Consider the following 576,716-nt stretch of genomic DNA (forward strand, 5'->3'; position numbering starts at 1 on the left):
GCTCATCTCCCAGCTTTTTGTTTAAGTTCTTCCTCTCGTCTGTAGAATTCCAGATATGCAGAGCATTGTTCTTCTGGATCCAAAACCAGTAAGTTCACCTGGAGCCATCGTAAGTCTACTCGTTTCCTGGTGAGGGCTCTGTGTCTTGAGTCCACACTTCAGGCCCCAACCTTCAAAAGCTTTAAAAGCCGCCGATGCAGGAGGGAAGCTTTTGGAAAAATGCAAGTATCGACTCTCCTGCTGGTTCTCAGCCCATTGCTTAGCACGCTGAGGGGACACAAAAGGATTAAAATCATGGCCTTTACAAGCTGGTGACAGATGTGACTTATTCCAGGGTCACCTGACCAGGAAACTGACTCTAACTGGGGAGTATTTCCAAATCAGGTAATACCTGGTGTTCACAGCCTGTCTGAGCGGATTCACCCTGGGATCCTGGGCAGCATCAAAAAAATGCAGAGCCGTCACCTCCCTCATTTCCCCAGAATGGGCTAGTCTAGCAGGTTTTCTGTGTAGGAGAAAGTGCATCACACCACACACACCCACCCCAGTCTTTTGTCCGAAGCACGTCCTGCAGGTTCTCTCCAGGTCCACCCCGTTTCTCATCCCTCCCCTGAACGCCTATCTTAATGGAGAGGCTTTTGACAGCACAGCCTGGGCTTACTCTCAATAAGTCATCCTTAGTAAACCATCTCTGTTAGAATGAAAGACTTGCTTTCCTTGTATTTCCCCCCTTTCAACATCAGATCAAAAGGAAAGAAAAAGATAAGGCTCACCATCCCCTGCTCTCCCAGTGAATCTCCTCTGACTGTCTCTTTCCTCCTGAACATGGGTCTCTCAGATGGCTAGCTTTCCATCTCTACTTCTTAAGAAATTTAACCTCTGTGGAGTATTTTTCAAGTGGACGAACACTTCTAACAAAAACTCCTTTCTTATTGGATCCATATCCTTTCGACTTTCTAATATTTAAATATGCATTTGGATATAAAGGCCTTCCCATCCATCTTATCTGCAATAGGTCCTACCCTCCTGTTCACCCTGGCCCACTTTTCTCTATTTACACAGTCCCACTCATTTTTTAAAATCTAGTTTTGTTTGTTTACTTGAACTTTTGGCATGTCCTCCCCTGTTGGACTGTAAGCTCCATGAGGGCAGAGACCATGTCTGCTCTGCCCATAGCAGACTGTCTGCCATACAGGAGACTCTCATTAAAACAATTGTTGAATGGGTAAAGAAAGCAGACTGTTCATAATGAGTGATATATCACTTAGCTAATTACATTTAAATAAATTTAACAAATCTAAATAAATTGCCTTAGCTAATTAAAAGTGAAGTGTAGGATAAAGCAGAATGGAAGGTAAGCAACACCAGATACGTGAGAACTGGGTTTTTGGAGAGTGGAGCAGAGTGACAGGAGCTAATAGAGTGGGCGAGTCAAACAAAAGTGCTGTCATCACGGAACTAAATGCCCACAGCTACCCCAGGGTCAGGGAAGCCCCTGGGAGGGAGGACCCAGGGGAAGGGACAGAAGGATAGATGTGGGCCTGGTCACTGCTTTGTACCAAAGAAGTGGGCCAGCATATAAACCATCATCTGTGTGAGCTACAAAATGGCTGCTGCTTCACCTCCACCCTCCAGATCTTACATGAGAATCCCTCTTGTGGCCCACCCCATCCAAAAACACACAGGAAAGGAAAATACGATGCAGCCCAGCCAAGTTAACACATTACAAAGCCACTCTAGTAGGTGCTAGTTATTGAATGAATGCTTGAATGAACGAGCAAGCTGGCGTGGCAGCCAGAAGTATCATCTGGTCCCAGCAGAGCGAGCGCTCCGTGAGGGAGGGAATTTTGGCCTGTTTGAGTCACTGCTGTAACACCAACACCTAGAATGGTGCCTGGCCCATGTGAGTGCTTACGAAAATTTTGTGGAATGAATATTGAATGGTTCTGGCCCAAAGTCAAAAGGACTTGGATGGAGTCATTAGGAGACACAACTGAATGAAAATTTTTCTTTGGTTCACGGTGTGGGAAATGTATGAGGAGCCATTTAATACATTTAGCATAAACGGGTACAAAGTGAAACAAGGGAAAAACCATACTTCCTTCTGTTACAACGTATCTCCAGAGAGCAAAATACAAAACAGCAGTAGTGACAGTGGAGCAAATACCATAAATAATAAGTCAATTATAGAGAAATGTGGCCACTGAGAACCAAGAATCCTGGTGAAGGGGAAAAGAAGGGAGAGGAAAAGTGAGTTGGAAGCATTTTATTCACAACCTTCCTCAAGGTCCAGGTGGGAAACCACAAAGTAGAGTCAATCCTCGAGGGGCTTTGACCTGCTGTGAAGCCTGGATACCCCCAGGCCAGAGACGTTCAGTTACAACCAGGCTGTAGGCGGAGATGGTTTAGAAGGCAGCCTCCTGGAACCTGGTCCTGCGAGGGCTCAGGGACTAGCTGCTCAAACCTTCCACTTCCCGGTCAGAAGGTCTCGTGCAATCTCGTGCAACTGCAGCATCTCTTTCAGCTTTTTGTCTCCCTGCCCCCATAGGATCTGGCTTTCGTTTCAAAAGATGAAGGTCTCCCTATAACTCTCCTACAACTCTACCTCTGTATACCAGAAACACCAAATATGAACCTGGCTCTCTCCGGCTGATGGACTTACTGCTTCTGTATGCTTTTCTTTGTGCTTTGCTGTGTTTACCGCTTTTTTCCCCTTTATTTATTTATTTATTTTTTGCATTGAACATGATAATTCACACACACAAAACAGTTACAAAAGTACTTCTAAGTACTATAAGGGTGGCTGGGGCAATGTAAAAGAGAACTATTATTTGTTTGTTTTTAAAATAAATATTGCCAGCAGCATCTTTTATCTCAGCATGAGCAACTTAAACTGCAGATGCTGCTTCTAAGCTACAATGTCATTAGTGAGTGAGACACCTGTGATGCATCAACATTATGCTGCTTGTACTCGGTACTGTTTCTTCTAGATGCAGCACCCAGGGGAAGTTTATTATCAGCCAAGTGTCGCTGGTTTTCAACTATGAATTAGACTTTTTTGATCTTTATACCTGATATAAACTAAGAGACTCTACACTTTATTTGTCTACGAAAATATAATAAACAAAATAAAACAGAAGGAGATCATTTTCTTTTTTTTCCCCTGTTTTCTATTCTTTATTGAAGGACCCCATATCCTCATGGACCCCAGCCAAACCAAAAACCAGACAGGTCCCCCAAATATAGCAGGAGGCCTGGAAGGGGAGGGGAATGACTTATGATTCTGACACACCTCCCTGGAGACAGAAACCCACCACAGACAGACAGACAGGGGCCAGGATGCGGGGAGACCACGCCTCCCTCTAGGTGCTGCCCCCCAGAAGGAGATAACTTTCCATTTATTACAGGTAGTATCTGCAGAATTTCATACCTAAATATTAAAGAAAAGATGTCAAGGAATGGTTATCAGTGGACATGAAAAATGCAGTTACCACTGTGTTATGGATCTAATAAGCAGTTTTAAGTTAAAAAAAAAATGAACAAACGAATAAAAACGTAAATTGAATATTTGGCTTTAAATGAAAACCAGGGCATATTTGAGGACCAATCTTTATGATTCATCCCCATTTTCATAACTGGGTAAAATGCACTGACAATAGTAAGTATCAAGTTTCTTCACCCAAATCTCCAAACAAAGCATTAGAGGTGTCCTCAATAAAATGGATATGGAAGATTAAGATCATTCTAGACTTTGGAGAGCTAAATTTTATGTTTCCTTCTGCCCTAATTCTTGGTAGAGGTGAGTCAACAAGAGGCAGGCTCCCTTCTGTCCCCACATCACAGCCCTGGTCTTCCTCTGCTTCTCCTCTTCTCTCAGGCCTCTTCCTTGTTTTATCTCCAAGTTCGATGGTTCAGCCAAGCAAGGCCCAGGGCCGACCTGAGGAGTGAAGGCTTGAAGGGCGGTCAAGCTCACTGCCATCTTCCATTATTTGTACCTGGGCAGGAGTGGATGTAATGAGCATCAAGGGCAGCCTTGGGAAGGATGTGAAGGATGGAGACAGAGGGATGTCAGGAGAGGGATCCTGGCTCCCTGAGAAGCATGTGGAAGGGAAAGGAGCAGCCCTCCAGGGAGGGGAGAATTATGGGAAAACTGCGGATGCGTCTGTGTTCCAAGTTTGCTTTGCACTAGATGCAAGAACCTCTTTTTCCTCACAAAGAAAGCCTGTGCAAAATCAGCCAGGCACTTCGTTCTTCCCTCTCCAGTTCAGTTCAGGGCTCTCACTAACATCCCAAGGCTGGTTCTGACCTGACCACTACAGGTTTATCATAAAAAGTCTGCCTTTCTCCCCGAGTCCAGTGGCCTCAGCTCTCAGCCACACACATAACTGTGTATCTATATAAACCCTCCCAACTCAAACCATTAGTCCTGCAATTTGGTAAAAGAACCAGCCATACCATTTGTATCCTGCAAATAAACTAACCCATGGAATCCTGGAATGTTCCCATTAGCAACCAGTTATTTTTGCGCTAGAGAGACAGACCTTTATATTCACCAAGTGTCCACTGGATTGAGTGCTAAACAAGTTAATGCGGGTAAGACCATGAGAACAACACACAGAGGAAATTCTTCTGGTGTTAAAACAGTCTCTGTGAGGACAAAATGTACTTGGAGTTTGACTCCACCTCTTCTGTCTCGTGGTGGGTTACTACAGTTCATTGGGAAAATAGTTTGGAACTTGCAAAAGTCTTCAAATCCTGCTTTGGGGAGTCTGTGCGTCTTGGCTTTCTCACAACTCCTTTGTAACCATAAGGGAGGTTTAATAATCACACTCTGGGTTGCACAACTATTATTATCCCCATCAGAGTAACACAGTGCAGAAAAATAATACTTGTGTTTGCATTTCCCGCTTCAGATAAACAATTGCATTGAAAAAGGATAGCAGATGTGATTTCCCCGTGACTACAGTCCTTTCCTGGTGCTGAGGCTGCAGGGCCTGCAGTAAATGGTTTCAGCTGCACTCTCCACATGCCCTCCTTCCTCACCTCATAGCCTGGCTCTCTGGCTCTCCACCCTCATGGTGAGTGCATACGTGGAAAAAAAAAGGGAACCCAGTGAGCCTTGGTGCTTCTGAGGAGGCCCATGGGACCTGATGAGAGCGGACAGTTTGGGAGGTAGAGTGCAGCCAGTGGACTTAAAGAAGCAAGCAGAGTTATGTAGGAATCCAAGGACCTTAATGGTGCCTAAGCTAACATGACCTTACCCTTAATTCTATTTCTGGCTCCCTGGACCTACCTGGGGTACTGTCTTCTTCCCATAGTAGGTATCAAATCACAGTCATAGAATGTTAATTGGCCAGGAAGGATGAACTTTGATCTGGGCAGAGAAAGTGCTTTGCCAAGGTCAGCCACAAATTGATGACAAAGCTGGGCCTAGGAACCTGTCTTGATTCACAGATCTGTGTTCTTTCCAGAAGCCCTAACATGAAGAGGATTCTTTAACTGAGCTGTTACAGAGTTTCTCACAGATTCTTGGCTATAAATAATAATGGCTTGGCAAGATACCAAAACTGAAATAAGACAAAAATAGGATAAACCTTGGTTGGCTATAGCAGCATTGAGAGGAGACTACAAACTCCCTCACTGCTGTGTCTTAGGGATCTGAGTAAGGTCTAATAACACAGAGGACATATTCAGTCACACGAATCTTTCCTTCCCTCTGCTGTCCCACCCATGACCATTCACAGCATGACTCATCTCTAACATGTTTAGTGACAAGTCTTTATAAAATTCTAGACGCTCAGGAAAGGAAGAAGCCTTAAAAAGCATATAGAATAACCACACACCTGGGTACATAGAAGATCACATATGTTAGAAGCAGTTGCAGGTCTGAAGGCAGCTTCTTACGCCTGTACCCACAGATCCCTGTGGGGCCTGAAGATGTGGTGGTTATCGGGTTAGTCCATCTAAATGGGTAGCAGTCAAGCTGTATATTTCAAGCCAGAACCTTCACTGTGGCATTTGCATTATTCTACCTGGCAGTCTGCACTGCAGGACCCCTATAGTAGAGCTGCAGAGTCCCCTCCACTTATCCAATTTTCCAATCTAAAGTCCTCTGGGTATCCCTCTGCTCTGCAGAAAGTCCCAATGTAGCCGTTTACCCCTGGGCCATTTCCTTGGCCCATGCTGTCCCTGGACCAGAGATGTGCTTCCTCCCAACCCAACCCGGATGCTGTGGGAGGCCTGGTACAGCGACCTGGGTTGGGCTGACCCCTCCACTCCATCTGCTTACAGAAACAGTGCTTCCTTTGTACCATTGTTTGGTTTTTTGTGTTTTTTGGGTTGCTGTTTTTTAAATTTTTCCTTCTCCCCAGTTTTATATCCAGTCCCTCAGGGCCTCAGTTGAAGCCATCCCTGCCCAAGCACAACCCACACAGAATTATTCCCTAAGCAGGCCATGGATATCTTTTCAAATGACCCTCCTGAAGTGGGAGGGTCCTGGGAAATCCAGTTACTTCCTCTTAAATGGAGGCACTCACCTATGGAAAATTCCACAGCCGTGGGCCCTGGCTAATGGAAGAAAAAGCGAAGGGTGTGAATTAGGTTGATGCCTAAATCTTTAGGCCATCTCTTGAGATTTTTTGAGTGAGTTAGGGTGAATCTCAAGGAAGTGAAATTCTCAACCTGGAATAGTTATTATGACAACATGAAGATCTTCTCCAGCCAAATTGTAGAGAAAAAAGGCAAAGTGTGTGTTTTCATCCTTTAGGGTTATGAAGTGGGACCCTCTTTCAGGCCCAGAAGACTTTCTTCAGGTGAGGCCCCTCTTTGACCCTTTTAATAAAATCACAGGTCTTCTGTTCATAATTGAAATTTCCTTATTTGAAGCAGACTTAATGATACAAATCTTTCTTTCACATATTTTTCTTTAAACAGTTGACTTTTCCTAAATTTTTGTTATTCTAACTACATCAAAATAGCCTAATCCAAAGAAACAGAATGTACCAGGAAAGCAAACATTGGATCATTAAGGGCAAAATGTATATAAAGCATGTTTACTTGAGAGTGCATGACATCAAAGATTAAAGGATTCCTGACTGACAGGTCAACAGGGCTTTGTCCCAGGGTACCCAGAGTGGTACATGCAAGACTGAGCTAGGCACCTGAGATGCGAAGTGTCCCTAAGCTTTGTCCTTCTCTCGAGTGGAGGTGGCTGGGGGAGGAGGAGGATGAGATCATTTGCAGGCCCCTAGGTGGGCAGAACGGAGCGGCCCAGGGCCCCTCATGGCAGGATGCAGAGTTCCTGAGTCTTTAGGAGTTTGTCTGGTTAATGACCATGTTCAACTTCTGCTATAAAGGCCACTGCTCCTGGTGAGAGAGACTGAGAAACAAGCAACCAGAGAAACAACTCACAGGGGAAAGGAGCTAGAAGAGGAAACTCCACAAGGGCAAGGATTTGATCTTGTACAGCCCATCTTCCTGGTGCCTTGCAAAATGACTGGTCCTTATGAAGTGCTCAGTAAACATTTGTTAAATTGATGAGTGTTTGATCTATGAGACCAGGTCAAAGATTTAGGCCTAGGGGTGGGGGTCGGGGGGACAGAGGAAATCTAAGGGGATTAGTCAGAAACCTCAAGGGAATCTTGGTAAATCTCACAATCATTGACTCAACAGAGAATCCATGTAAACCAAGACCTAGTTCCCACTAAGGTTGTGACGTATGGTATGAGCTTAGCAACACTTGAAACTTCACATGTCAAATTAGATGGTGGCCTGAGCTAAGGCATTGTCACTGGGGAAAGAGAGAAGGGATGGAATAGAAATTTAGGAGGCTGGATGGAGAGAATTTGGGACTGAAAGTATGTAGCTGTCAAAGAAAAGTAACTCAAAGGTGAATGTAATATAAAGACAATATCTGCTTCACAGGATCGCTGTAAGGACACAGAGTCCCTGAAATAGTATTGAGTGTCATTGGGTAGGTTCTTATAAACAGCTTTCTTCCTCCTCCTCGTCCCTCTCTATTTGTATTAAAGGCAGGACTATCCCACCTGGAAACCTTGGAGTGCCCACCCCAAGAAGGCTCTGCCAATGGTGTCTTTATCTGAATTTAACTATTGAAGGCCATGAACACACCCCTGGCTCTACTGGTCTCCACCGAACAGATAAAAATAAAAGTGTCTTCTCTCCAGAGCTGCATGAGGAAAACCCTGAAAGCCATTCTCTCACAGTCAGAATGTTTTCTTTGTTCCTCTGAGACAGAACCAACATCTCTGTGAGGGACAAAGAGGCAGTTTGACTGATAAGCCGAGCAGACACTATGGGCTGAGTGATGGCTGCACAGGAGCAGCTGGGCTCAGCCCCTGAGGCTGCTTTCAATTTTTGGTCTGGTATATACATCATAACAGCATGCGGGAGACCTTTTTAAAAACTGAACACGTGTATTTCCAAATGTCAGGTTCACATTCAGCCTTAGACCTCCCCAAACACACTCAGACTGAGCTCTCCTGGGGTGTCTACAGGGCCTGGGGGAACTGGGAAGGCCCATGCATACAGCTCGCAATGTCTCAGGTTCTTTCCCCCCAGATATTGTCATGCCCTCATTTATTAAGGAAAAGTCACTAACGCAAAATGTTTGGAAAATGAAAGTACAATTACCGTAATAGTTCACTCTACCAGTAATTCTGAAACAGTAGCTCTTAGACCTCATGCAAAACATGCAAGACCAAGGGATGTATTGATCTATTCTTGAGTCTGTAACCGATCTACTATACAGCTCCCACCCAAATTCAGAAACCAGTGAAATCTGTGGTTCTCAGTCACCTCCTCTCCCCTACACCTACTCCTATGCACACCCACTTGCCCCTTCTAGGATGTCACCCCTGGAAAACCACTAACATTCTTAATTGTATGTGCTATGGTTCTCAAATTCAGTAATACTCTCCTCATTGCTGTAATGAGAACCTACTTACAAATACTAATTTCAGAAAACCTAAAAGGAAGCTTCCAGGCCAAACACAAATCTTCAGACACAGTTCAACAACACCATTTTGACAAAGTAAATAATAAATCAATAAATCAAACTTGGCCATTTTCCTAGAGACTTAGATGAAGATGTAGAAATCCTGTTCTTCCAACTAAGGCATGTCCCAGTCTGAGAGGGACTACCTTAGACCAAGAGATTGGCCAGCAGCCCCATTCATGAGAAGACAAATTAAGAAGTAGGTGTGAATCCCAGTTCAGCCACTCGATACACCATGTTAGGCAGAATACTTAACCTCTGTGAGCCTGTTCTCCACTCCATGAAATGGCTATAATCATATCCAGCTTTCATCGGTACTCTGGGCTTACAGGAGCTATATGTAGAGTACCCAGCATAACAAGTGGCTCGTATCTGAGAGCTAGTTCATCAGTCAGTGATAATTCTTTTAAACAGGATTTATTGTAGCATCACTTTATTATCAGAAGCTGTACCCAGATGATGATAGCACGTAAGAGCCTAGAGCCTGGGTCTCTCCTGCTGCCACCCGACCCCAGCCCGTAGGCGATGCCCCATTACCTACTGTTTACTGACCTCCCTGACCAGCACTGGGAAACTGCTCTTCACTCCTCCACACTCAACTGGATTTTGTTAAAAGAAATTTATTTCCCACAGGGTATGTTAATCGAAATGATATCAAATCAAGCAAGGACCCCAGACATCCTTCCCTTTCTGTGCCATGGACTCATTGGCAGTTTGACAAAAACGTCCGTAAATGCATACATAAAAGTCAGGACCACAAAAGAATTCAATTTTATTGAAATACAATTCTAACTTCCCATTCAGATCTATGGATTTCATAATGCAAATACCCGATAGTCAAACCCCTAATTAAAGGCTTAGAAAACTCTCTAAAGTCATTCAACTAAGAAATGAAAGAGCCACGGCAAGGACCCCATTTCCCTATTCCTGGATCTGAGCTCTGTCCACCCATCTATTTATTATCGCAGAAAATTAAGAAAAACAAAACAGGAATCTTACTGCTTCTACATTGAAAAATCCTGAATTTTGACCACATTAGAAGGTACGGAGGTGGCCCTGCTGGCCCGTATATATTCATGAGAACTGGCCTCAGTTTGTGCTGGATTGCAAAATAGACAAAGATTGTTTCCCAGCAAACACCTGGAAAAGCTTCAGGCCACAATAACTTGACTGAGGATTCATCTAGTTCACTGGAAACTGGTAGCAGATGTCCCAGCTCCTGGAATTTGTTGGATGACAGTGTTGGATTATGGACTGAATGGATGGATTCCATTCCTCTGCTTCGTCAAGGAGTCGAGAACACTTTTTGCTGAGGCTAGTACAGAAAACCCAGCCCTCCTGCTTCCCTCAACATTTCTCAGGAATTAATAAGCAGTTGGTATCATATTTCTCTGCTGAGAAGTTTGGAAAGGATTAGACCCCTGGCCAATCTCCTAGTGAACCCTTTCACCCCTTTCTGTTGCTGGGGCAAGAGAATATAACAAATAAAAGTGCGGGTTTGGAATCACACATTAGGGCTTAAATTCTCACTTCATCACTTTAGAAAAGTTGCATGATCACCTCTTCTCACCTCTGTTTTTTCATTTCTTTAATGGGAATAGTACCAATGCCTGCCTTGCCAGGTATGTAAAAATCAGAGCTAATGGAAATGTACAGATGTCTAATATAGATGGAAAGCATCTATACAGGACCTGGTGTTGCTGTGTTCAGTAGTCAGGAGCTGTTATTACAATTAATTCTAGGCTGAACCCTGCACCTTCCCCACTATGTCCCTTAAGGAATGAAGTAGAAGCAGATGCTAAGGCAGGTGTCACTAGTGGACTGACTGTGTTCAGAGAAGCTCTTCACCATAATCAGAGCAGATCTGTTTAGTTTCTCCAACAAATTTCAGCGAGATAATTGACTTGACGACAGTCACACAAAGAGCAAACCTCTGTATACTCTAACCACCAAAACTACACATCTCTCTGCATCTGATTGCCTACTCTCTGCCTTCTCCCCTGTTCCTGTGGACTCCAAACCCTTGATCCTCTCAGAAGCCAGTATCCTCAAAGCAGAATATAACATGGCTTCTGCCTACCTCTTCAAATTCATTTTGAATCACTTTCCTCCCCACTGTCCTCACTCCAGCCACACTGATCTTTCTGTCCCTTGAAAACATGAAATCTGTTCCTGCCCCAGGACCTTTGCACTGGCTGTTCTTCCTAGAATGCCATTCCCCATGATCCTTGAATGACTTTTTCCTTTTTATCATTCACATCTCAACTGAAATGTCAGTACTCCAAGAGGCCTTTCCTGACCACAAGACTAAAGTAGCCTACCCAGTCACTCCCGGTCACATCACCCTATTCTCTTGTATATGTTTTGCTGTCTGTGTGTCTGACTTTTTTCTGGATGGTACATCCCACAAGAGCAAGGACCTTCTCTTTCTTCTTCACCAGTACATCTGCAGGACCTAGAACAGTGTCTGAACATGGCAGTACTTGATGTATGCAGTCAAAAGAGTGAATGAATGGATAAATGAATTAGTAACAGAGCTAGGACCAGAACCCAGACCTCCTGCTTTCCAGGCCTGTGTTCCCTCCCCCATGCCATGTCAAGTTGCAGTTTTCACCAGTTTGGTTGCTTTCTTGATGTTCACCAGATGATTGGCATCATTCAGCTCTCACGTGGTTCCTGCTCCAAGTGATAAAGGAAGTGGCCACAAGGGAGTAGGAAGGAGAGGAAAGAGGGCATCTGAATAAATCATGAAGTACACGCTGTCCCCACAAATAATGAGAATTAACATTCGATCATCCAATAACATTTAGTAAACCCTTATTATGTGCCAAGCATTATGCAATTTACCAGGAACAAAAAGATGAACCTACCCCAAAGGATCTGACAGTCTCCAGAAGGGGACAGTGATGCTTAACATGGTGTGATGGGCCTGACAACAAAGTAACATGTGCTGTGAAGACACAAAGCAGAGAGTGTTGGAGGCTGCATAAAGTGGGCAGGAATTCAGGAAAACAACCAAAGAGTGGAAATTTTGCACTGAGTCCTAAAGAGTGAATAAGTGTCATGGAAAACACATGAAAATTACAGTTGTGTTTCCCCCTCATTTTAACTGACAAAAGAAAAATGACTTTAGAAGGGCACACAGGATGACTCTGGTAGTTGAAAGAACCGGTTATTAATAAATAGAGAAATTTCCATCAGGGAAACCTTTTTAAGATGGAATAGTTCTCTATTTCTTGCTACTAAAAGTCCATCAAAAAAATTTCATCTTCCTGAGGGTCTTATAGTGAAACCACTAAGGCAATTACCCATATGATGAACAATCACCCAACTAAAGAATAACTTCCCTATGAAACCACAGGCCATCTCCTTGAAGATATGTGGTGTCAGGCAAAAGCAAGGTTTTACAGCAGGTGAAAGAATGAGGTAGCACTATGTGAATTGGTATAGAGAGATACCTTATTACATGAAAACAAGTTTCAGAACACTGGATATTATTGCTATTACTGTTATTATGTTGGGATCTGTAGAGGAATGCCTAGAAGAATAAATACAAACGTAACAATCTCTGAGGTGTGGGATTATGAGAACCTTACACTTTCTGAGGCCCACATTTTGGTACCATTTTAATTGCTTATAATAATTTTGAATTAAAAATAAAGGCTTGTTTAGAACACAGTTCTGATTTGTTTTATGATGCTTAAAAACTTGTGCTTGGCCCTATTCCAGAAACATGTGAAGGGAGATTTTTTCCTATATCATTTGCCAACATTTACAGGAAAAAATAAACTAAGACCCAGAAAGATTATGTGTGTTTTTTATTATTATTATTTGTTCAATCTCATGTTCTCTGTGACTCCTAGACTAATATCTTCAGCTCCACAGTTCTTGATTTAATGCTAAGGATTCAAAGATAAGATACATCACTCTTCAACTTACACATTTGGAAACTTTAGCTACATTGCTTAGTAGAAAACTGTGTAGCTATTTAGAGGGAAATATTCTTTTCATGAGGTTGATGAGAGGCTAATTGTGTATTTCTTCAGTGACAAGCAATTCTTGGGGACAAATGTGATGCAGGTAAATAAGGCTTAGAAACTTACAGACTAGGACTTTCCCCGGAAAACACTTCAAATAGAAGCCTCTAGAATATTACCTCTAGCTCCTTTTGCAAATCTTAGAGTACTCAGTAAATTCTTTCAATAGGTAGGTCCCTTCCATTCAGCTTACAAGCAGTCACTAAGCACCTGTGATGTGCTCTAGCCAGATGGTACCGCAGTCAGCCTGTGAGACAAGTTCTCCACACCTGTGGGGCTTAGCGCCCAGTGAGGAAGACACAAGAAACAAGAGAAAACGTAAATATAGGATTCATTTCAGGTAAAGCTACAGTAAGGATATGAGGAAGCAGGTAAAACGACGGTGACAAGAGTCCTGTTTTCGAAAGGCCAGGAAGGCCTTTTAAAGGAAGTGACATTAGATCAGGGACCTGGAGGGAGGGAGGGAGATAGGGAGCCATGCCGGGTTCTCAGGGGGAAGTGTGACAAGACTACAGCAAGGTCAGTGTCCTGACCAGGAAGAAGGATTCCTTCTTTTCCTAAAAAAGTAAAGCACATCCCAAAGAAAGGGCTCTCAACGTTTGATACATTAAGGTTTCACTGTTGCTGTTGTTTTAATGTTTAAAAGGCCTAGTGCTGTAAATTTCTATTGCTTACAAATTTGAGAATGAATTTTATTTAGGAATATAAGTCTACTCCAAAAATACTGTCTTATCAATATGCCAGGAAAAATACCTCCTGCCTATCACAAAGGGATAGAATCCAATTCCTTAGAGTCATTCCAAAGCTGTTCATTCCACCAAAAGAGACAAGATCCAATCCAAAGTACCTCTGGGCCTAAATCTGCGCGCACACACGCGTGCACACACACCCACACAAACACTCACCCTACTCTAGCCCCAAACAGAACAGGCTGCCTAGAATACGTAGCTGGGAGGGTCATCAAAGGCACGGACAGAGGAGCTGCAGAGGACCCCTTTGGCATTCTCAGCTTTTACCCAAACTATTAGAGAACTGGTGTCTCCCCTATGCACTCAGCTCTGATGGGGACAGAAATGACAAGTCCGTCTTTCTCAACGGGGAGACTGAGGCTCAGAGTAGTGGGTGTTTTGCCCAGGATCACACAGAAAGCCAATTCCTAATTCTAATTCCCAACTTTCACTCTGTTGCCTGAGTCACATTCCTGGCCAGGGACCACATGGGTGGAATTCATCCTCCATATTCAGGAAATGGGATTGTTGATTTTTTATTTACACAAAAAATGGAAAATAAGTAGCAGATGTTTGAAAACATGTTGCAACTCATCTTACTGGAACTTGAAAGTGCATTTGGACTGAGAAAATTAAATTAGAAAATCCACATAGCAAAAAAGATGTTTTGAATGAAATACATTATGTCTTTCTCTCTCTCTCTCTCTCACACACACAGAAACAATATCTCCTTGTTTCTTCTTCAGGGAGCAGCTGGGAAGGAAATTGGGGGAGGGAGATGAACAGAACATCCCATCTTTGTGTTTCATACAGAGCTAAGCTTTTAGGCCAGCCTTCCTGAATGTAGGGGGTGTGGCATGCATTAAAATTAAACATCAGTGACCTGAGGAAGCTTATAAAATAGCTTGGGAAAAGCCAGTCACCAAGACAAGGCATCTCAGATTGGATGTGGAAATTGCTCTCATCTTGATAAAAAAGGTATGTACTGTAGTTTTAATTTTCATTTATGATAAATAACACTTAAAATAGAGACAGTCTTGACTTTTCATTGCCCCTTTTCAGCTAAAAATAATAACTAACACGGCTGAGGGCCTTTGGCCAGTCGCTTTGGAGACGTGGACTCATTTTTCCACAAACAATTTTACAAGGTAGATATTGTTAGAGTCATTTTTCCAATGAGGAAACCGAAGTTCAGACATTCGAAGCAACAGGCCTAAGGTAAGACCACCAACAAATGCCAGAGCTGGGGCGCCAACTCAGTGCTGGCACACCCCAAAGTCTTCTGCTCGCACTGTGCACCCCGCTCTATACTATCTGAGACGATGAGGAATTTTTTCACACACCAAGCCTGTGCTAGATGTATCCTCCAGGGATTGTTATCCTGTGTGCATCACAGTAAAATTGACCAAAAAGTGCACTGAAAGGCATTATGTGAAGAGAAAATGCATTTATCAATGTGACAAAAAAGTTTTCTTCAGGAGATATGTTTTCTTGTTAGATTCAATGGCGAAATGGGTTTTCAAGACCCGTTTGCTTGTGGAAATGTGTTTTATTTTATCATGTGAGATCGAAAAAGCCAGTCCTTCAGTTCTGCAGTGTCTTGCGAACAGCTGCACTAGCACGCAAGCGTGCGGAGTGCAGGGCCTTAGGAGGCCTGGCAGGAGCTCTCACGGGGAAGCAAACCTGCCAAGTGAACCTCAAGGAGCACAAAGAGGACTTCAGTGCAGGACCCTGCCAGACAGGGTGTTTGGAGATTCAGCGCAAGGCACATGTCAGTGCTGAGGCCAGGACTTCTCCCCGGAAAACCTCAGTGAGTAAGAGCTGTGATTCACCGAGTCAGTTCTGGCTCAGGGTGGATGCAAAGAAACTTTAGTAGAATTATTTTTTACTTATTTAATATTCAGTTTAAATAATATTTAAATTACATTTTTTTTAAATACTTAAACTCTCCTGGTGAGGACAATCTTCCCATTTGTATTAGAAGATGCAAAATTAAGTCCTGCATACCCAAGTTCATAGATACATGTTAATAATGTGATTTACCCTTAGAAGGTGCTCAGTCAAGTGTTGGGTGAATTAGAATGCAAGGGGCACTGAGGAAAAAAAATTACGGATGCCATCAACCCTTTCTCTCAAAAACAGTTTGAATCCTAGAGCTAAAACTAGTATAATAAAGAGGCATCTTTGGAAGAGATGCAAGCAAGGGGAATTTGTCTTGCTCTGAAGTCCTCCTACAGAGCTAAAGAACATGGTTCAGCCCACAATAGAACGTTTTGTAACAAGATATTTGTCAGAGTAAGAGGTGGAACTGACTTCTGGTGTAACTGTCTTGTGGTGAAACGAGACATCAGGTATAGAGGTAGGTGTTTATTGAAGGCCACCGAAGGTGGTGCACAGAAGAAAGCGTGGCTCAGGGGTGCTGCAAAATGGAGAGTGGAGATGAGCCCCGAGTCCCAGCTCTCTGTCCCGTCTGGGCCTCAGCTTCCCCATCTGTGCGCCTGTGGAAAAGGGTTGGATATGTTACCTCTAAGGTCCTATCCAGTTTGGGAGGCCCTGTAGACTGTGCATAATGTGTGGCCATCCTTTGAGGCTAGAACTCCTGGCCAAGGGACTGAACTTGGAGCCTAAGGGGGCCAAGAGTAGAACTTCAGTGGTTCTAAGAACTTCTTGGAAATGGTTGCAAATTTTGGCTGGATTTCTGCAAATTCACCATCCCCTCAAAGATGAAAAGACAGGTGGTGTTGACCTGGTGGTAGGGGCTGATGAAAAATGGAGCCTCAAAGGCTAAGAAAGGTGGCCCCACAGTAAGCTTGCTTGGTGGGGAGTACTCAGTGGCCACGCCTCATCCCCTCCCTTCCCCACCTCAGATCAGCTTTGACTCATTATGTAACTATTCTTTTGAAAAACAGGCATCAAAACCTCCAGAAAAAGGGCTATTGATTATTGAAGGTTATTTGGAGGCTTAGAGATTCATAAGAAACTGGTTATAATTACTCCTGTTATGACACATCCTTTTAAATGCTCAGATCTGAGAACATCTTGCTTGCATTGATTCAGCCCTCTTCATGGCAGGGAGAAAGGTAAAGAGCTGGAAATAGCTACAGGCAAGGAGTCACAAGAAGAGAACAGAGTGAGAGCAAGTCAGTGAAAGAAGCAGGGAGTAGCTGGGGCTCCGACCCTGCCCACTGCCCCTCCTCGAAGCAGCGTCTACAACCAAGGGCACTGAGCTCAAATGCTTGCTGCAGTTACAAATCAGCCTTCTCTGGTCCTTCTCCGGTGAGACGTACATCATCTATGAAAAATATCTGCAACAGAATGTCAAAAAAAAAAAAAAAAGAAGAAGAAGAAAGAAAGAAAGAAAGAGATGGAGAGAGGAGAGGAGGGAGGAAGGAAGGAAGGAAAGAAACACAATCCTTTGTTTCTGCTTTTCATAATAGCAATAACTAGCATTTGTTGAGCATTTTCTCTGTGTCAGACACTGCTCAAAATGCTCTCTTTGCTTTATCTCTTTAATCCTCATGAAACTTCATGAGGTTGGTATGATTATCATTCCCAATTCATAGACAAGGAAATTAAGCATCAGTTGGACACAGTTATACTTAGCATGTGCAGAGCTAGACTTCAAACCTGGTCAGGGCGACCCTGGAGTCCCCAGCACCCTGCTCCCTGTTAACCTTTCCAGGCCTGCTCTTGGGTTGAAAAACAGCCCAGCAAGATGGGGGCAGGGTGGAGAGGTGGGGGCAGGGTGGAGAGGTGGGGTCAGGGAGGCATGTCTCTGATGAACCTCCCAGGACACTAACCTTATGCATGATTTGTTTTCAGTTTGTTTTTTCTCTCATGGTTCACTTGATGGCTTTAATCTCCCTCTTGGCCTGTGCCCCAACACACACACATTGTTTCTGTTCATTCAGCAAGTATGGACTGCGCCTGGCACCGCGAGGTTCTGTGGGTGAGTCCAGGGAGAATCAGACACAATGCCCATCCCTGAAAAATGCATAATGAGGTGTGTGGGGCAGGGGAGCTTGCAAAATAAATCCAAAAAAACTCGAATAGCAGGCAAAGTGTGCTCAACGGAGGTAGAAAATGTTCTAGAGAGGCTCACAGGGATGGAGGGCCTCACAGTGACATGGGTGATTCAGGGGGCCCTGTAGGATGAGAGGTTCAACAGGCTGAGTGGGAGGCCACCCACAGAGGGACCCGCCAGTCCAGAAGTCTTCCTCCCGGGACTCTGTGCCCTCGGGAGGCTCAGAACGCCTCCAGCTGCTCTGTTCTCTCCACTGCAGGTTCCACCCACAGCCACCCAGCCTCAGGATGGTGCCGGCGCTGCTGCTGCTTTCGGCCCTGGCTGGCCTCTTCGGAGCGGCTGAGGGACAAGCCTTCCATCTCGGAAAATGCCCGACTCCTCCAGTGCAGGAGAATTTTGACGTGAATAAGGTGCGGTCAGAGGCTCAACTCCCGCTTGTTTGGCTGTCTCCTGTTTGAATGTGCATCCCAACAGGTTCAGTTCTATTATTCTGCTTTGATGGCCACAGCAAGCCTCGGGGTAGCTACTTATCTTATTGGGGGCTCCCTTAGAGCAGACTCTGAGACAAGCGATGGGGAACACAGAGGTTTTAGAAGATGATCCCAGGAAGCATGAGGAGGCATGTGGGGAAACTGAGACAAAGAAGGCAGGAGAGCTGTAAAGGGTGAGCAGGTTACTCTGAACAACGGGGGTCAGTCCTGCTGGGGATGCTCTGAGGAAATGCAGAGCATGCGCCTCAGATTGTCTCGTGGATGGATGGTTGCAAGTGGGCCGTGGGAGCTCCCGTGGCACTGGCCCAGCTTCTGGCAGAGAAGGAGACACGGGGGCTGCAGGTGGGAAGCTGGCAGTGTGTATGGGAATTGCCCCCCGTGATGGACGTGAGCCCAGAGATGGGCCTCTGGGCAGACTTGGGGCACGAATTACAGCAGCTGCTGCAGGGAAGAAGCCGAATGTCAGGGAGCTTGCAAACTATTCAGGTCACGCGGCCAATAAATGCAGAGTAGGATTCAAAACTAGGCTTCCCAGAAAAAATTTAAAAACGAAACAAAACTAGGCTTCCCAGAAGTACAGGACACCCACAGGTTACTCAAACAGGGCTTAGGAAAGGACAGAACTGCCCCAAGGAACCTCCTTGTTACCCACACTAAAAGGGTATCAACATAATCGGCGCCTCCGTGTATGGCTTTCTTCCTTAGATCAGGCCCAACCTTACTGTGCACATGGATGGCTGGGGATGGGATGGGGCGGTGAACAGCAGAAAGAAGCAGCTATTGGATGACATGACTCAGAGGCTCCCATGGCTTCTAACTCATGCCTAGAATCTCCCCATTAAGACATCTTCTCTTTCACAGAAAGTTTGGATCTGTTTTAAGAAGTGACTTGTTATAAGTAACATTAAAGTTGTTATCAGTTACTCACACCTCAGTGTGAATGAGTGTTGGGACCCCTTAGGGGATGGATTAGGTAGAGAGAAGAGAGCTCAGAACCTGAGAGGGGTGTGGAAGGAGCACCAGCAACAGAGAGCTGACATGGGATATGGTACCCTCAAGTCTACATTGACTTACTGCATTAATTATAAAGGGCTGATCCCTTTATCCGGGTAACCCTGGTGGTCTACAGGAGGCTTTCTAGAAAAGCTCCAGGGAATTTGAGTTACATTTCAGCTTGGGGGTAAAAATCCCAAGACACTTTGGAAATTATAATTGACCTGTCTTTACAAAAGTCGTTTGAGGAGTAAAGCAGAATGTTTAAATGGTTTATTTAAGATATAATTCATATACTATGTAATTCACCTGTTTAAAGTGGTTTTCACTTTCAGAAATTTTTAGTATATTCATAGAGTTCTGAAACTCACCAATATCAATTTTAGAGTATTTTCTAAACATCATTTTGGAAAGAAACCCCATACCCATTAACAGCCAATCTTCATTTCCCTCCAGCTTTCCCCGCCCCAGGCAACCAACTTTCTGTCTCTATAAATTTGCCTATTCTGGACAATTCATAGAAATGGAATCCAACAATATGTGGTCTTTTGTGATTAATTCCTTTTACTCAGCATAATGTTTTCCAAGTTCATTCATGTTGTGGTATGTATCAGTACTTCACTCCTCTTCATTGCCAAATAATATTCTACTCTGTGGATTATGCCACATTTTACTTATCTGTTCATCATTTGGGTTATTTCCACTTTTTGACTATTAGGAATAATGCTACTATAAGCATTCATGTATGGGTTTTTGTGTGTCTGTTTTCATGGGGTTTTTTGTAGACATGTATTTTCAGGTTTCCTGGGTATATACCTAGGAGTAGAATTGCTAGGTCACATTGTAACTCCATGTTTAACCTTTTGAGAAACTGCCAGACTGTTCCAAAAGAGCTGCACCATTTTACATTCCCACTGGCAGTGTATTATTCCAATTTATCTATGTCTTTGCCCATACTTGTTATTATCATCTTTTTATTATAGCCATTTTTAATGGGTATCTCATTGTGGCTTTGATTTGTATTTCCCTAATGGTAATTATCTTGGGCATCTTTTCCTATGTTTATTGAACATTTGTTTGTCTTCTTTGAAGAAATGTCTTTTCAAATGCTTTGCCCATTTTTAATTGAGTTATTTATCTTTTAATTGTTGAGATAAGTGTTCTTTATATATTCTAGATAAAAGTCCCTTATCAGATACATGATTTGCAAATATTTTTTTACATTCTAAAGATTGCCTTTTCACTTTATTGATGTGTCCTTTGAAGCATAAAATTTTTTAATATTAATGAAGTCCAATTTATCAATCTTTTTCTTTTGTTGTTTATGCTTTTGTTGTCATATCTAAAAAACCATTGCCTAGTCTAAGGTTACAAAGATTTACTCCTATATTTTCTTCCAACTGATTTGTAGTTGTAGTTCTTACATTTAAGTCTTTGATTTATTTTAAGTTAAATTTTGTATTAGTGTGATATAGGAGTCAAATGTCTTTCTTTGGCATGTGGATATCCAGTTGTTCAGGACTATTTGTTGAGAAGACTGTTCTTTCCCCATTGAACGGTCTTGACATCCTTATTGAAAATCAAATGACCATAGGTGTAAGTTTATTTTGGGATTCTCAATTCTCTTCTATTGACCTATATGTCTATCCTTACACCAGCACTATACAGTCTTAATTATTGCAGCTTTGTAGTAAGTTTTTAAAATCAGAACATATGAGTTCTTCAACTTCGTTCTTTTGGCTACTCTGGGTCCTTTGTAATTCTATATAAAGTTTAGGATCAGTTTTTCTATTTCTGTGAAGAAGTTAATTGGAAATTTGACAGAGATTGTATTGAATCTGTAGGTCAATTTGGAGAGTTTTGCCTTCTTAATTTTGTCTTCCAATCCATGGACATAGGGTATCTTTCCATTTACTTAGGTCTTCTTTAATTTATTTCAACAATCTTTTATAGTTTTCAGAGTATGTTTTATGCTTCTTTGGTTAAATTTATTCATAAGAATTTGATTCCTTTGATGCTATTGTAAATGGAACTTTCTTAAATTAGTTTGCAGATTGGTCATTGTAAGTATAGAAATACATTTGATTTCTGTATATTAATCTTGAATCCTTTAACCTTGCTAAATTCATTTGTTAGCTCTAATAGCTCTGTGTGTGTGTGTGTGTGTGTGTGTGTATGTGTGTGTGTGTGTGTATTCCTTAGGATTTTCTATATACAAAATTATGGTATCTGTAAATAAAGACAGGTTTACTTCTTCCTTTCCATAATTATTTTTTTAAACATTGCATTCTCCTTATACAAATAGAGAAACTGAGATTCCAAAAGATGAAAAGAGCTTCACAAAAATAATATGAGATCATAAGGGAACATGACATGAAAAGCAATCTTCTACCTCTGAGTTTCCTCCTTTCTGGAAAATCATGCTTCCTTGGTTTTAACTGTGGAGAACTAATGTCACCTTGACAATAATAGAACTATTTAAAATACACTGTATAAAATGGAGTTTCTGAAGACGCCTATGAAACCAACTGACTTTTAATCCTAGTCTTTGGTGCTTTAAATGAATGCTAAGTCCAGTGATTTTCATTGAAAGGTGTGCTTTAACAAATGAGTGGAAAATTTGTCATGAACGTGGGCATATAGTTCAGCAGACAGCCATGTGACTGAAGCAACACTGCCACCTGTTTGCAGGATGCTCTCATTTCAAAGTCTGACATTTCGAAGGCGACTGAATCTCCCTGATTTTGTTTTGTTGAGTAATACATTTTTAAATTCCTAAAATAATTGTAATTAATATTTTGACTAGGTAAATATATTCACATGGTTCAAAATTCTAAAGATGCACAAAAAGAAAAAAACATATAATGAAAACTTTCCCTCCTACCTCTATATCCCAGCCTCAGTTTCTCTCCCCAGTAGCAACCAGTACAAACAGCTTATGGTGTATCTTTTGGGACATAATATGTCCATAATTTGTATGGAAACAAATATATATGTAACTGTGATAGTCAAAATGATGTCCATGCCCTACTCCCCAGAATCTGCAAATATGTTACTTTATATGGAAAAAGGGATTTTGAAGATGTGATTAAAGTTGTGGACCTTGAGATGGCAAGAGTAGCCTGGATTATCCAGGTGGGTCCAACCTAATCATTAGTAGCAGAGAACCTTTCTCAGCTGAGGTCAGAGAGGTGTGGTGATGGAACAAGGGTCAGAGAGATGCAGTGTGAGAAGGATTTGACCTCTTCTGCTCGCTCTGAAGATGGAGGAAGGAATTCACAAACCAAGGAATGCAAATGGCCTCTAGAACTTGGAAAGGGCAAGAAGGCAGATTCTCCTGTAGAGCCTCTAGAAGGGAACGTAGGTAGCCCTGCCAACACTTTGATTTTAGTCCAGTGAGACCTGCTTCAGACTTCCCCTGCACGAAACTGTGAGATCATAAATTTGTGGTGTTTTAAGCTTGTGGTAATTTGTTATAGCAGCAATAGAAAACTGATGTAATAACCTTTTCCCCCATTTTTACATAAACGGTAACTTAATATACACACTATATTGCACCTGGCTCTTTTTCCATTAAATTTATCTTGGAGATAATTGCGTATCACTCTTTTAAAAGAGGGTGTGTAACATTCCATTGTATGGATGTGCCATCATTTATTTACCCAGTCCCTGCTCATGCTCACTCAGGCTGTTTCCTGCCTTTTATTATTGCAAATAGTACTTCAGTGAATAACCTTACACATATATCACTTCTTATCCTCAGGAGTACACCTTCCCAGGTCAGAGTATATACAGTTTTAATTTTGCTAGATATTGCCAAGTTGCCCTCATGAAGGTTGTAAACTGGAGCCATCTCTATGCAAAGCAATGTATGGAAGCATGAGCCTGCCCATCTCTCCTCACCCTCACCCACACAGACGCATACTTCCTTTAAAGTTGACTCTGGAGGGGAGGGTATAGCTCAGCAGTAGAGCACATGCTTAGCATGCACGAGGTCCTGAGTTCAATCCCCAGTACTTCCATTAAAACAAAAAAAAAGTTGACTCTGTGCACTAAAGTTATGAACTGAGAGCAAGCTCCCAGGGAAAGAATAATACAGGTCTTCTAAATCCTGATCATCTGCCAAAAGCCTTTGTGACCAACTCCTTGAGGAGAATTCTACCAACCCTGGTGTCCCAGCTCCCCACATGATCATATCTGACTTTGCACATAATTCAAAGATGCCTTGTAGAATCATAAAACATTTGAGATGGCCCCTTACATCATCTTAAACCAATCCCTTCCTTTTACAGAGTTTAGAATTTCACATAGATTTTGACTGAAAGGGACACTGAGAGCATATCTAAATAAAGAGCGCTTTAGGAATAGACTGTGGCATTCAACCGATGCCCACATATCCGATTCACTTATTCTCATTTGAATCAATTGTCTTCTTCAGTTGCTGCTGGGAACAAAGCAGCCCATTTTGCCTGGTTTCCCCAGGAAAGGGCTCTGCCCTGAAAGACAACAATGGGGAAGAGTTTGCAGGTCCCCAGAGAGCCACAGGGTTTGCTCTGCTTGTTGTTGTCTCTGCAGTATCTTGGAAGATGGTATGAGATTGAGAAGATCCCAGTGAGCTTTGAGAAGGGAAGTTGCATCCAAGCCAACTACTCGCTAATGGAAAACGGAAAAGTCAAAGTGGTAAACAAGGAGTTGAGGTGAGTGGCTGTGGTTTCAAAGGCAATGCTCATCCTAGAGGCAGCCCTGCAGAGAGCTGTCCTGGGATGACTGGCGTCCTTGCCATCCAGTTCAGGGAGGACGCAGACTTTGCTAGGTCTGGATTACTTGCTCACAATAGGTCCTGAGATGGAAGATTTTGGCAGGCAGGATGGTAGGGACTAGAAGTCGCTCATTCATTTCCATGATGACTTGCTAGGCACCTTATTGTGTATCAGGCCCTGGGAGAGGTACTAGGGGCTCAACGGTAACACAGACTGCAAGGTTCCTGCTCTTGTTGCAAAATAGATCCTCCAGCAGGACAGGACTGCAGGGACCGTCTTGTCTGACCTCCAAACCAAGAGGGAAGCCCTTTATCATTTGCTGAGAGAGAGCATCCAGCTCAGGTTGAATCCTTCCAGAAACTGGGGGCTCATCACCTTACGTGACAGCGTATCCCATCTCTAGCCAGCTTTAACTGTTAGAAAACTCCTTTTCTTGTTAAGCAAGAGTCAAATTCATACATAGTCACACTCCAGGCTAAATGAACAGGAGGGCCTGCAGGAATATATTTTCTATTACTGAGGGCTTCTAACAGATTGATATTTGATCCAAAAATTCACACTTTAGAAAGCAAATATAACCTTAAAAAGAACCCTAGGAAGAACTCCTACCCATCCGCCATCAACAAAGAGCAACAATAAACAACAGTGACCAGTATTAATTATTTCCTGTGTGCCAGGCACTGTTCTATATATGTGCACACATATACATATGTATAATATGGATGCATTTATGTATGTATATGTAAATGGACATGTATATGTTCATTTAATTCCCATAACAACCCCGAGGTAGGTGCTATTATTAAGCCCATTTTTATGGATGAGGTAAAGTAATTTGGCAAAGGGTCACACAGCTTATAAGTGACAAAGCTGAGATTCAAAACCAGGGAGAATTGAAATGGGGCAGAGACCAGAAGATAAATGAAAGAGGCTGGGAATGAAAGATTGTCCTTCCTGTTTCCTCCAGAGTCTGAGAATTGTTTTCAACTCCAAGAAAACAACTACAATCCATCCTGGAAGTTACTCAGGCTCAGAGAGGCTTGCCGTGGCCACCCTATTACCCACTAAGCCTCCTGTGAGCCAAAACAGAAGGCTGACTCCCTGACCCTGCAGAAACCAAAGAAACAGAGTAAGAATCTTGAGGAACTCTAAAGAAAAACCCTGCTCATTTCAGAGCCCAGGAAGGGCTGCAGGAATTGAGATGCAGATCCCCAGAAGCTCTCGCAGGGATTCTGAAGGCCCCAAAGTGACAATGACTTCATTTTAAATAGTTTGTCCCATTCTAAGACCAAGAGTCAGACACTGATACAGATCTCAAAACCCAGGCGATTCCCCTAGCTCTCCTGAGTTGGCCAGGAGTCCTCCTCAACTATATCCTGAGTATTAGGTCACTCTGCCCCTAGGCTCACTCCTACTTGAGAGCAATGGCACGTGGAAAGAGGTTTGTTAGTTCAGGAAAAACAGTATAGTTTCTCCTCCCAGGAGTGCTGCAGAGCACATGGAGGGCACAGCAGGGAGTCTGGGCAAAATACTCTTAGCCAGTGTTGGAATGTGAGGGCCGAAGCGGCCGGCACAGGGCTGGGACTGAAGGGCTCAAGCTTTGGGGTTAGGCTGCCTGGTTTCAAATCTTGGTTCTACCACTTCCTAATGATGCAATCTTAGGTTAGTTATGACAATTTTCTAAGCCTCAGTCTCCTCCTCTGTAAAATGGCAATAATCGTAATACCTCCCTCCATAAGGCTGTGTGAGCATTAAATGAGGTAGCACATGTAAAGGACTTAGAACAGTGTTTGGCATGTAGTAATCAAGCAATATTACCTATTGTTGTTAATCTGCTGCCACCCTTGACAACACAAGTGCATTTTTCCTATGAACAAATTGTGAGTTTATGATCAGAGACTGGTGTTTTGAAAACTGTTCTGGAGCAAAACATAAATGATGGTGCAAAGGGGGAAAGTCTGTTGGGAAGAGACTGATTTGTTGCTAAGCAACTGTATGTAGATAGAAATGGACCATCTCCTGTCTTACAGATTGAGTTCCAGGTGAGAGAACAGGGCACGCTCTCCAGCCTTGCTCAGTGACAAACAGATTATGCAATTCAGCAGCATCAGAGAGCATTTCCCACGTGCCCCTTTACCTGCTGCTTATTGTCTGGTTTCTAGGACATCCATCACCACTACTATAGCTTCCTGACTTTCTAGCACACGCTAAAGCTCTCATTTTAGTTTGTGTGCCCCTCTAAGAACTGGTGAACAGGCAGCTCCTCTGCTTGGCCTACTAGAAAGAGCACCCTGATTCCTGAGCACCCCACTTCGTGGCCTCAATCCCCAATCCCTAGGCCTTTCCCCTCTCCCCTAGATCCATGAGGTCAGTGGAAGTTATCCAGAAATGGGGCCAGCTCCCTTCAAAAGAGTAAAAGTATTTCATCTATCCAATCAAAGACCATTGCTTTTAAGACGCACTACCCTTTTATGCACCACCGAGAAAGAAATGATACTGCCATTTGTAAGTGTAAGATGGCATTAATTGTAAGATGCACGTTTCTTCATACGTAAAGTCCCTGAGATCTAGATGCCCCAGACAATTCCTGAAGGGAGGTAAATGTTTCCTCATTGCCTGCTTTCGCCCGGTCCACACCCCAGTCAGAAGCTTGCTAAACTGGATGAGGTCTCAGAGCTCAGGCATGGACCCCTTGATGGGACAGATGATGCCACATGCTATCAGTGAAGCCCAAAGAGAAGGGAACTTTACAGATCTCCACACTCCATGTTTTGCATTATTTCCCACAATCAAGTCAGTCTTTAATTTTTTCCTCTGGCCTCTTCTCATTTTTAAAGATGTGAATCTTCTTTCTGTGTTGAGTTGTTTTGTTTGCTTATTTTCCCCTTCTCATTTCTTCCCTCTTGGTTTGGAGTCTGGGAGCAGGAAATAGCCTTGCAGGTCACTACAGACACTCCAAAAAACAGTATTGAAGTGCCAGGGCCTCACATATTACCCAATCCTGGGGCAGTACAATTGTTATTTCTTATCACCCCAAGCTGTCCTCCTTGGCTTGGTCTCAGAGACAGTGAGAAAGCAAAGGGGAGGGAATGGACTTAGGACCCAGCCTCCCTTCAAAACACCCCTAACCAGAAATCACAACGTTGGCCACCACGATTGTTAACATCACAAATCTAGCCTTTCATTGATTTTTGGTTTTTAATGAGTTCAGGTTTTCTGGTGTTTGTTTTTAACTCATTGTAGATCTGATGGAACTGTGAATCAAATTGAAGGTGAAGCCACCCAGGAAAACATCACAGAGCCTGCCAAGCTGGGAGTTAAGTTTTTCTGGTGTAAGTATACACTTCTCTCAGGAGGTATCAGGGACAGGAGGTATGCCAACTGCAGGCAAGAGCCCTGGGTCCGAGATCTTCTGTCACATCTGAGTGTCACCTGTAATGATTCAATGCATAATTATTTGCTGAGCACGTACTACCAGCCATGCGCTGGGCTAGGCACTGGAGATGCAAAGGTGAGTAAGACAGAGCTGGCCCTTGTCCCTGGGAAGCTTCTATGTCAGTGTGGATACTGACAAGCACCCAAGTGATTTACTATAAAACTACACAGTAATTGTTTAAAAAGAGGAAGCACCAATTGGAGCACATTGGGCATGAGCAGTAGGAGACCCAAGCCAGTCTTGTTTCCCACAGAAAACAAATAACTGAGAAATTAGTAGTTATTAGCAGAACAACTAACACGTGCGAAAGCTTGGAAGCTGGTGATGATAAAAGTGAAGGTAAGTGGGGGAGGTTAAAGCTCAGTGGTAGAGCTCGTGCTTAGCATGTATGAGGTCCTGGGTTCAATCCCCAGTACCACCATTAAAAACTATAGTAGATAAACCTAATTGCCTTCCCACCACCAACAACAAAAAAGTGAAGGTAAGTTTGAGTCCTGGCTCTGCCACGTTCTAGCTACATTGTTGGGGTTTCATTTGGGTCCATCTTTCTCTCAACTTAAGCAAGCTGGGCAATGCATTTTCCTTGGTATTCAGAGGTAATGTTATTGAATAATATCCTCTGAATGAAAATGATCTTTGAGACTGAAAAACAAAGCAGGCAATTCCAGAAAGTGCAATTATGAAGTTTATCGTGGGTAACTTACATACTGGCAGAACCAGGTGGACGACCATCAGAGACATTCAAAACGGGTACAGGGGGACTTAAAGGGGCCAAAGCTAAAATAGAATCTAACTACCAGGGAGAAGCACGTCCACACCTACAGAAACGGAGGGGTTTTCCTCCCCTCCCCCTCCCCAGGGGTCTCATGACCATTAACCATCTGTGTCAGCAAAGACATTCTTCTAGATTTCAAATCAGATGAAGACAAGGGTGAAAGTTGGTAAGAGGCTTATCTGGCTTGGGCGCATTCCTTGTGAGGAGGCTGAAGTTCAGTGACACACAAAGGGGAGGGGGTAGGACTGCGGGCCTAAGATGGAGCTGATGTAGGTCAGCCACACACTTGGCTTGGACCTTGGCTGGGGAGGTCAAGTTCACGGAGGAAACTTCTGGAGTCAGGTAGAGAAGGTAAATCCTCCATCTCTCTTCTTAAGGACCCTTTTAATGTTGAGCTTTCAACACTATGCAGATGTCAATCAGTGAATCTTTATAGGCCCTTTGAGAGGAAGAGTTTGTAACCTGTTACCACCTGATTTACCTTATTCTTAAGAATGCAGGGATTTTTGAAGGTCACGCGAGAAGAAAAACAAACAAACCAACAGTAGCTCCTACCTCCTCCCTAAGGCGGGTTCTAGAGGAAGATGAGTGGTACAGACTCAGAAAGCCTAGGGTCCTGGACCTTACACTCCTGACTGCTTAGCTAAGTGGTGGCTCCATGTGCACTGGTGCTAAGTGCAGCCTGTCAGTCCAGGGGGTCTAGCCAAATGCCCCAGGTACTGTTGGTTTCCAGGTGCCAACCTGTGGTCAGGGAGGGGATCCAGAATGATGGCTCTGAACTCCGGCTCCTCATTAGAATCACTGAGGAATTTTCAAAAGTACCAGCAATCTCCAGTTCAGAATCTGGGAATCGGTGGGTGTGGGGAGTTGGACCTAGTATTTTCCAAAGTTCCTGTATGATTCCCACACGAAGCCAGAATTAAAAGCCACTGATGTAGAACTCAGACCGCAGAGCCTGGCTTCCAGGGTCCTGGAGATGAAGGTGTCTCTTGCCCTGGTCCCTCCTAATAACTGCCCTCCTCTGGTTCTCAGTGATGCCGTCAGCTCCATACTGGGTCCTGGCCACCGACTATGAGAACTACGCCCTCGTGTACTCCTGTACCACAATCATCTGGCTTTTTCATATGGATCATGTTTGGATCTTGGGAAGAAACCCTTACCTCCCTCCAGAAACAGTGACCTATCTAAAAGATATCCTGACCTCTAATAACATTGACATTGAGAAAATGACTATCACAGATCAGATGAATTGCCCCGAGTCCCTGTAACCAGGCTCTAAAGGGAGGCTGCATTCACTCCATGTTCCTTCTTTTGCTTTGCTTTTCCCCCACACCACCCCTCATAAAGACAACCCAACCCATCATGGCAAACCATCGCAAATACCAGAAGGGAAATGTGACAACAAAAGCTAGTGGAGAGGAACTCAAGGCAAGTGGGCCCAAACACTTAGCCACGCACCACCTTGTTACCTTGCAAGCCTGATAATAAACTTGTTGCTGACCTGCTATACTCACAGTAGATTCCAAATTGGACTAATTATTCTGGGGTTTGTAATTATAAGCTTATGTTTGGAAATCCTTAAGCAGTTATTGAAAAAAAAATAAGCACTGAACAGTTTGAGTTTAAAGGTAACAATCCTGTTCCTGGAAATGGAAAGCTGATGGCAAAGGTGTATTCTGGGTGACCTGAATCCAGGCGCCCCCACCCTGCAGACGGCAGTCCTTAGGGAGGAATTATTTGGAGTTTTGGAGTCTCTGACAGGCCATTTCCTGGAAGCATTTACTTTCTCTTCAGGAGGACATCAGAGTCAGGCTAAAGAATGGGACCATCTTGGGGTCTGGCAAGGAAGAAGAGAATCTATGAGGGAGAAGTTACAGGAATTTTTTTTAAGAAAATAATTTTTGATGGTCTTTCATTCAACTGATATTTACTGGGACCCAGTTGCCTCCCAGGCCTTGGAAATACAGAATCCCTGTACTCCCACAGAAGCTCACAGACTCGTGAGGGAGACTCACAAGTAAAGATGCAGTTATAATCCAAGCTGAGGGGTGCAAAGGTAGAGTCGTGTGGAGGAAGCTGTGGGAGCTCCAAGAAGGCCTCAGCCCCTGGAAGGCCCAGATACCCACAAGGCTGTACAGTCACGCCTCTGGGTGTTCCAGCATCAGGAGGTGAGCAACCACCTGGAGGTTTTTTGTTTTTTATACATCATGACTATTAAAATCAGAACAACCCTACAATGGCACTTAGTTCATATAACATTTATCACCCACTAACGTTTTGGGAAATGAACAGAAAATTAAGGCATTTGATTAGATGTTGGCATTTTCAGCATGAATATAAAATATTAATTTCCCTTGAGCACTTGAGACTCTTCAATGCTCTATATTGAAGGTTACAAAAATTCCAAGAACCTTAATATGTATAATTTTCATTTTACTAAATAAATATGACCTCAAAATATAGTTTGCAATTCGAAATTCCTAAAGGCTGGACAAAAAGTCGGTGAGGAATAGGTAGGAATTGGAGGAGGCCCTCTCCTCCCAGCTCAGCCGCTGTCCCCTCCACCAGAGGGCACTTGGCTCCTCTTCTAAATACAGTTCTTCCCAAGAGTATTAAGCTGCCTATCTATCTCGTGTCTCATGGTACAAAATAAGTTATGACTGTGTTCCTCTTAACAGCTATTTATGGCATCTCAAATAATGAATGTGACTATATCTGACACCTTTTACAGTGTATTGCCCAATACATAGTCTCAGATTTCTTGCGGGATGAATTACTGGATGGGTGGATAGATGCATGGACTTGAGGTTTTTGGTAAAGGAAAAGGAAACTATGGAACAGGTATCAGAGGTGATTGAATCTGAGAAAAATTGAGGGGAATCCAGAGGGCAGCATGAGGGCACCAAGTGTCTAGGTGAAATACGTGGGAAAACAACAAAAAAATCCAGAAAGGAGAGGAAGAGAACAGAAGTGGGAAGTAAACAGCAAAATAGAGATGGTGGTAAATCCCCCTGTGGCCATAAATAAGTGAATCCCAGGTACCCATCAGCAGCTCCAGCAGTCATCAACAGTTCACCAATCTTGTGTTGGCTATCTCCCACCCGCTCCCAGTTTTTTTTCTTAGAGTGTTTTGAAGCAAATCCTAAAATCACATCCTATTATTTTGCCCATTAACTACCTAAGGATAAATCTCTAGCGGGTACAGACATTTTTTAAACAAACTAACAAACAAAATGCAAGGTTATGTTTTATATCCTGAAGGTGTTCAGAAAATACAATCTATGTAGTTTAAAGATTATTTTATATTGTCCAGATCAAAGGGAAGATGTGTGTATTAAAACGTTCATCATACTTTTACTTGTAGCAGCCCCCAAACTGAAAGGAGCTAAATCAAAACCAACAGCAGAGGAATGAGATCATAGATTTTGGAAGAGCCACTTGACATAATATGGCGTACTCATTAAAACCCATTGTTGTGAGAACTAGGAAGCCACACAGGAGCTGGTGTCTGCCCACCCATAGTCACCACTAGTCCGGGGAAGGGGATGAAGGAAGAAGAGGGGTCCCTGCATATGGCCTTGCTGCCTGCAGAGAGAGAGTCTGGAGCACGTGCTCTGCCTACCCAGCTACATCTGATAGGACCAAGGTGTGTCCACTTGAGCTAATGACAGCCGACCCACAGGCTGAACAGAAGCCTCTGATTTTTGTGGCCCGCCTGAATGGAAAAGATAAATTAGGCCAATCTAACCAGAATTTGACAGTAAGAGATCTGGAGAGAGGATAATTGAAAACGCTACATGACTGTGAGGTCATTTAGTTTGGGCTGGCCATTTTTGGCGATGCACAGCTGAACTGTGAGAGGGCAGAACAGAAATGCAAAGATAAGCAGAGACCTTACCCAAGACCCCTGACAGAGCAGCCTCAGTAGCTGATGGCTTTCTGTGTCCTAGCTCCAAATTCCTGTGCAGCTTAGCTGTCTTAGGTGGCTGTCCTTGGATTTCTGTAAGATTAGGTACATACATACACACACACACACACCTACACACATACCTACACACACACTTACACACACACAGTCCTTTTTTCTGAGGTAATTTAACTTGACTAAGTGAATGTTCCTTGCAACCTAAAATAGCCCTAAGACAAAAGTGTTCACAATATAATGCTGAGTTAAAAAAAGAATGCAGCACTGTACCTAAGTTGTACTTGTAGTTACATAAAATGATGGCATAAAAATCAAAGAGTAAAAGTGAAAAGAGAAATGACAGCAATTAATGTGTTAGAATTGTGGGATTACAGAGTGATTTTTCTTCCCTCTTTTAGTCCTGCTTTGTAGTGTAAGCCCTAAAACTTTAGGTCCTAAAACTTCCTTCTAGTTCAGCCTGGCCCTCTGGCAAGTCGAATGCCAAGCCCCAAAGAAATAGGCTTCTTCTTACAACAGTTACCTCAGGCTCCCAGACCTTTCTGAACTGAACTCCCATCCCACCACACTCCCATTTCATCTGAGATGATGGCCTCTGCAGGCTCTAGGGGAGAATCTGTTCCTCACCTCTTCCAGCTTCTGGGGGCTGCCAGCATTCCTTGGTTTGTGGCCACGTCATTCCAATTTTCAACTCTCTTTCTACTCTGTCTTCTTGTGCACAGGAGTGTGTGTGTGTGAAATCTTCCTTTGCCTCCCTCTTATAGCCCACTTGCCATGGCATTTAGGGCTCATCTGGATAATCCAGGCTAACCTCCCCATCTCAAGACCATTAATCACATCAGCAAAGATCCCTTTTTCCAGATTTAACATTTACAGGTTTCAGGGATTAGGACCTGATATCTTTGGGAGGGGGCACATTTTCAGCTGCCATAATGTTTTTTTTTTTTTTTTTAATGAAGCTGAATGGTGGGAAATAGCAGACAAGGATTCATGGCTCTCTACCTTGAGTTACGGTTATCTGCACATGTGTCTTTCGTCAGACACAGACCATGAACCTCTCGTGGAGAGCTCTCTGGGAGGCTGAAGAGCAGTTGTAGTGGGAATGACTCAGTGGGACGCTTAGAAGACTAGGAGTCACGCCCTAAGAGTAGGGTGTATGAATTTGTCATTTTAGAGCTGGAGCAATTCTGGCTGAGATCCAGCGTATAACACCTGTAAGTGGATTCCTCTCATTTTTAGAATTTTTGTGAGTCTCTTTTAAGATATAAAAATGTTTAAAGAATGACCTCCCTTCCTCCAAAAATTTAATCTTCAGAGTCCTGAAGTCTAAAAAACAAACCAAAAAAAAAAAGTTTATAAAGCTGAGTGGATTGGATGCTAACTTCTAGTAGTAGAATTTCAAGCATTGAGACAGGTCAGGGGAGAAAAATTCCAGTCATATGACATAGGCAGCCACCAGCTCCACCTGCTTTTAATCCGACCCTTCTGTCTCCAACCCTTCCCAGGTCAAAAGAGCTGCCAGTGCTCTATGAGCCTGCTCTGTCCCCAGGAGGTGACAAATGGGCTCAGGAGCTCCCTGGCCAGAATGCGCAGTTCAGGAAAAAGCAGGTGGTACTCCTTTGTCAGCACAGTTCAGCTGTGACTCAGCACATGTTCATTTTCCGCCTGCAGCCTAGGTGGAGCAGGATGGGTGAGGTCAGGGCCTGTACTAGAGTCAGAGGCCTCCCCCTGTCTACCCTTCCCAAATGAGGGAGTGGTTGGTAATGACCAGGACCAACCCTACTGGAGGATGCTATGGAAGTCAATAAAATTGAGGCTGCCGTCTCTGGCCTTCTGCCTAAGGGCATTTTGTCAACAACGTGATCTGTGCATGGGAAACAGTCTAGATGGGTCATTTTTGCACCTAGGATTTACTAGTATGAATAACCTCTCTACCTTGGCAGACATAGAAACTAAAGTTGTTGGCATTTCATTTTGGCATTCATTTCGCAGCTCAGATGGTATCTCTACAGGCATCTACCTAAAAGTGATTGCCCCAATTACCATTCATCCTCTTATGCATTTTAAAATTTCTTTCTTACCATTTTTCACAATCTGTAATTATCTTGTTTACTTATTTACTTATGTATTTATTGTCTATTCATATCACTACAATGTAGGCTCTCTGAAAACAGGAACCTTGCTTTTTTCTGCATTCTTGTATCCTCAGAACTTAGGATAATGCCTGACACACAATAGACTCTCAATACATTTTTATTGAATGAATGAATGAATTCGGAGGCTGAAAAATGCCCTAGGACCCAGAAAGATCCAATCATGAAAGTGAAAACAAAACCCAAATAAATATAAATATATTATATTTATGTGCTTTGACTTATTAAGATGGCTTCCCAGTTTGCTGTTTCTGCTCCATTCCCACAATTTCCCACAGGAATATCATTCCCCTCATATGCACATTCATTTTCCAAATGGAGAAACTGATGCCCAGCAAAGTGAAATGACTTGAACAGAACTATGTGGCCAGTTACAGTTATGACTTGAACTTGGACACTAATTTCTGTCAGAGAAGTAATTCACTCATAGGATATTTTGGGATATTTACCTCATTCAGTTCCTCGTTCCTCAGAAAACAACAAAACACCTCCTATGAGAAAAACGTTTTTGTCTCCATGAGACAAAAATCTATGGTACAAAGTCAGTGTTACATTTGACAAGTCAATAACGTCTACATAGGAGGTTATAGTCAAGGAATAACTAGCAAGGAGCAGTTTTGGCTAAGCCCGGTGACACTCTACGTTATTAGAGATGAGTGAGAGCAGGACACATGAGATGTCAACAAGGAAGTCTTGGACTCAGACTCTGGTTATTTTTAGCATTAGGAATATGGTTTCATATGGCTAAGGGGCAACTCTACCAGGGAGCAGGGGACTGACTGGCTTCATGAGACCTTCCCAGCATCTAGAGCCATCTGGACAAGGGCAGCACAGGAAGCATGAAGAACAGGAGTTTCTAATACCCACCCTCCCATGAGACTCTGCTGCCTCCTTCTGATTTGAGGGACAAATGCTGATTGCATGTACTTAATGCATTGATTGAGGAACTACTAATTTCATACTAAGTATGAGTGCTTTCTGTGTCCAGTTCTCATTTTCCCTTTGTATGTTACAGAAAGTGTACCCCAGCTCATTCATCCTTTCTTTCTTTCTCTTTGAAAATGTCACCCATTCTGAAACATGTTTTGAATTATAATAGGAAAGTATCACTGCCATCGAAAGGACAAACAAATAAAAACCCTGAGGTACCATATCTTCTCATGAGTGAGTTCACTGCCAACGGACAGAAAAAGAATCACTCACTGTAAAGGGAGACTCTAGGACGATGAGTGATTTACCAAAGAAGAGCCTACCTTAGAGAATCTTTCTTAGCTCTCGAACAAGCCTCATCATTTACCGATATCTTTCATTAATTATGTCTAGCATTGTAGCAACGACTTCCGCAACCATCTTAAAGAAAGGCATCTCCCTTTAAAGTCACGAAGAACAGCCAATGGTGGCTTCTTCAGAGACAATTCAATACACAATGATGATCATAAATGTTAAACGCAAAACTGAAAAAAAAATCATAAAGCAAAGCAATTTAAAATGAAGAAAAATGATTATTTCAAAATACTAAAAAGCAAAACAACAACAACAAAAAAAACCCTGAAAGGAAACTATTCAGGTAGTAGAGCCACTTTGTGAAAATAGAAGCCACAGAACATCCCAGAAAACATTATATTAGGCCACCAGATTCAGTACAGTCAAGAAACAATATGATAGTTTCCTGCCCGAGGGACAATGACTACTAACCTGGGCAATGTTTTCAGTTCTCTGCTCTGAGAACTGGTTTGACTCATTATTTCAGTTATGCCTAAGAATGCCGACAGCTCACATATTAGCTTTGGCAGGAAGGCAGCTCTTCTTGTTCTTAGAATTATTGCCTCCAAAGACAAATCCAATATGTCAACTCTAAATTATTTCCTTCACTCTTAGCTGTTGGTTGGCCAGACTATCTTTCGCACTAGATGGTGAGGACCTTGGGGCGGGAACGCTGCCCTTCATTTTTGCACCCCCCACTTCTAGTACAGAGGAATAAAGTTAACACACGATTGGTGTGGAGCCTGCCTCAAAAGTCAATCTCTTTTAAAGTCCTTTTTTATTTTATCCGTTCTGGTCATTATGCCTATCTTTTTGGCATTTGAAGGACTTTTTAAAGTACTTTGACCAAAAGCACCTCAGACTTAGTATTTCAAATTTTCAACATTTTATGAAGGATGCTGTTAGTTCCCTTGTGGCTGTTCTTTCTCTTTTATTTGCCATGAATCAAGATCTTAAAATCGCTAAATCATATTCTGGATTCTGAAGTGCTAATTATAAATACTACAAATTATAAAAACTAACTTGTATAAAATATTATGGGCGACGGGAAGCAAGTTATTTCAAGTATTTACAACTGGGACCTACTTACAGACAATAGTCTTCAGAGTCTGTATAATCTCTACATCTCAGCGGGGAGCGTAGAGCTCAATGGTAGAGTGCGTGCTTAGCATGCATGAAGTCCTGGGTTCAGTCCCCATTTAAAAAAAAAAACAAAATAAAACTCCACATCTCATCCATAGCTGCTTCCAGCTGCCTGCAAATTGCCCATCCTCACCTCAGTCCAGCTTTGCTGTTCAACCTCCATCGTGGATAACTGCCAACGTTACCGGTTTGAAGGGGGTTGCCTTAGTGCCCACATCTAATGTCTGTGGAAATCCAGCAATTCCATCAAGAAAAAGCAAAACAAAATTGCCAAAAATTAGGGGGAAAAAAAAAACAGGCTACCCCTACAGATGCCAAAAGGGCAGTGCTTTGGCTACACTGCTTTTAGGAGAATTGACCTGGAACTTGCTTGAGTTGCTCACAGTCTAGAGGGAAAGACAAGCGAAAAAAGCAATGTAGGATTCAGAGGCCACGTAGGATCAGGACCTGTAATTAAGGTTAGAACTGGGCAGTATGGGAGCACCAAGGACAGTCACCTGACCCTGGTCTGAAGAGTCAGGGAAAGTTTCACTCAGGAGCAAATCCTGATCTGCATATGGAGGAACAAGCTGAAGTTAGCCAGAAATAGAAGGGTGAGGAGGTGGCCTCCCAGGCAGAAGAAAGACTGTCACACAAGAGAACTCAAAGAATTCAGTCCAGGGTCTGCAGGAGCAGTGGAACATGAAGCTAAGGAAGTGGCCGAGGGCAGATCCCCCAACCTTGTAAATCATAACAAGGAGTTCAGATTTCAGTCTGAAGAAGAAGGGGAGTGATTGAAGGATTTAAATCGAGGAACTAATTTAACTTCCATTTTAAAAATAAAATCAGAATACCAACTTATTAATTCACAGTGAAAAAAGTCCCTAAAGAGCAGATCAGAGGCTGGAGTCCTCTGGGAAGCAGGTGCTCTGCCTCCAGTTGGCTGCAGGGGATGCCAGGGTCTGAAGAAGAAGTAGTTGGTGAAATTCAGGCAGCAGGTTAAAGTCACCTCATTCATGATGCAGTGGGCATCCACCTACCGCCTGCCCAGACACCTTCCACCTGGGAAGGGCACTGTCCTGAGCTGAGTGATGTCTCTGGCAGCAAAGGAAGATGGAGAGTGAAACCGGGAGTGTCCGTGAGGCGGCTGTTGCACTAATGTGTGTGATGAGACGGGCCTGAACAAACACAGTGGGCATGGGGAGAAGAAGGCAGATTTCAGAGGTTCTTAGGAGGCAGAAACAGGTGGACTTAAGGACCGATTTGATGTGGGAAGCAGGAGTCTCAGATAAGTGGGTACCAGGAGCCAAAGAGGGAGAACGAAGACATGAAGGCATGTTTGTGCGGGAAGATAACTAGATTCATGATCTGCTTCCTGACACGTTAGGATTCTCTCTTGCCACTACTGAGTGCAGATCTTTTACACCTGCCAGACTGAACCACTTGCAGTTTCCCAAAGATGCCATCCTCTCTCAGGCCTCAGGCCTTTTGTCACATCGCTCCAGAAGACATGACACTGTCTCCCTCTCCTGCTCTCCCTGGATGACTCCAACTTTCCAGCTCACCAATGCTGTCTAGCCAGCCTTCTCTGGCCCTTCCCTTGCTTTCCTTCCTACCCAACTGTTGTGGGTTGAATTGTGTCCCCCCAAAAGATATGTTGACATCCTAACTCTTAGTACCTGTGAATGTAAGTGTATTTGAAAATAGGGTCTTTGCATATTTAATCAAATTAAGATGAGGTTACCAGGGTGGACCCTAATCCAATATGACTGCTGTCCTTATAAGAAGAAAAATGCCACATGAAGACAGAAATTCATGGGGAGAACCACATGTGACAAAAGAGGCAGAGATTAGAATGATGCAGCAGCCATCAAGGAAGGTCAGGGATTGCCAGCCACCACCAGAAGCTAAAACGAGCCAGGGATGGAGTCCACCCAGAGTCACAGAGGGAGCATGGCCCTGCTGACAGCTTGATTTTGGGCTACTAACCTCTAGAACTGTGAGAGAATAAATTTCTGCTGTTCTAATCTGCTTGGTAGTATTTTGTTAGAGCGGCCACAGGAAACTAATACACCAACCATCTCCATGCGCCCATGTTCCATACTTAAGAATGCTGTAAGTATTCAGGCATTTACCATCTAGTCTGGTGAGTTTTTGTTTTGTATTTATTGTTTAAACTATCAGTTTATCTTTAAGGACAAGAGTCACGTCTTACACATTTTTGTATATACAGCACACTGGCACAGTGAATGGATGCTTAATAATATATGTTTCTTATATGAGAGAAAAATGAGCCAAAATTCTTGGTGCAATGTGGAGATTGGCAGGAGCTTAGAAGATGGCAGCAACAGAAAGAGGCAGACAGGGATACAGAGTAGCGGATCTGAGCTTCCGGAAGGAGTTTTTACCTTGGGGGTGGATCAGCGTGGGGGCGGTGATGAGGAAGGAAGCAGCCATGAGAGTCAAGGAGAAAGCCCGCCCCTCCCTGTCCCGAGCTCCACGGCACCTGCGTGAACTGCCAGCCGTGATTTGTAAGAGCTGCAGGGGAGAGAAAAACCAGAATTCTGTTAGGGTGAGGAATGTAGGCAACGTTCTGGGAAGGCTTTTGGAGTCTCGGCCTCAGACAGGCTGGTACCCAGGTGTACGCCATCACCATGGTACCTCTTAATAAGCAGCCACTCTTCTGAGCCTCCAGAGAATTCCCCAATGCTTGGCCATCCTTAGGTCCCCCCCAGTGAGCCCAGAAACTAAAGAAAGAACACTTGGTACAGCAGGGACCTCCAAGAATGACATGGGTCCACATCTGCATGATGGCCATTCTTCTTTCTGCCTTGCTGGGGCCAGCCCACACCGTTTTGGTTATCGAATATTCTGAGCAGTTTGTGAGGAATGGAGGCTGGAGTGCCCAGTAGAAAGCGCCGAGGAGGAGAATGAGCACTGAGATGCCTGAAGATGACAGTGGGGAAAGAGGCTGCATGGCCAGGGATGCTGAGGGTGACAGGGTTGGGAGATCTAGTGGGCAGAGCTGGCCTTGGGTGTGAAAGAGCATGTCCTTTGTGCTATCTGAACTCTGGAAGCTGCCTGAGCTGGGAGAGAAGCACGGCTAGCCTAGTTGGCTCCTAGAAGCAGTGGTCCGAGGAAGAAAGGGCTTCGTCAGGTCCCAGAGCCTGAAAAGATTGAAAATGGAATTTAATGCTTATGGGGCAAGAGGGGAGCAAAAGACATTTGTGCTAAATTCTGCTTAGAGTTATTTTAGCATTGACTTAATTTTATTATATTCCAATCCTTAAAAAAGTATAATCTTACATTTACTAAGTATGCTAGCTTGATTAAGCAGAAGACTTTACTCCTGCCCACTCTGTATAAATTTTCTTTATTTCTATGTTCCTCGACTGAGGAAGAAGAAACTTGAAACAAAAGCAGTTGACATGTTTCTGCATTCTCTCTGACCCTGAAGAAGTTGGAGGGACTTTATCCTGCAGCCTTAATTCATTGATTCCTATATGGAGGAATATAAGCTATATAAGCTATCAAGATCAAAGTAAGTTTCAGCTATAGTCACCCATAAAGTTCCACAATCCCTGCACCGCAGCCATCTTAGCACAGAATCAAATGTACTTCTGGACTCTCCTCTGAAATGTGGCAAATGTACTTGTCTCTGACAAGCACATCTGAGCAGTGGAAGAGTGCTGGAGTATTAGGGGTAGAGTGGACCTTCATAAAATTAAGATAAAGTTAATGTCTAAGGGCCGATCTTGGGCACAGCTGTGTTTCCAAGAGGTAAACCATTAACGACAGGCAATTAGAAAGGACATTCTAGTTAGTTACCTACAACATAACAGTATAGATGTCACAGTTTAAAAAAAATTCTGGAGACAAAGCTAGTGTTCACTTTGGCTTCATTTTTAGTTCAATTCAGTTCAAGATGCTGGCTAGAAAACCCCATATATGAGAAAATGTGAGGAAAAAATTCCTTTATGACCTAGAATGTGCTTGACAGGAGTTTTGTTTTTTTTTTTTAAAGATCATTGGAAAGCCTCAGCATTTCCTGTTTTATGTTTCACAAATGAGAACGTTTGCACTGAAACCACCCACCCCCGCTGCTGGTTTCCCAAGCATGAGCTTTTCTTGCAGTCTCCCCTACTCTGCTCTCCCCTGACTGCCTGTCTAGACACCAGTTGCTCTTGTGAGAGCTTTGTGGTTCCTAATGAGATTCCCCCCACTGCCTTAGCCCCAGGAGAATGCAGAAGGTCAGGGATCCTACATCCAGAGCACAGGCCCATTTCGCAAGAACACCTGATGACAGACAGGAAGCCACACCTTTGTGAAAACAGCGACTTTGCTCTCAGAACAGCCCCAACACTCAGAGACACCTAATTAAAACTGGATGTGGTGTGTGTGTGAGAGAGAACAAAGAATTTTATTTCTGAAAGGGATTTGAACCTAAAATGAAAGAAAATGGCTGCTGTAGTTCAATTTATGAAAACCAAGCAATCGGTGGTAACTAGAAAAGGGCCTGGCCCATAACAAGCCCTCAGTGAAGATTTCTCACTGACCATTGTTGACAGCTTCCCCCATGAATACCTTCTCGGCTTTATTCAGCAGGCTTTCTTATTTCTACTATTTCCTTTCCAGCATTATAGCTAGTTAATACCTGACTCTGCCATGTAGAACAAGATATATAATCAGATAGTTTTCCAAGAAATTGATGTCTTTAAGGGAACTATCATTGGAGGTATGGGGATTTCAGAACCATTTGTTACTTATTCACTGATTCGACCAACATTTATCAAGGGCTTCTCAGGGACAGACACCGCATTCATTAAGTTATGTGGTTGGGGCAATGAGAGGAGAAATGCACCTGCTCCCAAAGAGGCCACCGTGGGAGAGACAGGCACTGGGAGAATTATGATACCAGGAGATAGAGGAATGCAAACAGTTCCCCAGGACCCTGGTGGAAGCAAAGACTAACTCTGCCTGAGCAGAGTACGAAGAAGGTGACCTTTGAACTAGGGTAATTCCAGGGCGAGAATGGGGGACGGCATTTCACACAAATTAGCAAAGCATGAAAAAGTGAAGGAACATGGGGTGCTCTTGTTACCCAACCAGGTTTGTTTTTCCTCAAGTGCAGCAAGCCAAAACACTGAGACACCAAGTTTTGCAGCACAGAGGGTTTATTTGCCAGGCAGCCAAGAGAGGACAGGAGAATAAGTCTCAAATCCACCTTCTGAAACCTCAGGGCATAGGGTATTTATGGGATAAAGCAGCAGGGCCGTCCAAAGCGTGGGGGGTATGGGGAAAGGTGTCTGGGAAAAGGTGAGGTAATCACCGTTCTGCACAGCTGTAACTAAGCTACAGGCATCTGCACATTCAAAAACGGAGGCACTTAGCACAATCTGAGGGTGGAGTTTTGGGCCATCTGATGTCAAAAAGCCACTGAGCATACTTCAATTTAAAAAAAGAAAAGAAAGTCACTGAGCAGACACTCTCAGATGCCCAGTTGGAGGGTCATTGGTCTTATCCAGTCTCAACCAGCTCAGCTCAAACTAGACACAGCAGACTTCAAGTTCCTAGAAAACAACTCAGGCAAACATTTTATTGTTTAGGCTACGTGCTGCTTAGAGGACGTGTGAGTCTTAAAATGACCTTGATTAGTGAAGGCAGGTGAAATGGATTTGACTCACTGCCTGCGGTTTTACTCTGGCACCTTGAGAATGGTAGTGGGACTGGTCTTAAGAACCTTAAGGGAGAAAGAAAGTGGATGTGAAAAGACAGGGAGCCTAGAAAAAGAGATGGGGCCAGATTGTGAAGGCCTGAGGAGTTTGGACTTTATCCTATGCAATGAGCAGCCACTGAAGACTGAGCTCCTTGAGTAAAAGATGAAAGGGAGGAAGGGTCTAATGAATTGTTCGCCCTGTGCCTAACACTGCATCTGGCAAAGCGGAGTTGATTTTAGAAACTATTTCATTACATAACTCAATTTAGTTTTTTAGTATGAGAGTAGCATGAAGACAAATGGACAGTAAGGAAAATGGAGATTGGTCCCTAGACCAATCTAGAGACTGTTACAACAGTCAAATAAAAATAATATTATATAATTGAGAAATTTCAAAGTAGGATACATGCATGCAAGCATAAATACAGTTATTAAAGTAAGAAGTCTTCCTGTTGTTAATAATGACTATAGACTTCAAAATATATTTAGGGTTTTTCATGAAGTATTTATACTAACAACACATGTATTCTGAACAAAGTCTATACTCTTTATTCTGTTATGAGTTCACAGAATAACAAAATGCAATAGAATCTGGCAATATTAGCACAATGAAACTATCATATATGGCATTGCTTGCTGACTAGTAATAATTCACAAGCCAGGCCAGTTGACACTTATGCAAAGTTTACAGTCACAAAAAAGCAAGAGATTTCTGGCAGGCACTAGATAAATTTGTAGCTTAGCCAAGAAAATAATTCACATTACCTATTACCATTCCAAAGCTCTTCACACTACTTACCCTGCTTTCTTTTTTCTTTCCATTTTTTACCTGAAAGATTTTGAAAAAAAAAAAAAGAAGAAGTACTTCTCTAGATTTCCTCAATTTAACTACTTAAAGGGTCAGGAAATGTCTAGGAACTTTAAATGAAGACTTTGTATACCTGACAGGTGTCTCTATACTCTGTGGGTTTTCTCAGAAAAGTACTTTGGCAACGTTCTGTGGTGAGCATGAGGAATTCTTTTGGTAGATATCTTTGAAGAGAAGAGAAACGGTGATGAGTTGCAAATCAAAGCCATTTTTTTTTAAGCAGAAAATGATTAATTTTTGTTCTTAGCTTTCTCTCTCTTTTTAATACTTCTGTATTTTTTAAAAAATAATCTTGCTCCTGCTACCATTAATTTATACCGTGTACTATAAAATCTGTGATTTTTCTTGTCCCATGGAGGGATTACCTGAAAAGGAAAAGAACAATGGCTATTCTTGGCAAGCAAAGAGCTGTTGTTGACTCAGTGGTCCCTAAAGTCCAACCTTTGCGTATTTTTCCAGAGGTTGGGGGTGGGCACTATCACTTCTCAGCTCAGTGAGCACTGCTCAGTGATTTAGACAGGTCAGCTGTGGAGGCCATTTCTCACTTTGGAATTCTGTTCTTGGTGAGAAACCAAGTGGTGTTGGCCTCGGTAGCCTATTCCAATGAGCAGAGAGCCAACTGGACGTAAGGCAGTACATTCAGTGTGTCTCCTCTTTCTCCCTACTCATAGCATTGAATCAGGCAACCAGTCTTCAAAAGAGAGAAGAAATAATTGTCAGATAATTCTTACACATGTTTACATTTTTAAATAAATGAGTCTTGAGCTCAACAGCTACCTCCAGAAACTGACAGCAGAATGGAAGTTTCCATCCACAGTCCCTCTATTGGCAGCAAAACCCTCGACACACAGGAAATTTAGCACAAATACAGCCCAATTCAGTGCTTGGTCTGTTTGGTTCACATGACTTCCTATAAGAGAGGATCTCTGCACAGGCATGGAAGGGGAGCTCTCTTTAGAAGCATTTGGAAATCTTCTTTGGGCCACACTAAGGAGAAAAGTGGTTCAATTATTCTAAAATATAAGGAAAAACTGTACTGGCACTCATAATTTTGCAGGAAAACTAATATTTCTTTACTTTTTTACACACTGAGAAAGTCCTCTTCACATCTATTCACTTTTAGTGGGTTTGGGAGTGGAAGAAATATTACAAGAGGCAAAAGCTTGACTTTTGATGATGGAAACATTTTTTCAAGATTCTTCAGAGAATACTTTATCACTTCCTGTTTCAGTGCTTTTTATTTTATTAACTGTAATAAAACACATTATGTCATACTGCGGTAGCCCTTTTCATCAGAGTGTCTTAAAGCAAGGCAGTGTTTAATTTAGGGCCCAGTCACAGTCAGGTCCAGGAGATGACTGCCAGGCCCAAGCAGGAAGGAAGCAAATCTGCCCAATAATTTAGAACATCAAGGGAAGTTTTATGTATTCCCTTGAAAACAGGATTACCACCACTGACCTGGGTTCCTGCTGACAGGGTAGAAGTGGCGATGCAGGTATTGGACACTCGGATGGAAAGAACTCAGGAAGGGAGGTGGCCATCCAGTTTTCCCCTCAGTGAGAACCCAGAGGCCTGGTGGGGCTGTCAGGGTGTTATGTCAGACATAATGGGCAGTGGAAGATTTGTAGCTAGGCAGAGAGGTAGGGCCGGGAGAGAGAGGTGCCAAGGGTGGCTGTGAGGTCTCTGTCTGGGGAGGTCTCTGCAGAACACGTGCAGCTCTGATCAGCAACGTTGTTGCCTCCTGCCCTTCCTGCTCACTGCCCTCTCCATTGTCTCCAGTCAGCTATCATTCCTTTACTGAGGCCCAGGTCCATGCCAGGAACTCAGCTATAGGCTCGGGGCCAGGCAATAAAAACAGAATAGTTTTCAGGAGTCCTGCAGCCATTCCTGAGGGGCAGAGTTCTAAAGCAATGAACTGAGTGTTACTTCTCAAGGCACGGAGGCTGTGTTAAGGGGGAGGAGATTTGGGGCCCAGAAATAGGAGACTTGAGGGAGATCACTGCCATTAGGGTAAGATAAAGTACATCCACTTTCTCTCCTCCCACCCTCTACACCAGTGGCCAGACGTTGCTGGAAACCAGCTCAGTCTGGGGAAGAACTTTCTGAGTTAGAACTATTCAAAGATAAAATGAGCTGTGTTGGGGGGCTGGTGAGCTCCTGGCCACTGGAGTTGTTGGCTGGATAGCTTTCTGGTGGGATTGACAAGATCCCCTCCAGACCCAGTAGTCTGTGAATCCACAGGGGGCTGGCCCGCAGGTGGCGGCAATTCTGAAGGGACAAGTCTGCCCTGCCTGGCCTGTCATGAGGATGAGGAGGTCTGATCCAGGAAAGGGTGGTGGGAAAGAGCCCGGTGATGAGGGAGTTGAGGACTAAGGGTGGAAGTGGGACAGGAGAGGTGTATATAGCTGCCATAACAAAGCATGATAAATGGGATGGCTTTAAAGAACAGAAGTTTAATGTCTCACAGTTCTAGAGACCTGAAGTCCACAATCAAGGTGTCAGCAGGGTTGGTTCCTTCTGAGAGCCCTGAAGAAGAATCTTTTCCATGCCTCTCCCAGCTTTGGGTAGCCTTAGGCAGTCCTGGGCTTTAGATGCATCACTCCAATCCTCTGTCTTCACACAGCCTTCTTATAGGGTCACCACTCATTGGATTAGGGGCCTACTCCTGTATGACCTCATATTAATTTAACTAATTAGATCTACAACGACTCTATTTCCAAATAAGGTTATATTCTGAGGTACTAGGGGTTAGGATGGCAATCTCATTTTTAGGAGGACATAATTCAACTCACAACAGGAGGCAACTTGCTTGATCTCTGAGACCTCCACTTTTCCCATCTGTACAACTCCAGTGATGGTTCTGCATGGAGAGAGGCTGGGTGGCTGGGAAGGCACCACTCCCTCTGCTAGCAATCCACTCCCTAGCTTGACTTTAGATACAGCCTAGTTCTGAGACTGTTCCCAGAGCATCCAAGTCCTGCCCTTTCCTGTGCTCATAGAATCCACTTCTCACAACATTCACAGGAGGGGTTTGGTTTTTGTTTTTCTCCTCTGGGACTCATCTTACAAAGACCTAGACAGTCCCCAAAGCTTCTGGCCTATTTAACCCAGTGTTGGACAGCTGGTTACCCTAAGTGAGTTCCCTAGATTTGAGGGGAGACAGATTATAAACCACAAATCTAGGAACTTCTGCCGGGAACATCTTCCATGGATTACCAACATAGGTAGAATGTAGTAACAAATGGGGAAACACCAGACTAGAAGCATAAGTCTGAAGCTCTACGGCCACACGCTATGGACGGGCTGTGTGACAGTGGGGGTCGTGTCACTTCCTCTTTCTCTCCTTCAGCTTCTCCAGCGGTAAAAATAAAACTATTTCAGTACTGATAGTCTATGATTTCATAAAAGTCAATATTCTATGATTTCATAATAGGTCTCTGAGGACCATTCCAATGCGATATTTCATGATTTTATAATGGAGAACTAACCTTTTCATGTTGGTTAAATGCAAGGAAAGAAGAGACATACTTCATTTCTCTGAAAGTCAGTTAATACCTTTGGGGAATGATGTCACGTTTGAGCCTCGATTTTCAGATTTATAAAATATAGAAATAACAATATGAAGCTCATGAAGTGGTGAGAGTGAGGGTGCTTGGAGAAATGTATCACACCGCACAGAGGCAAGCCAGGAACCTCTATGAAGGCTCCCTGAAACAGCTGAGCCCAAGCTGCTGCAGCAGAGCCCACCGAGAGGGCCGGGTGGGGGCGGGGCGAGGAGGTTGGCATTGTTCTCGCCCCGCCCCACCCCGCCCCGCCCCGCCCCGCCCTAGATATCGCGAGAGGGCGGGCCCGCTTGGCTTCGGCGTCGGCGTCGCTCCCGCGCTGGGGAGCTAGGCCGGCTTCTCTCCGCGGGCGGCGGATAAAGTGCCGGTACCCTAGGGCGCGCGAAGGGCCGCCAGCCGCGCGGCGTCGGCCGGACGCCAGAGCGTCGGGGTCGTTGTGCCGTGACAACGACGCCGGTGGCGGTCTCCGCCACAGCAGGTGCGGCCGCTTCAGCCCCGGGCGGGCTCGGCGGCTGCCTGGCGAGTCTCAGCTCGCGCCCAGCCCTTTCCTTCCTGGACCCGGCGCCAAGCAGCAACGCTGAGCCGACCGCCGGAGCGGCGGGCAATGGCGGCCTCGACGGCCTCGCATCGGCCCATCAAGGGGATCCTGAAGAACAAGAGCTCTACGACTTCCTCTGTGGTGGCCTCGGCCGAACAGCCCGGCAGGAGTGTTGACGAAGAACTGAGGTGAGAGCCGCGCGGAACGGCCGCTCGTCGCCCCGGTCGGCCTGGGAAGCCTCTCCTTCCCGGCCGGGGCGGCCTCGCCCTCCCCTCGCCGCCGTTACCGGCCCCGAGCCCGACTCCGGCCTCCCAAGCCCCAGCGCGTTCCGGCCCGCGGGGCGGCTAGGAATGCGGCCCTGGCGCGGCTCGGGTCTCCCTCCACCCGCCGGGCTGAGGGTCGGGGGTGATCTTAAGGCAGGAGCTATGACGTTTGTCATGTTTCTCTCTCTCTTTTTTAAAGTATATACACATATATAACATTTTTAAACATATATCATGGTATTTGAGCTTTTGGAAATCGGGAATATTAATCAAATCGAAGTTTTAAAGCTTCACCTGTTAAGCATTTATTATTTCTTAACCTCATATCCGAGTGTCTGAAATTCTTAAAATAAAGTGTGTTTTCCTGGCTTGGGAACCCTTTAAGATTAGTCTCAAGTTAATAAGAGACGCCTCAGAAAAAGAAGAGATAATTTCTACATTTTTCTAATTGCCCTTCTTCCAGTCATTCCTTTTTAGGTGAACATTATCAAAAGCATCATGCCACATTCACTCTCTTGGGTCCTGGTTTGTCATTATCTCTGCACTAAAAGAAACCGAAATCTTCCCAGTCTTTGATCTATATTTAATGGAAAGCTACTTATTGCTAATTATTTTTGCATCTGCAAGAGTTTGAGCGCTTTTAATTTTGTTATTCGTGAAAGACATATCTGAGCTCAGAACAGTTCACAAAGTCGCAACTTAAAATGACCCAGTGATAATTTAGTTGCTCTTGCACACTCACAGATACATATGTAAAAAGATGTTGATCCATATCATTGTGTGTAATAGTAAATAATTGGGAGCAACCCACGGTCCATTAAAGAAGGACTGGTGAAATATTTATTATGGTACATTAATAATGGAACAGCATACCAGCATTTTAAAAAGAATGAGGTAGGTGTGAATGTACAGAGAAAGATACCCAAGGTGCAATCTTCAATGAAAAAAAAAGTTGCAATACCGTATATAGTGTAAAATAAAACACTGGGTTAGAAGTGCTAGTGGGCTTTGCTGTTCTAAGATACTAAACATATTAGGACTCTACATTCTGGAAATACGGCTTAAGAAAAGTTACCGTTGAAATCTGTGAAGTCATAAAGCTAAAATGAGAGTGTTCATGAAAACAGATTATTTGGACTAGGGCACACCTGTTTAAAGGATTGTTTTAGGGCCATAAAAGGAACTACAACTTGGTGATAGTAAATGTATGGGGATTTGTGTTAACCTTGAAGAAAATGTTAAGTAGGATCACAGCTTAGAACCATGGTTGGAAAAGGCCTTCGTTTGTCTAGCAACTCCCCTACTCCCACTCTGTTTTGAAGGCTTAACTCCTACAGTCTCCAACATGCAACCTCTATTTGGGATAAACTGCTTCAAATGGGAATTGGGGCAGGGAGGGCGTGTTGCTCATGGTATTAAGAAAACAGAATCTCACCAGAATATAATTACAACAGGAAGACCAAGATACTCTTTATAAAAAAAAAGACAACTATAGAAGGCTCTTATGGGCTTCAGAGTATTCAGCGGCAGGAATGTGATTCTCACTGGCATTTAAGTTACTTAGCTATTATTCAGTGTGAGCTCCTTTTTGTCTGGCTACCAAGTAGCTTATATTTTTTTCAATCTTTTGCTGCTTCCTTATCTTCTACTTATTCTCAACTTTGGTCTGCTGTAATTTCCTGTGTCCCCACTCTATGGATTGGCCTCTTTATATAATTGACTGAGGTTTCCCTCCAGATCTTCTTTTCTTTTCTTTTCTTCTTCTTTTTCCCCCCTTAATGGAGGTACTGGGGATTAAACCCAGGACCTTGTGCATGCTAAGGTAAGTTCTCTACCACTGAACTATACCCTTCCCCCTTCAGGTCTTTCTGCCTCCAAAGCCACTGTACCAGACTCACCCGCGTATGACTGACTGCTCCTTCTGTAAGAGCTGTTAGCAGGGCCGATTCACTTAAAAGGGGTCTTTTGCAAGGCATTTGACCCTGATTGACTTGTCCACAATAGAAGTTTATAGTCCTAACTTCAAAGGGAGCTACCAAGCCCTAATTTGTTGAAGTTGATGATGTTTGATTCTAAGTAGTAAAAGGGGGTGGGTATTTTTCATGGTAAGTGTTATGTGACTGTAAGGCAAAGAAACTAATTCTACTAGTAATATGGTATACATTATTATTTATGTTACAGCTCATGCAAACAATATTAGCAACTTCATGAGAGCTTTGAATAGAAACAAAGTATAGTTGAATACATTTGGAACGAACTTTTTGAAATGTTTAATTACAACCAATATTTTCCCTTTGGTGTAAAAAGAATTGAAAATAAATGGCTTTTTTGATTACAATGCACTTAAAATTCAGAAGCTAATAAATATAGTGTAATGGTCTAACTTCAAATGTTGGAACAGAGTATAAGGCAATAGAATCTCATTAATGTGAGAATGACCAGGGATCTAAGTCAGTTGTCACTATTTTCAGTAGTTATGTTCTATAAAGTCACCACAAACACAGAATTAGTGAATACTGAACTATTGCTCCTAGGGGAAATACAGACTTAGGTTCCTGCAAGCCTCTGATCACACATTTTCATCAACCAATCAATACATAACATTTTTAAGTTTGTTTCTGTTTAAAGACACCTATTTTAATATATATTTTTGATTCATTAACATTGAACACATGGCCAACAGCACTGTAACTAATGCCTGAATGAAATTTAACACGTATTTTCTCCATAAGGCACATAACAGCCTTCTTGGGCTTGGGAACACTGGACAGCACTTAAGCACTATCCTTGGGAGCTATTTTGAACAGCTAATTCACCAAAAAAAACAAAAACAAAAACGTAGTACTATATAGACTGCAAAAAGGACACGTATTTACATTAAGGGAGCTGAAACTAAAAGGTAAAGAAGCATTGCCCTGTTTAACCTCAGCTGGGAACATGGGCACCAGGCAACCAAAATTTTCCCGTTCTGTGCGTGTCTGAGAGAGACCTGAAAGATTCCTCAAGTATTGATTTTGGAGTTACAGAGAAATTTTATTAACTAGGCAAATTTGCAAATACAGAATCCATGAGTAACGATACCTTTTATTAGTACCCTTATCGTGTAAAAGGCAGTGGTGGTTTCCTTTTTCTGTACACACCACTTTGCCCCAACCCCCCATCAGTTGTGAGAGTATTATGTAACAATATTTTAATATAAATAGATGTTGCTAAGGGATTTTTTTAAGGTCAGAAGTTGAGTTGTGTTATTCCATTGGTCTCTAACTTTCTGACCGTGCATCTTTTTTAGTAGGAAAAAATTGAAATGTTTCAAATGTTTATGATTTATATACATAATAAGTAATAATTAAATAATATATCAAGGCTCAATCTACACTTAAAGTGAGGTTTATATAATACCATATCCCAAAGAGTCCTAATACTTGCATGGGTACTGTTATCTTCAGTGAGTGGTTTCGTCAGGTACCACTTTTTGAGGGTTATTTCAGTTAAAACTGAACAAAATCTATAAATCCACATAATTAGGCGTAGATAATCTCAGTACATTCCAGCATACTGCTCAACTAGTTGTAACGCCACCGTCATCTCCTATGATTGTGGAATTCCCATTCTTTCTGGATACTTTGAATATAGTGAACAACCTGTGAAGGTCGGACATAACAGATCTCGTAAGTATATGTATTTCATCAAAAACAAGATGCTGTTGATTCTAAGATGTACTGTGATTTTATGTAGCACCAAGAAAGAAAAAAATTATATATATATAACGGACAACCAGAAGATGCCATCCATTTTAAGATATGTTCTGTTTTCAGAAATATTAAAATGAGAAAAACATGCATTTGGAATTGTTGAAAATATGATATTAAGTGTTACTAAAACCTATCTTATGAGAAATGATTAATCTGGAGCCAGATTGCCTGGGTTCAGATCCTGTTTGCTACATATTAACTCTGTGATTTATATAGCAAGTTATTCATTATATCCCTGCCTAGTTTAATTATTAAATTATTTACTAAATGTAAAGTGTTTAACCCAGTACCTCACCCTCAAATGTAAGTTTTAGTCTAATAAAAAGAAGTGAATACAATCTAATTTTCCCCCATCTCAGCAGGTTGTTGTACACAGTATGCTTTGGAACCACTATGTTCAATTCAAATTGTGTAGTAATCTTAGGTATTGTAGGTGAATTCCACTTGGAAAAATTGTGCTTGAATTAATTTCCCTTAGTATAATTTTATATAAGCATACTTCAGTTTTGTCTTTTTCTGCCTGTAAAGGAATGTGGAATATAGTCAAGGCTCACTGAGTAAAGTTTTCCAAAAGTGACCTTTTGTTTACTGATTGTTTTTATTGTTAAGTCTTTAATTGTTCAGTAATGGTGTCAAGCTTCAAAGTCTTGTTCAACGTACCTAAGTTGAATCTTCATTTAAGAAAGAACCATTTCTTGAAATGTGGGGTTAAAGTTTAACACGAAATCCTTCTTCCCACTACAAGTACGGCTAAAACTAAAAAAGAGCAAGTCACAAGCAACGAGAAGTGTGAGTAGGTCTTTGAGATGGCATCATACGAGCTATCAAAGTGAAAGTGAGAAGCAGTGGCGTTTTCTGGTGCAGATTTAGGCTGGAAAAACAAATCACCTGTGTATGGGCAGGGGTGGGAGGGAGCTGAAACCAACAAGTGCTTTCACCCTTGCAGCAGATCTTTAGTGTAAGTGTTAGTGCCTGTATTTTTTGTAAATGGAAATAATGACCCAAAGAAGGTCACACAAGCAGTTTGTGATAGTATTACGATTAAACGCAAATTCATTCCTTGGGTTTTGTTACTCCGCAAATAATGTTAATTCTGCGGAAATTTAAGAGATGCTAATTTCCATACCCAGTGTCCTCTGCTGACAGTTAGGGTTGGGTCTTCTACTTTATTACTTTCCACCTAAGAATTCCTAGCATTCTTTGGAGTCTATTTTATGCCCTTGTTTAAATTCATGGTTTTGCAAGATACCTTTGGGTATCGACAATTATAAGGATTTTTTTTTTCTCTTAGAAAAGTGAGGTGAAGCTTTGGATATATAAAACTTTAATTCTGTGTATAGTAGAAATGGCAAGCAAACTGGGAAAAATTGGGGTTATACATAATGTGGTTTGTACCTTATATATACCTTTGAGTTATATATAATGTGGTTTAAACCTTCTCATAAATTTGAGTGTGTTCTTTACACTTATGTAAATATAAAGAAGTCACTCAAATTAATGAAAATGTTTCCAATAGATAGGCAAAGGATATAAACATAATTCACACAAGGAAAGTAAAATAACAAGCATTTTTCATGTTATTTATTAGATAATGAGCAAAGAAACACATAACAGCATTTAAATACTAATTTATACCTGCTCAGGTGAAAAAAACACAGATATCCAATCTTGGCAAAGTTTTGATAATTATTTGGGGACGTTACAAATAGTCCTCTCTTTTAAACAGCTATACGGCAACATAGAGTGAACAACAGAGCTCTTAATAAATTTAATCCAGATATGCTTGTCCTAGCAGATTATCCTAAAAACATCATTGAATAGAATATGCGTAAGTATGTTGATTTCTGCTTTATTTTAAATAGGAAAAGTTGAATTCAACTTAAATATCTAACATTAGGTGAATAGTTTATTTTGGAATATTATACACATAATATTAAAAAAGACTAAAAAATACAAACAACTTATGATAAAATACATACACTGATAGTTTATCAAAAATATATAGTATACATATAGAATTACATATACATAGAATACTTCTATAGAATTCTATAGAAGCTATCAGTATATGTGTTTTGTATATACTATATATTCTGTTTTGTATATATATTTTTACATATACTAATAGCTTGTGTAGTTTTTTCATATGTATTTTACAGAGTGGAAAGAATATACCAAAATCAAAATTGTTAATGGGTTAGAATGCTAGAATTGTGATTATTAAATTTTATCATTAATTTTAAGGAAACACTATTACTTGTATCATACCATTCTTTTTCTTTGGTCACCATGTCATGAAACAGATTTGCAGGGTGTTTGGGGCTTACTTTTTAAACTCCGAAGGGCCATCTTCATTCTTCTATTCTAAGCAGTAATGATGATAAGTTGTCATTTTTAATTCAGTATTGTTAGCATCACCTGGGAAGTAAGTTGTTTTACTTTGAGATTAGGAAGTATCCAACAAAGTCACTTTTTATGTGTTTATTTTTTAAATATTTAATGTAATACACATACAGAAAAGTATATTAAATGTAATTTTAAAGCTTAAGGAATAATTATAAAGCAAACACCCCTGTAACTTCATCCTGGTCAAGGAAAAATGTTTCCATCACCTCAGAAATGTCTCCTGCCCTGTCATATAACAACCTCCCCCTCCCCCTCAACATTATCATTAGTCTGACTTTTATGGTAATCCTCTAAGTATACATCCCTACACACTTTAATTTTGTCTACTTTTGAACTTTATGTAAATAGAAGTGTGCTAGTTATCTTTTACAATATCTTTAATAAAGAATCTTAATAGGACCATCTATTAGTACAGGTTTTATGAAACTTTGACCTGTGGGTTTCTGTTTCTGACTCGGACTTAACTCTTGTCATTTCAGAGGCATTATCTGTCAGGAAGGAACATACAGTTACCATATCATGGGTCTCCCTTTGTTTCTTAATTGAATTGCTTTCTGTATAAAATTAATGTATTTCTCTTAAAAATTGTATGTCTTTATACTTCTAATCAGAAGCTTACTGATCATTTCTGCTGCCTAAAATCTTTAGAATTGTATCCCTTTTCACTGTGAATTACCTTATATAGAATATGCCCATGAGCAGACCTAATCATTTGCTTTTTAAATTTACAGAATTTGCAGGTAATAGAACTATTTAGCAAAATAAAATATCTGAAACTGTAATTTTAGTCAAATAGAAAACTGCTTTTGAGAAAAACTCATTCTATGATAACTCAAATATTTCAAAATCATTTAAATTTTGAACCTTTCAGGGCAAAGACAGAAGGCATTCAGTACAAAAGCAATTAAACCATCTTTTCAGAATGCCTTATCTCAAACTATTCTCTATAGTGCTAGGTAAGATATGGTTTCAGGACTTTCAACAAAACTTTAGATTTAAAAATCATAAATACTTTCATTTTATTATAATTTCCATGTGGAGTAAGCATAGCCCAAGAGAGAATGTTTTTGTTGGAATTGCCTATATAGTAACAGGACTGGTGAAGGGTAACTGGAACTTGAACTTTAAACGTCTATCTCCCATTTGTTTGTTGTTTTGTCTGCCACAAGACCAACCATTACTCTGAAAGACAGAAACTAGGCATCTAAAGAAATCAGTACTGTTGTAAAGCAAGATCTCTATAGCCAGTCTAATTCAATCAAGTGTTTTTTTTTTAATATATATACTAACAACATTCAAATTTGACTAGTTGAAAATTCAGGTAAGTGCCATGGTGAATGAATGAAAAAGCAGTTCTTTAAAGAAGAAATCATATTTTAGTGCTTAAAATTAATGACCTATTCATTTTTAGCTTCTTTTAAAAGCTTTTAAGATTTTGACTTTTTCATGGTGAAGTGACATTCGGTAACTTCTGACGATTATGAGGGCAGGGAAGAACAGGAGTTGTAGTGTCAGCCACCTGTAAAGTGTGTCTAGGCCAACCTTTGCCTTTTAATAAAACGAAGGGTAAGTAGGCTTAAAAGGAAGTTGTAGTTCATAGTACTTGGTCTGCAGTTGACTATTATTCAGCCTTAAAAAGGAAGGAAGTTTTGACACATGCCACAACATAGATGAACCCTGAGGACATTAAGTGAAATAAGCCATTCACAAAAGGACAAGTACTGTATGAGTCCACTTACGTGAGGTACTGAGAATGGTCAAATTCTTGGAGGTAAAAATGGAATGATTGCTAGGGTTTGGGGGAAGAAGAGAATGGGAGATTAGTGTTCAATGGGTACAGAATTTCAGTCGAGGAAGATGAAAAAGTTCTAGAGGTGGATGATGGTGAGGGTTGTGCAACAATGTGAATGTACTTGATATCGCAGAACTATACACTTACAAATGGTTAAAATGTATATTTTACCGCAGTAAAAATATGAAGAAAAAAGTGCTTAGTCTGAAATGGGAACACTGGGGGCCCTTTAGGGTAGGTAGAAAGCAAGAGAACTTTAAGTCAGACTCAACTGCTGTGAGTGGGCACATGTAATTTTTTTTTAATTGTTACTTTTTTGGTGGGGGGAGGTAATTAGGTTTACTTACTTATTTTTTCTTAGAGAGGGTACTGGGGATTGAACCCAGGACCTCATGCATGCTAAGCATGTGCTCTACTGCTTAAAACTATACCCTCCCCTCTAGCATGTTTAATTTTTAAGGTGACTCAGAACATGGAGAAGAGAATATGATATTAAAATTTTAAGTATGTCATTCTTCAAGAGCATTTCAAGATCTGAAAATTGATAGATTTTAGGAAAATTGAAAATATCTGCAATAAAACCTCACCAATGTGGAGCAAATATAGAAAGAATAATTTGAATCTGTGTAAAATTTGCATTGGTTCTTTAAAAAAATTTTTTTTTCATTTTTAAAAATTTTGAGGGGGAGAGGTCATTAGGTCTATTTGTTTATTTTTTATTAGTTTTTTTTTTTTTTATGGGGGTACTGGGGATTGAACCCAGGACCTTGTGCATGCTAAGCATATGCTCTACCATTTGAGCTATACCCTCCCCCCTCTACACTGGTTCTATTTAAAGTAGTTATTTTTCAAGTATATAACCAAGTCACAAATTGTATACATGACAAAATATTGTTGGCTGGTAGAGAGGTCTTTGGTACCCTTTTTAAAGTAGATAAAAATTTGTAATTAAGCCATTTAATTATCAAGCACCTTAGTAGTTGTACAAATATTTTGTTGAGTGGCTATTAATGGATGTTCATAAAGCACTTATGAAACATTTCTATTTCTTTTAAGTAGATTTATCCCAGGTGATCTGAATATACCATTTCTTAGCAATTACTCTTCTAGGTTTAAAAAAAAACTGAGCTATAGTTTTATGTGCAACCTAAATCTTTATTTAGTGGTATCTGAATTTAATGAGGTTTTCCCTGTAGTTTTATGTTCTGATTCTTTTGATTGTTATGGATACCTCTAAAAAAAAATTAGGCCAAAGAGAATATTCCTGGTATGTCTTTTATTAAACTGTTTAGAAATATATGGTAGATCCAAAATCCTTAACTACTGAGATCAGGCAATGTGTAAATTTCAGGTTTTGCTGTTACTCTATAGGCCAGATGAAGATTAAACAAGTCATAATGTAATATTTTTTTGAATGCCTCGTGAAGGGTCCTGGAACCAATCCCCTGAGAATGCCAAGGGATAACTGTAATAAGTTTTTAATATGTGGGCACTAAGGATTTGATAAAAGATTTACTGACATTTTATTGTAATTTTTGCAGTTTTTACCCACATCAGTTTCTATTCTAAGAAAATAGATGTGAAAATAGAAGTTAGCAGTCAAATAGAAATTGAAATTTGGGATTTGGATGTTTGTGAATTTTAGATGTGTACATTTTCTATTTTTTACTCCATTAAGGACATTTTTTTCTTTTGATTTTAGTAAAAAATCCCAGAAGTGGGATGAAATGAACATCCTGGCGACATATCATCCAGCAGACAAAGACTATGGTTTAATGAAAATAGATGAACCTAGCACTCCTTACCACAGGTAGTGTTTTGTAGACATCATTCCTTTTTTGAGTTGTTTCCATTTTGCATTTGATGTGAACTTCTGGGTAACAGCTAATTTGAATGTTTGTTTTTTTATATTTGTTACTGAAACATTAATTAGTAACCCAACTGCATGCTTTTGTGTAATAATATAAGTAATAAGGAACTTTATGGAATCCACTTCTTACATTACAATTATAATAGTAAATGGTTATTCATTGCACCTCAGTGGTCCCCTAGCTGCTAATGGTACACATAGATCGGTGATTTTTACCTTCCTTAGAATGACTTATTTATAAAAAAGAAAATGAAAATAGGGTTTGTTTGCTTCCTAAGTAGGTATCAGGGGCTTATTCAGTCTCTTTGCAGAAAGGGATAACTTCACAGATGGAAATTTTTTTTTAACCTATTCAGAGACAAGTGGTCATTACTATTTCTTGTCCGTATTTTTGAATTACATAATATTGTAGTTCAGATAATTGTAATTGTCAGTTTTGAGTCTTCCAGAATTTTTTTAATGAATTATAAAATGACTATGTGTGGTAGTAGTTAGTATGAAGACAAAAATAATGCACCAATAAGCATAATAAGAAGATGGAGATTCTGACTAACTAGAAATATCTAACTAAGATCATGCCCTAGCTTATATTGAAAAAATAAAGATTTTCAGGGCTGAAGTATTTTGTCATTGAAGACAGCGTAAATCCAGAAGCTACAATTGAAATAGAATTAAATTCTGTTTTAAATCAGTGGGTGAAACTTTGGAAGATAAGTTGAAATAACTTGATAATAACAAAAACAGTACAAAAAATTAAAAAATAAAAACCAAGCATAAACATGAAGATTGTGATAAGGGGAGAAAGAAATAATCAAATAGGAGGTACACATGCTAAAACTCGATTCTAAAAAGCTTAATGGAAGAAATAGGCATATTATTTATGATAAGTTTATATACTCATTTTTCTTCTAATTGTAGGTATATATTTTAAAACATAAGCTAAGACTTTTTTCATACCAGAAGTCAAAGTCAGGGCTTTCTTCCTTCTCAGTAAAGGTAGTAGACATCCCTTATCTGTGTTGGTTGGCAATGACTAACCTAAAAGAATTAAGATCAAACATAATTCAAAAAAATAACTGTAGCCATTATTTTTAGACTTTATATTTAAATAATAGATACTCATTTTTGCAGTTGAGTGGGGAGCATATTTTTCATTAGAAGGTAAATTGGGAAAGCTAACTAGCTTTTTGACCTACTGAATTAGATCTTAGGATCTAATTTAGTTGCTTTACCTATGTCTGCATAGATCTTTTGTCTGGTATTTTCAGGTTGATGTACAAATTCAAATTCTAAGGCCACACGGTGGGTTTTTGGCATTGTTTCCAACGGATGGAAAAACTCAAGTGTTGCGGGGTTTTTTCCCCCCAGATGATTCAGGCTTTTTCAGTATGTATTTTCAGGATTGCAAGAGTGCGGTTTTTTTTTTTAAATCATTTGAAGGCTTTTCTTGATTGGTGCTATACTTTTAAATATTTGTCAGTAGAATTATGTTTCCCTACTTTGTTTTTCTGCTTGAAAAATTATAGTTCACAGATTAATTTATGATGTGCTTGTCATCCTAGTATGGTAGGTGATGATGAAGATGCATTGAGTGATTCAGAAACCACTGAAGCCCTGACCCCAGATGTCTTAGCTAAGAAGTAAGTATTGATGACTATAAAATATTTTCTTTATGCTGTTTTTAATCGTGCAGTATTAAAGGCATTTTACAGGGGAGGAGATAGCTCAGTGGTAGAGTGCCTGCCTAGCATGCCCAAGGTCCTGGGTTCAATCCCCAGTGCCTCTACTTAAAAAATAAGTAAATAAATAAACCTAGTTACCTCTTCCCCTAAAACAAACATAAATAAATAAATAAATAAAGGCATTTTACTTTACTTGGACAAGTGAAAATTTAAAAGTATGTGCTAAATAAATAACTTTATCTGGATTTTTCATAGCAACTTTTATAGCCTTGTTTCTAGGTTAAAGTCAAGATGTATGGATGGCAGAAAGATTAGAGTACCAGAGCCTGTTACACAGATTTCCTGTGTCACATTCCTGTGGGGGATTGTTTGTTGGTTTGTTTTTAATATTCTTTCATCTGTATTTTATGAAAGTGAGAAAGGCAAGAATAAGTTGAATTCCTAAGCAAAAGCTCTATTCATTTGCTGTTCATCGATCTGTCGCCCTCTACTTTTTGTTACTGGTTTCTGTGCCCATTTTCACTCTTGCTTTTTATTTTCTTCATCTGGTTATAGCTAGCATATTAATGATTTTCAAATTTTTTTTGAGACTCAAAAGTTGAGTAAGACTCAACTAATATAAGAATTTCACAGTGTTGGTTTCTTTGTAAATGGTTGTTGTATAGGCTAACTGCTGCTGCTGAAGGCTTGGAGCCAAAATACCGGGTTCGTGAACAAGAAAGCAGTGGAGATGAGGATAGTGACCTCTCACCTGAAGAACGAGGTAGTTTATTTCTTTTGTTGCTTTTAGCATTACACTAATAAATTTTGCTGAAATAAATCCATTATTTGAAAGATGTGAAATGGTCTTCCTTTTTGGGAAGTGGATGGTGGAAGATTAGAGAGTAACATTTTTATAATTCAGATTCTACTTATGTGGGTTTATTGCATAATAGCTTTCCTCCCACTGATTTCAAGAAAATATTACCATCTTTAATTATAAGTGTTCCTTTCTTTGTGCTTTTTGTTCCCTTCGTTTTACTGAGCATCCAGTCTATACCAGATAGATGCTTGGTAAATATTATATTAATGCTTTTAGAGTCATTGAGTGGATGATCTTAAAGTGGATAGCAGTAAGAGCTAATTCCCCAAGTGCTTGTGCTTTTTTTCTGTTTTAAGACCTGATGAAATTTACTAAATGAATCAGGATGATCATACTTGGAGTAAAGATTTTTATTAGGTCCCATTGGAAAAAAAAAAAGAACACTAGTATCACAGGAGAGGAGATAAAGATAGCCCCAGGATGGAAGACATTCTTCTAGCCCATACAGCACATACACAGTGAAGGCATTGCTATCTGTTCATTGTTTGTTTTTACAAGTAACAGTGGTTATCTGTGGAGGTAAGGAAAGAAGGAAGATATTTCACTTCGTTGTTTTTCATAATTTTGAACCATGTGAATGTATAATCTCAATTAAAAATTGCTCATATAGTTTATTTTCAAATATTTTTAAAAGGAAAAACCAAGCCTATGTATAGGATAAAAGATGCAAGAAAAACACACACCCTTACAAAAAAGAAAGAGATTAAGTAGTGTACTTGAAGCCTTGAAATATGAGAACTACCTGTACTATAAAGTTCAGAAATTTTAGAACTAAGATTCTGAATATCTGCAAGTTACTTGTCAGGATCTTTGTCATGGGCAGTTGCTAAGGTACAATTTGCTATTCCTTCCTCTTACCTTTAAAATATAGTTTGTTGAGCAAAACTATGATGGTCTGAGCCTAATTGCTATAAAAGAGAGAAATTTTATGTATAGCGTAATCTCAAATTGTATTATATATCTTCTACCCTCAGTGATTTCATGATTTGTTTTCCCAAAATATATACCGAAGGTCCTTGAAGAGAGTTTCAGATAGTAATTGTTTCTAGAACTTGTTTCTTTGTTATTCTCTAGAAATATGATCTATTGAGAATAGGAAATTTATTGACTTCTGTTGTCAGTTTTCATTAAAGAATTTTTCCTCAAATTGTAGTTCCATGAGTCAGCCAGCAGGGGGAACTATTTGACTAGTTACAGTTTCACAAGGTCAGTTCCCAGTAATAAATTTAACTGATACTTAGAGTTGCTTATTGCTTTGCTTTTAAACAAATTACATGTCTGAAAACCCTTTTTTATTCACAGAAATTCTTAGAAAATTTTATCTTGTAACTAGTAGCATAACAATTAAGAGACTAGCTATGGAGCCAGATAGATCTAAGCTTATACTCTAGGTATGTCCTTATCTACTTTGCTTAATTTGCCTCATTTTTAAATTAGAGGCCTTAAAAATATTTAGACTCATTGTTGAGTATTCAATGAGATAAAGAATGTAAAGTACTTAGCATTGATTCTGGTATATTATACATACTCAGTATAAATATTAACTTAAAATAGTTGGTATATTCACCATTATATTATTTTGTAAAATAGTAAAAGAAAGAATAAAAAAGGTAATTCACTTGTCAAATTTACATGGATATTTGATTCTTTTTTAGAGCTGGGCCCGAAACCTGAACTTTTTATACTCTGTATTATGTTGCTTTGCCATATAGAGACTATAAATAAAATTAAATATCCAAAGTAGGTTAAGACCACTTCTATTAGCAGCTTTCTACAAAATGAATACATTGCATATTTTTAAATTATACGATAAATTTTGAGTATTCCAAAATTAGAATAAACGAGCAAAACCAGATTTAACATTTCTTAGAATTAAAAAGAAATGATTTTCTTAGACTATAAGTATAATTCACAAAAGAGAAATATGTAATATCAACTCCTAGGAACAAGAAACTACAAATTAAAACAGCATCATGGTGCCTTTCTTTTCAGGTCAAAAAGATTTTAAAAAATGACAATTTCCCGTTTGGTGTGAATGGAGAAATATTACTCATATGCTATTGGTGGGCATGAAAAATGGTTTGGCTTTTTTGGAAGGGCAGTATGGCAACATATGAGCGAAAAGTAGTAAAAGAAAATGACACCCTTTGATCTAGCAATTTAGTGTCCCAGGGTTTTTCTCAATGTTTCTCAGACATTTTTGAACAGGTCCCACTCAGTATATATGTATACATGAAATTACAAAAGTAAAAATCCCACAACACAGTACTTACCTTTACTATATGTGTTATTTCCAGATTATTCTCTTTTATTTCATTTCTTTAAAATGCTAATTATGACTTACTAAAGGGTTATGAGGCACAGTTTGAAAAAACAGCAGCTAATGTTGAGAAGATATAGAACAAATGCACAAAAATGTATGTACAATTGACCCTTGAGTAACATGAATTTGAACTGCATGGATTCACTTATATGCACATTGTTTTTCCTACTAAATACCTACTGAAGCACTGCACAGTCTGCAATTGGCTGAACCCACAGATGCAGAATTGCGGATATGAAGGAGCAGCTGTAAAGTTACGTGTGGGTTTCAACTGCCAGGAGGGTGGACATCCCTGTAACCCCCATGTTGTTCAAGGGTCAATTGTATATTACAATGAAAGTACAGAGGGGGAAATCATAAATCTTTGACCAAGGCAGGGGATGAAATTATAACTCATTACTTTGTAACCATTTAAAAATTATATGAATCTGCTGTGTATGTGGCAGAATTTTACTGAATCTTTATATACTTTGTTGTCTAAACTCTAGATCATTTTAGAGGGAAAGAAAAGGTCACTATTATAGTTCCATCAGACAGTAGGCATAAACTGAGACTTCCCTGAGGCATAATCATTCTAACTCTATAGAAAGAAAACAGCATATACAACAATATATGATTCATTTTTGTAAAAAATGCATTTTTAGAAAAAAGTCTAGTCATAAAATGTTACTGATAATTTCCAAGTGAGGAAATTGAGTGATTTTTTTTTAAGTTTCTATCTTTTTTAAACCTCTTCTTTACATTAAAAAGAACATATGTTACTTTGTAATGAGAAAAAGTCTTTTTTAACTGAAGTATAGTCAATTTACAGTGTTGTATTGATTTCTGGTGTACAGCACAGTGATTCAATTATACATCCATATATATATATATTTATACACACACACCTTTTCACATTTTTCATTATAAGCCATTCGAGGTATTGAATATAGTTCCCTGTGCTATGCAGACCTTGTTTATTTTATGTATAGTAATTGGTATCTTGCAAACCCTGAACTCCCAATTTATCCCTCTTCACCCCCCTTTCCTCCCTTGTCTTACTTTTTTAGTAAATGTATCTGGTATTGGAGGCAATTAAAATAATTTTTTTGTTTTTTAGTGTTGGCTTTTATACCATCTGAAAGGCATCACTAAAAATTTAGTCATGACGATTTGGTCTTCTATTGATTTTTTTAAAAAAATTTTATCCCCTTTTGTAATATAGTATTCTCAAAGAGTAAAACAAATCACAAAAGTAACTTCTTAGTAGAGAAGAATAATAATGCCTGGCAAGATCTTAGTAGTTTGAAACAAATGCTTATGGGATGATGGATGATATGGATGTTCATCTCAGAACTTTCCCTCAACCAACCCAAACAGAGACTGAAAAGTGATTGATCAAAAACAAAAAAGTGACTGATCTGTGGGGACATGAGTTGGAAATGCATGATTTTAAAACATAAATAAGTGTAGTTGATGGTAAAAACTTAGAGGGAATTAGAGGGCATTGAGAAATTACTTTGAATAGCCTTAATCTGAGAGATTTCTCTGTCTTTTTGGCATTAAAATATTTTTATGAATACCATAATAAAACTATGGTGGGTGAGTTTTAATGCTCTTGTTTGACAGAAAAACAGTTGGCGATTTTATGTCAGCCCTCCCCCCCCTTTAATTTTCTGGTCTAAGAAATTTTACAATCCTATAATTATTTCTTGATAAACAGTTGATCTTTAAAGTGCTGTCTATTGATAAAGTAGTTGTGTTGATTTGCAGCTAGTTTTATCTTTCTATAATGAAGACTATAAATGAAAGAATAGTCCAGAATCACTTCCTTATTCCCAATAACAGGTTTTTCTTAAAATTGCTCTAGGAATGAGGTTATGTTTTTAGCCAGCAACATTTTCCATCATGGCAACTTCTTAATGGATAATAAGAATTTTTAAAAGGAATTTCTTCTTAATTATATAAATAGAAAACTTGAAAATATTAAAATTACCCCATAGTTCCTTGATCCAGAACTAATGACTGTTAATTGTTGAGGCTTGCTGTGTGTGCATATGTGCATGCATGCAGGCTTTGTACATTTTATATATATGTATGTGTGTGTGTGTGTGTGTGTGTGTATATATATATATATATATATATATATATGGCATTATAGTTTTTTTTCACATTCAACTCTATTGAGAATTTTCCTATATCTTTATGTTTTCTTCACCAATATACAACTACTTATGGCTTTTACTGCTAGTCTCTCATAAAATGAACTTGAACCATCTAAAGCAAAGATTGGTACACTTTTTCTTTAAAGGGCCAGATAGTAAATATTTTAGGTTTGTGGGCCATATGATCTCTACTGCAACTACTCAACTCTGCCATTGAGCACAAAAGCAACTTTAAGCATTACAGAAACAAATGAGGGTGACTGTGTTCCCATAATACTTCACTTACCAAATAGACATAGGCTGTAGTTTGCCAATCCTCAAGTTAAAGACTTCCTACACCTGTTTTTTGTATTTTATAGAAAAAAAGCGACAGTTTGAAATGAAAAGGAAACTTCACTACAATGAAGGACTAAATATTAAATTAGCTAGACAATTAATTTCAAAAGACCTACATGATGATGATGAGGATGAAGAAATGTCAGCGACTGCAGCTGGAGAAAGCATGAACATGGAAGAATCAAATCAAGGTTAGAGGTTTTAAAAATATCATTTAGACTCTTATGATCATTTGTACCTAAATAATATACTGTTTTGCTTGAAACTTTGAAGAACCTCAGAGAATTTTGCTGAAATTCACTTTTTATGTGAGAAGTGTCTAAAATCTTAACCCCTGATGACCAATTTCAAAGTAATAAGGGTTTTATGCTCAAGAGTTGATTTAAGACGTGTGAGTTACACTTTGTATCTACATTGTTTTATTTACGTGGATTTAAGCAATGATGTTTGTTTTCATATTAAGCTATATTTTGTTTTAATATTTCAGATCATGTTTTTATCTGTTGTAACAATGTAAATTAAGGTTTAAACTTTTTTAAAGAAATAGGTTTTTAATATGGAAGATATGTTTTCACATTCCTTCAGGTACAAAGTATGTCGTATCTTTCCAGTGTTGATTCTTTTGACTGTTGGGTGGACAAGTTATTTGGCGGATTTTTGTTTAAGTCTCAGACAACCAGCCCCTGCAGCCTACCAACTCTTGATCAGTCATAGGAAATAGATTTTATTTATTTATTCTTAATAAATGATTGTTCTGGCATTCAATAAAAGTGAATCTTCTGCACCACTAATATAGATTTTGTGCCCATCTACCTACTCTGTGCATTCAAACTGATGCTTTTCAGTGGAGATGTTACTTACTGTTATATATTGTGCCTTGGATAGTTAAGTCTTAGAAGAATAAATAATTATATTATTGTTTTGGTGAGTATATATGAAATATCAGGGATTCTATAGTAGAACCTGATGACTATGTCTCATTATAATATCAGGGTTACAGTATTTTTTTGTTATTCCATGTTACGCTTTGGCCTTTCAGTTTGCTTCGTACAGCATTTCCTTTCCATTTTCTTCACCATGGTCTGTTTAGCTTATATTTAACTTGAACAGACTTTATCTTGAGTATTTATTGTTGTATGTCTTTCTCTTCTCTTTAAATGTATTGTCCATTTTTAGGTGACCTATCTCCTAATTGGTCTTTGTTTTCCATTTACCTATATCTTGGTGATTTCTTTTGATATATTCAAAAGTGAATTTTTTTTGGTTATAATTTTTCATCAGTTTCTACTCAGACTTTCAGTGTCCATTTGTAGTGACTCTAACAAAGCAATGGAATACCCCTCATTTGCCACTAGAAATTTGCACTAGCACTACTGTGCCAGAGACTAAAGGGATTTCAAGTCAAGGCTTTTGAAAAATAATTGGCCTTTTGTCTATCTCTTCTTGTAAAACATTAGATTTCTCATACTTAGTGCATAAATGAATTTTTTCATTAAAGTATAATAGATTATTAAAATTTGTATTCACTTAATGCCTGTTTTTTCTTCAGTGGAGACAACATACTCCTTACATAGTTTCAATAAAGTTACAAAGATAGAAAACACTACATAGTAAGGTATAGGGAAGAAAGTTCCTTATTTATTCTCTGCCCTTTTTGGGCCCTTAAAATTTTTTTTACCAGCTTTTAAAATCTCCAGGTTCTATGGAACCCATTACTTTTTGATCATTGTCCTTCTCTTCTGTCTCCTCCACACTCCTGACCATCCCCACCTGTTGGTAGTTTTTTTTTTTTTTCTATTTTCATAAAAAGAAAAGCGGCATGTTTAAACTCTGAGGAAATATTTTATCATTTTGATGTCATAAATGCAAATCTTTCTATAGCTCTGGATATTTGGGTTGTAGTAAAACTCGTAGCTATCCATCTGTGACTTATTCACAGAAGTGTTCAATCTGAAACCTATTTGTCCTACTACTAAGTAGACACTCCTGTTCTTCTCAGAATATTTAGAGGGTATACAGATTCTTTCATATCATGTTAATCAGTCTGCATAAATTATACCATACTTGTTTTTTAGATTTTCATATTTATCAACCATGGCAGTGGAAGGGAACTTGAACTCAAGTAGCTCCAAGTTTGGCAGTACTCAACAAACAAATTATGTTGCTGTTTTTTCTTTTATCTTTGCAGGATCTACTACAAGTGACCAACTGCAAAATAAATCACAGAGTTCATAGAAGAGATTTGTCCAACACTGTAATTGTCAGATACAAACCCTGTTACTATAATATACTGCTTCTTGTTCTCTACAATTCATGACTTAAGTACCAAAATGCATACCAGTTACTATATATTGCCAAGAATTAAATAACTTAGAAACTAATTAGACTGAAAATGCCTAATTGATACATATATTCTTGTGCCTAGTACTTCACCACAAATACAGCATAATGTCATCAGTCCAAAACTGCATTACTTTTGTAAGAACACTGGTTAATTTGTATAAGATATATAGCTTTTTATGCTTTAGAAGTTAAACAGTATCTTTTTTGGGGGGGAATCTAATTTATTTTCTTCACTTCTAGATGTGATAGCTCTTATAAAAAGTTCGGATTTTTTAAAAGATCAAAATCCAGTTGGAACAACAGATTACATAGGCTGATAAATATTCAGTCTGAAAAGTATTTTAACACGTGTCTTCAGCTTGTTTGTTTAATTGAAAAAGATTATATTAGAAAAGTTACTGTTGCATTTTCTGGCATACTACCTTTAAAATTCCTGTTGAGTTTCTTTCATGTTTACAAGGAAAGGATTAAACTTTTTCTCATCAAAACTAGCTTTTTCCACAAATAAATTATCAGGTTAAACTTGCACTAAATGTCTGCTCTGATTTTTTTTTTGTATGCTCAGTGGGCAGACTTCAGATCAGTTTTTTAAATAAATACAATTCTTACATAGTCTCAGCATTCCCTTAATATACCTGTCTTAACCTCCTGCCTTTATTTCTTACTCCTTTCCACACATATGCACACAATCCTTGACCTTTATAAAGGAGTATTAAGATTGTCATGACATTAGGAACTCTTCTTTCTCTCACATATTCTGTCATCTGCTGCAACGATGAAAATCTTATTTTGACTGTCAATGCCTGTTAGTTCTAATACTTGGAGAAAATAGATTGAATAGCAGCAGTGCTACAGACAGGAAGTACAATTCAACTGCAGAATTTCTACACCTCTGATTTACAGCTCGCTAATTAAAGTGCTATTATTAGTTTATTGTCTGACTTAATTAAACCTTAGAAAACAACCATCTGAGGTTTTTTTGTTTTGCATGATGAGAGAATTGTGTGTAACCAGTGATATGATGATAGTTCCTGAATGTATAGACAGAAGTAAGCCTGAACACTTTTTAATTTAAAAATAGTCCCTGCTCAAAGGGAATATGATAACGTATACTATGACAAATGTACTTTATTCTTCTAACACAGTAAGATTTGGACTTTTTCCCTGAAATGAATACAATTCTTGTGTATCTGGTTTAGTGATGGTTTCATTTCTAGTCAGTTATTTCTATCTTTTTTGTTAGTACCAAAAGAATCCATTATACGAACAGACTAAATAATTTCTGTGTATTATATATATGAACTGGCTTTTATTGAGCAGCTTATCTTCCACTTGCAAGTTTATGGAAATATCAATATGTCAAAATAAAAGTGGAAGAATTCTTTGCTGTTAGAAGAATGTTTTTATTATTTTGAATGTCTTTTTTTCTTTTTTTTAATGGGATCCAGTTAGTACTTCTGAACTGCAGGTATAGTATTCTAAGTAAAGCATATTAGCTAGTAATACCACTGATTTATAAACGAAACAGCATTTATCTCTGTTTTCTGAATTTAGAATGTTGAGGTATTTTTACCTATTTAAACCCAATTGGGGGGATTTAAGCTTAAACACATGTGTGTACATATGTTCATGCATACAGAGCTCTGTTTTTGGTTTCCTCACTTTGAGTTCTTAGAAAGTATCCACATACTCTATTTGTAGAAATAGCTGCTGTACAGTGAAGAAATGGTAAGACCTTTGTGTTTTCTACAAGCTGTTTCTTGAAACTTAAATCACAGGCAAATTCATTTCTGGTTTCAGGAAGTAGATAGTTATGTCAAAGGAATAAGACATGGCAAATAGCATGCTCAGTAGGATTTTAGGTAGTCAAATATAACTGAGTGAAATGTTTTCGTCATCATGAGTTCCTAATTGACATGGTATTGGACTATACAAAAAAATGAACCTTTATGATTCAAGTTAGATTTTCCTTTGGAGAAAGTTATCTGTCAATGTTCAGTTCTAGCCAAGGTAGATTTTACTTTTTAATCAGTATTCTCTGCTTAACTCTTAGTGTCATCTTTCTGTTTGTTCAGTTTTCAGTCTGAAATGCTCTTTAAAACCTGAGGCATAATGGTATATAAATGGATTGTTAAATATTTAAAGATTAAAGCGAAGTGCCATTTTTCCCTAGACTTTCACTTTGTTTACATTTTTCCTTTAAAATTAGTACAATAAACATATTATAATAAAATACAGTAGTATGGCAATTGCTCGTGTATGGATTTTATTTTCTTGTGCCCAGCTATCTCAGCATTGTGGTCCATTGGCTAAGTGTTCTAGATACCAGGAGGGGATCTTGGACTGTATTGTGGCAGAGTAGTTTGTTTAGTTGCCCAGCATTGTGCTAGGTGCCTAATATATAATCCTCAAACAGCCACGCAAAACAGGTACCTTATCAGCACTTTGAAAGTGAGGAAAATGCTCTTGGCCAAGTTATTCAGTCTCAGGTCTCATACATGCCAAATGGTAGGACTCAAATCCAGATCTAACTAAATTTCATACTCTATCCATGCTTTTTAGATGTAGAAATTCCTTCATTTTCAAAATTGCACCTTACAAGCAAACTTTATTTGGATTATTGGTAAACTTTGTGTGCTTTAGGAGTAACATTTTTCAGGTGTTTGAGGTTTTATTTTACTCTGAAAAAAAATTGGAAATTTTGTTTGAGGTTTATATACCATTTAGGAAAAATTGCAAAAGCACAATTATACAGTGGCTGGTGATGTCTGAATATATGTGATTTGGTTGCGTTCCACAAGTTTGTTTCTAAAGCAGGGTGTTTCCAACTCAAAACGCATTTTTCATAAAATCTATGTTATAAAGTAAGTACCAAGCTAGCCTATAAAAACTAACGTATATCTAAACCAGTAGGAAACAGTGTGTTCCATGAAACCGTCAATCCCACAACATGTTCCATGGATTTCATGAGCAAATAAGTTTTGCACATGCTATATGCTTTATTCCCCTGACCCTTGGAGATTTATAATAATGCCCATCGTCGTATTAAAGAGTCTGAGACATTCTGTGTAAAGAACTTGTTTACAATTTGGTTTAACCTAGCATTTTTCAAACATTTCACAACCATTCCCACCCCCGCTTTTCTTCAAGTTGCATCCCAAATAGGAGTAGGGGAATAGGCTTGGGTCTTTGATCAATGAAAGTTGAACTTCTTCCTGAAAGAGGAAGAGAACAATTTACCATTGAAAGAGGGAAGACACAATAGCAAACTGCACATTATGGATTGTATATAATTTGCCAAACATAAGACTTTAATTTTTGGTAACTTATTCTTACTGTAAAATATATATCCAGGATAGATGAGGGTGTGGTTGATGTGATTGGTTACACGCTGCTGTGGTTTAGTATTGATACGACTGTTGGCTCAAAGATTTGCTATTCTAAGCAAATTTCCGAAATGCCTTATCTTCCCCATTAGCTCACATAACTGGTTGACAAGAGCGCATCTGCTACTCACTGGGAAAATAAAAGAGCAGATAGCAAGTGTCTCTGGTCTGTGGCTCACACCCCCAAGCCTTGGTTAGCTGCCTCAGTATTTGGGTGGGGGGATGTTGGGGATCTTTTTGGCTCTTACACTTTAAATTTGGGATTGACTCATCTAGGTTTTTATTTGAGGAATTATTTGGGGGAGGTAATGCTGAGAGTAGGTAAGTGAGGGTGGATTTGGCAAGTGTTTAGTCATGATTTTATCTCACTGCCCAACCTGAATTTTTTTTTTCTTTTTTGGTAAGCCTGCCAAATGAGTGTTTAGCATTTCAGTTCATTACCAATGGGAATTATTGGAATTGGAAAAAAACTATAAATTTTTGTTTTGTGTTTAATTCTTCCAGATTCATGAGAGTGCGTTGATTAGAAATAGAGGACTGTGCAGGATGATCAGTATTATTTGACCTCAGTTTTTAGGCAAAAGGATTATAAGCAGCTTCATAGTATGCCTTGATCTAATAAAATGATTCAACCTGATAAAGTGTTAACTAGTAACAGCTCTAACAAGCATAGGAAGAATAAGTTTAGTTACATTCTTGTTCAGTTACACTCCCTGGTATCTGAAATATCTTACATAAGCAATTAAAAGACTGTATTTTCATCTTCCTTTATAAAAGATGCCCATGTGAAAAATAAGCACTTTATTGTAGGGTATCATGCCAAGCTAATTGGGAAATATGGACATAAGACTCTTGCCATGCCTTTAAATATTTTATAAGTTACATGTACATACAGAACAGGGAGCATGCTTGAGGGAACAAGGAAGGGGTAAGCTATATACAGCTGAAGTTTCTAGCCATTCTCAAGGGTTCTTTCTGATAGGGAAGTCGGCTAATTATAATCAGGAAGACTTAGTTATTTAGCAGATTTTTATGCAGTTTTTCTAAAAACCAAGGTAAGATCTCTTTAGTCACTAAGCAAGATAGATTTCACAGAAATCAGAAATGTTTTTAACGTAACCCAAAATGTTGGATTTCGGAAGTTGAAACAAATTTGTGGAGTGTTGCCAATTAAGCTTCTACTGCCTTTTTAGTAATCCCTACATTGGTTTATTGGGGGAAAGGGAGTGAGGTGGGAGGGTCTGGGTCAAGACCATAATAATGGGAGTCCTACTCTAGTTTAAAACTATCAGGAAATATGCTCTGGTCCAGTGCTAATGTTGAAAAGCAAATTGTTCCCCAAGTTTGAATTTTTTATGGTATATCACAAAGTATAGAATTCAATCTAAGAATTTTAAAAGCATCCTTGGGGGAAAGAGGAGGGTGGGAAATTGGCCAGATTGCAAAGTAAATTGGACCCAGAATAATATTCTGTATTATTCTAAGCTTCAAGCACTGTTTTGTAGACCTAGACTACAGTCATCTGAAATTTTACAGTCTGGATGAGGATACACTGATAAATGTAAAGTTGAGGGGGAAAGATGTTTATTTTTGAGAAGATTATTGAATATTTATTAAGCACCGAGTGACGAGTAATTTGCTGGGCAGTGTGCATAAAAGGGTAAATAAAAGATGGTTCTTAGGGAAAAAAATGCAATTACTGTGACCAAAATTAAGATATAAGAGTTAGAACAGAAGGTTCAGGATGTCTGTTGCTTACATAAGATGTCTCATATATCAAACACCACACTCAAAACTGAGCTCTTATTTTTCCTCCAATTATTCTTAATTGCTCCCCCCACCCAAAACATTTTCCTAAAATCAATAACTTAGCACCATATTATTTCTCAGCTTTGATTTTTTTCATTCTCTCAAATATACAAAAACAATCCATTAGTAAACCTTTTTGACTTGACTTTGATGATACATATCTTAACTCCCCTTCTCCAATCCCTACTAAAGTGTCATAGTCAAACTATCATCATACTTTGCCAGTACTCCTATCACAACTTCCTAAGTGATTTCCCCACTTCCACTCTGTCTCTTCTCAATCCGTTCTCTAGAACAGCAAGTGTTGCCCTACTCAGCTCTTCAGTGATTTCACTACCATCCTTAAGAATGAGTCCAGATTTCTTGGAATGGCTTAACAAGGTGGTGTGCACTAACCCCCGGCTACCTCTCCACATCTTGTGCCTCTCTCCTGCTTAATTATTACAGTCAGACTTTCTTTCTTTCTTTTTTTTTTTTCAGTTTCTCCTGTTCACTAAGTTTTTCCTCTTTTTTTTAGGGCTTAGGCACTAACAAGTAACTCTGCCTGAAATATTCTTCACTAATTTTTCACATAGCTTTTCTTCTAATAATTCAGGTTCAGACATAACTTCTCTAGAGGTGCCATTCCTTGCCCATCCTATCTGAAAAAGATGTCTTTCCTATTATTCTCAGACTCTTATTTCCTTGTCTGGTTGGTTCGCTTGGTTGTTGCCTGACTTCTCACTAAATAGAAAGCTCAAGGCAGGATCTCTTTTACTCTTTTAATCCAGTATTGTCAGAGCTTGGTATGGGTCATCTGTATAGAAGCCTCAATAAACATTTGTTGAATACATAAAAAGTAATTGTTTATATTGTGATTTACCTTTCCTTCTCATTACTCTTTAGCATCTTCACATATTTAAGGTTTGAATATTAAAACTGGAAAGGATTTTAGAAATCAGGTAATGTCCTTGTTTTTCAGAGAAGTCAACTGAGGCAAAGAGAAGTCAAGATTACCTGGCTGGTTTTTGGCAGAGGAGAGACTAGAATCTAGCTTCTCTGGCTTTCTATTTTCACAATAAATCTCTCCTTGGATTGACCATCTGTGGCCCTGTCTTGGCTTTGGCTGTAGATTTTCAGAGTGGAGGGAGTTAAGAATTAACTAATTATTCAGGATCATCTGAAAATGAGTTCTTCCACCAAAGTAAAATTTCTCAAAACTGAATACCCGAACTCTTTTAGTTATAATTAACATACAATATTAGTTTCAGGAGAACAGCATAGTGGTTCAGTATTTCTATACATTATGAAATAATCACTGCAATAGGACCAGTTACCATCTATCACCATACAAAGTTGTAATATTATTGACTATATTCCATATATATATATATATATATATATATATATATATATATATTCCATTTATATATATATATATATATTCCATAGATATATATATATAAAATATCCCCATTACTTACTTGCTTTATAGCTAGAAGTTTGTACCTATAAGCATTTTGGAAGTTAATCTTGCTAAAGAATGGTGCATTTTCCAATATTCACAACCCAAGGAACCCAGAGATAATCTTTACTTACTGACTCCTAGAATGAACTAGATAGTTCATTCTATCAACAGTTGAATAATGTACTGTCTGAAATACAGTATTGCCCTCAAGAGCTCATTGAGGGGGGTTTTCCAAAGCCTTAACATGCTGGTCTTTTCTGAAGGTAGTTTCCAGCTTCTGGATGTGGCCTTTGGGACTTTTTCTTGATGCCAAGAGGCTTGTTTCATTTCCATCTTCCTGTCTTTGTTTCTGTCTGTAGTTGCCAAAAAGCTCACATGGGAGTGAATGGATTGTTACTGTAATGTAATACTCCTTGAACTTCTCCCAGTCCTACCTGTCTTAGGAAAGTCTTTAACACCTTGGGAAAGGTATTAGTTGTTGGGTTCTGTGGTTCAACCAGAAAATGAAATTTAAAAGTTATGAAATTTGAGAACCAGACTTTGAATACTTAGCTTTCTCTTCTGCCCAGATTCTAGAAAATTATATTACATATGTTGATGAGAGTCTTCTGAAAAATTAAGATGGGGGGCATACTTTACCTTATTCTTCTTTTAGGTATTTTTCTGGATTAGTTATATAAATGCAAGTGAGTAAAAATGTGATGACTTTTCAATTATTTTAAATGATGAAAAGACATATTTGCTGGATTTAAATATAGTCAGAAGGTGTTGATAGACCAAAAAAAGATAGAAGTTTGGAACATATCTTCACTATTTCAGACACTCTCTACTAAGTATATTACATGAATTAACCCATTTAATCCCTAAAACAAGAGGGCTAACATGACAAAGTCTTCATTAGATTTAGGGTCACCTAGATTATGGTGATCTTGGTGTGAAGTGACTTCATTGGCCTTGTGAAGATGGAAGCCACATTGCAGGGGTCTGAGAAATGAGTGGGAGGTATGGAAAGGATATTGCATGTATAGGCAGCTTGTTCAAGACGTTTAGTGAAAGGGACGATAGAGATAGAACAATAGACAAAGTAGAGCAGAGATTTGTATGTTGACAATTATATTTTAGAAAATGTTTAGTATAGATTTAGGAGATAAGAGAAGTTGCGTCTTTTGTATATAAGTGAAGAATGCCCATATTACTAGATAAAGTTTAAAAATTAATCAGCAGCAATAAGTTTGAAAAGAGACCTAAGAAAATACATAATAAATAACCCTACTTTCTGTTCTTTGAAGTAGTTACCTCTATCTGTCCATATCATAATGTACACATAATGTTCATTCAGCATCTCATTGTGGCATCGTCTCAGCCTGCTCTTTTAATGCCTAAAACACATCATTATTTTCTACAGTGTAGGTTTATGAGATCTATATTAATATTTTCCACTATTTTCATGTCATTTGCCTTCAAAAGATCATCTATTTTTAAGCCATTAATTAGTCTCTAAACAGATGGCATAACTAAGAAATCTTTTTCAGAGTCAGAGGCTTTGGTGTAAAGTTAGAACCCCAAACTTTATGCTTCTTTGTTCACACATTTTTTTAGGTAACCCCAATGGTTTTCTCCCTTTATTTATTTGAGGTACTAGGGGATTGAACCTAGGACCTCATGCATGCTAAAGCACACGCTCTACCACTGAGCTATACCCTCCCCCAACACATCTTATTAACAAAAGTTATTGTATCCAAAATTTAGTTATAATTAAAATATCTACTGATGGTAAAAAAATAAGGCTACTGAGAAAGACATTTAAAATTACCATCCCCTATCTTTAGTTAAATGAAATTTTGGACAATAAAAACAGTGGGTCTTAGAGAAAGGGGATATTCCAACGCCCCAAAACAAAACACTTGAGCACAGAGCTAGACAGCTCGAAGCTAATTTTGGAACTCAGCAGTCAAAGCAAAATTTTTCAAAAGGGTACCTGAGAAAAAGCAGATTTTAAGTTTATATTCTTTTGTTTAATCACAATGTGCACAAAACTAAACTCATAAAATTTCCCTACTAAACAATGTCATAATTCTGGAGCAATATCTTCTTGTCACCCATGCTATGCAAAGCCGTCTTTGATGCCCTTCTTGCCCTCAACCTTACATCTTATAAATTACTAAGTTCTGTCAATATTACCTTCAAAATATCACTTGAATCTGTCCTTTTCTAACTTGTCTGTACCTATTCTCACTCTATTCCTTTATTGTCCACCCTCCGACTAGTCTCACTCCTTCGATCCTTCCTTTGTCACCCTTGCTAATCTACATCCACCCTATTTCTGGATGTTAATTTCCTTAAGACAAATGTAATCATATGTTGAAATATTCCTGGTTCAGAAAGGCGTGGCTTCCTACAGCCTGCAGGAAAAGATCAAATCTCAGTTTGTCCTTAGGTCCTTTATGCTCTGGCCCTGGTCCATCCTTCCAACCATATTTCTTTCCACCCTCTGTATGTCCCTTAGGTTTGGGTGAAGCTGGACTGCTCTTTTTTTTTTTATAATATAGCTTTTGCTTTCTCACCTTTTTCTTTGAACTGACATCAACCCTCTGTCATCTGACCTTTTCTGTCGTTTAGGTCAAGATTCACCTCTTTGATTAGGCTTTTTCATAAATGATTTTTCCTTTGAATCCCTATTACATTGTTTATTTCTCCCTTATCACATTCTGCTTTGTGTTATAATTATTTGTTTTTGTCTTCTCTTCCCCTGGACTAATCACATCTTTCTTATATTTTCTAACACATCAAAAGTTGCATGACCAATGTTTAATTATTCTTGAGTCTTGAGGTATATTGACTAGTGAAGCATTAGTATATCATTCCAATCTGTAATGATGGAGCCCTTGATCAGTTTACAAGAGGATATGGATGGAGGGAGCAAAAGGAAGGTTTGCATAGATTCCAGTGCCTTTGACCTGTTTCTCCATTGGATGTCCAAAAAAAAAAAAAAATTATAGCTGCACTGTTCTTCCTTCCACTCTAGATCTGGGTACCAAGCAAACTTGCTGGATTACCAAGGTATTATCTGTATGTAGGTCCCAACAGATGGGATGTGGACTACCACAGACACATCTATTCAGCTCAGTTTGAGCTGAGTTTATTCACCCTATGCAAGGCCTTACAATATTCAAAGGAGATAAGGATTAGTGATAACACGGTCCCTCCCTCAGAGGACTGGAATAGATTTGGCTTGAACAGCTGTCTGCTCCAAATGCTGGTTAGCAGAAAAACATAATGATATTTTATATTTCTCAGCGACACGTGGGTCCATGGAGATTAAAATGTTAATTTCAGCAGATGTGTCAATTTTACCCAGGGAGAAGGTGTCAGAATACTGTACCATCACCAAAAATAGCTTCTTGAAGGCACTGGGTGCCTGAATTTAGAAAGGTTAAAAATAAAAACAAAAACATTTTTACATACTTTTCAAATGGTGGTGAAAGATGCTGTGCTTTACACAAGGACTTCTTCAGTGTGCTTATTTATTACCAGGATGTTTTCCTGCATAACCCAAATTATAAACATTTCTGCCACGTTTTCATAAATTCCCAGGGATTTTTCACCTGCTTCCTTCCTTTCAAGTTATTTGCTGATATGAGAAGACTTGTTTAACAGCATTTTGTTATCCACATGTACCTTAAACCAGTTTTGAAGAGAATTCGGTTTTGGCTGCTATTCAATTCCAAGAGAACAAATTAAGTAGGGTGGGTGATTGAGTAGCTGGTTGGCAGCTGGGTTTTAGAATATCTTTGTTCTTAATCTGGTTTGCTTCAGTTATACCTTACTCCAATTTCCTTCTTACATCCAAACAACAAAAATAAGGTTTTGCTAAATATCGTGAAAGTAAGGGAGAAGTTATTAAAATACGAAATAGAGTGAATTTGTAGCTATGGAATCCCATTACACTGTTGAAAACAGATGATGCCTTTTTATTACACAAAAATGGCAAAAATAGCACCACTGTGATACTAGTACATGTATTAGGTTTTACTGAAATTGAAACTACTTAGCCTGAAAAGTAACAAAAGTAACAAACCTTGATATGACATAGGTCATTCCTAAGGTGCCTCCAATATCTAGCATGAGGTCCTCTGTAGATCTGAACATAGTGACCAACAATATTGACAAAGTCTGTGCCTTGGTTTATCAGCTAACCTGACAATTGATTTCTAACTTTCATCTTTATCCACTGTATAACAACTGTATTGATTTTTTTTTAATTCATCAGGTTCTTGAAGCATCATATAAAGAATGTTGTATAGATACTGAGGATTACAGATATCTTAGAAAATCAGAGAATGCCTTTCATAGAAGGTATGTATATTGAGAGTCTTTGGTAAAAGTGACAGAACCAAATTCTTAAGCAAAATAAGAATGTATGGTTCACATAACTGTAAAGTCCAGAGATAAGTAGATCTGACTTTAGTTGTGGCTGAATTCTTGGCAGGGTTCTGCCTCTACCTTTTGACTCTGCTTCTGTCTGTGTTGACCTCATTCTCTCCACCTGGTGGCAGAGCTGGCTGCTGGTACCTAGTTCACATCATTCTTAGAGGCCTGAGATGCCAGAGAGAGAGTATCCTTCCCCTACAGTTTGGCAAAAGTCCCAAGGAGGACTCTGATTTGGCCCAGTCTGGCTCTTGTGCTGCTCCTTCTTAGAACAATCACTGGGTGTGTACGTTGGAGAGGGGGCTGGAATGGAGATGGCAAAGTGCAGATGGAGAACTCCAGTCAAACCAGGATCTCATCTTCACTCCTCACCAGGACTTCATGGATTAAGAAGAACCACTGGGAGGGCTGGCCCCCCAGAGTGAGGAATAAGAGGCAGATAAAGCCTTCAGTGTACTTACTCAATATTTAGGCACATTCAGAACATTGGGGGTGGCTAATTTCCTTTATTGTCTAACCTCTGCAGCGCTATCTATAGAAAAAAATATATACACTTAGTTTTTCTGTTTAAAGATGTTTTTCTGTATAAACTTTCTGTTTAAAAAATAAATTACAGATTCTGAATTAGTGAAATCTACCTTAATGAACTCAATTGGTTGTACAACTTCATAACTGATAGTAATAATGTCTAACATTTATTGAGCACTTAGTTCTAAGAATTATACTTAGGGTTCTATATGTAATATTTCATTCAATCTTCAAAGTATGGTAGGTACTATTGCTACTACTATTTTTAAATGAGGAAATTGAGACACTGAGAAATTAAGTAACCTGTCCAGGACCATACACAGTCCGTGGTGCACCCAAGATTCCAACCTAGGCCTGTAGAGCCCATGCCCTTCCTAACAGGTGTAGTTTATTGCTGCTTACGTCCATGCTACATCTCTTTTGTCTACTATTTGTGTTGCTCTTTGCTTATTTTTGCTTTCATTATCTCCATTCCACATGCATAGTAAAATTGCAGCTCTCTGCCAAAGCCTACAAAGCTATGCATGACCTGGTGACCTGGTCCCTGCCTGCCACCCCTTGCTCACTCCTGGCTATTCCTCAGATGTGAACCTCAAGTTCATTCTGACCTCAGGAACTTAGCGAATTCTGTTCCCTCTGCCTGGACTGCCCTTTCCTCAGATTACTGTCTAGATTTCTTTCTTTTTATTCAAGTCTTGTCTGATGTTATCTCCTCCCTGATCCCTCTATAACCTCTGTCCTATTTTATTTTTCTTCATAGCATTTATCACTCTCGAGATTACTTATTTGTTCTTGGTTTTGTCAATCCTCCTTTCCACTAGCATGCAAACCCTATGAATGCAAGGATCTTGTCTGTTTTGTTCATGATGTGTTCTTGGTGTCCAGAGCAGTGCCAGGCACATGAAGTAGTTGCTCTGTTATTGAATGGATAAATTTAGTTTCTCCCAAGAGCCTATGAAGTAGATAAGACAGAAAATATTATATCCTTTTAATAGTTGAGATCGTCTCAGAAAGATGAAGTAAATACCTCCCATGTATTGGCTAATGAGTGGATGAGACTAAAGTGAGACTAAAATCCTTCTCTCCTCACTCTCAAGTCTGGGCATTTTTCACCATGCGCCCTGGTCTGCCTGAGGTCATCTGTTTTTCTCTTCTCTGCCTCTAGATTGGTTACAAAACATTTCTGAAATTACTGTCTGCATAACTCATCACAGTAACCAAACCACAGCTAGATGGACCGTAGTTTGAGAATTCTTATTTTAGAGACATTAACTTTTGTTGTTTCTTGATATGAGTTTTCTACAGCTAAAACTTCGAAATATTTGTAAATCTGTGTCCTTTTCTCCATCTCCCAATCCATACAGTTAAAATATTTAGCTAAACCCAAATGTTTGCTTAACTTGAATGACTTATTTCATTTATTCAATATGGATTTGAATTCCACTCTTGTACTTACTAAGTGGTTTAATCTCTCTGGGCTTCAGTTTCTTCATTTAGTAAATGAAGATAATAATAGTGCCTACCTCATAGGATGTTCTGATGATTAAATGAGATTATGTGAAGTGCCTGACACATAGAAGACTCAATAAATAGCAGTTATGAGCTGTATTGCTGTGTCTGTGCACGCACTGATGTGAGAATACAACAATGAACGATCCAGATTTGAGCCCTTCTCCTCTGGAACTTTCAGTCTAATAGGGAAGGTAGTTAAACAAATAAACACAACATTTGTCAAGTACTCTAAGCAAGTGGGTTCAAGGGTGTCAACCTTGGAGTTATCCTTGACTCCTCTCCTCTCAGACCACACATCTAATCCATCAGCAAATCACATCAACTCTATCTTCACAAAACACCTGGAATTTGACCACATCTCACCACCTATACTGCTGGCACCCTGCCCCAGGCCTTGATCACCTCTCACCTGGATTACTCTAGTGACTTCCTGCTTGGTCTCAATGCCTCCACCCTTGTCCCCTACAGTTTATTCCCCACAGAGCATCCAGGTTGATTCTGGTGAAACTAAAGTCAGATCATGTTGTTAGTTATAGGCAGAATAATGCCCCCTCCAAAGATAGCCATATTTTAATCCCTGGGACCTATGAATATACTACCTTATATGACCAAGGGACTTTGTAGATGTGATTAAGGACCTTGAGATGCAGAGGTTATTCTGGATTATTCAAGTGGTCCCAACCAAATCACATGAACCCTTAAAAGTGGATAACCTTTCCTGACTGTGGCTGGAGGGAGCTATGCCTACGGAAGAACCATCACAGAAATGTACATTACTGGCTTTAAAGATGGAAGAAGAGGGCCTCCCGCAGACACAGAACCCACTGATGTGGAGGGACTCCTATCTTATTTTCAGAGATTTTTACTATGTACCTAGTTCAAAATGAGTTAAATGATTCAAAATGAAATAGCACAAAGAGTTTTTGCTTATGTGTATGGGGCTCTTCAAACTGCAGATTGTGACTCATTAGTGGGTCATAGACCAATTTAGTGGCTCAAAACAGCTTTAAAAAATAATAGTGGAAAAGAAAATAGCATAGCATTTGGAAAGGGTAATACTATGTCATGCCATTTCTGTATCAATCACACATGCTATATTACACTCACACTCCTTGGTCACGAGGTAAAATGTATTTCTGACCGTGGATCCTGGTTTCACAAGTTTGAGAAACAGAGCTTCAGGGGATCTGTTCTAATTCTTGTCCTGTAAGCTAGCTATGTCGCCCTGGGTGAGTCCTTTCCAGGATCTTCAAGGTTCTTATGGCTCTGTAAGATCATGGCTTTCGATGTAGGAGGTCCTCCCTGTTTGGTTGTATGGCCAAATGTTTTGCTGTGACCTCTAGTGAGTTAAAAGGCAAAACCCAAGCACTCCTTGAGGGACAGCCATGAGGAAGCAGTTGGCAAAGCACAAGCCATAGCAGAGCAGCTGCGGGAGGCTGATTTCAGATCCCAAAGTACCTTGTGTTTCCAAGTTAGGGAGTGGGAGGAAGGATGGGGATGTGTGAATTGCTTATCTCCATAGTGCCACCCACCTCGGCTGCCTTCAAGAGTCACGTGGACAAGCTGCCAGCAGCTTTGTGGCAGTGCCCTTGCCTACCATGGCCCCTTTCAGCTGTAAATTATGGAATCAGCTGAAGGGAACAGTGAGGGCTGGTATGTCCATCAGAAGATTGATGGGGGGGGGGGTCTCTGCATTCCCGATGATCATCTCTCGGGAACTTCTTTACCAGAAGTTGCCTGGCAGGTCAGCTGTTCCATGGGTGGAGGGGAGGGTTGACTCTGGGTAATTATATGTATGGAGAAACTTAACCAATGCCAGTGGGGATCCACACCCCTTTTGTCAGGTGTGGCATGCCACTGACACTAGCCTGACTATTAGTTTTGCTCTAACCAATTTAATTCTCTGAGAGAGAGAAGAAACCCAGAGTCAGAGCTGTGAGGAACTGGAGGCATGGTGGCTGGGACCAGGGGAGTTAGACATTTTCTGTTCTTTGAATTTAGCTATGCTGTGACCAATTATGTAGAAATCACAGTACATTGAACAGCATTACACTTGAGGCACTGAGGCCCCAGCGTCGGGATGGGGGTAGTTAATCCCATCTACTCCTGGACTCTGCCACTTCCCTAACAGTTTATTCTTTGTTCTTGATGTTTTACTAACTTGAAACATCATCCTTCCTCTTGAATTCCCAGAGCACACACATGGCTTGAACGTGTAGTTTTGGATTTACAGCATTTGGGCAAGCATTTGTTTTGGGGCAAAAGGCTATTAATAATGTCAACATTACAATGTTTTAAAAAAGAATACTTCCCTCTGGTTAAACCTCTTTTTAAAAGACTTTTTGAGGTCATAATTGTAATGTAGATCTGTACCATGACATAGGGCAGGGTGTTCAAAGGAACTAATAAATAGGTAAAATTTGTCATCTCCCCCCAACTTTTTAAAAATAACAACAAGTTTTTAGGAGAGAGATTAAGGAACGAGGTAGGTAACTTCTCAACTTTTCTAGTAAGGAACATACTTGGCTCTATTCCTACTGTTAATAAAAATTGAAAAAAAAAGTTTTAAATTTCAGCCATGGAAGTCAGTAGCTTGATTTTATCTATCAATACCAACTTTAGCACATGCAGGGACAAGAGGAGGAAGAAGACAAATTTATTTCTATTGCCTTCTACTTCCCTAGCACCTCCGCCAAGAGGCAGCTAAATGGAAAAGACAGATATTCAGAGGAAAAACAGTAAACGTTCCTGCTGAAGGTTGTGGCTGGCCCTTGTTAGATAAGGAAAGAAGCAGTGAAGTCCACGACTTGAGTGCTCCTGGCATCGACAGCCATGGGAAGGAGACCTAAGCTTCACTGCATACCCCATTGTACTGGGCAAACATTTAAAACCAATAGCAACAAGACTAAAGTCCCCTAGTATTTGGATTAAACCTTCATTCTCACATTTGGAAATACCAAAATTTCTTTAAATAATGAAAGTAAAGAAAACAGGCTATGTGTTTTGAGGCCTACTAAAAGGAAGTACCCAAATGTCCTTGTGATAATACCGCATCCTCATGTGTAAGCACTTTCAAAGCTGTGAATTCAGCAGTAAAGAGAGGGTTCAGTGGAAGCGTTCATTAGTTGGCTAACAGGTAATAGGAACAGAAATTAAGCTTGTATAAATTTCTATTGGAACTCAGGAAAATGTTTTTCCTAACATACTGATGTGAGTTCTTTCCTTAGTTAATCAGAACAACATACAGTGTATTTCATTTTTAATCTTGTCAAAAAAAGAAAAAGAGCCTAGGTTCTTAGCATAACTTTTTATTCTCTTCCCCACAGTTTTCATTTAAAAAAAAATTTCATTTTAACTACCTTATTGTCTAATGTTTTCTTAATTTAAGAGAGATGCAGGATATAAATGATTAAAATTAAGCGGACAGGTAAAATTTGAACCCTTCAGGGTCCACTTTTCTTGGAATAACAGGTCTGAACACCTTTTATTTTCAATTATTAAAGTAATATATATGTTTACAAAGAAAGGAGATATAGCATGAAGGAACAAAGCAAAACAGGTAATCATTACTCACATTGGATTTATTTCCTTCTCTCTTTTTTTCTAAGAATAACTTGCATTACATAGTGTTCTACTATATAGATACATTGAAATTATTTAACCAGTCTATTAGAAAAACTGTAAGATATATCCCCTTTTTGTCTAGAAACAACATTGCAGCAAATGTGCACAAGTATATATCTCCTATCCTTTCCTTAAGATAAATTCAAAAAATACACATACTTAGCACTTCGATACATATTGCCAGATGGCCCTTCAGAAAAGTTCCGTGCTCCCGCAGTGTGAGAACCTCTGCATAGTCTCACTAATATTTACTTTTTCCTCCTTATACATGTTTCCTGTTTCCTTTTTGGACGTAGTTTATCTTCTCATGCACAGAGCTTTCAGAAGTGTGTGACATAGACGCTCATACTTCTTCTGAAGAACGGGTATTTTCTTCTGTGTTGTGTGTGGCAGAGGGACGGCTGTAGGGCTTGGATGTGCCCGCCTCGCTCTGCAGTAAGGAAAGCCCGTATCTCACAGGTGTGCTAGTCACTCACTGATATGAACTATCAGGTGGCCCCAACCCTTTGCCAGGCTCTGTGCCATGTGATAGGGATCTAGTGGTGAGCAGAACAGAAGTCTCTGCTCTTAGGAAGTTTCCAAGCTAATGGGTTGTTTTCTAAGGCGTTCTTTTCCACTTTTACTATCTGAGAAGGGAGGAGAAGATATATCTTTCTCATTTGCATGTGTTTGATTTCTGAATTGAGTGATTTTTGTCTATTTGTATTTCTTCCACCTTTTAATATGACCATTCTTGGTCTTTTCCTTCTTTTTCTTTTTGATTTGTCAGGGTTAGTCACATTAGTCCTTTGCCATTGTGGCAGACACCTGTGCCCCTCTTTGTCCTTGCTGCCCAGGCCCTGATGTGTTTAGGTGCTGGATAACCATGGTCATGGTTAGAGCTGGATGTGGTGCCAGGGCTTTTAGGAAAAGCAGGAAACTGTGCTGAGCCTCAGCTCTGGCATTCAATCCCCATGAGGTCTGACAGGTGCACAGATTACGCTCTCTGAATCTCCATTTCTTCACCTGTAAAGTAAAGGGGATGAAGGAGACAGTGTTTTTTGGCTCCTCTTCTATGTCATGAAACCAAGTCTGGGGTAACTGCTTCTCACTGGCCAGCCTAGGTCACAGTCCCTCTCCCTCTGGGTGAGGAGGGCTGGGAAGGAGAAGCGCAGCCACCTTCCAGCTTTGATAGAGGCAGGTTGACTCCGCGGAGGAAAGTGGAGGGTTCCCCAGACATTCAGGGCCTTCAAAGACAGAACGACTGTGTCAGTTCGCTAGGGCTGCCATGACAAAACACCACAGGCTGGGTGGCTTACACCACAGAAAGTTATTTTCTCACAGTGCTGGAGACTGGAAGTTCAAAATCAAGGTGTTGGTGGGTTTCTCCTGAGGCCTCTCTCCTTGCCTTTAGGCAGCTGCTTTCTCACTGTGTCCTCACGTGGCCTTTTCTCTGTGCACCTGCATCCCTGGTATCCCTTCCTCTTCCTATAAGGACATCAGTAATACTCAATGAGGGCCTACCCTTTTGACCCCATTTAACCTTCATTATCTCCCTAAAGGCCCTATCTCCAAATACAGTCACATTCTGAGGTACTGAGGGTTAGGGCTTCAACATATAAAATGGGAGGAAACAATTCAGCCTTATCACAAGCAAGGAGGCCAGTTAGGATGTTATTTGGAATAATTCTGGCAAGAGATATTGAAGGCCTAAACCAAAGCATGAAGGTTTAGAAGGTGGGCACAAATTCAAGAACTATTACACAGGAAATAGTTAACAGGATCTGAGGATCAATTAAAAGTGGTGGTTACAAGAGAGAAAGACTTCCAGGAAAGCACTCAGAGGTAGACCATAGCGAAATCAAGAAGTTAGGAAGCAAATGCTAAGACACTTTGGTGTTTTGGATCTGCGGGAACTGGTGCTGGGCAGAGAGTAAATCTTCTTACTACATTAATAAAGGCAGGAAGGTGGGAAGTGGGTGGAAGGAAGAAGAGCAGAGGAGGGCTCCCTGAAGTCCAGACCCAACAGGACTGGGGTCAGGTCCTGGATTTAGAAAGTGAACATTAGGTAGCATGTATTGAGTTTCAATATCAGAATCACCCGTGGGGCTTATGGCCAGGCCCCCACCTCTGGAAAATTTGATTTAGTAGGTAGGGCCCACAAATTTACATTAAAACACACACACAGAATAACTCTAAAGGGGATTCTGTTATACAGCAAAGAAGAAAAACTACCAATGAATCAGGCATTGTTAGGCACTTTTCTGTACACCTTATTTAATTCTCACAATCACCCTATCATAACCTGGTGGGGAAACATATACATGTGTACAAGTAACCATGGGGATGTGAATAAGGAAAAGATCATTTTGGGAGAGAAATACATCCATTTATCCAACATTTATCAGACACTTAGTAAGTGCCAGGCACTGGGCTAGGTTCTAGAGCTACAAATATGAAAAGACCATAATGTCACCACTTAGAGGCTCCAGGTCTGAAGAGAACATAAGCATACAAATCTCAAATTATAATACTGAACTGAAGTCTGTTCTAATGGAGTCCTGCACAGGAGGTGGCAAAACAACTGGAGCACAAAGGAGAAGACCTGTCATGTGACGGGGAAGTCCCTGAGGAGATTCCATTGAAGCCAACTTTTAATAATGAATTGGAGCTCACCAGGCACACAAAGGGAGGAGGCCCACTCAGGCAGAGGAAACATCATGTACCAAGGTGGGGCCAAAGGAAAAAAGTGCACTGAGGCAGCTGAAAGAATTCCTTCGTGGGTGGCTGGGCCTGTCTGGAGTAGAGAGATTGGCAGCAAAGAAGGTAGGCAACATTGGCAGGTTGAAGGGATCTTATTTATGAAATCAAGGATATTTCAAGTTGATTCTACAGATCTGTGGTTTTCAAATTTTATTCAGTGGAGCTGTGAGTACCCCTTGAGGTCCACCAGTGGGTCATCTGGGAATGGGGAATCAGGCCAGGTCAGCAGGGGTCTGGGTCTCCCACCCCTGATTCAACCACACCAGCTCTACTTTTATCCATTTAATAGTGGGCACTGGTGAAAGGCTTTTTCTTTTAAACAAAGGATCCCATGATTAAGGAAAGTTTAAAAACCATAGCTTTAGGTGCTGATAAACCATTGAAGAGTTTTAAGAAGGAGAGTGCTATGAGTTGAAGGTGAAAAGCATTCTCAACAATGTCAAGTGCTGAAGAGATGTCATGAAAAGTAAGTACTGGAAAGTATCCTTTGGCTTGGCAATCAGAAAGTAACCTTACTGAAAATAGTTCATGGAGGTGAGTAGGGAGTGGAGAATAGAATGCAGTAGCTAGCGGCATGGATAGGAGGAGAAAATGTGGTGACTATGCTCTTAAGAATCCTAGAAAGCAATGTAAGGAGACTTGGCCAAAGGGGGATTTATCCAACTCACATGTCCCCCTTCTTTGCTAACTAACCCCCAACCCCGCCATCCACATGGGCATAGGGGCAGGCTTCTGGAAGCTGTTTGTACATGGCTGTCCCCTTGGCTGTGGTCAACTGGCCCTTGAAGGGGTCCATCATCCAAGCTGGGCCAATACTTCCCCTAAGAAATTTTGAATTGGGGTCAAGAGAGAAAACCCTTTCTCCCTGGTTGGTTGGTTAATCTCGGGAGCTGGGCCTGGACGGTCAGATGAAGTGAGCTTCAGGTGTGCAAAAGAACAAAGCAGATGTGTGGAAAGGATTGGGGGAGGGAGCATCCAGGCTTTACAGGCTCTGATACTGAATTCTTCTCAAGGTCCAAAGAAAGCCTGCCATCCCCATTCTGGGTGAAAACATCCCATTTTATCATCAACTCTTTCCTTTTGCCTTACTTGAATAGTTTCTCTTAAAACAAAGATGATTCTTTCTGATACAGAGGGTATATCCTTCTATTTCTCTCTTTCCTCAAGGAGAAAAGAAAAGTCAGTTGAGAGAAAGAGTGAGGATGCAGAGAAAGAGGGAATCATTGGTACAGCCATTCTCAGGGGAGAATGGAAAAGGTGAGCTCCGGAGTGCAAGGAAGAGATACACTTTCCTCTGAGGTAGATGGGTAAGGAGTGAGGAAGACGGGAGTGTAGAAGAGTATGCAGAGCAGGGCTGGAGAGAGTATTCCTACCTAGTGATTCCTATTTTCTTTGTGAAGAGGCAAAATTATCTACAGATCATGAAAGAGTGGTCCACAGCCTGGGTGGCAAAGTTTAGGAATCGCCATTGTGTCAGTGTAGCAGAGATCTGGCAACAAAGAAATACACAAAGACAGTTGCAAATCCTAAGCAGGTAGTGTCCAGGTCTTAGACTGCTGAATGCAGTGAGACAGTCTCAGCTTTAAAAGCCTTCAACTCTTGTCTACCCAGCCCCCTTTAAAATACAAATCTGACCACATCACACTCCCCTCCTTCAACTTTTCCAACAGCTCCTATTGCTTTAAGGTATCAGTTGTCTCCAGTATGGCTCAACAACTAGGAGGAAGCATCACGAAGGAAATCTTTGGACTGATCCAGTGCTGGGTGTGCGAAATAGCCAAAGAATGACCTCAGGAGAGGTATAGGGGAGTTGTAAAGATGGGGATTTTCAAATAAAGTGGTGAAAGTAAAAAACAAATAAACAAACAAACAAAAACGTGGTAGAGGAAGACAGGACAGGTGGATACCAGCAGCTTGAAAGATAGAGTCCTGGGTTGGGGAGGGTTTGGGGGAGTGAGGTGAATGTGTATGTGTGTGAGACAGCAGGAAACACTGAAGGTTGAGCTTGTGCATGGAATGTTCCTGGTGAGACAATGTTTAATGTGGAAACAGTTAAGGACCTTCCAGAGTGACAGATTTTGAGACAAAGAGATAAACTTTCTTCTCTCTCTGTGAATGGCACTACTTCCCACCAGTCACCCAAATCTGAAACCTTATGTCACCCTAGGAGTTTAGTCTTTATTTCCTCCCTCATATTCAGCCGGCCATCAGATCCTTTTAATTGTATTTTCTAAACATCTCTTGATTGCAATTGTCTTGATTGAAAACCTTGAAATTGCTTGGTCTCAGTCCTGATAGCCCCATCCCCTTGCCCCACTCTCCTTTAAAATTCAAATCAGGGGTGGAGGGTATAGCTCAAGCAGTAGAGCATATGCTTAGTATGCCCACGGTCCTGGGCTCAATTCCCAGTACCTCCTCTAAAAATAAAGAAAGAAAGAAACCTGATTACCTCCCTCTCCTCCCCCCAAAATAAATAAATAAAACATATTAAAAAAATTCAGATCAGATCTTGTTACTCCTAGGCTTAAATTCTTCCAGTAGCATCCCACTGCCTTAAGATACAAATTCCTTAGTGTGGCAGACAAGGTCCTTGGTATCTGGTCACTATTACCTCTGTGCTTTAGTTACATAATTCTCTGTGATTAAAGGTCCTTGGAAAGACTTTCCTCACCTTCTCTTGGCTCTTACATTTTCAAGATTCCTCATATCTGTAGAGATATGAGAAGCCTTATTTCTTTCCCTAGAAGAAATGACCATCAGAGTATGAATAGCCCCCGTGCATGCTCCTGGCCCAGAACTTACCACGTTTCCCTCTCTGGTGTGAGCTCTAAGTGGGAAATGCTATTTATTTTACCTGTAAACCACAGAGCCTGCCATAGGGTTTGGCCAGAGTACATACTCAGTGGATCTTATTGAATGGAAAAAATGAGTGAATGTTGAAATCACCTTAGATGAGGGTGAGTGTTGGGGTGGAGAACTGTGAGTCAGAGGCTAAAGTCCTAGGTAAACGTCAGAATTAACTAGCTGTATTTTTTAGCCATCGACACCTTCTTTTAGGGAAGTTGCCTTGTCTAGTCGTCAGCTGTCCTGCATCCCCCATTCTGACCCCTATTCCTGTACAAATGATTAAGTCGAGTGATCCTGCCCTTCTATCAGCTTGCCTGTGTGACCTGTCATGAAAAGATGAGCTGGGTAAATCGGATTTTCTCCTGGGATCTGGGAATTGGGAAACAGATTAAAGTGATAAGCTCCAGGAGCACAGGTTGAAAGGCTACATCAAGAATTGTGAAGAAATATATAGCAGAAGTTGCAGAGTGGCCCTGAAACTAATTTTTATGACCTGCAAAATGTTTGCCGATATTTTGAATGGGTTGCCAATGTTTGAAAATTGGAAGGTTTCACACTGAAATCTGGCTATTTTGGCATCTCTTGTAAAATTTAAAGGTCTGATATGGCAAAAGCTGAGTAGTACGCAGGGCACATGCTTCCCCCTTCACCATGGCCTCCCCTACTCCATATGCTTACACCTGGCCAGCTTCATTCTACATTATCTGCTTGGCTCCTATAGCCATCTGACAACCAAACTGTTGAAGGAAAAAGCAATGAGGGCTTATATGCAAGCCAAGTTCACAGGGGAACAGAACCCCTAAGGGAGCAGAGAGGAAACTGGTGGGAGTTGGGGAGTAGGCAAGAAAGAGAGGATATAGCTGCTAAGAGGGGAAACCAGTTTCCAGAGATGCCTGGGTTCCTGGGCTTGCTAGTTCCAATACTTACTTGCCCATGGTTACCCTCATCATAACTCCCTTTTCTTGAGATAATTTGCAAAACAATTAGCCCAGCTAAGGCAGGGTGTTACAAGGAAATTAGTGGACAACAGCAGTGAAGAAAGACAGTGGTTTAATTAGATGATACTAACCTCAAACAAGAAGATATTCTTGTATGAAGGTGGAATGTAAATTGTAAGTTCTCAAGAGTTAACACTCTTGCTGACTATATATCTTGGCCCAGAAGGATCAGGGAAGGGAGACTCAACAACCTCTACTCAAGAGGGTATATAGTCAAAAGTATTCTCAGAGGAAATCAGAAGCATTCTGGGAAGGGCTATGGGTATGCAGGGTTCCAGAGGGTTTGGAGGAAGGGACTAGGAAGTGTGGGGAGAAGAAATTTGAAAGAGATTAAATTTTGATCATTTATATCCTTTAAGAGTGTAGAATGACTGAATCTGGCAACTAATTTTCACTATATGTTGAAAAGAGAGGCCTGTATTTCAGCAAACAGAGAAGGCTTCCTGAAAGAGGTGGCATTTGAGCTACATTTTAAGGAGGAGATGAATAGGAAATGCTTCTCAGGCAGACAGAGCCACAGCTGCCAAGGCTGAATTCTAAAGGGAGAATGGGCAGTTTGCAGTTAAAATCTGGTATCATAGGGTCTGAATCACTTAGCAAATTGTTTGTATATCTTGGGGCCTTGGTTTCTGTTATTATAAGAATAATAATATTGTATTTCTTCTATCCTAAGACTCAGCATTCCTAGCCTATCTCATTTTTAATATTTCTCAATTTAGGACATTTCTTAATATTGACACCCCAAAATGCTTGCTTTATCTCAGGGAAAAGAAAAGTAGTGACTATTATCACTAACTGGGTATATACAAATTTAACTATCCACAGAAAGATGTTCATTTGATAACTAGCTTAGTTATTTGCATTGATGGTGCCATGTAGTTGAATTTTAACTTGAATCTCCAAGTCACTTTAGGTGTCTTCCACAATGTTATATTGTACTGAAGCACTGAAACAGTAGGTTATTGTATATACAGATTAGTTGTCAGGCATCAGGAATACAATTAAATGTAGAAATGGCCAACTTTCTAAATTGGACATAGAAGCTACAAATCTAGAAGAGATTGCCTTGACCAGCTGAAATATCTGAGGACACTGAACATTTATCTGCCAGTGGTTTCTAGTTACGAAGAGAAGCTGTGTACATTCTAGGGATATGCAACTCAATTTAAAAAAAAAGAAACCAAGTTTATAACCAAAGAAACGATACGTAACACTTGGATATTCTTTGAAATGTGTCAAAATTATGCTGTTAATTTCTAAAGGTGGTAAAGAGATCAAGATATAACCAGGGGTTATGAAAAAAAGCATGCAATCAAGCCATACTTAGCCAGATGGTCAAAAGGGTTTTATATAAGACTTCAGGCAGTGGAAGTGAGAAGACTTACACATAACATTTGATTACGGTACTGAAGAAGAAAGTGGTGCAATTATGATAATTGTCAGCATTTACTGAATGATTACTATTTGGCACTGTGTTAAGTGTCTTTAGAGTTCTTATCTATTCAGCCTCAGGACCACTCTATCAGGATCAGAGGTGTTATCTTCACTTTGCAGTGAGAAAGGTAAGAGGCAAATTGAGGTTTGCCTCCGGACTTCCACTCAGAACCACTAGGCTGTTAGAACATCCTCCCTGTGCATTGTTATGGATATGCCTATACGTTTGAGGTTGGGTTTAAATATATATATTTAATATAATGTATCCATGGTACTTTTTTTTAGTAACAATCAACGTCATCTAAGAATCAGAAATATGGGATTGTGGGGTTATTGTGCGGATCAGATGATGAATATCTTACAGTGGCTCCTAGAAAAATCGTGGATCAGAGGGCAGGTGTTGCAAGTTGGGGTAAATGAGCCTGATTTTCAGAACCCTATCATCTTAGAACTGGCGAAGGCTACCGACAGAAAGGCGTCAGTAAGGAGGAATGTCTTCTGTGGTTTTGAGAAAGATCCTTCCACCTGAAACGCCCTACCTCTCATTCTATCTGAATCCTTCTGATCTTTCCATACTACCCCAAATGCCAGCTCTTTAAGAAAGTAGTCTCCAGTTATAAGAAAATATATGCATAGGAGATATTTCCAAATTATTAAGTGATGAAACCAGTAAGTGAAACATGGATGTTACTGCTAAAGTTATCCTCGGTCGTCTCCTGGCCTCAGTTTCTCTAAACGCTTCGATGGCTTAGCCTATCTCTTCCATTTATAATTTCTACTCTTTTATCATCTTCAGATTTCTGCCACAGCTGCCTTAAGAAGCAATTCTCCTTCCTTAGACCTGCAGGCGGCGGCTCCTCCGCGTTGGCAGCTCAGCAGGGCGGGGCTGGAGAAGCAGGAGAAGAGGCGGGGGCTTCGGGGGAAGCGCGGCGCGCAGCCACGTGACTTCCTTCCCAAGGAGCCTCAGCTGCCGGCCTCCCAGCAACCGGGGCGTCCCACCTAATGACGCCCACCTATCCTGGTTGGCCTCGGGACGCTGGTGGCAAGGAGGCTCCCACGGTCGCTCCGCTCATTGGCTTGAGCTACCGTCGCTCAGGCGCGTTGCCCGAGCGCCTACAGGCGGTGCTGCCGGAAGCCCCGCCCATTGGCCGCTGGGTTCGTGGCTGGCTGGCCGAGGCTGTCACTCCCGGGCGGTTTCCCTGAGGCCGGCGCTCTGCTGGGGGCGGGAGGAAGAGGGGCCGGACTGGGGCCTGACTAGCCGTCGTTGCTACCGCCGTCTTCGCGGCTACTATGACCAGCGGGCGAGGCCCCCTCTGCAGCTCCGCGCAGCTCTAGTTGGGGCCGTGCGCCCGCCGTAGCCGTCTGGGTCCCCAGTGCGGCCGCTCCCGCGGCTCCCTCGGCTCTTTCAGCGCCGCCTGCGAGGCGAGGCGGAGGCAGGATGAAGATGACTGTGGATTTCGAGGAGTGTCTGAAGGACTCGCCCCGCTTCAGGTAACGCGCGCGGCCTCCCAGCGCCAGCCGGCGTCACCTGGAGCTGCCTCCCCCGGGGGTGGGGGCGTGAAAGCCCGCCCGCAGAAGGCGCTGGGGGTCCAGCAGTCCGCGCCCTCCGACGGGGCGGGCGGCCGTTGCCGCGTCTCCCTACCCGGCGAGGGCACTGCAGCCCCGATCGACCCTTCCTGAGGGGCGAGGTTGGACGGGGGAGATGGATGTAGGCTCCTCATCCCACTTCGTCCTCCTCTGCCCGGGGCGGAGCAGCTGAGAGGCTGGGCGCACCCCCTCAGCTTCTAGGACCTGGGTTGCAGTCGCGTCCCCGAAGGCTCGTGCCCTTTGCGGACGCGCGCTCTCGTCCCCTTCCTCTTGCCGCTCATCCTTTCCCCTTCCTTCCGTTCCTTCTTGGTTTCCACCCCCACCCCAGCTCCTCTTTGAAGGAGCTTGCAGGGCACCCTCCTGCAGTTCACTTAGTTCCTCTTTGCGTTTTTCCGCTCCCCTTACCCCAGGGAGGAAGGAGTAGGGGGCGAACTGGGACGTTGACTTGTGCTGCTTGCGTGTCGCCTGCAAGGGGGACTCTTAGGAAGCGCTGGCGGTTGATTTGCAGGGGAGTCGGGGCTGGGAGTGCTTTGACCAACCGCATTCTATCAACCCTGGTCTGAGGCTACCAGCTTTTCTTTGCACTTAAGCTCTTTGAAGAAAGGCACCGCTGTCGAGAGGTACTGGGCTGACGGGTGAAGGCTAGGAGAAACTGTGCATTTCTGTTTTGTGAACGGAAGTAGGAGGGCCCTGAAGATTGCATTTATGTTCCTCTTCCAGCAGCGTTGGCCCGGGAGGGCCCCGATAACAGTCGGATGCTCCCAGTGGATCTGTCATATAAACTGACATGGAGGCACTCCGATTCACTTGGACTGGCCTCCCTCCCTTGAGAGGCGGCAGTTCAGAGTGTGTCCAGAGTACATCTCTTTCGGTTTCGGGCTTCGTAGGAAACTCTTGAATTGTTTTGGAGAATGAGGTTTTGCCAGGTTGTATTTTACAGTGCATTTATAGGGCTGTCCTTTGGCCTTAAAAAAAGAAGACCGTAAAACTTCCGTTGGATAGTGACATGTCTTGAAAGCGTCCCCTGAGTATTGATGTGTGTGTGCCCGCTGATCTCTAGGCCAAGCCTGGGTTGTAAATTCTTGCATTCTCAGCCCGGGGACTAACTGTCCTCATCCTTATCTTGGTTAATTTGATTTGCCATTTTCTTTTCAGTGAAAAGCAAAGAAAACTATTGTAAAACCAAGAAATTCCTACTTCTAGGAGAACGTCCTTTGATTTTTTTTTTCCTGGTGTGTGTGTGAATTTTATTTGGAGCTTAGGGCTTTGCTTGTAAAAAGGTGCACCTGGTTTGATTTCTATTATTGGTATTAGTTTTTTAAACTTTTATGTTGTGCATGATTTAATAAACTCAGAGAATATACAAATGGATTATCCAGTACAGCTTTGCACGTTAAATTCCAGGACTGTGTGGTAAAGGAAGTAATTTTTAAAGCGTACCTTAGGAAATTCTGCTTTTTGTTGGAATTTTATTAAGGTGGCCCAGGTATTACTGGGTAATGATGTAATCACTTTTTTTTTTGGTTTAGAGAATGTTGCTTTGCACTCAGTTTATTTCAGATTTTAAGTTTCTTTAAAAAGAAAAACTTGAGAGAAGTGATTTGGAAATGTTTCTAACCACTGGTGTTGATCCCAAACCATGTGCTGTCTTTGTGTTTGAAATAAAGGAATCATTGAATATAAAATAAGAGGGAAAGATACTGATTAAGTTGTATGGAATACTATAAGGAGCTTTGTTAAACTTGAATGTAATATCTATTCTATATTAACTAAGATATTAATTTCAAGAGTTGTTTCCAATATTCCAGTTACTGTTGGCTGCATATTGGAAAGAGAAACCAAGATTCAGAGAACTCCAATATTTGTATACATTTTGGGGACTAGATTAGATTTACAGTAGAGACAAGAATGCCAAGAGATAAAAGTCTAGTCATTCACATTACTAAGTTTTAGTTTTTTTAAGAATCCCATTACTGTGTTCATTTCTGTAGCATTTGAAAAGAATATTTCAGAAGCCTTTTTATTCACGTGCTTTATGTGTAAGAGAAACTTTTAAGAGTGTCCTGCATGTTTATAAGTGATATATGGAATCATTTTATCAAAGAGAAGATTTGTGAGAGCTGGGTTTGTTTTTTTGGTAGCAAGGCAGCTGCACTGTTTATTCCTTGTAGTATCCTGATCTATTGTGCTGTTTTTGAACTAGTTCCTATTTTTATTTTCCTGCACAAATGAATCTTGTGGCATTTAAGTCTGTCTTGTGGACTTAACTGCCTTGGGTGCTGTAGAATTAATGTAAATGGCAGATCTTGCTCAATGTTCAAGCTTTAACCATTAATTTTCCTGAGACATTGAGAGGAAAACCAGGAGGGAGACTGGTTGAAATAGGGAGAGAAGGATGTTGCAGTTGCAACATTGTCTTTAGTAATTTGAGTAAAGTCAGTGGTTACTTGTACATTCCCTGAACATTTTGTTTTGTTTTTAGATTGGGAAGGCACATTTTATTGTGTAATTTTGGGTTCCCTTAGTTTTAAAAAAAAAAACCCAGTCTAAAGGTCAAAATCTTGTTCATTTAAAATGTACAGAAAGGTAAATGTGTTTAAGTGTACTTTTTTTTAAGTGGGAATTTTCCACTTTGACCAACACTTGATGAAGAACTTTGAACTTGTTTAGGCCCTAAATTGTATGTGTAGTTGCTCTTTGAAATTTTATACAATTTTAATAAAAATTGTGGTTTTCCTTTATGTAAACATATGGTTCACTCAGGAAGTGAACATTTTGTTTGAAACAAAAAGTTGAATTAATCAGTGCTTTTTGAATTGTAGATTTTTGCTCTAATTCATTGCTCAAATATAAAAATGTTGAGTCTTTATCTGATACATTTATTTTTTATTCTTAACAATGTTTATTTTGCACCATTCTGAAGATTTCTTGTTTGTAGATTCTATTTCAGATATGATCCTTGTTCAGTAACTAGGATAAAAATCTTAAAAAGATGCTTTAGGGTGAAAGGTTTCAATGTGTGAAAGACATTAGAATGAAAAATGTGTACATATTCACACACACACATGCATATAATGTTTTGCTGTTAAGCTGATGCCAATCCTGTCTGGGTTGCTACTTTACCTTCCATCTTTAGAACAGATACACTCTGTACTACAACTGGTACTTTATACATGGAAAGTATAGTGGGCAAGGGATGAAGCAAAATGTATTTTTATCTCAGAAGTGGTAGATTGGCATTATACTTTTATCATGAACCAAAATACACGAATCCAGTTATTCCTCATTGCAGGTTCTCATTCCTCATTTAATGTTGTATCAACTTAAGTTAAAATAAGAAAGAACAAGCTTTTTTAACATGCCAGACCTCATGTTAGATGCTTTTATAGCTCCCATCTCTTTTAATGTTAAAATGTATTATGATGTGGGAATTATTGTCTTCATTTTTGAAATGTTTAAAAAAAAATCTCAAACTGGATATTTTGAGAAGTTAATTTGATTTTCTTAATAGTGGACTTCCAAATGGCAGACTTGGAAGTGAATTCACTCTTTTGCTCTCTCAAGCCACAGGCTTTAATTGCATTAATTAAATTTGCATTGTTTGTGTATGATGTCTTTTATCATACAGAAATTTGAAAACTGGCTTCTGTGTATTGCCTAGAAATGTTTTTCTATTCCCATTATCAGAGGTTATTTTTCTATTTGTAGCAATTTTTAGTTTCATGTAATGCAGCTGTAATTTAGTTTTGAGTGTGGGAGATAATCCTATTTTATTTTCTTCTTAATGGAAGCCCTTCTCCTAATGCCTTTTTTTGAATAATCTATCGTTTCCCCATTGATTTAAAATTCCACACATAACATGCATAAATATGCATACATATGAACATGTATTTTTTTCTGAATTCTACCCTTTTCTACCAATGTATTTGTTTTCCTGCAAATACTTATATTAGTTGCAGTATTTATAGCCTTATGATATCTGGTGGGAAAAGTTTTCCCTTGTTATTGTTTTTTCCAAAAATTTGATGGCTGTTCTTGAATATTTTGTTTTTATAGTAGCTTCTTCAGTTTCAGAAGAAGGTGTGTCATTCTATGAATTTTGGTCTTATTTATTTAAAGCTGTTTATTATGTAAAATTCCAATGATGCTATAACTATATGCTGTTTATAAGAGACATACTTTTTTCTTTTTTTTCAAAATGACAACTTTAGATTCAAAGACACAGGTTGAAAATAGAAGGATAGAAAAAGATAAGCCGTGCAAGCAGTACTCAAGAGAACTGGAATGGCTATGCTAATAGCAGATAAAATAGACTTTAAGACAAAAATTACCAAACATAAAGGACATTTTATAATGATAAAAGGGTCAGTCCATTAGGAAGAAACACTTATAAACATATGCACTTAGCAAAGCCCCAAAATATGTGAAGGAAAACTGACAGAATTGAAGGGAGAAATAGAAAATCCAACAATAATAGTCACAGACAAATACTTCCAGTTATGCGTAAAGCAACTAGACAGTTGGTCACTAAGGAAACAGAAGATGTGAACAACATTATACACTAAACAAGACTTAGTAGATATCTATAGAACACTTCACACAGTAATAGCAGAATTAATATTCTTCTCCAGTACACACAGAACATTTTCTAGCACAGACCATATATTAAGGTATTAAATGAGCTTAAATAAATTTAAAAGAACTGAAATCATATAAAATATATTCTTTGACCATTATGGAATGAAGTTAGAAGTTAATGACAGAAAGAAATCTGAAAAATTCACAAGATGTGGAAATTAAGGAGCACATTCCTAAATAACCAGTGGATCAAAGAAGAAATTACAGGGAAATGAGATACTTTCAGACAAATGAAAACAAAATATAACATACCAAACTTATGGGAAGCAGCTAAAGCAGTGCTTAGAGGGAACTTTCCACCTAGAAACACCTATATTAAAAAGGAAGAAAAATCTCAAAATCAGTGATCTAACCTTCCATCTTGAGAAACTAGAAAAAGAAGAAAAACTAATCTCAAAGAAGGGAAAGGGAGGAAATAAAAAAGACTAGACCAGAAATAAATGAAAATGGAGAATAGAAGAACAATAGAGAAAAATCAGCGAAACCAAAAGTTGGTTATTCATAAAGATCAACAAAGCTGACAAACCTTTAGCCTAGACCAAGAAAAAAAGAAGATTCAAATTACTAGATTCAGGACTGAAAGAGGGGACATCTGTCTTACAGAAATGAGAGATTATAAGAGACTGTTATGAAGAATTCTTAGACTAACTTAATTAGTAAATTAGTTAAGCTAGATGAAATGTATATATTCTTAGAAAGACACAAACTACTGAAAATTACTCAAGAAGAAATAGAAAATCTGAATAAACAGAAAAAATAGAGATTGAATTAGTAATCAAAAAGCTTCCCCAAAGGAAAAGCCCAGGCCAAGATGGCTTCAGAGATGAATTCTATCATATATTTAAAGGTGAATTAACAACAGTCCTTCATAAAAGCTGCCGAGAAATGGAAAAGGAAGTGTCACTTCCCAGCTGATTCTATGAGACCAGTATTACCCTGCTACCAAGATCAGATAAAGATATCACAAGAAAACTACAGGCCAATATCCCTTATGAATGTAAGTGCAAAAATCCTTAGCAAAATATTAGCAAACCGACTATAGCAACATAGAGAAAGGATTGTACACCATGACCAAGTGGAATTTATCCCAGGAATGCATAAATCAATGTAGTAAACCATATTAATAGAACAAAGTATAAAACATAGTCATCTTAATAGATGCAGAGAAAGCATTAGACAAAATCCAACAGTTGCATGATGAAAACAGTCAATAAACTAGGAATAGAGAACTTCCCCAACTTGATAAAGGACATCTGTAAAACACTCTCAGCTAATATCATACTGAATGGTGAAAGACTAAAAGTTTTCCCGTAAGATCAGGAAACAGAAGTCTTTTCTTCCCACTTCTGTTGAACAATGTAGTGGAGGTTGTAGCCAGAGCAGTTAGGCAAGTAAAGGGAAAAAAAAGGCACCCATATAGAAAAGAAGTAGTAAATCCATCTCTACTTTTAGATTGTATACAGGTCTCCATAAGGATTGGTTCCAGGACCCCTGCAGATATCAAAATCTGTGGATGTTCAAGTTCCTTATATAAAGCAGTGTAGTGCAGTCAGCCTTTTGTATCTGTGGATTCTGCATCCAAGGGTATGGAGGGCTGACTCTATCTTGTATATAGAAAATATTAAGGAATGCACAGAAATCAATTAGAACTACTAAGTTCAGCAAGGCCGCAGAATACAAGACCATTGTCAGGATGTACCACAGTTTGTTTATACATTCACCTACAGAAGGACATCTTGGTTGCCTCTAAGTTTTGGTAATTATGAATAAAGATGTTATATACATCTGGGTGCAGGTTTTTGTGTGGACATAAGTTTTCCACTCATTTAGGTAAATACCAAGGAGCACAATTGCTGGATTGTATGGTATGTATGGTAAGGGTATGCTTAGTTTTGTAACTAAACATATAAGTTTGGGGGTTTCTTATAAGAAAATCTTCCAAAGTGGCTGTGCCAGTTGCATTCCCAAGAGCAATGATTGGGACTTCCTGTTGCTATACCTTCTTACCAGCATTTGATATTGTCAGTACTACTCTGGAGTTTGGCCATTCTAATAGTGTGTATTGGTATCTTGTTTTCATCTGTTATTTTTATATTCATATTTTGAATGAATCCTCAAATTTTCTTTTTTCTCCCTTTTTCTATTTCTTTGCCTTTTTGTCCTACTTTCTGGATAATTTATCCAACTTATTTTCTAACCCTAGTTTTCAAATATTCTTTCTTACTCTCTGAATATTCCTTTCTAATGTCAACCCATTCTTTAAGAGCTTCCCCTATACATCTGAAGAAATTAGTCATAGTTAAAATTTTTTCTCTCTGAATTATCTCTCCTTCCTCCAGGTGTTGTTGTTTGTTTGTTTTGGTCTCTGATTTCTTTTAGAAATGTTCCTTAAGGGTTTCTGTTTATCCTTGGCTCTCTGTTCACATAAATGAGACCTAATGAAGCTTTTGCACAGCAAAGGAAACCATGAGCAAAACAAAAAGACAACCTCCAGAATGGGAGAAAATATTTGTAAAAGATGAGACTGACAAGGGCTTAATCTCCAGAATATATAAACAGCTCATACAACTTAATAAGAAAAAAACAAACAACCCAATCCAAAAATGGACAGAAGACCTAAACAAGCAATTCTCCAATGAAGATATAAAAATGGCCAATAGGCACATGAAAAAATGCTGAATATCGCTAATTATCAGAGAAATGCAAATCAGAACTACACTGAGATATCACCTCACACCAGTCAGAATGGCCATCATTCAAAAAGTCCATGAAAAATAAATGCTGGAGAGAATGTGGAGAAAAGGGAACCCTCCTACACTGTTGGTGAGAACGTAGTTTGCTGCAGCCATTATGGAAAACGATGTGGAGGTTCCTCAAAAAAACTAAAAGTAGACTTACCATATGATCCAGCAATCCCACTCCTGGGCATATATCCAGAAGGAACCTTAATTCAAAAAGACATATGCACTCCAGTGTTCATAGCAGCACTATTTACAATAGTCAAGACATGGAAACAACCTAAATGTCCATCAACAGATGACTGGATAAAGAAGTGGTATATTTATACAATGGAATACTACTCAGCCCTAAAAAATAATAAAATAATGCCATTTGCAGCAACATGGATGGACCTGGAGAATGTCATTCTAAAGTGAAGTAAGCCAGAAGGAGAAAGAAAAATACCATATGATACCACTTATATGTGGAATCTTAAAAAACAAATGAACTTATGTATAAAACAGAAGCAGACTCACAGGTGTAGAAAACAAACTCATGGTTTATAGATACCAGGGGAGCAAGGGGGTGGGAAGAAATAAATTGGGAGTTCGAGATTTGCAGATACTAACTAATATATATAAAATAGATGAACAAGTTTATTTATACTGTATAGCATAGGGAACTATATTCAATATCTTACAGTAACTTACAGTGAAAGAGAATATGAAAACGAATATATGTATGTTCCTATATGACTAAAGCATTGTGTTGTACACCAGAAATGGATGCAATATTGTATACTTCAATAAAAATATATTTTAAAAAATTATTGGAAGTATAGTGTATTTTGTTATGGTTTGTTGACTGGGAGGGTTTCACTGCAGGGTGGTATTTTCATTGGGACCACTCTGAAATGTCGGTATCTTTAGGTCTTTTCTTTTTCATCTTCTGCCTAGTAGATAGAGCCTAAGTGCTAGATTTCAGGGAGCTGAGCTAAGGAAGGGGCTGGAGAAGGGCTGTGGGATAAGGACTTCTCACTGCAGTTTCTTTCATGGGGAATTTTTCACTGTTTTACTCAATAGTTTTGACTTGATTATGTAATCCTTTACAGAAAATAAAGCTCCCATCTTTTGTCAGGGGAGAGGTGGTCATGTCAGGATGGAGGAGTGGACTGGTGATCTGAAGAGTCTAATTGCTCCTTATGAATGAGTATAAGATTTCAACTAATCCTATTTTCAGCCTCCTGCCTCCTCCCACTGCCATCCATGTATTTTGAGACATAATGACATCGTCATGCCTTTAACCATTTTAGGATTCTGTATTGTAAATCTTTTTGCTTGAAATTGGCTTCATCAGTGTATTTTGAAGACTTAGGTTTTGGCTTTTTCTGGTCTGGATTACTGTTCTTTTATTTGCCTTTCCTTTTCCAGAATTGTGTTGCTACTGTTGTCACTTCTGTTCTTTGTCTTTGTGTATTAGCGCCCCTGCTTCTGTCTTATTTAATTGGATATTTTGAGAAAAGGGAGATAAATGGGTGTATCTGATCTGTGATATTTAACTGGAGGTTTCTGTGGTGTACCAACCAAGGCAAAGCATAATTTCTACTGGAGAATACTCTTTTAGGGTGGTAAGTATGGACCAAGTATGTGGGGAGTTTGATTACCTGTTTCACTTCTTTTTCATTTACTGGTTGTGAGACCTTGGGCAGGTTTCTTAGTTTTTCCCAGGGTCAATGAGAATAATACTGCACTACTGAGAATTCAGAATGCCGTTCACAGAAGTTGATGAGGAGTACCCACTTAATAATGCTAATTCCTCTTCCTCTTGTATCCTTGAAGACATGCTTGGATGATTTAGTTAAGGTTGCTGGCATATCTATATGGAAATAAACTATTGGTTGGAAGCATCTAGAATGCATAAAGGATTAGGCATGTTACTTTTTTTTAAACATTTTTTATTGATTTACAATCATTTTACAATTTTGTGTCAAATTCCAGTGTAGAGCACAATTTTTCAGTTATACATAAACATATATATATTCATTGTCACATTTTTTTCTCTGTGAGCTACCATGAGATTGCATGTTACTTGTAAATATGAAAATCATCTATGTTGTGGGTGATGAAACAATAAAAGTAGATAGACATGCTCCACTTTGTAGGAGAGCAGTAAAGATCTTTAAAATAGGGCCATATGTAGATTTCATGTGTAGAGTGTTTAAGAAGGTAGAGTGAGTAAAAGAAGAATAGGAGGGGGAAGCAACAACTGAGGACACAGTGCCTTAAGGATTTAAGTCTGCCATGAGAGAGCAAAGAATAAGTGAACTGAGATTATAGAGGAAAAAACTACTGTGAGGAAATATTAAGTGTTTATTTGAGATTGCATGAAATCTATTTCCATTGAATTGCGTCTAGAAGGACTTGGGGAATAGACAGATGAGAAGCAATGCAAGTTAATACTCTATAAAGATTTGGGTGGATTAACATATGAAGAAATTCTCATAGTAGGAGTTAACTTCATTATGATACTGTAGTTAAGTTGTACCTGAAATATGTCAGGATTCTTTATTGAAAGCTAGTCAGTTTTCCCCTTTAAAGTTTTTGTATTTTCTGTGTTGCCACAGACATACTCAAATTTAAATAAATAAATTTTCACTACTTAAAAAGTTACAGTTCCGTATTGAAGTGTAAAACATGGTAAAACATTTAACCAAAAGCAGACAATGGAGAATGGGCACTAGGACAGTTAATATCAAGCATTTAACTTTGTATATATTTTAGAGTCATTAACAAAATTAGATATCTGTGTATACTTTTTAAATTGACTCATGTAAAATTAAAGTTTATGGGACTAACCATTTTGATTTTTTTAGTTCTAGCTAGAAGTGTGTTCATTTTTAAGTAAACAAAACTTTTTCTGTTCTTTTTTTTAATGGTTTTAAATTTGGTGATATGTTGTTTTACTTTGCTTTTAGTTTTCTCTTCATAGGGAAACTTTATTATAAATTAAAAATCCATCTCTCTGGATTTTTAAATCAAAGTATTTAAACTAATGTAAATAAAAAGACTAGATTTTATTGATTATGGTCAGTTTTTTCATGAATAAAATGAATTAAAATACTCCTAGCACATTTATTATTTAATTTGAAATGACTTTGGCATTTCTTTCAGGTTTTATCTACTGGCTAAGAGCCATTTCCATTTGCCTGAAAAAGCCTTTGTTTTCCTTTGATGTTTGAAGGCTATTTTCACAAAGCATAGAATAGAAGGTTGGCTTTTTTTTTTTTTTTTAAAGCACAATGTTATTTCATTGTCTTTTGTTTATGTTTCTTATTTTTTATCATTTATGTTACAAATTTGTTAGTCTTTGTTACTCTTTTGAGGATAGTATGTCTTTTTTCCTCTGGCTGCTTTTAAGAATTTTTATTTGGCTGTGGTTTTCAAGCAGTTTTACCATAATATGTGTAGGTGTGGTTTCTATTTTATTCATCCTACTTGGAGCTTGTAGGGTTTCTTCAGTATATAGGGTTTGTAGAGTATCTTTCATCCGTTTGTAAAATTTCTGGCTATTATCTCTAAAAGTTGCCTCTGCTTCACTTCTCTTCTTTTGGGACTCAGTTCCACAAGAATATATTAGAATTTTTTTGCTCTGTCCTTACATGTCTCTTGTTCTTTTCTGAAATGTTTTGCTTTGTAGAGAAATGGGGTATTTTTATTGACCTGTATTCCCTCATCTTCTGCTGTATTTAACTTCTGTTAAACCTATCTGTGGAGTTCTTCAATTGTATTTTTTTTTTTAACTTTTGGAAATTTATTTTTTATAGATTTTTATTCTTTGGTGAAAATTACTAACTTTTCATATGTTTCTTACAGGTTCTTGAAGGCTTTTCTCTAGTTTCATGAACATATTAATTATTGCCATTTTAAAGTCTGTACCTAATAAAACCAACATCTAGATCATCTGTGGGTCTATTGTTTTGTATTCTTTTGTTGTTTAGTTCTTTCTTTTGGTTGGCCCAGTTTTTGATTTAATGCTGTACATTGTATATGAAAAAATTGGAGATGCTCTGGATGGTATTGTCTTTCTCCAGAGAAGGTTTAGTTCTTTCTCCAAAGAACTTTCCTTTGTTAGGCAGACAGAGGAGTACCAGCTGGTCATTTTAGTCCAGTCAATGAGTAAGCTTCGTTAGTTTCCTGTTGCTGCTATAACAAATTATCCCATATCTAGTGGCTTAAAACAACACAGATTTATTATCTTACAGTTCTAGGGGCCGGAGTTTCAGTATAGCTCTCATTCAGCTAAAACCAAGGTGTTGGCAGGACTGCATTCCTTTCTAGAAGGGCTAGAGGAGAATCATTATTTTTTGACTTTTCCAGTTCCATATTTCTTGATTCAGGACCCCTTTCTGTCTTCAAGGCCAGCAATGACTGTGATTCTCTCCCTCTTTCACTTATAAGGACTCTGTGATAACATTGGGCTTCCCAGATAATTCCAGGATAATTTCTTCATCTGAAGGTCAGGTGATTATTAACCTTAATTCTATATGCTGTCTTAATTCACCTATACAGTGTAACCTAACATATTCTTCATAGGTTCTGGAGTAGGATGTTCACATCCTTGGGAGGCTATTATTCTGTTTACCGCATTCCACCCTCTAGCTCCTAAAGATTCACTTCTGTCTCACATGCAAAATTTATTCACCCCATTGCAACTTCCAAAAAAGGCTCATCTCAGCTGGGTTGCAGTTTTGCCAAAGATGTCATCTATGTTTATTATTTTACTATTACCTTCTTAAAATCATAGTGCAAAAGTTTTGGTATTTGCTATTTTTTATTTAATAATGTTATAAATTTTCATTATCACTAAGAAGGTTTTATGGTTTGAACAAAATGGTTGTTATCATATGTTCTATCAAGATGCTATGGGATAAACACTTGTTGCTTCTCTGTGTTTTTTTAAAATAAATTTTTTAATTGAAGTATATTCAGTTTACAATGTTGTGCCAATTTCTGGTGTACAGCATAATGTTTCAGTCATACATATACGTCCATATATTCCTTTTCATATTCTTTTTCATTGTAGGTTACTACACAATATTGAATATAGTTCCCTGTGCTATGCAGTATAAACTTGTTGTTTATCTGTTTTATATATAGTTGTTAATATCTGCAATCCTGAACTCCCAATTTCATCCTTCTACTCCACCATCTTGGCAATCTCTCTATCCCTGTTTTTGAAGCGATGATTCCCTACTTTTCTGGATTATAGATAGTATGATAATTAATAACCTCATGTTAACTTACTTTTTGAAGAGTGTAGATGAATTATCTTGGAGAATTTCTCACATTCTAAAGTTGTCTGGTTGTTTCCTCTGGATAGATTGAATTTAAACATTTTTGGCAAGAATATTCATTGGTGATGATGTACTGTGTCATTTACATCAGGAGGCTCATGATGTTTGGTTGTCTTCTTGTTGATAATGCAGAGTTTGATCACTTGTGACATGGGAACCAGGGGGAGGGAGAGGCTTATGAATCAAAAGCCTTGAAATGGGAAGGAGCTAGATCTTCAAGGAACTAAAAGGCCAATGTGGGCTGGAGCAGAGTGAGCAAGAGGAGATAAGGAGAGATAAGAGAGATAAGCAGGGACCAGATCTTGTTAGGCTTTATAAGTCATCCATAGTAAGAGGTTTGGATTTTATGATTAGTGCAGTAGAAGCCATCAGAAAGCTTTTAGCAATAGTGAGAAATGATAAGGCTTGTATTTTAAAAATATTTTGACTACTATTTGGAAAATGGGTAGTAGAGGGGTGAGAGTGGATGTAGAGAGACCAGTTAAGGAAGCCATTGCAGGAAACTGGTTATCAGGATAGGTGAGGCAAGAGATGACTTCAGGAGGTGGTGGAGATGATTTTTGTAGTAGAATGAAAAAGAATTGCTGTTGAATTGTTTGTCAGAAACAGAATAAAAAATTACATTTTTGACTTTAGCAACTGAGTGGATGGAGGTATAGTTTGCTAAGGGGAAGCAATGGAAGAGCAGGATTTTGGCAAAAAATCTTGATTTCTACTTTTGTGGAGCTGTCAAGTAGAATTGGCCCAGAAGTGTAGCCTTTTGTAATTTTACTTTACAAACTGATATGATCTTATCTCATATTCACTTTTCGGTTATAAACTCTTTGGTATGGGACCAGCAGTGTCTTTGTTTCCTTTCACTAGCAGGATAATTCCTTGCACACAGTAGTTAGGCTACAGACTTCTATTGCCAAAAATTATGTTCACAAAACAGTCATGCATTCTTCATTTTCACATAACATACTATTTTTATTTTGGGAATCTTTCTGTTATTGTACTATTAATGAATTTGCAAAACTGTAAATAATATACGACAGCTGCTAGGGTTGTTTAACTTTTCTTTCACAACACAATAATTAAATCAAACCAAAAATTTTAGGTCCTCTTGAGTAGTTGTTACAACTCTTGAGAGCCTAGTCTATTTCTAGGCTGCCAGAATATTTATATATGTGGGGTTTATAAGGAAATAGTTATTCACAAACTGAACTATTCAGAGAATTAGTGTTTATTGCAGTTGTATAGGAATAAATTTAAATATCTCATATTCTGTCACCTTGATAAACTCTTAATTTTTCAGTTGACTGTTTACTTAGAATGTCTGTAACAGCTTTTTTTTTAAACTGTTGCTCCTGGACAACCTGAATCAGAATGAGAAATTTGAAAGAAATGTAACTAAGGTTCCTTAAGTGATTGTAAAATAATTGTTCATAAGATTGTTCATAAACAATCATTGAAATAAGTGTGTTTCTCTAAGATAACCTTTGAAGTACAGGTTGATTTGGAAATATATGATCTTAATATTTTTATCAGTTTGTACTTTAAATCATATTTTGGTTATCTATTGCTCTGTAACAAGCCAAGTAAAATTTAGTGACTTAAAACAACCATTTTATTTTGCTAATGACTCTTGAGTCAGGAGTTTGGAAAGGTTTGAATGGTTCATCTCTGATCCATGTTAAGACAAGTGGGCGGCTGAGGCTGAAAGATCCACTTCCAGTGAGTGGCTTCTTCATTCACATTCTGATGCCCTGGTGCACTGTGACCCTTCTGTCCTCTCCATATGTCATGTCGTCCTTGAGGGCATTTAAGCTACCAGGCCAATTAAGGGCTAAGCCTAGAACAGGTACAGCATCGTTTACATTGTATTATGTTAAGACAGTCACAGGAGTCACCCAGTAAAAGAGTGAAGAAATAGACTGTGTTTTGATGGGGGAATGGCAAAGTCATGTTGCAGTTGATGATGTGTGGTCATCTTTGGAAAATATAATCTGCTACACGTTGTGCCCAAAGGGCCTTGGCTATGATGTTGAGGAAAATTATAAAGATGCAGTAAGATTATGTATTTAAAGCTGAAGTGACAATTTTGACAGTTCCCATTACTAGGAAAGGTATAGGGCACCAGTCCTCATACTGTTGGAAAGAGGGTGGTTTGACAAAGCTTTTGTGAAAGACAAAATAGTAAAATATCTCAGAATTTAAAAATATGTATGCTTTGATTCAGTACTTTAACATTTAGGAATTTTTTCTAAGGAATAGGGAAAATGTGCAAACTTATACGAACAAGGATATTTTTCCGATAAAGTTATCAGACTATTTATAGGAAAAATTGTGCAGGTACAGTGTTGGTTAAGTAGAATACTGTTTAGCTATTAAAATATAATGATAGCTAACTCTTAAAAAGCACTTTATATATACTAGGACCATTCTCTGTACTTTATATAACTTTGTAGTCATGTAGGCTGCACTCTTAGAAGGGCCCTGTGTTTGTTTTAATGCTCTGCTGTCATTATTTTGCAATTCTTAATTTTTAAACAAGAGGCCCCATTTATTTTTTCCCATTGGTCCCTGCAAATTATGTTGTCATTTCTACTTGTGAATTAGGTTTTTATGTTTTTGAAAGTTGAAAAAAACCAAAAGATAATTTCATGACACAGTGAAAATTATATAAAATTTAAATTTTAGTGTTCATAAATTTTTACTGGAACAGAGCCATGTTTATTTATTTACATATTATCAGTGGCTTTTTTTTTTTTTTTTTTTTTTTTGCTACAACAGCAGAATTGAGTACGTGGAACAGGGACTGTCTGGCCCTCAAAACTTAATATTTAGTATCTGGCTCTTTATGGAAGCTTTGCCAACGCTTGCTCTATCCAAACTTCTTCTCTCTTCTGCCTTTCATAACAGAGGATATAGATCTCAATTTGTAGGGGTAGTGTCCATGATACATTATGTGAAAAGAAAAAGTAGAATATAATTTAGAATGTGTAACATGACACTGTCTATGTCATAAGCTGTATATTAAAAAATCTGATAAACTATTAACCTATTTTATCTCTGGGAAATGGGAGGCCATTATTATTGAAGTTTTATTTACAAAAGTAAGTGCTGTTAGTTAAGAAATAGACATATTATGGGGAAAAGGAGACAATGCATTCTTACCCTTTCCCTTCTGTCCCCCACAACTTTTTATTTTAAAAGTGTTCAGGCTTTTACTGGAATGTTGAAAGGACAGTACAATGAATACCTATCTAACTCTGATCTAGATTCACTGGTTGTTAATATTTTGGTACATTTGCTCCCCCTGTCTCTCTCTCTCTTTCAATCACACACGTATACACGCATGCATATACACTCAGCATGTACATGTTTTTAAAAAAAACTATTTGAAGGTTCAGTATGCATCTTCTAAAAATAAGGACATTCTCCTTCAGAACCACATTTATAGCACTAACAGTAATTACACGTTCAGATTTTCCCAGTTGTGCCAGTTTTTTATAAGTAGTTTCTTTTCCTTAATTCAGCATCCAATTAAGGTTTATGCAGTGAATTGCTTTTTCATTACCTTTAGCTGGCTGTACATTCTCAATTCTTTTAGTCCATTATCTTTCACTGGGGCAACTTACCATTAAGAAAATATTAGATTATTATGGAACTAGGAGAGGTCTCAGTCATACCTGAGGCCTTGATTTGGGTAACGGCCAAATCGTGCAATATTTTGTATATCATGTTAACGATTTTGGCGGACTGTCATAGAAACATAGTGGGAAGCTCTTATAAAGATATGGCATGTTCAAATTTGGATAGTTATAAAACATTAACTTTTGAGGCAGAATATTTTCGTGTGTCACAGTTTGGTACAAAATGATATAATATTCACAATTGTAAAAAATATTTTTGAGATAGTCTGGGAAAGTCAAATGTTTAATGGTTATTAGATATTATTAGAGAATTATTATTGTTAATGTGTGATAATGATAAAGAGGTTCTATTAAAAATTTCTTATCTATTAAAGAGTAATAAAATAACATCTGATGTTTTCTTTAAAGTGCATCAGCAAAAAAAAAGAATTACATGAAACAAGAATGACAGAGTTTTGATAATTGTTGATACTAGGTGATAGGTATGTGGGAGTGCATCATACACTCTTCTCTGTTTTTATGTGTGTTTTATTTTGTAAAAGATTAAAAAGACATAACCACTGACACGTCAGTTTTGACTTGAAAAATGAGCTGGAAAGGTAGCTTGTATGTGAAAGTTGTCTGATATCTAAAATTTCTATTACTTTCCAGAGAAAATTCTTTATATAAAATATGAAATAAATATACCAAAGAAATTTACTTCTAAACATTTGATTAGAAAAATAATTTTTAGCAAAAATAATTGACTATATGTTTCTGAATGTCTTGAAAGGAGCCCAACATTTTTAAAGTTATAAGAAATAATTTTGCTCTCACAATGTTTAAAAAACTGCAATCTTTTAAGTATGGCAGAAAGCTAGTGATGACAATAAAAAAAGTCTGTACAAATTACAAAACTGTTTAATTCAAACCACCACTCACAATTGTAGAACACTATTGTGGAGATTTCTTCTTGTCAATCAGCTATTGTATAAATTGTGTGTAATCTTCCCTATGATTACAGCACTGATGCATTACCAGTACTGCTTTACTATGATTCCAAGAGATAAAAACGACGACATCTCTTTTGTTGGATCCAGCAGCTGTATTCTGGCCACAGGTGCTAGTTGCAGTTATTCAAATAAAAATATGACAGTGTTATGAAGGTAGAGTTTGATTCTAAGAAAGTTGACAGATAACAGTGTCAAGACCTTTGTCCTCTATACTAACAATGTGTTAGCTTTCCTTTTATTTTATGTTTCGTTATTTGAGAAGCCGTCCATGCAGTTAGATAAGCAGTTTTTAACTGGAAGTGCATATCAGAATCACCTGGGGAGCTTTATGCAAAATACCTTTGTTTGGACTCTGCTTTAGGCCTATTGAATCAGAACTTTGAGGGAGAATAGGACATAGGCATATACACTTTGAAAATGCTTTTTAGGTGATTCTGATGTGAAACTTTATTGAAGGACTACCACTCTAAGTGTGTCAGAATTCTTTAATATATGTAAACAGATAATAAAGCACAGTGGTTTTCAGTCTTCTTGTCTTTTCAACCTAATGGTTATAGACAAGGCACAGTTTCCCACTGGTTATCTGTATATAACTCCGTTCCTTACTCTTGTTTACTTGTTCTCTAGAACAAGAAAAGCATCCAGGTTTGCAAGGGATAGCCATTAAAGGGTTTTTAGCAGGAAAGTGATGTGGCAACACTTGTATCCTATTTATTAGTAACAGTTATTTTGTCACACCTCAGACTGATCTCAGTAACTCCCCACTGTAGATGGCTGTATTACAGTTCTTCCCTAGATAATCTGTTCCCTGCCCAACCCAACACTACCTATTATTATTGTATTGTGTTAACAGTCATCTTCCTGAGATTCCAAATTCATTGTTTTTACTTTTATACACAAAAATGCTCAGTGTCTTCACACTGCCTTTGAGGTCAACTTTGCTAAGGCCTTCTAATTTACATCCTCTTGTGTGTCTTCTACTCTAATTTTTTTCTTTTGTTGACACCTAAACAATGCTATAGTGACTGACCACTTTAGACTTTTTTATGCAGTGCCCTTTTCTTTATTCTGTCTTTAAAAAATATGAAGCTTTATTTTTTCTTGTACAAGTTAAAAAGGCTATTTATATGAATTGAAAAAATAATACAAATATTTAAAGTAAGTTCAAAGCATAGTGTGTATGCTTTCAGACCTTTTGCTCTATTTATGCTAACACATGCATTTTTCTTGCATGAATGGGATCAGATCATATTCAGTCTGCTTCACTTTGCTTTTTTCACTTAATATTCATATTTCTTTGTCAGGACTTAAGAGGTCTGCCTTACTCTTTAAATGGAGGCATATTCTTTAAGCAGCTGTGTACTAACTATTGAATGGTAATTTGAATAACCAGTCCCCTTACGGGTTTTTCATTTTTAGTTTCTTTCTTCTATGAGCTTTTGTCTATCCTCCTGGTATATTTGCCTTATTATATCTGTAGCATTAATACCTAAAAGGATCATAATAATTTGTGTAAAAGGGGATATACGCTTAAAATTTTAGAAGTTATTGCTAAATTTTGCTCAAATAAAGGAAGAAAAATGAGGGAGGACAAATCCAAGCAAATATTAGTGCTTTTCTGTGTGTGTATCATCTTAAAGAAGTAACTATTTTTAAATAAATAGGGTTATAAATCAGGAATGGATGTTTGATTTTGTCAAATGCCTTTTTATCATCTGAGACTGTCTTAGTCAGTTTGTACTGCCATATGAGATTACCATAGACTGGGTGTTCTGGATATCAAACCTTTATTTCTCACAGTGGAGGTTGTAAGTCCACGACCAGAGTGTTTAGCGCGGTTGAATTCTTGATGAAGGCCTTCTTCCTGGTATCTGTGCAGAGAGGGCTCTGGTCTCTTCATCTCCTTATAAGGGCACTAATCCCATCATCACGGTAATCTAATTCTCATTACTTCCCAAAGACCCTTCCTCCAAATACCAACACTTTGGAGATTAGTGTTTCAACGTATAAATTTTAGGGGAATACCATCATTCAGTCTTTAGCAGAGATAATCATGTTGCTTTTCTTCTTTGACTTTTTAACATAGTAAGTTAAATTAATGGATTTCCTAATATTTAAATATTATTACAGTCCTATGAATTTCATTTGGTCATAATCTTTAAAAATACAGCTAGATTTTATTAATATTTTATTTATGATTTTGCATTAATATTCAGAAGCTATAATGAGCTGTTGTTCTGATTTATATTTTGGTAATACAGTAGTCTCCCCTAATCAGTGAGCAATATGTTCCAAGACCCCCAGTGGATGCATGAAACTGAGGATAGTACTAAACGGTATATTTTCCATTTTTCCCTATACATACATAACTGTGATAAAGTTTGAAGTTAGGCACAGTAAGTGATAAACAACAGTTTATAACAATATACTGTAATAAAAGTTATGTGAATGTGCTCTCTCAAAATATCTAGTTGTAATGTACTCACCCTTCTTGTGATGATGTGAGATTATAAAATGCCTATGTGATGAGATAACTTGAGATGGATAACATTGGTGTTGTGACAAAGTGTTAAGCTACTGTTGGTGTTCTGATCATATGCCAGAAGAGGATCATCTGTTTCAGGTGATCCTGGGTCACCGAGCTAAGACGACATCAATCTTTGGAGATTCAGGGCGGGTCAGAGCAAGATGGCGCCAAGATTTCATCACGCTACTCAGAATGGCATGCAGTTTAAGATTTATGAATTGTTTATCTGTGGAACTTTCCATTTAATATCTTCAGACTGTGGTTGACTGTGGGTGACTGAAACTCTGGAAAGTGAACTCATGGATAAGGGGGATTACTGTAGTGTTATATTGATTTTTTTTTTTAAATAAAAAAACCCCCAAGAAATACCCACTTTTTTCTTTATGCTCTGGTATAATTCAATCTTCAAATTATTTGATTTTGAACTTGTTATATAATTCACCTAGATGGAACCTTTCTGACTGTCTCTCCTTGGCAATTTGTCTTACTCAAAGGTATCTGTTATGGGTTGAATTGTGTCCCTCCGGAAGATATGTTGAGTCCTAACTCCAGTATCCCAGAATGTGACTTTATTTGGAAATAGGATCATAGCAGATGTAATTAAGATGAGGTCATGCTGGAGTAGGGTGGACTCTTAATTCACTATAACTGTTGTCTTATAAGAAGGCAGAAGGTAATGTGAAGACAGACACACAGGGAGAAGATAGCCATATAATGACCAAGGCAGAGATTGGGGTGATACTACTGTAAGCCAAGAATCGATGACTACTACCAGAATCTAGAAAGAGTCAAGGAAGTGTTTGGAGGCAGCGTGGCCCTGTCAGTGCCTTAATTTCAGACTCTAGAGTTGTGAGAGAATAAATCTATTGTTTAAGTTACCCATTTTTTGGTAGTTTATTATGGGAACCCTAGGAAGCTAATACACTGTGTGTTCCACTTAGGCTTTCAGGTTTGTCTAGCATAGGGTCATACAAAACATTATGGATTTCTTGTCTTTTTCATTCTTAATTTTTTAAATTGATGCTTTCTTTTTTAACCTTGTTAGTATGGTATCCCATAATATTTACTTTTTATCTACCTCTCTAAATTAGTTCTTGAGTTGATCAGTTCTTTTTTTTTTATCAATACCTACCTTAGACTTCCTAATTCTATTTTCTACCTTTCTTAGAAAATAAAGTAAATCTGACTTTTTGAATTCATTTATATTTTGTCTAATATTCAGTATAAAATCTTCAAGAGTGTAAGTTTTTCTTTGAGCTTAGCTTTTCAAATTTTGATGTGAAATGTTTTTATCATTATTTATCGTATATTGTTACTGTATGGTTTTGATTTTCTCTTCAACTCAACACTGTTTAGGAGAAAATTTAAAAATTCCTAAGACTGGGATTTTTTTGGTTTACTTTTGCTATTTCAGTTTTCATTACATAGAGGTTAATGAATGTGATTAGTTGTATTTCCACTTTATGAAACTGGTGAATTTTCTTTGTGGCTTATTTAATCAGTTTTTTAAAGTGGTCCATGAATGTTTAAATAGAAGGTTATACTCTGTGGAGTATAAATCTTAGTTGATAGCTATATGTCTATTGGATCTACTATATAAATAATCTCACTTAGTTCTGCTTTATCAGAGGTTACAAACTGTTAACATGGTCTTATTTGGCCCATAAACATATATTTTGCTGGCCATGCAATGTGTTGGCCTGCATAATGTTAAAAATTAACATTGATTAAAAGTGCCAATATTAAAAAATTTGGAGATTTTTATATAGAGTGGATTTCTGGTTTTCTCAGAAGATGTTACTTTTAGCTCATCAGGCAGGTCATACCCTCCTACCTCTTTCAGGCTTTGAACAGGCTGTTCGTTCTCTTTTCCTGGAAGGCTTTCTCCAGTCCCTTTTCCTGGCTTAATCCTGTTCATCCTTTCTGTCTCAGTGTCAACATTACTGCCTCCCAGAAGCCTTCCTTCACTCTCAAGACTAAGTAAAGATGTAAGGTAGCAAATAAGCATATGAAAAGTTGCTCAACTTCTTTAGTCATTAGGGAAATGCAGATTATTAATACCCCACTGATATACCACTACACATCTAATATAATGGCTAAAATGAAATTGACCAGTCATACCATGTACTGGCGGGTATGTGGGGCAAGTAGAATTCTCATACTCACCAAATCCAAGCACATACTGCTTGTCGCATGACAGGCCAATAAGTGGAGAGATGACTTGCTGGGTCAAGGAATAGCGGCTTTATTAAAAAAAAACTAGCGGATCAAGAAGAAGATGGTGGTCTAATGTCCCAGAAAAGCCATCTTACCCGAGTTAGGATTCAGGCTTTTATCCTGAAAGGGGAAGGGATGTGGTTGGTTGTTGCAGACATCTTAGTGCCAGAATCCTTTGTTCTTGCAGCTGTCCAGGTAGATTGGTTAGAGTGTTTCTATAAGCCTCCAACAAGACCAATATTATTCTCTGGACTGCAACTTTTTATTTCTATATGAATCAAAAAGTGTTATACATTTAAGGATCAGAGGCTTGGGAATGGGCTGTCCTGTATATTTCAGGCTTAGAGGCAACATTCTTAACTTGTAGCAAAAGCAATAGAATACAGAGATTAAAGTAAAAGAAATAGATCCAATATGGAGTCAGATTTATTCTTCTCTGTTACACTAGTGGATATGTAAAATGGCAAAACCACCTTGAAAAACAGTTTGGCAATTTCTTAAAAAGTATATTAATATTTATAGCAGCTTTATTTGTAACAGCTGAAAACTGGAAACAACCCAACTGTCCATCAACATATGAGTGGATAAACAAGCTGGAATATCCTTAAAACAGAATACTGCTAGCAAAAAGGAATAAACTATTGATGCATGTTATAACATGAATGAATCGCAAAATATACAAGCTGAGTAAAAGAACCCAGATCAAAGAGTCCATATTATGTTAATACATTTATATAAAATTCTTAGAAATTTAAATTAATCTATAGCAACAGAAAGTGCCTGTGGAGGGGAGGGGCAGGAGGCAGAAATACAAAGAGGCACGAGGAAATTTTGGCGGTGATAGATGTGTTTATTATCTTGATTGTGGTGATGGCTTTATGGACGTGTGTGTGTGTGTGTGTGTGTATACACTGATCAAATTGTACACTTTAAATATGTATACTGTCAGTTTGAGATTTGCAAATTTAGTCACACATATAAAAGAGATAAAAAACCCAAATTTCTTCCGTATAGGAAACTGTAGTCAATATTTTGTAATAACCTTTAATGAAAAGGAATATGAAAACAAAAAAATGTATATATATGCACGACTAGGACATTGTGCTGTACACTAGAAATTAACATGTTGTAACTGACTGTAGTTCAATAAAAAAATTCTTTAAAAAATGTACACTCTCAGTAATATCTCAATAAATCTGGTAAAAAAAAAAAACACCCTAGAGAATGCTATTACCATTACTTCCTAATCTGTCAATGTGGATCTCTAACTGCTATTCTGTTGTCACAGATCAGTGTTTCTTATTGGGCTGGATGTTTACAGTACTTCTTTCCATTGGCATCCAATGGACAGTTCAGCCTCTGCAGAAGTTTCCTCATTCTAGGATATAAAAGAAGCCCAAGAGAACTCTCAAGTGGTTCACATTTTTTACATGGGAAACACTTAGCTTGGCCTATTATCAGTGACAGTGCAGCTACTTTTAATTGTAGTCTTCTGTTCTGCAGCCATGGATCACTCTAATCAAATGCTAGTCTTTAGATTTCTCAGGTAGAAGTCAGATAAAACCAGTCCACAGAGTTCCTAAGCTCCCAAAGACAGACACCAAGTTTTCATGTGATATCCTTGAAGCCCCCCTTACTAGGCTAGAGGTGAGGGTAAAGCATCAGTCTATCCCTCTTTGATTTTAGAGTGTTATTGACAACTCACTCTAAAGAAATCTCTTCTCCCCAATTTCCATCTCTTCTTTAGATCTCTCCAGATGCTCCCACCTCCACCTTTTATAAAAATAGTTGGAGGTGGGTGATCAGCTAAGTATTGTAAAACTGCCTTTTCTTTTTTCTTTTTTTGGCTACTTCCTTTTCAGATCTTGTCCATGTGGTCTATCTAGCATTTCATTTTGGATAGTGGAAGTAGTTGTCAGATAATACCTTGGAGCCTCAACTAAGACTGAGAGGTTTATTTGGGTATCATGTTATATCCTGTTAATAGGACTTTTCTACTCTGCTTTAATTAAGAAACCTGTATTTTGCTTAGGATTAGTGAAATTGTGGGCGCTCCACTTTTCATTTTGCCCTTATTTCATGATATTGGACATATATTTTTATCTGTGGTATGGAATTGTAGCCATTCCCTGGTTTCATTATGAATGAAGTTTCCTGTAGTAATTGTTTTTTCTTTCTATTAATGTTTGTAAACTTCAGGGAAAGAAATAAACATGCTCTTACTGCTTTTTCTCTCTCTCTCTCTCTCTCTTTTTTTTTTTTTTTTAAAAACCTGGCCAGGTCTCTTTGCAGAAACAGTCATCTCATCATTCCCTCACTGACTTTCATCTTCTCTAAATTTCTGTAGATATTTCTTTGTAATAATTATTCTTTATATTTGCTTAGTGTTTTATCCTTTTGCATTTAATTCCTATCAAGTACTTTAGTGGAACTGGTTTGTTTTTTCTATTTTTGAAATGCAACAATTAAAATGGGTTATCTTTGATATCACTTGATTCAGAAATTTTAGGATTCTCAATCTCCTTTGGGAGAAGTAGGGTAAATGATGTTGTATGGAGTTTTACAGATAATGAATAAATTAGATTTGAAGTGATTGGCCACTATAACATAGCAAATTAATGACAGTGAGGATTAGAACACAGTTTATTCTAGCTTCATTCTGTTGCCTGGGTACAAGAAGTTTTGTATGTTTGATTGAAAGTTATGTCAGGTAGATTATGAGTAGAACAGGGTTCCTTTACTTTTACTTGCATCCGTGGTCCTCTTTTCCCAAGTTCAGGGCTGTTTAATTCTTTCTGCTGTTTGTTTGGAAATGTCTTTGGTCTTCCTTGAGAAATTTAGCTTGTTGAATATAGTCAGGGGTGAGTCTATCCACACCCCGCTTTTTTTTTTTTTTTTTTTTTTTTTTGCCAAATATAGTAGTTAGGTGGATGAGAGAGAAAGAATTCCTGCTTTCTTTCATGGGTAGTGTCCCAAGGACTTGACCTGTGCTCTACACTCCTTTATTAGGAATCCTTTTCACTTCAGTGCAGCATCTTGAGTGTTTGCTTTTGAGTCAGTTACTGTAACTTTGCTCACTTAACTCTAAGATACGTTGTCGACACTCAGCAGTTTCACAAAAAACAAAGAATGTAAAGACAAGATTTCAGTGAGAAGCTAAATAGAGATTTGTTTCATTATGATTTTTGTTTTTTGCATGTTATGAGCCCCTCTAGATTATTATACCTTCTTGAGTAAAACAGCTCAGCTTAGAACTTCTTAAAATTCTCTATGCCTTTGAGGTTTGGGGTACACAAAGAGGATATTGACCGGTCCTGAGTAAGGAGGCAGGTCAGAGGAAATTATCTTTCATACACAGGTTTATAAATTATTTTCTTTCAAATGCGAATGTTGGAGCAGCAACTGTGCTGCAGACATTAAATTTTTTTTTATTAAAGTATAATTGATTTACGGTGTTGCATTAGTTTCTAGTATACAGCAAAGTGATTCAGTTATACGTGTGTGTGTGTGTGTGTGTGTGTGTGTGTGTGTGTGTGTGTGTGTATTCTTTTCATATTCTTTTCCATTATGGTTTATTACAGGATATTGAATACAGTTCCCTGTACTGTATAGTCGGACATTGTTGTTTATTTTATATGTAGTAGTTTGTATCTGCTAATCCATTTTCTTTCTTTTTTTGAATTTAAAATAAATTTATCCTGTTTTTAACACCCTCAAAATACCCCCTTTAAAAAGTAACCTACAAAACAATGCCTGCTGCTCCCCTTAAAAGAATGGATGGGTAATAAACTTTACTACAAATAATCTCTGGAATCATATGTAAATGTTACTGTGAATCTCATCTATTTTCTTATTGTATTCCTGTAGTCCTTTTTCAGCTTATACTGTTTAGATATGATTAATTATGAGGCAGATACAATGAAAATTAATAAAACAACTCAAAAAGGACTTTGAACATATTTATACATTAAATGAAGTTAGTAGCTTCCCTATGTACCAGTTAAGCAGATAGAAATAAAAACATGTTTGGGGGAATCTCAATTAAGTTAATGAAAAGATATATAAAATGAATGGAAATGAAGTTAACATGAAATTTGTGGGACTTATATATAATTATACAACAACTAAAAGCATGATGACAAAAAGGGAAAAGGTGACTAAGGAATCGTATTTGTTGCTTGAAGACTCAACATTTTAAAAGTATAAATTTTTCCTAAATTAATTTATAAAATAATTTTCTAAATTTAAATAAATTTAAATGCAAGAACAAATATGTAAGACTAGCCAAGAAAATTTTGGAAAATAGGAGCAACAATGTCCCCATCAGATTTTAAATTGTATTCTTTGAGTACTGAGATTAAAATAGTGTTATATTGAGCCCAGAACTGACAGATGAAAGGAAGAGAATTTTAAAAAGTTCTGAGACAGACTCAACTATATATGAGTTTAGAGTATGATTAAGGTGATACTTCAAATCAATGGAGAAATAAGGAAGGGCAATTAGCTCACTACTTGGCAAAAACAAGGTGTGATACATCTCCACAATAAATTTTGGTGGAGTAATGATTTGGATGTTAAAATTGAAGCTGTGAATGTACTAATGGGAAATATACAGGACATGCATATTAACTTGGGATCAGGACAGTTTTCTAAGCATGATACCAAAGACAAGAGCCTTAAAATAGATTTGGCTATATAAAAATATTAACTTCTCTTCCATTGATAGAAGATGGGAAAATATTTGGAATATGTGAAAGAAATTTCAAATCTGTATATTTAGAAAGTTTTAGAAACGTCTTACAGGAGCTACTGGATTGGTGAACATGTGGAGATTTGGGGGAGAGTAGCACTCTCAGAGAGCATGGAATCTCCGTGCCCCTTCCTACATACCTTGCCCTGTGCATCTCTTCTATCTGGCTGTTCCTGAGTTGAATATATTTCTACTGGTTTATAGGACTTCCTTTGCTCATCTGTATTCTATTTAGGTAAGAGCTGATACAAATGTGTGTAACTAGACTCAAGAATGTGTTTGGTTGGGAAAATGCTGTATCATTCTAAAAGTCAAAACAACACCTAGCTCAGATGGTAAAAATGGACTCTAATGTAACAATTCCTTCTCATCCTCTCATCAAAGACCATTTAAATAAATCCAAAGTAATGTACTAGGACAAAAATTTTTTGCAGTTCCATTTATATAAAGTGTCCAGAGTAGGCCACTTTATGGAGACTAAAGGTAGATTAGTGGTTACCTAGGCCTGTAAGCAGGGAAGGCAGGAATGGGTAGTGACTGCTAATGGGATGGGATTTCCTTTTGGGGTGATGAAAATATTCTAAAATTCGATTGTGGTGATGGGTGCACAACTCTGTGAATATGCTAAAAAAGGTTGAATTATATACTTTAAGTGAATATGGTATTTGAATTATAGCCCAGTAAAGCTGTTAAAAATTTTTTTAAATTGCAAACCTGCCTCAGTAGAAAATACGCTAATATAAACAGGCAATGGAAAAAGAAAAAAGGTGGATGGCTAGTAAACCTAAAAGTTCTTCACCTTTTGTATTAAATAAATGGGAATAAATCCACATTAAGATGCCATTATTTAGAATCGTTTAGTTGACGTGATTAACAGCCTAGAGTATAAAGAAGATGGATATACTCTCATACAGTTAGTGGAAGTGTCAATCAGTCAGTCTTTGTGGAAGGTTGCGTATCACTGTGTAACAAAAAGTTCTTTTAAAATATTTATACTCATAAAAAAAAATTTGTTTCAGCAATTCCACTTTCAGAAATTTACCTGCGGATTTTTTCACTTAATAGTCTATTGCAAGTATCTCCGTGTTCAATAATGTCTCAGTATTTTGAATAGCCGTGTGTGTGTGAATACACCACAATTTCTTTATCCACTTATTTGTAAATGAACATTTAGGTTTCTTCAATGTCTTGGCTACTGTAAATAGTGCTGCCATAAACATTTATTTCCTTTTATATTTTATGACAGATAGATGCGTCAAGTTTATGTTCAAGGAATTGCCTGCCAAATAACAGTTTATCTGAAAGGGTTCTGTTGGTCATATTTTCACTTCCTACACTATAATTGGTGAGATTCAATGTAACTGATACTTACTCTCTTAATTTATTTTTCACAGTTTTCATGGTGTTTTGAAATCCACTGTAAGAAAAAAGTTCATTGTATTTGTCTCTTCTGTGGCTAGACACTTGTTCCCTATTTTTCTCAGTGCTCCTTTGTTTGTAGTTAGTGTTACTATGAAATTCCTGTGCATGCCTCTGTTCATATGTGAGAGCTAGGGAGTGGAACAACCAGGTGGAAGGGTATATGCATCTTCAACTTTACCAGATGTTGACAGATTGTTTTACAAAGGAATTATATCAGTATATACACTCCCACTAGCTATCTATGGGACTGTATATTTCATATCCTTTCCTATGTTAGGTTTTGTTGGACTTAAAAAATTTTGCTAATATGATGGGTTTGAAATGGTATCTTGTGATTTTAAATTTGTTTCTTAATTGCTCATGAGACTGCATATCTTTTCATGTTAACTGTCCACTCATGATTCCTCTTCTGCAAGTTACCAATTCATACTTTCTCCCTACTTTCTATTGGCCTGTTTGTCCTTTTCTTTCAGATTTGTGGAATTTTTGAAGAGATGTACTAATCTGTTAGTGAAAATCTCTCCTCCTAATCTGTGGTTTCTCTTCACTTATTTTTTTAATTGAAGTATAATCAGTTTACAATGTGTCAGTTTCTGTTGTACAGCATAATGTTGCAGTCATACATATACATACATATATTCATTTTCGTATTCTTTTTCATTATAGGTTACTACAAGATATTGAACAGTTTCCTGTGGTATACAGAAGAAACTTGTTATCTATTTTATATATAGTAGATAATATTTGCAAATCTTGAACTCCCAATTTATGCCTTCCCAACCTCTCTTCACTTTTTGTTTTCCTTACCCTAAAACTTTAACTTCTGTGACTTGAGACTTTAAATTTATTGCCTCATAAAATACCTTTATTTTGAATATATAAACATATCTTATTGTTAAAAGAAAGTTATGTTTATCTTTTATATGTAGAAATGTATGAAATAAATGGTATTGAATGATCATACATTTGAAAATACTGTAAAATTACATATGCTGATGTATTTTTTAATAGACTTTATTTTTTAGAGCAGTTTTAGGTTCACAGGAAACTTGAGCAGAAAATACAGAGAATTCCCATGTCCCCTGACCCCCCTACACTTAAAACCTCCCCCTCATTGACATCAGGCACCAGAGTGGTGCATTTGTTCTTAGTGAGAAACCTACACTGGCACATCATTATCACCCCAAACCTGTGGTTTACATTAGGGTTCACTCTTGGTGTTGTACATTCTATGGGTTTTGACAAATGTTTGTCATGCGTTGTAGTGTTTACTGCCCTAAATATCCTCTGTGCTCTGCTGATTCATCCCTCCCTTCCCCTTAAGGCCTGTCAACCATTGATCTTTTTCATGGCATAGTTTTGCCTTTTCCAGAATGTCATATAGTTTAAATCATGCAGCATGTAGCCTTTTCAGTTTGGCATCTTTCACTTAGTAATATGCACTTAAGTTTCTTCCATGTCTTTTCATGGCTTGATAGCTCATTCCTTTTTAGCACTGAATAGTATTACATTATCTGGATGTCCCACGGTTAATTGATACACTTACCTACTGAAGGACATATTGGTTGCTTCCAAGTTTTGGCAATTATGAATAAAGCGACTATATACATCTTTGTGCAGGTTTTTGTGTGGACGTAAATTTTCCACTCATTTAGGTAAATACCAAGGAGCACAATTGCTGGGTTGTATGGTATGTATGTAAGAGTATGTTTAGTTTAATAAGAAACCCTCGAACTGTCTTTCAGAGTGGTTGTGCCGATTGCATTCCCAAGAGCAAAGAATGAAGAGTTCCTATTGTTCTGCCTTCTTACCAGCATTTAGTGCTGTCAGTACTCTGGAGTTTGGCCATTCTAATACTGTGTAGTGGTATCTCGTTGTTGTTTTTAAAAATTAATTAATTAATTGTGGTATAGTTAATTTAGAATAGTATATAAGTTTTAGGTGTACAACATAAAAATTTGTAATTTTCAAGATTATAGTTATTATAAAATATTGGCTATATTCCTTATACTGTACCAGTATATCCTTGTAGCTTATTTATTTTAGACATAGTAGTTTGTATCTCTTAATACTTTACCCCTATCTTGTCCCTCCTCCCTCATTGTTGTTTTAATTTGCATTTTATTGATCATATATGATACAGAGCATCTTTCATATGTTTATTTGCCATCTGTTTATTATCTTTAATGAGGTGTCCAGATCTTAGGCCCAGTTTTTAATCAAGTTGTTTGTTTGCTCATTGTTGAGTTTTTTTTTAAATAATAAAAGAATTAATACATTTATTTTTAGAGCAGTTTTAGGTGTACAGAAAATCTGAGCAGAAAGCAGAGTTCTCATACACTTCCCCTCCCTCTTGCCTTCATTCTCTTCTGCTGTTTCCCCTATTATTTATTTTTATTTTATTTATTGATGTATAGTTGATTTACAATGTTGTGTTAGTTTCTGGTGTACAGTATAGTGATTCAGTTATATATACTTATATATATACTCTTTTTTATTATAAGTTGTTACAAACTATTGAATATAGTTCTTTGTGCTATACAGTAGTATGTTATTGTTTAACTCATTGAGTTTTAAGAGTTCATTGTATATTTTAAATAATAGTCTTTTATCAGATAAGCATGTTGCAAATATTTTCTTCTGGCCTATGGTTTGTCTTTTTATTCTCTTCAGTATTTACTTTTAAATAAATGGCAGGCATTTTTCTAATTAATTGATTAGTGTTCTAACTTAAGAAATCTGGACTGTGGTGTAGCCCACCAAATAAAATAAGGCAGAATCAATAAAAGTTTAAATCAATAAATTCCAACCAAAGCTAGCTACAAAAAGAACAAAGTTTGAGCCCTTTAAGTTCTAAATTTAAATATATGTAAAACTCCCCTCTATGGAATATAATAAAAATCATATTTATTCAGCTGTTTCTTTACTGTTTATGTTGCTGAAGCAGTTTCTTTCCATTCCTCAGTATATTTCAGCCTATTTCAGCCCTGAATATTTTTTCTTAAATATTTATAATTGAATCTCCTTCCATCACTCTGTATCCTCTTATTCTGCTTTTTTTTTTAAAAAAAGCCTGATAATATGTGTACATATTTGTTTATATATATATTTTTACTAATTGTCTTCATCCCATTTAAATGTCTTTATTGTCTTAATCCCATTTAGATTCCATGAGAGCATTGTTTTGTTTACTGCTGTAGCGTAAGTCCCTTGTGTAGTGTCTGGCACCCAATAAATGCTGAAGAAATATTTTTGAATAAATAAAAAATTACTTATATTTACTATACAAAGCTTAAAAAAGTTAACTGCTGATTTCAAAGACAGTCCTTATGGCCTTAATTTGTTGCTGTCTGCAAGATTGATTTTACAGTGACTTCTTACAGCTCAAAAGGGCTTAAATCTCTGCTCAATACTAACTACTACTCAGAATTTCAAATTTCATATTCTGAGCAGCAAGTTATGCTACCTTAATTGAGTATGCTAGTCCTTATTTTTAAGTCAACTATAGATTTTTAAGTGGTTGGTCATCAGGTCTCTGTGGTATGTGATGTAATCCTTTACAAGACTCAGCTTTAAAACAAATTTTGGCATCCATTACGAATTTTAATGCAACATAACTACATTAATTATTTGTAAATTTCTCAATGATGTGGCCTAGAAATTTGGAATTGGTTACTACTAGGAATATGCCAGTCACAGGCAACAGATTATAGATTACAGATTACCAAAGAAAAAACTAAATAAAGTGTATATGTCTTTTGATGTGAAGAAATTCTTTTAATTTATTTTCTTCCAATTTTTTTATGGTGGTAAAACACATGTAGCATAAAATGTACTATCTTAACCATTTTAAAGTGTTCATGTCAGTGGTATTAAATACACTTATATTGTTGTGCAACTGTTATCACTATCCATCTCCAGAATTCTTTTCATCTTCCAAAAATGAAATGCTGTACCCATTAAATAATAACTCCCCATTTCCTCCTCCCCTCAGTCCCTGGAAACTACCATTTTACTTTCTGTCTCTATGGTTTTGACTACTCCAAGAGTCTCACGTAAGTGGAATCATAGAATAATTTTTTTTAATGTATCTAGCTTATTTCATTTAACATAATGTCCCCAGGTTTCATCCATGTCATAGCATGGGTCATAATTTCTTTCCTTTTTAAAGCTGGATAATATTCCATTGTCAGTACATTCCACATTTTGCTTATCCATTTGTTGATGGACACTGCAGTATTTGCTCCTAGTGTATCCAGATGATGGGTGCTCCCTTAACAGTTGCCTTGAAGGGAGAGCCCTTGTCCCTTAAAAGAGTGTGGTTTTATTCTTGTAGGTTTAAATATTATAGCTTCATCAGAATATAACACAGTCACATGTCTGTACAATAAGTACAACCATTTAGTGTTGAGCTGTTTCCTTAAGAAACATGCTTTTTACTTTTCTTCATCAATGTTGGAAACAATAATAGTTTAGGTTAGTCCTAGAATTTTGAGACTAAGGATAACTTCTGTTCCCAATGCATTAACATACATATGATTTCTTTTTATTATAAAATATATATGTGTTATATATTTTATATAAAATATATAAATATTCTGTGTTACAGTGTACTTCTGTTTTTGCCCTTGAAGGTGGTGATTTCCTTTGGCTGACTGTGTTAGTCGCTTGGGAGCTTATTAAAATTATACATACCTTTTACTTTATACATATCATATGTGTATAATCTTTCAACTTGCTTTTTTACTCATCAGTATGTGGGGTTTTTTTTTTAATGTTAACTTTTAAAAGAATTGAAGTATAGTTGATTTACAATGTTGTGTTAGTTTCAGGTGTATAGCAGAGTGATTCAGCTATACTTACCATATGTTTTAATGATCTATGCTTGTTAATACATACAGAGTTCTTGATTATTCTGAACTAGTAAACAGTGTTCCAGATTGTGACTATTCCACAGTTCATTAAAGATTTCTCAGTTGAGGGTCATTTAGATTGTTTCCAGTTTTATTTATTTCTTGCTGTTATTCAAAAATATAATACTGAGCATCTTTGTATATAAACTTTTTTCTTGTTACCCTCACTGTTTCCTTAGGACAAGTTCCTGATTGATGAATAATTAGATCAAACATCAAAAAATGAAAAATAAAAAACTTTAAAAAATTACACGTATTTCAACTGTGCAGATTAAGATTATGTCAGAATGTGGAATAAGGATCCAGGAGTACGTATTTTGACATGCTTGTTATTTGGTCAGAGATAAGTGTGGTTACCAGTATTCCAGGAGACTTTCTTACTGGCACCTTTATATATTCTAAATTTTAGATACACATGTATCTTCATTCCTTATGGCATTAAATGAATACAAAAAAATAGACCTGTCAGCAGTTATTTTGAGACTTAAATAGAATTCCTTTATAAATCAGTTGTTAAACACAGATTTAGATAGGCTATAGATTACACCATAAGACAAGTAAGATTTATGTCAAGCCATAAGTCTGTAAAAGTTTAAATAGTAGTTTGTGTTTCTTTCCCCTTGAATTGTGTTAAACACAAAATACCTTGAATTTATATGGTGTCTTGGTTTGTACATTACATGAAAGTGTTACATTAGCAGTTTTATGGAGGTAAATACATTATCATTATATGTATTGGTTTATTCTCTCAGTTAAGTCTAAGTTTGATGTCTTAGAATGACTTATTTCCTTTAATTTAGTTGGTAATATTAGGTATCACCAGGAATGTGTAACTCAGGTGCAATAGATCAATCGGGTGTTTAATGAACATCCACTGTATTGTAGCCATTGTAAATCAACAGATTAGAGCTAATGATGAACTATGGTATATGAATAAATACTCAGCTTAAATACACAAATTGCCAGAATTGTACAGTCTCTTATATTGTGTGGTCTTCTTTAGAGTATAAGGATGGTTAAACAGGAGGATGAGGACTTACTGATAGAAAATAAAATTTGAGGTATAAAGATTCTGGGCTCTTCAGCAATATAGTTAATATGATTGCATTAAAATCACTGTAGCTAGGAGAGGGTGTGGAGAAAAGGGAACCCTCCTACACTGCTGGTGGGAATGTAAATTGATGCAGCCACTATGGAGAACAGCATGGAAGTTCCTTAAAAAACTAAAAATAGACTTACCATATGATCCAGCAATCCCACTCCTGGGCACATATCTAGAAAAGACAAACACTCTAATTCAAAACAGTACACCCCAGAGTTCATAGCAGCAGTATTTATGGTAGTCAAGACATGGAAGCAGCCTAAGTATCCATCAACAGATGAATGGATAAATAAATAAATATATATATATACACACACACATATACATACACACAGTGGACTATTACTCAGCCATCAAAAAGAATGCAGTATTGCCATTTGCAGCAACATGAATGGACCTGGAGATTATCATACTGAGTAAAGTCAACCAGAGAGAAATATTATATATCACTTATGTGTGGAATCTAAAAAATAATACAAATTAACTTATTTATAAAACAGAAATAGACTCACAGACATAGAAAACAAACTATGGTTATGAAATGGGAAGGTGAGGGATAAATTAGAGGAGAATAGATTAACAGCTACATACCACTATATATAAAATAGATAAACAACAAGAATTTACTGCATTAGCACAGGGAACTGTTCAATATCTTGTAATCTAGAATAGAAAAGGATTGAAAAAATACGTGTAACTGAATCACTTTGCTGTACGCATGAAATTAACGCAATATTGTAAGTCAACTATACTTCAGTTAAAAAGAAATAGGTTGTTGTAGCTAGATTATTTAAACAAAGATAACCTAGACTTCCAGTTTTATTCACTGCTGAAAGGCAAGATTAGCAAATTTGTGGGACAGAATTCTAATCCATATCTAAGCAGTTAATGAAATTAATTTTAAATTATTGGTCTTGTGTATATGTGTTGTTTTTAATTTTGAGAATTTATTAGCAAAGGGTATCAAAATGAACCATAGAGTTGGAGTGCAATATAGCCTAATTTTATAGGAAGACAAGAAAGCCAGGAGAGTTAGAACAGCAGTCATTGTATTTGTAGGAGTTAGATTGTGTTTGATGTTATGAGTGGCAAGAACTTTTGCCCTGGACTTTCTGAGAAAGAATATGAAGGTTTCTTTCTCATGTAATTAATTAGCTTTAGTTTCTAGGAAGGGATTCAGAATGGAGAAGAGTAGTGGGGAACCTAGCTGCTTGTCTTCCTTGTTTATTGTTAATATGCATTTTTAGAGTTTCTAATTGGAAAAATTTTTTTCTCAAAGTCAGATGGTTTATATTCCTAGAAAATTTCCAGACTTCTATTTTAAAATATTAAATTAATCCCTCTGTAGGAGCACACCCTTGGTTCATCAGAACATCAGGCAAGAATTGTTTTGCAACATTTAAAAAATTATTATCTAACCATTTTGACTTGTCTTAAATTTGGTGTTTATTGTCAACCCTTATCTTATTTGCTCTGTGAAGCTTTTGAGATAGTTGATCACTCCTTCCTCCTTGATACATTTTGTCACTTGCCTTCTATACCACACTCTCTTGGTTTCCCTCTTAACTCATTTAGTTGCTTCTTTTCAGTTTCTTTTGATATTTCCCCTTGTTCTCCTGATCTTTAGTATCAGAGTGTCCCAGATCTCAGTCCTTAATTCTCTTTTCTATCTTCACTTTTGTTTAATAATGTCCAGTGGCATGACTATATGTACTATACCCATGATTCCTAAACTTATACCCCCAGCTCAGAGTTCTAAAATCCAGATTCATAATCATCCACCTGTTTGATGTCACTACTTGTATATTTAATAAATACTTCAGAGTCAAGTCTAAAACTGAACTCCAGATTGCTTCTATCCAAACCTGTTCTGCCCATAGTCTTCTCCAGTTAGTCGGTTGTAACTTTATCCTTTTGGCTGCTGTAGCCAAAAACGTTGAATCCATTCTTGATTACACATCTACCTGCTCACTGCTGTACTCGTGCATGCATGTGCTCACACTCCACATCCTGTCCATGAAGAAATCCTCTTTAGTTTAAGCCACCTTCCAGATTCTATATTACTCTACATTTTAGAGTATTATTTATTTTTAAAAAAATCTTATTTCTCTCAACCTTAAAAGAATTCATAGGTACCATAGTAGTTTGATAAAGGCATATAGACTCATCCTTGTATGTGGAAAGAACCCTTTTTTGTTATTTTATTGTAAATCTAGTTTTGAGGTTTATGCAATTATTTATGTTCTTTTTTTCTTTTATTTTCTCTGAAGACTTTTAAAGTAACACCTATGTTAGACTGGAGAGGTCATGGCAGTTTATAATAACTAAAGTCTGGAATTGGAATTGAAATTGGAAATTTACACATAAAAACATGCACACTGAGATGCAGGAATAATCATCATGAGTGGCCCTGGGCCCAGATTACATAATTGTTTTAAATGCTACATCTATCTATCCATCTTGTAAACAGATGTTTTACTTGGTAGCTAATGGAACTAGGGATATATAGCTAAAGGAATCATAGTCTCTGCTCAAGGCCTCTGAGTTTAGCATCTAGACCAATAATTAAATTATCATTTTAAGTGACAAGTGCTCTGTTTGAAGTGAGCATAGGGCGCTTTGTGGAGGATGTAGTGGTGGTGAGGTGCTTATTCCACTGAGGAGTTGAAGGAGCTTCAGTGTCACAAGTTTACTATCCAAAGATTATTTATAGCGTGAACATCATCTTAACCCTGAGCCTATTTATTAGGCTTTTAAATTTGTATTCTTCTGCATCCTGTTTACAGATCTTGTAAAATTGTAGAGCTTTAGTGGAGATAAAATACTATGAGAAATGCTGTTCTAAATACAGCTGCTCTACTTTCATTAAACCATTCTGACATTTCAGCAGCTTGCTAAGGTTTCTTCCAATTCAAGATTCTAGGGTTGTTGCTTATTTCCTCTTAATATTTTTTTCTGTTTATAATTTCCTATTACTATTTTACAGTCTTAATGTAACAAAGGTGCCATGCTAATTGTAAAACACAATGAAGATGTAAGGAAAATTTATGGTCATTATGTATTAAAGTGAATTTTTTTGTAATGGAGGAATCTGGAAAAATAATTGATGTGATTTGTCCAACTGTCTCTGATGTGTCATGGAGAGGAAGGCCCAATATGTAGTTACCTTACATATCTGCTCTGATTTGCAGGATATCCAGTTACTTAAGTACCACTTCCAGTTCCTGAAAAGGGTAATTGGGAAACAGCCATGAAAGGGGGAGTATGGCAGGTCTCTGCTTATGTTTGACAATCTGGGCCTCATCTTAGATGTCCTAGCATCTTGCTTCTTTCTCTCATTTTGAGTCTGCTGATAGTCTCATCTTATTTGAAATCCTTGGTCATCCTGACAGTATTATTAGACACAGTGTTCTTTTCTCACGGAAATCTCTCCCCTCTAGTATGAACCATGAAGGTTACAGAGCTTCTTCTCCCTACAGGTATTGCCTGTGACACTTCACTGCTATGGAAAGCATTGCAGTTTAACTGCTTTGATCGAACATTTGATTTTAGTCCTCTAAACAGTAATAGTAACTGCTTTATCTTCCTATTATGTCAAAATCTACTACAGTGATAAAAGTTCTTGGGACTGGATTAACTTTGTACAAAGTCAACTTAAAAAAGATTTTTCTTTAAGTAGACCTGGCTGAGTTTTTTGTGATTTCAAAACAGAAATACTTTTCATCTTAAGCTTTTATTTATTTGGGCCCAGTTGAAGGCAACATTATATAGTCTGTAAATTTATAGGATTTTTTTTTCCTTAATCCTCTTTTTTTGCTCTCATGGAAGTGACTTTACCCTTCTTTAGATGCTTTCATTCTAGCTTTACATCCTCCATTGTGAAAACTGGAAGAGACTGTTAACCAGTCATGTATCACTTAGTGATCCCAACATAATAGATAGGTAATCTCTTCTTCCACCACTTTCTTCTGTGGCACAGTAGAAAGCTGTTAACTCCTACTGTAATTATAGTGCCATTTCACTTGCTTGAATGTGCTAAATACCTGGACAAGAAATTCAGTCTGTTAGAGGAGAAGGGTGAAATGGAAATAACAGCTTTCTAAACTAGTATTGATTTTTTGTGAGGGAAACATATAAAATAATTTCCTATCTGATCAAAATAAAACATTACTAGTATTTCCTTAGACTAGTTGCCTGTAAATAGTGAATATTTGCCACTGCACATGGTAAAAAAATAACTTTGTGTGTAGTTCCTATCTTTTATGCAGAGCAAATTCTGGGAGTGACTACTGAAACCACACTTCTGTTAAGAAGGGAATCTGGAGCCCTAGCATCGGAAGATCCTGAACATCTCCCCTTCTCCCACCCCCTATTTTCTATGTAAGATGATCCGGATAATATTTTAACAGTTACCTTTTTTTATGATGACCTTTGACTCATAGGGTTATTGACACCTTAGTAATGACTTGAGAGTGTGGTGTTCATTCACTTGGACCTAGAGGTTGCATCTGGACCTTGGGGTGTAGTTTGGTTGCCTTTTCCATTGCACTCTGGCCCCAGTGATTTTACTTGGGATGCTGTGTATCGACAGGGGAGAACTTGAGAGGAGAGGAGGGAGGTACATGTTCCTTTAACAACCTTTTAAAAAAGTTCCTTTTTTTCTCTGAGAAATGGCAAAATAATGTTTATAATCTTTAAAAATGAAATGTAATGGAGCTCACTAAGAATGTGTGGACAGAAGATGTAATTTTTCCCCTGAAATGTTAAGCTGAACAAAAAAACCTAAAAAAAATTCACTATTTTCACCTATGTTCATCATCTTGTCTTTTAAGAAGTATGTAGAGGAGACTTTTGAAAGGGACGAATGAAACTTAATAATACAAATTTGATGAGGCTTTTCAGGGCTTATATGCTCTTTTTTTTCTCTAACTGTTGAAAGCACAAGTGCAGGCCTGAAAGAAATCTTGCTTGAGATAAGATAATCGAATCCAGGTTCTAGTTTTCCTTTGAATGCTTATTCCAGAATAATAGAATGTGATGGTCTGGAAGTGATATTAAGGATGGTCCAGTCCATTCCTCACTTTTTATGGATGAGAGAACTGAGGTCTGAAGAGATTAAATGATCTTTTCAGGGTAGAGAGACTAAAATTTTGGTTTCCATTTCTAGTCTGTCTTTCCACTATTTTATTTTCTATCATAGGATTGGATCTTACCAGATTTGCTTAGTATTAGTAGACCAATCTGAGCGAATAGGAACAGTTACAACATTTCTAACATAATATTTGGAGAATGTCCTTTTAATTTAAAAGTGGCTTATTATTGTGTAATAAATATACATTCAGAGCCTTCACTCCCTGTGGTGCTGGTTGCAGTGTTGGTTCTCCTCTGTTTGTAGTCTCTTAAAGGAGTCAGACAGAATCGACCTTGATAACCCTGGAAAACCTAGTGGATTTTTAATAATACTTTATCATATATAGCCCTGTGGCTAGATTGAAGTTATGAAGAAATTAGAAGACTCCAGTGTGTATTTGACATATAATTTTTGTAAGAGAACAAAGGTGTTGAAGTGTTTTCTCTTAAAGCAGTTTGGACGTGCTGTTTTATCTTCTGATCATAGGCTGATTGTAACTTTTTTTTTGCTTCCTTTTAAACCACTTTAAATTCTTGTTGGAAGTATGTGATAACTTAATCTTATTGTTTTCTTCCCTTTTTGCCCTGTAAAATGAACATGAAAAGAGATTGTATATTTTGAAACTATAGATAATTATAGCTGATATTAATTGCTTACTTACTATCAGGCACTGTGCTAAGGTTTTTATATGTATTTTAAAATTTAATGTCATACATCTCTATAGGAGATACTGTTATTGTTATCTGTGTTTCCTAAACTGAATCGAAACACAAAAAAGTTATTCAATATTACATGGCTAGTAAGAAGTGAAATACGGATTCAAAACAGGAAGTTTTTTTAAAACCCCATTCCATTGTCTCTCAATATAAAAAGATGTTACAGAGTCTCAACTATAAAGGTCTCAGAACTTACTGAACAAAATAAGATGTGGCTATTCACATTACAAAATTAGGGGGGAGGGTATAGCTCAGTGGTAGAGTGCATACATAGCATGCACAAGGTTCTGGGTTCAGTCCCCAGTGCCTCCACTTAAAAAATAAATAAACCTAATTACTACCCCCTGCCCCAACCAAAACCAAACCAAAACAAAAAATGATCTGTTGAAGGATTTCTCTTTTTCAAAAGCAGGTTTCCAGGGTGTGTACTCTCTGTGTTCTCTGGTCAATAACCCAGAGGAAGCATCTCATTATATGGGGAGTTTTGGTCATCTAGCTTTGCCAGTTGTCGAGTTATAGGGCTGCTCTTGGGTCAGTGGGCTATCCCTGATCCTGTCATTGTCCTTTCTTTATAAAGAATAGCCCAGCAGTGCCCACAGTGGATAAAACTGCTGAGCTGAAAGAGTTGGTTGGGGATGGTAGGTCATGATAGTCATATAGGCAACTCCTCTGAGTGTTTAAATGGTTATTCCATTTATATGTGACTTCAAGGAATGCATCTATTACATAAAACAAGGAACATAGGTGTTAGTTTCAAAATCTGTACATTATAGTTTGAGTATTTATTTGATCTCTTTCATAATTCTTTAGGAGGTAGTTATGACTTAGAGCCTCACATCCATCTTTAAAGATTTAAGCATGTTTATGTGCTTATAAGTGATCTTGAATATCCTATAGTTGCATTTTAGATTGCATCGTCCTGTGACCTAGTCTTAGATTATCAATTCCATTTTAAGCATTTTGCCAAAGTTGAAGTAGAAGCAGTTTTTTTTTAAAGCATCTCAAGTGGATGGTAGAATAATTCTTTATCACACTTCCTGTTTCTTTCAAATATTTTTCTTTTATAAAGAAAATGTAATGCTCATGTTACACATATTATTTAGCTTACCATGTTTATGGATAATCTTATAAAGACAGTGGTTTAAAAGTTTATTTCTTCTAGGAGTATGCAATTATCCTGATGGGGAGAGTTCTATTTTTGTGCTTTTCATAGAGCTTCATTTAATTTGTAGCCAAAAGTGATCACCATGTGATTAGAAGTGTCTCAGTGTTAATACTTGCTGCTAGATTTTTTCCTGTTCCAGTTTTATGTTTTTATTTTTGGTTAACTATTTTAGAGCTGATTATGAAAAACTGTGATGCATAAATAGATAAAAGAATAAAGATGTTATTATTAAAAATAAAGTGGTTCTTTCCCTGAAATCTGGACTTACTCCACTTCTTAGGGTATAACCAACCAGAGCTGAGTCCTAAAGATTATTTTCTTGTATGTAATTCATATATGAAAAAGTATTTTCATCTATGTTAATATTTGGTATTCATAATAAGGAGCCAGTAAACTTTTCCCATAAAGGGCCAGATAGTAGTAAATATTTTAAGCTTTGTAGGCCATATGGTCTTTCTTCCAGCTACTCAACTCTGTCATGAGAGCGTGAAAGCTGACTTAGACAAAATGTAAATGGATGAGCTTGATTGTGTTTCCATAAAACTTTATCGATGGACACAGGAATTTGATTTTCATGTAATTTTCATGTATCATCAAACATTATTCTCCTTTTGATTTCTTTCAACCATCTAAAAGTATAAAAACAATTTTTAGTTCATGGACTGTGCAAAAACAGGCTATGGGCCTGACTTGCCTGACAGGCTGTCATTTGCTGACTCCTGCTCATACTAACCCTGCTCATACTAATCCTGTGGGATTTTGTTGACTGTCTTCTGTTTCTTTCCCCTTTATTTTGCCGTCTTTTAACATTATTTTATGTTTTTCTTATCTTGCTATTTAATCATGTGTTTTCTTTCAATGTTAATGTGTGTGTAACTTTAATAATTAAAACATTTAATTTTAAGCTATGGAGAGTAGGAGTCTATAATATTGTCCTCTTTGATGCCTTGAACATTTGTAAAAATTATATGCTCAATAAATATTTGAGAAAGGAATAATATCCATCTTCCAATATTTGAAGGATTGTTGTGTGGATTGTTTTACTTATTCATTTACATATTAAACATGTATTCCAGGATGGTTCTCTTGCATTCATGAATAGAAGAGGTAGGGAGGCAGAACCCACCTCAAAATGCAGGGAAGAGAACGGAAAGAAGCCCTCGTTGATTGTGTTCCTTGTGTCGTAGTGCATATATATTAGAGTCAGTGATATGGGCAGTCCCTCATTTAACCTTTACAACTCTTTTAAATAGGTATTTCTTTAGTCAGTTTACAGATGAGAAAACTTAGATAAAATACCTTAGGCTTAGGTAAGTGAGTGGTAGGGCAGAGTTTGAACCGAGACCGTGCTGTTTCTATATACTTTTCTTTTTATACTAAGGAATATTCAGCATTTAACCAGGCTGCCTTAGACACTAGCAACTTACTTATTGCTACAAATTTTCACTCACATTGTAGGTGATCAAGGACAGAGTTGTTTTTTGTTTTTTGTTTTTTTTTTAAGAGAAGGTGAGATGTTGAATTGAAGAACCTCCCTGATAAAATTTCAGATTCTTTGAATATGTGATTACAAAGTGTTTTATCTTAAAATGATAGACAAAACACATTTTCCCTCTTATTTTGGTACATGAACTCTCAGCTCTCTTTAAAAAAATGGTGTTTAAAAGTGTTTCATAAATTAGTAGAATTTGACATTGAAATAAGATCGAAGAATGTACATGAAGTTTCTGTCAAACAATATATTCAGTAGAAACCAATGATAAATCAAATTTTAAACTAGTCATTTCAACTAATTTTTTTGAAGTTGAAGGTTGAGTCAAGCTAAATTAAATGAAGGTTAAAAGTATAAATGAAGAAAGTTTCTGACAGAGTAAATAATTGTGGTGTTTCTTTCTTGACCCAGCAAACATTTTGAGTGTCTGTACAGCTGTGGGAGCTTAGGCTAGTGAGAGAAGTGGACCGTAATAGAGATATGCTAGAGGTGCTGTATGTAATCCAGCCTGAGTGGGTAGGGAAAAGGTTCCAAGAGGACCTACCTCCTGAGAAGGTGATGTCTGAACTTATTTCTTTTCCCCCTTTATTAGCTTTTAAAATTATTTAAAAACATATAGTCATTGAAAATACTGAAACAATCTAGAAGTATAAGTAGTAAAAAGTATAAATCTCTATTTTTACTTTATACTCTCCAGACTTCATTCTTTTTTTTTTTTTTAACATTTTTTTTATTGACTTACAGTCATTTTACAATGTTGTGTCAAATTCCAGTGTAGAGCACAATTTTTCAGTTATGCATGAACATAACTTCATTCTTTACTATAATTAGCAGGTGGTAAATATGCTTCTGGATTTTTTCTTATGTGTATACCCCCACCCCAAACTGGACTCACACTGTCTATAATTTTGTAACTTGTTTTTTCCCCCATATGATAGTCTATAATGTACATGTTTTCATCTCAGTAGATATAGATCACTCTCATTTAGAAACCTGCTGCCTCACATAATGGGATGGATATACCATCATTTATTTACATTATTTCTTTTTGCTGGACATATAGGTTTCCAATCTGTTAACAAACAATGGATATCCTTGTACTAATATATTTGTTTTCTTTTGTGAATTAAGCTTTAAATGATGAGTAGCACATAGACAGGTGAAGAGAATGAGGATTAATGTGAAGGGGAAATATTTTCCAGACTAAGGAAACAATGTGTAGTTTGGAAAACAGTGTTGAAGGAAATGACAGACTTTTAGTTAGGGGAGAAGGATTTCTATTTCTGTGCTGTGGAAGTATAGCACCTCTTGTTTTTTTGAACTGTATGCTAGAGTCTCTCATTTATGGAATAGTCATCTCTTTAGAGAATAATTTATAATTTTCTTTTTTTGGAGATTAAAAACAGTTTTTTCAATAAATGTAACTGGGTAGAGAGGTAGAGCTGCAAGCTGATAAAAATGATTATTGAAGAGGTCACACAGAGGTTAAGTGGGTAGTTTTGGGAATAGAGCTTATATCTTAGCTGTTTTTCCCTTCTTAACTAATTGAGAATTTCTTACCCAGAGTTCAAAATAGCTTTTTGGGTAGGTAGTTCCCCATGTTATTCAATTGAAACAAATTTTGGTTGATTAGAAAATAGCTATTGTGAAATTGCTAGTTATCAAGTAGTTATCTGAAAATGGAATAGATGGATGGCTTAAAGGAGATGAATAGCATTTTTTACTCATAGGTATAAAATCTTGTTATCCTTAAAAAGTTTTAGTTGCAGCTGTTTTGTTCCAACTTTCTAGTTTTAGAATGTTGCCCTACAGGGAGTATCAAGTACTGCTTAGTGTTATCATTTTATCATTCCTCTGACAAGAAAGAGCATCTGCTGATTTCTTAAAAATACATTGGAAACAAAATGGTGTGTTACACAAGGGTAATAATATCTTTCTGAACTATTTCTAAAACTAAAAGCCTTTCTTTTTGGTTTCCAAGGATGCTTTGCTGTTTGGTTGCAGCTACTTTGTTGAGTACAAATCCGAGTTGTAAGGCTCAATTTTTAAGATTTCTTACTCGTTTTTAAAAACATATGCTTAATAGTTCTAATTAGTGTTATTAATTTGAATAATATGAATGCTTTGAGTAAATTAGCCTAATGTGTTCTCTCGTTACCTTGAACAGTAACTGTATTATTTGTTGTGCTGCATAATTATGAAATATTCCTACTTCATTCTCAGGTAGTTATTACTTTATGTGAAGTGTAATTTTTAAGCATTCATATCTTTTTTTTCACTTGGAGTTATTTTTCAAGAGTAAAGTATACATTTAAACACAAAATAACTTTATATTTAATTTTCTTAGGGCTGCTTTGGAAGAAGTAGAAGGCGATGTGGCAGAATTGGAACTGAAACTTGATAAGGTAAATTTTACTTCACCTTGAACATTAATTCTTGTTTTCTGTAGTGATTTGTGCCTATAATCGTAGATGGTTCACGTGACTTCTTTTATCTCTATGAGGGTAAATGCGGGAATGTTATCCTGATTTTGCATATGAGGAAGTTGAGGCTAGAGACATTAAGTAATTTGTTGAAAATTTAATATAAGTCCCAGAACAGGAATTTAAACCATGTCTGACTAGACGTCTTTTATATTGTTGGAAGTTTGTTTCCATCTCCATCAGAAAATTGCAGTTTATCTTTTTCGATGCTTAATGGATTTCATACATAACCTGACCACTTTTATTTATAGATTTGGGTGTGGCCATGTTCAAATATAAAATTTTATATACTCATTCCATTTTTTAAAGATAATCCCAGAAATGTTGAATATATATTTAATAATTGATATTAAATGGTCATATTCTATGCAAGGGTAGATGTACATTGATTCCTATCTTTTGTATTAATTATTGATAATTTTTTTTTTTTTTTTTGCCTATACCCAAGAAGTGTTATCTGCTGTGTAACAGGAAGAAATATGGGAATGAGTAAGACATGGCTTCTGGTAACCATTGTTCAGTGAAGTGTCGCTCTTAAAATTTCTGGAGATAAATCAGATTTGTATATTTGAAATACCTTTTCTGAAAATAATTTCTTATTTATATGATTATTATTGTGAATGGAATTGTTATGTAAAGCAATGCTCCTCAGACCTTACTGTGCTTAGGAATACCTGGGGCTCTTAGCTGATGAAAAATAGAGATCCTGATTCAGAAAGTCTCAGTATCTCAGATTCTGTATTTCTAACCACATTTTAGGTGATAACCAATGCTGTTGTTCCACAGAGTGCATTTTGAGTAGCAAGGATATAAGATACATTAATTAGACAGATGATTTCCAAATGTTTTGAAATCATGAAATATTTGTACATAATGTAAATATTTAGAAACTATGTAAAGGAGTAGTATTAGTTGTATACGTAAAACAAAACAAAATTTTAGAAAATGTTTAGTGATAAATTATTTTTGTGTAGTGACTGTAGTTTTCAGAGCACTTTGATATATAGTATGTTTTTGGAATTTTGCAGTAATCCTGTGAGGTAGGTAGGACAGAGGTACTATTCCCACTTTATAGACAAGGATACCAAAGCCCTGGAAGCAAAGAAGACTTGCCTCAAATCACAGAGTCAGAAAAGGCAGAACCAGGTTAGAACCCATGTGTTTTGTTCTTAGTTCTGTGCTCTACTTGTGCACCACTATACTTCTGGATCCATGCTGGGGGAGTACATGCCAGTTGGAATTTTTCTGAGGGACCCTAGCAAGCTTCCAGGCAAGTGTGTTTTAAAACTAATGTTACAATTTTTGGTGAGGATAGTATTTTAAAGAATATTATTTTCAAATACTTTATATTCTGTTGAAAATTAGATGTATGGGATTATTGTTATTGCTGTTGTTACTATTATTTTACCCTAAGGTATTAACATTTGTTTTTAAGGATTTTTTTAAACAAGTTAAACCATTGAGGTAGCCAACAGAAGATGTAGTTTTGATTTTCTGGTAGATTTATAAGAGAGTATATAGAAGGACAAGACCTTTTAAAGAATTACAGAGTGACACAATAAGGATATCTATTCTCTTTGGGTAGAACTGTGTCTAAACCAAACAGTACTTTGTGTTGAGGAGACCTCAAAAATTAAAATATCTAAACAGAATCCACTAACAGCATTTTTGTTAATAATTTTGCTTTTATGAGCAGCAATTTTTTTTTTCCTTTATATCATTTGGTTGTGGTTGGGAGACTGGTCGTAAAACCAAAAGATTCAAATCTAAAGCAAGTTATCAGAGTATTTGCATTCAGTACTAAGAATTCTAAATGCTTTCTAGAGTCTGTATCACCCGAAAGGCTACTAAAGTCATTATGGAAACTTTGACATCTTTGAAAAATATCATCTTCCACCCAAATAGAGCTTCCATAGTTACTTTTATATTTCTCTAATTTGAGATCTTGACCCTTTATATAATGTACCTTTCCCAAATTCTTAAGCTATTGTTGATCATTTTTACTTTAGAATTATGAGGAGTTACAATTAGAGAAGAGAGTCTGAGAGGAGCAAGAAGTGTTTGTTACTGAAAGTGGTGGTGTTGAGGGGAGGGGTTGCCTAAGACTATACTGATTTCATAACTTCATGCAGGGCAAGTTTACCTGTAATATTGCAAATCATGCCAGCAACAGGTTTAACTAGCTTGATGACTTAGCTTATATTTATTTTGCTTGTAATGTATGCTACCAGTATACACTTTTTCTGGTGACTAATGCTTCATGATTGGCATTATTTTACTAGGTCCAATTATTTATCCATTCTGCCTGGTATTCTGGCATTGGCAGCATCATAGAGCATCACGATGAAATATCTGTATCTTGTCACCGGAATGCTTGCTCCTTGTTTGTTAAGCAAATATTCTTTAAATATCAACTCAAACACTACCAAACTTCAATTCTTTTTCATGTATTTCATTATTTCTTGCATTTTTTACATTTCTTACATTTTAATATTGTACTTCCATTTAAATTACTATAATATTGTATTTTTTATTTTGTAGCATAGTGTAGTAGTTAAGAGCTCAAAGCCTGGAGCAAGGCTGTCCGTATTTGAACTGGTCTTTACCACTTACTAAGCTGGATGGCCTTGGGCAAATTTCCTAAACCTGACCGTGTCTCAGTTTCTTCATCCCCAAAATGGAGAAAATAAGAATATCTATGTGAATAAAATGTGTTAATCCATGTTAAGTACTTTGGCACATGGTAAGTTCTAAATAAATGTTAATGATGATGGTATGTCTTCAACAGACTAATAGAGATCCTTGAAGAGAGTTTGTCTTTAAAGGTGGAAAAGCCCTCATTTTACTCTTAGTTAAAAACCTTCCCTCTTTGTAGGCTTGTTATCATTCAGTTATATCTGTCATCACTGTCATCTAATAAGGATTTGATAGCTGGCAAAGTATATATCACCAAGACAGTCCTTCCTCCTGAATACCCGCAGTGTATATGTGGCTCAGCTATATGACAGTTTCATTTTCTTCCCATCTCCTGTGATAGTGACCTCTATTCTAATTCTGATACCTGTTTTCTTGGCCAAATGCTCTGCCTCATCACTCAGAATCGTAATCTCTGAAACTGGAATGCTCATGATCTCTTCCTTTCTGACGTGAGTCTCCAGTCTTTCCAGTTCTCATCTTCACTCCTCCTGTTTCTGTTTTTCAAAGCGTATGTAGATCTCTAATCTTTCAGTCTATCCACTTCCAATATTTCAGATCCCTTTTATATTCACTTCTTTTTTAGTATACTTTTTTGGGAATTTTTTTATCGAGATAAAATTCACCTAACATAAAACCCAGCATTTTAAAAGTGTACAATTCAGTGGTTTTAGTATATTCACAGTGTTATGCAACTCTTTTCACTGCTTACTTCCACAACATTCCCATTATCCTAAAAAGAAACTCTGCACACGTTAGCAGTCACTTCCAATTTCCTTCTCCCTACATCCTCTGGCAACTATGAATTTACTTTCTGTCTCTGGATTTGCCAATTCTGGACATTTCATATAAATAGACTCATACAATATTTGGCTTTTTGTGACTGGCTTCTTTCACTTAGCATAATATTTTTAAGGTTTATCCGTCTATGTTGTAACATCTTTCAGTATTTCCTTTTTTATGACTGAATAATATGAATGCATGTACCATATTTTGTTCATTCATTCATTGGGTATTTGGGTTGTTTCCTCTTTTCAGCTATTATGAATAATACTGCTGTGAACCCTTCCAGTCTACTCTTAATTTTATTACATCATCATTTCTCTTCTGGAGACCTTCATTTTCCTTCCATAAGACCTGTAGAATTCTGACAATATTTGTCTAACCATCTGTATTCTCTGACCCATATCTGGGCTGTAAAGCCCTGCAGAAGAAGGTACACAATTGCTGAAACCAATTGGTGGAACTACCCATTCCAGGAATTCTTGATGTGAAGCAATTTTTGCAAGATTTAATCAGGTTATCTTACTGTCTTTAGCAGCCCTTATATGTAACTGTTTTCTAAAGACTTACCACCTTTTTCTTCATTCTTAGTAGAGGGACCTTGACTCTTCCTTCCTTTTGGTGGAAACCCTTTTATTTCTTGTTTTTAATCTAGAAACTCAACAGTCTGTCCTTATTCAATTCCCGACCCCCCATTTGAGTGACAGAAATATCCCTTTTCCTATGCAGTCCCAAACTCTTAACTTGTTAGAACTTTGCTTTCGGTATTTCTCTTTCCCTTCTCTACCACCTCTTTAAGTAGACAAAAATGTTTATTTCTCTTGAATGAAAACAAAAGAGAATCTCACTTCTGACAAGGAATTGCAAATCTTCACTGAGTAATCATCATGTGCCAGTAACAGTTTGTGCTAGGATCTTTATGTGCATTATCTTTTATAGTAACCTTATATCATTTAGTGCCATCGTTATCATATCATATAGAAGAAGCTTCTTGAGGTGAAGGTCACTCAGAATCACTTTAGAGTGTTAAGTATGGCAGAAGGATTTGAACCTAAGCTAACTGAGCCTAGAAACCTCTGTTTTTAACCATGATGTTATACTATAACAAGCTCTCTTTTTCTGTTTTTCTGGAAATTTTCAATTTAATTATTTTTGAATTATTTAATTTGTTGAATAAGCAAATACCACCCATGCTGTACAAAATTCAAACGTGCAAAAGTGTACCCAGTGAAAAATTAGCCATCTTGTAATCTGTCTTCTAGAGGAGAACACTGAACTAGTTTCTTGTCTGTCCTTCCAGAAGGTTTTTTTAGCATATAAGAGATTATATGTATTTTGTACTCTTATCTCCCCACCCCAACAAAAATATTAGCATTATCCTAATTTTGCTTTTTTAAAGTATATAGTTTAGATTTTATTCCTTGTCATTAATTATAGAGCTGCCTTATTCCTTTTAATGGCTGATTATATTTCATTTTATGGATATATCATAATTTATTTATCCAGTTGCCTATTGATAGACACTTAAATTACTACCAGTGTTTTATTGCAGCTTCAATAAATGACTTTATATGTGTGTCATGTACTTTATGTGTGAATATGTCTGTATGATTTCTATATGTATGATTTGTAAAAGTGAAATCACTAGGTTAGAGGGTATGTGTGTTTAAAATTTTTAATGGCTCTTGCTAAGTTGCCTTCCATAGAAATTGTACCAATTCATACTCCCACCAGCAGTGGGTGAGAGTGCCTGTTCCCCTATACCTACCTTCTCTAAAACAGCATGTAATCATACTTTTTGACTTTGGCTGTTCTGTTAAAAATAGTAATTTACATTTCTTTTATTATGAGTGAAATTGAATTTCTTTTCATGAGCATTAGGTATATTTGAATTACCTTTTCTGGGAATTAACTGTATATGTCTGTCAATCGTTTTTTCTAGTGGCTGGTTGGATTTTCAATGATGAGCTGTATACCCTTTCTTACACCAGGGAAATTAGTCTCTTGCAATTTGTTGCTAATATTGTTTACCAACATTGTCATTTGTTTTTTGACTTAATTTTTTTTCCCCTTGTATAAATGTTTAGTTGTTATGTATTTGAATTGATCAGTTTCGTCTATGGCTTTTGAGTTTTGCATCCTTCTCAGGAAGCCTTTTTCTACTTTGAGATTATAAAACCTGTTTCCTCTTAGTTTTTGATGTAATATTTTATGTTTAAATATTTATTCCATCTGAAATTAATTTGGAGGTTTAGAATACAATTTAGTTTCTTTATTTTTTCCCCTTTAGTTGGCTATCCATGGTCCCTGTGTTATATATTGGATATTTTTTTTTTACCCACACTGGCTGGAGTGTTACTTTACTGAAGTATTGCATATTTGTATCTGTTTTTGACTCTATTCTCTTCCATTGACCAATTTGTCTATTCACATCCATTACCAGACCTTTAGTTACTACACCTGTATATTTTAATAACATAAAAGGCCAATATCCCTACCTCTTATTCTTTTTCAATTTTTCCTCCTGTTCTTCTTGCATGTTTTAGAATTAGTTTTTCTGATTTTTAAAGATATCTGATTTTTTTTTTGCAAATAGCAAACTGAAAGACTAGTCTCTGCCAGCATTTCTCATAGTGGGTTTTGAGGAACATTGGTCCTATGAGAATGCTTCCTCTAAAGAGAATTCCATGTCAAGTGTTTTTGAGAAATGCTGCATATTATGCCTAGAATTCACAGCACACATTAATATATCAAAAGCTCTTAAAAGAAATAAAGAAAATTAAGAAATCTGTTTAATCTGAGTTTCCTAGACTTAATTTGATCACAGAATTCTTATTTTGGTACAGAATGTTCCTGGGGGATATTCCATAGAATGTATGTTGGGAAGTAATTGAGCTATCATTATGTCTTCTTCATCTAGCAGTTTGTAACTTGCTGTAATCTGGCTACAGCCCCTCAGTTTCTCTTAAAATTATTCTTGCCAGGGATGCTTGTGATTATTTGTCACCAAACTCAGTAGACGGTTTTTTAAGTGTTTTTAAAACTTGACCTTTATGGATGTTCAACTGTTAGTCATCTATCTTCTGATACTTTATTTTTTCTTGACTTTGATGAAGTTATCTCTTGCTTTTACCTCCTACCTTTCCCTCTTCCTCTTCAGCCGCCTTTGTGAGGTCCTCACTCTACACACTCTGACCTCTGCTTTTTGTCTAGGCTATAGCACCGTAGCGCTGACACTTACGTTTATTTGTTGATGACTCCTGTGTCTGTATCTACAGCACTCTTCTCTTTTTTGAGTTTTAAACATTTATTTTCACTTGGATTTGATAGATTTTCCACTTGGCTTATTTCACAGACCCATCTTACTCAGGTCTACCTCATGGGCCCAGTGTTGTCAAAACAAGTCTTTGCTGGACAGTGTAGTGTCTTGGTGCAAATTAGCATCTTGTGGCAGATGTAGCCCTCAACAAGCAGAGCTCAGGCTGGATTTCAGCCCCTACTTTTCCCTTTAGTAGGACGCTACATAACTGTACACAGGTGCTCAACTAATTTTTTTAATTTGTTGTCTCTCTTCTCTTCCTGCTTACTGCTTAAATTCAGGGTCATGTGGTTTTTAGTCTAATCTCCTTTATTCTTCCTTGTCTTTATTTTTTCTTCTTTTAGATCATTATTCTAAAATGGAACTCTGGTCAGCTCACTCATTTAATGTCTTTGTTGTTTCCCGATTCCTTTTATGTAAAATGTGAACACCTTAGCATTGTGCACAAGAGTTTTCCTGATTTGGCCCTTGTATACATTTTCACACTGCACTAAGCTACTGAGTGCCTCTGGTTTGCCCTCCCCTCTAAGCTTCTGGGCCTTAGCACATGCTTTTCCTGGAGTAGTGTCTTCTTAATTACCCGTAACTGGTTGGCCAATTCCTATTGGTCTTCAAGGCTTTTCTCAAGTGTTATCTTTCCAGGAATCCTTCCTTGATCGCGACAGTCCTGCTTAGATGTTCTTCCTCTGTTTCCTCTTGTATGGTTTTGATGAACATAGCAGTTGTGCTATATAGAATTTATCTGCTTGTCTAATTATTAGAATTAGAACAGATTATTAAGGTTTTCACTTTTGTTGATCCAGGTTCTAGGGTAACAGTTTAAATTATACTCCCAAGACCCTTTGGGTGTTTTCTAAGTTTTTCTGGGCTCTTTATCCTCTTCTTGATGGTCCCTTTTCCCACCCCCTCATTACCCTCTTCTTCTTCATCTGGAACACCTCAATTTTTATCTTGTTTATGTTTGACTTTCACCCAAGATTTTGTTTGATTAAAGAAAATGTTCTGTGTCTGTGTGAGAGAAAGAAGTAACAGAAAAAAAGAGAGGGAAAACAGGAATGAAAGGGGAAGAAGAGAAAGATGAAAGAGAGAGAGAAAAGCTCAGTTGTAAGACTTAGTGCAGTGCCTAGAATGGTAGACATTGGAGAAATATGGTTGATTAATCAATTCAGACATTTGCTTTGTTAGTCTGATGACCGGCATGACTAACCCACCATACCAGTTTACTTCCCTTTCCTCCAGCATATCACAGTTTTTTTTTTTTTAAAGATTTTTAAAAATTATATTTCTTGCTCAGCCTAAAGTTTCACTTTTTTCCTTCTTTATTCTTTTTTTTTTTTTTTTTTTTTTACTTGTAAGACATGCTTTAAACATTTTTGTGGAGTTTATTTGTGAGATTGAATTTAACTTGATAAAATGATTTGTTGTTGTTGTTGTTATTAGACAGCCTCTACCTGGAAGATCAACTTTTTTGGTACAGCTGTCCCATGAATTTACTTTCTAACCAAGAGGAAAAAAGGAACAATTTTCAATTAGTCTATTTTGGGTTTATTGATGACCGTAATTTATCTTAACTAGGCTAACTCATGTGGTAACTGCTAACACTTGTTCAACTAAGTAATTTGTAAAATTATTTTCAGTGATACAATGTTTTTCTTTTTCAGCTTGTGAAGCTTTGTATTGCGATGATTGATACTGGAAAAGCCTTTTGTGTTGCAAATAAACAGTTCATGAATGGGATTCGAGACCTGGCACAGTATTCTAGCAATGATGCTGTAGTTGAGGTTAGTATTATTAAAATTGGTTTAAATGATAACTGCAACAAGATGTTAAAGAATTATACATCCATTTGCCTTATTAACAGTGATAGTGGGCCTTAAAATTAGAAGTGGAAAAGCTATCACCAGTTGGTGCTGTCTTATATAATCCTGTTTTCTAGAATAGTTAGAAGTTGATGGTTGATTTGCATTGTGAATATTAAGTAAGCAAGAGTACTGTACTTGGTGCTACGTAAGATGAAGCATCTTCAAGAGGACCTGAGCAGGGAGAGTAGGATCATGCTTACTAGTAGCTGCTTATAGGGGCAAGTAGAGAACATTAATGTAAGAATAGTACCTAACTCCTTATTGGGGGCTGCATTGGAAAGGTCTGGTCAACTAGCTGTGCTGGGTTAGCTTAGATCTACCCTTGCTATACTATGTGGTGCTATATTTCTTTTATGAGGAATAACAACTGGTGAAAGAACTGGGTGTAATTTGATGATTATTTGATCTACAGATGCCTAACTGGGAAGTCTTGATACACTCAGTTTTACCTTTAGGTTTATATATGCCATTTCAGTTTGTTAGTATAGAAGTATTGATAGGGCAGTCTAATTCTTTGTTCTAGGGCTTTGTGTTACTACATGTAGACTTGACCTCTCTGCAGAGTGTGCCCATGAGGTAGTGAGGCTGTTCTTGGAAATAAATGTTATTGTTTACAATGTAACTTGATCTTTCTGTCAGAAATGCTGAAATAGCATTTTTGTGGCCTGTTTTAGTGTATGTTAAATGACTTGGCTTTCTTTTGGTTTCTTTCTCATAGACAAGTTTGACCAAGTTTTCTGACAGTCTTCAAGAAATGATAAATTTTCATACAGTAAGTGTCAGTAAGTGGGTGTTACTGTGACCATGTTCATGTTTTAGTACTTTTCTTTAGTGACAATATTTTATAAAATTTCTTAAATTGGAATTTTCTGACTTTGATTTATCAACTTTTTAATTGGGTGAATCTAAAATGTGTGTGTATGTGTGAGAGAGAAATACATACATGTTATTTCCCATTCTATAATAGTGAACTTTAATATCAATGATGCACATACTCATAAAAGTTAGTTTTTTCCTGTAAGTTGTGCCTTTGTAAGGTTTTAAGCAATTATTTCAAGAAGAAGTACAAGTCATCATTCTATATATGGCTGTTTCTTTTAAGATACAAATATATCCCCTTTCTCTAATCAATTGCCACTGTTAAAGACTGCTGTATTCTTTGAGCTGTTTATATATGTGTTTAAGATTTGAGAGCAAATCTTTTTTTTTTTTTTGCCTTTTTTAAAATTGAAGTATTATAACATGTTAGTTTCTGGTGTATAGCATAGTGATTCAGTTATACGTATATATTCCTTTACGTATTTTTTTCATTACAAGCTATTACAAGTTATTGAATATGCTATACAGTATATACAGTAGGACCTTATTGTCTATTTTGTATATAGTAGTTAGTATCTGCAAATCCCAAACACCCAGTTTATCCTTCTACCCCTCCCCCCAACCATAAGCTTGTTCTGTATGTCTGTGAATCCTTTTCTGTTTTGTAAATAGTTCATTTTGTGTCATTTTTAAAGATTCCACATATAAATGATATCATATGGTGTTTTTCTTTCTCCTTGTGGCATACTTCACTTAATATGACAATCCCCAGGTCCATCCGTATTGCCGTAAATGGCATTATTACATTCTTTTTCATGGCTGAGTAGTATTCTTGTGTGTGTGTGTGTGTGTGTGTGTGTGTGTGTGTGTGTGTGTGTGTGTAGCACAATTTCTTTATCCAGTCATTTGTTGATGGACATTTAGGTTGCTTCTATGTCTTGAGATAGACATAGAAGCTGTTGTAAATAATGCTGCTGTGAACATTGGGGTGCGTATATCTTTTCAAATTAGAGTTCCCTCTGGATATATACCCAAGAATGAAATTGCTGGATTATATGGTAAGTGTGTTCTTAGTTTTTTGAGGAATCTCCATACTGTTTTCCATAATGGCTGCACCAAACTACATTCCCACCAGCAGTGTAGGAGGGTTCCCTTTTCTCCACATTCTCTCCAGCATTTATCGTTTGTGGACTTTTTAATGATGGCCATTCTGGCTGGTGAGAGGTGATACCTCATTGTAGTTTTGATTTGCATTTGTCTGATAATTAGCGATATTGAGCATCTTTTAATGTGCCTGTTGGCCATTTGTATGTCTTCATTGGAGAGATGTTTGTTTAGGTCTTTGGCCCATTTTTGGATTGATTTTGTTGTTGTTGTTGACTTGTATGAGCTATTTGTATATTCTGGAAATTAAGCTCTTATCAGTTGCATTGTTTGCAAATATTTTCTCCCATTCCATAGGTTGTCTTTTTGTTTTGTTTATGGTTTGCTTTAGTGTGCAAAAGCTTATAATTTAATTAGGTCCCATTTGTTTATTTATTTTTGTATATATATATTTTATTGAAGTACAGTCAGTCTACAATGTTGTATCAATTTCTGGTATACAGCATAATGCTTCAGTCATACATATATTTGTTTTCATATTCTTTTTAATCCTAAGTTATTACAAGATCTTGAGTATAGTTTCCTGTGCATTGAATATAGTTCCTTGTGCCCACTTGTTTATTTTTGCTTTATTTCTATTGCCTTGGTAGACTGCCCTAGGAGAACATTGCTGAGATTTATGTCAGAGAATGTTTTGCCAATTATTTCTTCTAGGTTTTCTAGTGTCTTATCTTATGTTTAAATCTTTAAGCCATTTTGAATTTATTTTTATGTATGGTGTCAGAGAGTGTCCTAAATAACTTCATTGATTTACATGCAGCTGTCCAGCTTTCCCAACACCACTTACTGAAGAGGCTGTCTTTTCTCCATTATATAGTCTTACCTCCTTTGTTGAAGATTAATTGACTGTAAGTGTGTGGGTATATTTCTGGATTTTTGAGGGAGAGAGAGGACTCTTTGATATTACACCTGGATCTTCAGTGCCTTTATAATTTTATTCCCAAATTCCTTTTTACAACTTCTCAGAACTTTTCCTACTAATACGTATAAGTATGAAATTGTGAGACCTTGGTTTACTTTGTTTTAATTTTCTTTCCTTTTATAGTTGCTGGGCTGTCTGCTTTACTTGGCCCTTTTGTTTCTTGTGAATGAATACTTTTCTCTTAATTTTTCCCAATATGAGTGGCCTGTGTCAGAATTCTTATATGTGTGGCAAAGTTTCTTCTCCCATCGTAACATTGTATACCTCACTTCAACTAGATTAAAGATGAGGATGACACATACCTTGTTTACTGTTATATCGCCAGTACTTGCAGTACTATCCTGCAGAAGTCATTTAATTTTTCTAAGCTTTGTGCTTTACCTCTGTATAATGAAGGGACTTTGCTAGATGACTTTTAATTATAAAAATTCTAATATTATAAAGCATTATTATAAGATTATAAGATTTAAATATGATCTCAGAGCCATTTGTTAAAATGTGGGAAAAGCCTAGTTATATAAAATGCTTTATTTTGGTAGCATTCTGTACAATGAAATTTTAATTACATAGCATTATAGCAGAAAGGAGGCTTTATAGAATAAGACAGATTGCTTTCTAGAAGGTAATAAACTCTAGAATCTGCTTTACATTCTATAGCAGAGCTCATAACACTTAAGTCTTGGAGTATTAGTTTGTATCAGAATAAGAGGGTTTGGATGTTCAAAAGGTGATATTTATGAATAACTTTGTGGGTTAAATAAATGTTTGAAATAGTAGAACCACTTGGATTATTAGTCAAGTAAAATAGAATATAGATTGGGTTTAGATTATCTAGTCATTTAAAAAATAAATTATTTGGATTCTTTTATAATATAATATATAATATTTTTGAGAGCAAATCTTCAAGAACTAGGGACATATGCTGCTTTTGCAGTGTCATGAAACTCTATTATAAATTTTGTAAAAGTTTACTAAAATTGTGGTACCTCATAAGCTATATACTTCTTATAATTTTTTAAAAAGCCTAACATATATGGCTGTCATACTTTAAAAGTTACTAGCAGCTATCTATAACAAGAATATAAACACTTTTAATGAAGTCCATTGGTATAAGGAACTTGGTATATTTATTTGATTATTTGCTGAATGAAGCTTTAAAGTGAATTGGTGCATAAATTCTGTGAAAATGTCATCCTTTTTGTTTAGTTTTTTCTATGTTTGGTTTTCTGTATTACAGCTATCCATTGATTTGCTCAACAGATGGTTTTAGGTAGTGAGAATTTAACAGTTCAGTGCTTCCCAGCTGTTCTCATCTCATGGCACAGATAGAAACTGATGGTCATATTTGTGTGGAACACTGGAGAAAACTCCAGAGGGATATAAGGGTGTCTTGTCCTATCGGTGTTGGTAGAAAAGTGTTTAAATTTCCTTTTTATGGCATTATGTTAAATTATTAATAAATATTTTACATTTTATAGAATTATGTTAAAATAAAACATAGTGTTAGGGAAGAAACAATGTAGTGGATGTGTGTAACACTTCCATATATTTTAAAAATATTTTAATGAGGAACTTAAGCTAGCTTCTGTGAATATAATTTTTTAAAAAATGGATCTTAACATATGAAATGGTTTCAAGCAGTTCCTGATTAAGCTTTAAAAAGTGATGATCTTTTCAAATTCTTGGCCATTGTCATTGATGAGAACTTTGTCTGCAAAGGTAGACATATTAGTGAAAGGCAGATGAGTATTTATTGCCCTTTGCTCCTGATTGACAGGAGCTTCTTTATCATTTACAATTAGAATTTAAATAATTCCATCTCTTTAAATTGTACTTTAAAGGAGCAATCACTCATTAGATGGAACTGCTCTTCCTTTTCTTTCATCAACACGTATAATACTTAAATTTTCTGGGCTAAATTGAAGGGATTTAAAATCAAATAATTATGAAGGTTTCTGCAGATATACGTGCAAGTTGTTCTGCCTGCTAAACCCCTTCTACCCACTTTTAATAATTCTCTTTGTGGATTCAGATTATAGCACTGGCTCCTTAATGACTCATTCTCAGCCTCTTGTTTCCAGCACTTTGAATCCATAAAGATTGTTAATACATGTTAATTGTCAAAAATATCAAAGATTGCTTAAAATAAGATCATCAGATTGCAGAAAACCAGGCTGTCTTTTAAAGGCAATAACTAGCACTAAACATCTGCAAGTTCAAAACTGTTTCTCCTAAACTTTTTGAATTCTACTTTTAATTTGTAAACTTAAGGCAAAACTCTTTCTTTGGACAGCCAATACACTTTTGTATGAAACAACAGAGTGATATTTTTATATCATTTCTATTCAAAAAGCTGAAAAACAAATGAAACTAGATGCTTTGAATATTTTGTTTGGATTCATGCATCATTTTGATTAAATTTAACTTGGAATTTATATCTTCATGTAAACTTTTATATATAAGAGATTCTTTGTGAAATAATGTGTTACTACGTCTTCAGAGTTTTCTAAATGAATTCTTAGGGTAAATTTTTTTTTTACATCTTACTGTCATTGTGGCTGTACTATCAGCATGCAAAATTGCTGTTTCCAAATTTATCTTTGTTTGTTTTAAAGTTTTCTTCTGGCATTTGAGTATTTCATCCAAGATAATCTTCAGAAATTTTAACTATTGCTGTTAATTTGAGCACAGTTACTAACATGTAGAAGAATCATCACTCAGCAATGAAAACTTTTTGATAATGTTATCTTCTGGGTTAGTAATTATTGCTGTGTTTATCTGGCATGCCATCAGATGGATCTGTTGATTATCTTATTTGAACGTGGCACATTTTCTATTTCCTTTGCTTCTTTAGAAATTACAAAGTTCTGACATTTTCCTTGCAGGCTGGTATTATATGCAATTTTGTAACTGTATGAGGCATTCTGGCTCTAGCTCTTAATTGGGTAACCTTTTAACCAGCTTCTTACTCTGATACTGTTATAACTAATCTCATAAAAGAACTTCATTTCTTATTTTGTGTTTGTAGAAGTTTAGAGTATATGTCTTTTTCTGTATGAAATGGATATTGTGTTAAAGTCTTTTATGTTTTGTGCTTTATTTAAAATCTCTTTCATATAAATATATATTTTGGTTGAAGAAGAGAATTTTGGACTGTTGTGTTTGCCTTCTGAATGTAATTACTTTCCAGCACTGTTTAATGAAAAAAATAGTCTGTTATAGTGGGAAAACAGCAATCAGTAAAAACCAAATCTATTTAAATGTGAAATAAAATAGGATATGTTTTAAGGTTCAAAAATTTACCATGTATGTATAATTTTCTGCATTCTTAAAATGTTTTAAAATAAATTATACTGCCAGATTATAAAATCAGGCATTTAGTATACAAAGGGGGAAGTAGTTAATTCATTTTAGTTAATTCAGTAAATGTTATGTTCATGTATGATCAGAAAATCAAAATTTCAAAATGTTTTTTGAAACTGCAAAGGCCTACAGCCCCATTTAAAATGATTTAATTACGTGCACTTGATTTCATCTTCAGAAATAAATGTTGTTTAATAATTTAAAACAAAATGTAATGAAATTGCATCAAGTGTCAGACTTTGGCTAATTAACATTAAAAGCCAATAATAAATAAATATCAAGAAGGGCCCCAAAATAACAAAATCAATTATATTCTAATAGTACCTCATAACAAATGATAATGATGCTAAGGAAACAATCATACACACCTTGTTAGTAGAAAAATGTGAAAAATAAATTAATAGGACCAAGAATAGTGAAAAATAAGGGAAAGGAAGATGCAATATTTGACAAGGGGTACAAAACAAAAAAGTGATGACAAATTGTGACTAAAATAGTTTTGGATGATTCAAATGGTAATGCCAGGGGAAATATTATACAGTCTTGACAAAGTAATAGTTATTGCATTTAGATACTTAGCAGAACAATTCATGCAAATGGTATTGAAATTTAATTTTAGCAGTTGTTAATTTCTAAATGGCTATACCTAATAATTTATAACTTTTAAAGTCATTAAAAACTTACAAACTCTAGTATCTTGTGCGTGACTGTTGACATCTTATCAGTTCTCTCTGACTGTTTAACCTCCACTCCCAGATTTAGTGACTTAAAACAACCACCATTGTTTATTTGGGCAGGGCTTGGAGGGGCCAGGTTGTCTCTGCTCCTACTGGTGTTAGCTGAATGGCTTGTCGGTGGCTGGAGGATCTGACATATCTGGTGCCTGAGCTGGGGTTGGCTAGGTTTTGGAGCCCTTTAGAGTCTCTCTTCCTCTAGGACTTTTCTCTTACATTGTGGTCTCTCTCTCTCTCCAGCAGGGTAGTCAGATTTCTTAATGTGATAGCTGGCTTTCAAGAGGGTGAAATTAGTAGGTGTGAGACTTCCTAAGGCCGAGGCCTACAAGTCACACGGGATCACTTCTGCTGCATTGTTTCGGTTAAAGCAAGACTCAGGGCCACCCCTGGATTCAAGGTCAAGGGAAATAAACTCTTGGTGAGAGAGTGACATAACATATGGAGGGATGAGAGGAATTGTTGGTGGCAATCTGTATATACAGTCTGCCATGTATTTCAACACACCTGTAATGTGTGCCATGAGCCAAGCATTGAGAACCTTTACAGAAGTAAATTGGTCCCCATCCCCAAAGATTTTGATTTATGTTATCTGGAGTGTGGTATTAGAATTTTAAAAATGTCCCTAGGTGATTCTGGCATGCAGTAAAGTTTGACAACCACTACTTTAGGTGAGTGATTCTTAAATTGTGGTTGCTAGGCTAACAGCTTCAGCATCACCTAGGGACTTATTAGAACCACCCAGATCTACTGAATCAGACTGTGAAGCTGGAAGCCAGTAATCTGTTTGAACAGGCCTTCCGGGTGATTCTGATATACCCTAAAGTTTGAGAACCAGTATTCTAGCGGAGTTAAACAACTATGGCTTGCAGATCAAATCCAGCGCATTCTCCCCCCACCCCACCTTTTTTCATATAAATTTTTTATTGGAACACTGTATTGTCTATGGCTGTTTTTGCACAATGGCAGAGGTGAGTAGTTGTAACAGAGACCACATGGTCCATAAGCCTACAATAACAATACAGCTCTTTACAGAAAAAAATGTGCTGACTTCTGTTTTCAAGACTATTTTTGCCCACTTCCAAGAACTGTATCTGTCAGGACATCCACTGAAGAGAGGCCCCTTTCTGCTTTAGTGAAAGTAGTTTAGTGATTTAGCTGCCTTGATAAATTCTTCTCAGTGGAGTGGCAGTGGATGAACCAAGGCTGCAACCTAGCCTAGTTAGACTATGGAGTAAGAACCAGGCATCAGAAATTTTTAAAGCTCCCCAGGTCATTCCAGTGTGCAACTCAGTTTGAGAAACAATGCTTTGCTTCTCCCAAACAAGCCACTTGAAAATCTTGGTAAATGCAGATTCTGATTCTGTTAAGTCTGGCGTGGTTCTGGAGAGTCTTCATTTCCAACAGGCACCCAGGTGATGTGGTTAATGCTTGTTCACACCTGGGAAACTTTAAAAATACTGATTCCTGAATCTCACTAGTTCTTCTGATTATCATCAGTGTATTTAAAAATTCTCCTGGTTATACTGTGTAGCCAGTTGAGAACCCCTGGGTCAAAGCAGTTTGTCTCAGTCTTTGAGTAACAGAATCACCTTGTGCACTGACTGAAAAATACAGAAGGATTCCATTCTTCTTCAGCAAGCTTGGACCTTTGTATTTTCTGATAGTTTTGCAGGTGATTTTGATTCACAACCAAACCAGTGAAGAACCATGGTCTTAGAGGAATGAAGAAAGGAAGAAAGAAGGGTTTAGATAAATGAATAATAGGTTAGGACAGGGAGAGGATGTACAAAAACAGGAACAAATGATGACTATTCACTTGTACACTGGGACTTGTTTCTGAAGAAAGCAAAGAAGTGTCTTCTTGATTTGTTCTTGATTTATTATAGACCTATTTATTACAACCCTAATGAGATAAACTAAAAGATTCAATGAATCCATAGTGTCAATGGCCATAGCCTTGTGCCTCTCTGTAGATTCTGAAAAGGACAGGAGTGATTATGTCATGCAGAAGCGTCAGAGGGGGTTGCTGTTGTAACTCAGTAATGTTTAAATGGATTACAAAGACTTTAAATGACAAAATTTTTACCCCTAGCCAGTGGGACCTAAATGGTAAGAACTGGACATAGTTCAATGCTCTCTGTAGATGGGTAGCCTATTCTGCTAAACTTCCTAGAGTAGAATGTCTGCTATCTGTGTTGTGTAGCTTTTGTTCTTTCCTGAGCGCAGTGGAGATAGTGTTGCTTTAACTGGGTGCGGACATGAACGGGCAATAACCTGAGTGTAAGCCCTTTGTTTTAAATGGCCATATATGTTATCTGTGCACTTTAGTAAGATCCGTTTGTAACTAGCAGATAGGTCAAATGACATTGTTGAGTATTTGTCATATATATGTTGCTAGAAATAATGCTGTTAATTTCCAGAAATGGAGCTGAACCTTAGTTTTTGTGTTGGTAGCTTGTTTTCCTCCTCCAAAATCTGTCATTATGCCTCTGTTATACCAGGTTTTGTGGTGTAGACGGGGAAGAGAAGACCCAAGATGCACTCAATTCTGAGAATGAAACAATTTTTATTTTTGGTCTAAAGCCCAGATAAGATTTTTGGGTGATTGCTGAGCACTCTGGGTCAGATCTGCATCAGAATTCCCAAGTAGTCAAGGTAGTAGAACTCTACACAAGGAAAATGAGGAAAGAGATAAAGGGCAAATCTCAGGAAGGAGTCTTGCAAACTTCTTGCCTTACCTAACTTCCAGGGACATTGACAGGGCTACTTTTGTTTTAGTCCCTGATTCTTTAAAGTCTTTTATAGCTTTTTACTTTCAGTATATGAAAAGAAATGCTGTGAATTCTCTCTTAGTGGGGTATAGATAAGTGAGCTAGGGTGTGAGACTGAATGAAGCAGCTCTGTACAACAGTTCACCAGAGGAAAAAAAGAGTTAACTGTTAGGTAGCTGGATAGCTTGAAATTGGCAAGTTAGAGACAGAATTTTTATTCGCTTGCCTCTGCATAAACAACATACTTTTCACTTTAATGGAGGTGTTCAAAATAGGTAGGCTAGATTATTGCCTATTTCCTAAATTCTCATCCTCTCCAAATGTATATAAAATTTAGCTTAGGTAATGCTATATTTTAGGGAATGTAAATAGTAATATTTTAATAGTTTTAAAACAACAATAATACTACACAAAAAAATTCTTTCTCTGGAATATATTAATTTTTTTTTACTAGAGAATAATTGACATAAACTACATATTAAAGTGTTCAGTTTGATAAATGTTGACATAATGTATACCTCCATAAACCTGTTGCCTCAGTTAATTTAATGAATATAACAGTTATGCCTCAGAAGTTTTCTTGTGCCACTTTATAATTTCTCCTTCCCTGATTTGCTGCCTCCTCATTCCTAATCAGTCACTGGTCTGCTGTCTTTGTTGATTAGATTGCATTTTCTAGATTTACATATAAATGGAATTTTTTTTTGGTCTAATTTCTTTTAGTGTAATTATTTTGAGACTCAGTCATGGTCTTGTAGCAATGGTTTATTTCTTTTTTTTTATTGCTTAATAGTATTGCAATAGATGCAATAGTTGTATAGATACATCACAATTTGTTTATCCGTTCACCTGTTCATGGATGTATTAGTTATCTGTTACTGTATAACAGATTACCCCCAAACATAGTGGCTTAAAACAACATTCCTACTGAATAGCACAGGGAACTGTATTCAGTGGCTTATAATAACCTGTAATGAAAAAAAATATGAAAAAGTGTGTATGTAGAATACATATTACGTATATATAAGACTGAATCACTCTGCTATACACTAGAAATTAATACAACATTGTAAATCAACTGTACTTCAGTAAGAAAAAATAAAAAAAGAAAACAACAAACATTTATTATATCACAGTTTCTGAGCCTGGAATTTTTAGTGACTTAGATGGGTAGCTTTGGCTCAGTCTTTAATGAGATCACTGTTAAAATGTTGGCTGAAGCGACAGTCATTTGAAAGCTTCCCTGGGACTGGAAGATCCAGTTCCAAGATAGGGCCATGTATGTGGCTGTTGGCTCCAGGCCTCAGTTCCTCACCAGGGAGCCTCTTTGCACAGTTTCTTGAGTGTTTTTACTGCATGGAATCTGGTTACTCCCAAAACAAGTGATCCAAGTGTAAAGGCAAAGAGAAAGATGCAAGTTTTTAAGTTTTCCTGGCAGTCTGAGAAGTTACCTTTTGTCACTCCTCCATATTACTGTTTGTTAAAAGTTAGTCACTATGACTAGCCTACTCTCAAGAGGAAAAGAATTAAGGCTCCTCTTTTGAAGGGAAGAATGTCAAAGAATTTGTGGACATATTTTAAAGCCAATACAATGAACATTTGAGTTGTTTCCTGGTTTTGGCTGTTACAAATAAAGCTGCTTATAAAAATATATGTAGAAGTCTATATAGACATATGTTTTTATTTTTTGTGTGTGTAAGTAAGTAGTTTGTGAGGTAGGATTATGTTTAACTTTTTACAAAGCTGCTTGTATAGTGAGATCTATAAGAAATTGCTAAGAAAAATTATGGAAAGAAGAATTTATTTTATTATTTATTAATGTTTATAATAGTGTTAATATCCTTTTATATATTAAATTTCTAAAAATTTTTAATTTCTTTAAAGAAATTAAAGAAAGCCTCCAAAACTTCGGCAATTGTTTTCCAGATCTGATTGTATCCTCTTATACCAGCAGTGTATGAGAGTTCCAGTTGTTCACCACAATTGTCAACAGTTGTCACGATCACTTTTTAAAATTTTATTATGGTTTTAATTTGCATTTCCTTAATAACTAATGAAGCTGAGAATCTTTTCTTGTGTTTATTTGCTGTTCATGTGTTTTCTTTGGTGAAATGTTAGACCATTAGCCCATATTTTAAAAATTGGATGTTTATCCTCTTATTATTTAGTTATAAGAGTTCTTTCTATATTACAGATATGTCTTTTGTCAGATAAATGTTTCACAAATATGTATTTTCTTCTAGGGTTTGTCTTATCTTTTTTATTTTTGTAGCTTATTATTTTATCGGCAAAAAATTGTTCCCCAAACCACCTGATTATCTGTTTTAACATCCGTAGAATCTGTGGTGAAGTTATCTCTCTCCTTCTTCTGTGAAATTTGTGTCTTCTTTTTTTCTAATCACTTTAGCTGTGGGTTTATCAGTTTTAGACCTGAAAGAACTAGTTTTTGGTTTCACTAGTTTTTGGCTATTGATTTTCTGTTTTCTGTTTAGCTGACCTCCAATTTGATCTTATGTCCATTCTTCTGCTTAATTTGAGTTTAATACTTTGGGATTAACATACTACCAACAAAAAACATTATTTTTTTCTCTTTGGAAGTAAATTGACAGATTTTTTAACCTGTACTCAATCCAGATTGTGTGTGTGTGTGTGTGTGTGTGTGTGTGTGTGTGTCTGTGTGTCTGTGTGTCTGTGTGTGTGTGTGTGTGTGTCTGTGTGTCTGTGTGTGTCTGTGTTTGGTATTTAGGCAAGAACGTAAGACTTTGCTAATAGCAAGGTTTCATAGAGATTGAATTTTTGGTGCTGTTTTTAGTTAGTTGAAGGACACAGGATTTTCTTTTTGTTTTTAATATTGATTTTCCTGCCTATTCATCTGACATGTGTTTCAAACTCTGAATGAAATATGTATGTAAATTATGAAAATTACTTGGGATTTCCATCCAAGCTCTGTGAAATTTTACCACATATATTGTTAAATATGTGGCATCATTTAAGTGGGGTAAGGTGTTGTGAGGAATAAAATTTTATTATTTTTTTAAATTAAAGTATAGTTGATCTGCAATGTGTTAGTTTCTGCTGTACAGCATAGTGATTCAGTTTTATACATATATATATATTCTTTTTCTTTATGTTATTAGAAGTTATTAAATATAGTTCTCTGTGCTATATAGTAGGACCTTGTCATTTATCTCTTTTTTTATGTAGTAGTTTGTACCTGCTAATCCCAAACTCCTAATTTATCTCTTCTCCCCCTTTCCTCTTTCATAACCATGAGTTTGTTTTCTATGTCTGTGAATCTTTCTGTTTTAGAAATAAGTTCACTTGTGTCATTTTTTAGATGCCACATATGTGATATCATATGATATTTGTCTTTCTCTGTCAGACTTTACTTAGTATGATAATCTCTTGGTCCATCCATGTTGCTGTAAATGGCATTATTTCATCCTTTTTTACAGGTTAGTAGTATTCCACCCCCATGTATGTGTGTGTGTGTGTGTGTGTGTGTGTGTGTGTGTGTGTGTGTGTGTGTGTTTGTGTGTGTGTGTGTGTGTGTGTGTGTGTGTGTGTGTACACCACAATTTCTTTATCTAGTCATCTGTCAATGGACATTTAGGTTGCTTCCTTGTCTTGGCTGTTGTAAATAGTGCTGCTGTGACCACTGGGGTGCATGTATATTTTCAAACTAGAGTTTTCTCTGGATATATGCCTAGGAGTGGGATTGCTGGACTATATGGTAATCCTATTTTTACTTTTTTAAGGAATCTCCATACTGTTTTTCATAATGGCTGCACCGTATTACATTACCACCAACAATGTAGGAGGGTTCCCGTTTCTCCACATTCTCTCCAGCATTTTATCGTTTGTGGACTTTTTAATGATGGCCATTCTGACTGGTTTGAGGTGACCCCTCATTGTAGTTTAGATTTGCATTTCTCTAATAATTAGTGATATTGAACATCTGTTCATGTTCCTGTTCACCATCTTTATGTCTTCATTGGAGATATGTCTATTTAGGTCTTCTGCCCATTTTTTGATTGGGTTGTTTTTTGTTATTGAGTTGTATGAGTTCTTTGTATATTCTGGACGTTAAACCCTTGTCAGTTGCATTGTTTGCAAATATTTTCTCCTAGTCTGTAGGTTGTATTTTTGTTTCATTTATGGTTTCCTTTACTGTGCAAAAGCTTATAAGTTTACTTAGGTCCCATTTGTTTATTTTTGCTTTTATTTCTATTGCCTTAGTAGACTAACCTAGGAAAACATTGCTACAATTTATGTAACAGAATGTTTTGCCTATGCTTTCTTCTAGGAGATTTATGGTGTACTGTCTTATATTTAAGTCTTAAGCCACTTTGAGTTTATTTTTGTGTGTGGTGTCAAGGAATGTTCTAACTTCATTGATTTACATGCAGCTGTATGGCTTTCCCAACACCACTTGTTAAAGGGACTGTCTTTTCTCCATTTTATATTCTTACCTCCTTTATTGAAGATTAATTGACTGTAGGTGTGTGTGTTTATTTCTGGACTCTCTGCTCTGTTCCATTGGTCCACATGTCTGTTTTTGTGTCAGTACCATGCTGTTTTAATTACTGTAGCTTTGTAGTATTGTCTGAAGTCTAGGAGGGTTAGACCTCTCACTTCATTCTTTTTATTCAGTATTGCTTTGGCAATTCTGGGTCTTTAGTGATTCCACATAAGTTTTAGGATAATATATTCTATTTCTATGAAAAATGTCCTTGGTAATTTGGTAGGGATCACATTAAACCTGTATACTACTTTGGGTAGTATGGCCATTTTAACCATATTAATTCTTGAAGTCTAAGAGCATGGGATATCTTTCCATTTCTTAAATTCATCTACTTTTCCTTTATCAATGTTTTATAGTTCTCAGTGTGTAAATCTTTCACCTCCTTGTTCAGGTTTATTCCTAAGTATTGTATTGTATTGTATTGTATTGTATTTGGTACAGTTTTAAAAGGGATTGCTTTTTTACTTTCCCTTTCTGATATTTCATTGTTAGTATAAAGAAATGCAACAAATTCCTGTATGTTAATCTTGTAACCTGAGATGTTGCTAAATTCGTTTATTAGCTCTAGTAGTTTTTGTGTGGAGTCTTATAGAGTTTTCTCTATGTAGTATCCTGTCATCTGCATATAGTGACAGTTTTACCTCTTCCCTTCCAATTTGAATCTCTTTTATTTCTTTTTCTTGCCTGATTGCTATGGATTGGACTTTCAATACCATGTTGAATAGAAGTGGTGAGAATGGGCATCCTTGTCTTGTTTCAGATTTTAGCAGGAAGGCTTTTAACTTTTTCACTGTTGAGTATTATGCTGGCTGTGGGTTTGTCATAAATAGGTTTTATTATGTTGAGATATGTTTCCTCTATAGTTATTTTGGTAAGAGTTTTTTTTTTTTATCATAAGTGAATATTGAATTTTATCAAAACTTTTTCTGCATTGAGATGATCATGTGATTTTTGTCCTTTTGTTTGTTGACATGGTGTATCATATTGATTGATTTGTGTATGTTGAACCATCCTTTTGTGTCCCTAGGATGAATCCAACTTGAATGTAGTGTATGATCTTTTATGATCTTGAATGTAGGTGTTGGATTCAGTTTGCTAATATTTTGTTGAGAACTTTTGCATCTGTATTCATCAAAGATACTGGCCCTTAATTTTCTTTTTTGGTAGTGTCTTTTTCTGGTTTTGGTATCAGGGTAATGGTGGCTTCGTAGAATGAGTTTGGGAGCGTTCCCTCCCTTCAGTCTTTTGAAAGAGTTTGAGATGCATTGGTATAAGTTCTTGTTTGTATATTTGGTAGAATTCCCCAGGGAAGACATCTGGTCCTGGACTTTTGTTTGCAGGGAGGTTTTTTTGTTTTTTGTTTTTTTTAAATTACAGATTCTATTTGATTCCTAGTAATCAATGTGTTCAAATGATCTATTTCTTCTTGATTCATTTTTTGTGGACTGTATATTTCTAGAAACTTGTGGATTTCTTTTACGTTGCCAAATTTGTTGGCATATAATTGTTCTGAGTATTTTCTTACGGCTTTTTGTATTTCTGTGGTATTGGTTGTAATTTCTTCTCTTTCATTTCTTACTTTGTTTATTTGGATACTTGCTGTTTTCTTCTTGGTGATCCTAGCCAGAAGTTTGTCAATTTTGTTTACTCTTTCAAAAAACCAGCTCTTGGTTTTATTGATTTTTTTTCCATTGTTTTTTAATCTTTATTTTGTTTATTTCCTCCCTGATATTTATTATTTCTTTCCTTCTACTGACTTTAGGTTTTATTTGTTCTTCTTTATGTGCTTCTTTTGGGTGATAGGTGAGGTTGTTTATTTGAAATTGTTCTTATTTTTTGAGGTAGGCCTGTATCACTATGAACTTCCCTCTTAGGATTGCTTTTGCTGCATCCCATAGATTTTGTGTGGTTGTGTTTTCTAAAATTTTATTCTTGACTCTGATCTTAGCAATCATTTAACCTGAAGGGCTGTGTAGTATTTACTTGAATTCAGTATGTAAAACATTTAAATCCCCTGCTCTTCCTAAATGAGAAACCTCTAGCTAAGGTATAAGGGAGTTTTGGAGTTGTTTTCACTTGCTGTGTTTTGATATATTAAAGTAAGATTTTTGTGGTGGGTAGAGTAGAATTTGAATTATTCTTTTAGGTTGTCTTTCAAAGATTGAATTAAAATCAAGGAAATAAATTGCTCTACTGATTGAACATTTTATTTAAATATTAATGCAGATTTGGTTTCCTCTGTAAAGAGAAATAATTTTATTTTTTAAACAGATGAAATTGGCTTGAAAATCATTTTTCTTAATGCTTATTTCTTATGTCATCTTCTTTAAGAAATATAGATTTTATTAGAATTGTAATTTTTTTATTGAAGTATAGTCAGTTTACAATGTTGTGTCAATTTCTGGTATACAGCATAATATTTCAGTCATATATATACATACATATTATACTCATTTTCATATTCTTTTTTCAATATAGGTTACAAGATATTGACTATAGTTCCCTGTACTATACAGAAGAAACTTGTTATTTTATATATAGTAGTTAGTGTCTGCAAATCTCGAACTCCCAGTCTATCCCTTCCCATCTCCTTTACCTGCTGGTAACCATAAATTTGTTTTCTATGTCCATGAGTCTGTTTCTGTTTTGTAAGTAAGTTCATTGGTGCCTTTTTTTTTTATTCCACATATGAGTGATATCATATGGTATTTTTCTTTCTCTTTCTGGCTTACTTCACTTAGAATGACGATCTCCAGGTCCATCTATGTTGCTGCAAATGTCATAGAATTGGAATATTGATGGACGGATGTAATGGTTACAGAACTAATGAAAATAATTTTCTTAGTTTACTTTATAATTGTTTAATGTTCCTTCTTTTCTTTTAGATCCTATTTGACCAAACTCAGAGATCAATTAAGGCACAGCTTCAGAACTTTGTTAAAGAGTAAGTCAATTGCAGTGAAGAGAGTCGTAAGAAAAGCAACCAGCTAATGATCACATGAGGGAGTTGGTATCTTTTGAGAGAAGTTATAGACCATGACTTACTGAAAATATTAGAGTTTTTGTTTGTTTGGTTTTTTTCTTTGTGAAATGTATATTGCATTTCTTCCTGAATTACTCTGAAAGGAGTCAGACTTCATGCCTTTCAGTGAATCATTTATATTGTGAAATTTGTGTTCAGGATACATAAATTGAATTGTTATAGATTTTTAAAAAATTTAATGTAAATAAATAATCTAATAAACTTTCAGAATCAAAGCAAATCCCAAAAGTGGTTGAAATACTATCCTTTGTAGTTATCTCAATATGGTATTTTCTTTGAAGATAAGATAATAGAATATATGCGAATGAATAATGGAGGTGCATAATAAATAATAAAAGCAAACTTTTTGTGACATAGTCACCATGTTTTATGTGAAATGAAATGAAACTAGAAATAAAAAATACCTGAACTTTCCAGGTAGGAAAGTTTTCCTTTTCCATGTTAGTAATTCAGTTTTTCTCTTTTAATTTCTGACTGAGGATGTATAAAATAACAGTCAAGTTGATTATGATATAGCTTTCAAATGTTACAAGCTATAAATAGAGGCAGACTTCATGAACATAATGCACTGCTGTTTTAGTAGGTTAAAATTTGTTGTTCTGAAGGTGATGTTTTATAGATTGTTTATAATTACTTCATAATAGACTAACATTCAGAATGTCTTTATAAGTGTATACATGAAAATTTATGCCTTCTTACAAAGAGTTTAAAGTCTTTGTTAGGTATACTTTATTATTATTATTTTAAAATCATTTGTCTTCAAGGCATTTTGCCTAGTTCCTTGGTAGAAAAAGTAAATGCAAAGGGTTGCTGTATATTTACCTAAGATCATTAATGAATCAAGATTTCAGATTTTCAGACTGTTGAAATGGATATTGTTACCCTTTATTGATACATAATGCTTTCGAAAGCATTATGTATGTGCATTTTAAGAATATATTCATGCCCTTTGGCCCATAACTCTCTTAAACAAGAAATGAATGTTGTTTCATAAACTATGGTCTCTAGACCACCCATAATCCTAAATTCATGGGGGTATTTTTTAAAAAAACCCCTCAGATTTCTAGGATTTATGCCAAAGACATAAAGAATTGAATTATCACAAAGACACCCTTGGAGTTTGCATTTTTAACAAGTTCCCTATGGTGTATACTACTGTTTAAAAGTCATTTGGTTAAATATTGGTACATGTCTCTGAATTTGTCTTTAGTAAAAAAAAAAAAAATTAACTTTGCCTTTTATATTTCTGTAATGTTAATTTCAGAATGATAATTTATTTCTACCTGTAATTATATAGACTTAAGTAAGGAAGTGTTAGCTGACTATATCAGGAATAGTATGGACTCAAAAAATAATGTATATTTTAGTTGGAAGAGCTGTTGAGTGTTACTGCACAGTGAATCAAATAAACAGAGGAACATAAGAATTAAATTCTAAATGTAATTTTGCTAAGGTTTTTGTTTAGAAGAAGTTTTATAAGAGTTTCACTATTTTAATTTTTTTAGAGATCTTAGAAAATTCAAAGATGCCAAGAAGCAGTTTGAAAAAGTCAGTGAAGAAAAAGAAAATGCATTAGTAAAAAATGCTCAAGTACAAAGAAATAAACAGCATGAAGTTGAAGAAGCCACAAATATTCTGACAGCAACAAGAAAATGTTTTCGACACATAGCCCTTGATTACGTACTTCAGGTACATTTATTATATGTTTTCAAAAAAATGCTTACTGAACATGTCATTACTTTTGAGTAAATGTCCTGAAAAGAATAAGTAATACTATTTCTTTGAGTTTAAAACCATGATCATTAAGCCATGGCCTTTTGGGAAAATTTTCCATGTGTCTGAGTGTCTACCTGTGTATGTACATATATGTGTATGGATATGTATACCTTTGGTTTTGATTTCTTTCCTGTTCACTTAACATTATACTTCCCCCTTTTCTCAATGTTGTGAAAAGCATGATTAGTTGCTGAATTTCATTCTATGGAGATGCTGTGTCCATTTAATTAACATCCAGTTATCTGACATAGTATTGCCAGTTTTTACTGACAATAATGAAAATACAATTTTTACTAATTGTAAGCGATATAACATCTTTGTATTCCAATCTTTTGCCACATTTCTGATTACCTCTTTAGAGTAGGTTCTTAGAGGTATGAAAGCTCACATTGTGCCAAACAAAAACTATTTCTAGAAATAATGTTTTCATATTTACATTAGTTGCTGTTCTTTAAAAGTAGAGATTGATAGTTGGTAAATTGTGATGATTTGGGACAGTGGAGTTCTCATAGATGGTTGACTTAACAGTGATCACAGAATATTCCTTAAAAATATATACTTAAGTAACCATATGCAATATAGTGATTACAAACTACTTAGATAACTTGTGCAAAATGGTAGAAAACGACTTTAAGATTTGTTTCTACTAAGTTCATATTCAGTAAGTGAGAAGTTAAATTTTAAAAAATTAAGTACACTCCATTTATTATTGAAAGGCTGCTAAAATGGAGTAGTCTGTATTTCCTGTCTTCCTCTTACCTACTTCACATTCACACCTCTCCCTGCAGTAGTACTGAATCTGGCTACCCACTACTGAAATGGCTGTGTTAAGGTCTTATTCATCAGATACATTTCAGTTTTTAACCAACATGACTATTGCATTTCACTGAAATGGTAGACTATACTCTTTTTCTTGAAACATACTTTTGTCTTGATGTATCTTAAACCACTTTTAGATTTCCCTCTTACTTTTCAATTTCCACCTTGGGTTTCTATCCTTTGTCCACCTTTACAGTCTCCCTTTTAGGGTTCCATCTGTGGTCTTATTGTTGTCCCTTACAGTTTCATCATGTCCTTTGCTTGAATACCGCTATAAATAGATGACAAAATGGCCTTTTCTCAGAAGTATCTCATTCTTTTGTGTCCAAAACTGAAGTCTCTCTTCTTCCCAAATGACTTCTTATTGCCCTTACCTAGCTGAGTGGTATCAGCTTCTTAATCATAGAAATTCAAAATTGGAGAATCACATCAGATATACTCTTCATTTTCAGCTCCTGTATCTAACAATGAAAACTGCCTTGAGAAGTTCTATGTAACTCTTAAATCTGTTCTTTCTCACTCTGCTGCATGTCCAACAGCAATTCTTACTGTTTCTTATCTAGAGTATCAAGATGTTCTTACACAAATTGGTCTTTCTTGCATTGCTTTTACCTTCCCATTAGCAATTCATTCTCTGTTCTGTGGTCAGAGTTACTCATATTCTCCAAGTAAAATGAATCATTCGTGCGTCTGCTTCCTCTGTGCTGCCATTATACTGTCATGCACGTTACAGTTAGAGCACTTATCCCATTTATCGTGATTATTTATTTATGTGTCTTTCCTACTCCTAGATTGTATCCCTTCCCTCTGGTCCAGTGGTTAGAAAGTAGATAGTTAATGTTTATTTGGAGGAGTGAATGGCTTAATTTAAAATTTTATTTGGGGTGGGGAAATTCAGCTAAAATATTCATTATCTTCAAACTTACATATTATAAATTATCCATTTCCTTTGGTGTCCATCCAGTAGTTTTAAATTAGGACCCCGCCTCTTTTGTAACTATTAGCCAATTTGGTTTTTCTGACAAGAACCTTTGTGTTATTTTATTATATGACCAACGTGTCTATTTTAGAGGGCAGTAGGTTATAAATATTCAGATTTATAAAGTTATGTCATGCTTTAGCTTTTCTAAATATTTGAATATACTTTTGCTTTTCTCATATATGCTGTTTTTAAATTGCCAAAACAGAAAAAAAAAGATACGAAACAGAGGCACTTGAAATATTTTTCTAAGCTTTTACTTTGAGCATTTGAAAGTTAGTATTTTAGTTTTCAAATCTGAATAGGCCTTGAAACGGACATGCAGAAGAAACTAGTGCTTAAATAAGCAAAGTTACTTGGATTTTCCTGAGTCTGTTCTGTTTTCTGATCAGTGCTTTAAAATTATCTTATAAAACAATAGGCAGAATATTCAGTGGAAAGTACATATAAAAAGGCAGATATTCTATAATTTTTTGACGAGTTTAGCAAAGAGTGATTGTTTTCTTGTGTAAACACTTTATTTCATTAAGCTGATATATAATAACAGACAAAAATAAAATGTTTGTTAGGAATTTCTAGAGATGGGGTAGATATCACCAGAGACAGTTTTCATAATTTACTGATCTTGCAATAGTTTAGTCTTATTAAAATATTTATTTAAGGTCCATTAATTTATTTAATTTATTTATATTTATTGAGTGTTTAATGTATACAACTTGGAGAATACTTTTGTGAATAAGGCAAGACCTTGATCTTATGGAGCTTACATTTTAGCTGGGGGAAATAAATAAATAAATAAGAAAATATAAGGTAGTTATGTAAATACTATGAAGGAAATAGAATTGATGTACTAAAGAGTGCTAAAGAGCCTACTTTTGACCTTTGTAGGAGATAGTGTTTAAGGTGGGACCTGATAAGAGCCTTGTGTCCATCTGGGCAGAAAAATCACGACATGGAGACAGAACAAATAGATGAAGGCCTTGAGGTGGGAATGGTCTTGGGCTATGGTTGGAGCACAGAAAGGGGGAAAGTAGAGAACTATCTTGGAGAGGTAGGCCTTGAGGGCTATGGTAGGGAGTTGAAAGGTAGTAAGATAGATGTAACATGGTCTTAGTTATTATTTAAAAAGATCACTCTGGTTGCTCTGTGGAGAATGAATGGTAAGGAGTCAGGAGTGGAAATGGACTAGTTTAGAGACTAGTTTAGAGACAGCTGTGGCTGTCAGGAAAAGATACTATGGTGGTTCGTGGCAGTGGTGAAAGCGATGAGAGTTTGTAGTAACGACTGATGTTGAAGGATTTTAATGAGAGCAATTAGATGAGGGTGGAGAAAAGATGGAATTCTAAGAAACTCAAATGTTTATCAAATGATAACTGTATCACTATAATATTATAATTTAAATATGGGCATTTTTTCTTTGAGTTGAAAATGGATGAGTTTCATTGGTATGTTTGTCTTAACTGTTTTTGCAAAAAGCGAGTCTAAAGGTGAAAAATTTGAACTGTGTTTTTATTTACTTTTCTGGGGAAGTATTAAACCATTAGAATAAGCAAATTTTACAACACTGCATTCTAGATTAGTTTTTAAAATAATGCATGGGTGATTAACCAAATGTATTTTCCCTCAGATTAACGTCCTTCAATCAAAAAGGAGATCAGAAATCCTGAAATCAGTAAGCTATATATTGAAATGATGTTCCAAATATTTTAATATGAAACTAAATATATGTGTTTTGAGTGTTTGAAGCATCATTGTATGTGTATGCGTATATGTGTAATTATTTATTGACTTACTTATTTATTCCAGGTTCATAATTAATCTTACTAATCTTTTTGTACTGCTTATATGTTACTTAGCCGTTTTTTGTCTCCTTCATGTAGTTATTTAGGTATGTCTCATCCATTAATACACTGTGAACTACTTGAGTGGACATTTAAATATTCAAGACTGAGAGTATCATTTACAGAATTCTTTCCCTTCGGGTGGTTGATGATGATGTATGAGCCCTTTTGGAGATGAAATTTGAGGATCACTGTTTTTTCCCTGAGCCTTTACACAACCATAGCAACAATGATTTTTTTATTTGCCCATTTTTTTGTCCTAAAGTTAACAAGGTGGGCAGAGGATGGTAGTGGTATAGGCATTACATTCTTTCATATTTTGAGAACCTTAGAAACTATTTCTTCCCTCTGACTAAGATCATTGAAGTTTGTTTGTTTCTCAGAGGACCTTAATGATACTGCTTTTTGATCCTTGTCCCCACCTAGCTTTGTCCTAAATTCTATGTTAATTTTGTTATTTCTTATCAGATAAATACATTGTACCTCCTGTTTACCTACATCTACTTTTCCAGATTGAGAGTAATGTATGTTAGTTGTAGAAAATTGGAAAATAAAACGTATGAAGACAGAATAAAAATACTTATAAATTCTACTACCAAGAGAGAACTACGGTTAATACCTTGGCGTAATCTTTGTCTTTTTTTTCTGTGTGTGTATGTGTGCCTGTTTGTGTGTATACGTGAACATGTATGTACATCTTTTAAAATTATATTTAATATTTTAAAAACAAACAAAATAAGAATCATTCCCATATACTGTCTTATAACTTTTTTTCACTAATACACTCTAATATCATCATATGTCATTAAATATTTTTTATTTACCAATGGCTTTTGTGGCCAGGTAGAATTCTACCATGTGAATATACTAGGGGAAGGGCAGACTCTTTTTTGAAGGGCCAGGTAGTAAATATGTTAGGTTTTGTGGGCCATATGGTCTGTGTTGCAACTACTCAGCTGTGCTGTTGTAATGAGAAAGCAGCCACAGATATGTAAATGAATGGCAGGACTGTGTTCCAATAAAACTTTTTTTATGAACATGGAAATTTGAATTTTATTATATAATTTTCACATGACACGAATTTCATGTCTTTTCATTTTCTTTCAACCATTTAAAAATACAGAAACTATTATTAGCTCATAGGCCGTCTGAAAACAGGTGGTGGGGCTGAATATAGTTTCCAGATCACAGTTTGTTCACCTTGAGTATATCATAAATCAACTTCACCCATTAATGGGTTTTTAAGTAATTTTCCTGTTTTTGGCATAAAAAATAGTAGTATACAGAGAAAAAATGTGACAATGAATATATATATGCTCATGTATAACTGAAAAACTGTGCTCTACGCTGGAATTTGACACAACATTGTAAAATGATTATAAATCAATAAAAAAATTTAAAAAAATAGTATTATAGTGATCATTCTAATGAATAATATGGTTATTTCCTTAGGATAGAGTAAGACAAGAGATTAGTCAAAAGGTTTAAGCATTTATTAAGATTTCTAAAAAATACTGTCAAATTTCAAGTGTTACACAAAATTTCCACAAATAGTGTGTAAGAATGAACATTTTTCCCACATTGTACCAACCCTGGGTATTAATTTTCCCTACTCTACCCACAATTTGGTAGATAGAAAATGCCATATTACTGTTTAGTTTTAGATTTCTTTAATACAGGTGAGTATGAACATTTTTTTCCCCTTTTCTTTTTCTTGGCTGGTTGTGTTCTCTATGTTCTTTGTCTCTTTTTCTGTTGGAATCTTCATGTTTTTCATATTGATTTATAACATCTCTTGTATATTAAGACTATTAGCTCTTTGTCATGTGTTTTTTTTTTTTTTCTAGTTTATCATTTATCTTTTAATATGCTTATAATGCCTTGGGATTTTTTACATTTTTATGTAATTGTAGCTATTAATCTCTTCTCTTATTTACATAATTAGTATTTTTAAAATCGTATTCACAAAGTTGTACAACTGCTGTTATCTAATTCTAGAATAATCTTTTAGTGAGCTTTGTCCTTTTGTCTGAGAGTTTTATTTTATTGGTTTTTCTCTTCCAAAATTTTTTCTTTTGAAGGATTCTTAAGAATTAAGGACCTTATGACCTATTTTAGATTTCAGAGAATTAAATAGATGTCTCTTCTTGCTAAAAATAACTTAGATGTTTAGTGGATTCAGTATAGCGATTGGATTATTTAATTCCTTCTCATGTAAAAACTTAGCTAAAAAATAAGAAATGATTTTTCTCTCATGAATAAGTGAAATACAGGAAAACTTGAAAAAAATCTTCACCTATTCATGACATTTTTGGAAGGAATATAACAAACCCTCTGTATTGGCAAAATCTGTTGCCTCATTTCATTTTGGTATCTTAGAATAAGAATGAGCATTGCCTCTACTTTGGGTTGTGCGTAGTGATCTAGCAGGTTGTGAAATGTTTGTGATTGTTTTGTTTTGAGAGCTTTATATTTCCCCTTCTGATCTTTTAATGTTTTATTTGTAATTTAAGGTTTTGCCAGTGAGTTTGGTTGAAAGACAGAGATATTTTATAATGTCCCTAGGAAGGTGGTGAACCTATTGAAAACTTGCTTCTTTGAATTATTAAAATATAAATTTTGATCATCTGGCTACACTGTAAACAACTAAAATTTGAGACATTTAATTTTAAATCAATTGGAAACTTCTTTTAATTAAATTTTTCTCATATTTGCAGATATTTCTGAAATACTCTTTTAAGAAAAATGATGCAGTTTAATTTTAAATAGGTTTGATATTTTGGGCTCTTATGGAGTAATTTTTAAACTATAGTTAAGATAAGAATTTTTTTTAAATTTCAGAATGTTTATCTAATGAATGATTTTAAAATGCTAACTTTTTTTTCCCCCCTCATGTTAGATGTTATCCTTTATGTATGCCCATTTGGCCTTCTTTCATCAAGGATATGATCTGTTTAGTGAACTTGGGCCCTACATGAAGGATCTTGGTGCCCAGGTAATGTACTGTACTTCGTGATTTTGTGTTATATACCGATATCTGAATTTTTTTTAAGTTGAGATTTGCCTGACGTATAACATTAGTTTCAGGTGCACAACATAATGATTCAGCATATATATATATTGCAAAATGATCACCACAGTAGTCCAGTTAACATTCATCATTCCACAGTTATAAATTTTTTTCTTCTAATGAGAACTTTTAAGATCTACTCTTTAAACAATTTTCAAATATACAATACAGTATTATTAACTCTAGGCATCATGCTACACCCCCCCCAGGACTTGTTTATTTTATGACTGGAAGTTCTGTACCTTTTTATACCATTTTACCCACTCCCCAGCCCCCACCACTGGCAACCTCCAGTCTGTTCTGTGAGTTCTTTTTTTTTTTTTTTTTTTTTCAGATTCCACGTATCATTGAGATCATACAATAGTTGTCTTTCTCTGTCTGACTTATATTGCTTAGTTTAATGCCCTCAGGGTCCACCTATGTTGTCGCAAAAGGCAGGATTTCCTTTTTAAAATGGCTGAATAATATTTTATGTGTGTGTGGATTTTTAATCCATTTATCTATTGATGGACGCTTAGGTTATTTTCATATCTTGGCTAAATAATGCTGCAGTGAGCATGGGGGTGCAGATATCTTTTCAAGTTAGTGTCTTTAATTCCTTCAGATAAATACCTAGAAGTGGAATTGTTGGATATGGCAGTTCTATTTTTGATTTTTTGAAGAACCTCCATACTGTTTTCATAGTGGCTGCACCAATTTCATTCTCACCAGCAGTGTGCAAGAGTTCCCTTTTCTCCACATCCTCAACACTCATTTCTTGTCTTTTTGATGACAGCGATTCTAATAGGTGTGAGGCAACAGACAGCTCATTGTGGTTTTGATTTACATTTCCCTCATGATTAGTAACATTGAGTACCTTTGACCACCTATTGGCCATCTGTGTCTTCAGTACAAAAATCTCTTCAGATTCTCAGCCCATTGTTTAATTGGATTTTTTTTTTTTGGTGGGGGGTGGTGCTACTGAGGTGTCTTGAATTATTTATGTATTTTGGATATTAACCCCTTATCAAATACATGATTTGAAAATATTTTCTGCCATTTGGCAGGTTGTCCTTTCTTTTTGTTGATAATTTTCTTTGCTATACAGAAGCTTTTCAGTTTGATGTAGTCTGACTTATTTATTTATGCTTTTGTTACCTTTGTTCCAGTGTCTGTATTTCTAAAGAAATTTAGCATATTGGGAAATTTGACATTTCATTTATTTAATGAAGAAGTCTGGTGCTACAGAAGATTTATGTATAGGTTAAATGTGTAACAAAGATTAAAGGAAAGTTATAGATAGTATATGAGGCTTAAAGGATAAGTTATAGATAGTATAGGAGGATACTGAAAAGAAGAATTTAAAAGAATTTAATTTAATTTAAAAAGAATTTGAAAGTGTTTGTTTTACAGTATACATAGCTGGATTTATTTTTTTGTTTTTTATATTTGGATAACTGAGTTTCTGTCCTAATTGGTTTTTCATTTGAGTTAAAGCTTTTTTTAAATTTTTTAAAAACTTGCATTTTGCTATTTTGAATAAAAAATTTTAGAATCTTAAGATTGTAGAACTCTTGGGAACTTTTTCATTTTATACATGCACATGCATGAATTACGTATAAGAATCATATTGAAATTTTATCATGTTCAGATTATTTTTGAAATCTAAGTAAGCAGAACTTTGTATTCAATCTGTTCTCCAATATTCTTTTTTGGTTGATGATGAGCTTTCTGGATTTAATAATATCAATTTTTAGGTGATTTTCTTTCCCAAATTGTTTCAGGTTACATTTTGAGGAGAGGGAATTAAGGATGAAAAAAAAAGTTTAGGTAAATGGGAAAAAGATAAGAATAGAATGAGAATTGCATTTATTGACCAAAAATAAATGTGGTACGTGTGTGTGTGTGTTGGGATGGTGTGGGAGAGGGATGTTATGCCGTGAATTACAGAGATGCTCTTCCCTGCCTCTACTGAACTTAATCTATTGGAAGAAAATAACAAGTATTAATTAATCTCTGTGCTAAGTATCCTTTCTGGGTGTATAAATTGAGATTAGATTTATTTGCATGTGATAGAAAACCAGAAATAGTAGGAGCTTCAACAAGATAGAAATTTATTTCTTCTTTGTAAAATCATAGGCCTGGTATGATGGTCACTTAATCTGCAAGGACCAAGGCTTATTATAGCTTTTGATTCTACCTGATGGTTCAAAGTGGCTTATCACGCTTTAGCCATCATACCCAAATTCCAGCCAACTGGAAGGAGGAAAGGGGAAAGATTCATTCCCTCTTTTTAAGGATATTTCCTGGAAATTGTGTATGCCACTTCTGTGTATGTCTCAATGTCACACTGGTTGCAAGGGAAGCTGAGAAATATAGTCTTAAATCAGGTAACCATGTTACCTACTAGAATTTGGGGGTTCTATTGTTAAGAAGGAAGAAGAGAATGGATATTGGGGGACAGCTAACTGTCTCTACCGCATATTGGAGTGTCAGAGTGTTATTGGAACATATAGACAGGACATCTAACCCAGACTTGGGAAGAAGGGAAGACCTTTCCTGGCTCTAGGCACTCCTTACATTTTATCACACTTTAGGTCATACCCTTATCTTACATTAAATATAATTTATCAAAAAATGCATTGGTTTGTAATTGACTAGTTTCAATAATTGTATGTTTTGAGAATTTTTGTGTTGTGTGTATGTGTGGCCAATATAGACTAACTTATTATCAGTAAAAAGTAAAATACCAGAGTTTACAAATAACTGTATCACACACAAGTTATCATAGCAGCTGACATTTGTTAATACCAGTTTTGTACCTTTTACCCTCCCAGGTCTCAAGTAATTCTGCAGGTCTTTGAAAATCAGCACCTAAACCCCAATGCCTATAGTCCCTTGGGGGTAATATGGCCTGGTTGGAAGTGGCCAGTTAGGATATTCTTTCAGTAATTCAGTTATGAGATAACGGCATCTGGAACTATTGTCATGACGGTAGGGGTGGAGATAAATAGAAAGACTTGAAGAATATTTAATATATAGCCTATTAGAGGGTGGAGGGACATGATGAGTTCAGGTTTAAATGTGTTGATTTTTGAGGCTAGGATATCTAAGTGGATACATCTAGAGCTCAAGAGAAAGACTAAAGGAGTCAATAGCATATAATTGCTAATTGCAGCTACAAGAGTGGGTTTACCAACCCAAGGAGAGTTAATAGGTATCTCAAAATCTATGGAGCTATTTAAAAAAAAAATAAATGTCCAAACACCATGCCTAATAATTTTGATTTTGTAAGTTAAGATCAAGGTCCGCTAGCATGGAGTAAGAAGAGAATCTGGCTTGGGACAGAGCCCTGAGAATGACTTACTTTTAAGAGATGGCTAGGTAAGAGGAACTCCATGAGAACATAGATAAGAGAGGATTTGGAAAACCTAGATGCTGTGACAGCACAGGGCAAGGAAAGATTGTCTCAAAAAGATGGGGGTACTTGTCTGTACAAATGCTGGAAAAGAAGGTCAAATAAACCTAGCACTGAGAACTACCTCTTGGGTTTAGCAGCAAGAAGGTTATTTGTTATCTCTGTGAGAGTTGAGGGTCCATGAGCTTAAAGTTAAATTACAGTGGGTAGATGAATATGAAATGGGCAAGTGGAGATCAGGGAAAATTTTTTAAGAAGTTGTGTTGTGAAGGAAAAGGAGAAGGTAGATAGCTAGAGAGGAATATGGGTTGGAGGAAGGTTTTATTTAAGGCTTATTTATTAAATTTGCACAAATATATAAGCAGATGGGAATGGGAGAAGTTAAAGAGCAGAGGAGAAATGGTGATACCTGAGATGGCAGAAGTGGAAGAGGTTCAGAACACAGGCAGAGAATTGGGGGCACCTGGCTGGTTATAGGAGCCTGTTAAACTCATGATGTCCAGCACTGATAGAAACTTGGGACACAGCCTTTGTATCTCCCCAACTTGTATGCCCTCCAACACTCCACCATGTTGAAAGAGGTATTTTTCTTTATACTTCTTCTCCAGCAGGGAGAGGCATTTTTCCCCTTTCTGCTGCAAAGCAGTGGGGTGGGATGCGGCAGAGAAATTTGTTACCAATTTGACAAGCAGAAACCATCATTTGCATTGTAGTACTGGTATGGAAGGGACATGCATGCAAACTTATAAACATTAATTTGAATCTTGGGAGCTGCCTTCTACTACACTTAGTCTGAATGAATGAATAATATTTATATGCCATTCAATTAAAGGCTGTAAACCATGGTATAATGCTTATTCCACTCATTCAGTATAAGAAACTGTTGGAGGACTAACATTTTCCTAGTACAGCATTACCCTTTAAATCAATGTGACATGTCTACTAAGGTATGTATGAATTAAATCCTAAAGTGGAGTAGTATAGCCGCCATCTAAATCAAGTATTTTATAATAGTGATAGTTCTGTTTCAGTGTGTGGTTTTTTTTTGGGGGGGGGGGTTCTTTATTACTGTTCAGTGATATTAAGATTCTGTGGCCAGAATTAGTCTCCTGTAGAAAAAAACAAAATTTGTGGTAGTGAATAAAGGATCATATCGTCTTATTTTTTATTGAAGTCTAGTTGATTTACAGTGTTATTCTCATGTGTACAGCAAAACGATTCAGTTTTACATATATCTTTTTTCAGATTCTTTTTCATTACAGCTTATTACAAGAAATTGAATATAATTATTTATGCTATTCAAGAGGTCCTTGCTGTTTATCTATTTTATATGTAGTAATGTGTATCTATTAATCCCAAACTTACATATTATTTTAAGAAGGCTTTTTTCAATTTAGTTTTTAAAGGAGATCAACTGAAACATTTGGACAGTAATACTTTGTCTTTCTCCATATTCTGTTGACATTTACATTTTTATTTACTCATTGTTCAGTTAGAGATGATGCGTGTTCAAAGATGAGATGACAGTACATCACAGTCTAGAAGAGTAGACCCATGTAATGGAGTGTTTTGTAACCCAATTCTCTGTTACTTCAGCAAAGAGGAATTCAAGAAGCCAGTGCTTTTGTCATAATACTGGAAATCAAATAATTATCTTCTGATGGAAAGGAACGAAAAAGAAATGGATTTTATAAGTTTTTAAATTTTTTAAAAAGAACCTTAAAATTGTGTGATTTTATACCCTGATCTAATGAATGATTACTATTGAATTGTTATTACTAATTTATTTAGCTTCCTCTATTATCTGCTGAATAATTTTTTCTACCTTTGAGATTTGATTATAACATTAGCAAGTCAACTTGAAAACATAAAGCATCTTGAGTGATTGGACGTGTATGTTAAGTTGAACTTGTGACAGCTGGCACACACTAGCTTGGCTGCTACTTTTTCTGTTTGGGGAAAAAAATCACCAGTATATCTTCTTTCTGCCCTTGATTGTGTCTACCAGAATTGCTGAGTGGGTCAGCAGGCAACTTAAGCTAGAGTCATTCTCTTTATTCCTGGAGTGAACATGTTATTGCTGTTGGGTCCTTGATAAATTTGCTTATCACCATAGCTGTTCTTAGAAACTTTTTCCCTAGAGGAGTTAAAGACCTTCTCAAAGAAGATATGATACTAGAAAAAAATTCCACTTTAAATTTGTAGCCAAAATGCCTTTTGAAGTTAACTTAAATTGACTGACTTATTGGGAATATGATATAAAAAAATAATCTTTCTTGAACTGTTAAGCCTAATTTTCTCCTTTTCTCCTAAAGTTGGATCGACTGGTTGTGGATGCAGCAAAGGAGAAAAGAGAGATGGAGCAAAAGCATTCCACCATTCAACAAAAGGTACTGGAGGAAAAAAGTTAAAGAAAATTAATTCCCATTTTACACAATTATTTGATTATTGGTTTCAGCAAGATGCTGTTGTGTCAGAACAAATCCTATGAGTTACTTTAATAATTAAATTGTGTAAATAAATTCCTCCTTTTTTGGTGAAAAGTAAAATATTTTTCAGATGTTCAGGTATGTATTTTGTTATTCTTTTACATCAAAATATTTGAAAGCCACAGTTTTGAACCAGTTTATTAAAACGTCAGTCTTGTGGGGCCTAAACTGATTGAAAAGGAGCCTTAGTTAGAGTTTAAAACACTATTTATAGTTTCATTTAGGGTATCACCAACGCCTGTAAAAGTGTGCGTGTGTGTGTGTGTGTGTGTGTGAGAGAGAGAGAGAGAGAGAGAGAGAGAGAGAGAGAGAGAGATGTGGGTGGAGAGAGAGAGAATGGGGGGATGGGGCATGGAGGTGGGCAGGGGTTAGAGAACACCTTAGCCACCTTAGCATCTATGTATGTGTTTGGTACTAGGAATTTTCAGCTGCAGTTACTCTAGGACAGTGCTTTTTTTCTCAAGTGATGCTGAAATTCCACTTGCATTTCTTGCTAATTTGTCTAAGCATAGCTAAACTAATATTTGGAAAATATGTATTTAAAAGTAAAAATTTAAATGTGATATCAGGTTTTATTTCTGTGTGCTAAAAGCTTTGAATATGGTATACCTGGAACTCAATCTAGTAATAGGTTGTATAGTCTTTGATACATTTTTTGTGTAGTAATCTGAAAAGGAGAGCACTGGAGGTTGAATGTAATAATGCAAGTATGTAGCAAGGTGCCTTCTATACCAACCTGACAGAGGAGATACCATGATCATGAAGATGGTTTTCCCAGGGTAAGGCTTATCCATCTCACTTCTGCGATTTCCCCAAATGTGGGAAACTTGACTGCACATTTTTTGATAGTGGAGGACTGTGATCACATTTTCCCCTAAAAAGAAAAAAAAAAAATTCCTTCTAGCATTGCTCTAAGAAATCTATTTCCTTGGTATTGGGCAGTCAAATCAATTTTTATTATGGTTTATTTAGAATTTAATATACCAGTAAGCTAGATCTGACGTAGAAGATGTCAGTGGAAAAAGATGGAAGTGAAATCAGTAATAAAAGTAAGGAAGTTTTTATTGGTGATGAGTTGTTAATACTCAAAGAGAAACATTTTAAAAAGGGGAAGATTTTTCTGTCAGTCTGTGTTTAATTAGTTACTTCTAGATATAGTCAGCCAGGTAAGACTACCTCCATGTTTTGTTTAAAGTTAGAATCACTTTTGGTTGGATAACTTGTTTTAATGACATCACCATGAAAATATTTTTTTAAATTGGGACCAATCATTTCTAATTAAAATGAGTGATCATGATATTAGAAGCATGTGACTATTTGTTTAAACTGAATTATTTAATGAATACTATGCATATTTTAATATCTTTCCCTGTTATATACACAGCTCAGTGTTGTACCGAATATTCAAAAGTAGGAAATTATTAAATCTGATTAATTTATTTTATTTTAGATAATTCCTTTAAGAGAGTAATGCTGTTTTTGCTCATACTTACCTTTTTTCTGCCCTTAAATGCTGACACAGGCTGCATTACAGGTAAAAAAAAAAAAAAGAAAAAGGAAAAGAAAAAGAAAAAGATGCAGTCAACTAAAAATTAAGAAAATGTATGTCTAATGTAATTATTTAGATTTTTTTTCAAGAATTGAAATTGATCAATTGAAGAAACAATGATGCTGTGCACATTCATGTATATGCCTTTTGGATATGTGCACACATTTCTCATGGATTTATATCTACTGGTAAAATTGCTTGGTCAAAGAGTGTATGCATGTTTGTTTTAGTAGATAATGCTAAATTATTTTTCAACATGTTATACCATTCCCAGAAAGCAGTATTGTGTGAGAGTTCCCATTGCTTCTTGCCACCTCATTGTACTGTGAGAGTTTTTAATTTTTTGCTGATTTGAGTGGGTAGTTATTGATCTCTCATTCTAGTTTTAATTTATGGTGTTAGTCACTAATGAGCTCAAATACCTTCCCCTATATCTGTTGGTCATTTGGATATCCTATTTGTTAAATAGCTGTTAGTCTTTCTCCCATTTTCACATCATGTTGCCTAATTAACTATTGATCAAATCTTCAGATCTTCCCGATATAAGCTCCCTTTTGGGGTATATGTGCTTTTAATTTTCATGTAGTTCTTAAAATTTCTTCTCTCTTTGGCACTTTTTGTGTCCTTCCCAACTTAAGATCACAAAGATATATTTCCTGTATAATCCTCTAAGTGTTTATAGATTTGCCTTTTATGTCTAGATCTTTAATCAATCTGTAATTGGTTTTTTGTATAGTATGAGGTAGAGATCCGGTTTCCTTTTATTTTCACATTGGTAGCTAGATTATCTAGAATCAGTTACTAAAAAGTTTGTTCTTTCCCTGTTGCTCACTGTTACATTTCCGTGCATGTGAGGTCTATTGCAGGCTCTATTCTATTTCATTGGTCATTTTTATTATGCCAATACTATGATATCGTAATTATTTTAGCTTTATAGCATATCTTGATATCTGACAAAACAAAACCTTCTACCTTCTCTTCTTGAAAAGTGAATTGCCAAAGTTCTGCATTTCCGTATGTATAAACTTCAGGGATAGCTTTTCAGTTTGCATAAAAATAACTTTTGATTGGGCTTTTGATTGGGATTGCATTGGATCTGTGAATCAATTTGGGGAAGAATTGATATCTTTATTTTATAATACCGTCTGATCCGTGAGTTTGAAATATTTATTCATTTATTTAAGTTTTCTTTAATGTCCTTCATAAAGCTTGATAAGTTTCATGTACATCTTTTGTTAGATTCATTTCTAAATACTTGTATTGCAAATGTTATCATGTTATCTTAAAATTTTTTTCTGTTTACTTTCCTTGTATATTAGAATAAAATTTGATTTTTCTGCATTGATTTTGTTACCACTAGTCTTTTTTTTTTTTTTAATTTACTATTGTGCCTAAGAGATTAAAAAAATTTTTTTTTCTGAGTGGGGAAGTAATTAGGTTTATTTATTTATGTACTTAACTTACTTACTTAATGGAGGTCCTGGGGATTGAGCCCAGGACCTCATGCATGATAAGCAGGCACTCTACCAGTTGAACTATTCCCTTCCCACCATGTGACCATTAGTCTTGTTAAGCTCTTTTTAATACTAATTTATCTCTGGACTCTTTTGGATGTTATGTGTGTAAAGTCACATCAGCTATAATATAAATAGTAATAGTTCGGTTATTCCTTTCCAATCCTTTACTTTTTGTTTGTTATCTTGCTGGCTAGGGCTTCCAAAATAATCTTAAATCAAAGTGGTAATAGTAGTCCTTCTTATCTTGCTTACAATTTCAAAAGGAAAAGCTATTGAAGTCCCTTCATTGGCCAGCCTTGGTCTTGCCTTCTGTTCCTTGGGCCCCATACCAAGGCTTCAAGTTCTCCTGATGAGGAAATGCCCTTAAGGTGAAAGCTGGCTTCCTTGCTCTGCTTACTTCTGTGGCTTCCAATTTTCACTCAGTCTTTCGCCTCTTGAGTATTCTGTCCTAATTTGTCAGCTCATCAATATATTTAAATTCTAATATTATATATTTTATTAACATTATTAATTGCTTTCATTATGAAATCATATCTGTCACATTTTAAGTACTATAAAATATTAATCAATATTAATAGTAATTATATTGAAGACTTAATTTATCTCAAGAAATATAGTTGAAAGTTAGAAAAATACTTATAATGCACTGCACTTTCAAGGAAGTCTTATTTTATGTTTTAAATAGCTTTAGGATTGATAAAAACTACCAGTGTTACAAATGAAATCTTTACAATATTGCCAAACTCAATTATGTCTGTTGCTGACAAATCTGTCTGCATAATTAAATAAATTATAGCCTCAAATAAATGAGGGAATTAAAGTTTCCCTGATTTTTTTCCCCAAAGAAAAAGTAGGAAGAAAAATAGCAGATCATTTATAGATTCTGTTTCATTGATTGTTTTAGATTATTATGTCTTTATGGTTAAATTTTGAGAGATGTTGGAAGTGCTTGTTGTTAGTTCTGGAGTTAGTCTCTTTCCTTTTCCCATCGTCATAGACCCTTAGATTTGGAAAGCCTTTAGGTGATTCTCACTCTGCTTCCCCTCCAGTGCAGGATCCCCACATCCGAGCATTCTTGGCAGGTGGTCATCTAGCCTCTACCAAAATCTTTCTCAAGACCAAACGTTACTACTCTCTCATAGGATAGCATTCCAATTCTGATCATTGGTCCAGAAGTAATTTTGAAAGTTTCAAGATTGATTTTTAGAGTTTTAAATTTTGGGATTATAGCAGTCTTAGAGTTTTGTTGAAATTACTTTAGATGGTTATCAGGAAATATTTTAAATATAGGATTTCTGATTTCAAAACTTAATGAATCATTGGAGAAAAATTAAGAATTTGAATTACATTCAGTGAAGGATAGAATGATTAGAATGACAGAAGATGACTGAATGAACTCCATAGTCGTCATAAAAAAGTAAGCTCAGAATGCCCGCTTCACACTGTAGTGGTTCTCCTTTGCAAAACTTAATTTTATTTTAGGAAAAAAAGCCTTTATCCTTTTCAACTCTCACATAGTGGAGTTATTATTCCTATCAGATTTTTAAAAACTACCATGATAGTAATATATTTATAAAATAGTGATAGGTATAAGTAATCTCAAATGTAACCATATTCCTTTTTGAAAAATTGTTAGCATAAACAATACCATAAAATATTGGGATTAAATGAAAGCATTTTAAACATAACACCCTATAAAATTAAGTTATTCCCTTTGTTTATTTGTATACATATTATTTTATACTTTTAATCACAGTGTATATATTATTTTTTATACAACTTATATGATTTATATTGTTTTCTCTTTTAATGTATATTCTGTATGATAATCTGCATTTTTATATTATGATAATAATTATTGAAAATAGTCCTAAATTGAAATACATACTTTAATATGTTAAAGCATTCTATTATTGAACATTATTCCCCTTTCTTATGAATATTGTTGGTATAACTGTCTTAATACAAAGCTTTTCTGCTGTTTGAGCTGTTTCTCTAGGATAGATTTGTTGTCTAAGGAACTTAGTAAAAATCATATGAACTTTTTAATGTGTTATTTTGTCTAGGATTTCTCCAGTGATGATTCTAAGTTAGAATATAATGTAGATGCTGCAAATGGCATTGTTATGGAAGGATATCTGTTCAAACGAGCCAGCAATGCTTTCAAAACTTGGAACAGGTAATATATTTCAAATACCAGTCTTGTTCTTTCCATATGCTCAGTTTCCTGACTTTCCCTGTGGTTTGGCAACTCTTTTCTTCATAATTCTCTAAATTCACAGTCCATAGTAACTTTCCTGAACCCAATCTGCTGAAGATAAGTAAGATGGCCTTTGAGGGAAGGGGCCTTAAGAAGCAAGTGAAGAATAGCAATTCTAATTCTAAAATTTAGGCAAAGTGTAAACTAGGAAGCAAGGAGAATTCTTATGCTTGGTCTTTAGTAACTAGATCATCACAATAAGTAAAATTTGAATGTGAACTACCTCCTGTATTTGTTATGCAGTAGATCTGATTGCAAATTACATACTGAATATATTGGGATAAATAGGAAAAGTGAGCTGCTTTTTCCTTTAGGTTCCACCCCATATGATATTTATGTGCATTTTTACTTAATGTTTGCTTCTGAATCTTTAAGTGAAGTGATCCTGATTTTTTGATTTTTGCAGTAACTTTAACCAGGAGTTTTAGGAAATGGGATTGTTTCTATATATGAAGTGCGCGTGGCAGCTGATGCTCCTTTATTCTAAACTTGATGGCTACCAAAAATATTATAAAATATTAATTCAGTAAATATCTTTTGAATGAATGTGTAAAACATTTTATTGTATCTTCTCATGTATTAATATAATGAAGTGAAATAATTTCAGATATTAAGGAAAAAATAAAAAAGATTGGCTTGTCTCAAGATCATCCTTCTGAGTAACAATGATAAATCTTTTATTCAAAGATGCCTCCCTTCTTGCGAAAAAAAAAAAAAAAATAAAGGGTAGTCCGAACAATTTTGTAATAATTGAGAAGAGTTTTGGGTTCTGGTTAACTGATTTACTGTTGTATTATTGGTTGAATGTATATATTTTATTTGCCACTTGAACAGGATATGAATTCACTTAATGATAGAGAAGATTGTTTTCTTTAAAAAAAATGGACATTAGCAAAATAAATAGAATTTTCTTGGTAAGTTTAATTTAGTATACATTTTTGTTAATTTAAATGGAAACAATTCTAATTGACTATTTAATATATTGAAATGGGTTCCTAGTGCACTTATTTTGATTTCCTGGTGATGAGGTTATATAGAATAAACATTCACTGATATTTTCAAACATCAGTGATTTATTACGTATTTCCCTAGCATTTGATACTGTCAAATGTTTAAATGGTACATGATGTGTTTTATTTGAAGTAATTTTTCTTTACCTAAGAATAAATATAAACTGGGAAGAATAATGATTATATTTGATATTAACTTTTTGAGTTATGTAGAACTTTTAAAGTAATATATGAACATCAAAGGATCAACTAAGATAGTCTGGTTAAGAAATAGTGTTTTAACTATTGTAAAGTAAAAATGAAAAATTAAAATTCTGTTTTCTAAGCTGTAAAAATTAGGTCAATAATCTTTTAAGCTTTCCTGGCAAATTTCCATAGCCAGAGTAGAAAATTAAAATAAAAAATAGTGTGAATGTCAAATTTTTATAATAAATAAAGATTTCTCAACCAGTATGGTTTCATGAGGTAATATTAGAATTGAATTTTAACCTTCAGACTTCAAAACAACCTACTTAAAGTTTAACACAGTGAAAATGCAATAGATCCATAGAAACTGTACCATTGTGTTAAGAAGAAATGAAATGAACTTCCATGGACTACTCCACTCAGATATGCTCTCAGACTTCAAATTGAAGCACAGTAAGTGTTAGTAGAAAATTGCATTCCCTTTTAGGACAATAAAAGAAAATTGATTCTGATTTAAGGGTGAACTCTTTCATTTTTAAAATTTATTTCATGGATTTTATTAATTGGCATAGACATTAAAATGTGACTTAAATAGGGAATAACTGTTAAATTCTCAGTTGTAGATATATTACCTACCATTTGCAAAGTAAGAAAAAATAACTTTGGAAACAAGGCCACTTTTTGACAGAGATGCCATCTCTATGTAGTGGGATGACAGTTATTGACTAGAACCATAGATGTAGTTCAACTGCCTGATTTTTAGTAAAGAAATGGAGGTGCATGGAGATAGTTGTTCATTCAAGGTCACATAGCTGGATGTAACAAAATTGAGGCCCAAAACCTGGCATTTTTTTTAACTTGCTATAGAAATTCTAAACAGTCTGTATTTTGATAACATAAAATATAGCTTCAACTATTAAAAAATAACTTAAAACTATTAAAAAAAACCCTTCCTAATCCACTTACATTACTAGGAATAAATTATAGAAAGCAAATTAATTTCATTTTCATATGCCTTTAAAGAACACTTTGATGAAAACACTAGTAAAAAGCAGACTTGTAAGGAATATAGCATATAAGCATTATATAAAACTCCTCACAAACTAAAAGTCAGAACCTTGTAACAAAAATCTTAAATGTTTTCTAGTTATAGGTCAATAAGTATAAAAGAGAGGAAACAGAGTAGTCTATTAAATGTTATTTAGAATTCTCTTTGCTTTTCAATTTTAAAAATTTGGAATATATCTCAATGTTTTAATATGAAATTTATCTAAAATCTAATCTTAGGAAATACTTGCAAATAATTTTCCTTTATCTATATAAGTACTTCAGAGTCTGCTCTACTTCTCTAGTTCTCTATCCAGCTTGATTTAGTATCTTCTACTAGCCTCTGAATAGAAGACTTGTGTTTTTGTGATATCTGTGCCTTTACTTTAAAAATCCAGCAATTCAGCTATTAAAACATAAAGATTTTTTTTCTGCCCATTGTTTAAGTACTTTTAAGGATTGTGGATTAGTTGTAGGGAACACATTTTCTTATAGTCACCATAAGGTACCAATCATATAATGATAAATTTGCCATTGTCTATCTATAGTTTTATAGAATAGTGGCATGTATTTTCAAAATCAGCTTTTTAAAAAGATCTTCCTGAGGGAAATGTGAATTTGACTTGGAATTCCCAGATAGTTTTAAAACCTCACCCTGTACTTCATAAAATCTAAGTATCACTTGAAAGCATTATTCTATAATCTGAAATTTAACTGAAGAGATTGTATGATATGATTGAAATAGCATAAGGAGTGAAATGTTTTATGTCGTAAGTGAACTGTTGAGCTTGTTTCTGATTGGTTTCAGATTTCTAACTTGTGGTGTCTCTTAAGATTTTTATATGTCTATAATATATATGTTTTGAAGATGTGATATCTACTAAAATAATCTTTCTGTATTAGACCATCTTCTCAGTGTGGCAGCATCACTTCAGGCTAAAGTCAGTGCTAGTTGGATTACTAATATCTATATTTCTCCTTTGCTTTTCATGATAAATTTAGAAAAGATGAAGGAACAAGGAAAATAATTAAATATTAACATAGTTTATTTAGTAATGAGCTGTTAAAACTAATAAAGAAGCTGAATAATTACATGCTATGCTCACTCTTTGTTGAACTAGAAAGTATAGCCAAAAGCATAAATGTTTTATATAGCATCTTAAAGCTAAGTATTCTATGTGCTGCTGGTGCAGGTATAAATTTTAGTTTTTACTGGCTTTTTATTTTAAAGTAAGAAGTATATACATAGATTAAAGGTAAACTCTATTTATGTGTGGCTTTAGAGCCTCTGCTATCATTTGATGAAAAGGGGGTGAGCAGGTGGTGGGAACTTTGCCTTATGGAAAGTTTGCATTTGTTTCAGGTTTATACAGATACATCTATAGTGATTATTTCCTTCATTAGGATGAGGAAAGGTACTATCTGTATTTTATAGCTATGACCATAAAGGCAGAAAATAATAGTGGAGTGTGCTTAGTCCTGCCAGAACCTTCTATACCATAATACTTGTAGAAAAATTTTGAATATTTCTGAAATATTATTGTTTCAGATTCCTAAGAGTTGGAATTAAATGTATAAATGCAAGTATGTATAATATATGAGCAAAATGCAAGATATTTTTGACTATTTTGTTAGGTTATGAGCTTAAGCCGGTTCCTTTAATTCTTGCTTTATTTTCATATCATGCTAGTCCTTTGCTTATTTTGCACATTTGCGTTTTCATTCTTTTACCACCTTTCCTTTATGTTTTAATCCTGCCCCATTTTTTCACATGACAGGAAAAAGCCCGATCATATCAGGTACCAAATGGCTTCCTTCCCCTCACTCCTACCTCTCCAATTTCCTCTTTGGCACGAGAAAGCTCATAATTAACCTGCATTTCAGTTGGATTACTTGCAATGGATATAAAGTCTCTTATGTTTTAAATTGGGAAGAAAATACAAACATCTTATTTGAGGAATGGAATTATACCTTTTCATTGCTTATCTCCCCAATTTGTTTTAATCTGGAAAAGAACATTTGATATATTTATAGTTATCCAAAGAAGATACAGATTGAGTAATATGAATAACTTCATGTATATATATATTTAAGAGAAATAGCTAGTAAATGCTTTTTAAAATTTTTAGATAGTTACTTAGGAAATAATCCTTTTGGTTATAACTGTATTAATTATGTTTAAAGAAAGCATTGTTAGTTTCTAGTTTTTTTTGTTTATTATACCATTTTGGTCTTTTTCCCTGGGAAAAATTAAATTGAATTTGAAATAAAGTAGCATATACATGTTTAAACTTTTAATTTTGTTAAATGCTCACCTATTTGGCACCTATATAAATGTATTCATGAATCCATCATCTGTATAGTTTTAGTGATAAAGTTTCTACTGATTTTGAAGTTGACTTTTACCCAAGTTCTTGATTTCAAGTGAGTTCTGGGACTAGTGATCAAAATTGTAAAAGCTACTTGATTTATTTTTTAAGGTACCTCCCCCCCACCCCCCAATTTTGTCATCTGGAATCTCTCATTGGTATTTAAAAATTAATATTTAATTGTTTATGAATAAGTTTATTGGGTTATTTCAATTTGAGATAGATATAAAGTGATGGCTTAATCTTCTTAAAACCAAGACATTTTCCTTTTTAAAAAGTGTTTTATATTTTGACTTTGTGGTCAGTTTCTGAACTTTGTAGACTATAGTGTAATTGTCAGCACAGGTCTTTCCAACATTTGTTTTTTTATTATTTAATTACCTTTTAATGTACCTTCAAATTGCAGATAGCATGAGCTTGACATATTTAGTGTATTTTCTATATTCCATAGACTGTGAATTGTCTCATTTTCCCTTTTATCAGAAATGTTAAGAGAGGGGGAGGGTATAGCTTAGTGGTAGACCGTGTGCTTAGCATGCATGAGGTCCTGGGTTCAATATCTAGTACCTCCGTTAAAAAATAAATAAATAAATAAACCTAAACAACCTCACCCCCCCAAAAAAAAAGAAATGTTGATAATAACTGGAATTATTCTATAGGAGCAATTAAAAATTGTATTTCATTTTACTTTCCTGATTGAAGTCTTGATTAATCTAAATGAGTATAGTTAGCTCCTTTTTCTTTTTTTAATGGCAGAGGAGGGGAGATCGTGTCATAAGACATATAAATCTTAGTAATTAAAAATTTTTTTCTACCTAGGATACATTGTGGCATTTTTCCTTAGGAGAGATCAAATTAAGATGAATTTATAGTATTTTTCTTAAGTGTACAAAAATCGATGATGTGAAAAAGTCACCCAGAAGCAGAGAGACAGCAGGGAGTACTGGGCTTCATAAATATAAACGATCTATAAAGTTAATAATCAGAGGAAATAGTCTCTAACAAAAGTTTTTAATCTAGTATTTTGTTATTATGTTTAGAGGCTATTATTTTAAGATTCAGCAGGTCAAAGGAAATTTATTTTTTGAAGACCTCAGAAGCATGAAAAGTTTACATGGGTGTTTTTCCATTGTACAATAAAATTCTTTGTAGTTTTTCATCAAATTATATATTATAATTATATAAAACAAAAATTTTATTAATATAGTTCACCCTACTTCAAATGATTTTTTTAAAAAACTCTTTAATCAATATCAGAGATTTTTTCCATTGCATGTCATCCCATGTGGCAGGGCTGCACCATTTTGTTTGTTTGTAGGTATTTCCTTTAACATTTCTAACCAACCATGTGTCCCAAAGCAAAGAAACCCAGAAGTTCTTCCTTTTCTAGCCTGCCTCTTGATGATTTACATTTGGAGGCAACCACTTGGTTTTATCTAGATCCTTAATTAACAAATTTCTATTTTAATAGTAAAGGTGATACCTTTTTAAATAGCAAGAAAACCTAACAATCTATCTAGCTTAAAAATAGAAAAGCATCTAATCATTTTCTCAGCTTCGAGAATTAACCTTATTTTTTAAAAATAGAAATTCTAAATATATCTAAATACAACTTTTAGTGCTTTGTATTAGTATCAATGAAAAGGTAGAATCTCTCTCTGCTAATAGATTAATAACTAATGTTTACAATAGAAATCATCTCACATAAAACTAATTTTAAAATAATGACTCAAATATTGTTTTACCTTTCATGCTTGATGAGAATTTTTGCTTTCTTTTGTGAATGGCTTTGGCTGTGATTTTTTTTTTTTTTTGTAAGTCTTTAGGTCCTTCTACTGTTTTGATAAATTAGTAGCTTAGTTTTTTTCTTCTAAAGAAGATTGCAAGTGTTTGCCAATTAATTTACAGTAATGAGTGGGACAATATAAATATTTGTGTGAATCATTTTACTAATGATTTTTATTATTTTGCTTAGAAGTTTTTTACATGAAAGTAAGGCCAAGTGAGTTGGCAACTATTTCCTGTTTGATACCAGTTCTAAAGGGTGATAAAATTTTCTGTTTTGCTTAACAAATTGAATGTTTGTTGAATTAGCTGCAGAAAGGTTGAAAACAAAGCACCATTTATTTCAGTCTTTTATTGTATACAATGGATAGTTTTATTTATAATATAAATTTATTTCTACTTTATAACAAAAGCAGTTATTTTGTGGGAACAACTTAGTAATTTTTGAGGCAGCTCAAAAAGGTAAATTTTTATTTTAAAATAATCATTATTTGATAATAGCATAAGGCATAACAGCTTTTGTTAGGATATAAATTTCTGACATAAGAATGAATCAAAATGTAGTAATTTTATTTTCCTATTTTGTGGTTTTAAAATTGTTTAAATTGTTTTTTTACTTTCAGTAGTTGTCTCATTGATGTCAGTTTATATGAAGCAAAACAAAACAATGCACTTCTCAAAAAGTAACTACCATAAACTGATTTTCTAGTGCTTTCCCAAATACTTCATTTCTTACAACTGAAATAAATTATGTTTGTGAGAACTTAATCTATTTTGTATTTATTTAGACGCTGGTTTTCAATACAGAACAATCAGTTGGTTTACCAGAAAAAGTTTAAGGTAGGTGTTTTGTGAAGTAATTAAGTGAAAATCCATTGAATCTCCAGTTTAAGTTTTTTTATTTGTTCCTCTTGGTAAAGCACTGAAATCCATAAATACTCATGAATGGAAAATTATCATTTATTGGTTTTATGTTTGAATAAGTATAAGAGGACTCATAAGTAGTAAGTATAAGCATTGATTCCTGAATTCTTAATTTCTAGCCTTGAGGTGGATTTTTCTGTGTCCCAAGATTATTACTTTTTCTCCTCCAGATGTTTCTTCGTCCAACTATGTGACAGGAATAACACTACCATTCCCTAGTACTGTTTTGAGGCTGAAAGAAAGGATGCTTTTTAAGAATATCACCTTAGGGTCAAAAGTGATAATATGGAAAGGTTAAAAATAACATAAATGTAAGCTTGAAGTAATTTATATAGAAACCTCAAAATTTGTTTAAATTGTTTTTATGTATTTGTTTTCTTGAACCTTATTTTAAGGGGGAGGTATTTTTATTTAATGGAAAGATATATTGAGATTGCATGTGACTTGAGAATCTTAAAGATAACTAGAAAAAAAGAACTATTAGTTACTTGATGACTTGATTTTTACCAGGTTAGCCTGTATGAATTATATATTCAACTGTACGTTTCAAGTATTTATTACTCTTGAGATGATACAGTGTGAAATTTTACTTGCTAGGTTCTATGGTAGCAGGTTTATTTCACACAAGTTCTTATAGTTGGTGGTTTTTTCCCTACTCTGATAAACTTGATTTTGAGTTTATATTTTTATTAAGTGCTAGAAAATGATAAAAAATTTCTCACTTTCTTAAATATTTTAAGAAGCATGTATAGGCTTCTTATTTTTCTTTCAGTTATGTAAAACTTGACTTATTAAATAGTTTTTTTTTTTTGAGGAAAGTGGCTTTTATTATATGTGAGTGGGGACCAGAAGAGAAATGGATATGAAAAAAAATGGAAAAAAATTAACAGGAAGCTAACACTTACTGAGCACTTGCTAATTAACTACCAAGTGTTGGATGAAGCTCCTTATAGAAACTACTTCATTTAATCCTTTTACAGCAGTTTTAAAGGCAGATAAACTAATTAACAGGACAGAATTACCTTTATTAGGTATATCTATGTTGATAACTCCTATTTCTAATCTAAAATAAGATAAAATATAAACCTTTAAAATTAGACCATTTATTCCAAGTACTGTTTTTCAGTATGTTTGTATTGGTAGTGGTATTTAAAATGTAGGTTGATAAATACTGGAGTTTTGTCTCCTTACTGTAGGATAATCCCACTGTGGTGGTGGAGGATCTAAGGCTCTGCACAGTGAAACATTGTGAAGACATAGAACGCCGCTTCTGCTTTGAGGTGGTTTCCCCAACAAAGTGAGTGATTCTCAAGAATTTGAGAGCTGCTTTTATGTTTCTATAGTTTGTCTTAAAGAACTTTGCAGAATAGAGAAGGATTTGTCTTTCACTTGTGATTATCTGAGCTAAAGAGGAAAAAATATTCTCAAAGTAAATTTTAATAATTAGTGATTATACCATATTATAGTCAGATATTAAAGTAGCTTCTACTCAGTATCATATTTGAATTCTATAAAGATTATTGATGTGGCCTTATGAAAACATTTTAGCTGTCATGGTAATGAACTGAAGTCATATATCAAATCATTTTCTTTGATAACTACCATTTCATATTTCTACTCAATGGAAAAAGTTAGTGTTATGTTTATATGGTAAATTAAAAATTTTTTTATACACACGAATAGGTGTTTCATTTTCAGTAGGTAATTGATTTCATTGGTTCCTTGATTTCTTTATGAAGATACTCTGTCCTAAAGATAGATAAATAAAACCTTTCAACAGAAATAATTTTTTTTGTTGTTAGAAGATTATTAAATAACAAAGTGGACAAAAAAGTAAACCGTCTTATTTTGGGGGTTAATTTAGTGTCTGAGAAAACCATGTTATTTCTTTTTAGAAGTTGTATGCTTCAAGCAGATTCTGAAAAGCTGCGCCAGGCATGGATTAAGGCTGTTCAGACCAGTATAGCTACTGCTTATAGAGAGAAGGGTGACGAATCAGAGGTTAGTAAACAATACTTCAATACCAAGTATTGCCAAAAGTTTTAAATTTTAGTTGCAACATTGCATGATTATTATACTTTTTTATGGAGGATTTTTTTCTTGTAATGGAAATATGTTTTATTTTTAAATTATAGATTCAAATTCTCTTGACTGCACTCATCATTTTATTTCAATATGTCAATGTATGTTTAATACAGTATTTGAATATATGTCTCAGATTGACATAAGGTGTTTTGATGTAAGTATTTCCCCCAAATATTTATTATTCTAATAAAATAGTGAATGTGAAAGTTATTTAAAATTGAAACTGGATAAAAAGCAAAAAAGGAAAGCTCATACTGTCTTCTAGTTGAAATCTCACTGGGGAAGGTAAGCTGAATATGCTCTTGGGTCATAGTCTGGGTTCAGCTCCTCAGTGAGTCTGCAGACTGAGTGAGGCTGTGAGTGAGTCTTGAGATATGAAATTCACCACTTCCTCCACTAGCTTCCTGAAAATGAGGCATTTGTGAGTCTGTGCATGTCTGAAAATGTCTTTATTCTGTGCTCATGTTTGTTTGATAATTTGGTTGAGTGTGGAATTTTTAGATTGGGAATAATTATTCTTAAGAATAACAATTCTTAACAGCATTGTTTTTGTAGTTTCTGGAGTTGCTGTTGGAGTCTTTCTTATTACTGATCTTTTGTACTCCTCCTCTCCAATTTCTTTGTTTTCTTTTTCTGGAATTTCTGGACTGATCTTAGGATTTTCTTATTTTTGTGTGTTTTTTGCTCTGCATTCAGGGAGAATTTATCAGTTACTTTTCCAAATCTTCTATTGAATGTTTCAGTTCTGCTAGCATATATTTAATTTACAGGAGTTCCTTTTTGTTTGCTGAATGTTTATACACATAAATCTATTCTTTTTTCATGCATATAACGTTAGAGTTGTAGTTCTTAATTTTTTTTTCCCTTTTGGGGGGGATAATTAGGTTTATTTACTTATATATTTTAATGGAGATACTGGGAATTGAACCTAGGACCCTGTGCATGCTAAGCATACACTCTACTACTGAGTTATATGCCCCACTCACTGTGGTTCTTAATCTTGACTGCACATTATGATAACACAGGGAGCTTTAAAACATCTCAGTGCTTAGGTCCCACCCTAGAACAACTGAATGGAGTTAGGAGCCATGGCATCAATATTTTTAAAAGCTTTTTAGGTGATACCTGTGTGCAGGCAATGTGAGAACCATTTTATTAGAAGCTTTCCTTGGCTGTTAATTTGCTCATGGTTGCAAGTGAAGGGTTAACTTCTTTGGAAGCCCTGAGAACATAGTTAGGACTTTGTTGACTATGAGCTTCACTGAAGTCTGGTCCATTTGTTGAGGAACAACCAGAGTTAGGGTCTTTTGGAGTCTTTTCAGCTGTTAAGATTCCCCAGAGAAGATTGATCAGTCTCCTGCATAGGGATGAGAGGCCTGCTGGAAGCTAATTGCTGGGAATCTCAGCATTCAGGGTGTATATGTTCATTTAATCCTCTGCCTTCCACCTTTCAGATGAACCCCATCTAGTCACTTTCTGTTTTACTTTCCCAGAGACTATACCTCTAGTCATTTGTGTCTTTGTAGAGAGCAGTACCCTAATGGCATAGAGTTGGGGAGGAGACCTTGGATCTAACTGCTTCTTAAACAACCATTCTTCCCACTTTCATCCTCCCTTCCAGGATTAACCAGTGTAAGTCCTTCAGCCCTTTGAATATTATGTGATGAAGTTGATGAACTCTTAGATTTTTCTTCTTATCCTTAGATATCACCTTGGTCTACTTGGTTACCATTCATCCAGCCATTTTTTAGCTCCCCAGATTTTGTTGCTCTTATTTTCTTTCCGGTTCTCCCTATTCTTGTGGATAAATGTCTTTATTTTTTTAATTAAAAAAGCTGAAGTTTTCTAAAGGAACTTACAGATATCATCATGTCATTTCACACTTAACAGTAATTTCTTAAGCATCTTTCACCTAGTCTATATTCACATGTCCCTGCTTGTCCTAAAAATGTTTACAGCTTATTGTACAAAGTAAGATCTTATCTATGACTAGGCATTGCATCTGGTCTTATGTCCCTTTTCTTTCAGCCTAAAACAGTCCCTCTTTTTCTTGACAATGACTAGCTGAAAAGATTAGGCTAGCTGTTCCTATAGAATTCCTTCTCATACGATTACAACAGAGATGATGTGTATACTGCATGTTGTAACAGGAGACATCCAATATTTGGTTATCTAACCATTGCTAACAATAAGATCAGGCTTCTGTATGAAAATGAAGTGGACACGTTGGATTAGGGAGATGGCAGTATGATCCCTCCATTGTCATGTTACATTTCCTTTCTTGTTCCCAGTCTACTTGGTTACTTTGTGTAACAAATCTAACTTACTTTGTGTTACTTTGACCCTGTAAGATCTATGCCCCCATCAACCATTCATCTAATGGTGTTACAATTGAATTTGTAATTTCATTAGGAATTGCAGAATGATGATTTTCTAATTTTGTCATCCTGTCCGCATTTATTAACTTGCATTCTTATGTAAAATACAGCTTTTCTTCATCAACTAGAGCTATTTAGTTTCTGTAATAAAATGCTTAAGTTTTTGCTTTTAATTACCATATTTGGTTAACTTATTAGCTACCTTATGTGGGGACAGAAATTTTTGGGGGGGCTATCATCATAAACTTAAGGATTTTTGTAAATACAATGGGTCACAACTGCAGTAATTACTCTTTTTCACGTTCAAATTATCACAGATTTCCTTATAAGGGCTGTAGGTAATTCCTTGAAAAAATTGTCTTGTTTTTAGTGGAGTTTTGAGAGGGAACAAATTTAGGTGTGTATTCAAATCATCTTGATGAAGAAGCTAGTGGTGGTGTTGAAATACTTGTGTTATGCAAAATCATACACTGGAAATAGTAGAGATTATAGGAAAAATAGGGATAGGGCCAACCTAAAACCCATGTAAGTTTTTCCTAATACTTTAGACACTCAATAAAATAGTAGCATAGTTACATTCCTAATAAATAAATACTATAGTTTAATAGAACTTAACTTTAAAAATTGGTGCAAACAAAACTGGTGACACTAGCTTAATGGAAGGGTACAGAAAGGTTGATGCTTTGGTGACAAAGTCAAAATACATAAAAATCAGAGAGAATAGTACAAGAAAATTTTCAAGTGAGAGCACATTGCCAAAATGAGCCAAGAAGAATGAGGGGATGGATAGGTATCATGTTCAGTCCGGTGTTCCTTGAGGGGGCCAGCTGAGTTCTGCTGTGTTAGTTTGCTTTGCTTTCAGCTTTGGTGCAGAAACATTAGCTTACAGAGGAAAAACTGGGAAAGAACCAACATGTTTTCTGTATTGTATTGATATCCTTTTCCTATATAATAATTGCCTATGAGGTAATTTACATTATCAAACATATTCTAGTAAAGCAGATTGTATTTCTTTTTTAAAATTTTTAAAATAATCTCAAACTTACACAAAAGTTTTAAGTATAGTACAAATAATTTTTTCCTTGAACCGTTTCAGAGTAAGTTGCTAATGTCTGCTCCATCACCATTATTTAGTGAGTGCTTCCCACAACTGGAACATTCTGCTGTTTAGTCATAGTATAGTCATCAAAATAAAGAAACAAGCATTGATAAATCACACCATTTAATTCTCAAATATCATTGTTTTGACAGTCATCCCAGTAATGTTCTTTACAGCAAAAAGATCTAGTCCAGGGGAGACTGTTTATTAGATCAGTGGTAGAGTGCATGCTTAGCATGTGCAAGGTCCTGGGTTCAATCCCCAGTGACTTCATTTAAATAAATAAAAATAAATAAACCTAACTACCTCCCCCAAGCCAAAAAAAAAAAAAAAAAAAAAAAGGAGCACAGGTCACTTTTAGTTGTCATGACTCTTCAGTTTCCTTCAGTCAGGAATAGTCCCTCAGTCTTACTTTGACCTTCTTGACCTTGATTGCTTTAAAGGTTACAAACTTTTGTAGAATGTCCCTCATTCTGGGTTTGTTTGATGTTTTCTCACAACGTTATGTGTCTTTGGCAGGAGTATTATATAAATGATGTGGTGTTCTTACTGCATCTTCTCAGGTGGCACATGACTTTGATTTGTCCCATTATTAGTGATCTTCACTTTGATCACTTGATAAGGTGGTGTCTGCTGGACTTCTCTACTGTAAAGCTATCTTTGAAATAGTATTTTATGTACGCTTGGAGGTACTTTGAGACTGTGTAAATATTCTGTTCCTGATCAAGCTTTAAATTTTAAAGTTTTAATTATATCAGTATAGGCCTCTATTTTATTCAATTTATTAGAATTCATTACTATCATTATTTGTTGCTCAAATTGTCCAAGTTTGGCCAGAGGAGCCCCAGCTTCTGTATCCTTTTGATATGTTCTCAACAATCTTTGAGTTCTTCCTTACTTTCTAGTATGGCGAGATGTTCTGAGTTCATCTTCTTGTACTTTCTCTGCACCAGCCTTGAAATCAGCAGTTTCTTCAGTGAGCCCTTGTTGTTTTTGGTGGAGAATGATTTTTAGGAACCAAAATAAGGGAATATGCATGTGTATATATACACGTTTACATCCGTATTTCTTAATATATCTATTTTTATTGAAACCATTATTGTGCCTCTTTGTATCTCCAGTCCCAATCTAATACAATTGAGGTTTGTTCTAATTCTCTCCTTTTCCATTTAAGTAACTCCTTTCTCTGCAGTGAGAAATCTGGCTCCCATTTATTTTTAGTGGGTTTACTTATATGTCCAGTCCCCTGTATGTGACCAACATCCTTTCTCTGTTGCCATTTTCCACTCCCAGGCTCTGACACCTCACACTAGGTGGCACTCCCACCTGATACCTTCGTTTGCATCCTCAGGCTCTCACTTCTCTTGTTGGGCTGTCTTCTTGTGCAGATACCCTCCTTACCCTGCTTGGGATGCAACAACCTCCACGAGGTTGCTCTCATTTGAGGATATGCTCCTCACCCAGCTCAGTCCTCTCTGGAATACCATATCCCCACACTTTCTTTGCTGAGCCCCACCTAACAGCTATTAGGTTGAGTTTTCGGGAAGGGCCAGACAAGCACCAGATTGTATTTCTGTTGATTCTGTGCTAAAATACTGGCTTGTTAAGGTTGAAATGTTTTTAAACCAGAAGGTTTTTTAGGCCATATCTTTAATTGCCTAGGATCCCCAAACTACATCTTTGTATTTGGTCATTATTGATATAGACATTGCTGTGCACTTAAAAAAATTAGCTTTTGGCTTATCTACCACCTTTTGCTTTTCTTCTGGCGTCCTAATAGCCCGTAAGATTTTAGACATTGTGCATTCTATTGTTGATTCACTCTGTAATTATGTAATTATGCGTGGAACAGCCTGGTTTAGGCTCAAAGTAGGACTTCAATGTATGGATTGGAAGTTTTTGTTTGGAGCATGTAGTGTGCAACATAGAATTACTAGTATATTGCAATCTTTTTTAAAAAAATAATTCTTAATTCTTTTAGAAGCTGGATAAGAAATCATCTCCATCCACAGGAAGCCTGGATTCTGGAAATGAGTCAAAGGATAAATTATTGAAAGGAGAAAGTGCATTGCAGCGAGTCCAGTGTATCCCTGGCAATGCCAGCTGCTGTGACTGTGGTCTGGCAGACCCGCGGTGGGCCAGCATCAACCTGGGAATCACCTTGTGTATCGAGTGCTCTGGGATTCACCGGTGGGTAGGCCTGCCCAGGGTGAGAGACTTCTTTTGGATAAACACACATTGTAAATTATTGTGTCCCACTGGTTAGAGGACCTTTCCCACTTGCCTAATTTGACTGCTAGTTTGTGTCTTTGTACCTTTGTAAAGTGGATAAAATTCTGGTTTATGAAGTGCTTTTGAGTACTTTGATTCATCATTCATTATTAACCAGAAAATCTGTCCCTATTATTAACGTGTTGAGGGCTACATTAGAGGCTGTGTCACATTAAAAGAGGAAAATAATTTGCATAATATGCAAATGGAGTAGAGACTTGATAGTTTTATATATTAATACAGTCTTTTTTTTCCCACTTAGGAGTCTTGGAGTTCATTTTTCAAAAGTACGCTCTTTAACTTTAGATACCTGGGAGCCTGAACTTTTAAAGGTAAAATAAATATTTGCTTTAAAATATTTTATGTTTTCTCATAAAAATCAAGATTTTAGAATCTTGGTTTACAAATGTATGAGTTTCTCAGTGTTAATAACGAATCAAATTGTGTTGGAATATATCTGACACTATATATTTGGCAAATCTGGTGTTTTCATATTGGTCTTTTTTAGATTGCTAAGCTTATGGAGCTTAATCCATGTCAGCTCACTTTTTAAGGAAACCAGCATACTTATATTTTTGTGTTTTCTCAAAAAGTATCTTACATTTTTGCCTTAATTTTAATCTTTTATAATTATATAAATTCTTGTTAAAATATGAGATACTGCTATAGTGAGCTCCACAATGGGTTGGTATAGCATATTGTTATGATTGCATTTTTTCAGCATAGGCCCACTTGCAACTTTACATTTGTCAGTGATAGTAGTCATCAGACCAAGACATCCTTTTCCCCTGTGTAAGGATTCGTATCTATGAAAATGTCATACATAATTTTAGATCACAGAGATTTTTTAATAAGATTTATGAAATTCATAATGGTTAACAGTATACTCCTTTAAATTCCCACCATTTAGTTTACCATATTGCAAAAAAAAAATTAGTTTGAATGTTGTGCTATATTTTGCATTTATTTCTGTCTGAAAATTGTGTTTGTAATGTGCTTGTATTTTTATTCCAATCCATAGATAAACTGATAATCCTGTCAATTATGTAAAATAAAAACTTTTGATTTTGGGCATTTTTGTGTAAATATCTAAATGAAGGTGATAAATTGCATCCTGTGGTAGACCCCTATTTAGATAAGTTCTATAAATTGTTATGAATTCAAAGGAGAAGAAAGTGGGGGTTGAGGGTTAGAAATTTAATTTCTGCACCAGCTTTGTGTAGATATGAACTCAGTGGATTCAATTTAGAAAAATAGTTGAAATACAAGTGTCTGATACATTAAAAAAATCGAAACTTAAAAAAAAATTTGAAATACTTGTAAATAAAGTAGTAGGAGAAAATAGTTTATTACAGTTCTCAGCTGTTTAAAACTGAACCTGTCTGGACCTAGCCTTCTTTTTTAGCAGACGTTGCGAATAACATGTAGCCTTGTGCCAGCTATAATGGAGAGATAGAAATCTGGTAAAAGATGGGTGAAGAGAAACCATTTAAAAATTTTTTTTTTAATTTTTAAAATTTTTTTAGTGGGGGAGGTAATTAGGTTTATTTATTTATTTTTATTTTTCAAAGAGGTGCTAGGGATTGAACCTAGGACCTCATGCATGATAAAGATGTACTGTACCACTTGAGCTATACCGTCCCCCTGAGAAACCCTTTCTTGAGGAGTGATAATCTTCTAGGAAGATGCTCTAGTAGAATGGCAAAATGGTGATATTGCTTGCAATTTTTGTCTCATTTTGTTTTAACTTTAAACATCTTTGTGGAATGAGCATTAGCAGAACATGCAAAAAGAATTAAGTAGCTGTGCTTGCTTAAGGACTTATATTACTTTTAGGAATTTATAACTTATTTTCTGTTTTTCTGCCAAACAGCTTATGTGTGAGTTGGGGAATGATGTCATAAATAGAGTTTATGAAGCTAATGTGGAAAAAATGGGAATAAAGAAACCACAACCAGGACAAAGGTACTAATTTCAGTTGTGTTAATGTGTTACCTTCCCCTCTCCCCCAATCAGGAATATAGCTGTGATTTTATTTCACTATAATTGGTATGTAACATTGAGACAGACTGTTCACAAGAGATCATTACTACCTGTTAAAATGTGGCTGTCTCTTTCTTGGGTATATTAATTAGATAATCATTTTTTTTATTAATCATAAACTTAGTTATAGTTTTCAGATAAGAGAGAATCTTAAAAATTAAGGCTCTATATAGGGATGTAAAAACTCTTAGCAGTTGAAGTAGAACAAAGTTCTGTTATTGGCAGGCCCTTAAAGAGATAATGTTTCTAAGGATCAAGTTTTTATTACTTACAATGAATAATTTCACATTGTTTGACTTAGTTCAGCAAATATTTGTTAATCACATGTTTCATACATGACATTATTATATTGAAGAGTTAAAGGTGAAAAGGGTAGCTTCTGGTAGGAGAGAGCACTTAACACTTAATTGCTCTGTTTGAAATTTTACTTTCAATTCTATGTATGGAGACTTATTGAACGAAGTGGCTAAGAGTGTCTTCAAAGGTAGACAATTAGTTTTTATTGTTGTTGTTTTTAGAATTTATGCTTTTTTATATTAGGTATTAAAATTTTACCTGCTGTAATCCTATGTTTGACTATATCTTTATGTATAATTAATACTTTTTAAAAGTCATTGCTTTCTAAACCAACACCACTTAAATCAGATTCTTATTTTTTTGGCTAAAGCGTGGCTGTTTGAGTTATTTTAGACCTTGAGTTATCCTTTGTTAGCCAAAGACCTAAGCTTTTTTAAAAGAATGTAAGTAAGAAAAGGTACAGAACAAACTTGGGATTTTATGATTGTATCATAAAACAGAAGTTTAAAATGTGATACCTTTTTTGGTCCCCCTTAAGTTAGAAATGCTATGTATGCTGTTTTAAAATATTGTCTTACAAAAAATAATGGTTATGAATAGTGATAGTTCAGTATGTGACATTTATTGGAGTAAAAATGGAATTAAAGTTGATTTCTATGAACTTGAGTAGTTTCTTGGTAATGTTTTTCATTCTGTAAAAAGCACAAGGGAATATGAATAGAAATGAGTGAGCATAGAAATTAAGAGAATATGAGAGTGCCATGTTAATACTTAGGATTCTTCAGTTAGTTTATTTGTATTTCACTTAAACATGAAATCATAGTTCATTAAATATTTGGAAGGAAAACATGTTGCATAATATTACAATTTCAGCTTTAACTAGTATTACATTTAGTGACTTCCTTTGCAATATTCAATATGTAATGGCTTCTTTTTAGTATTAGCCATGCTAAGAGATTAAGCAGAACATCATGACATTTTTATGTATACCAATCAGACAGGAGAAAGAGGCGTATATCAGAGCAAAATATGTGGAGAGGAAATTTGTGGATAAATATTCTATATCATCATCACCTCCTGAGCAGGGAAAAAAGATTGACTCCAAAAGTTATGAAGAAAAGAGATTGAGCATTTCTAAACTTGGACCAAGTGAACAAGTCAGAGCATTTCCCCAAAGTTCAGGTATTACAGTTGGTTTGTCTATATAAATATGTTCTTGAGCTGAAGTCACTTTCTTAATCTCTGAATTAGTACCTGTTACAGATTTTTTAAATGTTAAGAACCTATTTCCTTCTATATACCCTAAGGAAACAGTTATCTTTAAAGCAGTTAAATTTAAATAATGTCTTGGTAATTCATATTTCTAGATACAGTTGACCCTTGAACAACTCGGGGATTAGGGCGCCAACTCTCTGCTCAGTCAAAACTCCACATATAATTTGTAGTCAGTTCCTCCACATCTGCTCGGCAGTTTCTCTGTATCCTCAGTTCTGCACCCATGGATTAAGCCAACCCTGGATCACGTGGTTTTGTAATATTTACTACTGAAAAAATCCGACTATAGGTGGACCTACCTAGTTTAAACTTGTGTTGTTCAAGGGTCAATTGTAGTGTGTATATTCTAAGGAACAGAACTGCTCAGAATGCAAGGGGAGATGGGAGTTACAAATCTTTCATGCAAAAAGCCCTAAATATCTGATTAACCACCTAATATCCTTCCTATTTTTTCCTCCTAAATTTTTCCCAGTAATGTTTTTCCTGCCCTTTTCCCTTCTTACGGCCTGCTTTGTGCTTTGCTAACTTGCATGTCCTCAGTGGTTGCTGTAAATAGCGACGAGGCCAGGCGGGAGTCTCTCTTCTGTCCTGATGAGCTAGATTCACTCTTCTCCTACTTTGATACTTCTTCAAAACTACGTAGTAGTAAGTACTACTCTTGTGGAGCATCCCAAGTCTGTGCCGGTGGTCATTGTGCGGTGTGGCCATTTCTCTAGATGTTACCCATTGTCTCAGAATTACACATTACTAACAGTCATATAGTAAATTCAGCTCTTTACTGTCCCTGACACTCATGGGGTAGAGATATGTTACAACTCTGAAAATAAGTTTATTTTCAGGCTTTGTGATTGATTCATATTTCAATAAGCAAAATGTTCCAAAGGATTACAGTTGTGCTAAATTTATTCACTGGTGGTGGCTGAGTTTATGTAGATGTATCAGAGCTCATTTTAAAACCTCATTGTTTGTGGGAGACTGTTTTCTCAATGTGTGAACTTTAATCACTAGCTAATTTTTCTTTAAAACAGTCAGAAGTAATGACAGTGGAATCCAGCAGAGCTCTGATGATGGAAGAGAATCTTTACCCTCCACAGTGTCAGCCAATAGTTTATATGAGCCTGGTGAGTTTTGGTGAAATCCAGTGTTAATTGGTATTGTTTGCTGAAAAATGCGTGTGGTAAATTCCAGGTTTGATTACGTAGTATCTAAGGAAATGGTTAGTCTTTTAGAAGGTCCTAAGGGCCAATTAATACTGCCAAGTGAGAAAGCAGCTATTTCTTTTCTTATTTGGAAGTTCTCTCCTAGCTGTGCATTCTTCTAAGTCTCATAATATGTGCTACAAGTAACTTGTCAATAGTTAGGATACTTTTTAATCCACATGAACTGTAGATCTTATTGCCATTATCTTGTTTGTTTGGCTGTCTTTCAGGAGAAGGAGATCAGCAAATCCCCCCCACACCCCAGCCCCTGCCCCACCATTAGGTTTTCCTTCTGACCTGTGCTTTCCTCCTATATTCTCTCCTTTATGATTTCAGTGGTTTTGGTCTTGCAAATACTCAGGGTAGTAAGCATTCTTTAAATTATTTGAACTGCTTGTGCTGCAAATTGTGATGGTATCGGGCCATCCTAGGAATAAAGTAAGGTTTGGTCTAGTAGTAAAATTCTTTAGTGATTCTTACTGCCTCTTCTGAGTCTTTAAGACTTTAAGGCTTTTAGGAACATACCTAATTTTAATCTAATACAGAGTAATTTACCTACTCATTCTATACTGGCAAGACCACAAAGGCCTGGTATACCAATCAGTCTTTATAAGAGAAGAAGGTTAACTGTTTGGAGAGTGACTAGTCTATCGGAAATAAGATACCTTTGTGAATATCTCCCATTAGCTCATTTGTTAAATTAGTGGTTTCTTATGTCATAGCTTTCACATTGTAATACAAGTCAGAGTTTATGTTTTTAAAAGTTGTGGTAAGATACATATAACATAAAATTTATCATCTTAACCATTTTCAGGTGTACAGTTCAGTGACATTAAGTCTGTTTACACTGTTGCACTGCCATCACCATCGTCCATCCCCAGAATTCTTCATCTTACAAAACTGAAATTCTGTACCTGTGAAACAGTAACTTCTCATTTTTTTCCATCCCTGCCAAGAGCTCATTTTTCTTGACGTATTTGTGTTTGCTTTTCAGAAGGAGAAAGGCAAGATTCTTCTATGTTTCTCGACTCTAAACATCTTAATCCAGGACTCCAGCTTTACAGGGCTTCCTATGAGAAGAATCTTCCTAAAATGGCTGAGGCTTTGGCTCATGGTGCAGACGTGAACTGGGCAAATTCCTGAGGAAAATAAAGGAACACCGCTTATCCAGGCTGTATTAGGGGTATGAATTTGTAAATTGAGGTTTTCAGTAAAACATAAAAAAATAAAATTTATTCTGAACATAGCTTTAGCATTATCTTTTGCTTTAAGAGATGGGTTGGAAAATAGAAGCAGCAGCTAGTAGTGGTTTCTGAATATTGCTTTGTGTAAGCTCAATTTTTTTCTTAATGGAAGAGAATTCTAGTAATGAAAGTAGTGTGTTTTGCTAGGTCACAGAGTGCACATTGAACCCCAGTTAGAAGTAGTTCTTGGGAAGAAAATAACATAATTTATCATTTCTTTGCTTTTGCTAGGAGAACATTTTTTTCTTTTGAGGAGAATGTATTAAAAAGGCTTTTGAGTAAAGTAAATACTCTATTTTTAATAGAAATATATTGTTGTTTGCTTTTTGTACATTTTATTTTCTTTTTTCCTCTAAGGGCTCTTTGGTGACATGCGAGTTTCTCCTTCAGAATGGTGCTAATGTGAATCAAAGAGATGTGCAAGGGCGGGGACCACTGCACCATGCCACCGTCTTAGGGCACACGGGGTAAACTATAGTGCTACATATTTGAGTGTATTTTGTTTGAAAAAAAATATTTTAAAATAATGTTTTGCTTTTTCTCAGGTTAAGAATTTTAGGTAGAGTTTGTAAAGTGATACTTTCCTCTGACTTATATTGTCATGATGGAACTTGAAATTTTAAAAATTTCATTCATGAAAAAGATACTGTTACTTTTCAGACAAGAAAATTACAAAACTTACTTTCAATTTTACTAATATTTATATAGATCTGTTTCAGTATTTAAAACTGTTACTGAAATTGTTGCGATTTTATGAGACAACGTAAGTCTGTGTGTGTGTGTGTGCATGCCCGCATGCATTTATGGATATACACACATACATTATGTACATAGCACACACATTTTGGGAGAATTTTGTAACTTTGTAAATTTTAGTTTTTCCACAGGGTAGTTAAAGTCAGATTCTAAAGTAAATTCTTATTCTGTGCTATTGATGCTGTGGCTTCTGAAGCAATATTTAGATTCACAGAAAAATAAAACAATAAAAATAGGCTTTCTACTAGAGAATACAAATAAAGTAAAAATGTTGGCCTTATGTGAAAAGTTTGTGTCATAGATGATTGTTTCTCAATAAAACATCTCAGGATCTCCAAGACTTATTACCTGGACAAGCAAGAAGCTGTCCTTTTTTCAGTTTATTTATAGTATCTTCTATTTTTATCATAGGCTGTTTTCTTTTGCTTTATTAGCAAAGAGATTCAGCTCAATAACTTTACCTTAAAAGTGGTTCTATTTAACTCATCCTTTGTATTTTCTTCTTAAACAATCATAGTTATTCCCCATTTTACTTCACAGCCTCTTAATTTATGCCTTCATTTTTTCATTTTTGTCAATTTCTTTGTTATTAATATTTGTGGAATACAGTGGCAAGATTTTTGCCCACTTTATTGCTATTGTAATTATCATTAACATATTATGATAACATTGCCTTGGCTTCCTTCTTTCCCAGATAATGGCCTTGAGTGATTTTTGTTTTATTTAAGCTTATACCTATCTCTGTACATCTTTTTATGATATTCTTTGATGATAGAGACCATAATTTATACATCCCACTGTGTTATATATTACAGGTTAAATATGAAAATACCTTGAGATTTATAAAATGCTGATCATGATAAATTTTTATTATTAGAGTCAATATTCAGTAAATCTTTGTCAAATCAGTCAAGAATTTCCTAATGAAAATGTTACTTAAGTAGTTTTTTTTTTAAGGTGAATACCAACTTTTTTTTTCCTTATTGACAATATCTCAAAAATGCTGTTTCCTTAAACAGGCAGGTGTGTTTATTCCTAAAACGAGGTGCCAATCAACATGCCACTGATGAAGAAGGGAAAGACCCTTTGAGTATAGCTGTGGAAGCAGCCAATGCTGATATAGTGACTTTGTAAGTGTTTTTTTTTCCATCTGATTATTTCTCATAAAATATATTACTTGTATATGGTTTTAACATAGAGTTTCATGTGTAGACCTGAAATTTAAACTTGGTTATTTACTATGGGCTGTGTGCTTCTCTAACTACATTAAATATATTAAGCACTTTACATACATGAACTTATTTGGTTCTCACCTCAACTCTATAAAGGTTTATTATTATTGGCCTCATTTTACAAGGAAGCCAACTACAGATAATTTGAGAAACTAGTAAGTGGTGGAGCTGGGATTTGAACCCAAGAATTCTGGCTCAGTAACCCATGTGCTTAGCTACTTCTCTTATACTGCCTGACCAGTAGGAACAGAAAACCATTGACTTTTCTAAAATGGAATCTTTAACTCTTAGTACAATACTGGGGTGGAAGTTGGGTTGGGTTGGTACAGTAACAGGCAATTATACTACTACCTCAAGAATTAGAGGATTGTAAACAGGGAAGCCAACTGCGTTGATGTTAGTAACTTTTGCAGTTGCATTGCCTTTGGGCAGTGGTATTTAGGGACCTGTTTGTGCTTTTTTTTTTTTTTTTTCCAAAGAATTAGTCACATGAGTACTCTATTTTGAGATAAAAATACTTGTTTTTGGATGTTTGGATATAATTTAATATGATCTATTAAAGAAAGAATCTTGAGGTCTTAATTTGATTTTCATCTTAGATCAAAGTTGTTTGTTATACTTGGAATCTAGGAATGTGATTGTTGCCTACACTTCATTGTTACTTAGGAAATCTCAAACATATGTTGTATGGATCACTTATTCATTCTGTTCTGGGCTGAGTGAAACCCAGGGTTGTTGATCCTCTGTTGTACGAGTAGAGACAGTTCCATCCACACTGCTGAATGTCAGTCATTTACAAAGAGAAACTCCCTTGACTGTCTTGAACTCCTGAGCTCCCACTGAGAATTCTTCACTTGACACATGTCACCCCTCTCTGACCCCTGAAAAGTTAAAAACAAAACAAAGCAAAACAAAACAGCAAAACGTATTTTCTCTGTACTCAGCTTCTTTTCCTCGCTGGAGGGGTTTTTGTTATTGTGGAGGCTATTGTAGAAAACCTTAGAACCGTTAAATCATTATAGATTTACAACTAGAAAAAATAAGTTGTTAAAGAAAAGATAGGAATGGTATAGAGAAATGAACCCTGGCTGCAGCTTCCCAAGCAATTCTTATAGTAATGGCCTCTCTTCCTTAGAAATATCTGGTCCCACATTATCTAAATTTTCTCATTTTGTTTTGTATGAGGACTTAAGTTTCACTTAAAAGTTTTTTTTGAAAAAAAATTTTGAAATACCCATCCTCTCTGAAAAGTCCAAATACCAAAGGGAGACTTCTTTTGCTATTATTAATTTACACAGTGGTTGAGAAAGGAAATGGAAGGGAATTGTGGTACTTTGAAGATAGGAAAAACCTCTATCAGACGCTGTAATAGCCAGAGAGAGCATCTTGGAAGAGGGTGATAGAAGTCTGGGAAGGCAGTGAGTATTTGGTGGCCTGAGGACAGGTAAGAAGTACAGAGTAGGAGAGGGTCACCAAAAGCAACATTTGAGAGGAAACTCTTGTTTTCTTAATCCAGTGCTACATTTCTTCCTGCTGCCGAGATAAATAATCCTGAAAAGAACGTACAATCAACATGGTAACCATGGGAAAATCTTAATAACTTAATGGCCATTTGTTTTAATGTCTGTGTGTCAAATATATTCCCAGTATATATAGAGAATACATACTATTTATATGTCTGAAACTGCTATACCTCAGAGTGAACCAGAATGAACTTATGACAGGCTATTGCTTCCATACTACAGAAGCAATTATTTTAGCAGTTGGCAGTTAAAGTTTGACAGGTTGCTTTAGAAGCCAGGAATTCTCTGGAGTCTGGAAGAAGTAAGCTCCTGGAGGTGCTGCAAGGAACCTGCTTAAACAGAGCTGAAATGCTCTTGTTAGAAATCTTTTATTGTCTTCTTTCATGAGAATTGTATAAACTAAAATATGGTTATTTTTATATCTCAGATTGCTAGGTCTGATAAACTAAAAACCCTTTTGTTTCAGCAGTAAAAGAAAAAATTATATTAGTACATGTCTTAGCTCCTTATATAATTCTTTAGCTTATGAATCTTTATATTGTACAACTTCATTTAAAAAATCCTTTTATTTAATTTTAGGTTACGTTTAGCAAGAATGAATGAAGAGATGCGGGAATCAGAAGGACTTTATGGACAGCCAGGTCAATATTCTACCAATAACCATACTGAAATGCAGTATAAGAAATGCATCCAGGAATTTATCAGTTTACAGTTGGAAGATTCATAGTTCTTTAGCAAACTAACTTAATACTATAGAGTTTTTATAAATTACTTGTAAATTGTGAGTTGTTACGTATGTACTGTACTTCCTGAATTCTTGGGAGTGGCTCACTCCCGAGCCTTTAAAAATCCATAACTATTCCTATTACAGTACGCATTTACTTGCTGTATTTAACTCTGGCTGCTGACTTCTTTATCTGCTGTACAGATGTCTTCCATATACATTCCAGTGAAGTGAACGGAATGGCAACGCATCTTTATATCCTTACAGCAGCACAACAGTCATTTTCTTTTTGGCTGTCAAGTGAATATAACAAAATTATTTTCTTTTTGTTATTCAGGGAATTTCTATAAATTGTGTTCAGGGAAAAAACCAAATCACTTTGTGTTGGCATATAAATGTCAGTATGGAAAATACCTAGAAAAAGCTTATTGGATTAAGAGTTCTGTATTTGATCTAAAAATGAATTGAAGGTTTAAAAATAAAATTTACCAGTAAGTTAAGAAGCCCACGATCAGAGTGGAGTTAGTTTAAAACGTACAGGGAAAAGGTCTCATTTTATCTTGTAGCTTTGCCCCAAGCAATTGTACACTATCTGTTGGATAAACAGAAGTATTTAGAACAATATTTTGTGAACTTGATGGCAACATAAACTTATTTTTATTAGAGAAATCTCAACTCAGGATCAGCTCAAGCCTCATTTTGAGTAATTTTTATCTTTGAGTTGAGATGTCAAGAAAAGCAAGAAATGTTGCTGATAAGATTTCTTTCTTGATGAACACATCCTAATTAGACATTCTTCACAAAGAAGAGAATAATAATTAGATCTCCAGTTTCATGAATTTCAGTATATGAATGACTAATTTATCTGTTTTAAATTCATATACATGTTGGTTAAAAATTTCAGGAATTCATGACCAAAATAATTGAGAGTGTTCAGTTTTCAGTGAGTACATTTGATTTTTTCAATGAATATTAATATATTATTTTAAAAGTAGCTTGTAATATCATCTATTTTTCCTGTTTAAGTATGTTTTGAAATTTCTGTACTTTATGCTAGCTTTAGCCATTTACTTTTATTTTAACCAGATTAACATATAATTGATATAAAAATGGGACCATTCTTAGAGGACTGTATTTACTACTTATTTTTGGTCTAATTTAATAGGGAGCAAGTAAGAACTCTGAGAATAGAGGCACTTCAGCTAGGTACTTCTAATCTAGGGTGTCCCACTTTAATCCTATGGATCAAACAATACTACTGATTCATGATGTACCACGATGTAAGAGTGCTGATTAAGGGTGAAGTGTCAGTATTAATTCTGAATTTCACCTATTTGTTTTAAACTTGAATGTTAGATTTTAAATAAGTTATAATTTTGTAACAGATATACTTAAAAGATAGTATTACTAGGCCATTTTTGAGGCCTTTGTGTTTAAGCACTTTAAAATGAACATTATTCAAAGAATATGATCTGATATGGGAGATAAGAGTGAACTTCAAGTTTTGAGTGAACTTCAGGTTTTAAGTTAAACAATTTTTTTTTTCCCTGAAATTTTAAACATAAATGTTTGGTCAGCTGCTCTTTCCTTAAGGTGTTTGCTGATGAAATTACACCCAACAGATTAGTCAGAAGGTCAGTGGTCGACTTTTTCTCTGGAGCTGGGAAGCTTGGAAGGACAGGTCCTCTGTGTTCTTGCAACTTCTAGTTCCACCCAGACTGCCTGGGCTTCTGCCGCTGTGTAGGAGCATTCACATGTGTCTTTCACTGTCGTTTTATGTGTAAGTTGATGAGTATATACCTTCCAGTCATCGGTACAAAAACAGATTTTTCTCATTTATTTGAGTAAAAATTTGAAAGAAAAAGCTTTATTTAAAAAATAAAAAAACGAGCTTTTCTACTACCACTCTCAAATTTTAGTGTAGAAAAGATTAAAAATACATCAGAATTCTGGAAATGGTGTATCAGCAGAATAAAATGAGATTCTGATTTGATCATAATTAGATTTTAAATTCATTTAGAGAGTCTCATATTTAAAGCAGAACAACTTTATACTTATACAGGTGACGTGGTGAAATGGCTCAGTAATTGCTCTGGCTACTTTTCCTTTGTGAGTCTTTGGAGAGCGGATGTTTTTGCTCAGGCAGCAGGCCTTTTTCTGCTTTCTGCTTATCACTGTAAATTTTTCTCTCGTTTTTTGATGCCTAGCAATAGAAAGAAAGCCTCAGAATTCTGGGTAATTTTAAAATACAGGTATTTTCAATGTTTTCATTGTAAAGAGCCCTATCATTTTAAAGATTCAGATACAATTTTGGAAACTATGGACCTATTTCTAGGAACCCTCGCTTTAGAACTTCTGGCCTACAACCCTAAGGACCTGAGGCTCCCTATCTTTTTGCAAGATGATGTAAGAGCACACATTTCCTGAAGGGAAGATGTATCCCTCTTTATCGGTTCCCACAGCTCTTAGGAGGACTGGGTGGGTGAGTGCAATATCACATCCTGCTCTCGATTGTTGGAAACCAATTTGGTGATTCCCACAGTCTCTGGCTCTGGGACTCCTCTTGATTGTGGCAGTTTCTCAGCCAGTAGAAAATCACCACTTTAGTGAACCACCACTGGCTACTAGAGTATGTGGCCGGTGAAGACTGATTAATGATCTAATTGGTTATAAAAAGGAAGCTGCAATTAACCCAGAAGGGGCAGGATCATACACTGATCACCTGGGGGTGGGGTCTCATATGCTGCTGTCTTTGAGAGGAGTACATTTCAAGAGTAAAATCAGCAAATTTGGATCATAACTGTGGTTGTAGTGGTTATTCTGAATACCAAAAATCAAAAACTGTCTTAAACTGTCAGTGGAAATAAAGCAGTCCAATTTTAAAGACTCAGAACTGTCCAGGCACATAGAAAGGTTAACTTTCTGAAGAGAAATAGAATGTGATTAAGTAATTTAAAGAATATAACTTAGTACTACAAATATTGAGTGGTTAGTTGTTTACTGTTTATAATAAAGTGTTAAATGTACTTATATGAACTTTCCAGGGCAACATATTCTGGGTTATTGTTTATGTATTCTAGTGTAGACAAGTTATATTTGCCTTGGGAAACATTCTAAATGATTAAAATTGTATTTAAAGAATCACATTGAAGTTCAGTTTGTGTTAACTGTATTACATTTCTCAGTATTGTAATTGTAATGTTTGCTTTTTGACAACACATTTTGAGGCCTAAGAAAGGTATTATATTGATAGTCCATTAATTAATGTTTGGTTAGAAACTGGATGTTAACAAAAAGTTTTGTGTGAGCATTTGAAGGTGAGACTTCCTTTTGTGTTAACTCTTTTAAAATGTATTCAGTAAGTGAAACCAATGATTAGTATAGCACCAACACTTTCCTTCAAGGAAGCATTTAATTCAGTGAATAAAAAATCTTATAATTTGTTTGCATGGTACAATGGTTCTACTAGAATGTACTTGTGTAATAGGTATTAGATGATTTAAAAACAAAAACTGGAAAACCACAAAAAGAAAAAAAAATCCCACAGCTTGTTATACAAAATATGCATTGCTAATAGTAGAAGCCATATATTGCCATTGTACTGTTGTAATACTTAAGAATGCTCATCTGGTGCTATCTGTAAACTATTTGGCATTAGCGTCTGCTAGATCCTTCCTATTTCTTCTTGAATGTATAATGTGTGCCTTTTAAGTTACTTTTGGTGTTGAATAGTAAAAATCAGTGTGGTATTTTTGTATTATAATCTGCACTTTACACTTTCTTGGAAAGTAAATTCCAGACTCTCCAGTTCATAGTATTTTTTAAATGTTTATAATGTTTACAATAAATATTTTCAATATTTTAATTCAACATCTAAGAATAAGAAAAACTTTAAATATTTTGTATGGTTTGTTAATTGATATTTAATGTTGGTCTCTTCTCAGTTTATTTTATATCTTTTAGAATGGCTAAAAATGGGAATAGATTGTAGTTTGTCTTTTAATGTGGGAGTAAGCTTTCATCAAATCATGGGTGTAATTGGATTGTCTTTACCAGTTGTTCCAGCATATCAACCTTTATTTTTATTGTTTTAGTAACAATAATATGAGTTAGATTTTACTCTTAGCCACAACCTATTAAGATTCTCTTACTGGTTTTTTGTTTTTTTCTTTTTTAAGTAGAGTGGTTGATTCAGGTCATGAGAAAATTTCCAGGGCTAAATGAAAACTATATAGATATTTTAATAACTTGCTTTTTACACTGACTAAATATTAAAAGCATTAAAAATTTTTATTGAAAATCTTGGGTTATGCTTTTAGACCTTTTTACTAGATCTTTACCTCCTTCCCCCAATTTTTTTCTAATTCTCTTAGTGTTTGGTATGACATCTATTGCCTCAAAAAATCTCGCTTTTTACAAGCTGACAAAACTTATTGCACTATTAACAGCAACTGTAGCAATAAGTTTGTAATAAGATGGATGCAAGGTATCTCATGGGGAAAAATTATAAAACCATATTGAAACAATAATCGTCTAAAACAGTATTTGACAATCTAAATCTTGAAAACAGAACTATGCCAAGCTTCTGTATAAGACTGATATGTTTAACAGGAAGCATTCATGATGAATGATTCATCTTGAAAATAAGATTTTATTTTATACAGATCTTTTGCCTGAGGAGTTAATCATGTGTGTATATATTTATTTATAGTTTTTCATGGCAAGAAAAAGGTATTCAATCTGCTATATCAGTGTCTATAATTTACTTCTCTACAATCATATTTGTATGTGTATACATATGTATTACTCTAATTTAACAGATGTCTTTGGTATTTATTGCCCCTTTGTTATAGTGTCCTTGCTCATATAACCTACAGTAAACAAAAAAAAAACCTTCTTGACTAAATGTGAAACTGATTTTAAAGTCATTTTCTGGGCTTTATTATTTTATAAGCTTAGTAAACAGTGGATTAGATGCATTAGTTTTACTTAAGTATTAAAGTTTGAACAAAGATTTACTTTTCACATGCTATTTAATTTAAAATGCCTTTAATTAAAAGACAATATTAAAATAGGAGGCTTTTCCCCCACCTGGGTATCAGTTTTGTCTTGCTAATAACTTGCATCCATCAGAAACATTAGTATTTGTCTTTGGTCTTTTCTTTTGGCCTTGATCAAGGGAAATATTTGTTTAAAGAATGCCTTGTTTATTATACCTCATTTAGAATGACTTTTATTTCTCATGTGTTAATAAATGTATTTCTTTACATTGCTTTAAAATACTGGCATCTTTGCTCTTTTCTAACTCTGAGCTTTCTTCTGTGGCTGCCTCTGAGGTGCTTTGTTCAGGTATAGTTTTTTTCTCTTTCACTGTGTAACTTTCCAGCACTTAATTAGTTGGTCTTTTTTCTTTCAAAAATGCTCATTTTAATATAATGAATTATAAAATAGTTACTAATCATAAAAATAAACGTTGCTTATTAGTACTTTCTTTGGGTAGATTTTAAAAGTGTCTTTATTTTACTTTCATGCAGGTGATGAAACTTACCAGGACATTTTTCGTGATTTCTCCCAAATGGCATCCAATAATCCAGAGAAACTAAATCGTTTCCAGCAAGATTCACAGAAATTTTGAATTTTCTCAAGAAGGGGGAAAATATTAAATCTGGTGACTCCCTAATGTATACATCTGAAAACTCACAAATTTTTACTGCTTTAATTCTTACTTAATTTTAGTAGATATTGAGTGACTTGGAAAAAAGGTACTCATTCATTGATATTTTTATAAATCAAAACATAAATCTCTAGTAGTTGGGAGAGGAACCTACTTTAAGACCTCTTTTATTTTAAAAATAAAAGCCTGTTTAAAGGGCTGCTTTTTATAGCTAAAAATTGAATCTAGACTTCAGCCGTCTCTATGATATAAGATGCTAAGAGTTTAGACAAAAATCTCTTTTTTTGCCAATGGGTGGTAGCATTGATTTTTTTTTTTATTCTGTGCATCGTGCCCAGAACCATTCAGTCAAGCACGTCTGCAGCAAGTGGGAGTCTGATGTCCTGCCTGAGTCAAGAGTACGTCTTTGCTTTAGCTTCCGTGATGCTGGTGATTCAGAAATAGTTTTTTTGTTTTTTGATAGCCTACCTATCATATACACAATATGCGATTTAGCTGTTAGAACTAGAGAATATGTTTCCCCCGTTTGCCCATAAATGCAGTTATATTCCTCAGCTATTGTCCAGGAGTTTAACATCCATATAATGGCTATACAGATAGATATAACTTAGTCTTTTAGGTTTATTCCATTTTATGAAGCAAAAAGAAGCCCTTAACAAAAAAAAATTTTTTTTTAATTACCCAAAGAATCTCAGTTATAGAAGTTGTAGTTCTTCATTATTGGGTTGATTTCCTAAAACCTTGACAAATTTATTGATGTAATAAAACTGTTTCAAAGGTTACTTGAATGTTACAAAATTATGCTTCATCAGATTGTAACTATCAAAGGAAAAGTTGATTTATAAAATACAGAACATTTTTATATTTGCAATTTGTCCTTTTCAAGATATATTTTTTGCTATTGCTCCTAGTAAAAGGAAAAATCTCTGTAAAAGGAGAAAAAATACTCAAGTTTTTTTAGTCTATACTAAAATATATAGCAATAAATTGCTTTTTAATTTTTCTAACATCTATTATGTGTACTTGTACACATTGTACATTCTTTTAAGTTGTAGCATCTATATAGCTTTTGTGTTTGGTTACATGAATAATAGACCCTTGAATTCCAAAATATTATGGATATTATGCTACAAATTAGTTTGATTCTTTGATGTATCACGTTAGGAGTATAATATAATTGAGTAATTTGCCTTATGATTTCTTTCTAGTATTATCAACAATTAATTTTCAGTTTCTTTTCCAAGTTACATGTAAATAATATTATTGATACTCAGTTTCTAAGTAAGAGAGGTTTTTAAACTTGAGTTATCAAATAAGTAGAGAAATTCATTGAGTAGAGGATAAATTTTCTAACATTTTCCCACCAGTAAGGAGAGTTTTCGAAGTTGACTGAACATCAAATCAGAATCTGTCTAAACAGGAACTATACTGAAATAAATTAATGTCACAGAAAAGGTTCTATATTTGGCCAGATTGCGTACATATAATGCTTATTTAGTAATAATCACTGTGCATGAGATAAGGATAAAAATATATTTATGAATTATTTCTAAAGAAACACTGACTTCCAAAGCCTAGTATTTTAATTACAACAATAACAAGAATATTGAATCTTTCCTGTTCCACCTCAGATCACCTGGCTTTGCAGAAGTCTGATTTGTAGCATTTTTATTAATGTACTTTGAAACTAGCAGTCTGAAAAGCTCAAGAATAAGGAAATATGTTGAAAAAAGAAAAGAAAGAAAGTAAGAAAGGAAAGAGAGCCTCACTTTTCCTTTGCAGTGCCTATTCCTTTTTTTGTCCTAGGACTTCATCTGAGGAAGCCTAGGCCATTTTTCCTTTTGGATCCAGCCTTTGGTCTTCAGATCATTTCTGGGATCTCTGGTTGTGAAAGCAATTCTTTATGACATTCTTAACTCCTGTGGCTTCAGTGTTGAGTTGATAATGTGGCAGTAATTAGTGTCTACTTAAATTTAATGTACTAGACGTTAGAGATATATTTCAAGTGCACTAAATATGATTATGGTTCTGAACATCTTCAGAGAAGGTGAAATCTTTTAACAGTACAGGGAGCCTGTATATACAAAAGTACACTTACGTAGCTTGATTTCTTGAATAGGCTAAGACTCAATTTGGATTAAATTTGGCAAAAATGATGCAGTACTGAGAGCAAGACTTTAAATTAACGGTTACATGCAGTTACAGAGTAGCTCTTAACAAGGTGAATTTAGATGTGTCAGCTAATAGCTTTTCTATAGTATGTAACAAATCTGTTTCCTTATGTTGTGAATTATTCACTACAAGATGATAAATTATAGTATAAACAATGTTAATCATACTCTTGGAATTTATAAGTCAATTTGATTGTCCTTTGTCTTCTTTTCCTAACTGATCTGCTGATATTAGTTTCTGATTCCTTATCATTATTCCATTAGCTCATTATCATTAGCTCATTAACTTGAAAGTTAGATTAATCTCAAAATAAGAATAGCAGTACTAAGTATGAGGAGTTCATAAAATGCGGTTTCATGTTAGAACCAGACTAAAGGTAACTGAATAGTTCTGTGCAGTTTTTCATTGTAACACTTACATGTTTAAGATTTCTAAAGTTTTAAAATTTTAGTACAATCCTTAGAAATTCAGAAGTTTCCAGGGATTCACTACATTACAGTGTTTGTCTAATTTATGCTGATCTTCACTATAGATGTTAATGTACTTTGATGTTTACTTTCTAAAACATACAGATTAATTTGGAATATGTACTTTGGTTCTTAAAGAGTGCATTTGGAAAAAAAATTATACTTTCACAATCTGGACAACTTAACTTTTGTGATATGTTAAGTAGTATTTTAAAAATACAGTTTTATATAAGTAAAGTGTGGTTACAATAAGCCAAATTATATTTAGGACTAAATTTACTATCCATTTTGAATAATAAGACATTCCCATATCGCTCTTATATTGTCAAATTAAATTTTCTGTTTGGTAGCACTTTTAACCATGGATATGAGCTGGAAAAATGATATATTTTCATAGAATTGTCTGTCCAGGATAACTTGAGACCTGCACGATACAGTGGAAAGAGCACTGACTAGTACTTACTGCTCTTTTTGGATTCAGAGCTCCTCACAAATAAAATGAATGGGATGAAACAAGGTGAAACTATAACAACATCCCTTCGTATACTGTGCTGCTGCTCACAGTGTACTTTGATGTTACCTTGAAGGATTCTCACAGCAGGACTTCTGAGACATTAATCTTGGAGCACCAACATTGTCTCTTTGATCCTGGGCTGCTGCTCTTGTTTTACAGCGCAGGTCACTGGTTTGCGGGTTGGTGGCACAGCTGACACCAGTTATGTCATGACACCATGAGTGACTGCTAGTCAGAGGCATTTTTCTCCTGTCATGAAATGATTTGAAATCATTGTAAAGCAACAAAATCTGATAATGACTGCCAGCTTTCCTTGTGTTTTGATAACAAATACTCCAAATATTCTGGAGAACTTGGGTATAAAATTACTTTGAAGGAATAGACTAGGATTTGAAGACATTAAATTGTAGGAAATTTTATGTTTTTACAGTAACAAACATTAATGAAAGGAAAACATTATAAAGGTAATTTTAATTCTCCATATGCTTATCAGTTTCTTGATGCTTCTAAAGGAAGACAACTAAAAGGGGCATGGATTCAGATTGGCTAAATCTTGACATCTATAAACATGATTTGTGAACATCCTTTTCTGTTTACATATATTTATCTACTAAAATGAGATAATGGGAGGGAAGCAAGGTTTGATTAAATAAACTTTTCTCTCCATTGGTCTTTTCACTATCTTACGTACTAGATTTTCTTATTTTTCCTCAACACACCTCCCCACCTTTTGGATGTTAATTTTAAACAGGGAAAGCTCACTACATTATGAAGAATGTTGGCACCAATTATTTTACACAAAGGCTAAGCGAACGGTTAACTTTTGGAAATGATGAGCTACTTTTCTATATTTGTTTACTTGTGCTTTGTGATATTTCTGGATCATTCCAGTCATAAAGACTTATTACATGTAATATTTCTTGCTACCTGTGAAAAAGTATATTTTAAAGAATGTATAACCAACCATCCATTTACTTTTTATTAGTAGGTAGAGAATTTGTTTGTATCTAATTCATGAATGTAGTTTCACTGTAGGATGTCATTGTAAATGGAGCAAAGTACGTTATCTTTATAGTTATTCTAAATGTACATTATGTAAGAATTGTAAATATTATACCTGATTAAATACTTTGTATGCTGAGAAATTATGTTAAGTCAATAAAAATCTCACTGCTGGCATAGTTCTTTTATGCTCAGATTTCTACTTTATTGTGAACTGAAATTGCAGACATACCTGTTAACAGTTGTCATGTTTAAGGTCCAATATTCCTTTCCACTCCTGCCAAATTGGTCTGGATTGATCCTATTTGCTGATTGCTTCAATCATGAAATCCATTTTGATCTTTTAAATATTTTCTTCTGTCTGATCACAGAGCTGTATGTCTCCTAATTCATTAGCTAAAAACCACAAAAAGGCTTTTTTAATTTTTTTTTTGGCCCTAATTTTTTTCCCATTATGATTGAGACATCTGTTGAAGTTTCTAATCTAGGCAACACATTCACACTGAATCCTTTTAGTAAACAGACAGAAACATGTTTTTCTGTGAATTGAGACTGAAGGAATAGAAAGTTGAAGGAACAGACCTGGAAGTGAATTGCCTGTTTTTGCCTTTCCTTTAAAAATTAATTGAAAGCAGACACCTCAGACTTTTCTATATAATTTGCTTTATTCCACTTCATTTCATTTTCAGAATAGTTCTTTGATGAAGAGAACCCAAACCAATAGTAAATGTTTTAAAGGAAAACAGCCTACTTTTCCTTATAAAACAGTGCTTTTTCACTTTAGAAAAGTGTTTAAATAGTAATAAGTAAAGAATTCCATCATAATTCCATTGTCTGATTGTGCTGTTCAGTATGGTATCTACCAGCCATGTGGCTATTGAAATTTAATTAAAATTAGACAAAATTAAGAGTTCGGTTCACCTGTTGAACTGCCACATTTTTAAGAGCTCACTAGCCATGCAGCTAGTGACTACTGTTTTGAATAGGGCAGATTATAGAACATCCTCATCATCCTAGGAAGGGGTGTTGGATAGTACAGAGGGGGAAGCTTTTGCTTCCTTGGTATCTACCCTTCTAGACCTTTGGGTGTGTGTATTTATATTTATATACAATGGGATCACACTGTTTTGTTTTTTCACTTAATAAATGAGCAAGTTTCTAAGTCCTTATGAATGCTGCATCACTTTTGGAAGTATTTTAAAAAATATTTTTATTATTGAAAATTTCAATACTCCCACCCATTTTTTTCTCTTCCCTAGTTTTTTTTTAAACCAAATGCCAGATATTTCAATAAATCATTGTGTATCTCTAAAAGAAGGACTCTTAAAAGTCATTATCACTCAAACTATGAAACTATATAGTCGTATTCAGATTTTCCCAGTGTCCTAAATGTGTTCTTTGAAAGGAGATTCTTCAAACCAAAATTCATGTAAGTTCCATTCATTGCAGTTGGCTAATTTCTCTTGAGTTTCTAAATCTATAGATTTTTCCACCATTTATCACTTAAATTTTCCACTTGTTTGTTGAATACATCACTTTTAATGACAGCATCTTTATTTTAGTTTAACCACTTGATTGATGAACATGTGATTTCCATATCTTGCCATCACAAACCTAGCTCTGCAGAAACCCTGTGGCTAAATATTTGAGTACATTTCTATTTCCTTAAGATGAATTCCTAGATGTGAAAATGCTGGTTCACAATGGGTGGGTTGGTGTATTTTTGAGATTTAGTGAGTCAGGCACTTTATTAGGTACTGGGGATATTATGGTTAAAAAAAAAAAAAAAGACACTCTACCTGTTCTCTTGGAGTCTTGCCTTCTTGCAACAGAGAAAGATGGGACTGGGCGGTTCATAGGCGGCCCTCACCAGAACCTTGAGGATAGCGCCTCGTCTGTACACTGGATGGGTTGGTGTTTAGAGACCACTCCTTGAGGCAGTGACATCTAAGCCAACGTCTGAAGCAGAAGAGGTTAGCTGGGTGAAGATTTAGGGCAGGGCTTTTCAAACTTTGGCTTATAGAAGAATCACTCACCTTTAAGGCCCAGGCTTGTTGAAGATAATAGGGCCTGAGCCCGTGTACATTACCAAGCTTTGGGTGCTTCCAATGCCACCCAAAATTTGACAACCACTATTTCAGGGAGAAACATTCATCTGGATAGGAGAGAGAACTAAAAATTCTCTTAGGAAGATTTTTTAGTGTTGCCAGTGTGTCCTCCAGAAAAGCTGTACCAATATACACATCCTCATCTGCTGTAGAGGAATGTCATTTTCTGTATCCTTGACAATACTGAGTAGTGGCCAATACAAAAAAATTTTGATGAAATATCAGATTTCTGCATTATATTATGGATGTAGAAATTATACAACAGGAAAAGCCAATTACCTCTTATATCTGGCCAGAAGTCAGAGAACTTGACCAAAGTCAGTTAGAACTGAAGGGTTACTGTACTTACCAAGTTCTTTTGTCTATTTAGCCATGTTGCTATACACTCAGATACATCTATTTTAAGGTGAGAAAATAGCACATTCCATCTGACACCCTACATACATTTTCTTTTTTTTTTTTTTTAACATACCTTTTTTAAATTTGTCTGTTTTCCCTAGAAGGTAAGTTCTATGAGGGCAGGGCTTTTTTTCATGGCTGTATCCCCAGGTGCTACTGTGTTTGGCATGTAGTAGTCATATGATATCTGATAGCTATCGAATAAATGACTAGCTACCTTCAACTCACTATTTTAGCTTCCTGTCAGCAGTATATTTCAGCAAGCTACAACATTAATTTTTCTTTTTGGTCAAAGAATTGAGAATGAGGAAGCTACAACTTGGAGAAAAGACTAGTCCCTTGAGTATTTTCCTGTATGTTTACTGACTTTCTATGGAAAATTTAAATTGTTACTCTTTTGTTATCCATAAATTCTAGCAGCGATCTTACAAAGGTCTGAGAAAGAAAATATTTGTAGAATAAATTCTGTAATAAGTGGCAGAGGGGAGAAACTACCTTATTGGTGGTGTAGGTAGGGGGACTAAAAAACAATTCCAGAATTATTTCTGCCTTATTAATGAACAGTAATTAGAATGTAATAATACAGTGGTTGCACCCTGCTGTGGGGATTCTATGGTACATGTAGTAAAGTCTTAATGGAGATTAGGGGTTTAGTGTTTGTAAATAGTCTAGAAAAGCTATGGTTGTTAAATTATATTTTGTACTTCTTGGATATTTACTTTGTTCTAGAGTTTGGTGTTTCTAGCATAGTTTACTAAGTATCAGACCCTGTTTTAACTGCTTTATATCTGTTGCCTCTCATCTTATTAGGCATAGGTACTAATATAAAATTTTACATGTGGGTGTAATTGTAGCTCAGAGGGATTAAGTAACTTGCTTGAAGTCTAACAACTCCTAGTTCACTGTAAATGTAGCTCTCCTGTGCCTTTGGGAGAAGCTGAGCTCAGAGTTTTCCTACTCTGTGATCTTGCCCCACCCCCAGTCCTCATAAATCCAGCTCTCTTAACTTGCTCATAACAAGCTCTTAGCTTGCTCTCAACCACAGTCGTCTGCTGAAGGTTTTGGTAAACTACAACCTAGGGCTTGAGTTACTGCTTTCAGTGCTAATCTTGGCTAAAAGCTTGGTCTTTGGAAGTGGTAAGATTTGAGTTGGGATCCTGACTCCGTTATTACCAGCCAGCTGGATTTGGGCAACTTACTTCTCTAAATCTCCATTTCCTCAATTGTACGGTGCAAGTAATACTTCTATCCCTCAGAGTTGTGAGGATTAAATGAACTAAAGTAAGATCCTGTTACTCAAGTGAGTTAATTCTGCTATTGGTTTTTTTCCCTCTCAAAGTGAGTAGTATGTATTGAACTTGTTGCCAAGCCTGCTCCAGAGGTCCAGTATTTTTCAGATAAGTGTTACTCCAGTTGAAATGAACAAGAGTTAAAAATGAGATGAATTGTGGTTTTGGGAAACACACTTTGACAAATAATGGCATGGTACAGTAAGCGGGTGAGAGAGAACTCATGAGTACATTAGTTCTGCATTGTCACCTGCACCTCCAGTAAGCAAGCAGACCACTTCTACATGTTTATTTAAGACTGTAGTATGTCGTCAGTCCTCAGAAGATTTCAGTTAATGAGTTTTTATGTAGTTGGCAGCGTTCAAACCTGCCACTGTGTGACTTGGGGCAATTGAACTCAGTTGTGCCGCAGTTAAGAATTTGCACGACTACCTGATACCTATTAAGCCTCTTTAAAAGTGTTAAAGTGTTTGTTGCTGTTGTTTATCAGAGTATCACAATCCCTGGCATTACTACCCTGGGAAGTTCTTCACTGCCAGAAGTTTTGGGCAGCCGGCCCCCCGTGGTGGCTGCTTTAGACAGTCTCTGGTTGGCCATTAGAGCTGCCCACTGAGGCGAGCAGGCAGTTTACACATCGGGTGTCATTCCTACTTCACCGTGAATGGGGAAGGAGTTGCTAGTTTAAACTCTATAGCCCCAGCTAGTATCCAAGGTGTGAAAGGAGCCTTCAAGAAATTAGAGGCGAGAAGTTATCAAGAGAAAATTTTTCTCTTCGTGCGTCCGGTCTAGTCTTTTTGCTAGCTGAAGGCGCAGCTTCGGTTTCTAGCGTCTGGCGATGGGTACTTAAGAGCACCATTTTTCACAGACGGTACAGCCAGCTGGCCTCTATGTCCGAGTCCTCACTGCTCCTAGGACCACGCGGCCCATGCTGGCTGTAATCCTTCTGAGCTTAGGACCCAGCGGCTGCCGGGCAGCCCTAAGCCCCGCCTCTCCGCGCATCAGAGCCCTCGGATTGGCTCTCGGCAGCGCGGCTCCGCCTCCGCCATGGCCGCTGCTCACCGCCCGCCGCCGAGGCTACTAAGTGGCTGCCGGGGTACAGATCTCCGCTGCGGCTCTGTGGCTGCTGGGTCCTTCGGCCGGCGGTGCATGGGTCACCTTCGAGGCGGGCCCCCATGCGTTCGGGCCATGGCGCGCTTGGGCGCTGTGCGCTCTCACTACTGCGCGCTGTTTCTGGCCGCGGCGCTTGCCGTCTGTGCTTTTTACTACCTCGGCTCGGGCCGGGAGACCTTCTCCAGCGCCACCAAGAGGCTGAAGGAAGCCCGAGCCGGGGTCCCCGCCGCGCCCTCGCCGCCGGTGCCGGAGCTGGCGCGGGGGTCGGTGGCGCCGGCACTGGGCGCCAAGGCTAAGAGCCTGGAGGGCGGCGGGGCCGGGCCGGTGGACTACCACCTGCTGATGATGTTCACCAAGGCGGAACACAATTCTGCTCTGCAGGCCAAGGCCCGCGTCGCGCTCCGCTCCCTGCTGCGCCTTGCTAAGTTCGAGACGCACGAGGTGCTTAACCTGCACTTTGTGAGCGAGGAGTCCAGCCGCGAGGTGGCCAAGGCCCTCCTGCGGGAGCTGCTGCCTCCCGCCGCCGGCTTCAAGTGCAAGGTGAGCGGGGCCGCAGCTGGGGAATCCAGGGGGCGTGTGGCTCGGTCAGTGCGCGCATCCGGCGCGCCCTGCCAGGCTCCCAGGGGTCGGGAGGGGAGTGTCTTGGTTGCGCTGGCCGCTGCCAACTCCATTAGGAACCTAGCCCCTCAACACCTCTTCCCTTCGCCCCAAGTGTGCGTTCACAGCACGCTGGAGGCATCGTCCTGGGTCGTGTCCGGAAGCCTCGGTGTTAGCTGACCACTCTGGCCCGGTGTCCCCCTTTAACTGCGGCCCTCCTTGAGAATTGGCACGCCCCCTCCTTGCTAGCGTTGCACGAGTCAGCAGCGAGTGCCTTGAGTCGGCTTCTCTTTTTATTCTCCTCTGTCTTGGACTTTTGAGGATGGAGCAGCTCATTTGAAGGCAGCAATATTCTTCCTGTGCAGACTGCTGGACCTGGTCTTAGGCCGCTTGAATTGTTGAAGTTACAGTGACATTTCTCATAGCTTTAAGGTATTTCAGTCACAACTGGTCAAACCCAGCCAGTGTGAACCATCTCATCTCCTCTCTGTGCCCCTCTTCTCCGCTACCCTCAAGGGTCATGAACCCATTTAGAGAAGCAGCGAGTTCCAGGGAGGAAGAGAGAGCTCCAAGAGGTACAGATCAGATCTGGGGAGAGCATTGCTGAGCAGAGCTAGCTACCTTGTCCCAGGTGCAAGCAACCTGCCTCCCCATTATCTCACTTCACCACCTGACTCTGCTTGTCAGAGATTGGGTTCCTAGCCTAGTGTTAATTGCCTCAGTCAAATTAGTTGCCTCCTTCTGACCTAACAGTTGCACAGAGGGGATCCAAGGTGACAGAAATAGCAGGTGATCCTAGAGGATGGAGACTGATGGTGGGGGGAGGGGTGGTGAAGCAAGAGTGGTGTTCCATGTGTTTGTGCCCAGTGGGTGACTAAGGGGAGCTGATGCCAGTATCCTGCAGGGTTCGGGGGTTTGTTGCTCATTGTCTACAGAATCAAGCTCTAATTTCTTGGTAGGGCTGTCTGCCTGGCTCTCCTCTCCAACCTACCTTCTTGTCCTTCCTCTGTGTGCACCTTAGATCCTACCTGTACCGAATGTGCCTTTACCCAAGATACACTCTCCGCCTAGAATGTCCTTCTTTCCCTCCTGGGCCCTTAGCCTCTCTCTGCTTATTTTTCACTTTCCCCCAGGAATGTCCCTAGACTTGGGGACAGTCTGTGCCCAGCCTTTTTCATTCCAGCTTCCCCCCATAACATCAAGTCTGTCCCCTGCCCAGAATAAATGAGCCCATCAGGACCAGCCACCATAGTCAGGGAGGGGCACCTGGGCCTGGACTCCATAGTGTAGGAGGCCAGGAATCCAGGCCCTGGAGCTTGTGGCTGGAGGGGGCCCCTGGGACCCACTGTCTGACCTGGGGTTTTCCAGCCCAATTGCCCTGATTGGAATCTCTGGAAGTGGGGCCTGGCAACCTGTTCCAGCTGGTCCTTAGTACTCTGAGAAATTCTCTGCTCGTCCAAGGGAGAAAACCAAGGGCCCCTGATGATTGGGCCAGTCTGGACAGGAGCTGGTATTTGTCTGGCTCTACAGACGCCACCTTGAAGAACAGCATTGTCATCTCTTCACTTTCTGAGTCAGAGGTCACAACTCGAGCCTACCCTACCCCATTGCCAGGGCTCCAGCCATGGGGCCTGGTTGTACACCCGGGACTTTTCTGTTGTTCCACTGTCAGGATACCCTTTCTCTCTCCATCACCAAGTCTTGCCCATCTTCAGATACCATTCACTTGCTGGAGCCATTCAAGGACCCACCGTCTGAAAGGCACATCTTCCTCTTCCTCGTGTACCTCCCTGGTGCTGTGATTATGACATCTTATCTCCCATCCCTATGCCTGGCACACAGTCGGCACCAGAAATACTGGTCCAGGACAGGTCCAGTTTCAGGGCCAAGTTCCCTTCTTGGTTGAAGCCTGTGTTTCATACTCTGACTCCCTTCTGACCTTAGCCATCATCCGGGCCTGAGCAGCTGCAGATGACTGGAGGGAATTGGCACCATCCTTGTGGAGGCCTGAGGAATGAGGGTCTAGGGGCTTCTAGCCAGGTAGCTGTGTTCAGATAAGGGTTTATCAGTTCTAGCTAAAATTGCTCCTGTTCCTTTTGAATTATTTTTTGTGAATCTGTTTTCTGTTTGTGACAAAGGTGCTCTTTTTAAAATTTAAATGTGTAGTCGTGAAAGATTTGCCTCATTGTGTTTGTCATTTAATTCTTCCTCAGGTCTGGAATATTCCTGAAAGGAGTGCTTCTTCCGTCCCACTTCACACGTGCCTTTCCCTCTGCCTGGAGGACCTCCCAGCCCCGCTGCCCCCCCTTAACTGGTGCTCTGCTCTCAGGTCTCAGCCTAAATGTTATCTCCTTGGCAAACCTTTCCTAAGCCCTTCTTATCCTTAGTACTTTTCCTTAGTAACATTTCTTACAGTTGTCATTATGTAATTATTGAATGACTTATTTGTCTACCTCACTAGACTGTAAATTCTTTAAGAGGTTGGACCCTGACTTCTCTTAAATGTTATATCCCCAGCACCGAACATCCTGTCTTAACATATGGGAGTGTGTCTTCTACTGAGAATTATTTTTTCAGTGTTAATTAGGAAGAAGGAAACTAGAAATTCTCACCCTGGTTGCATTAGAGCTGGAAGGGATCCTGAAGAACATTTAGCATCACAAGTGAGGACACTTGCCAAAGGTCACTTGGAGAGTTGTTGACCTGGCAGGGGCTACTCCCAAGTTCTAGGCCAATGTTTTTCCCTTTGTACCATGTTTCACCTTTAAGGAGCACTTCTCTCTTGTAAGATAAAGTAAGAGGACATTTCACTCCCAGGGAGAGTTGCTTTAAGTTGTGTTAGAACACTTTGGGAAGAAGCAGCTTCTTGCCCACCTAGCTGTGGAGACAGCCGGGGAGCTCTTCCTCCCTTGGTGGGAGCTGGGACTCCGCCACGTCTGCACGATGCAGGGCAGGGCTGCAGTGAGCCGGCCCACGACCCGTGCTCACATTCAGAGGTCTCTTCTCAGGCCATTTTCAAGTGACACAGAAATGGTTGAGCTGAAATGGTTGCAGAAATCGATCCTAGAACATTACTAGTCACTTTAGATCACATTTTGGTTAATTAAATATTAGCTAAAATGCCATTCACTTAACCAGAAAAATCTTGTTTTGATTATTTTTGAAAGTCTTTCTAAATCTCAGGGTTTGTTATCTGCTAACAGTATGGAAATAAATTATTTGTTCACTTATTTAGTAAACATCCAAACCTGTTATGTTGGAGGTAACAGATTGGGAGCTGCTTCTAGCTTATGGACCAGAGAATCTCCTGGGGAGATTAAAAATACAGAATTATTAAAAATATAGAACCTGGACCCTGCCCCAGCCTGTGGATCAGAATCTCCTGATAGGGCTTGGGAATCTGAATTTGTATGGGGCTGTGGCGGCAGGTGTCGGGGTCCCTGCTGTAGGGGATACAGGAGGGCCTGGTGCTCTCCTAACCCTTTTCAGACCCAGCTCAGGCATCCTCTTCACTGTGCAGCCCTCCCTCTGGGCACAATGCCTGGCACATAGTAGGCCTTCAGGAAACATTTTGACTTTCATCCTGGTTCTCTGCTGGCCTTCATCTTGATAAATGATGCTTTTATCACATCACTTCCATTCACAACCTCCTGGCTCACTGTCATCCCAGGTCATTCCAACATCTTAGCCTCGCAGCAGCTGGCTTCAGCTTCCTTGCCCAGCCTTTCCCCTCTCAGCTGCAGGAGAAGCTGTCCCTTCTCATGGAGCTTTGCTTGCTTTGCTTCTGAGCCATCTGTTGTTTCATTCCGTCTGTCAAGTGGAATTCTACACTTCTAAGCCTTGGGTCCAGACTTGTCTCTTCCCCAGGCTTCCTTGCTGTATTAAGTCAGATAGAATATGCCGTGGGAACTCCAAATAGTGGGAGCTTCAGCAAGCTGGAGCTCTATTTCTTGTCTAAATGGAGCCCAGAGGTAGGCATTCCTGGGCTGTCATCAGGGTCCTAGGCCCTTCCAGCTCTGTTGCACCACCCTTATGGAGTGGCCCTTGTTCTCACGGGCCAGAAGGCTGCTGGAGCTTTAGCCAACATACCTGTATCGCAGCAGCAGAATGGGGGAAGAACCAAAGCAGTGTACCCAGTTAAAAATAGGGGTTCAGTTAACAAGGAGAGGAGAGCAGGTTGTGGGGTAGGCAACCCCTCATCTCTGCCCACCCCCCAGGGGCCCACCATGCATGCTGGAGCCCCACGAATGACCAAGCACCCGCTGTGTGTGGGACCCTGAATTCACACCTGCAGGGACACAGACATGGGGCAGGCACAGCCCCTGCTACCAGGAACCCATGTCACTTAGCATCACACCCACGTACATCCTGTCTTGTTGCTAAACCCAGTGAGTTGGGCATGAGATGGTCCTGAGGGAGACAGCACTGAGTTTAAACCCCAGTTGGCCAGTTTCTGACTGGGTGACAGTGAGTAATGCCTTTCACTTCTCAGGGCCTCTGAGGCCTCTAAAATGAGGATTAAACACCCACCTCACACCGGGCGGCGAGGAGTCAGTCTGCCCGGCTGTAATGCAGGTAGCCTGGTGCTGCTGTCTGCTGTCGTGTGTCCAGTCTCAGCACAGCTCTGAGTCAGCACTCATGGGTCCCTGCGGCTGTCTCCTCCTTCCTTTGTGGTGTGGCCAGCCCCCTGCAGAGGCCTGGTGGGCTCACCCAGCACTGTGGGGACACCCTCAGGGTACAGCAGTGTTGCTTCTTGTGCTGCCACTGTGCAGTCACTCAGCTCACCACCCAGAAAGGCCTTCCCTGAACCCATTTCCTGAAGCAGCCGCCACCCCGCCCTTGTCTTCCCTGTCACCTTGTTCATAGCATGTAGCTGTTAGTTTGTTCATTGAGGCAGCAGAAGTGATTGAGGGCTCAGCCTGTGCCAGACACTGTCCTAGGTGCCCGCAAGCAGTGGGAACAGAACCAGGTCCCAGCCCTCATGGAGCTTACATTCCGGGGTTGTGGGCGGGTATGGGAGGTGGACTAAACAAACAGGTCCATGGAGAGTGAGTCAGATCGTGATCTGTTGTATGGAGAAAATGAAAACTGAATAAGGACATAGGGAGTGTTTGTGTGCGGCTGTCTTGTATAGGTGGTCAGGGAAGGCACCGCGGACAAGGTGACATCTGAGCAGAGGCTGAAGGAAGCAAGAGAGTGAGCTATTAGGACATGGAGAAGCAAGTTTGCGAAAGTCGACATCCTATTTCCTAGTTTGCATTCTGCCTCTCCCTATAGAGAGCATCACCTGCACAAGGGCAGGGCGTTACAGGCACCCCATAAGTGCCACCCCTGTTTCTGGCCTGAGTTGGGAGTGACAGACACAGGGGCAGGCGCTTGCCAACCTGGAGTGCAGACCAGAGAGACTTCAGGAGGGACAGGCACCTCTGGACGGTTGCTGGCTGCCCTGCAGGGAGAGGCAGGCTCTCAGAGGCTGATGCCAGGGAATAGAAGAGGGACCGGGACATTCTTGCCTCCCAGACTCACCCATCACATCAGTTTCTCCTCTTGCCCTAAGGGAGGTGGTGTGTGCAGGCTGGGGAAGGGGGTGGGGCAGAAGGCAGGGAGTGCTGGTCTAGCGGGGCCTCCTCCATAGAGATGGCACGAAGCAGTAGAAACGGGTGTTCCCTCTTCCTCCATCATGATCATATTTTTAATACAGTTCCTGGCTCTCAGTAATATTTTATAGTCAACTGACTGATAGCTATATTAATTAAACCCAAGAAATCCTAGCAGAGTTCTCGGTGATCTGCTGCTTGGACATCAAACTTCAACCTTCTTGGAGCTCGAGGCTAGGATGTCATCTCCGGATGACAAGTTAGGAATAAGGAGGCCGTGTGCATTCCACACTTAAAAGTGACAGTTGGATTCCAGGAGGAGCTTGTGCTGAGGACTGGGAGGGACGAGACAGATGTTAAAGCTCTTTGCATGCCTCGGGGAATTTCCAGAGTTTCTTTTACTCAAGAGCAACACTGTGAGTGGCTTTGAAAAAATGAGTCCCTCAGCTGAGAGTTGGGGCTGAAAAGAAGCCTGAGAGTGAAGACCTGGATGCTGGCTGCTCATTGATGAAGCTCATGACAAACAGGGGGCCCTGAAATACGGATTCCCCAGCTTGGCACAGCAGCAGGTACCTGGACCAGAGGAAGCTTGACTAAGTTGTGACAGTCTGGGAAAGAGGGGCTCAAGGAACCGTGTCCTGAAGTGAGAGGCTCTCTGAAAAAATCGACTGACATTTTATTCTACAGAATTGAGAGAGCAGTGCTATTTTACTAAACGTAATGGAGCTTTTTAAAATTATTATGTGTTCATGAAAAACCTGTGGTAGTTCATGTAGCAGTGCAAGTTTCTCATGGAAAACTTTAGTCATGGATCAGTAGGGAAGAACTTTGTACAGTATTATTGTATCATGTTCAGTACTTCTGGAAAATTTCACAGGTATGTGTTGAAATTATAAACCAAAGCCCATACCATAAGGCCAGCGGTCATCATATAGATGAAATACACTGATACCTGGGTAATATATAAATGCTGTGGGGGTTCAGTGCATGGAGGAAATGTTCCAGCTTTGGGGACCAGTCATTCTTCATGATTTCCTGACTGTTCTCTGTTCCTGTTGGCCATTTTTGAAAAACAGATAACCGCATTTTTTAAAAATTAAAAACATCCAAGATATAATTCACATTTCATGAAATTCATCTTTTTAAAATATACGATTCTGTGGGTTTTAATATATTCACAGGGTGGTTCAATTATAACCACTAACATTTTATCACCCTCAAAAGAAACTCCGTACTCATCAGCAGTCACTCCCCCTTCCCCCTTTCCTCTCAGCGTTGGCAACTACTAACCTGCTTGCATCTCTATCAATTTACCTGTTCTGAACATTTCATATAAATGGATCTTTTGTGTCTGGCTTCTTTCACTTAGCGTCATGTTTTTAAGGTTCATGTTGTAGCCTGTGCCAGTACTTCATGCCTTTCTATGCTTGAATAACATGCCATTGTATGGCTATACCACATTTTCATTCATTCATTAGTTGATAGACATTTGCATTTCCACTTTTGGGCTATTATGAATAATTTGCTGTGAACATGCAGTTACAAGTTTTTGTGTGGTTATATGTTTTCAGATCTCTTGGGGATATACCTAGGAGCGGAGTGGCTGGTCACATGGTAACTGTTTAAGTCTTTGAGGAACTGCCAGTCTGTTTTCCGAAGTAGCCATATTATTTTACATTCCCATCAGCAGTGTGTGAGGGTTTCGATCCTTGCCAGCACCTGTTGCTGTCTGTCTTTTTGATTATAGCCATCCTAGTGGGTACGAGCTAGCATCTCATTGTGGTTTTGATGTGCATTTCCCTAGTGTCTAATGATGGATCATTACATATTTTTAAGGACAGCCGAATAAATGTATTTGGTATTTTCTTACATATTAACCAAAATGCATTTTACAAGAAAAACCAGTATCTTGACTCTCCCCTCCCCATCCTGAAAGATGTTGTGACATCTCTGAAAATGCTTGTATGCTGAAGAACATGGTTTGGAAATTTTTGATGTGTACAGTAATGTTATGCCTAAAATCAATGGGGAGGTGTTACTAGTATGAAGACTTGATTAGGAGAATAGTAACATCATTTGTTCGGCACTTCAGAGCCTATAAATGTATAATGTCTTATAAGTCTATAAATGTCTTGAGTTCCTACACTGAGCCATGGGGGCTGGACTGTGTAACATGCTCTGGGGAGTAGGAGGCAGGGCAAGACAGGGAGCCACTGAGGGGTAGGCAGTAGCCCACCTTGCATTCTGTACCATCCTCCTGCCCAGATGCCTGAAATACATACATTCAGTCTGGATAAATACCCTCAGTCTGTGCTTGCTGCTGCCACAGCTTTGCAGAGCCTTGCAGGATCACCACACATTGGGGCCAGGAAGGAACTCTGACCCTCTGGTGCTGCATCCTCCCAGTGACCTGATAGACCCTGGAGGAAGGGCAGTGATTTATTCAGTGCCACACACAGAGCTGGGGTTAGAACCAGCCCGGGCTCTTCCCTCTTCAATTTGAGTGTCAGTGTTTGCAGCAGCCTCTGGCGCTTTTGGAAGGGTAGATTGAGAGCCAGCTCACCCTAACCCTCACAGCACAGTGGGCAGGATGCAGGGTCATTTTCACCCATGCCGGTGGAGCCTTACTCTTTGTGTCCCCAAGGTTCTCTCTGGTTGGGAAGGGAAGGAGAGGCATGGCCCTGACCTCCAGGGGGCTGACCCTCTGCCAGTCCCTCGGGGCTGATTTTCAGCTGTCCAGTGCCTGAGATGGAGCAGGGAGTTAGTATTGGGGAGCTGTATTCTTCCGAGGGAAACCATGTTGTTTGTCCTCTGCTTGGGGGTGTGCGCTGGAGGGAGCTCCAGGGCTAGAGTTAGCGTGTGGGCCTCCGAGGTCTGGAGAACGAGGAGGAGGAACTGCAGGAGTGCAGCCCACCCTGGACCTCCGGCCTCCTTGTGGGTCACCGCATCCTCCCTGAGACCCAGTAGGAGAGCTTGCCTTGCTCTCAGGGTCACTTCCCTGCTGGTTGAGTCGTGTGTGTGGCGCTCCTCGTGGCCACTGGAGGGCGCCGCTGCACCGCGGTTGCTTGGCCGAACCCCGGAGCCCGCCCTGCGCTGCATCTCCCATCACCGAAGCCTGGGACGAAGGTAGATCTGTTTTTGTCCCTTTCTCCACGAGTGCCCCCCCTATCCCCGTGTTTTAGAAAGGAAGACTGAAATGAAAGGGAAGGTGCCTGGTGATTATGGGCTGTAATTTCCCTCCTGTGCCTGGTGTAAACCTGCTTTGATGAGGCCCTTTGAAAAAGGTTGATGGAAAACAAGCTGGATCCTGGATGGAGAAGTGCTTTCGTGCAGCACAGAGGGGAGAGTGTGGATAGGGGGTGGGATGTGTCTGCGCTTCCTGAGCCACCTCGCCTCTCCTTGGTTCCTGTCCTATGACACCAGCTGGGCGCTGCCCATGGGCCCCCCAGGGACGCATCCTTTCCTCAGCCTGGGGTCCCCGTCACACCTAGCATGTGCCCTCCAGGTGAAGGGACACAGACTTCTGCTTAGCAAGGGAAATTTGTCTCTCCGAGCTGCATGAAAGTACAGCCCCTCTCACCCACACCAGCTCTCCAGAGTGTCAGGATTTCTCCGCGACCCCACATATCCTGGCTCTTGGTGGGAAGTTGGGTGGGAGGCAGGCATCGTGGCGAGGGTGCGGTGACCTGGATGCTAGTCCTGGCAGGCCGTGTCGTGACTATAGCCTTGTCGCCTAACTACCTGGAGCCTTCACATCCTCAGCTGTTGAATGGGCTTCACCCTACCTCATGGTCACATCACAGTGGTCAGTGGCAGCTTCCCTAGTCTGTCCTTGGCTGGAGATGCTCAAAGGGAGGCCTTGTGCCCCTCCTGCAGTCCGCAGGCTCTCACGGTACCTAGCAGGTTCCCGGTCCAGGGCTCTTGCCTTTGGCCTTGGGGCCACTCACACTGGCCAGTGGGTTGCTCAGGGTTGGTCAGGAGGGCCAGTCTGGGTGGTCAGGCCTGGACCCCAGAGCAGCTCTGTGTGCTCCCAGCCCTGTTTCAGGTGCCTGTTCTGAGCAGCTGAGCCAGGCCCTGTCACAAAGCCTGCTGTTAATGTCTTTTAAATTAAAGCCATTTGTTTTATTTATCGGGGTAATTACTGCTAAGCAGCCCTGATTAAGTGATCCTCCTGCTGGTGGGACCTTGTGTCCGGGAGGCTGGCCTCTGTTGCCCTGCACTGGTTTGGTGGCCTGGGCGCACACAGTTCTCCCGCGGCGCCTCCTCTTCCTGTCCTTGCTGGGGTCACCATCCTTCCTGCCACCAGCAGAGTCTGTCCTGGGCCTGCCAAAGGAGAGGCCCCAGGGCAGGAGCACATGGCTTGGCTCCCCAGACCTGGGCTCAAACACCATCAGTGACATTTGGAAACAGTGTGGCCCTAGGTGTAACACCTCTGATCCCTCATTCATGACTTTACCAGGGTGGCTGTGAGACAAAAGTGAGGCCACACCAGGGCCCCGGCACATGACAGGTGGCAAATCAGTGGTGGCTGCTGCTAACGGGACCTGAGTAGGTATGGGCAGCATTTTAGCAGGGGTGATGCCTGTGGATCCAATTGGAGGGCAGTGGAACCAGCTTGAAAAAGTTTTCTGCCTAGGTGTATTTCAGGGTGTCTCAGTCTGTTCGGGCTGTTACCACATACCACAGACTGAGTGGCTTATGAACAATAGCATTTCTCGGTTCTGGAGGCTGGAAGTCCAAGGGTGGGTGCCAGAGTGGCTGGGTTCTGCCAAAGGCCCTCTTCCAGACTGCAGATGGCCAACTTCTCACTGTGTCCTCGTGGGGTGGAAGGGTTAGGGAGACTTCAGGAACCTCATTTATAACAGAACTAATCCCACTCGAGGGCTCTACCCTCATGACTAAGCACCTCTCGAAGGCCCCACCTCCTGGGTGACAACGTCTGAACCTGGAGGGGCACAACCATTCAGAGCATAGCACAGGGTGCCCTCGTGATGTTCCAAGCCTTCCTCACTCCCCCAGATGCAGTGTTCTGTCCCTCTCCGACCCTCCCCCGGCCCCTCGTTTCCCTTAACGGTGCGCCGTTTGCCTCTGTCTGAAAGCCCCGGTGCCGTGGCCTGGTTTGCTGCCCACTGTGTCCAGGCTTCCTCTCTCCTGCTGGAGGAAGAGGCCGTATCTCCCCCTCCCCCTCCCCCCTGTGCCTTGCTCGTGCCCGGTTCTGGGCAGAGGCTCAGAGACGCCCGCTCGCTGTGGCCTGGGCTCTGGAGCAGGTGCTGCTCTTCCCTGTCAGGGCGCTGAAGCCGGTCCGTGCTTTGCAGTCTTGTGTGGGCAGCACGGGTGATCCTGCTGCGTCTTCTCTGTGAATTTTCCTGGCTAGATGTTCTAATTCTGGAAGTTTCCAGAAGGGCCAGTTCAGACTTGTTTTTTGTAAACCGTGAACCTGTTTCATGTTTTGTTTACCTCTTAATGGTGTTTGTTTTCTTGGTCGGACCGCACACAGCTAATGTTTGTAACCTTTTTGGGAATTCAGCCAAGTCTAAGCCCTACGTGATTTTGAAGAGCCAGGCTGCAGGGAGGGCCACATCCCCCGGACCTTGCTCCTTTCCCCTGTTCCCACCCCTCTGTGAGGGGGGCCTCGGCCCTCACCCTCTGTGGTTCATGCCCCACCATCTGCTGTGAGGCGTCCCTGTTCTTACCAGTCAGGATGTGGGCTCCGTGAGACCTGCCCAGAGGGTCAGGCTTCTTGAGTCCCAGTCACTGAGGGGTTCTGGAGGGGCTTCGTCAGCTCTGGCAAGTGGACGGGGGGGCTAGTCCTTGCTTGATAAGCTGCACAGGAGCAGGCAGAGCGTGAGCCTTGCTCTGGGCGCCCCCGGCCACCCCTGTGTGGGGGGCAGGAGGACACAGCAGGGGATTTCAGGTGTGCCTGGGGCACCTTTGGGAGGACGGAGGGGCTTTCTGTGGGAGTCAGGGAGCTTTGGGGATGTGTGCCCATTGAACGTTGGTGTAGGATGCAGCCTTCCCAATCTTGCAGAGGCAGCTGGGGCAACAGACCTTGTCTCCCATACCCGGCAGGAGAGTCATGACTAGAAGATGGGGGGAGGGGCGCTGCAGGAGGGAGGGGGCACTGGCTGGTGGGCTGCGGTCAGACAGCCTGGGCCGTCAGTGCTCCGGGACAGGCAGAGGGAGCCCCGCCATCTCGGAGCTGCTCACTGAGCTGCCGGAGCTGTGGGAGCCTCTTCACGCCTCAGGGACTTTGCTCAGGTGCTTCCTCTCCTGGAACACCCATCCTTGCCTTTTTACCTGGCAAACTCTTTTCACCCTTCAAGATTAAACTCAGGTGGGTGCCAGTTATGTGGGGGAGTCATGCCTGCCTGCCCTACCTGGGTTAGCCCTTCTCTCCTGAGTCCCGCTGTGCTGCAGTTGCCGCGTCTGGGAGCTCCTGGGGGCAGGGCTGTCTCATTTCCTTCTGTGTCCAGGACATAGTGTAGCACAGGGCCCTGCGTGGAGTGGGACCCGGCACGAGCTGGCTGAGCAGGCACAGGTGGGCAGTGAAGTCTAAATGTGGGCCGGGCTGCCGAGCGCCCACGCCTTCAGATGTTCTGTGAGCGCCGTGCTCTCACATGTTAAGAAGTGGCGGCAGCACTGGGAGCCCTTGCCGTCTGGGGAGGCCTCTTGATTTAAGAAGCCTTCCTTGCACCTTTTAACACTGATCCTCCAGAGAAGAAGTCATCCAACCTGAGACCAGCCGGGAAGACCCAGGTGTGTGTTGGAGACTTGTTCCTGGTTTCAGAGCTGTCCCCCGGGTACTGCTACGCAGAGATCCTGATGCTGGTCTGAGGGAGGTGGGAGGGGCTTCACTTCCCTCCTTAACAAGTAGGGAGGGTGGGGCTGCTTGATCTGCCTGGAGCCCCCAGCTAGTGAGCAGCGTGGGGCTGCTAGTCAGCCTCTCCGGGAAGCAGCCCAGCCCTGGCTCACTCTCAGCGGAAGGACGGTGGACAGTCCTGCCCAGGTGCCGTGCTCATGGTTTCTAGGGCCCTCCCTGACCCTGGCTTCCACCGGTGGGGATTTTCAGTGTCTCTGAGCCTCAGTGCCTCGGCTGTGAGATGCTCAGGGGCATTACAGCTCCATAGTTCTCTTACTGGCATGTTGAGACTGGGCGTGGGAAGTTGTAAAACACGTGTCCTTTCCAGGCTTCTCCCGATTGGGAAGGTAGGAGACGGGGGGTGGGGGTCTTGAAGCCATCATTCACCTCATTCTGGGCTGGCTTCCCAAGCCCTCCTTGCCGACTCCTGCTTCCCCCTCTGGGAAACATGGCTTCATTCCTCGGCCTCTGCCCCAAGCCGGGCGGCACCTCGGGATGAGGGCGAGGTGTGTGGAGGTCCCCTCAGATGTTCCCCATCAGCATCAGGGAGGACACAGCTGCCGCCATTTCAGCGGCAGGCGCCCTGCTAGACCCCACCTCGCTCTCCCATTTACCCTCAGAGCAAGCAGTTCTGAGGAGGGAGGTACTGTCTCCGAGGAAGAGGCTTCCCAGCTGAGGACCCCGAGCCCAGAGCAGGTTTGGAGCTTGCTCAGAGCCGTATAACCCCGAGGTGGTGGAGCGGGGTTGTTTCAGACCCGCGGGCCCTGTGCCCTGATGCCTGTGATGGCTGTTTATTTTGGTGGTGGTTCTAGGCCCTCCAAACGTGGAGTGTTCCTCCGGCGCCCCGGTGCCTGCTGCTCGCTGGAACCTTACACACATGTCCTCCCCCTTGTCAGCAGGTCGAGGGGCCCTCGGGGGATGTGAGAAGAGCAGGGGGACACCCCGGGGGGTGTGAGAAGATCAGGTGGATCTCATTCCTCCTTCAGCTTTTGCCCTGAGAACCAGCTGGGCGCAGCTGTTGAGGAAATGGGCTCTTAGGGGACCATGTTGCTTGGAGCCCCACTTCCCTCTTGTGGCAGCAGGTCACAGGAGGTCAGGGCTAGAGGAAAGAGGAAAGGCTGTGTAGTCTTGTCCCCTCAAGTTACCTGTGAGGAAATGGGCCCAGAAAGGCTGAGCGACTTGCCCAAGGCCACACAGCCAGTCAGAGGACAGGGGTCTGGGACCAGGTCTCCTGCCCACACTGCCTCCCTGCCTGCTGTCCGTTTAGTTTGTTCTGAAGCCAGTTCCAGGCTATGCTGATCTCTGTGCGCCTGTTTGTCTTCTGTGTTTGTCCCTAGCCTGACGTGTTTTTCTGGTCTCTCCCACCTGTGACTGCCCTGCGGTCGCCTGTGTGTTGTGGACATTGAACAGCTTGGCTTCACGCCCTGCTGAGCAGCTGCTCCAGAATCGAGCTGACGGGCTCAGGTGCAGGCCCCAGAGCCTTCCGAAGGCTCCCACTGTCCCTCTGCCGGGCCCGGCTCAGCCCACGGGGGCCTCGCTGGGGTTGAGCGTGTGCGTGTGGCGGGGGTGTAAGGAATCCTGCTGCGGTCTCCCACCTGGGTCTGCACCCCATCCAGCCCAGTCCTGCCATGCCTGTTACAGGGATCTCTGGGTGCCGAGGAGTGGGCTCCCCGTTATGTGAGCTGATACACATGACACACAGTTGATGCTCCAGACACCTGTTTCTAACTTACCGTGTAACTCGCCCCACTGGAGCGTCCAGTCTCTCTGAAGACCTGTTGCCTGTGTCAGTCTTTCTGATGCTCCCGGTATCACTGCTCTGACTGCAGTGCTGGTGAAGCTGCCAGACGGGAGGCCTGGGGGGCAGGGTCTGTGTGGCTGTTTCTCCTGAAGAGCCTAGCGTAAGGGCGGGCAGGTGCTTCTCCACGGAGCCCACCGTCGCTCCAGATGGGCCTGGTCAGGTTCCAGGCCCACCGTACCCTCCGGGAGGCTGCGGGTAGTTGTTTGTTTTTCCTGATCTCCTTCCTCATCTGCCCAAAGGGCACAATATCATCCACCTCAAAATGCTGGATGAAATTAAGTGAATTAATGTGTCTGAAGGACCAGCTTGTGCCCAGCACATCCCAGGGGTCTGCTTTGGACATGAGGCAGGCGGCCCCCGCCCCCTCCACGAAGGCCGTCCTGGTCTGCGCCTGCTTATCACAGGTCAGATCCTGGTGCAGGTGGCCACACCCCAGCCTGGGCTTTGTGAGCAGGCTGAGTGGATGCTCAGCTTTGTCTCATAAAATAAAAGAGCAAGTTTGGCACAGAGGTCACCTGGCCTACATGCTTCATTACACTGGGTGTATGTACCGAGTAAGAGTGAGAGGATGACAGCCCTGAGGGCCAGGGGCTGAGCAGCATTACATCCAGTGGTCCCAGCTCTCTCACAGCAGGGAAGGAACAAGCCTTCTGCTCAGGAGACTAGCTTGGGGGGTGGAGACCATGATATGGGAGTACCCCTGGAGGGAGGTGGGCCGGGTGAGATGCTTGTGATTCCGGCTGCTGAAGATCTGTTTTAAGGTGAGTTTAACTGTGGTCAGTGTAGGGTTGGACTTTGGTCCTGGGTCCCCAGGGATGGGGTGCTGCTGACGTCTGAGTCATGGCCAAAGTCTTGGGTCCCTGATCACCCCCCATTCAGGGTCCGGCTGTGCCTGTGGCTCACTCAGCCAGGAGTGGGTGATGGATTGGGAATGGGGTGCCCAGCTACATGCTGCCCAGCCTCGGGGACACTGGTCACCTGCAGTCTGCAGTGGAAGGGGCTCCCTGGTGGGAGCTTGTCTGAGAGCCTCATTTCTTCTGTGTGTTCTAGTCTAAAACCCTACCTGGCTAGTGACTGCCTTCCTCAGTGAAGACTGGACTGTTAAATAGTTCACGGAGTATGATGAGCAGTGTTTGCAGAGGGAGTAAGACGTTTTGGAAGTTGGTTGCGTTTACTTGCCTGGTCTTCGGACTCCCTGAGCAGCTTTTGCTTTGATCAGAAACGGAGCAACTGAAGTTACTCACTGATACCGCTCTCTCACGGTTGCAAGACTTTGAGAGCAGAAGCAAAATGAAAACATTCCTCTTTACTTAAGGGGAGAGTTCTGTCTTGGGTCCCTGGCTCTGGAAGATGAAATCTGAGCTTGCTGTTTCAACTGCCTGATTTCTGGAGCTGTTGACTTCGAGCCCTGTTCCGTGACATGCACAGCATCCGGGACTGATTCGTGGAAATCTCTGTGAGATTTGTTAGAGCCTGGAAAAACGAAAGGGAGTTCTTGCTGCCCCATGAGTGTATTCAGCTCCGAGGAGGCGGAGTCCTGGGCCTTGGGGTGGGTGTGGGGAGAAAGTGCTTAGAGAAAGGTGGGCGGGCGGGCCAGAGCAGTGGCAGGACCCCACTGAGAGCCCTTCGTGACCAGCTTCCACACAGACAATAAAACTCTAGGTGGAAGAACTGTCTCCGTTTGTCTGGGTCCCCGTGAGCCTTGTCCATGGGCCGGGTACTTCTGGTGTAGCTGGGGGATGGGCTCTCTGCTCATTTCACTTCTCGTGGGACCTGCACGTGGTGCTGCAGCTTGTAGATACCTTCCCGTCTTTCCGTCTCATCTTGCGCTTATTGTTTGTATGGCTGTAGAGTAAGTTATTGTCTATTTCTTTTGTAAGCCATTCTGTAAGTCTGATTTTTTTCCCACTGTAAGTAACACCACAGAGGACATCTCTGTATGTTTTTTTTTTTCCCCTTCTTTTGTATTGTTCCCAGGAACCCTTCCATGACTCTTCGCAAGGAACACTTTACAGTCCTAAATGGTCCTATGTCTGCAAATGAATGTGAGAAACTCAGGACTCAGCAGCGCTGCTCCTCACGTTCACGCTGCGTCTTTAATTAAGGGCTTGCCTGCGGATTCACGCTGCACAGCCTTGCTTTCTCGCCTCTTAGGTAATATTTTATTGAAAAAAATTTTTTAAGCAACAAGGATTTACTGTATAATACAGAGAACTATATTCAGTATCTTGTAATAACCTGTAGTGGAAAATAATCTGTAAAAAATATAACTGAATCATTTTGCTGTACATCTGAAAGTAACAATATGGTAAATCAACTATATTTCAATAAAATTTTTTCTAGTATTTTTATACATTAAATTATGAAGCATCAAAATATAGAAAAATTCAGAAAAAATGTCATAGGTACCTGTTTTCCTACAGTATAGGTTAAATAAGGGTGAACATTTGGTTCTATTTGCTTAGATTCTTTTTTTAAGGAAATGAATTATTACAGATACAGCTAAAGTCCACCCTTATTTCTTGTCCCCTCGCTCCCTGGCCCCAGAAGTGTTCACTGTCCCACACAGGGAGGTGGTGTTCTTTGTAGAATTTGTGCTTTTACCACATGTATATGTGTTCATGTACACACACGGATCTATACCTATATAAAAATATACTTCATTGCTTTGTAGACCTTAAACAGTTATATAAATGCTCTCATTATACATCCTTTTGATATTTCTTTTTGCACCTGACATTATAGTTCTGACATTTATCTGTGTTGTTACATGCAGGTCTTGTTTGGTCATTTTAACTGTCCTTTGGGATTTCGTTACGGGGAGACCTCCGTTTATCCATTTTTTCTCTGAGGGGTGGCTGGGCTGCCCCACTTTTTGGTCACTGCAGACTGCTGCAGTGAGCCTGAGGTGCACATCTGCATACACGTACAGGCTTGGGTTTCTCCGGACTCCACACCTGGACGACCTGGACGGGCCCTTCCTGGTCCGAGGGTCTGTGGACCTTTCCGAGATCCTGCTGAGCTCCTCCCCAGTGCCGTGGGGCCCCTGTCCATCCTGCGTTCTTCTGAGCACTTGGTGTAGGCTCCTTTTTCTTGGTGTGAGTCCAGCTGCCTCTGTGACAGGAGGTGGAAACTTGGGGGCAGCTTTGGGAATTGGAAAAGGAGGGAAGCTCTGAGGACAGGCTCGAGCAGTTTCCTAGTGCCACTGTGAGCTTTCTGATCATGCCGAGACTTGGACCAGTCTTCCCCAGCGTTTTCTGGATCTCTGTAGATGAGGGCAGAGAGGAGGGTGCCACCAGCTGCAGGTGGGGTGCCTTTGTGTGGGAGGCACGGGGCCTGGCTTGGGGGCTGGCTCCCCTAGGGACTGGCCGTGGGAGAGCCCCGCCCCCTTGCTGGGCCTCACTTTCCCTCCCTGACACTTGAAGGGTTGAATCAGTGACTTGTACAGCCTCTTGGCTCTGCCCATGCTGCTCACCCACTTTGGCTTTTGCAGTTAGCAAGAGGGTCTCCCCTTTCCTAGCCACGGCTGCTAGGCCTGAGCCTCGGGCAGCTGGCAGGTTGGGGTGGAGGCTGGGAGGCTACCTTGCAGGGAAGCAGAGGCCTGGCGCTGCCCAGGGACCTGGCTGTCCCCTCAGTGGCGTGATCTGTGCTCCTCTACAGCAGGAGGGAAGGGCCTCAGATCCCAGAGGCTTAAGGCCAACACAGATTAATGCTGAAGGAGGGGAAGCCAAGAGCCGCTCATGAAAGCCAGAGGCAAAGGAGCACTGCTTTCTTTCTAAGGCCGGGGGAGCCCATGCGGTATTGCTGCTTGAAACCTTCAAGGAGCCAATAGTTACTGTGTGCCTGAGAGGTGCCCTCACTGTCCTGGACATTGAGACTGCATTGGGTGTATCCGTGAACAGAGGAGTGGTCGGAACTCCTGTCCTGGTGGAGCTTGGCTTCTGGCAGGGAGAGGAGTAAATGAGCCAGTAACACTTGTCTGCTGCCTGTGACACCATGAGGTAGGGACTCAAAGAGGGTTAGGGTTCATTCCATCTCTTTGCTGTTCCTTGAGAAGCGAAGAGTGCATTGTACCTCATCCTTGGAGGTAAGTTAGGATGTCAGTAGGATGAGAGGTGGGGTGTGGGGCGGGCTTGGTCCTTAGTTGGGTGGACAGGGGCCACTACACTGAGAAGGTGGGGTTGGAGCAGAGGCCTTGAGGAGCAGAGGACCTGGCCAGGCAGCTCCTGAGGAAGAGCATTTGGGTGGCAGGATGGGTGGTGGGTGCCTGGCATGTTTGAGGAGCAGCAGAGGGGCTGTGGAGGGAAGATGGCAGGCCTAGAGGGAGGAGGGCAGGTCTGGGCCAGTCCCAGTGAGGGTCTTGGTTTTGATGGAGTGTTGGGAAGGGCCACTTCTGGGTGTCGAGCAGAGAGGGGTCTCCCTGGCTGCTGTGTGAAGGACTGAATGATGGGGAGCCCCATCAGGAGGCCCGCATCCTGGCCCAGGGGAGGGAGGATACTGGCCTGAGCAGGTGGAAGATCGGGGGCTGGGGAGAAGTGGGGGGATGCTGGGCCCCTCCCGGAGAAGGGTTTTCTGCTCTGGAGTTTGTTCAGATATGGGCCTCTGGCCTCAAGAGGCTGTAAACATGTACCTCTTTGATGGAACTGGGGTTGTAGTGCACACTCGGCGGGGCTCTGCCCCTTGGCGAGGGTACACAATAGGAAAAGTCTAGCAGAGGCAGTCCATGGAGGTTGTCTGTGTGCTGCAGTCAGGCCTGGGCTCAAGGCTGGGCCTCGGCCATCCACATGTCACCTGGCACCGGCAGCTCCACCTCTGCAAGGGACCGTGGACACCTCCTGCGTAAAGGGCCCGGTGTGGGCGAGGATCGTGAGCTCATGGTTGTGCACGTTGCTGCCTGACCTACATTTCGTTTCTTTGTGGTCCTGCCACGAGCAGGCGCCAGTGCCTGGTGTGCAGGGCTCAGAGCAGTGCTGGGAGTGGGACGTGGCTGGGGGGACTGTCCTGGCTTGAAGTTACAGGCAGGAGTTAGCAGCCAGGCTGCAGACGGGGAGTCAGGAGATCTAGTCCTGACGTCAGCACGTGTGACCTTGGGGAAGGCAGGGACTCAGCCTGTGGACACCTGCTGGCTTCCGGTGCTATGCTCTGCATTTTAAACACATCGTCTCAGCCTCAGAGGAGGCAATAGACGCGAGCGGTGTCCCCAGCGTCCAGCCATTGACCGTTTCCTTCACGGTTTTTGCCAGTATCCTGGAGCTGCCTGCGGCTTTGGCTGCTTCATTCATATGTTAAACTGACTCACCTTTTTTTCTCCCCTCTTAGCCTCTCCTTAGGGAATATCTTTGAAATCATAGTTCTAAAATGTTTTTACTAATTTTTCTACTGTTTTACATTTCAAAAGAAGTCCATGAGTATCAAACTAAAGTGGTTGGTCTGTGTGCCTCTTAGAAGTCCCTTCTGTACCCATCCGGAGGTGTGTACCCCATCTCGGGCGCACTGGACGAGGGGTTTCAGGAAATGTAGGAGTGCAGGTGGCACTGTCCTGGAGTCCAGCCGGTCTGAGCTCAGCGGGGTGAGCTGGGGCCATGGGTTCCCTGCCTGGGCGCCTGCTGCATCCCTGTCCCTGAGAGCCAGGAGGGGAAGGGGTTAGTGTGGATGGAGGAGGGGCTGTGGGAGGCCTGGCTGAGGCCACCTTCCTGCCTGCGCCAATGGAAGCAGAAGCTGGCTACATGCGTCCTTGTGGGTGTCACTTGTGTAAAACTGCAGTGTTCTCCGGGAGGTCCTTGGCCGTGGGAGATGACCACACAGAAAAGAACAAGTCAAGAAACGTGGTGAAGAAGCCCTGACAGACCCGCAGCCGCGCGGCTTCTTGGTGGGTCAGGGGTCTGGGACCCGCACCCTAAGGCTCACAGGGAAGTCCTGATACTGCAGGGTCAGTGCTCCCCTCCCACCTCTTCCCCTCTCCTTGCTTTCCTTCATCTCATACCTTTTCTTATCTTTTGCAGTGGAAAACATTATTTTGCAGAAAACTGGCTCCTACTGTCAGGAAAATTCAGTATGAAATGTAAACAACCAGAACCTCATTATTTTATAAAAGAGGTAAATTAACGATTGATTATACCCACTATGTACAGATTATTTGAGATCACTAAATGGACTCCTGAGTGAGTGCTGGGGAAGGTCGGGGGTGACTGGAGCACTTGTTTTGAAGAATGACAGCTCAGCACAGAGGGCTGGGCGCTGGGAGCCGGAGGCGGGGCAGCAGGGGGCGGTGCTGGCCGTGGGGCCGCGGGCCTTGGGTGGAGTGCGCTGTGGAGATGGTAGATTTATGCTCCTGGAACCCAACAGCTGTGTTATGAATACCTGGAAGGGCCCGTGGCCCTGTGGTGGCACCATTAGCTGGTCACGGACACATGCAGGCTCCGGAAGGTGGCACAGATCTTTGTGGTTCATTCCTGTTCAGCCCTGGGGTGGGGGTGTCTGGGCCCATTTCTTTGTCTCTCTCCACTCTTCTCAGCGTGTTTGTCTTTCTTCGGGTCCCTCCTCACCCTCCAAGGGCATGCTCTGTGCCAGTGATTTGCCATAGTTCCTGTTGGTCATCCTAGAAATTCACCTGGAGGGCCCAGGTGTTTGCAGTTCTCAGAGCGGAGCTCCTACAAGACGGACCAGCCTTTGTCTTGCTTATTCTTCTACGTATGATTTCTCTACCTTGCTGTGCTGGCAAGGTCTTCATCTCTTTACCTGCTTGCCCAAGACACTCCCACTCCTGGAGGTGAGGAGGACGAGGACAGGGCAAGGGGGACACAAAGTTGGTGCAGCCGACGGGCACAAAGAGGGCTCCGGGCCCAGTTCCCGAGCCCGTGGCCTCCTCTCCTCCAGACACGAGGGCCTGCTCTTCCTTGATTCCTTGTTCGGGGCTCCTGAGTCAGCAAAGAATTGACGTCTCAGAGGGAAAAGGATTTCTCGTTGCCACTTATCCTCTCTCCGTTACAGGCAGGAAAATGAAACATGGTGGCCTCCTGAGTGGGGGCAGAGGGAGGAGATGGAGAGAACCACCTGCTCCTGTGTGAGATTGTGTGGTCCCCTCCCCCGCCCCTCGCCCATGGGCCAACACCCGCAGCTCCTTCCTCTACTGCTCACCTTTTGCACCTTGTCGTCTCCTTTGACTTTGGACTCGCTCTGGGGGTTGCCCGAGGCCCTGCTGCAGTGTGGGACCCAGAGCTGAGGCAGTCTGACTGGCACTGAGTCAAGTGGGGCCTTCTGTCACCCCCCTTCTCAATGAGTCTGGGGGCCCACGTGCAGGAGAAACACATGGGGTGGCTTTTTAATGAGGAGTCCTGAGCCTCACCCCAGACTCTGACTCAATGTCTGGGGTCAGGACCCAGGAGTCTGTATTTTTACCTGAACCCCTGGCAAAGGCCTGCACACACTGAGGGTGGGGAACCTCAGATCCAGACCCCGCTCCTGGCCGAGTGACTGGAGCTCGCAGGCTTGTGGGACACTTGCCGGACACACGCCCCCTGTTGAGGTTGTTCGGCCCTTAGTCACCCACAGGTGCCAGGCCTGTCCCTCTTATGTTCTGTGTCCTCCTGGTCCTAGTCCCAGTCATATTGAGGTTTTGGAGAACTAGAATGCATCCCACCTCTGCTGAAATACTGTGAGTCTTGTAGGGGTCCCAGCACGTTAACTGCACGTCCCCTTATCTGGGCACGACTGTGGCACAGTGTGAGGTAGACATGGGGGCATGGCCTGCACAGGGACGTTCTGTTGTGAGGATGATGGGAGGGGCTGTAGCTTTTGAGCTGCTGGTAAACTGGGTCACGAGAATGGGGTTGGAAATTACTTTGGAATTAGATGGGCAGGCTTCTTTTTTCCTCTTCAGCTGCTTTGTGGTTCTGCCTGACAAGATCAAATCATATCTAGGACATCTTGCAGAGGATAAAGAACAAGATAAGTCACTTGCAGAGAGGGGCAACCTGCAGGTTTATATTTTTCTTTCCTCATAAAACTGCACATCAGTTATAATTTTTAGTCTTTTCATTTAAAACCAACGAATTCGCAGCATTTTTCACTTACACTGGGAGATCTTTGTTTTCAAAGGGGGCTAAAGTTATTGGAGGGGGACAGCATGCAGCTGCTGGTAACTGATGGTGTTTTTAGGACTTGATAGTGATTTTAAAAAAAGAGGGATCAATATACCTGTCTGTTGCTCCACCTGTCTTTCGATCGGACATCTGTCTGTATTTCCTTAGTCCAGGAAAACTTCATTTAAGGAGGTACCTTTGATATCATTTCTGACGTAAAATGTAAAAATAGGGCATTGTTATTCTGAAGCAGCTTGCAGGTTGGGTACAAAATGTCCTCGGCAACAGCTCTCCTTCTGACAAGGTGAGACGTTGCGGCCCAGCCCCGGGGGAACATTCTAACAAGCAGGTTAAGGGTGAGCAGAAGACCCATATTCCTGAAGTGTAGAGTAAGGCCCACGTGGAAGACATTCCTCTCCTTTGAGGAAGGGCCAGGATGGCGGTGGGGAAGCACATGCCTCACCCCGGGGAGGTGCTGGGGTGAGGAAGGAGCCTCTGAGGTCTCAGGTCCTGCAGGGACACCGCTCTGTGTGCTGGGGCAGGTTGTCACGTCACATGCTCCTCTCTGGGTGCTTTTATCTTCATAGCTCATTCTTGTGCTCGTTCTTTCCGACAGCAAGCATTTGCTCAGCTTCTACTGCACCTGAAGCGCTTTGCCAAGAGCTGGGTGCATGGCAGTGAGCAAGGAAGACAAGGTGCCCCCTTTGTGCTGCCTCACAGGCTGGTTGGGGCCTGCAGAGAGACAGGCATTAAATGACTTAAGATTAAACACTTAATATCAGGTGGTGATAAATGCTATGGAGAAAATAAATCTGGTAATTGCATAGCCAGGACTGGGGGGAGTAGCTACTTTTTTCATCAGGGAAGATCACAGGGGGTGACATTTGAACTGGCACCTGAAGGGCTAGAAAGATCCAGGCATGTGACGATTCTGGGGGAGAGTGTTTTGAACAGAGGGAGCCGCTGGTGCAAAGGCCCTGAGGTGAACGTGTGTTTGGGGGATTGAAAGACTGCCAGTCTGTTGGCAGATCTATCTTTCTGTCATAAAAATAGGCCTTCACATTCATAGTACATGTCAATGAGAAAACAAACCCCTTTTCCAGGAAATCACTTTTCCTACAGCTCTTGTTGGAATCAATGACGGAGATCACACAAATGAGGAATGCATTTGTGGGGCCTGACTAGCCTGTGGTGGGGCGTACTGGGTCCCCTCCTAGTCAGAGCCAGGCAGCTCCGATTATGGCCTTACTGTATCTTGGGGTGTTTATTACAGGACATATTCTTTTATCAAATCTAGGTATTCTTGCATGGGAAAGGCATTCTGGCTATATTGGGAGGGGGTGATGATGTTAACTGTCCTTTGTTGAGCTCCTGCTACATTCCTCATAAAATCCTGTGAGACAGGCACCTTGATTTTTCCCATTATATAGGCGATGTAGTTTATTGACCAGGGTTGCCAGGTGATGAAGTGGTGACTTAGCATCTGAACCCAGACCTGCCCACGCCAGCCTGGCCTTGCCTCTCTGGAGGTCCCGACTGCCCAGCACAGGTGTGATTCCAGCCAGAGCTGGTGTCCACAGAGTGGGGTGATGACTTCATGGGGCGAGTGAGCCAGCCCGCGGGTGGACGTTGCCACGGGCACTTTCTTGCCGAGTCCAGATGTTGTCCTACCCAGGGCTCCAGGCAGCCCCTTGGGAAAAGCAGAGACCTGTTTGCTGTTCCTGTGGTACGTGGATTCCGACACATGGTGGGGTGCACCTGGGGGGTTCGATCTGTGTAGGCTTCCCAGAGCCTTGTGCTGTCACTCTTCTCTCCCACAGCTCTCCCGGAGACAGCCTCTGGTTGAGCGCAGGGACGCCATGTGGCCGTCCCAAGGCACTGGTCTGCGGCTGGAGGAGCTGCTGTTTTCAAGCAGGCCTGGGTGTTTCCTGGAAAACCGGTGTCTCCCTGTGCACAGGGCCAGCCCCACCACCTCCCTTCTTGGCTCCAAGAGCATCGTGTGAGCTGACTCCCAGTGGGCATGCCAAGTGATAAATGAGTTTTCTCCACCAAGTTAGCTAAGGTTTGGCGTGGCTTAGGTCCCCAGTGGATGTTTATTGGAGCAGTGGTCTGGCTGTTCGGACCTATCCGTGCCAGCGAGCTGGGGCCAGACGCCTGCCCCTGCCTGGCACCAGGCTTTGCTGTTCTGGGTGCTTTGGCTTCCCCAGCCTGGAAGTGTCGAGAATGTGCTGTGCCTGGTGGATACGAGGCAGGCTTCCCCTCTCCCCGCATCCCCACACTCTCCTTTTCAAGAGAGAGGAGCCCTCCGAGTCTGTCATTGTGCACAGTGCTCTCTCAGTTATTTTGAACAACAAAGGACAGCTCGCGACCACTTAGCCTGAAACAGCTTCAGTCATTCCTGAATTTACAATGCTAGAATTTTCTTGACAGAATTCACTACAGATAAAAGGAGGTAAAAGCCACTGTTCCTGGGATTTTGATCTCGTAATTACTAAGTGTGGACTATTGATATGTGAGCCTTTTAAAGTGGCTACAAATGTCTGATTATAGGCTGATGAGAAAACCAACTGCCTTAATGATATGAATGTGGGTTCTTGTGGGTTAGGATAGATACCATTTCCAGTGACAACCTCCTACACAAATTTATGAGGAGCTGTGTCTAGAACATCTCAAATGGATGAGGAGGGTGATACGTTCTGGAAAACTGCTCTGAATGACTCCACTTGCCTCTGGGGTTGATAAGGACATTAATGTTTAAAAGGATGCCCATGAAGGGTCTGAAAAAGAAGTCATTCTGTAAGTGGGTGGGGGGACATAATAATGAATGGAATTTTTAATTTAAAATATATGAAGATAATTAATAAAAGTTACAAATAATGGTTTGGCTTTTTAAGCTTCATCCCTAAAAAAATATATATAGTCAAACTGGTGTAAACCATTCTTTTGATTGCCTCAGCAGTCAGTTGCCCTCAATATGGGAGTCACCTTGAAGGCCTGGGTTTCCAGGGTACGTGGTACTCCTTCCTGTAGCCCCTGAGGTGGGAGATTTGCAAAGGGAGAGCTACAGAGGGAGGGGTGGCATGTTCCCTGCCCCCTCCCTCTCTTTTTCTCTCTTTTCATCACTCTTACTTGGCTTCCTCTGCCAAGCACTAAACCCTGGGCTGGGCTGGGGGCTTCAGCGAGCGCCAGTCTCCAACCCTGCCCTCAGGAGACTGCAGTTTGCACACGTGTTGTAGACGCTGGCAGGCCGGGGTGTTTTGATTCACCCTTGCAGCGTCTGTGGTTTGCTTCTTGCTGCAGAAAGTGTATTCCATGGAACGTATTAATTTATCTCTAAGTAGATTTATTACATGAAATATTCATCAGAGTGGGCGCCATGGTACAGGGCTTGGAACAACATACCTAGTACAGTTTGTCCTCATAAATCTATTAATGCTGATGGATGTAATTGTCTCCTGTGAAGCTTCGGGGTGAGATGAGGGCCCGGGGAGGGGAAGAAGCTGGCCGCTGCTCTGCAGCTTGGCTGCGGCAGGCCCTGCTCTGAGTGTGTGTGTGTGGTTATACGTATCCATTTTTTCTCTTTCTTTTTAATGAATGCAGAGGCTTTCATTTCTGAGAGCCCTCTTGTCAGCTTCCAGCTTCTTGTCAAATTCTAGCTTCCAGAAGCATTTGGAGATGTAATGAGGCTCAGAGGGAAAAGCTAGCTCATGAGTGATCTGTGATCAGTGAGCAGAGGGCATTCAGGGGACCGAGGAGGGAGTGGGGGGCAGGATGCTAACACTTAGGAATAACCCCCGAGCTAGGTATTTTATCTACTTCTCCCAGGTGCTCCTAACAGCCACCTGGGAGGCAGGTGTCATCATTCCTGTGTTATCCACGTAGAAGCTGAGGCTCAGAGAGGTCTAGTAACTTGTGCGAAATGCAGTTTGTTTAGTTCAATGAGGCTATCCTAATGGCCTGGGGCTGGGCACAGGACACAGAGCAGTCACAGCCTCTGCCCTCCTGGAGGGCCCCATCCAGCAGATGGCAGTAACAGGACCTGCAGAGGAATCAGGTGGGGAAGTGGAGCCTCCCTCCTTGTGACACAGGGGGCACAGGACGGCGTGACGAACTGTAGGAGACTGTAGGAAGGCTGGAGTTGGTGTCTGAGCAAAGTTGGAAGCCTGGATGGGTGTTTTCCAGGCAGACGGGGCCTGGCAGAGGGGGTTTCAGATGGTGTGACGAGCAGGTACAAATACCTAAGGACGCAGGGCGCCAAGGCATGGCAGGCAGGGTGGGGACTGCCTGGTTCAGCTCTGCTCAATCCCCAGGGGAGGGGAGGGCGGAGGGGTAGCCAGAGCCACAAGTGCAGGGCCTTGCAGGGCATTTGGACTGTAACCCAAGGCACTGAGGAGCCACTGGACGTTTTGAAGCCAAGGAGAGAGAGAAGTGAATTTGTATATTTGGAAAATTACTCCAGGGACACAACCGAGGCTGGCTTGGAGGGAGGCAAGGCAGGAGGTGGGGAAGCCTGTGGGGTTTGTGATGCCCGTGCGGCCAGGATGTCAGTGAGCAAAGCATGTGGGGTGCAGGAGGTGAAAGGTGTAATTTCGTATCTGTGCTGGGAAACAGCAGAACTGGTCAGGATGCCCCACCCCAGGTTGAGAGGTCACAAAAAAGGAAAAGTCAAAGAGAAAAAGCAGTCAGAAAAAGGATAAAGGAAAATAGGACATTAGAAGAGAAATGTTAAATTGTAAAAAGACTTTTATGAAGAGATAAAAAAAATTTAAAGAGTTACAGTTAAGGAATGATGAGGACTAACACAATATACAGTTCTTTTTTTAAGTTTAATAGTGTTTTAGAAATTTAAGTGGATCTGAGAATAAAAGCAAACACTTAAGTGGGTTAAGACAAAAACGGGTTTCTGGCCAAAAGCAGAATGTAAGGTAGGGAAGAGCAGACAGGGCGGCTGGCCGCTGAAGGGCCAAGAGGTGATGATTCCTGCCGTCTGAGGACCCCCAGCTCTGGGAGTGCATGCTGGTTGGTGACACTGTGGGGTGGGGCCTGGGAGAGACCTGGGCAGAATCGAGGGAAAGGTGGGAGGAAGTGACAAAACAGAGCCTCTCTGCTTTGGGACTTCTGCAGGTGGGGCCACTGACAGTGTAGGGGCTTCGCGTGGCCCCCTTGCACCGTGGGCACCCTGTCCAGGCAGGTTCTTGGCCCTGGAGTTGGGGTGGTGGTGGCTGATCGCACGTGGCCACATCACAGGCTCGTCCTGTCCTGGTAGCCACCAGGGAAGGGTAGGTGGAAGGTCATCAGCAGGTCTCTTGTGAGGGTCGGAGGAAGGACATCAGGGCTTCCGGCCTGAGTGCAATTATTGAGCGCCTCTTGTGTGCAGTGGAGTGTGCTAGATGTTGTGGGGCACATAACAGGGAAAACTTACAAGCTGTATGTGAGCAGAGCCATGGCGATTTGGTATCTTGTACAAGGCTGGGGCTCCTTGTGGGATGGGCTTATAACCTGGAGGAATGTCAAGCAAGGAACCCATTAGGGGCTCTTGTCTCCTCTAATTGCTGGTCGTGCTGCTGTTCCTCTCCACTGGTAGCTGTGAAGGAAAGAGGAAGCACGCACAGTGGAAGGAGCATGGGACTTGGAGTCAGAGACCAGGGTTCAAGTTCTGAGTCTGCCACGTATTAGCTATGTGACCTTGGGCACTGTAACCTCTCTGAGCACCCGCTTTCTCATTTGTAATTTGGAGCCATAATCATGATGTCTGCCTGCTGAAGCCCAGGTTGTCATGGGGATCTATGTGTATGTGAGAGTGTTCCATAAACTGCAGAGCTCTGTTCAGCAGCTGGTGACATCTCTAGACTCTTGAGTATTTTAAGGAAAGTGGTGCCTCGTTATTCCTTATACCTCTCCCAGCACCTTCACAGTGTCTGAGACACTCCAGAGATGCTAGTTGAGTCAATGGACGAGTCTACTGCAGCACCAGGCATTTTCCGCGTCCCCTTTTCTAGTGGCCAGACCCTGTCACTGTCACACTGTTGGAGGAGGGAGGTGGAGCCTGTGGAACATGTGTAGTAGCCTCTGGGCGATGTTGGGGCCAGCGCTGCCGGCCTCCCAGACTTGCTGAGCATCCTGACTTCAGGACCAGACCCTTTAACCTGGTTTCCAGTCACTGGGCTTAGAGCCAACTTCAGGGTGGCCCGGTTTGAAGTTCAGAAGCAGAAGGAAGACTAGGGACTGCTCCCATTCCCTGTCCTGGCTCCCCCTGCCCCTTCTACTACACCCCACATGCCTGCCTGCACCCCCTCACTTGCGGCATCCCCGTCCCCATAGCCAGCCTCCACTGACTCCCCACTGCTTCCCCATTTCCTTAGCTCTTAGGGATTCCAAGTCCCATGCTCGTGGGGCCCCCCGCTCATGTGGCCTGGAGAGGCAGTGTCTGTCCCTTCTGCGGCACACGTGTGCTGGGTGCCCGGTGGGGTGTGCTCACTCTTGCCACTTCCCACGCCCTCCTGCAGGTCGTCTTCCACGACGTCGGCGTGCTGACAGACAGGCTCTTCCCCGTCGTGGAGGCCATGCAGAAGCACTTCAGTGCCGGCTCTGGGACCTACTACAGCGACTCCATCTTCTTTCTCTCGGTCGCCATGCATCAGATCATGCCCAAAGGTAACCTGGTCTGTGTGCCAATAGCCCCCTGGTTGTGACTTTGCGTCCATTTTCCTGGCTCCAGTACTGCTGGTGCCCCATGTCGGAGAGAAGAGCTGCACTTTAACACGAGGGGATGGGAGACGGTGAGGGCGAGCAGGCCAGCTGAGGCCCTGTGTGCAGAGCTTCCTGCACAGAGACTCCAGGACATGGCCCTGGGACCCATTCACGAGGACATGGTGTGAGTTACGTGGTGTGGCGTCCCTGGATCAGAGCATCTGGGCTCCAGCCCTGACTCTGCTCCTTGCACACATCCTTCTCTGGGACTCATTTGTAAAATGGCAGGTTGAACTAGGTGACCCTCCATCCCAAACTGTGATCCTGCTCTTTCCGGTTTGAACCTCTACTTATCTGACTTTGAAATATCAAATCTAGATGTGAGAGATGCAAATTATGACTGAATAGGACTTTTCTTTTGAGACTCTGATGTGCAATTAAAGTATTTTCTGGTCCCTCCCAGGCAGAAGAGCTGTGATTGTCTGGTCTGTGATAAGCTGGTCTTGTGTGGAAGTGCCGGCAGGTCATCCTTGGACCAGAAGCCTTGGGGGAGGGGAGTTTCATTTGTGTGGTGTCCCATGCTTCTGCATTCTTCTCCTCCAAATGGTCCTTGATTGATTCTGGAGCCCTGAATATTGCCCAAGCCCCCTGGTTTCTGGCCAAGGTAAACCACAACCTGAACATTTTAGGGGTGAGGAAGGGAGTTCGGGATCTCGGGGTAGCAGCTATCCAAACTGTAAGCAGTTGTGTTTCCAGCAATTCCCAGACCAGGCAGAACCTGCCCGCCTAGGGGATGGCCAGGCTGTTTGGTGGAAGGGCCTTGCAGGGCAAGGAGTGGAAGAGGAGTCAGAGCATCGCTGTTTGAAGGGACCTGGCGAGGCAGGAATTCAGGAGTTAGAGGTTGAAGCTGGGTTCCTGCTGGCAGGTTGTCATTCCACAGGAGAATCTAGCCCATCCATTCTGGCTGGGACCTTGCCTCCACAGGGCGAGTTCCTGCACCACGGAGGCTTCTGAATGTTCTCATAGCTGTGAGGCAAGGACTCGGGGAGCTTCAGTGAGCAGGGGTCTGAAGGAGAGCAGGGGCGAGCTCACCCAAAGGGCACAGGGAGGAGAGCTGGCATTTGTGATTGTGCACAGAAACCAGGTGCAGCTCTGTCTGCTCCCCAATTTGCCCCACCAGTCCTGGGGGTTACACGTGAGAGCCGACTGAGGAGCTGAGTGAACAGCAGTTATTTCTGTCCCTTCTGGTGGGCAGGGGTGGTCTCTCCAGGCAGGCTTGGGCAGGTGTGTGGGTACTCAGGCCGGAGGGGGCTGCGGTTCCTGCTGTCCTGGATTCTAGAGGAGGAGACACACATGAGTGCTAGTCCCAGCTCTGCTGCCCGCCTCGGGTGCCTTTGCTGCGGCCTCAATTTCCCCACCCAGGAACGAGGGGGCTGATCTTGTGAAGAGTCCAGGGTTACAGGAATCCCCTTGTGGGTTTCTCTAGTTCCGGGGAGCGGAGGGAAGAGGGGTTCTCCCCTTACCCTTCCTCTCCCATCCTCACCTCACTCCTAGCAATCCCTGATCACTCTGTAGATCAGGCTTTGGAGCAGGATTCTACTTGGTCAAAAGGTTTTGTGGTTACGCTGGCACTTTGAAATGTCTCGACTAGATGGGCCTTAAGGGCCAGACCAGTCCTGTTGTCCCGCATGCACGATTGGCCTTGAATGAAGTTCTGTGACAGAAAAGGTGGCAAAGGACGGTAGGAGGTCTGGGAGGGGGCGGCCCTGGCCTTCCTTTCTCTCCTCCGTGCTTCAGCTGGTAGGTCTCTGCCCATCGTATGCTAAACTCTAGGCCAGGTTATGCTTTGGGGCACCCAGAGGGACGGGATTGTCAGGGCAGAGAAGGGACTTCTGCTTCACAGCACTGGGGAGGACCAGTTAGTGAGCAGTCAGTGCAGATGACAGGACTTAGGGACCCCAGGCCGCCATCCCTCCGTCTCCCTGACTGCCCTGCCCTGTAGCCTGGCCTTGCGCCCGGGCCTTGTCTGCAGAGAAGAGGCTTTGGCCTGAGCTTTGACGTTCATGCAGGCGATCAGGTTGTGAGTGTCCCTCCAGGTGGCCCACGGGCTCTGAGGGGCCTGCGTCAGGAGGTGGGGGAGGAGCTGTTTGGGATGGGCTGACCCAGACATGGACTCTCTTGTTGGGTTCTTTAGGCGAATGATGATACGCTGCTCGAGATTCATTTTTACATCTGCCTGAAGTCCGCTTCCTAAGAAGGGTGTTGTTAGGAGTCGTAAGGTTTGGCAATCATAAAATTGAAAGAGCGATGCTGCAGTTCCATGGAGTCTGGGGGCTCCTGCCGTGCAGACCGGCTGCTGCGCAGCACTGGGGCAGCACCAGAAGCTTTCGGAATTCCTGCAGCTTTTGGAAGGATGCTTTGTTTTCCAGCACCACTAGTGCTGTCTTGCGTTTGTCATGGCTCTTTATTGCTGCCTTTTTTGTGTTTGTTGTTTTAAATCATATAAATTGCTATTGTTTTGTGCTTTGTTGATGGTTTTGTTCTCGTGTAATTGCTGCATTCATGCTATTTTGGTTTGTTTTGTTTCTTTCATAGTGTTCTTCTTTCTCCGGGAAAGTGAGAATGGGCGTGGTTGGATCATAAACCCTTGGTCTTGCCAGGAACGCTGGCTTAGAAAAGCATGTGTTCCCCTGAATTCTGTCTCAGGAGGTCCTGTCTGGTGTTTGCCCCCAAAATTCAGGTTATTTCTCTCCGGCCCTCTCCCTTCTGAAGCCTAAGTGTCACCCTTCTGTACCCACACGACCTTTACAATATATTTACCTCTTTTGCTATTTGAAAAGTGACACCATTCATTAAAAAAAAAAAACCCTGAAAACTATGTTAAAATAGAAATGAATGTATCCCTTTACTACTACTTAGACATCACGACCAAATAATTCTCTGATTATCTTCTAATATTTCCCAGCACATAGCTTTTTAAAGATTTAAGCAAAGTCAGAGTTTTACTATATATTTAATGCATTTTGAGTCTTTTTTTATACAGCAGAAAATGAAATTGAACCTTCATCTAAGCTCAGAAATGAAAGAAATGGTACAAGTAAATCTGTATTGTGACTTCTTCGGTTAATGTCACTCATCACCATTTTCTGTGTAATCACAGTCCTTGAAAATTCTTTGAATGGTTCCATTGAGTAGATGAACCTTAGTTCACTTTATCATTTCCATGTTCTCAGCACCTAGTTGTTATTTTTCTCTATGATCATAAATTACACTGTGGTGAATATCCTCATGCATCAAGAATATTTTCTCTAATTGGGATTATTTCCTTAGGCTAGCTCCCCACAGGTGGAATTAGTGGGCCAGAGGTGACCCTTACAAAGCCAACCTGTGTCAAGTGCCCCCGCCCCGGCCCCAGTGTCTCAGCCTGCACGTGTGAGGTTCTGTACAGTTTTCTAAGCCCATGGATGACTGACCTCTCAGAGGGACCTCAGCTGCTATCCCTAATTGACAGGGGAGGAAGCGAGGAGCTGAGGGCAGGCCACTTCTCTGAGTTCTAGTTCTGAACACCCCCAACCCCTTGGTTTCCGGGGCCTTGGTCCCCGCTCGTTCTGATGGTGAGGACTGAGTGCTGGCCTCTCATACCCGCACGGCCCCTCGAGGCTTCCAAAGCCTGGCCTCCTCTCCTCTCCGGGCCCCTCGCTGCAGCCCTGTAGAAGGGGCCTGGCTGGCATGGGCGGGCAATAGGTAACCCTGTGTATTTTGCCCTGACTGTCCCCCTTGGAGTAGCACTGCTCAGACCAAGTCTGCAGAGAGGAATGAAGGGGCCTTGCTGGTGAAACACGCTGGCTCTGATTTTGTTTTTTCTTCTGTGGCTTGTTGGAGGGGTCACACGAGGCTGGCTGGCTGGCTGGTCGTGCTGCTCACAGGTGCTTGCCTGCGCATGGGTCCCACGCAGACACACAGCCTCTCTTCGCTCCTCACTCACACGTGCGGGGCTTTTATCTCCTCCTGTCGATGGTGTTGGGCTTGTTGCCATTGGGAGCATCTTATGCAATGGAAAAGAAAATATTTTGCCCAAGTGGAGCTGGAGGGAGCAGAGAGCAGCTTCCCTCTCCTGTGTCACATGGCTCCACAGAGCTCGTGGCTCTGGCGTAGAGACACGGGCCATAAAAACAGCCCTTACAGAGGCTAAGCCATGGTGCCTGGTTCATGCTTGTGGTGGGGGGTCCCCCTAGGCAGGGAAGGCATGTGCGAAGACAGTCAGCAGTGGGTAAGGCTGGCCAGAGGCCCCGGGAGACTTTCCTGGTATGCTGTCCTATCCTGTGTTCAACCCTTTGCCAATAGACATCTTTGCCAAGGGTCTGGGGTTTACATGACACGGTGCTGGGCACTCTGGGTGTCCTAGAGATGTTTGCTGCTTCTTGGGCTCACAGTGGTAAGATGGGTGGCATGGTCCAGCAATTAGGCAGAACGTCACGAAGGCCACAAGGGAGATCCACACAGTGCTGCATGTTCAGAAGAGGATGAATCACAGGAAAGAGGAGGGCTTTATGAGGGAGGTGGTACTTGAGATGGGCTTTGAAGGATGGGTAAAATTTCATTGTGCGGAAACAGGTGGTGAGCAGGTCAGGCAGTTAGGAAGAGTGTGGAGATTGTTTGGGAAACAGCACACCACCTTTTTTGACAAACATACTAGGGCACATGCTGGGAAGCACTGAAAGAGAAGATGGCTGGGGGAGATTGGCATGTGCTGTGGGAGCTCAGATGCCAGGTCAAAGAGCTGGCTCTGAATACAGGAGACAGAGCCTCTGTGAGCATTTTGGCAGGGAGGAACTGAGACTGGGAGTGGATTGCAGGGGGAGATGTTGGGGTCCAGCTGCATATCTTTACTGAGTGTCCATCAGCTGTGCAGGCTGTGGGAGACTCACAGGTCTCTGCAGAAGACCTGGCCTCAAGCAGAAGCAAACCTGGAGAGAGAGTGTGTGTGTATGCACACGTGTAGACCAAGCATGTCTCATACAGAAGGTGAACTACAGTCCAAATGAGACCTCACAGGCATCCCAGCTTTTGCACAGCCTCCCTCTTTTCCTGAGAGCCCAGGGGCTGCAGCAATCGTTATGCTGGCTGCCATGGGAACAGTTATAAACTAACTTCACCTTTTAGCAACTCTGTGGCTCAAGAACAAAATGAAGTGAAGAACTTATGAGAGTAGGCAGAGCAGGGATTCTTCCACTCTGAGCCCATCAACCCCTGTAAAACCAGTGCAGATATTCCTGCCATGGAACCTTGTGTCTGTCAGTCCTTTGCACTTTAGTGTGAATTAGCCCCCAGGCCGATTGCTTTCCTCTGAACACTGTATAGAAATAGATGACCCACGGAAATGAGATGAATAATATGTTAAATAATGACAAATAAATGAAGTCGAGGGAAGGAGGGAAAAAGGATTTTGGAGCCTAGTGCACTCCTGGGGTCTTTTGGAGATAGGCTCAGGCTTGTCTTGAGAAACCCCTGAGTCCAGGCAGAAGGAGGTTGGGAGGAGGGAGGCCAGCTGCCTGATTAGACCTTGATGAGGTTGGACTCCTGGAAAGATCAAGGAAACTCTGCTTCCCCACCTAGTACTTTCCTTCCTAGACTCCGTGAGTCTAGGAACCCTGGCCTGCATGATGCAGCTTGGCTTTAGCCGCCCTGTGCATCTACTTGGCTTCTGTAGGCTAACCTGGGCAGCTGGCTGTTTTTACCCTGGCTTCTCTTGGGTCGAGGGTTTAAAAACTTTCAATTGACTGACTTCTTGATGAGCCTTGGGCAAAACCAGCTCCATGGGAGACAGGGTGTTTATATACCTACACAGAGCTGCTCACCCTGGTCTGTGTCTGTTTTGGGGTCATGTTCCCAGGTACTTTGTGTTTCTGTTGGTTTCCCTGCCTGTAGTTGAGGAGTGAAGCTCTGCACAATCCTGTTTTTGCATGGAGGAGGGGTGGGTTTGAGTTGTGGCAGCCTCTTCTAACTCTGCCTATGATTGGGGCATTGGTACCTCTGGGCTCAGAATTCCCGGGGTCACTGGCTATGAGCTGTGCTGGTAGCACTGGCATCTGGACTGCTCTGTGTGCCTGAAGGACTCAGGCTGGGTCATCCTTGGGGTGTGGGGACTGTCATTATGACTGCTCTGTTTGGGCCATGCTGGGGAGGGGGCATCTGAGATGAGGAAGAGGGTGTCCTCTACCTGTCTGAGGACAAAATCTCCATCAGTCACAACCTTTCAGTTTTATAGAGCATGTTCATGTCCACCTGTGGCAGGGGTGCCCAGCAGCAATCATGATCCCATTTTTCAGACAAAGTAATTGAGGCACAGAGAGGGGCAGATATTTTTCTTGGGGTCACAGAGCCTGACTGAGCAAGGATGTGACCGAGGGCCCCTGACTCTCAGCGGGTGCACACCAGGGACATCCCTACGCTTTCCTGGCTCGGAAAACACCTGGCTGTGTTCTCAGGTGTCGGCTTCCCCTTCAGGCCTGGCCTCAGATACAGTGTGGGGAGGGTTCACATTTGCAGAAGATTCTCTCTGCTTGAGTCAATCAGCCAAAATTTGAGGGACAGCTCTGCCCCAGACCTGTTCCTGGGGTTTTGGAGTAAGTAGAGAAAATTCAGTTTTGCCTCAATTTCCCCTTTCAGCCTAAGTTTCCTCATCTGTAAAGTGGGGATAATTTTACCCTTTTAACCTTGGTTCTAGGGCTGTTGTGGGGAGAGGTCAGCGTGGGAAAATATTGAATGAACACTGAGTTTTGCTGTGGCTGCTGCTGCTGATGGTAATGACTTCATGTTGGTGTTTCTTCAGGTCAGATGTCCCTAAATCACTGGTTCCCAAGCTTTGCTATCTAGGGACACCCTCCCCCCACACCGAGCTGTCCAGATCACCAATGGCTATCTCTCCTACCTCCCCCCAGGGGAAAACTAGTGCCCAGTTAGGGGGAAAAGATTGTGCACTGGCCGGAGGCATGGGGTCTGGCCACTTGTCAGCTCTGGGCTGTAACAGGGCATCACATTGTTCTTTACTGTGTGACCATGTAATCCACAGGAGGTTGTGTGCATCCCAGGCGCCTGGAGGGAGCAGGGATTGGTGAAGGTGGTTGAGTAGATCTATGATCTACTTTAAGCCTCCTAACAATTCCGTGACTTAACCAGGAATTAAAACCCCAGTTTTACAGATGGACAGTATGAGGCCTGGAGAAATGAGTTGATTTGATGAAAGTCACCTCGTGGTGACACCTTGGTAGTCCAACTCCAGTTCTTTCCTGGCCTCAGTTCCCCCAGCTATTCAGAGAGGGCATGGGGCTCCATGACCTGCTCGGTCCTCCCCAGCCAGGCATTCGGAGTGCTCCTTGGGGCACACGCTCCCTCCGTGTGTGTACCAGGAGTGTTTGCCGTGTAGGTTGTGTGTATGTGTGTTCTCTATGTGTTCCACAGTTTTCAAATTGGAGGACACCCTTACAGATCTGTGTATGTATGTGTGTTCTTCACTCCAGCTTCTCAGAATCCCCTTTGGTCCTCAGCACTTTGGGCCTTTGCATCTTTTCCACATCTGTCTCACTGTCTAGTCTTGAGCAGTCACTTTTTATTTCTATTGTGAAAGAGGTAATTAGGCTTATTTATTTATGTATCTAATTTTTAATGGAGGCACTGGGGATTGAACCCAGGACCTTGTGCATGCTAAGCACACACTCTACCACTGAGCTATACCCTCTCCCTCCCCAAGCAGTCATTTTTTAAAAATAAACTTTGTTTTAGAACAGTTTTAGATTTATGGAAAAATGTAAAGACAGCACGGAGAGTTCCCATAGCCCCACATCCAATTTCCCCTACTATTAACATATTACATTTATGCAGTATATTGGTTACAGTTAATAAACCATATGGACACATTATTATTATCTAGAGGCCGCACTATTCACATGCGCTTAGTTTTAGTCTAAGGCCCTTTCTCTGTCCCAGGACCCATCCAGGACACCACATTACATTTGGTTGTCGTGTCTCCACAGGCTTCCCTTGGCAGTGAAATCTTCTCCACCTTGCCTTGTTTCTGATCACCTTGACAGTTCTGAGGAGTACTGGTCGGACAGTTTGCAGAGGGTCTGTCAGCTGGAGCCTGTCTGATGTTTTTCTCATCACTGGCCGGGAGCTAGGAGTTTTGGGGGAGGAAGTGTCGTTTTCATCACGCTGTGTCCGTGGTGCATCACATCGTCTCAAGTGTACGTGATTTATCGCTGTTGATGTTGACCTTGGTCACCTGGCTGAGGGAGTATGTGTCAGGTTTCTCCACTGTAAAGTTTCTCTTCTCTCTCCCTGGCCATGCTGAAAGCCTGTGGATGCTCACTTTTTAAAGGGCAGGTGTCTACTGCTGGGGCCCATCCTGCAGGTCCTGCTAGTGATCTGCCCCCGGCAGTGCCACCAGCCATGGTCTGTGGGAGCCCAGACGTTCTGAGAGACCCCTCACCATTCCAGAGGGTGGGCCCCATTTTACTGCATGGGTCAGTCAGTGACCATGACCATGCTTCTCTTGACACCCAGGCCCAAGGTCTGCAGGGAGTGCAGAGCCAGGGAGGTCTGCAGCAGGCTGAGAAGGGAGTTGGTCTGTCATGGAGACGAGGTCTTCAGGCTCGGGTACAAACTGCGGCTCTGAGACCCACTAGATTCATGGCCCTGGGAAGTTACTCCAGGCTGTGTGGAGTAGTGATTAGGAACAAGGGCCTGGAGCCAGAGTGCCTGGGCTCAGGGCAGCCTCCTCGCTGATGTGCTGAGCGACTCTGGCCAAGTTACTGAACCTGCCTAGGCCTCAATTTCCCCATCTATGAAATGAAGATAACAACAGTTCACAGGGTTGTTACAAGAATTAAGTGAATTAGTATTTGAAATGGGCTTAGAACAGTGCCTGGACGTGATGTATCTAACGGGAGGCGTCCTGCTGTGTCAGCCAGTCTCCTCTCTGGATCTCAGTGTCCTTATCTGTAAAATGGGGATGATAAAGGACTTACTTCAGAGGAATCAAAGTACCTGAAATGTGCAATCATAGCACCTTTATTATTACCAACACTATCAGCCCCATCCTGCTCATGCTTCCTAAGGAGATCTGTGCGTAAAAAGATCAGGCAAATGCAAAATGTTGTCAACTCCCTGAAAATGTAGGACTTGCTCCCTGAGTGTCCTCTGCCCCAGAGTCACCTTCTTGAAGCCTCCTATGATGCTTGCTATTACAGAACAGAAGGACAAGGGTGACTGGAGATGAATGGGGGTGGCCCAGTCCTGCTCCTAGATCCCCTTCCCCTGGCATCATGAGTACCCCCGAACATCCTTATTTCAGCAGTCTGTCCCTGGGGCCTTGCTCTCCTCACGCTGGAGGCAGACAGTTGGACTCCTAGATCCACTTTGGGTAAGTGGTGCTGGATGGGCAAGACTGGTCCAAATCTCTGGTAGTTCATGCATAGGTGCATCCTGGCCCAGGTTCATAGGCCCACATGAGACAGAATGGAGTCAGGGCTAGAAAGCCTGCAGGCTGGGGACAGAACCAAAATGGGAGCATCAGTCTGACAGCTCTAGTTCATTCATTCATTCAGTGCTTTGAAACACTGAGGTCAGTGTGCAGCCTTTTCTTGAAAGCCTCTAAAATTCCATCTTCTTCTTCTTTTTTCCCTCTTAAGTGAAAACTGGCAAATGTAGTAAAAGGCATATTCAGTTTGGACTTCTTGGTTCTGTGCTTTTTGTGTTTTTACTCACTACTGTTGGAGGGGGTCTTAAATGTTCTCCACTGTTGTCTCATAGCAGATTCATAAAACAGAGAAGACTTTTAAGGCTGGTTTGTGGAACTTTATAACTTCGTTCAGTTTGAACCCAAATCAGGAAACTAGTCTTTAATCAATGTTTAATCATCCATCAGTGAGGCAGAGTTGTATCTAATGGGAGGGGTCCTGCCTTGGGATGTGCATGCATTCTGAACCTGCGGTGCAGTGGAGAAGGGGTGGGGATGCTGGGGGTGGTCTCTTCTCTACCTGTCACTCAACATCAGGAGAAGGCAGTCACAAAGGGCCCTCTAAACTCGGTGATGCTGTTTTAGTTGGTTTGCCGGTCTCTGAAATCCTTAATGGAACAGGTGGCGGCTGGCTTGTGCCCTTACCCCTGGTTGATTGATCCCTTGGCCTCTGCTTACTAGTTCAGGGGTGAAGTGGCCTGAGGGTAGAAAGGTGGGTAGTTTAGTGTGGACGTGGGGTCGGCAGGACTGGGGGTGAGTCCTCACCCTGCCTCCACTGTCCTGGCCGTCGGATGTAAGGGAGAGGGAGAGCTGCCTCCCCGGAGGACGGTGAAATAGAATCTGACTCCAGGATGCTGTTTCTAGTGGGTATGGTCACCGTGTAAAGGTCACATGCATGACTGTGGCTTCCCTTCTCTCTGGAGTTTTCCTCCTACGCTTGAGACAGGAGAGGCAGGCTGGAACAGGGCTGCCTGAGAAGGGCGGGGCCCGGGGGCACTGTTTCCCTCCCTCCCCTGCACCCCTCAGGCTTGCTTCGGCCCAAGCAGAGTGAGGTCCCACTGAGACTCTGGGCCTCAGTCACGTTCTCCAGAGTGGTTTGCCAGAATTCTGCCTCGCAGCCCAGCTAATAACAAAGTGGTATTGACTTTCTCAGCTGCCATTACTCCTGGGGCATCTGCAGGACTCAGAAGCCTCCTCAGGAGGAGGGGTCCCTCTGGTCACAGCAACATCTAGTACCGCCTAACCCCTCCTACCGCCTAGCAGGCCCTGCGTGAGCAGCCTGACTTCTCTGAGCTGCCGACTTTGTTTAGAAAAGGGAGATAACTGATTGTCCAAATGTCCTCGGGCCGGATGGGGACCGAGGTGGCGTGTGAGGAGCTGTAGCCCCTGGCACGCAGGGACTTAACAACATGTGTTATTGGTGCTTTCCCTCTCCCAGGGCCCGCTGCATAGCAGCACGTGAAAAGCTCTGATAAGCACTGAAGTAAAAAAAAAAAAAAAAAGTTTCACTTTGCTTAACTCAGTATTTTTCAAACATAGCCTATTACAGAACCCCTTTCTAAGGAATACTTATCCACATTCTGAGATACGGCTGTTTCACAAAACTCACTATAAGAAATGCTGCCCTTGACCTAGAGTAATAAACACCACTGGAGTAGCGCCTTCAGGGAAGGGCGCCTCCTGTAAGTCTCTCCTCTTCTTGTGTGGCATTTTAATTTTTTTTTTTTTTTTTAGTGGAGGTAGTGGGGACTAAACCCAGGACGCTAAGCACACGCTGTACCACTGAGCTCTACCCTCCCCACCGTGGCGTTTTAATTATTCACTACTTTGTTGCTTACACCGTGACTACTTCCTGAGGGGATCTGAAGTAGCTTTGGGGATGCCAAAGTTTGCCTCTGATGCAAAAGTGTTAGGAAGACTTTGCCTGGATCACAAATCGTGGTGGGAACAGAGTTGTGTAAAAGGGGGGGGGGGACGTGTGTCTGGTACCAGTCTGCAGGCCCTGTGCTGCTGACAGACTAGAGTGGTTTCAGAGGAGGGTGACCCAGAGGGTGGCTGAGGGATCCTGAGGTCGACCCTTGAGGGCACCAGGCCGCCACCCAAGACAGGACTCACGGTCTTCTGAGGGGCCATTCGGGGAAAGGGAAGGCAGGGCTGTTCTGTGTGGCTCTGAGAGGCCACGCCAGGTGCAGCTGACTGGAGTTTCTAACTCTGTCGCCACTGGTCTGTGGGCGCCGTGGGCAAGGCCTCTCCCTGCCCAGGGGGCAGGTCCTCACCTGCAGCCTGAGGGGTTGGATAAGATCCAGGGTGTAGGCTGGCTGTAGACCACACGCTGGCCATTGTAGCATCCTTACAGGGGCTTTCAGTGGCAGCGTTCCTGGGGACCACCTGTCCTCGTGTCACTGCTCTGGGTTCTGTGTCTTCATGTCTCCTTCGACGCCCCTGGGCTGAAGCCCTCTGCAGAGCCCTGGTGGTCAGCTCAGTGTCTCCTGGGCTCTCCTTGCTCACTCGGCCGCAGCCACACCAGCTTCCCTGCCCCTCCGCCTGGACCGCCCTCCTGCGGGTCTCCCCACGGCTTGCTCCCTCACTCCTTCAGATTTCTGTCCCGTTGTCACCTCCTCTGGGAGAGTCCCTGAGCATCCTGTGTAAAAGTGTACTCACCTCCTCTGGAGCACCCTGCTCTGTCCCCTGTCCGGCTTCATAGTCCTTATCTCATCTGATGGAGAATGTATTTTACTTTTCCTTCCGATCGTCTGTCTCCTGCACCCACATGGAGGCTCCACGAGGGCAGGAGGTCTTCTGCGTTTTGTTCACTGCTGTGCTCCCCGTGCCCAGAACAATGCCGGGCACACAGTAGGCATTCAGGAAGCATTTGTCAAGTGAATTAGGTGAGGACATCTTTGTTAGGTGTGTATCTTGAGCCAGTCTGTTTTGTGGGTCACTTCCATACACCAGGGCCGACTCACGGCCTTGGCACTTTTTCTTAAGCCCACTTAGAACTACCCAGGGATGAAGTCCGGCAGCTTCTGACAAACTGCATAGAAGCTAGACGTTCTTTGTGGGTTGGTCACAACCAGGAGCTTGGATTTTCTGGACAACCACTTCTTAATGGGTCCTCCAAGCCTTGAGGAATCACGGTGATTCTGATTTCCTGGTGTAGCCGGTGATGCCCCGATGTCCAGGCTTCAGCGTGGTGTGAGGTGTGGGAGCTCTCCTGTGGAAGTGAGCAAAAGGGAAAACAGATACTCAGGAACCTGCCTGAGTGAAGACATCTGAATAAATGCTGAGCAAAAGTTTGAAACATGAGTCCAGTGATTGCAGTGGAAACTGCTTTCTGCAGGCTCCTGGGGAGCAAATTGGAGGCATCTCAGTTTTCTTATTCTGAAGAGGGACAACTGAGCTGATTTCTCATGAAATGCTAAAAATAATGTGACGGAGACAGAGACCACTTTCTGTTAACTCAATGTCAGAGGCTCTTTGTAAACTAATGAAAATAGTTGCCATATTGATTGAACAGTAATACCTTCCATTTTGGTGTCCATCCCCCACCATTAGATTCTATCTTTTAACTTTTCAAGATCCCCTTTTAAATTCTTGGCCACCAAAGGCGCCAGCCAGCATTCATTTCTGTCAAGAGGTCAAGCAGCGTTTATTCTCAGCACCTCGGCACCTGTGAAGGGTCTGCTGTCTCCAGCCATATGCAGGGTGCTGGAATGGGAGGGAGCCCAAGCCAGTGGGTGCTCACAAAGCCAGAGGTCAGAGGTCAGCAGCCCTGAGCCTGGACTGGGGAGATCACGAGGGATGATTTGCATGGAGAGTGGACCAGATGCCGCCAGTTCTGTCAGAGTTCAGAGGGGAAACCTGTGAGGCGGATGTGGTGGGTTTGTGCCGGGCCTTGAAGGCTGAAGGGCTAAGGGTCGGGGAGGAGAAAGGCAGGCATTCTGGGCGAGGGACGTGCTAGGCAGAGGCCAGCATGCCCGAGGGTTGCCGCCTCTTCAGGTGGTGTCAGGTCCCAGGTCCGTCAGTCCAGTGTGCCCAGCAAGCACTACTAGGGCTGACATTAAGTGCGTACCTTCCCCTTGTCCTTGTCGTCGTGCATCATCCCCTGGCAGGAGAAGACTCGGTTTCCCTACCCAAGCCGTGTGTGTAGCTGCTGATGGCCAGGTCCTGCTGGTTGAGCATCTCGGATTGAACCTCAGGCCTGCTCTTCCTTTCTTTTCCCTGCCCGCTTAGGAGACAGGAGGGAAGGGGACCGGGCACAACCATTGAAGGAGGGACACGGCAATTGAGGACAGGACAAAATGGTTAGAACCAAGATGGCAGCCGATTCAACTTTCAGTAGACTTTGAGCCTCATGGCACACCCACAGGCTCCGTGACAGTTCCTAGGCTGACCTCAAAAGGTCCAAAAATGGGCGGAGGCCCGATTCCTGGAAATCCTGTGCCTTCCCTGAAAGCTGTTGGAATAATCCTCCTACTTGTTAATATGAAATTACTGAGCCCATAAAACTTGACTACTCTGTACCCCATGATCTCTCTCTGTCTCACCTTCTTAGAAGGCCCACACTCTGTGGAGTGTGCCTCTCTCTAAATGAACTTGCTTTCACTTTACTATGCCTCTCTCTTGAATTCTTTCCTGTGCGAAGCAATAACCTGTTCTCCGACAACTCTTACTCTGGCTCCTGGACATCCTTGGGAATGTTCCTGGGCCTCCAGAGAGTGCTGCAGGCACTGTGGCCTTGGCTGTGCCTGACTGCCTCACCCCTACCCCCAGCATAGTTAATTGGGGCTCCCCTACAGCCATCCTGTTCTCCAGCCAAAGGAGCTGCCTGAAATTGTTTTTGGTCAAACGCACAGCCTGCTTTCCTACTTCCTGGGCTTGCTCAGCTCTTCCTTCAGCCCCCATGTACCCACTCTGTGTATCAGAAGGACCCCCAGAGGGCAGGCTCCCCCAAAACACAGGGTATCAGCAGGGCTGCCTCTGTCTGGACCTCTGCAGGGGGTGAAAACCCCTAGAGAGTCCCAAGTCAGTTGTGATGGGACATGACATGAACCTGAACTTTTTTGTAAAATCTGAAAGCAGGGGTCGGGGTGATTCCCATCATGTATGGATAGGAACTCTCAGCAGGCAAGGATTCCACTAAGTGAATAGAATCAGCATGTGGGTTTGGCGTTCTGATGGTAAAATGCTGCTTTAGAGCTGCTCATCTTCCAGGGAGCTGTCACAGGCCTTGTATGCCTTAAACCTTGGCTTTTCTTTTTTTTTTTTTTTTGGTGGAGTTGCTGGGGATTGAACCCAGGATCTCGTGCATGCTAAGCACATACTCTACCATTGAGCTATGCCCTGCCCTCTGAAGTTTACTTGGCTTTTCCACTTCTGTCCCTCACACCAGCTTCTTGCTTTCGTTCAGGACTGACTTCTTAACTAGGCTTTGCTGGTTCCTGCCCTAATCTCACTCACATCTTAAACTCTGGTCTGTCACTTCTCCCTGAGAGGTGAGTGAGTGTGTGGGGGGCAGTGGGTGATGGTTTTCCTTCTGCACTGAATTGGGGTAGCCAGGTTCAATATTGATATTTTTAAAAGCATCATCTATCACATAAAAAGCTTTGTCCGTTACCATCATTAATCATGGAACTGTGACATTTGGGGAACTCATGGGGCTTGGGACAGGAGTGAACTTTTGACTGAGCTGATTTGGTGGCTAACTCCAAGTAAACTCCGTCTTACCAGACTCTGATGAGTGTCCTGGCCCTCCTCTGATGCTATCCCAGGAACCCTAGACTTTCCTCCTCCTCCTCCCCATCGCTTCTTCCTCTTCTTCTTATGAGAAAGTGAGACTCATGCAGATCCACACAAGCAGAGGGATTGTTATGGGAGGGGCTGGAACGAGGGAGCTCGGAACTTGGGGCAGCTGTGGGGACCCGTCTGTTTTGGTGATTCTTTCTCTTTCCCTCTAATGATATCTTTGTTTCTGTCTATACTTCTCCATTTTATTCTCTCTACGCTGCTTTTTGAAAATGTTTTTTTCCATTCCTACGGAACTGAAGCTTGCGTGGGGCTTTGGTTTGTTATGACTGCCCCATAACAGGCATCATCTCTTAATACTTTCCATTTCAGATCCTGAAAGAGAATCTTCTGGCCAGCCTGCAGGCCATGAATTGTTGACTTTATTGGTCATCCAGTCAGCTGGAACCAGAGCAGGTGGGGCCGTGTGGACCCAAACCCGGCCACCTGGGTCTGCCTCTGCAGCTAGGGTGTGGGAGGGGACAGGTGTGTGATTGTTGCTCTCAGATGTCGAGCAGCCATCTGCACTAGAGGGGAGAAGAAGGGGAAAGACAGGCATCAGATGTGGGTCTTGCCCTCCTGATTTTATTTTCTAGTGAAGGAATTGGAAGTTCCTGTCATACAGAGGCATCGACTTTGGGGGATATTGTAGGCAGCCTCTGAGATGACTCCCACTGATTCTCATCTCCTGGTGTTCATGCCTTTCGCCTGAGTGTGGGTTGGACTTATGACCTGTTTATAGTGAATAGAATATGGTGGAAATGATGGCTTAACACTTCTGAGAATGTTATTGAAGACTGTGGCTTCCATCTTCGTTACCTTTTCTCTTTCTCTGAGCCCTTGCTTGGGAGGAAGCCAGCTGTCATGTTATGAGCTGCCCTGTGGAGAGGCCCACATGGTAAGGGATTGACATCTCTGGCCAACAGCCCAGGGGATCTGAGGCCCACCAGCAGACACGGGAGTGAACCGCGAGATGATGGCAGTCTGTGAGCCAGGGCATCCGGCTAAGCTGTGCCTGAATTGTCTCAGAAGCTGTGAGATAATAAATGTTTGTTGTTTTCAGCTGCTGAGTTTTGGGTTAACTTGTTATGTGGCAGTAAATAACTGATATGGGGGTATATGCACAGAGCTGTGAGAGGGTAAAGGTGGGGTGCACCTTTGGCCGAAGAATTTGGGGGAGGCTTTGAGAAGAATGTGGCATTTGAGTGAGGCCGGCCTTTTTTCCTGGGAGTGGTCTGCACAGGGTGGGCCATCTGTGCTTATGTTATCAGAAGGAGGGAGGCTGATCTGGCAGTCCTGTTTTCCAAGGTGGGTCAGGTGAACACAGTTTTTCTGTTGCATGGCCTCTAAGAACATCCATATCTTCTGTTGAAGAGGTGGGGCAGGATTTGCTGTTTCCTCCAGCCTCCCGCTCAGCCTGACGCGTGGCATCTCTGATGAAGGTTGGGTCTCCTGGGCCCTGGTGGCCTGCATCACGGCGCTGCCAGGCTGCCTAGCACCTGACACACTGATTGGAGAGCGACAGCTCTGAGTGCACAAGCCTGCCCTTCCACGTACTCCTTGGACCTGCGCTGTCCGGAAGCCCACTGGGCCACCTTCCCCACAGCTCAGCTGGGGGCCCTGCCTTGAGGGTTCTTTGAGACAAAGGCTGGCCAAGCCTCTGCTGGAAAAGTCTGAAGACCTGAGCTAAAGTCTTGTTTCTCTTTCTTACTGATGATGTGGCCTTTAGCAAAGCAGTGAGTGTCCTCTCTGGGATTTTTTTTTTTTTAATTCCTGCACCTTTTATTATGAAAAATTCAAATATATACAAAAGTAGAGAATAGCACAATGAACTCTCACATCCCCATCACCCAGCTTCAACAGTTATCAGCTCATAGCCTGTCTCGTCGCTATGCCCACCCACTGCCCTCTCCCTCAACCCTGGGTTATTTCAAAGCACATACTGGATATCATGATATTATTTTATTCTTAAGTTTGATAAGTAGCTCTAACATATAAGTAATTTTTTTTACATAAACACAGTATCTTTATTATATTGAACAAAATTAACAATAAGTCCTTATCATCTAATATCCAAGCAGTGTTCACATTCTTTAATTGTCTTAGAAATGCGTATTTGTAGGTTTGTTCAAATCAGGATCCAGACAAGGGCTACATGTCTCCTAAGTCTTTCTTTCTTTTTGTAAATTAAACTTTTAATTTTGAGATATTAGTAGATGAGCAGGTAGGTGTAAGAAAGAATACAGAGATCCTTTACCCACTTCCTCCCAATGGTACCATCTCTCAAGACTACAATATATCAGGACTACTAGGGTCCTGAAGTTTTGTTTGCTTTGTTTTGTTTTTAATCTTTTAAAAATATTATTATTATTTTTTTTATTTTGGTGATGGCGGGGAGGTAATTAGGTTTATTTATTTTTAGAGGAGGTACTGGAGATTGAACCCAGGACCTTGTGTATGCTAAGCGTGTGTTTCACCACTTGAGCTATACCGTGCCCCTGGATCCTGATATTTTGATGCCCAGAAGGTACAGAGCATCCTATTATTATAAGGATCCTTCATGTTGCTCTTTCACAGCCACCCCCCCGCCCTGCCACACACACCCTTGGCAACCACTATTCTGTTTGCCATTTCTATATTTTTGTCATTTCAGGAATGTTATATAAATGGAATCATAAAGTGTGTAACCTTTTGAGATTGACTTTTTTTTTTTTTTCACTCAACACAGTTCTCTGGAGATTCTTTCAAGTTGTTGCTTGTGTCAAAAATCCATTCCTTTTTACTGCTGAGTAATATTCCATGGTCTAGCTATACCACAGTTTGTTTCACCATTCACCCATTTAAGGATATCTGGGTTGTTTCCAGTTTTTGGTTATTATGAATAAAGCTGCTGTGACATTTGTGTACAAGTTTTTGTACGAACATATGGAATAAATGCCTGAAAGTACGGTAGCTGGTTTTTACAGTAGTTCTATGCTTAGTTTTATAAGAAACTGCCAAAGGCTTTTCCAGAGTGGCTGTGCCATTTTACATGTCTACCAGTGATGTGTGAGTGTTTCTCGAGTCTCTTTTAATCTATGGGTCTTCTCTCCCTCTGCCTCTATTTTCTGCCCTACCAGCTAGGGATAAAACTTGTGCTTTGATTATCTTGTATGATGGAGATGATACATGTGATGCTGCTTTATAAACTGTCCCTAACTGGGACTGTTGGTGCTTCTCTTTTGTTGGGTATCTGAAGATGGCATCGCAGCACCTCGGGAAGTATGGTAGATGCTGACTCTCTGCCCCAGTGTTTCCCAGCCTGGCTGGATTCTGCAAGGCGGCTGGGTCACCAGGGTAGCCACACATCAAACAAAACTTAATACAGCTTGGCTTTTAAAGGACACTGGGGGCAGGAATGAGATATTCAGGTTGCCTGAGCAACCCATGAGACCGTAGTCCCTGCCCACCACTCTGGCAGGCTCTGGTGACCTCTCTGGCTGCTAGGACTGGTCCTTCAGGGACCTCTCATTCTTCCTTGTCCCAGCTGCCTGCTGACCCAAAGGCAGAGATGCCAGCGTGTGTAGCATGAGCGTGTGCGTGCATGCTGGCCTTTTAGCCACAGGTCCGTACCAGATTTGCTTAAGATGATGACAATTTTCCAGTACACTGTGTGCAGCAAATTTCAGGTTCTATTAGAAGTAAAACTGTGAGGCTTTTTCAAAGCACTTTCCTTGTCTTCTCCCTTGTACTGTGTCTGCCACGACTGTAATTTCCTCCATGTTGTCATCCCTCCCCTTCCCGTACTGAGCTGTTGACCGATGGCCTTGATGTTAGCGGCAGCCTCTGTTCCAAGGACTGACCTGACTAAATGTCCCCAGGTTCCTGGGTGACCTCAGACAAGAAGCACAGCAGTTCCCTGGCCTCCAGCCCCTTAGCATCAAGAATGACAGTCCCGGTGTACCGCAGCATGGGGCTGTGAAGAGTCAGTAATAGACTTAACGGAGCAACACTGCGCAGAGGATTCGTTCTGGAGAGACACTGAAAGCAGAGAGGATGATTCTGTCAGGCTGTTTGCCCCTTACTTTAAACACCAAGCAATTACTTAGATCTCTCTTTTTTGCATGCCGGAAAATGAGATTTCTGTTTTGTTAGAGCCAGTCCTTTTGTGGGTTTCCTCTAGTGCCAGCATGCTCCCCTTTTGCTTTGCTGTCCATCCCAGGCCTGGGTTTAGGGTTGTGTTTGCTGCGCTCTTAATGGATATGTGGCCCCAAAGGGGTTTTTAGTGAGGCACCGGGGTGGGTGCAAGCCCTTGAATTAACAAATAATGGTCGTGGAAGTCCGGGCGTGGAGGACCCTGGCCAGAGTGTTCAAGTCGAAGCAGCTCAGAGGTGCAAGTGAGACCTGCAGTCAGGGGGCAGTCAGAGGTTTCTTTGGGGCAGCTCTGCACAGAGCCCGCTGGCTGTTTCTGTCTCGTCGTCCCTGACACGTCGCCTCTCTTTGGGGGTGAGGCTCCAGGAGCCAAGCTCTTGCCTTGGTGGCCACGTGCCACTCTTCTTTGGGCCGCTGTGACTCAGCAGTGACCTTTCTGAGGGCGGTCACTCTTCGGGTCACAAGCTTGGAGGCCCTGAGGGCCCAGGGCACACTGCTGATCACACGGTCCCTTTCACTTACGTCTTACTTTCTGTAACACTTTTATTAGCACCCGCCATGGACTAGGTCGCCTGTGAGAAGTGCTAGGATGCTGCCTCCACAGAGCCTACAGGCTGCTGAGGGAGAGACCCCAACCCCAGTCTCTCCCTCCCAGCTGCCGTGCCCTCTCCATATTCTTGCAGCTATCTTGTTGGGTCAGACCCTTTTTGTAAAGTGTGATAGTAGTAACAGATGCCATGGTTCAGAGAAGGCTCACCTTGCGCCAGGCATGTGCTGAGTGCCTTACTGTGTGTATTATCGTATCCCTCGTGAGCCCAGAGGGAGGTGCAGTTCCCTCCTCTACAGGTGAAGAGAGTTGGGCCCAGAGAGATGAGGTACGTTGCCCCAAGACACAGCACTGATAGGAGAGCTGGACAGAACGTGGTCTCCCTGACTCCAGGGCCTGCTCTTTACCAGTATAAAGGGCTTTGGACGATCCACAAACCTGGCAGGAACGAAGACGAATGTTGCAGTCAGCCTTCATTCTCAAAAATAACTTCCAGGAACAATTAACAGCGCACAGCCCCAAAGAACCAAGCACATAGAAAACAAACTACAGTGAGCGAGAACCAGCAAAATCCAGAGACAGCAGAAGTAGACCGTCTAAGACTTCAGATGTTAGAATTATCAGACAAATCATAAAAAATGCATGCTAACCATATATAGAGAAACAAAAGACAAGCCTGAAAATACCTGCAGGGAACTATAAAAAAAAATGACCTAATCTGTTTGAAAAATGACCAAATAAAACTGTTAGAAATAAAGAATACAGTAATCAAAACAAAAAGCTGTGGATGATCAGTTAGAAAAATCTTAAAAATGCAGATTTTTAAAAGCAACTAGCCCACAGATTCCTTTGTTCCTTCTTTCCTACCCCATTTCTACCCCCCACTTCCCCTCTTCAAGGGTAAGCGTTGTAAATAGGTTCGTATTTTAGGCCTTTTTCTATGCATTTATGCACATATATATGTCAACACACAACAGAGGCTTTTTTTTTTAAATATAAATGAGATTACACTCTACGTTTTGACTTGCAACTTGCTTTTTTCCCCCCACTTAATGACATGATAGACATTGAGATATCAATGCATATAGATTTACCACATTGATGAAACTGATTTAATTTAAAAATTTTTGTTGTCTTATTTTCAACCACCTCTACATGGTAGAAAATTCAGAAAACATAAAAGGATATACAGAGAAAATAAGTCTTAGCCTCGCCTCTGCCACCAAGTTCTTGACTTCCTGGAAAGGTTCTGCACCTTATTTTTTTTTTTCACTTAAGAATATTTCTTGCTGATATTTTCAGATCAGTCTGTTTATGGGTGCCTTGTTCTTTTTATAGCTACAGAGTATCTATTGTATGGAATTTAATTTACTTAACTGGTCTTTTATTGATGTACCTTTAGATTATGTCCAAATTTTGTAATCAAAAACATTTCTGCAGTTACTATCTTGTTCGCAAATGGTTGTACACATATGCAGGATTTTGTTGGATAAATTGTTGAGGCAAAGGTGTGTGCATTTAAAATTTTGATAGATGTTGCCAGATTTCCCTCCATCATATTTGTATCAAGTTCTTTTTTTTATTTTTAAGATTTTTTTATTGAGTTATAGTCATTTTACAATGTTGTGTCAAATTCCAGTGTAGAGCACAATTTTTCAGTTATACATGAACATACATATATTCATTGTTACTTTTTTTTTCCAGTGTGAGCTACCACAAGATTTTGTATGTATTTCCCTGTGCTATACTGTATAATCTTGTTTACATATGCCTGTCAGTATCTATAAATTTTGAAATCTCAGTCTGTCCCTTCCTATCCCCTCCCCCCTTGGCAACCACAAGTTTGTATTCTATGTTTATGAGTCTGTTTCTGTTTTGTATTTATGTTCTTTTTTTTTTTTTTTTTTTAGATTCCACATATGAGCGATCTCATATGGTATTTTTCTTTCTCTTTCTGGCTTACTTCACTTAGAATGACATTCTCCAGGGACACCCATGTTGCTCCAAATGGCATTATGTTGGTTTTTATGGCTGAATAGTATTCCATTGTATAAATATACCGCATCTTCTTTATCCAGTCATATGTTGATGGACATTTAGGCTGTTTCCATGTCTTGGCTATTGTAAATAGTGATACTGTGAACATTGGGGCGCAGGTGCCTTTTCTTTGAATAATACATGTCCTTAGCCCAGTTTTCGATTGGGTCGTTGACCTTTTCTTACTGATTTCAAGGATCTCTTTATTTATTAAGGAAATTAGCATTTTTGCCCCTGATATACAGTGAAAGTATTTTTTCATTGTCTTTTGCCTTTTTCCCTACAAGGACTAAAAAAAACTGTGTTGTCCGCTGCGTCAGTCTTTCCTTTTGTGACTTGTAGATTTTGTGTCACATCTGGAAAATTCCTCTTCACTCCAAGATTATAAAAAACATTATTTCTTGATTTCTGATGAAGCAATTTGTAAATTGTAGTGTAGACAGAGAAACAAACTATCATTACCCTTAAGGATTATGCTGGCCTGCCTTCTCTGAATTCATCTAAAGGAGCTCTTCTTTCGAGGTGGCCCGAGGGGGTGACTCCAAATATAGAGTGTTGGAAACTAGGGGATGTGACAGTCTTTTCTACGTGGGGCTTGTGGACACCAAATTGACAGTGTTCTCAGGATTCCTAGGTTTTCACCTTTGGCAGCTGTTGGGAGACTTGGCAGGCTATGCATATGGGAGTATGTGTAAGTTTAAGGAAAGATGGACAGGATGGTGGGCAATGGAACCAGTGCACTCTAAGGCCCACGCCTAAGGCTTCCTCTTGCCAACATAGGGCTTGGTTGGGTGCTGCCAGCATTTGCTTCTGAGATTCTCTTTGTCTTTTGATTGACGGTTTACATTTTAAGACTTATTAATATATTCTGTCGGGCTACCGCCAATTTTTTTGGCCAGGGACTTAGTTGGTCTCCTTAAGATGACATTGCAATCTCTGCCTTGTTCCACTGTGTGTTGATTTTAGGATTAGTTCTAAACATTTATGTTTATTTCTTTTGTTTCCACATTGTTAGGACTGTCTCTGTAGACTTTTGTGCTGACAACTGGAACAAAGTGAGATTTAACACCCCAGAAACTTGTTCCAAGTATGAAATTGGCTTCAGCCAATTCCTTTGTACTCTTGGCTCTTAGTTAGCTCTCAGTTACCTGTGCCGATGGAGGGGAGGAGCAGAGAGGTGGCTAAGTCCCAAACTCAGAATTAATCAGAATGCTGAGGCTTTGGGTCCCTCCGGGCTTCGGGATATGATGCCTTTATCCCTTGGCCGGTCAGGTTATGTGAGGTTCAGATGGTCTCTGGGACGTGTGTATCAACCCAGCTGGGGCCCAGGTCTGCAGGGGCCAGAATAGATGTCAAGATGACTTGAAGTGTGACAAGCCAGTGGAGTGAACCCAAGGGAAAGGGAAACCTGAGACTCTAGTACAGTTTCTGAGTCCAGAAGGGTAGAAATGGGATCATCATCAGGACAAGGCCTGGGCTAAAGTGAGTATAGAATTGGGGGGGAGGATCTGGGATCGTTGGGGCTTACTTTTATTGGCACCTGCTTTGAGAGTGTTAGGATGGCTTAAAGGTAGAGAGTGGTGATGGACTTGCAGAGATAGGTAGCTATAAGGAATGTCCCAGAAGCAGCTGGGTAAAAGTACATGCTGGGGTTTCCAGGATATACAGAGCACCTCTCTCTGCAGGGACTGAGGGCCCTTCCCAACAGTCCTGACCTCGTCCAGCCAATGATTTGAAAGGCAATAGGTTTGACAGTCTCTTCATAGAGGAACTCAGAAGTTGAGTGGATTTTATAAGATGCTGGAAGGGATGCTGTGATCATCCAGGCCAGTTGGCTCTTCACAAGAGGGTGGATCAGTATAACTCAGGGAGTTTTTTAAAAAATATTTTGCCTGGGTTCCAGCACTCAGATCTTTTTTTTTTTTTTTTTTTTCTGGATGGGAATTTTATATACAGTGAGAATAGAGATTTGTAACTCAGTAGGTTTGGGGCTGGATCTAGACAGGATTATTTAAAAAAAAAAGTGCTCTGCACAGGTCCAGTGTTTATCTCCAGTTGAGAATCTTTGTTCACATCACCCCTAAATTTTACTGATGGTGAGATGAGGCCCAGAGAGGTGACTGATGGTAGAGCACAAGAGCACAGAGGACTCTGGGGTTTGTATTGGACCAGGGACCCGAGCCCAGGTGTCCTTCTGGTGGTCCAGGACTCCTTCCACCGAATGACTGTTATCCTTAAATGAGTGGCTGATGAAGTCAGAATAGAACAAGGCTGTTTGACCCCCTATTCTCATCCCAGTCTAAGCAGGTATTTCCAGGTTTACTTCATGTCAGGTGTGGTCCCAGATCCCTGCCCTACAGAGTCCAGGACAGGGTTCACATGAGTCAACTGATTGTGGGTTGGTGAACTTTGGTCACCAAAGCTCTGGCCTATGGAAAGCCAAGTTGTAAGGATGAAAGGCAAGTTCTGTGTCCTGGTGCAGGTCTCTTGGTAAGCACTGGGAAAAGCATTTTCCAGGCTTGATTCCAGCAGAGTTATGGAATTCCACTACCACCGTTTCCACTACTGCTACCAGTGAACCATGTTGTGCACGTGAGTAAATTATCTCACATGATCCACCCTTGGGAATCATTTACCCCATGTTACAGGTAAGGAAGCAGGTTAAGTAACATGGCCAAGGTTACCTGGCTGGCTGGTTTGTAGCTGGAATTCCAGTCTAGGCAGAATGACTCTGACCCTGGGCTCCTACCCAGACTGCTTCATGGTCTCCCAGAGCATCGGATTTGAAAGAAATCTTGTAGAGCAGCATTCCCTAAACTACAGGTTCCAGGGAAGACCCTTATAAGAAGTGTGAAAAGCAGTGATGGAAAAACATGTGGAAGCACAGCGTGGGATCCCTCCTTGGAGGCTGATCGAGTGCTTCATCACGCTGGTGACGCAACAAGGAAATCACTTCTAAATTTGATTCATCGGCAGTTCCCAAATTGATTCACACATGGAACACTTCTTTCCGCATCATCCTAAATGGCTTTCAGGCCAGTGTTCCTCAAACGCAGTTTGGGAAACACCATCATGGTTAAGTGCGGTTGTCTCATGTTCAGTGAACCGAGAAGGGCAAGGACTTCTCTAACATCCGCGTGAGTGAATCATGGGGCTGGGATGTCTGCAGCCCAAGCTTTGTCAGGATGGCCCTCTTCAGAGAGACAGCTCGAACCCTGATGGCAGACACTGATGATAACCCCTAGAGTGGCCCTTTAGCCTGGACCTCTGTGAAGGTGGCAGAAAGGTTTGTTGGAAATGATTAGTTCCATCCATAGGTACACAGAGCCGCAGAGGGGCTTTGGATAAAATCCCACTTCTTTCTCCAAGGTGGTGGTGGGACCCCTGAGCCAGCTGCTAAGGGGACAGACTGTGGTTGTTGATCGGGATTCCTCCTCCGGTCCTGCCGAGGGGGCCTCTTCCAGGGTCCTGCTTGTTTGTCTTGCATGCTGGTGCCCAGGCCCAGTGGTGCATCCACATACACCAGCTCTTCATTCACGCTGTAGATTAATTTCAGTGTCTGATAATGCAGTTGATCAGCATTTAATTCCAAGCAGCAAGCCTCTATCAGTTGATTTTTATAGAGATTTGTTTTTTTCCAGTGTGCTTGGCAAAGTGCCTCCCAATATTTACTCATTAACTGGAGAATTGGTTTTTGCACTTCCATCTGAAGACTCTGCGGCTTTTACCTGAATTTTCTGTCATGATCAATATTCTTAGTGGGGGAGTGGCGGGGATATCTTGCTCCTTGTGACAGAAGTCATTTCCCAAATTGGCTGTCGAGAACCGTGGATGCCCTGACCTTGCGAACACTGTGAAGCTCTTCTACGAAGACCGGGGCGTTCACGTTAAAGGTCCTGTTCTGTATCACACAATGGTTAAGAGCACTTGAGCAACACTGCCTGGGGCTGAAGGCAGCTCTGCCACTTAGTGACTGAAAATAATAGTATCTGCCTGTGAAGAGTATCGAGTTAATACATGCAGCGTGCTTACACGTAGATGATACCGGGCACAGAAGTGCTAGATGCACGCTCGCTCTTACCGTACCCGTCTGTGTGGCTTTGGTTGGGATGTCCCTACAGCCCAGCTCTCTGTGCTCGATAACCTTTTCTGGAGTCAGCATGGCGTAGATCTCGTTCTTCAGGCACTTGGTCTTCCCAGGATGAACCAGCTGGGTGGCTCTTCTCTAAAACTCCGGAGGTGGGTGGGAAGAGAAGTTCTACCTTGCATGACTCCTCTCCCAGAGCCTGCTTCCTGCTGAGAGTTACTCATCCTTTTTATGAATCACCTGTGCCAGTTATTACCTCCTTAGTTTGCATCTCTCCCTTCCCAAGCATACTTCTGGGATGTTTCCCTCCATAATTACTCCACAGTCAGGAAATGCAACTTAGTTTTTATAGTCCCAGCCAGACAGACTTGGGTGAACCTGACATACGCTGTGTATCTCCCAGCCTCAGGTGAATGGTTATTGTATTATCGCCATTATGAATTAGTTACATTTTGGCTAGTCTGACTTTATGGATGAGGGAAAGTTAAGTGAAGCCTGGAATTAGCACAGGAGCCAGGCACAGCTCAGGTGGGCTCCTCTCTCAAACTGAATGGGAGGTAGTGGGTGGGTGGGGCCGGTGTAAGCTCCCCCTAGTTTTGTGTCTGCAGGTCTTTCTCGGAAGCCTCTGGGTTTGCGTTTTGATAAGCTCCTGGTCTGGGTTAGGGGAGTGTGTGAGGCAAATTGGGTTTCTGGAGAGGGAGAGTGATCACTTGTGTCACATGTCCGTGACTGGTTAGTACGATGAGGGCTGGATTTAGCAACTTGAAGGTCGTCTGTGACCTTGATGAGCAGCCTCACTGGAGCACTGACAAGTATGAACCTGAGTGGAACTGATATATAATCGTTTGCCTTTTTATAGTACATTTAATGTGTTTAGATTGTCTCAGTTTTCCCCGTGTTAGATTATGATGCTTGTGAACATCTTCAGGTATATAGTTTTTCTTTTTAAATATTATTTCATAAGGATAATCATCACAGTAAGGTTACTGAACCAAAGGACTAAAACATTTTAATATTATGCCACTAATATTTGACTCTCTCTCTTTTGTGGAGTCCCTAAAACAATTTGTAATAGCAGTGCGCTTTTTTGCTGTAAATAAATATCCCAGTTAGAGACTGAGACTGGCTGCTATTGTTTTAAGTTAAAAGCTAATTGAGCTGTGAAAACTCATTGCCAATTCAGTAGCAGGAGGTGCAGAAAATAATTGCCTCGATGTATATTGATTTTTTTTCAATCCAAGGTGGTTATACTGTGAGATAATTGACCAACACTTCCTTTTAAAAGGACATGTCAGTTCCAAAGCAAAGGATTTTCTTCTGCTAGTTGCTCCATCTGTCTTGAAACCTACTTCTTTTTAAAAATTTTCCATGAAAAGACAATGACTTAAAAAATTATAGCCGACTTATTCTCATCTCATTCTAATATTCCTCATTACTTTGGTATTTTAGTTCCTGCAAAGATTTTTATAATAATTTCTTTTTCCTGTCTGATGTGACTCTTACATTTTCTTTTACATAACCTGGGCCCCGACTCTTAATAGAATGAAATTATGACAAAACTCCAAGCAAGTTATTTATTCAGATTTCAGAAGAGAAAGCAGAGGCCTCATCCTTCCCTCATGTTTGCATCACAGGTCTGACTCATCTCGGGGTCTCTCCCTCTGTTTTTTTTTTCCCCCTAAGACGTGTTGCTGAAAGATTAAAGGAATAGGAATAGTCCTCAGACCTCTGAACACACCAGTTGCCCCAGGAGTAATATTTGTGTATGTCAAGGTTGCTGGTCCAGTGGTCATGCTGGAAGGGATGAGGAGGAAGCCAGGGCTTGGTGTGCAGTGGGGGAACAGGGCAGGGTCAGTGGATGAGGTTAGGGAGCATCTAGCCCTGCCCAGCGGTCCCCTGAAGGGTTGCTAGGCCAGCGTCCAGTATCTTGAGCTGGCCCTGGCCACAAGTGGCTATTTAAATTTAAATTAATTAAAAGTAAATAAAAATCCAATTCCTCAGTCACACTAGTCATATTTCTTGTGCTCAGCAGCCAAATGTGATTGAACAGCACAGAAATGGAACATTTTCATCACTGTAGAAAGTTCTGTTAGACAGTGCTGTTCTAGAGGGCGTGGCAGCCTCCTGGGGAGGTTGAGAGGCCAACATTTAGGGTACTTGTTGGCCAAGCCCCTGTACAGGGGATGGGGTTCAGCTTCCTAGAAGAAAGGAAGTTGTAGGTGATCTGGGAAAGCAGGCCATGGCCTTGGGCTGGAAGGAACAGCAGTGCCAAGCAAGGACACTGAGAATCCCAGACACACACTGGGTCACCCCCAGTGAGAAGGAAAAGGGACTGTAACTTGGAGATCAGAGCAAGTCCCAGGGCCACTGAAGCACCCTGGGTACCTTAACCACCAAGTGGAGAGCCTGCAGCTGGGGCTGGGGTTGCTGAAATCCTGCCCACCGGAGGGGCTAGGCCTGCCAGGAGGGGCTTCAGCTGGGGTGCTGGGAAGGCAGGGCCCCTCAGAGCCAGTTCCAGAGAGCTGTGTGAGCAGAGTTGGTGGGATGGGCAGAAAGGGGGTGCTATCCAAGGGTTTGTTGATTTTTTTGATCTTTAGAAAGAACTTTTTGTTTCTTGTTTTCTCTGTAGAGTTTTTCTGTTTTCTCTTTAATTGATTTACGCTCTCTCTTTTTGATTTACTTTCTTCTGATTGCTTTGTTTTTTATCTTGTTCTTCTGTTTCTAGTTTATTAAGCTGAAGGTTAGGTTATTTGTTTGAGATTCTTCTTTTCTGATACAGACATTTAAAAGCTATACATTTTCCTCTAAGCATTGCTTTAGCTCTATCTCACCTATTTTTGACATGCTATGTTTTCATTTTAATTGAGTTAAAAATATTTTCTGATTTCTCTTCTCTTTTCTTTTTTGACCAGTGGGTTATTTAGAAGTACGTAATTTCTAAATATTTGGAGCTTTCCCAGGTTTCTTTCTGTTGTTGATTTCTTCTCTAAAATAGAGAACATACTTGATATGATTTCAAACCTTTTAAATTTATTAAGATTTGTTTTGTCGACTAGCATACAGTCTATCCTGGGGAATCTTCCACATGTACTTCAGTGTGCCAAATCTGTGCATTATATATTCTATAATCATTGGATGGAGGACTCTCTGCATATCATTAGATGAGGTTGGTTGATTGTACTGTTCAAGCCTTCTATATCCTTGTTAATATTCTGTGTAATTGTTCTATCAGTTACCAGGAATGGAGTATTTAAATCTCCAACTATAATTCTTGAATTATATATTTATTTCTCCTTTCAATTCTGTTAGTTGTTGCTTCATGTATTTTGGGGATCTGTTTTTAGGTGCACTTGCATATATACTTACTGTATCTTCCTGGTGTATTGACCCTTTTTCCATTTGTAATTTTCCTCATTGTCTCTAATAATAATACTTATGTTAAAGTCTGTTTTGTCTCATATTAATTTGACCACTCCAGCTTTCTTACAGTTATTATTTGTATGGTATAGCTTATCTCATTTTACTTTAAATGTATTTCTGTCTTTGAATCTAAAGTGTGTCATTTATAAGCAGCACATAATTTGGATCTTGCCTTTTATCCAGTCTCACAATCCCTGCCTTTGTTTAGGATGTCTATGCTATTTATATTCATTATAATTAATTGATATGGTTTGGTTTACATTTGCCATTTTGCTGTTTGTTTTCCTTTTTTGTACATGTGTTCTTCTGTGATTGCCTTCTTTTATGTTAAATATATTTTAGTGTACCATTTTAATTCTTCTGTTGTTATTTTTACTATAATTTAGTTATTTTCTTAGTGATTGCTCTGGGGCTTACAATGTGCATCTTAACGTATCACCATCTACTTCAGGTTAATAGGAACTTACTTCCTGTAAAATAGAAACTTTGCTCCAGTGAAGCTACATTCTCTCTCCTTCCCTTTATGCTATTATTATACATATATGTGTTATAGTTTGAATAATACAATATTAACGATTCTGCTTTATACGATTTTATGTTTTTTAAAGTGAAGAGAAGAAATGACAAAAAATTATATTTTTTATATTAACACATAGTTTAACATTTCTGTTGCTCTTCATTTCTTCCTGTGGATTCATATTACCATCTGACATAGTTTCCTTTTGGCCCGAAGAACTTCCTTTAGTATTTCTAATATGGCTAGTCTGCAAAGGATGACGTTTCTGTGTCTTTGTTTATCTGGAAATGCTTTATCTTGTTTTCACTTTTGAAGAATTGTTTTGTCAGATATTTTTCTTTTGCTGCCTTCAAGATTTTCTCTTTCTCTTTGTCTTTCAACAGTTTGATTATGCTTTGTCTAGGTATTGATTTCATTGTATGTATCCTACTTGATGTTTGTTGAGCTTTTTGCATATGTAAATTAATGTTTTTCATCAAGTTTAGGAAACTTTCAGTCGTTATTTCTACAGATATTTGTTTTCTATCTCCCCTTGTCCACTCCTTCTAAGACTCTCATTGCACGTGTATGGCATATTTAACATTGTTCCATAGATCTATGAGACTCTGGTTCATTTTTCTGCAATATTTTCTGTTCTTCAGATTGGATAATTATTGTTTCTTTATATCCAAGTTCACTGATTCTTTCTTTTGCCATCTTAAATTTTCTGTTGAGTTCCTCTAGTAGCTTTTCATTTCAGTTATTGAACTCTTTAACTCCAGAATTTTCATTTGATTCTTTTATTTAACAAATTGTTTGTTTGTTTGTTTATTTATTTATTTATTTGGGGGAGGTAGTTAGGTTTACTTATTTATTTTTAGAGGAGGGACTGGGGATTGAACCCAGGACCTTGTGTATGCTAAGCATCATTCTACCACTTGAGATATACCCTCCACCCTTCCATTTGGTTCTTAAAAAAATTATCTTTGTTTAAAATCTTTATTTGTTGATTCATTGTTATCCTATTTTCTTAATTGTTGAAACATGTTTTCCTTTGGTTCTTTGGACATATTTATAACATCTGCTTTGAATTATTTTGTCTGCTAAATGCAACATCTGGGTATATTAAAAAAAAATAGTTTCTGTTAACTGCTGTATTTTCTGAGTATGGCTCACACTTTCCTGCTTCTTTGCTTGTCTCATAATTTTTTGTTGAACGCTTAACACTTTGATAATATATTGCAGCAACTCTGGTTTCTGACATTTACCTCTTCATGGTCATTTTTCCTATTTTATTTGTTTTTTCCCTTTGTTCAGTAGTTGCCTGGAATAAATCTGTGAAATCTGCCTCATCTCCAGTGTGTGGCCACTGATATCTTTGCTCAATGTATATTTTTTTAATTTAACTTTTTATTTTTAAGCCTGGATTCTTAGAGGTTGCCCCTGTGTCTGCATAGCTTAGTGGGCAAGTCACATATGTTCTAGGTCCGGGTTTCTCATGTGAAATGAGAATAAAGTAGTTTTCAACTTACGCGGTTCTAGGGAGTTTTGAATTACCTAATCAGTGAAAGTACTCAGCAGAGTGACTGGTACATACTAAGTGCTTAATGGGTGTGAGCATACTTATTACTTACTGTCACTGTGTAAGGAAAGTAAGGCTCAGAGACATGAAGTGACTCAAGATCATGCACCTGGTGAAAGTTAGAGCACAGCTTGAACCTATGCCAGTCTGATGCTGTTCTACCAGGCTGCCCCTCCTGGTTCTGAGATGTCTCTGACAAGTTAAATCACAAGATATTTGAGTAAGTGCTTGATGGAGCGAGGATTGGAAGAAATTTTGCCCCTTCAGCCCCTAGATTCTATGATTCTGAGATACACACATTGGACAGAAATGGGAACAAGCAGTTTTAGCTGTTGAACCTTGAGCTGGGTGGGCCCCTATGATAACCTAGTGCTGGCTGGCAATCTGGGCCTCAGATTCCTCAGGATCTAAAGTCGAGGAGACCACGTGTAGCCAGGAGGCATCTTTGGCCCTTAGTCTGGAAAGTGTGTGGCAGAGCTCACCTCACCGGGACCTTTGCAGGAGTCTGGATTTCTGGACAGTTCCCTGGGACCAGCATACCTTACGTCATTGTCTGCCCAGCGTAGGGAATGAGAGGAAACTGCAGAAGAAAGTTTGCAGATCAGATCTAGCTGTTGCTGGAATGCACGTCCCTGTGGTCCCGCCACCCCACAGTCTTCTCCAGCCAGCACAGAGGATTGTTTCAGCCTTGCTTCCTGGATTTCCTTCCCCAAGGAGTAAAGGGCAAATCCCACATTTGTAGCTAGCTGGCTGGAGACTATTTCTATTAACTATGCCTTTGGGAGGTACGCTAATTTAATTGTCCCATGGACTTTCTTCCTGTCTAGAAGTGGTATCTCTGGGATCAAACCTTTCCTAGAGTCAGCGGTTTACTCTTACATCTAAATTTAGAGCCAAGGAAACTAATCGAAGTACTAGTTGAACTCATGTGCTTGGGATGCATTTAGTATCACAGTGACTTTCTTCAGCAGGGCCTTTTTCAGGGAGAAAGAATTTGCCTTTTTTTTTTTTAATTGGGAGTGGGGAGGTTGATAATAAGGACACATCTTTGAAGTGTTTAGTAAGAAAGGGAATTTTTAAATATTTCCTGGCATTCATCTAATTTACAAGTGCACAGCTTTGCTAATCACATCCAGACATGTCCTTGGCCCCAAGTCTTCCCATAATATTAAAAGCATGTTCACTGGAATGCAGCCTGCATCATTCAGTTCTGGCTACAAATGAAAAAAAGTTTCAGCCAACTAGGATTCAACTTCAGTTTGCATGCAATGCAGTTAAAATCAAAGAAGCGTGGTGGAATAGTTTCCAGAGGTGGAATCTCATTTCGTTTTCCTGTGTGTTGCAGCTCTTGAGTTAAGTCACTCCAGTAAACATTAGCTCGGGATATTGGGGGAGATTGCCTCTCTGATTGATTGACTATATTTTTGTGGTCCCTTATAGTGCAACATGGATAATTGGAAATTTCCTGGAAAAAGAAAATGGGGTAATGCCTATGGGGAAGATATTGAAAGAACACAGTAGAGACAGTTGAGGGAATCAGAAGCAAACCTTCAGCCAGTATTGTCAGTAAGGGGACTCAGGTGAATGGTGGCATTGTCACCAGGATTTCATTCCCTCATTCATTCAGCAAAGATTTATTGAATTCCAACTGCGAGCCAAATCCTGCCCTAAGTGCTAGGGATACAGGGGTTACAAAAACAGATGTGGCCTTTGTCCCTGTGGAGTGTACAGTGCAAATGGAGATTAATCAAATAATTGAGCAGGTGGTTAATTAATTGTAGTTGTGATTAGGGTGGTGACAGAGTTGCAGGTGCTGTGTTAGTGGGGATTTGGGGGGAGGGGGGGTGTGGGAGGTGCTGTTAGGAAAAGCTTCCTTGAGAGAGAGAGACAATTCGGTTGAGACTGATGGAGGGGTGGGACTTAGTTGGGCCAGGAAGCAGAGTGAGACAGGTACAGCCTGAAAGCGTAGCGGAAATCAGCGCTTTGGAGTGGAAGGAACTTGATGCTCCCTAGACACGGAGGCCTAACCTGTGTTGCTGGAGCCCAGTGAACTGCAGACCAGGGCTGGAAGGGTGGGCAGGGCCAGGTCATGCGGGATTGAGAACTGGGGACTTTATCCTGGGGACAGTGGGATTTGTAACCATTGATGGAGTTTTAAGCAAGGGAGTAACATGGTTTGCATTTTCATCTAGTGACTTAAGTGCTTTTTCGTGCATTCTTCTGTGGGATGGACCGGAGAGGGGTTTGGATTTGAGGATCCCCATGGAGCACATCAAAGCCCAGTGAAGAGTTCTGTTTGCGGCATGTGGTCCAGGCCGTTGTTGTAAGGTTTTGAAGGACGATGACATAGTCTAGGGAGCAGCTCTGCGGTGGTTTTCAAGTTCCAAGGAAGCTTCGAGTGCACCAGAAGGTAGCTGAGGAAGCCGGTCCAGGCACTTAGGAGGGCAGTGGCTGGGGACTTTTAAGTGAGAGGGGAAGTTTAGCACTCGGGGCAGGTGTCACAAGGGTGGTGGAGCTGGGAAGCTCTTGTCTGAAGTCTTCAGAGCTGGAGTCTCAGGGAGGAGAAGGCCATCATAGGAAAATAAAGATGTTCCAGATCTGAATGAAAGCAACTGAGGCGAGGAGGGAAGAGGGGCAGGAGGGGCTTCTGGGCTTGTGAAAGGAGAGAAGGGTGTCCAGGTGCAGAGGGGGATATGTGAACCCCCTGTGAGAGACATAAGAGTCAGGGCTCACTTTTCACATTCAGGAAGGACCTGAAGGGAGATACTGAAGCCACTGTCCCCACTGCATCCCTCAGCACTGGAAAGTGGGTGAACCTGTCCCAGGCCAGGTTAGCCCGGTCCTGGCAACTCCACGTCCTCAGGGTGGAGGGCTAGAATAATTTGTGCCACAGCTCTAAAGTCAGAAAGCTGATTTGTATAAATCAGCACAAATTGATCCCATTACCGATGGTCATTCAGGGACTTCAGACATCAAAGTGAAAAAAACAGATTACCTCCCCCTTCTCACCTAGACCACAGCTTTGCCACAGAAGCAGGACCCAAACAAAGATACCAGCGGCTGGGGTTCTGCTCAGGTGCTTCTGAACGCATGTGCTGCTTCTGGGGAGTGTCCCTCCAGTGCCGCCATTCCTCCCTGTTTCCCCGCACATCTGCTCAGAGTTTCGTGTTCCACTAATCACATTATCGTGATGGAACATTCCCCAACCAAGCTGCTTTTTCCATTCTTCATTCTTCTGAGTTCTGAGACTGGGAGCCTTCCCGAGTCCTGCCTGTTCTGTGTTTCCCAGAACAGTGCTCTCTTCCCAGTGCTCTGGTATGCCCTGTCCTTTTGTTCCTTTTCCCTTTTCTCCTTTTCTCTCCTTCTCCTCTCTTTTCTTTCTTTCTTTTTTCTTTAATTGGATTGAAGTCACCTGTGGCGCTGTCGCTGCTCTGGGGAAGGGTAGCCAGAAGGGACACTGAGCCCTCCTCGTTGCTGCTCCTGGTTTGTGCAGTGAGCTCTACAACATACCCAGCATTTGGGAAAATGAAACCGATGGGATCGTTCAAGATACAGGAATAAAGTGTAAAACTCTTCTTTTTAATGTGGTCCATTTTCTTGGTAAAGATAAGAATGATTTGACATGAGGGGGGAGCTTCAGATTTTCTTCTTATCTGAAGTATAGACACGTCCTTCAGGACTGGTAATTTCCCCCGAATATTTTCTCGGTCCACAGTGTTTATGCTACTTTGAATACTGGAGGCTTTACAGACTGGGAGTGGGAGGGGTTGTGTTGACTGCCCAGTGAGACCTGAGGAGGGAGTAACCTTGTTTCTGGGTAAGGAGACCTAGATCAGATAGACTCACTGGGTTTCATGAGGTTGGAGAGGGGGTGGGGGAGGAGTGTTCTGAATCATTTTGAGGATTTTCCTAAACTTCCAGAATTAGGAGGCCATTTCTTAAGGTGCCCTAAGTGTATGGTGATAGCTACTGAGGGGAATTGGGATTTTAGTCATGTTTTCAGTTTAAAGGCAAAGGCAGGAATGATGGATGCTACTCTGTTGGCCCCTTCTTATGATCCAGTGGTGTTCGACAGTTTGAAATCCAAAAGGAAATCAGTGGAAGTGTAGGGGGCTCCACACATGGTGCTAATGACCATTCTTCATTCTATACTTAGCATTTTTTAGAAGGTGTTATCTGAAAACTTCGTGTAGTCTGACATTGTAGAAATGAAGCAACCACCAAGCTTGTCCGTTGTTCCTTTGCACTGAATTAACTCACCATTAATAAAAACCCAGATAGGGTTCTACACAGGTGGCCTCGGTGCAGGGCTCGTCTGTGTGTCTTGCTCTGTTTGTCCGTGGTGGACCTCGTGGGCAATCACGAATGCATTTCTATATGCCAGGGTGTGTTGCACAAACGAGACCATTGGTTTTTGGTCTTTGTTTTCCCCCTTATCCCCCTTTGTAGATGATAAACTCAGGCCTGTCTTCTAACAGAAAAATTTCATTACAGAATTTAGGATGGTGCTTCTCAAAATGAGGTGCCTCCCAGATGGCCTGGGGCCACCGAGTAGATCACAGAGCTCTCTGACTCTGGGAAATCTCAGGCCTTCAGGCTTTTCCTGGCCGTTCAGCCCTCACACTAGTTCCCTTCAAGCCTTGGGGTTTTGAGGGCTATGATCTGAGTTGGTTCCAAAATACCTTCTTCCTGGACTGGGGTAATAGTCAGGTTCTGGGCAATTTCACTTCCTTGTTTACAGCCATAGCAGAGCCGTGACCCCAGTCTGGAGGGATTTGAGTCCCCTGGATTCCTGGAAATAAGTTGACCTTCTTCAGTGGCTGCAGCAGGTGGAAACCAGTTTCCCAGAGAGCCCGTGAGCAGGCCAATCCCAGTCTGAGTCCAGGAGTTCAAGGAGAAGGTAGACAGTTGGTGGAGAGGAGTGATGAGTTAGAGTTCCCAGATCTGAACCTCGGCCTGGCTTTGCTGCACACTGGTTGTGTGAACATCATCGTTTATTTGTCATGCCTGAGCCTTGGTTTCTTGATTTCTAAAATGAGGATAATAATATGTACTTCAAGGGTTTTATAGAAAAGAAAGGAGATGAGGTAAATGAAAATATGATGTAAACTTCAGGAACATGGTTGCTTTTCCTGCTGTCTCTCTGGACGGGGAAGTCCTTTCATTCTTGGTACATACGTGCTTTAGCACCAAGCACATTAACAAGTTCTCAGTAAATCTTTTTGGGTTTAGGGAGTTGTTTTGGCAGCCCCAACTTAATGGTTTAAATTCTGACCTTTTATCGAGAGGTGGTGGTTGTTATTGTTGGGAGAAAAAATAGATTTCACATAAAGGGATGAAAAATGTAAAGTCTTTTGTTTTGTTTTTTTAATTTCCTTCCTCCCACCAAGACTTTTCATATTATCTTCAGCTCTTGATGGTGAAAGCAGACCTTGGCTTATTGCTAGGTTTCCAGGAGGAGGAAGGAGAATGAAAAACAAGCAGGATGTTTTCCCCTCTGCAGAACTGTTTATAAGTTTTGGCCGTGGGAGTAACACCCTACTCGCCTAGTGGGTCTGGCTCTGTGGCCTGAGGCTTGGCCACTTGCGTACAGGGCTGTTTGATTTATCTGGAGAGTGATTTGAGACTTAGAGCCTTTAGAATGGAGATGCTATGCTCTAGTCCCTTGTAAAGCAAAAGCTACTGCTACTGCTTCGATAGATAAACTGGTTGCTTTATGCAGTTGTCCCTGTCAGATAATGGTGGCATCAGCAGCAGTACCTGACATTAATTAAGCAGTAACTAGATGCTAGCCTCTGTTCTAAGTGCTTTGTGAGTGCTCAGCCTCATCCCCCCAGCCACCAGAGGACGTAAGAAAGCAGGTACTATAGTTCTCCCATCTTAAAGGTGGAAAAGTCCAGCACTGAGAGGTTAGTGACTTGCCCCTAAGCACACCTCTGGGTGAGTGGCTGACACGATATTTGGAAAGATGACAGCTAAGAATCGGAGGCTAGAGATTCATTAATTAATGTCCCCTTCCCAGTGTCTGGCACAAGGCAGGACCTCAGCAAATGGCAGTTTTTAGTCATATTGATCTGGAATTGGCCTGGAGAGGTGGGATGTCTCTTGAGGGAGAAAGTGTGTTTGTAGTAGCATATTTCACTGGAGATCTTGGGGGACTGGGGCCATCAAGAAAAATACTGCAGCTCATTTGGAACTAACTTCAGAATTTTGCCTGAGAGCTTACCCTTTGTCTGTGAGTTAACTAGACAATTTACCTGTCTCCCCTCATGTTTCCATGTGTAGTGCAGTAGGTCAGGGTATGGCCTGTGTAGGCTGCTTCAAACCCTAGGTCTGCCAGATACCATGTGTGTGCATGTGACCACTCCGGGCCCAGATGTCCTCCTCTGTGAAGTGAGGATAATAACAAATCTATCCCCAGAGCTGTTGTGACAAGCACATGGGTGTCCGTGAGAGTGTCAAGCACGTGGTAAGCGTACAAGCAATGATGATGTACTGTTATCATTGACATTTATTACCATCGTCCTGCTTAACCCCCTCAGAGCGTTTGAGGTGCTTACTAAAATAACACGAAGTTAAAAAAAAAAAAGCCAACAGACTCAAGGCCAGGGAGTAAATACAGAGAAAATGAAAGCTTAGTTCTCAGAAAAAGGCATAAAGACAGGCCTAGTTACAGAAGCAGCCCTTTAGCCTGGCAGCCAGTGTGGAGGGACGGTGCCTCCTGCACAGAGCTGTCCTCCTCGGGGTGGTGGGGGAGGTCAAGCCTTCCCAGGCACTGACTTTTGAAATAAATGAATGAACACTTTAATTTCTCTTTCATTAGAGAAAATGGGCTCTAAGTTATAGATACCTGGCCCCTAGATGGGCTTTGTTCACTGCCCTGGGGAGGCCTCTGCCACTGCTTAACCACGTCTCTCTCACCCCCGATGACCTTCAGCCCAAGACTTTTGTCTAAACCTAATTCTTTGGAATCAGTTGGGCATTTTATATTTTGGTTTGTGGTCAAACCTTGTTAGCCAAGCAGGGATGAGCCACGTCCCTTACTTTTTTACAGCTAAAGGCCTTACACCACTTGGTCTTTGAAAACCTTTTATGAACAAAATCCTGTGTTAGCAATAGGTTCTTGTAGTTTCTCCTAAGGGGCACCTGTCTCAAAGATGTGCACTTGTGGGGTGGGGTGCAGTTGTAGGTTGAGGAGCGGTGGCTGCCTTTTCAGTCTGCTCTTGGCATGAGCTCAGTCACGTTTGCAGTGGCGATGGCTGCTCCGGCCACTGTTGCCGCCAGGTCCCCTTGGCCAGACAGGGCCGCATCTTGCTCTGAGGCTGGGAGGGGCTACGGGGGTGTCCCCAGAGGCTGACCCTTATCTGTTTGTTTGCTTGTTTCCAAGGGCTACAGAGCCAGGAAGAGGAATACAGCCCCCATAGAAAGAAAAAGGAACAGTACATTGTTCAGAAGGGAATGAAGAAATGAGAAAAGCAACAGGAAATGGCTTGAGAATCAGGGGAGGCACCAGCCAAGGGAAATAAGTTTTGAGCACCAGGCAGGCGGAGGGATAAATCATCCCTGAACCTTCTTGGCCCTGACCAGCCAGGTCTCCAGGGTGGCAGTGACCTCTCTGGTTCCCGAGAGGTCTATGCCACTCCCTCCCCCTGCTTCAGTGCAGATCTGGGGATCTGGAGTTAGAAATGAACCCGTGCCCATCAGAGCCAGACACTCCCAGGTGCGCTGTGTGTCCATCTCCCCGCCCCGCACCTCTTCTGTTCCCCTCCTTCCTCTGCAAGGTTGAGAGTGTTCTCCCTGGAGCCACAGGGCACTCCTTGGTGCCGCTCGGAGTTCTGTGTTCCTCACCCATGACTCCATCACTCCACTTCACCTCTGTCCTGTTCTCTCCTGGCCTGGGGCTGCCTGTGTGTGAGGCAGACGGGCAGGAGGGAGGGAAAAACGAGGTGCCATGCGGGGAGCGCACACCAGTCACACGGCATGGGGGTGCAGGCACGGGCTTCCTGGGACAGAAGCCACACTTAGGACATCATTTGGTAGTTACGGCTTGCTTTAAAATTTGTGCCACATCTTTATTATTCGGTATGAAATTGGGGGAATCACCTTGTAGTGTCTGCCTCACGGGAAGGATGAAACGGAGTCCCCATTCAGAGACTGCTTTCTTTCCTCTGGGCATGTCGGGCTGGTTTCTTTCTGTTTCTTGGGATCGATTCTGAATTTGTAACCTACCGGTATCCAGTCTGGGGTTTGTGTCTCATCACGGTTTCTCCCCAGCCCTTACCCATTCCCATGAGCACACACATGCACACAGAGATCTCTTCAGCTTGTTAATTCTTGGCCGGGATTCAGGATGGGTTTAAATCGGACGTGACTGCAAACCAGACCTCAAACTTCCATATCCTTTTCTGGTCAGACTGTTGAACATTACAGTTTTTAATGGAGTGGCTGCATTGGGTTAGAGGATTTCAGGGTTGGAAAAAAACTCGAAGGTGCGATGCCTTCATCAGTCCTGGAGTCTCTCCTGTGGCATCTCCGGAGCGTGAGGTGGTCTCGCGCAACCTGCTCGGACTCCTGACACCAGGGAGCTGCCGCCACCAGAAGCATACTCTTTCATCTGCAGACATGTTTTGGTTTTAGTAAATTCTTTCTGACATTGTCCAAAGCCTGCTTTTATCTGTTGATGTGTATACCAACTCCTGACCTCAGTGAAGAAGCCTGGTTCCTTTCTTTCAGGAATTCAAAGGCAGCTTTTAATCAGGGGAAACGGCCCTGGTTTCCTCGTGTGTTCCCTGCAGGAAACATTTCGAGACTGCTCACGGTCCAGATGCTGGCTTCTGGGCCTGCTACAGTGGGTCTCTGCCCTCTTCACATACGGGGACCAGCGGTGAACAAAGTACTTCAGAGGTGGGCCCTGCAAGATGGATGGGCACAGGCTGAGTACAGAGCAGGTGACAGCACCCCCTTGGCATGTGATATAGCTGCACTCGGGTTCTCAGTCCGTGGCTGTGTCCCACTGGAGATGCAGTGCTTGCAGGCACAGCAAATCCCTGTGTATCCCCTTTGTTGTGGCTACCCTGCTGCACCAGAATAGACACCCCCCCCCCCCCAATTTGGGATCACATAATGAGACATCCTGGAGAGAGCAGGGCAGACTTCCCAGACTGGTCTGAAAGTGACTTGTGAGAATAGGGAAAGGAGACCAGCGTGGGGCTTTTATGGTGGCTGTGGGTGGGGTTGGGGTGAGGGTTCTGAGCGGGATGGGGCTTGCATGGTTTGAACATTCTGCCGGCATCAAAGCTTTCTTGACAGCTTGCCCAGGTGTGGGCAAGAGGAGGCATGAGGCCTGAAAATTGGCAGCAGTGAAATATCAAAAAATAGTCGCATGACCATCCTGTCTCTCTACTTCCTGACCTGGGCGAGCCCGGTGGGTCTGTTTCTCAATCTTCTAACAAGTCCTTGGTGGAAACACTGAACAGAGGACATCTGAAGAGAGTGTCTTGGATTTGCTCATTTGGGGTCATCTTGGGGTCGAAGCCTGTCTTCAGATCCTGTTTCCCCCTCGGGGATAAAAGGACGGTGTGACATAGCATGTGCCGCTGAGGGGCTGTTGCTTGCCGCGCATCACAGATGAGTGAACGCTTGGTTCATTCCACGCACATATGGTAGAATTATGGAAACAAATACTGTAAGGGAGCAAGTCTTCTGCGTGGACAGCCAGGGATGTCTACACGCGGATGAGGAGTTTGGCTGGAGGACACATGCTCAAGCCTGAGGAAGGGGCAGAGCCATCACAAGCAGGGCTGCGCCCTGTCCCAGGGGAGGAACTCCTGGCTGGTCGTGCTGGTGTGAAAGCCCAGAGAGAGGAGGTGGCAAGTGGGCCCTGATGTGCTGGAGAGGGGACGTCAGCTGTGTCAGCAGGCCTGGGGAGTCGGTTCCCAGACTGGGGTTTGCGAGCTCCTTCCCATTGGTTCTGAGTAGCTGGCCATGTCCTACGTCTAACGTCACATTTCAGCAGACCCGATAAGCATGCGTTAAGGAGTGTTGCTATGGGAACAGTGATTTTGTATCTTCTGACGGAGCTATTCACATGGTCAGTTCCAGCCCCAAACTTCTGCCTTTTGCGTGTTCAGAGTCCCTAGGTGAGCATAAGGGAGTTAGCGCCCATAGGCTGCTGTGGGAGACACAGATGAACGTCAGTCTTCTGCAGTTCTCCAGCCTCCTCAGCATCGGTACTTCAAATGTGAGGGACTGGAGAAGCCAGGGGAGCTTAATAGATGTGATAAATCAATCAAACAAGACCGGTGTATCAGAGAGGTGGTGCACTCCGATGGTTCACAAGTTGCTGTGTTTGAGACTGAGTAACAGAAATGGGATTCATATTCAGGATCTGCTTCTCTCCTCATTTCATCCCAGTTATTCTCAGATCATGGGGGTGGATGAACACGGAGGTATCAGAATTACCTGGAGGGGATTTAAACAATCTATATAGCACGCACCGCCCCCCCCCCCCCCCGCCCAAGATTGTGATATGCACCCTAGAGGAGGGCAGGGATGCCTCTTCTCCCTGTAGCTCTGTGGGCAGATAAAAGACTGCGTGTGCTCACCTGATCCGTGGCTTGACTTCAGCTACTGCTGGTACACTGTACACTGTGCTGACACAGCTAGGCTAGACTGGGCTGCAGCAACAAACGTGCCTGCAAGTCTCAGTGCCTTAATACATAGTTTTTTTTTTTTTTTCTCCCAAGCAAATTTCACTCTGGGTGTAGCAGCTCTCTAGGACAACTTCCTTTCAAGCAACAACCCAGGGATCCAGACCACTTCCATCCTGTAGCCACGCCCTCTGGAACACATGGCTTACAGAGGGGGAGTGGATGGGGCTGTGCACTGTTGTCACCGAGAAATTACACGTATTACCTCTGCTCACAGTCCCTCAGCCAGGAACTAGTCATAGGGCCACCCAACTGCGAGGAGCCAGGAGAACAGGGTGTGGATGAGCACTGGTCATGTTCTCACCACCATGTCCACCTGAGACCTGTGTTTAAAAAGTCTCAGCACTGGCCCTGGAAATCCCCATCTGAAGACCCCATAGGTCCGTCAAAGTCAACAGGCAACCCAGGACTGATTGTCTTCCTCTCCCCAAATCTATCCTGTCTTATCCTGGCAAATGATGGGTTGCCTGAGCCAGAAACAAAGGACTCATTTTCAGTTTCATCCCCTTCCTTATTCCCCCTTAGATTGTCACAAAGTTCTCCCTCTCCACATCTTCCCCCACCCCCACACCCCCTTTTTGGATATTAAATGATTTTATTTGTTTGGCAGTAGGCAAATTTATGTGTATGATTTTCTTTTTCTTGTTTTTTTTTCTTCCAATTTTATTAAAATATAATTGACACAGAGCACTGTTTAAGTTTAAGGGGCGCAGCATAATGTCTGACTTACACACATCATGCAATGCCTCACACGTACCTCTTGATGTCTTCTGCTCCCTGTTCCTGTCCACATGCCTGGTGCTCAGTGCATACTGCATGGCCACCCTGGTCACCCCAGATGCCTGGGCGGGGACAGAGGCACAGAGAGGTGCCAAGTCTACAGAGCAGAGGCGCTGCCACATCAGGCTGCTCCCTTGACCTACCTGAAGCCCCCAGAGGGCCTGGCCTCTCTCTGGCTGCAACTTTCACACCTCTCCTTTCTTTACTCTGCTTTTTCACTAGTGGCTCCCTTTGCCCTCTCTTCCCCCCAGATCTTTGCATTTCTGTTTCCTCATCTTGCAGGTCTCAGCTCAAATGCTTCTTGTTCCAAAGGCCTTCCCTGTTGACCCAGGTTCAGTCGCCCTGGCAGCGTCAGGTTGCCCCCGTCACTGTTTTCTCCTTCACAGCACCTACTGCTGTCTGAAGTCATCCTGTCCAGACTGAGGGCGACACAGAAGCAGAGCACCCTTGCCTGTCATTTCCCTGATATATCTGCAGTGGCGAGACCAGTGCCTGGCATACAATAGGGGGGTAATAAATATTTGTTGAATGATCAAAAGAATGCAGAGTTGTCGGTCATGAGCAGGAAGGCATCTGGTGTCAGAATTGTGCTGTGTGCGCCGGCCGTGCGTGCTGTCGCTGGGACGGTCACTCAGAGGGGCTGGCTTGGCGCTTCACCTGGGCTGGGAGGGCAGTGCCTGACGATCAGCTTCCTGGGGGAGCATTTTTCCTCCTGAGTGGCTGACTTCTAGCAGCATTGAGTTTCCATCTGTATTACAGCATCTGAAGCGTCTCATTCGATACGGAAGGAAAATTTGGTGCAGTTCCAGATTTTTCTTTGGAAGAGGCAAAGGCATCATCCTTGAACAGAAGATCACAGCTGTGCCTAAGCTAGTAGTGTTCCTTGACAGTCAGGACGACCCTGAGGTTTTAGAGACCTTGTTTGTACTCAAGGCATCATGACTGTACTTCAGGTATAAGTAGAGGTGAAAGTGTTTTAAAAAGAAGATAAGATTTATCCTGGCTTCTGCATAGACGAAGAACATTCTTTCTTTTGGTATGTGTTCATTATTTCTGTGACCACATAGTTATACCTGGCTTTATACTTGAAATCGTTTGGGAATAGTTACAAGACTGTTCAACACTTCCATCACCAGCAGTTACCAAACTCTGTGTCTGGATGTTTTGCACTAATGACTCTGATGGTGTCACAATTAACTGTTACGTGAATTGCACAAAGGCTACCTCATCTCCTTATGTTGGACTGGAATATTCATAAGGCACATTTGCCCTGACCCTACATTTCAGTAGCCAGACCATGAACACTGACCTGTGGGAATCTACCTGCCTCGGTAGAGGAGAGAAGGGGCAGGCTGTGGCCTCCTGCTTAATCCTAACTGCTTAGGCAGTGAGGGTTTAGAGGACAGTCAACACAGCAACAATCTGAGCACCATCCTGCCAAGAAAAGCTTAAAATGTCATTTGTTTCCATAGGAATGCAAAAGTTTTTCCTTCATACAGGCGTGCAGGAAATTAAACCACAAGAAAGGCCAAGTTGAATTTCTTAATCCACCCCAAACAATGAGTTCTGAAGTGTGGGTTTATGGTTGGAAAGTGACTGGGTAAAAATAGCACGGACTGACTCAACAAATCAGCCTCCCCAGGCTCCCGGAGCCGCTGATGCGTGCGGACTCTGCTGACAGACCCTGTGCTTGGCTGATCAGAGGCTGCCCTGCTTCAGGAAGGGCGCTTCACCAGGAGAACGCAGTCCCACAGCAGAACCTCCTGTCTGGGTTCCCTGCTCTCTCCATACTCAATTCCAGAAGCTTCCCGTCCAGGCTCAGCAGTGTCTTTTGGGGGATGTGACTCAGAGGGAGGCCCCCTGGCTGCTTTTGCTGTTGGGTTTAGACGGTCTTTACATCTGGGGCCATGGCAGCAGCATTGTTCACGTGAGGTTTACTCAGTCACTTACCTGACAGGAGGGGGACTGCTCTGCCTCAGGCTACCTCCCTTGCCGCAAAGGGTTGATTGAACTTTTGGGTTTGTGATCTTGCGTCCTCGGGTATCTCTAAAGCTGATCTTCCTTTTTCGGGATTCCTCTAGCTCTGGAGCTCTGAGAATGCAAACTGGCTCCTGAGAGACTCATCCCAGTAGACTTGAGATTTTTTCCAAGCTGCTCAGATACCCAAAGTGCCTGCCATTTGCCTTGGACTTCCAAGATGTACTTGGCAAGAGGAGACGGGGAAAATGTAGCACAAATACAATTAGATAAATGACAGGAAAAAGAAACCAGATAAGAGAAACTCCCAGCTGATTGTTTGCTTTTGCTTTAAAAATCCACCTGGAAACCCAGAAAACCACCTTGTGGTGAAGTAGGAGGAAGGCAGGAGTCTCTTGATGGATTTGCCTTAAGAAAAAGATGATTAAAATGGGTAACCCTGGCTACCTTGAGAAGAATCTTAAACTTGAGGTCATGGCAAAATGCCTTAAATCTGATCTGCTTTGCCAGAAAATGAGTATTTGCTATGAGGAAGTTAGTTAATCCCTTTAGAAATGTTTTTAATTTAAAAGTAATACATGTCCATTTTGAAAAGATAGACCAGTATTTTAAAAAATACACATTTTCTTCTAGTTGCATTTGTGTGTGTGTGTCCACACAAATAAATACATAATAACATTAATATATATTGGACATATTGATAATCATGCCTTATGATTACACTATTTATGTTTTAGTATATTAATTTATTTCTGTGATTGCAAAAATACATATTTCAAATAGCATAAAGAAGAAATTGAAAATAATCTGTAATTCCACTATAGGATGAGCTGGTCTCCAAAGATGACCTCCTAAGGAGCCACGCCTCCTGGAATTCACACCCAGGTGCCATCCCCGCTCTTGGAATTTGGGCAGGCTCGTGGCTTGTTTTTGATGAATAGGTTATAGTGGAAGTGATGGAGCCTGACTTCTGAGGCTCAGTCCTCAGGTGCCCTGTGCAGTTTCAGCTGGGTCCCTTGGCAAGCTCCCTTTTGGAACCCAGCTGCCCTGCTGGGAGAAGCCAAAGCCCCGGGGGAGCCCACACGAAAGTGTCTGGCTGACAGCCCTGGCTGAGCTTTTTGCCGACAGCCAGCGTCACCTGCTGGCAATATGTGGGGTGTGGCTGTCCAGCCTGGCCGAGCCTTTGGGAGACTGCAGCCTTGTTCGCCGTTTCCTGGTATCCACATGGGGGACCGACCCCAGGTGAGGACTGCCCAGCTGAGCTGAGCTGACCCAGACCCATGGGGGGATCATCATACACTGTTTTAAGCCACTAAATGTTGGGCTGGTTTGTTATGCAGCTATAGATAACTGGCACGGGCTGTGGGCTGATTTCAAGGTAAAGCTGTTTAGAGGGAGCACAATGAGGCTAAAGAGCTCAGACTCCAGGGCCGACAGGCCTGGCGTGCTTAGTCACTTAGTCACTCTCCAGCCGTGTTGACTGACCTTGGGCAAGTTATTTGGCTACTATAAACCTTTGTTTCCTACATTTGTTAAATGGAAATTTGGAGATACGGAAGTATTCCAGCGTCTGGCACTTGGTAGGTACTAAGTAAGTGTTAGAATATTTAGTAGTTTGGGGAATGGGAATAAGGAAGCATTGGAAGCAGCTGGGGCAGCAGCAGAGGCTGTGTAATGAAAATCCTACTAAATTTGCATTTTTTTGCTGCTGTGAACGATGTCATTCATTTCTGAACCTCCTCCATACTTAGCATAGTACTGGGCACACAGTAGGGACTTTATGGCCTGCTTGACTTGGCGTGGCTGAAGTCAACACAGTGTGTGTATCTTGTGTACCTGAATATACCTGCTATTCTCAGAACAAGCACCGGGGTTATGAGCTGGGGAAAAAGGCCACCCCTCTTCAGAGTCACAAGGAGGCAGGGCTGGGAGGGGTCTTGGAGACCCTTTGTCTTTTATAGTCTAGGAAGACTAATGCCCAGAGGGGAAGTGGCTTGTCCAAGGCCGGACACAGTGGCAGAGTCAGGCCCATCAGCCAGGGCTCTAACCCAGTACACTGCCCAGTCATACTTGCCCAGGGTCCCTAAATTCACATTTTATTAAATAAGGCAGAGCACATTGTATTACTTGTTTTAAAAAACAAGGGATCAAAATTCATATCGCCAGTAATGGGACAAATTGACATGCCATGCTCCTGATATGATAGAGTGAGAAGAACCCAGCATCACTTCTGTGCTGTTCTTGACAGAGATGTGTAACCTGAATCTAATCAGGAGGAACCATTAGCAAACCCAAAAAGGGGGAAATTTTACTCAATAATTGGGCTGTGATCCTCAAATTGTCCCAGGTCTTGGAAGATGAGGAAAGCCTGAGGAAATATTTCAGATTAAAAAGATGTGACAATCATGCCATCCTAGAGCAGAAATTTTGTTTTTGTCTTTGGACAATTGATACATTTTGAATGGGACTGTAGATTAAATGGGACTGATGTATTAGTGTTAATTTCCTGGGTTTGATGGTTGTACTGTTATTATGAGAGTGTCCTTGTTTCATAGCAAGTACATACTGAAATATTTAGAGGTTACATCTTTTTTTTTCTTTCATCTGCAATTATGTCAATTTGGCATTATATTTTATGTCTTTTTTAAAACAAATAAACTTTATTTAATTAAAAACTAGAAACTGAATTAAATGAAATTAAAATTTAATTAAAATGGGGAAATGAATCAATCAGTGCTTAAGCATAGTTTGGTAGAATCTTTTTAATTGTGTCTGTGATGGGAACAGGTTATAAAGAGGGTTTCTAATGAAACTTGGAGTCTGGACGCCCAGCACAGGGGCCAGTCTTGACTTTTCCATGTTCTTGGGTAATCTTATTAGAGTCATAGTAGGAGGGGCTCCTCTTATCCTGGTAAACAGGGATAAAAGCAATGAAACGTAGACTGTACCTTCGGTGGGAGAAAATTATAAAATGGGAGTAATAAACCCTACTTGTGAGGATTAAATGAGGTAAAATATGTAAAAATTCCCTAGTTCATCACCTAGTTTCCAGGTGTATGGGAACCATATTATTTTATAGATGATGATAAATGATTCATTTTTTTTTAACGTAGCATGAAAATCAAAATAAAATGACATTTTTTCAGGAGGCCTGACTCAGGAGGCAGGAAACCGCAAGAGGCTTTTGACCACTGGCCATTCAGTTTGCAAACCGTCACAGGGTAACAGGTGTTCCTCCTGAAAAGACTAAAACCTTTTAATCTTTAAGAAAGAAGAAAAGATATATTTTCTCCTGCTTCAAAAGGTAAGGGGATGGGTAGTTCTTCCCATAAAAATCTCAGAGAGGCATTTCTGGGTTCATAAAGTGGAGAAACTAGTTTTTCTCCTTGCAGGTTGCTGTCATGTGGATTTCTGGGCATAAGGGTGATGTGGGGCCTCTCCTCAGCTTAGGGAAGAGTTGGGTGTGTCCCGGAGGGTAGGCCTTCTCCCCAGAGGAGAAGTTGGCTGTTCTCTGCCCGATCCACCCTCGCTCCTGGTGTGAGCATCTCGGCAGTGCCTGCTCACTCGTGGTTGCAGGTCTTTCTGCTGTGTTCCGCTAGAGAGGAGGCTGGAGGCCCACAGCCTGGGGTCTGAGGAGGGTGGTGGGCTGCAAGACCCTGTTTGAGAAGGACGAGCCTGCTGGATAAAGGGGCCTCTAGCAGATCAGCCTTAGGAAAGAGGGGCGGATCCATTGTTCCCTCCAGGAAGCGCTGCTACTGAAATACAGAAGCCTTTTTATTAGTGACGTGACAAAAGTGGCCAGGGTGTGGGGACCTTGAGAGCAGAACTGCCTGTGCTGGCTTAGTGTCGTTGTCAGTGTGGGTCAGCCTCCTGTGCAAGCAGACAGCCAGGCAACTTGCAGGAAATGTGCTCTCAGTGTTGGAATGGAACTAGGCGCCGGCCACACAAGAGGCTCACCACCGGAAACAATGCTAGAAGATGTCAGCCGTCCTCGAGGGAGTGCCCCCGAGTGAGGCATCCTGCTCACAGAACTCCCATGGGCATTACAGAGGCAGTTTGGGGATGTGGCCCAGCTTGCTGGAGTCTGGCTGTCTCTGGCTTAGCTCACCTTACTAGTGACCACGCCTGGATTCGAGGAGACACGTGGGGACATAGGGCAAGGAGCCAGGCAGGGAGAGAGGTGTGAGGCAGGCGACGAAGGATGAGAGTCCTTTGGGATGGCAGCCCAGGACTGGCAGGGGCAGGTCTCAGTGCCTGGCCAGCTCGGAGCAGGTGAGGGCTGAACAGAGATCTGGAAGGTGAGCAGCAAGAACATGCTAGTGGCTTCTGCGGCGAGGGGACTTGGTGAGCCAGGAAGAGGGGTCTGCATGTGGGTCATATGACATGGACTTAGTTCCTGTGTTGCCGTTTTTGACCATGTGACCTTAGCAAAACCTAATCTCTTTGGGCCTCTATTTCTTCATCTGCAGAATGGGTGGAATTAATGCCTGCCTGTTGTGGAACTACTGCTAGTTGCTACTGTGTTCTCTCCTTTTTCATTTTTAGCTGAATCGCATTTATTTGGGAGTAGTATTATGCCCAGTAATATAATACATTTCACAGCTTCCCTTGTAGCTAGATGTGGCCATGTGACTAAACTTTGTCTGGTGTGACATAAGAAGAAATATTAAGGACCCCCAGGAAGGTTGCTTAAACATTCTGCCTTATTGCAGGGGGCAAAGAGGGCAGAGGTCCTTTTCCCTTTGACCTTTCTGTTGACTGGGATGCAACCAAGTTGGCTGGAGCATCAGTAGCTATCTTGAACCATGAGGTGACCTTGAGGATGGAAACCAGATCTAGGATAGCAGAATGAAAAGGTAGAAGGAGCCTGGATCCTTGACAACTTCACAAAGTGGCCACACCATCCCTGGATAGCGTAGCTACGGTCCTATGTGTGTTAAGCCATTGTTAGTTTAGGTCTTTTGTTACGTGGCATTGGACCCAATCCACACAGGTGTGCCTGCCCCCTAGGTCTTTGTAAGGATTAAATGAGCTAAAGCTTGGGAAAGAGTTTTGTGAGCTGAGAATGCACTTGGAGCATTGGTGTAAAATACAAGGAATCAGCCCTGTTATTGTCATTGTCATCTAAGTAAACCAAAGGGGGAGGGCTGGCCAGGCCCAGGGGCAGAGGCATGTGTCAGGGCAGAGGACGGGGATGAGGAACTGCAAGGCATCGCGACAAAACCTTTGTTATTTTTCTGAATTCTGCACCGAATCCATAGGTACGGGGTAGGTTCAAGTGCCAGTACAGAGGGAGGAGTGGCCAGAATATGTAAAGAGAGAGGGTGGGTGAGATTAGAAACAGGAGCCCCCATACTTCTAGTAAAGAACCTCAGAATGAGGAATTTGCAAAGTTGGGCTTTGACCTCTTGGGCAGACCTCTGCCCAAAGAGGACTGCTTTCTACAGCTGCCATCCTCAGGGGTCTGTGAAGAAAGCTTGCTAGTGAAGAGCAGGCATAGTGTCAGTGCTGGTGAACAAAGTCAGAGTGTGGCCCTAACCTAAATAGGAAGGATCGCTTACACGTTTAGAGACAAGAAATAAAGTCTGTAGCAGAGACTGGAGAGCTAAAAGCTGTGGAGAGGCCAGCAGGGACCGCAGACGTCCACCTCATAGAAATGGAAGAAAGGGGACATTCTTCTTTTCAAATCTAACATTCAGTTTCCCCTGCATCTTGAACTTCACAAAAAGTACATGAGCTAGAATTTCATACTAGCAATGGAAGTGAGGGGAAAATTGAGACCAGGTGTTTTATGTGTCCTCCTCTTATATATGTCCCTAAAGGTTTTTAGCCAAGTTCGAAATAAATTCTGTTCTACCCTAAAGGATGTGATTTATACCAAGTCACAGAAGGTGCTAAGGGTGAGGGAGGAGACTCATGTTACACCGTCGCTGAAGCAAAAACCATGTTTTTTTGTCATACTTTGTCCACAAAACAGGAGCTGATAGTTGTAAAAAAATGTTATGGCTGAGCCGTAGCTAACATTCCATGCTTAATTCTGAGAAGGGTGAGTGGGGCTTGAAGAAAGAATTTGTTGTGTAGCTAACACATAACACCGACTGTGGTCATTAATTCCAACCTCTTGGCCCCAAAGCCTGTCACCAGAGCAGCTAACAGATTCTGTAAATCATTCTCTGAGCCCTGTTTCCTTTCCCTTACCTTCCTCCCTCGGGGGAGGGGGCCGCTGCGCATGTGGAAAACATCGATTATCTTGGAGGGCTTCCTGACTGAGCAGAGCCTGCGGACCTGAGGGCTGCCTGTGTCCGGCCTCCAGGGACCTGGAGGCAGGGAGGCCTGGGGCTGAGGAGCAAGCGTGGGCCTTCAGGACTTCCCTTCAGCTTACTTTTGTGGCATGAAACTTTGAGAATTTTTTTCCTGAAACTTCTCCATTGGCCCCTGCTCAGTGAGATGGAACCCCAATAGCCTTCAAGTTCCTTGAGGATGGGATCTTGAGGGAGGGGGCTGTGGGAAGTGGGGCCCCCCTTCTCTTCCCTGGAAGCCCCAGTCACTGCCCGAGGTGCTCTCAGCTGTCTGGTCTTTTTGCCTTTGATGTGGCAGGATTTCTTGTTTTTAAGATAGTGGAATTTGAAAAGGGACTTCAGAGATGTCTGAAGGCTTTTCTCAGAAAACTGTATGAGGCAAATCAGTGTTTGCTCTGAACTCCGACGCTTCTTTGCCAGGTTGTCCTAGACAAGTCACCCAAATTCTCTGAGCCTCAGCGTCCTCACTTGAAGACAGGAGGTCCTTGTACCCACCCAGCAGAGCATAGTGGAGGCTCGTGCGCTGAGTCTGTAATTGTCAAGCCCCAGCCCGGGCCTGGCACAGACACCCTCTCCCTGCTCTGAGGGAGGGAGCATTTGGCTGACCAGGCTGGAGGAGCCCCAGGAATCTGAGCCCTTGGACCCTTGGCATGTTCCACTGTGTTCCTCTGTGCCAGCTTTTCCCATAGTTAGCCAGCTGTCCTGCAGCTGGGCCTTAGATGGCGAAGAGAATGGAGAAGGAGCTCTGAAGGATGGGGAAGAGCCCAGCTGAGAGGTGACCCAAGTTTCCCCCTGTTGGATGTGAAACCACCCCAGCCCATTCCACCCTGGGACCCCCTCGGGGACACAGCTTGGGTCTGTACAATGCAAAGGCAGGCCCTCCGTCACGCAGGGCCAGAGGCCCTCCTGCGGGAGAAACCAGGCTTGGAGTGGCTGGCATGGCACATTGGCTGTCTCTTCCTGGTCACGAGCCTCTTACCCTTAGAGGAAGTGTCCACCCCCTTCAGTTGCCCTTTGGCTCCTGGAGGCCAGAGGTGCTGCTGAGCAGCAATCACCAAGCTCCAGAGGATGATAAAGCAGGTGGCAGATTGCTGCAGCCTGGCCAAGCGGACAATGAGAAGTCGCGCTCCCTTTCCAGGCAGCTGCTTCCGGGTCTTCGGCCCCATGACACCCTGCATAGCTCGGGGTCGTCATAATTTCCCTTCCTCCCCATACCCCTCCCGCTTAGTGGAAAGCTTGGGTTCTGAAGTGAGAGCTCTCTGATGTGTTATAAATATTTATCTCCGGGAAGCTCTGATGTTCCTTCAAAACAGAAAGGGAGAGAAGGCACTTGCATGGTTAATCTGCCCAGGATGCCGGGCCCAGTGCTTACCTAAGCACGTCTTATGTTTCCATCATTTCCTGACCTATTTTGTTTTGTGTGTGGTAAGTTGTGTCTACCAGGAATTGTTCCTGTGTGCGGATAGGAGAAAGGAAGGGGGAGGAAAGGAGGTTTTTTTTTTTATCCTTTTGTTTGTTTTGGGGTATCATTAATTAGTCACTCTGGGTTGTAATTCCATCCATGGTCAGATGACATGCCTTGTGCCTAATTTAACTGGAGGCTGATGATGAGCTGTCCCAAGCCTGTTTCCACTGGGGAGTGTTGACTTGGGAGCCTCCCAGTTGGTTCTAAGGCTGTGGACGTTGCCTTCTGCAGTGCATGTGTGCAGAGATGCCTGCCCTGCAGTTGGAACCTCCTCAGTGCCATCCAGGGCCAAGGTGGGGATGATAGTAATGGCATCTTGAAGCTCTTGAAAGCGCGTCTCGAGACAGCACGTGGGATCTTGTCTTTACTTTTCCAACTTGTTAGAATCAAGCAGCACCATTGGGTTAGCCTGAAACTGGCACGTGAGAGGATGTGGCGCGCAGATCTGCCCCCTTGTGAAGATGGTACCACATTTTTACTTTATACCCTGGAGTTGAAGTTCAAGTGGAAGTATGTCCAGACCAAAGAGCCCACCTACATCCTGAGCATCTTTTCGCAGTTTGAGTTGACATACTTCAGTGGGTCCTATCTTGTGGTCACACATTCATATTTTTGTGGTTTGGGGTTTCATCCAGGACCCCTGAACCACCTTCCTGTAACTTGTAGGCAGCAGTTCTTTTGTTTCCTGAAATATCCAGGTCAGCTTGCCTGCTCTTTTGCCAAACTGTCGCCCTCTGTGGAAATCAGCGCTTAAAGCTCCAACTGCGGACCCATGAGGTGGGAATGCTGGAAGCTCTTCTAGGTTCCATCATCTACCAAGAGGCCTGGGCAGCCAGCATCATGGAGTTGAACTCCTCTGAAGAGGATGACCAGCAACAAATGTGTTCCTCAGACACCAGGTGCACACACAGGCCTTTCTCCAACACATGAGCCAAGCTTCCTTCTACCTGCGAGAATGACACAGGCACACACTGACACTTCAGTTCTTGTTTTGTGATTTAAATACGTACATGAGAAGATTTTAAGTCTGAGTTGCTGGTTGGAATGCCCCTCACACAGCTAACTGGATGTAGCAGCAAAACATTCCCAAGAGGGCACCCGTCTGACTAGAGCAGGGGATGCTGGGCAGTGGGGCAGACGGTGTTTGACTCCTGGTTGCTGTGGCCTCACACCAGGCACTGAGCTTGCGTCTCCATGGGTGGCTCCTGGAAGCTAAGTAAGGTTCCTGCCTCCCTTTGAATTTAGCACAGCTCAAGGCCTTGTCTTAGAGGAATGTGAAGTTGTTGTTGTTGTTGTTGTTGTTTTAAACACTGCCTGATGTTTATGTGAGAATATGGAGAGCCATTTTCTCATCTCCAAAATCTGGCTATAAAGTGTGTGGATCGTGAAAGTCTCTTTCTTTTCTTTGGTTACTGCTTATCAGTCTTCAGGTTTACATTTTCATGGGATGATATGCTGATCCTCTGTGAGCTAATTGTGTCGGGCGCCTGGCAAGTGTTGTGCGCGACCCTTTGGGCCATTGCACAATGTCTTCTGCTCCCTAGGAGTTCCTGGTCCATGAGGGAGGAGAGCTAATTATTATGAGAGCATTGGCTAGAGAGTCAGAAGACCTGAGCTCTGGGATCAGCTTTGCCACTTAGCCTGACTGTGTGGTCCCTGACAAGTCCCTCTTCTTCTTTGGTCCTCACTTTCCCCATCTGTGCAATGAGCATATTGGCCTCAGTTATTATCAGGTTCTCTTGTCAAATCCGTTATCCTAGATCATTCTGTCCTTTACCTTTTTGCTATCTTCCCATGGGATTCTGACCTAGTAGACATTCAACCAGCCTTAGGTGTCAGCCATTGATTTGAGTTTTGTAGCTGACTAGTCCTCCTTTTTCTCAGACATTCTTTCCCATGCTTTGTAGATTTCATCTCCTCTTTGCTTTGGGGGCGATTATCCCATCTGCTTATTCCTTACGTTTCAGTGGTCCTACTGCTATCATTATGGCTGTCCTCCAACCAGCATCCTCTCTGGGCCATCACTGTGGCTGCCACATCCGCATATCAGTCTTGTTTCATCCTCAGAACAGTCTTTCAGCGTTATATGTAAAACCTTCCGGATGGGAGGGAAGGTCTAGCTCAGTGGTAGAGCACATGCCTAGCATTCATGAGGTCCTGGGTTCAATCCCCAGTACCTCCATTAAATAATTAATTAATTAATTAACCTAATTACCTCCCCCACCCAAAAACCCCTCCGAGTGTAGTTCTCACAAAGAGATGACTGTATCAAGGACCAGGGGCCAGAAGAACAGGGCCCTTTTAAAAAATCTCCTCCTAATGAATTCCAGCATTCCTGGTAAGCGTCTTCCTCTTTTCATCACTGACATTTACAACTTGGCATCTTATTTCATAATTATATAAAAGGATAGCCATCTGGACAGACGCCTGCATGACAGTGCAGACTGCACTGGGGGCGGTCGGCCTCCCTGAATAGAAGGGAGTGTCCTCCTGCCTCAGCTTCAGAGGTGACAGCAGGGTCAGTCCTTTCACAGTGGTGTGAAGGGGTCACTTCGTGCTGGAGCTGCTGCCTCTCTCCTTCCTAATCGGTTAACCTCATTTGAAGTCCCTCTTGAAAGAAGTGTTACCAATTTTAAGAAACCTTTCCTGAAAGGTGCTTTACAAATGAGGAGTTACAAAAAATATTAAAGCATCTCAAATTCCTGTGTCTCAGGGCTGTGGATGACCTTCCCAAGTTCTCTTCCAGCCAGTCCCTAAAGGGCAGGGAAAGTGCTCAGATTTATTGAGGGGCTTATGAAGACAAGGCCAGGGCTCTGCCCAAATGCAGGAAGAGACATCTGATGTCCTTGAGCTCGGCGCTCTGCCCAGGGCCTGTCCAGCAGGCCAGGGAAGGAGGCTGCTCCTGGCAGATGAAGTAGGATTTAGAGGATCTTGAAAGACCAGAGAGTACACATAGCACATGGTAGGCTTTCAAGGAAGAATGACTGATTGACAGACTGAATGGCCCCTCTATCAGGAAGTTCTTTAATTATAGTGAAATCACCATTTACTTCCCCGTAATTCCCATTCAGCCAGGTTGTTGCTCTGTTGTTTGTCTATCAAGGTCTTGGGCACTTCCGTGTGCTCCCAGGCCCCCTGTGTGGGTGGTATTGGATCTGAGATCTGCCTCCCTGGAGCTCCTCTCTGCCCAGAAGCAGACTCAGGGTGTACTGGGAAGAGATGCTGGCCTTTCAAGTCCAACAGACCTGGGTTTACATCCCAGCTCTGACATTTGTTTGTTGTGGGACCTTGGACTATTGTTTTTCACCTTTCTAAGCCTCTATTTCTTCATCCAAACATGGGGATAACTTCATTTAACATTTGGGTGGTTACGAGAAGTAAGCTATTGCCTGTGTAATAGTGCTGGACACTTAAAAACCACTCAGAGAAGAGGTGCTTCTGTGTGGCCATCGTTGATATTATCAGAAGTACTTGCAAGGCCGTGAGGATGCAATTTCCCTTTCTTTCATAGCCCTGATGACGCCACAAAACTGCCACCACACACCCCTGAGAACCCCATCTCCAAGTCAAGCACCCTTGTCCTTCTCTGCTGCTATGATGGGGTTGCTCTGCTCCAGATGATGGTGCCATCCTGTCCCTGTCTCATGAGGGCTCTGCTGTACTTCGTGAAGAGCTGCCTGAGACCCTGGATGTGGGAGCTCGGGGCACAGGAGGTGGACAGAAAGGAGAGAGAGGGCTGGAGCCTGGTGTGTGCGGTGGGGCCTCCCCATCATGACTTCTTGATGCTGCAACTCTTACGCCTGGGCATTCTCCCCTGGGACACAGTGTCCTTCCCTAAGGTCACCATCAGGTTCCTTCCCTCTGTTCCCCAGCGCCACCTGAGAACAGCAGGGGCACTGAGACTCCAGCCTGCGGCCTCTCTTCTCCTTCCTGGTTTAAGGCAGCTCCCTGGGAGACAGCCACGTCACCGCAGGGCTTCTTGACCTCCAGGCTCTCAGATCATCACCGTTCCTGGTTTCTGGGTGGTGGTCATCCTGAGTGTTGTCTTCAGTGCAGGAGGGAGAGCGGCAGTTCTACTCACATTTACGTGTGGGGTGGGCCGTGTGAAGGCAGGCCGGCCGCCGGGTCACCCTGGCCTGGGGGCCCGTCCTCCTGTACCTGCTCCTGCCGGGGCCAGAGAGAAGCCTGCTGCCCTCTCCCTGTCCTCTGGTCCGGGCAGCTGGAGTCTCACCTACTGGCACTTGCTTTTTTCGGAAAACTCATATGGAATGCCAACTCGTGTTTTGGTTCTGTGTCACAAAGGAAAATATAACAGGAACAAATGAAACAGTTTTTCTTGAATCATAAGCTGTGATTTCTTCATACACTAATTTAGAGGATGGCTATTGAGCTCCACAAACGTTCCTGAGCGTTTACTGAATGCCATGCCCTGCACTGTGAGTGGATGGAGGCCGAGATGCCAAAGATGGGGTCCCTGTCTTCAGGGGGCTTCCATGGTAGCATCCCAGCATCATGCCCCATGGCTGGGCCAGCGTGAAAGGCTGGTGGAGAGCCAAGGATGGAGCCCAGAGCTCTGGATGGGTGGTAGTGTGACTTCACCCCTCCTCCCTGCCGAGCTCCCCGTTTCTGTCACGTCTTCCTTGACTGCCTTAGGCTCAGTCGAGTCCCCTACGCTGCAGACCCAGGATCCCTGTAGCGTATGCAGCCTGGGTGTGTGAGATATGTCTCCCCGTTACTTGGTCTTCTCGGCGTCACAGCCTCACGCGGCACATCGTGTCATCTGCGCTTTAACAAATGAGACAACTGAGGTTTAGAGAAGTAAGATAATTTCCCCAGGGTCACAGAATTAATCAGCAGCAGAACTGGTGTCTGCACTCACGTGATCTGATTCCCAGGCCAGAGCTGCCCTTAGTGCTTACTCTCTCTTGTCATAACCCCGAGCAGCCTCTCTTCTAGTTCAGGTCAGTACTAGGTACCCCCTCTCTGTTTTCAGTTACCTGGTGTCTCCCCCTGAGGGCGGGATCCCGGCAGCCTGATGTGTGGTCCTCTGCTAGCACCACCCACCCAGGAGCTCAAACAGGCTTTGGGTGAAGGATGGAGAATGAACTTTGCTCCTCTCTCCTCCCTTTCTCATCTCTGAGTCACCTGGAGGCAGTGGAAGCAAACAGCTCTTATGAGCCAGGTAATTGTGAGGTTCAGTCTGTCTAATTATAGCTTAGTTAGTCTTCCAGACAATGGATTAAAACAAAACAGCATCTGGGGTCTTTCAACTGTTTCTCTCTGGGTCAGCATCCTAACTTGACACATACCCAGGCCTGCAGAACGTACTGATCAGGGCCTGAAGCAATAATGGTTTTTACTTCTCTTTCCCTTGGGGGAGATTTACTACTTGTGCCCCAAAGAGAAACACCTGTGTGCTTTGAGTTTTAAAGGGTGTCCGTGTACCATAGCATCCAAATCAGATACTTTGGGGAATTCAGTGGTGCTCTGTTGACAGTTACACCAGGACGGTGACCTAAACTGGAAGATCTGGTCACCTAGTTTTACAGAAAATGTATGTCTGCAATTGGAAGGAAAGCTATGGGGCGATTGTTGATGAAGACTTCTAGGGAGTCGGGGGTTGCTGGGAGACGAAGGAGCTTTGTTTCCAGTGGTATCTTTGCATTATTGGGTGACAGCAAGAATAACCCAGTACCCTTTTCTGCAGATTCCACTTCATTTTCTAACAGTGGCTGAGCCTCCCAGGATGAGTGTCTGTCTCATTGTTGTCCTTTTCTTTCCTCCAGAGATCCTGCGGATAATTCAGCTGGACCTAGACCTAAAGTATAAGACCAACATCCGGGAATTGTTTGAGGAGTTTGACAACTTCCTGCCAGGCGCCGTCATCGGCATCGCAAGGGAGATGCAGCCCGTGTACAGGTATGTGGCGGCTGCAGGTGGGCAGCCTCTAGGACCCCCTCCCCCCTTACCACTCTCCCTCACCGCCCTCGTTACATTGAGAGTTATTGCTCTGCAGTCTTTCTGCCTTGAGTATCTCAGGGACACATTTGTACTAGTTGCTTACAGTTAAGAGTATGGGCAGGTGGGTCTGCACCAAAGCTGTTGGTGCTACCTCATTCATTTGGGGGAGTTTGTGACATTTTTCTTGTGGAAAGCCCTGCCATTTGGGTTGCTGGTTCTGGTTTGGCTCAGAATTTTAAAGTCTTGGGCTTTGCCTTACAGAGGAGGTGTCAAGGTATAGCTTTATATGGCTAGTCTGGTGATGAGCTAGGTTTTCTTGGCGCTTGAGTCACCAGCGACCCCTTCTCTGTGTAAGTGGAGTGCATTTATGAGTGTCTTTCAGGGAGGGGGAGGCAGCACAGCTTTGGAACACAGATTGGCATCACCTAGTTGAGTGAAGAGCACATTCTAGGGCTGCCGTGTGGCCTTGTCATGTGTGCGTCGTGGAGAAACTCCGGCGCCTGAGAACCAGGAGATGCGTTCGAGAGTATTCATTATGGCATTGTTTGTAGTAGCCCAAACTGAAACAGCTTCAGTGCTCACAGACAGCAGAATAGATAAATAAGATATATTTATCCAGTTGAGTACTATATAAAGTTAAAAATGTACAGACCCTGGCTACATGCACTGATGGGCAAAACTGAACTGTACTCTTCAGGAAAGTATACACAAGTGGTTAAAAAATACAAGAAAACTAAGGAAATGATGATTCCTAAACGCCAACATGACAGCTCACTCTGCCGCGGGTGGAGTGGTGGTGGGAGGCGGACGTGGCTGGGGGTTTGCCTCCCAAGGGCTGCAGTGCTTTCATGCTCGGCTTGAGTGGCTGTACATGTGTGTGTGCTCCTTTGTGTGTAATAGATGTCTGACAATTTAAAAAAATTAAAAAGAAAAGGAAGAGCAGAAGCACCTGCCGGGTTTTGTGACTCTGGTCGTGGAGAGTTTCACGTTGCTGACTCTCCTCCTCTGGGCAGAGCCATAGCTCACCCAGAGCCTGGAGCTGGCCCACTCTTTGTTCTCCACGCAGACCCTCATGCTGGCTCCCTGTGGGCATTCTTGGAGCTAAGCCCGGCCTTTGGAGAGTTTGGGCACAGGCAACTAGTGACTCAAGAACATGCATTTCCCCTAAGAGAGAGGAGACTGACAGCCTCAGCTTGGTTGTAGTTATTTGGAAGTCCCAGATCACATAACAGGAAATTCCTGCAAGGCCTCTGAACGAGTTGATAGCTCCTGGGCCTTGTGGGCTGTTCTTCCTTACATAATCCTCTCACTAGTTGCCCTAGATCACAGAGTAGAGCCCCTTGCCCTGCCATAGAGCAGAGGGGGGAGGTTTGGGCAAACACCTGCCGCTGTACTCACAGCAGCCTCCCCGCCTCGTTCCCTTACCTTCATGCAAGGTGTCTTATGTCTGGGGTTCCTGATTTAACAAAGGGAGGAGATGGAAGGAGCACCGAGCTGAGAGTCTGAAGTCCTATGTGCAGATCCCAGCTTGGCCACCTCATGGAGCCTGGGCTCCCCAAGGTGAGAATGGGAGCAGCCGGGCTCTGAGACCTCCCTCCTCCAGCGCTGGCATTTGTGATCCCAAGCATTTCTGCATCCTCTTTCCTCATCCTGAGGCTGCCTGTCAGCTGGTGAGTTCCTCACTGCTCCGTGGGGCCAGTGCCCGGGGGTCTTTAAACCAGGCTTACTATTAAGTACAGTTAGAGCCCTGAGACCTTCAAGCCGTAGTCTGGAATCTTCTCGTGTAATAGAAATGGAAACCTGATCGCACTTAATTTGAATGGTATTGGCCAGAATTGATGTTTTCTGTAGGTCCAGGATCATACCAACAGTGAAACTTAAATCAGATTAATTGGCCTTCTCAAAAGAAATCTTGGAAAGATTTTAGATCCAAAATGAAACTGAGTTTGTCTCACCTTCAGATTCTTTAGTTATCATTCTGTACAGCAAGAAAGGTGAGACTCCTGCAGCAGGGCTGCTGGCAGGTCCCCCAAATCTTGCTTGTGCCCTCAGAATCAACAGAAATTAAAAGGCCTTTAAGTGTTCTTCCCCCTTCCCTTCCTCTCCAGCTGAAATATTTCTAAAGGCCTCTAATAATTAAGTCTGTAAATGACGCCTTGCGCTCATCTGTGTCCCACCGGCTCTGGTGATTGCCTTTGAATATTTGCCGTCTGTCTGGGCTGGGGCTGGGAACACACAGTGTGGTGCTGGCTGGGGCACACAAGAATGGACTGGGTTTTTTGCCATCTTCCACAAAAAAACTGGAGACTCCAGTGGCCCAAGAGATTGAGTGTTAGTTGTCTGCCAGTTTGGAGCCTGTGCCGGGTGTGCGTGTGTTTGTGGGGAGGGGTGGGAGGAGCAGAAGAGGGGGTGAAGGCAGGGGAGTGAGGAAACAGGGCCTGAGCAGGGGCAGGCACAGTCAGCTGTCTGGTGAACAGTCCCAGCCCCATCTCCGAGGACTTGGCCATCGTAGCTTGGGCACCTCATGGCCATCTGGCCACCTCTGTGGGTACTTGCGCCTCCCTGAGTGCTCCCCGAGCACGTGGCCTCGGGACCCAACCACCACGTGGTCTCTCAGAGTGTGGACAGTGAGCCAGGCAAGGTATTTATCATCAGTGGGATCTGCTAGCATCTGTGAAAAGAAAGGAAAATTTAGAAACAAAACAGCACAAAAGCAAAACTTGAGTGATTAACGGAGCACATTTTGATCTGGAGATTCACTAAGCAGGAATAAATTTGGACCTCCTCAGCTGTGTTATTTTTATAGCCACTTGTCTAACAGTTACTGTACCTCAAAAAAGTCACGTATTAAGTCATTTTTATGGCTGTTTCCCTTTGATTGTGTGCCATGAGTGTTAGAAGCTTGAGGGATTGGGGGAGAAAGTATTTCCCACTGTCCTTTTGATAAATAGCTTTTTTCTTTCTTTCTTTTTTTTTTTTTTTAAACAATTGCCCCCCTCCAAACATAACACCAAAGCAACTGTGTTTTCGGGAGACTGATGGCTCATGGGATGCTGAGATGGTGAGAGGAGCCTTTTTCTCTTGGGTCCCTGTAATGTTCTCTTGAGTCAAAAAGCCATGATCTTCACCATCTGAGAACTGGGGAGCAGTGTTCATCTTGGGTGGAATATTGTCCTTTCTGTCTTGACTCTTTTCTCTGCCTCTTTGTGAGAGAACTAGAGCACTGAACAGGTCCTCTTTGGCAATGTGGTTAGTTGAGATAAGTGGCCAAACGGAGAGAAGGGTCTAGGGCTTTCTCTGTAAAAATAGAGTGCTCTCCATAAATAGCCGTATTTTGCAAATATGTGTTACTCCAGGATGTGATTTGGAATTTACTTCCTTACGTATTAGAAAAGTAAAGAAAACCATTGGACCCACTTTGTGTACAACCTGTAAAAATTATAAAGGTGTATCAGCAGGCAGAGCAACCATGTGTAGAACAAATTGCACTCGGGTTATGCTCAGAAGCTGTGGGTTTCAGTGCTACCTTTCATGAATTACCCGTGTGACAACTTGCAATTAACCCTATTCTCTGAACCTCTGTGTTTTGATTCATAAATGGGGATAAATATATCTGATGCACAGAATTACTGGAAAACGCAAATGAAATAATGCACGTGGAAGTTTCCAGTGTAAAAGAGACCCTTGGTAAAGAGCGTTTCCTCCCTCTCTCTCTCCCTGAGTTGTCACACTCCTTTTTGTGCTTTTTCTTCCAGGTGATTCGTTTTTCTGTGTACCTCCTCCTCTATTCCACCACCAGCCATGTAGGGTTACTATTTAAAATACAGGACACCCAATTAAATCGAGTTTCAGATAAACTACAAGTAATTGTTTTATGTAAGTATATCCCAAATATTGCATGGGGATATACTTACACAAAACAAGCATTTGTTGCTTATATGAAATTTAAATTTAACTGAGTATCCTGTTGATTTTTTTCCTTTTACTTTCTTGCTAATAGCTGTGGCATTTCTATCCCTACCCAAGAGTTAAAACCCTTCCTTTTTAGCAGAAGAGAATGATCTGGCTTTTCTGTAAGATCCTTGAGTGAGCAGGAACAGAGGGTGTGCAGGTGAAGCTTGGGAAGGAGACAAGCGAGAGGGTGGGAGGGTGGGAGGCAGCCCTCCAAGTCTCTGTGAGGACCAGGCCTGCGGTTCACCTACCCCTCTGCAGGGCGGGGGCCATGGCTTGTGGTTCATTCTCCCTTGGCTCCGCAGGCCGGCTGTGTGCTGGTTTGAGCCCAAACCCACCACGAGGTGGAAGCAGCAGGCTAATCCTGTCAGCTGCTAATAACACGCCACCAGGCAGGAATTTGCTTTTGTGGTGAGAATTTTAATAGTGTCCACTCTTTCACCTTTTTAGGTCACGTGGTTTTTATTGGTCACATTTGTGCCAGCCTAGCCTCTTTCCAGATGCTTGAAATGAAAATGTCCAGCTTATTTGCAGGCTCCCTTGTCCCATTCCTGGAACCAGTGTGGGGCTGTCAGGGGTGCTGGCAAGGAAGTGGGGACTAGCACAGAGGTAGGAGTGGAGGGCGTGGACTGGCACCACCTCTGCCACTCATGGCTCTGTGAGTTTGGGCAAATATCTTGACCTCTCTGAGCTTCCGTTTCTTTAGCTGAGACCTGGAGATCATAGCACTGCATAATACTATATACTGTGGAGTGGATTGGAGGCTAAATTAGACAATGTGCCTGGTGCAGAACAGCACTCCCTATTGTTGGTGGCAGTTTTATCCTGTCCCAGCTCAACCACTTACTAGCTCTGTGACGCTAGGGAAGTCCCTTAACCTCTGAGCCCCAGTGTCCTTATGGTATGTAAGTTTGGAGCAACTGATAACATAAATAGTGCTGATACATTTTGGCTTCTCAGCATCTGAAATCCCCTTCCTATGTTTGAGGAATTTCCTGTCATATAAGCCTGCCTCTCTTTATGGAAGACAAAAAGGCTGGAGACTATTTCCTGGACTCCTTGCAGCTAGGGAGTTGGTGCTGTGTTCCCCTCCTTCCCCTGAGGAAACCACCATCATGAATTTAGTACCTACAGAGGCTGGTTTTTATACTTTTACCACATACCCTAAGCAATATAAGGTATTTGCAGAACAGAAACTGACAGTATTACAAGGAGAAAACAATGAGTCCACAATAATGGAGTGAAGTTTTAACGTGCCTCAGGAGCTCAAGGACGCAGAAGAAGTGCATGTAGAAGACTGCAGCAGAGAAGTAAGAAAAGAAGAGGGGGAGGGGGGACATGAGAAGGACAAACTGCCTGTCCCATTTCACACTGGGAGCCTGGCTGGGAGCCTGGGCTATTCCAGGGCCCTACAGAGGGAGAACTTCTGGCCACTACCTGCTTCTGGACTCTGGCTCTGATCTCCAGTGTGGTTTCTGTCCCATTTCTGATCCATGGAGTGTTCATCTCATTTTTCATCCCTACTATTTCCTTTCCTCTGCTGCATTCCTTGAATTCAAAACATTATTATATAAAAGTAATACATTTTCATTAAAAACTCAAACAATATACAAGGATTATTATTTTTCCAGAAATATTCTACAGATTTGTCAATTGTGCGTGTGCGTGCATGTGGGTGTAAGTGCACTCACTTTATATACCCTTGTGCATCTTTGTTCACTAAAGTGTATCTTGGCCATCCTTATACCTAACTCAATATTCATTTAACACTGCTAGTCTCCCAATATAATTTTTTTTACTTTTTATTTTGGAAAATTTGTAACATAGACAAAGGTAGACCGAATCACGTAGTGCTCTGGGTGCTTCAGTAGTATAACATTCATGGAGCTTCAATAATTATCAACCCTTAGCCAACCTTGTTTTATCTCTCCTCCCATGCACTTTTCCTCTTCCCCTCTCCTGCTGCCCCCATTATTTTGAATCAGACCCACACAGCACACCATTTTATCGATAGGTATCATTTAAAATCTATTATTAAAAAAAAAAACAAAAAACTAAAACCCAATTCAGCGTGCTGTTGCTGGGTTTGGAGCTGAGGAGGTTGTATGAACCTATGGTGTCATTTTGTTTTCAGGTTCCCCAGTCTGAACTGAGTTTGTCTGAGGGAGGAAGACAGACACAGCTCTAACATTCAGCCAAGCAGTGTTTTCCATCCCTGTCCAGATTGTCTTATGTCAGGATGTTAATGGAACAGCGGTGTCTGGAAGGCTTTACAGCCCATATAAATTCAGGTCCATTGTTCGCTAGGCATGGAGCTCTGCTTTTTAAGGGAACCCTGCCGCTGGCGTCATTTCAGGATGAGTAAGCAGAGGACTTGGAGATGAAAGGTAGTAGATTTTCTTCTTCCCGCTGACATCTGAGGATGAACTTCTTGGCTCTTGTTCTCATCTTTCTTTAAAAAATTAACCAAGATTGAACTTGTCAGTTTCTATTAGAGTTAAATCTGAGTAGAGAGAGCAAAGCCTGCCACCTTTTCCAATAGTGACTGACAGAGAAGCCTTGTGTTCCTTCACTCCTTGGGAACTAGAGGGCAGGGCTGGCTCGTGTGCATAGCTTGTGTGACCTGGAGGCAGTGGTGTGGCCCCAACAGGAATCACTAATAAAAGGGGAGAGAAATACCCGCCCTAGGGTAGAGGCAAAAATATCTTTTATAAGGTTGTTATTTTTTAATGACAACACTGGGAAAATGTATTTTAAAACAAAAAGCTGTATTCAGAAGAACCCAAGTAGAACTGTGTTACTGTTAATGTAAAACTGTTTCCTCTCTGATGACTGTGTCCCCGGGGAAGCTGTGAACATCCCGAGGTCACCTGAAGGCCACGGGAGTCAGGGAGGCTCCCGAAGGCCGCGCTCAGGCTGAGACGAGGTCCTGGTTGACGTGTGAGGGGCGTCCCTTCTCTGAAAACACAACTCATTTCTGCTCTCCTGTCACCCTGTGCATTAGGGGTCCTCTGGCAATACTGAGTCAATGAAAAAGACCCCTGGCACAGTACCCGACACAGACGTCCTTGGAAGAGTGAGTGCGTGGGGCGGGGCCACGTTGCATGTTCTCTTTAGGGTGTGCAGACCACGTGCAGGCACTTAGTAGGTGTTGGCTGAATATGTGAAGGAACAGTTGTTCAATCATTGCTTCCTCAACAGTGTTTTGGCCAGCTGTTAAGTAAGGGTCCACAGTCCCATCACTCGTGTTCTAATAGAAATTGCTTTCACTTCTTCCTTTTAAAGATAATCCACAGCAAACATTGTTGGTCTCGAGTTTTACTCTGTTCATCATGTGCGAGCCGCAGGATTAGGGGCTTTGAGGAATTATGAGGTAGAAGGCGTGATTCCTGCTTCCAAGGAGATTAACGCGTGAGGGAACTAGGGCAGATGAAACTCAGTAAAGACTCAAACACTAGGTCTGTGCTGCTGTTTAGAGGCTTCCCTTGGACGAGCCACAAAGCGTCTGCAGGATCTGGGGACTTCACTGTGTGGCCCCCGTCACCCTCAGTTTCACATTGTGCCTCAGAATTCTAAGATGTGTGTGCGCGTCACGCTTCTGTCTTTGCTCTGGAAGGTCTCTTGGAAGGGCTGTGGGCTGTGCTGTGCTGTCCTGGCAGAGCCTCCAGGAAGTGGGCTAAGGGTGGACCTGGCTCTGTGCACAAACAGAAAACTCACCCAGTGGGCTTTTGCCGTGGGCCTGGCTGAGCAGCAGAGAGAAACTAGACCCCATCCTACGGAAGCTGGCAGCCGAGGTGGTGGGACTGCCTCCTCACATGGCTCCTCTGGGAGGGCGCCTGCGCAGGTGCTCCAGCTGAGGCCCAGCAAAGGGTGATGGGCCCAGGAGAACTGTCCTTCTTTGCATTACTGCAGCTTGTTTCCTTTGCCAAATAAACATCTCATTGAAAGACTCTCATCTGTGATCTAGGCAGCAAAAAAGATTGATCTGTAAGATTGATAGATGATCAAAAGATTGATCTTTTCTGGTGAAAAAAGGCAAATAGCATAGTTGAACCACAGTGACATATGTATAAGAGGGGCTTTCTGTGACAAGCAGTGTGTGACGAGGGCTGAGTTAAGCATGACCAGCTTAGCATGAGGGGTATTTCAGTGTGGCCTCTCGGCCACCTCGGTCCACACTTCAGCCGCAGGACTGCATTTCTGCAGGTGATTAAGTGAAATGGAGATGCAGTGCCCAGGCCCTCTGCCTCTGGATTAGTTGCAGAACTGCTGTTGTGGAAATATCAAGCTTTTAAAGTGAACTTGAGTTTGAAATGAATGCCTTACCTCCTACTGCAGAGTTGGGTGACTTCTTTAAACGAGCCATTTACTATATCAATCATAGAGCACTCCTATAGTCTTCTGTTTTGAGGGTGGCAGGATTGGCCACCGCCCCTTCAAGGAGCTGCCTGTAGGAGCAATTTGATCCAGGACCCAGCCATCCCCAGCGTCCCCATCTTTGAAACTTTTCTGTCACTGTTTGTAAAGGAGAAACCAGAATTGCTGCCTATGTAAAAATTTGTCTGTCCCTGCCTCTGTAGATGAACACTCATTCTGAGGCTTGCTGGTCCTGATGGACTCTCAGAAATGTGAAATGTGGAGGTGCTTATGGGGCCTCGTTGCTGTCGGGCAGCGTGGAGTGAGTGCCAGTGCATCTGGCTGCTTCTCCGGTTCCCTTTGGTCCCCTCTTGAGCCCTGTAAGGAAACACTTTCTCCCTTAATAAAATGAAACCCAGTGTCTGCACAGACTATAAGCAAGGGAAGCCCTTCCCTAACTGCTAGGACCATCTCATGCCCTTTGACCCAAGAATCATGAACTTGGAACTGTAAAGAAGGCAGGTATAATTCTAGCACTCTGACTTGGCTCGGCAACGAGCAAGTTTTTCACATTCCTAAAAATGTAATTGTAGTTTATTACTATTCAACACTCAGCCTGGAAGATAGTATCTAAGTAAGGTAAAGGCGTAAAGATGAATCAGATTTTTTAGAATGAATCACCAAAGCAGAGGAGAGGCATCCACGTTTCTTCAGCCTTCCTGCCAAGATGTCAGCAGGGTTTGGGAGGAGTACAGAGTGATCCTTCAGGCCACCTCTCTACTTACACCTCACATCCTTTCAGCTCCTGTCAAAGGTTAAAGGCATCGTACAGGTGAACAAGCAATACGCTTTTGTATAAAAGGAGTAGAGAGAGCCTTCGAGGCTTTGTCAGTGCAGAGGGGACTGAAACAGCCAGCCAGAACCTGAGAGAGATGTGTGAGTAAATGGATTGTCTGGATTGCACGTGATTAGCTGTGAGTACAGGTGCCCGCCAGCCACCTGCACGGGCCAGGGCAGGTCTCCAGTCCACAAGCCATGTCATACTCAGGATTAGATAGCTGATTGGTTTTTTAAAAGGAAGCGTAAAATAAGAGAACATCTGGTTAGGCTCTCAAAAGAAAAGAGGTTCACCCAATGAACAGAACATCTTGTAACAGGTATAAGAATCATCTGTGATTCAGAAGCTCAGGATCCAGCCTGTAGCAGTTTAATTTTGGCAAATGCCTCCAGGAAGTAATACAGGTTTTTGGAGATTCAAAAATGGATTGTGACAGAGAAAGAAGAACGGCTGATTAAAAACCCATCTATGCCCTGGTTCTTAACTGATGTTTTTAATATTCTTGTTTATTTTGCCCAGTGTTGCCCAGTGTTCTGATTTTTTTTTTCCCTTAAAGAAGCCAGAAATCTATGTTGTTAATGTAGAAGCTCCTGATTTTAAAATAGTGACAATTAAAGCAGCCTGCCAGCCACACACAGCACAGTGGTGCACCAGATTCAGCCCCAGAACTGCCAGGTTGAGATTTTGGGTCTAAAAGTTCATTGAGGCAAAAAGCTGACCAAATGCCCCCTCCAGTTGGCCTGGACCTTCTGAGGACTTTGGTCAGCTGGTTCCTGGAGGCTGATAGAGACAGTCTGGGTGCTCCAACTTTGTTTTTCTCAAATATTTTCTCCCATTACTCAAAATAGTTGATTTTTTAATTGGTAATTTAAAATTCTATCAAATGTTTTTCTTATTAACCCCAGACTTGCCTAATCACAAAATGCCAAGGCCAAATGTGATTCTGGTCCAGAAATGTAATTTTGGAAAAAAATAAAAAGATCCCCAGGTCCACCATTTATCAGAGTGGGCGACTACTTTAACTTTACTGTGTACGAGAGCATCTTTGAACTGCTCTCAGTATCTAAAGGTGCTTTTAGGAGACTGAAGGTCTAGACCGGGAGGAAAGGAGGAGAGAAACCCAAGGGGAGGGGAAGGAGGGGGATAGGCCTGTGTTTTTGCTGCTTCTCATCCCCCATGCTGTGTCTCTTCGGTGCTGCCTGGTGAACAAGCCTGGGCAGTGCTGGTCCGCGGAGACCCCAGCCCCCAAGCCTTGCCTTCTGCGCAGGCATGGAAGTGGGGATGTTGGGACATTGTCAATGGTGTGCAGAAGGGCCTCCTTGACAGCCCAACTGGAGACTCTTCTCTCTGGCCTTAGAGTCATGAATAGTCCTATTTCTCCTAGATAATTGATTGGTTTCTCCTTCTTTACAACTAATTAGATTTTTTTTTTCAGTTGACTAATAGAATTTTTGAGCCAAACTTGGGTACACCTGTATAGCAAGCTTGTGGCTCTCTATAGGATGAATGCTGGCAATTTGCTAGCTAAATCCTTCCAGAACAAGATGGGGGGTACAATTTAAAGGATGAGGGAGAAGGGAAGAAGGAAGATGGATGCAGTCTGAGTTACACTCCACTTTCTAGAGCTGCCTGCCTGTTGTAATTAAGATAAACACCATGAGAAATAGTCCTGGAGGAAGTACAGCATAGGTGGGGTGACCATTTAACTTCACCATTTATTTATTGTTTAAACTAGAACACTTTGAGAGTGAAGAGGGGATGCTTATCCAGGACCACAAGGGTAAGGCCTGTCCTAGGACACCTGAGAATGTGTTATCACCCTAAATTCAAGGTGGCAGAGCAGGGAAGGGTCGGGGGGAGGACTGGAGGTCGGGATAATGTGGAGGAAGGAAGCTGTGAAAGGCTGATGTATTTAGGGTTAGAAATACTGCTGAGGTTGACTGTGTATCTGGACCCACCATCTGTTCGACCCAGGAGGGGGATGTTGGGCCATTCTTGGGTCAGAATTTGGCTTTTGACTGGACTTCCAAGGTGAAGAGGAATAGCAGCCCATCTCTTATGAATTCTTCTTACCCGGCCTGCCCCCTTCTCCTGGTTTCCCGTGTCAGCAGTGAACTGTTACTGGCTGTGGATTGCATGCGAAGATAAGGCTTTCTCTGTTGGATGGTGCTCATGCTACGTAGAGACTAACTTAAGAACTAACCACTGGGATTTGGCCATAATTCCACGTGGAAGGAGTCAGGGGAAAGAAATGGAGGGAAGGAGTCAAGGGAAAGAAATGGAGGGGAGGTGATGGCTTCTCAAAAGCGTAAATGCTTTGTTTGCACCATTGATTTTTGGTTGGTCTCAAAATTCCCAAGAGCTGCTTTTAGTGCGCATTCGCTGCACGTCAGAATTTCACCAGGGCTGCACCCCTTCAGCCTGTGACTGGGAAAGGCTGACCTCTGTGCTTCTGTGTGCTCCAGATGGCCTAAAGACAGAGGAGGGCTTGTCTCCCTAGACGAGGGTGGAGGGCTCGGGAAATGTCGCCTTATGCCTCCTGGATGGGCTTGTGTTACGTCTGGAGCAGAATCTCCAGAAGCTAGGAGGGATCCTTATCTGGGAGAAAGCATCCAGGGATGTGGGCGAAGCGCAGCCCATCACAGCCCAGCTCTGGGAGGGAACGGAGCGGAGACTCAGACTCCCGCTGAGGATTTCACCAGGCCTGGCCCTGGAATCACCCCAGATCCAGACCTTAGGCAATTAACGAGAGCTGAGCATTTCATTCTTGTGTGCATCTCTGGGAGGTGGCCTGTGTCCTCTCCTCTCAGGACATCTGAGCTCATCTGCACTCACTTGGTGACTGACAGCTCAGCTGTTAAGGATTCCACATGTATCTGTCGAGTGTCTGCTCTGTGTCAGGCTCAGTGGATGAGCCACAGGCCCTGGTGTCAAGAATACACAGTCTGGACAAACTGGCCCCGCCTGCAGCTGAGGGGCTGAGCCCCCTATAAAAGTGTCTGTGGTCCCATCTCTATAACTCAGAGGTACCTCCAGGCCTTGCCTCCTTCCTGCTGCTCATTCTGACCCCAATGCCCTGGTTCCCTCTCCATCCCTGCACACCATTTTCTGCCACTAACTGTCCACTTGGCTTTCAGTTTCATTTCACACTGGACACAGTCTCTTGGATAACTGACAGCTCTGTGCTCTGCAGCCAAGGGACAGCTTACCCCATCCCTGTCCTCCCTGGCCCCAAATTAACAGATAACTTCACTCTGACAAACTTTTTTGAGCTCCTGCTGTATGTTAGGCATTGTGCTAATTCTCAAGTCCAAACTCCTTAGCCCGCCATACCGGTCCCTTTGCAGTTTGCCCACCCTCCACCCTCACCTTCCCTGTCTCCCACCATCTCCCTGTACCTGTTGTTTCAGCTGTGCTGAATCCCCACTGTCTCCCAAATAGGTGTCCACCTGCACGTGTGGCCTCTGGAGGTGCCCTTCCCTCTGCCTAGGACGCCTTCCCTCCATCCTGCTCTTCTGTTTGCCCCACTCATCCTTCAAGGCCCATGTGAAAAGCCACCATTTCCAGAGAGCCCCCTAGGGCCTCCTTGCTTCCAGTTGTAACACCCGCTCCTCCGCACTAACTCTCCTGAGATCATCCAGCAGCTCATAACTTAGATGGCAGATGCTTCGTGTGTGTGTGTGTGTACGTGCGCATGTGCGTGCCTCCCCTGACAAGGCTGTGAACTTTTTGAGGACAGGGCCCTTGACTAATGAAACATTGTCACTCTCGCCTCCCAGCTCTGGTTCTCTAAGAACATCTTGGAGTTTTAAGGCTTGGTTATTATTTTCAGATAGTAGCATGAAATCAAGAGGAAGTAGAGGGAGGAAAAAAAAAAGAGGAAGTAGAGGGAACTGAACTTTAGCCATAGGGATAAAACCAAATCACTTAGTTTTCTGGGAATATATGTGCTTTTATTACATTGTGAGATAGACCAGAACATAGGAAATTATTCAACCTTGAAGTCAGACAGAGCTGGGGTAGATTCCTGATTCCACCACTTATTAGTCTTATTACTTTACATAACATATTTAAACCTTTTAAAGCCTCAATTTCCTCATCTGTGAAATGGGGATATGCCCAGCATATTGGTTGTAAAGGGATTTCTGCTGCCCATATTTGAGAAACATGACTCACGTGTCACAATGCAGGTAAAAGGATGTGTTTGGAAAAGCCTGCCTGATGATTCTGAGGCTGGAACTTCTGCCTTCTCTTTCCCCTGTTTGTGCCAGTGTTTTCCACTGGCCTAGTCCTGTGTGTGCTCAATGAACAGTTGATAATGAAGTGATGTCATATACATATCACACAACACCAGGCTCAGGGGTGCTCAGTGAGTGACCTGCCCTCTCCCTGCTTCCTGTCCTCCATAATCCAGTCTTCCCTTGGTGCTGGTCAGTAGTGGATAATGGTCCCAGAACACAGAGGGGCTGCTGTAGGGCAGGAGGGGGGATCGGGCCACCTTTTGAAGCCAGAAAGACTTTGTCCTGACTTGGAACAGGAGCCTGCTGTGCAGGAAGAGGCTGCATCCTGCCTTATGTGAAGCTGCCTTTGAGGTTCCAGGCCAGTTGCCTGCCCTTGGCCATGATGAGAAACATGACTTGGCTTTTCTATTCCATGGGGCAGAAGACCAGTGTGGAAAGTCCAATGGCAAAGGTGTAGAAACTGACCAGACTGGAGCTATGAGTAGCCATGTGTGTTGTGGAAATTACAAACTGAAAACAGCTTACAGCAGATGGTGTCAGGGGTTTTTGAAGCACCAGCATTAAAGCATTTCAAGCTTCTCCTTGTAATGTGCCTGTCCCTGGGTGCCGCTCCATCCCTGTGCCCTGAAGGTGGTTTTCTCACTTTTCCTCACAGCCCAGTGATGTCCCTTACTTTCTCCTTCCCCCTCAGGGCCCTTTCTCTGCCCTGGCTTCTCCAGTTGGCTGATTTGAGCACGTTCTCTGCGCTGCATGGGTACCGCAGTGTGCTGTCACTGTGGAATGGTGCAGGGTGGCTACAGCTAAGGCTGAGCTTATGGACAGCCTCATGGGACTTGACCAAGTTGAAATCTCTTCACCTCCTTCTAGACACTTGCTTCCTGGGGTCATTTCTGAGTTTGAGAACCTGTCTTCTGGATTCAGACCCTTGTGATGAAGCTCTTATCATCCCATGCAACTTTTGATCCAGAGGTGTGGAATAAGCTATTACCTTCCTTGAGCCTCTGCGTGGGCCCTTTCCTGACCCAGCACTCGAACAGACATGCCGCCACACAGACAGCAACTCAGGTGTGCGCCGTGCGCTGTGAGCTTCCTGCTGCAGCGTCTTCGCTCTTGCCAGCTGTTCTAACAGTGCCGCAGTCCCTTAGGCGTGAGCAGTGCTCAGCTGTGTCCAGATTGGTTTTGCATTTACTCCTCATACTAATTCAGCAAAGTAGGAAGGCAGATAGTTTTATACCCGTTTTGCAGAAGAGACTGATTATGGGGGGATGGGTTAGATTTGCCCAGGGTTGCTCAGTCACTTGGTCAGGTCTAGGACTCGGGTCCCTCGCCTCGGTGCCCTGCCTGTCCTCTCTCTGCCTGAGGTCCTAGGTGGATGATTCCTAGACCCTGCCCTCTATTTCCTGAATTACGAAACAGCAGATCTGGAGAGGTTTTGCAGCCTCATGCCCAGCCATTTTGCAGCCTTAGTGCTCCCCCACCTTTTTTTTTTTTCCATTTACAGCATATACAATTGCCCACCCCACTTCCCATATCCATGAATTCCACATCCGTGATTCAACCAACCACAGATTAAAAAAAAAAAAATCCAGAGTTCCAAAAAGCAAAAATTGAATTTGCCCCACACTGGCAACTATTTACATAGTATTTACATTGTATTTATAACTATTTACATAGTATTTACTGTGTATTCAGTACTATAAGTAATCTAGAGATGATTTGAAGTATGTGGCAGGATGTATGTAGGTTATATGCAAATACTCTGCCATTTTACATAAAGAACTTAAGCATCCACAGATTTTGGCATTCAGAGAGGTCCTAGAACCAATCCCCTACAGATACCCATGGAAGAGTCTACTTACTTGCATGTTAAAGACAATTACAGTCTTTCCATTGAAACATTTAAGAGCACTCAAGTTCCTCCTTAGTGTCTGAGCCCTGTGTAGACTGTCCTCCCTCCTCTGTCATCTTTGGCAAAGGCTGGATTTCTGCTCCAACTTGTATGGGTCCCTCTGGCAAAAGTGGTTTTCTCACTTTGCCTCACAGCCCAGGGATGTCCCTGGCGATGGATGCTATGAGTGTGTAATTAAGGAGACTTGGGGATGGCTGCTCTCAATCTGTTTCTTGGGGTTTTTGATTTTGTAGGCATCTCAGTGGTATAGGTTTTAGTGTGAATTGTGTCCAGTCAGGCCACTCACAGCTTTTATACCAGAGAGGGAACGTTTTTAGTTATTAGAGAGCATGGGCTTCGTTTTTATGATGTCTGCAACTTGAGTTGGATTAAACTTCTCTTACCATTAGAATCATTAGGGTAATGTTTTCTTTTTTTTCCTTCTTTCCTTCCCTCCCTCCATCCATCCATTCCTCATCCATGACCCACCTAAGATAATAGGAAAGGGTTACTGTGGGTGTCTTTTTTAACTGAAGTATAGTTGATTGACAATGTTGTATTAGTTTCTGGTGTACAGCATAGTGACTCGGTTATGCACATATATATCCTGTTCATATTATTTTTCATTATAGGTAATTATAAGGTAATGGATGTACTTCCTTGTGCTATACAGCAGGATTTTATTTATTTTATATATGGTAATTTTTATATGTTAATCCCAAATTCCTTATTTATCCCCCCCTTTCCCGCTTGGGTAACCATAAGTTTGTTTTTCTATGTCTGAGTCTCTTTTGTAAATAAGTTCATTTGTATCATTTTTAAAGTTTCCACATGTAAGTGATATTGTATGATATTTGTCTTTGACTTACTTAGTATGATAATCTCTAGGTCCATCCGTGTTACTGCAAATGGCATTATTTCATTCTTTTTTTATGGCTGGGTACTATTCCACTACGCGCGCGCGCGTGTGTGCGCGCACGCATGCATGCATGTATGCTCTTCCCCACAAAAGTCCTTCAGATATTCAGATGTGCAGAGAAGCTCTCATTTCCTCTGAGTCACCTTCTGAGTGGTTAATAGCCCTTCCCTCACACACAGCCCTTCTCCCTCCCCCAAGGAAAGGCGTTCCATTTCTGAACATCAGCAAGTTGGAAATGTGGGTGGAAAAGCCTTCCTTCCTGGTGCAGGCCCCAAGAGGCAGGAAGGAAGCCTCTCGGGAGCAGAGCTCTGTGGGCACACATTTCTCACCTGGGAAGCCAATGTTCTAGTGTATAGCTTTCCCTGAGTCCCTTGCAGCCTCCTGAGGACAGCTGTCTGCTGAGGGACACAGATGTGTGAGCAGATTTCCCATGGGCCCCAGTTCCCTAGGCCTTCCCTGAGCCCCTGCCCTGTGCATGCAGCTCAGGGGCGTAGTGCTCAGCAGGGGTCACGTTCTTATTCTGGGCCCAGGTAGCAGTAAGGTTTTCAGGATGTCTGGGGCTGTTCAAAGAAGAAAGTGACAGAAGAGGAAAGCTTTGGGACAGCCAGGGTCTGGAGGAAATGTTTGCATTTGTTGGGAGCTGCCTGGAAGGACTTCCCTTTCCCAGACGTGGCTACACAGACCACCTTCTCTTGCTCTCCGCTCCTTACTTGTATTCTCCACTTTAAGGAAAAAACAGTTTCTCTGTGGTGTGTCATTTCTCCCGATTGGTGCGCTGGCTTGGCCATCTCAAGCCACAGAGCCAGGGTGAGGTAGATGTTAGCAGCTTCAAGCAGGGACGAGCACCTTCTGTCACTTTCCCAAACGACACTGTCCTAAAGAGCCGCTGCTTCTTCCTGCTGCCCTGAGGGGGGCGGTTTGCACCTTCTGGGGTTCCTGCCAGGTGAGGACAGTGCATTTTCACAGCTCCCTGGAGCTTCCTGGACTTCATGGTCATGGGGCATCAGTGGCAGCTTTGGGGGATTTCTCTAGGGCTGCTTTGAGACCATACTGCTTCTACCGTCACCTAAAAGTTAGCTTAAATTTTATATTGGGGTAAAAATGAACTGAACCCCTAAATGTCTCTGCTATACATCTGGGCTCATCTCTAGGCATTTTGAAACACTAGAGCTTCCCACACAGGGTGTTCTGGTGTGGAGCGAGCTCTTGTTCTGTCCTGGCATTCAGGGCTGTGTGCGTGGCCTGCCAGGAGGTTCTAGGGGGTGGGGGTCCCAGCATTTGCTGGGAGGAAGGGCCCAGCCTCTTGGGTTGGGGAAGCAGGTCATTTCCTTCTTCTCTCTGCGAGCTGGGCTGCAGGTGATACTAATGAGGCAGCGTAGAGGAGCGATTAAGGGCCCGGACTGGACGGGGTTTGAATCTGGCTCTGCTACTGACTGCCTACGTAACCTTGAAAGCTGGCCACCTGACCTCAGTGTGCCTGGGGCATCATCTGTAAAACACTACCTTCTTCATGGATAGAAGCGGGGCTGTGAGGATGGAACAAATTAATATTTGTCTGGTGCCTACAACAACACTTGGTACAAGTGCTATGTGAGTATTTGTGAAATAAGTAAAGCAGATGTGCCAAAATATGCAACGCAGCATGGCGACTGTTGGTCAAGAATGTGTGTGCGAGAGGCGTTGAATGCCGATCCTCTCCCTGTGGTGGGTCTTCCTAGCAGAGGTGATTAAAATTCAGAACACTATTACCCGAGAGGCTGAAAATCTGATTTTTGAGGTGCTGACACATTCTTTTAGAGCCCGGCAGGGTTAGTTTCTCCAGGCTTCAGTCACTTGTTTGCCTACAGTCCTTCCAGAACTCTTGGGCACCTACTGGATGCACCAACATTTTTCCTTCCTACTTTGGGAGGAAGGTCCCACCCTCCCTCTCCCTCCACAGAGCTGGCTGAGCTGCCCACCCACAGATGTGGCTGCTGTGACTCAGGTCTCATTCTGGAAACATTAATTTTCCAGTCCTCCTCAGCGCTGCACAGCCTGGCGCCACCTTTCTGTTTAGCAAGAGGTACATTTCAAGCTTCAGCTGCCTCTCTCTCCCCATTTCACGCTCCTTGATCTGCCTGATTCCTTATCTGCACCATCCCCGTTCCATCAGGCTGCTGTGACCATGTTGGTGTGTGCACCTGCCCACCACCTCCACCCCAAAAAGATGGTGTAAGGTTCTGTTTCGTCAGAATTCAAGTAACCGGAAGATTCGGTTTGCAGAATGTCACTCCTTGTGCTCTTGTTAACTAGAAAATCCAGTTCATCGGTTTTGATAGAGAGTTATGCGTGAAATGAATCAAACTGAATTCAGTCTTCCTTCACTTTCTTCAGTGGTAAAATGAGAATCATATTGTGTGTCTCACCGAGTTGTTTGAAGATCTGCAGAAACCCTAAAGTACTACAGACATTTCTGAAAGATTATTAAATTATTAGACGTTAAGAATCCAGCTTCATTGGGGTCTACTGGATGGTGGGCATCAGCTATAAACCTCCGAGTAAATGAGGAATGAAATTGTGGCATCACTCCTTGGCTCTTCGGCGCTGACTTGGTGCATCAAGAAAGCTCTATATCAACTCCCCAGCAAAGCCAATGTCATTCGTGCCTCCCAAACTTTATTTTCCTCTGTTGCAGTTTAAATTAATGATGAAATATACTTTGTAATAACAATAATAACTCATACTTAACAAATGTGTGTCATGTTCCAAGCACCATTCACAGTGCTTGGATGTTTAATTATCCAGCTCCATGAGGTCAGTGTTGTTTCTGTCCCCATTTTACAGGTGAGGAAGTAGAGGTGCAGACAGGCAAAACTCACGCCCAAGGTGTCACAGCCTGTAAATGTGGAGCCAGGGTTCAGACCTGGGCACTGCTCCTGATCACCATTCTGCCCTTGGTCCCTGGGTGTGCGGGTTGGGCCCCAGGGGGGTCCCTCTTTGTGATTGTCCAGCCCCTAAAGAAGGAGTGCTCTCCTGGAAATGACTCAGTATGCTTATCTGCCTGCAAGAATCTGTTTCCTAGGGGGTGTGCATTTCTGAGCGGATGAGAAAAAAGCATTGTGTCCAGTGCTGTTGGATCTGTTTAAGCAGGAATTGAGGGCAGGCACTGGCAGTGGTCCCCAGGAATCAGCTGCCCAGCATTCCGGGTTTTACAGCCATCCCCTCACTAACCTGTAGGGGAGGCTGCCCCATTCCCTGGGGCCCCAGTGTTGAACCCGGCTCTCTAGGCTGCTGCTCTGACCCTGGAGTGTGTGGTCACCCGGCAGGGACTGAGGGCCCCTGTGGTTCATTTCCTTTTCCTTAAAGTTGAAATAATAATGAAGTTTATCACTGGTGTCTGGGGTCTGCTCTGTCGAGGCCGCACTGGGCACGCAGAAAGGAGTCAGATGCAGACCAGCTGCCCTCAGGGGTATTGAGGTCAAGGACTCTGACGGGGCTGGGGTGGGAGAGAGGTCCTGAGGCTAAGACTATAGAAAGGCCATTATCAGCAGAAAGAAGAGCCAGAGTGAGGACAGGCAGGGAAGGGCCTGGCTGGGTTTAGGACTGAGGGAGAGGGGCTGGAGCACAGGGGCTGCGTGGCGGGGAGAGGGAAACTGAAGCCAGCCGGTTTTTAAAAACCCCAGTGTTGGCATGTGTGCTCATCCCCTCTGTGGGCTGGCCCGGGGGCCATGTGATGGGCGTGTTGGGCCCTTTCCAGCCCAACTCTGACTCCTTCCCACCTGGGCCCTATAGGCTAGGGGTGCAGACATGGCTCCACCAGCACCAGGCAGGCCCTCAGCCTGTAGTCTCCCGCTTGACAGCCAGGCTTCAGCCCTGCCCCCGGCTCTGAGTTCCTGCTGCCTCAGCCCTACTGGGTTCCTTGGTTCTTTAGGAGTGAGGCCCTGCCTGGCTGCCTGCAGTCTTGCTGGCCGGCTTCCAGGATCTTCCTGTTGGTCCTCCCCAAAGCTGACCACCTGCCTGGACTTCTTTATTACCACATCTACTCCCTGAGCCTCTTAGAGGAGAGCCAGGAGGGATAGTGTCCCTAATTTACAGAATTTGCCCAAGGTCACAAAACCAGAAAATGGAGGAGCCAGGCCTCAAGAATGTTCCAGTGTTCTTTTTACTGTGTCATGTCATAGCATGTATCCTGTGTAGTGAAAATAGCTTGATGTGCCGGGCCGCTGGCAAACGCTTACCATAGAGTTTTGTCATCTTCTGGCTGCTCTGACAGCCCAGCCCCATGCAGCTCCTGCAAAGAGAACAGTCTGCTCAGAAGCTGCTCACCTCTCAGTCTGAACTGTCACTGCGTCGTTGACTTGTAACCATTGTGGAGGAAAGAGGGTGGGGAAAGTGTCCTATGAGTGGGGACTTTCTGGAAATGCATTCTCCTGCTGCAGCAGATTCCAAGCCATCCTTCATGACTGCTGATGTGTGCATTTTGCTGCAGTTGCAGAAATAGCCCTACGATAGCTGTCCAAATGCTATATGTCTCGTTTGCTCTGGGACAGCTAGCTGCAAAGCCAAGGCCTGCCCTGGCTTGCAAGGTGCTGATGAGAATGTGGAGCTAGGACTGAAAAACCCACCTGCATGGTAGATGATCAAGTCAGAGCATATGTCCTGCTGGCAGCAGCCTGCATGGCCCTTTCATGGGCAAAGACCATGTGTGTTTGGAAATGAGTGGGGATGGGGAAGAGGAGGGTGAGAGAAACTTTCTCCAGCTGGTTCTGGTTCTGATTCTAGGATGATTGAGCAACATGGAGGTCAGAGCTTTGGCAGTTAGGATGCTTGTGCCAGAGAGAGGCTGCTGCTCCCAGCCCTGGAGGGGGAACAGGCTGGTAGAACAGGTCAGCATAAGGGAGAGCACTTGCGTGGTCCATTGCTAAGGGCAGGCTGCAGGGGGTGGGGCCGGATGGCATCATGGAGAGAGGCGCCCAAATATGCTGCTTGCAGACCTTGCAGGCCTTGGCTGTGGCATTGCATTTGCAAGTCCTGAGCTGCTCAGATCCTTGGGGAACCTGCCACCATGGAAGGTTCTGCCTGCCGTCCTTCCTTGTGGCCTTTAGGACAAAGCCACATGTGGTAATGGTGAGAAGTCCCCTTTTGATCTGCTTCAACCTGATCTTTCAGACCCATTTCCCTCCACTCCCTTCTCCATGCCCTGAAGCTTTATGCACAGTGAGCTGGGTGTGGGTCTGGGTGCATCTTTTCAGATTCTCAAAGGTGCTGGCCTGAGTCCAATCCCTCTGGATTGCCTGTTGCCTCCATTCTCCTCTTCCTCCAAGGCTTTTTCACTTGCTGTTCCTTGGCTTTCCCCAGCTCCAGCTGCTTGCTTTGTAAGCTGAGTTCAAACACAACTACTTCCACGAAGCCCTCCCTGATCTACAAACATACCACCCCTAAGCTGGAAGTACATCTTCCTTGCCCTTTGCTCCTGAAACTCTTTGCCTATAGCTCTGGTGTCACCACAGCTCGACTATAAAGTTTTTTGGTTTTTGTTTATTTTTTACAGTTTTTTAATTGTGTTATAGTCCTTTTACAATGTTGTGTCAATTTCTAGTGTAGAGCACAATTTTTCAGTTATACGTGAACATACATATATTCATTGTCATGTTTTTTTCACTGTGAGCTACCACCAGATCTTGTATATATTTCCCTGTGCTATACAGTATAATCTTATTTATCTATTCTACATATGCCTGTCAGTCTACAAATTATGAACTCCCAGTCTGTCCCTTCCCATCCCCTCCCCCTTGGCAACCACAAGTTTGTATTCTATGTCTATGAGTTTCTATTTTGTATTTATGTCCTTTTTTTTTAGATTCCACGTATTAGTGATCTCATATGGTATTTTTCTTTCTCTTTCTGGGTTACTTCACTTAGAATGACATTCTCCAGGGACATCCATGTTGCTGCAAATGGTGTTATGTTGTCATTTTTATGGCTAAATAGTATTCCATTGTATAAATGTACCACATCTTCTTTATCCAGTCATCTTCGACTATAAAGTTTTTGAAAGCAAGCAAGTACTACCCTCACTCATCTCTGTACCTTTCATGCCCAGCCCAGCCCCGCCCCACCTGCAGTTTCTAGAAGAGAGCAGGCTGCACAGTCCCCTGTCAGTTGAGTTGAATCATTGCACCTTCAAAGTCAGCTCCACAGTCATCTCTAAAGGTGCTAGTGGGTGAGTCCTCCCCATTGGGGGGCTGCTGGAGCTGTACCCGACATTCCTCAGAGAGGGACCCAGAGATCTACCAGAAGTCCTGGGAAAAGTGTATTACACTGAGTATTTTTAAATTTGAAGTATAATTAATTTACAATATTGTATCAGTTTCAGGTATACAGGAAAGTGATTCAATTATATATATATATTTTTCAAGTCATCTGTTTTTTGGCACCTGGGTTATTTCCATGTCTTGGCTATTTATACCGAGCATTTGCTGAGCCTGATACAAAGGTAGGGGAGATATACAAATGGCCAAAAAGCACGAAAAGATGCTTGACATTATTAGTCATCAGTCATCAAGAAATCAAAACCATAGTGAGATACCACTGCACACCTACTAGGATGACTATAATCAAAAAGTCAATACAAGTGTTGGCGAGGATATAGAGAAATTGGAACCTTCACACACTGCTGATGGGAATGTAAAATGGTGTGGTCACTTTGGAAAACAGTTCCTCAAAAAGTTAAACATAGAGTTACCATGGAACCCGGCCTTTCTACCCCTAGGTATATGCCCAAAAGATTGAAAAATGTATGACCACCCAAAAACTTGTACATGAGTGTTCATAGCAGCATTACTCAAATAGGCACAAGGTGGAAACAACCCAAATATCCATCAATTGATGAGTGGATAAGCAAAATGTGGCATATCCACATAAGGGCAAATACTACTTGGCCATTAAAAAGGAATGAAGTATTGACATATGCTACAACATGGGTGAACCTTGAAAACATTATGCTGAATGAAAGGAGCAAGTCACAAAAGACCACATTTTATATGCTTCTGTTTATATGAAATGTCCAGAATAGGCCAAAGTAGTTGCTCAGGGCTGGGGTGGTTGGGTTGGGGAGGTTTGTGGGAATGATAGCTCAAGGGTACTGGGTTTCTTTTCGAGGTAATGAAAATGCTCTAAAGTTGATTGGTGATACCTACACAGTATCTGTAAATATACTAAAGACCATTACATTTTATACTTTAAATGGGTTGATTGTATAATTTGTGAATTATGTGTAGATAAAACCATTATCAAAAAAAAGGGTAGGAGTAGGTATATGGCTGCAGTGTAAGTGTAGACATCAGTGTATGTGCTAAACTCTGTTTTTCATGGAAGGAGACATCTTTTAATGCCATCCCTGTCTGCCTGTAGCCTACCACCTTTCCCCCAAGCAATATTTTTTTCCAGAATGGAACACACGTAAGTGCTGACAGATACGTTATAAAGTCACTTTTTAAAGATGAAAATTTTTATTTCATTTTTATGATCGAGCTGCCCTTTTACTTTCCAAGAGAATTAAAAAGACTCAGCTTGCATTTGGATTTCTTTGTTGGCCATGGGACAAGGCAGCTCTACTAATCTTTCAGTGTAAGTGGTGGCTTTCATTCATTCATTCATTTAGCCTTCCAGTACAGTCAGTCATCCTTTCCCAGCAAACATCTATTGTGTGCCAGTGTTTTAGGATCTGAAGAGACAGAAATAAGTCTTCCCCATCACGGAGCTTCTAGTACAAGGGGGAGACATTCACGTAAGCAAGTAATGGATTAGTATTGTGATGAAGGGCTCTGTAAACACATCAGAGAGGCCCTTGAACTCAACTAGGAGTAATCAGGGAAGGCATCAGGGAAAGGTGACTTACTGGAAGACAAGTAGGAGTTGACTGAGAAGAAAGTACACCTTAGGTAAAGGGAGCTGTGTGGGGAGTGGCTGAGGTGCTTCAGGGAACTGGGAGAGTCCAGTCCAGGGCGCCAAGGTGGGCAGGGTAAGGGTCAGACTGGGAGCACCTCTGAAACCACACAAAGGCATTTGTTCTTTATTCTGCATGAAAATCCCTGATTTTTCATTTTAGGAAGGTCAAGTTGGCTGCATGATGGGGATTAGATTGGAGAGGAGTGAAAACATGAAAACCTGGGATGGGGTGAAATTTAGGGAGGGGGAGTTGAGGAGGAGGCTGAGGGTGACATGGGGTAAAGGGTGCCACCCAGGGTTCTGGCTCAGACATTCTGGTGGGTGCTGGTGCCCGTTTGTAAACTAGAGGCACTGGGGGACGTGCAGGCTTTGGTTGGTCAGTTGCCTCCTGGTGGCTGCTCCGAGTCTGAGCTGTCCATGCTTACATAGGCCGTCTGCCTTCACCAGTGCTGTCACAGGTCACTGTCCCTGTGGGCCTGGGGCTCCTGGCAAGCCAGCCTCTTACAGTCCTCTGGACTCTGGTTTCACTGTCTGTGCAACAAGGAGGTGGATTTACTGACCTTTACACTGCCTTCTAGTTCTGATAGTCCATCACCTTGTGTGATGGGAGATTCCACATTTGCACAATCACCTCTTTTGATGATTTACATAATCATTTCAGAGACACTTCAAATTCATTTCTGATCATCTGTCCACGGTGAGAGAATTCTGAAAGCTTAGATTTTGGTTTTTCTGTCCCTGCCTTCACAAAGCCTTTTTTTCAAGCACTGAATTACTGAACATTCAGAGTTTCTGGGGAGCTGTGGTGGAGAAGGCTTTTCCCAAGGACTCTCCTGAAAGATGATGCCCAGCCCAAGTCCTTCAGGCTCCTCCCACCTTTACCTCTCAGGCCCTCTTCTTTTCGTTTCTTAATCTAGTTCTGAAAATCCACAAGGAGAACATTCTCTAAAATAGACCCGGGTGTTGGTGCTACACTCCAGCTGCAGAATGGTACCTACGAAGATAAAAGGACTCTTTCTTTCTGCTTCCCTGTGAGAGTGTTCCGGCCCCTCTGCGTCATAGCATCATAATTGCATCACAACTAGGCAGGGAAATCAAATCACCTCCCACCAGATTTCCAGTGTTTTTCCACTAGGCAACCAGGGCAGAACGAGGGCTTCTGAGAGGCGAAATCCCCTCCCTCCCTCCAGCTGACAGACATGTGGCCTTGTTGCTGACCGTCTGTTTTCTCCAGGGAGAGGAGGGTTGGATCAGATTGAGGGAGAGAGGAGGGACACTTCAGGGCTCTCTGTTTTTCTGTATCACCTCTTTCTCAAGAATGGACGCTCTGTCCCCGCATGCTTCCTTCCCTGGAAGTCACTTTGTCCTATGGGGTCCTTGCCAAGACTGTCACAGAACTGGAGAATGTCAGAGTTGAGAGGTCCAGTCCAAATCCATGAGCTCCTTCCTAGAGAACAGGAATTCTGTCTTCATCATCTTTATGTATCCAGCACTCAACACAGTGCTCGGCACACAGAGTCTCCTTGAAGGTTCACTAAGTCAATGATGGAATTGCAGAATGATCGATCTGGTTTACCAACGGGGAGGCAACTCTGACCGTCCATCGCCAGGTGGAATGTGATTCTGTTAGCATCCACTGGACGTGCATTCTCAAGTCACAGGCGATGTCTCGGCCATGTCTGCACCTGCAGGCCAGCCCGGTGTCAGGGAGGTATGTGGATGACCAGCTGCCTACCCCCCACACACACCCCCCCACCCATCAATGTGGTGCTGGTGCGGCTCCTTCTGGCTGGGGTCTGGCAGCCTTTCATGCGGGGCCTTACCTGCCTCAGGCTGACGTCAGCAGTGGGCTTCTCAACCTCACTTTGGTGAATTAAGAGTGGAATACAACTCATAAAAAAAAGAGAGAGAGAGAGAGAAAAGAAAAGAAAAGAAAACTGCATCAGCTTGCTTCAGGGAGAAGAGAAGTTTAAAAATAACCTTACAGAGTGTGTGTGTGATGTGGCCATTTGTCACTGTTGACGTTTTTCATTTGCCGGCCGTACAGCAGTAATTCCTAGACCTGGTTTTGTGCTCCTCCCTGCTGTCTTTCTCAAGGATCTCAAGGGTTTTCATGAACTTGCGGAAAAGTTGCTTGAATCAAAATTTTAATTCACATATTTCTGTTGATTTATTTATACCTTAGGCCCCATCTATTTGCAAAGATTTTTAAGGTGGCATCTAAGAAAGGAGATGTAGGTAAGGTTAAAATTTAAAAAAAAAAAGAAAAGATTCTTTAAAATGTAGGAAGAGGAAGCAGAAAGTAAGATATTTGCTTTGATTGAGGATTCAGTTCAGCAGTTAGCTTCTTGGAAACCAAGAAAAAAATTAGATACGGTGAAACGTGTGATATGTTTTGCAGCAGAAGCCTGTGGAGTCAAATGCCCTGGGTCAGCTCGGATTTCAGGTACCGTTGTAGTGAGCGGTCTCCTGGGAGCTCAGGCTCGGCCTGGGCATCTGTGGGGCATGGGAACGGGGGTGAAGGCGCCAGCCTCCTGCCCGCTCGGAGGGCAGCTCTGTGAGGCTCCTGTACGTTTGTCTGGGTCCTGGCTGGACTGAGCACCCACTCCTCCAGCTGCAGTCCAGGTAACTTATCTTTATGTTGGATTCACAGTGTCCCTTGTCTGCCTGACCCCTCTCAAGCCACACTACCATGGTTCCTGGGCAGACACTGTTTTCCTCTGGTCTCTCCCATTCGGGGGACCTCAGTGGGAGTGTGCGTATTAAAAGCCACCTTAGTTTAGCTCAAGAAGCCCCTATGACTGTATTAAACCCTCAAGGAACAGCAGCCCCCATATTTTCATTTCCATCTCCAGACATTCTTCCCAGCAAGGGGAAGGAACTGTCCTGTTTTTGCTGTCACTCCTCAGGAGAAACCATTTTGTGACAAAGAGGAAGGAAAGGACTCACAGATTGGGCTCTCCTTTGCCTGTCTCCCCTAGAACTGCCCTCTGCCCACTTCCCCTGTCGGTGGGCACTGCTGTCTGATAGGCTCTGTTGTGGAAGATGGGTGTGGGTGAACTGAAGCTGCTGTCATGCCTGGGGTTGTCCTCACACAGGGCTCAGCCCCGTTTCCAGATCAGCACCGTCAGGGCCTTTTGGTCTGACTCCACTCCCGGCTGAAGATTCTGATCATGCACGTTTCAGCTTACTTCAGGGTTTTGGTTGAAAAGCAAAGTGGTTGCTTTGTGTTGTTGGGATAATTTGCATTTGGAAACGTGGAGCCCCCTGGTACTACCAGGGGATTCACTGAGCTTGGATTCTGACTGGGGATCACTCTCCACCCCAAGGGTTTGAATCAGATGACCGGCTGGGAGGGTGGCTGTCACAGCCCTGCTGTTCATCCCGGGCTCTGCTACGCCCCGTTCTCAAAACTCTTGTTCAGGACCTGCTGTCCCCCTGGACAGCGTCCTGACTCCTGAGCCCCCAGAGGAAGGAGGTGGGAATGAAAGGAACCCAGGCCCCAGGCTTTCCCCACCTTTACTTCAGCCTCCCTTACCTTTCTGGGACTGTTCTAGTCAAAGGTGTGGGAGGAGTGGAGGCTACCAGCATCATTTTTCAGGCCCCAGTTTTAACCTCAGTGCCACTTTCAAAGTCAGGCTCCTTGTCTTGTTTGTGGGGAAGGGTTTCTCTGTAAATCTCTGGTCACACTGTCTTCCTTGTTATGTGGTTACTTCTATACACATCTCTTCTCTTGTTCTAGGCTATTAGCTTCCTGAGGGTGGGGATCAAGCCTTTCAGTTTTTCTTTTTCCTTGTGAGTAACTGCTTAGTGAGTATGTAATAAATTAATGGATCCTAGGTTGGCCTGAATGCAATTGGAATGCCTTTTATTCCTACTGCGTCTGTTTTCTCCCACATACTTCAGATAACATATGGCTGCCTTGCTCACCCTGCATCACTGGTAGCAAATACCAGTCTTGCATCTATGAAAAATGGTTCCCATGCTGGCTCAGACTCCAGCCCTTCCGGGGCCAGCAACCCCATTCTGTCCTCTGGCCAGCTCTAGTGGGAACCTGGCCGATCACATCCCCAAGCAGCAGGGGCAGCCCCACAGTGCTGAGGAACAGTTTGTATCCATTTCTCCACGGGGCTTTTGCATCTGGAAACAAGAGGGCTCACTTTCAAGGTGTCTTGGGTTCTTGGAAGTAGATATTAAGGCATGTGCTCATTAGTCCATCAGTCAGCAAATATTTACTGAATGCTATCTGCTTGCCAGGCCCTGTGCCAGGAACTGGGGATGCATTCATGAACAAACCAGATGAGTCCCTACCCCATGGAATTCACAGTCTAGCAGGAGAGACATAGAAACATAAAGCAAATTACTATCAGGAAAAAAAGTGTTATTCTATGCCAAGCCAAAAAGGTTTCAGAGCTCTCTCATGCTGTTACCTCCAAGTCAGTCCTAGGGCTTGGATTCATACCCATTGTTTTCCCAGAAGAATTTCGGTCCCCGGTTATCTTGTCTGTTCCTGGAGAAAGCATTGGAGTTTGCCCTGAAGCAGCTGCCAAGCACTTGGGACATTACCATTAAGCATAAGGGACTCTACTTTGGCTCTGGCTTACTGTGTGACCACTCTGGTCCTCAGTCTCTTCATCTACAAAATGAGGGCTGTGTGGTCTAGGACTACACCTCTCAAAGTGAGTTCCATGGAAAACCAATCCCAGAGAAAAGAATTTCATGATGAGATAAGTTTGGGAAATTGAATATTTTACATAAACATAAATATATATTTTTTATTCCCCTCTTCTCGATTCGTAGAGCACATTAAAGGCTCTGAGAAGTCCTAGAGCACACAGTCTGGCCCAGCTTTGTTGAATGTAACCTTTTAAAAACTTTCGGACCCAATTCCGTTTTTTCACATAGCATCTGTTTTCTTGAGGCTTTGAGACCCCACAGAGCCTGCTGGTCCAGAGACCCTTGAATGCCCTCTCTGCGCTAGGGTTCTGTAATTAGGGCTCTGGTGATGCTCTGGGCTGGGGGACAGTTGGCGTGGGGCAGTGGTCCCACAGCCTGTAGCATCTGGTACCCCTTCCTCCTTTGCGATTATCATACCCGTGTCTGAGCTGATGGCTGACCAAATTTCCTGCAGGAGGTTCCGGAGACATTTTAAGATATTCGCCATTGGTGGTAATGCCTCAGAATCCACAGCCATTCTTAATTGGCTCAGAACCATCAGCTTGCAAAACCACCTGTCATGGGAAACTTGAGCAGTATTCAGAGTCTCATCAATAATTCAGCCAACGAGCTTCTTCAGACGCAGGCCTTCTAGCCTTTGGGACCCACTTGTCTTCTGCCTCCAGAGATGTTCCAGGGAGAGTTCTCTGTTATGTTAGAGCAGTTAATGACTCAGGCAGCAGTACCTCCATGCTCTCCCAGAATCCCCAAAGCCTCATCACTCGGAAGAGGGAAGACTGATACAGGTTAATCTCACTCTAATTATATCAGCCAGCTCGGAGGGGTGGGTGGGCTTGCTGACAGTGAGACTCTGGGGAGTGGATGCCAACGGCAGGTTTCAGGCGAGCCCCTCGTGCTGGGGCGGTGGGGGGCTTATCCACCGTGATAGACTCCTTCTATCTCTAGCATCCCCAGTCAGTCAGAAAAAGTTATGTAGGATCTTTTTTTTTTTTTTTGCGAGTTAGAGATACCTAAAAATATTGGTTGAATCAGTTCTATCTGATTAGATCTGATTCTCATTCCCATTTAGTAGAATTATAGAATGTCCCAGCTGAATGAGAACATAGAAATCATCTCGTCCAGCTCCTTCATTTTCCAGTGTAGGAAAATGAGACTAGAGGAAGTGACTGTCAAGGTTACCCAGCTGGCTCATTGCAGAGCCTGCCCGGTACCCAGACCTGCTGGCTCCCAGCCCCGTGTCCTTCCCAGTGGGTCACTGCCTCCCACTCTGCGCACAGTGAGCACAGCGTGCTCCTTGGAACACTGCAGGCAGTCCCAGGTGCAGTGATGTTGGAACACCAGGCGCTCTTTTCCTTCTCAGGCTCTGTGACGCCAAGGGTAGCACATCCGTCCTGGCAGTCACGCTGATGGGACCGCGAGGCAGCTTTGTTTGTTATGTGCCATCAATAAGTTAAAAAAAAATCAAAACAAAAAACAAACAGGCTGTCCTCCCTCCTCCTGTCAGCCTCCAGGCCAGTTCGTGGTGATTAGTGCTGGCTGAAACCTCAAGTCCCCTCTCGCCTTGAAGGGTCTTGCCTCCAGTGGAGTCGAGCTCGGCTGCTCAGGGGAGGCGGGTCTGGGAGTCAGCCCTTCGCGTCCTCGTGTGGGCTCTGCTGGGCTTGGCTGCGCGCTCAGGCTTGGGCTACTTCCTGGCGAGACACTGAGCTGGTTTTTCCACCTTCCCCTGGAGCCTGGAGAGAAGGGGTGGGTGGTGGGTTGATCAGAGAGCCCATCTTCCTCATCTGCATAGGGGGGATGCGGGGGGTTGTGGGGGTGACAAACGAGGACTCTGGGGTCTTGAGTTTCTCATGGAGTCTCGGGGATAGAAGAGCCCTTGGGGCTGTCTGGGCCCCACACCCACTGTTTATAGACAAGGACCCCGAGGCCTGGAGGGGGCAGCCTTGTTTCAGGCCGCAGGGCCAGTTGATGGCAGAGCTGGGTTGAAGCACATTCTGCCTTCTGTGTTTTCCCTGTGGTCTCAGCTACAAGCCTTCAGCCTTTTTAGTCTGGGGTGTCATTTTCCTGTGTACAACCAGCATGTCTTAGCCCCAAACCTCAGTAGTTAGAAGGTGCAGAGCCAGTTAAGGGAGCAGAGGACATTCTGTGTGGCTGACGGAGATTTGTAGTGAAGTGTAGGGACAGATGGGAGGGAAAAGCCGGCTGGGGCGAGTGCCCAGAGGGCCTGTGCTCTGCGGGCTCTCTGAAGGGTGTGAGGGCTGAGAGCAGGGAGAGGAGCATGGCAGGGACAAGCCGGGGTCCTGGGTCCTCGCTCCACCCCTTCTGACACAGGGACCCAGACTTCTCTCACGTCTTCCTGCACTAGAGGCTCCTTCTCTCCTAACCTTTCTGTTTTAAACTTTAAGCTGGGGCCATACTTCGCCAAGATTCTACCTGGAAGACTTAGGGAGCTGCAGCCAGACAGGGCCCAGGCCGGCCTGAGGGGAGGGTTAGCCACATCCTTAGGTGTAAAGACAGACAGATGCCTGGCTGGCTTGGCAGGGTCAGACCCCCAGGGTGACTCCAAGGCCCCATGTAGCTCAGTGAGACTTCTAATAAGTGCGGTGTCTCCAGGGGCAGCGTGTCAGCTGAGCTTAGGATGCTGTGGGTGCAGGTGTCTGGGCTGTAGGGTACAGGCTCAAGCAGGGGCCCCCTGGCTCCAATCTTGACACCCCCAATTCATGACACTTACAACCCTGCCTGTGACCACAGAACAGGGAGCACTGCCCGGTGGCTGGTGAGGGTTCCAGGAAACAAGTCCTGGGGCCCTGACTCCATGGAAGCTCTGGTGAGGGGAGGGGCACGGGGTGCAGAAGCTGAGCCGGCCCAGGGCCTCACACCCCCTCCCACCCCACTCCGAGTCCCCACTCTGAGTTCTTCCAGTGCTGTAAGCACCCTGAGGGCTGGTGTCGGGCTCACCCTGCTCTCCCCTCCATGACCCCACATAGTAGGTGCTCAGAGAAGGGACATTGAGAATGAAATTAGACTGATGGAAACAGGTACTGAGCTTTTGCTTTTTAGCAATTCCTAAGCACTCTTCATAGACCCCATTCACCTGAGGAGAACGCAGATGGGATGTTCGTAATGCTCGTGGCACTAATAGCAATACTGAGATGCTGTGCTTGCACTGCTCTTGCTGATGGGAATGATAACGATAACATTTACTGGGGTGCACCCTGTGCTGGGCAGTGTGCTAAGCACTTTACATGGAATGTTATTAAATCCTCACAGCAGTTGTATGAAATCATGATTGATATTACCCCATTTTCCATAATGAGATAACTGAGGCACAGATTGTTTACATGCTCACTCAGGGTCAGCCACGGAGCCAGGAAATGGTGGAGCCAGGATTCCATGCATGGTCTGAGGCACTTCACCAAGCTGGCCTTCTCTGTGGTCCGTGTGGGGGCACCTGGGCAGCAGAGGAGTGACAGTGGTATCTGGAGGGAGGACACCCCGAGAGGATGGACAGCTGCAGCAGCAGGGTAGGAGGCGTGAGGCCCTTGGGTAAACGTCTGGGCTCTTCCCTTCTTTGAGCAGACCACCCCCTTTCAGGGGTCTTGATGGAGGCTTTAGACAGAAGATGGGATAGAAACATAAGTTTTCCCTTTTCAGAGAGCAAAGAGGAGACTATGTGAGTTTTGACTGGAATCTGATCTTGGAGAAATGTGGCAAGTGCCCCAGTCATCCCGCAGGAATCCTGCAGACCCAACGGGAACTTCCTGTAGTAGGGGGAGCACAGGGACGGGGCTGCACCCCACCCGCCCTGCCTGGACCCTCTGCCTGCCTTCCCTCCTTCCAGGAACCCTCAGCCTTGTTGTTTCAACTGCACAGAGCAGGTTACCAGCGATTGTTCTTGGAAGCCTTTCTGTGCTCTTAGGACCTTTGAGAAAAGAACAAACAGCTACAAAAACACAGGGTAGTTAAAAAAATGTTTGCAATTTTTGTGCTGCATGGAACAAAAGAGGCATTCAGGAGACTCAGCATTGTTCTGAAGCGGGGATGAACCAGCTCCTTCTCTCTCGGGAGCATCCAGCTGATGGCTGTGGAATGTCGTTAGGCCATCTTAGTGTCAGGCTGTGCGGGGCCTGGGCTATAATCGCCTTTAACACTCACTCAGTTCTATCTCATCCATTCTTTTCATCTTGCTGGAGAAGTGGCTGAAAGCCGTCACCTAGTCACCCTCGTTTCGTACTAGTTACTAGCTCCCAGGTCTCTTACTGACTACCTTCAATGCTTGTCCTCAGCAGGGATAGTAAAGTCACAAAGTGATACTTGTATAGCAATCCAGTGTACACGGTAATTTCCCTTATTGGATTTTTATTTCTGTTTCATTATTCAGAAGCCGTCTCTATTTTTTCAAAGGCAGAACCGAGGTTCGAAGCGGTGAAGTGACCTGCCCGATGCTGCTCAGCTAAGAACTAGCAGAGCCTCGGCGAACACAGCGCTCTTAGAACCCTACTCAGGTTCCTCCTTCAAGGAGTGAAATTTTGAAAGCTGCCTGCCTCCACTTCTTAGGAAATTCTAAAGCACTGTGGACCCATATTGTCTTTATCCTTGAAAGCTCTTTCTAGGACTGGGGCTCTGAAACTCCAGCCCCAGGTCTCTCTAATTCAGAATTGGTCCATTCCTCCCGTGGTGGCCCAGGCGCCCACTGCCAGCCAGTGAGTCTGGTGGGCCCAGTGCCGTCGCCCAGCCCCAGCGCACAACCCTTTGACAGGCAATCGTAGGGAACCAGGATGCTCATTTGCCTTCTGGAGGACACACAGCTTGATTGCCTTTTCCCATTCCTCCTGCCTTGTCCACATCTGGCTTCATCCGTGCAGCCTTCCCTGTGTAATCAGGCCAGACAAGCTCGGCGGAGTGCGTGTGGGGCTGAGCGTGGAAGCTGAGTGGCAGTGATTTGCGCTGGAGTGCCGGCCGTGGGCTGCTTCCTCGTTCTCTGGAGGAGGGCTCTTGGGGAACTGGAAGGGGCCCTGGGGCTGCCTTCCTCCCCAGCCTGCTCCATGTCCTTCAGATTTCTCCTGCAACAGCTGGTGCAGGGTTGTTCCTTTGGGGGGCTTTGCCCATGTCCTCTCAGAATCCTGTGCTTCACTGCTGGAGTAACAGCCTGACCTGCCATCAGGAAATTCCTGAGATGCATGCTCAGCACCAGTCTGAGGAACTGGGGATGTTTAGTCAAGATAAGAGAGAACCCATGGGGGCATGATCCCTGTCTTCATGCAAGAGAGGAAATGCGCTTGTTCCTTCTGGCTCCAGGGGGCAGGGCTTAGATCAGAGAGTAGAAGCTTGGATGGGGTGAAATTCAGCATAATGTCAAAAAAAGAACTCACTAAAAAGCGGAGTTTTCAGAAAATGGAATGTGTTGTCCAGAGCGGAGTGAATTTTCTCTCCCTGGAGATGTGTTTTTCCCTGATGAGGAGGCTGGGACGGGGAATGACAGCTCCAGCCCTGAGTACAGAAGGAGATGACCGTTTCCCTTTATACGTGTGGCCTGTGATGTGCTCTCCACCATGTCCTTTACCCACAAGGACCGAGCCAATCCAGGACGGGGCCCCAGGAGGCACCCCAGAAGATGAAGAGGATCAGGGAAAGAGGAGGTCGCTGACCTCCGTCCCCATGGGGGACCCATGCCGTTGGTCTGAGCCTTAATTTCTCCGGGTGGTGACAATGGTGGTGGTGGCGGTGGTAGCAACAACGGCCTATCAGTGATTTCGATAGAGAAGAAGGGCTGAGTTTGTGCGCAGCTTGGCTGTCGTGACTGGTGGCCATTCTGATGGGTTCTCGAGAGAGGAAAGAATATGTCACATCTCATTGCCAGATTCACACCTGGCAGGCAGTTTGCTGGAAACAGCAGCGTAGCAGAGTGGCGGGTCTGCCCCTCCAGCACCTTGTGAGTTAGTTGAAAGTGTTGATGGAGGATGGCAAGGACTCCCCACATTGTGACCTTTTCATAATTCATCATTCTTCAGTGCAGGAACAGGTGCACGTGTGTGTGTGTGTGTGAGAGAGAGAGAGAGAGAGAGAGCGAGAGAGAGAGCGCGCGCAAGCGACACAGACGGAGGGAGAGATGTACTGGTTTCCTTTGTTCCCCTTGTTTCCCTGTCCAAGCTCCACACTAAATTACTCATTTTAATAACCTGGAATCCTTCCAAACGTTTATCTATGCTTATAAAAATTACACAGTTAAGCACACACATAAACAAGTACGTATGTCTACAAGATTGTTTCTAAGTAATTATTTTACAAAAATGGGATCATGTTAATCACATTCACTGCGTTCTGCTTTTCTTGTTCATCAGTACTTCATAGAAAAATCCCTCCAAGTCGGCTGGTTTACCTCTTATTTCATTCTTTGTATTCCCTGGAAGGAATGGTCTTTATTTTATTCGACCATTCTTATATTGATGGGCATTCACTTTGTCTCTAGTTTTTTTTTATTTATAAGTAACTGCCTCCATAAACATCTGTAAGCTGCTTCCATAAACATCCTTGTATATGTATGTGTGTATGTCTTTTATGAACGACTGCTTTTATTTCCCGGGAGTAGAGTCCCAAGAATAAGAGTGCTGAGCTGAAGGCTATAGGATTTTTGTTTTCGACTGATGTTTCCAGATTGCGTTCCCCCGAAATGAAGACAGTTCTCATATCCATTAGCAGTTGGTGACAGTCCCATTCCCTCATCCCCAGAGCATTAATGTTCCTTCCTCGTTAGTGGTAGCCCCTGATGGGTAGACTGTAATGTCTCACTGTGACTTTGATTTTCATTTCTCGGGCTCCTGTTGAGTCTGAGCATCCTTCCACACAATTTTCTGCCATTTGCATCGGTCTGCCATGAATTGCCTCCTAGGATCCTGGGGGAAGGGACCAACAAGACTTTGGGTCAGTTGGCCAGCAATGGTGTGTTTCCATAACAGCCTTCACCTGGTCCTGGGGGACAGGTGGCTCTCAACTCTCTCCCCTCCCCTCCTCTTCCACTTCCCCTCTCCTTGCCTTTCACCTCCCCCACCTCTCTCCCCTGGCACAGGTTTTAGAGTCCACAGAAGTGAAAAATTAAATCATATTTCCCCAAGGGTCCCAGAGAAGGGTGAGGGAAAGCAGAAAACAGAGCTGTAAGCGGGAGGGAGCTGGCAGGCTGGTATGGGGCTTAATTCCTCCCTATCCCTCGTGAGGCCCTGGGCTAGTTCCTTAACTTCTTGCTGCTATGAAATCTGCATCATGAAACAGGGAAGCCACTTGGCACTTGGTAATGCATCTGTGAGTACTTCAGATGTTGACTGATCCTTACGAAACTTCAAGTCTGGCTACTCACAGTGTGATCTAGACCAGAAATGCAGAATTTTGGGCCCCACCCCAGACCAACTGAATCAGAACCCACATTTTAAAGTTTGAGAAGCACTGGCTTAAAGCACACTGATTAGAGTTGTGAGAGAAAAAAAAATTAGTAGAACTTGCCCAGAAATGTTGCTGCAATTACAAACTTTCTAGAAGCATCAGTAGATCCAGTATCGTCAGGATTGGCTCACTAATGGTAGCACAAGCTCTTGTCTCTTGACCTCTTAGTGATGTTTCTTGTGATGTCTCTTGTCTCTTCGAGGTGTTTCCTCACGGGACATAGCACCTCTCTCCCTTGGTGACAGGGATGCTTCCATCTAAGGAAACACAACATACCTACAGTCGTTGGTTCTCCCTGTTGCTGAGCCTCCCAGGCACCCCGAGCTCCAGCATCCCAGCTCCGTCCCGGCAGATAGCTGGATGCTTCAGCTGCCGTGACTCTCAGCCACCTGCAGTCTCCTCTGTCCCCAGCTCTTCACCACTGGCTCTGTCAGCCAGCTTCTCTTTTGAGCCTGGCTGCAGGCTCAACTTCTCCAGTTCTCACATGGAACTTCCCCCATCAGATGTCGTCACCCTCTAGGTAACTGAGCCCAGGTCCTGGCACTGGCCCCGTTGGCCTGCATCTTCCGCCATCTGTATCCACCCAGACAGGCCCCTGCTGTGCCCCTTCCCAACCGTCTCAGCTCCAAGGTGAGAACACTCAGGGCCTTCCTCCAGAGCTGCCCTGGGGACTTCTTAGTCTGCCCCTCGGGTCCCGTGGGGCTCCTGTAAACAGCAGTGCCCCCAGGAGCATTTCTGCTGTGGTTCCATGGCATTCGAGCCTGCTTGATTTATCCCGATGGTTGGCCCACCAGGGGTCAGGGCTGGAAACTGAAACCACTCCGGGTATTGTAAGCAGATGGGGTTTAATGCTGAGACTTCAATGGTTCCGGTGTTGGTGGAGGGGCTGACGGGCAGGTTATCAACTGGGCCTTCTGAATGCCTCCTACATCACACCACTGCCAACCCCACGGCTGTTTCCAGACTCCAGGAAGCTGAAGGGTGGACACCCCTGGTTGAGGGATTAGAGTTTGGACAAGAAGCTGCCTCTGTTGCCCTGCTTTTTTGATATCCGGGAAGCAGCAGCATGATGTCTGGGTTCAGGGTGACCAGCAATGACGGCCAAGAGCTGCATTCCCTCCCTCCACATCTCATGTACACCTGATTGGCACACCCTGACTTACATGCAGAGAGCGCCAGCTGCTGGGAGGCTTGGGGGGAGGCAACCACACGTCTACCTCAGACAGGTAGGATTTTGACAGGTGGGATGGGTGGGGGCCTTCTGCACTCACACACCAGAATTCAGCCTCCAGCCAGCCCCAAGCAATGCGAGCACAGAAGCCAGACCCCCCGGCTCTTCCCAGATTGGGCTGCAGCACCTTCTGCAGGTGGCAGAGTAGGTTCTTCCCTCCAGCCGACGTGGTCGCACTGCACCAGCAGGACCATGGTGTTCCTTGCCATCTCTATGCTGTTCTAAGCACATAAGATATTGCTTCCTTCCTGAGTGCTCCAAAAGCTTTATATTTTTATTTTTCCTAGTTTTTTACTCAATCCCAGAGTCACAAGCTTGACAGAGATGCAGGAAATAGAACTGTACTAGGTCGTGCCGGCTTCAGCGCAAGAGAGTGTTTGTTTTGGGTCATTAGGATTTCGTGTCCAATCCTGGTCTTCATTATTAAACATGGAAAGGGATGTTCTCCAAGCCCTATAATTAGCAAGCACTTTTTCTTGCTCATGACATGGTTGTATAACATGATTGCCTGTAGGCTTTGAAGGGGAATGTGTTTGAGGTGTTAGGGAAATGACAATGGTTTGGGTCTCCTGGGGCCGTGGGAGAGTGCTCAGTTTGAGGGTATGAAAGCTGAAATCAGCTGTGGGGCATTCAGTGCCCAGAGGCAAGGGCTGATCTGCAACAGCTGAGAAGTGAAATTCAGGTGCTCTTGTGTGCCTCGGGCAGAGGCCTCTTAGCCTCCTCTCAGGTCCTGGCACAGCACCTTATGCAGAGGAGGTTATTGAAATGGTTTATTACAAAGAAGGAAATAAAAAGAGATTACCTGTGGGTGGGAGTTAGGAGACTTGTGATTCTCCGTGTCTCCCAGCTCCCCTGGGGGCAGGCATCCCCTGGGCCCTCAGGCTCTCTGGCTTGGGGGAAGCAAATCAGAGCAGCTGTCTTCAGGACTCCAGCTGGAGGAGAGAGAAGGACGCCGCTCCCTGCAGCTTTCCTGGAGAGCATTTGGAGTGGGGCACGGATTTTGCAGGATAAGTTGCCAGCACTATGAAGCAGAATCCAGAGGTGGTTCTACAGCAGATGCCCATCTTGTTTCCATAACTGAACCCTGGGATGCGTTCTCAATTTTAGTCCCTGGGGCCCAGCACTCGGCCTTTGTGACTAGCCTGTGCGCTCCAAATTGGACGCTCATGCTCCCTTGATGCTGCGCCAAGTGCTCACATCCTGACCTTTGCTTGTGCCATCCCTGCCTCCTGGGGGGCTTCTCTTCACCTGTGTCCCCCTTGAGAAGCCCTCTCTGTCCTTCACAGCCAGCTCAGTCACACTTTCCTAGCGTCCCGTGACCATCAGCCACTGGAGCTCCCTCTCACCCCATCTGAACACCCAGAGCACTTTTCTCCCCTCTTCTCCTGGCCCTCGCCCCTTCCTACCCCGTACATTCACCCTGTGGATGCCCCGGAGACCTCCTTCCCAGCCAAATCTTCCCCGCTGCTGGCCCAGAGTCAACACTTGTTTGTGGAGCAAATGACAAAGTGAAACGAATCATCCATCAGAGGGGAGACCCCAAAGCAGTTGCAGAGAAAGGATTCTGACAAAAAAAAGTGGGGCAGCACAGCAATGTTGTCCAGCCCACGGTGCTGGGTTCGCACTGCCGGGTTTGGTCCTGACCCCACAACTTAATAGCTCTGTGACTGGGCAAGCTTCTTAACCTCTCTGTTCCTCAGTTTCCTCATCTGTTCAGTAGAGATAAGAGTGATGCCTCCCTCACAGGTCCCTTGTGAGAATTCAACTCTTTTAAAGCATATCAAGTTCTTAGAATAGTGCCTGCCACATAAGTGTTAATATATGTTAATACACCCCTCCCTTCCCCGAACTGACTTTCAGAACTTTACTTGCCTGTCAGAAAACGGTGCTAGATGTTGGGGGCTCTCAGAGCTCCCACTGGCCCTCCACCTCTATTTAAACCCCATACTTGTGGCCAAATCAGATAGAGATTCTTCCCTGAGAAGGATCCATCCTTCCCTTGGAAGGGAGGAATGGTGGACAGTTCCACTGACCAAGGTGCGGCTCTGTGCGAGGGCTCCTTGTACAAAATGCTGTTTAATCTTTACGACAGCCTCTAGATGTGTGTTAATATTTCCACCTTACAGGAGGCTGAAGCTCAAAGAACTCAGCTAGTGGCTTGTAGCTGAAGAGCAAATCAGACTCCAAAACCTGTGTTCTCTTGGCTGCGTTGTGTGCTCCCTGCCTCCTGGGCTGGGCGGAGTGTGTGGTCCCGACGGGGAATGGTGGGTGAGTCGGCGCTGCCCCGTGTTGCCTCATAGGGCAGCAGTACACGGGCCGGGGTGAGAAAACTGGATGGTGTGCACGGGTCTTCTGAGGCCTGGGACACCCACAAGCATCCATTAAACCAGTTTTTATCAGTTGCAGTAGTTCACGGAATCTGACCTGGATTCCCGTAGCCCTTTGCCAAGATGTCACTGAGGCGTCCGCAAGCCTTATTTCCGTTTTCTAGTCTGGGGATTCTCTTCTTGCTTAGAAAAGGTCTTGTTGGTTTTAAGCCTAATTACAACTGTTTTTTTCTCACTTCAGCTGACGTGGTATACCAGTTTACTGTTTGACTTTAGCGCCCACAACATTTATGCAGCAACAGTAATGCCAAGTGAACTGTAGAAGAAATGAGTTCCTATGGCGTTTACAGCCCATCTTAACGTACACTTGGCATATACAGCATGCGCGCTCTGTTTGAAGCAAGCTTTCACTATTGTGGTGAGCAAATTGAAGTCTTATATTTACATACTTTCCCCTGCAGGAGGCATGGAATAAGGACACCTTACCTCTATTCTAAATCTTGAAGTTGTGAGTTCATATTTTTGAAAATTTTATTCTGTTGTAACAAGTTAAGATTACCCCAAGTTTCTCTGAAAACAGCGTATATTCGCCCATCTGTCAGCCTTACCAGCTTGAAGGCGGCAGAATTCTGTGGGACCGTATATGATTCAAGAGTCACTACCAGAGGTGGGCGGGCCAGAGATGGCAGGTGGTGTTCAAGCTTAGTCACAGTGACATGCCCCTTATCCACTGCTTACAGGCTTTCCCAATGACAGGCGCACCCCCTTCATAAGAAACACTGGCACCATCCCACACCCACCCTGGAGAAGAGTCCTAGCCGTAGGGGGACACACAGCCCAGCCCTGTCCTCCCCTCCCCCCCATCCATCCTCTGCCTCCCCCCATATATTTCTTTCTCTCTCACTCACTATTGTGGATTGAATGTCTCCCACAAATTCATATGCTGAAGTCCTAACCTCCAGTACCTCAGAGTGTGATCTGGTTTAGAAAGAGTCAAGACAGATACAATTAGTTCAGGTGGGATCACGAGGGTGGGCCCTAATACAATATGCTGATGTCCTTATTAAAAGGGGACACTGGGACACAGACATCCTCACATGGGGAGAGCACCGTGTGGAGGTGGAAGCGGAGATCGGGCTTTGCTTCTCCAAGCTGAAGACACCAAAGGTTGCTGAGGAACGACCCGAAGCTGGGGAGGGGCGTGCAGCAGGGTCTCTCACAGCCCTGGGAGGAGCGGCCCCGCCCACAGCTTGGTCTTGGACTTCTAGCCTCTGAAGCTGCACACAGTAAATTTCTGTGGTTGGAGCTGCCCAGTCTGGGGTAGTTTGTTACAGCAGCTCCAGCAAACGCACACACACACATGCACATACACACATCCTGGCCTGGTTATTATCTCTCACAGCCTGTTCCTTGAGGGGGTCAGGTGAACAGGAACTTCTTAGTGATAATGAAAGTAGTAATGAAAGTGGCTGTGGGGGTGTTGGCCTCACATGTGGAAGCACCATTCATGTGCCTTCCTTTCTAAAATTGTACTTCTGTTCAAGAGTGGAGGTCTGTTTAAAAAAAAAACAACAGAGAAAGAATCTCTGAGCAGAGGATGCAGGGAGCATCAGTTCTGGGGGTAAACGGACAGGGGCAAATAAAAATCCGGCCTGTGCCATTTTCTGGTTATTTCATTTCTCTGAGACTTTGCTGCCTTATTGACATATTGGAAATAATAAAAATAGTAATACCTTTGGAGTTGTGAGAACCAAAGAAAATGCAGGTAAAGCTCTGAGCTTAATGCTTGATGTACAAGATGATAGCTGGCTTAATTATTATTAATAAACACTTTGTGGGGAATGTGAGCAGTCCTGGGGTTTGCTTTGCTGAAATACCCTGGCTTCTAGCTTCGTGTCTGGGTGTGTGTACGTATGAGAGACAGACTGATATATCTCCTTACGGTTTGTAGAGTTTTCCAGCTTTTTCACTTTGAACATACATTTTCTAAACAAGAAGTTGATTTCTTTGAAAAGGAGAAATGTCTTTAACTGAGTCTCAAATGAGTAAAACAAGAGCTAAATCCAGCAGTGTGGTGACAGTTGATGTTCCTGAGAAGGGTCCTGCTTGCACCTAGTCCCTAGGAGTTGGTAGTATCTTGCTCAGGTTGCACGTTCTGGTAAATGCAGTGGTTTCCATTTGTAACGAATGTTTATGCCTAGTTGGTTTTAATATGCAGTTAAATTTAGTAAAGAAAAACAGGAGTGATGAAAGAGCAGTACGCTGTGGTCAGCCCAGCCCAGCCCAGCACTGGGGCTCCGAGCCGGGAGACCCAGGGCGGCCCCTGCAGGCCTGTGAAACGAGGGGCCAGGCTCCCCGGGAAGGGTGTGAGGGCGGCTGCTGAAGCCAGACCCTCACTTCAAAGGGGACAATGGTCCATGTTGTGAAAGGCTAATAGCGTTGGAGCTGCGTCCCCCAGACAGGACTTCTGTTGTTTGCTGTGGCTGGCAGCCTGGAGTGAAGGGGGTCCTGCTGTGCAGGAAGCCTGGTTGGAGGGCTACTTGCCCATTTAAGATGTGAGGTGGCCACCTCCACCCTGCCGGCCCCCTGAGGCCGTAAGGGTTAAAGCACATGGGTTGCTGTTCACTTTGTTCATTGCTGTTCACATGCTGTTGGTGTTCATTTTGCCCCCGGCACTTCTTTCTGAAAGGAGTTTGGAGGCAGCTTTTAGTCTTGCTGAAGTGAAGCTGTAAATGGAAGGTGGAAGGTTCTTGGCAAAACAAAACAAATGCTCTATTTCCACAAGGTGAAGGTGGGGTGAGGGTGGGCGGTGCCTCCATGTGTTTGGGATTTATTTTCATTTTCCAATCCTGTTAGCAACAGAAAAAGGCTCCAAGGAGCCCCTGATTTTATTACCATTGGGAGCAGTTTATCTGCCGCCTGTGGGCACTTCGGCCAGACACCCAGGGCCCGAGGTGTCTTCTCCCCTCCCTGCCCCCTTCTCTCCTGGGAGTGGCTTGGGAATTCAGCTGAAGCCTAGGAGGGGTAAGTGCCGATGGTCTGGTTCTGTCTTCTGTCCAAGGAGGGGTCTGTCCAGCTTATTGATTACAGACGAGTAGTGGATTATATCCTAAGGCAGAGGTGGCAATGGGAAAACAGTAGTGGAAGCAAGGTAGAAAGATGGCATGGCGCTTGTTGCCTGGATTGGGTGGCCACGCTCTGCTGAGGGGCCGCCCCAGACCCTGCCTGAGCCTCAGGCCCCCCTCCCTTCCTGCGTGGATGCAGTTTCATGCCTTGCCAGCAGGGGTCTCACCAGTGTCACCTCAGGCTGCAAGCAGGTGGGAGAACCTTCTCTGGGCTCCTCCCCCACAACAGCTTAGAATCACTGAGCTCTGGAACGTTCCAGCTGATGAGACGCAGACACCATTTTGGGACTCGGAGAGAGGAAGTGGCTAATCCCTTGAGAAAGGCTGTGTTTGGGCCCCAGCTGGGGCTAGAACCTTCTTGAGGGTGGGGCGGGGGTGAGAATAAAGCAAGAGCATCTCTCCATTGTGAATGTTAGTGAATGAAGGAATGGAGGTCTACTTGGCTTCCACAAAGAGACCGGTATTTTTTTCAGCGTGATGATATAAAATAACTATTGATTGATTGATTATCACTTTATTAATGATAACCAGTCAGGCACTGTGACATAGAGCCTTTAATAGAAGCCAGATAAGTTTTGCATATTTAATTTAAAGCCTCTTTTCCATAAGAATCCATACCTGTGGCGTTCAGATCAGAAATTCTCACGCTTACTCAAAGGTTGTATCTCCAGGAAAAAGTAAGGCTTGAAGTTGGCTAAGCAATAATGCTGCAGTTGTAAGAGGTGTGAAAACAGGAGGTATGACATTAAGTGCTGGTGACAGTTGGCAATGTTACCAAGAAAGGGAAGGGTAAGCCTGGTGAAGCTTGGTTTCCTTGCAGCCTTGCGGTGCAGGATGCCTGCAGGAGCTCTGCTACCTGTAGATAGCGCTCAGGTAGGTGGTTCCTCTGACCCCGGGGCACGGCTGAAACAGGTCTCCAGGTTATCGCTCTGCGGCCTGTGTGTGGACAAGGAACGTGTGCTTGGCCTGAGCTTCCAGGATGGATTGTGATTTCCAAAGGAGTCTGAGTTGCTCATACCACAAAGCTGCTCGGGGAGCAAATCCTCCAAAAGTGACGCTCACTGCCCAGATGAGCAGGGCCTTTAGAGCAATTTAAGTGCTTAATTTCCTTTGCTGCTTTTTTATGAAAACCGTAAATAAACCACTCTCGAGCCATTAACCTTTGAAAGCTGCATGTTGTTAAAGGTTGATTTCTCGTTACTGTGTCATCATTTTCTCCCCCATGTGACACACTTCTCACTCACACATGCCCCCCACCCTTTTTTAGAGTATTTATTTTTTAAATAGAAATCTTAAGAGAAGCCAAATAATTTTGCATGTGACCTCCCACCTGTGGGCTTGGTGTGGCGTTTTGCCAGTGGGCCTAGATCAAATCATATGGTATCTAGATGTGTCTGGCTTCTCAAACGCTGATGAACACCCTGAAACACTCGTGCAGGGGTAGGACTTGGGAGTCTCCCACGTCGCAGGATAAACATACTGCCTCCTCCTGGAGAGTCGGTTTTACACAAAGATTTAGCAGGAGGAAAATTGGTATATTAAAACATATGTGGGGTTATTATAGAGTAGAATAATAAAGTTTTATAAATCTTTCAGACAAGACACAATTTTACACAGTTGGCAGCAGCCATGTCCCATATGCTGGCCTCTGTCCTTTCCCTGGGGAGAAGTTTTAGAAGCCCTGGTCAGAATTTTTTGCGGTATTATCATTTTATTATTCTCGTAATGTTTTATCATTATGAACTGATATGAGGTATGAGACAAAAGTGTTCGGTTGTACTTATGAAGACAAGGAAAGTAATACAAACTTGCCAGTGGTTCCCCAAAGTCAGCACGGCCACATCACAGTCACAGCTTCAAAATACAGGTTCCTAGGCCTTCTCCCAGGGGGGCTCTGACTCACTTGGTCCAGGGTGGGCCTTCAAATCTGGATTTTGGACATATACCTAAAGTGATTTCGCTCTGTAGCTAGAACCAAATGGTTTATTCTGACTATAGGCACTGAGAAAGGGGCTACAAAACTAGTATCCTACAGACCAGGCAGAAGAGTGTTTTTTATCCTGTAGCATTTTTAAAAAAATATGTATTAGTTGCCACCATTTAAAATCAGAATATTTTATAATTTTTCTTTAAAACTCAGGTGTCAGGGCAGTACTACGCCTGCCTTTTCTCCAAATCCCATGCCAGAGGCGAGCAGAGGCAGCTGTCTTGAAGGCCTGCACCTCTCAGGTCTCCCTGGCACCCCCAGCACACACTGCCCCAGCTTTGCTCTCTCACATCACTGTCTGGCCCTCTGGGCACTTGAGCTTTTGATCCTGCTCAGTGAACACATGGTCCTGCATAATGTTCTTTAATCAGAACGAACAGCTGAATCACAGACATCCTGGACAAGCAAACAACGGGAGTCTACTGTTGCCCCCACTCCCCACTCCTGGCCTCAAGAGGACAGCTCACCTTGGTTCCCACCTGGGAAGTGAATCATTCTAGAAAGAAGGACTTCCACTGAGACTAGGACTCAGAATCCTCGCCTCTGCTTGGTGCTTCTCCTTGTCTTTCAGTCACTTCTCTATGATTCTGTTTCTAGAGCCCCATTTTTCACCCATAGACCTGACCTGACCACAAAACACACACACACGGATCCCTCACGGCCATCGTCATGGGACTGTGATCCTGGCGTGGCCCTGCTGACGGGTCAGTTTCACGGCCGTGAACGCCCCTTTGCCCTTCACCGTTCGTCCCATTCTAAACACTAGATCATTCTGTGTTTCATGTATAAAAAGGAGCCCAAATGCCGATAGGAGGTAGTTCTTACAGGAAATTGTGTTCAGAATTCCAACCAACAGATTTGAAGCAATGAACCTTTAGAGCATGGCACTTCTGTACCCTGGTTGGGAGGCCATGTCTGGGCACACGGTTTGGCAGGAACAGAAGGTACCGTCAGCCTGTGCTGGCCGCGCTCAGCAGTCAGAAGCATGACCCCCGCTCCCGTTTTCTTCTGAGACATTACTGGGGCTCTCTTTCATTCTGTGAGGTCAAAGGATGCCATTTGGATTGGTCACTTGACAGGACTGCATCGTTTCTCTAATTTTTCATTCTGGTGGCCCAAGCCGTGAATCACAGTTCTCTCACCAAGCAGCATGCCTCTCGATGGATTCCAGAGACCTCACAGAGCATCTCCTCTTCCCTCGTTTATCTGAGTAGGTAATAGCACAGAGATGGTGAACGCCGGTAACCGCTAAAAGGTTTGAAAAGGCAAAGAACATTTTCCCTTTAAAGTCCAAGCCCTCCCTTGCCTCACCGGGATCAGTTCTCTCTGGGCCCTGAGCACGTATGACTTGCCATTCCAGACGTGGTGAGTACAGGCTGCTGGGTGGTGTCTGTTCCTTTTCTTCTTGCAATCAAACCACCGGACGGCCCAGCCTTGTGGTCCCGACTCCCAGTCTCTTGTCCTGAGCAAATCGCCATTCCCTTGTGGGCTTCCCGGCCACACCTGCCATCCGCTACCCAGAGCACCAGTGGTCGCTAGCATTGGCCCCATTCTCGCTGGCTTTTCATTCCATAGCAATGTAAAAAGTAGCCAAATCAGGAAACATTCATTCTAACCTCACTGTTGGAAGAACGTAGAATCAGAACCATATTTTCTGACACATCCCAGCTTCATATAGTTCGTGTTAATTAAGGGCCAGTTGCTTTCATTTTCATTCAGAACATATGTTAATCAGAGATATATGTATAACCACCATATTTTACCCAAATCTCACTGAAATGTATAGTGTACAAAAGGAGTATCCCTGGGGCTAATTAACATTTGCAAATATTTACTTAGAGCATTTCTAGAAAATTTAATAAGAGGGAAGGGAGCAGTTTTGCAAAAGGGGATGTGTTTACCAGTTTCACCATGGCGATGGCCTGGGAGTGTAGGTACAAACCTGCCAGGAAGACGCTGTGGGTTTTTCCTGGTGTTGTCTGAGCAGCTTGAGTGAGGGCAGCAGTGGGGGTACAGTGTTTACTCTGTGCCGTAAATTAATTAAGTAGATTATGCTCAGTCTGGTGGTACAGGTCCAGGCTCTAAAAGGGCGGCAGGCGGCCCGGCGGGCTCTGAAGATAAAGAGGTCTTTATTGTCTGTGGCCGCTCTGTCATTTGCCGTGAGGTGCTTTGAGGCTGCCCCACTGAGGCTGGATGTGACTGGAGTTCACAGACACTGCCCGGGTCTTGGCTGTGTGGCCACAATGTGGAGCCCAGCTGTTTCAGAAAGGACAGGTTTTATCCTTAGTATTTGGTTGTGAATATTCCTGTCTAGAAAAATTCACTGCAACAAATGCAGACTGAGTCCCTGCTTCCTGCCGGGCACAGGGCTGGGCAGCAGGGATTCAGACATAAAAAGGCACAGTCCCTGTCCTCGGAGAACTCACAGCTTGACAGGACGCAGGCACACAGGATGATTTTAGACGCCACAGCCATGGACGAGTCCAAGGCCCAGAGGAGGGAGCTACGCAGAGGGTGTGCCTCCGAGCTGGAGGTTAATGAAGAGAGGGCCCTGGTGGACAAGGAGGGATAAGGGCACTGCGGCCAAGAGGAGCAGCAGCACAGAGGCCTCGGCAGGTGGCACTTGCAGGGGCTCCAGCTGCTTCCATCTGGATGAGCACAAGGGGCGGGGCTGGGGAGCAGAGGAGGATGTGGTCAGGCGGAGGCAGGGACTGGATGGTGGGGGTCTCGTGTCGTGCTAAGGGGTTGCAGTTCATTCTATAAGTAGGGAGGAGCGTGATGTCAGCATGGAAGACTCTATAGACATCTGCCATCTGGGAGGGGTCAAATCCTGACGCCTATCTTATCTAAATGATGCTGTCTTGTTATTTTGGTGGTCAAAATGCTGAGCTGTAACTCACTTCCATGCATGAGTATAAGCCCATTTTCTGAGCAAGACCCCAAGCTAGTTGCAGACCAGGGATTCAGAGACGAATAGGAAAGCAGCCCTGTCCACCTGTCCATGGGTGGTGCACCGGCTGGTGGAAGAGGGGAGGGTGGACATGGCTGGACCACTTGCTGCAAGGAGTGATCTAGCCTGTTGTATGAAGCAGTGGGAACAAGGGCAGTGGAGAGATTAGTTTCAAATGCAAGCTCTCAGGTTTTATATAGGAGTTGGAAATTCCAGAGCACCAAATTTTTCTTCTGGAGAATTATTTATGGTACTTTATTTAATCTGGCTTTTTTTTTTCAAAGTATAGATAAAGAAACTTTTTTTCTTCCCTTTCTTTTTTGTGCCCAGTGATAAACAGATCCCAAGTATTACCAAAGCTACATTTAAAAAACAGAAATTTTTCTTAAGAACCTCAATAATGAACAGGATTTCAAATACAGTCACTGAATTTAATTCTTCATCCAGTGTTTCCCTCTTTGCTTAATTTTACAAAGGGGCTTGTGAACCAGTTTGTTATAAAAAATGGATTTCCCTTTCAATGACCTGACTGCATGCAGTCTGACAGTGTGTCAGTGGCCTTGCTGGGTTGACAGGCGCTCTGATGGTGTATACGGATATGTCTCTGTGGTCATGAGGCCCGGGCGGTGAAGGAGACAGAGCACTGTGTGTCCAGCTGTGGCCCCCATTGTGAGTCCCTGCACCTGCACCAGGGCCGGCTTTGTGCGTGTGAAGCAGAACAGCTTTACTTCTTTATCTCTGAGGTTTATTGTTCTGATCTCTCAAGAAGGGAGAAGGAGAGGAGAAAATAGCCCCTCTTCAGCAGAAAGTGGCTGTTTGAGAGCCTGACCCCTGTTTCACGTGTCCTTGGCTCCCTCGGAACATTCCACGTTAATTACACAGCCCGCCGCTGCGGGGCTTTTCCTTTGGCACCCACAGCTTTGGAAAACGGATAGACAGTGATTGCAGAGCTTGAAGCAATGAGGGAGGGAAAGCCACAACCCCGCAGGGTCGAGAGCCTGGAGGTGGCTTGGAGACCAGCAGCCAGAGGGCAGGGAGGCCCCTGGGTGGGGTCCTGTAAGCAGCTGGAGTGGGGGACTCAGGCAGAGGGCGAGGCCATCCGATTCTCTCGCCAGGCACCGGGGCTCCAGCTCTCAGATCTTGAAGGGAAGGAATGGCTCAGCCCAGCACCTGGGCTCAGCAGCAGGCCCGCGCAGCCAGAGGGTGCTTCCTGGGACCTTGCCAGCACTGGCTGCTTCTCCTCTCCTGTGTGTGGGTGTGTGGTAAAATATATATAACATAAAATTTGCCATTCTGTTTTTAAGTGTACAATTCATTGGCATTAATTCCATTCACAAGGTTGTGCAACCATCACCACTATCTATTTCTGAAATATTTTCATAACCCCAAACAGAAACTCTGTACCGGTTAAGCAATAGCTCCCCGGTCCCCACTCCCTCTGCCCCTAGTTCCCTCTAGTCCACCTTCTGTCTCTGTGAATTTGCCTGTTCTGTGTGGTCCCTGTACGTATGCTCCCAGCACCTGTCTCCTCCGTCACTCTCTGCCTCCGCCAGGCCCTGGAGCACGTGGGGCCTCCTGCCCCCAGGTGGGCCCCTGGCCTCTGTCCGTCCTTCCTCCTCACTCATCACTGAGGCTATACACTCCACGGGCCTTTTTCTTTTCTTCTTTTTTTCTATTGAAGTATTCTTGACTTATACAATCGTATTTGACTCAGGTGAGCAGTGTTGTGATTCAGTAGGTGTGCAGACTAGACTCCGTCACAGGTGATTATAAGATACGGCTGTAATTCCCTGAGCTAGACGGTATGTCCTTCTTGCTCATCTCTTTTTCCATGGGCCTTTCTTGATTCCTCTCAACTAGCCTGATCTTCCTCTGTCTGGAACACTTGGTTGGAAGCGCTCTTTCAACCCAAGTGACTGCTCTGTGTGAGGTTAGGGTGTTTTCTGCACCCGTGCTCCCCTGCTGAACAGGAGCCCCTGGAGGGAGCGGCAGGGCTGTGCGGAGTAGATGCTCAGGGATGTGCTTGTCCAGGTGGAATGTTCCCAGGGCGCTCCCGTCCGCTGAGGGGCAATGAGGATGGTATTACTAGGGGGGCTCTGGGGCCCGGCTGCCTGCGTTTCAACCTAGGCTTCACCACTTACTAGCTAAGTGGCCTTGGCTAAATTCCTTTACCTCTATAGGCCTGAGGTTTCTCATGTATAAAAGAGTAATAATTGTGCCTCCCTCACAAGCTTATGAAGAGTAAATGAATGCAAGTGTGTAAAGTGCTAAGAATGCTCTCACGCGTGCTGACATGTGCTGCTTTACAAGTGTTGGCCATCATCGTTGACACTGTCGTAACCTCTGTCACAAAGTCGTGAGGGTGAAACAAGTGAATTCACTGTATAAGTTGTTTTAAAAGTGGCTGGCGTGTAATACGCATTTAGTAAATGTCAGTTACCTCTGTGTGTGTGTGTGAAGGTATGTATATATTTTTGCATCAAACCCAGCTCAGCTCTGTGACCAGTCCCGGGAGCTGCCTCTCACTTGAAGTTGCCACTGTTCTGATAAAGGGGACTGGACCACCCTGGGGGCGGATAAAAACTGAACCTGCCTGCGTTTCCTTTCTTTTGAAGACATCAGAGGACTAAGAGGCCTCAGAAGTTGGATGCCAAGTGGAGGTAGTCTTAGAAATCTGGTGAGCTAGAAGTCAGCACGGTCTGCGCTTGGAGGTGTCATTTGAGTTCACAGCAATCTTAGCATTTTCACCTTTTTTTCTTTTTAAATTTGGAAACCAGCCATGGGAATTGGCATTACTTCTAACCTCAGGCAAAAGATCCTCACATTCCATCTCCATTTGGAGGACTGAGTGGGCTTTACTGTTTACATGATGCCTACAGTTTCAATCAAGATGCTCATTTTTTCAAACCCACAGAAGAAAAGTTATCCTCTATGGAAACCAAGCTTTACAAAACTTATCTCTGTGCTCTGATTTTAGTTGCCAGTTAAAAGAAACCTCAACCCTGCTTGTTAAATAGCTGTGTGAAATGTTACCGGGGCATGGAGAAGGGCTGGGGCTGGAGAAGGAATGGCCTTCTTGCCACTGTGGACCTCTTTCTGGAGAGAGGATGACTCAGAACTTGCTGGGAAGTTGAACGTTGGCTTCCAAAAGGCAGAGGAAATGTCTGTGTCTACGTGTGCACGTGTGTGAGTGTACACGTGCATGTGTGTGTGTGTGTGTGTGTGTGTGTGTGTGTGTGTGTGTGTTCGGGGGATGCGCTGCAGGACAGAGCATGGTTTCTTGGGATCACATGTTGTTTCTCCTACTCAGAGCCCCCGGACTCTGTATTTGCACCACCATTCCTTACAGTGGTCTCTCTCTGGCCACGTCTGTCCCTCTGCACTGGATGTGGGCTAGAACTGCACCAAACAGAACCCCCAGTCTCCCCTAAGTGGTCCCAGTCTCAGCAGGTACCCTCTATAAGTATATGAAACAGCTTAAATTTTTTTTATTGAAGTATAGTTGATTTATAATATGTTAGTTTCAGGTATACAGCAAAGTGATTCAGTGATTTACATATATATTTTTTCAGATTATTTTCCATTATAGGTATTACAAGATATTAACTATAGCTCCCTGTGCTATACAGTAAGTTCCTGTTGCTTATCTATTTGATGTATAGATTGTTTGTATCTGTTAATCTCATACCTCTAATTTATTCCTGTCCCCCCTCCCTTTTCCCTTTGGTAACTATAAGTTTGTTTTTTATGTCTGAGTCTGCTTCTGTTTTGTAAATATGTTCATTTGTGTCATTTTTTTAGATTCCACATATAAGTGATATCATATAATATTTATCTTTTTCTAATTTACTTAGTATGATAATCTCTAGGTCCATCCACGTTACTGCAAATGGCAATGTTTCATTCTTTTTATGGCTGAGTAATATTCCTTTGTACATATATACCACATCTTCTAAGCCAGTCATCTGTTGATGGGCACTTGGGTTGTTTCCATGTCTTGGCTATTGTAAAGAGTGCTGCTTTGAACATTGGAGTGCATGTATCTTTTCAGGTTAGTTTTCATCTTTTCCAGTATATTCCCAGGAGTGGAATTGCTGGGTCATATGGTAGTTCTATTTTTAGTTTTTTAAGGACCCTCCATACTAGCACCAATGTACATTCCCACCAACAGTGTAGGAAGTTTCCCTTTTCTCTACATCTCTCCAGCGTTTATTGTTTGTGGACTTTTTAATGATGGCCATTGTGACTGGTGTGAGGTGATAGTTTTGATTTGCATTTCTCTAATAATTAGTGATGTTGAGCATCTTTTCACGTGCCTTTTGCCATCTGTATTTCTTCTTTGGAGAATTTAGATCTTCTGCCCATTTTTTGATTGGGTTGTCTTTTTTTTTTTAAATATTAAGTTGTATGAGCTGAAACTGCATAATTTTCTGATTAAGATCAAAGTGGTTTGCTTTTGTGTAAATGTGTGGGGCACAGGGGAGGCTAAGATGCAGACTGGCTATCAGTAAATGCTTGCTGAAGATGGATTAGCCCTCAGTCTCATTTCTCCTCTTGCCTTTGCCTTAAACCTTAGAAGCAACACTGCTATATATCACATTTTGAGCTTGATTCCCTGAGCTCCTAGCCTTTCCCTGGAAATAAGCAAGACCTCTGAAGCTGCTTGAATACCTATAGGCCAGGAAAAGGGACAGGGGAGGAGAGGTTCTGATGGATGGTCCTTTTTCTAGCCAGACTGGTTAATGCAGCTTCTAAGGCACTCACCTTTCTTCTGTTGAGCTGCTGACCTGCAGTGAGAATGAGACTGAGGGGGGACGCACTGCCCCCTCGAGTGGTCGCTGCCCCGACCAGACTTGGGAGGCAGCAGGGCTTAGGGCCTCGCCCAGGGCTCTCTAAGCTGGCTGGCGCCTGCAGGTCCTTGCTCTGTATGGCTCCTCCCATGTTAGCAGGCATCACTTCTCACACACACATCCAAGTAACAGTCACTTGAGGAATCACCCATCAGCATGACCTGAACAGCCCCTTCCCCGGCACCACAGGCACGAACCTGGATGTGACCCTTGATCTAAGAGACAGGCCTTCAGGCCCTCCCACACCCCTCCCTGATCATACAGGACACAGGTTCTGTGCCAGACCCAAGACTAACAGCAGAAGGGAAGGAAGGGGAACCCTCCTTACCCAACACCTGCTGTGCACCACGGTGTTCAGCTGTTATTTCATTTAATTCTCTGGTAGTACCTCTCTTCTGAGGTATCACGTTCCTACTATTACTGGGAGAAAACTGAAGTAGAAAGATGAGAAATCACATTTCTGCGTGCCCACGGCGTCAGGGGCTGTCAGCTTGCATTACTTCCTGGCGTCCTCACGGCAGCGGTCTCTGGAGGTGTGGTGGTGGGTTCCATGCAGCTGGCACCCGGCCAGTTTGACCAACCCCCAAGTCTCTTTCCTCTACCTCCTGCCAACCCAAAGTGTGGCCCGCAGCATCGCTGGGGAGCTTGTCAGGAATGCTGAATCCCGCCCCCTCACCTGCCGTATCCCACCTGCATTTTAACTGGATCTCCAGACACCGATTTGGGGCGCACAATAAAGTCTGCGCAGCCCTGCCGCTCATCTCACGGTTCTTAGGAGGAGGAGCCGGAGCGGGGAAGTGAGGGGAGAGCAGGCTTAGCTGAGAGCGCCTTCCCGTGGAGGTGGACTCAAGCCGAGCCCCCCAGGAGGGCCGCGGAGGACAGGCAGCACTTCCTAATCAGAATGGCGTCGACAAATACCCTGCTGGCCTGTGCAGGGGAGGCCCTGAGCCTGCAGCCTCTGGTTCCTGCCCGTGTGGAAGAGCAGACAGCGTGAAGAGGGAAGGACTGACACCTGCACAGGCCCCATGGCCCCACGTGTCCTGAGAGAGGGGCTGCGGGAGAGGCGGGTCGCTCGGAGCTCAGCCCGTGGGACGTCTGCACCTGGGACGGTCCTCTAAGGAGGAGGGCATGAGGCTGGAAGGGCTTAGTTTGGTCATATTTCCCTGAGATCCCATGAGGCATCTGGCTGTGCACAAGGTATGGGGTTGGGTCACATCCTGTGTCACGGCCCTGTCATGTGTCTGGGCAGGGTAAGTGGCAGGAGGCCTGGCTGGGCCCCTGTCAGTCTATGTGCATGTGGGCAGGTGTCTTGGTCTTGGGCAAGGGGCCAGGCGGCTCCAAGGCAGAGGCCAGGCAGGGAGGGGAGTGTGGAGGACACGGGCCTCCCGGGCCGGGGGTCCAGGGGAGGCTGTAAGCAGGGTGCTGGTGGTGCTGGGTTCTGTGGGGGCCTGGCCCGGCTCTGCTGAGCGGGTTCATTCCTTTTCTCCTTTGCCTCCTTCCCAGCGTGTGGCCACAGCCCTGGTTGCTTCTTGCTTTTACTCAGACTGAGAACTGGTTGGGAACTGGGGCCTCCCCAGCAAGACGGCCCTGCAGGTTCCACATCGGGCAAAGCAGCTCAGGACCCACCCTCCACCTTGGTGGGACCAGGATTAGTGGGATGAGGGCCCCTCAGGTGTGTCAGGGGGAGATAAGCGCCCAGTTTTTCTGGCTGTGTTTCCGGGGTCAGGACACTTCTTCCTCTGCCAGCAGTCAGGCAGTCTGAGCGGCCTTGGGGAGAAGGGCAGGGAGAGGGCGGCCAGGAGCCCTAACAGCCAGAGAGTTCCAGAAGAATGGCTCCAGGAGTGGCGTCCAGCGGACTGCTGTTGTTTGCAGAGGATTCTAATTACTCTCCGCAGGTAGTGGCTTGGGCTAGTGTCTAGTTTTGTTTTGTTTTGAATTCCACCCTTCACATTCACTCATATCCCAGGTGGCTGTTCTGTTGAGCCCAGGCCCCAGCACTCCGCCCCAGAGAGAGCTGAGAAGTCACAGGCCCCGTGTTCCCTGGGGCCGGATTTCCTCTCTACAAAGCTCCTCCAGCTCCGGGAGCCCCAGGCATGGCTGGGTCGGCACCTAAGTAGAGTGCTGGCTGGGGAAAAAGGGGGGGTTGTTCCCATTCTTCACTGCCTTTAGAGGGAGCACCCCAGGCTCGGCAGAGATTCTGTGAACCATCTAGAAGGCATGGAGGAAAGACTTGAGCAGAACCAATCCAAGGAGGTGGCTGAGGGGTACACTGCCAGTTTGAAGGGGAAAACATCTCCCTAGGAAGTTGGCACGGTGCGGCAGGAAGCTCACCAGCCCTGGGCAGCGTGAGGGTGACAGCGGTCTGGAAGGATCAGGGGAGAGGCAGGTTTGCTCCCAGTTGTCTGGAGAGAAGTCAGCGTGTAAATGGGTCCCGCAGGCCAGCGCCTCACAGCTGTCCCCTTCCCCATCCTTCCAGCCTGGTCCTGTGTCTGGAGAAATGCACAAAGGCAGGAGGAGCGAGCGTGGTGCTGGCCCTGAGGTGGTTATGAGTGACACAGAGCCACAGCACATCTGAGCTGGAAGGGTCTCCTTGTTGTACAGATGCGAGAGTGAGGCCCGGGCAGGGGGTGACCTGGCCGGTGTCCCTGTGCAAGTCAGTGATAATGGTTAAATAGCTGTTGCTGTTGATGCTGCACTCAAGACGGAGACCCGGGCACAGAGCTTCTACTGTCCTTCAGTCCCTCTACCCGGCTGGCCATCCTCGAGTCCTGTCATGTGCTGGCTGACTGTCTCCTGGACCCTCCACTTCTCTCCGTTCTCGACATCGCTTCATTCTCCCTGGGTTCCTGTGCAGCCTCCTGCCTTTCTTGCTCTCTTGCTGCTTCCAGCCCTGACTCCTCCAAGCTAACCCCTACCGCAGCCAGTGACCTTCCTCATACACCAGCCACCTGACTTTAACCCTTTGTTCCCCTCAGCATCAAGGTCAACCTCCCCGACCTTCCTCATAGGACCTTTCCTGGTCTGGCCCCTGCCCGCCGCCCATCTCATCTCCAGCCGGGCTGGACCGCCCTCAGTTCCCCAGGCCAGGTGTACTCTCACTGCTCACCTCCACTCTGCACCTGTCTGACTCTTCAGTTCACATGCCAGTTTCTCCAGGAAGCCTTCCTTGAACCCCTCAAGACTGGGTGAAGAGCCTCTTTTAGGGTCCTAAAGCTCTCCATTGCTATGCCATTCTCTTAACCCAGAGTTATAATTGCCTGCTGGCTGGTCTGCATCCCCCCAGACACTAAGCTCCATAAGGGTAGGAATCATAGTTGTCTTTCTTGTTCAGCGTTGTCTCCCAGGGCCTAGAACGGTGTCCTGCACACAGGAGGTGTTCATTAAGTGCTTCTTCAGTTAGTAAGTGTGCCAGGCTCTCCCCTGGCACTCTGCATACCTTAACTGATTTAAGCTTCAAAGGGCCCTAAAAGAGATCTCATTCTTTCCTGCTTCCAGATGACTACACTCAGGGAGTTAAGTAACTGGCTGGAGGCCCGGCCTCTGGGAAGGGGCAGCCCTGAGACTGCAGTGCAGGCCTGACTCCGCAGCCCCTGCTCTGAATCCCAGTGCTTATTGAATAGAACATCTCTGCTGGAGTCCCTGGCGTGTTTAGGGACTCAGAGGAGCCTCAGTCCCAGCAAGCAAGGCACAGGGAGCGGCTGAGATTCCAGGCCACCTTTGAGGAGTTGTTTGTTTTCTGAGCCAGACAGTTCCGATAACCCCCTGGAAATGGTGCTCCTTGATGCAGCCTAGCATGTCTGTGATCTGAGCTGGCCTGTCAGGAGAACAGATTGTTTTGTGGATTTTCTTCTTCTTTCTTTAAGAGAAAGAAAACATAAAAGACAGCACAGTGGAGTTCCAAGCGGTGAGGCCTCGGGGAACAAAGCGCCATCGGCTGCGTTGGGGCAGGGGCAGGCAGGCCCCGGACAGGTGTGCTCTAGACAGACGCCTTCTAATGCAGGCCCCAGGCAGCCCTCAGGTGAGGAGAGACTTAAAAAGTCGAGAACAGTCTTTCTGCACCTTGGGCCACCACAAAGTTGCAGGAGGCCGGGGCAGCACAGGAGGCAGAGCAAAGGAGCCACTGCCTCCGGGCCTGCCCCAGGGTGGAGGAGGAGGCTAGCCCTGCCTGCCATCCAGAACCTCTTTCCTGTGCTGAGCCCAGCTGTGCCATCACCACTGCTAAAGAGTGAGGTGTTGCATGGCCTGAGAGCATGAAGTAAACCCAGGCCAGCCACTGGTGAATGGTCAGAATGAGCCCAGGACAGGTGCGGTCTCCGTGTATCCGCCCTGGACTCTGCCAGGTTGTCACCATACACAGACTGGAGCTCATAAACGCCCACTGCAGCCCACAGGTAGGGCAGGGCTCTCGGGGTATGAGGGGCACACACAGATAAATGCCAGCCCCCTTTCTGTGTGACTTCACTGCAGGGATAAGATGGGATCCTGACACTGGTCCCAAGTCACATCCCCTGCAGAGAGGATGGAAAGGGGTGGAGCCATGGGGCAAACTCAGATAGCCTCTCTCCAAAGTACACACCCTTCTCTGAACCATCTTGCAGGGGCCCTGCTAAGCCTCCTTGTGTCCTTAGCTTGAACTTTCAAATGACAATAGTTTCTTCTCCTGCTTGACCTCACCCAGGAGGATTTAGAGTGCTTGAATAATGTAGGTCCCATGGGGATGGCCCTTTGCTTTAGAGGTTATGTCCACATGAAGACATTGTGGCCACACAGATGAAGCACGGACTCTGGAGGTTTTCGGTGTTTTGAGAGTGACTGCCTCTGTAGCCTCCCTTTCCTACCCTGAGCTCCTACGGCTGGCAGGATGCCCGTTTGGGACATTGCCAGAGAGCCTTCCCTGCCAAGAGCCACGGTGAGCCACCTCCAGGTTCGTGACTGGTTGTCCCATCCAAAGTGGACCCTGCAGGACAGGGGTCTCGTGTCCTTAGTGCTCCTGCGGGAGATCCCTGTGGTTTGGCTACAAAGGATGGGGGGACGATGGGGTCCTGGGATGGTGTGCAGGGGTGGGAGTTTTGCAGAGAGCACCTTTGGGTAGTTAAACTCACTAGAAGATGACAAGTAAAAAAACAGGGACCGCAGGCTGACCTCAGTATTTTAGGGAAAGAACTGGATGTACTATGACCCTAAAAAAGAGTGTGGTTTTCCTTAGTCAGAATCCGGAAAGCATGAGGCAAAAGCTGAGGCTGCCATTGTGCTGGTGTGGGAAGGGTCACCGGCAGCTTTGTGGTGCCTGGGCATGTGAGCACTTCTGTCCCAGCTGGGCGACCTTGTGCGAGTCACTTCCAGTCTCTGTGTTCCCTGGTGATATCTATAGGTTTTTTCAGCTATTGGATTTTATGGCTAGGACCATGCTGGAAACAGGCTTCCTGCCTTCGAGCGCTCCTGGCGCCGGGGGCTCGCTGGCTCACTCCTGCTGTCCTCTTGCCCTTACACACAGCCTGCTTCATGGTTGGAATTATCCTGAAGTCCGGGTCCCCGCCCCCAGTCTTGGTGTGTGGAATCCCCCTATCCTATCTTCTGCTCCACCAACCAGATCTGCCCTGAGAACCAAAGCACTTTGAGAATCTGTTCTCTGAGGCCTTGCTCACTCTAACTTTGATCTTGGTGAGAGCACAGGACATGAGAGCCCACCCCATAGGCTCCACACAGTCATGGGCCCCTCCGGGAGCTCAGTGCTAAGCACTTCCTCCTGCCCCTGCAACTGCACCTCTGGGCTGAGCCTCTTGGGAGGGCTGTGTGACCACAAGCACATTACTTAACCTCTCAGAGCCTTCATTTCCTTATCTATAAAGTAGAAATAGTGCTAACCATAGATACTGTTGTGAGGAATTGAGAGAATGTGTGTAAAGCTGAGTAAGGGCCGCAGTGAGTGGCAGCAACTCCTCTCCTCCTCCTCATTTTGGGTACAGTGCTTGGTCCATACTAGGCTTCAAGCAGGTGTTTACTGATGACTTAGGGATCTGGATGATCCTGACTTCTGAGGAGGTGATGAGGAGAGAGATTCTGATGCAGGGGAGACCCGGGGGAGAGGCCCCAGGGGTCATCTTGGTGGAGCAGAGATCAGAACTGAGCTTCTTGGCCAACTCGCTGGCTGTGTAGGGCTGAGGCCTGGTGTCTGTGACCCACAGGAGGAAGCTGGCAGCAGCTCACATGTGTATGCGCCAGGGAGGGGGTGTGGCTGAGGGTGGGTTCAGAGGGGTCCCTCACTTTCCTGCTTTGACCCCCACTCCCACAGGGGTTCCATGTTTTTATGCTGAGATAACCGAGGGAAGGGAGTTCTGGGGAGACGAGGAATTTTCCCGTGCAACTGCTGAGACAGTGCACCAGCAGGAGAGGGGAAGCTGGGCAGGTTTCAGCCACATCTGGTGAAGCCACCAGGAAGGGAGGGAGAGAGGCAAAAAGCTGGAAACAGTCCACTTCTGTTTCCTAAAACCTGTATCTGTGAGCCCACGAAGGACAAAAGTAAAAGGATCAGCAGAAACAAACAAATACAGTGACTGCCCTGTGTGCTGCCTCTCTACGCCCAGCCCCCCACAGCACGTTGCTGGGGGCTCATAACCGGGAAGCATCCAGGTGCCAACACTGGGCCAATGGTGGGGCTTCTCTGGAATGTGGACGTGGGTTTTGAAACAAAAGCAACAACAAAAAATCCATGTTGTACTCCCACACTGGTACTGCATTTAAAGAGAGATCGATGACTGGAGTTTGGTGCCTATTACAGTCCCTTGAACTTCGCCCCCAAAATTTCACGGATGGTAGGTCGTAGTTCTGGTGGGGAGCCACAGACTCAGAAAAGGATCCTAGACCTGATGAATCCCCTTGGGTAGACGCAGGAATTGAGGCCCCGGGAGGGAAGTGACTTGCCCGAGGTCGCCCTGCTCGGGGGTTGGAGCCACGTGAAGCAGGTTTCGGGCCCCTGCGCGTACAGATGAGGCAGAGGAAGCGTGTGTTTGCTGCCAAGATTCCACACTGCTTCTCGCTGAACGTGATGCGTGTCCTTGGCTTCCATCACCTCTGACCGGACTGAGCGTTGTACCTGCGTTCTCTCATAAAATCCCCTCAACAACCCTGTTTCCATAAGGAAGTCTGCGGCACAGAGAGCTTTTGTGCCTTGTCCAGGGTGGTAGCAGATGACCAGGATTTGAACACAGACTGTCCGCCCCAGAACCTGCATTCTCAACCCCACGGTGCACCAGAACATTTTTTCAGTCAGTGGACAGCTAATACACACCCGCCTCCCCCTCCACCCCAGGCTGACTGCTGATTTCTGGGGATGGAAGCAGGCTGAGATGGGCCCTCTCCTGGCACCGTAAGTGCCCTGCTTCCAGGAAGCATTTCCCGGGCAGCCCCCCGAGGGCTGTGACAAAGTGATAAGGCCCGGCAAGTATTAGCATAACATTTACAAGTGGCCATGCTACTCATTTCACGGCCATTTTCAGGATAAAATGATATCACTGCTACTCATGTGGTTTTCATTTCTTTATAAAATTATTAAAAATACCCCACTTTTCTTCTGAGTGTGATCCTGGGGCCAGCAGCATCAGCATCACCTGGGAACTTGTCAGAAATGCAGCATCTGAGTGGGAACCTGCATTTTAACCAGACCCCAGGTGAGTCCCGGCATAGTGACATCTAAGCAGTGCTGCTGCCCGGGACAGGCTCCTGCAAGGCAGGGCCTGCATCTGGCCTGTCGCCGTCCGCCTCCACAGTGCCTTGTGCCTGACAGGTGGGAGACCCCCAGTATTTATGTCAATGTGCCGATCGGTAGTTTTACCCTTGACCAAAACCTAGGCCACGAACTTGTAGGACAGCAGGGGCAAAGGTAGAGCTCAGCTTAGATGAAGTGGGCGGGCTCACAGATTGCTTCTAGGCTTGAGAAGTAACATACTTACTGGTAGCTCGGTGGCCTTTGTGCCTGGGTCAGCCACAGCAGGGTGAAGGGTGCCGGGCTAGATTGACTGATCTCAATTCCGGACACAAGGTTAAATTCCACATGTGCCCCTCCCCATCACCCTTACCACATACGCCTCTGTTCTGCTCACTGTCCCAGAAAACACCCCAGCTTGTGTCCTGGGTACTTCTCTCCTGTGTCCCCTAGTGCCGTGGGAGGAGCAGTGAGCCAATTCTGAAGGTGACTCTGGCTTTGTCTTTACCCTGAAGAAAGTCCCTCCCTCAGCCTAACTCCAGGGAAAGGGCAGGATCTTGGAGCTGAGCTGAGGCCCCCTGCATATGGCCCTCACCAGCCCAGCCTGCTGGCTGCAGGCCCTGCGGTCTCCTGCTTGGGCCCCAAGGCTCCCACCAGATTTAAGCTGCTCCCGAGCGGTGATGTACAAGCCCTGCTGCTTGGAGGCCACGGGCTCCTCCAGGGCCAGCACTGGGAAGGGCATTGTCCACAGAGCTGTGGGCACTGCTGAATCAGGTTCCCAGCTGGGGCTCTTCATGGCTAACTTTTGTCATACCAGCATCTCATCACAGGTGTGGATTCCTTAGCTCGTGGTGATACAGGAAAAAAAATGGGTACAAGATGATGGCCATGTCCCAGATCTTGGTCAGGTCCCTGGGACGCACCCTGCCAAGTGAGGGTCTTGGCTTTGCGCAGGAAGAAATTCAAGAGCGAGCCATAGTTGAGTAAAAGGAGATTTATTCAGAGAGATGCACACCCCATAGACCGAGTATAGGCCATCTCAGAAGGCCAGAGAGGCCACGAGGTGGGGTGGGGGGCTGTTAGAGTGAAAACAGATACACACTCCTTAGACAGAGTGTGGGCTGTCTCAGAAGGCAAGAGAGACAGTGACCACAAGGTGTGAGGTTGTTAGGTTCTATGGGCTCAGGAATTTCATATGCTAATGAGTAGGAGGATTATTCCAACTACTTCAGGGAAGGGGTGGGGATTCCCAGGAACTGGGCCACCGCCCTTTTTTTGACCTTTCACGGTCAGCCTCAAAGTGTCTTGGCACCTGTGGGAGTGTCATTAACCATGCTAGTACATTGAAATGTGTATAATGAAGCTCAAGGTCCACTGGAGGTTGAATCTCCCGCCATCTTGGACCTCAGGGTCTATGGGAGTTTACTTTTCCACCATCTTGGGCTCGTTGCTGTCACTCCTTTAATGGCTGTGCCCTACCCCCTTCCTTCCTGTCTCAAGGGGACCAACTTTTCTCTCTCCTCTTCTCCATCCTCATCCTGAGGGGGACCTGGCTCCCTCCAGTGAAGACCCCTCATGGCTCCAGCCCACAGGGCCCAGGGCACACCCTCCCCCAACTACCTTTTGAACTGTTGTTCCACTGCCTTCATTCAACATTCTCCACTTTTAAATTTCCACCATTTGCTTTTACAGTTTCTTATTCCTTTGTTCATTGATTCTTTAATCCATTTATGCAAACATTCATTTGAAACGTAACAGTTCTCAGCAGACTGCTGTGAATCAAATGCCCACACCAGGCTCTCAAGACATAAAAATGAGTAAGATGCTTTCCGGTTATCACTCCTGGGCTCCCTGACTGCACTCACGCCCTCAGCGCTCAGGCAGATTCTTTCATTCATCTTTCATTGATTCCTTACTGCGTTTCCCAGGTGCCCTCATAAACGATTCCTCTTTCTCAAGGCCTTCTTTGCACCCCAGCCCCTCTGTTTCCCTGGATGACTTCACCTCGTACCTTCCCAAGATTTTGAGTTCACCAAAAATGAGCTTTCCCAATATCCCTAACTCCCCACTCAGAGCTGTCCCTTACTTCTGTCCCTCCTCCAGTCTCAGATGCGTCCCAGGATTTCCCTCTTCTTGGCAGACCCTCCTGCCTGGACGCCTCTGACCTTGGGCATATGTTTTATATCTTCCTATTAAATGGAGATTTGAGTCCTTACCTCATTTGTTTATTAAAACATTAAACAAGTTTCATACATTTGAGGACTTAAAACAAGGCCTGGCACATAGTAAGCACTCACTAAATATTAGCCATTGTCATGATTATCATTCCTCAGAGTGCCACCCTGCCGTTCACTCTGTGCGTCTTTTCTCTTCATTCTGGCCTCCACACCCCTTTCCCTTGGCGTGTGGACACACTCAGCTTCCCTCTGAGCAAATATTTTTCCCTCTGCCCTTTCTTTGCTGCCGGTGCACCTGCCTTCTCTGCCTCTGTCCCAGGGCAGGAGTCCCACCTCTTAGTCTCCATCACTCACTGCTCAATGGTCTCGGGTACCTCCTGCAGCATTTTTGAGTCTTCATCCCCAACCGTTTTCAACACTGTTACATTCCAGGCATGTGGCGAGCTGCTGGGGGCAGCTTAGGCTGGGTGGGGAGCCAGGGGAGATTGATAGCCTAGAGAATAGGAGAGGTGGGCCCCGGAGACTCCCAAGGGGCCGACGGGCAGGTTCCCTGGGGGTGAGGGCAGGGTGCAGGGGTCTGAGGGCATCTATGTCGGCTCCCTGTCCCTGGAGCAGAACGCCTTGTGGTGGCAAGGTGCACGGAGGGGAGCTGAGTCGGTAGCTCAAGTGGGGCTTGCAGAAAACCCTGAGGCCGAGGTGAGGCCGTCACCACGGCCATTGAAATTATTGAGGGTACCTTAGGAATGGAGCAGAGAAGATGGCTTAGGTGGTGGGCAGAGGTGATGAGCAAGGAGGTGAGGAGGCAGCTAGACTGCTGGTGGAGGCTGCGGTGGAGGAGGGAGGACAGCTCTGGAAGGGTGTGCAGCGGGGAGGCAGGGGCATCCCTGGGGTTTGGGGCAGTGGCATTGGGATTGGTCTCTGCCTGGGGAGGGACCGAGGTGTCATTCTGTCCAGATCAGTGTTTGCTTGAATGGGAGGCAGAGAATGGTCAGCTGGTATCAGTAAGAGGGTTTGGAGGGCAACATCTGGGGAGAGAAGGTCTGGACGCCACTGGATTGGATGGGGATGAGGGGGTAGGGGAGGAAGGCTGGGGCACTTTGGGCACCTGGGTCACAGGGCTGGGGGACAAGGGGTTTGCATGGGCACAATGGGCCTGCAGGTCGGGCTGGAGGTCCGCATGGCTCCTCAGGGGTTCCCACAGCAGACAGAGCATCCTACATCTTTCCTTGTGCCTCTTCTTCCATTCCCTAAGTGTCAGAACCCTCTAGAATTTCATCCTGCCTGCTTTGCCTGTGACCTGTATCCAGCCACCTGCAGAACTTTTCCATGTCACTCTTTTCTCTGGCATCTATTCAAGATTGAATGGGTCACTCCCCTCTTCCTCCTCCCAGCCTTGCCAAACTGTTAGTGGCTCCACCATCCCTGTAGTAACCTAGACTTGAAGCCGCTCAGAGCTCCATCTGCCTGGTTGAACCTTGCAATGCCTCTTCCCCCATCACCTCTGTCCCTTGTCACTCCCCCAGTTCCCCTCCATGCAGCCCTCCAGGGCCTCGCCCAGTTTAGGCATGGCCTGCTCCAGAGCTGTTTGTCAGATTGAGTGACAAGGAATTCCCTGCCTCACCCGTCTGTTCCCAGCTCCAAGGCAGCAGGTGTGGGAGGCAGCCCACGAGGCTGGGATGTCAGACAGGCCAAGGAATGATGGGAGAGGCAGAAAAGAGGACAGATGCTTCAGAGAAGGGCATCCCACCGCCTCCTGAGGGCGTGGGGAGCAGCCTCTAGGCCTTGACAGTGCCCGGATGCAGGGATGTTCATGCTACATGATTTCAATGCTCTGCCTGGTTTGAGAGAGTCCCACACAGGTGGATGGGTTATAGCTGGTGCCGCTCTAGGAATGAGACAGTTGACGTGGGTCATCTTCATCATTGTAGACTCTAAAGCAGGAAGCAAAGTCAAACAGAAACCTGTAGATGGCTGGTGGGTGGATGAGGGCTGGTCCCTGGGAGACCACCACACCCTGAGAAGAGCCTGGGCAGGGAGGGGGTCTGCCTTCTGGGAATGGGCACCCACAGTGACAGTCAGGGCCCCTCTAAAGGGCCTGGCGCTGGGCAGGTTTGTGCCTGCATTTGCTCCTAGAGTCCACTATGGCCCTCGGGGGAGTCTCATCCCCACATCCTTGCTGAACAAGCCAAGGCCCTGAGAGGCCCAGGACTCACACAGCTGGTCCTTAGCCTAGGTCTCCGGGTTCCAGGTGCAGCGCCCCTCTCACAGCCTCATACACTGTTGGTGTATTGACATCCGGGTCTTGGCCCCCCTGCACTATCAGTTTCCTGAGGGCAGGGATGTTCTACTCACCTCCGTATCAGCTGGGTCTAGTCCGTGCTCCGCTAAATATGTGAGAGATCGCTGATTGATTCTTCCCGTAGTTCAGTGTGCTCTCTGGCGTCCCTGCACGTCTCACAAAGACACGGCAGAAGGGACTTCGGGGCCTCTCTCTGCTGGCTGACAGTGGTGATGAGTAGCCCCTGTCAGTTCTACCACTGATAACCCTTGTGACTTTGGGAACATTTCTCACCCTCTCTGAGTTAGAGACCTGCCTGCTTTGGGTCTTGCTAGCAAGAGATCCTAACAAGGCTCAGTTGTGACTCTTGGCAGTAAGAAATACCCTGGGGAAATGGGCCATTTAAAGCTTTGGCGGCGGGGGGACAATTCCAGGCGGTCCGTGTCCTCTGCAGTTTGATACCACAGGGCACTGTCCCCTAGACAACTTCAGGGTCAGCGCCCGTCCCACAGAACTTCGGCCTCAGCCCGAAGCAGGACCGAGACACAGTGCCACTGCCCTGAGTCAGCCCCACATCTCCCACAGCTGGCCCCTGGTGGCCGCAAGGCGGGGCTGGATGGAACACTGGGCTGCTCCCACCATGGCTCTTCGCTCCTGGCCTTTCCTCACAGAGGACTAGAAAACAGGGTCCTCTCCAAGTCAAACAATAGCTGATTGGGCCTGGCACACAGCACGGGCATAAGGGAAGTGGCGTTTCCTGATTCCGGCCTCTGCTGATTAGACAGCCTCCAGTTCCTCCAGGTGGAGGCCGGCCTTGCTGGCTTCTTAGTGACTCTGCCCTCAGCTTGAGGAATGGCGACATGTGGTCCCTGTGAATCCAGATCTATGATGGAGCCTTTTTGGCCTGAGAGCTTGAACTCAGCCTGAGTTGGCTGGCACAGGCTTCTAGAACCTTCCTGGGAGGGGTGTTGTGAAGACTGCCTGGGCCCAGTGTGTGTTCTCATCCTTGCTTCTCCTCTTGGAAGTAAAGTGGAAAACTCTGAGCCCAAGGAGCTGAGAAAGACCAACCCAGGAGAAAAAACTCATGAGGAAATAAGGAGGCAGAAGGGTCTGTGATTTGGGTGTAGGCTCGTTGGTGGGGCAGGGAGAGGGACAGTTCATGGCAACACGGGTTCTCCCCTGGAGAAGTGAGCTCGCTGTTCTCTGGTCAGGGTCTGTGGTTGAGAGTCTTGGCGGAGTGACCTTGGCAATGATCATCAGGGGAAAGACCTGAGAGAGGAGATGGCTTTGCTTTTCAAAATTACTTCAACTACCCCCTTCCATCATTTTCGTATTCTTCTTCATTATAGGTTACTACAGCTATTGAATATAGTTCCCTGTGCTATACAGTATGAACTTGCTGTTGATCTGTTTTATGTATGGTAGGTAGTTATCTGCAAATCTCGAACTCCCAATTTATCTCTTCCCACCCACTTTCCCCACCCTGGTAACCATTAGTTTGTTTTCTATGTCTGTATTTCACTACTTTTTAATAGTCTTTTTATGACGATTAATTAAGACATACTTGATATAAAAAATTTAGAGGGGGGAGGGTATAACTTAAGCGTTAGAGCGCATTCCTAGCATGCACAAGGGCCTGGGTTCAATCCCCAGTACTGCCTCTAAAAATAAACAAACTACCTCCTCCCCCTCCCCAAAAAAGAAGTTAAAAAAAATTAGAAAACGTATCACCCATAACTAGAAGAACGTGCCTCATTGTGCTTCCCCAACAAGCCTCGTCAGCTTCTGGAAAGACTCAGTATTTACAGTGGACCATCTGCACGGGGGCTTGTTCGCAGCTGAAGTTGTTTCTAAAAGGGAAGAAACCTTATCCCCTCTAGGTGACCCTGGAGGGTGAGAACAAGGCTACACAGGCCCAAATACAGACGATTAAGCGGTGCAACATGGCTAGGCTGTGGGCATGGAGGTTAATCTGAGAAAGTCCTGGAAGCTCTAGGACTCAGAACCAGATTCCTTCCTTCACAAAGAGGTTCCCTGCAGCCTCAGCTCCTGGGAGGAAGGCAAGGGTCTGGGGTGCCCTGGCCCACCTCAGAGCGGCTCTCGGTCTGACACCCTCCCCATGCCAGTCAGTGAGGCACCAGTGGCCTGCCAAATCAGAAATAAAATTGAAATTCCAGAGCTGCTCCTTGGAACATTAGCCGGTGGTGGAATCCAAGGCAGTCAAAGATGAAAGGGATCTCGGAGATCAGAAGCCCTGGATTCGCGTCAGAGCCCTGACAACTGAGGGCCTCTGTTCCCTTCTGTTAAAATGCAGGCAGTACTGTCCCCGTGCTGCCGGGAGGGAAGGGAGGCAGATGATGTCAGAGGGCTCTGTGGTGGGTGAGGAACTGGGGATCTCACCTTGGTAGCCCTTTACGTGAGCGCTGATCCCCTCTGTGTCCCTGCACCCCTCTCTGCCCCAAGGCTGGGGCAGTTCCTCCAGGAGAACCAGCTGATGTGGAGGCCAGAGAAACCCACCATTCCCTTGAGGAGCTGCTCTGTGTTTTTGAGTTCATTTGGGGGTAGAAGGAACGCTTTCAACAAGGGCAATAATTTTCTACTTAAGAGTCAGTGGTTCATTTTCAGGCTGCGTTGATGCTCCAGCAGACACCCCAGGCAGCTTGCATTTCCAATTTCCTGTCCCTCCTTTGCTTCTGCTTACAAGTCATCATGTGCTGATGTCCAGACCTGGCTCTTTCTGGCTCTATGTCATAAAATGCCTCTTCATCCTGATTGAGCCGCAGTGCTAGGCAGCAAGTTCCCCTAGAGCCACCTGGGTTATGGTCTCTGCCTGGAAGGATGTTGTCCATCTCTCTGCCTCCGGCCCCGCTTTCCTGAGCCCAGCAGGTTTGGTGGCAGGTCACTGTGGTGTAAAAGGGAAGACTTGGAGGAGCTCCCTGCTGAAGGTGGTAAGGATGCACCCTGGGACTGCAAATGGCCCCTCTGCTCCCCAGCTTGCTCAAGAGTAGAAACCCTTCCAAACCCTTTTGAAACACCTGGGCACCCCCTCGTGGGTCCCCACTCCTCACTCTACCCCACATAGACCTGCCAGTGATGGATACAGGGCTCAGAGAAGCAGCAGGTTTTCTCTCGGCAGCAGCAACTTTGTGTCCTGACGTTTTTCTGTCCCTGGTGCCAGACAACACTGAAGGCCACGTAGCCTAAGCTGAAGTGACCTTTCCCTCAGTCCTTGTCATCACTTCATGCTTCCTGAGGCCCTGCTGTGTGCGATGCTGAGGAGGCAGTGGTGGTCCTGGGAGACGGAGCTGTGGGGAGCACAGAAGGACCGGTGGGCTTGACGGAGTTCGGGATGTCCACTTCCGTCTCCTTTCCCCTGGGTCTCTCCTTTCTGAGGGCTGAATCCAGTGCCTTGGCAATAAAACCTCCTCCTCCCCTGAAAAAAGAGAAAACCCTATTCCTAAGGTGACACATAACTTAGTCTGAACCCTGAGGTTTCAATAGATGACCAGGTGTCCTGGCTTGCCTGGGACGAGGCGTCTCTCAGGACTTGGGACAGCTGGTCACTCTGCTTTTGAAAATGGAAGAGAATGTGGCTATTCATCCAATTTGCAATACTTTGATCAATGGCTTGTTTAAAGATATGTGGCTTAACTTCCAAATACTTGGAAACTTTCTAGGTATCTTGTTTTTTATTTTAAGTGCAATTCCATTTTGGTTAGGGACCTTTTTTATTGAAGTATAGTCAGTTTACAATGTTGTTTGTGTCAATTTCTGGTGTACAGCATGTTTTAGTCATCCATATACATATTCATTTTCATTACAGGTTACTATAAGATATTGAACATAGTTCCCTGCGCTATACCAAAGAAACTTGTTTATCTATTTTATATATAGTAGTTAGTATCTGCAAATCTCAAACTTCCAATTTATCCTTTCCCACCAACTTTCCCCTCTGGTAACCATAAGTTTGTTTTCTATGGGATTCTATTTCTGTTTTGTAAATAAGTTTTTTTTTTTTTTAAGATTTCACATATGAGTGATATCATATGGTATTTTCCTTTTCTTGGCTTACTTAGACTGACAATCTCCAGGTCCATCCATGTTGCTGCACATGGCATTATCTGAGTAGTATTCCATTGTATAAATGTACCCCAACTACTTTATCTAGTCATTTGTTGATGGACATTTGGGTTGTTTCCATGTCTTGGCTATTGTAAATAGTGTTGCTATGAACACTGGGGTGCATGTATCTTTTAGAATTAGACTTACCATATGATCCAGCAACCCCATTCCTGGGCATATATCTAGAGGAAACTCTATTTTCAGTTTTTTAAGGAATCTCCATATTGTTTTCAATAATGGCTGCACCAAACTACATTCCCACCAACAGTGTAGGAGGGTTAGGGACCATTCTTTATCTGATTTTTAACCTTTTAAAATGTATTGAGACTTGTTTTGTAGTCCAGTATGTGGTCTATCTTGATGAATGTTCCATTTGCAGGAGAAAAGAATGTGTGATCTGCTCTCGTTGGGTAGAAAGTTCTACAAATGTCTACTAGGTCAAGTTGGTTCATAGTTCTGTTCAGATCTTCCATATCCCCTGTCTACTTGCTCTGTCAATTACTGGGTAGGGTTAATAACATTTCCAACTACAATAGTTAAAAAAAAAAACCCTCCCCTAGCTGGAGGGTCCCCTCTGCCATTCTGTGGTGGCCCAGCTGTATTTGGTAGAATTTTAGCTGGTTTGCAACCTGTTCCTGAAATAAATGAATTAACAGTAGTCAAACTACATTCTAACCCTGCTGTGATCCCATCACTGCAGGCTTTAATGGCTAGAAAGATCCAGCATCTCTATTTGGTTTGGAAACTTAAAGTTGTTATCACCAAGCAGGCGCCAGAGCTCTGTTCTACTCACAGTCCAATTATGGTGAAACCCAGACAATGAACCTGTGTATTCCACTTGTAAGAATGTCCAACCGGAATGCCTTGCCCCTGGCCAGGAGCATACTCTTGGCCCCCTGTGATATGCAAGACCTCAAGGAAGCTCTATTCCCAGGCCCAGAGAATGTGTTGGAACTGGAAAACGACTCAGTGTGGCCCAACCCGGGCCAGGCCTCTGGTTTTCTTTCCACTGTGTTGTCCACTTCACCACAGCTCCTGCCCTGCGCTGCGTCAGGGGAGCTGTCTCTGTGGGAGACCAGAGATTGGCATTTCCAGGCTGGGAGCAGAGCTGGTTTTGCCATGATGCAGCATTCCCCACGCTACAATCTAGGGAAGGGGCGAAGCTGGTAAAGTAGGTGGGATGGAGTTTGATGCAGAACACGCCCCAGCCCACTTCTGCTCTTGTGCCTGACAAAGGGCCCTCCGGCTTTCCTCCACGTCGCAGGCTTCTCTGCTGTGACTGCCTCTCTGGGGGTGTGGGGCCTGGGGCACTCTCAGCTCCCTCCTGTGCCCACCTCTTGCAGGAGCTTGATGTTAAGGAGGCTGGAGAACAGAGTGGCTAGCGCTCTAACCATGTCACCCACTGGGAGGTTTCTGATCTGCCCTCCCTTCTCCAAATGGACACACTTGGTTAGAGGACATAGAAGGGGCCCCCTGGCTCTAACATCCTGTGAGCTGTGGACCTGGATCAGATTTCTAAATCTGCCAAGAGAACTTGAAATTGAGCTGACCTTCTCTCTCAAATAGCCATAATTCCACCTCCCTCTCCCACATCTGCTTTGCACCCTCAGCCATGGGTGTTTCCTGAGGTGTTTCAAGCCTCCAGCCCCTACCCCACCTTCAGAAATGCTAGGCATGGGGTCTTAATGATGAGGCTTGTTCTAAAGCAGAAGATTTTGTTTCTGCCTGTGTCTTTCCCTGCTCACCATTCAGAATTGCTTCCCCACTTTTCTCTCTCCTTTTCAAGATCAAAGACAAGAGGGTGGAAAGTTCCACCTACCTTGTTGCAATCTTCAGAAGTGGACACTGGGGCCTGATGCTGGCTTGGGCTGGTTGTAACTTTGGCGAAGTCCCTGCACCTCTCTGTGCACCAGTGTCCTCGGGCGTGGGGTGGCATGTGGTCACTTAGAACACCCGTCCCATAGGGTGTGGTACCTGTGCTTCCTAAGTCTGTACAACGCGAGCCATGCAGACGATGATGTATGTCATCCTGAGGAAGCCGAGTGTGGTGGGAAGAGCAGGAGGCCTGGGTCCAGGTCCCGGCCCTGCCTCTTGCTGGCAGTGCAATGAGATTCTGAACCTCAGAACCTCTCAGTTTTTGTAGCTGTAAACCTGGGGTGAAAACAGTACCTCCCCTCAGGGTGGTTGTAAAGACCCAGGGAACCAGGACTGGCAAACTGTGCCCCACACACACCCCGGGCTAAATCTGTCCTTTCCCCTTTCCAGGCACACATTCTGGCAGTTCCGCCATGAGAACCCCAAGACCCGAGTCGGGGGTCCTCCCCCCGAAGGGCTCCCTGGATTCAACAGCGGGGTGATGCTGCTCAACCTGGAGGCCATGCGCCAGTCCCCGCTCTACGGCCGCCTGCTGGAGCCGGCGCAGGTGCAGCAGCTGGCCGACAAGTACCGCTTCCGGGGGCACCTCGGGGACCAGGACTTCTTCACCATGATCGGCATGGAGCACCCCGAGCTCTTCCACGTGCTGGACTGTACCTGGAACCGGCAGCTGTGCACCTGGTGGAGGGACCACGGCTACAGTGACGTCTTCGAGGCCTACTTCCGGTGTGAGGGCCACGTCAAGATCTACCATGGGAACTGCAACACCCCTATCCCAGAGGCCTAGGTCCCCCTCGCCTGGCCCGGGGTCTGGGAACGGATCGGATCTAGGGCACCTCTGGGACAGGCCCCGGGGCAGTGTCTGACCTCCCAGAGAGATGTCCTTGGGGTCTGGTGCTGCAGCTCCCCCACCGCAGTCACTGCCCTGTGGCCCCAGTGACCACCGGCCTGCACACTGTTGGTGCTTGGGACCTTTTGCCTCCAGCCGTCATGAAGGACAAACACGCAGACCTCTGGTGGGCGAGGAAGCAAGCATGTGAAAAGAAGGAAGAAAAAAATGGTGGCACTTGCCTTCAGCCCCCAAAGAATGGAAACCTTGGACCAAATATAAATTTGTTTTAAATTGATAGGTGAGACAGAACAAACAGTCCTGCCGTCGCTCCCAGTGAGCTCTAAATGTGAGAGTCAGGGTTTTAAAAACTGTCCCCAGAGCTGAAGCATCCAAATGAAGGCCGGCCTTCCGCTGCGCCCCGAGGGGGCTGTGTGCCTACTCCCACGATGCGCGCATCACCGGGCGCAAGTGTAAAGTCACCACCTCTTTGGGGAGGGCCTTCAGCACCAACTGTGGCCCACATAGAAAAACCGGTCCCATTATTTTTGCCTTCATAGCTTTTATCTCCCAACAACATCACAGAACCTCATCATCCCTTAGTCATCTGAGCCAGCTCCAGGTGACCAGACTCTGCTCAGAAGTCAAATCCGCCATCAAAGAACAGAGGCTGTCCATCCCCAAGGACAGGCGAGGGCATTGTCTGGACTAGGAAGGCTCATTCCAAAGAGGAGCCCGGCTGTGTACAGCCGTGTAGCTTGGAAGAGGCATCATTCTTAGACTTACAAGCATCCTCGTCTCTATTTAGAAGACTCCTCCTTGTGACGTGCTTGTTGCACCAGGTCAAACCCCATACCTGAGAAGACGCTAGGCTGTCGTTTCTTGGTTTCTGCTTTTAGTGAGCGCTCCTGCCTGTGAGTGAGCTGCACACATGCAGCCCCTGCTGGTTCATTTTGTACAACCAGTTGAGGTCCCTGGGGAAGAAACGTTGAATTTTCATCTCATTTCAATTTCATTTAACTTTTTTCCACCATAAGTGAGAAGAGTTAATAAATAATCTTTGAGAACACAATGATTTATGTGTTTTCCCTCTGATTACAGCTTTCTACTACCTGAAGGTTCTGAGGCAAGAGCATCATCAGCGTGGTTCAGAGTAAGTGTGTTCACAGCCGGCCTCTGGAGGAGCACGTCCGAAGGGGCGGCTAGCAGTGTTGTACTGGGTTCAAAATAGAGAATCGTTTCATTCTAGCTACTGGCAGGCCCGTCTGCTTCTGGAAGCAAAAACAGCCACCCCATCCCTTCTCATCCAGCTTACTCCTAACTGGCCAGTTACAGCATCCCCTGTTAAAACAGCACATGTCTCTCCTCTCACCTCCGACAGAACTGGTCTGTTCTCTTAGGTTCTTGATTTCCCATTTGTAGCTGCCAATTACTGCCTGTGTGCTGGGCACTACGTGTGTGATAGCACACACTATCACTGATCCTCACGAAGGTAATTTGGAGTCAGAAATTTTTGGTAAGAAAAAAGACGAGATGTGGACAGTCAATGTTTATCATTTTTTTATAAGAAAATTAGGAGCCACTTTAAATGTTGAATATGGGAGTAGATTAGATAACGTGTTATGTATATATAATGGAATACCTTGGGCATTAAAAATATTTTTGAAAAATACCTTGGAAAATGTGTATTGTGTGCTATTAAGAAGGCAAAACACAAAGTTATATGTATAGTATGATCCTCATTTTTTTTAAATTACATATATATGTATGTGTGTATGTAAATATATAAAGAGAGAACCTGTTCTGTTGTGTTTCATTAGTTCAACTCCTAGAAAATCACGTGTTTCAAACACCACATTAAAAAATCAACTTTTTTAATGGGGAAAAAGTGAGTGAAACACTAGAGCATCGTCAACTCAACAGAAGACATTTTTCCTGCAATAATTTCAATAGTTAAAGTATTTCTATAGCGATCGGTGTGTTGTGTAATTGCAAGGCAAGAACAGTAAACTGATCAAAATGGGCAAAAGCCAAAGTCTCGTTTACCTTTGAGATCACCTACTCCGGAGCTCCCCACTTCTCTGTCTCACGTCGCCTTGACCTTACAGCTAACTCCGTGGTGAACTGCAAAATAAAACAGGAAGCCCAGCCAGACCAACAGAGCCATCTGTGCAGCCGTGCTTTACCGCAAGCAGCTTTTTTACAAGTCTTGGGAGGCTGGTTCCTGGCTGGGATCCTGTTACAATCAATGCAATGCAAACATAATTAATTGTGCCGTGTTTAATTTTGAAGCCTGGTGAGGAGTGCATATGCCTATACATATGACTGGCAGTCTGAAAGGGAAAAATTTGGGTAGCAGGATTAAGCTGCTCTGTAATCCTCATCTGTATTTACTCCTATATTTTCCATAGTGAAAGCTACTTTTAATAATAAAGATAAACCATAAATGCTATAAAATTCTAGCCATCCACTTCCCCCCAGTTACAGGCAAGTACCGTCCTGGCCACTTTACAGCTCCCACTTGGCCATGGTTACCATCATCCATAAGAAAACAATCTTGGTAAAGTAGGCTGTGGGTTTTCAACTGTCCCTATGGCTGCCCTAGTTCTCCAAATAAAAGGGACTTCATAATAGCGTCTCCAGACTCTGCTTTCCTTTCTGATACCATCATCTTTTGTGTGTACACAGATGATAATGGCCTTTGGAAGGCTCTCAGGCTTGTTGAAGAGATTTATTTTTGTATATGTGTCAAACACAAACCACAGCAGCCCTGTCCTTAACATCTCATCAAGCCAGAGTGACATGCTGGTTCAGTGGGCCCAACCTCAGGTGCGCCAGAGGCTCACGGGCCAAGGGACCTAGTGCAGCCGTGATTCGGCACCTGCTCAAACCAAAGGCCAAACCTCTGCTCATCCTAAGACCACCTGACTGATAGCACGGAGGCCCCGAGGTTGGGCTGAATGGAGTTTGGCAGGACCAGAGGAGGTTTCTGAGCAAGTAGGACGGTGCAGTAGAGAAAACCTCACACCTGAGACCGGCCTGGCTTGGAGTCCATGTTCTGCCCTCACCACCTGGGCGATCTTGGACAAGCAAGATCACCTCTTTTGTCATTTCTGGGCACAGGTAATGAGAACTCCTTCAAAGCAGTGTTGTTGGAAGAAAAGATGTGTAAGGGCTTGGTAAGCTAAGGAGTAATACATAGTCCTTAGAGTTACTACTTAAAACACTCCTTTAAAATAATAAAATGACAGCCACTTAAGGCACATTAAATGTCATCCCTAAACCCAGTGGATGACCAGACATTTGCTTGTAGGCTGAGTTTTTTGGTAGCCACGCCATTCTGCAGAGGCCTGGGTGTGTTTCTTCATCTGTGAGAACAAGGGGTTAAGCAGCCCCCTGCCCCGGCCCTGTTGGGAACGACATACCTGTGCATCCACTGGGGTTCACACACGCGTGTGGCGGGGAGTCCAAATCAAATGTAGACCCTCCAGACCTCAACTCACCAACTTGGAATTTATGACCATTCAAACTGAAACTCACTTGAAATGTACTGTAGCACACTCCTGCCCCCTGCCACTGGCCCCCGCCAACCTGGATAGGGAAAGTGAGGGGTACAGACAAGCTAGATGGGGGTGATATTTAAAATTCAGAGAGAACCAACTGCCTTCCATGAGGCCCTCTGCTTATAGCCCACTGATTTAGCTAAACTCTCGTCTGAGTTTTCAGCTTATGTGACCAGTTCCCAAAGGGCCTCCCAGGCAGAGCTGCTCTATAGACAGACAGCCCCATGGGTCTCACCCTGAGAAAGACTGAGCCTTGAGTCTCCTTACCAGGGAGCCCAGGGGAGGTGCCCTGCAGGACACATTGAGTGGACCGGCCAGCCCCTCCCTGAGATGCTGGCAAAGATCAAATACCCTTCTGGGGTGAAGGCTTCTCCAACTGGGTCTGGCTTGGCTCTCAGGCTATCTCAAGGGGTACCCCCATTCTGAGGGAGACATGTCCACCCCATGGGGACACTGTGCAGCCTCACTGAGTGCCACACATACTCAGAGCCTTAGAGGCCAGCTGCCCTCTCCAGCCCTGCTGCCCTGATAGGATTTGTTCCAGTCCTTCCCTGAGCCCTGCTCCCTGTGCACTGGCCTGAGCAGGACCACGGAAGCATGGAGACTGGGGTGTTTCTGGACAAAGCGGGGCTTTGCAGACAGCTGGAAGCTGGGGCTGTCTAGACAAAGCAAGGTGCTATCAATTCTTTCTTGCTCCTATGGTGCTCTGAGCAGCCTCCAGCCCTGCAGAGAGGAGCCCAGGCTCAGCTCGGGGCTCCACCCTTTCTCCAGCACTGTTCCATCACTGAGGCTGGTGGGTCCTGCCTCCCTCACACCCCTGTCTCCATGGCAGGCCCTCCTCCTCCTGAGGACTCCTGGCTGAACAGGGCTGGGGGGCTGGCCTCCGGTCCTGCTCATCCTTTGATGACTCCCAGCCACTCACTCTTAGGATGAAGTCCCAACCCCTGAGCATGGCACCCAAGACACAACCTTCTCCCCCGGTCCTCCGCATGGGAGGGAGTGCCCATGCACACCTCCCATTAGCAAAGCAGAACTGCCAGCTGTGTGCTCCCCACCCCTTGTTAAGGCTGCTCTGTCTCCCACCGGCTGAGGCTGATTCTCAGAGAGGCCCTCCCTCACCCCCAGCTGGAGTCAGCCCAGGAGTTCCCACCCCTGCCTTCTATGAGGGAGCGGGAGCGCAAGCTTTCTCCCCTCCCACGTGGTTATTTGCACACTGGCCTCACCATCTGTACTGGCTGGTGGGCACCTCGAGGGCAGAGACCATCCCTCTGTGTGTCCCTCGGTGCTGCACAGAGCAGGGCCAGGCGATAGGGGAGTGGGTCGTCCCCTGGGTATCTGGGCTGGGGCAGGATGCAGATGAAGCCAGCAAGTCCAGCATTTCCCTCTGCTTCATTCTCACCGGTCTGTGGAACCTCAGCAGAGGTTGAGCTCCTCAGCCTGTGACCCAGCCTCCCCACTGCCACCTGTAAGCTCCCTCTCTTAGTTCTTACTTATTCCTGTTTATCACTACATCCACCCCAGTCCCCACAATAGACAATCATCCTCATCTGCCCAGTGCGTATCTGTATCCTTGCAAAATTTTGTATTGTTTTGGATATGTGTGTTTTTAACTTCGGTCACTGAAATTCCCATTTTTTTTTTAATCGGCACTGTGCTAGGAAGACCCAGCCCTGCTATCACGCGCACACCCACTGCCACCCAGCCCCGTGGTTTGCTGCTCCCACCACGGCTCAGCCACCCTCACCTGCCTGGATGGACACACCTCCCCTCCCACCCACCGACTCACTCCCCACCCCACACAAATGACCCTGCCTGCTATGAGCATCCTTGTCCTGGGTCCTTGTGCACATGGTTAGAATTTCTCTGTGTTGTAGATTCAGGAACACAACTGCTGGATCATAAGGTTTGCCGACTCTTAAATTTCTGAATGGTACAGATCGCTCCCAGAATGGCCACCGCTCCCCCACTCTCACCCACAAGAGCCCTCACCTCCTCCGCCTGCCTGTGCTCATCTTCACGTGTCTACGCATCCACACACGTGTGACCAGGGTTAGAGCTGCTCTGTGTGAGAGGTATGACCTTGACCTCGGCCGGCAGGGCACCTCCGTAAACTGCGTAGAGTCCAGCTGGCTCCTGGCCTCGCTGCCCTCCCATTTGGCTGTGAGTATTAGGTGAGCTCACCCACAGAAGAGTACTTTCCAGGCCCTGGACATACCTCGCTCCCTCACACGCAGCCCGTCCCCAGCACCACATGACACATTCACAAGCTCTGTGACCACCCCAAGTCCTGCCCAGGGGCATGTCCTGGCCATTTGGCCCCACACCCAAGCAGCCCCCAGGTAGGACCTGGAGTTCCCCCATTACAGCATCCTGCCCTCTCTCAGGAAGGCCTCCTCTCTCACACCCCAGGCAGCTCTGACCCTCTAACCCTCATCCAGCCTGGGCCTGGCACTTCCCAAAGCACAGATGCCTTTTCCCGAAGCACGAAGCCAGGCTAAGAATTCCTACTAGACACATGTAGAATTTCCGTGCTTAAAGGCCTGCTGTCAGAGACACAGGTAATCCTCTACCGTTAGCAACGGTCTAAGCCAGAATGTGGCAGGGATGTCGATAATTTTCCAGGCTAAGTAAATACATCCTTTGAAAAATTTAAGTCCTTGTTCACAGTCACAGACAGGCAGCTTCGTGGTAAACTTGAGTCCATCTCATCTTGTCCCACCTTTCAGGAACACTAACCTCCTCTCTAATCCAGGAATCCCATGACAACCCTTCTCCCCTCTCGCATCTCTCTGGGGGCCTTTGTGGCCCCTCCTCTCCCACCTGCCTTCCCTGACCTGCCCTCCCTGGCCCAGCCTCCTTCCCCAGGGGCCCCCAGGACCCCCTATGCATTGAAACTTCCCAGCTGGGGCTGCAGGATATGCAGCTGCTAGACACTGAATATCTGATGGACGGGCCCTGGGAGAAGACTCCATCTAGCTGCACAGAGACGGCCTGGAGAGCCTGGGGTATGATCCGGGATGAAAGTCGGAGCCCCCTAGCAGCATGGGCATCATGGGGGTGGGTCCGGCTGGGCAGACTCTGTTGGTACACACACCTGGTGGCGCCACAGAAACACATGTCTAGGGCAGACAGCCCCTGGGAAGGAACATACTCTGCCCACCCAGCACTGCAGCTGGGAGCTGGATATGGGACGGACAGGTCCTGGGAGAGGCCTGCAACAGAGGCGGCCCCAGTCCTAGGCAGCAGCACAACCACCTCAATTCCTGAAGCCAAAGCGACCCAGCCCCCAGGACCAGCCTGCTACATACCACAGCCTAGTACGAGGCCTGGGACAAACACGTGGAGAAAGGGACATGACCTTGGAATGCTTCCGGGCAGAACTGTGGACATTTACACAAGCAGTGCATAGGTTTGCTGTGACCACATGGGCCTCACTTGCTTCAGTGGTCACCTCTTTTGGGACATAGCACACATCAAGTGCAACAGAGCCTTCTCAAACCTGAACCTCAGGCTTCTACTCCACCACCTGGGAGCCTCTGACAGGACTGTGACAGCATGGGACAAAGATGGGGCCCTGTCCAGCATCCAGTGCAGGCTTTGGTCACCACAACACCAGTCACACCCCTACCAAGCAGATAATGGCCAGTAAACTCTGAGGAAAGATATGGCTGGCATCCATACCAAAAACACCGCTTACAACAAAAATATGGGACTCATGCAGTCTTCATAGGGATGCTCCCACATGAAAACATCACTTCAGAACCACTCTAGACAACTGTTTCTGCTCAATTCTTAGACACAGAGAAAGTTAAGTAAATTGGAAAAGCAGAGGAAATGCTCCCAATTAAAAGAACAAGAAAAATTCCCTGAAAGAACAAATAACAAAACAGACCTCACCAGTCTACTAGAGCCAGAGGTCAAAAAGGAGATAATAAAAATGCTTAAAGGAATTAGAAAGGTTATCTATGGAAATGCAGATCACGCTAACAAGGAACTAGAAACTAGAAAGAGGAACCAATCAAAATTAGATAACTCAATTGCTGAGATAAAAATCAACCTAACAGCAATAAATAGCAAACTATATTTAGTTTATATTTATATTTAGGCAGAACAACAAATAAGGGACCTGGAAGGTAGATTAATAGAAATTACCCAATCAGAAAAGCAGACAGAAAGACCAAAAAAAAAAAAGAAACTGTGACATTTAAGAGCTATGGGATAATATAAAGCATGCCAACCTACACATAATGGTCCCAGAAGGCGAAGAAAGAGAAAAGGGGATCGAAAATGTATTGGAAGAAATTATGGCTGAAAACTTTGCAAACCTAAAGAAGGAAACAGATATCCAGGTACAGGAAGCAGAGAAGGTGCCAAACAAGATCAACTCAAACAGACCAACACTTAAGATACACTATAATTTAAATGGCACAAGTTAAAGAGAGGATTCTAAAAGCAGCAAGAGAAAAACAAAGAGTCAGTTACAAGGGAACTCTCATAAAGCTATCAGCTGAATTCTCCACAAAAGCTTTGCAGGCCAGAAGGGAGTGGTATGACATATTCAAAAATCCTAAAAGAAAAAAAGCTCCAACTAGGATACTCTACCCAGCAAGACTATCATTCAGAATAGGAGAGAGAGAATTTCTCAGACAAGTAAAAACTAAAGAATGCAGCAATACTAAGTCTACCCTAAAAGAAATATTGAAAGTTCTTCTCAAATTTAAAAGAAGCCAGAATCTATAGGAAGGGAAAAATCACAATAGGAAAGGCAAATATATAAAAGAATTTAAGATCACTTAAATGATCCAGGACATGGATTAAAAAACAATAAAAAAATTTTGATAAAAATGACTATAACTACAATTAACATGAAATTAACATGTTAACATAAATTAGCATGAAAATGCAAAATAGGGCATCAAAATCCCAAAATGTGGGAGAGGGGAGTAGAAATGTATCTCTTCTAGAATGTGTTTGAACTTGTATGACTATCAGTTTAAAGCAAGTAGATATATTTGAAAACCAGGGTAAACACAAAAACATACCATTGGGAGTTCTGGTCAAGAAGGCGGGGTAGTAGGACCACGAGTTGCCTCTCCTCGTGACTACAACAAAACCACAACTGAATGCTAAATGACCATCGAAAAAAGACTGGAACCTAGCAAAAAAGATCCGCAACTGGAAACAAAGAGGGAACCACAGCAGGATGGTAGGAGGAGCATGCTCGCAATATAATTGGGCCCCATGACCCCCTAGGTAGGCAACCCACAAGCTGAAGATTTGTTAAGTCACAGAGGCCCTCCCACAGAAGTGAGAGCTCTAGGCCCTATGTTAGGCTCCCCAGTTTGGGTCCCGGCAGTGGGAAGAGGAGACCCCAAGACATCTGGTTTTGAAGGCCAGGGGGGTGTGGCTCAGGGAGCCCCATGGGACTGGGGGAAACGGAGACTCCATTTGCTTGAGAAGCCTTATACGGAAACTCACGTGCACCAGGTTCAGGGGCAGAGGCAGTGATTTCATAGGAACGTGGGCCAGACCTGCCTGCTGGTTTTAGAGGGTCTCTTGGGGACATGGGGGACGGCTGCAGCTCACTCAGGGGACATAAAAGCTGGTGGCGGACATTCTGGGAGTGTTAATCTACATGAGCTTCCCTAGAGGCTGACATCTTGATTGGATCATTAGCACCAAGACCCAGCCCCACCCAACAGCCTGTAGGGAAGCCTCAGGCCAAACAACATACAGGGTGGGAACACAGCCCACCCATCAGTAGACTTCCTAAGCCACAAAGGCCTCTAGACACGGCCCTACCCACCAGAGGTTCAGGACCAAGCTTCTCCCAGCAGTGGGCAGGCACTGGCTCCTCCTGCCAGGAAACCTGCATAAGCTTCTAGTCCAGCCTCATCCACCCGAGGCATATACTAGAAATAAGAAAACAATAATCCCAAAGTCTGTGGAAGGAATCCACAAACACATAGAAAGATAGACAATATGAGGTGGCAAAGGAGTATCTCCCAGGCCAAAGCACAAGATAAAATCCCAGAAGAAGAAATAAGTGATGAGGAGATAGGCAATTCATCTGAGAAAAAGTTTAAAGTAATGATGATCAAGATGTTCAAAGAACTCAAGAGGAGTACAGATGCACAGAGTGAAATTTTTAGCAAAGAGTTGGAATACATAAAGAATACCTAAACAGAGTTGAAGAATAAAACCACTGAAATGAACACTACACTAGAAGGAACCAAGAATAGATTAAGTGAGGCAGAAGAACGGATCAGTGAGCTAGAAGACAGATTAGTGGAATCACTACCTCAGAACAGAAAAAAGAATAAAAAGGAATGAGGATAGTTTAACAGAACTCTAGGACAACATGAAGCACTCTAATATTTGCATTATAGGGGTCCCAGAAAGACGAGAAAGGACCTGAGAAATTTTTGGAGAGATAATAACTGAAAACTTTCCCAACTTGGAAAGGAAACAGTCACCCAAGTCCTGGAAGCGCAGAGAGTACCACATAGAACCAACCCAAAGAGGAACACACCAAGGCACACAGTCATCAAATTGACAACAATTAAGGATAAGGAGAAAATATTAAAGTTAACAAGAGAAAAGCAACGAATAACACACAAAGGAACTCCCATAAGGTTATCAGCTGACTTTTCAGCAGAAACTCTATATGCCAGAAGGGAGTAGCACAATGTATTTAAAGTGACGCAAGGGGGAAACTTAAAACCAAGAATATCTAGCAAGGCTCTCATTCCGACTTGATGGAGAAATCAAAAGCTTCATAGATAAACGAAAGCTAAAAGATTTCAGCACCACCAAACCAACTTTACAACAAATGTTAAAGGACCTTCTCTAGTCATCAATCCATAAGAGAAGAGAAAAAAAAGAAGAAAGAAAAAAAAAAAAGAGAGACCTACAAAAGATTGCTTTGGCTGTTTAGGGTCTTCTGTGGTTCCTTATGCATTTGGAATTGTTTGTTCTAGTTCTGTGAAGAATGTCACGAATATTTTGACGGGAGTTGCGTTGGATCTGTGGATTGCTTTGGGTAGTGTGGCCATTTTGATAGTGTTGATTCTTCCAATCCAAGAGCAAAGAAATCTTTCCATTTCTTTGTGTCATTTCAGTTTTCAGAGTATAGGTAACTTCCTTGGTTAAGTTTATTTCTAGGTATTTTGTTGTTTTTGATGTAATGGAGATGTCTCTGCCAGTTATAAAATTCTGGTTTTTGAAGTGAAAAAAAAAAGTGAATGAAGGGCTGCAAATGGCAAAATATCCTTTTTTTATGGGTGAGTTGCATTCCATTTTGTTTATATATTTATATATATACATACACACACACACTGCATCTCCATTATCTATTCAACTACTGATATGCACTTAGGATGCTTCCATATCTTGGCAATTACAAATAATGTTGCTGTTAATAGCAAGGTGTATGTATCTTTTTGAGTTAATTCTTATTTTGTGTTTGGCTTTATTCCTTTGATAACTATCTAAGTTTAAAAAGCTAACGCTCTAAACTTTCTTAGAAACAATGAACAGTACATATATGTAAATTAAAAAATATATATGCAGTAAAAAAAAAAAAAGATCAAGCCATGTAAGACATAGAAGAAACTTAAAAGACATTACTAAATGAAAGAAGCCAGTCTGAAAAGGCTATAAACTGTACGATTCCAACCAAATGACATTCTGGAAAAGGCACAGCTACAGAAACAATAAAAAGACTGTGGTTTCCAGGGTTTTGGGGAGAGGGAGGGAAGGGGGAATGAATAGATGGAGCACAAGGGATTTTTAGGGCAATGAAATTATTCTGTATGATACTACAGTGGTGGCTACATGTCATTATGCATTTGTCAAAACCCACATAATGTACAACATCAAGAGTGAACCCTAATGTAAACTATGGACTTTGGTTGATAATAATGTGCCCATGTTAGTTCATTGATTGTACCAAATATGCCACACTGATGAGGGATGCTGAGGGCAGGGGGTTATATACGTGTGGGTGGGGAGGGCTATGTGTGAACTCTATTTTCTGCTCAATTCTCTTGTGAACCTGAAACTGCTCTAAAAGAATAAAGTCTATTAAAAAAATACAATAGATTAAAAAAAAACAAAAAGAAAAGAACTCAAGCATAATACAAAAGAAAACCATCAAACCACAAAAGGAAAAACAAAAGAAATGAACAGAGAAGAGTTACAAAATCAACTGGAAAACGGCTTAAAATGGCAATACATACATACTTATCAACAATAACTTTAAATGTCAATGGACTACGTGCCCCAATCAAAGAACAGAGTGGCAGATTGGACAAAAAAACCAAGAACCTTCAATATGCAGCCTACAAGAGATCCATGTTAGGGCAAAAGACACACAAATTGAAAAGTGAGGAGATGGAAATAGATCTTTCATGCAAATGGAAATGATGAGAAAGCTCAGGTAGCAATACTTATACCAGACAAAATAGACTTTAAAACAAAGCCCATAAAGAAAGACAAAGAAGGATGCTATATAATGATACTGGGACCAATACAAGAAGACGATATTACACTTGTTAACATATGCACTCAATATAGGAGCCTCTTAATACATAAAACAAATATAAACAGACATGAAAGAAGAAATTGACAGAAAATGGAGAAATTGACAATTGTATCTGGAAACTTTAATACCCCTTTGAGGGACAGATCCTCCACACAGAAACTCAATAAGGTAGCAGAGATCATAAATGACATAATAGAATAGTTGGGCCTAATTGTATCTGTAGGACACTGCATCCAAGAAACCAAGAATACACATTATTTTCAAGCACACATGGAATATTCTCTAGGATTGACCACATACTACAAAAAAAAGTATCAAAAAGTTCAAGGGGATAAATATTAATTCAAGCATCTTTTCTGACTACAAAGGGATGAAACTAGAAATCAACCACAGAAAGAAAAATGGGGGAAAATGATCACAGGGAGACCAAACAGTGTGCGATTAAAACATCGATGGACTCAAAGATGAAATCAGAAAATACCTTGAGCCAAATGAAAATAAAAACACAACTTTACAAAATCTATGAAAGGCAGCAAAAGCAGTTCTAAGAAGGAAGTTCATAGTGATACAAGAAATAAGAAATAAGAAATTTCTTCTTCAAGAAATAAGAAAAATCTCAAATGAAGAATCTAACTTACCACCTAAAAGAATTAGAAAAGAATAAACCAAACCCAAAGTCAGCAGAAGGAAGGAAATAATAAATCAGAGAGGAAATAAATAAAAGACATTTAAAAATAGAAAAGATGAATAAAACCAAGAACTTAAAAAAAATTTTTAACACCTTTATTATGGTATGTTTCCCATACAGTAAACTACACATATTTGAGATGTACAATGTGATGAACTTTGATAGATGTATACATCAATGAAACTACCACAATCAAAATAGCTAACACTTCCATCACTCCCCAAGAGGCACAAATTTCGAATTACCAATTTATCCCTTCCTATCTACTTTACCCCTTGGTAACCATAAGTTTGTTATCTATGTCTGAGTCTGTTTTTGTTTCATATAAAAATTTATTTGCTTCTTTTTTTTTGTTTTAGATTCCACTTATAAGCAATATCATATGATATTTTTCTTTCTCTTTCTGACTTACCTCACTTAGACTGACAATCTTCAGGTTCATCCATGTTGCTGCAAATGGTATTATTTTATTCTTTTTATGGCTGAGTAGTATTCCATCATGTATATATACATCTTCTTTATCCAGTCATCTGTTGATAGACATTTATGTTGCTTCCATGTCTTGGCTATTGTAAATAGTGCTGCTGTGAATATTGGGGTACATATGTCTTTTCAAATTACAGTTTCCTCAAGATATATACCCAGGAGTGGGATTGCTAGATCTTATGGTTAAGCCTATTTTTAGTTTTTTTGAGGAGTCTCCATACTGTCCTCCATATTAGCTGCACCAATTTACATTCTCACCAACAGTGTAGGAGATTCCCTAATCCTTGATGGTAGAACATCTTCTAATATGACGTTTATAATCAAGTTACAAAAAAATTATGGAAATTTATATTTGATAGTTAATAAATCTACAGATGAATAAATGACAATCTCTACACTGCTAGCTTGTTTGTTCTCTTCAATTCGCAGCTCAAAAGTCAAAAATCAAAAATTTATGTTCTGACAACCCAGTTAAAAGAACTTCCTCCCATGACTATATATGTCTTATTTTATGCCTTCACTTACCACCATCTGTGTTTCTTTTACTGATTGTTTTTTTAACATCTTTTTATTGAGTTAGTCATTTTACAATGTTGTGTCAAATTCCAGAATAGAGCACAATTTTTCAGTTATACATGAACATACATATATTCATTGCCACATTTTTTTTTCACTGTGAGCTACCACAAGATCTTGTATATTTCCCTGTGTTATACAGTATAATCTTGTTTAGTATAATCTTGTTTATCTATTCTGCATATGCCTGTCAGTATCTACTCAAAACTACAATGAGGTATCACTTCACACCAGTCAGAATGGCCATCATTCAAAAGTCCACAAATGACAAATGCTGGAGAGGCTGTGGAGAAAAGGGAATCCTCCTACACAGCTGGTAGAAATGCAGCCACTGTGGAGAACAGTACAGAGATTCCTCAAAAGACTAGGAATGGACTTACCATATGACCCAGGAATCCTACTCTTGGGCATATATCCAGAAGGAATCCTATTTCAAAATGACACCTGCACCCCAATGTTCATAGCAGCACTATTTACAATAGCCAAGACATGGCTAAATGTCCATCGACAGATGACTGGATAAAGATGTGGTATATTTATACAATGGAATACTATTCAGCCATTAAAAATGACAACGTAAAACCATTTGCAGCAACATGGATGTCCCTGGAGAACATCATTGTAAGTGAAGTAAGCCAGAAAGAGAAGGAAAAATACCATATGAGATCGCTTATATGTGGAATCTAAAAAAAAAAGAAAAAAGAACATAAATACAAAACAGAAACAGACTCACAGACATAGAATACAAACTTGTGGTTGCCAAGGGGGAGGGGATGGGAAGGGACAGACTGGGAGTTCAAAATTTGTAAAAACCAAGAACTTTTAAAAAATATATAAATAAAATCAACAAAACTCTAGCCAGGCTCACCAAGAAAAGAGAGAGGACCCAAATTAATGAAATAAGAAATGAAAGAGGAGAAATAACCACCAATACCACAGACATACAAAAAAATCATAAGAGAATACTAAGAAAGGTTATATGCCAACAAACTGGACAACCTAGAAGAAATGGACAAGTTTCTAGAAACATACAGTCTGCCAAAATTGAGTCAAGAAGAAATAGATCATTTGAACAGACTGATCACTAAAAGTGAAATAAAATCCGTAATAAAAACACTTCCTGCAAACAAAAGTCCAGGACTCAATGGCTTCACTGAGGAATTCTACCAAACATACGAAGAACTTATACCTATCCTTCTCAAATTCTTCCAGAAGACAGAAGAGAAGGGAGTATTTCCAAATTTATTCTATGGAGCTACCATCACCCTGATACAAAACCAGACAGAGACACTACAAAAAAAGAAAATTACAGACCAATATCTTTGATGAATATAGATGCAAAAATCCTCAACAAAATATTAGCAAACCAAGTCCATAAATCAGTTAATGTGATACAGCCCATCAACAAAAGGAAAGGCAAAAGCCACATGATCATCTCAATAGATGCAGCAAAAGCATTTGATAAAATTTAACATCCATTCATGAGAAAAACTCTCACCAAAGAGGGTTTATATGGAACATATCTCAACATAATAAAAGCCATTTCTGACAAATCCACAGCCAACATAATACTCAATGGTGAAAAGCTGAAAGGCCCTCCTGCTAAACTCAGAAACAAGACAAGGATGCCCACTCTTACCACTTCTATTCAACACAATACTGCAAGTCCTAGACAAAGTAATCAGACAAAAAATAAAAGGTATCCAAATAGAAAGGGAAGGGATAAAACTATTACTATTTGCAGATACTCTATACAGAGAGAATCCTAAATACTTCACACAAAAACTATTAGAACCAATAAATGAATTCATCAAGGTAGCAGAGTACAAGATTAATATACATAAATCTGTGGAATTTCTTTACATTAGCCATAAAATATCAGAAAGAGAAACTTTAAAAAAAAACATTTAAAATCATGTCAAAACCCAATAATACCTAGGAATAAACTACAGACCTATCTGCTGAAAACTATGAAATATCGATAAAGGAAATTGAGGATGATTCAAAGAAATGGAAATATATCCCATATTCTTGGATTGCAAGAATTAATATTGTTAAAATGGCCATACTACCCAAAGCAATCTATAGTTTTAATGCAATCCCCAAGACATTTTTCACAGAATTAGAACAAATAGTCCTAAAATTTATATGGAACCAGAAAGGACTCATAATTGACAAGGCAACCCTGAGAAAAAAGCACAAAGCGCAAGGTATAACCCTCCCAGACTTCAGACACTACTACAAAGCTACAGTAATCAAAACAACACTGTACTGGTACAAAACAGACACACAGATCAATGGAACAGCATAGAGAGCCCAGAAATAAACCCACACACCTACAGTCAATTCACCTATATCAAAGGAAGCAAGAATATACAATGAAGAAAAGACAATCTCTTCAGTAATTGGTGTTGGGAAAGTTGGACAGCTTTATATAAACCAATGAAGTTAGAACAGTCCCTCACAACATACATAAAAATAAACTCAAAAATGTTTAAAGACACAAATATAAAACATGATACCATAAAACTACTGGAAGAGAACACAGGCAAAACATTCTCAAACATAAATTGTAGCATTTTTTTTAGATCAGTGTGCAAAAGAACTAAAAGCAAAAATAAACAAATGGGACCTAATCAAATGTAAAAGCTTTTACACAGCAAAGAAAACCATTAACAAAATGAAAAGACCACCTGCAGAATGGGAGAAAATATTTGCATATGATGCGACTGACAAAGGGTTAATATATGAAATATACAAACAGCTCATACAACTCAATACCAAAAATCCACAAACCCAATCAAAATGTAGGCGGAAGGCCTAAATAGACACTTCTCCAAAGACATGCAGATGGCCAACAGACACATGAAAAGATGCTCAACATCACTAATTAGAGAAATGTGAACCAAAACCACAATGAGGTATAACCTCACACCAGTCAGAATGTCTATCATGAAAAAGTCTATAAATAATAAATGCTGTAGAGACTGTGGAGACAAGGGAACCTTCGTACACTGTTGGTGGGAATGTACGTTGGTGCAGCCACTATGGAAAATAGTATGGAGGTTCCTTAAAAAGCCAAAAATAGAACTACCATATAATCCAGCAATCCTACTCCTGGGCATATATCTGGCAAAGACAAAAACTCTAATTTAAAAAGACACATGCACCCCAATGTTCACAGCAACACTATTTACAATAGCCAATACATGGAAACAACCCAAGTGCCCATCCACAGATGACTGGCTCAAGAAGATGTGATATACATATGCAATGGAGTATTACTCAGCCATAAAAATGAAATATTGTCATTTGCAGCAACATGGATGGACCTACAGAATATCACACTAAGTGAATTAAGTCAGACAGAGAAAGAAATATCACTTACATGTGGAATCTGAAAAAAAATATATAATTTGAATCTATATACAAAATAGAAGCAGACTCACAGACAGAAAACTTATGGTTACCAATGTGGAAAGGGAGATGGAGGGATAAATTAGGAGTATGGGATTAACACTATATGTAAGATAGACACATAACATGAATTTACTGTATATATACAGGAAACTATATTCAATCTTATAATGGAAAATAATCTGAAAAAATATACATAGATATAATGGAATCACTTTGCTGTATACCTGAAACTAACATGATATTGTAAATCTACTATGCTTCAATCAAAAAATAAAAATAAAATCCAACTTGGCATCCTCGTGTTCTAGACAGTCACCGAGGGGATGGGGGAGGCCCCCAGGCAGTCTGAGTGAGGCAAGTGGGGTCTGGGGAACTGCTCTTGACCTATTCATCATGGGAGGGGGTGGTTCTGAAACCTGTGGTTGTGGTCACTTGGTAGCAAAGGTGGCTCTGTCCAGAGCACCCTCCCTGCTCCTCGCTCCCTTTCTTCTTTCCCACCTCCTGCTCCTTCACAAAGGCTCAGCTCAGGGCTGCAGGAAGCCTTCTCTGAACCCCCATCTGAGGTTAGATGTCCCTCCTCTGTCACCCATGACACTGAAGCACCCCTTTGCAACAATGTGGAGAATTTCACGTGTCGGGGGTTTCCTGTAAGAGAAAGCAACCACACTGAGCGACGGGCTCTGTCTCCTGAGCGGCAGGCGTGGAGGAGGCCCAGGAACATGGAGCTGCTGGGCCTCTGACGAGCAGCATCCTATAGCCCGTGGCCCGGCCTGCAGAGGGAAGCAGAAGTCCAGGGGGGCGTTGGCAGGAGGCTGTGAGGCCTGGACAGAGAACCGCTAGGGCCTATTTTAAGACAAGAGCCACGAGTGAGGGTTCCAGAGCATGGAGGGCATGGAGAGACATAAGAGGAGTTTTGCAGAAAGTATAAGAGACGGTGACACTGGTGGCAGGGTTTACGAATGGGATCACCTTTACCCTTTTTCAAGAAACACAAACACAGATTGACCTTGCTCTGGTATTTAATTCTGGCTGCTGGACTACCTGCTGTTGGATGCCACAAAAGGTAGAGACTGGGTCATGTGGGGCCAAAGGGTTTGTTGCACAGACACTACTGTCACCTTGCAGCCTCTTCAGTCTTACCACCTGCCTATCTCCTGTGCACTCCTCGAAGGCAGGAACCCTGGCGTCCTTGTGCCCCCAGCACCTGACACAGTGCCTGCGTGAGGTGGTTGCTCACTCAGTCTGGGTTGTTTGATTGTAAGATTAAGTGAGGAGAGAAGAGAAATGGCACCAGTGGATTTGGGGAGCAAGAGGGAAGAGTGAAGAGAGGCCCAGAGTTGCCCAGGTCACAGAATCCCAGTAGGGCCAAAGGAGGAGTGGATCTACTTCAGGATGACACCTGCACCCCAATGTTCATAGCAGCACTATTTACAATAGCCAAAACATGGAAACAGCCTAAATGTCCATCAACAGGTGACTGGATAAAGAAGATGTGGTATATTTATACAATGGAATACTACTCAGCCACAAAAACCGACAACATAATGCCATTTGCAGCAACATGGATGCTCCTGGAGAATGTCATTCTAAGTGAAGTAAGCCAGAAAGAGAAAGAAAAATACCATATGAGATCGCTCATATGTGGAATCTAAAAAACAAAAACAAAAACAAACAAACAACAAAACACAAAAAACAAAGCATAAATACAAAACAGAAACAGACTCATAGACATAGAATACAAACTTGTGGCTGCCAAGGGTGCGGAGGGTGGGAAGGGATAGAAGGGATTTCAAAATTGTTGAATAGATAAACAGGATTATACTGTATAGCACAGGGAAATATACACAAAATCTTATGGTAGCTCACAGAGAAAAAAATGGGACAATGAATATATATATGTTCATGTATAACTGAACACTGGAATTTGACACAACATTGTAAAATGATTATAAATCAATAAAAAATGTTTTAAAAAAAGATAAAGACTTAGAAGCAGTTTTTTTTTTAAAGGGGAGAGGAAGAAATCATGTCCTGTTGATGATAAAGATGAGATGTTTATTAAAACAGCCAAGTATAGATCTCAAATATACTGTTGGAATTCAGGGGAGAGGCTGATTATGGGCTATCAGTCTGAGGGTCATATTTATGGTTTCAGGATGGTTAAGTGAGGACATATTGTACCCTCCTTCTCTTCTTGAAAATCACCTCCAATATAAAACAAAATCCTGAAATAAAACCCCAAGACTGATGAAGTGAGGAGGTATCTGTAACCCGAAACCACAACAATGAAGATGGGAAGCAGACAGAGAAACAAGAAACGGATCAGCAGAGAAGAAAAAGCTCTGGTCTAAATGTCAGAAGGTAGAGGGTACCGGGAGGGAGGGAGCTGGTCTACCCTGCAGCACAGGAGCAGGAGGTGGGGGGGGGGGGGCATGAGATAGGAAAGGTGGGAGTGAGGCCAGGGGAATGGGGGCTGAAGACGGGGGGGGGGGGGGGGATTTTGAAAATCTATGTAACGAGAGGTAGTCTTTGCTCAGATTCCCACCGATGAGTACCCTTTCCCCAACCTAACAGGAGACTGGCAGGAAGTTTGTTTTCCGGATAATGAACTAGGGAAGCCTGAGAGTGGGGAGGGCAGTGATGAAGCCCTAAGGACAACAGATAAAGCAAGAATCTGCAACCTGACAGGTGAGCCTGCCCCAGACTCTCCCCCAGAAGCTAGGCATCTATCCTTGGGCAGGCGGTCGGAGGAGCGGCTTTCTATTCTCTGGAGAAACTGAACTGCCCGGGAATACCTGTCACTGCTGACTTTGGGGGACCTGGGTGAAAATACCAGACTATGATCACCCCATAAGGAAGCTCACCAGTCTCCTAATCCTACATGTGCCCCAGGGTTTCCTACAACACTTGAACACAAAGGCATAGTTACGTTCCATCAAATATGTGAGGAGAGCCTCCGACACAAAACTTTGTATCAAATCAATCAGAAAAAAGGCACCCAGAAGCAGCAGATCATACCCAGAGATAAAGAAGATGTCAAAATAAATGATCTCAGAAAGATGAGATGGAATTGAATCCAAGAGACACAAATAGAAGCTATAAAGAAAAGGAACAGGCAGAGATCATAGCATATTCTTAGAAATCAGAAACGATAGCCAAAATAAATTTAATAACAGAGTTGGATGATAAATTTTGGGGAAATCTCCAGAAAATGGGAGAGGGAGGAGACAAAGGTGGAAAACAGTAAAGTTTTTTTTTAATTAGTTGATTTCAGAGGTCCAATAGGAGTTCTAGAAAGAAATCAGATAAAGAAGGAGGAAGGATATTACCAAAGAAATAAATAAGACATGTAAGAAAATAGAAAAAATAATTTCCCAGAACCGGAGGACGTAATGCCCAGTCCATACACTGCAAGAAAGCCTGTATCAGTGCAATCAATATGAAATTTAAGAATGCCAGAGATAAATAGAAAAATCCGAAAAACTTCCAGTCAAGTGTGAAGATGGAACAAAGACATTTTCAGACACAAAATATCAGAACATTTGCCTCTCACGCATCTCTCACAGGAAGCTTTAGGGGAAAACGTCCCCCAAAGAAAGGCGAATGCACAGGAGCCAGGCAGGTGGGGTCCAATCCAGCCGAGGGGGGCAGGGAGCCCAGCTGCACAGCACGCCCAGAGTATCAATTGGGACAGAAGGTCCAAGGGGTCTGGCGGGAAAATAGAACTCATAAAATAATAGTGACTTATTTGATCAAAAAATTGTATTGCTAGGCCTGAGGTGGTATAGGAAGATCAAGCCAGATAGAGAACTAAAATTTTTTTTCCTGGAGTTAATTAGTTTCATTTGACTGAAGAAGGAAAATACATTCATTTGACCCAACAGTGAATGATATTAACATACTGATATAAATAAGATACTATTACAGATTTCCTTAAAACTCACACGTAAGGAGAGAGGTGCCAAATAAAAACTGTCCCTCGCCATCTGGTTCTGTAAGATTGAAGTCACTAGCCACTGCACGTGCTGACTTTCAACACATCCTGAAAGGAGTTCAGGGTGGAGATCGGGAATGAGGCACTCTGTGCTCTGGGAGTAACTGACAGAACAGGACTTTAGACAGATATTTTCAGGAGAAAATTTTATGAGCCCAATTTCTCACATCTTCTCATATCTAGAAAAGCACTAAAAATCATTAAGGGAGACACCTGCTCCTCGCGACTAGCAGCAACCCTCTGCCAAAATGTGTGCTTGGTTGCATGTACCTCCTTCACCAAAAACATATGTAGTACTGACCTCCCTCCCCACCTCTTCAGAGCAGCTCCTCAGAGCTATCTGAGAGGCCGTCACATGGGCTATAGTCCTCAATTTGCCCCAAATAAAACTTTGCTCACTATTTCCACATTGTCCATTTGTTTTTCAGCCGACAGAGCGAAAGGGATGTCAAATACTTTAAATCATTATTTACTATCAGAAGTTAACAGACATTATATAAAATTGATCATCAAAAGCTAGCAAGATGCATATTGTTTAGAAATATGGAGGGAAATAGTGGGAAGAAGCTAGAGGCACTGAAAGAAATAGTTTCTGAGGACTTATGAGGAAGGGTAGACAAGATACTGCAGGTTTTTAAGAGAAGTTTTTAGCACTGTTTGACTTTAAGAAATGATTTGCATGCAATGCTTTGACAAAAATAAGAACTCATGGCAAAGAGAGGATGTTTAAAGTCTCAGGACTGATTGAAATCCTTAGGAAGGATGTACACAGCAAGGTTGTGAGGGCCCAGGACCAGGCCATGAACACTCCGACATTTAGATGCTAATCTGAGGAGGAGGAACAGTTAGCACTCAGTGCTGGGGACTGGGGTGGGTGGGAAACAAGAAGAGGGAAGGGACCAGAGGAGCCAAGAGGAGGAGGAGGGAATGGTAGCTGAATGCTGTTGGCTCTGGAAAATAAAGTTGGGAGAAAGTTATTCTTTATGGTATATGAATGCAGTAGAATTAAAGAAGGCTTTTTAAACTGTATAATTCAGACTCAGCTAAATCAGCCTGGCGTTCTCCCCTCAGTATAGATTTAAAACCTTTGGCTGTCATATCACTAGCAATCCCATTTCATCGCCTACCCTCAGTAGAGAACAACTTTCTTCCCTCTGCCCCAAATCGAATTTGTGCTGGAGCTGGCTCAGACCAGCTTGCGAGAGCTGACTGTTAATTTGTCGGGGATTTTGCAATCTGGTTGTGTGACACTGATTTGTAATAAGAAATACGTTGCCCTGTTTCTAACTCAGAGCTTCTATCCCTCAAGTGGCAGAGATCAAGGTGTTTTTCGTTATGTTAATCAGGTTACTTTTGGGATGCCCCCAGGTCACCTAAGGACTGGGGCTGGTTCCCAGAAGAAACAACCCCATGATTGGAGGCTGGAATTTTCAGTGCAGCCTCTCCCATCTTTCTACCCCTGGGGAGGGAAGAGGGGGGCTGAAGGTTGAATCAATCACCAAAGGCCAATGATTTAATCAAACGCCTATATATAAAGCCTCCACAAAACCCCAAAAGGATGGAGTTTGGAGAGCTTTCTGGTTGAACACGTGGAGATTCAGGTAGAATGGCACACCGGGGGAGAGCCTGGGAGCCCTTCCCACGTAGGTCGCCCTAAGCATATCTTCCATCTGGTTGGTCCTGAGTTACAATCCTTTAATAATAAACTGGTACTCTAGTAAGTAAAATGTTTCTCTGAATTCTATGAACCGCTCTAGCAAATTAGCTGAATCCAAGAAGAGGGGTCATGGGAACCTCTGATCTATAGCTGGTTGGTCACAAGCACAGGTGACAATCTGGATTTGTGACTGGCATCTAAAGTTGAGGAGGGGCATTCTTGTGAGACTGAGCCCTTAACCTGGGGGATCTGATGCTACCTCTGAGTAGAGTGTCAGAATTGAGTTAAAACACCCAGGTGGTGTCTGGAGAATTGTTTTTTTGGTGTGGGGACCCCCCGGCCCCCATGCCACGCATGTACACCCATGCATTAGAACCACCTTTTAGGTTGTTAAATATAACCATCATTAAAGATTAAACTATAAACTTTCAATTAAATTATCTTAAAAGCAAAAATAACCAATACTCAAAACTTATCACTTCCTAATTATATTACACCATTTTACAGTTCTTTATGCTGTTGAGGTTATCTGTACCTGTACAGTGGAAATACCATCCAAAAGCACACTACTGGGCATCTTTCTTGACTCTGCATTGGTGACATCATGTTGGTAGCTTGAATTAAACCACAGTGGGAATATTTACACCCCGAGAAACTGGCAAACACCACAAACCTGGGCTTTCCCCCACAGATTGCCAGTGGTTAAACATATACCAGTACATCACTGCTTATACAATTCTTCGCGTGTTCCTGTGGGATATACAGATGGATGAATGGGTAGGTGGCTAGTGGGTGGGTTGGTTGTGTTGCCGGCTGGCTGGAAGGCCCCTCCCCCCTTTCTGACAGTCACTGGAGCCTAAAGACCACATTCCCAGGGCACGAAGAGCAGAGCAACACAAGGAAGGGCCGACTTTAGCTGCCAGTTGTCTGTTCTTAGCTGAAAAGTATCACCAACCTGCTCAGTCTCGTCCAAGCATGGAGAACAAACGGCTTGCTTTGAGAAGTGAGATATCTCCACCGATATTGCTAAGAGAAGGAAAGCCTTTCATGCAGAGGGAAGAGGGTACTTTTTATCCTTTTTATGCTTGTACATGGCCTTATTGTCAAGCTGTCCCCTGCCTGTTCTCTGCCCACCGCACCCCAGTGCTGGGGGTTGACAGCACACTCCTCACTGACACACTTCTTATTTCCATGGAGCCTCTGCTGCAGCTAGGCTGAGGGAAGAGCTAGGAACACAGCTCAGATCATACAGAAATGGCTGACAAAACAAAACTAAGGCAGACGCTGGTGCAACAGAATATGAAGGGTGCAGCATAACCTGGGACTCCCCAATAATGAGAGGTATGAATGGCAGCGGGGTGGCATATACCCGATTCCCCTGGAGAAGCAATGCTGGGCATGTTTACTCACAAGCACTCACCCCCACACCATCTTGCTCAAGAACGTCAGGAAATACCTCTTACAATTTTCCGGGCTCCTTGAAATGCTGGAGGGCTGGGTTCTCATCCCAGCTGTTTCTCTGTGACACTGGTATGTTAATTCACCCCTCCGGGCCTCTGTTTTCCATCTGTAAAGTAACAGAGTGAGCTTAGATCAGCATCTCTCAGAACACATTAATGGCTATTAAAAAAAGGTTTTGTGGTCAGAAGTCAAAAGACTTTGGGGGCAAAATGTTTGGAAAGCCCTATACCCACACTGGATCCCTTTCTTGGAGAGTCACAATGCTCTTGTGTACATATTAGAGGCTCTGAGAAGTCCTGCAGGAGAGAACTATGTTTGTTTTCATTCTAAGACATCTCAAATTTATTTCATGACAGAATCCTTTTTAAAGAATTGTTGTTTTGGAGTATCTTCAGGGATGGGTAGGGGGTCCCTAGCATGATCTACCTGATTCCAGGAGTAATTATGGTCATTTCATGTTTATTTCCAAGTCACTGGCCACAGGGTAAAGTGGGACTGGATGGAACAAACATTGTGGGCCTCCTCTGTTCCAGGTGCTTTTTATATCTATCACGTTATTTAAACCTAATGAAAGACTCTGAAAGGAGATCATATTGCATCAATTTAACAGATGAAAAATAGAAGGTTTAATGATGTTAAATTACTGACCTAAAGCCTCACGGGCAGCAAGTAGCAGAGTTAAGATGCATCCAGAGTGTCTGGTTCTGACCCCTTGACCTTCGCTCCCCACTGGGCGTCTCCCAGGAGGGTAGACAGACCTGGACTTGGCTTGTGCTCTTTCTCACTTTCTGGGCATGGGCTGAGCTGTTCCGTTGCCTTCTGGGCCTGGGCAAGCCCTCCCCAGCCGTGAGGCTCCCGTATTCAGCCCCCAAGGGCAACTGCCCCTATCTCTGGCCTGCAGCTGCTCTGTGGCCTGGCTGCCACCCTGCACTCCAGGCTCACCAAGTATTTGGTTCTCCTCCATTTCTGCCTGGTATCCTCCACCTCATCTCCCACCTGAAGTCTCCCCCAGCTCTCCCACTGCCCTCTCTGCACTCCCTCCCCTTTCTCATTCCTGGCACTCAGAAGCAGTCAGTCTTAGAGACATCCCTGTGCTTTCTTTTCCTCAAGACTGTTCCTTGAGAACAGGGTCTGTGTCCCCTGGTTGCTGGCTCTGGGGTTACTTTGGGAAGCCTGGGGTCAGCCCAGCACTTCCTTGAGTGTGTCAACGAGTTTCTGGGACCCTGCTCCCGGTCCCTCTACACCCTCACCCCAACCCTAATCCCTGAGAGACAGAAGGGTGAGTAGATGGAAGCTTGGTAGATAGAAGAGACACTGGCTTCAGACAGACCAGCCCTGACCCTCCACCGTAACCTCTCTGAGCCTCACCTGTGAGACGGAGATCCTGGGGTGGCCTTGAAAACTGAACAGAATAAGGCACCTGGAGTTCTCAGCACCAGGCTCTGCACACAGTGAGTGAGCGATACAGGCAGAGAGAATGAAGACGGCTCTGCTGAAGACACCTCAGGGCCAGAGCGAGCCCTCCAAGGCTGCTGCTCAAGGCTAGGCTCTCTGGGAAGTGTGCTCGGGATGAAGATCAGCAAACGGGGCGTGTACTGGAGGGAGCTGGTAGGGTCCACACCTGTGAGAGGGAAGGGCCAGAAGCAGGACTGCGTTAAAGGAAGAAGCTGGAGTTTCAGCTGACTCCGAGGGCCTGGGATCTGGAGCGGTAGGGGTGGGGGGTGTGGCGAGGCTTCAGTATTGTCCTGTGTTGGGGTGACAGGCCAGACATTTACACCCTGAAGTTGATCACTCACCTACTGTGGGACACCGAGAGGTGGGTGAGACCTCGCTGCCAGCAGGTCTCTTCAGCCCAGCCCAGCCACACGGGGAAGAGAGTGGAGGTGTCTTCTGGCTGTGCTCTCAGCAACAGGGATGAATCCTTTCTTCCAAAGGGAGTCTGAGCAGCCCATCGTGGTGCCCAACCCAAAAGTCCTCAAGAGCAGTGGTTCTCAAACTCGAATCACTTGGAGGGTTTTAAAGCATTTCTGGAACCTGGAGCTCTGGAGTTTCTGATTCATCAGGTCCGGAGTGGGCCGGAGAATTTGCTCCAGGTGGTGCTGCTGCTGCCCCGGGGACCACGTTCTGAGCACGACTGTTACAACCCCCTCACACTCTGCGGATGGGGGATTACTTGGGGACTGTGTGATATTCTGTACCCCAATAGTCTCTTATCCAAGGGTTTTTGCATCCGATGACTTGCTTGTGTGAATTATTCTAACAGTGGTTGCAAATGGTATTTTCTCTAATTCCTTCTGAGTTTATTAGCTGGCATTTTACTATAAAGAGGAGCTTTCTCTCTCTTTACCCTTCAGACCAGTGGCTCTATATTTGAATTACCTGGAGCTTTTAAAAATAATTAAAGTCCGCCTCCTCCCCCACCCCACCCCCCGTTCTGATTTAATTGATCTCATTGGGGCATGAGCATCAATATATTTTTAAAGTTCCCAGGTGATTCTGCTGTGTAGTTTGGGCTGAGAGCCTGCTCTGAGTACTGGAGAGCCACAGAAAAGAGTTCGATGGAGGGGAGTGAAGGCCCAGTTGGAGTTTCAGAAAGGGCCCTCTGGCTGCAGAGGGGAAGGCGCTTTCAAGTGGGGAGGGCTGGGGGCAGGGAGCCGACTGGAGTGAGAATGCTTTTGCAATAATCCTGCTGAAACACCATAAAGGAGAAACCGAAGAAAAAAGTTCATGTGCAAAAGCATTTTGATGCCGCAGTCCTGGGAGTTGTCTTTGAGGAAGTTGTGGGCTGAAGTTAACAAACAAACAAAAATTAATAGGCAAGCCTTTCTCTTTTTCATTTGTGGCATGGCCCATGGTTCAAGCATTTTCACATCCCTCCAAACTCATACTTAGAAGCATTTGGGAAGACAGCAGGACTGAAGGTGAGGGTGAAGCGTGTATCCCCCACCATGTTTGCTCTCCAGCCCCCCAGAGCTGAGGTCCAATGAAATAATACTTGCAAAAGCCAACTGGCTATGAAACCAGCTCCTTTCTTTGCCTCCCCACCCTCGCCGAGGCCCCAGCTTCAGAGGCCCCTCCTCACCACACTTTCCCCTCTCAGCCCTAGCTCTGGCTCCCTGGCAGTTTGCTCTGGGTCCTGTGACACCCCAGAGCAGGCCCCTTTATGAACTGCCAAGCCCTGGCCACCCGGCCCTCTGCAGCCAAAGACTCACCCGAAAGGACCAAGCTTTTTTCTCTCCTTTGAGTTTTTCTCCCTTTCTTGGAGAATGTCAAACAGAGAAATGCAGTTGAGAGGAAATCAATATCCTCAGATGGAGAACTTGCTGCACTTACAGCAAATCAATTTGGCACAAATTGACAGAGCACCTGCTGTGGGTGGGGCCCTCAGCACCAGCCCCGGAGGGAATCAGAGTTGAATCAGCTCCCGCTGGGCCAGAGAAGATCACAGGCAGGAGGGGAGATGGACACTGGCATCAATAATTTATATTAAAGCTGAAGAGTGTTGCCAAACCAGAACACCATTTACGCCTCTGAGCCGCCACTTCCTTACCTGCGGGATGCTGGCAATAATACCTACAAAGATTTGTTGTGTGGAAAACAGGAAATGAATTTTTAAAAATGCATGTGAAAGGACTTTGAAAGTCCTATCTGTGCTTCCCTATCCATAATGACCAATGTTACAATGGCAGGGCATGAGAAGGAGAGATTGGTTCAGAGCTGGGGGCTCTGGGCGTGTTTCTTGAAGGCTGGATTTGCACCTTAAAAATGCTGTAATATTAGGTTTGACTGTTAGTAGCAGAGAAATCCAAAATAGCAAAATACAAACCTCTTTCTTTTCATAGAACTATCCAGAGGTAGGGGGCCTATACTGCCAGCATAGCAGCTCCATGGGGTCAAGAACACATAGTAGTCTTCTGCCTTGTTGGTTTTCTATATATTGCTTCTGACCCAAGACTACCTCATGGTCCAAAATGGCTGCTCCAGTTCTAGCCATTAAACCCACATTCCAGACATCAAGGAGGAGGACAAGAAAAGGAGAAAGGAATATCCCTTCCCTTTAAAAAAAAAAAAAAAAAAAAAGGCCCCGAAGTGGCACTTACCTATTGACTAGATCTTCGTCACATGGCCATATTTACTATAAGAAATGCTGGGAAATATAGTCTTTATTCTGAGTGGCCATGTTCTTAGCTAAATATCCCATGGAACAGGAGAGAACAGCTATTGAGACCAATAAGCCTCAGCTGCTACAGCAGGGCAGGCCCCTGTCTGCCTGCAGGCTTTGTCTCCAGCTCATTTCATTCCTTTCTTTTTTTTTTTTTTCTGGTTGGTTCCATTTTTCTTTTTCTTTTTTTAAATTGAAGTATAGTGTGTCAATTTCTGGCATACATCATAATATTTCAAATACATACATGTATTTGTTTTTCTTTTCATATTCTTTTTCATTATAGGTTACTACAAGATATTGAATATAGTTCCCTGTGCTACATAGAAATTTGTTTTTTATTTATTTTATATATAGTAGTTAGTATTTGCACATCTCAAACTCCCAATTTATCCCTTCCTACCCCTTCTCCTCCTGGCAACTATAAGTTTGTTTACTATGTCTGTGAGTCTGTTTCCATTTTGTAGATAAGTTCCTTAGTGTCTTCTTTTTACTTTTCTTTTTTTTCAATTCCATACAAGTGATCTCATCTCTTTTTGCTTTAATGAGACCTCTTTCTGCTGCCCTCCGTCCCCCTTCAATTTGGTATCCAGAAGAATGAACCCGCAAGGGATGGGCCGGCTGGCTCTGAATTCTAACTTCCCTGGGAAAGCACAGAAAGTTCCATACATTGTTTCAGCTGCTCCAGAAAGAGCTCTGCCAGGAGCAGACGGGTGACGTGGGGGATTGTGTACTGATGTCTGCAACAATATTGGTGGTGGCAGGAATCCAGTGATCTGAAGATTTTCCCCCTGAGAGGAGGGGTCCTCTTTGAGGTCCCAGGAGGGAAGGCCTTCTGAGGAGCTGATGGAGACTCGCACCTCCTCTCCCCAGTAGTGGGGAAGGCTGTCTCTTGGGTCCACCTCCGCTTTTCCCATGTGGACAGGTGTGGCCCAGGCCCAACCGGGCCCTGGGCTCATCTACCTGGGGAGGAGCTGGGTGAGTTGCAAAGAGAAGGTGTCCAGAGGATTCCACCTCTGCCTGCCTTAGGGCATGCAGGCTTCAGGAACAAGAGGTGTTCTGGGAGGCTCTGGTGTTCATCTTTGCCCACCACTGCCTGGCTGCCTACAAAGGCCTCTTCACCCAGCTCACAGCCTTGCCCTGGCCCCGTGCCTGCGTCGCCTGCGTCCTCCCCCAGCCTGGTGAAAAAGCCCATCCCACCTTCGCTTACACTGATGCTTACCTGGAATGAACCCCCTGCCTCTGCCGCCTTTCACCCCAGCCCCTCCTCCAAATCCCCCTGTGCCCTCCTGCCTAGGTTCTCTGCTTCTACCCCATTTGGCTGTGACCACCCACTACCTCCCACCTAGGAATCCCCTTTGTGCTCAACACACACCTCTCCTAATAGGACCACTTTTGGTCTCAGGGTGGAGGTATTTGACACCTGTCCTGAGTTCTGCCCTAGATGAAGACCCTTGAGGTAGAGGGCCAATCTCTGTGTTTTTATCCCAATAGGGCCCTGGCCCAGAGCAGGTGCTTAGCAGGTGTGTGCTGAACGGACACTGGTGAGCAGAGCTTAGCCCATTCCCCCACTGCCCACTGAATGAGAAGTGATTACTCACGGCAGCATGGTGGTGAGCTATTAGAACCTCAAGGGTATAAGGGTGGATGTGATAAACTTGGTGGGCCGGCTGGGAACTCAGCACTGTTTGCATGGGACATACACTCAGTTCCAAACAGCCTGGTTTCAAATAAGCTCATGGGAACACGTCTTTGGTGAACCTGGGGACTCACTGCCTTCCCTGTGCCAGGCCTGGGAGCCCTGTCGGGGCACCAGCCAAGATGGGAAGAACACGAACACTTCTGAAGAGGGAAGAAGCAGATGTGAAATGGAAAGTCCTCCAGCCCCTTGCCCCTGCCTGAAAGCACCTCCCACCCCGCCCTTCCTGCACTCAGGAAGCCCCAGCAATCCCACTGTGGCTGGGACTGCAGCTATTTCACTGTGTCCTAAACAGATTTCTCTACCTTGAAGGTCAACATTGCAGCATTTCCTGGATCAGAAATAAAATGATCAATCATTAGATCCAGTTAGCCAAGACCCACCTCTGGGTGTGTGGAGAGGACTGCATCACCTTCCCCTTCCTTTTTAACCTGCAGCAATTTCTGTGCAGTTAACCCCGTCTGACTCGGCGTTGACTCTGCCAGGTTCCTCTGCTCAAGGCTTACTGAACAAGCCCCTGCCTCACCTGATCCCCATCTCTGCTGATCCTCACTCAGACTTACTTATCCAGCTTTGCTGTTGCTGTAATGCACCAATTAAACACTTAGTTTCAGGGTGAAAAGTGTATCCAGGACTGTTTTTATGCCTTCCCACCCCGTGTTGAAAGAGGTAATTCACGATTGAAAGTGACCTATCTAAGTGAAGTAAGCCAGAAAGAGAAAGAAAAATACCATATGAGATCACTCATATGTGGAATCTAAAATTAAAAAAAAAAAACATAAATACGAAACAGAAACAGACTCATAGACATGGAATACAAACTTGTGGTTGCCAAGAAGGTGAGGGGTGGGAAGGGACAGACTGGGATTTCAAAATGTAGAATAGATAAACAAGATTATACTGTATAGCACAGGGAAATATTTACAAGATCTTGTGGTAGCTCACAGCGAAAAAAAAATGTGACAATGAATATAAGTATCTTCATGTATAACTGAAAAATTGTGCTCTACACTGGAATTTGACACAACATTGTAAAATGATTATTACTCAATAAAAAAAATGTTAAAAAAAAAAAAAAAAAGAAAGTGACCTATCTGAGGAACTGTCTCTAGGACTAAAATCCTAGATTTTCCTCAGCTATTTGTTTTAGCATCTCCATTTTTTTACTGATAATATTTTCGATGCCTGAGACCATGTTGGAGTTTTAACTTTTTTTATCATAACTAGTTTCCATATCGAAGAGCATACTTAAGTATACAGCTCAGTGCATCTTTGCAAACAAGACATACCTGTGTAACCACTCTGTCATTTTTAAAGTCTTGATTTATCCAAATAAGAGTCTATCAGGAGGGGAAGCCCCAACTGTGGTCCCAGATCAGAGCCTTTGTTCCATTCACTGGGCCTCACGGCAAGCTAGAAGGTAGGTTTAACTCCATCCCTTGTGCAGAAGAGGAAGCACAGGATCCGAGAGTACCGTCGCCAGGCTAGCTGATCAGGGGGCTGGGGCTCAGACCGGCCCCCTGGCACCAAGTTTGACCTCTTCCTGCTCCCCCTGCCCGTCCTCCGGCACCGCTCGTTGTGATGCATGATCTGCTCTCTGGCCTTCCTGGAGCTGATGTGCCCGAAGTGTGGTCCCCAAACAGTGGATGGATGGACAAATGGATGGATGGACAAACAGATGGATTGACAGGGATGGGGGCAGCAAGGACAGCAAGTCTATATTTTTCTTCACCTGCAGGTGTCCTTGGAAGGCCTTCTGCTGTCCAGCCACTGACCCCATAAACTTATCTTCTTGGCATCAGGTAGCAGACGCTACCCACTTTCTTGCTGAGAACTCCTTCAGTCCGCTGGGAGACCGGAGCCCATGTATATCAATTCTCAGTTAACAAGCAGTGCTTTCCAAGCGTCTGTTGCATCCCTATCACCTGCATCAGGCTGGTGCATCACTCAGACATCTAACAAGGTCACGACGATATACCGGCCCATCAGAAGGATGCAGCCACAGAGCTGGACTGAGTCTCAGAGGCCCTGCCAGGTCAGGCGTCACCCTAGAGCAGCCAGATGGTGGGGTGGGGCTCTGGGGGAGGTGCTGGGCATCTGGGGGTGGGGGCCTCTCTGGAGCTCAGGCAGCAACCATACAGAAGTATTTCAATACTTTAACAACTTGCCTGGGCACACGAGTGCATCCTGAGTGCAGCCCTGCTTGGAGACTGTGTGAAGAAAAGATCTATTCCTAGCTCCCAGGGAGCTTGCAACCCGGCTGGGGAGACAGGTTAGAGGTTCACAGCTGGAGAGAATCAGCACTTCCATCTCAGCTGGTCAGTCCAGTTGCTCATTCACCCTCATGTCTCATGGGTCTGCTACGTGCCAGGCACTGGAGGATGACTATAAACTGGTCCTTGCCCTTAGGAGTGCACTGCTTACAGGAAGAACAAGGCAGCTAAACAGATAAACGCAGGGTCATCTTGTCTGTGCTGATACACTGAGTTTGAGATCACTTTAGAGCATCTTCATGGGAAATACCAAGCTTACAGCCTTACAGAACCACCTTTCCTAATTTCCTGTGTTTCAGACGAGGAGCCCAGGGTCTTTTTGGAATGGTTGTCTACCACTGTCACTTCTGGGGAAGCCCTGTTTCCTGGCAGTGTCTGATAGGGGATTTTCCAGGAACTCTGCAGAGCTCTCTTGCAAGAATCATATAGGAAACCCCCTTGTCAGTTCTAAAGGCCCAGTTATCGTACAGACAAATCACAGATTTACCAGTGTGTAGAGGCTCACCTTCACTTACTCCATCCCGGGCACTGTTCTGAAGGAAAATGGATTTTGGATGTAAATGCTCTGTGATGACTCGGTGTTCCTGGGACATGAGTCCCTCAGGCTCCTTGCAAGCAGAGATTCAGGAACCAATGGCCAGGTTCACCAAACAGATGGGGGCCCCTTCCCACCCTGAGAAGTGCCCCACATACCAAGGGAACCTGGGGTGCTGGTGACCCCTGGCCCTGGCTGCCTGGAGACCCTACCTCTTTCTGCCACTTCTGTGTCACAGGGAAATTCCAGGCTTCTCCAGAGACCATCTCAACTGCTTGGAATCCTGCTCTTTGACCTGTCTGGGCTGGTGCAGGCCTGGGAGGAAAGGAAAGTAAATAAATGTGAATCCGTTTGATCACAGGCAGAACGTTTCTCTTTCAACAGAAAGCTTCCTGAGGAAGAAAAGCAAAGGGGTTTGGAAGGAGAGTGCTGTGTGAGCACTGGCCGGTCCACGCCTTTGCTTGTCAAGGTTAGTGCTTGGTGTGCCCTGCAAAGCCTCTCCAGGAGTGGCCTCGTGGCCCTGCTGAGCCCTAGCACCGCATGGGTACCTCGGAGCCCTGCCCTGCCCACCCAGGTCCCTCCGGGCTGCACCTCCCTCTGGACCAGCAGGGGCAACTGAGGGGTCCAGCCAGCTCCCTGTGGCTTCCCAAGTGAAATGAGTCTTCACCACTGAAGCCAGTAAGCCAGTCTCCCTCCAGGAGTCGGGTCTTCCTCAGGGCTGTGGAGGCAGTGCTGGGGCCGGTGGTAGGGCTGGGAAGCCAAACTCTGGTGTTCCCTATGGAGGTGTCATTGGACCTTTCAGGATTCTGAAAGAGAGAGGATGCTTGCATCTTTCTGGTTTCGGCCTTGGGAATCACTTGCTGAAACACTTGTCACTTCCCCTTTATATCTATACATCTCTGTCCTTGTCTGGCTCTAGCCAGACACCTTGTGTGGCCTTTAGATACTAAAGAACAGTAGGAGTCCCAGAAATCCTTTCCTGAAGTTCAAAGAAAGCCACTGGTCTGCAGTCAAAGGCCCACTTGCTGATGAGCTGGTGAAGTCATGGTCTCTCACGAGCTCCACCCACAGATGATGTCTGCTGTGGAGGTCCCGAGGGCACCTTAAAATGACCACGTAGAAAATTAACCCCCAACTTGCCCTTCTTCCCTCTTGTCCCACTCTACCCTATCCTTCCTTCTGCTAGACATCTGGGAACTCAAAGTTATTCCTCACCCCACAATCCTCTGAACGTTTAAAATCAGAATCTAGGCCATTATCTGATGTCCCAAAGATGCCCTTTGTGCTGAACCCCATTTCACTTGACTTGGCTAAATTGATCTCTTTTCATTAACTAATTAATTCATTCCAGACACTTCTAAAGTGCTGGGCACTGTGCTGGAGCTACAGTCACAGAGGTGAGGAGGACTCAGGCTAGGCAAAATCCTCCCCTGCCCTTGAGGGGCAGCCCTCAGAGGGCTCCATACTTTCTGTGCACCCATTCATCAAAAGTCTGGATAGTTTGTAGCAGGAAACACAGGCCACAAAATAATGGTCCATGTAAACAGCAGAGAATCAGAAGGTGGGAAAATGGAATAAAATGGGCTCTATAGGCATCCTCTATTTTTAGCAAATGGAGTTCATTCATTCAGGAAGCTTGATGGATAACTGAAGTGGGTCAACCAGGAAGGACACAGAATCCAGCAGCCCAGGGAGCTCCTAGCTGGGGTAGCCCAGACCCTGTGCTGGAGCATCGTGTATAACAGCACCTGTAATCCTCAGAACAACCCCTTGCAGGAGGTCCTCTGCTCATTTCCATTTTATAGATGAAAAAGCAGGGGAATTATGTGGCTGGCCCACAGTCACAGAGCTAGAGGCAGGATTCAAACACAGGTCTGTCTGACTCCAGTGTATTTGTTAATTATGGCACAGAAAGGATTCCTTGTCTCCATCAGCTTCTTTTTAATCCAGGAAGACTAGGCATTCACACACTGGCTCACCTAGCCTTTGAGTGCAGGGACGTATATTTAGCACCTACAAAGGAAGATCAGCCGTTACGTGTTTGTGGGTATTCTGGGTACTGACTGTTGACGGTTACCGGCTAGGCTTCATCTCAGGTTCTGTGCTGAAATCTCAGCCCGTATTTACCTTGCCCACAGAATGGCTCTGGAGGTGGACTGGACTGGAAGTCAGGTGACTGGAGTTGTAATCCTGGGCTTGCAGGGGATTAGCAGTGTAACCTTGGAGAAGTCACTCTTCTCTGGTTTCAATTTCCCTGTTTGAAAATGAAAAAGGATGCAATACTTCTATTTCTGTGACTAGGAGAGGAGGACAGGTGCATCGAGAAGCGTGCCCGGGGGTGTTCATGGCAGTGCTGCACGTGCTCGGGAAAACCTGAAGACACCCAGGGTAACCCCGGGTGGAAGCCGGCCTCCAAGTTGGCCCTTAATGACCCCGCCTGCCGGTATTGTCCCAGGTGTAGTCCTCTCCCATCAAACCAGGGTTGTTATGCATGACCAACTGCCAACAGCACATGGCAGAGTGATGGCATGCCATTCTTCAGCTCGGGCTATAAAAAGACAGCAGCTTCCTTCTTGGGTTCTCTCCCTCTTTCTCATCACTGGGGAAGCTGCCTTGTGGGCAGCCCTGTAGAAAGCCCCATGCAGAGAGGACTGAGTCTTCTTGCCAACACCCATGTAAGTGAGACACCTTATATGCCAATCCGTGACCCTCGGTCAAGTCTTTAGTTGACCATAGCCCAGGCCACAGTTTGCCTGCAACCTCATAAGAGACCCTGATCCAGGACTGCCAGGAAAAATTGTTCCCAGTTTCCTTGCCTGAGAACTGTGTGAGATGATTAACGTGTATTGTTTTAAGCTGCCAAATTTGGGGGGGTGTTAATTTGTTATACAGCAATAAATAATGAATATACCCTTATACTATAGAATATTATGCAGCAGTTAAAAATGGAGATCTCTGTGTGCTGATATGGAAAAATTTCTAAGAATAATTGTTATGAGAAAGTAATAACTACAGAAAAACACACAGAGCTATAGCCCTTTTACATAAAACACCACCACCACCCATTATATTTTATGTGCATTTGCATATGCAGGCGCACATGCAGTAAATGAGCCATCATGCTATACCGGCTATTAACATCAGCTCACCTCTCAGCGAGGGGGTCAGAGGAGGACATTTTTTTACTCAATATGTTGCAGTTTTATCGTAGACTTTTACCATGATAATCTGTTCATGTATCACTTACACAATTAAAAAAAAACTTCTTTAAATAGAGAGGTTGGACTCTGTGATCAATGAAGTCTCTCTCAACTCTGCTGTTTTATAGTTCTATTACAGCAGTCACTGGATGCAAATTGAAAGAATGAGGTAACATTTATTACCTCTTTGTTGGTAAGCATTGAACAGTTTGATAAATCAAATTGGCAATGATGTTCAGAAAACTGGTACTCTCATACACTGCTTCTGGAAGAATAAATTGAGAATCAATTGGGAAAGCTGGTTAGGATGGGAATAAGATAGTATCAACTAAAACAAAGCATGCAGACTCCCCCACCTTTGAGGTCTAGCACTTCTACTTCTAGATATTCATTCTTTTACACAGAAACATACTGGAAACCGGACGGTATTGTGATTATTGACATAAACGCTACCCTGTAAGGAGCGCTCTGTGACATACCTAAGGATGCAAATGACAGCAGAGCTTGCGAGAGCAAACACTGAGACAAAGTTAAATGTCCGTAAATAAATGTTATTGTATTTTCATGCCATGATATCCTATGAGACTATTAAAATGAATGAGCTAGACTTACATGTCACAATGTGGATAAATCTCTAAGACACAGCAAATGAAAAAACATACTGCAGAATGTTACATATAATATGATACTATTTAAAACTATAAACATACAGTACCAACGTGTTTCCTAATGTTTTGATGAAAAATCATAGGAAAGGTCTGTCAGAGTACAAGCCAAAGTCACAAAGCTAAGTGTCTGGGTCCCTGGAGAAGGGGAAGAGACTATCACTGAGGGATAATTGAAGGAGACTTAACCTTTGTCTGCAATGTTCTGATGTGATCAAACAATTATAAAGCACTAGTAAGCGCTATGTAAGAAATGTACTTAAACATTCATGTGTCATTAAAAATTAAGTTAGAAATAGTCATTTGCTCGTAGCAAGAAGAACTCTGGCTGGAAGAGTAGGAATTCTGATACTTTATGAGCAGCGTATCTCAACTCCAGCCAACTGCACTCAAGACCACTTGAAGCCTTAGGGATAAAAAGGATATTAGTCCCATCACACCCAGCAATTCTGATGTAACTGGTTAGTGCCTCTGATCTTGGTGCTTTTCAAAGGCTTCCGAGGTGATTCTAGTGGACAGGCAGGGCTGAGAACCCATGATTTAGAGCAGCAGGCTCTGGAAAATTGTCACAGACAGTAGGACACTGAGGAGACATAATGATGCAGTCTCCTGGATTGGATGCTGGAACAAAAAAGAACATTAGTGAAATCCAAATAAAGTCTATAATTTAGTTAATAGTGTGTCCTCACATTAACCTCTCAGTTTTGATAAATGGACCTTAGTTATGTAAGACATGAACATGAGGGAAGCTGGGTAAAGGGTGTAGGGGAACTCTCTGTACTCTCGCTACAACTCTTCTGTGAATCAAACTATTATTAAATAAAAAAGCCTTACATATCTTGGATAATTGTTCTGGTTATGTTTTAATTTTTTTCTATATATATATATATATTTTTTTTTTTATTGACGTATAGTCAGTTTACAGTGTAGTGTCAATTTCTGGTGTACAGCTTCTTGCTCAATTAAAAAAAAAAACTTTCAGAGGGCAGAGATCAAGATAGCAGAGTAAGATGTGGAGCTCACCTCCCCCAACAAACACATCAAAAATACATCTACATGTGGAATAATTCTCACAGAAAACCAACCGAAAGCTGGCAGATCTCTTATATAAACAAAGCTGCAAGAAAAATCCCCGCATAACCAAATAGGATGAAACAATAAAAGGAATTGGAACAGAACCTGTGCCCCAGGGAGAACTGTGAAGGAAGAAAGTTTCTCTTGCCCTGGAAACCCTTTCACTGGCTGGGAGGTCCCACAGGGCAGATGGTGTGCTGGAGGGCCTGGACCCTGAGAGGAGTGTGCAGGTGCTAGCTTGCTGGCAATCAGGGCAGAGAGAGACTGGTACTTACAGCTACCATGTCATCACACGTTCCAGCCCAAAATATGTGCTGCTAGTATGTGCAGTGGTTTTAGGAGACAGATCCTAGAAGAAGTTTAGTTGCATGAAGATAGCCTGAGGGCCTGGAGTGTGGTCCAGGCCACCATTGTTAATGTGTGGAGGATGAGGCACAGATCTGCCATAGGAATCCCATTATCAGCACACGCAGGGTGGGATGCGGGTCTCCCATAAGACCTCCACTGTCAGCACGCTCATGGTGGGACACCCAGCTGTGGTGGGCTTTGTGAGGGCTCATGCATTGGGGGTGGGGCTGACATTGGAGCCGAGTTCAGGGGCAGGTCCAGGAGCAATGGACTTTGTTGGCCCACAAACAGGGTGGTGGGTGGTGTAACACAGAATCGCACATCCCCTGTGGGCAGCCCCTGGGGAGGAATATGCAGCAGTTCCTTTCCCAGCAGGAGGGCTCCAGTCCCACTTACCTCACGCCGCAGCTGAGAGCCAAATGTGGGGACTTCTACTCCAACAACTGGGGAACAGACCCTGTGTCTGACAAGGTTGTGACAGCCACAGAGCAAAGAGGAGGCCCAGACCAACATCCAGTGAACGCTCTAATCAGAACACCAATCACCAGCCCCCACCCCAATCAAGGGGATAATGGCTAGCACACTTTGAGAAAAGATATGGCTGGCATTCATACCAAAAACAGCCCTCGGCCAAAAGTATTGGACTCGTGCAGTCTATACAGGGATGCTCCCACATAAAAACACCCCTTCAAGACCACAGTAGATAATTGTCTCTCTTAAATTCACAGAGTTAGAGAAACTTAAGTAAAATGAAAAAGCAGAGGAACTATTCCCAATTAAAAGAACAAGAGAAATCCCCTAGAAGAACAATGAAAAGACCACTCTACTCCACCAGATCCCAAGTTCAAAAAGGAGGTAGTGAAAATGCTAAAGGAATTAAGAAAGATTATTGATAGAAATGCAGATTACTTTAACAAGTAACCAGAAACTATAAAGAGGAACCAATCAAAACCAGACAACTCAATTGCTGAGATTAAAACCAACCTACAAGCAATGAATAGCAGACTAAATAATGCAGAAGAATGAATAAGTGAACTGGAAGATAGAATGATGGAAATTACTCAATCAGAACAGCACACAGAAAAAGAAATTAAAAAATGAAAGCAAAATCCAAGAACTATAGGATAATATAACATGTGCCAACATATGCATAATAGTGGTTCCAGAAGCAGAAGAAAGAAAAAGGGCTAAAAAATGTATTTGAAAAAAATTATGTCTGAAAACTTTGCAAACCTAAAGAAGGAAACAGATACCCAAGTACAGGAAGCACAAAAGGTTTGAAACAAGGTCAACCCAAACAGACCAAAACACAAAGCATAATTAAAATGGCCAAAGTTAAAGATAAAGAGAGGATTCTAAAGGCAGCAAGAGGAAAAACAAAGAGTCAGTTACAAGGGAAACCTCCCCCCATAAGGCTATCAGCTGATTTCTCTACAGAAACTTTGCTTGCCAGAAGGAAGTGGCATGATAAATTCAAAGTCCTGAAAGGGGTAAAACCTGCAACCTAGGACACTCTGCCCAGAAATATTACCATTTAGAACAGGAGGAGAAACTAAGAATTTCTCATATAAGCAAAAACTCAAAGAATGCAGCAATACTAAACCTAATCTAAAAGAAGTATTGAAAGGTCTTCTCTAAATGGAAAGGAGAAAGAATCTATAGGAAAAGGAAAAACAGTGTAAAAGAATTGAAGATCACTTAAGTTGGTACATAGATTAAAAACAATCCAAAATTTTTTGTGAAAGAGATTGTAACTACAATGAACAGCAAAAGGATAAAATAAAGGTATAAAATAGGACACTGAGAGGGGAGTAAAAAACACAGATCCTTTAGAATGTTTTTGAACTTGTATGATTATCATTCTAAAGAAAGTAGATCTAGTTATGCATTAACATACTTGGAAATCAGGGTAACTACAAACCAAAAAATACAATAAAGTCACAAAAACTAAAAAGGAAGGAACTCAAGCATAATACAAAAGAAAAACCATCAAACTACAAAAGGAAAAACAAAAAGAACTACAAAGTCAACTGGAAAAAAAGGCTTAAAATGGCAATAAATACATACTCAATAATAACTTTAAATGTCAATGGACTACATGCCTCAATCAAAAGTCACAGAGTGGCAGATTGGATGAAAAAAAAAAAAGAACCTTCAACATGTTGCCTACAACAGTCTCACTTCATGCTGAAAGACACACATAGGTTGAAAGTGGGAGAATGGAAAAAGATATTCCATGCAAATGGAGACAAGAAAGCAGGGATAGCAATATGCACATAAGACAAAAATAGACTTTAAATCAAAGTCCATAAAGGAAGACAAAGGACACTATATAATGATAAAGGGATCCGTAGAAGAAGAGGATATTATACCCATTAACATGTATGTACCCAATATAGGAGCACCTAAATATATAAAACAAATACTAACAGACATAAAGGGAGAAACTGAGAGGAATACAATAGCATACAACTTTAACATCCTGCTGACATCAATGGAAAGATCCTCCAGACAGAAAATCAATAAGCAACAAAGATCCTAAGTGACAGAACAGTTGGCAATAATTGATATCTACCAGGCACTACATCCAAAAAAACCCCAGAATTCGCACTTTCAAATGCACATGGGATAGTCTCTTGGGTTGACCCCATACTAGGTCACAAAACAAGCCTCAACAAATTTAAAAGGACAAAACTTATTTCAAACATCTTTTCTGACCACAAAGTATGAAACTAGAAATCAACCACAGAAAGAAGAATGAGAGAAAAATGAACTTGTGGAGACTAAACAACATGCTTAAAAAAAAAAAAAAAGTCAATGATGAAATCAAAGAGGAAATTAAAAAGTACCTTGAGACAAATGACAATGAAAACACAACCACAAAAAATCTATGGGATGAAGCAAAAGCAGTCCTAAGGGGGAATTTCATAGCAATACAGGCCTTTCTCAAAAAAGAAGAACAATCTCAAATAAACAATCTAATCTACCACCTAAAAAAATCAGAAAAAGAGGATCAAACAAAATTCAAAGTTAGCAGAAGGAAAGAAACAATAAAGATCAGGGAGGCAGTGAATAAAATATAGATTAAAAAACAATAGGAAATATCAATCAAACCAAGAATTGGTTTTTTGAAAGAGTAAATAAAATCAACCAACTTCTGGCCAGGCTCACCAAGAAGAAAAGAGAGAGGACACAAATAAACAAAGTAAGAAATGAAGAGAAGAAATTACAACCAACACCACAGAAATACAAACAACCATAAGAGAATACTGTGGACAATTATGTGGCAACAAACTGGACAACCTAGAAGAAATGGACAACTTTCTAGAAACACATAGTTCACCAAAACTGAATCAAGAAGAAATAGATAAGTTGAACAGACTGATCACTAGATGTGAAATAGAATCAGTAATAAAAAAGCCTCCCTGCAAATCAAAATTCAGGACCAGATGGCTTCACTGGGGAATTCTACCAAATACACAAAGAAAAACTTATATTGATCCTTCTCAAACACTTCCAAAAGATGGAAGAGAAGAGGATACTCTCAAACTCATTCTATGAAACCACCATCACCCTGATACCAGAGCCAGAAAAAGACACTACCAAAAAAGAAAATTGCAGGCCAATATATTTGATGAATATAATTGCAAAAATTCTAAATGAAACATTAGCAAACAGAATCTAACAACACATAAAAAGGATCATACACTACAATCAAGTTGGATTCCACCCAGGGACACAAAGATGGTTCAACATATACAACTCAATCAATGTGATACATCACATCAACAAAAGAAAGGACAAAAATCACATGATCATCTCCATAGATGCAGCAAAAGCATTTGATAAAATTCACCATCCATTCGTGATAAATCTCTTACCAAAGTAGATAAAAAAGGAATATATCTCAACGTAACAAAAACTAGTAACTTAGATGATTGATTTACTGAATATGTGTAAGCACATTTGACTGTCCTTTATCACTGGATTACTACATTCTGTGAATTCTTATTTTGTGGCTGGTTTTATTCCTTTGATAACTATGTAAGTTTAAAAGGCAAGCTCTAAAGTGTCCTTAGAAATAATGAACAGTACATATATGTAAATTTAAAAAATGTGTACATTATGTTGTATATATGTATTTATGTGCAATACATTGTATATGTGCAGTCAAACTGTATCAATTTTACCTAATAAAACTGAAAAATGAAAGAAAAAATAAAATAAAATTCACACACACACACACACACACAAAGCTATTTATGACAAACTTAGAGCCAATATAACACTCAATGGTGAAAAGCTGAAAGTCTTCCCACTAAAATCGGGAACAAGACAAGGATGCCCACTCTCACCAATACCATTCAACATAGTATTGGAAGTCCTACCCATAGCAATCAGACAAGAAAAGGAAATAAAAGGGATCCAAACTGGAAGAGAAGAGGTAAAATTGTCACTATATATGGATGCCATGGTACTATATATAGAAAAACCTAGACTCCACACAACAAATATTAGAGCTGATAAATGAATTCAGCAAAGTAGCAGGATATAAGATTAACATACAGAAATCTGTTGCATTTCTTTACACTAACAATAAAAGATCAGAAAGGGAAAGTGAAAAAAATCTCTTTTAAAATCACATCCAAAAAATAAAATAATAACTTCTATGGGCTTAATAGATACACAGTACTATATATAAAATAGTAGATAATTTACTGTATAGCACAGGGTACTATATTCAATATCTTGTAATAACCTATAACAAAAAAGAATCTGAAATATATATGTAAATGAATCGCTTTTCTGTATACCTGAAACTAACCAACATTGTAGATCAACTGTACTTCAAAAAAAAAAAAAATCTTTCAGGGATTGGCCAAGATGGCAGAGTAGAAAGACTTTGAGCTCACTTCCTCTCATGAGCACAGCAAAATCATAATTACCTGTAGAACAGCCATCAAAGAAAAGGCTGGAACATGAAACTAAAAGCTAGTTCTTTGAAAAGATAAACAAAATTGATAAATCTTTAGCCAGACTCATCAAGAAAAAAAGGGAGAGGGCCCAAATCAATAAAATCAGAAATGAAAAAGAAGTTACAGCCAACACCACAGAAATGCAAAGGATCATAAGAGGATACGATGAGCAGCTATATACAAATAAAATGGATAATCTAGAAGAAATGGACAAATTCTTAGAAAGGCACAATCTCCCGAGACTAAACCAGGACGAAATAGAAAATATAAACTAACCAATTACCAGTACTGAAATTGAATCAGTAATTTAAAAACTCCCAACAACAAAAAAAAGGCCAGGACCAAATGGTTTCACAGGTGAATTCTACCAAATATTTAGAGAAGAGTTATCGCCTATCCTTCTGAAACTATTCCAAAAATCTGCAGAGGAAAGACTACTCCCAAACTCATTCCATGAGGCCAGCATCACCCTGATACCAAAACCAGACAAAGATAACACAAAAAAAGAAACTTACAGGACAGTATCCCTGATGAACATAGATGCAAATCCTCAACAAAATACTAGTAAACTGACTCCAAAAACACATTAGAAGAATCATATACCATGATCATGCAGGATTTATCCCAGGGATGCAAGGATTTTTGAATATCTGCAAATCAATCAGTGTGATACAACACATTAACAAATTGAGTAAAAACCCTGCGATCATCTCAATAGATGCAGAAAAAACTTTTGACAAAACTCAACATCCATTTACAATAAAAACTCTCCAGAAAGTGGGTATAGATGGAACATCCCTCAACAATATGGGACATATATGGTAAGCAATGAACTTCAAATCCAGTTCTCCTGATGTGCAAAACTAGGGCCCTTCCTGTTACTTCACTTTTGTCCCTGTACTTGACGAGCAGGTGTCCTTGTAAATGGAACTTGTCTCTGGGCTAAGGAGGGCCCAGAACTTAAATCGTGGTTCCTTGTAACTCCCACCGTTTCTGCTGAGGAAAATTTCTCATTTTCCACTACTTGTAAGAGATGGGCTCTGTGAGAGGGCACCAATCTGCCAGCTGCTAACACTTCACAGAAGGCAATCATCCTGTTGAATTTGTAAATTCTGGACCTACTTCCCTGACGTGTGCTGGGCCCTATCCTTGCTGGTGCTCTTGGCTCATGAGGGTTTTGCCCCAGTTCCTCTGGAGGGCTCGGGCCTCTCTTAGCCGAGCGGGTGTTCAGCTGAGATGAATGGGTCATGTTGCCATGAAATTTCCCCAGTGTTGGTGCCATGCCCCAGCCCCCTACCCCCCAGATTGACAGACCACTCCAGGGCCTGAGGATCTACCAGCCCAACACTGATCATCTTATTTAGGGTTGGTCTGGGTAAAAATGGCCTTGGGGAAAAGCCATGGCTTCTAAAATCAGTCACAGTAAAGTGCCTCTGATTCATCTCCCTTGAGGAGAGAAAGACTCCTGGCCTGTGGCCTTGAGGTGGATGTTTTATGGGAAGATGGGAGCAGTGGATCTCAGCCTGGCTGTCAGCAGAATCACCTGGTGCCCCCACACCCACTGGGATCTAATTGACTTGAGAGCCCAGACATGAGTATTTTAAAAAGTGCCAAAAATGGCCTTAATAAGCAGCCAGGGTTGGGGAATCCAGGGCTGGAGGAAAAGGGAGAAGGAACTCTGAGGTCAGTGGATGGGACTGGTTATGTTTGCTAAGTCAAGAAACTTTGTAAAGAGGAGAGTGACTTGCCCATGGTTTTGCATATTGTTGGCAAACTGAAGTTAAGTTTCAGCTGAGCCAAGATCTATGGACCACCTTGTCTGTGCTGGCTGAGGAAGGAAAGGGGGATGAAGGGGTGATCACTCCCAGCTACCCACCAGCTGTCACGGGGAGCAGGAGAGAAGGGCCAAGTCCAAACCCAGGGCTCCTGTGAGAGAAGATGGGGGAGGCGGTGCCCAGCTCCCACCATGGTCTCCTCCCACCGAGTCTGCCTACATATGGCTGTAAATCTGGTGCACTGAGTGACTGTCTCCTTTGAACAGCCTCTCCTTGGAGGGGCATGATAGTACAGTAGTTGATCACATAAGGCCTGGAAGCAAACTGCCCAGGTTAACCCAAGCTCTAGTGCTTTCTCGCTATGTGACCCAGGGCACATTACATAACCTCTCTGTGCTTCAGTTTCCTCCTCTGTAAAATGGGGCTGATGAGTGCATATACACCACAGGGTCAGGAGGGTTAAATGAGTCAGCGCCTGCCTACAAAGTGCTGAGCACAGTGCCTGGCCCCTCACACACACACATTCAACATCAGCTCCTGTTGTTAGACCTGCAGTTTCAACACTCACGCCTCCTGGCTGGAAGGGAGAGAAGTTTCTCTGCAAAACAACTCCATCCTACTGATGCATAAGCAGTCTATAATGCCAGGGCGGCCCACTTACCACCTTTAGCCACCTCTCTCCTCCACCCGCAGCCACCTGCTCCCAGATGCGTCTGTGTAACCCAGCAGGACCTACGGGGCCTTCCCAGGACAGACTCCCCCATGTCCTCCGTCTGCCTCCTGTTAATAGAAAGAGTTTAGCCTTAGGCCTTCCCCGAGTGCCAAAGAATAAATCAGAGAAACGAGAAAATTTAAAAAAACAAAGCAAAACAGTCAAGCAAGACAAAATAATAGTTTAGCCATTAAAGTCAAGGACCTTTGGTTCCTCTTCTTGGGCTACAGGTAATAGTCTGAGCTGTGTCCCTTAAGCTGTTTTGCAGAGACTGAAACTCCCACCAGGTGGAAGAAGTTAACTGTATGATCCCCACAAGCATGCAGACCTCAGACAGGTTGGAGCCAAAGGTTAACGATGTTAACTCCCAATTACCTCCCCACCAACCAATCAGAAGGATGTCCACAAGGCGATCATACTCCCCGCAACCCTCTCCCTCACCTGTCTTTAAGCACCTTTCCCTGAACGCCATCATGGAGTTCAAGCCTTCTGAGCATTAGCTGCCTGGACTCCTTGCATGGAGTCCTGCAATAAACGCTGAATTTTCTTTCACTACAACTGGTGTCAGTAGATTGGCTCTACTGTGGGCAGGCAAGGGGACCTAGGTTTGGTTCAGGAACACCTGGGCTTAGCTCCATCTACAACCTACAGCCACTCTACCTGTGCTCAGCTCTCACCTGGACCCAGGTCCCATTTTGTGCCTAGTTCTTGTCCGAGCCCTGGTCCATAGACTCACCTGTCACACCACCTTGAGCCTGTGTTAGGGAAGCATGCTCTTCTTAATGACCAAGGGCAGGTATATGCAGGGTGAACCTCAGCAGGAAGGAGGCACAGATTCCTATGCCTGAAGGGGAAGGAGCATGGATGAGCTGGGATGGTGATGTGTCCACCGAGTCAAGAGGTTCGCAGTGAGCAGTCTGCAGCAATGGGTGGGAGCTGGCCTCCAAAAAGGAGCAGAGAAAACCATCACAGAAGCAGGGAGTGAGAACTTTCCAACTCCCCTTGCCTCGTCTCACTCTCCCAGAGTAGCCCACCCTGGAGAGGGCAGAAACTGCGGTTAGCAAGAGGGGGAGGAAGAGCAACGCAGCAAAGAAGAGAGAGGGAGAAGCCCTCCCTCCCAATTGTGGGCTGAACTGTGTCCCCCCAGACTGCTGTTGAAACCCCAATCCCTGGTATCTGAGAATATGACTGTATTTGGAGGTAGGACTGTTAAAGATGTGATTAGGTTAAGGTACGGTTGTTAGGGTGAGTCGTAATACAATGTGACTGGTGTCCTTGTGAGAAGAGGACATTTGGATGCTAAAGAGACACCAGGGGTGCAGGTGCACAGAAGAAAGACCATGTGGGGACACAGTGAGAAGGTGGCCATCTGCACGCCAGGGAGAGAGGCCTCGGCAGAAACTAAACCTGCAGACACCCTGACTTGCGAATTCCAGCATCTAGAACTGTAAGAAAGTAAATTTCTGTTATTAAGAAACCCAGTTTGGGGTGTTTTGTCAAAGCAGCCCTAGCAAACTAATATACATCCCCAGCTGGACACTTTTTAAGGGCTCTGTCACTTCATATCCTGTAATTTCTTTTGTGTCCTCACTAAGAATTATTTAAAATTGTCCCTGGCCCTGGGGGAGTCCTTGGAAGGAGGAGCCTCGTGCTGGGTGGGGGTGCTGCAGTTGGGGGTGCATGGCCAGCCGTCTCCCACACAGGCTCAAGGCACAGGGAGGATGGTGAGGTAGATGCTCCCCTGGGAGCATGGCTCAGACTGCCCTCTCTCTCACGGCTGCTCTGCTGAGCTGACTCCCCAAGTTAAACAGCGATGGAGTTCACAGCCAATGGTGGGCAGAGAGGGGGACTCTGCCGGGTTGCTTTCTGCACCAGGGGTCAGACCAGCCTCTGAAATTCTGCATTACTGACAGGCTTTATCACGTGGTGAGTTCAAGTAAACTCAGCAGAGTGCCAGTTGCACACTGAGCCCTCTGCTAGGCACATGCTGCTAGGACCTAAGTCCAGAAACCATAAAACCCCTAGTGGAAAACAAGGGCAGAACACTCTGACACAAATCGTAGCAATATTTTTTGGGTCTGTCTCCTAAACCAAAGGAAATGAAGCCAAAAAAAAACCAAAAAACAAAAACAAATGGGACTTACATAACCTTAAAAGCTTTTGCACAGCAAAGGAAACCATTGATAAAATGAAAAGGCAACCTATTGAACGGGAGAAAATATTTGCAAATGATATGACTGGTAAGCAATGAATATCCAAATTATATAAATAGTTCATACAACTCAACATCAAAAAAGCTCCATTAAAAATGGGCAGAAGACCTGACTAGACATTTTTCCAATCTCCACTCCCAGTCGTCTTTCTTTGCCACGTCCCACCAAAGCTCCTTGTGTACCTGTGTTAGTCAGGGCTCTTTCAGTTGCAAGTGACAGAAAACCAGTTCAAACCACATAAACAAATAGGAAGTTATCTACTAACTCCTGTAAATAGAAAGTTCTAAAGGGTGTAAGTAGCTTAAGGATTCAAGGGCTCAAGTGACAACAGCAGTAATATGGCTCTTTATTCTCTCTCCTCATAGCCTGCTTTCCTCTTTGTTGGTTTCATTCTCAGGCAGACTTTCCCTAGATCAAGGCACCCTAGACTTGAATCCAAAGGAGCCTGGTAAGATTTGGCCAAGACTCTGATTGGCTCTTCTTGGGTCCTGTGCCCGTTTCTGAACTAATCACTGTTACCCAAAAGGTGGGTATTGTGGTTGGCTGGGCCATCATCATGTGCACAGCCTTGCAGCAGGGAGGGGTTATCCACATGGGATAGGCTCTCATTTTTTAGGAAGGGTTCTGCTAGCAGGAGAAAAGAGAAGGAGAAAGGGTTCAGGGCAAACAGAACTTATAGTTGCCACAATCTGCTCCAGAGCTAAATAGGGCAGAACTGTTACTATCACAGACCTCTCCTTACATGTCCCCATGACCTTCCTCTGACCTGTGCTGAAACAGAAATCATCATGAATTATGACAGCTACGATCAAACCTGCCACCATCCACAAAGGCAAGGTCAGTAAGTTCCAGGAAGTAGAACTGCTTTAGACTTTCTTTGATCTCCATGCAATACAAATAAAAGTGGATAAAACTAGAAGCAAAAATCCCTATTATTTACAATTTAAAAAATAAACAAAACCAAATTTTGTTCTTCTGGTTTCTGGTCTAGCATGTAAGGAGCTTGGAAGTTGCCACTCAATCCTAACAACAAATAAAAAGCTGAAAAAACTGAAAAATCAACAACTCTTCTTAGATCTCTCAGAGAAGGGAGGTTGAAGGGCAAACCACTGCCCCCCAAGTTGAAGGGGCAGAGAATCACAACGTAGTAGAGCAGAACCCTCTATGGGAACCAATACCAAGTTAGGAAAACTTGAACTGTAATCAATGATTGCTTGAAGGCTTAATGTGGACAAATTTGTGAGTTAGAAACTTCCACTCTGTGAAAGATACAAAAGGATGAGAAGACAAGCCATAGAGTGGGAGAAAATATTTGTCAAAATCATATCTCCCAAGGGACTGCTGTCCAAAGTATGCAAAGAACTCTTAAAACTCAATGATAAGGAAACAACTTGATTAAAAAATGGACAAAAGACCTAAACAGACATCTCAACCAAAAAGATATTCTGATGGTAAGTAAGCATATGAAAAGATGCTCCACATCATATGCCATTAGGGAAAAGCAAATTGAAACAATGAGATCCCACTACACCTCAATTAGAACGGCTAGACTCCAGAACACTCACAACATTACATGCTGGTGAGGATGTAGAGTATCAGGAACTCCTATTCATTGCTGGTGGGAATGCAAAATGGTACAGTCACTTTGGAAGACAGTCTGGGGGTTTCTTACAAACCTAGCATACTCTTACCAGCATCACACTCCTCAGTATTTACTCACATAAGTTGGAAGCAGATATCTACTGTTAATGACTAAATGTTTATATCCTCTCAAAATTTGTGTATTGAAGCCCTAATCCCCAGTGTGACAATATTTTGAGATGGGACCTTTGGGAGGTAATTAGTTTTAGATGTAGCCATGATGGTGGGGTCCTCATGATGGGATTAGTGCCCTTATAAGGAGAGACTAGATCTCCACTGGTGAGGATGTAGCAAGAAGGCAGCTATCTACAAGCCAGGAAGAGGGCTCTCACCAGAACCTGACCATGCTAGCACTCTGATCTTGAACTTCTAGCCTCCAGAACTCTGAGAAATAAATGTCTGTTGTTTAAACCACCCAGTCTATGGTATTTTGTTATAGCAGCCCTAGCTGACTAAGACATCCATACAAAAATCTGCCAACAAATCTTTATAGCAGCTTTATTCGTAATTGCTAAAACTTGGAAGCAACCAACATGTTCTTCAGAAAGTGAATGGATAAATAAACTGTGGTACCTCCATATAACAGAATATTTTTCAGTGCTAAAAAGAAATGAGACATTAAGTTACTATAAGATATGGCTAAATCTTAAATGCATCTCAGTAAATGAAAGAAGTCAATCTGAAAAGTCTACATAACCAAATGATTCTATATGACATTATGGAAAGAGCAAACTATGGAGACAGTAAAAATACTAGTGGTTGATTAGGTTAGCTAATGGTTCATCTTTTTTACCTCAAAGAAGCAGCTCTCAGATTTATTAATTTTATCATTTGCCTAATCTAAAGATTCACTAATATTTACTGTATTTATTTATTTATTCCTCAATAAGAGAGTAATATTCTTAGATCCAGACTAAGAGGCTTGTATGATGTTACTTTGCTCCACCCTATACAAATTATTTTGAAAATCTGGATGAAACAGATAATTTTATAAGTGAATATAAATTCCCCAAATTTATCCCCAAATAGACAGATCATGTAAGCAGAAAAATTAATAAAGAACAGAGAGAAAATATTGTCCAACAGCTACCAAAAATATCAGGAGACTCAGGTGGCTTCACAGGAGAATTCCATGAAAATCTAAAAGGATATTTAACAATAATACTAGTTGTTATCCCAGAGCATAGGAAAATTCTTTTTATGACACATAGCACTAATACCAAAACCCAAAACAGCATGCAAGAAAACTGCAAACCAATTTCACTTTTGATTATCAATGCAAAGAAATCCCAAAAGGATACACTAACACATTAAAGGCATTTCAAATAAGTGATAAAAATATGAATTATTTAATAGAATTGGTACAATCATTAGCTGTCTGGAAAAATTAACTTGGATCTACACCTCATATTCTGCATCAAAATAAATTCCAAATGGGTCAAACATTTAATTATAAAAATATTATAGGAGACCATGAAAGGTTCTTTCTCAGTGTAACTGCAAACCCAGAATCTATAAGAAACTAATACATATAAGTACATAATTTTTTAAAAATTTCAGTATGGAAAGAAATACCATAAACAAAGCCTGACATATATTGCAAACTATACCACAAATAAAAGCCTTTTATATTTAAGAACCCCTTACAAAGCCATAAGAAAAAGACCAATAGAAAATGGGCAAAGGATATGAATAGACATGTCACAGAAGAGAAAATACAAGTAGTTTTTAAACAAATGAAAAGATGTTCAACTTCACTTATAAAAATGAAGTGAAAATTAAACTACAATGACCTACAATCTCTGCCTGTCAGACTGGAAAAGATAAGAAAGCTGGATAACTGGGGAGGTAGTGAGGGTGGGAAGGAACAGGCTCTGTCACACTCTTACTACTGGGGGTGTAAGTGGGTACAACTTTCCTGAAGAACACTAGCAACATCCTGCAAAAAATTACACAACCCTTTGATCTCACAAATCCACATTTATGAATTTTTGTTCCAGGTATACCTGCACATGTATAAGATGACTCATGTTTGATCACAACATTTTGTCATCATAAATGGTTGTAAATGACCTAAATAATCTAAATAACTATCAGTAGGGGGTTGGTTTAATAAACTGTGGAACATCCATATGAGAAATATTATCAGGTGTTAAAAAGGCATGAAGGAAGGGTATATGAGAACTCTGCACTCTTTTCAACCTATCTGTAAATCTGAAACTCATCTAAAAGGAAAATAATGAAGAAAACCCCACAACCTGTGGACCCCCCAGGTCAGAAGCTGTGCTGTCAAAGAAGTGAAAGAACTACTACCATCCTCAAGGAGCTTGAAATGTATATGAATAAAGTCCAATTCAATTCAAAAGACAGATGGGTAGATGGATGGATGGGATAGATAGTACAGTTCTTTCTCACTATAGGAGAGAGACAGACAGACGGACAGATAGACATGAGGCAGCTTTATGTATCTAACATGGAACAATTGCCAATAAATGAAGTGAAAGAAGCCACATTCCAAACAACGTATACAGTAGGTTACATTGCTATGTTATTGGTAAAATAAAAAAGCAGGGGAGAAGAACATGTGTTTGCTTATAAATGCATAGACTATTTATAAAATGGTATTTCAGAAACTGTTAAGACTGATTGCCTCTAGGAAGGGAAACTGGTTAATAGGATGCAAAGACTATTCTGTTTTACTCCAAATTGTCCTATACACTTCGTATTTAATACTTTGTCATGAATTACTTCTTCAGAATGTTTTTTTAATTAAATAATATATTTCATGGAGGGAAGAGTTTACTTTAACCGGGACATTCAGGGAATGCTTCCTGGAAGAAGAGGCATCAGCTGGTTCTTGAAGGATGGTGATGATGGGCCAGAATGTCCTGGGCAAGGGGACTGCATGAACAAAGACATGCAGGTGGGAAGCTGGAGGAAGGAACTGGGGAGAGTCACACAATAGTCTTACTGAAATGTCATCTTTAGTAAAGTGACAGCTAAGGAGGTATATCTATAGGGGTATGTTATGTGGTACAGTATGGTGCAGTGAGTCAAAATCAGGTCAAACACCATACTATTTACCAGCTCTATGACCTCGGGAGTTATTTACCTTCTGTAAAATGGACACAAAGGTAGAGCCTCTTAGGGTTTTAGGAAGACTAGATAGGTGAGGTAGGCAGAGGTTCTTAGGCCAGGTCTGGCAGCAGGAGGTGCTCAGTAAGTCTCAGCTCCCAGACGACTAGAGGGCTACTAACGCCAGGTCTATCCTGTGGGCAGTGAGAAGCCAGGGAAGGTTTTGGTCAGTGGAATGACATAACCAGAGCTGAAATTTAGGAAAAGTCACCTGGTCACCCATGCAGGGTGAGTTGCAAGGACATGAGATGGGAGTCAAAGAGACCAGAGAGGAGGCTACTGATATAGTCTAGGTGAGAGGAGAGGAAGGTCTGGCCCAGGTGGGTGCTATGACTAGGGCATGACAGATTTGGTAACAACAGAATATGAAGAAAGGAGGAGACAGATTGAAGGAAATTTGGGGTTTTAAATTTAAGTAACTCAGAGGTTGGTGTCACCTATAAAGGGAACAGAGGTCCTAAAGAAATGAGTAGGTTTGACAGAAAAGATGACTTTTTGGATGTGTTTTAGTGTGTGAAGGAATCCAGGTAGATATAATCAGTATGAAATTGGAAATGTGGGAAACTCCAGAAAAATGCTGAGATTAGAGAAAATACTGGGAGTGATATTAAATAAGACTTCTAGTTGAGAAAGTCCAGTTTGAATTAGTTTAGGGGAAAAGTCCATTTAGGTGTGGATCTGGGAAGTCTAAGGAATGCAGGCATGGCTTCATCCAGGGGCTTGAGCAGTGTCCTCAGGCCCCAGTAACTTATCTCTCTGCCCTCCTATGCTTGGCTTTATTTTCTTACCACCTCTCTGTGTGCAAGATTACCATCAGAAACTCTATCAACTCCAATAGAAACTTCATTTTTTTCCCTTACAAATTTTGCAGAGAAATTCTGGGGAAGGCTACATTTGGCCTGGATTAGATCACTTTTACCACAGAAAAGGCAGAACAGCAGAGCGGTATCAAGGGAACTCCCAAGGAGGAGCAGTCATTGAGGTCAAATGCTGAGAGCAAAACTTGTAAAAAATGAATATACTTTATCTAATATATGTATATTGAACAACCAGAGAATACATATTTCTTCAAAGAAAAAAAAAGATGAAATATACATACACTGATCAATGTAAATATATTAGCTAGCTATGTATTTCTGTGTAAGAAATTACTCCCCATGGTGTTGGGAAAACTGGACAGCAGCATGTAAATCAATGAAGCTAGAACACTCCCTTACACTATACACAAAAATCAACTTAAAATGGATCAAAGACTTAAACATAAGACAAGATACAATAAACCTCCTAGAAGAAAATATAGGCAAAACATTATCTGACATACATCTCAAAAATGTTCTCCTAGGACAGTCTACCCAAGCAATAGAAATAAAAGCAAGAATAAACAAATAGGACCTAATGAAATTTATAAGCTTCTGCACAGCAAAGGAAATCATAAGTAAAACAAAACAACAACTTATGGAATGGGAGAAAATTTTTGCAAATGAAACCGACAAAGGCTTGATCTCCAGAATATATAAGCAGCTCATACGGCTTAATAAGAAAAAAACAAACAACCCAATCCAAAAATGGGCAGAAGACCTAAACAAGCAATTCTCCAAGGGAGAAACACAAATGATCAATAGGCACATGAAAAAATGCTCAATATCACTAATTATCAGAGAAATGCAAATTAAAACTACAATGAGGTATTACCTCACACCAGTCAGAATGGCCATCATTCAAAAATCCACAAATGACAAATGCTGGAGAGGCTGTGGAGAAAGGGGAATCCTCCTACACTGCTGGTGGGAATGCAGTTTGGTGCAGCCACTGTGGAAAACAGTATGGAGATTCCTCAAAGACTAGGAATAAACTTATCATATGTCCCAGGAACCCCGCTCCTGGGCATATATCCAGAAGGAACCCTACTTCAAAATGACACCTGCACCCCAATGTTCATAAAAGCACTATTTACAATAGCCAAGACATCAAAACAGCCTAAATGTCCATCAACAGATGACTGGATAAAAAAGAGGTGGTATATTTATACAATGGAATACTATTCAGCCATAAAAACTGACAACATAACGCCATTTGCAGCAACATGGATGTTCTTGGAGAATGTCATCCTAAGTGAAGTAAGCCAGAAAGAGAAAGAAAAATACCATATGAGATCGTTCATATGTGGAATCTAAAAAAAAAAAAAAAACCATAAATACAAAACAGAAACAGACTCACAGACATAGAATACAAATTTGTGGTTGCCAAGGGGTTGGGGAGTGGGAAGGGACAGACTGGGATTTCAAAATGTAGAAGAGATAAACAAGATTATATTGTATAGCACAGGGAAATATATACAAGACCTTGTGGTAGCTCACAGCAAAAAAAAAAATGTGACAATGAATATATGTATGTTCATGTATAACTGAAAAATTGTGCTCTACACTGGAATTTGACACAACATTGTAAAATGACTATAACCCAATTTTTTAAAAAGTTAAAAAAAAAAGAAAAAAGAAAAGAAATTACTCCCAAGATTTAGGGGATTAAAACAAAACGTATTATCACATTTTCTGAGGGCCACTAATCTGGGTGCAGTTTAGCTGAACCTGCTGTCTCAGAGTCACTCACAAGGCTGCAGTCAAGGTCTTGGCTGAAGCTGTGGTCTCATCCGAAGTCTTAACTAGGGAAGGATCCATTTCCAAGCTTATTCATACAGCTATTGGCGGTATTCAGTTTCTCACTGGCTGTTGGCCAGAGGCTGTCTTCATTTTTTTGCACTATGGGCCTCACAACATGTCATCTGGCTTTCATGAGTTGAGCAAATGAGAGAGAGAGAGAGAGAGAAGGTGAGGGAGAGGGATAATGAGAGTCACAATCTTTTACAAACTTAACTTGAAAGTGACATCACATCACTTTTCCTATTCATTAGAAGCAAGTCACTAGGCATAGTTCACACTCCAGAAGAGGGGATTATACAAGAGCATGAACACCAGGAGGCAGGGATCACTGGGAGCCAAGTCAGAAGCTGCCTACCACACTGAATCTTTAGGAAGTACACCATACACTTGAAAACGTGAAAACCCTGGAGGCCACATTTTCTAGTAACGAGGCAATATAGCTAGAAAATCAATCATTTGTAAAGTAAAACCATAAAAACAAGAAACTACATATCAAACCCAAGGGATGCAACAGAACCTGTACTTAGAGGACATTTTATAGTATTAATTGGTAATAACATTTAACAAAAAATAATAAAAATAAATGGACCCCACCTTCAAGCTGGGAGACTAATCTTCCTCTACTCCCCAAAAGACTTGAGAGCAGCAAGAACAAATGCAGAAATCAATAAACTGGAAAACAGTAGAATTAATACACAACCCAAGTGCTCACTTTATAAAAATAATAAAATAGGCAAATCTCCAATAGAGTTAACCAAGAAAATAAGGGAAGGCTTATATCTAACATTAGACTTGGGAAAGGGAATAAAACCACATGAGCAAACAACATTGTTTTCAGGTGAAAGAGAACATTGTTCATTGTATTTGCTGACAGATTAGAAAGTCTTTGGGAAATAAACAAAGAGTATTTATAGAAAAAGTGAAGAATCAGAAGAGCCAGGCAGATTTCAAGGAGCAGCTCCATGGGTGAGTTCTGTTGAAACTTTAAAGCTCAATTCACATGCCATTTATCCCAGAGTTTAGAAAAATATCCCATTTAATTCTACAAAGACAGCATCACCCTGACTCCCAAATTTTGATCATCACCTCGGCTCCTTAGACAGAGTTCTCTCCTCTGACTTTCGGATTCCTCTCCCGCTCATTCTCTGAATGCAGTGACTTTCCCCAGGCTTGTGCTCCTGGGAGAGACGGACGCTGCAGTGCAGACCCAGCAGCTCCAGGACCTGTTCCCTCTTCAGAACCTCCTGTGTCTGCCTTGGGGCTCGGGCAGGGGAATCTGGAAGGTTCAGACACGAGCTGAGGATTGCTGCTGCCTGGGGCTCATTCTCCTGCCTTCTCTAACAGGAGTGTGATTGATTGTAGCTTAGTTGGACCCTGTGGGACCTTCCAGCTCTGCTGAAGAGTTAAGAACACTACAGACAGATTCTCCACTCTGGTCAGAAAAGGCTTTTTAATATTTTTATACCTTCAAAACTTGAAAAAGTAAATTTGAGAGCTCACCAGAAAAGATATCTTTCAAATAGGCTGGAGAGATAAGTAGAGAAAAGTAAGTTTGAGGAAACAGGAAGGAAGGAAGCTAAAATAGTAAGTATTAGTATTTACCTCCAGCTTTGTTGAGATTTAACTGACATAACATTGTGTAAATTGAAGATGTACCAGCATGTTAATTTGATACACATTTATTGCAAAATGATTACTACCATAGCTTGAGCTAACACCTCTATAATGTCCCATAATTACTATTGCTTTTTTTTGTGGTGAGAACATTTAAGATCTACTCTCTCAGCAGCTTTCAAGTACATAATACAGTATTGTTAGCTATAATCACTATGTTGTACGTTAGCTCCCCAGAACTTATTTATCTTATGACTGGAAATCTGTAGCCTTTGATCAGCATCTCCCCCTTTCCCGCCACAGCTCAGCCACTGGTAACGCTACTCTGTTTCTGAGTTTGGCCTTTATATGTGACATTTTAGAGTACTTGTCTTTGGCTTATTTCACTTAGCATGATGCCCTCAAGTTTCACCCATGTTGTCCCAAGTGGCAGGATTTCCTTTCTTGTGGCTAATATTCTACTGCGTATGTACACAGCACACTTCTTTTAGCCGTTCATCTGCTGATGGACATTTAGGTTGTTTCTATATCTTATCTATTGTGAATAATGCTGCAATGAACATGGGAGTGCAGTTATCTATTTGAGATAATGTTTTCACTTCCTTTGGATATATACCCAGAAGTGGGATTGCTGGATCAAATGCTAGTTCTATTTGTAATTTTTTGAGGACCCTGCATACTGTTTTCCATAGTGGCCGTACCATTTGTGTTTCAATCAACAGTGCTCAGCTGTCTTCATTTCTCTACATCTTTGCCAACACTTGTTACCTCTTATATTTTTGATGACAGTAATTTTAACAAGTGACAGGTGATATCTCATTGTGGTTTTTGATTTGCATTTCCCCGATGATTGAGCACCTTTCATGGACCTATTGGTCATTTGTATGTCTTCTTTGGAAAAATTTCTATTCAGTTCTTCTGCCCATTTTTAATTAGATTGTTTATTTCCTATTAAGTTGTATGAATTCTTTGTATATTTTGGATATCAACCCCTTATCAGATATATGATTTACAAATATTTTCTCCCACTCCATAGGTTTACCTTTTCATTTTGTTGACTGTTTCTTTTGCTGTCAGAAGATTTTTAGCTTGATGTAGTCCCACTTACTTATTTTTGCTTTTTTTCCCCTGCGCTTTTGGTGTCATATCCAAAAAGTCATTGCCAAGACTAACAGTCAAGGAACTTTTCCTCTATGTTTTCTTCTAGGAGTTTTATGTTTTTAGCTCTTATGTTTAAGCCTTTAATCCATTTCGAGTTAATTTTTGTGAATGGTGTTAGATAGGGGTCCAGTATTATTCTTCTGTATGTATGTGGTTAGCCAGTTTTCCCAACACAACTTACTGAAGAGACCATCCTTTCCCTATCAGATATTCTTGGCTACTTTTCAAATATTAGTTGATTGCATATGTTAGGGTTTATTTCTGGGCTTTCTATTATGTTCCATTGGTTTATGTGTCTATTTTTATTCTAGTACCATACTGTTTTGATTACTATATTAATTAATATTAGCAATATTAATTCTCCTGACCCATGAACATGAGATATCTTTCCGTTTGTTTTTGTCTTCAATTTCTTCCATCAGTCTTACAGCTGTTAGTGTACAGATCTTTCACCTCCTTGGTTAAATTTATTCCTAAGCACTTCATTGTTTTTGATGCAATTGTGAATGAGATTGCTTTCTTTCTTTCTTTTTCTTTTTCAGATGTTTCATTGTTAGTGTTATAAATGAAACTGATTTCTGTATGTTGACTTTGTATCCTGAAACTTTACAGAATTCATTGATTCATTCTAACAGTTTTCTGATGGAATCTTTAGGATTTTCTCTTTCTAAGATTATATCACCTGCAAAGACAATTTTACTTCTTCCACTCTGATTTGGATGTCTTTATAAATATTAGTACTATAATGGATCAAATGGTTTGGTTCTAAGCTTCTCAGCAGCCAGTATAAAAAAATGAAATGTTATATAAATGATGCAAACAGATTTTCTTAGGAGAGAAGTCACTCTTGCCAGCACTAAATTCTAAAATTATTTTTCACCTAGTGTTTATATAAGGAAAATGAGGGCATATGTTAGACTTATTCTTCAAAATATCTCCATAGTAAATATAGACAATTAATCCTGGCTACTTCTTATGACTGTCAAGAAAAGCCCAGAGTCAGACATTAAAGCACAGCTCAGCAAAGGGGATTCTACAGGAAGCTGAATCCCTGTGACCCAAGTAGGAAAAGCCAAGGCAATTATTGGTCATTAGGAGGGCAAGCATTTTCGCTAGAGGGTGTGGGGCAGAAGCCATTTTCAGGAGTTAAGGTATAACTCAGAAGCAAAGAAGTAGAGACAACAGACATTGAACCTGTAGTCAAGGAAGTTGGTGAAGGTGGTGAAAACCTAGTGAATTTTCAGTTACTTTCTCCTTGTAACTTTCCTTACCTTCTTGGAGTTAGAAAGGGGTTTTCACTTCTGTTGCAGCAAGTGGAGGAGGCCTTGTGCTAAGAAGGGGGAGACACAAGATTAAAGAAGCTTGCTTTTCTGCATCCCTGCGTGGAAGACATTTGCTCTGAAAAGTCACTTTGACCTGTAGTGGACATTGCCTGAGTGAGGAAAAATAAACCAAACCTTTGTTATGTTAGACTTGGGGAGTTTGTTACAGCTGCACAACCTAGCCTGCCTTAACTAATACAAGGATGAGGCAAGAGGAATGAGAAGAGTAGCAGGCGGAAGAGGGGCTATTTTTAAGTATAGGAAAGGCCTGAACATACTTATAGATTGAGGAGAATGACCCAGAAGTGGGGAGAAGTTGGACCTACAGGAAAGAAAGGACCTGCCTGGCCATTCAAGTTTAATATGTGACAGCTTCTGTGATTTCCAGCAAGTGCAGAAGGTTTATAATGTTCAAGATGGCAGCATAGGAGGCTCCTGAACTCACTTCTTCCCATGGACACACTGAATCTACAGCTGCACATGGAACAACTCCTTCTGAAAGAAATCCAGAAGCAACCGCGGCAACTCCTGCGCATTGGGTGAATGAGAAAATACCCTCATCAAAGCTGGTAGGAAAGACTGAGACACACTCTTGCTATAAACTCCGACCCTGGCACAGTAAGAGGAAGGCTCACCCTGGGTTGAGAAGAGAGATACTTCTTCCTTGAGCACAGGGGGAAGGAAAAGATGAGCAATGAGAGAGTGGAAGGAAGGAGGCTAACAGTTTTGGTCTGATAGTCTTTATTTCCTCAATACATGTAGACATGAGGATGCCTGCAGAGAGGTGGGAAGGAGTGGTGGGACAGGATTTGAGCCAAAGGGGAAAGGTTTGGGGAACTCCCAAGAGGTGAGTCACAGGGTGATGAGGAAATGGAGGTGCCTGCTACAGTGGCTCAGCAAGAATTTGTAGAAAACCTGGTTTTTGAACAGCTGTGACCTTCCCTGGGAACTCTCTGCCTCCTCATAGTGGGGAAGGGACAGTCCCATTAGCTTTCCTGGTGGAAAGGCCAGCTCCCCATCGCTGAAGTTATTGAAGCTGAGCTTGTACAACCAACTGGTAAGGATATTGTGAAGAAGATCCCTGAATTGGATGGGCTAAATAACCTTTACGTTCTCTGTCAACCTTGAGATTTTATGATTCTATAATTCTAAGTATTGTAAGTAACTTAACAAAATCAAATTACTTCCAGCCTATGCAAATTATAGTGACCTGCCTTTCAGCTTCCCCGAGGGAATGGAATTGAAAATGCTGTGCACTTAGAATAGATTATGCGATTCTTGCACTCTCATTCCAGGTCAGCTCTCCTAAGTATAGGATAATTATGATGGAGCAGATGTACCATGGTGCTGACTGATAAGTTAGCACAGTATTCATCTCTCTTGAGCAGGCATGATGGAATGGCTGGAAATGAAGTATCATTTTGATATATATTCTTTATGTTTGCTGGTGACATTTGGAATTTTCTGCACCTAAACTCAGCATTTCCCTTGCTGACTCTGGGTTATCCAAGTTTTATTCTCTTTAGAGAATTTGATTTAGTTCTTATATCTTGGAAGCAGCTTTGCAAAGTAGACAGCAGGTGAGAGAGGAGATGTCCTGGGTGGTTCTAGCTCTAAAGGAACCACAAATCTCAGACTGATGACAAGACCGCCATCCAAGTACTGGGTATATGTCCTGGCATAATACAGAGAAAATGAAGACTGTGCCAACATTATGATGCTTGCTTCTTATTGGGACAGAGCTATATATTCCTGGCCTAGATCAAAGGAAAGAGTAACCTTTTGAACAAGGCTTATTATATTAACCACAGAACCATGAAATACTTTGCAATTCTACTCTAGTTTTATTGATTCTCACCCCAACCACTTCCACAACAATCCATTCAATGACCAGCAGTGGATATATTTTCAGGAGAAATGGGAGGCATCGGCTTGCCAACATGACCTCCAGCCCCAATCTGGAGATCTTTGCCCCAGGAAGTCTCCTTCTACCTTCTAGTCAGTTTGTAGCATCTTTCAATGTAAATCATCTGCCAAAACATACTAAAATACTTTCTGCAGAGTGGGGCTTTATGCTACTCTGTGACATAAGAAATATTGCTTGAGTCCCCTCTCAAGTCAAGCATTGGTAGATTAGGGAAATATCAACATTACATAAGTCTTACATGTCAGGGGAGACGTAGAGGGAAAATGTTCTAAAATCAAAGAAAGTGCAGATTATCATTCTATTTGTAGACAATAAACTGACATTGATAAATAGCTTCATAGTGCCTAGTGGTAAAGAACAAAAGGGTAGAAATATTAATCAAAACTCCAATCACCACTATGTATGTGGGAAGTCAGAAAGGGCTCTTTACTTCTGGTTAATATCACCCCTCCAAGATAGTGACAAGTAGGTCGGTTAAATACTCCTGACCTCATGTTCCATCTGAAAATAGTGGGATTAAAATGAGAATCTGTTTATTTACACCATCCCTGGGTGTTTACAAGATGGATATTAAAGGTTTTAATTAAAAATCTGTAACTTAAATGATTCGTTAAGCCCAATAGAAGGAGAACCATATAGCAAAATGGAAAGAGAAAAGGATTTACCAGAATCCTAGCCTGAAAAGGAGTACTATAATGGCAACTGAAATTTAGCCCTTGCGGTCTGACTATCTGTATGATTTTTCTATGGAATAGTTAACCTGTGTTTACCAAACAGGTCCTGTGGTAGATGGACTGTAAATGGTGTTCATGTGAATCACTGCAAAGTCCAGGGAGAAGATGGACTGTAGGAAAACAAGTGGATAAACACAAATTCTTCTGTCACAAACACCTGGATAAAATAGAACAAAAATTATTGTAAATGGATATCCAAGTGTGCGAACAGGAAAGGAAAATCACCAGGCACCAGAAATGAAGAGGGGAATGAAAGCTGTAGCGAAAGAGAATGAGCTGCTGCTGCTGCCTCCTGGGGGGAAGGCGGGTAGCTGTGGGCATGACTGGTGTGGAGGTAGGCGTGGTGGTCACGCGGTTGTCAGTTTCAGGAACCTGGGCGCTTAGGCTTCCATGTCCACATAGGGCAGGAAATGAGACCTTGGACCGTATAAGGCAGGGAGTTAGAATGAGACCCCTGCTTAGAGCTGGCATTCTAGGAAGGCCACACCCTCAAGTATAGACTGGAAAGAAACCTGTCCATAGGCTCAGCAAAGTAACAGGAAAGCATGTCTGCCTCTCCTTGGGCTCAGTGTGAAAAATTCTCCCCTGAGAAATCAAAACTCAGAACCTGTGTCTCACACAGATTTAACTTTGAATTTATACTACCCAGAAGTCTAGGAAACTCCCAAGCCAAAAACCATTAAAGTTTTTACATTAAACATTAAAAAGTGGGTCCCAGGTTGCTGATACTTTTGATTTGCCTGGAGAAGTAAATACAGCAACACTCTGGAGGGACTATTCCATCATCTGGGATGAAAGGAGTTTTACAGAACACAAGCCACACCAATGATGAGGGAATGTCCACCGTGCACAAGAGTCTGAAGACAGGATGGACAGAATGACTAGAGTTCCAGCAAACTGGGATAACAGACAGATAAAGAATACAAGTGTGTCTAAAATTAATAGAGAGCTCACACACATAAAAATGACATATGGATAGGGTTATTTGTGGTAGTATCATTTGTAAAAAAAAACAAACAAACAAAAAACTGGAAACAACCTATGTCCTTCTTTAGAGAACAGGTTAAATAAACTTTGCTGCATCTACCCAAAGACAGCTATGCAGCTGCAAAAAATAATGAAGCTCTTTCTGTACTGATGTAAAAAGATTTCTAGATATGTTAACTGAAGAAAGAAAGTCTATATAATTGCTACCTTTTATTTAAGGAAGAGGGTGAAAATAAGAATTTATATCCTTATCTTTATGTATTTGTGTTGGTGTGGAAAGAACATGCAAAAAAATGTGTAACTATTGAGGACTGGAGTACAGATGTGTAGATGAGACTTGGGTGGGAGTGGAACTTTTCAATGTATGTATTTTTGTTATTTTTATTTTTAACCATGAGAATGTATTAACTATTAAAAATACTAGGAATGGAGAAGATTTGGCTAATGTAACTAATAAGTTTAATCAAATGGGATATATGTAAACCATGCACCCAACATTTTAGAGACTACATTTACAATATAATACTCTCTAAAAATATGTTAAAACATTTGTAAAAATTGAACTCTCTTTAGGTCATAAATAAATCTCCAAAAACTCATCTAAGATTTAATATCTAGAGTCTTTATTCCCTAACCATAATATAAGTAAAAATTATATGTAATCAATATCCCAATTTTATTTGGTTATTTAAAAACCAACTTACAAATAACCCATCAATCAAGAAAGAAATAATATTAAAATTATTAAAATATTTGAAATTGAATAATAATTACTATTAAGTATGTGGGATACACTTAAAGTGGTCCTTAGAGGGAAATGGATAACCTACTTACATATATTTTAAAAGTGGCTTGTACAGATCAGTGGGCTAGAACTAGGAGTCCAGAAGTAGACCCTCGCATTTACTGTCAATTGATTTTCAACAAGGGTGCCAAGACAACTCAATGGAGAAAGAATAGTGTTGGGACAAGTCATTATCCACATGCAAAAGAGTAAAATTATACCTCTACCTCATGCCATATATGAAAATTAACTCAAAATGGATCAAAGACCTAAATGTGAGAGCTAAAACTATTAATCTCTTAGAAGAAAACATAGGTGCAATTATTAATGACCTTGGATTAGGCAATGATTTCTTAGATATGACACTAAAAGCAGAAGCAACACAAGAAAAATATTGGACATCAACAAAATTAAAAACTTCTGTGCCTCAAAGGACACCATTTTAAGAAACTGAAAAGACAGCCAACAGAATGGAAGAAAAATTTTTGCAAACCATATGCCTGATAAGGGACTTTTTATGTTACAGAACGTATAAAGAACTCTTAACATTCAATAATAAAGGGACAACTTAATTTTTAAAATGGGCAAAGGACTTGGATAATTATTTTTCCAGAGAAGATATATGAAAAGCATAAAAACACATGAAATGGTGAATCATGATGGCTCAACATCACTGACATCAGAGAAATACAAGTCAAAAATCACGAGACACCATCTCATACCCACTAGGATGCCTATAATTAAAAGACGTAATAGCAATTTTGATATCAACATGGAGACGTTGAAACCCTCAGACATTGCTGGTGCAACTGCAAAATTGTGCAGACACTTTGGAAAGCAGTGTGGCAGTTCACCACAATGTTTCACATGGAGTTACCATATATGGCCCAGCAATTCCATCCTGAATATACATACACCCAAAAGCAATGAAAACATATGTCCAAGTAGAAACTTGTACATGAATGTTCATAGTAGCATTATTTATAATAGTCAGAAAGTACCACCTAAATGTCCATCACCTGATGAATGGATAAACAAAATGTGATATGTCCATACCATGGAATATTATTTGGCAATGAAAAAAACTGAGTATTGATACATGCCACAACATGGATAAACCTCAAAATCATTGTGCTAAGTGGAGGAAGCCAGTCATGAAAGCCCACATTGTATACTTCCATCTATATGAGATGTACAAACTAGATAAATCCATGGAGACAGAAAGTAGATTGGAGGCTGCCTAGGGCTGAGGATGGGAAGGGGAGGCATGTTAAGAGAATGGGTACAGGGTTTCTTTCTAGGGGGATAAAATGCCCCCAAACTGGCTGTGGTGATAGCTGCACAACTCTGTGAATGTACAAAAAAATATTGAATTATATACTTTAAATGGGTAAATTATTATGGTATGTGAATTATATTGTAATAAAACTTTATTTTTAAAAGGAGCCTGAAAATGAGTGCACTAAACTACAACTCAAGAAATCAGAAAAAGTACAAAAGAGTAAACTTAAAAAAAGTGGAGGGAAGAAAATAATGACAAGTATAAATTAATGACACAGAAATAGTGATCTTTGCAACAAAATAATGAAATAGACAAACCTCTGATAAGACTGCTGAAGAAAACATGAGAGAAAGCTCAAATAACCCACAGCAGGGATGTAAAAGGGGCCCTTGTTGTGGAAGCTGCAGATGTTGCAAAGATAACAAGAGGGTTTTATGAGCAGGTTTATGTCAATAAATTAGACAATTTAAAGAAACGATACACTGACCCCAAAATAGTATGTAATTTGAGAGATTACAGGCCTCTCAGGCTTTTTAACGAGGATTGGTTTAACTTAAGGAGAGGGAGGACGCTGAACGGATGGAAACAGAATAAACTTGGTTAACAGGAGGAGGTGGGAAACAGCAGTTGTCCAGTGGGCGGGCCTGGGCAGGGCACCACGGAGGGAGATGATTGGCACTGAGGGCCACCAATAGGGCGCTGGAGCCTGGGGGCGCGCACAGGAGGGCCGCTTAGGTCTCCAGTGGCTACTTTCCCAGGGCCTTCCCCTCTCTCATTCAGCGAGTGTACCACACCTCCTCCTTCCCTGCCCTGGGTCATCATCCTGCTCTGCCACCACTTGCTCTGCATCTTGCATGAGTTCTTTTTCTAGTTAGGACTTCTGATTTCTTTCCCTGTAAAGTGAGTTTGTCCAGATGATGTCTCTGGTTCTTTCCAACCCCAGAATTCTCTGAGTCTGAGTTATCCTATCTTGTAGTAGGTGCAAGAGATGTGAGATTTGAGTGTTTGGTGGTTTGGCAGGTTCTCTGTAAATCCAAGTTACAGAGCAAGATCTGGAGTGGTGGTTCTCACACTGTGTTCTGTGGAACCCCAGGGTTCCAAGAATGATTCTCAGGAGTCTCTGAGGAATGAAGGAAAGATCAGCTGTGGGGGTTAGGCCTCCGGCCAGAGTGTCACCTTGTGGAGCTTTGCTGGAGTTGTTTTATGGTCTTGTGAAAGTTCATTTGCCAAAAAAGCTCAACTCTAAGCAATTCTGAAGATCCCTCGGCATCTAAGCTGTAGCAAGAAAACAGGCCTCACTCAGGTTGTGGACTGCTGATGTCGGGGGTTCCCTGCTGAGGCCTAAGGGGTCTAAGGGGACATCGTGGGCTAACACAAAGGTCTCATTTATCCACTGTGGGTCGTTGGAGCTCAGGATTGGCCTGGGTTTGGTTCGTGTTTCATATGAGGCCTTCGTAGCACTTGTATATTCTCACCATACTTATCAGTTGGCCTTACATCATTCACAGGGCTCAGGAGAGTGTGAGCCAACGTCTGCCATGGCTTTTGGCAGAGGGTTCTGGGTTTGCTGGGCGTCTGCATGGGGAGCGTTTACTCTATGCTCCATCCCGTACGAGGTTTATGGTGAGAACAACGTGGGAGTAGGAGGCTGGGCAGGGAAGGCACTCGTTGAACACAAAGGAAGAAAAGAAAAGGCCAGCTCCTGAGGTTCACTTGATGAGAAAAGGTAGCTAACTAACTAGAGGAGAATCAGCAGAATTCTGGGATGAGAATTGTAGAAAGAAAAAAAGTTTCACCAGGGCCTTGCAGAAGTCAGATGGAAGAAGGGTTAGAATTGTGGGGCTGCCGGAGTTAGGACCGTGAACCACAAATGGACATTAAAGGCAGACACGTCTTGGCCTAATGCTGTGAACCAGTCTGGACAGTAAGACCCGCCTGCGGTCTGTGGGCCTCCCCCATGAGGTCGTGAGCACCCACCTCTGCAGGTGCTCAGAGTCTGAACCAGTCTTCTCGGGAATATGGAGGAGAGAATGGGTGATGGAGGGTGGTGGGCAGGGGGAGCTGTGTGATTCCCCAGGGCCCCTTCCAGCCTTTCCAGCTTCTGGTTAGAGCTACATTTTTAGGTATAGTCTTAGGAGCAGTACAGGTTTAGGGAAAGAAGCCAGCATAGTCTGGATGGGCCCAAGGGGACTTCCTTCAATGCTCAAAGTCAACCTTGAAAATACGAAGTCTGACAGCTCTGCTCCAGACAGTCTCTCCTGAGCTGCACAGCACGGTGAGGAAATTACAGTACGTAACACCGCGCTGTGATCACAGTGCCTGGGGATGAGATACCATCAGGAGACAAGGCTGGGCACTGAGTCCTGGTGTAACTCGTAATCGGAGCCATCACACAGGCTTGGTTTGCTTGGCTCTGTACCTTTGGAGCAGTGCTCTGAGTGAGAAGCACATTTATGAAACGCCCCGTTCATTTCCTGCCAGAGATCCTATCTGAAGCCAGGGCTCTCACCTCCTGGAGACATAACTGTCTCTCACAAAGCCTTCCCTCCCTCTAAAGATGCTGAGGGAACCTCGGGGAAGGAACAATTTCCATTTGGCAAAGCAAACTGTGAGTTCTCAGTATATTTTCTTAAGTATACATCTGCTCTTGTTGAAACATCTGGTGTGAGTTATTGGGCCAATTCAACACTGCATCATTTCCTATTACATACTTTGGTTGATCTGAGAGAATACATTTAAAAACTGTGAAAATGATCTGAGTCACTGTAGATGCTGCACCACCAGGAGCAGAAAGCAGCTAGATTTCCATATTGCAAATGGAAAGCTGTCTGAGATGCCTGAGTCTGCTCGGGACGGGCGCTCCAGCTGAGAGACTGAAATGTCCAAGGGGACCAGAGACAGGGAGTCAGGTAATATCTTGGCTTCTGTGAGGCCTCCCTGCAGGTAACTACCTTTTTTTTACCAGCCCACAAAAATGGTTAATGACATTTAGCACTGCTTTCTAGCCTATACAATAGGACGATCAATAAAACTCACAGTCAATATAATAGGGTCATCTGCATTGTCCCTGGCCTGGGCCTGGCTGAAATTCTGAGCGTTCTGAGGTGTCTCACCCAGACCACAAGCAGGTGACAGAAGGAGCTGCAGTAGCTTTGGGGCTGATTCAACCCTGGAGCTCAGGGAAGATGCACCATCTTAATAATGCAATCCTTCTGCCAGAGCAGATGGTACAAAGACCTGCTCGCTTCTGATATTCATGTCTTTGTAACTGGAAAAACCACACTTCGGAAGTAACGAGAGTTGGAAAGTGAATGAAACATTATGTAACATCTTGTAAGTGTGAAGAAGAAAGAATAGCTACATGGATGTTGACAGAAGTCTGAGTTTGGAGAAAGAGCCCATTCACATCCAGAGCGTCAAGCCTGCCCGCCTGCCAGCCTTCCCCCTTCCTTCCTTCAAAACATGTTTGTTAAGCTTTGAGCCTGTGCCAGGCATTGTATCAAGTGTTGGGGACATAGCTGTGAACAAGCGACAGTCTTTCTCCTGCTTGGGCACGCAGCCTAGGAGGGTAGATAGGCGTTCACTAAAACGTAGACACATCACTTTGAATGACGACAGTGCTTAAGCGTTGTGAATTGCCCTGGTGCCCTTGTCAAAATTCAGTGACTGTACATGTGTGGGTTTATTCCTGGGCTTTCTGTTCTGCCCACTGACCCGAGTCTCTCCTTTCACTAACACCACACTGGTTCTGCTGCAGGAAGTCTTGAAGGCAGGGGGTGTACATCCTCCAACTTTGCTCTTTTCCAAAACTGTTTGGCTCCTCCGGTTCCTCTGCTTTCCTATTGAAATTTTAGCATATGCTTTTTAGATTCAATTAGCCATGTGTCCAGTGTTACAAAGGAGAAGTCCAAGGAGCTAAAGATTTTTCATAAGTGAAGATTCAGCGGTCGAAGTTTTAGACCTGAATGTTAGGTCACAGGCAAATGATGGATGAGGGGAAAGTTAGCTTCTTTTTCACTTTTTTAGGTTCTTCACAAGGGACTCTGAGATTCTGTGATCCTTTCACAAATGCTTTGAGGTAGCTGATGGTTGGATGTAGGTCAGAACTATTTAGAGCTGCCCATAGCACCCTTTGTGTATTTTTGTTTTTTATACTCGTCCTTAATGACAAAGGTGTAAGTGAAGCTGGAGACGAGATGGTGACCTCTAAAACAGAATGTCAGGAAAAGTCAGGGAGAAAGAGGCCATCTGGGCCACCATGACCTTAGACCAGACCATAGCACATGACCTGCAGGCTGACAGGCTCCTCCTATGTGGACCAATGGCGCAGAGGTGGGATGCTCCATCCAGGGACTTAGGGGACGGAAGGCCCATCCTGTCTGGCTGATTCAAACATGAGAGCAGACTAAGTGGCCCCAAATCTGGCCAGGGAGGGAGGCTGCCTCTTCCTTGGGGACTCCTAGTGGTCCTGGCCATACTGGGAGCCAGCAGAAGCCTCCTCGCTCTGTGCTATCATTGGTGGCACTGTCTGCCCTAATTGGTTCAGACTGTGCACTACTCCCCGCTGGGAGGTGTGGGCAGTAGGCAGAGCCCACCACCCTCCCTGGCCCTCGGCCCTCGGAGACATACAGCAAGAGAGGAAAATGGGAGCCCAGGATGTCTGGGGTCTCCCAGGGAAGACAAGTGGAGAGCCGGGGCCAGCACAAAGCTACCAGGTCGTCCAGCTGGCTGACCCGGATCGCTGAGCAGGGGTAACTGGAGACAAGGTGCAGAGCAGCTGGGGGCCAGAAGGGACTAAAGAGGTCTTTCAGTCTGACCCTCTTGAGCGGGGACAGGGCGGGTCCTACCAGCTGACTCAGGATGGAGCAGTGTAATTTGGGAGGACTAAGGAGGGTGGTTTACCTCAAATATCTCAGGCTACCTGACCTGCACAAATGAATACAAATCTCATCTCTTCTTACAAGGACAAAAGGTGGTCATTTTGTGAGTCAGGAAGGTGCTTTTATAGCCAGTAATTACATATTCATTGGGGAAATGTGATACAAATCACTCCTCTCTTCATATATTTAAATGTGATTCTTCTGTAGTCATTATGTAATTACTGGTATTTCTCAGTCACATTATTAAGAATAAATGGGGCCACCATTCCTCCATTGCCATACAGATTCAAATGTAAGAAGTGCCTCATCAGACAGACAGAGCAGGGAGGAAAGGGGCCATTAACTTGGAGAAGACTCTGGCAATGCTCAGGGGACATATGTCAGGTGATTTGGAACAAATGGTACTAAAACCATTGGCTGGTGCTGATGGAATGGTTTGCAGCAGCCTTCAGTGTCGGGCTCACTTCTCAGTGCCCACCCTCACAGCCCTGGACACAAAGCGTCTCAGAGAACGTGTCCCCTGTGCTTGGCTGATGCAGATCTGCCTGGAACCTGAAGCCCAGGGGGCAGGTCCCCCAGAAAGAAACAAGCCGAGTGCACAGTGTAGAACTCCTGCTGTGTCCTTTTCCCAGCTCTTTCCTCTCCTAGATGACTGGGGTGCAGGTCAATATTTTTACCCCTAGAATACAATTTAAAATGGCAGGGATTGGGGGAGGTTATAGCTCAGTGGTAGAGCACATGGTCAGCATGCATGAGATTCTGGGTTCAATTCCCAGTATCTCCATTTAAACAAACAAACAAACTTAATTCCCTGCTCCTCACCCCCGCCCAAAAAAATGGCAGGGATTGTTTCAAAAGCGCAGGTCTGGCACCACTTTGAACAACCCATGCCTAACATCTGCACAGCCATTCCTAAGGCTCCTTAATTATTCACGAGGAACACGGCATGGATTGCTGTGGGGCTTGGGGAAAGGAGTACAGTGTACATCTGATCAGGTTGTACACTGCCCAACTCCAGGTAGGGTGGTGGTTGCCACTTATACAGACTCTAGTGTGTACCAACTGCACGACTGCAGGTGGGCGGTCCTGCTACAGAATCCTGGACATAGCTAAGGGTATAGGAGGCAACTAGGAAGCCCCTGGCTCATGCTACCAGGCTTGCTCTGCTCCAGCGAATCAAACACGCTCCATACTTCTTGTCAGGTGCCAACATAAAGGCAATAGCATTTGGGTAGCAGTTTCTGGAAGCCAACAATGGGGCTTTATGGTCCAGGCAAAGCCAGGCCAGGCACTGCTCCTCAGTCAAGTCACTCCTGCCTGACAATCAAAAGAGGTGAGTGGATGGCATAGTCTTCTCCTCTGGGAAGAGAGGACTCCTGGAGACTAGAGGAGAAACCCTCCTGAGAAACGTGAATCTGAGGCTCTCAGGGACAGGAGAGAGAGTTTGAGAAGGCCCTGAGAGCCAGCGAGAGAGAAATTTGCAGCCTTTGATGCAAGAGCTGGGTTTAAGAGCCTGCAAACCGAGCTTGGTGCTCTCAGGCTGGACAGGCTAAAGCGAGCTGGTGCTGAGAGTTTATTCTTTCACTTACAATCATGTCACTTCTGTCGAGCCCTCTCCTCATGCCAGGCACTCTGCCAATGCACTTCATCATCTCATTCAGTCCTCACTGGGACCCTTTGAGGAAGATATTTCTGTGATCCCATTTTATTTTATTAAAAAATATTTGGACTTCTTTTTTTAAAAAAATTGAACGTGATCCCCATTTGAGAGATGAGGAAACTGACACGTAGAGAGGTTCAGTGATTTGCCTAAGATCACACAGCATCTTTTTGTGGCGAAACTGGGATTGGAATCCAGTCTCTCTGAGCCAGAGCCTCGTATCAACCCATGATGCTCATCTGTGTTCAGGGTTAACTGAACAATAGGACATGAGATTGGAGGAGGTGGGTGTGAGATGGGTAGATAGATCTGTCCCAAACATCCCGATCTAGCCATCTTCCAGCTCCTCAGCATCCTCTCTCCCTACCTCTTCTCCTCTCCACTTCCTCTCATGCTTTTTCATGCCACACTCTCCCTTCCAACCAGGCTAATCTGTAAATCCTGTCTCTGGGCTAAGGGAATACTTCCCAGATGCTCACTTTTTCCTGTCCATCAAGACCAGGTCTCTTTCAGAACTGGTGCCAAGTTCACAGCCGTCAAGAAGCCTGCATAGGCTCACTTCAATTATTTCTTCAATACTGTTGAGCACCTATTTTGCATCAGGGACCATTCTAAGCCCCAGGATGCAAAAATCAAGGAGCCTTACATTACTCACTGTCTAGCTGGGGAGACAGACCAGTGAATAGAATAGACACAGAATAGACTAGGTTTTCCCTAAAACAGCAGCTCTCAAGCTTAATGTGCCAATGAATCACCTGGGGATCTGGTTAAAAGGTCCCAGCGGGGCCTGATGTTCTGCCGTTCCTACAAGCTCCCAGGTGATCCTACTTCTGCTAAGGACCATGCTTTGTGTAGCAAGCCCCCCGAGGGTTCCAGATGCTACAATCAGAATGTTTGCCTAGTGCTGGGGGGAGAAATTCAAAGAGAGAGTGGGAGTCTGGGAAAGGGCTGAGTCCTGAGCCAAGTCTTGACCAAAGCTGAGAGGATGTGAGCTGTCACATCACAGAAATGAAATGCATTCAAAACAGCACCAAGGGGCCAGGATAGTCCTAATCTCTCCCATAATAGATATTTGATCTATTCTGCCTTGACTTGCGCTAACAAGTTGCCGACTTCTGGGAAGGGTGGAGGTTGGGCTAGGAATTGGGCTAAGGTCCCTTCCAGCTCTGACATTTTTAGGAGTCTAGGATTCCCACCAAAAACAGCAGAATAGTTCCATTTTGTGAACCCATCCTAGAGCTTGGTAGACAGAAGCAACCGTCGAAAGGACATAATTCAACCCCTTCATTTGCAAATGAGAAAACAGATCCTAAGAGACGGAGGTAGTTTTTTAAGATCACATGGTATGTCAGGGCTCAGATCTCAGACCCCAGAGCTCACAACCACCAGGTCTGGGCTCCTTCCCATAGGGCCCCCGTGTCCCTGTACAGGTTTGGGTTGGGGGAGGGATCTATTTCATCATATTTCATGTAAACTCCTGCCCCTACTCCCGTGATCCTGAGCTGCCATTCAGAACGAGACAAATAATGACATAACTCACCTGAGAGGAGTGACCTGAGCCCTTCTGGGAGGAGCTGGCGACAATCACAATGAGGTATTCCTAGCCCGCCAGATCCAGTTCTCAAGAGGCATTTCAGAGTCCTAGAAATAACACCACAAGGATTGCAGTGCAAACACTGTCTCTTTCCATCTCAAGTGATCCGTGTGAGCAGCACAGCTTCCCTGGCGCTTTCAGTGCAACAAAGAGCAGCTGGAACCTATTCGGCCACCAAATGCATTGGCGTAGGTTGTGCCTGCCATTGGTGCTGGGGCCTGTGGGCTGGATAGACGCAGACGTGCACGCGCACGAACAAGCACACAAGCTCACACAAGCACTCACATACGTGCAGGTCACAGGTACATGATCACACATAGCTGCACACACACCTCAGTGTTTGGGAATGCTCAGGAAGCCAGTAGAAGGTGCTGGGCACAGTGGTGTATCACAAATGCCTGTTTGGAACTCTGAAAAGCAAACTAGCGCGCCCTGCGAGCTGAAACCCTATCCATTTGAAAAATAAGCCCACCCCTCCCCCAGGGGATTGATTTAGCTCTCCTCACCCGCTGTTTTAATTAATACCTGGCACAGCTGGCGGATGGAAGGCTGAAGCCCGAGTTGCATGAATGCGGAATTTCCAATATGTCAACAAGCTCGGGTGGCCATTGTGATCAGGATGCTTTGGTCAAATAAACAGATGCAGCAAGAAATGCCAATAAGCACAAAGCGGGTCAGGTGCCCATCCGCAGGGGGAACACTGCTTTCCCACTCCTGCTCTTGGCTACTGTCCAGGCCAGCCCTACTGTCACAGAGATTAGAAGTCCCTGCCCCTCCCCAGCTCATCCAGCCAGTAGGCCTGCCACCTGCTGACTCTCCTCCCTCCCCACCCATCAGAAAAAGGCGCACTCCCCCTCCCGCCCCCCAGGCCTCTCCTTTCCCTGACACTACCCTCTGTGCCCCTCTGTCCTGCAGGTGAATTCTGCAGACACCTGCAGAACTTCTGCTGGGGGTGTGGTGGGAAGCCGAGACCCTGGAGGACTGAATCTTGTGAGCTGAGGCCTTTGCCCTCAAGAAGTTCCCATCAAGTTGGGGAGACAGACCTAAACCCCAGAAACTAAAAATTCTGCCTGTGAGCCGAAGGCTGGCAGGACTCGGTAATGAGAGCTGTGTGAATGAACGTGGCCCTGACCAAGCGCCACGGGTTAGAGGGAGGTTATATCTCCTGGAAAAGTAGGGAAGACTTGGCTTTGGTGTCTAAGTCTTGGAGGATGGGGGAAATGTCAAAAGAGAAACTTACTTGGGAGGAGAGATACAGAGGGAACCCACCTGACTACACAAAGTCACATCAGCGGGTTGACTGGAGTGTTGGGGGCTTGACTCTGGCACGAGGAGGGGGAGAAGGTTCTCTGTTGAGGCCACAGGACAAGGGGGGATGATCACATAGAAACTTGACAGGCATGCAGAGGCACGTGAGCCTTACTCTGTGGGGGATTGGGAGCCAAGAAAGGCTATTTTATCCAGGCCAACATTGTCCCCTAGTAGCTGGGGCAGTGGCAGCATGGAGGGGTGGTGGAGAGGAGGCAGGGAAGCAGTGGTGCCCAAGGGACAACTGCATCTCATTATGTGAATACTGTGACTGGAGGACCTTTAGCTCAGATGGCCCTGGGGTGTATGCCTTGCTTTGCCTCTCTACGAATTTACATGAAAATGATTGAGAAGTGCTGCCTCAAATCAGTGTTGTTTGTCAACTCAGGAACTTGTCTGGGGACCCCCAGGAGTCCTCAGTTGGGCCCTCAGTTGAGAAACACTGTTCTAGCTACTCTGCTATGGGCCACCTGGCTTACAAAGGCCACCAGAGAACTTCAGACGTGGACTGCAGTTTTTTGATCCAGGTCAAAATGTATTATTATGCACAATTCACTGGCTGCCCCTGGGGGACCTTATAAGAAGGTTCATATGTTTCTTGAAAAGACATTGTTGAGGATTTACTAATAACAGGACAGAATTCCCTCTTCTGAAGAGCCAAGTGAGAAATTTCTCTCAGACCTTAGAACCAGGAAGTTGACCTTTTCCTAAGCAACTGGTTTATCCTCACTAAACCTGTGCTCTTAGTCTTGTAATCTATTGTATTTCCCTCCTTGTATTGGCTGCAAGGAAGCTCAGAGGCCAGTTTTGGCCCACCTCTATCAAAGTATATAGAGCCCAAGTTTACTTTTCTTTTTCTTCTAATTCCCTCAGTGAAGTTTTAAAAATGTGTGCCAAATTTTTTTTTGTAAGCCACCAAGAATCATATGAATATGATGTGACAATAAAAAAATAAAAATTGATTAATAGTCATGGACATTAAACTGGAAAAAAAGTTTAGAGAAAATCTGGTCCTACCCCTTAAATTATAGAGAATACAGTTAAGACTTTGAGAGGAGCGAAGTGTCAGGTGCCTTAGTAAACTGGGGGTGGGGAGTGGGAGCTGGACCTCCACCCAGGTGCCTGTCCTAGCCACTCCTTTTTCTACTGTGTCACTGAACTACCAAATCCTCCAAAGGAGGATTCTTCCACCCTTTCCATGCAATCTCATGAAACCATCTTTGAAATAATCAACCCATCTTGCTGCTCTGGCTTCCTCCTAGGGATTCTTAGGCATCAGCGGTCAGATTAACGTGCCCCAAACACTCTCCATCCAAAACCAAGGGAAGGTGTAATCTTCTGCATCACAGAGGGCAGGATGTGGGCATTTAAAAAGTAAGTTGTTTTAAATAAGATCATTCTGAAGTGAACTCTAGACCCTGAAGCGAGCTGGCTGTCTGTGCCAATTAGGAATCAAAGCAGTGGATGCTCTATTTCACCGTTTCACCAGGGAAGGGGGAGGGAAATGTGTTTTATAACAATCCTTGAGCAATTGGGAGAGAGATGGGGATGACAGCTTCTCTCCTCAGCTGACCCCCAGGCAGCAGTGAATCAGCCCCCCACATCATTTGTAAACTCTTAGAGAGCAGCATCACCATAAGTTCACAGGGGAGGCAATCTCTAGCCTGAGGAGTGGGAGGGTCGGTGTTAGTGGAAAGAAATGATTCCTTCCTCCTTTCTTCACAGCACAAATTAGACTGCATCTGCCTAAAAATGCAGCTAACAGCCAATTTTCCACCCTGGGTCTCTGGGGCTCTCTGTCTCTGAGGTCTTCAGTCCCTGGGCAGTAGAATCTTTCTGGGCTTCACTGATTTTGATGGCAGCTGATGAAATGGGGCCTTTGTCCTCTTGCTGAGACAGACACAAGACCCCCGTGGGCCTCTTGGGCTAGGAAGCTGGGGTATGGGTGTCTAGCCAAGAGAAGTGAGTAGGCCTGGGTTCATGTCTGGGGTCCCAGCTCCAGGCAGCCCCATTTCTTGGCTCTCACTGGCTGATAAGAGTTGTGCATGAAAGGATGGGTGGTCCTGGAAAGCACTCCACTGCTTCCTCTAGTTCTCAGCGGAGTCACTGTATCCTCAGGAAGCCTTCCCTGACCTCCTGACCAGTTTTCATCATCCTATCAACCTCTCCTTTTGGGCACTTGTGCCAGTTGCAGTTTTACATTAATTTGTACAATTGCTCATTTAATGTCTCTCTTCCAAGGAACCGTGTGCTCTGTGGAGGCAGGTCAAGTGATAGTTCTCACTCACCACTGTGCCAAGTCCGGTGTCTGGCACAAGGCTGATGCAACACATATTTTTAGTTGGTGAATAAATGATTGAATGAGTGAACCTCGGGACTTGTTAACTGTCTATTGTCCCTGATCTTGAACTAGGCCAGGTGCCCCATGGGGCTGGGCTGGGCTGGCTGTCATTAACTCTTGGGCAGGGATTGTTCCCAGGCAGCTGGGCTCAGGATGTGAAGGTGGCGGTTATAGAAGAGTGTGAGCCTCAGCCCAGAGGTGGTCCTGGGAGAAACCTGGGGTCTGAAATAAGAGCCAAGGGCACAGGGCACTGGCCAGGGAGGCATCTGAGCAGCTGGACATACTGACACTCCAGTCCAGGTTTCCATTTTGTAAACATGATGATGAAGCAAGTGCGTTCAGCTTGAAGTTTGTATGTGTGTTTTTGTAACTGTGGTTTTCATATTAAAAAATTAATGAAAGAAAAAAAATCAAATACAAGAAGTATATGAAAGCCTCTTTAATAATCATGAAAATGCAAATTTAAACAGAAATGACATACCATTTTCACTCATCAGCCTGACAAAAAGGAAATGGTCTGATAGTGCCAGTATGAGTGAAGAGGTGGAGAGGCCCTCACAAGCCACTGCAGGGAGATAAATTGGTAAACTGCTCTGAGGGCTATTTGGGGTTGTCTGTCCCACTGGGCCTGAGATGGGCTGCTCTGGAGTATGAGTGACACATGTCTGTGTGGAAGTGGCCTTGGGTACCAGTTAAGTCCTGGAATCCTGAAGTTCTGAGCCTGCAGGTGGGTTTGCCGTGTCTCTGACATGAGGGCCCCTGTGGCCGAGGCAGGGATGTGTGGCAGTCAGAGACCTAGACAGGAGACGCAGACACAGCCACAAGGATCACAGTGTAAGGTCTAACGTGGGAGTGAGCCCACAGTGGGGCTCCAGGAGTCCTGAGGAGGGCAAGCTTGATTCCATGCAGTGAAAGCAGCTGGGGAGTTTTCAGGAAGCAGATTACATCAATATTAGGTGTTTGGCTTAAAAAATTTTTTTTTAAATCAGCTTTGTTGTGGTGTATTTTCCCTATCATAAAATTCAGCCATTTCAAGCATAGAATTCAATGATTTTTAGTAACTTTACCAAGTGGCACAACCGTCACTATATATCAGTTTTAGAACATTTTCAGACTCTCAAAAAGGTCCTTCGCACAACTGACAGTTCATTCATCCCTATTCCCACCTCTACACCTTGGCAACCACTACACCTTGGATAACCACTTGGCAATCCACTTTCTGACTCTGAATTTGCAGGATTATATTTTAAAGGGTGGAAACTGGACCTCAGTTGGTACTTGCAAGAAAGTGCGAGACCTGGGGACACAGGTGGTTTAGTTCTTTCTAGCAGAAAAGCAGTTCCCTAGCCTCTAACTTTGCCACTAGGGGTAAAATTCTGAACTCGGAAGCTTCCAACAGTCGAGAGCTCATGCCCTAGAAGCCTGGGAACTGACCTTTGGTCAGTAAAGCCTTTCTTTCCTAGTACCGTCTGGGTGGCGGGCGGCCTGTTCTTCCCACAGTCCCCAAGCTCACTCTGGTGGACGCAGTACTGTCCCTGGCTTTGAAAAACGCATTTGACTGTGGAGTCTCTGGCCTGGCAGTCATGCACAAGCCGGCTGGGAAGTCCCTGGAGGCCACCAGGGAGCTCCAGAGGACATTGCAGAGCAATCTTAACGGTGCAGCAAGGGTCTCTACTCTCTTGATGTCATCTGCCCTGGTCCTGCAGTGATGGGGGTCCTTGCAATCTCTGCCCACCTTAAACCCAAACATTTTTCACCCTGAGAAGGAGAGAGGTATAAACAGATCATCTGTGTTCAGTCTGTCTGCCTTTTTATAATCGGGTGCGCTTGGAGATGTTCTGTACAAGAGTCATTAAAATAATGCTTTTTTCCTAATTTCAAAGCTAGTGCGATAACGAGACAGAAAATAGTGCAGTGAAACAAAAACCAAGTCTCCACTGTGAGCTCACCTGCAGATAACCCCTGCTGAATTTTGGGGTGTGTACACTTCCTGTTTTTTTCCCACTTGCCTGGCTTTTTGTTGGCTTCCATTAAATCCCCATGGTGGTGGAAGAGATATTTTGGATGATCGGGCACCAGCCTGGCTCTTACTGGTCAGGAAGCCCTGGCCCCCAGGCTCCCATCCTGGCTCACACACAGGCTGCTTCTGGCACTTTGAACCAGTTGTTTAATCTTGACCTTAGTTTTTCCCTCTAACAATTAGCCAAATGCTTGACTCTGGGGAGAGTCCCTCTGCCCGGGGCATTATCTGCTGTGTAAAGGAAGACAGTCAACTTGGAGCCATGAATAATTCTGAACTCTCTAAAGAGCATCTGGGCAGCAGGTTGCAACACATCTGAGATAATTCAATTTTTACAGAAGCTATTTCCATTAATCATTTATTAATGGTTCTCCCAACCAAAGCAGTTAAGTAGACCTAGGGTTGAAAATAAGCCCATATTCATTTCACATCTGTCTAATTACCCTGAAGTTCATGGATCCTGGAAGAATGTGAAAAATGAATTCGAGTCGTCTCCTTTGTACTTTGCATTTCTCTCTGAGTTTGGCTCCAGCCCAAAAGGGAGAAAGCCTCTGGGGTATGTGTGCATGGGGGGGGGGGGTGCGCGCGCGCGCGTGTTTGTGTGTGTGTGTGTGTGTGTGTGTGTGTGTAAAACACCCAGTGCTCCAGGCTCACAGGAGAAGGGCACTGACTGAGAAGTCTGAAGAAGCCTTTGGGGCTGGAGGCAGAAAAGCCAGGGCAGGGCTGCTCAAGGAACAGGGAGCCCAGAGAGCTGAGCCTGTCTTCCGGGATTTGAGGGTTAGAGATTGGGAAATGAGTAGCAGCTTCCTGAACGTGTCCCAGGGTAGGAGGAAGCATGCTGACCCTAAGCTGAAGAGCAGGGGACAGCAGGATGGACTGGATGTCACAGGGCACCTCCTGTCTGCAGGCAGTGTTAGGTACTTTAGCTGTGTACTCCCATTAACCCTCCCCAGACTCTGTGGGCTAGATAGCAACATGCAGGTTTTGGACGTAAGGAAATCAGGGCTCGGAGAGGCTACGTGACTTGCTCCAAGTCACACAACTGATGAACAGCAGAGCCAAGGTTGGCGTCCAGCTGTTCTGACCTCAGTGTCTTGGCACCTCCCCTGAGCCGCACAGCCGCTGTCATGCAGCCTCCCCTGGCACACTCCAAGATTCTGCCACGGAAGCAGGAAAGCCAAACAATGTGGATTTTCCACTGCCATGGGAATAAAGCACTCATTTTCCCCCCAAGGAACACAGATTGTAATTTAAGAATTCCCAGGGAATCCAGTGGAGATGAGAAAGGGGAATTCTTACCCAATGTCCTTTCCTAGGGCAGGTCCGAAGATGGGAGCTGGTTCCTGCTGTCCGGCAGCCCTTCCCACCAGCGAGGTGATTTCAGCCTGTGTGATCTTGGACATGGGTAAGCTTCCTCTAGCCTGGAGCAAATGGTGGAGGCAGAAAGGTAGAAACCAAGGCTGTGAGTGTGGGGCAGCAGGGGCAGTGGACCTAGACTTGTAGGTAGGGCTGCTCCACGGGAACTGGACTAAGGAGTTTAGATGGTATCTTGGACGCCCGTGCCCTAGGGCAGTGGTATTCATAGTGGGGGATGCAAACCCCTGCAGGTAGGAGACACAGCCACGGAGTCTTGGAATCCCGGAGTCTCAAGCACTGCAGGTTTGAAAGGACTTGATGTCCTGATGCTCAGCTTTCCTAAAGTTCATCTCCCTGGGATGCATCGGACTTCACGCTAACCCTCCCTCCACCATAAGAAAGCTCAATATGCCCTCATCCTCTGAGGGATCTGAAACCTCCCAGGCTATACACAAAATGGGGGCCTTTTTAAAGGATGAATCAAGCCACCCCAAACCCTCAGGACACAAAGCCTTTCCAGGCCCCTCCCACATTTCTGTTAAAGGGTGAAGCCTGGCATTAGAAATGGGAATTGGGGTTCAGGTTGGGCTATTCTGAATCCAGATGGGAGAAGAGTGTAGTGGTGGAAGTAATAACAATATTTGTTTAAGAACTGTAACTCTTCTATCTCCCAAATATAACTCTAATGTTTCCAGGACAGCCACGTTTTTCAAGATACACTGAAAAAAATACAGATAAAACTTTTATGTGATGTCTTTCATATCTGTGTGCATTATTCAATAAAGCAGTTTAAAGGTATTTTTTAATCAAATCACATTATAAATTATTTATTCCAGGTGCAGACATTCTTCATCTTATTTCATCTTGTAAAATGTCCGTATTTTCTACCTCTCATTTAAAGTATGCTGGCTGTGGGCCAATTATTTTTTAGTGGAATTTATCTTTTCTCTTTCATTAAATACATAGAACAATTTCATCATAATGTCCAATGAAATGAATGGAATTATTTCGTTAATATATTCCCAAAGCTAACATCAGAGTTCAAAAAAAGTAGGCTTTTTATTATACTCCTCACTCCTAAAAAAAAGTTATAATTTTAGCTTTACATTATTTATAAACTTTACAAGTTATCAATAACCTTACATTAAGCTATTTTTTTGTTTTTATAACTTATAAAATAGATTAAATAATTATATTGGGTCAAAGTCATGTAAATTTTGACCTATTTTTAGAACACTATCTTATGAGATTTATTCCAAAATTTATTTTCCAGTAGACTTTACAGTATTCCTTGAAATGTCCATTATTTTTCTGATAGAAAGTAAGTCTGCTCCCACTCTTGGGAAATCCCAAAAAATGATCATGGCTGGAGAGAATGGCCCTGCAGGCCTACTGCCCCCAAGACCCTCAGAAGCCCTGTCTCTCATGTAAGGGCCTTGTAGGAGATCCTGTCAGACTGACATTGAGGGGTGGTGGCTCCCAGACCTCTGAGTTCTGTGAGGTTTCTGATCTGTCAGACCCCTACATTCTGAGAGGAGACCAGGGTTCTATTCCCGACCTAGAGAGTCACCAGCTACATGATTCAGTCAGGAGCCTCCATCTCCTCATCTGGGGATGGGTATGGAGGGGGTGGACTAAACAAATGGTCTCTAAGGTGCCTGTGACCCTGGTCCTGCAGGAAGGAGAAAGGTATTCTGGATTAGAAATGTTTTTATCTTGGCAAACTTTGAAGCCCAACATTTCCAAAAGGAGCCTGACTAGAGAAAGAAGGAATACTAATACAATCCTCTAATTACACAACACATATTATCTACACATTTTCCCACACAAATGAGAGGGAGAAAACCCGTATGGGGCAGAATTAACGCTCAGGACCCTGGGATGGAAGCTGGACTATATTCTTGATATCTGTTACTTGGTTTCCTCAGATTTTGCCTCCTGTCTTGGTCCTGGCTCGGCCACTGTTGACTGAACATCTAGGCACGTTCATAAACAGAATCTCTGATAGTGCCTTTTGTGGTCTGGGTTAGTTTTATTCTCCAGAGCGTCTCTGCTTCTGCCCAGAGGGACCTGCGAGCTGTGTTCCCGCGCTGCCAGGGCTGCTGCGTGGTGGAGACGTGGCAGGGGGGTTGCTGCACCCAGTGAGGAACTGACTAGACGAAGTCCTGACTCACCTTGACTCTAGACGACTCAGTTCCGAGACGCTTCGCCTCAGCCATATTAGTCAGGGCTATCTCAGTCGAACGTGACAGAAACCCAACTCATACTTGCTTAAACACAAAGGGGAACCTGGGGCTCAGGAAACTGGGAAAGACAGGGGTGGAGTGGACACGGGGCACGTCCGTCCGCTTGACAGCCGGGTGATGTCAGCTCTCTCTCCACCAATGTTCACTCTTCCCTATCAAGACTGAGTTGTCTTCCTTTTTTCCTACTACAAACAAAAACACTTGGCGTGGGGGTGGGGGAAGAGGAGAGGCGTGGAACAGAGAGCATTTAACAGAAAACACCGTATAAAGCTGTTAACTAGTAACGGAAGGGGGTAAAAGGAGACCCCTGAGATGGGACAGAGGCAGCAAGTCCAGGGAGCGGCCTCCGTTCCTCTGGCTGAGGGAGCAGAGGGAACACTCAGACGCACCGAGGGGCCCTGCAGAGCGGGAACTCAGACTTGGGAGGAGCGAGGGCCGAGCGTCTGGGACCAGACCTCCCAGCAGGGGCGCCAGCCGGCCGTGGACCGTGCCTCTTAGGGGACAGGGTGGGATGAAACGGGTTCTGCGGGCTGGAAATCTGCACACTGGATTCAGCTGGGGCTCCACTTTGGCCTTGCCTGGGGCCGGGGAAGAATAGTGGTGGGATGGTGCTCACAGAAACAGGAAGCCCACAGGAAGCAGACGGGGAACAAACAGGAAAGAGCGAGCCGGCTCGCCCGCCTCCAGCCGGTAGGCGCCCTCTCGCGCCCCCTATCGGCAGAGCTAACACAGCGCCAGGCGGCGGAGCCAAACGTGAGTGCGAAATCCCAACCCCAGCCCAGCACAATCACACTGACTTGGTAACTGACCCCGATGTCTTACGGCAGGCCTTGTGGGTGATGTGGCTTCCATAGCAGCAATCCATCTCCCCCAGGAGGCTGTGAACTCCTGGATGTCAGGGGCATGCCTCATCTGTCTGTGTGTCCTTCTCAGGGCCCCGTACCTTGCACAGGCCCGAATAAGTTTGTGTTATGCTGAAGTGTATGGCAGGAGCGAGGCCAAGTTGGTCCTGGGGCAACTTCGCAGCCTCCCTGCCCAGCCTTCAGAGTCCCTGTCGTCTTCCCTGGCGGAGTGATTCTAGGCTTTCCCTGGAGTCCTGATGGGGCAGGGAGGGGGCGATGAACACTGATTGTGAACAGCTTGGGGCAGACCCTGCCCAACCTGGTTGTTGTGCCCACATCCCATTTCTCATCCTCACCCACTTTCTGATAAAGTCAACGCTAGGGTCCCAGCTCCACTCCTAATCAGGTATGTAGCTTTGGGCTTGGACCATTCCGAGCCCCAGTTTCCCCAGAATGCCCCCTTCAGTCCTTTAATCTCTACCCCGAAACAAGAAGAAATTCTCCATCCTCCCCATCCCAGGTGCCTCCCCATTCCTCCAGTTCTCCCCCAATCCTATCCTGCTTCTTAAAGCAGTGATAATTTAGCATCATAATTAGGCTTCAAAAGGCAGTCAGTATTAGCAAGATAGAGATCTGTTTGGCTCTGAGAAAAGTAAAGATGCAGAACAACTGGGACTTGCTGGGCAGGGCTCCTGGGGACAGCTGCAGGATGAAGCAGGGCCCCAAGGTGGGGAGCAGGGAGCAAAGGAGGAGAGAAGGCAAGGAGGGAGGGGGCTCTGCACCATACGATCCATAGGAAGCAGGAGAACACATGAGCACCATCTTCTGGCTCCCAGTGAATTCCAGATCCGCTGAGCATTTGAGCTGAAATTCTCAGAGGAAGACCTGAACCTCCCAGCTTCCAGCTGCTTCAGGGCAGGACAGCAGGGGGACAGACCCTGTTGGGGTGAAGGACTCACAAAGACTTATTGTGGCCATGTTGGAAATGGAATTAGGCCAGTGCTCAGTACAGAGAAAATGCTCCAATGATAAATGGTAGCTTTAGCATCATTAAACCCTTATCACATTCTGGCTCATGTTAAAGATTTCTGTGTGCAAGTTTAGCTGCCTCACTAATCTCAAGTTCTTTCAAGGTAAAGGCTGTGTTTGATTTTTTTCTGGTGGTGGTGTGCCCAGAGAATATGTGGGGTGTATCTGGAGATCACGGTCAAGGCTGGGTGAGTGTTAGGAGGGCCTGCCGCGGCAGCGTGGCCTAGGTCACGGCTGAGCAGTGGGTCTATGAGCTGAGGCAAGGGGGTGAGTGGTAGTAGACATGACATTTCCCAGTGAGAGGCCCTGGCAGGCAGGCAGAGGGCATCAAAGCACAGGGCCCTCTTCCTCAGCCAGAGAAGAGCTCACCGAAGAGCCCAGTGACCCAAAGGGAAGCTAATTGGATCCTGAGGACTGAAGGGGTTTTGGGACCCTCTTGGTATCCTCCCAGCCAAAGATCACTTGCTTCCTTAAAAATTTAATTTTCCTGTGTTGACTGCAGCCCTCAGATGAGAAATGGTTTGGGCTGTTTCTTTTCTTTTCATTTTTGTAATGAGCCACTCCTTCGAGAAGATTCCAGTGCCTGAAGAATTTGAAACACGGGGGCTGGGATGGGGAGGGATATTTTCCGGAGTGGGTCCTCAGCACAGTCAGCACCCATCTCCCTCCCTCTGCTTGGCTGCCCATCTATCCACCCTGATCAGTGTGGAAAGTTTGCCCACCAGTCAGTCCCTGGGCAGCCTTTCCTTGGAACTGGGGGCTGTGGGCTGAAGGTGGAGAGGTGTTTGAATCCAGGCTTCTGACACTTTTTCTTGTGGCCGAGATACATTTTCTTGCACACTTTGTAATTTTGGGGGTGAGGAATTGTCTTCTGTAGGGGTCCTACATATGCTTCAATTGTGGGACTATTCCTATGGTGTGATATTGGGATTAACTCAGCTGTGTCTAAGGGATAAACAGTTTCTGGATCAGGACATTCACATCATGCTGATTGTATGAGAATACCTGTCTACATCTTTGTATCACACACACTAGAGGTTTAGATATCTCATAGGTGACTATTTTCAGCACAGGCCAAGTTAAGCGGCCCACTTTTGTGCCTAATATTTGGGTCAGTAAGCAGAGTTTTTCTAATCTCGGCTCCCAAATAGAGAAGCCCTATCCTGACTCCTGGCTTTATTTAAGGAGCTTTGTTCCAGTATCTCTCCTATTTGCAAGACTGCATCTTTGATATCCCTCCATAGGTGAGAATTTAAACTATAGTCTCTGTAAAGACTGTATGATTCCATTCATATGGAATCCTGGAAAAGGCATAACTATTGAGTCAGGAATAGATCAGTGGTTGCCAGAAACAGGAGGTGGTGGAAGGGGTTGACTATAAAGGGCAGATGGGAGTTTAAGGGGTGATGGAACTGTCCTGTGCCTTAATTGGTGTAGTAGTTACATGACTGAATGCATTTGTCAAAACTCATAGTACTCTATTTAAAAGGATGAATTTTACTGAATGTAAATTATACACTAATTTAATTTTAAAAAGACAGATTGCATATTCAATTCAATATAAGTTTTGATACACACACAAAACAACTCAGCCTCTAAAGCATATGCAGGGTGGGTTCAACTCCTGATCATCACTGTGAATCTCCTCTTCAAGCACCTACAGATTTATTTAGCTTCTGATCTTGGTTTTAGTTTCAGAAATCTCATTTTTGGTATTTTACCTAGCATTTCTCTGTGTTTGGTACAGGAAGGGGTCTTGCCTCGTCAGCTCAGATCACTACCTTGACTGGACGTCAAATGCCCCATCATGTCCCCTTCAGGCCATTGCACTGCTGGACATAAAGTTCCCTGATGGGCCTCAGTACCTGGAAAAGATCATGCATTTTCCAAATAAGCAGTATGCACCATTCTGGGTGGCTGGGATTGCCCTGTTCTCTCAGTCTATGTGCTGGGTCTTTATCTTTCCCCCTGTTCCCCTGGGGTTCTGCCTCTGATGTCCTTGGAGTGCACTCTGCCCAGTGGGTGGGGTCCTTCCTGCAGCTGGTGAGGACCGGGTCACCCTGAAGCATTGCTGCTGTCCTGGGTGCAGCCTTCAGCTGTGCTCAGTGCCTAAACCAGCCCCTAGAGCTTGACTCAGCAGCCACAAGTTATCAGCACTGGCATCTCCTTCAAGTACATGCTAGGTGCCCAACAATTAGGGCAAGTAATGGCATTGCATTTGGCAAAATTAGAAGCTGTGTCACTGAAAATAGCTCAACTCCAGGAGGTAGCATGACTTCTGTCTTAATTATCCACATTGACTTGTGAGATAAGCTAAAGCTACCAAGATCCAAAATGGATTAAATTAGGAGTGAAGTGGTTAGGAAGCTACAAATCCTTCTCTAACCCACTGAAGATGAGCTTTCCAATCCTTGTATAAAGAGAAATGGAATCATTTTTCAAAAAATCTTTAGAAAGTATATAACTAGTATATTATTTTCTCAACATTTTAAAGCATGTTTAAAAATTTAGAGCAATACCATGTTATGGTTTTTATAAAAAACAGACAGATATATAAAAGAAGGGGAAGAGCAGGCTGGGATGGGAGGAGAATGTCAGAGTGGTTTCACCCCGTATGGCCTTCTGGTTTTACTGCCAGGAAACTGAGGCTCAGCAAGGGAGAGTGATTTATCCAAGGACACACAGCCGACCAGCAGACTAGTACAGGAGGTCAGTAGAGCCCAGGTCTCCTGAGTCCTAGTCCCACTGGGCCTCCCTGCCTCAAGGTGCTGGATCAGCTGTACAAATGGGTATTGCTGAGGGAACCTGGAGACGGTGGTCCTGGAAGCTTTCCTGGTCCTGAGCCTAGAGGAAGGGGTGGGGCACCTGGATAAGAAGTGAGGATGAAGGCACGGCAGGCACCAGCCAGCATCTGACCGGCAGATGCAGAGGCTCCTTCTCTCAGCTGCTGCTTGAGCACAGGCAGGAGAAAGGGATGTGAACTGCCCCAGGCCCTGAATGTCTGAAGCACTGAGGCTCTTAGGAAATGACAGGGGAACCGGGGTCACTGCACTCACTAATGAGGCTGCTTTTATAAAGACCTGGGGCTGACTGAAGGAAGGGGACATCGTCACTCTCCCTGAAAGTGGCCCTGAGTGATTTGCACAGCCTGACGTCTCCTTCCATCTTAGCATCTAGAGCAGGCTCTGCCCATCATATGTGTACGGGTTCATCTCTACTAGTCCAGGAGCCCTTGCAGGTTGGAGGGGGATGTGGGTGTAGCAGGGGGAGCAATCTGCTCCAGCTGTGAGGGTATCATACCACTGCCGCTGTTCAGGATGGCCAGTGCATGGTGAGAGGCAAAGGCAGACTGACTTACAGTTGGTTCTAGGACTGTTTGACATTCTCTATGGACAATGCACCCCGCCCCCTTCCTTCTGTATCCACAGAGGACTGCTCTCACTGTCCCCACGCCCTGCTCACCACCATTCAGGACCCCCTTAGCAGATCTCTGTGTGGTTATCAGGGCTGGGTCACATGGCCACCCCGGATGAAAGGGCACCCGGGAGAGCAAGTATTTACCAGTTCCAGCCTCTCCAGGGGAAGAGGCAAGGGAGGGGACTTGCAGGCTGCCTGACCCTTCAAACCCTGTTCCCTTAAAGGGGGAGGATTAGCCCTAGCAGCTGGCCGGCAGGGCCCAGCTATTGCAAAGCATCTTGGGAGTCTCCTCATCTGCCAGTGGAGACCGCCTGGCCTACCAGAGCCAGTGGGATTGGACAACTGTTGCTGAGACCCTCACCCCACGGACAGAGCCTGGGGCATAGGCGCTGAAGAGGTGGGACCCCCAGAGATGAGGTGTGAGGGCATGTGTTCTGGGTGGCTTGTGACCGAGGGCTCTGAATTTTTCTAGAGATGGATCCATCCAACGGATGGTAATCCAAATTTAGATTTTTGAATGTTTGAAAGAAGTCAGCAGTAACCTAAACAATCTCATCCAGAATATCAGTAACAACTAAAGAATTCCAACAGGAAAGCTGATCTTTTGTTGCTGCTGTTGAAATGTACTTTTCTGTGTCCTTATCGTCAGTTACCAAAATCTAAGATTCCCGTGAGTGATGCTAAATATTCCCATTGAGCATTCCAGTAAGTAAATTAGATACATTTGGTGAAAGGTTTTCTTGGCAAATTGAGTTCTGTAAATTGGCTCTCAGTGAATTGGTTTCTCAGCCTTCTGTGAACCGCTCGCTTGACCTAACCTCACCTTCTGGCTGGAGACGGGAAGGCTGGAGTTACTGAGTCAGAGTTCTGGGGATGAGAGCAGACACCGTGTTTAGGGACCGAAGGTGTGACGCAGGCCCTGAATGGTCCTCGCACTGTTGCAGCTGCCACCGTGAATGTGTGTGGTGTTGGCTTGACTAAAGTGAACTTGCCGTTTAACTTCCAGAGGATTTCATTGGACAAAGTCATAGCAGAAGACATTTTGGTGATGCTTGTTGAAGCATTAGGAGCTTTGGAGGGTTCAGAAGCCTAAGGGTCTTTTCCTTCTCAGGAAGACAAGGGCTGATGCTTAAGGACCCCAGCTGATGCTTTGAAGATCATTTGCAAAGATGTTGAGGACCTGAGTCTGGGCAAGGAGACCACATGCCAGAAAGGGCCAGAGTAAGCAGGCAGTGAGTGAGACAGCCTCACCCATTTACTGCGGCTGGTCTCGGAAGGAAAGGTGTGGAGCCGTGCCATCTGCTGACCTGCTAAGAGGGACCCTGAGAACACCTGTGGGTGGGGTGGGACAAATTGGGGTCCTGGAGCAGGCAAAATCCGACTTTACGGAGCATATCCAAAGGACACTGTCATACCCAGTCCTTGTTAGAATCTTGACACTGGATGCAAAAAATTTGTGTCCTGTTTGTTTATTTTGCAAATGATCAAAAAATGTTTATTTTGCAAATGATCACAAAGTGTTAGGTGTGTGCATGGGAGTGGGTAGTGGAGGTGCGATTATCGGGTAAAAGAAGATGCTTTGCCAGGTCTAGAGCATTGCTAAACTGGTCCATTTATAAAAACAAAATACATATTTGTTGATTGATTTGCTTGTTAATTACAGTTTTTGCCTGCCAATTTGCACAACTACTTGAGGACGGAATAAGACATGCTTAGTCATTGTTGACATTTTTCTAAGTGTTGTGTTGGCAGAGGTTAGGAGTTTTAAAAATATTTTTTTCTGGGTAAAAAGGCTTCTTCAAGCTGGGGATGAGGAGTTGTTTCAGTGTAAAGAATCTAACATCTTTGGCCAACACAGGCTTAAGGTGTGTAGTAATGGGCTAAGAAAGGATTTTATTAGATTGCTGTGGCTTAGGAATTGAAGCAGATTCAGGGCCCTTGAGACAAGAGATTCATGGTGCTGTCTGGATGTCTGGGCACCTTGGGTCCTGGCCAGGCCTGAGATCCTGACCCATTAATCTGTGGCCTTCACTCTTAACATTTACCCCAATTCCCGTAGCTATCTCTTTTTATAGCACCCCTCAGTTCCAGCACTAACCAGGAAGCACTCTACATACCCGAGTTCTTTCGAAAGGAGAGAAATCCCCCCCCCAAACATCTCCAGCAACACATATATGGGAAATGGTCAGATTTTCTTTAAAAAATTTCTCATTGGGCAGGAAAATTCCAGTTCTGTGGAAAGATACACCACACTGGAAAAACGGTGTTCTTAAACACGCAAATTGCTCAGAGTGGTAATTGAAGTGTCCCCATTGCCCACACAGTGGAATTTATTGAGTTCTCAAACTAGAGAGGAAGTGTATGGACTATTAGTGGATGTATTATTTATCCATTGCTGCATAACAAATCACTCAAACCTTAGAAGTCAGAACAGCAATAATCATTTACTATCTCTCATGGTTTCTCTAGGTCAGGAAGTCAGGAGCAGGTTGGCGGAGCAGTTCTGGCTCAGGGTCTCTCCCAAGGTTGCAGTCAGATATCAGCCAGGGCCACAGTCATCTGAAGGTCTGTCGGATGCTGGAGGATCCACTTGCGAGGTGACTCCCTCTCGTGACTGGAAAGTGGGTGCCAGCTGTTTGTGGGAGCCCCCGTTCCTCTCCATGTGGGTCCCTCCATAGGGCTGCTTGAGTGTCCTCCTGACATGGTGGCTGGCTTCCCAAGGGTGAGTGATCCAAAAGGCCAAGGAGGAAGCTGCCATGCCTTTTATGTCCCAGTCTTTGATGTGACACATTGTCACATTCTGCCGTTTTCTATTCCCCACCTAGACCAGCTGATTCAATTCAGAAGAGACTACACAAGGGCTTGACTATCAGGAGGTTAGGATCATTAGGGACTATTTTGAAGGCTGGCTACCAGAGTCAGTATAAAAAGCAGACTCCTACTGAGAGTCATGGAAATGAGTTTTGTCTCTAATGTACCCAGGTGATACCAGAATTTAGTTAACTGGGCCATGGAGCTGGTTATTTCCTGGTACTATGAAGGTCATGTTTAAAATTTATAAATCAGGACTTTGTACCACCTTAACTAGACTTTCTTTTGTTTCTCTGTGTTTGTTCTGTAAAACAGTAAATCTCTTCTCAACCTGGTTTTGTCTATGTTGGATGCTCTGTTGTCTGCAGTGGTTGCTTTGACAACTAGAGTATTTTGCTAGGGATCAGTCAAGGCACAACATCTGTTTAAGCTTCTCATTCTTTATCCAGTCCCAGGTTTTTGACATCTTATTGAAGTCTAGACGTTCTATTGCACATGAGTCAATTATAAAAGAGGCACTTTTCAGGACGAGGAACATCATCTTCAGCTAATCAAGCTTCTTAGTTGCAACAGTGGAAAGCCGTTATGCTAATTTCAACCAAAGGGAACTTATGAGCTTAGAAAATAGGCCAGAACATAGAAGGTTAGCAGGGCTCAGTTTCACAGCCAAACTGCAGCCCAGAACCAGGCTGGGGAAGATGCTGTTGTCACATCTACTGGGAAACACAAAGCTTCAGCGGGCATTCCTCCCACCCCACCACCATCACCACCCCGGGATGCTGAGCATTAGTTCCTGTTGGTTCTGCTGCTCTTGCTGCCCCTTTCCGCAGCACTGGCTATCACAATCACAGATTCTGCCATCATTGGAATGCTTTTTCTATAGGTCCTATTGTTTTTCATCATCAGATCCTGGCTTATGTCTGAGGCAGTTGAATCTGATTGGTGGAGTCCAAACCATGTAGTCCTGCCCTTGTGGTCAGGGAGGCTGGAAAAACACAAACCTGGTCTCCCTGACTCCACAGTGGGAGGAGGGCTCTCCTTCCTACCAAAGGGGTCCAGAGGCTGGGCTGTCAAAACAGCAGCAATCACCAGACAAATATCCTCTACAATTAGTCCCTGCCTGGAGAATGACATTTTTAAAGAAAAATACCTGGAAAGCATGTGAAAAGTTGACCTGGGGTGACTGATTTGTTAAAAGATCAAAGGAGTGTCTATAAAAAATGTCTAGTGGAAAATAACAACACCAAAGCAGGAGGAAATACAACTCAAGAATAAAGAGATGATCCAAAACAAAAGTTGGCAAGGGACTTCAATAGACATTTCTCCTAAGAAGATATACAAATGGCCAATAAGCACCTGAAAAGATGGTTAATGTCATTATCCATCAGGGAAATGAAAATCCAAACCACAGTGAGATACCAGTTTGCTATAATCAAAAAGAAACCAGGATGGCTATAATAAAAAAACAAAATAACAAATGTTAGTGGGGATGTGGAGAAATTGGAAACATAATACACTTACTGGTGGGAACATAAAATTGTGCAGTCATTTTCTAAAACAATCTGACATTTCCTCAAATGGTTAAACAGACTTACGAAATAATCCAGCAATTTGATTTCGGTATATACCCAAAAGAAATGAAAACGTATGTTAACACGAATATGAAAGCTTATAGCATCATCATTCATAGTAGCCAAAAGATAGAAACAACTCAAATGTCGAATGGATAAGCAAAATAAGATACATCTGTACAATGAAATGATATTCAGCCATGACAAGAATGAAGCGCTGATTCATGCTGTACCATGGGTGTGCCTTAGAAACATTACGCTAAATGAAAGGAACCAGTCACAAAAGACCACACATTATACGCTTCCAGCCCAGAATAGGCAAATAGATAGTAGATTTGTGGTTGCTTAGGGCTGAAAGTAGGGGTTGGGGGATTGCAGAGTAATAGCGTAAATGTACAAAGTTTTGTTTTGTTTTTCTTTTTTGACATAATGAAAATGTTCTAAAATTGAGTGTGGTGCTTGTTACACATTTCTGTGAATATACTAAAAACTATCAAGTTGTACAGGTTTAATGAGTAAATTGTATGATATGTGAATTATATCTCAGTAAAACTGCTATTAAAGAAACATTTGCTCATTATAGAAAAGTAAAAAGGAAGAAGAAATTGGAACTCAGTGTTAACATTCTGGGGTATTTCTTTTCACTCCTTTTCTAGGCAAAGTTTTTTAAAATTTTATTTTACATATTTTTGAGGATAATACATATTTAATTTTATCTTGATTTTTTTTTGTTTAATGTAAATATTTTCCATTATTTTATTACTCTTGATAAACATCATTTTTAATGATTTCACCAAGTGGAAGTTTTGTAGGCTTAAACCTTCCCCTACTGTTGGACATTTAAATTATCTCCATTTTTTTCATGATCATAAAATAAACATGGTTTGATGAACCTTTGTTCATGAAGTTTATTCAAGATTTTATTTTATTTATTATTATTTTTAAATTGAAGTATAGTTGGTGTACAATATTATATGTTACAGGTGTACAATATAGTGATTCACAATTTTTAAAGGTTATACTCCATTTATAGTTGTTATAAAATATTGACTATATCCCCCGTGTTGTACAATATATCCTTGTAGCTTATTTTACACCTGTTAGTTTGTACCTCTGAAGTTTTTAAATTGGTCATTAGGAATAGATTCACATGGTGGGATTATTTGGTTAAAGAGTTTGAATACTTTCAAGATTTGTGACACTTAGCACTAACTTGCTACACAAGGGAGATATACCAATTTACCTCTAAAAAGATATTTTAAGAGAAACAAAATCCCATGCTCCCCTCCCCTAAGCCCTAAACTGGATGCTCTTCCCCTTCGAGCCCCTCCTTTTTTCTTGGAAATGGATTTGCACTATAACATATGCAGGCCATATTAGGGTTTTTTTTCCATCTGGGCTCCTGAGTTGATTGCTATCTGGTAATATTGAAAACAACATACTGGATTTTTTTTAAAGTGTAAATGCATAAATAACACAGGAGAAGAGGCAACAACAACTAAATTTGGAAGCTGAGAAGCAGCAAGACGGTGGTAACTGACTTAGCAGACACATTAAAGCTGAATACTAAGTCAGTAGTGGGGAAAGTTGAGAAAGAACCCAACTGGGGGATTCTGCGTGGTGCTCAGCAACATTGCACTGGCTCTGTGAGTGAGAGCAACGTAGCATTCAAAAGAGGAAGACCTGCTGCAAGACGATTTAAAATCTCTATCAAGCAGATAGAGCCCAGGACCACCTCCCTCCACTCCATGCAGACACAGTCTGGGCCCTTTCTGAAGACTGCTGCTCTATTTCGGGAAAGGGTAACGCAAAGGGTGCTGGACTGGGGAACCCCAGGCCCAGCCGACAGCAAGGGTGCTGAGTTGAAAACAGGAGGAGTATGTGAAAGTTTAGATGATGACTGTGGAGACATTTAGCTCCCAGAACACGGCTAGCCGGATGAATACACTCTAGACGGGAGGTTGTTGAATCTTCTCCAGGGCAATCCCTAAAGATAAGAGTATCAGGAATTTTCCATGAAATGGCCTAACACATTACCTTACAGTGAGGCCAGCAAGCCACACATGCACTCAGCACTTTGTGTCAGCATCTTCCTGCTTCACCCTTAAATATGATCAACAGTCAAGGATTAATATTCCCATTGAGAAGCATGGTATGTCTCACTGTGTATCCAAGTCATTTATGGCCCTTTATAAGGTTTTATATTTTATTGATAGCTTGCACTTTAATTATTAAGTTAATTTCTACATACTTCTCTTATGTTTGTCATATGTGAAAGGAACTTTCCTCCATGTATTTCCTAACTGATTGTTGGCAAGCTATGTATGAAAGTTATTACTTTTTGTGTTTCCTTTGCATTCCACTACTTTATTGAACTTTCTTACTAATGCTAAAATTTTTCAGATGAATCTTGGATTTTGTGGGTGGATAATTAAACCATCTGCAAATTATGATAATTGTTTCCTCTTCCTTTTCTATAGCTATACTTCTTATTTCTGGTTTCATACACCTTGGCCCGCAATTTTAAAAGAGTGTGAATTAATAGTCATGATAGTAAACATTCTTGTCTGTCCTTGATTTAATAAGATGGCTTGTAAGACTCTTGCCATTAGGTATTATGCTTGAAGTTGGTTTAAGAAAGGTATTCTTAATCATATAAAAGAAATACTCTTTTTTTCCCTTTTTCAGGACTTAATGTGAGTTTTATCAAATGTCTTAACAGTATTTATTGATATATGCATATAGTTTTTCACTTGAATTATTGATATGCTTTGCTGAATAAATCAGTGCCATTCCTTTAGTAACCGCCTTCTGAACTGATCAGTTAGACACAATGGCAGGATCGTGAGAGGTCACAGGCCTCCTGGGTGTCCATCCTCAGCAGGCAGCACCCCTGCAGGCCCTCCTTCCCTGGCTACTTCTGTCTCCTCCAGTTGCTCCCAAAGACCCCCTCAACATGGGACAGTCATTTTAATCTCTGGCTATTCAAAGCGTGGCTCATGGACCAGTAGCTTCGAAACTCAAAATCTCAGACCCCACTGTAGACCTACTGAATCAGAAGCTGACGTTAATTTAACAAAACCTCCCAGGAGATGTGTGTGATCATGAAAATCTTAGGAACACACTGCAACGTAGCAGTGCATTGGCTTTTCCTAGTTGCAGTTTTATCAACAGGGAAGCCCTCAAGTCCCAAAGAAGAGCTGTTGAGAAGAGTTCTAGGATATTCCTCAGTGTGTGTATAAGAGGCAGACAGGCAGACAGAGACAGAGGTAGACAGAGAGCAGGCCTGATATGAGCACACACTTGCATGAACCTTTTCAGCATCCCTGGGCAAGTGTCACAAGTGATCTGGCACCCCTGCGTGAGCCAAGCTCTCAGGTGCGTGGGTTGGGAAATGGAGTGCCCCCTGAGATATTGTAGGGAGGAGAGCAGAGAGAGAGAGAGAGGGCAGTTAGCTTTTCCTAGGAAGGGCCACCTGATGGTTTGCTTTAACCAGCTGCAGATGGTGACTTCTCAAGTGCCTGAATCTTTGGGGAGGGGATACTGGCTGGTCAATTACCTCCAGCCTTGATGGTTAGCAGCTTCAACGGGCAGGATTTATTCTAGTTTTCTTGGGACCCTGACTCTGGTTAAGAAGATATAGGATCAAGACTGTGTGTGTCTTCTTTGGAGAGTGTCCCAGCCTCTCTGCATCTGTTTTCCCATTTGTAGAGCAGAGACAGACACTGCTACCTCTAACCTAGGCTTTGAGTGGTGGTGTTTGTGGGGGAGGGATTAGGTAGTGAGGGCAAATTAGAAACTCCTATGAAGCATTGTGAGCTCCATAAAGTTGGTTGCGAATCAAAGGTGCCCTCGATATGAATCACAGCTGCAGGGTGATGTCATCATCTGCTGACACAGAATTGATTTCCCATGCTTCTCCAGAAAATTCCAAATGGAGTCCGGGAAAATGGAACTAGCAGAGCAGAGAACACAGCTGTCTTTTCAACTGACACTCCAGGTTCATACGGGAAAGAGCCACCATGCAGAATATCTTTTTAGCTTTGGAATATAGATTGGGTCGACTTCAAAGAAGCTTGCATATCAAAAGCATTTTGCTATTAAATTTTACAAGTGAGACCAGAAGCCATCATTTGAGACTGTGCTAGAAAGAGTGACTTGCTGGTAGAGCTCTGATCAGACTGGAGAAAGGAAATATCAAAGAGTGTGATTAATCAGATGCTTTACAGACAGGAGAGAAATGGAGGCATAGGTGAAACATTCCTGCTAAAGAATCTCAGACCTGGGAAAGAATCTTAGAAGAAGTAGATGAGGGAAGAAACAACCTTTATTGAGCCTCTGCCACCAGCCAGGCACTGTGCTAAGTGCTCTCTAACCATGCGGCTCTAACTGTAATGTGCCCATGAGTTAGTTCCGGGACAGAGTTGGGCTTTCACTTGGGCTCTGGAAGTCACACCCAAATCCACTCTGCCTTGTGATCTCTTATAAACAGTGCTCCTCAAACTTTACTTATTAATCACTTTCAATCTTGTTTAAATGAAGATTCTGATTCAGAATGTCTGTGGGGAGTCCTGAGGGTCTGTAGTTCCAGCAAGTTCCCAGGTGATGCTGATACTACTGATTCATGGACCAGTTACCAAAGCAGAGGCCTTAGAGGTAGTTTATTCTGATTATTCACAACCTTAAATGCACGCCAGCTTTACCTGGGGGTTCCCAGATCCAGGTAATTTTTAGAAGTTCTCTAGTTCATTTTAATGTTCCTCCAAGATTGAGACTTGCTGATCTGGCCCACCAGTTCTCAATCAAAGTGTGGGGTTGGTGTTGATGTATAGGTGGAGGGGTAGGATGTGACTTGTAACAGAACCATCTATGGAGTTTTTGCAAACTGTGGGGTCTGTTTATCTCTTTGTGGATATGTATAGTTTCCAAACTATACAGGACCCTCTGTTCTGAGATTCGTGTGTTTCCTGGATACACACCCTCCTGCCTACTTCCTCTTGATGTATGAGGGATGCTAAAGTCATCAGTAAGGGCCAGCTAACCCTAGAAAAGTCAGACATAATTCAATAAATCATTAAGAATATTTTTAAAAAATTGTCATGGCATTCAGAGAGATTAAGATAATGCCTCCATAAAACAGAAGTAGACTTGTTTCTCAGATGTGAAAAGTCATCTGAGAAGAACAAAGACCTTGTAGAAATTCAAAGCATGATTGATACAATTAAAAATTCAATGGGATAAGCTGAATAATGTAATGGACAAGATTGAGAACCAAACTGGTAATTTGGAGAGAATCTCCAGAATATAGAGTAAAAGTACAAGAAGATAAAATAGAGAAAAGTCAGGTGACATGGAAGATAAATCAGAAGGTTTGTAATCTGTCCAATAGGAGTTTTAATAGACAACAGACATTTAAAAAAATAGAAGAAACATCTCCTGAACTGAAGAAAGCAGGTATCTTCAGATTGAAACAGTCGACAGAGTGCCAAGAAGGATTTATAAACCAAAGACCAACATCCAAACACATTCTTATGGAATGACAGAATGCTAAGGATGAAATAAAATGTATAAAAACTTACAGAGCAAGGGAAAATTGGCACCCCGAAAGTAACAAGATTCAGACTGACATGAGACTTCGTCTCATCAGCGATGCTACAAGGATGCTAGAAGCCCACGGTGTAATGTCCTCAAAGTTCTGAAGAAAAAACAGCTTTGAGTATAGAATACAGAATTTTACACTCAGCCAAACTGTCAACAAGAGGGTGGCACCCCAAATAGTCATCTTTAGAGATGGGAGAAATTACAGTATTATCATATTAGTTTCCTGTGGCTGGTGTAACAAATGACCACAAACTTGATGGCCTAAAAAAACCAAAAAATGATTCTTTCACTGTTCTGGAGGACAGAAGTCTGAAATCAGTTTCATTGGTAGGGCTGCACTCCTTCTGGTTGTAGGAGATAATCCTTCTTTCCCCCTTCCAGCTTCTGACAGTAGCTGGCACACCTTTGTTCATGACAGCATCACTCTAGCCTTTGAGGCTCGCATCTTCAAGTCTGTCTCTGTTCCACCTTCTTATCTCCTTCTGCTCTATGTCTGTGAGATATCTCCATCTGCTTCTCTCTTATAAGGACACCTATGATTGCATCCAGGGCACATTTGGACAATCTCCCCATCTCAAAATCCTTAACTTGATTACATCTGCAAAGACCCCCATTTTGCCATATAAGGTAACATTTACAGGTTCACAGGATGAGGATACGGATGTCTCTCGGGAAGCCATATTTCAACCTACCACCAGTGGTGACTGGTAAGCATACACCCTAAGTGAAAACAAACTTTGAGGAAACACTCTAGCAAAACTGAAAAGGAATTTAAAAAAGAAGATAATATGAGAGCCAAGGAAAAGTACAGCTGAAACTGATCCAGAAGAAGTGACACAAGCTGAAAGGACATGATGAGTCTCCGCTAGACTTGTTGCTTCATAGGAAAGCCTCTTAGACCATCCAAGGCACACGACCATGAGTACACTGTCATCTTCTCTGTAGACCCAGGCCTCAGCGAACAGTGTTCATAGGGTCACAGTGCTTGCTCTTTACAGGTTTCAGCCTTGAGAATTACCCTATGGACAAAATGTGGAACACTTACTTATAGCTACAGAACAGAGTATAAATGTTATAAACCTTGAAATTATAAATAAATAAATATATATAAATAATTTAACTATATATATAATAAAATTGAGAGCTAGAGAGAGGTAGGAAAGAGAGGTCCACTGCTTCTGTCAACTTTCATAGCAGGGAGTTAATGAATGCTGCATAAAGTGAATAAATCCAGACAGATTTTTAGGTAGATTGCTGATAGTAATAAAAGTTACCACTGAAAGAACAAAAAAGATTAATATAAGTAAGCAAATTAGGAGGTAAAGTGGTGTGGAGAGGTGGGAGGTGGTGTCAATGTGCTGAATTCCTAGTCCCAAATAAAGGGCAGCAATAGGTAAGCAAAAATCAAGATATAGTTGTGTTTTTTTAAATTATAATAGGGATTACCACAAGCCCTATGGGGACTGAGAGCCTTCCTCAAACATTTGGAGGCTGCCATGAGGCCAGAGAGCACAGAAATTTTTTGAGGCCCCAGGTGTTAGAATTAGGACCAGGTAGAAGGACTTCCGCTCATTATAAGGAGCACAGAGGTGGAATGGGCATCCTCAGGACGTAGTGAGTTCCCCGTCACTGGAGGTGTTCTAGACCAATGTTTGGGGGAACTGCAGAGAGAAACAGCACAAAAAGACAATATGAAATTTGGAATCAGGTGGCTATGGAGTCTAATACTTGTCAATGCCTTTTAGTGATAGTGTGACATTGAGCAAGGCAAATATTGTAACCTCTCCGAGTCCCAGTTTCCCTCATTTGAAAACAGAATTAAAAATTGCAAGTTTATCATGTTGTTACAAGTGAAATACTCCATGGAAAAATCAGCCAGTACAGTGCCTGGCATTTAGTAAGTCTTGAAAAAATGGCAGATGACATCACAGAGGGCACTAGATGGCATGTGGGAGAGAATAAGCCAGATCACCTATGGGGGGGGGGGTCCCTCCATCCTGAGATTCCTGGGCCTTTGGAAGCAGAGATTGTCTCCTGTCTGAAGCTGGAGGACTCCAGGTCCTGAGCCCTCCATTCCATTTCTACTATGGGGGCCGCAAAGCCCGGTCTAGGGTGGCTGCTTTCTCACCTTGCCAACTGGAGCCTGGGGAATATCTGGATCGTACCATGAGTCAGGGGTCAAAGAGGAGAGGGGGCCATCTGCCGAGAGGGTGACAACATGATCTGGGGTATCCCTTCAAAGGAGTATTAGGAGGCTTGGAAAATTACTGTGGATTAAGACATTTGAAACTCTTGGGAGAGAGAAGCCCCCTAAGAGGCAAGCCAGCATATCCCATTCAGCACCATGGGATGTGCAGATTTCCAGCTCAGCCTGTGCCCTTCCTGCCATCCGCCGGGGCCATGACATGACAGTGCATTCTCAGCCACGGGCGTCATGGCACAGCCCTGATGGATTCTCCAGCCCAGACATGCAGGCAGACGCCGTGCTCTCCCAGGGCCATGACCATGAGCCATTTATAAAGGCAGTTTCCACATCATCACGTCACTGTCCCTGCAGGGACACGACCTGCCACAGAGCCAGAAACCTGCACCCCAAACCTTAGCTCCAAAGCAAACATCACAGAAGGGGAGAGGGTGAGATGTTCTGTTTTCCTTCTAAAGCATTTAACTATGAGTAGTCATGTTCCAACAGAACCCTTTTTTTTCCACACAGGAAAGTTATGGCATCCTTGTCACCTCAAGGCCCTTGGTGTCAGGACCAGGGGCTCAGCCAGGGCCCAGGACACTCTCAGAAGCCTTGGGTTTGGTCACGCCCAGCAAGGGCACATCATGACAAGAGGTTTCAGGAGACCCAAGGAGCATGAGTGTCCTCCTCTAACCCAATAATTCATAAGCAGATTTTTCAGAAAACACCAACAGAGCCTTGGTCCCCTCACTTGCTGTCCCTTCTGGGAAGCCAGAGGTCGTTCAGCAGATGTTGGGTGACCCTGATTACCGTGAGGGAATTGGGAGAAGGTGGATGCCAAGATTGAAGAAATCTAGGAGGCTTTCCAGTTGTCCTGCCCATTTCATGCTGTACATTTCCTAAAGGTCAGACACACCCTTGTTCACTGTGCACGACTGAGCTAAATGAACTTGGGGGATTTACACTCCAGGGGTTACCACTGCATGGCTCCTTCTCATCCAGGGCAGTGGGGACAGGGAGCTGGCTTTCTTCATCCCTCTGCTTGCCCTCTGAGGCCATTCCCAACAACCTTCCCTAAGTCGTAGTGTTGTGTGTGGATACTGTAGCCTCTGCCAGACTTGGGGGAGCAGAGATCTTATCTCAACACTGGGTGCCCTCCCTCCACCCCACCAAGAACCAAGCCAGCAGCTAACAGTTTACTGAATTTGTTTAAGAATGAACAGATGCGCGGGCACCTCCCTTTCATTTCTTTGTGGAGTACAGGGACAGGGGGCCCCTGAAGCTACTGAGGGCAGGCATGTCTGGTGGTCTGAGCCAGGGCATAGGGTAGTGTTGAACCACACAGGCTTTGGAGTCAGACAAGCGTGGGTCTAAATCCTGGCTCTGCACTCAATGACCGTACGACCTTGGCCATGATACTGAACAACCTTGAGCCTTGGTTTCCTCATCTGTTAGATGGGTCTAGTAAGCTGAGAGGTGAAGCACAAAGTGCAGGAGAAGCCTGGAGCGTGGTGCCTGGTACCCAGTGAGTGGTGATCAGCGCCACAGTGTGTGTGGTGGGGTTTGGGGACACACACACACACACACACAGAAACATGGTTTTCAAAACGTTTCAGTAAGGAAGTTAGGAAAAATAATTATCACTAAAGGGCATATTTAACTAACTTTTCTAGTGTTATTCAGGCTCCCAGCTCCTCAAAAGTGGGAGTGAGGTGCTGACGAGTGAGCGGCAGCCACTGTGAACTTTCAGCTAAAAACTTCAGTTATCTGCTGGATGGTCCTCACTCGCCCCACCCTTTCTCCTTCCACACAGTATATCTGCCTACACAAGAGCTAAAAGGACATGCTCAGGCTGACAGTAAAGAGAAGTGAGGGGCAATTCCACTGAGCTGGTTCTGCTGTGTGTGCAGCCCAGGGCTATAGGCAGGAAAACGTAGACCCATCTGAACTTGAGTTGACTTGAGGCCGTGTGAGGCAGGAGACCAGCTCTGCTCTCAGCTGGTTATGTGAGCCTTGGCGATTCCCAGGGTTCCTTCTACTCACCTCTATGGAATGGTAGACACGGAGCTCAGCTATGACCCAGGCATGGTGACAGGTCCTGAAGCCAGAGAAACAAAGAAGCCCCACAACTGTCCACAGATATCTGCAGGTCTGGACCAACACCCCCATCCAGTGGGCTGGCTGAGGTGGTGGCAGTTCATCAGTGTACGGAAGCTGCTGGGGCAGGATTAACTCCTCGCTGGGAGGACGGATGGGGGATGACTTCAAAGAGGAGGTGATGGAGGCTTGGCAAGACCAGACCCCTGGTGTCCTGACTCCCAGTTAAGCAGGACTCCACGCACCTCCGTGAAGCTCTCCCTCCGGCTCCCCAGCCCGGGGCTGGCGGCCCTCCACCCCTCCTGGTTCCTCCTCCAACACTAACTTGCCTTGGGCAGGTCAAGCAGCAGCTGGGCCCCTCCTCCGCACTCTCTGGCTGGAAGATGACTGATGCCCCCCTGGGGAACTACAAAGTCCTGCCAGGGTCAGGAGTGAAGGTCAGCATGTCCAAGGAGGGTTCATGGTCCTGGAGACCAGATGTAGGCTAAGCCAGCTGTGGGAGGAGACAGCTGAGCCCCTGGGCTGCCCAGAAGAGGAATGGTGCCCACGGTACAGAGGCATCTTGCTCTCTTCTGGGCAGGTCGGGCCACATCAGGGATGTCAGGTGAGGCTCTGAGCATCACCAAGTAGGAGGGACGTGAAATCCTGGGCTGCTTCCAGATGGTGAGGGCCAGAAACCAGGTCATTTGAGGAAGGTTGAGGATGCATGGGGGTGGAGGTGGGTGAGGAAAGATGAGAGAGCTGCCCTCCAGGCCTGAAGGGCATTCTTGGGAAGAGCCAGCTGCAGAATGCTCTGAGGCTCTGTAGTAATGAGCCAGGATGGGTGGGCAGAGTTACAAGCAAGCAGCATACAACTCGCTATTAAGTTCTTTATTTTCCCAGGGTGGCCGAGGATGCCATATGCTGCTTTGGAAGGTAGTGAGCTACCTGCTCCCAGAGATGCTCTACCAAATACAGAGTGTCTCATCAAGGACGAGGTGGAAGAGATTCACACATCATTGAATTGTGATTGGACCAAGGATGCGCAATTGTCTTATTTTAATCCTGAGTTTCTCTGATTTTACTCTTAAAACAGACCTTATGAAATGGGCACAACTCATGAAAGTGGGACCCTCTCGTTCCCTCTGACTGTGGGATAACAACATTTAAAGATTCCTCTCCCCACCAAGGGCTCTTTCTTCCTCCCTTCCCTTTGTCACCCCATCGGGGGGCCAGACGGGCCTTGAAAGTACAAAGCCACCCAGGACTGACTTTGCCCTTTCCAGAGTCCTTGCCAGCCTGAGCAAGGCCACCAGGCAGCCTCTGGGCCAGTGTCCCAAATTTGGGAGCCACAAACGATGTCTTTAATTCATTTCTCTGTAACAAGCAATGTCCCCTCTGGCATCACACCCCTTTGAAGCCCTCCTTGTTTTGAAATATTTTCACATTCAATTTCCTTTCCCATCTCAAAAGATGAAAAAAGCAAAAGTTTTTTTAATTGTCCATCCCAAAATTTTCCTTCCTTATCAGTTTCGATTGGACTGTTCCATATCACCCCCCCGTTTCGCATTGCAGTGCCCTGGGAATTAGCACGCCTCTCTTTTATTAATTCAGTAATTGGCATTTCCCAATAAAGTTGAGGGTTGTATGGAAAGATGGAGAGTCAACACTCTCAAGCCCCAAGAAATTGCTGAACATTGAGGGCAGGGTGGGGAATAAAGGAACCAGTGCTACCCATTCCAGGATTCTGCAAAACAGGTCGCTTCTGTCTAGGCTACTGAGAAAGATTTAACAAACGCCCTGACAGGATGATGGGCACAGTAGGGGATGTACCTGCAATTCACACTCTTTCTGTTAGCGCCAAATTGCCTGGAGAAGCCCCAAGATTGTTGCTGCTAAAATAATGGGGACCACAGCAAGAGGCCGTGGAGTGCCTGGGAGGAAGGGTTGATGACTAAAGGGTGTGAGTCCTCAGACAGAGGGAAGCTGTGCCAACCCGAGCAGAACTGCAGAACCTGTATGGGGGGTGGGGGTGGGGTGAAGGGAAAGGAGAGCTGGGGGAAGCATCTGATTCTAGCACTGGGGGCTGAAAAACACGGGATTTGGCTCATTTGACCCAGGCTGCCTCTACAACAACGCTGACCACTGACCACTCTGCTACCACCTGAGTTTAGTCCCTCATTTTTCCTCCTCTGGATTGAGAACACCCTCCTAACTGGTCTCCTTGCCTCCAGACTGGGCTCACAGTTCTCTTTGCAACCCCTCCAGCTCCTAATCCACCATCCAGCTTGATCTTATCTAATCGCTCCCCGGCCTCCAATGTACCCCATCTCCTTCCAGGAGACTCCAGACCTATCTCTGAATGACTGGATGGATTAACTAATGAATAACTAGGAGGGAGGGGGTCACGCACAGTACGCACACAACTCGTACTTTGGGGGATTTGGGCCCTAGGCATTAGGGAGCTGGGAGAGGCTGTCAGGCAGGGAAGGACATGGTCAAAACTGGTCAGAGGGAGAGGAGACTGGACTGGAGTCAGGAGACCTGGGTTCTGATTCCTCTCCCTGTGATGAGGGTCAGAGGCTGGCCTCTGCTCCCTTCCACATCTGACATTACGTAGCTCACGCTCCCCCTGTGCAGCTCTCTGGGCTGCCCTGAGAATCAGGGGGGACATCGGTTGTGAGAGTCGTGAGAATCCAAGCCAAACAATCTGAGAGAGAGAAAGAGAGAGTCTAGAGAAAGCCCAGCCACCACTGCAGGCCACACACGTTCACATGGAGGACACTGCAAACCCACTGCCCTGAGGCTTCTGGTTTTCAGGTGCAGAGCAGAAAGGCTGTTCTCACATGCCTGAGCCCAAATCACCTTTCACGTTAATTAACCCATCCCTCATGAAGAGGTTTTTCCCCGTTGCTGAAAGGCCCTGAGTTCCTGACCCTCTCTACTCCATTCCATTTCATCTTGCACACTGGCCAGTTCTTTCCTGAGCTCATTTTTTCTTGTGCTATCTTGCTGAAAGCAGCCCATGACAATCAGCTCACAGCATGGATAGTCTCATTTCCATCCTCTTCCCCGTAAGAACGTGTTTTTGACTTCTAAGTTACCATAGGCAACAGTTTTTACCCAATGTTTGGTCTAAACATAAGGATCTCTAGTTACCTAACCTGCCACAGCTCTTTCCTCCCTCTTCAGCCAAGATCTCCTTTTTTAGTATTCCTTACCAAGTGCACCACTTCAAGAAACTTGTATTATTTGACAGATGCTAATTGCTGAAAAAAAAAAAGCAGTCAAATCTCAGTGAACATCACAATTGATACAAAGTAAAAGTTTGTTCCCAGAACAATGTTGACTTGAGGTGGGCAGTGGGCGTGGGAGGGGAGAGAGCTCTGGTCCATGTTGCCACTCAGGGACCCAGGTTCCTTCCACTGTGTGGCTCAGGTATGTGTTAGTGCCCTGGACCCCTTCACAGGATTCTGGAGGCTAGTTGGCAGGTGAGGGAAGAGCAATCATGAAGAAGCTCATGGGAAGATTTTAGGGTGAGCCTGCGAGTGCTTGTCCATTGGCAAGAACTAGTTACATGGCTCCACTAGACACAAGAGCTCTTGGATATTGGGTCTACTGGTAGTCCAGGAAGAAAGGGAGACAGATATTGGTCCCAGGAACATTCTCTACAGGTTCCTTCCATTCCCCCATGCTGTGGGTGTGATGCACACAGAGGTACACACCCAGTTCTCCCTTTAATGAAGACTTTGTTGCCCCAGCCTCAGGCAGGGCTAGCTACTCCCAGTCTTCAACTGGCAGCCCCTTTGGGAATCACCCCAGCTGCAAAGAGCCACCATGCCCAAGGTCACGTCCTTCCTGAGTTGGCCCACATCCAATGACTGATCAAGGTAGGAGTACAATGGTGGGTTATTCCGACCTAAAAAAGGACAGCTCTGGTGTGGGAACTTTAGCTCCAGATCCCCGCAGGGTTGGCCGATGCTGTTGTTGGGTCTGCTTTGTAGCTGGACTTCTCCTCTGCCCAGTAGGTCTTTCCCCTCCTTTCCACAGGCACCAGGCACGAGGGCACTCCCATCCTTGGACAGCTAATCCTGCATCAATGGGTGTCTATGGTAAGCACTTCTATCAGGGTTCTTTACTATTAATGTCCTATTCTGTTTTTTCCTGCGATGGCCCCGGCACCTGTAACAGCCCTGGACATACAGTGTGTGCTCACTAAAACGTATGCTTAAGTGAATGTCTATTGAATTGTATTTGTACACCTGTCACTCTCCTTTGCTGGCCCATCCGTTCCTCAAGGACAAGGCCTATATGGTCATCTTCAGTGTGACATCAGCTCTTAGCTAAGTACCTGCCATGTAATCATTGCTCAGAAAATGTTTTTGGTGAATACATAAATAGTGTGACTAATTGGAGAATGGAGGGTAAGCTCTCCCTAGAGCAGAATGTCTATGTAGGAAAGTCTTGGGGTGAAAAACCAGTGGAGAGGGTGTGAATGTCTGGTGATTTGTCTTGAGCTGATATTTGCTAAATGCGTGTCCTTTTCATTTAGTGTATATTTATTTGAGGTAGACAATGGAGATAGTTAGGGGATAAAGCCTGCTCAAGCTGCCTTTGGCTGGGCCATCATCCGAGCTGAAGGGATTCCACTGAGGGCTGAAGGCTGGAAGCCTGTGGGAGTAGGGGGAGGGGTGGGAGGAGAGAGCTGCCTCTCCACATGCATTTTCTGAGCACACAGGCCTAGCATTGGGGCTCCGGGGAAGAGTGGGCTCCAGAGGCTGCGGGCCTGTTCCTTAGGACGCTTGGCAAGAAAACTGAGGAGACAAGGCAAATTCATCATGAAAAATTAAACACCACTGGGATGGTGAACCAAGACAATACAAATAGACAGGATACAGGACCTGTTAGAGGTCACCTCAGAGGCCAAGAAGAAACTCGGCAGAGGGCCACTGCTCTGAATTGAGGCAATTTGTTGTCTGTTCCATTTTCAGCACCATAGACCCACATATAGAGATGGATGTCAGGAGAGAAAAGGGGATACCTAAAAGTTATAGATGAGGTTGGAATAAATAGAATAGGTGATTGATGCGAGAGACTAGAAAAGCCAAAAGACACGTGACAAGATAGAGGAATGAGAAATTATGGAAAGTGAGGGAGAGACGGAGGCAGAGAAGAGAAATGAGTGAAAGAGACTTTTCAGCCAGACCTCAGGCTGGGTCCCCGCCATCCTTTCAGCCCAGTGCTGCTCCTCAAGTATATACCCCAGCCTTGTTGGGATTCCAGAAGGTTGAAGCACAGACCCTGTGCCAGCCCCGTGGCCTGAGCGCGCCCCCTCCTCCTCGCCGCCCAGGCCCCCGCCCGGTCTCCCGCCTCCCGAGAGCCCTGCAGCGCCCCTCTCCCTGGGCCTCCAGCCTTGGGCGTGGAGTCGCTCAGACGCCTCCCCCTCTATTCTGCTTGACTCTTCCTCTTCGTCTTCCCTTCTCTAGCTCTTGTCTTACTCCCGACCCTGCGATCCCGAAATGCCCACTGGGGAATCAAGGAGCCAGGCGTTCTCTGCCTCTTCTGCAAATGGTGAAAATGCCACACCCAAGACTGGGAGCAGGACCTGACAGGCCCGCGTTCTCTTCCAGGGGGGGAAAGGCCGTGCTTAATCAAGCCCAGAGCAGCTTCTGCTGTGAGCGGATCCTGTGACCCCCCACCCCCCAGTGGGCACGTGCCTCCCCTGGGGGGTCAGAGGCAGAGCGCCAGAGTCCCAGAATTGTCAGAGAGGCACCGGAGTTGGTCTGGTCCCACTACAGATGAGAACCCTCCCGTGACGCAACACTTGCATCTGGTAGCCAAGGACACAGGCTGCTGTCTGCCCCAGAGGCCTGCATGAGCCAATCAGTTTGGTGGGGGTCGAGTGAAAAAGCACATCTCCCTTGACTGTAGAAGGAAGGGAGCAGGTTGGAGCTGGTTCTCCCTTTCTTCCTGCTCCGGGTCCTCTGAGGATACCACCATGTGCAGCTGCTCCTAACCATGCGGAGCCTGGGCTGGCCCTGGGGTACATGGGGTGGGGGAGGCATTGTGACGGGAGGCGGGAAGGAGTACATACCCTGCAGCTCATGCAAGACTTCCTGGGTCCTGCAGGCCTGTTGTCTCCCACTGCTATCAGGGTGCTGGCCAACGTCACCTGACCAGCACCCAGGAACCCATGACCAAGACAAGGGGATGGTACTTGAATTCACCAGGATCCAACAGATGACCTGCACTCCTCCAATCCAGGGCAGCCCAACCTTCCAGCCTCTCTCTGTGACCTACTGGAGAGCCCCATGGTTCAGCCTAGTGTTCCAACTTTGCTGTTATTGAATGCCATCTCTCACAAACACCCTGCAGGCACCTACACCCCAGCCAAGCTAGGCCATGCGCTCCTTTGCAACATATTCCTGCCCCTTTGCTCCTGAAACTTGGAGAACTTTTCCATTCCATCCCAGCATGATCCATTTCTGCCACACCCAATTCCGCTTTCTCTCTAAGACCTCCTGGGATCTCTACAGATAGGAGGGGTGTGTCCCCCTTGTCAGCTCTTAAGTAGCATTTCTTGCTCTCTGGCCTGTCTCATGGCTACTTATGCACTTATCTGATCAGCCCCTCTGGATCGATCTCGGAGAAGAGAAAGCCTGTGTCATCACGCATCTTGCCTCTCCCTCTACCTCCCCGGCACCCAGTACCAGCACAGCGTCTGGGCCATGCTGACCACCAGCTATCACTGGGGTGAGCACTGGGGCCCAAGTGGCCCAGACAGCCCGCTGACATTCCGGAAGCCTGCTTAGGACAGTTACAGAAGTGCTGCCCCACAGTCTTGTAGTCCCACTCCTCTCCCGGAGAAGACAGAGAACTTCCCGCCTGTAGGAGAGCAGAGCCTGGGATGATGCACAACTCTTGCTGGGCTGTCAGCCCTCCCAGCAGTCATTATTAATCCCTGGAAAGGCTGTGCTTAGGTCATTTTTCAGGGAAAATGTATCACCCAGACTAAGGCTGGCTCTTGGCAGAGGCAGTGGCTGGAGAAGCCAAGGGCATTTGTCAGGAGGGTAGGCAGTGTAGGAAGTCTTTTCACTGTTACTTCTCCCACGGGACTAGCAACTCTAAGCTCCCGCCTTCAGCTTCCCTTGCTTTCCTGTTTGCCTTGAAACAACCCCATTGTGGGCAGATACTGGACCTCAAACAACTCTCCTGAAGTTTGATGGGGGAGCAGGGAAATCAGTGAGGAGGGGGAGCAACTGGCCAGGAGGATGAGGCAGAAAGCTGAGGGGCAGGGCTCTTCATCCCTTCCACTTCTAAAGTCACTCTTTTCCCTGCCGACAGCCAGGGCATCTGAGTGATGTGGGCACCCATGATACTGACAGCCTTCCATGCCCATGCCCTGTTTGAAGCTCTGCACATCATCAAATTATTTTAATCCTCTCAATAATACTGTGAATGAGTTTCTCTTTTCACTCCCATTTAATCATTAGGAAATTAGAGGCCCAGAGAGGGTAAGTTATTTGTCTAAGATCACACAGTTCATAAGTAGGGTTTGAACCTAGGAACAATTCCAAAGTTGGTATTCATTCTGCTGTTTCTGCTCAATATTCAAAACTCCACTGACATCAGCTGGAAAAACGCCTGTGCAACCCTGAACAAGTCACCTTCCCCTCCTGGGCCTGCTTCCTCATCAGCGGAAAGGAGGTGATATTGGTAAGTAACTGCAGTGAGAATTCATTAAGGGACCTTGGAGGAGGAGTAAGAGACAGAAATCATTTGCATAAATACATTGTGAGCCGGGGCGGTACCAGACCCCGGTGCTGAGATTTTCCCAGTGGCCACAGTGATAATGTGAAATTTGATGGCAGGGCCATTGTCAGAGTCAGGGCCTTGGCACTGGCACACTGATAAATGAGGCCTTGGCTTGTTCCGACCGATGATGTCAGTGGGCCTTCTTCCTTGTCTCCCAGGACTCAGTGTTTAATCACTTATAAGAAACCAAATGAGGCAATAAAATAAGGAAGATCAAATTTCATTAGCATTTCCGTGGAGAGAGAATCACTCTCGTGGTTCAAACACCCAGCCCCCTGTAGCTTTTACTTGGCACCTCACTGCTTTACTCCACTTCTTACTACCAAACCCAGCTGCCAGTTTTTTTGTTTTTTTTTTTTTCTTCTTCTTCTTTCTTTTTCCAATGTCTCTATCCCAGGCCTGGAATTCTATTTTGAATTCCTGGGTGAGGCAGCCAGGTGCACCAGCGTCAGACAGTGGTTCATTTGGAAAAGCATCTGACCTAGTCCTGCACCATTCTCTTGCTGGGGAGACTCAGATCTGGTTTTGGTTGGTAGAAATGTTTTCTTAGCCTGAATGGACAAACAGACACAGGCTGATCGACTCACAGCTTCTCTAGATGACCACTTGGTTCAAATGGCGAAGACTGATGCCTGGAGAGTTTAGAGCATGTGACAGCCTGGTTTTCTTAGAATTATGGAAGCTTGGAGTTTGCGGTCTGAGGTGACCCCAAACTTCATGGAGTTTGTTTTCCCTCTTCTATCCTCTTCCCAGCAAGTGGTGGTCCAGCTTTTCCTTGGAGGCCTTCACTGATGGAGAACTTACTACATCTCCAGGCCAGCTCCGATGGAGAGGGCAGCTCTTTAGTGTTTCACAGCGAGACCCTAATTGCTCCAGCAGAAACCCCCTACCATGGAGATCAGAACTCAGGAACAAGGACCACCTGTTAGTGGTCCCAAGCCAAACTTAGCAATAAGCCCGCAGGTGTCAGCTCTGAGGGGCCCTTGCTGATGACCTGGTCTGTCTGCCTTATTTTAGAGATGGAAGTGCCTCCCTAGGAGGGATCATTGGTGGCAGAGTCTTCCTCTCCTTACAATGATAGCTAACAGTGGTTGGGCCCTTATTGCATTCCATTGTTACCCCAAAAGGGGAAGGGAAAAGACCCCAGTTCTTGTCTTACCCGAAGGACAATTTCAGATGGGAGATGGAGTGTTGCATAGCGATTTATTTATTATTTATTATTATGTAAGGATTTATGTAGCAAAGGGCAAGTATAACTCCAAGAACAGGAGGTGGGCTGAGCCCAGGGAGGAAAAGCAGTGGTCTCTGTTTGGTCCCCTATCTTATACCCTCGCTTAGAGGTAGTCTTCTGATTGATTGACGGCTCTGCCCCTGGAATGCCTGGTCATGCTTGTCCTCTTTGGGCATGTCCTTACCCATGATGCACACAGAAAAACCCCTGGGGGGCCTAAATCACAGCGCTAATTATATTACAATGAGCACCGGGTCATGTCCGGTTAGGTCCTTCTCACTACTGCACAGCTGCAGCTGTCAGGTTCTAACCGGTTTCTTACTGGTGCTCATTTAGAGGAAGTAAAGCCCCTTTATGCTGGAGGTGGCCATCTTCCCAACCATCCTCCTGCTCCTCCACCTGTCTGCCTGGTGCCCCCACTTATCTAAGTACCTAACACCAGGACCGCTGATGAATGCTTGCAGCTGTATGATCTCATTTAGCTGCTCTTAGGCAATTGTAAGATGAGAATCATTCGTTTAATAGATGAAGTCACCAAGATTCAGAGAGGTGAAATACTTTGTCCAAAGTCACAGCCACTGATTAATGGCTGAGCCAGGACTTGAATCCATGCATGCCTGTCTGAATTCCAAGTCCAACTTCCCAGCTCCCTCTGTTAGTCCTTAAGTGTTACACTCAGCTTCAACGAAGTTAAGAGTGTCGGGTTTTCTTCTGTGGAAGAAATCTATTGGGAATTATTACTAGGGGTTTGAAGATTCACGGTTGGCTCTGAGTTCATGTAAAATGCTGAGGTTGGGTCTATGCAAATAAGAAAATTCGGGGAAAAATATCATCAAATGATAGAAATCTGGTTTAATCAATAATCTGCTGCTGGTCTACACATTTAGTCCTTGCTGGTTTGTTTGCATAGTTCCAGTGTGAAGGCCTGAAGGGTTCCTGTTATTCTCATTGGGAGAGTAATTTGTTTTATTTCCTGATTCATATCATCTCCAGGTGAGATCATAAGACATTGGCCTAATATTTAGTTTACAAGCACAGAGCTTCCAAAAGGTTTTTTAAAAAACTGGAGCAAGAAATTACTGTTTCGCTGGAAAAGAAGTTAACATGATTTTATTTAAAACAAGGGAAAGAATTTTAAGCAACTATTTAAAATTAATTTTCCATAAGGTTAAAACTTTTGTGAAATCAAAGCTATGACTTGAGATTTGATGGTAAGAAATGCTCTCTTATGGAGAGATAGCCTTTGGGTTACTTGAGTGTTTCAGCGCTGACAAGTTTTATCCCGTCCTAAGGCACTTGTCAACAAAACTCTCATGTCCTCTCCTCTCCCCTCCCAAAAAAGATGGGGGGAAGCTGGCAAAATGTCTGCCTTTCCATTTGCTTTCTCAAACACAATCTGTCAAGTTGGAAGGGAGGATTTCTTACTAGCCTGGAGGCCATTTGGCTAAATAATGGTTCCCACTGCCAGGAAGTCAGATAGCCTGTGCTGTCAACTTTTCTGTGGCGCTCTCACGGGGCAGCCTTTCAGGAGAGAGCACCTCCAGGCCGCGGGAAGCAGAATCTCACTTTCGCTTCCTCCGGCCATCTTGGAGACAACCTTTCCCCAAAGCTTCCTGTCACTTTGCCCACAGGGTTGATACTGCTGGGCGGTGGACAGAGTAGCTCGGACCAAGCTCCTTTTAATGCCATTCTGGCATTTTGAAATCAGAGATTCAACACTTTAGTGCATGCCACATATGTTAGGCTGTTCTTGCACTAAAGAAAGTTCACCTACCCCAACCCTGGGGACAGAAGACCTCTAACCATTTGGATGCAGGATGGTTTCCCACCCCCCTCAGAGGTGGAGGTTTGTACCCTCCCCCCGCTTACAATGAGTTCCCTGGGGTGACAAGATTTACCCTTCTTCACCAATGGCATACGGCCACAGGGCAGAAGGTTCTGGATGGGCCTTTTTGTTTTTTCCAAAGCATCAGCTGCTCCTACCCCCGTGACTGCACCACTGAGGGAGCATTCTGTGGTCCCACCTGCCCCATCTTTCTTGAGAGCACCTGGTGCAGGTTATTGGAGAAAATCTTACGAGAATATATGAGCCTGTGTCTGCAGCTGCTCTTGGGTCTGCAATGCCCATGCCTGCTCACGCTCAGTCTCCAGGGAGTCATTTACAATTTTAGCTGAACTCTTACACCTGGTATGTCTTCCTCTCATGCTCTGCCAGCAGACGAACCAGTGCCCACCTAACTGTCTCTTCTCGAAAGTCCCCATCTTTTCTTAGATTTCAGGTTACAGAGTTGCTCTGAAACCTCAGCTCTTTGATGGGCTCAAGAAAAGTTATCATTTTGGAGTGTGGCTGGCTTTGTGTGGTTCTTAAGGTAGCAGTAACACTCTTTTCAGCTCCTCAGCACATTTCAGCAGTGCTCAGCCTCCCCAGAGATTTATTTTCATGTCCCCTCTCACCAGCGTGTTCCCTGGAGCAGGGACTGTATCCTAGTTAGTGAGCCACCCTCAGTGCTGGGCATGATGTGGGCAGCACTAAGTGTCTGTGGAGGGATGTGGGCTCTGCAGCCCGGAGGCCAGGCAGGCAGCTGGAGATGTTGGCAAAGGGAGGAAGGACCAAATATCGCTGCAAAATTGTATTTGGAAACTTTTGTGCCTTAGAGTCCTGTATCTGTACCCTTCTGCACTCACCCTCCCTCATTATACCCTTCCCCAAAGTCAGGATCTAATCTGAGGCCTTATCCCTCAGAGGGGAATGCACACCTCTTACTCAGAGCCTCTTCCAAAGTGCTGAGGACCCAAACAATTTGGACTTACTCATCCACCAAGTGTGGTTGACATTTTTAGGTGCTTCTTGATCCTGAGTCCATTCTTGGGGCTCTAAGTGATTCCAGCTCGGTCTCTATGTGTGTTGGGATATTATAACTCCCAGGATGAACAACCTAAACTTTTCAGTGCCTTAACGCAATAGACATTCAGTCCAATACAGGCATTCATGGGCAGCCTTCCACGATCCTGGCTTTTTTCTGTCTTGAAGTCTTCTCTCTGCTACAGCCTCTTCATTCATCTGGTGGTTGATTAAAGAGACCATGGAGAAGACACCCTACTTCTTAACCATAACAACACAGAAGTCAAATATGCTGTTACCTTATTGATGACTAAATCCCATCCTCTCCTCCTGGATGCAAGAGAGGCTGAGAAATACAGTCTCTGACACTGAAGCTGCTTTGTAGCAATGATTCAACACTCTACAAGGGAAAAATCAGTTTTTGGTGATGCTAGCTGTCTCTGCCACAGTCTTAGAGAGACTGGATGGACGATGATGTTGATCAATTGACTCCAGCCAGGAGTAAGTCTTGAAAAGACTCCACAGAAATACTTCACAACCATCCTGATCTAGAAGATACTTGGAGTGTGATCTTGGGAGATTGAGAGTGTGAGATGGGGAGACTTGGGGTGTGAGCAGAAGGACAGCTGAGGTGTAAACTGGGGAGATTTGGGAGTAGGAGCTGACCGCTCCCTATGCTTTGGCTGGGGCATGTGCTCATTTGCCATCTAAGTGCAAATTCTTCTGTCTGGCACTTAAGATCCTTCATAATCTTGCCCCCACGTACTTACCCAGCCTGCTTCCACCACTCCTCGGCTTGTCCCTTATGCTTGGGCTACATCGTATGCTGCCATCTTCCCTGCAGAACACATCACCATTCATTCATTAAACGTTGTGCCACACTCTGGAGAGGGGCCCAAGAACGAATAAGTTAAGGCTCTCCTCTAAGGAAGTTATGCTGCTTATGTGCTCTGACCTTTTCAAAATGAACCTTTGCTGGGAAACTGGAATGCTGATAGCAGAAAACTTCCTTCCTTGGGGAAATAGCCTTTGATCGCCCTGCCTTTCTCTGAGTCAATACTTACTGTAGACTCTCCGGTCTGGTTCTGGCATCTACACAACACAAGAGTCCCTTCCAGAGCTTTCCCACAATAGCCATCTAGCATTTGCTAGAGATATGCCAAGGTCAGGGGCTTCACCGCCTCCTGAGACACTTGATAGAAATAACTAAGCCCTGTTTCCCTTTGGGTCCTACCTTGGTCATTGGGGGCCACACAGTACAGAGTGCGCCTTTGTCCACAGGGGAGATCTTCAAAGACTGACTGGGTCTTCCCTTCAGAAAAGCCTCTCACCAGACAACACCTTCTTGCTCTGAGACCTCACCCATGTCCAGCATTATCAAGTACACCACAGCGGTCCTCCAGTCCCTAGACCCCCAGATCACTTGCCCGTTGCTATCCTCACATGCATCTGTTCACAGATCCCTGACCATGTGCCAAGTGCTGCATTAAAGCACAGACTGACTTGATCAGGTAAATCCAACAATGGGCAGGAGAAGACTGTGAAAGTTTCCTTGCAGAGACGTTGTCCTCTCCCTTTTGATAACTTTCAGAAAGATTTTGCATACATTTAGGCATATTCGGAGATGGGCTGGCAAAAGGTTAAGTGTTCTAGATGTTTTCAGTTTGCTTTTCACCCTTTGATTTATCATTTTGAACATTCTCCAAATGACATTCTTGGTAGGGGTGGGAAATAGTCTAAAACTTCATGAAAGATACTTCTAAGTTGTAGTAGGCAATAAACATATGGCATCTGTTTAATTGATGCATAATTTCCATGGGAAGATGTGTGTGAGCAGCATCATAAAAGTCTTTCGCTTTGCCTTTGATTTCTCTTTGTGTCCCACTTGAGTAATTTCCTCTCACATCTTTCTGTCCCAGGGCCTAGAAACCTGGTAAATAAGCCCCAGAGAGACCCAGCGAGCCAGCAACATCCTGGAAATCTGAGGCCGTGAGGTTAAGCACAAAAACGCTCTCTTTCCAGGAAGGAATGACTGAATCAGAGCAACGACCTTGGCTTTCAATTAGTCTTGGTCCAACTTTTCCCACTCTTTTCCTCTCTGTCCCCCACCCCTTGTGCCCCAAGCTGTGGAGGGGCTGGGGCCGCACCCCTCCCCCAAACCCCATCTCTCTTGCGCAAGCCCGTCCTGCCTTTGGCCTGTGCCTCAGGACTCTCTGTGTCCACAAAGCTGGGCTGAGTCAAGCTTCCTCTCCAGCTCAGAGAAGAATGCCCGTCAGGAAGCTCAATTATTTCGAGAATGTGAAATACAGTATTTTAATGTAGCCATTTTCCATGTCCCCCTAGAAAAAGGATGTAGAGTTTGTTGTCAGTCTGTCTGCAAATGAGTCTTGTTCACACCAGAGCACTTTCCTGATTTTAACACCACAAACTCTGGATATCTTTCTTTGCCACAAAGAGATGTTGGCTGTGGCTCTCTTTCCACAGGTGCAGTTCAGTGAGACAGGCTGTTGAAAGGTAGGCGGTGTTCTTACGGAAGGGCCTGCCCTTGGAATTCATCCTGCAATTACGGGGCCAAGCCAAGCCCCGGCAAAACATCAAGCAGGGTGTTGACATTTATTTCTAGATACCGTGCCTCGTCCTAAAATGAAACCGCGATGCTAGCAGCAGGGCCGGAGAAACTAGTGCCTCTTGTGCTGCTCGGCTGCAACACAAGTGGATAAAGTTTTTGACAACATTTTACTTTTGGTTGATGCTCCTCCCGTGGTAAACACTGAACTGGTCAGTAGAAGTAGAGATTTTGAGGGTGAGGGTATAGCTCAAGTGGTAGAGTACACGCTTAGCAAGCATGAGGTCCTGGGTTCAAACCTCAGTACCTCCATTAAAGAAAAATAAATAAATACACAAACCTAATTACCCCCCCCCCCTCAAAAAAAAGAAATAGAGTTTTTGGCAATGGAGACTGTTGTCATGAGTCAAATTCCTCAGTTTTCTTGGTCTGAGAAGGACTGTTGGATCCTCTTGTTTGTTGGAATAGGTTTAGTTTTATCACCATAAAGATAAATAAAATAAACAAATAAAATTCAAACTTGAGAGCATAATTCATATCCTTGGGCTCCTGAGCTCCAGATTACTACTTTGGAGTTAAGGGGGGAAAAAAATCCTTATGTAGCAGCCATTGGCTTTTCCAAAGGAAACTGGGCTACACAAACATACTTTGAGTATGTGTGATTTCACTTAAAACACACGTCCTGGCTCAGAGACCTATTGCAAAACCCAATCAATTCAGGGAAATGAATAATTCTTACTTTTGGACCATTTTGTGAAAGAGCATTCAGCCTTATTTGAAGCCAGAAAAGAAACTTTTTTTTTTTCCCCAGAACCAAAGCTTCCAGTGCAGTGCTGAGCCCTAGTATTACTTCACTGAGGGCAGGTCAAGGCCGGGGAAGGGAATGTGATGGGGAGAAGCCACATCCCTGGATCAGGGTTTAGGGTCTCAGGCACGCTGGGCTCACCATCTGCACTTCCCACCTGCCCCTCCCCTGGGGGCGGGGACTGTGGGGGAACTGGATGGACAGCGAGAAGCAGAAGTGAGAATGTGACCCTGTGCCCTTGAGTCGGGTGTGTTTGGGTGTAGGTTTTACAGATGAGGAATAGGTTGTTAACATTTCTTTGACTCTGAAAATGACTTTGACCCCTGAAAATGCACAAAAGCTTGCTTTACTAGCTCGGAAGACAAATATGACTACATCTTTTTGTAATGTTCCAGCTAATCCCTTGGCCACCTCCACCACTAAAGTCACAGGAAGTCCCTTCCCTCTCAGGACTTCCCACCTTAAGTCTCAGGCGCTCAGGGCCCTGGAAGAGCTGAACAGGAGAAAGGAGGACCTCCTGAGAAGACCCTGCTGCTCCTTCCAGTCTTAGCCGCCCACCACCAACCGGAAGGTGCGGGGAGGGGGATGGGACTCCACACTTGGGGGAGGGCTAAGGTTCCTTTGTTTTCCGACTCCACGGCCAAGTTTCCCAGCCTAGGAGGAGCTGGGGGGAAGGGGATGGATCTACTCTGAGTCCTTTCCTGCCAGCTGGCCCCAGACCCAGTCACCTCAGGCCAAGCTTCTAATAACGTGGATCTTCAAAGGGAAAGTCAGGGTTGCTTTGGGGCTCTTCCTCCCAGGAGGCTCCTTGACCTCTGCAGGTTTACTGGCTCCTTCCCAGAGTAGGACAGTGGGGTGCAAGAGGGACATGCTTACCCCTGCTTTGGAAAATCCCCAGTTTGTGAATAGCTCTAGGTTTAACACATCCCCCTACCCCCAAGTAGACTTCTATGTCCGTAGTAGGCAAGTCTCACAAGACACAAGGAGACTGTGTCACTTACTACAGAGCTTGAGGCTTGTGGCAAGTACTAGAAAGTCTCAAAATTTATTCCTAAATCTACTCCCACCTGGGAAATCTCCAAGCAGAGGAGACAACTGGTAGCAGTAACATAGTTTTTGGTTCAGCCTACTTAGGCATGTGCAACTAACCCAGAGTATATATAGCCTGCTTTTAAAAATACTGTATATAACTACTTTTCTTTAGTGTAGATAACCTACTCTGATTGTTACTTTTTCCCCAAAAAAAGTCTTATTTAAAATTTTTCAATCTTACAGAAGTTTCAAGAGCAGTGCAATGCCATACACTTATGATCTGTGTATTTTTCTGTAATATTCCAATAAAAGAAAATTAAGACTAATATCCTTCAGCTAGATTCACCAGCTCTAATGTTTTGCCATATTAGTTTTATTTCTCTGTCTCTCTGCACACACACACACACACACCCATTTATATATTAAAATGTGTTCATATGTGCATATGTATATACCTTTAAGGTGATTTAACCATGTGAGAGTATGTTGTAGACACCGTGATTCTTCACACTTCAATACTATGTGTCTGCAAATAGGACGTTCTCCTACATAATCACAGTCACCTTGAGAAAACTTAACAATGATGCAAAACTATTATCAGATATATAGTTCCCATTCAAGTTTTCCCAATGTCCATTCTAGCTGGATTTTAAAATATCTAGGATATAATCAAGGATCATGGCATTTAGTTGCCATGTCTCTTTAGTCTCTTTGAAATTAGAATATTCTCCACAACTTTTAAAAAAATATTTTATGATGCTGACATTGTTGAGGAATCTAGGCAAGTTGTTCTGCAGATTGAATGTTTGAAATGCTTCTGATTGTTTCCACAAGATGTATGTGAAGCATTTTCGGCAGGAGCACTACATAGATGATGTTATTTACTTCCACTGCGTTTCATGAGAGGGCAGCATAGGGTGCCTGTCCCATTATGGGGGATGGTAAAGTTTGACTGATCAGTTTAGGTGATGTCAGTTAGATTTCTCCTCTACGACTACTGGGTATTTCAATTGGAAAGAGTATGTTGACAGAACATTCTAAATAATAATAACTAAAATAATACTTTTAGCTACTGGCTAATATAATGGTCCACTTTATCACTTCTGTTCCCTTTAGTTTCCTGACAGGATTTTATGCTCATCCAAAGCACTGCTCTGGCAGAAATGCACAGTTTCTCCAGCTGCCAACTGTCGATAATAGGCTGGTTGCTTGCCTACAATGACTCTCATTGGATAAAAGGTCCTCATTCCCCTCATTGGTTCAAAGATATTCTCTGATTAAACTTGGCCAGTCTATCAGCCTAGATGGAGCCTCTGCTGAATTTTCCTGTCTCTCTCTGGGCGGAAGCTGCCAGAAAGGATCTCTTTTTAAAGAGTCAGGCATGTATTTGTTTTTACCTCTGAGAGAATACAAATGCTTGGATCAAAACCCAGCTCATTTTCCCAACTAAGCTCATAAATATGACACAACATGAAACGTAACTAAAAACACACTAACAAGACAGAAGAGTTTCAAAATGAGGGAGATTATAAGGTAGAGAAAGATTGGACTGGGAGTTAAGAGTTCTGGGTTCAAGTCCCAACTCTTTGATTTATAAGCTGTATGATTTTAGGAAACTCCTTCACCTCTCTGAATTTTCAGATTATTAGCTCCAGAAATAAAACCATATTCATGTCTGTCTGATAATGCATCAGTAAAAGAAACCAGGTGAATTTTCACAGAAGTTGGATCCCTGTTTAGAGTATATAATAACATTTGATTTGGGTGGCCCTGAGGGGAACCTCAAAGGAATAAATCATTATATCAGTCAAGATAGTCCCAGTTAGGCTTTGGTAACAAGTTATTCCCAAATCTCAGAGACTTAACCAAAACTTTTTTCTTATGTTATACGTCCATCAATGGCTTGCTGTGTCTCCAGGTTAGCAGCAGCAGGGAAATGCTGATTTAATGATGGTTAAAAATTCCTCTAAACAACTCCAGGGGGAGGGAGGGTATCAAATCTGTTATGCAGGGATTGCAATACTGGTTACATGAATTTCACAGGCTTCTTATTGGGATTGTGTGATGAGACTTTGGATTGTACAAATGTGAGATTTGTGTCACTGCCTCTAGACTTGGAGCTCCTTAGGAATAGGAAATAGAATTTATTCATTATTGAATTCCCAGTGCTTAGCCCATGGTAGCATATGGTAGAATCTGAATAAACACTGTTGGAGTGAATTATGGAATGAGGGCACACATAAGGAAATTCAGTTAGGGTAAGAAAAAAGTCCAAACGTATATTTGAAAAAGATGGAAAAGCGTTTCTTATGAAGTCCACATAAACAAGAATGATCAAGGAAGAAGAATTACGAAACAATACTTCATATGAAAAATGAATGTAGGGAGAAGGGTAATAGCTCAATGTAGAGTGCATGCTTAACATACACAAAGTCCTGGGTTCAATCCCCAGTACCTCTATTAAAAAACAAAAGAAAATGAATGTAATAGCCCCAAACAAGGAGATCTTCATACAGTAATGGAGTAGCTTGTATTGGACCAATCATCCTGAAGGCAACAATTACAAACTCTGAAGAAAATATGAAAAACAACTAGCTGAAGGCACTTAAGAGCAGATAGAAACTGGAAGGGAATTAACATTTAGAAAAAAGGGATGGCACAGAGTGAGCTTCTTTTTAAAAATAGTTTCTTACTACATAAAGAAGGGAAGAGTATTGGAGAAGAAATAAATAAAGGTAAAATAAAGTCTTTAATTTTTCTTATTTTTGATATAAAAGATTAACTATTAGTTTCAGTAGTAATGGTAACAGTTTATTGGGTGAATATAGCATATTGATATGTGAAATGAATGACAGCAATGGGATAGGAGAGAAGAATTTGGAACACTGTTATAGCCTTACATGTAATGTAGTAATTTAAAGTAATTTAGGGCAACCCCTAAAATTTTTAATAAGGTATATTTGTTATGCTAAGAGAGGAGATAAAATGAAATCATATTACATATTCATTTGCAACCAGAAAAGGCAGGAAAGGGAAGGAAAAAATAAAGAATAAATATGATGAACAGAAAAGAGTTACAAATATGGCTGATATTAATCCAACTATATCAATAATCACTTTAAATGTGAATGGTCTAATTACTGAGTGCCTGTTGTGCTCCAGACCCACTGCTGACCTCTATTCACCTACTGTCTTATTCCATCACCACCATAATCCTCTGAGGTGTAATCTAACACAAGTGTGTTTATAACAGAGGGAAGTGGAAAGCCTGTGGAGTTCTCTGTCCAGAAGTAAGGACACACATATAAAAGAATGAGGTCAAGAAAGCACTATGTTAATGATAAGAATTAAAAGCTAATGCTTGTTACAAACTTAAAAAAATGATAAATCAATGTGAATGGTCTAAATATACTAATTAAAAGACATATTGTTAGACTGAATAAAAAACAAGACACAACTATATGTTACCTACAAGAGAAGACTCAGATAAACTAAGCATGATGGGATGGAGAAAGATATACCAGACCAACACAAATCAAAAGAAAACTGGAATGACTATAGTAACATCAAACAAAGCTCACTCCAGAATACAGAAAATTATCAAAGATAAAGAAAGGCATTATAGAATGATAAAGGGACCAGGTCTCCAAGAAGATGTAACAATTCTAAATGGATATGCATCTAACAACAAAACATCAAAATACGTGGGTCAAAAACAGACATAACTCAAGGAGAAGTAGACAAAATTTACTATTATAGTTGGGGACTTCAATACACCTCTTTCAGGAATTGATAAATCAAACAGACAGAAAATCAGTAAGAATATAGTTGAACTGAATGGTATTATCAATCAACTTGATCTTATTGACATTTCTAAAATATTCCATCCAAAACCAGCAGAGTACACATTCTGCTCAAGTTTACAGGAATATTTATGAAGATATATCATATCCTGGACCCTAAAACACACCTTAATAAATATAAGGAAATATAAATCATACAAAGAGTATTCTCAGACCACAGTAGAAATAAAATAACTATTAGTAATAGAAAGATAGCTGGAAAATCTCCAAATATTTGAAGATTAAACAATACACTTCTGAATAACACATGGGTCAAAGAAGTTGCAAGAGAAAAATTTTTAACTCAATGATAATAGAAATGCAATTGATCAAAATATGAGGGGTGCAGTGAAAGCCACGTTTATAGGAAAATTTGTAGCACTGACTGCATATATTGGAAAAGAAGAGAGATTTAAAATCAGTAATCTAAATTTCTACTTTAAGAAACTAGAGGAAGAAGAATAATTTAAACCCAAAGCAAGAAAAGGAAAAGAAATAATACAGATTGGAGCAGAAATCAATAAAACTGAAAACAGGAAAAAAAAATAGAGAAAAATCAATAAAATCAAAAGCTGTTTTGTTTTTGTTTAAAGATCAATAAAACTGATAAAACTCTAGGTAGACTAACCAGGAAAAAATAGACAACAATTACCAATATCAGAAATAAAAGAAGGCTCATCTATTGATCCTGTGACCATTGAAGGATAATAAAGGAATACCATGAACAGCTCTATGCACATAAATTTAATAATTTAGATGAAATGAACTGATTCCTTGAAAGACATAGACTACCAACAAGGAGAAACTGATAATCTGAATAGGCCTATGTCTGTTAAGGAAACACAATAAAAAACTAATAACTTTCCAAAAAGAAAAGCACCAGGGCCATGTGTTTTACTAGTGAATTCAACCAAACATCTAAAGAAGAAATTATACCAATTCTCCACTCTCTCTTCCAGAAAATATAAATTCATTAATTGTAACGAGTATATAATACATGAAAGATGTTACTAATAAGAGAAACTGGGTGTGGGGAATATGATAACTCTTTGTACTATCTTTACAATTTTTTTTTCTGTAAATAAAAAGCTGTTTTTAGAACAACTATTCTAAAGTAAAATAAAAAGTAAAATGCTGAAGGAAAAAATGTTCAACTCAGAATTCTATATCCAGTAAGAAATATGCTTTAAGAATAAAGAAAAAAATAAAGTGATTTTCAGATTAACGAAAAGCTAGGATAATTTCTTACCGGCAGACCTGCTCACTAAGCAATACTAAAGAAACTTCTTAAGACTAAACGAAAACAGTACCAGATGGAAGATCAGATCTTTAGGAAGATATAAAGAGTATCAGAAATGGGAACTTGGTGGATGTTATTTCTTAAACTTTTTTCTCTTAATTTCTTTAAAATATATTTTACAGTTTAAAGCAAAAGATAGCGTTGCATTGTGGGTTTTATAGAGTATGTGTATATAATACTTGTCAGAACTATAGTGTAAAAGATGGAGTTTAAAATGACTATGGTGACAGAAAGTTCTTACATTTTAAGTGAAATGGAATAATATTACCTCTATGTAGACTGTGAAAAGCTAAGGTTATACATTGAAATATCTACAGCAACCACTTAAAAGCAATTCAGAGATGTCTAGCTAAAAAGCCAATAGAAAAATTAAAATGCAATTCTAGGGAATATTCAGTTAACCCAAAAGGAGGCAGAAAGGGAAGAACAGAACAAAGACCGGATGATACAAACAAGAAACAAAGAACAGAATGCTAGACTTAAATTCAAACATGTCAATAATGACATTGATAATTGATACCATTCTGTCCTGATAATGACAGAAATGAACTGAACACCTCAATTAAGAGGCAGAGATTATTGGAATGGATTTTTTTAAAAAAAAGACCCAATCACACAATGTCTAAAAAAGATGTGCTTTAAATATGACAGAGATAGATTGAACATAAAAGAATAGAAAAATCATGCAAATAGAAAGCATAAAAAGTTGGAGTGGCTATATTAATATCAGATAAAGTAAACTTGAAGAGAAAGAGTACTACCACACATGAAAAAACATTTCATAATGATAAAAGGGGCAATGCTACAGGGAGATAGAATGATCATAAAAGTGCATGCATCCAATAACAGAGCTTCAAAATATATGAAGTAAAAATTGACAGAATTAAAGGGAGAAATAGATGATTCTAATGAAAGATGTTAATAACAGGGGAAATTGGGTGTGGGAAATGTTGATAGTGCCCCCAAAATGTAAGTCACTTAGGTATTTATCTAACCATCTATGTAAAAGACCTTACAAGGAAAGTTAAAAATTGAGGAGAGAAACTAAAGACCTAAATAAATGGAGAGATGGCGAGATACACCCTGTGCAAGAATTAAAAGACTCAATATTGGTAGGATGGTTATTTTCCCTAAAATGACCTATAGATTTAACACAGTCTCAATTGAAATTCAAGTGGACATTTTCAAAGCACAGATTGGCAAGCTGATTCTAGAATTTACTTGGAAATACAAAAGACCTAGAAAAACCAAAGTGATTTTATTTTAAGTTGGAGGGTTTTTACACCATCCAATTGAAAAACTAACTATAAACCATTGGAATGAAGACACTGTCAAATTGATAAAAAGTTATACATGGAAATCAATGAGGAAAACAAAAATACAGAATTCAGAAATAGAGCCACACGTGTATGTTCACTTGATATTCTGCAAAGGAGCCAAGGCAGTTCAATGGGGGAAAGAAAAGTCTTTTTAACAAATAGTGTTCCATCCAATTGATATCTCTATGGAAAAAAGTGGACATTAGCCCTCATAGCACACCATATGGAATGATTAACAAGACATGGACCATAGACCGAAATATAAAGCTTGAAAAAGTAAGGTTTCTAGAACAAAATATAGAAGGAAGTACTTGCAACCTTGGGAGTAGGCAAAGATTTCTTAGAACCAAAAAAGCACATTTCATAAGAGAAAAAAAAAAGATTTCAAAGAACTGGCTTTCTTCAAAATTACCAACATTTTGCTCTTTGAAAGACACATTAAGAAAGTAATAAGGTCAGCCACAGACTGGGCAAAATTTTCTTTGTGCGAGTACTCCCTATATCCTTAGAAAGATCTGGTGGCTGGAGAAGATCAAAGAAGGCAGGGTAGACGAAAAATCAGGAATGTGGCAAAAAGACCTCTCTAAAGCATACAGAGACAAAAGGTATATGAAATGCACAAATGCAGGTGTGTCGACCAAATCCCAGAAGAGCCACATGAGGAATATCTGTTAATGAAGACTGCTTAGGACAAATAAAATTAGCTACTACTTTACTTAAGAAGGAGGACATTTTTTGAGTTTGTTACTCTGAGATGCGACACTTAGCAAGGTCAAGAAGGAGTTTTATGTCTACAACACGTTAAGGAGATCTGTGAATGCTTGGAGCCCACCTGTCACCATTCTAAGATTGATAGCAATCAGCCCTGCTTATCCATGCACTGGCCCCTTCCTTCCATCTCAGCCCTTCACCCTATCCCATCCCTTCCCACACTCTTTCCAGTGGTCTAAGCTCTGCTTGACAGGGATGTTGGAGATGGAGTGTTTTGCTGGCAGAGTCCCGGTTTGATCTCTGTGCCCATCCTTCTTCCACGTGACTAGCTCCAGCGCACATTCTCTGTGCTGGTGATGGGCCAATGGATGGGCATGGGACACTGTCCTGACCATTGAATCCTGGGGGAAGGTGCCTGGGTACAATCTCACATTTCTTCCTGTGCAGAATAGCCTTGCTATCACTTCCTTAAAGTTGAGACTTCAAACTAACTCTAACTCTTACCTTGCCTTGAAAAGTCCACCAGAGAACCATTGTCCATCCTTGAGTTGTCACCACCAAGTAAGAGAAGCAGTAGGGTGTTATCCAGAGTTTTGATGGGACAGCCTGGCAATCTGTATGCAATCTTCTGAACACATCAAAAGACAACAAATCAAACTCTGAACACTTGGGTGAATCCTGTCTCAGGGGATCTCCTCTGACCATCTTACATGCCTTTTATTAAATAGGCTGAACTCTATTACTATCTGGTTTCATACACAATTGCAGTAGGTCCTACTAATCCAGGTTTTCAATCATAATTATCTCATTCCCCACCACCTTCAATTATTCTGCCTGATTTCAATATTTTGTCTTTTATTATTGTGTCTGAGCCAGTAGCAATCCCGTGACTGGGACAAGTAAATGGGGAGAAGTGGGAAGAACTGTTAGGGATACGGCTGCGTGAGTTTTTCTCTTGAGTAGGTAGGGTCACTGTAACTCACTGAGGGGTATAGAGAAAGGGCGGGGGGGGGGTGCTGAGGGTGACCACAGCCACAGTCTGTCCAGAATCTGTGTGTCGTGTGGGAAGAAACACTCTCCCTGATTCCTGTCTCAAATAATGCTCTGTTCCCCTGACCCGGGTGATGAAGGAGGTGGTAGTGTGCGTGCCTTTAGGGATAGAGAATTGATTCAAAATAAGATCAAACACCAGGGCAACTTCCTCTGAAATAATGAGCATTCAACGCAATAAAAATGCCCTCAGCTGACAGCGCTAACTCCAACTGGAACAGATAGCAGAGCCTCCCTTGGTTTAGGGAGTGAATATAATGTGTCTGCCTTTGGGACTTATCAAACTTTTGAACTGATGCTAAATAACCAATAAATATGGAAATGTCTGCTCCTGGCCTCCGCCTGCCCCAGGCAAGCACCAGTGTGATTCTCTGACAGCTCTGGGAGGGTGTGATGGGGGGCTTTGGAGATCCCTCCAGTCCCGTTCTGACCCCAGGGGAGCAGCTGGGCTCCCCAGGGCCTATAGAGAAGGGACTTTTCTGGCTTCCAGAAAGGAGCGGGGACTGCCCCCTTGAATTGCCAGTTCAGGCACGGATGGCATAGGAAGCACAAGAGTGTCAAGTTCACACTCTGAAATTACATCCAAGCGGAAAATGAGGCAGCTGGGCAGCTGTTCTCAGAGCAAAAGTCTCAGTGGTTCCCATTTGGAGAGAGAGAGAAAAAGAAAGCCACAGAAATTGTCACCCTTTCTCATGTGGTCAGCAGCTCTTCCGTCTCAAACTCCTGTTGCTTGGGGGACCTCATCTGACCCTCACATCTGGACAGAGCACTGATCTGGAGGTTGGCAGATGTTACTCTACCAAGAGCAGGCTATAGGACCTGCACTGGGTTCCTATCGGTAGAGTCTGGGTCATGAGAGCTGCTTCACAACATTTATGAAATAACAGATGGCCAGCCAGCCAGCAAACACTTATCCAAGGTCCACCAGTTTCCACCAGGGCCTATGAAGAAGACCAAGACAGGCCTCCTGCCCCCAAGGAATGCCAGGCTCTGGGTGAAGCCCCCTCCTCGTCCTAGGCATCAACATCTTTCCTCTCTCCACCTTAGGCATCTGTTTTAGCTTAAGGGTTGCTACCTTCAGGAAGCCTTCCCTAACTACCCTCTCCCCCGACCCAATAAGCTGGATTAGACCCCTTGTTAAAGATCTCCGTTGCACCCTCTGTTTCTTCATCATGATAGTTAGCAGGCCTGTTATTACCTGTTCAGTGTATTCTCCACTGGATCATAAGCATCAAAAAGGCACGGAATGTCTCAAGCACTGCTGTGTCCTTCTCACTAAATAGTACCTGGCACGGAAGAGGCACTTGAGGAAGATGTGTTGGAACAAATTAATGAATGCAAAAGGAAAATGGTGTAAGCCTTATCTTTACAGACCAGCAACCTCGTGCCCACAGAAGAGCTGAGGCTTAACAAGGCCTCACGGTGTGCTGACTGACAAGGACGGGACTAGGGCTCAGCATCCCACCCTGCCCATCCAGCGCTCTCCTAGGAGCGGGAGCTCCTGCTGTGTGTCTGCTTCAGTCTGTGAGCAGGGAAACCTGGCTTGGAGCACCAGGCGAAGTGAGGGGAGGGTGCTTGATTTGTCCAGCTCCTCTGATGGTCTCCATTGTGCTCTCTGCCGTCACCATATTAGGCTGCTGTCCCCTGACACTACCGGTTTCTTAGCAAAAACCAGAAGTGTGGAAAGGTTTACACTATCTCACACCACAACCTCAGGCTCCAGCCGAAGAGCCATCCTGATATCTGAGGCTTGGGTGTTTGCCAATGGGCTGCATGAACCATAGACCATTCAAGTTCTTTGGCAAGGGCACGAAATTCAGTGCGTCTTCATAGCACGCTTGGTAATGACTCCTGGTTTTCTGTACAATGATTACATATTGCAGAATTATCGTGGGGGAGATTTATTGGAGGTGGGAAGTAACCAAGTTTTACGAAAAGTAATTACTGCCATCAAGTTATTATAATTACTAGTACTGGTTTGCCGGGGCTGTTATCCAATTTTATTGATAGGCAATTTTTCTGATGTGGTTTAAACGACACCCTGAAAATAATTGGTCTATTTTAATTTGTTTCCAGACTACTCCTGTGCTGCCCCAGCTGGCTTGGGGAGGATGAGCTGAGTGCACGTGCAGCATGGTTGCTGCTGGGGTTGCTCTGGACGCTGGGCCCAGCTGTCCTGGAAGGGAAGGCTGGCCAGAGGGCCCCTTGCCCTGCTGCATGGGGAAGGGAGTAGATAGGGGCAGTTCCTGTCAGAATCCTGCCCTGCTTGCCCTTCTCTTGAATAAGTAACTACGTTCTTTATGATGTAGGGTCTAAGGGATAAATTGACTATGAAGATGGCAAAGGAAAATGAAGACAACAGAATAGAAAGAAAGTAAGTCTTAGAATGATGTCAAACTATGTTCCAATTCTGGTTCTACCACTCATACCCAGGTGACCTTTACTTATGGGGTCTCAGTTTCTGACTATAAAGAAGGGATTTCTAACTTGGAGCACTGTTGAGAGAATTACGTGGGGCGATAGGAACCAGCCCACTCTGAGTCTGGCTCCATCAGGTACACAGTTAAATGTTCATGGGAGGTGGAAGATGGAGTTGGGGGAAGTTAACCTCCTTAAGTGGCAGAGCCAGAGGGGAACCCCAGGGAACAGGATGCCTACCACCTCACAGACCCCCTGAGGGAGCAGCCTTAGCTCAGGGTGGCCACATACTGTCCTAGCTGAAAGGGATGGGGTGGGCATCTGGCCTGAGGGCAGCAGATCTGCGGGCTGAGCAGCTGTTCTCTGAGGTAGCTTAGCCCCAAAGGTTAATCCAAACATGATAGATGGGTGATTCGCTGAGCAGAATGGATTCTCTCTGAATGGTCCATGAAGGGTAGAAGAAAGCAATTCACTTCACTGAAGAAGAGACCATTCCATAGAAACATCAAAACTTCCTAACCACACCTGCAGATTTTTTTTTTCCAGAAGAAAAAGGAAACATTATTTTATTATTGAATAAGCATTTTTTAGCTTCATTGAGGTATAATTGACAAAGAATGATAAGATATTTAAAGTGGACATTGTGATGAGTTGATATACGTATACATTGTGAAAGGATTCCTCCCGGCCAGTTAATTAACACATCTGTCACCTCACATATTTATCTTGTGTGTGTGTGTGAGAGAGAGAGCGAGAGAGAGAAAGAACACTTAAGTTCTACTCTCTTAGCAAATTTCAACCATAAATTACAGTGTCATCAGCGATAATCACCATGTTGCACCTGAGACTCTCAGACCTCGTTCAGCTTATAGCTGGAAGTCTGTAACCCTCGACCAATCGCTTCCTATTTTCCCCACCCCACAGGCCCTGAAAACCACTTTTCTACTCTCTGTTTCTATGAATTTGACTTTTCTTTAGATTCCACATATAAGTGATACCATTAAGTGTTTGTTTGCCTAGTCTGGTTGGTTCCACAGGTAAATATTTACTGGCCTTAGTATCCTGTTCTTTCCTGCTTCCCTCTTACTTCCGTGAGAGAAAGACTCCAGTGTTGGATCCTAACCATTACTTTCTTTTTTCTTTCTTTCAACAAACATTCTTAGAAGCCTAAGACACTGTGTACTATTGCTATTTCCAAATTCCTGAAAGACATTAATCTTTGGGAACTGGGAATGAAAAATTGGAATTCCTAGGATTCCTCTGAAATTACCAAAATCATAAATTATTGTAAAAATACTTTGCAACATTCTTCATACCCTTTACTCATTATTATGGATATCTAAAAATGTTTATTTAATACCTAGGAAATGCTAAGTTTGGTAGCCTTTGTTAAATATTTGTACTTGACAAAATACATACAGCATTTATACTTTGGTAATATTTGTAAAGAAGTGTTGCTTGTGGCAAATATTGGAACACTGAAAAATACCCATGACCAACACTGGGTAGTGTTCGGATAACACTGGATCTCCTAGCAAGGAGAGTAGCACCTCACAGAATGTGTGGGAATTGCCAATCTAAGGACTCACTTTGTTTCCAAAACTCATTCTTCCTTGGAATACCATTCATAGAATCGCTGTTAATCCTTACTATACATAGAAACATGAATATTTATTGTGTTTGGAGCAGTGACTCACTGTTAACAGCAGAAAAGTCCGGGAACACACATTCATCACAAGGCAGTAGCCACAAGCAAGACTGACCAGTGAGACTGCTCACTTCTCTCCTACAGGCTCCTGTCTCAGCCCCCGGAGGTGCCGACCTTAACCTTCAGCTCCACACACAGGTCAGTGTTTCCTGCTCTTGCATTTGGCTTGATGTTGGTGGTTGCTTTTGACGAGTAATGTCTCTATGTTCATTTTTAATTTTTGTCACAGAAGAATTATAATCCCTTCCCCCAATTTCTGGAGTGATTTTTCTTGGTATTCAGGATTTGGAAGCATAAATTTCCTAGAGATGCAGGAAGGAATACCTGCATGGAAACACTAATACTGGGCATGCAGTAAGTGCCATAATTGTGATTAAGGACTCTGGCTTGAGGATGTGACAGACACTCAGCTTAACGTCTGATTATACTACCTGCTAGCTGTGTGACTGTGGGCAAATTACTCAACTTCTCTGAGCCTCTGTTTCCTAATTAGTAAACTTAACTCATAGAGTTGTTTTGAGGTTAAATGTGTTTGTAAAGCCTTTAGCAATCTCTGGCAAAACACATGTGGTAATATATATTATAGGTATTAAGAAATAATTCCTGATGAAGGAATCCAAGATCTAGACCAGTGCTCTCAAAGAGAAGCAGAATATGAAACACAGATGGAAGTTAAAATTTTCTGCTAGCCACATTAAGGAAGTAAAAATAAACAGATGAAATTAATTTTAATAATACATTTAACTCAATATGTCATTTCATTATTATTTCAGCACATGCTTAATATAAAAAATATTAATGAGCTATTTTACATCCTTTTTTAACCAAGTTATCAAAATCCAATGTGTTTTTTACAGCACTTTTTTTAATTAAAAAACTTTTATTGATGTATAGTTAGTTTACAATGTGTCAGTTTCTAGTTTACAGCATAATGTTTCAGTCATACATATACATACATATATTTCTTTTCATATTCTTTTTCATTATAGGTTACTACAAGATATTGAATATAGTTCCCTGTGCTATACAGTATAAATTTGTTGTTTATCTTCTTTATACATAGTTGTTAGTATCTGCAAATCTTGAACTCCCAATTTATCCCTTCCCACCTGCTTTTCCACTTGTAACCATAAGTTTGTCTTCTATGTGTGTGAGTCTGTTTCTGTTTTATAGTACGTCTTAATTTGGGCACTAAATTTTCATTGGAAATATTTTATCTGCAATTAAATTTCTAAACTTCACAGTTGAAAAAGTAAATTCACACCCTCAAGTCATCCCAAACATACTTAAACGTTTTCCAGTACCTGAATAGGGTATCAAAAGATAATTTTTCTTTAATATTTATATCTACATCACAAAACTGGTTCATCTTTTTCAGAAGAATCAATTTGGCTTTGAAGGAAAAAGCACATTAATTTCAAAACTACTTCTGTTCAAATTCAGTAAATTGACTAACTCTTGAGTCAACTGCACATTATTAGTACAGAGTTCAAAGACGTTGCATAAATTGAAAAGCAGTTCTAAATTTGCTAATGTCAACAAAGCTTTCTTCAAATTTTCTTGTAGTTTCTGTAGCAGATTTAAATAATACTATTACATACACTTAAAATCTTCTGCATATTGGTTCATGTTAGGAAATGCACAAAAGCATTATTATTGATTTTTATTATAAATAATTTCAGCAAAAATTCCCATATCTGTCTAACTAGGTCATAAAAAAGCTTTTCCTGGGAACTTCAAATTTTGCTTGTTCAAATGTAGTGTGATATTGCCATATTTTGCCTAGGATTATTTAATATTTGGCAAGCAACCTTCATGCTTCAAGAAAATCCCAAATTGGAGCAAACCTTAAAAAAAAAATCTTCTATCATTGAACCAACCAGCATTGGCCAAGAACCCAAGATCATTATATTTATTGTCCTTTTTCTTTCAATACTTCCCCAAACTGGCCATAATTTACACATCTGCTTGTGTATACTGAAAGATCAGAACGGCTATATCCATGACATTTTACATGATTCTTCAAAAACTAAGGGAAAAAAAACTCTCATAGAGGAAACATGTCTCTTGTTTCAGAATTCCAATAAAATCTGGATTTTTAAATCTAATATGGCTAGAGTACTATCCATCATAATAGAAACTAATTTCTCATATCTAGGGGAACTAATTTTTCATTCTAATTTGGCAGATACAAATGATTCAAAAATATCTATGCCACGAGTTTGGTTTTGTTGGCCATAAATTGACAACATTTCTTCATAAGTTTGGACATCTGTCGAGACAAAATGCACACAAATATTAATTGGGCAGAATCTTTAATATTGCATGACTCATCTAGAGCTAAAGAAAAGTACTTGCAATTAAAAAAATTTTGAATCAGTCTATTTTTGATATTATTAAAATGTCTTTCATTCTATGAGCAATAGTTGGGTAGTTTAGTGGAAGATCTCTCACAATCAATAAAAGATCTTTTTTTCTTCATAATTTTCTAACAAAATTTCCATAACTTAACAGTGGAAAAAAAAGGTTTACCATCATTCATCTAAACTTTGTGTATGTATTTGCAAAAATCTGAACCATTTTATAGTTGGCCAAATTTACTAGCTCAGATATTCTTAAAAATAGTTAAAATTTTTAGTTGAATATTTGATTCTGATTCAGGTGATTCATTTCACTGATTTTTTTTTTATTATGGAAGGAAACTTCTTATCAAATTCAGTGTATTTGCTGAAACCATTGCTTAGTCCTGTCCACTTTATTATCTTCAGAAATGTTTACACAACTAACAGCCTTGTTGCTTCTGACCTGCCTCAGCAAATGGCATGTGCTATTCTCCGTCTCTACCTACAGCTCCTCTATTTCTGCTTCTCTCTTAATGTTGATTCCTTTCCTTTAAACATTACCCCACTTATGTGGGAACCTGGTCACCAGAAATGCATTTTTAGGGAAATAAAGGACTCTTTTCTACCAGTCAGAAAAATTCCAGGCAAGGATGCTGACTGGCTTGCTTGGGGGGAAGATGTTTTGATTGGTCCAGGAGGTATCATTTGCCCACTCTCAAGGCCAAACAGGTAGTATCTGTCACCAGAAGAAGGGATGGAAGGCCAGAGGAGTGGCCCTTAATCCACCCAGCAGGGAAGGAGAGTCAGGGAAGGATTCCTAGAGGAGATGATCTTTAGCTGAGTCTTAAATAACGAATTAGAGGCAACCAGTCCTAATGCAGAAAGGGGAAGGGTTTGTAAGAAGGGCATTCCAGGGAGGGGGAAATACGAGGAAAAGCGCAGGAGTAAGACAGGGCATGGTGTGTAAGCCCCCATGTAGACATCCAGCCGCTAGACTGTGAGCATTTGAAGGTAGCGCTTGTGTCTTATCCATCCTTGTCTCCATCCATGTGCTTGACCTGTGTGAGCTGCTCCCTACATGTCCACTGACTAAATGAGTGGCTGATACATACACAGTTGGTACCATTTCATGATTTGACCAGCGCCAGGCAAAGGTCTGAAGTGATACCTCCACATCCTCTGGAGACAGAATCCAGGGCTCCATGTGAGCTCAACTGACTATCAGAAAATAACTTGCTTTTCATTTTTTCTGGAGAAGTCAAAATAATTATAAAAAAAAAACTCCCACAGGAGGCTTGGCTACCAAGGCTCTGGTTTGCTGTCATCAAGCCTTGCTATTCAACTGCACTGCAGGGGATCAGGTCAGACCTTCACCAGGAGGAAAAAAAAAACCATCCTTTATGACACTCTGAAACATAAAGCCACTTCCACAAGTGTGACCATTTCGATAAATTCCAGGTGTAAAAAAATCTGAATAACACATAATGGAGGTATATTTTTAACATTTAAAAAATTTTATCTAAATTTCACAAATACGTAAAGAGTCAAATAGTTCTACTTGCTGTGGAAAACACCAGCTCCCCACCCAACTCCATTTCTCCCTATCCTGAGGCAGCCATTTTCAACTCTTTCAACTGATTTTCTCAGTATTTCCTTCCATAGGTGCTGATATTTTTATTCATGGATTTTGCAATCTGGGCATCATCTATTGACTTCTAACTGTGGAAGGTGAGGCTCTAACACCCTTCTCCGCCCCTTTAGACACACGTCCACGTGGATACCCTTCCTGCTCACTACACCTCCCACGTATAGTTACAGAGTTCTTTAGTTACATCCATATTCATAATTTACATTATTCTGACTGTAAATGCTATTTATTGCTGAACCATGTTGTGTCCTATGGTACCTCTTCCTTTCTCGTTCAACTTTCTGCTTACCCTGGAGTTAATAATTGCCTTTTTTTTAATTGCCAAATTTTCTATATATTCAACATCAATTTAATCCTTCTTCTGAGTGTGTACATTTACTTTCAATAAGCATCAGAAGTTTAAGCACAGTAAGTGTTCTGTCAATTCCATTTTCTTAACACAGTTGCCTCTGGACCTGGGCCAGTCTGGGATGTTCCTTCATCACCACCCCAAGGAGTCTCACCTCTCTCTAGGATGGCGCCTCTCTGTTTTAGGTCTTATCTTCTTTTCTTTCTCAGTTAACTCAATTGTTCTGGTGACTCACATCCTCTAGTTTTCTAAGACAGAGTACATAGGGTTAATTTCTTATTTTTGTCCTTGTACATGTAAACAAATGTCTAGTATATTCTCACACTTAATCGACGTAGAATTTTAGATAGGAAAATATTACTGCTCAGTTTGGAAGGCACTGTTTCATTGTCATGTTGTTTCCAGTTTAGCTGTGGTGAAATTCACGCATTCTCATTCTGATGATTGTTTCTTTGAATGAAATCAATCCCTCCCTTACCTCTCAAAGCTTGCAGGTTCTTCTCGTGTCCCTTCGTTCTGAAATTTTACAATGATGTGCCTGCCGTGAGTCTGGCATCAAAGAGTTTATACACTTGGCTGGGCATTTAGTGGATACTTTTTGTTCAGAAATTTATGTTTTTCAATTCTAGAAAAACTTCTAAAACTGTTTATTTGATGGTGTCTTCTTCTCCATTCTCTTACTGGAACTCCATAATTTGTGCTGTATTTATTTTTTTTTTAAAGATATTCTTCCTTATTTTCCACCCTTACCTTTTTTACTCTACTTTCTGGGATATTTCTCCACCTTGATTTTCTAATCTTTCTACTGAGTTTTTCACTTCTGCTTTCAGATTGTTAACTTGCAATGGCTTTTATCCTGTCCTCACAGTATCCTGTTTCTGTTTTACAGAATGCTATATCTTATCTCTGCAAGGCTATTATGACAGTTTTTTTTTTTTATGTTTTATTCTCTTTGCATAGTTTCTTCCATCCAAGTTTCTTTTTTCTTTCTATTTTTTCGGGCCTCTTTCATGTTAGAGAATTTCCACCAATGTCTGGTTATCCTTTGCTGTTTATGATACTTAAAAGTGGGGACTTAACAATAGATTGGACTCTTCAGGGAGCAGGGCTGTGTCCACTGTGGTTTTATGTGTACAATGATCTGGCTAGGGACCCCCTACTATCAGTGTCTTCTTATCTTTTCTCTTGGGCTAATCAGCTGCCCAGAGAATCATATTCTACCACCTCTTGACTGAACCGTATAATCTGGTTTGCAGAGTTCATAGTGTTGGAGAGAAGAAGAAAGTTAGTGATCTCAACAGATAGCATATAAGCTTTTAGGTAATGGCTCTGTTTTCTGTATGATACCTCTGGCCTCAATTTCACCTATGTTCCTTCAGTGCAGACCCTCTCCTTTACAGTTTATTGAGAATCAGCCTTCAGACTTCTGCAGAGGGAAGTTGCTACTATGTGAAGAAGAGGAAAAGAACCAGAAATCTAACTAACCATTGCTTATACAGTTTTTAACCAGTTCTCACATTTTAGCCCTCTGCTACCTCCACTTCCAGAGGTACCTGGAGCCACCAGTCCTGGAGCTTCTTGAGAGTTCTCCAATATGAAATTAGAATATTTCTTGGCTTTCCATAAGGCTGCCTTGGAATTCGGCTTCCTTGGGTCTGCTAAGTCAGATATGACTCATCTATCTGTTTTCAGCCTCTGAAATTTTGTTGCTGATGACTCCTTTCCCACTCTCTTTGTCCTTATGAGATTGTGCCTTTTGTTTAATTTATTATTTTTAAAGTGATGTTTAGAGTTGGAGAGGAGATTAATCTTTACCTTCAACTCTGTTATCCTGGGGTTCCGGTCATTTATCATCAAAACCTTTTCCACCAAATAGTGCTTCTAAATATCAAGCTGCTCTGTTGCATTTAAAATGATATTTGGTTAGCCGATCCATATTTTACAATTCTCAGAAATGGTTACTTTTATGGAAAGCAAGGTGACTCCCTGGTTGATAGGGACAATTCATCATCAGTCAGGAGAAAATGAGGACCTGCGTTTATGAAATTTCAGGGTTTTATCCTTTTAAAGATTTTTATTTCCATGGGCTAGTAAGAGTTTGATATCTGGATAAAGACATGGCATTCATTTCAGAAAAGGAGCCTGGAAAATGACTGGTGTCTCCTTGCGGTGATTGTGGTGGTTGGCTCCCCAGCAGGACTGGTCCGAGCTTGGACTTCCCCTTCCTCTGAACTTCCGGTTGTGGAAAGTGATAGTCATCCTTGTTCCTTAAGCCAATCTGAGTTGAGCTGGAGTCTTTTGCTTTTTGCAGGTGAAAACATCCTATCTCCATAGACTGCCAATAGACAAGTTACAATCTTTGGCAGCAAAGCATCTATTTTTCAAAAATTATGTAGAAGTGTTGACTTATAGTCTCTGTTTAGATCATGAAAAAAGATTTGGGAAGAATGAGTTTAATATCTGTAGAGATAGGAATAAACATATTACTTAGCATTCAGGTGCCTGAAGCTTACTTTTTGAGCAGTGTTTATTTCATTGTTCTGAGTCTTCCTTTATATCAAACAAAAATTTGGATTTTTCCCCCTATTTACTTGGGTCCTAGTACATATAAAATAAAGCAGAAAATGAATTACAGTGAAATGAACCTTCAGAAGTAAGTGGAATATGTGATTCCATTATTTTAATTGCTTTTATCAACCCTTTTGAGGTTCTCCTTTGAAGAGGGCTTTTTCTGTAGATAGCTCCAAAAGTTATTTGAGTTTCAATGCACGAATTATTCCCTCAGATAGAAATTTCATTATTTCTTATAACAAGCAGATTTAGCAGAAAATATCTTGAGAAGGAGTGGTGTAGAGTGGGGCAAAATTTAGGTGTGCAAATATTTTATTACTAATACCATGCCCTATTGCATGGCTAAAGGCACAGGCTTTGAGGTTCAAGGGAGTGGGTTCAAATCCAGGCTCGACCATTCACCAGCTATGTGGCTGTGGATCAGTTACTTAGCCTCTCTGTGCCTCCAATTCATCATCTGTAATAGTAATACCTACCTCTCATGGTTGATGAGAACATTAAGTGAAGAAATACATGTTAAAAAAAAAGAAAGACCTAACTTGTAATAACCTATCATGAAAAAGAATATATATATAACTGAATCACTATGCTGAACACCAGAAACTAACACAATGTTGTAAATCAACTATACTTCAATTAAAAATAAATTTTAAAAAATTAAAAAGAAAATGCCTTTGTACTTTAGAGCTGCAAACTAAAATACTTAGAAGTAAAATAGCAAATATCTGGGTTTGCTTTAAGAAACCTCAGCAAAAACAGAGACCTAAGGGATAAGTGAAGCAAGTGTGGCCAAACGTGTCTAACTGCTGAGGGCTCTCTACACTATTATTTCTACTGTGAGTTGATCTATAAATTTTCATAATAAAGCTGTATTTCAAGAGTCAAAAATAAAAGATCTAGAACAGTGCCTCATATACAACAAGTGCTCAGTAAAAATTTGTTGTTATTGTTATTATTAGCATTATCATCGTTATTCAAGACAACTCTATTCAGCATTTATTGAGCACCACGTGATCTCTCCCCTCAGTGCTGGAGTCATGGGCACCCTGCTGGTTAGGTCAAGGAGAGAGATACAGAGACCTTGATTTTAAAGTCCTGCCTAATGCCGACCACTTTCCCCTCCCCTACACCTCAAGGCTTCCTCATCTCTGCCTTTCTCATCCCCCGCAACCCGTGCACAGCCCTGGTCATGTCCTCCAGGCCCTTCGGCCTCGCCTGGGGCCCTAAGACAGGTTTTTCACTAATTTCATTTGGGATCTGTTTCCTCCTTATTCTGCCAGAGGACCCAGCTCCCATCCCGACTCTTTCCCACTTAGAGACCACTCCGTACTCATTCAAAGAAATGCGTCTTACTCCAATTCAATTCAAAGCTCTTTTGCCACCAAAGTCACTCAAACAATCCCAGACAAAAGGGCAGGGGACTTGTGGGTCCTTGGAGGGCCAAGAAATCCTTGACACCCTGTGCAAGGGGCCACTATAGCACTGCAGGGCACACAGAGGTAAGACGCACACATCAATAACCATCAGTTGACCTCGAAGTGAGGGCCTGATATTGGGGGTGAGTTCTTTGGGAGGACAGGGGAAAAGGAGAATTTCTGAGTTGGTGAATCAAGAAAGGCTTCCTACTTTTTTCCTTTTTTAAAAAAAAACATTTTATTTCTGATTTACTTCCTCACCTTTACTGTAGATTTTTGTTTTTTGGGTTTTTTTGGAGCCATGCCAAAGGATGAGAGGCTTGGACATGCAGCAGAAGGGGAGGGGAGAGAATGAACAATGCCAGTGTCCTTTCCTTTCCAGAAGATGGCACTGTGGAGACCGGGTTATGGTCATTCATTCATTCATTCATTTATTCACTTCTGGACTCTCTGTCCATGACATAGAGCCATTTACCATCCTAACTTTACCTGGATTGCTGTAGTTCATGCTCCTTCCCTTCACTTTGGGTGACTGTCCTGGTACAGCTCCCACAGTCTGCAGGCTAATCATCAAAAATGTTAAGACTTTGAAATTCTGGAATCTGTGAATATTCCTTCCTCTGGGGATGTTCCCTGTCTCCTTACTGCTTATTTGGAGTGAGAAGAGGACTTGCCCATCTTTAATGTTCAGCTCAAGGACCACCTCCTATAAGAAGAAGAAAAAGAATGGCTTTTACTGAATAGTCTCTCTGTGCAGCCACCTGCTGTGTCCCCCCCTCCCCGCCAGTGACTTAGTCCTCACCATCGTCACAGTGGGGACTTCACTCAGGCTATTGCTCTCTATTAGCTGAGCCCTCTGTGATGCCAGTGCCCAAAGTGGGTCTCTCCTCAGTGTCCAGCCCCTCCTCCCCCCATGATGGGAGCAGCCACGTGATGGGCTCCAGTTCACAGCCCAGGTTCACTGGGTCCCAAGTTCACAGCAGGATCTGGCCATTTCAGGAGTCCAGCCAGCTCCTTCCTGAGGATGTGCTGTAGTGACTCATGACCAGCCCCATGGGAGAATAATCCAGATCTACTCGCCAAAAATTTAACAATAGCAGCATTTAAATCATCTCCTAGGAGTGACGGATGTCACTGCCTCCAGGGGAAGAGGAGGTGTTCCACCCAGCTGCATCCTACCCAAGGCCTCCCTTCCTCTCAGGTGGGTGGCAGGGTTGGCAGGATGGGGCAAAGGTGTGGGTGAAAGGTAGTGTCACTTTTTCACAATCAGAGAACTTGAAAGGAAGCTACAGTTTGTGGGATTCTCTAAGCTGTGGGCACTCATGTTTCAGGTAAGGGGTTGAACTATATGATCCCTGAGTCTCCTTGCAGTTCACAGGCCTCAGGGTTCTTAACATTCCAGAACTCCTGTGCTACCCTTGAGGACTTCCTGCTTCTGAAAATTAAACCTGGAAATTAAGGCTATGGAGCCCTAAAAGGAGGAGTGATTCTTCCTGCTTCTTTCCCATCAGCTGTCATCAAAGCTGCCCTTATGTCCTGGTCACAGCCAGCTTAAATTCTCTTATTTGCTAGTCATTTTTCATGATCAGAAAAGCCAGGAACTGGGAATTTTGGGAAAAGAGGACCCAGCCAAACCTTCACCCCCTGCAGGGCCCTTGACTTCATGTCCTAGGCTTCTCAGAAGACATCAGCTATTAAAGATGTGGAATGCAAGGACGGCTGGAGAAGCCGCAGTGATCCAGGGCAAGATGCTATAGCAGCGGCCTGTCACCTCTTTGAAGACAGCTCCCAGATCAGCATCTCCAATGTCATCCTCTCTCCACAGCTCCGCCTGGATACCTGTTGGCGTCTCATACTCAGTATGCTCACAACTGAACTTGCTCTGCTCTACAAACCTGCCCTCTCTCCTGCACTCCCCACTTTAATGCCACCATAGAGATCATTTGTGCTCTCTCTTTCTTTGAATTTTCTGTCATCTGATCCCTTATCCTATTTGGAGAAAATACCAATTAAAATCTGAAGTGGGCCAGACATTCCCACACTTGCCCTCTAGTGACTGGGGTATTTTCACATGACTTAGACATGGTCATTCACACCATGGAAAAGGGATTTTGGTTCCTGAGAGTGACCCAAGCTGGGCATTATTCATAGCAGGAGTGGAGGTGGGCAGTGCAGCAAGGGATGCTTTAGCTGTGACCTGACCAGGGTGCTCTTGTGGTGTGACCTACGTCCCAGCTTCTCTTGATCCTGCCTATTTTCTGAGACTGGCTTTTCAGCCTTCCCATTGATTCAGGGAGCACTAATAAGTATGTATTTAATGAATTTTGTTTCTTCTTAGAGATCCAGAATCAATTTCTGTTATTTGCCACTAAGCCCTGGCTGGTACCCTCACCATTCCCCCAGTCTACAAGTCAGGAGAATTCCAGTTCCTGCCTGATTGTCCCTTTCTAGTTTACACACCACTGGTCACAGGCCCACCCCTCCTGCCATGTGATGCCACCTCTATGGCCCCAGCCCCACTGACACCCCTAAACCAGACCCTCATTACATGTGCCTATTCCTGCTGTCCCTGGGTTGACGGCTTCTCTGACCCCTGGGCTCTTCTTAGCCACAATCACCTAGTTTCGGTAGAACCTCAGAATCTGGGATCAGGCTGCATCCTCCATCAGGGCTCTTGGCAGAGGAGAACAAAGGGAAAACTGGAGAAAAGAAAGATGTTCAGCAACTCTGAGTGGAAAGGGAAGAGAGAAGGCCAGCGCCACAAAACAGGTGTAACTCGGTGCACCTGTAACAGCTCAGTCTGCCTGAGGTCCTCAGATGGGACGAGTTTTTCTCTTTCATTGGTACTTCTCCTTGTTTTCTAAATTCACATCAGTGTAAAGTATTAATTACCCTTTAAATGGAAATAAATTAACTTACAATTTTATCTTGCTTTTATAGTAGCCAAGTTCCCTGAGGATGCATTAATTGGTTTTAAATCCAAATCCATCTAATGCACTTGGACCGTTTGCTAGGTAATGGAAATTCGTGATGACTTCTGTAAAGGAAAGGCTTAATGCCAACTCCCTTTTCTTTGCACATTTTTATCACTGTGGCTGAGGTAAGCTTAATCATGGATGGAGAAAGTCCAGCAGCACCAAGCTCTTTATTTATTCAGTAAACATTTATTGAACATCTACTTTATGCCAAGGACTGTGCAAGGCACCGGGCAGCCAATGAAACAGACTTGGTCCCCCTAGTGAAGCTACAGCTGAACACATTAAAAAGCCTTTTTGCAGGCTTCCTGAAGTTGTTATGCATAACTCCCCTCTGAGTAGGTCTCACTAAGCTGGCTTTTGCAGGAAGCCAAGCCTGGGAGAGATCTGGTGGTGGAACATCAGAGAGCCTCATCTGGAAGCACCAGGAGACGTGGGCGTTGTGGACACACAAAAGGAGCCAGCTTGGCTGGGCTCGTCCCTTCTGCCTTCCCGGGTGTTCCTACCTGCAGACACAGGTTAGTGGACAGAATTGTTCCTAGAAAGCCTGTGCAGATGATTGCCAGGAACTTCTACCTGGCACACTCATCTAGGGTTGCCAAATTTAGCAAATAAAAATATAGGACACCCAGTGAGATCTGAATTTCAGATAAACAATGAATTTTTTTTTTTTAGCAAAAGTATGTTCTATATAATATTTAGTATATGCTTATACTATGTTCAACTTAACTGGACATTTCTATTTTACCTGGAAACCCTACCACCCCCACTCCCAAGCCAGCCAGTTGCCCTGTGCCCCTATTAACCCTGGTACCTGCTCTGAAGCAGCACCTTCCCCAGCGCAGGAGTGCAGAATCAACCAGTCCTCTTTCAAAATATATCTGTCCTGAGGAATATTCCAGCTGAGTCTGCTCTCAGCTAGCTGTTCCCAGGAAAGAAAGTTAAATCAGCCACCTTGACAGCACTGACTCCAAGCAAGGAACAACATGTTCTATGGAGGATACAAAGGTAAGTAAGATGCAGTCACTGCCTGAAGGAACCCAGAGGCTAGCGGGGGAAGGGGAGTAAGCTGTTCAAATAATTGTAATACAAGGTAGAAAACTGGAAAATAACTTAGGTGCTAAGGGAAGGCAGGGACGAAGAGATCACATTACTTTGGACGGTGGGAGTCCTGAGGGCATCCTGGAGGAGGTGGCATTTATAACTAACTAGACCAATGACTCATCCATCAAATCACTTCACAGCTTGGATGTGATCATTATAAAGCTCCCAGCAGTGCCCACAGTCAGTCACAGTTGGCATCCCAGATGAAGTCTTTTCACCATCCTTGACCTAGAGGTATGCCTAAAGGTACCGAGAGGAATCTTCTGGAAAGGGCATGCCAGGCAGAGCAATCAGTGTAGACCCAAGTCATGAGAAAAGGCCTGTGTGTTTGGAGAACTCTGGGAAGTCTCACGTAGCCAGAGTCTAGGGCTCCCTGTGGGGTGTGTAGCTGGATAGTCTGTCCCCAAGTTATGTCAAGAATAGGGAGGCAATCTCCGGGACACAGGGAGCCGGCCCTTCCCCTGGAAAGCTGGGGATTTGAGGGGAGCACCTGCTCTCCCTGGAGGTGGGCTTTCCTGCTCAGGGGCCTGCGTGGGCACCATTCCTACTCCCAACCCAGTGGACAATGGCTGTGCCAAGGGAGGGAATGCCAGTCTCATTCTTGGGAAATATTCAGACACCTGAGGTTTTGAATATTACAGACCTTGGTTTTTGCTTGTACAGCATCTAATAAGGAAGCAGAAAGGTTTCTCGTTCATGGCTTCCTGCTTAATATGGGGGAGCTTCCTCCAGTCAGGCAAACATTTACAGCAGCAGTGGCTAAGCCAGCCCTGATAATGGCCTAGAGGTGGCCAGAGAAGAAAGACAAATGCCCCGGCTGCCTGTTTGCAGGGGAAGCAACAAAGAAAACTCCCCACAGGAGCTGTGGTTTCTTAGTATCGAAGGGATTCTTTGGGCTGTGGTAGTCCCACGGGGTTACCTGACACCCTCCACATTGCACACAGACCGCGCCAGCACCGGGATCTCCAGAAACAGAAGAGCTGATGGCCGGTTAATGAATTCTCCCCCAGCAAGTCAGACAGACAAGCTCCAGCTGCCCCTAGCTGGCCTGCTAGCTGAGCTGGGCTTCCCGAGCAGGGAGGGCTCGGCGTGGGTCTGTCAGGGAGTGTTTTTGAGAAATTAAAGTGACATTGCTAAGTAGGGGCACATAACTGCCTCCCTCCCATCCTTCTGCCTGACGTCCCTGCTCGAGGGAATAATACATGAGAGCACGTTCTTGTTCCTCCAGAGACTTAATTAGAGCTGGCTGTCACGTGGATTTAGGCACGGCAGGGGCAGGCTCCCGGGTCCCTCCTGGGGCCACTGCCCTGATGGGCTCCTGGCCCTCAGACTCCTCTGGACCCTGAGGGAAAGCAGGTGGGACACTGCTGGGGGCACAGAGGCCACGGATGCAGGGCCTCATCCTTGCCCCCCGGCTTGTGTCCCCCTTCCTCCTAACAGGGTGATCCAGACCTCATTTGCCCCTTTCTGAGTCTGTCTCCCCTCAAATCTTGACCTCCTTGTATGTTTCCACTTTCCCCAGGCCTCCATCTCTAGGTTTTGGAGGCCTGGATTGTGACCTGATCCTGTTTCCACCAAGCATAAGCAGGGTGCGGGGCGGGTGCTGGAAGGGTCCAGGCCAGGCTTCCCCTGGATGGGGCCCAATATCCTCCCTTGTCCTCCCCTCCCTCCTTTTCTTTCCCCCTTCCCCCTCACCTTCCCATCCCCCTTCCCTCCCCCTCCCCCTCTCCTTTCCCCCTTCCTCCACCAGGCAGGCTGAGCTGGAAACCACAGGAAGGGGCTGGGCTGGCTTTGGCCGCAAAGGCTGAAAGCTGGAGGTGAGGAATCAGGAAAGCCAGGCTTGATTCCAACATGAATTGGAAAGATTCCCCAACGGCCATGGCATTAGGTAAATAAGGCTCCAAAACCCTGTGAATGGCAACAGATTTTTTAATTTCCAGTAAACTTTAAAATTTTTGTTCTGCAGCACACTGACCAATGAGGAGCAATAAGTCTTTTCATTAATTCTTATAAATGTAATACACAGTCATGAGGAAGACTCAAAAAATATAAAGCAGTATAAAACGAAAAGAAAAGGCCCCCTCACCCACCCTGACCCCACATTCCCACTCCCCAGACGTACATTGTTAGCAATTTCTTGGGGCAATTAGGTTTCAAAGAAACAAAATTCAGGATTGAAACTGCAGAACAAGAGTAGATGCTGGGCGGTGTGTCTGGAATACAAAGGAGGAGTGTGTGCATGTTTGTGTGTGTGCACGCGTGCACGTGTGTGTGTGTGTGTGTGTGTGTGTGTGTGTGTGTGTGTGGGCATGAGCCATGGTTACTAGCACAGGCTCGGCTATGGGCAGCTCAGGCTCATGTTCCAGTTCCCCTGCTCCTGTGTGGCAAGTTGGGCGATTTGCTTAGCTTTTTGGTGCCTCGATTTTATCCTTTGTAACTTGGGAATAATGAGAATAGTACCTCCTACACAGTTGGAGACATTCTAGTATTTTTCAGCTCATGAAATGTCTGTGAACGTCCAAAAGATGCTGCGAATCCTGCTCATACGTGACTATCAGTCCCACCTCCTTCCAGAACCAACAATAATTCCAGTAACTCCTTGTCCACATGAACCACCATACAGTTTATAATAGTTTATTATCCATATCACAGATGTCCCTGGGAGGCAGACACGTGATCCCCAAAGAGGTGAAGAAATCCCAGGAGTAGCTGCTTGTCCAAGATTCTAGAAATGTACGTGTCAGAGCTGGGCCCAAACCCCCAAATGTGTGATTTTCCGGTGCTCCCCTGGGGACATCTGTGGCTGTCTGGGCGGTGAGCACAGGAGCATGTGACGCTCGGCAGAGGAAGGGCTCCTGCAGATCCCCCTCCACCGCCCCCTTCTCGCCCCATCCCAGGAGTCTGGCCTCGTGATTTTGACGTGATCACTGGGGCAGCAATCAGGCCCTTCGTCCTGGGCTCTGTCTGCAGGTCTCAGGGGCAGAAGCATCTTTGGTCAAGTGTCTCTCTTCTTCCCTCCTCTTCTCATCATTGAGCTTTTATAGTTTTAATCATCTAATTGCTTTGTCATCTTGTACTTTAAAAAGTGTATTGCTTTTCTTTGTTACGAAAGTGGTATCTATGGAGTATAGCAAGTATGAACAAGCAAACAGAAAGTGAAACTCAGTATCACAGTAGAACTCTTTTCTGCTTTCCTGGAGTGTCCCCTCTGGTCTCCAGCTTGACCAGTGGCACCCACCAAGGGCACAGAATCTTCAGCCAAGGAAGCCCGTCAGTCCCTCCCAGCTTCAGCCAACGAGCTGATGTATGAAACTTTCCAGGATTCACAGGATTATTGATAACACTGATTCTGAGCCACAAATGACTAATATCATTAGACAACAGCACAACTTAATACTTTTTGAAGCTGCTTCTTAATTTTAAAATGAAGTTAAGAACTCCATCCCTCATGTGGAATTTGGCAAAAAGTTCTTGGAAAAATCAGTTTGCTCCATGGATTTGAAAGTGCTTCACTCCATCAGCTCTAACTGTTTGCCATCCTGTCGGTGGGTTGTTTGATCAAGAAAATAAACTTACTGCAGAGTTTCTACAAACCGTTACCATGTGTCACAGAACTGAAAGACTAGCAGGGAGAAAGAGGCACAGGACGTGTAGTTAAACGGGGGGGCTTCGTGCTGTGATAAGGATGTTTGCCAAGGGTTGTGGGAGCACTAGGATGGGGCACTGTCTTTCCTTTCAGGGGAAAGAAGGTCTAGTGAAGCTTTACAGAGGACCTGGACACTGAGCAGGAACTTGAAAGAACGTTAGGGGTTGGTTAGGCAGAGAGCTGATGGCAGTTAAAAAGGTTTGGCAGATAGATAGGTCTGGCCAGGGCATAAGAGGGTGAGGAAGTTGGAAGGGGCTGTGTGTGGGGCAGAGTGGGGAGGGGTCCTCGGGATCAAGAGGTGAGACTGAAGGAGGGGATTGGAATCCGGTTATGAAGGCCCTTACATGCCACTCTGGAGACTTGGGTCTTAATGAATTCGGGCCTCAGGGAGCCGAGCCTAGTTCTGTTTGCAAATTCCCGGGTCTGGGGCAGGCAGGATGGAGGTAGAGGGCTCAGTAATCCCCCAGAGGAAGCCACTGAGCAGGTCGTCTTGGGGAGGAGAGGGAGGCTGGGTCCCTCTCACAGGCACTTTTTTCAATCACCTTCAGTGTTTCTCTGGAAAGTTCTTGTGTTTCTCTTACCAACTGTCCATCTTCAGCTCAAGTCGCTTACGAATATTGAAACACATGCACACCCCCAAAGCAGAGGGAAGCAATTCGTTCACTGATTTTTTTCCAAGAGTTTTAACATGGGAACTTGGGACTGTAGGAAAATATTACTTAGGAGACAAGGAGACACAGAAGGGAACAGGTAGTAAATAGGCAAAAGCAAGGAAATCAAATCCAATCTCCTCAAAGGCAGGGGTTAACTTTCTGCATTTTAGATTTTTCTGCTCCTCTCTGACTCAGGGGTGATGGAGGCAGAGAGGGGAAGATTGGCTCTATCGCTGGTTACTTGGATGTTTCTTGGATGGATTTTGGCCATCTGGGTTCTGTCAAGGTGAGAAATGTTTTCAGCAGCTGTAAAAGCCTTTGCATTCTCTGAATCAATAAGTGAGCAGAAGGGAGAAACCAGAGCTAGCTCTTTCCTTGCCGGCACCCCTGACCCTCCCACACTCACAACCCAGCCAGAAGGAGCTGGAAGTCGGAAGCTGGAGAAACAGCTGGTCCTGCTCAGCTGCAGTGGCCCCAGACCAGCTGATCCTTGCTCTCTGAGCTGCTGAACCTGTCTGGGCTGCGGGGTTGGGGACCGTGAGGTGGAGAAAGCTTTACACTGGGACAGGGTTTACTGGGTGCAGGAGAGAGTCAGGGTCCTGGCAATGCCAGCTCCCTCGTCCTGGCCTCTAGCATCTGTGGCTGCAATCAGAGCCCTGGAGGTGACTCCCTCGATCCTGGCTGTCCTGGGGGATGTGGTGTGGGAGGGGACAATGGAAGGGCATCAGGATGTTGCCTCTCATGGGACTGGCCAGTGAGGGTAAGAGGTCAAGGGCCAGGACAGGCCCACAGGCCTCAGGTTACTGCTGAGTTTTCCTCTAAAATCAGCTCTATTCCTAGAATGTTTAGAAAGAGATTCAGAGAGAAGGAAGAAAAGAGGTCCTGACTGGCATGACCAGATGCCCTCCATGTCCCAGGCCCTGGGAATGCAAAGATGAATAGGATCTGGCTACCCAAAACTCTGTGCACTTTGTCAGCATTTTATCCACTCCCCTCACCGGGGCCCGTGGAAGCTGAGGGGAGCACCTCTCTCACCCAGCACGAGTGGCCGAGGCTGCCCAAATCCCAGCATCCTGACATTCGGCATATCTCCCTGTGCTCCTCCCTGGACAACAGAACCTGAAGGTTTCCCATTTCACTAGAGCCCAGGAGTAGGACTGAAGTGGGAGAACACGTCTCCTGGGTGTGTCCTCATTTATCCACACCTGATGAACCAAAGGGCGCATCTTAAATTACAGCTCTGCGGACACAAGTGTTTTACAACATGGGATTCGGTTCTCACGAAGTAATAACATAGATGCAGGGTTGTTTGCTCCTTAAACCTGTGATTTTCATTTACCTTGGCCACTGTCCCCACAATAAACTTTCTGATTCTCCTCTACTCTTCATGCTCCTCTCTCCCTCCCCTCTAGCAAATTACACCACTTCAAGATCCCCTCCTCTTGTGCACTCCCCTCCCCCTGCCTGCAAAGATCTAGTTTTTGCCATAGTTTAGTCTCATGCATAGGCAAGGAAATATCATTAAAAGTATCCTGAGGCCACCACTTATTGTCGGGTGACCTTGGACAAGGCAATTAATGTCATTAGTTTCATGATCTGTAAACTAGAGATAATAATAGTACCTGCCTCTTTGGTGAGTAAAGAGTAAATGTGACAACATAAGTAAAGAGATGGTGCCTGGCACATAGTAAATGCTCAATAAAATGCTGGCTGAGCTGAGGCTGCTGAGATTTCTCTGACCTCAAATATTTCCCCACCAAAAATCAGCATCGGCAGCTCCCATTAGAAAGTCCATCCTTAGTTACTCAGAAATCAGTCCTTATTAAATTAAATTCTCCAGAAGTCCTTCTTAGTTTGGTTTATCAACAGAAACTAAACACTATGTGAGAGGAGATGAGAAGGTCTCAGTTTCCTCATCTGTGGAATGGGGGCCTCACAGGGACCCAATGAGCTATTGGATGTCAATGTGAGAGGTCACAGGCTGAGCAGTTTTGCAGGTTGCTGCTGTTTCTCTTCATCTGGGAGGGTGATGTCTACCCTCTCGTCCCTCCCAACTTCCCCTTCACTCCACCCACGGGACTCCAGCAGAAAAAGCAGGGAGATCTGACACTCAGAGTCCGAGTCCAGAGTGTGCAGGGCCTGGATTTTTTGGGGAAAGCATTCTTGGTTACCTTTCCTTCCACTGCCTGAGTCACCACCAACAGTGGCCCGTCCCATAGTGGGCCAGCACCTTGACTTGGGAAATTGGACCCCACTCTGGAGTCCTCATCCTTTCCCCCTCTTCCTGAAACATCTGCTCGCACCCTAGTGCCTTGCTCTTGCCCTCCTGGTACCTCATATACCCTCTATTCCTGCACTCTCCCTGCTTCTCTTTGTCCAGCTCAGGACAGTGACACAGATCCCTGAGCGCCGGCCTGGATAATGAGAGGCCTGTGCTCTCGCCTGATGCTCACCCCTCCCTCCCCCTCTCCCTCCTTCCCTGCCATCCTTCCTTCATGCATCCTACTCACCTCATGGGCACCCACTCCTCCAGGCACCTTGGTGGGTGCTGGGGACAAACAGGGTCATGGAAGGACTCGGTTCCCGCTCCCCCACTGTTCAGTCACCTGGTACGAGCTGTAACCTTGGGCAAATCCATGGCTCTGCATGGGTTTCCTTCTTTCCACACCTTTCTTTGACACCCAGGCATTTTCCATTCTATGATTTCTTGTGGTTGAGCTGCTGGCCGAGGCCTGAACGCAACAGAGGCGAGACTGTGCAGTTTTAGTTGCTGCCCAAGGACAATCAGACTCAATGCTCGTTCCTCTTGTAACTATAAAATTCCACTCCCCCAAGACGGAACTGATTCATTTTCTCAGTTTAAAGCACAACCAAAAGCAAGCCCCAAACATTTGCCTAATGGCCATGCAGTTGGCTGAAAACCCAAAGCTCCTCCCTCTATGGAAACCAGCCCTGCAGCAGAGTCTGACCCCATCCCTGCCGTGCCCAGGCAGGGGCTCTCCTGGGGCTGTGTCCTCAGTAGGACCCCTCGCATAAGCTTGTCACTCATGGAGGAGTGAGGCTGAAGTCCGGGCTCTCCCACAGGCAGCCTCCCTCAGCAGAAAGAACTAGCAATCCCCTTCCACGCTGTGTCCCCGGTGGCTCAGTTTGGCCCATCATTCCAGGAGGTCCATCAGGAGTGGCTTAGCTGCTGGGAGGGGCTCTTCCAAGCTTATCTTGAACCTGTGTTTGCAGAGTAAACACTCTGCCTTTATTTATATTGTATATTGTGAATCATTAAAAATAGCAACATCCTATAAAGATGTAGGTACTCACACTTCACATGAGAAGGAAACAAGTTGTCCTATGTGAAAAATGACCACCTTAACATTTTGATGGTTGACCTGATGGGTTGGAGATTTGGCTGGTGACTCCCAAGACCACCATCCTGGATGGGCCTCCCTGGAAGCAACCCGGGGTGGGGGGCCTGGATGTGGGGGGCCCAAACAGACAGCTCAAAGAGCCTGAAGAAGGAGTGCCATCTCTGGCAAGTCCATCACCATTCTGGGCTTCAGTGTCCTCTGAAGAGCTGAGATCAAAGTTCCCTCCCAATCATGACTCTGGAGAATCAAATCAAATCAAATAACAGCCACAAATGCCTTTTGTGAGGAGCCAAGTTCTGTGTAAATGGAGGATAGCGTCACTGTGGTTTTAATTGCCACCCGGTTACTCACAGGGAATGTGGCTGGACCCCTGGAAACATTGTGGGGCAGGTTCCCCCAAGTTCCCACCTGAAGCTCCTCCCCCTGGGCTCCTGTCCCTGCCCAGCAGGTAGCTCCTGTGTTTGGACTCAGCACGCATTGGCTTAGTTCATGACTCAGATGTCCCTTGGAATCGGCCGTGCCAAATCCAGTTTGTTCTGACCTCTCTTTCAACAAGAATGTGAGTTTGCGTGTGTCCCATGAATTAGGTGGCAAAGGGGGCTGGGCAGGACCTGGTTTGCTTATTCAAATTCCTAGCTGTGACTCACCCAGAGTTCAACCTCATTAAAGCCTAAGTCTGAACCCTCCTGGCAGCCTGGGGACTTCAGAAATCTTCACCAATGCCTTGATGTCCCAAGGGCATCTGCAGGGATAGCCTCAGACACCCCCTCACTGGAGGCAACATGAACCTTGAGGGTCTTGGCCCTCAGTCCTGTTCCTGCTGCCCCAGGTACTTACTCAAGAAGGTGCCAGGGCTGGAGGGGATTTCAGAATGCTACCACGTCCCCTTTCATTTGACAGCCCGGGGAGAGAAGTGACTGGACTTGGGCCAGAGATGAGTTTGTTGTGAGGATCAGAACTGCCAGGCTATGCTGGGTTGAATAATGTCCCCCACCCCCAATTTGTGCCCACCCAGTACCTGTGAATGTGACCTTGTATGAAAATTAGGTCCTTGCAGATGGCATTAGTCAAGTTGAGGTCATTTTGAATTAGAATGGGACCTAAATCCCCCCTGTAAGAAGGCTAAGTGAAGACAGACACAAAGAGGAGATGGCCGGGGATGGTGGAGCAGAGCAGGGGGAATGCAACTGCAAGCCAGGGATTTGGATGGGTGCTGGAAAAGGCAGGAAGGAGTCCCCCCTGGAGCCTTTAGGGGAGCGGAGCCCTGCTGATAGCTTGACTTTAGACTTCCGGCCCCTGGATCTAGGGGAGAATACATTTCTGTTGTTTTAAGCCACCCAGCTCGTGGTGCTTTGTTACGGTAGCCCTGGGACCACGCACCCAGGCTGAGGCTCTGTTTGTCGTTTCCTGTAGAAGCACAGCCAACCCTCCCTGAGCACAGGGCCGGGGGCTGAGCTGAGCAGTTTTCCTGCATCATCTCATTTGATCCTCATCCCAAATGCGTCAAGGAAAATTACTGTTCTCACAGACACTCTGCGAGGTAGGGCACTTTTCTTTCTTTTGAATTGTAATTTTGAGTAGTAATATTGTCACATAACACAAAAATGTAAAAGCAACTAAAGTGTGCGATCCCCAGTGAGAAATCTCCTTCCAGCCCACCCCACCCCATCCCATCTCTCGCCCTATTCTCCACTCTGGGAGCAGCCATGGTTACCAGGTCCTTCCAGAGCTATTTTATAGATAAACCTTCAGACCAGCTAAAACAGTCTCCCTGCTGCCCTCTACACCTTTCTAAAACACAAATTATAATATACTGTATAGATGGTTCTGTGTCTGGCTTTTCACTGATCGCTACATCTTGTTTCCTCCATCCTCATCTCAGCAACATTGGACCCAGCTGAGCATCCTACCTTCTTGAAACACCCCTTTCTTTCCTGGTCTTCCTTTTGCCTAATGGCCGTCCTTAGCAGGGTCCTTTGCTGACCCCTCTTTGTCTTCCCTACTCTAAATGTTGGTGACCTCGCCATCTCCGAGTCCTCTCCTCACCCCTCCCCTTGCTCTCTCCTAAGCCACCTCTCTCCTAAAGCACTATCAGCATAAATGTTATAGACTGAATGTTGTGTCCCCCAAATTCATATATTCAAATCCTAACCCCATGTGATGGTATCAGGTGGTGAGGCCTTTGGGAGGTACTTAGATCACAAGACCAGAGCTCTCATGAATGGAATTAGTGCCTTTGTTAAAGGGACCCCAGAAAGCCCTCTCACCCCTCCCGCCATGTAAGGACACAGCGAGAAGACAGCCATCTCTGACCAGGAAGTGGGTCCTCACTGATTATATTGACATAAATTTGATTTTTCACACTACCTCCCAAACAGGTAAATGCCACAAGGACAGAGACCATGTCTATCTCATTTGTCATTGTACCCCGAGAGCCTGGCACCCTGCCTGACACATAGTAGGTCTATCAATGAAGGTCCATTAAACAAATAAACAACCCCCCCTTTCTTTTAACAGATGGAGAGAAACTGAGGGTTACAGTGGCTGAATTACTTGCCCAAGGCCATAGAACATTTGTATAATAGGGCCAGGATTTGACACCAAAGCTGTCTGAGTCTAGAGATGGAGTTTATCTGCAAGAAGCTGTGATAGTGGTGATAAGGGGGGGGTGAATTGTCACTGTGAACATTCAGATGTTATCCACCTACAGAGAAGTACAGAATCCCACACACTTTTTCTTCTCTTGCGGGCAACATGAAACAAGCTCTAGTTTTTAGTACAGGGATGTACAGGTGAGGGGATGAGGTGGGGGAGATGGTAAAGCTTAAGGGCCTTCGGTCTCATCAGCCCTGCAGACGGGGCAGGGAGACACCAGTCCTCAAACTTCCCACACTCATTGCTGTGGGAACCAGACCTCTCCAACAGCTGTCTTCTCATCAGTGTGTCAGTTACACACACCAGGAGGATCAGGGGACTGGCAATGGCACCCTGATGGTAATTTACTGCCTGCTTTTAGAGCCTGCTCTCTCGGCTATGGATAAGAGAGACAATTTCAGAACTGTGGGTTAACAGAGAAAAAGGTTTCATCACTCTTGCCGAAACCTTGAGCCTTTTAAACATTCAGCTCCTTCCTTCTGGTTGAAAAGAGTTCCACCTTTGATAAGCAATCTGACTGTAAGAGGGAGCCACTGAAGGTGAGGAGCAGGGACTGGGCAAGCGTGTCTGTCCCCACAGCTGCACCTGCAGGATGTGCTTAGCTGCTGCTCCATTTCTTTGGTCGGGGTGGCTGAGCAGGAGGCTTTTTCTCTGGGCCCAGCAGACCGGAAGTGCATTGTGTACTAGGGAAGCGCCTGCTCTTCCTTCCTTTCCTCCCTGGGCTTGTATAGGACATCTTCATAAGCACATCCCTCCTCCGTTAAGGGCCTGGAGGGGTGAGGAGTAAGGACGGGGCAATAGAGCTGTTCTGTTCCCACCCTTTTTTTTTGGTTTCCTTTTAAAACTTTTTTTTGAAACATGAAATTCACATAGAAAGCTGAACCCATCATAAATATCCTGAACTTGATTATTGTTCATTAAATACTCGCTCCTCACAATAACTTCATGAGATGAGCATATTTCCCTAGTGAACGGCTTGGCCACGTGACTCACTTTGCCCAGGGGAATGCGGGCAGCAGTCAAAGGCCACTAGTTCCCACTTCCCTCTTCCCTCTTAGGATCCTGCCTTTCACCTTAAAAGAACATTCCTCAGAGAGCTGCCAGTTAAAGGAGGAAGAGAGAGTGTGGAGCAGCCCTGCCCTCATGCCAGCAGCTTAGCACCAAGGCCAGCCCAGCCCAACCCAGAGCGCTACCCATAACCAGTCAGCAGGAAATAAATACTTCTTGTCTGCTGCTGGGTACGAGGGTGGTTTGTTATGGCAAGAGCCAGCCGATGGAATAAGTGCATAGCTCGACAAATTTTCACCACCTGAATACACCTTTGCAGCACACAGCTCAATAGAAAGAGCAGCACCACACCTGAGAAGTTCAGCCTCCCTTGTACCCACGTCCCGTACCTGGGGAAGGGGTCACCCCTAACCTGGCTTCTAATAGCAGAGAAGAGTTTAGTCTGTTTTCTTACTTTAAATAAAGGAAACCTGCAGAATGTACTCATTTGTGTCTGGCTGTCTTCATTCAATACCACGTTTGTAGGACTGATCCCTGTCTTGTTCCATGTGGTAGTAGTTTATATATCACCATGGTTAGGTTGTGAATATACTGTAATTTATTTTCCCATTTTATTGTTATGGGCATGTGGGTTGTTTTTTGTTCTCAGCTGTTACGAATACCATTGCTATGAATATTCTCGTACATGTCTTTTGGTAAACATGTAAACATATTTCTGTTGGATCTATACTAGGAGTGAAGTTATATATAAATATATATATGTGTGTGTCTGTGTCTGTGTATGTTTGTGTATTCAACAATACTAGATCCTACCAAACTGTTTTCCAAAGTTAATGTACCACTTTAACTACTGGCAGCTGATGAGAATTCCGGTTGCTCCACATCCTTGCCAATACGAGGTATTTCCCATCTTTTAAAATTTAGTCATTCTGATGGGTGTGTTGTCAGATTGCATATTGGTTTGAATTTACATCTTCCTGATGACTAATAACACTGTGTCATTTTTTCATAAGTTTCCTGGCCATTTGGGTGTTTTATCTTGTGAAGTGTCTGCTCAAGTCTTTTGTCTATTTTCTTCCGGGTTTTCTGTCTTTTTCTTATTGATGTACAAAACTTCTTTTTATTCTGGATATTAGTTCTATATGTAGCACAAATATCTTCTTCCACTCTGTGAGTTGCCTTTTTACTTTCTCAGTAGTGTCTTTTCATGAGCAGAAGTTCTTAATTTTAGTATGCAATTGGCCTTAGAACAACACAGGTTTGAACTACATGAATCTACTTATATACAGATTTTTTTCAATACACGTACAAGTAGGACTAGGTTTACAATCTATGGCTGATTGAACTCTTGGAAGCAGAGTCCATGGAGGTGAATGGCGGACTGTGGGACCTCAGCATATGCAGATTTTGGTATCTATGTCAGATTCTGGAACCAATCCCGTGTGGGTACTGAGGGACAACTCTAATCCAATTTATCAATTTGATTATTTATGTTTAGTGACATTTTTGCCCTGTGTAAGGGATTGTTACCTACTCCAAGGGAATGAAGATGCTCTCCTGTGTTTTGTTCTAAAAGCATTATTCATCTATAAGTTCAACTAGGATTAATATATGTGTGTGGTGAGAGGTAGGGTTGGAAATACTTGAATATGCAGTTGACCCAGAACCATTTAATTGAAAAGGTCATCCTTTCCCCACTGCACTACAGAATCACTCTTTATTTTTCATTTGGGAATTGAAAAAAGTCATGGTTTTGAGAACATGCTTTTGAACTCCATGAATTAGATTCATGTGCTAACTTTCATACCCTAGCTGCAGATCTGGAGTGAGTTACTTCCCATCTCTGAGTCTCAGTTTCCTCACCTGTACTTGAGAGGAATGAAGCTTTTCATCTCAGAGTCTCACAGACATCAAACGGGAAAATGCATTAAAAAGCACTTAGTACAGCGCCTGGGAGTGAGGGCGCAGTCAGTATCTGCTGTTACTATGACCACAACAACTGCCTTATTCTTGGCAGCACAGCTAAATCAGGTGGGATTTTTCAGATCTGGGAAAAAAATTTGTCATTTGTGCTCCATTGTTTCCAAGCCTCTGTGGGACCTGATTCGGACCGGTCACCGCTGCAGGTCAACTCTATATTCCTCCTTGCTCCCTAACCAGCATCAGGCACTCTCCACTCCGGGACCCTTACTGTTTCCTGTCTTCGCTTTCCTGGGCCTGCTATGAAATCAACAACCTCCCCACGATATTTACTACCATTTTTTTTTTCCAGTTCACTGCTGCTCTGCCTTTGAAGCTGTAGACCCAGCTTCCCTAGTGAGCTGGCATCCTTGAACATACTTTTCTGGCTTGTTTGTGACACCCAGCCAGCTGCTGGCCTGTCCAGAAAAGAACCCAAAGATGCTTTTTTAGGACAACATCCTGTCTTTGTGAAATTGCTTTGTAGAGAAACAGCTGTGAAAGAAGGCTGCTTGGCCCAGGTCTCTAGCAGCAAAGTTTTAACTCAATGCAAAACACAGATAAAATAAACATCAGATATTTCACCCATCAACCTGGTTAGAGCTGCTGATTAAAATTTTTTCTTGGCACTTCCTGTCGGCAAGTAGAGTTAACACTCTTGCTGAAGCTGGAGAGACTAGATTGGAAATAAGTTCCCTGGGGTTTGGACTCTGTCTATGGAAATGTCAATGATTTTTTCACACTTTAGGAAGCTTCAAATGTTACCATTTTTTATTTTTGAGATGGGATTCAGTATTTTTTCAGGGGAGATGTAACTAAAATGGTCTGATCCTTCACAACCTGCACGGAAGACATTCCTTGAGCCGGGATGTGCATCTCCCTGGTGCACTGTATTTGGTCCACCCACAGGTTTGAAGCCCATATTGTACCAGGTCCTCTTCTGGGGCAGAGGGTAAAAGATACATTTGCCTTGGCCTGTCGACTTCGTGGCAACTCTCCCTGGGTGAAGCTTGCATAGCACATCCCTGCTGAGTAGGACTCCTCAATTTGGCTTGATTGCGGCTGTTTTCTACTTCGCATCCCAGCAGAGGGCATCTATTTAATCCTACGGTTATTTTTATTTTTAAGTTAAATCAAGTATATGTAAGTTGAGGTCCAAAATCTGCTTGGTCTAGTTACCTGAAATCTGAAGCAAGATGTGAACACCTTTTAGATTAACCCTGGAGATATTTAGATAGTACATCTCTTTCAGTGGAATGAACTTTTTATCAGATGTCAAAGCCAGTTCCTTCTGCTCTCTTCATTTCAGAATATATATATATATATATTTTTTTTTTTTTTCCCACATTGTGAAAATTCTCATGCCATGTACTGGTTACATGTCTGTGATGTTAAATCATCTGTTAACTCATGAAACAGAATCTTATATTTTCAAAAATATTTTTGCCAAATCTGGTTCTTCATGTCACAAATTATCTTTTTGCTGTCCATCAACAGATGACTAGATGAACAAGATGTGGCATATTTATACAATGGAATACTATTTAGCTATAAAAACTGACAACATAACACCATTTGCAGCAACATGGATGTTCCTGAAGAATGTCACTCTAAGTGAAGTAAGCCAGAAAGAGAAAGAAAAATACCATATGAGATCGTTCATATGTGGAGTCTAAAAAAAAAAAAAAAACCATAAATACAAAACAGAAACAGACTCATAGACATAGAATACAAACTTGTGGTTGCCAAGGGGGCAGGGGGTGGGAAGGGACAGACTGGGATTTCAAAATGTAGAATAGATAAACAAGATTATACTGTATAGCACAGGGAAAAATATACAAGATCTTATGGTAGCTTACAGAGGAAAAAAATGTGACAATGAATATATATATGTTCATGTGTAACTAAAAAATTGTGCTCTACACTGGAATTTGACACAACATTGTAAAATGATTATAACTATAAAAAATGTTTAAAAAATTATCTTTTGCAACTTCTCTTGAGATCAGCAGTTTCTAAGCTTTTTTGAAAGGGCACCTATCATTTGAAAAAAAAAAAATACAGTATCCCTTCCCGACACATTTTGTTTGTTTACCAGTGATACACACAAAGAGACTGTGGAATAAAGACTCCCCCTCCCCCATTCTAAAGACAGCTGCTAACTAGCTCCAGGTGGGACTTGACAGTAAGACTCATCTAGCGTTCATTACCCCCGGCCCAGGTGAGTCAGGGCTAGGCATTTCAGAGAAGTTTATGGATGCCAGGAAAGTCACAAAAGCAGAGAGGTCTTCTGTTTTCTCCTCTGCTAGCTATGATGGGGGAGGGAAGCACTTACCTTACTCCAAGCCAAGTGAGGGGACTTTAAGAGAACTGCTGAAGAAAGATCAGGGGTGTCTGCAAGAAAGGGAATTAAGAAGCCCACTCTCTGGCCTGAGCCTTGCTGAGCTCCTGAGGGTCACCTTATCACAGGAAGGCATTGTGAGAGAAGTTTCTTGAAAGAAACTAAAGAGTGCATCTTGTGATGCACATAACACCAGAGCCTACGCCTACCCAGAGAAGCATGAAGACGGGAAGCTGGCTGAAACCACCCATGGTGCCGGACCAGGAAGAAGAGGCTGAGGTGGGAGCAGCCTGCACTGACGCTGACTGGCTGGGCAGTGGCACGTGGGTCCCCATGGGCCAGGGGGACGGGCCAAAGCACTGTCAGATGTGAAGTCTGTGGGGGGACCTCTTCCAAGAGAGTGGCCTGTGGAGCCGATGAGAGTCCAGTGCTTAAAAGCTGGAGATTTACGGAAGCTAAGAAGGGAGTGCTGCCAAAAATAATCAATAAACAATCAATGAGAAGAATAGAAAGGAGTTTTATTTGAGCTAAACTGAGGACTAGCCCAGTAGCCTGCTTCTCTGATTACTCTGAGAAACTGCTCTGGAGAAGCAAGATTTTCAGCACAGTTTTATATCTCATCAAAACAAAGAACATGAAACAAGTCAAGGATCTGTTTATTCAAGATTTCAAAAAAAAAAAAAAAGCAGACCAGCACGTACACATACAGCATGTACAGTATGGTCTTGGCACCTGGGAAGGGAGTCTCGCCATCAAAGGAGGACCAGCATTTGTGCTCCAGGAAGAGGGGCGTTTCATTTTTATTTTTAACCATGGACATTCTTCACTTCTGGTCAATGTTCCCTTTTCTTTAATAACTAAAGCAGATGTACAATGTACGGTTTGATAGGACACAAACAGGCCGTTTTAGCATGAAATCCAAGTTAGCTCACATATAGAATGCCTTCCCTGTATCTCAATATGTGAACATTTCTTTTATCAGGAGTTTCATAAAAGGTCATTCGGAGAGCACATTGCCGGTGACAGGGACAGTGAGTGCATGTGTGGGTCTCCACGGTTGGGGCGGGGGGCTGGACATCTCCAAATAACACGCAAACACACAAATATGTCCCACGAAACAGACAGGAGTTGGTGGACGGCTACCTCAACAGAAGGCCCCAGTAGCCAGATTAAAACAGCATAAACAATCATGCAGGACCGTGCCCCCTTCCCTCTGGTGTCCCCTGCCCAGTCCCCAGCCTGGAGGCGCCGCCGGTAGGGCGGGAGCAAGTGGAGAAGGAGTGCAAGAGCAGCCCCCTTCCCCCGCGCTTCCTGTTGCAGGGCCTCAAGCCGTGAGTTTGCCTGAGATGAGGAGAGAAAGATTATTCAATTGGATGTGAATTTGAAGTTTTGATTTAGACGGGCCTGAACTTTTTAAGACATGAGCACGAGACCATTCACAGAGCTGAAAGTGACAGAAAGCTGGGGTTTCTGTCTGAGATGTCCTCAAGGATGCGAAAGGAGGTGGAAGAAGGCATGTCTGAGGGCAGCTGTGGGAGGAAAACAAATCTGTTTCCTGCTTGTCCCTACCGAGATTAGTCCACTCAGTAAACTGGCTACAGTTTATTGGAAAACCTGGAATTTCTTTCTTCATTTATTTTTATTCAGGTAAAAATATATGCAGAAAGAAGAGCTAATATTTTTTCCTTGTGCCCTAATACATCTTCCCCTGAAGCCCCTGAGCTGAGCAGCTACACTGGAGGCCAGTTCCCCACACCTGGTCCACAGTCAGCCGGAACCCAGCCTGGCCCTCCGGAGGCCCCAGGCCACCTGCACAGCTCAGAGCAAAGCTCAGGTAATGCACCGTCCATTTCTAAGCCTACTGAGGTGGATCACCCACTCATGCAGTCATCTACCCATTCCACCCACCCATTCACCCATCTTCTCCCTGCTCCGAGGGCCAGGCTCTGTGTGCGGCTTGGAAATTCACTGGTGAATAAAACAGACAAGACCTCTACCCTTGAGAAGTTTATAATCTAATAATAGACAACACACCATATACACATAAATACGTATTTACAAGTTGTGCTTAATGTTATAACAGTGGCAGTAAAAAAAAAAAACAACCAAATAACAACAACAACAAAACCCCAGAGTACAGTAATAAAGAATTGTGTGAGTGTGTGTGTGTGTGTGTGTGTGTGTGTGTGTGTGTGTGTGTGTGTGTGTGTAGGGGGCAATCCACTGGCAAATCCCCACTTAACCACTCTAGGAGATGAAAATTACCCAAAGCAAACCCAGCAATTATTATGCAATAAATTGGGCATTTTCATTTTAGAGGAGTGTGTTCCTGGAAGGGAAATGAGGGTGAAGAGAGTGTGTGTTTGTATGTATTTACCTAAAAGATAATTTTGTCTAATAAATATTTGCTGAGAATCTACTCTGAGTAAGGAAACATGAGAGGCAACGCCATGGAGAGAGATTTACCAGCTAAGTCTGGCCCAAGAGTCTCTGGGTATTTAGGAATACCTGAGCATCTCTGAGCCATTTATAACAGCAGGGCAGCGAGCCTGCCTTTGACTGCTTAGCCTTGACATATCTGGTCTAAGAGTAGATTTGGTGAAGAAGAAGAAATACCAAAGGATGTCATCAGGAATGATTTAGATTCCTCCTTGAGAGGAGCAACCTCCTGACTCCAAGCTTTAGCCCTAGACTCCTGTCTTCTTGGCTCTTTTGCTTTCCAACTCTTGGTCTAAGGCATGAATAATAATATTGCATCCCTACTACGTGCTGAGAGACCTCTTTGGTGACCTTATACATGATGTCATTAAATCCCAGCATCACTGCGTGAAGAGGGTGTTAATACCTTCCTGACAAGTGACAAAGCTGGGCTTGTGCTAGTCAAACCCTTCACCCACATTCCACACAGATCCAGGTTTCTAATGCATGTTTGTCCCTGTGCAGTCCCACACTTTTCCTCCACCCCCAATGCCTCCACCTAGACCTGCGATTTTGACCAGCCTCTTGAGGCTGAGACCATATCTTATTCATTCCTGTAGCCCCCAGGGCCCAGAATATGAGGAGTGCAGCCGTTCATTCATTTATCCATCCAAAACAAGTATTCATGGAGCACTAATTCAGTGCCAGGACCTGTGCGCTGTTGTCATTAAATATTTGAGAAATGAAAGAGGAAAGGGAGAGAAAAAGGAGGGAAAGGAGAATGTACAGCAGGGTCAGGAGGAACGGCCTCAGGACACGGGGTTGTGGCGGTGGAGCAGGGGGGTGTGCTGGGCGGAGCCTTTGCCAGGAATCATCCCTTGGCTCTGGCACTAAAAATCTGCTTTGTGTCATTGCCTCTCTGGACTTCATGTTTCACAAAACTTTCCAGTGATCCCCAGGTAACTTTTTGACAAGTAATTCTGAAAGTTTTGTAAATTAAGCAAACCACATGGCCTGACTGTTCCTTTTATTGATGTGGCCTTTCCATGATTTGAATGTGCAGTCAGGGTTAAGAACCACCTGCTTACATGGTTTTTCTTCCCATTAACAGTAGAGGCTGGAAGCCAGGTAGCCAAAGCTGCAAGGCTCCTAGCCAAGTGTCTGACCCATAGGAAATATGAGAAATGAGTTTTGTTGTTGTTGTCATTTCTAATGAAGTAATTATGGATGAAAATAGAAAGTAAAGGGGAGATTTAGAAGAAGAAGGCGGAGAAGCAGCAGCAGCCCACAGTGAACATTTCAGTCTTGACGGATTATCCTATTATCTTCATCTAATCCCTCTGGACCTCAAGTTCCCAGCTGTAAAAATTGAAAATATGTATGTCCTGCTATACTAGCTCAATGAATAAATACTTGAACAAAAAGCCCTGATGTGTAATATTTCCCAATTTCTCTGGTGTAAATACTCCCACTGGGGTCGGTTTTAACTTATGAATGGTTTAACAACGGCTCAGAAAACTCCTGAATGTTTAACAATCGCCCTCCCAAGCCTGCTCCAGCGGCGCAGGGGAATGCACACAGGGGAATATACGCATTAAACAGCTACGAAGTGCTTGGGACCATGCCTGATTCATAGAAGGCACTCGATAAATATCAGCTGCTATCATAACCATGATGGTTATTAATATTGTTATTTTCTTGGGGGGAAGGTATAGCTCAGTGGTTGAGTGTGTGCTTAGCATGCACGAGGTCTTGGGTTCGATCCCCAGTATCTCCATTAAAACAAATAAATAAACCTAATTACCTCCCCACTCCTCCCCCCAAAATTATTTTCTTTACCCTTCTTTTGCTCATAGAATTTTTTTTTTCTCTTCCAGGACTCAGAGTTGCTGAGGGATAGGATTTTTTTTTTTCAGTCTTTAAAGCAGCAACCTGGTAGCACCCACCACCTACGCAGTGTTCTCAGGCAGTCTGCTTACAATCCAGAGGTCATTGAACAGAAATGAATAACAATTTATGAGAGTTCACAGTTTTTGAAGGCCTTTCATGGATTCTTCTCATCTTTTGATACCCATTCCAACCCGATGAGGTAGATAGGGCTTCCCATTTTGCAGATGAAGAATTGAGGTTCAAGGAGAGTGTAACTCAGCAGAGTCACACAGCACTCAGTGGCGGAGTTGGCCCTCAGAAAAGGCCAGGGCTCTTTTCCTCTGTCCTAGCTGCCTCTTCATTTCCAGGAAGCACTTGTGTGGGACACATGGGTTCCCTGACCAGGGACCCAACTTGAACTGGGAGAGAGGGAGGGAGGGAAGCAGGAAGGTAGATGAGCTCATCGACTCAAAACAGAAGCCACGGCACTCCTGGGAGGCAGGAGCCTGAGATGAACGCAGTTCATTCAGCGTAGATACCTTCAGTGAGCATGTTCGAGGATGGCATCTCCAGAGGGAAAGATTACTAATTCATGATATGGATAAAATGGACCCATCTCTCGCTTTTAATGTGAGCTTGAGTTACTGAGATAATTAAGTTTGGCAGTAAGAGTATTAGCCATGTAGTGCAAGAAGCCCTGGTATCTGGAAGACATCAAACACAGTTTAATGGGATGGATATGCGTGAGTGTGTATGAAGGACAGGCTGGGGGGATCTCCTGTGACATTATGGAGATTGGTGTCTGCTAAGTTGGGCAGCTAACCGTGCTCCCCAAATGCAGTTCTTGGGCTGAAAGCCCCTCCTTACTGAAGAGGCAATGGCTGTGCCTCTAGAGAATGGAAGGTACTCCATTCACTATTCTGGGGATTAGCAAAAAGTGGTGGCGTTTTGCATACCTCATTTGTCCTGCAGTGTGGCTTATGCTCAGAGTGGGTTCACCAAGTTGGAGGAGGGGTTGGAGGATGACTTGCCTGCATTTTCTCCCCCAGTTCTCTGGTGACTTGGGCACTTGCAAGAGGACTTGGCAAGAAGTGAGGCTCCCTGTGGCTGCGAATAGAGCAAAGGGGCCACATGGGGGCCTCTCAGTCCTCCCAGGGTGACCCATGGAGAGCTAGCCCTAGATGGTTATATTTCAAGGGAAAACCCCCCAAAAGTATGAACATACAGGAAGTATGTATTTGTTAAACAACAGTAGGAGAGTGCCTGCCAGGTTGGATGCAGAAAAATTTTTTTAAAGTATGGTTAATTTTCAAGGTTGTCTTAGTTTCAGATATACAACTGATCAGTTTCAGATAGCAAACTGATCCAGATATACATATACATGTATATATATTCTTTTTCATTATAGGTTATTATAAGATATTGAATATAGTTCCCTGTGCTATACAATAAGACCTTGTTGTTTACTTATTTTATATATAGTCGTGTGTATGTTAATCCCAAACTCCTAATTTATCCAAATTTTTTTACTTTATAGAGTTTTATTAATATTATTAAATCAATAATCACAAATAACTTACTTCTAGACCTTTGTTATCCTGCCTCGAATTGCCAAGAAAAAGCCATGACAGTGCTCGGGAGGAAAGTGGGTTCCAGGAAGACTTTGGGTCGCAGATGGCTTTGGAAATTGCTGGTGGACTCTGGGGATGTGGGGGAGTCTGTTTCCCAGCTCTGGTGCTGTGAGCTCCAAACACTTTCCAGGCCCAACATGTCTGGGTGACATTCTTTGGGTACCAGTGTTTGAGATGCTCCCCTCTTGGCACAAACATGTTCCACTTTGGTAAGTCCCTGCATGTCTGGAGCCCAGAGGCAAGGAAACCAGCCTTTGCTGAGCAGATCCCAAGTGCCAGACTCTGTGCTGATTGCTTCCCCTACATTATTTCATTCTATCGCTGGACCCACCGATATGAGAGATACACCATTACCCACCCTTCCTGGAGAAGCAAGGTGCCCAGGGTGGTTGACCTAGGAGGCAGCAGAAGGCAATGGCTGAGACTCTCACTCTGCTTGCCTGGCTCCTCTGAGCCCAGCGTTCCAGGCATGGGAGGCTCGGTTTGGACCAGCACAGGACTGGTCCTTCCTCAATCCAGGAAGAACGCTTCCACTAATGTGGTCCATGGGTAAATTAATCTTGGCATGTCACAAGATTGACCCAGAATGAAGGGGACTAAAATTAAATACTTACTATGGGCCAAGCCCTCCGCTGGGCTCATGTGAAAGGCAGCATGACACAATGGAAGGAGAACCAGCTTTGGAAAGAGAAGGTCCTGGGTTCAAATCTTACTTGTTAGTTGTATAATTTGGGAGCAACTTAACCTTTCAGTTTGCTCATCTACAAAATGAATGCAATAATAACGCAAGCTCTTCTTTACAAAATTGTGAAAATTAAATGAGGTAAGTGATGTGAGAGCAGAAATGTTAGCCTCTTCATAAACCTCTGCTAAATGCCCTCACCCAGCCATTTAACAAGACAGCCTACAACTTTGTCCAAACGGACTTCAGACTTTCATATCAACAGGTTTCAGAGTACCTCTTCACCCTCTTTTGGAAAACAGGACTGCATTTGCCATTTCTGTATGCCAGCTCCTTTCATACTTCCTCTGAAATCATCTCCAGCGCTTTAGTGAGCTTATTGAGTCATTGAGCAACCTAGGAATGCAGCCCATCCTCCCTGGTGGGAAGTAATAAAGCCTCCAACAACGGCAGAGAGGGGAAACTCTCACTTATCCTCTTGTCCTCTATCACTTAGCACCTGCCATGTATTATTTCATGGATCATGTAGCACCCACGTGAGGCACCGTGGAAGACACAGATGTGAAAGGCACTGTCTCTGTCCCCTTGGGGCACATATTCTAAGAAACAACTGGACAGTGAGGCAGAGAGCATTACACAGCTGAGAAGCACCGGAGCGGGGAGGAGAGACATCTTTAGGCTTCGGCATCACAGAGGAAGATGAATTTGGACAACTTACTTAAGCTTTCTGGGATGTGGACAATTGTGTTAACCTTTGGACCAGGCTTTGAAGAGAGGATATGGTTTTAGAAGATCTGGGAAGGGGAGAGGCAATTAGAGGTTCTTGGAGAAATACACAGGACATGACAAGTAGTCCTGTCTGATTGGAACTTGTAAGTTTTGTCAGAGAAAAACAAGAGATAATTTGGATGAGTGCCAGAGGTGTAGAAATCTTCAGCACCAGGCTATGTTAACTTCAGTGAGGAGCCACTGAGCCAGGGATTTCCAAAGAACAGTGACATGATCCCCACCGAGAGATGTTCTGTCAATTGGACAGACTACATGGAGACTGGGAAGAGAATGCTGATGCAAAAGTCATTGGCCAGGTCAGATGCTAGATAAAAAGGTGAGCATTAGAGTGGGGGCAGTGGTCCAGGAAGGGCAGGAAAGCTACGGGAGATGTTCAGGACAAACAGTTTACAGTCAGAGCCCTCTGCCTCCCCATCCAAGATCTATCAGTCCCTACATGTGGAGCCTTGCTTAACCTCTCTGGGCCTTAGTTCCCATGGCTGGGAAGTAAACTCCTTGGATCAGAAGGTGATTTCTAAGTGTGCTGCCAGTCCTGGCCTCCTCTGACTCTCTGTCTTGACATTTTTGTCATTGCTCTTTGAGCTTGCTGGGTGACTATCACTGGACGGGGGAGGACTCACCACATTGTCAACAGCTGGTGACTTTTCTTTTGTCAAGCCTTGCAAAGACTCCCAATGAATTAAGTTAGTTCTGTTGGCTTTGACTTCACAAATTTTCCCAAACCAGATGATCCTAAAGCAAAAATCACATCCATGGAGCAAAATCGTAATGTCGAGAATACATAAGAATGTTCTTATATTACAGAGGTGACATTTCACATGAGTGAAGAAAGGCTGTATTCACCCAATGGCTGTTTAGAAAAAAAATAACATTTCAGCCCTACCTCACTCTTTGGGCCAATTTGACTTCCAAATGGTTTCAAGAGCAAAATAAAATGCTACCGAAAGATAAAGTTGAGTGTTACATAATCTTGAGACAGAGGAAGCCTCTCATAGCATGACACCAAGGCAGTTACAACAAAAGAGGAGATGAATAGATTTGACTGTAAACATAGTTTAAATTCTGCATCCCCGAGGTACCAAAGCCATTCCGCCGTGTTGTCATCAGCCCTTCCGGGAAGGGTAGGAGAGCTGTTTCTGATCATCTCAACATGACATGGCAGAACCCGGTCCTGAAGGCAGTGAGGAAAAGCAGCTTCAGGAGACACTTGAGAAGGGAAGGAACAGGGGCTCTCAGGGACGGGACACCAGGAGCAGAGGCTCCCACACCTGAGCCAGGGCCTCCCCTTGCTCGTCTGCCCCAGGGAGGAGTCTGAGGGCCCTGCTGGTCTCCCCTGCACCCCTCACCTCCCACAGGATGTAAACAAAGCCCCTGCTCGGTTTGCTTTGCTCTTTGTAGGCCTTAGATGTCATGGCTGTCTGTGTGACAGAAATAAAGAGATTCGTCTCCCTCTAGTTGGTATCCTTGAGGGCCACAGGAGCTGGTCTTTCCTGTTCTGTCATTACTACCTGGGTATCACCAGGGAGGTGTTTGGTGTCACACTGCCTCCCCGGCCCATGGCTGTGTGCCAGGCCTCAGCGCCTCCAAGAAACATGATTCCGCCTGCTCTAAGGAGCAGCAGGACCATGTGTCTCATAGGCTCACCGATAAGTGGTTGGAAGACTCCAAGGATTGATCACTGCTCGTCAGAGCCAGCAGATTCCCTCTTCCCTGACTCTCCTCGGGGAGGTGGAGAAGGACCCCAGCACTCCCTGCAGAGAGCAAGCTCCCCTTCCAGTCTCCTCTCCCTCCCCAGACGGCTGGCCTCTGGTGAGCAGCGGCCTGGGATGGATTGCCTGTAACAGCCCTGCCCTCCGCAGTGAATTCATCTGTCATCGTGGTTCCCAGCCCAAGATTTTAGAAATGACAGGAGGCTAACATGGCTTCTGGGAAAAAAATTCAAGTTATATCGACAGGTGCAATTCACACATGCCTGGGTTCATCTGGCAAACGGGGGAAGTGGGGCGCGAGGAGAGGCTAAGGACAGAGGGAGGTAAGGAGCCTCTGAGGAGAGCACTCATCCTAAGGGAAGAAGGAGCCCAGACTCCGGTCTCGAATGAGTGGCTAAATCTTATTGTTAGGAGGAGATGAGGCATTCTGCGCGGGAGCCGAGATTCTAATTTGGCTCCCTGCACAGGTCCTGATAGATTCCTGTTTGAGCTGTATGGTGGGCTGAGCCCTAAGTGAAAACAAACTCTGGACCAGCTCAAGGTCATACACAGAGTGGATCAGTCAGGATCCCTCCTTGTAGGCAAGGAAAATTGATTCTGGTTGATTGAAGCCAAGAAGGAATATTGGAAAGGATACCACATAGCAAACAGCATGGCCAGAACAACTGGACAACGAATGGAAACACAAGGTTACTGTGCAGCCAGATCCATCCATGCAACCACAGACACAAAACCAGCCTGGAGAGAAGGCTGCTGTCTTCTTCATTCCCCAACCCAGACAGACTAGCAGACACCCATAATATTGCCGGGCTTGGAGGCTGGATGCTGCCGTCACCACCACCACCACCACCACCACCACTACCACCACCATCACCACCACCACCATGACACTCATCACTATCACCATTACCACCACCATCAGCAGTGCCACCGCCCCCATCACCACCACTTCCATCTCCACCACTGCAAGAAAGCAAGAAAGAATTTGTGCCTGCTTCTGCTTTAATGTGGTCACTGACTCCTAATTCAAAGATGGGTGAGATTGACTGGCCCACACCTTATTCTCAAGAAAGACTGGGAATGCTAGTATCTGTTGTCTTCAGCTTCGGGATTTATATATTAGGAATTCTCTCATCATAGGCTGTCAGGGGCAGGAGGCAGTCAGACACTGGCATCCCAGAAGGAGGAGGGAAAGAAGAAACAAGAAGGCAAACACTAAGGCTTAAAATAGATATTGAAGAAGTCACTTCTATTCTCTGGGCTGCAGTTTTCTCTTCCACAGTGAGGGCTTAAATCACCAGAAGTTTGTGGAGGAAATGAATGTGATACTCCGCGGTCAGCTACAATGCGGACAAATGAAATCACCATTGTCATTGTCATTTTCATTACCATCACCATCATGATCCTAAAGATAGTAATCCTCTGGGTGGAACCCAGGTCCTCTGACTCCCAGCACAGTGCAGACAGAAGGGATTGGCAGAGATTCTCATCTCCACTGTAGAGTCTTTTCTTTTCCCCTAATTCGGAGTTCTCCCTCAATCTCTGTACTGCCAATGTTTCGGACCAGGTAACACTTTGTTCTCTAGACTGTCCTGCGCATTCTAGGAGGTTGTTTAGCAGCATCCTTGGCCTCTACCAACTAGATTCCCATATTGCCTCCTCCCCAGTTGTGATAACCAAAAGTGTCTCCATGTGGTGCCAAACATCCCCTTGGGGGGGGTGGGGGGTGCACAGAATTGACCCTAGTTGGTGTAGGGGAGAAAAACTTGCCACCCCAAAATGTCTTTTTGGCATGCAGATTATTTCAGCTGCAAAAGTCAAGACCCAAGACTCAGGAAAAAACTTTGACCTTCCTCCTAACTGCCTAAAGAATGTTCCAGGAAGGGGGCTATCACCATAGATCACTGTAATATGAACTAGGCGTGTAGACAGGGAGGAGCCTCGCAAAGCCTGTCTGTTAAAATCCCTCTCTGTGTCCCATTGTCTCTGCATGGTCCAGCAAGCGTTTATTTACCAGACATTTGCTTTTCCATCTCCATGTCACTTGCATTCTCTCCCCACCCCCACTCCCCGCCTTTGAAGTCTCAAACCACTACTCCCAACATCGTCTTCTGTCTTTAAGGTGAGGGTTTCAGGCATTTTGGTGAGTTACTCAGGTCTCCTGAGTCTCTCCCATGTGTACATGTCATTAAACTTTGGCTTGATTGTTTCCTGGTGATCTGTCTCATGTCAGTTTAATTCTCAGACCAGCCAGAAGCATTTAGAAGGAAGAGGAAAATTCCTTCCTCCTGGACACTGGCGATGAGGATGGGATGCACTACTCTTGCCAAGGCTGCTGCAGTTAAGAGATCCTGGGATCCCTGATAAAAGCTGGCAGAAGGTGAGAATTCTTATCACGTCTCCCAGATCTCTGCCTGCAGGGTCTGTTGCAAATGAAAGAGGTTAAGAGTTTTTCTCTTTTCTAAAATTAGATTAAAAGAAGAGAGTATTTGTGGGGCTAGCTTCTTGGACTCAGCTATTCTTGGGAAATTCGGAAGAGTGCTCTTGTTTTGTTGATCCTTTTCCTCCCAGAGATGGTCACTGTTTGTTTGTTTTTTTGTTTATTTGTTTGTTTTCATCTCTGTCTTTTGTGTCATTTGCCATAAGGAGGAAAACCATCAGTCTGATTCAGTTTTCCATTCATCTTGTTCTATGTCTTGAGAGCTTGGTTTGGCCGCCAGAGAGAAAAGCTTGTCTGGTCTCTGTCTTCAGGAAGGTGCATGTACCAGTGCGCATTTGGCAGTTCGTCTAGTGCTTCCTTTTGTTAACAGACATTTACATTTATAAAGGGAATCTATTCATACGAGTGTCTCCCTCTCTGTACCAGAGGAGGAGGATGACTATATCACAAGAAGCTCTAATCCATAGAGAAGGCATTGACTTAAATCTGCAGATTATACCTTACCCTTGTTTACCCTGCTTTTTCTGGTAACCACCCATAACTGGCCTTCTCCCCCACCACCTTTCTTTTGTCTTTAGCTGAAGATGGTATATGAACAAGTGGCTTAGGATCCCTCAGTTACTCAGTTTTCCTGGGTATGCCCCACGTGTAAAGGAAGTATACATATTAATAAACCTCTTTCATTATGGGGAGTCTCAACCAAGAACTAAGTAGGGTAAAGGGAAAATTATTTTTCCTCCTCTACATGTAGAGGAAGAGATTTTTGATTCCCTCACAGAATCTCCCTTTTCTTCTGACATTAGAGAGACTGCGTGGAAAACGTTCAGAAGCTCCAGGCTCGCTGAGTAAGAGTGAGCGGGCCATGGTGGTGAGGGCTGCAGGGTGCCCTGGCATTGCCTCCAGATTAGGGTAGATGGGAACCTACCAGAGACAGGTTGTTTATCAGCATATTGGCAGGTTTGGGGTGGAGAAATGAACTGTGGGACCCTTCAAATCTCTTCTCACCTTGTCTTCAGGTAACTCTGTTTAAGTCTCTATCCGCTTGTACCTTAAGAAAATTTTCATAAAGTAACACTTTCAAGTAGTCAGAGAACTAAGATGCACCTTTCCTGGCCTCAGTGAACCTTGCCCAAGAGGTGTGGGAAGTGGATTCCACGTGGTTACTGGGCCATTTAGCACATTTCCTCTCCTCCAGTGGTTCTCAACCTTGGCTGCACCCCGGAATCATCTGAGGAGTTTCAACAAATGCCAATGCCTGGTCTCCACCCGCAAAGGCCTTGATGTACTGGGTTGGGGGCGTGGCCCGGCCACTGAACGTGTTAAAAGCCCCCGAGGTGATCAGATCCAGTGCGCAGCAGGGGTGAAAAGCACTGTGTCTAGTTTAGGTAGACGGCCAGGAGCCCCAGCACTTTGAAGGATCAATTTGGACTTGAGCTGTAGAGCTGCTGTCACCTTAGCCCTGCTGATTAAGAAAATTCAGAGAAAAAGCTCCCTGCTGAAAGCTTGAGGTGAAAGGGTCCACTTTTGATGGATGAACATAAAACGGAAAGAGTTTGATTTGCTTATAAAGTGTTCTTCTTGCCAATAGGAGAAACTTCCAAAACCATCTGAAATGAATTGGATTCTAGCAGCAGAGGCTGATGAAATGCAGGGACTAGGGAAGAGCAGTTTACATGAAAGCCAGAGGGCCCACTGCTGGCTTCTTTCTCGAGCAGTTTCTATTTGTCACAGATATGACTTCAACAGACTCCATCTGTCCTGACTATTCTGTCTTTGCCTTGATCCAGACCTCATATCTCCCCGCTGCAAAATCACAGCCTCCTCACTGACCTCCCTGCCACCAACCTTTTCCATCCCCAAGCACGCTGCCTCAAACAGATCTTTCTAGAGTGATCTTGCTTGCTGGAAAAGCCTGAAGTGTCTGCTTCCTTATTGGATTGAAATAAAACTTGAACTCCTTAGTACACCTAACTCATCAAGTCCTTCATGATCTAGCATGTGCGTACCTCTCTGGTTTCACCTCGAAATTTCTCCATAGTTCCCCACCCTCCATACCTTTCATGCCCCAGCAAAACAGAATGACTCAGTTTCCCAAATACATTGTGCCCTTTTATGTCCATGGGTCATTGTTCAGAGGAGTCTGTCTTTCTGTAACATCCTCTTCACCTCCTTATTCTCTTGGCCAAGTCCCACTGGTTTTTTGAGAAGCTTCCTTGAAGCCCCTGGCCCAGGGTAAGCGGCCCTCCTCTTTGTTTCCAAAGCACCCCAGGCACGGACCTCAGTCACTACTCATTACACTGTATTAGATCCCCTGTTTACTGGTCTTCGCTATGCTGTCCTCTCTTCAACATCCTCCCAGTACCCAGCCCACAGCCTAACAGATGTACTGGTGCTTAGTATGGTTTACAATAAAAGAGTCAAAGGAATTCCTAAAATGAGTTCATTTTTGCCCACTACCTTCCAGCAAAATGGGCAACTGAAGTAGTCAGTTTGCATGGACACTAAGAAAAGAAATCCTTGTCCTAAGTGACACATAATTTCCCTCCGTGTAACAAAATCTCTTTGAAGAGTATCGAGCAATTACCGAATGACCAGCGCCATGTGGGATAAACAGAGTATAAGTTGTGACTGGTTCTGCTCAGGCAAACGCCCTTCCTTCCCCTTTGCTTCCACCACACTCGTTGTGTCCCTTGGGTGAATCCCTTCGTTCTCCCAGAACTGTTGTCACCTGGGCTTGTGCCTTTCACGCCACCACACTCAAAGCAAGAATCCTGCTTCATGATCCCTCTACGACCCACCTTGCCTGGTGCAGGTGTTCAGAAAAAATGTTGTCCAATTCTGAACTACGATGAACTAAGGATATGAGGCCACATTCTGAAATGTTTGCTTTGGGGCACCCGATTAATATTTTCACCTCTGATGAAGATGCTTTAAATCCCTTCTGGAATAAAGCAAGCTATAAATAAATGAATACAGGAAAGTGAAAATATACATAAAATGCATAAATAAGGAAATGAAAAAAACATTTGGTGAAACCCACTCTCTATCACCTGATCATTTGTTCGTTCATTTATTCACCAACCCATCGTTCCATCCAACCAACCATCCTCTGGTTAACAAAAATAGCTGCGCCAGGGGCTCTGCCAAGGGCTTGGCTCAGAGTGATAAATAAGGCAGAAACAATCTTTGCACTCATGCATGGGTTTACAGTCTAACAGGGAGACATTTAACAGTTGCAGTGTCACCAGGAGAGTGAGAAAGGTGATGTGGCTATGTCCCCTCAACAGAGGGCGGTACACATTCATTCACCTGTCTGCTCACTCACTCCCTTGCTCATCTCAGATCCTAGCCCGGGGCCTGGACCTCTGGGAGCACCACTAAATGTTCGCTGAATGTAAGTATGAGGGCTGCTGCCCCTACTTCCTCCTACTCCCCCCCCCCCCACAGTAAACAAGGCCATCTGCCCCTAAGATCAGGGGACAAGAGCAGAGACTTACCTGTGTGCTCAGAAAAAGTTGAAGAATGTGGTGATTTGGGATTCTGACCTTTGCTTGCCCAGAGAATCTCCCAAAAACCACTGGCAATTCACTTTTAGCATTGCCTCAGTTTCCTTTTCTACAAAATAATGTTCAGTTCTATCTAGCCTAGAGAAAACATTTAACTATTGAATATGGTTCAGGGAGACGCAGGTAGTGAAACCAGAATTACTACACATGGAAGGGGACCCACCGCACGTGTGCACTTTACACGCACATAGTCATCATCTCCTACGAGGTATGTTCCTGATGCCCTTAGCCCTCTCTTTGTGTCCTTTTTTTTTTTTGTCTTCAACAAGAGTAGGCATTTGGGGTATCAGGAGATGAGTTGCTAGGTTTAGAGCCTGAGACCTTTGAAAGCCTTCAAACATCATCAACCTCCCCCTCCTCCCAGGTGACACCAGAGAGCTCTGCCCAGTGTGGGTACTGATGCTCTGATTCCCTGATGCTCAAGGGGGGGACATGTAAGAGGGGCCCTGGACTTGGCGGACAGAGAAGGATGCTCTGATACGTGCCATCCAAACTCCCTCTCACGAAGCTAAAAATGACCCTTCAGAGCCAGAGTGAGAACCCAGGGACAAATGAGTAGATAAAGTTAGGCCATTACAATCAGGAATTCATCTCTTGGTGTGATATTTATAGGAGTTGCGCATAAAAAGTAGCTCAGCCACCATCACCATCATTGCCGTCATCACCATTACACTGAGAGAGGAGCACCTGCTCCAGGCCTTGGAATGTACAAAAACAGCCTTCACATCCATTATCTTCTTTGAGCTCATAATCACCCTGTAAAGCAGGCACAGCGGGGATTATTTCCTGCTCCTCATCCCTTTTAAGGATGAGAAAATTGAAATTCTTGAACGAAGAGTGATGTCCTGGGCCACCTGGCAGTTAGTAGCAGAGACAGAACTTGAACCCAGGCCTCCTGACTCTGGTCCAGAGTTCTTTCCCCTGCAAGATTTTGCCTTTCCCAAAGCACCTTAGGAAATGGAGGGGGGTTAGGAAGGTGCCCTCCTGGGTGGGCCAGGCCCTTGTTCATGCTGAGGACAAGGGAGCAGAGCCCTTGTGTCCTGCTGGAGGCCTGCAAACTTTCTGTCTCCTTTAGGGTCGCTGGTGGTCCTCATTCATCCAAGGCAAGCAAGTGATTTTCTGGTTGGCTTCCTTTTTTGATTGCAATTGAGTTGAATCTTCAAATGGAGTTTGTCAGGAAAATTGGTGCAAATTAGAGATGAGCCTTCTGCTCTCCACGGCTGGTTGAAATTGTGAGGCCTCAGGGAGGTGGTCAAGAGGGGTCTCTCCCTGTGCGGTCCTCTGTTTCCTGAGGCTCCTTCTCTGTAATCAGAGGGGCCTGTCTCACCGTGAGCATCCTTTGTCTTCCTCAGCAAAACCTCTGCGTACTTCCTCCTATTGTCTCTCTTTCTCTCCTTCCTCTCTCCTTTAAATCAGCCCAGCCTAGTCTCAGAAATGTGCTAAAAGCCCTGGAGGTCCAACTGTAAGCATGGAGGCTCCAGCTCCAGAAGGCCAGGCCTCCAGTTGCCCTCTCAGACACGGCGCTCCTGCATCCGCTCCTTGCTTCCCCAGGCCTCCCCCTGTAGCCTGGAGAGGCTCCTGTTCTGCAGACGCTGCGGCCCATGCCTCTCTCCCCCTCCCCCACCTCACAGGGCAGATTCCCACCCCTCTAGCTTGTACCCAGAAGCAGTTCCCTCTCGTTGCTATACCTCTCACCCTGGGAAAACATTCCCTCCCCTTGACTTTGAACCCTGTCAGCCACGTGCATCATGTACATCACGTACCCTTGACTGCAAGCGATCTCTTCATTTGCTAATCAAAGTTTTGAACAAGGCTGCCCCAGCTAATCCATGTTGGCTTTTCAGCCAAGGGGAATCATTCAGTGAATGACAGGTTCAGACTTTCCAGGGACTGCCTTCTAAGCAGGGAACTCTTTAGACAGGGGGCTGGGGGCAACTCCACCAGTGTGGGGCCACTCAGGAAATTTGAACTTGAAACTAAGGCTCACCATCAGCATTTTCAGAGGCCTCTTGGGATACCACTCATGACAGATATTTCATATTGGACTTTACAGGGTTCGGAAAAGAGGAGGAGTGAGGGAGTGTCCCAGGCCCCGCTACCCCTCCAAGTACGGGCCCAAGGCTGCTGCCCCACCTGAGGGAGAGACCTGTCTCTCAGTCCCGCTAAGGGGGAGCGGAGGCTCCTCCAGGATGGGTGGTCAGGCCAGAGCACCCTGGCTTCTCAGGAAAGAACTTGGGAGAGAGTGGACATGTTGCCGTAAGTCTTCCTTGACTCCCCTCCCCCATTTTTTCCTCAGACTCCCAGAGTCAGGAATTTGTACTTTTGACATGTAGTGAGTTGTTGAGATGAGCCATGCTTACCTCAAATCTTAAGCAGGTAACAAAACTGACTTCCTCCTTCAGATGATGTAAAACAGTGTAGGATGAGGCTGGGAAAGGGTTTGGTGCTACAATGTTTTAGGCAGGAGAGAGGATGTCCCCTTTTCAGTACTAGAAAGTCTTGTAGGTTGGTATGATGTAAGTACATGTTCCCGTCCCCTGCATGTCCCTAGGCTTAGAAGCAAGCAAAAATGAAGATGTGATCATCTGACAGTCATTGCCCTTTCAAAAGTTGTCACTGATTGGATTTAAGATAATGTAATGAAGCTTCTTAGACTTTAAAATTTTTTTCTTGCTTAGTGTTTTCATTAAAAAGATGATTGAGGGTCTTTAGATGGACATATCTACATGATACCTACATAAAATTCACTTTAAGGAAGGATTTTTGTACCAATTTAAAAAATCAATAAAATAGAATAGTGGTTCATGTATGGGGTGGAATTAATCTCATGCTGTGATATTTAACTTGATTATAAATCAAAGTACCTCATTACTACAGGTTCAACTTTGGCCCAAACCCTTTATCACAGGAAGATGTTGAACTCCAGATACTAGCTAACTCATGTGAAGCAATAAGTGACTCAGCACTATTAAAAAACACAAAACACAAAAGTATTGAGGTGTTTGTTACATCTGTAACAACATCTGTCTATGACACAGGAAGAGGGACCTCACCAGACACAAAATCTGCTGGCGCCTTAATCTTGGATTTCCAGCCCCCAGAAGGGTGAGAAATAAATTTGTATTGTTTATAAACCACCCAGTCTACTAGATTCCATGAGAGCAGCCCGAATGGACTGAGACAGCTCCTGGTTCCTCTTTCTCTCTGTGAGATTCTAGATGGGTCAGCTCTTTTCCGGAGTTCACTGCAACACTCTGTAATGTTGTTTTTAGGAAACAGAATAAGATTGCCCTATACCAGTCTGTCCTTCCAATCTGGGGGTCACTCAGGATTCATAGAAACTGCTTCACCACTCACATGCTGCCATTTTTAACCCTCCGTGGGTTTGGGGTTTCCTCTTTCCTTCCTTGTTTTCTTTAATTTGCACTCTCTCCTCTTTCTTCAGAGAAAGAGCAGATGCTCTCAGTGTATGCATATGTCACAGTTCCGGGGAACACAGAGAGAACAATTTGGATTTAGGTATTTATTCCTATTTTTATATGACCATTAAAATCTCTCCATGCAAATAAAACTGTTAATGTTATATAGTAACACAGCAATTACCACGCACTGCTTTGAATAACGTCGTTCAAACTTCCATTTTTGCAATAAGAACAGATTCAGGCAATAGTATCAAATGACACTCTAAAGAGGGATTTTCTGACTTCTAATGTTCACAGGATTAAAGACATGCTATGAGTGAACAATCCAGACACCACTGCATGTAAAGCAGAAAGGATAGAAATCAAGGCAGGAGAACCAGTGTCACCACACTGCCCAGTTGTCAATTCTGCCTTTAACTGGCAAGCTAGGTGAAAGGCGTTTAAGCCTGGAACGTGAGGATTTCGTAACAGCTGTACTACGATTGTCTGGATTCCAGAGGGAAGAGTCATTTGTTCTGACTGAAGATCAGAAAAAGCTTTTTGGCAGAGGTGTCATCATACTTTGATGAGCAGGTCATTTGAAGAAACTGAAAAATGGTGATAGGGGAGGGAAGAGAAGTAAGAAGGGGAGGACGGCGCTCTCGGGGTGCTGCCCACCCACCTTGGCACTCACCATTCCCATGAAGCAGACTTGTGTGCTGCAGAGTCAGGCCCCCCTCCCTCCACTGGACGCCACCACCAGTGACTGATGGGGGTTAGTGAAAAACACACCAGTTCCATCTACTCGCAGGTGGGGACAGCTCTGAAGTGGGTTCTACATGGTTTCCCAGAGTTCCCCAGTAGAAACAAACCTTGGTTACCCACCATGGGAATGCTCAATAATGTTCCCTTGATTAATTTCCTTCCCTCCCCACTATCCTACTGGTGTTTTCTTCCATTCTTTTTTTTTTTTAATTGACGCATAGCTGATCTACAATTTTGTGTTAATTTTTGGTGTACAGCATAGTGATTCAGTTAGAGATATACATTCCTTTTCTTATTCTTCTTCAATATAGGTTATTATAGATATTGAATATAGTTCCCTGGGCTCGACAGTAAGACCTTGTTGTTTATCTGTTTTATATATTGTAGTTAGTATTTGCAAATCCTGAACTCCCAGTTTATCCCTCCCCCTGTTGGTGTTTTCTTGATCATCTCTCCCACCTCCTACTCCCCAAAATAACTGCACTTGAATCCATGTCTCAGGGTCTGAGAATCCACCCTAAGACAAAGGATGCCTCAGTAGGTGGGACAAAGACCTGTAGGGGGGATGAGCTGGGCATTCTTGGGGCACACAATCGCTCCAAGGTGGCAGGCGGTTTGGAAGTCTAGCAGAAAATGAGACTAGTATGACTGGGGTCATGAAGCAAACTTTCTTCCTTGGTCTTCAAGCACGTGCTCCTCTGGCACAGAGTCTAGCGGCCATGGGCTTTTCTTCCAGCCCATCCATTCTGAATCGCCTGCTTACTTACACTTGAGACCCACTAAGCTGATGTCTCCTTTTGAGGAGAACTGTTGGCTTTCCTTTTGAGCTTCCTGAACTTCTGTGTAGGAAGGGCTGGGATTTGGGGTAACGGCCAAGTTCTTAGAAGAGTCTAGGCTATTCTGACATGAACCGGATGCTTCCTGATAAGCAGAAGAGTGTGAGTGGTTTCAGCTAGTAACTCTAGGCTCTTATAACCTCCGAGGAAATGTTTGATGTGGAAGAGATGCCCCTAGCCTCAGACAGCACCATGAGAAGCCCAGCTCACAGCGTTTGGCACACCCACTAGCAAACAGGAAGAAACTATTTTTCTGGCAGTCCCTGGGGACATTGTGATGTCAGAGCTGTTCACAGGGCTTTGCAGGTGGAAGGGTGTCCATCAAATACCATCCTGTCTACTGAGGGCCTTCTTGGGCTTCAGAAAATAGCCCCTACCCTGGGGAGTCTCTGAGACAGTGGTGAGTGGCCAGGAAGTTTCCCAACAAGGAGGCCCAGGGGTGGTTCCTGCTCACCCAAAAGCAGGGGGAAGTATAAAGGGAAAGCCACGTCTGCTTTATTGGGAAGGCACAGGTGTTGGCCAACGAGGAAGCAAGATGGTCTTGTCATGCTGGTGAGGAAAGGAAAACTGTATCATTCATCCAACCCATGTTGGTCAAATGCTGCCTTTGAGTCAGGTCCGGGGCTGGGTGCCAAGGGGAGGAGGTAGGGAGAAGGAAACATATGAGCCTAAGGGTTTCCCGGTCCAGGGGCATCAAGAAGGCATATACACATCTAACCAAATTACAGCAGCTGTCTGGCCAGGGCCATGAAGTGGTGCAATGTTCCTGAGTGGACATGAGTTCACATCTGGGTTAGAGTGGGGATGATGGACGGGACGACGGGAGGAAGGAGATGGCATCTGAGGTGGCCATGTAGGATGTACAGGTGTGACATATTGATATGGTCAATATGTCACTGGGGGTGGTTTTTTTCCCAAGGATGTTATTGGAAAGGGTCAGAAGAGCCACTTTCGGCATGACTCCTGCTCAGGCTCACTGCTGGCCGGAAGGCAGTGGTGCCACCTGGGAGCCACCTTCCAGCAATGTGAGTATTGCTTCCCTTTTGTCACTTCTGGCACTCGGCCCTTGAACAGGAGACCTGGGTCTAGTCCTGGACCATTCTGGCATTGAGGGAGGCCACGTTCCCTCTCGGGATGCGGGATGCGGTTTGCCACTTAGACCCCAGGGGAGTTGGGATGGTCAAAGACATCAGTGTTAGGGAAGGGTGGGCCCACAGGGCTGTCTCCATCCACCCACCCCAAGCGAGAAGCCCTGTGGGGCTGAGCTAGTGGATTCTGCCAGGAGGAAGGATACTCCATCCCTCAGGTGTTTTCATTTGTGTTCAGGGGTGTGTGTGTGTGTGTGTGTGTGTGTGTGTGTGTGTGTGTGTGTGTTAGGAAATTCACTGGAATGGCCCTCCCTACCATTTGAGAATTCCTTCAACTGACATTTACCCCAGTCATGTCCCTCCCCCTCAACACCTTCCACCCCCAATCTAACCACACACACCAGTTTGCCCACAGTACACAATGTGCTAGTGCCCAGCCGACTCTCAGGGAACTGGCTGGTCTCCAGGTTCAGCTGGGTTGGCCGCACGAGGAGGGCTACCGGCCCTCCTCCTTTACTTGTGAGCTTGTGAATGCATGCTCCTGCGTGCCAAGGTGCAGCGGGAGTCTCATGGTGGAATTAAAAAGGTGCAAAGCTGAAATGCAAACAGACTAAGGCCCCTGCAAAACTCTCTCTCAGAAACCAACCAGAGGACTGATGTACTGCCATTTGAGGGGGGAGCTCATCCCTTTTCTCACTGGCTTATTCTAAGTCTGACTGTTCTCTTAGAGGAAGTTCTTCCTTGGATGGAGTTCGGGACATTCTTGTCATGACCTTGACTTCTAGTCCCAGGTGTGTCTTCTGACAAGACCAAAACCCTGTCCCTTGTTCAGTGTCCTAACTCCTGCTCTTCTGGGCTCTTTTCTAATGATTCCCATAAGCTGCTTCTTGGAGGCACAGACTTTCTGACTTGGTGCTCTCTAAAGGGTGTTTCATGGCTCTGTTGCAGTGTCTGCTTCTGCAGGCTTTGAATTGTTCAGCATTGACCTCCCCAGGTCAAGAGGACATCTAGTCTATGCTGGGCATTGTAGGGGGAGACACACAAGGACCCCATGTTCTGATGTCTCACAGTCCAAGAAAGGAGCTATCATCCACCTGCAAGTAAGTGCCTAAAAAGAGGCACAGAGAAGGCTCAGAGATTATAGGAAGGAATCCAGAGTCACATCCAGCTTGGTGAGGATAGTGGTAGTGGGGTGCGGGGGAGATGGGGATGAGAATCAGGAAAGACATCTGGGAGAAGGTGGCTCTGAATTGGGTTAAGAAGGATGTAGAGGATTTGGTCAGGTAAAGATGGGGGGATGATCCAGAGAACAATGAGCCGGAAATCGAAAAGGCCAAGGCAGGTACACAAAACTGAAGACCTCATTTTGGCAGTTGTGTGGGGTGTGGTTGGGGAATAAACAGAGTTGATGTTGTGAGGTAAGTGGGACCTACTCCTCAGGAACCTTAACAGTGTGTTGTAGAATTTGGACCTGGGAGCTGCGTATTCTCAATCTGTCTCTCCAGATCTGGTGTCCACTCCATGTGGTAGATTAATTACAAAGACTATCATCAATTATTCACTTCCCTGTATCCATGCCCCCTTGCCATGTACCTTTCACTGCCTCTGCTGCTCTGATTCTGAGCTCAGCCTTGTGACTTGCTTGCCCAATGGGATGTTAGCAGTTGTGCATAAACAGAGGCTTAAAAAATGATTATCCCTTGGGGTTTGTCCTCTCTTGCTGCTCTTGGACTCCTGCCACCATGTGGCTGAGCATGCAGGAGGACAAGAGGTCATGTGGGGGAGCACTGACCACAGATGCACAGGTGAGCCCTGATCTGCAGAACTCCCCAGCTGAGCCCAGGCCAAACTGCCGCTCTGCTGAATAGTGAGCTAAATAGTGGATATTGTCTTGAGGCACTAATTTTGTAGTGGTTTGTAGAAGTTCCTTGAAATGCCCCTCTTGCTCTGGGCCAGAAGCCTGACATATAAGGGTGGCATCAGAAGTCCTCAAGCTCCTTACCTTCTGCCAGCAAGAGGAGATCGAGGTGGAAGCATTTATCTCCCTAGTTCTCTCTCACCCTGCTGGGCTATATGATGTATCCACAGCCTTATCAATGGCCCTGCCCTACAGCATAGCTCATTTTCAGGGCTCTGGCAATCATTCCTTTGATGCTGCCAGCCCTGGGGTTCTTTAACCTTCCTTAGCCCTGCCCACACCTTTGTCTCTGCCCCATTACCCCATCTGAGTGGCCATCTGTTTCCCGGAAGGACACTTACTGGCATACCTGTCCTATGAACAGGTAAGATCTATTGACTGTTTTAGTAAATGGAAACTTCTAGATTGGGAAGAGTGGGATGGAACTCTTGCTGTAAGGAGTCCTGCTCTGAACCTCCCACAAATGCTACTTTGGGCTTGGACGTTTGGAAAGTCATGCTGGCGAAGGAAACTGCCAAGGAGCAACTTTCCCAGGCTGGCTCTCGGGAGCTATCTGGAGCACTGCTCTCTACAGAGAATAGTCATCGCCCCTGTTCCTGCCAATTCCCCAAGTTAGAGGATGACAAATGAGCCCTTCCAGTGCCCCCTGGCACCCTTCCTCCTCTCAAGAGAATTTTTCTCAAGTATTTTAATCAAGCATTAAGCCACTCGTTAAGCAAATCAGAAAATCGGCTTCCTGAGGACCTTGGTTAGTGAGAGCATAGCCATCCCCCATTTTTGCTAACAATCATCCACGCAGTCAAGGCCCTCCAGTAGCATCACTCCCACCAGTCTGAGGCTCTATGCAATGCCTTGTACCACTAATAGTAATAATTGTTTTTTTTTCAATTCTTACTTTTATTTACTGAAGTATAGTCGGTTTATACTATTGTGTTAATTTCTGGTGCACAGCATAGTGATTCAGTTATATATAAAGTTATTCATATACTTTTTCATGATAGGCCATTACATTGTATTGAATACAGTTCCCTGTGCTATACAGTAGGACCTTGTTGTTTATCTATTTTATATAAAGTAGTTAATACCTGCAAATCCCGAACTATTGATGAAGATGATGATGATAAATGGCAGAGCGAACTGAGGATCTAAGCCAGGTGTCACCATTGCCTCCAATGGGGCAGCATTCGGACCTCTGTTGTCAGGTTCATATAAGAAGCTTGGTGATGTAGTCAGGCGTGATAAGGCTGGTATTAGTAGAGGTGATAGCATTTCTCATCCAGAAGGGTGAAGTTTGGAAGGACATTTATCCTCTCAGCGGTGAGAAGCGTTTTATTTTGGAAACTCCAGAAAAAAACTAACCCCAACACAAGCCAGCCTGCAAGTCTGGCTGCCATTTTTCTCCGCTGGCCCAGGCACAGGATCAGAGCTGCCCCCTCCCCCTGGGGGAGCTGCCCTTCCTCTCTCAGGGCAGCAGCTGTGACTGCAGGCAGACAGAAAGCACTGGCATTCTACATATGAGGCCATCACGTTTGTGAGACACACAGTGGGGGCTTTGGGAGACTGAGGTTTATTTCTGAAGAGACGATGACAGAATCCAGATAAGGAAGAAAGAGATTTGGTGACAGTTGAAGGGATATTGAGGGATTCATGTTTGCATTCACCTTTTAGTTCTTTATTGTGTGGGGTTCTTTATTCTGTGCATAATAGGATGATTAGCATCACTGACCCCAGCCCACTAAATGCCAAAAGCACCTCCCAGTCATTGCAACCATCAAAATTGTCCCCCTCCCATTCTGACCACTTGTGAGGTTGGGGTGGAGAAGCAATGTGGCCCCCGGTCAAGAAACACTGAAAGGGAGAGAAAGGGAGAGAGTTAGGGAAGAAGGGAGATCTCTGTTGGCAATTTCCAAACTTCCAAACATCCAAGGTATATCCACATGGGACAGCCCCCTACCCCTACCCTCCAGAACTCTCACTCCTCTCTTTGACTCTGTGTGCACATGGCATGGTAACAATGACCCTTAAGTAAAGAAACACACCCTCCCTGCAGACCAGAGAAGGTGAGGCATTGAGGCAGGTGAGGCAGGATTTGGAACAGGTAGGGAAGTCTTCAGTTTTCCCTGATCAGTATTGCCCAATAGCCTCCACGGTTACGGATGGTGAGGACCGTCTCTCTGAAGGTGAAGGCCTGGTGGAGTGAAAGTCAGGTCCATCTCAAGTCCTCCTCTCTCAGAAGGCATGGTCTGCAGGGCAGAGGAAAGGAAGGAACTGGCCGCGGGGTTACAAGCGTCATTAGCTCAGACTTCTTCCTACTGGTCTCTGCCGGGGATGAGCTTCCCCTAGGGTCTCCCATGGCTGACTCCTTCTCTTAATTCAGGTCTTTGCTAAACTACATCTCTCCTCCCTAGCCCAGCACTCTCTATCCCTCATCCTAGTTATTTTTTCTTTAAAAGTACTTGTCAGCATCTTAGGTTATTTATTCACTTACATGAGCTTTCATGGATGTAGGTTCACTGGAGCAGTAACTTAGTCTGTCTCATTCACTGTTGTACCCCCAGTACTTGGCATGCAAGAGGTTCTCAATAAATATTGACTAATCTAACAGGATTAGTGTTTAGGTTCCATGCTAAGTAACTTGCATGCATTGTCTCATATAAACCTCGAGGATTCTTTAAGACGAATACTATATTACCCCCATGATTTGTAGAAACCAAGATTTGGTGAGGTTAAATAACCTTGGAGAAAAATAATAGTAAAGTCTTGCAAGCTGGGCTATGTTGTGGTTAATTCTCCCCTGGGGTACCTGAAATCAAACACTTCTCACTGCTGAGAGGGTAAATGTCCTTCCAAGCTCCTCCCTTCTAGATAAGAAATATATGGTAACCCTACTACAAGGTCACATAGCTATTAGTTAAGTGGTGCAATCAGGGTTTGATTGACTCCAGTGCCCACAGTCTTGTAGGAAAATAAACCGAGATTCAAATTACCTACTTTAAGGGAGGAAATGCTCAGTGCCCCAAGAGAGCTGCGGCTGCAGGCAGGATTATGGGGCTGTAGTAGAGGGGCAATCCTTCCCAGCTGGAAGCGGGAATGGACCAGAGGAGAGGGCTGCACTAGCTGAGGCTGCAGGATGGGTAGTCTTTAGGTGTGTGGAGATGGAGCAGCGAATGGCGGTGTGAGCCAGAACGGAAGAGGCATGCTTGGTTCTCCAGGGATTTGGTGGCTCTGGAGTGAAATCCACATGGGAGGGTGGTGAGAGATGGCCCTGGACAGGAAGTTGAGGGCCAGGCCGTGGAGAGTGGTGGAGACACCAGAGTGAGGGTTTTAGACTTTGTCTTGGGCAGTGGGAGGTCCTCGAGTGACAGTGACAATAAGTAAGACAACAGGACCACTCCCCACCAAAGGCCACCAAGGCTTCATTTTCAGCAGGAAGTCTCCGAAGTGAGACCCAGTGAGAAAGACGCAATGCCAGGACTTGCTGGAGGGAGTCCCTGAAAAGAAGGAGTGCCTGGGAATGTCAGGGGCTGTTTCTTGGACATTTGTGTCCCTGTTCCTAACCGCTTCCGTCAGTGTAGACAGCAGCGGCAGGCAGGGGCCCGAGAGCTTTCTGGGCTGATTGATTCAAAAATACAAACTGGGATTCAGTCTGACCCTGAACCATGCTTCCAGCCTCACCTCTGTGTTGCCCTCCCCACAGCAGGCCGGTGCACACCCACCATGGCCTCCCACCCTTGTCCACTCGATGATCTAGTGACCGCCTGCCGCTCTAGGGCGCCTCCCCCAGTAGCCCCACCCCACCTCCTCTGGGCTCCTGGCTGCAGGCAGATCCCTGTAAGAGCCCAGCACTGTTTCCTTGCTGCCTCCCGCACCCACCCCCCCCCTGCAATGGCCCTGGTACTTCTGGAGGGCACCTTACCCTCCACAATGTGACCCGTGCCCAGTTCAGTGTCTGGTGCTAAGGGGGTCTGGAAGTGCTGGTTGGATGAATGAAATTCTTCTCTCAAGGATGCCTTTAAAGTTGCTTTTCTTTCTGTAACCGGGGCAGTGGCTGGAACGGTTGGAATACGGCCTTAGTTTTCCTTCGATTTTACTCCTCTGCGTGTTGGCGACTCTCTTGCCATTTCTGGTCCTGGGGGACTCCACGTTGTAAATTCCCTCTGAGGTGTGATGCTTTCGGGGCTGCTGCGCTGTCTCCCATCTGTTCTCCCCATCCTGACCTGATCTCCTCTCCCTTCCTCTCCAGAACATTCCAGGACCACCAAGCACTGGTGAGTCAGACTTCTGACCATTCTCCCAATGGTCACTTGGCCGAATATGAGAGACACGGCAGCTCCCCTGAACCCCAATTAAACAAGAAAGATTTTCATCTCAGCAACTCCTCCTTAACGGGAGCCAAACCTCACAACATCACAACACCAGTGGGTCTCCTTGACCTTCAGCCTCCCATGCCCGTCACTTAAGATGAGGGCTTCTGAATCGTTCAACTAATTTATTACACAGGAAGGGAGTTGGCATTAAGGGGTCTTCACTGAGTAGCCTTTTCAAATGATGAGATCACTTTTTGTTTTTGTCTTAATCCAACTACAAACTCTTGGGCTTAAAACCCTATATTTAGCATGCTCTTGCAAGCTCCCTAGTCAATTTCAAAACAACATGGCAGTTACTCTGTTGGCTGTGAGCAAGCTCACTTAGATTGAGGCTGGGCCACCTTAGCTGTGGCCCTGAGGGTTCTGGGAGTCCCTTTGGGCCCTAACTGAGGGTTTGGTCTTGGGCTGGGTGCTGGGAGCATGGCGGAGGCTGAAGAAGCCAGCATAACTCAGATGTCTCCTTGTCTCCTGAGGGCCCCCTGACATCCACTCTGTCACAATTTGACTTGGGTCCCCCACAGAGTGAGACTTGGGTTACCTGCCTCAGGATCTCAGCCAGAGCCCCATTTGGAAGCCCAGGAGATATGAACAAGTCGTACCGTAGACATTCACCAACATACCATGATTTGAACCTACTCACTCCACACAGAGATGAGCCCTAAAAACTCCTTTCCTACAGAACAGCCCAGACAACCCATTCTGGCCTCAAAAGCCCCAACCCACCTTTCCACCTCCCATCTCCTGGGACTCACCTCATAGATTTGTTTCTGTCACACAGAACAAGCAAAAATTTCCTAGTGTTCTCTAAGCCTTTCCATCTCCACGCCTTCACTTCTGCTCTTTTCTCTGCCAACAATGCCATACCAGTTATCTTCCTTTTTTTTTTTTAATGAAGGTACTAGGGATTGAACCCAGGACCTCATGCATGCTAAGCATGTGCTCTACCATTGAGCTCTACCCATCCCCCTCCAGTTATCTACTAACATAACAATTTTACCACAAACTTAGGGGCTTAAAATAATACACATTTAATATCTCATCACTTCTTGGTCTCATCTCAAGATTCAATGGGAGAAGGATCCACTTCCCAGTTTACATGGTTGTTAGTAGGATTCAGGCCTTTGCAGGTGGTTGGACCAAGCCCCTCAGCTTCTTGCTGGCTGTCAGTCAAAGGTTGCCCTCATTCCTAGCTGGCTATTGGCCAGAACCTGCACTAGGTTCCTTGCCATATGGGCTTCCCCAAAAGAGCTGCTTGCTTCTTCCAAGCCAGCAAGGGAGAGGGTCTTCTAGCAAGACGAGCATTCCAATCTCATGTCATGTAATTGTGGAAGTGACCTCAGTTGTCTTTGTGTATTCTAGTGGTTAAGAAGCAAGTCACAAGTCCTGCCCACACTCAAGGGAGGGGTTTGCACGAGCATGAACGTCAGGAGGAGGGCATCACGGGGCCACCTCAGCATCCATCTGCCACACATGCCCTTCTCCCAATCTCCCTATCACTCTGAGTCTGAAGAGAATTTCATGAAACTTCCTTTAACCATCCCAACCAGAATTTTCTCTCTTTTCTGAGTGCCCACACAGCTTTGCTTGAATTGTACTTTGGTATTTCATTCAGGCATTTAACAAATACATTTTGGGTATCGACTATATGCCTAGTGCTAGAGGTAGTGTGGTTAAGGCTTCAAGTTCTGGAATCAGAGGCTCTCAGTCCAAAGCCTGTATCCACTGCTTCATGCTGGGCCTCAGTTTACTCACCTGTGAATAATCTTAGCAGACGCGTAGAGTTAGGAGTCAGGTTGAAATCACCATGTCAGAAGCTTACGTGGAACTGGACTCATAGTAAGAAATCAGTAATAATTAAACCTTCTTTTAGGTGCTATAAGTGATTCCATAGGATGTTGTCCTGCCTTATCTGAGCCCACGTAGCCTGACTTTTTCATGAGCGTGTATGTGTGTGCCTTACCTCCAGCAGGCTGTCTATGACTTCCCTGAGGACAGACCCCAGTATCAGTCCCACCTGTCACCTCAACTGCACTTAGCACAGGGTCTGGAACCCTCGAGGCTTCAGTGACTGGGGATGGGCGTCAGTGGTCTCTAACCAATGCCCATGGTTAGTGCATCATCGTCATCACAGCCAGTGTGACGCCAGTCCTCACTTTCCACAGTGTACCTGCATCTCCGGTCTGCCAGCCTCCCCGTCTGCAACGTGTAGCGTATCCAGATTCAGAATTATGAGACTGATGAGAAGTTACCACAGGCTGAGTGTTCCGCCTCCCTCCGCCCCTGCTAGCTGTGTGGCAAATGCAGGTGGCCAGAGCGTCTTGTGGCTGAATTTCTCAGCAGAACAGGGAGCTGGGGCTGGGAGCAGGTGGGCAGATGTGAAGGGTGGTGGCTGAGAGGCAAGAAGAGCCACGCCTCTGAAAACACACGGTGGACGTTGGCCTTTCATTTTTTTTTTTTTTTTTTTTTTTTTTGCAGGCCCAGAATCTAACCTCTCCTTTCCTGTTTTGCAAGAACCCTCATTATGTGGGTCTTCCTGGGAGGCAGGGCCCTGGCTCACACAGAGAAAGCTCAAGGCCCAGCCTTCCCGTTCCACATCCTGGCCTTCAGGGCCTGGACACTGGGGCAGACTTTGCCTTTGGGCTGCCAGCTCAGATTAGTTCAGAACAACCCTGGTTACATCAGGTTATCTCAGGAGTCCTAGACGGATAAAGAGACCAACCCAGCAAGCATATCTCCACCCCATTTCAAGCCTCTGAAATGTCTGTCCGTCCTGGGGCCATGAAGGATGCGGTTCAGAGCAGAATCAAAGCAGGTGTGTCCTTTGCAGCGAGCTGGCCGGCCTTTCCTCAGCTCATGCTTTGATTCTCAGTCTCCTCTATTTTTTTTTCTTTTTTCTTTCTTTCTTTTTCTTTTTTCTTTTCTTTTCTTTTCTTTTTTCTTTCTCTTTTTCTTTCTTTCTTTCTTTTTTTTTTTTTTTTGCAGGGCAGTTGAGGGAGAGAAGAAAACAATTAACTGCTGCATTTACTGTCTGGGCCCACACCCAGCTCGTCAGGGCTGTGTTCACAGCCTTCCCGTGCCAAGTGTGTCACCAGGGCCTAACTGCAACCTCCAAGACAGGGAGTGGGGCAGGGAAACTGGGCCATAAGAAAGTCAGAAAAGCAATTAAAAAAAAAGAAGTGCCAACTTATAACAACTAAGATTCTCAAACTGGAAAGAACTCTGGAAATAGAATCAAAGAGCTGGCATCCAGCTCAAGAGTTGTCTGGTCAAAAACCCCTGCTACGGCAGACTGTGTCCATGGCCTGCCCAGCGACACCCCCTTCTTCCTTGCTGACAGCACCCCAATTTTGTTCAGGTACTGAGTGCCCAGGTGTTTCATGGGTATTCCCCACACTCATTGACCAATTTAAGCTAATGAAGCTAATCCCTCTCTCTTTGCTGGTGACTGGAGGAGGCACACCAATGCGACTCCACTCTGGCCAGTGAGGTATAAAAGGAAGCCTGTGAGGGCTTCTGGGAATATTTCCTTCATTTGTAAAAAGAAACTCAGTACCTGCTCCTTCCTGTATTTGGGGGGGTGTGTATGAGGAGATGGTACTCCCAACTGTGGCTGGACCATGAGGGGAAACTCCAGAGTACCCCAGAGACGCTGTCCCAGAGCCCTGACATCCTTGATGTGCTACGTCATCTACCCAATTTTATTAGGTAACAGGACTTCTTATTACGATAGATAACAAATTCATTACTGTTAAAGCAACGTTTAGTCTGTGGTTCTGTCAGTTGCAGCCTTAAGCCTCCTAACTGACAAGCTTGCCCACACTCCCTTCACGGGTCTCTGCCAGAACACCTCCAGGAACCGAGCGCTCACTCCCTTCCTCCCTCAAGCAGAGACTGGTTATTAGGATGTCCTCGCTGATAACAGTCAGATCCTGGGAACTAAGCCCATGATGGAGGCCGATTTCTTCCCCCTGGAATCAGAAAGAACAAGTCATCATCCTCTTTCCCAAGACTTCTCTGTAGGCCTTAGAGGACAGCTTCCATGTGTATCTGTGTCTTGGTTTTTGCCATCTTTTCAGCTCACTGAGAGCCACTTTGCCCAAGGCTGGCTCGAATTCCTAAATCCGCCATCTTACTGATGAGAAAACCAAGGCTGAGAGAGGGGACAGGCCCTGCTAAAAGTCACCAGGCAGGCAGAGCCTCTCAGTAATGGTAGGTAGATGGTGATAATGCCGTGGGAATGGTACCGCAATAAGAGTTATCCATCATTTGTAACTGGGGAGGGATCAAGCAGCCTCATGGAAGGAGGGAGTATTTGAGCTTGACCTTAAACTCTAAGCAGTACTTTTAAAAAAAGAAGAGAAAGAGAGAGAAGAATCCAAAAGTAAATCCAACAATGACTTCCACAACAATGTCAACATTGCCTCCTTGAGTAATTTTCCTGGCAGAGAGCTAAGCACCTTGTTAGACAGCCCATCCCTTCTAACTCTTAAAAATTTCTTTCTTAAGCCAAACTGAGCCTGCTTCTGTGTGTCTCGACCATTGGTCCTAATTCTGCCTTCCAGGCCTTTAGAGAACAGGGCAACTGCCTCACCCCCACAGCATACCTTTGTCGTGGGGCAGGTCCCAGACTTTCCACTTCCCCAGGCTGAATACCCCAGTTCTTCCGGTCATTTGCCACAGGACGTTGCTTCAGAGTGCTCATCATTAACCTTGAGACAGGCCCTAATTTGTTGATGTTCCTTAAAAGTGGTTGCCCAGAACCGAGCATAACACTCCGGGGTGGTCTGCCAATGAGAACCGAAGCCATGGCACCCACTCAGCTTACGGTCTCTATTAATCATTCTACTATCTTCATCAACATAACTTTATGAGCCATTTCAGAAAACTCGTCATTAACCATTCTAGAAACCTCTTTCCCAGCAAGATAAAAGTTGCAGATAATTTATTGTTCATGGCAAGAGCTTCCTGAAACACTTACCAACTCATTAATAGAAAGCAACAAATGACAATTTCCACCTTTCTGAACCCCTTGCCTCAAAGTCTTTGCCTTGCTGTGACCATCAGTCCTAAACGAGTATGTCACAAGCCTTACCCAGTCCTAATCAGGCGCTGCCTTTCCCCTGCAGTTGTAAGACTCATCTTAAACAAGATTTAGAAATCCCAGTAAGTATCTTGACTTTGTCCGACTTCCTCCAGGACACTCCTAAGACCCTGTTGAAGTAGAACCCTCCCTCACTGCAGTAGGAATAAACTCAGTGTTTTCTCATCAGCAGGTTGCTTCGGTGGTATCTTGGGGAGCCAGCATTCTACACCAGCAACCAATGGGAAAAGAAGGACCCTCGCCTCCCTGACCGATCCTAGCTCACTGGGGACCATCCCCTTCCAGTCCTCTGGCCTCCCAAGTCCCCTCAGCACGGACTGTGAGGAAGCTCCTCCCCTCAGGATTTCCAAAGGGCTCTGGGCCGTCTCTTCCCAGGCTCTCCCCTTGCAGCTTGGGGGTTTTTCTGGAGCTTGAGAAAGGAGAAGCCATTAAATTGCCTGATATGCCCCTCTAGTCACCCATCCCCCACTCCCCACCCTCATTTCACTCAATTGCCTTCTCTCTCTCT

The 576,716-nt window shown here is 42.8% G+C and overlaps 4 protein-coding genes, 4 long non-coding RNA genes and 1 pseudogene across 12 annotated transcripts in view; 7 read left to right on the plus strand and 2 right to left on the minus strand.

The window, feature by feature from the left end:
* The first annotated feature begins 4,987 nt into the window (after nucleotides 1–4,987).
* LOC116664177 lies at nucleotides 4,988–10,869 on the plus strand. Its single transcript, XR_004320548.1, has 3 exons — nucleotides 4,988–5,078; nucleotides 6,767–6,812; nucleotides 7,356–10,869. It is a non-coding gene; the product is annotated as an uncharacterized LOC116664177 (long non-coding RNA).
* A 3,734-nt stretch (nucleotides 10,870–14,603) lies between these two features.
* On the plus strand, nucleotides 14,604–29,775 carry APOD (apolipoprotein D). Its single transcript, XM_014554426.2, has 5 exons — nucleotides 14,604–14,759; nucleotides 18,065–18,215; nucleotides 23,865–23,986; nucleotides 27,293–27,381; nucleotides 29,293–29,775. The coding sequence occupies exons 2-5, from the start codon at nucleotides 18,093–18,095 to the stop codon at nucleotides 29,526–29,528; spliced, it is 570 nt and encodes a 189-aa protein (XP_014409912.1). The 5' UTR covers nucleotides 14,604–14,759; nucleotides 18,065–18,092; the 3' UTR covers nucleotides 29,529–29,775.
* Nucleotides 29,776–47,143: 17,368 nt separating this feature from the next.
* Nucleotides 47,144–69,427, plus strand: PPP1R2 (protein phosphatase 1 regulatory inhibitor subunit 2). 4 transcript variants are annotated; one of them, XM_032481651.1, is made up of 6 exons: nucleotides 47,144–47,593; nucleotides 57,321–57,428; nucleotides 59,051–59,128; nucleotides 59,824–59,936; nucleotides 64,859–65,026; nucleotides 67,024–69,427. In XM_032481651.1, the coding sequence occupies exons 1-6, from the start codon at nucleotides 47,472–47,474 to the stop codon at nucleotides 67,068–67,070; spliced, it is 636 nt and encodes a 211-aa protein (XP_032337542.1). In that variant the 5' UTR covers nucleotides 47,144–47,471; the 3' UTR covers nucleotides 67,071–69,427. The 4 variants fall into 4 exon arrangements, with proteins under 4 accessions (XP_032337542.1, XP_032337545.1, XP_032337551.1 ...); XM_032481654.1 differs by having other exon boundaries at nucleotides 47,145–47,593; nucleotides 59,824–59,933; XM_032481660.1 differs by having other exon boundaries at nucleotides 47,146–47,593; nucleotides 59,836–59,936.
* A 23,662-nt stretch (nucleotides 69,428–93,089) lies between these two features.
* On the plus strand, nucleotides 93,090–219,931 carry ACAP2 (ArfGAP with coiled-coil, ankyrin repeat and PH domains 2). Its single transcript, XM_032481663.1, is given in 24 exon segments — nucleotides 93,090–93,424; nucleotides 138,642–138,699; nucleotides 147,235–147,354; nucleotides 148,154–148,207; nucleotides 164,619–164,677; nucleotides 166,282–166,465; nucleotides 169,978–170,022; nucleotides 173,091–173,186; nucleotides 178,974–179,048; nucleotides 184,280–184,392; nucleotides 191,659–191,710; nucleotides 192,991–193,091; nucleotides 193,690–193,795; nucleotides 199,338–199,546; nucleotides 199,890–199,959; nucleotides 201,501–201,592; nucleotides 202,965–203,149; nucleotides 204,271–204,363; nucleotides 205,436–205,581; nucleotides 205,583–205,624; nucleotides 206,043–206,152; nucleotides 207,461–207,571; nucleotides 209,776–209,837; nucleotides 215,455–219,931. Coding segments are annotated over 24 exon segments (2,337 nt in total). The 5' UTR covers nucleotides 93,090–93,371; the 3' UTR covers nucleotides 215,556–219,931.
* Nucleotides 179,876–180,024, plus strand: LOC116666643 (annotated as a pseudogene).
* Nucleotides 219,932–224,590: 4,659 nt separating the features above from the next.
* On the plus strand, nucleotides 224,591–386,556 carry XXYLT1 (xyloside xylosyltransferase 1). The gene is made up of 4 exons (XM_032481664.1): nucleotides 224,591–225,195; nucleotides 254,097–254,244; nucleotides 312,898–313,030; nucleotides 384,317–386,556. The coding sequence occupies exons 1-4, from the start codon at nucleotides 224,692–224,694 to the stop codon at nucleotides 384,711–384,713; spliced, it is 1,182 nt and encodes a 393-aa protein (XP_032337555.1). The 5' UTR covers nucleotides 224,591–224,691; the 3' UTR covers nucleotides 384,714–386,556.
* Nucleotides 379,446–411,548, minus strand: LOC116664186. The gene is made up of 8 exons (XR_004320556.1): nucleotides 410,942–411,548; nucleotides 410,514–410,766; nucleotides 409,141–409,251; nucleotides 386,802–389,721; nucleotides 384,794–385,971; nucleotides 384,420–384,604; nucleotides 383,871–384,202; nucleotides 379,446–381,362 (listed from the first exon to the last, which is right to left on the minus strand). It is a non-coding gene; the product is annotated as an uncharacterized LOC116664186 (long non-coding RNA).
* Nucleotides 411,549–515,637: 104,089 nt separating this feature from the next.
* LOC116664188 lies at nucleotides 515,638–526,157 on the plus strand. The gene is made up of 3 exons (XR_004320559.1): nucleotides 515,638–515,738; nucleotides 519,605–519,670; nucleotides 525,598–526,157. It is a non-coding gene; the product is annotated as an uncharacterized LOC116664188 (long non-coding RNA).
* A 47,395-nt stretch (nucleotides 526,158–573,552) lies between these two features.
* LOC116664189 overlaps nucleotides 573,553–576,716 on the minus strand; it is an 8,501-nt gene continuing 5,337 nt past the window's right edge. For both annotated transcript variants that reach the window (XR_004320560.1, XR_004320561.1), the window contains exon 3: nucleotides 573,553–575,075. This is a non-coding gene — a long non-coding RNA (uncharacterized LOC116664189). The remainder of the gene's footprint in view (nucleotides 575,076–576,716) is intronic.

Source organism: Camelus ferus, chromosome 1, assembly GCF_009834535.1.
Source record: "Camelus ferus isolate YT-003-E chromosome 1, BCGSAC_Cfer_1.0, whole genome shotgun sequence".
Taxonomy (NCBI): Eukaryota; Metazoa; Chordata; class Mammalia; order Artiodactyla; family Camelidae; genus Camelus; species Camelus ferus.

Coding starts and splice junctions, on each gene's coding strand:
- APOD (XM_014554426.2), top strand. CDS start 18,093: ATGGTGCCGGCGCTGCTGCTGCTTTCGGCCCTGGCTGGCCTCTTCGGA. Junction 18,216..23,864: donor AGAATTTTGACGTGAATAAG/GTGCGGTCAGAG, acceptor TTGTCTCTGCAG/TATCTTGGAAGATGGTATGA. Junction 27,382..29,292: donor GGGAGTTAAGTTTTTCTGGT/GTAAGTATACAC, acceptor TCTGGTTCTCAG/TGATGCCGTCAGCTCCATAC.
- PPP1R2 (XM_032481651.1), top strand. CDS start 47,472: ATGGCGGCCTCGACGGCCTCGCATCGGCCCATCAAGGGGATCCTGAAG. Junction 59,937..64,858: donor CTCACCTGAAGAACGAGGTA/GTTTATTTCTTT, acceptor TGTATTTTATAG/AAAAAAAGCGACAGTTTGAA. Junction 65,027..67,023: donor CATGGAAGAATCAAATCAAG/GTTAGAGGTTTT, acceptor TTATCTTTGCAG/GATCTACTACAAGTGACCAA.
- XXYLT1 (XM_032481664.1), top strand. CDS start 224,692: ATGGGTCACCTTCGAGGCGGGCCCCCATGCGTTCGGGCCATGGCGCGC. Junction 225,196..254,096: donor CCGCCGGCTTCAAGTGCAAG/GTGAGCGGGGCC, acceptor GCCCTCCTGCAG/GTCGTCTTCCACGACGTCGG. Junction 313,031..384,316: donor GAGATGCAGCCCGTGTACAG/GTATGTGGCGGC, acceptor TCCCCTTTCCAG/GCACACATTCTGGCAGTTCC.